The 576,716-nt window shown below is 36.2% G+C and overlaps 2 protein-coding genes, 4 long non-coding RNA genes, 1 other non-coding gene and 1 pseudogene across 34 annotated transcripts, besides 11 other annotated features; 5 read left to right on the top strand and 3 right to left on the bottom strand.

The window, feature by feature from the left end:
- Positions 9,499 to 9,668: an enhancer, noted in NCBI's record as "experimental_78488 CRE fragment used in MPRA reporter constructs". NCBI's record gives its function as "activates a minimal promoter by MPRAs in K562 erythroleukemia cells, with activity observed for the non-introgressed 4:36477665 variant allele {active_cell/tissue: K562}" and the evidence as "EXISTENCE:reporter gene assay evidence [ECO:0000049][PMID:34662402]".
- MIR1255B1 (microRNA 1255b-1) lies at positions 59,198 to 59,260 on the top strand. The gene has a single exon (NR_031701.1). It is a non-coding gene; the product is annotated as a microRNA 1255b-1 (primary transcript).
- Positions 90,280 to 91,479: an enhancer, noted in NCBI's record as "P300/CBP strongly-dependent group 1 enhancer chr4:36395769-36396968 (GRCh37/hg19 assembly coordinates)". NCBI's record gives its function as "activates an origin of replication core promoter dependent on BRD2, BRD4, P300/CBP, MED14 and CDK7 cofactors, with strong dependence on P300/CBP, by STARR-seq in HCT116 cells {active_cell/tissue: HCT116}" and the evidence as "EXISTENCE:reporter gene assay evidence [ECO:0000049][PMID:35650434]".
- Positions 99,362 to 99,561: an enhancer, noted in NCBI's record as "active region_21410". NCBI's record gives its function as "activates an Ori minimal core promoter by ATAC-STARR-seq in GM12878 lymphoblastoid cells {active_cell/tissue: GM12878}" and the evidence as "EXISTENCE:reporter gene assay evidence [ECO:0000049][PMID:35858748]".
- On the bottom strand, positions 119,212 to 130,256 carry LOC105374399 (uncharacterized). The gene is made up of 3 exons (XR_925195.3): positions 128,717 to 130,256; positions 128,491 to 128,617; positions 119,212 to 119,804 (listed from the first exon to the last, which is right to left on the bottom strand). It is a non-coding gene; the product is annotated as an uncharacterized LOC105374399 (long non-coding RNA).
- Positions 136,918 to 137,067: an enhancer, noted in NCBI's record as "active region_21409". NCBI's record gives its function as "activates an Ori minimal core promoter by ATAC-STARR-seq in GM12878 lymphoblastoid cells {active_cell/tissue: GM12878}" and the evidence as "EXISTENCE:reporter gene assay evidence [ECO:0000049][PMID:35858748]".
- DTHD1 (death domain containing 1) lies at positions 138,115 to 204,010 on the bottom strand. Of its 11 annotated transcripts, none has more exons than NR_165630.1 (11): positions 203,597 to 204,010; positions 201,035 to 201,650; positions 194,923 to 195,253; positions 191,921 to 192,033; positions 190,587 to 190,831; positions 179,274 to 179,435; positions 177,133 to 177,422; positions 169,140 to 169,384; positions 166,030 to 166,206; positions 151,124 to 151,242; positions 138,115 to 142,124 (listed from the first exon to the last, which is right to left on the bottom strand). NR_165630.1 is itself a non-coding variant. In XM_011513693.3 (11 exons), the coding sequence occupies exons 1-11, from the start codon at positions 203,865 to 203,867 to the stop codon at positions 141,802 to 141,804; spliced, it is 2,748 nt and encodes a 915-aa protein (XP_011511995.1). In that variant the 5' UTR covers positions 203,868 to 204,010; the 3' UTR covers positions 138,115 to 141,801. The 11 variants fall into 11 exon arrangements, 8 of the variants coding, with proteins under 8 accessions (XP_011511995.1, XP_011511996.1, NP_001164171.2 ...); XM_011513693.3 differs by lacking the exons at positions 151,124 to 151,242; positions 166,030 to 166,206 and adding exons at positions 146,457 to 146,514; positions 190,432 to 190,458 and having other exon boundaries at positions 191,921 to 192,100; XM_011513694.3 differs by lacking the exons at positions 151,124 to 151,242; positions 166,030 to 166,206 and adding exons at positions 146,457 to 146,514; positions 190,432 to 190,458 and having other exon boundaries at positions 191,921 to 192,037.
- Positions 152,796 to 152,925: an enhancer, noted in NCBI's record as "active region_21408". NCBI's record gives its function as "activates an Ori minimal core promoter by ATAC-STARR-seq in GM12878 lymphoblastoid cells {active_cell/tissue: GM12878}" and the evidence as "EXISTENCE:reporter gene assay evidence [ECO:0000049][PMID:35858748]".
- LOC439933 (uncharacterized) lies at positions 211,411 to 241,510 on the bottom strand. 2 transcript variants are annotated; one of them, NR_122079.1, is made up of 5 exons: positions 241,415 to 241,510; positions 240,316 to 240,454; positions 237,020 to 237,144; positions 212,578 to 212,679; positions 211,411 to 212,391 (listed from the first exon to the last, which is right to left on the bottom strand). It is a non-coding gene; the product is annotated as an uncharacterized LOC439933 (long non-coding RNA). The 2 variants fall into 2 exon arrangements; NR_122080.1 differs by lacking the exons at positions 212,578 to 212,679; positions 237,020 to 237,144; positions 240,316 to 240,454; positions 241,415 to 241,510 and adding exons at positions 225,597 to 225,789; positions 228,965 to 229,108.
- Positions 229,111 to 229,170: a silencer, noted in NCBI's record as "silent region_15345". NCBI's record gives its function as "represses an Ori minimal core promoter by ATAC-STARR-seq in GM12878 lymphoblastoid cells {active_cell/tissue: GM12878}" and the evidence as "EXISTENCE:reporter gene assay evidence [ECO:0000049][PMID:35858748]".
- Positions 229,181 to 229,230: a silencer, noted in NCBI's record as "silent region_15344". NCBI's record gives its function as "represses an Ori minimal core promoter by ATAC-STARR-seq in GM12878 lymphoblastoid cells {active_cell/tissue: GM12878}" and the evidence as "EXISTENCE:reporter gene assay evidence [ECO:0000049][PMID:35858748]".
- Positions 240,737 to 241,316: a silencer, noted in NCBI's record as "silent region_15343". NCBI's record gives its function as "represses an Ori minimal core promoter by ATAC-STARR-seq in GM12878 lymphoblastoid cells {active_cell/tissue: GM12878}" and the evidence as "EXISTENCE:reporter gene assay evidence [ECO:0000049][PMID:35858748]".
- On the top strand, positions 240,842 to 480,222 carry ARAP2 (ArfGAP with RhoGAP domain, ankyrin repeat and PH domain 2). Of its 17 annotated transcripts, none has more exons than XR_007096351.1 (39): positions 240,842 to 240,870; positions 255,981 to 257,044; positions 271,146 to 271,204; positions 272,307 to 272,383; positions 273,172 to 273,230; positions 274,883 to 275,236; positions 291,979 to 292,048; positions 298,055 to 298,175; positions 307,621 to 307,799; positions 318,579 to 318,694; positions 320,513 to 320,712; positions 324,076 to 324,161; positions 324,985 to 325,167; positions 326,121 to 326,295; positions 326,762 to 326,896; positions 334,582 to 334,726; positions 337,119 to 337,221; positions 337,880 to 338,078; positions 338,267 to 338,330; positions 352,237 to 352,400; positions 356,881 to 357,093; positions 360,659 to 360,764; positions 364,300 to 364,447; positions 365,908 to 365,976; positions 368,491 to 368,565; positions 371,339 to 371,456; positions 377,933 to 378,061; positions 393,606 to 393,745; positions 402,176 to 402,258; positions 403,340 to 403,375; positions 405,347 to 405,410; positions 411,803 to 411,937; positions 427,483 to 427,656; positions 438,777 to 438,916; positions 439,550 to 439,647; positions 466,340 to 466,482; positions 469,994 to 470,240; positions 472,795 to 473,063; positions 478,580 to 480,222. XR_007096351.1 is itself a non-coding variant. In XM_047449575.1 (34 exons), the coding sequence occupies exons 2-34, from the start codon at positions 256,140 to 256,142 to the stop codon at positions 433,576 to 433,578; spliced, it is 4,923 nt and encodes a 1,640-aa protein (XP_047305531.1). In that variant the 5' UTR covers positions 240,842 to 240,870; positions 255,981 to 256,139; the 3' UTR covers positions 433,579 to 435,839. The 17 variants fall into 17 exon arrangements, 7 of the variants coding, with proteins under 7 accessions (XP_047305531.1, XP_047305527.1, XP_047305530.1 ...); XR_001741112.3 differs by having other exon boundaries at positions 273,139 to 273,230; XR_007096349.1 differs by lacking the exon at positions 469,994 to 470,240 and adding an exon at positions 469,668 to 469,726 and having other exon boundaries at positions 273,139 to 273,230.
- Positions 295,408 to 295,457: an enhancer, noted in NCBI's record as "active region_21407". NCBI's record gives its function as "activates an Ori minimal core promoter by ATAC-STARR-seq in GM12878 lymphoblastoid cells {active_cell/tissue: GM12878}" and the evidence as "EXISTENCE:reporter gene assay evidence [ECO:0000049][PMID:35858748]".
- Positions 403,956 to 404,005: an enhancer, noted in NCBI's record as "active region_21406". NCBI's record gives its function as "activates an Ori minimal core promoter by ATAC-STARR-seq in GM12878 lymphoblastoid cells {active_cell/tissue: GM12878}" and the evidence as "EXISTENCE:reporter gene assay evidence [ECO:0000049][PMID:35858748]".
- LOC651644 (LIM zinc finger domain containing 2 pseudogene) lies at positions 419,900 to 420,553 on the top strand (annotated as a pseudogene).
- A 29,967-nt stretch (positions 480,223 to 510,189) lies between the features above and the next one.
- LOC124900847 (uncharacterized) lies at positions 510,190 to 512,053 on the top strand. Its single transcript, XR_007058444.1, has 2 exons — positions 510,190 to 511,223; positions 511,729 to 512,053. It is a non-coding gene; the product is annotated as an uncharacterized LOC124900847 (long non-coding RNA).
- A 1,338-nt stretch (positions 512,054 to 513,391) lies between these two features.
- Positions 513,392 to 537,508, top strand: LOC105374397 (uncharacterized). The gene is made up of 3 exons (XR_925191.3): positions 513,392 to 513,563; positions 517,670 to 517,803; positions 537,178 to 537,508. It is a non-coding gene; the product is annotated as an uncharacterized LOC105374397 (long non-coding RNA).
- Positions 566,625 to 567,211: an enhancer, noted in NCBI's record as "NANOG hESC enhancer chr4:35920037-35920623 (GRCh37/hg19 assembly coordinates)". NCBI's record gives its function as "activates a minimal SCP1, AML or CMV promoter by ChIP-STARR-seq in naive and primed H9 embryonic stem cells {active_cell/tissue: H9 hESC(naive and primed)}" and the evidence as "EXISTENCE:reporter gene assay evidence [ECO:0000049][PMID:30033119]".

The raw sequence follows: 576,716 nt of genomic DNA, 5'->3' as shown, positions 1-576,716 counted from the left end.
CATTTACATTCCTACCAGCAATGCATGAGTGATCCAGTTTCTCCAGATCCTGACCACCATTTGCTTCTGTCACTATTTCTTATTTTAGTCAAACTGATATGTGTGTAATGAGAATTCAATGGTTTGAGTTTTCACTTTTCTGATGATATCAAATGCCTTTACATTTGCTTATTTGATATCTGTATATCCTCTTCAGTAAATTGTCTGGTCATGTCTTCTTTCCATTTTCTAATTGTGTTCTTTAATTCTTACTGTTAAGATGAGTAAGTTCTTTATATTTTCTGGATAATAGTCCTTTGCAAATATAATCATATTATAATTATGATTATATTGCGATATTGTCATTAAGGTTTTTTTCCTCAGGTCATAATTAAATGAATGAGTGGTAAATTTTCTCAGATCTTTTTTCTGCATTCATTGATATGATCATATATAATTATCATGCATCAGGTCAGTAGTAATATTTTCTTCTTAGCCATTAATATAGTGAACTACACTGATAAATTTTCAAATATTAATCCAGGCTTGCATCCCTGGGATAAACTCCATTTAGCTAATATATATATTTTATATATATATATATATAAACCAATATATATATAATATATATAAACTAATATATATAATATATAAACTAATATATATATAATATATATAAACTAATATATATATTATATAAACTATATATTATATATATAAACTAATATATATATTATATATATAAACTAATATATATTATATATAAACTAATATATATATTATATATAAACTAATATATATTATATATATAAACTAATATATATATATAATATATATTGTGTGTGTGTGTGTGACAGAGTCTCACTCTTGTCACTCAGGCTGGAGTGCAATGGCGTGATCTCGGCTCACTGCAATCTCTGCCTTCCGGGTTCAAGCAATTCTCCTGCCTCAGCCTCCCAAGTAGCTGGGATTACAGGTGCCTGCCATCATGCCCGGCTAATTTTTTTTTTTTTAAATGAGACGGAGTCTTACTCTGTCGCCCAGGCTGGAGTGCAGTGGCGTGATCTTGGCTCACTACAAGCTCCGCCTCCCGTGTTCACGCCATTCTTCTGCCTGAGCCTCCCGAGGAGCTGGGAATATGCCCTGCTAATTTTTGTATTTTTAGTAGAGACGGGGTTTCACTATGTTGGCCAGGCTGGTCTCGAACTCCTGACCTCTGGTGATCCACCCGCCTCAGCCTCCCAAAGTGCTGGGATTACAGGTGTGAGCCACCGTGCCCGGCCAATGGTATATATTTTTTATGTACATTGCTGAATTACATTTGCTTAGATTTTTCAGGGATCTTTATATTCATGGGGAATATGGTAAATTGGTATGCGTATAATTGTGTGTTAATATAGACTCAAGTTAGTCATCTTTCATCATAGAATACACATAATTTAAAGACAGTCAAGGATTTGAATGACAATCTCATTTTTTTGATTCTTACTTCTCACCTGGCTTTGTTACTTAGAATACAATTGCATGTTCTTTTCTTTGCTGTGATTTTTTAAAATGTTTCCTCTAGGCAGCTACAGTTATTATTCTTCCTTCATTACTGGTACCATCACCACTGTTGGTTACCTTAGAATCACTGTCCTCCACACCATTGTGTTTGAGGTCCTCTTCCATTCCTCTTCTCATATTGACCCTAAAACTCAAAGGATATCATATCTCCCAATTGTATATTGGCATTAAATTAGTGTAACAAATTCTTTTCATTGAGATATTCTACTTATGTTAAACCCTATATTTGTCTGGTTTTTTTTTTGTCTGTTTTCTTTTGAAAAAAGAATTAAAAGCATGTCCTGCAGCCATGCCAAAGGACATTTGAGTGGCTCACTACATGCTCAAACAAAAAGAGAATATGCACTACAAGTCATATGGAGACAGGTTAGAGAGGGCTCCCTGCCTTCCAGATAGGCAGTATTACTAGTAACAAAGAGACAAACAAACAAAAACAGAAAAATGAGGCTGCCAAGTTGCCATTTCTGTTTGTACATAGTTTATAACATAATTGGTACCTTTTGGAGCTGATGTATCAAACAGCATATATATTTCAGCCCTGGGTTGCAATTCATCAGGTCATAAGTACATCGAATCTTCTTTTAAGTTTTTTGTGCTAGAAAGAATAAGGAAAATTTGGTAATGAAAAGTGAATGCCTGCCCAATAGTTTAACGGGTTAAAAAATTGTGAGAATTACTAAATGAATTAAACTAGCATGAATTGACTTAAAATAATAAATCAAATCACCAACAGTAAAATTGGAAAACTTTAAAAACTACCTAAAGAAATAAATAAGACTAATATATTTTAATGTCTACCAGTGACATATGATCTTTTTATGAGTTTTTTTAATAAGAAGAAAAAAGATAAAAGAGTTTGTATTATTAGAGAGTAAGTAAATTATATTTTTTAATAGATATTGAATAAATGTTAGCTGAAATTACTCCAGAGACATAGAATCGTAGTGGGAAATGGCATTCTGTGATTTTCTTTGCCCCATTTTCAATTGAGAAACACGAATTTGTATTTCAGCTCCTCTGCATAGCTCTCTCTGGGCTTTCTGGGTGAGGCAAGCAGAAAAGGATTCTGAAATTGTCTACTCAGAGGTCATCAAAATAGTTCTCCTTTTATTTATTTCTTATGTTGGGTTTAACTTTATTTTTTTCTTTGAAGAGACAGCCGTCCTACAATTTTTGCTGATATGTATCAGGTAGGTTGAAATCACAACTGAAATTGAATTAAAAATAGATTATAAGCCTTACTTCCCCATGATTTTTTGTCATAGAATGTAGTAAAAGTGGTCTAGCACAGTGCTCTTCACATAGTTATGAGAAACTAGAGCGTGGATGTTTATTATGTATTCTCCAAGTATCTGCTCTAGCAAAGAAGCGTATTAAATCTCTAAGAAAGACATTGAAGTTTAAATTTATGGGCAGACTTAGCCCATAAAATTGGGATGATACACAAACATATTTAGTCATATTGCTAAGTCAACCAGCACTATGAATTAATTCAACATGCCATTAAAAAACACATTTCTTTCACTGCAGAGTAAATGTATCTATGACTTACAGCCTAACAAGTAATGGGACTTTAAAATACTATTATATGTCATCTTGGATGTGAAATACACTACATCAGACCTGATCTATGCAGTGGACTTTTTTCACTGAATATGGATCTAGGCACAATTTTTCTTGTCCTTAATTTATATGTAAAATCGTGATCTGAAACTAATATATTAAATTATGTTTTTAAGTTCTTCTGAATAACTTTATATATTTTAACTTGATTTTGTACTCTCTAATTTTATTGTACCAATATCATTTGCATTATCCATTTTTCCATCAGTGGTAGCTTATCATGTGAAATAGATGCAGCAAGAATGTTCATTATAGCTATATTTAACAACATATAATGTAGATATTTTTATAATTATAAAATTCAAGAGGGAGCGTGTATTGAAATCCATGATCTTTCTGTAAGTTGCGAAACTAAATGTTGTAAAATAATATGTATGATAAATAGTGAATGATTTTTGAGTGCATATTCTGTACCAGACTCTGGGATAAATGCTTTACAAATATGAACTCACTTAAATTACTTAACCAGCCCCTAGCACAAAAATTATTATCCGCATTTTAGAAAGAAGAAAATTGGGATTTCAATAGGTTAAATAACTGACCCAACAACAACAGTTAGCATCTTGTAACTGCCATTTAGAACTCATTATTTACTTTAAAGTGGTTTATGAGTTCTACGGGCATACCACCCTGCCCAGTCTTGTCTAAAATAGTTTATGAGGTTGCACATGTAGAGAGATGAAAAAGAGTCTTCATGGAATTTTCTGGTATGGTTTAGATCCTGAGTAGAAAGACTGGTCTACATTGGTGATTTGGCTCAGAAATGGGCATCTATGAAGATACAAGATTCAAAGGTGGGTATGGAGAGATGGATTCTGCTTGAACTTAAATGGATAGTGAAGGGCTCTAGAGCACTGTGTTTACCCTATTTCCAAACATTGGATAAGAGTAGGTCTTTCTGACAAGAATTTTTAAATGGACATAATCTTGCATAGGTCTGCAAATAATTGACTAGCAATATCTTAAGGAATTGTGGTCTCAACTATGCAAAAGAAAAGACACAGTTTTAAAGTATATATTATTTAAAAACAAACAAAATTTTGGAAAACATTTAAAGTAAACTTGGACTCCAAACTAACAGATAGATGATTAAAAGAAAGAGAAACAGACAGAGATGGGAGGAGAAAACTTAAAGAGAAAAATAAAATAATGAAATAAAATGAAATATCAAGAAGTAAAACTTGCAGTGGTGGTAAAAAACAAAATGGCATCTAGAAATCCAAGTCAGTGATGCATATCACATTGAGGCAAAAATAAAGAAGAAAACTATGAGAATTATGATAAGGGTGGAGAAAAAAAGATATAGGTATGATGGGCATTTCTGAAGAGAAAAAACAGAACAAATGAAAAAGTAGCAACTATTAAAATCAAAATATCCTAGTCTACTGATCAAAATTTCTTACCATTCACAAAGCAAAATCAATGGAAGAGATTAATGTCTAAATCCATCCTACATCTTGTCTTCTGTTGTTATTTAAGGGATAAATATCCCTTCATCCAGGCAGATAAAAATGATGTAATAATATGGTTAATTGCATGATTTTCATGAATGCTAAATTCAAGAAGGAAAGTATTAAACTCTGAAGAGTACTGAAAGAAAAATTTGTGATCCAACAATTCTATACCCAATCAAGTTTTATTCATGTACATGACTAAGAATATTTAAATCCTAAATGGCTACATAGAACGTCTTTCATAAAATAAGTATTTTATGAATGGTGATAAAGTTAATTGAGCCAGAATGCAGCTGACTAGATTTTCCTCTTCATCAAAATGTTTAGCAGAATTTTTTTTTTAGGAGAGAGGCAATTCCTAAAAACCATTGATATTTTAAATGAATTTGTGAAAACAATCTCCAAATTAAAGTTCATTCTGCTTAATAAACTCCTGGGTTCTTAGTACCAGTGTTTTACCTCTGCCAACACTACTCGAGCTATTAAAACTTAACAAAAGATTAAGAGAATGAGAAGACAAGCCACAGACTAGTAGAAAATATTTGCAAAAGACATTTGGTAAAGAACTATTATCCAAAATATACAAAGAACTCTTAAAATTCAACAATAAGGAAACAAACAACATGATTTAAAAATGGGAAAAAGACTTGAACAACCGCCTCACCAAAGAAGATACACAGATGTCAAATAAGCACATGAAAAGATGCTCAACACTATATATCATTAGAGAATTGTAAATAATTAAACAGCGGTAAACTACCACTACAACCGATTAGAATAGCCAATATCCAAAACACTGGTTAACACCAATGCTAATGAGAATATGGAGCAACTTCAGGAACTCTCATTCATTGCTGGTGAGAATGAACACTGGTGCAGCAACATAGAAAGACAGCTTAGCAATTTCTTTCCAAACTAAATATACTTTTACCATGCAATCCAGCAATCAATAACACTCCTTGGTACTTATGTAAAGGAGTTCAAAACATGTCCATACAATAACCTGCAGATGATATTTATACAGCAGCTTTATTCATTGCCAATACTTGGAAGCAACAAGTATGTCCTTCAATAGGTGAGTGGATAAATAAATTGTGATACATGCTGATAATGGGATATTATTCTGAAAAAGCTCTATTCTACATGATTCCAACTACATACATGACATTCTGGAAAAGGCAGAACTGTGTAGACAATGAAAAGATCAGTGATTGCCAGGGGCTGGAGAGAAGGAGGGACGAATAGACCAAATACAGAGGGTTTTTAGGACACTGTCCTAAAAAACTTATAGAAGGTAGAACCAAAGAGTGAACTCTAATGTCAAAACTCATAGAAGGTACACCACCAACAGTGAACTCTAATGTAAATGGTGGATTTCAGTGATAAAGCCATATCAATGTAGGTTTATCAATTATAACAAATGTGCTACTCTAGTATGGGATGTTGATAATGGAAGAAGCTATGCATGTGTAGAGGCAAGTGCTTTATGGGAAATCTGTGTTTTCTGCTCAATTTTGCTATGAGCCTATTAATATAACTGCTCAAAAAATAAGTTTATTTTTAAAATTAATTATGTAATTAATTAATAAAGGATTGGTTTGACATCTGTTTCATCTCTGTTATCTGACTACCTTTCTGTGGAATATAAAGGAGAAATTAACCTTTTTAAAGAGGCTTTCTGGAATAGAATGAGAATCAAAAAGTCCTCCAAACCTGGAACTTGTATCTCAATCCCACGGTAGTTGAAAACTAGCCATATTTAATTAAATCAACATGACACTCTACTCCCAGAATAAGTGCTTATACTTGATCCACAAAGCAGTGGGTAATATGAAGTGGACAGAATTTTCATAATAATTAGAAAAATAGAAATAACAACAACCATTATTTTCTGTAACATGCTTTTATTGTAAGTGCTTTAACTATATTTTAATTTATTTAATTCCTACAATGACATTTTGATGTAGGTATTACCATTCCCATCTTGGAGTTGGGGAAATTAATAACAAATGACTTATTCAATGTCACACAGCTAGGAAATGATGGAACTGGAATTTAAACTCAGGATTTTATTTATTTATCTGTTTATTTATTTATTTCCTCATGCTGACATCTAAAAAATCCATCTATTTCTTATTTTGTCACTCTTAAGTCTGAGTCTCAGAGTAGGGTATTTTTTTTTCAACTTAACCATTTGTCTTAGTCTGCTTGTGAGGCTACGGCAAAATACCATAGACCAGGGGGCTTATAAATAACATAAATTTATTTCTCACGGTCAGGAGGCTGGAAAGTCCAAGACCAAAGCACCAGCAGTTTGCTTCCTCATAGACTGCCATCTTCTTCCTCTTACCTCACATGGCAGAAGAGGCAAGCAAGCTCTCCCCAGCTTCTTATAAGGACACTAATCCTATTCATGAGGGCTTTGCCCCCTACCTAATCACTTTCTAAAGGCCCCACCTTCTAATATCATCGAGTTGGAGGTTAGGATTTTAACATATGAATTTGGGGCGGGGGACATCAACATTCAGATCATAGCAACATTTATACATTGATTGTTAAAGTTTATTGATATCTGTTGTTCCTTGATCTCTAGCAACCTTTCTCTGAAATTTGTCTAACCTTACTAGGGACTAAAGAGTGGCATTCAATACCAACTAATGCTGATAAGTCAGAAATTATAATCATTTGTAGCTCACATGCTTCTACAAGTTCATGATGGAGGTGTTTTGCTCTATGAAATAAATATCAAAAATTACTTTGATTTGATAAGTCGATAGCAGAAGCCATGACTGAATGCTGAGCCTGGATAATGCCTTATGCTAGCACATTATTAAAAACCTTATTCAAGTTGGATTCAGCTTTTACATACACACATTTGTGCCTTGGAAACAAAACCATGGCTGCATTCCAATAATCAAGAACAAATGGATTTAGGCATAAAATGGTTCTTCTTTCCTCCCTCTTTGGCCATAGCTTGTTACTGAGATTTTCAGTAATCTTGAGACTCTAACTTGCCTTCCTGCCAATTCCTCTTTATCCATCTGTTCACCTAAAATAATGAAATAACAAAAAAGTACCGAGTTCAATAGAGTTAGTCATAGGTTCATTCATTCTTTCAACACTCACTGAGTGATTATATTGTAAATGCTGTGCCAGGCACTTGTCTACTTTTATCATGTGTAGATAAAAGTCAGTAATACAACTTTATTGATGAGATATCCAGTTTATTTGCAATGTAATTTAATATGATTATATAAATTTGGAACTCATTCTTGGGTGAGTTTTTAAATTGTAATTCTATTACTTTTCTATGAGAGTTATTTTTAACTCTGAATTATCGTCACTCTTTATTTTCACTCTTTGCCTCAGATCTATTTGTCAGATGGATAAACTTGGAATAAGAAATACCTCACAGAATTGATGTAAGAATTAAAGGAATATTCACTATCAGAGGGTACCCTGCACATAGTACATGCCAGCATATGTTGTGATCTCTGTTTTCTTCTTCTCATTGGCCTGTGACTGGACTAGCACTTACAGTTGTTAAGTGTCTTAAGCCCACTCTTTATATAAATCAGAAAACTGAAAGTTAAGATAGAATTCCAGTTTCCTAAATGTCACTGCAATGCTTATCAACAACGCTTGCTATTACTTTTATTCAGAGCTTTTATAGCGTAGCCCAGTATGCTTCTCCCACTGTCATAATATGTGATATTGTATAAAACTTTGTTGGTTTGCCTCCTAATTTTAGCTGATGTATAAAAGGTAGTCTTAACACACTAAGCATACATGCATATGGAATGTCATCAAACAGAAAACTAGCTGTGTAGGCCATGAAGCGTTGTGTAAGGCAAGGTCGCTGGCATTGAATAAGAATTAAGTTTGTCTGCTATAGATACTGCCTCAATGGTCCCTGAAAGGTTTCCAGACCCCAAGGCTGGAGAGGCCTAAGGTGACCAGAGGAAGATCCAGTACCAGCTCTGATGCCAGTTCCAAAAGGCCCCTCCTGGCACAGTGCAACAGGGTTTTCATGAAGAATGCCCGCTTCATCTGGATCCTCTGAAATGCTGGAAGACACACCTAAAATGACCCCAAGAGCTCAAACTTCCTGGCCTGTGCAAGCCTCGTGTGCTTAATTACTGATCATGATGGGGAGCTTACTACCTTACAAGACAACCCTGCTGGACACATCTCTCAGTGTGAGAAAGTCTCACTGTAACAGAGGAGTTTCCTGAGCAGATTCTGTAAGATAGAATTGTTTAATGTGTGTGTGTGTATGTTGTTTTCTTAATTAAAATCTTACAAGAAAAAAAAAAGAATTAAGTTTTTGTGTTACAGACTTCATAAAACCTTTTCCTCATGAATATGCAAGGGAGAAAATATGAGCAGAAAACCATTATATTCAAAAGGTAAAACAATGCGAATTGTTGGGTTAAGAAAATAATAATGATGTGAGAAACTGAAAATAATAATAAAGTAGCTAATTTTTATTGAACATCGAATTGTACTGGGCATTGTACAAACTATGTTACATAGATTATCTCATATAAATTTCAAAGAATGCCAAAAGTGTAAAAAGTCATGGACCTTGACCAAAATTACTCAGCTAGTGAATAGTGAAGACTAAGTTTAGATCCAGGCGGTCTGTGGATGCTTTTAGAGTTTTTGCAAGACATTGCTATAGTTAAGTAGTAATTATGTAATAATGATTGATGACTCATCCTGTGAAGTTGTATTCCTTCAAATATGCTGCCAAAACTTTTAGCATTCAAATATATGAGCATTCATATGTTCCTAGAGTGAGAACTAAGAAAATATCAGGTAGAGATTTTGAGACGCCGAAGGGTTCTCTACAGGATCAATTATACAATTGCTTTCTATCTGCAGGCTGGAGATTCACTTAGAGCCACAGAAACCTGTACTAAAAGGGGTTCTATAAGGAAGAATCCTGGCAACTTTTTCATATCAATGTTGCGAGACCTAGAATGCCCTAGAGAATAAGCCAATGTAGGCTGGTGGGTAAGAATTAGCCAGAGTACCGGCCTCTCTTTGAAGCACTTTCCAGCTGCAACAATTAGACAGCCACACAGCAGAGACAAGGACATTAACAGCAGTGGAGAGGAATTAATGGCATGTGAAAATGGCCAAAAAGAGGATAAACAAATGCTGAAAATCACTTTGAGTCTCTGAGCACAGAGTAGACCATGTCAGAGAATAGTGAGTATTCATCCCAACCCCTTCGGTTTTTTTTTTTTTTTTTTTTTTCTGAGATGGAGTTTCGCTCTGTCACCCAGAATAAGATAAAGCCCATGACTCTTTCTCTTTAGATGATTAAAATTATTAGGAACTCTGATGTTCCAGGATAATGTCAGTCAAAGTTCTCTTGTAGGAGTGCAGTGGTGTGATCTCAGCTCACTGCAACCTCCACCTCCCTGGTTCAAGCAATTCCTCTGCCTCAGCCTCACGAGTAGCTGGGATTACAAGCACATGCCAGCACGCCCGGCTAATTTTTTTGTATTTTTAGTAGAGATGGGGTTTCACCATGTTGGCCAGACTGGTCTTGAACCCCTGACCTCAGGCAATCCGCCCTTGGCCTCCCAAAGTGCTGGGATTACCGGCCTGAGCCACTGTGCCCAGCAACCTCTTTGTTTTAATATCACTTCAGTTTCTGTAGAATCCATCACTGCCTTCCAGGCCACTTTCTATAGGACACATCCAATCTCATTCATGTGTGGGCTCCATCTATTATTCCTCATATTTTATAACAGAACTTTTTTATCCTTTATACTTTTAAAAATAAGATTGGTGGTCAAATTCAATTTTTCTGCAGACCCCCAAAGTAAAGACAGGTAAAAGAAAAGTGAAAATGGTTTAAGTAAAAACCCATCCCTATCAGTTTCACTTCTAACTTCCTTTTGCCCTGGCTCACATCCTTGAATTATCAGTGGCCCTGGAGATCCTCCAAAGATCATTAAGACTCCAAGAAGTACCATTTGAAAGCTAATGATCTAAAACTAAGTGTCTGAACTTCTCAGCAAGATGCAGGAAACTCATTGAGTTCCTATGGCCCTATTTCTGATCTTTCCCCTTCATACCTGTGGTTCAAACAATTCCAGACAACATGCGGTCCCTGATTAGCCCAGGCAGTTTCCTACCATTGTGGATTTGTAGGTGCTATTTCCATTGCATAGAAAGTGTTACCACCACACATTTTTCTCTGTCAGAAAAGAATCCAGAACTAGTACATAACATCTCTGTAAAGCCTTTATTAACCCTCCTTTTAGGCAAATCACTCTCTTCCCTCTGTTCTCATGCACTTTTCACTAGTTAATTAAGAGCTAATGTCAATGCTCTTAACTTACTTGATGTTGATTATTGATGTATATAGTTATACATTTATTACTCTTCAAGCTCCTTTAGCTTAAGGATAGTGCCTTATTATTCTTTTAATTTAAGTGACCTAGTATGGCATCTTGTACATGAAAATGATAAATTAGTGATTTCATGTGAAAATTAAAATTTGGGATACTGTCAGTGATATGGAACTTGTCAATTATTATACAGCTAATTGCCAGCAAAGGCAATATTGCAATCCAGATCCCCCTGGAAACCATTTCAATTACTTGGACACAGCACAAACTAGCCTTTAAACCTCTGCTGTGGTTAGAAGGTCTGTGTACTTTCACATTTTTTGGGTTGCAACTTAATTACCAGTGTGATAGTCTGAAGAGGTGAGGACTTTAAAGATGATTAACTCATAAGGGCAGAGCCTCATAAATTGGATTAGTGACCTTATGAAAGAGGTGCAAGGGCACCTTTGTCTCTTTTGTCCTTCTATGTCCTCTGCCATATGAGGACACAGAAATCATTCATTTCACCCATGTGAGGATGCAGCAAGTAGATGCAAACCCTCACCAAACATCAGATCTGCTGGTGCCGTGATCTTGGACTTCCCAGCCTCCAGGATGGTGAAGAATAGATTTCTCTTATTTATAAACTACCCAGGCTGTAGTATTTTGTCATAGAAGCAGAAATCGACTAAGACATATACCGAACAAATTTATGACCATCCTACCATTCTCCAAGTTTGTGCCTCACAATTTACTGTCCCAACTGGATTTCTCCTACGGCTAAATTTAGAGAGAGTAATAAAAGTTTCAATAATTTGAAAGTGAATTAGATTGTAATGATGCTGACAGATCAATTAGTAACATCAACATTACTATTCAGCTATGTACGTCCTCTGCCTAGGCATCATGGGTTAAACAAAGGAAATTAAGAGTTCACCCTTGTTTTCTAATAGATTACTATCTATTGTGGGAGATGAGATGCAGCCCTAAATTGCTATACATTATGTATATGATAAATATGGTTAAAGTGATACCAACTGGTCATCACAGGAGAAGAGAGTTCTTTTGAAGCTAAACTCATTTTCTAAGGAGACTTTCTGGAAGAATTGGAATTTGAGGAGCTGAAAGTTGGCCTTCAACAAACATCTGTAACAGGTGTTAAACATGATCTTTAGGTGGTGCATGAAAAGGCCAGATATGACAAAAGGAACAAAAATGAACCAATCAGGTAAAGTGTGTTTAGGAAGAACTAGGATCAGACTAGGTATATAATCCTGGAAAGGAGGTTGGGGCTAGATTGGCAAATAGTATAATTCCACTGTTTATAAAAATATAGATTTTAAAATATAATCTAAATGTCCATTTAAAAAATGTCTTTTTAATAGCATACATTACTTTCTTCTTCACTCAGAGCAAAATAATATTTCCCATTAAGGAATCCTCTGCTGTACACATTTTCAAAAGAAGATTTGACCTTTGTGCTATCCCAAGGGCAAATGCTTGCAGCACTGATGATCTGGAGATAGTGCCTTGCTGTAGTTGAGTTACTCAGTGAATTAGGTGTCACTTCTCTGCTTCACTAACACTTTTTTTACTTGGTCCTCTAATCAGACCCTAAAATTGCAGTATTAGGGATAAAAGTCATTTGTCATGATTTGATCTTGAGTTAGTTAGGAGGATTCCGAATTTGCCCTTCTTTACAATGGGCCATTTCTGGTGCTGCTCTTTCATATTGGTTGAGATGTGATTAACTTTGACTGATTCAATAATACTGATTTAAATAAACCATTTTTGCCTTACTGATTTGCAATCAATTGATAGTCACACTCTTACTTATTAGCTATAATGAGTCAGAAATGGCTAATTTTAATTCCAAACAGCAAAATAATTTTTCGCATTGATTTCATGGTGTTTTTTTCTAGCTCCATTTTTAGTTCTGATGAAAATTTCTGTCAATTAAGAAATATTGTTAGTGTGGAAGTAATGCATTCAACAAAATTGCAACATGTTCCACTGTGCTGTATATGGAGTTTTTTTGTTTGTTTGTTTGTTTGTTTTGTTTTTTTCTTAGGAGGAGCTTCACTCTTGTTGCCCAGGCTGGGGTGCAGTAGTGCGCTTTTGGCTCACTGCAACCTCTGCCTCCCAGGTTCAAGTGATTCCCGTGCCTCAGCCTCCTGAGTAGCTGGGATTACAGACATGCGCTACCACACCCAGCTAATTTTTGTATATTTAGTAGAGACAGGGTTTCACCATGTTGGCCAGGCTGGTCTCAAACTCCTGACCTCAGGTGATCCACCTGCCTTGGCATCCCAAAGTGCTGAGATTACGGGCGTGAGTCACCGTGCCCAACCATATATGGAAATTGATATTGTATTTGTAAAATGACTTATTGTTTCAAAGTCATTTATTTTTCTTATATTTTTTCAAATAATTCTGTTGTCATGCACCCTATATCTTTATTATGTGCATGTATGTGAACTTCCCTTTCCTCCACACACCCACACAACATACACCTCATTTAATGAGCAGTCACGATATTCTCATTTTGAGAGTCCTTGCTACTTACTAACGAGGCACAAGAGAAATCTCCTCCTGTAATAGGCTAAAGAATTGGCACATTGTAGCTGAAAGAACTTTTAAAAAGTCCCCTGATTCTAATTTAAACTTGAAACAGTAAGGAAGTATCATAGAAAATACAATTTTCTGAATTTCTTTTTATATTTTTACCAAAGTGAATAAGGGGACTGAACAATATTGACTCTAGAAATACTTCCCTGAAAAGAAAACTAAAGCAGCTTGTGGTATTGTTTTCATTAAGAATTTTAAGCAAAAATTGCAAGACAGAGGTTCAGGTTAGTATTACATATTTTGGGAAATGTGAAGACAAAACAAACCTATGTCTTATAGATTATGACAAAAAAGAGATGTTATACGTAAATGCATAGTACCTACCATACCAGTTAATTTATCAATTTTCACTCTTTCCTCACCACTGCCTTATTCATTCATTTAACGAGTAGATTCGGAGGAGGGAAAGGCAAGAATAACAGACATTGACTGCTCTTTTTTGGGAAGAGAATGTAGCCTCATGGGGAATACATATAATCATGTAAATTTAGTAGTCTGTTATTCAGCCCATAGCTCAGCATACAATAATAATAATAATAATAATAATAATAATAATAGCTTTTATCAGTTTAGCTGTTACTCAGTTTACTTTCTAGCTTGAACTCCGTTATACTAGGGGGCAGAAATTAAACCTCAGCCAATTCTGTTAATTTTAGCTGATTCAGGGTAATCTCCTGTGTAGTTTTCCCTTGTCTTTTCCTTGGATAGTTTTTAAATCAGTGGCAAGAGGATGAGATATTTATGTAGTGCTATGGTGTCATGTAGGGGTCCTTGACTGGCATCTGTCCACTTTGTCACTTAGTGAGACATCTTGTTCCATGTGGTCTTGATGATTGTAGAGACAAATTGCTATTGTATCTACTTTGACTCTCATCAAGGCCTCTTGGCCACATTGGCTCTTTGTGTGAGATGCTGTTCCTTCTCTGCAACTGAGTACATCATGCTGCTATTCATGTGACCTCCCTAGAATGTAGAATGGATGGAGACTTTCTTAGTCTGTGCTGCTATAATGAAATACCACTACCTGGGCAACTTATAAAAAACAGAAATGTATTTCTTATACTTCTGAAGGCTGGTAAGGCCAAGAACAGGGTGCTGGCAGGTTTGGTGTCTGGTGAGGGCCCAATGTTTCTGCTTCCAGGAAGGCACCTTGTTGCTGTGTCCTCACATGGCAGAAGGGATGAAACAGCAACAATGGGACAAACACTGAGTCTTCATATGGCAGAAGAACAGAAGCTCCTTTATAAGGGCCCTACTCTCATCTATGAGTGCTCCACTCTCACAGTTTAATCACCTCCTAAGCGCCTGATCTCTTAATACTTTCATCAAGTTTCATAAAGTTTTAACAAATGAATTTAGGGGGACACATTCAGACCATAGCAGAGACTCTGTGAACCTGTCTGATGAATCTGCCTGGACACTATGCATGACTACGCATTCACCACAACCCTGTGAGGCTGGGTGCCTTCTCAGTTATGATCAAGAAAGCAGAGCATAAGCGTTCTCTGTTGTCAGTGCTCTTCACCTCTCTGGAGTTTCATTAATCCAAATCCATTCCATTGAGGGAACCTCTTATTAAGGACAGAGAAAATTCTAAGTTTTTCTTTCTCTACCAATTCTCATTTTTGTCCCAGAAATAATTTTCTTTGTTTGTTTGTATAAAGAGAGGAAGGAATCAGAAATGTAGCTCCCTCCTAAATAGTCTATAAATCAACAGATTTATAGTTTTCAATTAAAACTATGGTTTTCAATTAAAACTCTAAAAGATCATAAGGTCTTAGATCCTTAGAGCCTTAGAGTTTAATATTCAATACCAGGATTTTTTAACACAAAACACTTTTTAAAAAATTGAACCTTATTTTTGTTTCACTCAACATTCTTACTTGACATTGAGCACACAGATGTCAGAATATAATTTAATGGGGAAGAGCCATATGGTCAAAACGAATGACCAGAGCAAAAATAAATATTAATTAATGTCAAAATATTATAATGTCACACAAGTAACTATAGGATGTAATAAATATTATAGTACAGGGCATTGTGGCAACAGAGAAGAAAGTAATATTGGCCAAGTAGTAATATTATAAATTACATATATTTGCTATTTTTATAGGAATAACAGGTTTAATATTTTCCCTCTGATCTCAACTCCACCTAGAGTTTTGCTCATAGGAAATGTCTACATTCATGGATTGTACTGTATGTGAAATATGTTTATCTAGGATTAGATTTTACCTAGACTTTTGTATTTGTTAATTTTGTCATGAATGAATATACAAGGTTTTTGAATCAGAGACAGATTATCACTATTCATTTAAAACTGATTATTAATCATTTGGTTCCCCACATCACAATTCTTACCCCTGGGGAGATATAATAAAATTAGGTCAAGTGTTCTATACATAAAGAAATGCTTAAAAAATAAATCTGGATATTTATTATTTATGTAGAAGAAAGACGCAACTGTTTCAATTTTCTACTATTAAAAAAGGAGATAAACCTTTTCTCCTCAGAGATGGGATGAAAAGGATGCTGCATTCTCATTTTCATCTTTTGAAATATAAATAAATCAAAGGGCCCAATAATCCCAGTGTCTTTAATTTTGCAGCCTATAGATGTTTCCAAACTCCTAAGCCTCATTACCCATTTGAAATGTAAATACACAACTCTAGAGTTGGTAGTTTTCTTTTGAGTTCTCACTATCTCTACAGTTGTAAATTATTTCTAGGGTTTGCTTTTAGTCCAAGATCCAAAATTTCAGTAAAATTTTAATTTAATTTTAATTTAAAACATCAGTAACTGTACAAAAACACAAAGATATTTTCTCTGCATCATACATCTCAGATGCCATAGAAGATGCAGGAATTGGATTGGATATTCAGAGTTTATTCCATTCAAGTGTATCAACCATCCCCAACTTCTGTAAATCTCAGTTGTAATGAGCTAATATTTAATTTTCACAATCTATAAAAATCCCTTTTATTTTTAATAAGAATCTGTTACAAAATCCCTTTTATTTTTCTGCCCAATATATGTCTCTGGCCTTAGTGTCAGCTTGAACTAATATTCACTTGAACACAAAGTATAAGAGGATGCTTGACATCCAGAGATGATATCTTTTTGGAAGACCAAGAGTGGACTTTGACAAAACTGATTTTACTGTATTTCTTACTGTATGTAACTCTCAGATAAACTTTGTGAATAAAATATAACACATTTGCTAAAAATTGTCGAAGTTCACAAATAAAGCTAGATCTCTAATTTTTAGATCAATGGCACTGGAAATATTCTGATGATAGACTTAAATAGTCACTGTCCAGACAGACTTATGTGCTATTTCATAAAAGCTTTTCTTTTCTAGTACAAGAAGTAAATCATTTTTCCTTTACCTACCCGTTATATTTTCTTTTTTTTTTTTTCTTTTTTTTTTTTTTTTTTTTTTGAGACGGAGTCTCGCTCTGTCGCCCAGGCTGGAGTGCAGTGGCACGATCTCGGCTCACTGCAAGCTCCGCCTCCCGGGTTCACGCCATTCTCCTGCCTCAGCCTCCCAAGTAGCTGGGACTACAGGCGCCCGCCACTACGCCCGGCTAATTTTTTGTATTTTTAGTAGAGACGGGGTTTCACCGTTTTAGCCGGGATGGTCTCGATCTCCTGACCTCGTGATCCGCCCGCCTCGGCCTCCCAAAGTGCTGGGATTACAGGCGTGAGCCACCGCGCCCGGCCTACCCGTTATATTTTCTATAGCCACTTACTCAATTATTTACTGTTTCAGGACCAAAGACCAAATTGTTAAAATAAGCAAAAATTATTTTTAAAGAATTTGAAAAATATTTTTAATCCTTTGAATTAATATAGAAGATATTTGTTAATATGAAATTGACCAAAAATTGAAAACTGAATTAAAAATTAAAAAATTTTGCTTGTTAAAATATATTGTTTAGCTCCAAAAAATTTTAGTCTTAAAAGCTCTGAAACATTAAAATCAATATTTCTTTGTCTTTGAACAGATCTCATAACTTAGTAGCAACACTGACACAACCAAGACCTCCGTACAACCACCATTTATGAATATATTCACTAATTGAGACTGTAGTAAAATGGCTTGAATAAGACATTAAGCATTAGGAACATTTAACGTTCATCTTAATGCTGAGCTAAGAGAAATTTAATAAGTTTGAATTTGCATTTTCTCATTATTTCTAGTTAATAACACCTCATCCACTTCATCAGACTATTGTATAAATGATAACAGCAAAGGTATTCAAAAACTAAAGAGTTATATTAATTCAAATTGGAAAAAAATCCATTATATTAATTAACTGAGTGTTTCTAAATTGCTTCATGACATTTTCAACATAACAATACGTGACTATCTTTTGCATTTCTAACTGTGAAGGTGCGATTCGTGGTCTATATGACTGCTTTGAGTTCATTTATAAAGTGCTCATAAAATATGAATATAATAGAGCATACTTCAAATCATCTGCACTTTTGGGATCTGAATTCTGTTTAATGTTTGATTGCAGGTGCATCAAATTGTTTTGTGTGAAGATATCTACTTATGCTAATTTGTTCAATCAAAAATATATAAACATAATCTAATGTAGCAAGCTGCACAAAGAGATCAAATTCAGTTTTTCCCTAGACTTTGTTTTCTTGAGCAAGCTATTTTAATCTGTGTAATTTATTTAATCTAGGAAATCTACATTTCCAAGAGCAGGAAACATCAGGGATTTACAGTTGTGCCTAAGACCATAACTTGATTTTCATATGAAATAGGTGCTTTTCATTCATATATGTTCTCTTTTGTTAAAGAAAGTGCTGATGCGATTATCCACCAATACCAGGACAGGTAGGTTCAAATAATTTTGCTGGTATTGGGCAGTAAGTAAATAAGCACAGATTGGTGGACAAGGTCACTGTTAGCTGGGAGTGAGGAGTAAAGAGACAGAGACTCTTTCTTGGTTGATAGCACATTTGAGAGTCAGGCTTTGAAGGAAACATATGGATGAGTAGAAGTAAAAGAAACAGATATGAAAAGGCAGAGGGACAGGAAACTGCTGGATCTCTTTGTAGTATCATGAATAGTTGTGTTTTGCAGGACTTGTGCAGGAAAGCGAGCAGTGAAGCTGAATAGTGGAGTGTAACCACATCACAAAGAAACATAACAAGGGAAAAGTTTAGATTTTATCCCACAAATCATGGGAATTTGATGACAATTTTTAATCATTGAAATGGCATAAGTAAAGCTATTCAGGAGGTAGGAAAACTAACCTGTCAACATACTAGAAGACAGCTTGGCTGGTGGAGAGAGTAGAAACAGTTGAGAAGCTCTCAGGCATCATCCATGGAATGGCATCAGGAAGATAAATACGGAAAATAAGGTAGTTAAATCCAGAGGACTTGTTGACTAGATGCGAGAGGTGAAGGAGAAGGAGCCAAAGGCAACTGTGGGTGATAAAAATTAATATTAACAACCATAGGTAGGTCAGGAGAGTGGTGGCCAAGGGCAGCCATTCAAGTCTGCGATGAAGGAGGCAATGGCCTGCAAGAGATCACGTTTCATGTTTTTATTATTCCATTCAGTTCTTTCTTTCTATTTTTATTTTCATCACAAATGAGGAAAAAAAATTACATAGTGACTAAGTAATGGCAATTAAGGTCAGGCTAAAATGGGTTGAATGTCATCCATGCCACTTTCTAGGTGGGTGCAATTGAACAAATTTTTAGGTTCTCTGAACCTTGATTTTCTTAGCTGTTAAAAGGAAAATATACACCTACTTGTTATGAAAAGTAAATGTGACAATGTACATAAGATAGCTGGTGGGACATACAGTTATCACACAACCCAACAAATGCTAGGAAAGTATATATATAATGTGATGATAACACTAGAAAATGTAATTTTCCTGAAGAAGAGAATCTGGGAAACATGGTAAACTGATTGTGGCTTGGCTCCCGTTCCCTCAACTCTTGATACAAAGCTTCTTGTCCTGCCACAGCCAAGCAACTGCTGGAACCCACTGGTGACAGGATGTATAATAACTAAAGCCTCAGACTATGTTGGAGGGTGGAGGAAGGTCAGATAGGGAGAAATTTCTCAGGCAGAATTTCTCTTCTCTAGGAGGCTGGATACATGAATGAAAAGTATACAGTGTATATGGATACATAACAGAGAATAAAAATTGAAAATCTAAAACATTTAAAGGAAACTTAAAAGGTAATAATGATAGTAAAAGGGATTAGAAAATTGTATCTAAGACAGAGGATGCTTGTGATTTTAATGAACGAGTGCATTGAACTCTAGATTTTTAACAGCAAAAGACATAAATGAATGAGCATTTTGAGAGACTTTTTTATCTGATGAAAGGAAGTATATTTGATCCTCTGGAGATATGAGCTTTCTGAGTGAGTCCTATACTACTGTCTAAACTCACAAAAAGGAAGCAATTTCATATGACAATGTTCTCAAGAGTCTTGCAAAAATGCAAAAGCATCCTGAAATGTTCATAGTTATAATAGAAGCCAAGTCTTCTGAAAATGTAAGAGTGGGTGATAAAGAAGTTAAATATTCTCTGGAATATTTGATATTAAAATGAAGAGAGAGAGAGAGAGAGAAGAGTTTAGGACTGTAGCAGAATTGAGGGAAAACTGTGCATATACTTGTTTGTCTTTAAAGCATAGGGAGACCTGGATGTGTTTGCAAGCTACAGTAAATAGTTTACTGAAAATAGAAGCAATGAAAATACATTACACATGTAAGAAATAAAGGAAGCAGAAAATCACGGAAAAGTTATAGGAGCTATGTGGAACCTGGCCTAATATTGTGCATAATAATAATAATAATCTAAATATTGGTATATATTCTTGTTTTCTCTGTGACAACAGGGGCCACATCTGTCTTAGTCATAATCTATAGATCCCAGTCCTCATTCAGGACTGTAATAACCTCAAATAAGTATTTGAAGATCTAATAAATGAGTACATAAGATAAAAAAAAACATATTCAGAAACATTAGACTTATAAGGAAGGGAAAGTACAATACACTTAAAGTTAGAGTGAATGGCTGAAGTCCTTGCAATGAATCAGTCAAGAAGAAAAACTTCCAAGCAGAAAGATGAGATTGTCTTTGATGTTACTAAGAAGGAAGAAAAGATTGGTATATGTGAATGGTTTGTGATAAGAAATGTTACTTTTCTTTGATAGAGTAAAGGCAAAAAGTAAACACTTTGGAGTCAGGCAGTTGTGTGAATCCAAGATCTGGTCTTTATACGTTACATGATGTTAAACAAATTAACAATTGCTAAGTGTATCTATTTTCTCATTTATTAATGAGAAAATAATATTTAACTCACAGAGTAGATTTAAGGAATAAATGCGATACTAGAAATAAATCATCAGCCCAAGTCCGTCACTTAGCAAGCACCACACCCACTGTAAGGTTTGGGCTTCATTGAGTGATTGTGGAGGACAGTGGACCTGAACTGGGGAGCCAAAAAGTAGCCAAAGACTGACACAAGTCCACTCCTTTGTGACTTCCAGGGAAGGGCTTTGAGGGAAGTCTTGTCATCCTGGGCAAAGCCCGAATCTGAACCTGACAGCCTGACTTCCAAAGCTGGCTCTGCCACTTACCAGCTATGTGGCCTTTGGAAATTCACTTAACTTGTCTATGCCTCCACTTACTTATCTTAAAAATGACATCTTCCTCACTGGGCTGCTTTGAAAACTGGATGAGTTAATGTATGTAAAACACTTAAAACAGTATCTGGCACATAACAAGTTTGTAAACAACATTAATGTTAAGAGGAAAGAATACTCAGGAAATTGGGGTTTGGATACAAGATGTTTCCCTTAGAGAGAATACAGGTAGAGTGGGACACAGAGAAATGGAAAGGGTAGGGATGAGGTACAAGACAAGAAGGGACAGAGTGTGGCAAATGAACATAAAAACACTGAAAGAAAACAGAAATGTGAAAACTCATTTTAAGACTGGCTCAAACTGGGCACACATCATAGGAAATCAAATAGTAAAATATAATTCCATTGTTGTGAAAATTATATTAAAATGCAAACAAAGCATCTTCACTTTTTTTTTCATTGTTTTAGCATATCCCTTGTTCTAGTTAATTCTTAACAGACTTTCTTAGGGGAAAATGTGTTTTTTTTGTTTGACCTGTTATATTCTTATTGGCACCTGTGATTAAAATACATACTGTTAATTTAAAATTTGAAGGATGGACAACACATTTTTTCAACATGTCTCAACTAGAACTTTTTAATATTGTCAGACTTAAAGTGACAGAAACCTTGAATGTGTTGGATTCTAGTCAAATTTTAAAACTACACAATTAACATGAAATATTGAAAAGTTGAAATACTACTGTACTGTATATATGACTAGAAACGCTCTATTCTCTGAAAAGATACAGAGTTCAAGAAAGTGAGATTATTCATTTTTATATTCAACTCTTATTCATATAGAGTCTAGAAATATAAAGAGAAAATGACAGAAGCAAGGCATAGGGTGAGTTGTAAGCTGGAGACCCATGAAAGCCAATGGTGAGTTGCAGGCCAAGTCAGAAGGTCTAAGAAGCAGGAGTACTGATGGTGTGGTTGAGTCTGAAGGCCAGCAGACCTGAGACCTAGGAAGAACTGATGTGTCGGTTTCAGTTCAAAGGCAAGGAAAAGATAACATCCTGGTTCAAAGGTAGAAGGATTCTCTCTTACTTGGGAGAGGGTGATCATTTTTATTCTATTCAGGCCTTTAACCAACTGGATGAGGTCCACTCACTTTAAAGTGGGCAGGCAATCTGCTTTACTCAGTCTACTACCATCTCATTCAAAACCTCCCTTACAGGATTACCCAGAATAATGTTTGACTAGACATCTGGGCACCCCGTGTCCCAGTCAAGTAAACATAAAATTAGCCATTATATATGTGTTAATTTATATATACTCACAAGGATATATATCTCTCTGTGATAGATATGATATATATTTCACAGGTATAGTTGTGGGTACTTAAATCCTTGATGCCAGTCTGTTTCGCCCATCTTATGCTGAGTCTTTGAAGTCAGAAGCATGCTTCTCTATGTTTCCTAGTTCATTCTTCTCTAATTAGTTTTATTCCTAGCAATGACCCTTCATCAGGCAGACGAATGCTATCTGTCAGATCCCTTTGACTAGCCATAGCCCCAGTCTTGGCCCTGATATTAAAACTGGGATATTTATGTAGGTGACATTTCCTAAAAATGATCTTAACAAATAGTTTTACTTGAATGGTGATTTTTTTTTATTTTTTAATTTTATTTTTATTTTTATTTTTTTGAGACGGAGACTCGCTCTGTAGCCCAGGCTGGAGTGCAGTGGCGCAATCTCCCCGCACTGCAAGCTCTGCCTCCCAAGTTCACGCCATTCTCCTGCCTCAGCCTCCCGAATAGCTGGCCAATGGTGACTTAAAAAAAAAAAAAAAAAGGCCGGGCGCGGCGGCTCACGCCTGTAATCCCAGAACTTTGGGAGGCCGAGGTGGGCGGATCACAAGATCAGGAGATCGAGTCCTGGCTAACATGGTGAAACCCCGTCTCTACTAAGAATACAAAAAAATTAGCCGGGCGTGGTAGCAGGCACCTGTAGTCCCAGCTACTTGGGAGGCTGAGGCAGGAGATTGGCGTGAACCCGGGAGGCGGAGCTTGCTGAGTGAGCCGAGATCGCGCCACTGCACTCCAGCCTGGGTGACAGAGCGAGACTCCATCTCAAAAATAAAAGGAGATGAGCAACTCTGGATACTTTTATCCAGCAATTTAGGCCTAGGAAAATACAATGTGAAATTACAATTTGTTCCTTCTTAGAATTGTATTTATTCTTGTCCATCAGTTACTACACAGAAACTGGATGGTGAATTGATAAATATTTGATTTTAAGAGGCTTTTGAATATAGCAAACCTAGAGAGAAACGCCACCAAAATTGAACATGGAATAAAATATTCTAAATAATGGCAACATTTGAAAGCATAAATCAAATATGCATAACCTACTGAATTTTGTTCTCTGAATAGAAGGAAGAACAATTTTTGGCATTACAGAAAGTGAAACATAACAAATTATATTAGTTGATGGAAATGTGACAATTGATTTTTAAATATCTCCACGTAAAGAGATTACTTTTAATAATTTTTTAAAAACTATTGAAAGCACAATTGTTCCAGTCACTATGTCAGGCACTGGAGCACAGACACAAATACAAGAGAGTTATTGACTTTGAAGACTTAAAATCTAGTGAAGAAAAATAGACATTAAACTTAAGTTTCACATACTAAACTATAGAAAACAAAGTTTGACAAAATACTATGGAAACACTAGGGAGAAAGAATCTAACTCTGCCTGGAACATTGAGAAATTCTCAGAGGAGGTAACATTTTATCTGGGTTTTGAAAGATTAGATAGTTTCCAGGCAAAGTAGAGACAGACATTCCCGGTATAAAAGCATTAAAGACATCAAGATCTGGCCAAGCTGAGGTGTTCAGGGAATTTGCTGTAAGTTCAATGTGACTCCAGCTCAGAGCTTAATGGTTTAAAGTTTCAGGATAAGAAGATGTAGAAGTCAGGTGGAGACGCTTTGTAAGTGTGTCCTTTCAATCCGCACTAAGCGTTCAAACTAATCTTTTAGCCAGTGGAAAACTGCAGATATGTTTAATAACTTTGTTGTGTTTTATTTTGAATTGCTACATACTCATAGCAAAAAAAAAAAAAAAAGAAAACGTTCAGAAGATGTACCTAAGAAAATGAAAATCACCAATTTCATAAAACGTCCAGAGATAACTTGATAATACGTAGTGTCAACTTCTCCAGGTTTTTCTGTGGAAACAAACACACACGCAAAAATAATATAATATGTGTAGTGTTCTATTCCTTGCTTTTCCTATTTACAAATACATTGATTATATCTCTTCAAATTAATGAGTGGAGTTCTAAATTATTGCTTTTTAGAAGATACATGATATGCATTGTGGGCATTCAGATTCTATTGATATTGTAAACTTATAAGAAGAGTAATTATGTTATCAAATTGGATTTTTAGAGAGATAACTGACAATAATATGAAAGATCTAATTGGGTAAGTGATAAATTGGCGGCAGAAGAGCCAGTTTGCTGCCTATGAGGATGTACTAGATGATTAAATTTGATGGCTAGAGACCAGAAAATTAGAGAAGAAAAGCTGATTCTAAGAGTTATACCAAAGGCAATATTCACTTTATTTGAACACAATTGGATATCAAAATTAGGGTGGGCATATTTTTGTGTATATGTAATTTGTCATTTTATATTGCTGAGTGCCATTTCTTTGTAAGAATAAATTATAAACAATTAGGTGGTAGGCTAAAGCTTCACCAGTGATGTCTGCATCCTAATACTTAAAACCTGTGAATGTTACCTTACATTCAAAAAGGACTTTGCACATGTGATAATGTTAAAGATATTGATGGGGGAGATTATTCTGCATTATCCTATTATTAGACATTGGGTCCAATGTAATCACAATGATCCTTCTAAGAAGAAAGCAGGAGGTAAAAAGAAGAAAGAAGGCAAATTAATGGTGGAAGTGACACAGCCAAGAGACAAGAAATGCCATATCCTCTAAAGCTGGAAGAGACAAGAAAAAGATTCTCCCCTGAAGCCTCCAGAAAGAATCTGCCTACGAACAACTTTTTAGTCCCTTAAGACTTATTTCAGACTCCTGACCTCCTAAATTATAAAAGAATAAGTCAACGTTTTAAGTCACTACATTTTTGGTAATTTGTCATAGCACCAATACAACTCTAGTACAAATTGCCCATTATTTTGTTGCTGGGCCTTACAACTATTTCCATTTTGGAGCATTTATGAATAACATTGCTAGGAACATTTTTGCATAATAATTTTGTGGAAAAATTTACTTATTTTTGAGGAGCTCCGAGAATAAAATTTCTGGGTCATAAAATAGTTGCATATATATAATTTTGAAACTGACAATTTTCCAAAGTGGTTGTACCATTTTACACTCTTATTAGCTTCTCCGCATCTCCACACAAATTTAGTGTTTTTTAAAATTTTACATATTGTAATAGATGTATAGCGCTATCTCTGTAGTTTTGCTTTGCATTTCTCTAATGGCTAATATTTTTACATTTTGCACATTTTCATATGCATATTGACCATTTGGCTCTCACTTTGAGATTTTGATGAAAATCATAGATTTCCCCAACAAAAATATATATATAAACTAAAAACATCTTCTACATGATTTTAGGGGGTTCACAGAACTCTGAAGCCCTTCTCTCCTTAAATCCTTCACCAAGGCTCATCCCTGGCTGCTGCTGTGTTTACAGCCCTGTCTCTGCCCACATCCTGCCTCACACTTCGGGCTCTAGAAATCTTTAATAGCTGAAAGCTTCCTGCCCAGTTTAGCTCTATCTTATTTCCATTGTTTTGAAATGCAATTCCTCCTTCAGACCTCAATTCCCATTTTACACTTAGCTCACTATTTGCTTCTCCAGAAACTTTTCCTTGATCCTCCAGCTTTTTCTTTATCAGTTATCTCCTAGTACCCTGTCCGGACTTCTGTTACCAAACTTACTATACTTACTGTATGTCTCTTTGCATATCTCTCTTTATTTTGAACATCCTGAAGTCAGTAATTCTATCAAATTGCATGTTAAGCAGAATTACGGTTGACGCTCAAATATTTGTTGAATTAAAAATGAAAAGACAAATTAACTTAAAAAATAATATTGTCAGTAGTGATTGCTTGGAATGAGTTATCAGAATTCAGTGACTTGTGCAGCTCGTATAACCTTAAAAAAATTAATACCCTGGACAGTTTGGAGGGGGAGCTAAAAAGGGATGTTGTGAAAAATTAATTGAAATGCTTTTATACTACTATGAATTTGATATTAAATAAGATACCTCTGCCCTGTTTTACTTCTGTAGAAACTTTTTTATATTTGTATTATGAACCGTGTCCCAAATAAATATTACTTTATTTTAAGATGTAAAAGATGTATATGTGTCTCTAGATAACATAAACTTTTTAAGTTAGGTTTTTTTAATGTTGCAAAGTAGGTGTTAAATAAATTCTTGTTACCTGGGATATTTTTGCCAATGCCAGAGTCAGATCATTGGCCAGATAAAGCCTAAGTAGAATCTAGCCTGACAAATGTCATCATCTGACATCAACACTTGGGCCAGCTCTGTTTTGTTACACACATACACATACACATACACATACACATACACATACACATACACATACACACACAAGTCAATAGACAAATTGAAGGCACAAATACACCAGGAACTAAACTTTCTAAAGGGCATGGCAACAATTCTTTCATCATCTGTTAAGCTTACGTTTGTTCCATAGAAAGAAAAGTTTAATTCTCACTCACATGTCATGTTCTCCTATGCCAGGGAGAATGTAGGCTGCTGGCTATTATCCTATCTAACCAAATGCAATTCTGCTCTAAAAAGAAAACAGCAGCTGAGGCTCAAGCATAGGCCTTCCTTGGAGGGGCTAAATTCTTAACACTCCCTACACCAAGCCACAGTACTGTGGTCTTATCCATTTACTCATTCATCAAATCATATGCATTGAAGGCTCTGAAGCAAATTCTCTGCTGAGCATAGTGAGTAAAGAAAATTGTCACTTTGGGAGGCCGAGGCGGGCGGATCACGAGGTCAGGAGATCGAGACCATCCCGGCTAAAACGGTGAAACCCCGTCTCTACTAAAAAAAAATACAAAAAATTAGCCGGGCGTAGTGGCGGGCGCCTGTAGTCCCAGCTACTTGGGAGGCTGAGGCAGGAGAATGGCGTGAACCCGGGAGGCGGAGCGTGCAGTGAGCCGAGATCCCGCCACTGCACTCCAGCCTGGGCGACAGAGCGAGACTCCGTCTCAAAAGAAAAAAAAAAAAAAAAAGAAAATTGTAAAAAGCATCCATGCCTTTTGGGACATATACTAATAACTAGCATACAAGTAACTGCTTCCAATATTTTCCCTCTAATCATGTAATTTTAATCTATTTATTGTTAATAATTTTACTTTGAGAGTTAGGAAAAGATAAATTTTAAAATAAGAAAGATCTTGATATGATTTAGCTGTGTCCCCACTCAGCTCTCATTTTGAATTGCAGCTCCCATCATTCTCAGGTGTGGTAGGAGGGACCCACTGGGAGGTAATTAAATTATGGGGGCAGGGTTACCCTCATGCTGCTGTTCTCATGATAGTGAGTGAGTTCTCACGAGATCTGATGGTTTTATAAGGAGCTTTTCTCTTTTTTGCTTGGCACTTCTCCTTGCTGCCATCATGTCGAGAAGGACGTGTTTGCTTTCCCTTCTGCCGTGATTGTGAGTTTCCTGAGACCTCCCCAGCCCTGCAGAACTGTGAGTCAATTAAACCTCTTTTCTTTATAAATTGCCCAGTCTCAGGTATTTCTTCATAGTGGCATGAGAACGGACTAATACAGATCTAAATTTATCATTTACTTTTGTTCAAATATGTCCTTATTATTTTTCTCTTCCTGCAAATGTCAGAACACAGCTGTTTTATTTTCACGCATTTACTCCATCAGGAATTCTCTTTCCACCTTTGGCTCTTCAGTACTCTGACCTGTTTCCTGTATCACTTGCTACTTTTTCTACCTTCATCTTGCTGTGAAAGACTCCTGTCTCTCCTTGAATAGTTCTTTTTCCCACTACTTCAGAACCACTGAGCTAGCTATACCTGGAATAAGTGCTTTAAAATGTTCACTTATTAAATCTATTCTGCTGTTTCTAAATGATTAGTGTGACTGGGTTAAAGAATTTAAAGCCAGCCAGCAATATTTTTCCCAATCTAGGCCAATTAATAAGCATTTCTAACTAGAGAATTGAACTTTAAAAAATAAAAATATAAACCTCTTAATTCCCACTGCTGGCAGAGTGTGAATGCTAAATGGGAATATGGAAAGATTTTGCCACAATTTTCCTATTAAAGGTTTTTAGCATGATAGAGTTAAATTTTAGTGTTTCTTTATTTTATTTTATTTTATTATTATTATACTTTAAGTTTTAGGATACATGTGCACAATATGCAGGTTTGTTACATATGTATACATGTGCCATGTTGGTGTGCTGCACCCATTAACTCGTCATTTAGCATTAGGTATATCTCCTAATGCTATCCCTGCCCCCTCCCCCCACCCCACAACAGTCCCCAGAGTGTGATGTTCCCCTTCCTGTGTCCATGTGTTCTCATTGTTCAATTCCCACTATGAGTGAGAACATATGGTGTCTGGTTTTTTGTCCTTGCGATAGTTTGCTTAGAATGATGATTTCCAGTTTCATCCATGTCCCTACAAAGGACATGGACTCTTCATTTTTTATGGCTGCGTAGTATTCCATGGTGTATATGTGCCACATTTTCTTAATCCAGTCTATCGTTGTTGGACATTTGGGTTGGTTCCAAGTCTTTGCTATTGTGAATAGTGCCACAATAAACATACGTGTGCATGTGTCTTTATAGCAGCATGATTTATAATCCTCTGGGTATATACCCAGTAATGGGATGGCTGGGTCAAATGGTATTTCTAGTTCTAGATCCCTGAGGAATCGCCACACTGACTTCCACAATGATTGAACTAGTTTACAGTCCCACCAGTAGTGTAAAAGTGTTCCTATTTCTCCACATCCTCTCCAGCACCTGTTGTTTCCTGACTTTTTAATGATCGCCATTCTAACTGGTGTGAGATGGTATCTCATTGTGGTTTTGATTTGCATTTCTCTGATGGCCAGTGATGATGAGCATTTTTTCTTGTGTTTTTTGGCTGCATAAATGTCTTCTTTTGAGAAGTGTCTGTTCATATCCTTCACCCAATTTTGATGGGGTTGTTTGTTTTTTTCTTGTAAATTTGTTTGAGTTCATTGTAGATTCTGGATATTAGCCCTTTCTCAGATGAGTAGGTTGCGAAAATTTTCTCCCATTTTGTAGGTTGCCTGTTCACTCTGATGGTAGTTTCTTTTGCTGTGCAGAAGCTCTTTAGTTTAATGAGATCCCATTTGTCAATTTTGTCTTTTGTTGCCATTGATTTTGGTGTTTTAAACATGAAGTCCTTGCCCATGCCTATGTCCTGAATGGTATTGCCTAGGTTTTCTTCTAGGGTTTTTATGGTTTTAGGTCTAACAAAAGAACAAAGCCGGAGGCATCACACTACCTGACTTCAAACTATACTACAAGGCTACAGTAACCAAAACAGCATGGTACTGGTACCAAAACAGAGATACAGATCAATGGAACAGAACAGAGCCCTGAGAAATAATGCCGCATATCTACAACCATCTGACCTTTGACAAACCTGACAAAAGCAAGCAATGGGGAAAGGATTCCCTATTTAATAAATGGTGCTGGGAAAACTGGCTAGCCATACTTAGAAAGCTGAAACTGGATCCCTTCCTTACACCTTATACAAAAATTAATTCAAGATGGATTAAAGACTTACATGTTAGACCTAAAACCATAAATTTTTGTGTTTCTAATGTTATTTTTTTCTAGATTTTGCCCTAGAACAATAACTAATGCAGAATTTTTATGTATCACAAAAAACATGTTTAATTTAAAAATATAGTTTGCATTTGTTATCTATCGTAAACCAATCATATTTATCCTGGTATTATTAAAATATTGGGGGAATGTTTCTAAATGCTTAGGCATGAATTCACTCTCAAACAATACAATAAACATGTAGCATAATTGTTGAGTGTCTAATTTAATCTAGGCAATTTGATAAATGCACATAGCAGCACAGAGGAAGGAAAAAGATAGACACAGGTAGTTTTCTGTAGGTAATAGAATACGTGCCCCAAGAAAAGCTTGGCACATACCTTCCTGAAGTGTTTTCATAGATTTTCTCCAAAATCAGTACATCAATGACATTTGATATATAGTTTGAGAAGTGTTATGTATGTCCTAACACTGTTAAGGAATATTCCATTAATAATAAGCATTATAGTCATTAATTCTACTGCATAGACTATTTTGAACAATATTTTGATTTATGATTATAGTTATTAAGCCTAAAATCAATAAGTGAATTAATATGAATCAGAAAAGACCCCAAATAGCCACACTATCTAGAGAAAGAACAAAGCTTGAGGCCTCATATTCTGGTTAAAACGTATTACAAAACTACAATAATCAAAACAATATGCAACAGACATGAAGATAGACATATAGAACAATTTAACAGAATTGAGAGCCCAGAAATAAATCCATGCATATATGGTCATCTGATCTTCAACATGAGTACCAGGATATAAATGGGAAAAGGATAGCCTTTTCAACAAATAATGTTGGGAAAACTCGATATTCATATGCCGAAGAATGAAATTAGACCGTTACACTACACTATACATAAAAATCAACTCAAAACATATTAAAGATTTTTAATTTAAGACCTCAAACTGTAATAGAAGAAAGAATCTGAGAAAGGTTTCTTGACATTGGTCTGGACAATGACTTTTGTGTATGACCACATAAGCACAGGCAACAAAAGCAAAAAATAGACAAGTGGGACTACATCAAGCTAAAAAGCTTCTGAATAGCAAAGGAAACAATCAACAGAATGAAGGGAATAATCAACAGAATGAAGAAGCAACCTATAGAATGGGAGAAATTAATTCACGTATCCGATAAGAGATTAATGTCTGAAACATATAAGAAATTCCTATGACTCAATAGCAAAAAAAATTTAAAAAAAAATTTAAAAACCCACAAATAAGCTGATTTTTTAAATTGGCAAAGGTCTTGAATAGACAACTCTCCAAAGACATACACATGGCTGATGGATACACAAAAACATGCTCAACTTCAGTTATCATCAGGGAATTGCAAATCAAAACCACCATGAGATATCACCTCACACTTATTACAAGGAGTATTATCAAAAAGATGAATGATTAAAAAGTATTGGCTAGGATGCAGAAAAACTGAAACCTTTGTGCACTGTTGATAGGCATGTAAATTAGTACAGGCATTAAAATAGAACTACCACATGATCCAATAATCCTCCACTGGATATTTTATTCAAAAAATAATCAAAATTAGGTTCTCAAAGAGATATTTGCACTTTCATATTCATTGCTGCATTATTCACAATAGTCAAGAGATGGAAACAACCATTCTGCATAGATGGAAGAATGGATGAGGAAAATGTGGCACATAAATACAGTAGAATATTATTCAGCCCTAAAAATAAGGAAATCCTGACATAAGGTACAACATGAATAAACCTGGAGAATATTCGGCTAAGTGAAATAAGCCAATCATAGAAGGACAAACACTACATGATTCCACTTTTATGAAGTGTCTAAAGTGGCCAAACTCATAGAAACAGAAAGTAGAGTGGAGGTTTCCAGGGACTGTAGGGAGGTGCTATTTAATGGGTGTAGAGTTTCAGTTAAGGGGAATTAAAAAGTTCTAGAGATAGATCTGCTGTGCATTGTTACGCTTATAGTGAAGAGTACTGCAGTTTTAAACTAAAAAAATTTGTTAAAAGGGTAGATCTTATGCACTGTGTGATTTTGCCACAATAAAAAAGAAATGGAATAGCACTAAGCTCTGTAAAACAGACTTCATGGAGAGAGTCTGCCTCAGCAGATCTCAGTGCCACAGTAATTATTCTTGAATTATTGAAAAAAGTAATTGAAGTGAAGCATAACTTAACAGCAGTTTTTAACACTCACAATTCAGTTCTGTTTTGGAATGCCTTTTAAAACTACACCTTTGATAGTCACACACTGTATTTGTGTGTGTTCCATTTATGGGCTTGTATTGTGGATCTCCACAGATTTCTTTTTGTCTTGGTCCACTTGTCTTGGATATCCATTCTCTGAGGAGAGAAAAAAAAATCCACTTAAGTAAGAAGAGTCTCATTTTTAAAATATTTAGATCTGTGATTTGCAAACATTTTCGTCTCAGGCCCCTCTTTACACTCTCAAAAATTATTGAGGTCTGCATTCGAGGTTTGTGTAGAAAAAAAAACAAAGAAAAAGAAAAAAAATATTGGGGATTCCAATTGAGCTTTTATAAATATTAATTATATCTATAAATATTTACCATATTTGGAATTAAATTAATAATTTAAATCAATATTTATTAGTTCATTTTAAATGACAATAAACTATTGCATGATATATGATTAACATATTTTATGAAAAATATATTTCAAAACAAGAAAGCATAGCAAATAGAATATAATAGTTATATACATTTTATCAAAACTTTAAAAAAATTTTATTGCAAGAGTTTTGGGTTACATGGATAAATTATATAGTGGTGAAGTCTGGTATTTTAATGTACCCATCACCCTAAATAGTGTACATTGTACCCAATAGGTAGTTTTTCATCTTCCCTTCCAACTCTCCCTTTTTCTGAATTTCCAATGTCCATATACCACTCTATATGCCTTTGCTTAGCCATAGCTTAGCTCCTACTTATAAGTGAACATGCAATATTTGGTTTTCCACTCTTGAGTTACTTCACTTAGGATAATTGCCTAAAGTTCCAATCCAAATTGTTGCAAAATACATTATTTCATTTGTTTTTATGGCTGAATAATATTCCATGGTGTGAGTGTATGTATGTATATACACACACCATATTTTCTTTATTCACTCATCAATTGATGGGCACTTAGGTTGGTTCCATATCTTTGCAATTGTGAATAGTGCTTTGATGAACATACATGTGCGGGGTTTTTATTTTTTAATATAATGACTTATGTTCCTTTGGGTAAATACCCAGTAGTAGAATTGCTGGATTGAATTGTAGATCTACTTTCAGTTCTTTGGGAAACCTTTGTACTGTTTTCCATAGAGGTTGTACTAATTTACATTCCCACTAGCAGAATTTTAGTAAATCCTTTTTAGAAATGAGAGAAAGAATGAAAGTGAAAAAGTCACCTCTCACATAGTTTCTTAGAAGTATTTTGAAAATAACTTTCATATCAGTGATACTCCGAAAAGGTCTTAAAAATAATACTTTGTGAACTGGCAGGTTAGCACATAAAAAGTACTTTCGGCTCCCTGAGAGGCTGGATGGAGGTGGAGGCTATGTCCTTGCGGTATTGGTAGAGGTGCTACAATAGAATGTAATTTACTATGGTGCTGAGGTCACCCTAGTTAATGCTGCCTGCATGAAGAGGACAAATGAATAGAAAGACTCAAGAGAGAGGGACAAAACCAGATTGACAAAAGAGTGAAAGACTTCTGGAGTGTACAAATCAGAGGACCTTTTTTTTTCTGGCGTCATAATGCCTTGGAAGAAAAAAGAACGAGATTTTCATAAGAGTTCGCAATCACTGCTTGGCATCCCAAAATCTTGGAAAAACTAAATCAAAGATCAAATCCATGCTGTCGCAGCAATTCTTTATAACTATATGAAGCTCCCTGTTTGGAATACAAGAAAGTAAGACTTTATAAGTAGTATAAAATCCTTTAATATATCCTTTTTTTCAACTAAGTATATTTATCTTCATCTTGACAATCATGTCTTTGTTTTGCTTTTGATATGTCTGACAACCCAGTTTAAGAGTGATTATTCTAGTCCTTGATATTAGAGTCTATGTAGTGGATTTAGAGCTATGAAATACAAGTTGAGGTCATAACTTGGCAACCTAACAGATGATCTTGGGAAAATAGATTAATTTCATTACCTTTCTTTTGTTATCCATAAACTGAAGATAATAATGTTTGTCCTTCAAGGTTATAGTAAGAACCAAATGAAATCTATATTTGTTAACCTAAAGCACTCAACAAAGACAATAAATATAGCACTAATGCAATCAATTTCTATTATGTTTATCCTGATTATTTTTAATATGGTCTTTTATTAGTTATTTGCTTAAAATAGTCTACTTAGATCTTTGAAAATTTACTCATTTTCATTGCTAATTTTAAAATAATGTAAGTATTATTCTGTGATTAAAACCTAAAAAAACCCACAATTTTAGGAGTTAAAAAGTGATCAGTGGTATGTTTTTAAATTATTTTGCATGTCTAACTTTAAAAATCAAACAATATGAAATAATCATATAAGGCCACTTTTCTGGAAAGGCACAGTATGCAAAGTATGATTTTAATTTCAAGACCAGTTTCAGAAAAGACCAATTAAGGAATGACAGAAATGTATACAAGTTATAATACCTTTCTAATATTGGACAAAGCATAGAATTCCAAGTGATACAAGGGCACAATTCTAACATAAAATATCTATTTTTGCATGCTGTGCAGACAGATTTACTGGTTTTGAATGCATCTAACGTAAGATGTCTTACATACTCTTCAGTTAGAAGGCCTGGATTGGAGTATACAATCAGCTATTAAATAACTACTTCCATGGAAAACTCACTTAACTTTTTTGATACTTGATTTTCCATCTGTAAAACTGTGAAATCATAGTTGACAAGTCAAAAACGTTTTTTCTTTCTTTTTTTGTTTTTTGAGACAGTCTCGCTCTGTCGCCCAGGCTGGAGTGCAGTGGTGCGATCTTGGATCACTGCAACCTCTGCCTCCCAGGTTCAAGCAATTCTCCTGCCTCAGCCTCCCAAGTAGCTGGGATTACAGGCATGCACCACCATGCCAGGCTAATTTTTGTATTTTTAGTAGAGACAGGGTTTCACCACATTGACCAGGCTGGTCTCAAATGCCTGTCCTTGTGACCCACCTGCCTTGGCCTCCCAAAGTGCTTGGATTACAGGTGTGAGCCACCACACCCGGACCAGAAACTTTTTTCAAGCCGTATTAAACTAAAAGATACACAAACATGTCCACAGTCATTTGATCACATAAACAGATTTTTATTTTATCTTGTGGTAAGAATGCAACATGAGATCTACTCCTTTCATGTGTTTTTAAGTGCATAGTACAGTATTGTTATCTACAGGCAAAATGCTGTACAGCAGATCTCTGGAACTTCATTTGCATAACTCAAATGTTATACGTGTTGATTAGCAATTTACCCTTCCCCTCTTCCAGTGGCCCCTGCCAACCACTACTCTATTCTTTGCTCCTATGCTTTTGACCATTTCGATACCTCCTATGAGTGGAATTATGCAGATTTGACCTTTTGTGACTGACTACTTTCTCTCGATCAGGACTTTTTTTGTCTGGCTGTCACCCAGGTAGAAAACACTTTACTCTCACACCTCTGTTATGTGCATGGATGTGTTTACTGCATAACTGAGAAAGGGGAAGCAGTTTTAGAAAAGATGGAACAAAGATGACGAAGCAGAAATGAAGAAGGGAGCCAAAATTCTGTCTGTTCCCTCAGACCTAATTTTTAATGATTGCGTGAGACTGAGCTCAAACCCAACTCCTTCGGAGAACATAGTGACAAAGTGTGGCACAGAGAAAAGGAAACTTTCTCCTCTCCTCTGCTCACACCTACCACTATTCCAGCACACAACGTTTTTGTTTTTGTTTTTGTTTTGTTTTGTTTTTTTGCTGTGGGAATATCCTGTAATACCTAAGGCAAACTATTCATCTCAACGTGGCTAAAATAACATAGAACATTGATTGGTTTGTGCAACTGCCCAAGTCAGGGTGGACAGAGCTGGCTTCACTCTGCCTTTCTTAGTCCTGTTTCTTCAGTATTGGTCACATTTTATCAGACTCTTTCCTCATCACTGCAAGATGGCTGGCAGCTGAAGAAAAGTTCTTGTTGCACAACCAGGAGCACCAAGGATCTCTTTCAACGCTTTCCACAGAAGGAGAAATAAGTTCTGTTTTATTTTTCCCCAGAAGCCTCAGCAAACATAACCTGGTATCTCACTGGTTCTGATTGGGTTACACATCCATCTCAGAACATATCCTTGCGAGCCAAGATACAGGATACACAGAAAAGCTCTTCACAAGGAGTCAAGAGGGGTCCATACCTGAAGCTTAGGGAGAAAGAATGAATCTCTCCTAAAAGCTCCTGACTGAGAAGGAAGCAAGAGTGTTATGAAATGAAGTTAGGATAGGATATATGAAGGATGGGAGAACAAACGCGATGACAAGACCTAAAAGCTCCCAGTTTAGCCACTTTTATGTAGGCAATGGTGTCCTGCGGGGCTGTTTTAGCCAGCAGGTTTGCAGAAATGCATGTGAAAATCCGGAGGCTGGAAAGGGAGAGAGGACATTCTACTACCCTTTCATGATGACTCTAGTCTATCGACTGGTATATGGCACACTAAAGACACCCTTTGTGAACTCTCAGAAGCAAGGAGGAAATATTTTTAGTGTCTGAGGAGGTGGATACTTTGTGGTGAGATGTTTAAGTCCTCCAGAGAGAGTTTGTCTTCACAGGCTGAGGCTTTATAGAAAAATATCTAAAAATGTTTTATTCTACCCTCCTTTATCTCCCAACATCTCTTGTCATTTCCTACCTGATGTTGCTTTTCAGGGCTATCCAGTAGAAATACAATATAAGCACAAATGCAAGCCACATACACTGTTTAAAATGTTGTAGTAGTCACATTGTAAATAGTAACAAGAGAAAAAATTAATTTTAATAACAGACTTTATTTACCTCAATATATTCAAAGGATTATCACTTGAACATGTAATCACTTTTAAAACATTATTTAGGAGATATTTCACTTCCTTTGTGTGGTACTTGGTCTTTGAAATCCAATATACAGCCATATTATAAGTGCTGCATACCCACCTGTGGCCAAGAGCTACAATTTGGGACTATGTAGCTCCATTCTCTAGCCATATTAAACCAGTTCCTCTTCCCCAGTGTTTTCAGGTTTCTCTAACTTCACTTCTTATGAGAATGTTTCTGGATTGGAATATCCTTCTTTCATTCTTCCTGTTCCCAAACTCATGCCTATTGATCTTGGTCAATATATTTTGTCCTTTAGGGCTGTCTTTGGCTATTAACACATTCAGAAACCCTTCTTCATACCCGGGGCAAGTTATCTGGCTCTCCTGTGGTCCTGTGATTATCTCAGTCATCCACACGTTAATGAGCATGACAGGGTTTTTGCCGTGAAGAATCCAAAGATCTAGTGAGAATGAGATCATAAGCCATAAGCCTCTTTAGGGCAAAGATTGTGTCTTGTTCATTATTGTATGCACAGAAGTAAGCCCACTGACTGAAACAGAATGAATACACGATAAATAATAATGGAATACAAAAGAGAGGAAAGGATCACAATTTTTAAACATCTTGAACTCTCCTGTAGTGTTTCTGAGGCTTCCATAACACTGAAATTTTCTACTGGTAAATTGTATTGTCTCCTAAATGATGAACAAATTGAAGTCCACCAATACCTATCTTCCTCAAATTCAGAAATGACTCACAATACATGTAAACACAATGTAGACAATCTTTGACAATCTCTGTCAAGTTCATTTATATTTATAAGAGTATTTTCAAATAGTTATATCTGGCTATGTGAGAAATAACTAAATATCAGACGATTTTCTTTTTCATTTATCATGTGCCAGGCATTGTGCTAAGTGTTCTGTATGCATTACATCACTTAATGTTACCTTACATTATTAAATGTCATTAACACCCTGTTATTCCATCCTAGATGGAATTTTTTAAATTTCCAGTTGTAATAAGATATAGTATAGTGGTAAGAACAGGTTAAGATACCAGCAACCTGAGTTTATACCTGAGCTTATGGCTAGGCTTTTTAGTATGGTAGATTATTGTTCAGAAATATTAATTTCTCTCCACCTCTGATTAAAAGAGTGAGGTATATTTCACCACCACTTAACTTTGGACCTGGCCTTGTATCTTGCATTGGCCAATGAGATGTTAGCAGATTTTGGCATAGCAGAGGCTTGAAAGCACTTGTAAATTATTCTTATCTTCCAACTCTGCCATTTCCATGAGAAAATAGTCCCAGGCTAGCCCTTGGAAGATAAAAGAGGAAGAAAAACTTTTGGAGTGGAGCCCAGTTGCCCATCCCAGCTGACTTCCAGAGAACCAACAGCAAAGACTTCCAATCCAACCCAGCCAAGGGAACTGCCCCTTGGCTCATTTACATCATCAAGAAAATTTATGATTGGTGATTTAAGCCACTAAATTTGGGGGTGATTTTTACGAAACATTTTATATGGCAATAGTGGTTTCCACATTCATGAAACAAGGGTAACTACATATACCTCACAGTGATATTGTAAAGATTAATAGGTTGTGTTATGTAAAGGCTTGGAAGAATGGCATCCTGAAAGCACGATATATGTTATTATTATTTTTTATTATTAGTTAGTTTCATTTTTAAATGAAAAATAATATGTAGCCAAGAGAGTTTTAAGTAACTTGCTCAGGGTCAATGAATAGTAAATGATGGTAAATGACGGACATTTGATTCTGATTTTACTAAATTACCTCAAATATCTAAAACATTGACATTTCTGCATTTAAATTGGAAGCCAACACTATGGAAGCTATTCCTGGGAAATGAAAGATTATAGTATAAATAGCAAGGGTTTTTGAGTCAGACAGTTAAACTAATTCACTGAATAAACATTTGAGTGTTCTTTTGTAGCCAGTCACTGCTGGGCATGAATAACATACTAGTTAAGAAGAAAGTACTTAGGCAGATAGTGACAGTATGGGAGTCCTCGGTAAGGTTTTCCTTTTAATGAAAAGCAGCCCCCAAGTCATTTTCTTTTCTAACGGACAGCAGCTTGTAAAATCTAGCTGCAGACATAAACAAGCAAGCTGGAAGCTTGCACAGGTGAATGCCGGCAGTTGTGCCAATAGGGAAAGGCTACCTGTGACTAAGCATGATCAAAATGGTGCGGCTCCATCTTCTCTTCTCTTTGCCAGCCACGTGTGCAGTAAGGAGCAGACAGGATGGCCCAATGGAAATAAAATTAGGGTGGTGCAACCAGCTTCCCACAAGCTATTTAGTGTCACACCTGGTTGAACCAATCTGTGGGCCCTAGGTAAATCAGGCACAGCCTCCTCAAGCCCGCCTATAAAATCTGCTGCAGTCGGCTGAAAGCTGGCTTTCCCTTTCGAATTCCTCTCTCTCACAAGAGAGAGAGAGCTGCTCTCCTCTCTTTTCTTCTGCCTATTAAACTTTCAGCTTCTTAACTCACCCACGTGTCCATGTCCTTAATCTTCTTGATGCCAGACGATGAAACCCAGGTATTTAGCCCAGACAATGATGCTGACTCAGAATGTGAAGATAAATTCAAGAAGATTTCTGTCTTGAAACAGCAGAAAGAGGATTAAGCTCTTCTTCTACCATTTACTGTGAGTGTGATCTTGAGTAACTGACTTAATGTTTCTAAGCCTCAGTTTTCTCATCTGTAATATTGGGACATATTACTTCCCCTTAATAGAGTTTCATAAAGATTTACGGAAGTAACTTATGTAACAGGAGCTGATGTGTGCTAGGCAGTTAGAAAATACTCTTTTCTCTTCTCTAGTTTTTTTGTTTCTTTCTTATGAGAGTACTCTCACAGCTATTTATGTATCTCATGAAGATGAAATAAAATTAGATTTTCTCAGTAGACCTCATAAGAGAAGAGAATTAATTACAAAGATGCTTTGAGAGAATTACTTAAGTACTCTCAATCATAATTATGGAACTCAAATAACAAGTAAATAAAAACAATTTAAACAAAATTAAATTGTGTGATGGAATCAGAAGTGGCTCCATCAAACTATAAGAAAAGTTATCTGCCTTTAGACTTCAAGGTTTCTAGTTGGGTATCTCTGTTCTTGCTTTCTTCCCACCCTCCTGTCCGCCAACGTTAAGGACTTGAGAATAAACTGAAGGTTATCACTTTAATAATCCATTTGAATATTTTCAAGTGCTTTTCTCTAATTCTGTGACAGATATTATTGATTGACTAACCTAATATCCATACTCAACCCCCTATTCCATAACTTTCTCCACTCTAAAGAAAAGAAAAATTACATAAGCATTTTCCAGTCTTCCTTGCAGTTAGGGAAGGCCATTGGACACAGTCCTATCCAGTGAGATATGAGGAGAAGTCTGCTGAGAGATTTCTGATAATTTTGTTGTTCTGTCGAAACTGAGCCATTTGTACCCCTTCTCCTGCCCTGAACATAATTCTGACCTCTGGAGTTTCCTTAGCCATTTTAAGCCAAAATGAAATGGACAGTAAGGGAGACGAATAATTTGTTTACTGGGTGATATTGAGGTATATGTAATATTCTAAATATGTATTAGTAAATACTGCATAGGAGACAACGACTTAGAAAAGAGATTGGAATCAACTGAAATGGAGGATGGTAATTTCACCATATCTTGAAAACCATTGAGCCTCTGCCTTGAGATCACTGATATGTTACAAATATTTGGACTAATTCTCCAAACTTCTGAAGAAACTCTTAGGTATTCTGTTGCTTATTACCAGAAGCATTCTTAATAGACTCAAATTCACTGTCAGAATCCTCAAGTGATGCAGCACTATATAAAAAATATTTATTTGACTCCCTCTCTGTCTCTCTCTCTCTTGCCCTCTCTTTTTCCCTTTTCACTCTCTCTCTCTCTCCACTTTTTCTTTCCTCTCTCTCCTTTTTCTCTTTTTTTCTCTCTTTCTTTCTCTTTTCTCTCTCTCTGCCTCTCTTTCTCTTTCTTGGTATATGGATTTTGGGAACACAGTGGAAGGACGTTCGCTCATTGCCCCCATTTGATACTATAGGAATATGCGCCTCCCTTTAATTTACTCAATTCACTTTCATCCTGATCTATTATGTTGTCGTAGACCCAGTTCCAGTTGGTAAAGTACTGGGTCATCAGTTCTAAGGCCCTGGGAAGGGTGGTGGGGAACAGGTCCCACATAACTGCCCATGTCGACAGCTGTATACCTAAATTGGGAGGGACACCAGGAGCAAGACTCCCTGGGTTCATAGCCTAGATGCCCAAGGATGCAGCATAGAGCTTCATAAGATCCCTTTGGAGATACAACTTGCTCTAATACTTGGGAGAGGAAGTGAAAGTCTGCAGCATTAGTACCTAGGAGGCAGGGATTGGAGGTATGTGGACAATTTACTTTTAGCTGCCAGTTCAGAAACTTTGTGCCATCGAACCACCCAAGTGCTCTTAAACTTCCTTGCTGCCTGTGGCTACAAGGTTTCCAAACCAAAGGCTCAGCTCTGCTTATAGCAGGTTAAATACTTAGGGTTAGAATTATCCAAAGGCACCAGGGCCCTCAGTGAGGCACATATTCAGCCTATACTGGCTTATCCTCATCCCAAAGCCCTGAAGCAATTAAGAGGCTTCCTTGGCATAACAGGCTTCTGCCAAATATGGATTCCCAGGTACGGCGAAATAGCCAGGCCATTATGTACACTAATTTAGGAAACTCAGAAAGCCAATACTCATTTAGTAGAATGGACACCTGAAGCAGAAGTGGCTTTTCAGGCCCTAAAGAAGGCCCTAACCCAAGCCCCAGTATTAAGCTTGCCAACGGGGCAAGACTTTTCTTTATATGTGACAGAAAAAACAGGTATAGCTCTAGGAGTCTTACACAGGTCCAAGGGACCAGCTTGCAACCCGTGGCATACCTGAGTAAGGAAATTGATGTAGGGGCAAAGGGTTGGCCTCATTGTTTATGGGTAGTGGCAGCAGTAGCAGTCTTAGTATCTGAAGGAGTTAAAATGATACAGGGAAGAGATCTTACTGTGTGGACATCTCATGATATGAACAGCATACTCACTGCTAAGGGAGACTTGTGGCTGTCAGACAACTGTTTGCTTAAATATCAGGCTCTTTGAAGGCCCAGTGCTGCGACTGCACACTTGTGCAACTCTTAATCCAGCCACATTTCTTCCAGACAATGAAGAAAAGATAGAACATAACTGTCAACAAGTAATTGCTCAAACCTATGCCACTCAAGGGGACCTTCTAGAGGTTCCCTTGACTGATCCTCACCTCAACTTGTATACTGATGGAAGCTCCTTTGTAGAAAAAGGAATTCGAAAGGCAGGGTATGCAGTGGTCAGTGATAATGGAATACTTGAAAGTAATCCCTTCACTCCAGGAACTAGCACTCAGCTAGCAGAACCAATAGCCCTCACTCGGGCACTAGAATTAGGAGAAAGAAAAAGGGTAAATATATATACAGACTTTAAGTATGCTTACCCAGTCCTCCATGCCCACACAGCAGTATGGAGAGAAAGGGAATTCCTAACTTCTGAGGGAACACCTATCGAACATCAGGAAGCCATTAGGAGATCATTATTGGCTGTACAGAAACCTAAAGAGGTGGCAGTCTTACACTGCTGGGGTCATCAGAAAGGAAAGGAAAAGGAAATAGAAAGGAACCACCAAGTGGATATTGAAGCCAAAAGAGCTGCAAGGATATTGAAGCCAAAAGAGCCACAATGTGGGACCTCCATTAGAAATGCTTATAGAAGGACCCCTAGTATGGGGTAATCCCCTCCAGGAAACCAAGCCCCAGTACTCAGCAGAAGAAATAGAATGGGGAACCTCATGAGGACATAGTTTCCTCCCCTCAGGATGGCTAGCCACCAAAGAAGGAAAAATACTGTTGCCTGCAGCTAACCAATGGAAATTACTTAAAACCCTTAACCAGACCTTTCACTTAGGCATTGATAGCACCCATCAGATGGCCAAATCATTATTTACTGGACCAGGCCTTTTCAAAACTATCAAGCAGATAGTCAGGGCCTGTGAAGTATGCCAAAGAAATAATCCCCTGCCTTATCACCAAGCTCCTTCAGGAGAACAAAGGACAGGCCATTACCCAGGAGAAGAGTGGCAACTAGATTTTACCCACATGCCCAAATCTCAGGGATTTCAATATCTACTAGTCTGGGTAGATACTTTCACTGGTTGGGTGGAGACTTTTCCTTGTAAGACAGAAAAGGCCCAAGAATTAATAAAGGCACTAATTTGTGAAATAATTCCAAGAGTCAGACTTCCCCAAGGCTTACAGAGTGACAATGGCCCTGCTTTCAAGGCCGCAGTAACCCAGGGAGTATCCCAGGCGTTAGGCATACAATATCACTTACACTGTGCCTGGAGGCCACAATCCTCAGGAAAAGTTGAGAAAATGAATGAAACACTCAAATGACATCTAAAAAAGCTAACCCAAGAAACCCACCTTGTATGGCCTGCTCTGTTGCCTATAGCCTTACTAAGAATCCAAAACTCTCCCCAAAAAGCGGAACTTAGCCCATATGAGATGCTGTATGGATGGCCCTTCCTAACCAATGACCTGGTGCTTGACTGAGAGACAGCCCACTTAGTTGCAGACGTCACCTCCTTAGCCAAATATCAACAAGTTCTTAAAACATTACAAGGAACCTGTCCCCGAGAGGAGGGAAAGGAATTATTCCACCCTGGTGATAGGTATTGGTCAAGTCCCTTCCTTCTAAGTCCCCATCCCTAGATACATCCTGAGAAGGATCCTACCCAGTCATTTTATCTACCCCAACCATGGTTAAAGTGGCTGGAGTGGAGTCTTGGATACATCACACTTGAGTCAAACCCTGGATACTGCCAAAGGAACCCGAAAATCCAGGAGACAACGCTAGCTATTCCTGTGAACCTCTAGAGGATCTGCACCTGCTTTTCAAGCAACAAACAAGAGGAAAGTAACTAGAATCATAGATCCCAATGGCCCTCCCTTGTCATATTTTTCTTTTTACTGTTCTCTTACCCCCTTTCACACTCACTGCACCCCCTCCATGCCATTGTACTACCAGTAGCTCCCCTTATGAAGAGCTTCTATGGAGAATGCAGCTTCCCGGAAATATTGATGCCCCATCATATAGGAATTTTTCTAAAGGAAACCCCACTTTCACCGGCCACACCAATATGCCTCTGCACTTCAGGCCATACATTTCAATCCCTGTATCTTTAACCTCCTTGTTAAGTTTGTCTCTTCCAGAATCAAAGGTGTAAAACTACAAATGGTTCCTCGAATGGAGCCCCAGATGCAATCCATGACTAAGATCTACCGCGAACCCCTGGAGTGGCCTGCTAGCCCATGCTGCAATGTTGATGACATCGAAGGCACCCCTCTGGAGGAAGTCTTAACTGCACGACCCCTACTGTGTCCCAATTCAGCAGGAAGCATTTACAGCGATCATCAGCCAAACTCCCCAACAGCACTTGGGTTTTCCTTTTGAGAGGGGACACTGAGAGATGACTAGCTGGATTTCCTAGGCCAACTAATAATTTCTAAGCCTAGCTGGAGAGGGTGACGGCACCTACCTTTAAACATAGGCTTGGCTTGTAACTCAGCTCAAACCTGACCAATCAGGTAGTAAAGAAGGCTCACTAAAATACAAATCAGGCTAAAAGTAGGAAGTAAAGAAATAGTCAAATCGTATATCACCTGAGAGCACAGTGGGAGTGACAATGATCAAAATATAAACCCAGGCATTTGAGCAGGGAGCGGCAACCCCCTTTGGGTCCCCTCCCCTTGTATGGGAGCTCTGTTTTCACTCTATTAAATCTTGCAACTGCAAATGAAAAAAAAATTAACTGTTTTAAAGACAGATTTTTTTTTTCTTAAAAAAGCATCTACTTTGACTAACAGCCATTAATAAAATTGAAATGCCTTATAGGAACACATCACCTGAAAAAGGTAAATTAAATTAATATTGAAAACACCATTACTTTATGAAACATTTTGAACATATGGATATTTTCAAAATCACAAATAAAAAGAAAGCAAAGAGATATGCTATACAACATTGTGCTTAATTAACAGTGCTCCATTTTACACTTAAAACTTTGTTAGGTCGCTTCCAAGATGGCCAAATGGGAATAGCTCCGGTCTGCAGCTCCCAGCGAGATTGATGCAGAAGACAGATGATTTCTGCATTTACAACTGAGGTACCTGATTCATCTCATTGAGAGTGGTTGGACAGTGTGTACAGCCCATGGAGGGTGAGCTGAAGCAGGGCAGGGTGTCACTTCACCCGTGAAGTGCAAGGAGTCAGGGGATTTCCCTTCCCTAGCCAAAGGAAGCCATGACAGACTACTTGGAGAAACGGTACACTTCTGACCAAATACTGCACTTTTCCCACAGTCTTAGCAACTGCTAGACCAGGAGATACCTTCTGGTGCCTGGCTTGGTGGGACACATGCCCATAGAGCCTTGCTCACTGCTAGTGCAGCAGTCTGAGATTGACTTGCAACTCTGCAGCCTGATGGATGGAGGGGCATCTGCCATTGCAGAGGCTTGAGTAACTCACAGTGTAAACAAAGAGGCTTGGAAGCACAAACTGGGTGGAACCCACTGCAGCTTAGCAAGGCCTATTGTTTCTATAGATTCCACATCTGGGGGCAGGTCATAGTAGAACAAAAGGCAGCAGACAGCTTCTGCAGAATTAAACGTCCCTGTCTGACAGCTCTGAAGAGAGCAGTGGCTCTCTCAGCGTGGCGTTTGAGCTCCGAGAACAGACAGACTGCCTCCTCAAGTGGGTCCCTGACCCCCATGTAGCCTGACTGGGGAACACCTCCCAGTAGAGGCTGACAAACACCTCAAACAGGCAGGTGCCTCTCTGGGACAAAGCTTGCAGAGGAAGGATCAGGCAGCAATATTTGCTGTTCTGCAGCCTCGGCTGGTGATACCCAGGCAAACAGGGTCTGGAGTGGACCTCCAACAAACTCCAACAGACCTGCAGCTGAGGTGTCTGACTGTTAGAAGGAAAACTAACAAACAGAAAAGAATAGCATCAACATCAACAAAAGGGACATCCACACCAAAACCCCATCTGTAGGTCACCAACATCAAAGAACAAAGGTAGATAAAACCACAAAGATGGGGAGACACCAGAGCAGAAAAGCTGAAAATTCCAAAAAACAGAGTGCTTCTTCTCCTCCAAAGAATCACAGCTCCTCGCGAGCAAGGGAAAAAAACCAGATGGAGAATGAGTTTGATGGGTTGACAGAAGTAGGCACAAGAAAGTCGGTAATAACAAACTTCACTGAGCTAAAGGACCATGTTCTCACCCATCACAAGGAAGCTAAAAACCTTGAAAAAAGGTTAGATGAATGGCTAACTAGAATAAACAGTGTAGAGAAGACCTTAAATGACCTGATAGAGCTGAAAACCATGGCACAAGAACTTTGTGGTACATGCACAAGCTTCAATAGCCAATTTGATCAAGTGGAAGAAAGGATATCTGTGATTGAAGATCAAATTAATGAAATAAAGTGAGAAGACAAGATTAGAGAAAAAAGAGTGAAAAGAAATGAACAAAGCCTCCAAGAAATGTGGGACTATGTGAAAAGATGAAATATACGTTTGATTGGTGTCTGGAGAGTGATAGGGAGAATGGAACTAAGTTAGAAAACACTCTTCACAATATTATCCAGGAGAACTTCCCCAACCTAGCAAGGCAGGCCAACATTCAAATTCAGGAAATACAGAGAACACCACAAAGATATTCCTCGAGAAAAGCAACCCCAAGACACATAATTGTGAGATTCACCAGGGTTGAAATGAAGGAAAAAATGTTAAGGGCAGCCAGAGATAAAGGTCGGGTTACCCACAAAGGGAAGCCCATCAGACTAACAGTGGATCTCTTGGCAGAAACCCTACAAGCCAGAAGAGAGTGGGGGTCAATATTCAACATTCTTAAAGAAAAGAATTTTCAACCCAGAATCTCATATCCGGCCAAACTCAGCTTAATAATTGAAGGAGAAATAAAATCCTTTATAGACAAGCAAATGCTGAGAGATTTTGTCACCACCAGGTGACAACACTGCCTTACAAGAGCTCTTGAAGGAAGCACTAAACATGGAAATGAACAACCGGTACCAGCCACTGCAAAAACATGCCAAATGGTAAAGACCATCGATGCTATGAAGAAACTGGATTATTAACAGGCAAAATAAACAGCTAACATTATAATGACAGGATCAAATTCAAACATAACAATATTAACCTTAAATGTAAGTGGGTAAAATGCTCCAATTAAAAGACACTGACTGACAAATTGGATAAAGAGTCAAGACCCATTGGTGTGCTGTATTCAGGAGACCCATCTCACGTGCAAAGATGCGCATAGGCTGAAAATAAAGGGATGGAGGAAGATCTAGCAAGGAAATGGAAAGCACACACACACACACACACAAAAGCAGGGGTTGTAATCCTAGTCTCTGATAAAACAGACATTAAACCAATGAAGATCAAAAGAGACAAAGAAGGCCACTACATAATGGTAAAGGGATCAATTTAGTAAGAAGAGCTAACTATCCTAAATATATATGCATCCAATACAGGAGCACACAGATTCATAAAGCAAGTCCTTAAAGACCTACAAAGAGACTTAGACTCCCACACAATAATAATGGGAAAATTTAGCACCCCACTGTCAATATTAGACAGATCAACGAGACAGAAGGTTAGCAAGGATATCCAGGAGTTGGACTCAGCTCTGCACCAAGCGGACCTAATAGACATCTACAGAGCTCTACACCCCAAATCAACAGAATATTCATTCTTCTCAGCACCACATTGGACTTATTCTAAAATTGACCACATAATTGGTAGTAAAACACTCTTCAGCAAATGTAAAAGAACAGAAATCACAAGAAACTGTCTCTCAGACCACAGTGCAATCAAACTAAAACTCAGGATTAACAAACTCCTTCAAAACCACACAACTACATGGAAACTGAACTATCTGCTCCTGAATGACTACTGGATAGACAACAAAATGAAGGCAGAAATAAGATGTTCTTTGAAACCAATGGGAACAAAGACACAATGTACCAGAATCTCTGGACACATTTAAAGCAGTGTGTAGAGGGCAATTTATAGCACTAAATGCCCACAAGAGAAAGCAGGAAAGAGCTAAAATTGACACCCTAACATCACAATTAAAAGAACTAGAGAAGCAAGAGCAAACAAATTCAAAAGCTAGCAGAAGGCAAAAAATAACTAAGATCAGAGCAGAACTGAAGGAGATAGAGACACAAAAAACCCTGCAAAAAAATTGAATCCAGGAGCTGGTTTTTTGAAAGAGATCAATAAAAGCAAGACTAATAAAGAAAAGAGAGAAGAATCAAATAGACGCCATAAAAAATGGTAAAGGATATATCACCACTGATCACACAGAAATACAAATGACCATCAGATAATACTGTAAACACCTCTGTGCAAATAAACTAGAAAACCTAGAAAAAATGGATAAATTCCTGGACACACATACCCTCCCAAGACTAAACTAGGAAGAAGTTGAATCTTTAAATAGACTAATAACAGGTTCTGAAAGAGAGGCAATAATTAATAGCCTACCAGCCAAAAAAGTCTAGGATCAGACAGATTCACAGCCAAATTCAACCAGAGGTACAAAGAGGAGCTGGTACCATTCCTTCTGAAACTATTTCAATCAATAGAAAAAGAGGGAATCCTCCCTAACTCATGTTATAAGGCCAGCATCATCCTGTTACCAAAGCCTGGTAGAGACACAATGAAAAAAGAGAATTTTAGGCCAATATCCCTGATGAACATCAATATGAAAATCCTCAATAAAATACTGGCAAACCAAATCCAGCAGCGTGTCAAAAAGCTTATCCACCACAATCAAGTTGGCTTCATCCCTGGAATGCAAGGCTGGTTCAACATACACAAATCAATAAACATAATCCATGTTTATTGGATAAATTGTCATGTTTATGACAAAAACCACATGATTATCTCAATAGATGCAGAAAAGGCCTTTGGCAAAATTCAACACCCCTTCATGCTAAAAGCTCTCAATAAACTAGATATTGATGGAATGTACCTCAAAATAATAAGAGCTATTTATGACAAACCCACAGCCAATATCATACTGAATGGGCAAAAACTGGAAGCATTCCCTTTGATAATTGTCACAAGACAAGGATGTCCTCTCACCACTCCCATTCAAGATAGTGTTGGAAGTTCTGGCTAGGACAATCAGTCAAGAGAAAGAAACAAAGTGTATTCAATTAGGAAAAGAGGAAGTCAAATTATCTCTGACTTTGCAGATGACGTGATTGTATATTTAGAAAACCCCATCGTCTCCGTCCAAAATCTCCTTAAGCTGATAAGCAACTTCAGCAAAGTCTGAGGATACAAAATCAATGTGCAGAAATCACAAGAATTCCTATACACCAATAATAGACAAACAGAGAGCCAAATCATGAGTGAATTCCCATTCACAATTACTACAAAGAGAATAAAATACCTAGGAATCCAACTTACAAGGGATGTGAAGGACCTCTTCAAGGAGAACTACAGACCACTGATCAGTGAAATAAAAGAGGACACAAACAAATGGAAGAACATTCCATGCTCATGGATAGGAAGAATCAATATCATGAAAATGGCCATACTACCCAAGGTAATTTATAGATTCAATGCTATCCCCATCAGGCTACCACTGACTTTCTTCACAGAATTGGAAAAAACTACTTTAAAGTTCATATGGAACCAAAAAAGAGCCCGCATAGCCAAGTCAATCTTAAGCAAAAAGAACATAGCTGGAGGCCTCATGCTACCTGACTTCAGACACTACTACAAGGCTGCAGTAACCAAAACAGCATGGTACTGGTACCAAAACAGATATATAGACCAATGGAACAGAACAGAGGCCTCAGAAATAACACCACACATCTACAACCATCTGATCTTTGACAAACGTGACAACAACAAGCAATGGGGAAAGGATTCCCTATTTAATAAATGGTACTGGGAAAACTGGCTAGCCATATGTAGAAAGCTGAAACTGGATCACTTCCTTATACCGTATACAAAAATTAACTCAAGATGCATTAAAGACTTAAATGTAAGACCTAACACCATAAAAACCCTAGAAGAAAACCTAAGCAATACCATTCAGGACATAGGCATGGGCAAAGACTTCATGACTAAAACACCAAAGGCAATGGCAACAAAAGCCAAAATAGACAAATGGGATCTAATTAAAGTAAAGAGCCTCTGCACAGCTAAAGAAACTATCATCAGAGTGAACAGGCAACCCACAGAATGGGAGAAAATATTTGCAATCTACCCATCTGACAAAGCGCTAATATCCAGAATCTATGAAGAAGTTAAACAAATTTACAAGAAAAAAACAAATAACCCTATCAAAAAGTGGTCATAGGATATGAACAGACACTTCTCAAAAGAAGACATTTATGCAACCAACAGACATGAAAAAATGCTCATCATCACTGGTCATCAGAGAAATGCAAATCAAAACCACAATGAGATACCATCTCACACCAGTTAGAATGGTGATCATTAAAAATTCCAAAACAACAGATGCTGGAGAGGATGTGGAGAAATAGGAATGCTTTTACACTGTTGGTGGGAGTGTAAATTAGTTCAACCATTGTGGAAGACAGTGTGGTGATTCCTCAAGGATCTAGAACTAGAAGTATCATTTGACCCAGCGATCCTATTACTGGGTATATACCCAAAGGATTATAAGTCATGCTACTGCAAAGACACATGCACAGGTATGTTTATTGCGGCACTATTCACAATAGCAAAGACTTGGAACCAACCCAAATGTCCATCAATGATATACTTGATTAAGAAAATGTCACGCATGTACACCATGGAATACTATGTGGCCATAAAAAAGGATGAGTTCATGTCCTTTGCAGGGACATGGATGAAGCTGGAAACTATCATTCTAAGCAAACTATCACAAGGACAGAAAACCAAACACCTCACGTTCTCACTCATAAGTGGGAGTTGAACAACAAGAACACATGGACACAGGGTGGGGAACATTACACACTGGGGCCTGTCAGGGGGTGGGGGGCTGGGGGACGGATAGCATTAGAAGAAATACCTAATGTAAATGACGAGTTGATGGGTGCAACAAACCAACATGGAACTTGTATACCTAGGTAACAAACCTGCATGTTGTGCACATGTACCCTAGAACTTAGAGTATAATAAAAAAATTAAACCTTGTTGAAAGGTAGATCTCATTTTGTTTTTTAACACAATAAAAAAGTGTTTAATTCAAAGTCAAGATGAGAAATTTTCTGTCTTTTTGACATAACAATTCCACATTGACCTCTCCCTTACAGAATTTATTTACCATCCATCTAATGCAGCATAATAGGCATGTAGTCTATGTTGTATTGTAGCCCAGGTACTGGAAGAACATTTAAATTCAGCCAAACATTGGCATAATAATCAATGATTACTAATCAGTTGCCTAAAAAATAAAATTCAAGCTTCGCAAAGTCTGCCACCAGTTCCTCTCTCTTTACATCTCAATCCTCTTCATCAAGAATATTCTGCTTCAGCCAAAATTCAGCTTCAAACTCCCTACCACATATATCACATCTTTTCTTAATTACTCAGACCATTCTGTTCGCATCTTCAAGAACAGACATGGTGCCCCAAAAACCAGGCTTTGGAAAAAGACAAACCTGGCCCTGGCTCCCATCTTGAATTCTTTACTTGCTGTTTGTCTCTGGGCAATCTTTCTTCAACTTTTCTGAACATCAAATTTCTTCACTTTCAAATCAAAGATACTGATTACTTCTTTGTCTTAAGTAAAACTACTCATTTTAAGAACAATGAGCAGCGCCTGAACTACAGGAAGAACTCCATGAGTCTTAACTTCATTTCATTTCCAATTTGTCTTGCCAATGACATGAATGTCTGCTGAATGGTATTGACTCTTGCACTTCAAAGTCCAGATGATGAGAAATTTTCTCACAGCCTTTTTGATGGAACAATTCCACAGCAATCTCTCTTTTATAGAACTTATTTACCGTGATGGTTAATATTGAGTGTCAACTTGATTGGATTGAAGGATGCAAAGTATTGTTCCTAAGTAAATCTGTTAAGGTGTTGCTGAAGATTAACATTTTGAGTCAGTGGACTGGAAGAGGCAGACCCATTCTCAGTCTGGGTGGGCACTACCTAATCAGCTGCCAGTGCAGCTAGGATAAATGTAGCCAGAGGAATGTGGAAAGACTAGACTGGCTGAATCTTCTGGCCTCCATCTTTCTCCCATGCTGGATGCTTCCTGCCCTCAAACATTAGACTCCAATTTCTTCAGCTTTAAGACTCTTGTGATTTGCCAGGAGCTCTCTGGCCTTCAGCCACAGACTGAAGGCTGTACTGTCGGCTTCCCTACTTTTGAGGTTTTGGGACTCAGACTGGCTTCCTGGCTCCTCAGCTTACAGACAGCCAATTCTTGTCATCGTGTGAGTCAATTCTCCTAATAAACTCTTCATGTGTTCATCTATCCTATTAGTTCTGTCCTTTTAGAGAACCCTGACTAATACACTTACCATTTCCCTAATATGGCATCATAAGCATGTAGCCCATGTTATACTGTGTATGACTTTTTTGGTATGTCCTATTACAGAGTATACTCTCCTTGCAAGTGATTATTATTCATCCTCTTGGTATCTCTATTGTTTTGCACAAATAATTTAAATATTTTTTACAAATGTATTTGGTTGTAGAGACAGATCTCATAGTTCTAAATACAGACATACCTCATTTTATGGCACTTTGTTTCATTACACCTCACAGATACTCTGTTTTTTACAAACTGAAGGTCTGTGGCAAAGCTGCTTCTACCAAGTCTGTTGGTACCATTTTTCTAACAGCATATTCTCACTTTGTGTCTGCATGTCACATTCTGATAATTCTCACACTTCAAACTTTATTATTATTATTATTATTATTATTATTATTATATCTGTCATAGAGATGTGTAATCAGTGATCTTTGATTTTCCTATTGCAATTTTGGGGGGACACCATGAAAGATGCCTGCAGCAAACTTAATTGATGCATGCTGTGTGTTTTCTGACTGCTCCATGAACCAGCCATTTCCCAATCTATCTCTTTGTTCTCAGGCTTCCCTATTTCCTGAGACACAACAATATTAAAATTAGGCCAATTAATAATCCTACGATGGCAGAGAAAGTGAGAAAGAGTTGCATGTCTCTCACTTCAAATCAAAAGCTAGAAGGACGTGTCAAATTTGAGGTAAGCCAAAAGCTAGGCCTCTAGCTTTTGTCTTTGCTATTGTGAATAGTGCTGCAAGGAACATATGCGTGCATGTATCTTTATGGTGGAATAATTTATATTCCTCTGGGTATATACTCAATAATGGGATTGCTAGGTAGAATGATATTTCTGTTTCGAGTTCTTCGAGGAATTGCCATACTGCTTTCCACAATGGTTAAACTAATTCACATTCTCACAAGCAGTGTATAAGTGTTCCCTTTTCTTTGTAAGGTTGACACCATCTGTTACTTTTTGACTTTTTAGTATAGCCTTTCTGACTGGTGTGAGATAGCATCTCATGGTGGTTTTGATTTGCATTTCTCTAATGACTATGATGTTGAGCATTTTTTCATGTGCTTGTTGGCCACATGTATGTCTTCTTTTGGAAAGAGTCTGTTCAAGTCCTTTGCCCACTATTTAATGGGGTTGTTTGTGTTTTGCTTGTAAATTTGTGTCTTTATAAATTCTGGTTATTGAACCTTTGTCAGATTGCAATATTTGCAATTTGCAAATATTTCCCCCATTCTATAGGTTGTCTGTTTATTCTGTTGATAGTTTGTTTTGCTGTGAAACAGCTCTTAAGCTTAATTAGATCCCATTTGTCAATTTTGTTGTTGTTGTTGTTGTTTCAGTTGCTTTTGGAGTCTTTGTCATGAAATCTTTACCAAGTCTTGTGTCCAGAATGATATTTCCTAGGTTATCTTTCAAGGTTTTTATATTTATACATTTTACATTTAAGTCTTTAATCTATCTTGAATTGATTTTTGTAAGGAAGGGGTTCAGGATTAATCTTCCATATGGGTAGCCACTTATCCCAGCACCACTTATTGACTTATTAAATAGGGAATTATTTATTTCTCCATTGCTTGTTTTTTGTTTGTTTGTTTGTTTGTATTCTGAGACAGAGTCTCACTCTGTCGCCCAGGCTGGAGTGCACTGGTGCGATATCTGCAACCTCCACCTCCCAGGTTCAAGCGATTCTCTTGCCTCAGCCTCCCGAGTAGCTGGGACCACAGGCGTGCATCACCACACCCGGCTAATTTTTTATATTTTTAGTAGAGATGGGGTTTCTTCTTGTTAGCCAGGATGGTCTCGATCTCCTGATCTTGTGATCCACCTGCCTCTGCCTCCCAAAGTGCTGGGATTACATGTGTAAGCCACCATGCCCAGCCCCCCTTGCTTGTTTTTGTCAGCTTTGTCAAAGATCAGGTGGTTGTAGGTGTGCAACATTATTTCTGGACTCTATTATGTTCCATTGGTGCATATGTTTGTTTTGGTACTAGTATCATGCTGTTTGCGTTACTGTAGCTTTGTAGTAGGGTTTGAAGTTGTGTAATGGGTTGCCTCCAGCTTTGTTCTTTTTTCTCAGGATTGCCTTGGCTATTCAAGCTGTATTTGGTTCCATTTGAATTTGAAAATAGTTTCTCTAGTTCTGTGAAAAACATAATTGGTAGTTTGATAGGAATAGCATTTTATGTGTAAATTGCTTTGGGCAGTATGGCCATGTTAACAACATTTATTCTTCCTATCCATGATCATGGAATGTTTTTCCATTTGTGTGATTATCTCTAATTTCTTTGAGCAGTGTTTTGTAATTCTCATTGTAGAGAATTAATGCCTTCCTGATTAGCTGTACTCCTAGGTATCTTATTCTTTCTGTGGCAGTTGTGAATGGGATTGCATTCCTGATTTGTCCCTCAGCTTGGATGTTGTTTGTGAATAGGAATTCTACTAATTCGCATACACTGATTTTGTATCCAGAAACTGCTGAAGTTGCTTCTTAGATCACAGAGCGTTTGGGCAGAGACTATGGGGTTTTCTAGATATAGGATCTTACTGTCTGCAAACAGGGATAGCTTGACTTCCTCTCTTCCTATTTGGATGCCTTTTATTTCTTTCTCTTGACTGATTGCTCTGGCCAGGACTTCTAATACTATATTGAATAGGAGTGGTGAGAGAGGACATCCTTGTTTTGTGCCTGGTTTCAAGGGGAATTCTTGCAGATTTTGCCTGTTCAGTATGATATTAGGTGTGGGTTTGTCATTGGTGGCTTTTATTATTTTGATGTATGTTCATTCCCTAGTTTTTAACATGAAGGAATGTTAAATTTTATCAAAAGCTTTTTCTGCATCTGTCGAGATGCTCGTGTGTTTTTTGGCTTTAGTTATGTTTATGTGATGAATCACACTTATTGATTTGTGTATGTTGTGCCTCAACCTTGCATCCCAGGGATAATGCCTACTAGAGTGTGGTAGATTAGCTTTTTGACGTGCTGCTGGATTTGGTTTACTAGTATTTTGTGGAGGATTTTTGTAGCTATGTTCATCAAGGATATTTACCTTAAGTTTTTGTTGTTGTTGTTGTTTTTGTGTGTCTGCCAGATTTTTATATCAGGATGATGCTGGCACCTTAGAATGAGCTTAGGAGGGACAAGTCCCTCCTTCTCAAACTTTTGGAATAATTTCAGTAGGAATGATACAATCTCTTCTTCTTATATCTGGTAGAATTCAACTGCGAATGTGTCTAATCCTGGGCTTTTTTTGTTATTGGTGGTAGGCTTTTTATTACTGATTCAATTTTGGAACTTGTTATTGGTCTGTTCAGGGATTCAATTTTTTCCTGGTTCAATCTTGGGAGGTTGTATGTGTCCAAAAATTTACCTATTTTTTATAGGTTTTGTAGTTTGGATAGAGCTTTTCATAGTAGTCTCTGGCGGTTTTTTGTAGTTCTATGAAGTCAGTGGTAACATCTCCTTTATCATTTCTAATTGTGTTTATTTGGATCTTCTCTGTTTTTTACCTTATCAGTCTAGCCAGTAGTCTATCTCCCTTATGAATTTTTTCAAAGAACCAACTCCTGGATTTGTTGATCTTTTGTATGGTTTTTGTATCTCAATTTCCTTCAGTTCAGTTCTGATATTGGTTATTTCTTGTCTTTCAATAGATTGAAGTCGATCTGCTCTGGCTACTCTAGTTTTTCTAGTTGTGATGTTAGGTTGTTCATTTGAGATCTAACATTTTGATGTGGGTGTTTAGTGCTATAAGCTTCCCTCCTAACACTGCGTTAGGTGTGTCCCAGAGATTTTGGTATGTTGTATCTTTATTCTCATCATTTTCGAAGATTTCTTGATTTCTGCCCTAATTTCATTATTTACCCAAAAGTCATTCAGGAGCAGGCTGTTTAATTTTTGTATAATTGTATGATTTTGAATGACTTTCTAGTATTCATTTCTATTTTTATTGTACTGTGTTCCCAGAGTGTGGTTAGTTGATGTCAGTTTTTTTGAAATTGCCAAGGATTGTTTTATGTGTGGTTGATTTTGGAGTATGTACCATGTGGTGATGAGAAGAATGTACATTCCATTGTTTTAGGGTGGAGCATTCTGTAGATGTCTATTAGCTCCATTTGATCAAGTATAGCGTTCAGGTCCTGAATACCTTTATTAATTTTCTGCCTCAATGATCTGTCTAGTACTGTCAGTGGGGTGTTGAAGTCTCCCACTATTATTGTGTGAGAGTCCAAGTCTCTTTGAAAGTTTCTAACAACTTGCTTTATAAATTTGGGTGCTCCTGTGTTGGATGCATGTATATTTGGGCTACAAGAGGCTAGGGGTGAGTGGAGTTACCCACCCTGTCACCTTGGGGCAGAAGTAGGCCCCCTGGGCTCGAAGCTCTAGCAGGCATGGCTCAGTTGGCTACTAGTGAGGGGGGTGGTGGGATCACTTGCTCTGCCATCCGGGTGTTTCCTGGGAAAACAAGAAGCTGCCTCCTCTAGATGAGTTTACATAGAAGTGGACCACTGGACCAGAAACCTTAACAGGCCATTGTTCAGTTGGCTAGCAGTGGTGGAGATGAGTGGGGTCACCTGATCTGTTGTCCTGTTGTTTCCCAAGACAACAAGTGACTGTGCCCTCCAGCTGAGTTTCCACAGAAGCTGGACCACCTGGGCTATAAGCTCTTGCAAGCATTGCCTATCAGCTACATTGGTGGGGGTGGGTGGGGTTGCCTGCCCTGCTGTCTGGGTGCCTCCAGGGACATCAGGAGGCTGTACCCTCTGGCTGAGCTCACACAGAAGTGGAGCCACTGGGCAGGAAGCTCTAGTAGACATTGCCCACAAAGTTATCAGTGGCAGGGGTGGGTGAGGTCACAGGCCCCACCATCTGGGTGTTTTCCAGGACAATAGGAGGCTGCGCCCTCTGGCTGAGTTCACACAGAAGCAGGGCTGCTGGGCAAGAAGCTCAAGCAAGGTTGCCTGCCTGGCTACCCGTGGCAGGGGTGGGTGAGGTCACATGCTTTCCTGTACAGGTGTTTCCCAGGACAACAGGAAGCTGTGCCCTCCAGCTGAGTTCACATAGAAGCAGGACCCCTGGGCCAGAAGCTCTAGCAAGCATTGTCCTCTGGGAAATCAGTGGAAGGGGCGGGTGAGTCTACAGGCCCTGCCATCTAGGTGTTTCCCAGGATATCTGGAGGCTGTGCCCTCCATATGAGCTCACAAAAAAGTGGGACCGCTGGGCCGGAAGCTCAAGCAAGCATTGCCCACCCAGTTACCAGTGGTGGGAGTGAGTGGACTGGCTGGTCGAGTTCGGGCCAAAGCAGAACTCCTGGGCTGAAAGCTGGTGCCAAGCTCTGTCCAGCAAGGGGGAGTGGAGCAATCTTACTGCTCCCAGACACCATAACTATGACTTCTACTGGGGCTAAGGTGATGATGCGCTGCCATATTGGTATTGGTCTGCTCTGGGGCCCAAAGATTGTAGAGGTCCCCTTCGACTGGAGAGTTGCTCCTGCAAAGTGCTGGGTAGCTCTCTGCCTCAGGCTAGAAGGATGGTGGGGAGATGTAGGGTGGGGGCAGAAGTCTCCCATTCCCAGTCTTGCTCAGGTCACTGTGAAGATCATGAATCCCCCCAGGGGTCTCACTCATTCACCCTTTCCCATGTTGGAGAGATTTTCCTGGCTCTGTGCTGAGCTCAGACAGGCTAGTGTCCAGTTTCACTCTTCTCTGCTCTCCATGGTCCCTTGCTGCCTTGTGGATCCTAATGTGGTTTCTCAGATGGTCGACCCACAGCGTCAGTGTTCACTAACCCTTTTGTTTCCTCTCCACGAGGGCAGTGCACATGACGTGCTTATAATCCAACATTTTGGCCTAAACTGCTCAGGATATTCATTTTGTTTTTGTGTCTGCTAACACAACGTCTATTCTGCAGTCCACAGATCAAGGAGTATTTTTCAACTTTCAAGCCTTGTTATTTAGTAACTACATTGCATAAGGCTATAGCTTATAGAGATAGTGATTTCTCTCATGGATCTGGGCAAAGTAGGTTGAAAAATCTTCTGCAAAGGTTTCACCATTCTATATGAAATTAGGAACATTTGTAATTTATGGGAGGAGGTCAAATTATCATAGTTACCAGGAGTTTGGAAGAAGGGGAGTCCAACACTCATAGATAACTTTGAGATATTCAATACTTCAGTGGAGAAAATAACTGAAGATGTGGTAGAAATGGCAAAAGAATTAGAATAAGAGGGCCCTGAGGATGTGACTGAACTGCTGCAATCTCATGATGAAACTTTAAGGGATGAGAAGTTGTTTCTTACGGATGAGCAAAGAAAGTGGTTTCTTAAAATGGAATCTACTCTTTGTGAAGATGCTGTGAACATTGTTGAAATGACAACAAAGAATTTAGAATATTACACAAACTTAGCTGATAAAGCAGCAACAGGGTTTGAGAGGGCTGACTCCCGTTTAGAAAGAAGTTCTACTCTGGGTCAAATGCTGTCAAATAGCATTGTGTGCTACAGAGAAATATTTTGCAAAAGTGTCCATTGATGTGGCAAGCTTCACTGTTATTTTACTTTAAGAAATTGCTACAGCCACATCAACCTTCAGCAACCACCACCATGATCAGTCAGCAGCCATCAACACTGAGGCAAGATTGTCCATCAGCAAAAAGATTGCTACTTACTGAAGGCTCATATGGTCATTAGAGATTTATAGCAACACAGTATTTTTAACTAAGCTATGTGCATTTTTAGACATGATGCTATTGCACAATTAATAAGACTGCAGTATATAAACTAACCTGTATATGCACTGGGAAACTGACAAAAAATTGTGTGACTTCCTTTTTACTGTGATATTCCCTTGTTTTGTGTTGGTCTAAAACCAAGCCTGAAATATCTTCAAGGTATGCTTGTTTATCAAAGTCACCTACCTATCTGCTTGAAATAGAGAAGATATTTCAATTGAAACAACATATTAAAGCCCAAGTGCATCCCTAAATCTCAGAAGAAAACTACAGCCTGTTTGTAAATTGGGTAGCCTATTTTTCTCCTGCAGTAATAAATCCGTGTCTCTGTCATGGTTTCTATAATAAGGTTTCAACCTGAACTCCTTTTTGAAGAATTGTCACCTAGGAAACAAATTTTAAATTATTTGCAAATGGAAAATCTACCAAAAAGGACTTACAATTTTGAATTTCATACATCTTCAAATTCATAATCTCAAAAGAGTATTCTTTCACTGACATGGCAAAAATTAATTGGATGAAGTGATACTTAAGTTTTTCATTTTTCTGAAAAATGCTCACAGAAAGCACTAATAAAAGAGTGTTTTAAATTAACTAATTTTCTTCAAAATTTTCTCATTACTTGTATCAATTCCAATGTCATTTGAAGATGGAATTTTTACAGCCCAATTGGCAAAATTAGCAACATTTTAGGAATATGGCAAGATTATCGTGTCTTTTGACATGTAATATAATGGCCATTATTTCTTTAGGAAAGAATTTAGCAAAAGTTAAACAAAGCATAAGAACACAATTCTTTCCAAAATCAAGCAGCATAATTCTAAAAGGAAGTAAGGGGAAAAACAATAAAAAAAATTATTGAGATTGCATGTCACTTAGAAAATATATAGGAAATTAATATTGAACTAGAAACTAATGTGTACTAATGTCTATTTATGCAATATATACTTCATATGCTTATATAAAATCACTTAGGTCCTACTATTACTAGTTTGTGAAAGTTGATAACGTTTTCCCTGATGATTTTGTCAACCGGTATTTTTCTTCACTCTACTGGATGACTGTCTTAAGTTATTCATCACTTAGCATTTTTCAAAAGTATTAAATAACAATGATATTAATACTAATAGTACCATTCAAAAAGGTCATGATTATCTCTGCTCTTTTTTACTTTTTTTAAAATGGGTATCATCTACAACAGTGGAAGGCCATATCCAGGCATGCATTCTAGAACAGATTCCATTTGTGAGGACACAAGTAAACTGCAAGACCAATCTAGATATTATTTTTAACAGTAAAATGATTAATTGACAATTATTGCAATCACACTACAGAATAAACCACATTCAGTTTAGGAAATAACTAACTTTAATATGTCTATGTTAAACAGATTATAAAACAATACACCAATTGAGTTAAAAAAAAAAACCTTTTTTTCTCTGCTAAGGAGTTGATAAAACCCATAGCCATGAGTGACTAAGCAATTGTTTCTGTTCTGGGTCTATGCACTTTCTTGTTATTGTCTTTCTTTTGTTCATGTGTTTGTTCTCTGTTTGTCTTCAGTTCTAATGATTGTCCCTGTGTCAGGCTATGATTGTCCCTGTGTCAGGCTCATACAGCTTGGTCTCCTATAATTTCTTCTGTTGGTAAAATAAAGTACATATTTTCATCAAATACTTCTTTTTAACCTTTAACTATTTCTATTTCTATTTCTATTTCTATTTGCTGTTTGCACAATCTGTGTGAATGCTGGAAGTGTAGCTCTTTTCCAAATCCTTAAAAGTTCTGGGAATGTCTGCCTCTGAAATGCCTTCTTCACTGTGGGGATGGATGTTTCAAGAATTCTTGTGTTTCAGAGGGGGAAGGAAATTGTTGAGTGTATTCCCACTGTTCCTTTTCCATAATCCACTATGATTTTAACTAAATTAATTTATTCTCTCACCAAATATTTACTGAACATTCCTGTATATGAGACACTGCATCTGATTCTAAAAATACAGCAATAAGTTATACATAAATCTTTGCCTTCATGAAGCTTAACTTCTAGTGGTGAAGATAGACAATAATAGTAATTAAATAAGTAAAATATTTAATTTTACTTATTAAATATAATAAGCAGCAGAGAATGATATAACAGCAGAGAATGATGAGTGCTATAGGAAAAGGTAGGGAAAGTCATTGAGTAGGCTCAGGGTGGAAATTGTTGCAAATGTTAACCAGGTGGTAAGGGCAATGCCCCAATCTTGCAGAAGCAGACAAGTTTGTTTGTTTGTTTTCATTGCTAATTACTGCCCTGAATGTTTTCTCCATATGCTTCATGTATTAAGCAATAAGCAATATGTTCCTCCCTGACTTGAGGGAGGGAAAACAGAAAAACAGGGCTCTTGGCTCCTTTTATATCCTAATATATTCTATATTTAGAGTATGTTTACTACAGTGAAAAATTGCTCAAATTGAATCTACCTGCATCAAAATCATCTGGGATATTGGTTCAAATTCATTATGTATATCTCAGCTGCATTCCAAACCTATAAATCAGGATCTCTGGGAGGTGGGCTCATGGTGTCCATATAATGAAGCACCTTACCAGGTGATTCTTACGCATGCTATTTAAAATGAGGTAAATGGCTTCAATAGAATGCTAGGAAGAAGCAAGAAGGGCCCTGCCCTGGCCCTGCACTTTCAGGTGTCTTGCCCTGCTGGGCAAGAACTCAGGCAGCTGAGTTCTCTGGGAAACAATCTCTGAGACAGAGCTTAGTGTGCAGAAGGTTTATTAGGGAGAGCCCTTATGATAAATAACTGTGTAAGAAAGGGAAGGAAAGCAAGTTTGGATAGAAGGGAATTCAGGTTCCATGACGGCCTTGGCCCACCACAAAGGAAGCACTGGAGCTTAAATCAGTGTTGCTCCACATAGGGACAAAATTAGCAAGAATTTACATGCCCACCTATATCAGTCATTGGATGTGGACTGCCAAGGAAGAATGAAATCTTGGGCTAGGTGGCTCTCTCTCGCTGAGGCAATTCCTGCAAGTGCTCAAGACCACACTCCAGGTACCCAAGACCCTGGAATTCCCTGCTTAAATAACTCTCAAACCCACATACAAGGCCTGTGTTGGCCTGTTCCCTAAAGCTAACAGCACCACCAGTGGATGCATTCCAAGCCCAGAGGAGTTGTCAAGGTGCAGCTGTTTGTAGATACAGACAGAGCTCACAAGTGCAACCTAACATTGCTACATGCTTATGTTCAAGGCCACTCACACAGCTGAAGCGGGATGGAAAGAGCATTGAACAGGCTGCCAGCCCAGGAGTCCACAACTTCTCTATTCAAATATGGACTTTCAGGTTGTCATGTAGAGTTAAATAACAAGGAAGGGTGCCAGAACATATTTTATTGGACAGTTTACTAACTTGACTTATAATTTTGATTATTCACACACATAGCTTATGGCTCCCGCTTGTACTTGTTTCTAGGCCATGCAAATATTTTCAGTGCTGCACAATAGCATTTCCTATGATGAGAGGAAAATAAAATATTTGGAATTCTTTCTTTTATTTGCACCCTTTAAGTTATTGCTGTTTAGGAAAGTAAGGAACTATCGTAATGGATTATTTAATTTGAAGGAGTAATCTATTAAGTGGAACCATTATAGTAGACTTCTGGCTTTGCCTACTAAAGCAAAGAGATGTTTGTCTTCTCAATATTAATTACAATGATTTAATTTACATTATGAGCTTTACTGTCTGGTAGATTGGAGAATTGAGAGAATCCCATTAGTACGTATTTCCAGGTACTTTCTAAGTAATTGTCCACAGAAGCTCCCCTAAAATGTTGGCTTAGTATAATATTGTAGGGGTCACATTTATGTTGAAATGAGAAGAGTAGAAACAGCAAGCATATATTTCCCGGTCGATGCCTAAGATTTGGGGTTGTAAAGACAATGCTGCCTCTGCAGCGGGATGCTCTCTTGAAGAAGGGTGACCTCTTTTTATTTCTTAATGATGATGATTTGAAGTTTGTTTACTTAAACCTCAATTTTTTGGATAAACCTTGTCACTTTTTGGACATTTAAAAACACTACATCAACCAAATACAGAAAAGGATAAAAAAAAATTTAAATTCCCTAAAACCAATTCTATTGCCCAGTCTATTCACAATTAATATTTTAGTGACTGCTCTTGCAAACAAGAATACACAAGTAAAAATATAAAAATACATTCATTTAGAAAAGTAAGATGGTACTATATATATTCTTGTGATCTTTTCTTTGCTCAAAATGTTATAGATATCTTTTCATGTAGATGCATATAAACATACATTATTATTTTTAACCACCACTTAGTATTCCATTATGTAGCTATAGCTGTAGCTTGTTGTGATCATTTTCCAAATACTTTAGAAAATATATTTTGTCTGATCCCAGGTAACGTTTTTTATCAATTTCAAGTTAACTGCAAAGAAGGGAATAAAATAGCTAAAATTTGGTTTTCAAAGTGTCTTAATTGGTAAGATGCTAGATATTTTTAACATATTTTATTTACTTATACATGCTTTAATATGAGAATTCAGAAATTGATTTTTATTTATAGGCTGGTAGTTTTTATATTCATTTTTAGAATTACTCTACTGACTTGAAAATGTGAATCGTTTTTTTTTTAAGTGCCAAACTTACTTCTGAGCATAAATCTTAGTCTAAAAGGCATTGCTGCTAACTCATCATATTGAATTCTAAAATGAAGAAGCCACTTAAACTTAAATAAACTGAGTAATTTTTTAGTGCACAGATATTGGTGCTTTATGTTCATAGTGAAAAAGAAAACAGGTTCTCATAATCAGAGCTTTTGAAGCCATGCTCCACCATTAGCTCAGAGTCAAGAAAGTAACTCATTATCTAAATCACTTCTTGGGAAAACATAAGAGCAAGGAAATGCCTAGATTCTGTAAAAATCAGCAAATTACAGTAACTTGTTTGACTTGTAAGTTATTTTTGACTTTTTTCCCTCGTAACCCATTTTTTCTTGATTATAAAAATAGTAACCTTACTGAAAAAAAGTTAGTACAAGATCACATTCATCAAAATTTTTAAAACATACCTGCATAATTGTACAGCTTTAAATACCTCTTGTATTAGGTTGGTGCAAAAGTAATTGCAGTTCTTGCCATTAAATGGTTGTTTTAGCCAATTCATTTATTTCAAATAGAAGACTGTGTGAATGACACTCCATTCCCCAGATAACATACAAACAGATTCTTTACTACTAACTGGCATATCTGTATTGTCTTCAGTGACAGTATCAACTCATGAACTCACTGTTTGCAGAACTAAGACAGAAAGAACATAGAATCTGTCTGATGCAGGATTTTTCTCTGCCACTTTGCCAGCCAGAGATCTCCAGCTGGCAATGCCCTGCCCAGGCCTTGCTCAGCCCCAGGTTCACCACAGAAGGCACCCCACCCACTGGTCCTGCCGGGTGGTGCCCAGCTTGCACTCCAGGGCAGATCATGCAGCCACCATCACTGGATGCTCATCCCTGTCAGGGGAGGCGAGTGGGCAGTAGAGTGCAGGGTCTGGCTGACTGGTCTGAGTGCTAGTACAGGAATGGGCTCCATGTGGGCATGCAGCTGGACTAGGTGTGTCTCAAGCAACTCCTGCAGGGGACTCCAGTGTCCAGATGAGGCCAATGCGGTGTCACCCAAGCAGGGAAGCCTGCAATCCCAAAGCCCCAGAGGGGGTGTTACAGTATGTTAACAGCTCTTTGAGTCCCACTGCAGCCTGACTAATGAGGGTATGTTAACAGCTCTGTCAGTCAATTGTCCCAGTTTGCCCTGTGGCTCCCAGGCTGGACCAGTCCTGCCATTGCCTCCCATCATGTGAGGCAGCTGCTGAGCACTGACAGGGGGTGGAGGGCTAAAGTGTTACTGTGTTCTTTATACCCACATTCAGCAGAATCCCAAGTTCTTGACCTGCGTCCAAGAAGAATTAGATTATGCTGACAATGGAAGGGTGAGGCGGGCAGAAAAGAGTTTGATTGAGTGACAAAGCAACTCTCAGTGGAGAGGGGATGTGAGGATGGTTCCCAACTGAAATCAGATGGTCTCTGTCCCAGTGTTGCTGGACCTGGGGCTTTTATGGGCTCAGAATTGGGAAGTGCATGCCAATTGGTTTGTGAGTATGCAAAAAAGGCTAAAGCAAAGGCACCACTCAAAGGTGGGCACAACGGTGTGAGAAACCAATTAGGGAAGGGTAAGTACACATAAGATAAGGGAAGGGTGAGGCTCAATCAGAGGAAAGCGTGCCAATGGGAAGACAGCTTCTCAACCAGGTCCATGGATTTATCGAAGACTTGTAGTTTGGCTTTCAGGCTTTAAACTGTCTTTGGCTTAAAGGTGGGATTTCACCAGGGACCCACCCCATCTTCCTAAGGATTTGTCTGCCTCCTGCCACTATCATGTCTTCATAGCATATTCACCTTATGATTCTAATCTAGAATGTCTGCAGCCTACACTTTAAGAAATATGCTATAGTACTTATAAGTAAGAGTGTAGCTAATTCCCTCAAAGTGTCTGGATGCTTTCTAGATAAATGAGAGTCTCTAAATTGCCACATTTCTCTTCTTACCTTCCAATTCATGGCTGATAGAACTGGAACCTTTCTCTGCTCTTCATCTGTGTGCATGAAGCCCTGACACACAGCCTAACAGTTAATGGCTTCTCTGATTCTCATTACTGCGGTGTTCCATTCCCTGGCTGCCAAATGGATAGAGCACCAGGATCCATAGTAATCACATCTGCCTCACCTGGTGTATCCCCATCTGCCATCTGTGTTTTCTTCTCAGACATGCCTTTTGGATAGAATGAATGCCCACACTCTGCAACACTCCCTAATCTCACCGCATCAAACACTAACCTAAACTCTGCTTGAGTTTACCTCATCCCTTTCCAAGTATTGGATTATTCATTAAATTTAAGAGAGGCTTGCAACTGCCATTTCTACAATCTTTGTTTCTATTGAGTCTCTGTTGGCAAATGTTACTAAAGTTCAGCATCCATATGCTTGAATTCCTTCATGTTATGAATAATATCTAAGCAATGATAAACATAATGGATAAAATGAAGTAGTTTATTAAATTCATGAGTTCTCAAACTGAGAATAGGACCCTGAAATAAAAGAAATCATGTCTTTTTCTGCTTATTTGTGTTAAGTTGTTTTTGCTATTGTTGTTCTTTTGTTTTTAGGATGATGAAGAACAGTTTCCTGGGAATCTGCCTAGAATGAGAAAATATGGGTAAAGAAAAATTGAGTGCTTGGGCAATCTGGTGGTGGCATGAAGTCAGGGGTGTACATAGGAACAGATATAGAGATGCTGATAAGAAAAAAAAGAGGTGATACAGTGAACAATACTGAGTATCTATTCTTGAACTCTTTCCCAATATTTCTTGGTTATTCATTCAAAGCTCTGAATAAATCTACTTAAAAATCAATTGTATTCCAGTGAGAAATCTTCTGCTCTCTGCAACTGGGTGACTACTGACTCACTTCTAGAAGACTAGAACTTATTTCATAAAGAAGATATTAATGATACTCTGAACTGAGGGATACTAGTTACAGGTGCGAGCAGGACTCTGGTACTGGAAGGAAAAAGATGGAGGTAAACAATTGCTTACTCAATAATGACACTTTCACTTGTCTTGACCAACTAGGCTCCTAAGACTAATCTCTTCCCTGACCTGAAAGTTCTGCTTTGAAGGCTCTGACCAATTGAGGGGAAAAAGCTAACTATGCATGTATGTAGGTTAGTGAAGCGTGGTTATCTCTGGATCATCCACTGCTTCTCTCCTTTATACTTTTTTGTATCGTCTCATTTTATGTGATAAGCATGCATTTCTTCATCTGGAAGCATAAACATTAAAATTCATTGAGAAATACTTGTGCTAGGCACTACACTAAGCAATTCAAATATATTATCTCATTTAATTCTCTCAGTGATTTTATAAATTAGGCATTATTTAATTTTAATAATTGAGGAGACAGGGCTTTAAATAAATTGTTCAAGATCAGATAACTAATAAGTGACAGGGTTGGACTTGAACCCAGTCATCTGCTCCCAAGTCTCCTTAAGTACCCTAAAATACCCCAAATAATTTTAAAACATTGTTTTTAAAGGAAGAGTTTTTAGACCCCTCAAATTGTTCATTCTAACACTTCTACTAAGTGGAAGTATGAAAACACCTGATGTTTGATACCTGCATCTGCGTTGATTGATATAAATGGGTAGAAGTGCTGGTGATATTGTTCAGGAGATGTCTGGAGTAACTCTTGTTAGAATATGGTGAGTCTAGGTAGAGAAATGCAAGCTCAGAAGTGTGCTGCAAGTAGTTTGCCTTCCTCCGCGCCTGACTCACCTTAAAAGTGTATACATCTAGTTCATACAATGAGATGCTACAAAGCCATTAACCAGATATTTCCAAATAATATCTGAACAGTATCGATAGAGGCAGGTGCCAGAGAACTCTCCTAGGCAGATATGGGAGGGTCTCTGCAGATGCTCCCACCCGCCAAGGACGTTGTGCTCAGGGGCTTCCTTAAACATGCCGTTGGTGAAAAATTCCGTCCCTCAACACGTGCGCAGTAAGGGATATAAATCAATGTGGAGTGGCTCAGACAAAGGGCCGGCATGCACAACTGGAAGAACAGGGTGGAGCCGCCAGGAATTGGCGCTTTATACACCTAGGGAACCCAGCCCCATCAGCGGATATATAAAAGCCCTTGTGTTCAACTGTGAAGGGGGCAACCAACAACCTGCTTTTAGGACCCGTCTTTTCTCTGAGAGCTTACCTTTTTGCTTAATAAATTCTACTCCATTCACTTTTCAATATCTGCGTGCTTAATTTTTCCTGGTTGTGAGACAGGAACCCAGGTTTAGCCTAGCTAGGGAGTATAAATCCTGCATCAGTATTACAGATTATCATAATGTAATGTTACTATGCAATATGCAAGGAAAAATTTTAATATGACAGATAAAAAGAGAACAAACCAACAGAAAGATCAACTGAAAAAGAGAAAATGAGAAAATACTAACCAGGGAGAATAAAATAACAAAAAATTAAAAAAGGAAAACAAAGAAACTATGCATACTATTCCTATCCTGAGAGAAATAAGAGGTGTTACATCCATGAAAAGAACAAAGTAAAATAAAAAGAATAGATACAGAGAACAAAAGAAGCCTTGAATGCTGAAAATACAATGGTACACAAAGATTCAATAAGAGATTGAAGGATAAAGTTGGGGAAAACTGTCAGAAAGTAGAACCAAAGACGATAAAAGAGAAGAAAAGAAAAGGGAAGATCATTAGAGAAAAAATTCAGAAAATCTCTCATAGGGTTACCAGAAATAAAGAATAGAAAAAAGAGAGAGCATGAATCATCAAAAAAGTTTCAGGATTATTTCCAAGGACCGGAGAATATGAATTTTCTGTTTTAAAGCACTCATAAAATCACTGTAAAAATGGAAGACAAGGAGACTTAACCCAAGCCACTTGTAAAAACATAAGAAAAATGAGAGTCAAGAGGAGATTCCATAAACTTCGATAGAGAGAGCAGAAAGTATCAGATGAAAAGGGAAAGAAACAGAAGCTACAGGGAGACCTTAAGCATCTCAGGACAAATTAAAGGAGTTTTTCAGACAGGCAAGTCCAGAAAAGTCAACCTCCCATGTACCCTTTTGTAGGAAGCTTTGTTTGAGGAAACCACACAAAAACAAAGGAGGAAATAAAGTAAGTGGAAGACATGAGATTTGGAAAAGAGGGGATACATCAGAGAAGCAAAGAAAATGTTCAGGATGGTGATAAATGTGACATCCCATGTTGAAATTGTACTTGTAGCATCGAGGCTACCAGCCCAGATTCAGACAAGTCAATAAATAGTTTCCAAGAGTGATTTCTAAACTATATAAAATCTAAAGAATACTTGATGCATCTAAATGTATTAAAAATGTTTTCAGGAACTACAGAGAATTTCTAATGAATCAGGATAATAGTCCTTGAGTTCAAGTGTTTGCTACTGGTAGGGAAGTAGAAAAGTTAGATTAAAATTAAAAATGATTTTAATATATAGCATTATATTAAAATATGATGAAAACAAATAATAAAAACAAATAAAAGAAAAATAACCTGATAAGAGAAAAAAGTTACAAAGAATAAGAAATTAAAGAATTCATAAATTCTATTTGCCATATTTGGCTCTGAAGGAATATGATGCCTTTTAAAAATTAAGTTTATTCTCAGAGATCTTCCATGTCAAATTTTCCAAAACAATTTGCTCTAGTTTTTAATAAATTTTAAGAGTGTTAGGCATGCTTTGAATAGTATTAGCATTGTTAGAATAAATATATAGAAGACTGTTCCAATGAAGAAAAAGCAGCTGGATAAATTAGAACAGGTATGTTTGTTTAAGAAATTGTCTTACTAATTCATAGTAAGTAATAGAAAAATTATGGAATCCCCAATTTTTTAAGCCAGTATTTAATAGATTAATTTTCTCATTTTGTTGAAGGTGAACATGTTTCCACAACTTTTGTAATTCATTCAACACTCTGAAGAATGTACATGTAAGATGCTCAATTAGGATAAAATCTCTCTCATTTCTTCTGTTTTCCTACCTCCAAATTTAAAAGCAAGGAGGGATGAGGTGGGACTGTATCTTAGAAAAAATAAAAGGTTTATATTTTACATTTAAAAGATTAGCTACAGGACAGAACAGATTACTAAGTGGTACAAATCACAGTAGGTATTTCTGCAAATAATTACACATCAATTATTCAGTAAAAATTTAATACCACTGATATTTACCAAATAAGAGATGTAACAAAATAATGACTAAGACATAGTCTTCCTCTAGAACTGATGAGATGATCATGAAGATTTTTTGTATCAGTAAGGTAAGTGATAATAATTTTTTGCTCCATATTATGGCTAGAAATGAGCACATAAATACATTTAATGAAAGCAACTATTTGATGACATGTTTCTTTTTATAGAGACAGCCCATAATTGTGCCAGTCTAAAGATAGTGTTCCTTTCATCTAAGTTGAAATTGAAGTTAGAGAATTCTTTGTATTTGCCAAGAAAACACTCAAACTTCTCACATTTTCCTCAAGAGGTATCTACTACCTAAAACATTTTAGATCATGTGGGAAATTCAAGTGCTTATATGAATATTAGCTCTTAATTGCCCTTCTAGATTTTCTAAGTAATTGAAGAATAAATGTAAAAGAAAAAAAAAACTGAACACAAGCCAAATTTCTTCTTTGTACAATATTTCTTGAGCCAGCAGAAGAAAAATAGAAAGGGAGAGACTATGTGTTTTCAAAAGATAGCATTTCTGCCCCCTAACAATAAGAAAACAATGTGCTAGTTATTTGTCTTTCTTTCTCCAAAAAAATTTTTTTAAATACTGGGGATTAATACATACGTCCACAATCATTTCATTCCCAAATAAAAAATTAAGATTTGAGCAAGTGCAGAGAACTGTTTCTGAGTTTACAAGTGCCCCCGTGTGGAAATGAGCAATTATTACTCTTTCACAATTTCATTCTATTAGCTTACTATCACACCTGCTACCTGAGATTTATGAAGATTTCTGATGAAAGTCATCAATTAATCATTCCAACAAGATAATTGTGAACTTTTTAGCCACTCAGATATATTTGATGGCACCATTGATAAATGCGAGCCAAAGATACAAACAAGCATCATTTTGTTTCTTGTATCTGTAATGCTTATTATAGTTCCTGGCACAAAACAGAAGACAAAGACATATTTTTTGAACTAATAAAATTATGATTGTGCAGTCACATAAGCAAGAAATCTAAAGGCACATTCATTCTTCATACTCATTCAGATGGTGAGTATAAAGTAACCAAGTTCCATTGATTATACTTCTGAAATTTCACTCAAATTCAGACCTACTCCATTTTGCTATCCAAGTTTAAGTCCAAAAAGTTTCTTCTCTAATCATTGGTAAAGCCCAGTTTGACCCAACATTCACTACTAGCAGAGGTATTCTACAATAGAAAATTGATTAACTGTCCTTCTGGCCTTTAAGAAAACTGAAGTAGAACTTCTAGTTTGTTTGAGTGAGAAGATTGGCACATTTCGTCCTCAAAAACAAAAATAGCTGTAATACCAAATAAAATATTTAAAAACAAACTTTTTCAAAGCCCTAGAAATTGATGTATGGTAACAAGCAGAAATAATGTCTTTTCTGTAGCGGTCAATACTTAATGCTCTAGTTATCCATGTGGGTAATCATCCTTTGAAGTCATTAAAAGAATAATGCATGATCGAATTAAAATTAAAATTTCAGGTTCCAATTCACATTTGTGAAAAACTTGCTAATCTCAATATATTTGCCCATGTTTTCATAAGATATTTTGATATTTTTTAAAAGATATAAATACTTTGTTGGTTTTTCTTAATCTTCAAGATCCAAATTATCAATAATGCATTTAAGTTAATAAAATTATTTGGTAGTAGAATAATTCTAATAATAAAATAAGGTTAGATTTTTTACTAAACTAATACTTTTATGTACCTTTGTGTAGCCCATTGTAATTAAAACAAACAAAAGCAAGAGTAATTTTGAGCTAAAATTCTATTAGAATTAATAATATTTATTCAGATTTTATTAATGAAGAAAAGAAGGAGGCATAGGTATTTGACATTGAGAATTCAGAGTGCATTATCTTATAAGAGATTCTTTTTAAACTTCTCATTTTATCAAAATTATGAATAATTAGTTTTAAATATGAGTCGTGAGGATTGACAATTGAGTAAAGAGGAATAAAACTTATTGCAAAAATATAAAAAAATATTTTACTTATCTCTTGTCTGATCCTGTTACTCAGTTAATATATAATTATTATACAAAGGTTGAAGTAAGATGGTTTCCAGTATATTAGGGCCAAGGTCTATGCTGTCATTAATACATTTAGCAAAAAGTAGTTTGAAGGGTTTTCGTATTAATATGCCAATGCTGCATTACAGATATGCATGCTGTGCAGTGGCAGCATGCTGCTAGCTGGTAGGATTTTTTTTTCTCCCCATTTCAATAGAATTCCAAAAATTAACTTGATTCTAAGTGGACTTTCTACGTTTCGAATATAGGAATAATTTTTTTTCTTTTTTTTTTAAATGATTAAACAATATATATTTAAATTTGCCAGCCAATGTCATTCTTTTTTTTTCTTTTTTTAATTATACATTAAGTTTTAGGGTACAAGTGCACAACGTGCAGGTTTGTTACATATGTATACATGTGCCATGTTGGTGTGCTGCACCCATTAACTCGTCATTTAACATTAGGTATATCTCCTAATGCTATCCCTCCCCACTCCCCCCACCCCACAACAGTCCCCAGAGTGTGATGTTCACCTTCCTGTGTCCATGTGTTCTCATTGTTCAATTCCCACCTATGAGTGAGAACATGTGGTGTTTGGTTTTTTGTCCTTGCGATAGTTTGCTGAGGATGATGGTTTCCAGCTTCATCCATGTCCCTACAAAGGACGTGAACTCATCATTTTTTATGGCTGCATAGTATTTCATGGTGTATATGTGCCACATTTTCTTAATCCAGTCTATCATTGTTGGGCATTTGGGTTGGTTCCAAGTCTTTGCTATTGTGAATAGTGCTGCAATAAACATACATGTGCATGTGTCTTTATATCAACATGATTTATAATCCTTTGGGTATATACCCAGTAATGGGATGGCTGGGTCAAATGGTATTTCTAGTTCTAGATCCCTGAGGAATCACCACACTGACTTCCACAATGGTTGAACTAGTTTACAGTCCTACCAACAGTGTAAAAGTGTTCCTATTTCTCCACATCCTCTCCAGCACCTGTTGTTTCCTGACTTTTTAATGATTGCCATTCTAACTGGTGTGAGATGGTATCTCATTGTGGTTTTGATTTGCATTTCTCTGATGGCCAGTGATGATGAGCATTTTTTCATGTGTCTTTTGGCTGCATAAATGTCTTCTTTTGAGAAGTGTCTATTCATATTCTTCACCCACTTTTTGATGGGGTTGTTTAGTTGTTTCATGTTTTCTCATGGAAAAAACTTGTTGATAATTCAGAACTTTTCACTCTAAGTAAATGTTTACTACATATGTTTATAATGTACATTTCATAAAATCCTAATTGTATCACTCAATACAGAAATCTAATTCCTTGTCTTATATCCTCCAAAATATTGATATGAATAAGAACCATATACATTGAAATCTTAAAATTACTAAGTGTTACAACTCCAATCGAGAGGTAACTTCAGTGAAAATACATTTTATAAACCTCATGACACACATCATTGTACAATGATCCCATTTTTCATAAGGCTCTAACCCTCATTCTGATGCCCAAATCATCTTTTCTTGTTTCCCCAACATGTCCGTGGATACTACAAATGTGATGATGTCATTGCTCTGTTTAAATTCCATCAGGGGTTCTCTGTGGGCTGCGGAGAATAGTCAGAGCTCTTTGTTTACCTTCATAATCGTACTTCTGTTTCTCTATCTAGACAGATTAACCTATTATTCCTTTCTCTCGATTATTATATCAGTAGTAATTGACTCTTATCCAGTTACCCAAATCATGACGCTTCATGCCTCTTCCCATTTACTGAAGCTGTTTTCTCTCCCAAGAATTCCCTCCTTTAAATATCATTAGACTTTCTCCACTTTCTTTCTGCCAAACTTGTCAGATTATTGTTTATCAGTCCCTAGATTCTCACCCCCAAGAGAAGGTTAATCATATCTAGGTATATGTGTACACTGTGCTACTTGCGTTTCTTGCCCATGATTCTATGTTGTATTTGTAACTAATGCAATTTGCTCATTTCTGTATCTCATCAAACAGGCTGTGTGCATGGCAAAATCAAGTACTACATCACCAACATTTAATAATGTTGAGTCCACACAGTGCATTCCAAATAAATGTTTGCTCAAAGTGTAAAAGAGCAAAACTGGGGAACCAGAGAACCACACAGGAGCTTGAGCACAAGAACCAAGCAGGAACTCTGTTCTTGTGGAAACAGAATCTGTGATCAGAGATTGAACCAATGAGAATGACTTACTGTTAGGGGAGGTGCACGTCTCTGAGCACCAAAGCCTTGGAAGCCAGGCTACCAGTCATTTAATATCAACTATTTCATTTTTGTGCTTTCCAGACTTCAGTCAATGACATATTCTTTAATGCCTTTTGCTGTTTTTGCCTAATTTGTATACATAATGTTTACTTAATATCTTTGTTTAAATTGACTCACATTTTACTCACTAAATTTATTTTAATGAAAATGCTGCATCATTACTATAAATAGAAAATTCAGTGTTATGCTCCAAATTCACAAATTACACTTAAAAATAAATGTAAAAGGAATTTGGCTTTGGCTAATGCCACAGTAGGTAATTAGGACAATTCCTCCCACTAGAAATAACAAAAGAAGCTAAACAAGATATTTTAAAAAGTTTGTTTCAATGTACTGGAGACCTACCAAGGCAAGGAAGAATTTCTTTAGAATTTAATAAGAATTTAAAAGCAAGATCTGGGAGAATATAGGAAACCAGAGGGTGGAGTTTCACACTTTAGAGTCACCTTTTTTCCTGCAGGTACTTGTTCTGTGATTCTTAGGAATCAATCAGAGCTTTCAAAATATTTGCATGACTAAAGAGGAAAAAAAAATTAATTTCAGGGCTCAAAAGAGAGGGAGGCTAGTAAAACTGCAGGCTTTTATAACTGAAATCTCTGCCTCTAGAGAAACGGCACAGTTCTGATCATTTTAAAGCATAAAATTTTGTCTGGCCATGGTACTTTCTTCTCTTGTCTGTTATTTGTTCATCCTCATCTAAGCCTCATCCACCTCCAGAAAAGACTCCCACTTTCCATTTTTCTCACATTATACCCGCAGTGCCTGTGTCTAACTTGTTAAGTGGCAGTCCTTCACTAAAGATAGTTTAGCATTGCAGTGGTCATGTTAGGGAAGTTTTGATTCTAACAAAGTTTTATGGCTCTGCAGAGCTCTAGGACAAAAGGGAAACAATGATCTATTGTACAATGATCAGCCTTTTGAGTTGTTATGAAATCCGTCATGATGTGTGCACTCTGGAAGTATCTCACCTAGATAAATAGATCCTAAGAAGACTCAGCTGTGTTTTGTGAGACAGCTAACTGAGGGGAGTCCATTGAGGTTTCCATAGGTAAAAGAGGGCTAACCTCCTCAGGCAAGGATATAAGTATTGTTTTTCTGGCACAGAAGACTTGGTAGAACTTAAACAGTTCAGTATCCCCAGCTATAACAGAAACTGTCTAAACGTCCTATTTCAATTTTTAGGATCCTATTTCCTCCCAATCAATGCCCTGACTTTAATAGAAGGCACCCGGAGAGGTCAATTCAATTTGTCTTGTAATTAAGCCACTTGCAGGATGGAACTCTGGATTTAGTTTTCGGAAATCTTGACCCTATAACTGTAGTAAACAATGATGTTCTTTCAGGGAAGATATAGAAACCTTCTAATAGCTTATGCAGAACTTAACTTGGGGATTTCAAGCCCTGAGTTCATCAATTTATTTCTCCATTTTTTCCAGCACTGTTAGAAGCAACCAGCCAATTCCATTGAATTACTTAGTTCAACTAAAATGTTGTAAGGTAGCAAATACATAGTCACCCAGAACCTCGCCTGCTATAGATATTTGACTAGGAGTATCAAATAGCAATCAATACTTTCCTTATCTCAGCTGGGCGCGGTGGCTGACGCCTGTAATCCCAGCACTTTGGGAGGCCGAGGCTGGCAGATCAAGAGGTCAGGAGATTGAGACCATCCTGGCTAACACAGTGAAACCCCGTCTCTACTAAAAATACAAAAAAAAAAAAAAAAAAAAAAAAATAGCCAGGCATGGTGGCGGGCGCCTGTAGTCCCAGCTACTGGGGAGGCTGAGGCAGGAGAATGGCGTGAACCCCGGGAGGCGGAGCTTTCAGTGAGCCGAGATCGCGCTACTGCACTCCAGCCCGGGCAACAGAGCCAGAGCGAGACTCCGTCTCAAAAAAAAAAAAAAAAAAAAAACCAACACCAAAATACTTTCCTTATCTCTGTTGCCACATCATGCCATGAACTATCACTGCTCTCTTTACTACTGAAAATAGAGCCTTAAGTGCCTTTAAATCTAATCAGATTTGGTCTACTCAATTCCAGAAAACCCAGAGTCAATTCATAACGCTCATCATTCAGCTTCTGTTCCTCTAATATACCAAAATTTGTATCAGTCAGAGTTCAACCAAAGAAGCAGAACCAGTGGAAATTATATAAGAAAAGATTTATTGTAAAGAATTGGCTTTTGAGATTTTCGAGGCTGGCTAGGCAAGTCCAAAAACCATAGTACACTCGGTCAGAAACGGACAACTGGAATTCTTGGGCACATGCTGAAGTTGCTGTCCATAGGTGGAATTTCTTCTTCAAGGAAGCCTCAGTTCTGCTTTTAAAGACCTTTCAACAGATTGAATTGGGCTCACTCATATTATCTAGAATACTCTATCTTACTTAAAATCAATTGGTTATAACTTTAATCACTTATATAAAATACCATCAGAGCAATACCTAGATTCCTATTTGATGAGTAATGGAATTGTAGCCTAGCCAAGCTGACGTATTAAAAGATGATCACGCCAGGCGTGGTGGCTCACGCCTGTAATCCCAGCACTTTGGGAGGCCAAGGCGGGTGGATCACCTGAGGTCGGGAGTCTGAGACCAGCCTGACCAACATGGAGAAACCCCATCTCTATTAAGAATACAAAATTAGCCTGGTATGGTGGCGCATGCTTGTAATCCCAGCTACTCGGGAGGCTGAGGCAAGAGAATTGCTTGAACCCAGGAGGCGGAGGTTGCAGTGAGCAGAGATTGTGCCATTGCACTCCAACCTGGGCAACAAGAGTGAAACGCCGTCTCAAAAAAAAAAAAAAAAAAAAAAAAAAACAGATGATCACATGCTTCTATATGTTGTTTAATATTTAACAGGAATTATTTTTGAAATTTAAAAATAATAAAATACATGATTGAAAGTTTTTTCAGTGAAATGGAAGGGGATGTGTTTTGAAGGTTGTTTTCTTCTTTGTACTTCACTTAGGCAACCACATCCTTGGGATCCATTTCCCTTCCCTCATTGACCTTCCTTCAGACTTGGCCCACACTCCCTGTGTTTGAACTATCAAAGACTGGTGACATAGCACATATGATAGTTCTTGGATGGTAGTCCAAATGAATACAGCTTCCAAAGATAGTTTTCTTTCCCTGAAATGATAGATTACATCCTATGAGAATTTTACTTTTAAGTCTCAGAAGCTCTATCATCTCTTATTACATCAAAGCTACCAGTTATTCTTTATAACAGACTAAATTCTGAACTTCAGACGAATAAAAATGCACAATGACTATTAATCAATTTTAAAAGTCACATTAACTTGAAAAAATAAAGAGGAGACACTTTGCCATAGTGTCTATAACAGCACAAGGAGAATCCAACCCCACAGAGTTTGATATTCAGTCTCTTGGCTGGCATGGGCTATTTTCACAGCAGATTCAATTATGTTAAAGACAAAATATGACGTTCTTTTAACACATTTTATATCAACTCATTTTGTTCTGTAATCTAGTTTGGTCTCTGTCATGTTCTAAACAGTTCAGCAGAAAGATGTTACAAACCACTATCCCCATTTACACTGATTCATTTTCTGGGAAATCTCCATGCTGTCTCTTTTCATTAGAAAAGAAATGACTGACTATTCAACCAGCAATTTTTAGTGCCCTTGGCAACAAAACAGGGTGACTTCTTTTTAATAAAGTCCCGTGGAAAAGTCATCTGTGTTCTGAAAACATTTATCTCAATTAATTTTTTTAAAGAAAGAAAAAAAGTGTCATCTCCTAATTAAAACACACTAGACAGAAACCTGTTAAAATATGATGAGAACAAAATCACATTTATAAGTGATTTAAAAATGGAAGAAAGATGCTGCATAGAAAGTAACATAGAGAACCCACTTATTTGTTATACATGAATTATTTAACAGATAACATTTTTCTCCTTATCTCAACTTTTCAGAGTATTCCTCTAATTTGTCTTTTATCATCTTCATCAGGAATGGAATGAGAGAGAGAGAGAAAAAAAAAAGAAGAACTGAATGAGAAAGTTGTCCCTAAATAGAGTTGGTTCCAGAGAATTACTGGTTTATAAGGAAAGTGTTTCATACATGTGACCTCTAAGCAGTTGTGGAATACAATTGTTTATATTCAGTTGAAGTATTTGTCTTTTCAGTTTGAAAGACTTCGGTGGCCTTTCCCACCCAAGAAATAGACTGATGATATCTGAGCTGGTGTCAGTAAAGAGATATTATATTTGTCTCTCTGAAACAGAAGATTCCCAGATTGGGTGGGGTGAACCAGGATGTTTATGTAATTCTTTACCATTAAGACATCTTTTCTTTAAATTGTCTTAATCATTTAATCTTCACAATTATCTCATAAACTAGGAGCCATTGCCTCTGTTTTTAAAAAGAAGAACTTGAATCTGAAAAATTGAGTTCCTTTCCCAACTTCACAAAGCATTTAGCTGACTCTGAATCCCATTGATCTTTCTATTAGAATACCGATGTATCTTAGGCTACGCTTCCTTCCAGGGAGATAAGAATCTGTATGTTTCATATAGGCTCAAAGATTTTAACAGTCTGAAGGAAATTCATTTTATAGAAAAATAGAGGCCCAGAAAGATAAATTAACATATTAATAAAAACTACCAAATAATGGTAGAATTAGGACCGGAACTTCATCTTCTGATTTTCACAGCGGTGCTCTTACCACTAAACAAAACAACTTTACGTCTTATGATTTTATTGTTCATAGATAGTCCTGCTATAGTACCCAGAAGGCAGAAGGTAGAGTCAAAGTTATCAATTTGGAAGGGACTTCCAAGTAAACCAGTGGAATTGATCCAACTTGTAAAATAGTCTGAGCCAATATGGCCCCTCAAAATTACTGGCTTCATTTTAGTATCATAGCAGCCAATCTTCACAGGCAAATGAGCACTAAGGACTCTCTTCTAGACACCTACTGCCAGGTATCAAAGCAATCATTAGAGTGAATTCCATACACATACAAATGTTTATAACAAACAGGAGTTAGGCAAGTCATGCAACCTGTTCCCTAAGCGCAATGAAATCCCAGCTCTCTGTCATTTAAAATGATTTGATCATGCTTTGCACAAAATCTTTCCTAGACACAAAAGTGACAATATGCTAAAAACAGAAATCTGCTTATCTACTTGTAAGCAACAGACAACCAGATTCTTTCAAATTAGTGACTGAGTGTGAGACTCCTTGGGAGTAAAAACCCAGGAACCACCAGAAACATAGATTGCAGGGCTTAGGGTTCCTGTAATGAACAGTGTCTCTACAGTATTTCTAGTCAAGTCACAATCTTGTTCACTACTCATTTTATCAATAGAGTTCTTTTTGCAACATAGGTTTTCCTAGTTAAATATCCTCTAATGTTGATAAGAGATAAATAAAACTGAAGCCCTGTTGTAGTCATTTCTGATGTATGAGCAGGGTCTTTCAAATAGTATCTAGGTAGCCTGCAGAGTATGTTACTTGTGATGGTAATTAACCATATCTCCTGAGAGAGAATTAACACATACATCACAATGTCTCTAATGAAATATTTCAAAGTAAACTACATAGCAAAGGGATAAAACATTATTCTAGGTGGAAACATACATACTCTGATTTGTGAAATCCAATACGTTGCCCCCCATCTGAGTCTTTCTGTATTGCTTTTCCTCGCCCTCCTAAAAATTATTCTCAGAAAGTTCTACAGTCTAAATTTTCAGACATGCAAAAATCTGTTCAAAATGTGTTTAAAATTATTTTTAAAGATTTATTTAGTCATACAGCATTCATTTATTATCATTCTAATAAAAACTTACGTGGGAGTCTAAACTATGATGGCAATCCATGTGGCAATATATCATTTGTTATAAAAAGACTGCTTACATTAAATAGTTATCACTTTATTCACCGTTATCATTAGACTTTATAGAAGAAGGCAGTACTGATGAGGCTGGGTTATTTTTAACATTGCAGACACAGTGTAAAAATCAGCAGCTGGGAACTTGGGAGGCAGGTTGGATCCCAGAGCTACTTATAATCAGGATTCCTTAGATGAGGGCCATGAATTCATATATTTATGTAGCTGATTTCAATATGTAACCCAAGTATGGAGACTACTATTAAAAATATTTCTGCTTCTTGGATAATTTTCCCTAGATGCCAGTATCTTAAATACAAGTATAAGAAAAAAGCTGTTCAATACACACTGATAATGCTTTCAGAGCCCCTTTATTATGTGTCATTTCAGAATAGAAACATTTTTACACCAACAGAAGGAAACAATTGACAATAAATAAATGCACCATGTAAAATGAATTACATAGATTTAACCAAAGAGTTAGTAAGAGGTCCTAACTGGTTGTATTCTGAACACGTGAGTGTTTTATTTGAACTACAGAGTGTTTTGTCTTAGTTTTTAAGTTAAAATAGTTGCAAACATTTCAGGGTAACACACAAAGTATGTACTTCCATTTTCCTTTGAACAGAACTTGACATAATTCCACCAGGTCCACTATCTCAAATGGCAACAGCAGATATGTCTGAGCTGCAGCTGTCCCACTGAGAATGGCATATTCATGCCATATTCCTAGAGTTTCTAGTCCTTCCCAAGCCTATGTTCAGTGCTGCCCATGGGGATTTGATTTTATGACCTCTGAGTTCATGAATCACAGACATACAATCAATTAGCTAATTCATAATATGAAGCTATTAGGGCTATGCATAGCAACATATTAAAGTCTCAGAAGCATAATCATCAGATAAAAATAAAACTACCTGCAAATGAGTATATAATGATAGCATTTATGCAAATTTTAGAACGAAAAAAGCAATATTTTACTTTTAAAAAATATATAACTGTTGTATTGTTTGTAGATATAGGCATAAGTAATAAAAAATTTAAAAAGTGGAAAAAACACACACTAGTGGCAGGATCATAAATGTTTCCAGTTAGAGAGAAAGAGGATATAGAAGAGTGACCGCATTCTATTGCTATCTGTTTATTTTCTTTATCTATTCTATTCTGTTTATTTTATTTATGTATTCTATTGCTGTTTATTTTCTTTAAAAGATAGAGACAGAAAGGGAGAGAATCAAACAAATGCAATAAAATGCTATCATTTGATAAATCTATGAGAGAGTATTTTTCATTACATTTTCTGTAATGTTCTGTATATTTGAAATATTTAATAGTTACAATCAAAGTATATAGAGTTAGAATTCTAGAATAAATTCATTCTTCTTCATTAAAAAAAAAGTAAAATCCATTTCCAGTGGTGAGTAAACAAGTGTCAAGATCCCTTCTGTTTCCAAGCGGGTACTGTGCCATCACAGAGTCTGTCTGTGGTCTGTGTCCCTGTCATTTGTGACCCAAGCTAAGTTGTGCTGAAAGATGTATTTTTTTCCTATTCTAGAGTATTTTGTGAAGTTTTCATTTGGAAACTCAAATCAAAAGTGCATGCTCCAGAGAAGACATCAACTCATAAGCCTCATCTATTTTTAGCTTTTATCAACACCAGAATTTTGGTCGATTAACATAATGGATATTAGAAATGACTAGCTGTAGTGGGTTGTTCTGTTTCTGGAAGGAATAATGAGCTTGTGGATTTTAGGTTGCTGATGAACTAAGACGTTATGTGTTTTACTAAATAATAATGAATTACAACTTTTAGTTGTTAGTCTGGCATGTAAAGAACTTAGAGGTCACCACTCTGTCATAACAACAAGTAAAAAAGCTGAAAAATCTGAAAAATCATCCATTCTTCTTAAATCCATATGAGAAGTGAGGTCACAGGGAAAATCACTGTCCCCAAAATAAGACAGACAGAAAGGCAAATACAGAGACTCACAAGCTACTGGAGCAGAAACCTGAGTGGGAACCAGTACTAAAGTAGGAAAACTTAAAATGTAATTGACTAATGGGAAGCTAAGAATGGGCAAGACTGGGAGTAAATACTCCAGCAGGGTCCCATCGTAGGGGAAAGTATTAGGCCATTTTCACACTGCTGATAAAGACATACCCAAGACTGGGTAATTTACAAAAAAGAAGAGGTTTATTGGACTCACAGTTCCACGTGTCTGGAGAGGCCTCACAATCATGGCAGAAGGTGAAAGGCACATCTCACATGGTGGCAGACAAGGGAACAGAGCTTGTGCAGGGGAACTCCCCTTTTTTAAAACCATCAGATCTTGTGAAACTTATTCGCTATCATGAGAACAGCATGGGAAACACCTGCCCCTATGATTCAATTACCTCCCACTGGGTCTCGCCCACAACACGTGGGAATTCGAGATGAGATTTGGGTGAGGGCACAGCCAAACCATATCAGATACCCCCACACTTTTCTGGCTTTACCTACAGGAGATGAAGTAGATTCGCCCAGTAAACATTAGAGAGAAGTCTCCAGCTTCCAACGGGGAAAGGATTCTGTTTTTTACAAAGCCTGCCCCCTAGAGAAACTATTTTATCAGATCCTGATCTGAAGGGGTTTTATAGGAGCCTAACATACTTGGGAAAGGGAAAACCCCAACCCTAACCCTCTCTAGTTTTTCATATGGGGGATGAAAAACACTTGACTCCATCACCCTGTAGCCATCCCATACTGGTCGATAAAACTGAGAGACACCTGTGAAGTTCACAGTCTAGGGACACAAGCTCACTAAAAGACTGAGACATAATCACAGGACTCTAGAATACTAGCTAACCCCCAACACCTTACCGGCACATCACTAAAGGCCTATTTACTAGAGTTCCTTTTACCCACTACATCACAAGAAATTATAAGGCATACTCATAAAAAAGCATGAAATCATGTCCTTTGCAGCAACATGGATGCAGCTAGAGGCCATTATCCCAAGCAAATTACTGCAAGAATAGAAAACCAAATACCACCTGTTCCCTCTTATAAGTGAGAGCTAAACATTGAGTACACAGAGAACAATAAACATCAGGGACTACTTGAGTGTGGAGGGTAGGAGAAGAATGAGGGACAAAAAACTACCTACCAAGTGCTATGCTTACAACATGAGTGATAAAATCATTTGTATACCAAACCTCAGTGACACACAGCTTACCCATGTAACAAGCTTGCACATGTACCCTGCAAACCTAAAATAAAAAGGTGAAGAAAAGGAAAGTAAAAATGCCCTAATGCTAAAAAAAAAATAATAATTACAAGGCATACTAAAAGGCAAAAAACACAGTGTAGACAAGGAAGTCATCAGAACCACTCTCAGACATGGCTGCGATATTGGAATCATCACACTGGGAATTTAAAATGATAATGATTAATGTGCTAAGGTGTCTAATGGACAAAGTACACAACATGTAAGAAAAGATAGGTCAGGTAAACAAAGAGATGGAAATGCTAAGAAAGAATCAAAAGGAAATGCTAGAGATCAAGAACACTTTAACAGAAGGAAGAATTATTTGATGGGTTCATTAGGAGACTGGACGTGGCTGAGGAAAGAATCTCTGAGCATGAGAATGTGTTAATAGAAAATTATAAAACCAAAATGTGAAGAGAAAAATTACTGAATAAATGGAACAGAATATCGAATAACTATGAGGCAATGACAAAAGATGTAGCATATGTGTAATGAGAATGCTAGAAAGAAGAGTCATGAACAGAAGAAACATTTGAAGTAATAACAACTGATAATTTCCCTCAAATTAATGTCAGACACCAAACCACAGATCCAGGAAGCACAGAGAAAACCAAGCAGGATAAATATCCAATAATTTGCACCTAGCCTGAAAATAAAAGGTCAAGAAAAATCTTGAAATGAGTCAGAGGAAAAAAAAAACAACTTGCCTATAGAGGAGCAAGATAAAAATTACATCTGACATCTCAAAAATCATGCAACCAAGAAGAGAGTGGAGGGAAATATTTAAAGTGCTGAAAGAAAAGATACATCAACCTAGAATCCACTACCCTGCAAAGTTATCCTTGAAAGTCAAGGAGAAATGAAGTCTTTCTCAGACAAACAAAACTGAGGGAATTTGTTAACAGTAGATCAGTCTTACAAGAAGTTATTTAGAGAGAAAAAACGTGACACAGCTCAGGAACTCAGATCTGCATGAAAAACGGAAGAGGATTAAAGAAGGAATAAGGGAAGATAACAGAATTTTCAGTTTTCTTATTCTCAATTGATCTAACAGATAACAATTTGTTTAAAATAATAATAGCAACAATGTATTTGATGATTATAGCTTACGCATTAGTGAAATAAATGACATCAATGATACAAGGGATGGGAGGGAGGAATTAGGAATATTTTCTTATTATAAAATACTTGCACCACATACAAAGTAAAATAATTTTATTAGAAAATAATAATGAATTACTCTTACTGCTCTTGTTCAACCTCTTCCCTCTGCTCAGAATGTCCTCCCAGTCTCTGGTCTAAATGGAAAACATCTCCTCTTCCCTTAAAACCCTAAGAAACATTACCTCTTCTATAAAATTTTTCCTGGTCTTCCTTCCCAGCCATCTATTATGTGGAAATACTTTGATTTCTTTCTTTCCGTTGATTTTTCCACATTGTATGTAGATGTCTACATTAGTGCATATTTCTCTGTGTTGTATTTTTCTGTTAGGAATAAGGTTTACTTATTACTAATCTTTATACCCCAAGACTTTAGAAAACTGTAAAGTCACATATATATAGAAGTTATTATTGATATACTGCTAAGACTGCACTAGGGTTTCTTGAGTGTATCTCTTTGGGACAGCCCCCACTTATATTTTCCTATGAAATGCTAGACATAAAAGAGAAGCTCAAAGTCCAATTGCCTGAATTAAGAAAAGTACTGCGATGATGACTTTTGTCACCAGAGGGCATCACTGGCTCAGCAGCTGCTTCTCTAATGCTAAGACATTTTAAAACTTTGTATTTAAGGTTCCTTGACTAAGTCAAAAAAGTATTTATTGAACATATAGCTTGTGCCAAGAAATGTTCTAGGTCTTGGGAAATACAGCAATAAATAAAAGTGACAAGGTTTCTCTGTTTGATCTTGTTTACATTTCACTCAAAACTGATGGTTGGAAACAGCCTAAATTCTGTCAGTCTTAAGAATCTAAACTTGCCTAGATTTTGTTTCCAGTGTGGGAAACTGGGTTAGTTTTGAGTTCTCCTTTGGTCACTCAGTCAATAAATACTTACTGAAAGCCTACTATGTGCTATATTTGGATTGAGTATTCGATAGACATGACAAGGTGGCCTTAGCTTTCATGGAAGTTACAATATAGTAGAGAACACAAAAATTAATTTTAAAATGTCCATTTGTGGCCAGTGATAAAAACGTAAATAAATTACAAGGTGACTTGTACAAGAGGGTAAGCCAATTGTTTTTTAGAGTTTAGGGAAAGCTTTTTTGAGGAAAGAGAACGTAACTCCACCACCACCACCAAGACGAAGGATGAGCAGAAATAACTTGGGGAAGAATTTCTATGAGGATGTTCTAGAGAGAAGTAACTAGAAAGATTCTAATAAAATATGGCATGATGCCAGAATGAGGGAAGAACTGTCTAGTCACAAAGAGAGTTTGGCATAGCATAGTAGCTACATAGGAAGCTGTACTAACTTTTCTTTGTGATGATCTGGGATATGCCTGCTAATCTGGCGCTTTACCTAATGTCATCTCAGCCATACAACAGCCTCACGACACATGTAGAACCGTAAGAGTTTGGGACAAGACTGAGGGTGTCACTGAATGAAATATGGTAAATCTCATTGAGTTTAAATAGAAGACTAGCTTCTATAGTAACAAGATATGGAATAAACAGCCAATAAAATAAAAAATGTACAAAAAATTTACAACAAAAAATGCATTATAACACCAGATAATTCAAATTAGTTCCACTTTAAGTAAGAATAGTCATTAATCATCTCAAAGGTACTGGAAATTAAGGATAAGGCCCACAAGAAACCAAAGTACTCTCATGTATTTGAAGAATGAGACATGACATTTTAGGTATATTTAGCTAGCTTCAAGAATGAAAAAAATAAATTTGTTACATTTTTGCTTTTTTAAAAAAAAAAATACACCCAAGAGATCACCCTCTTCCAAACAGGGAAATCTCTGTTGTAAATAAAATACATTATTAAACTTGCATGTTTTTTTCTCATTGACTTCCTTGGAAAGTGATTTGAGAACTAGATGAAGTGAGAAGAAAAATTAAAAGGAAATATAAGAAGAAAGAATTTAAGAAAGCTAGATAAGAAAATAAAATAATGTCAAAACAGAGATAAGGAGAATACAACAGTTGTACATATAATTAACTAGTAGAATTATTAACCATCTATCGAAGAGCTAGTAAGTGCCAAATACTGGATTAAAACATGAAAAGAAAATAATTACAACAATTTTTAAAAGTAATAATATTGTCTTCTTGTCTCCAGAATATTCCAGATATCAGAAGGGCAAGAAACATAAAAATAATTGTGATGCAACATGATGAATTCTATAATCCAGGAAAGTATAATATAAGGTAGCTGTAAGGAGAGACTGAAATGAAGAGATACACTACTGTTACTTTTGTCTGTTTAGCATTTCTTTTCCTTTCTTTCTCTGGTGACCAAGCTAATATTTTCTGGGGCGAAACAATTTCATGTGGTTCTATGGAGCCAAAGACGAGACAAACAGGGCTTTTAAGAGGTCTTGTGACAGTAATTAGTTCAATGATGATCATGTTATCCAAGCCGCACTAATTTGCTTTTTTGTGAACTTTTCTTCAATTGCTATCTTAAAGACTATTTTTCCACAGAGGTTTTAAGTTCGAAAGATATGAGTATAGGGCTTGATGATGAGAGGGACAGGATGTGAAGGAGCTCCGGGATCTAGCCATGACTGAAATCTGCCATACTCCGTAACTTGCAAGAAATTTAGTGTGAAGTATTCTTACCCTACTTCCAAGTGAAAATAATTCTTACTTATACAGAATATATTACAATCTATTCTTGTTACATGCATTTAAAAAAATCTTGAATTTCAAACTTGAAAATGTTTTTAAAGATAATAAAGTCGTAATTTCTGCATTAATAGGCCATCGAATCCTGATATTTTGCATTGTTCATTAAGCAAATCTAAAATAGTTCAAAAATATAAAAAAGCAAAGCAAGTTTATGAGATATTAGATTACGAGACTTCTGGGATTACACAAAAAACACATGGCTTATGTCGGATTCTGAGGTCATGAATTTCTCATGCAGATAAAAATACATGTAGGAAATGAGGTGGATTAGTGAGTGAGTGCAGAGAAAGAGTCTAATTTAAAACTCATTATAAAATTTACCTACTAACAATGTAGGACGCTACACATGCAGTTATAAATATATCTTAACAGGCTACAAAATGAAACAGAATTTTTGAAGTGTTTAGCTCCAAGCATAAAGCTGCTGGAGTTGACAAGTTCATTTTTAATATTTGATTTGAAAATCTTGGGCACAGCAGTAACAACTTAAGATGCAAATTAAATTTTTCAGGAAACAGGAGAGACAGACATTTTAATTGCATTTCCCATGAATAAAATGTTATAAAGTCCCCCACTGGAAGGGAAGCAGCTTTGTTTCACAGTCTAAATTTCATTTTGGATGGTTTGGGAGGAAGTCTTAATTTTACTCTCTTTTTTCCTTATTTTCTTCTCCAGTTTGTATTAAGAATCCTCCTATACCCTGATGTCTTAGGATGTTGTCAGAAGAACTACCAGGACACAAGCTTTATTTTAAAAGGAGTTAGTTACAAATGAGACCAAGTGAATGGGCTACATGTGACCTAGGATTAGAAGTGAATGCCTTGGAAAGGCAGTTCCCTCCAGATCTACCTGCCCAGCTAACAATGATCTTGGGTTTGCATTTCAACACAATCTGCAATTTTTTTGCTTTCAGAGATATCAGTGAGCCTAAACTAAAAATTAAGTCCCTTGTTCCTTGACCAACCAAGAGTAACCTGCCTTTTCTCCAGATATACATGTAGCCTGTCACGGCTTCATGTTCAACTCTTAAGACAAACTATATGGTCTGAATGTTTGTCTCCCCTCAAAATGCATATGTTGAACTCCTAATCCCTAAGATGATGGTAATAGGAGGTAGAGCCTTTGGGAGGTGATTAAGTCATGAGGGTGGAGTCCACATGAATGAGATTATTGCCTTTATACAAAAGGGCCTTGAGAGGTCCTTTGCCCCTTCCAACATGTGAGGTTACAGTGAGAAAATGACCATCTAGGAACCAGAAAGTGTGCCCTCTCTAGACACTGAATCTGCTGGCACCTAGATCTTGGACTTTCCAGGCTCCAGAACTGTGAGAAATAAATTTCTGCTGTTTATAAGATATCTAGTCTATTTTATTATAGCAGCCTGAACAGATAAAAATGCTATTACTAACTCTATTAGTGCTATAATGACTTACTCTATTTTCTCCCTGATATATTCAGAGGCTCACTCATGGGAGACTGCCAATTGATGTTCAATACTTTCCCCGTAACACAGTAAACATAGAGATACATAAGGGCTTGCGAAGAAAAGAGCAGTAGAAGAAAAAAATGACCTTAGGAATTACATTTTCAAAGGCAATAAATTGTCATGTTCCTGTTATTGATTGACAGTGATCAGATTGCAGACTTCAGGACCCAAAGCAATATCAAGAGAGGAAGTTACAGGATCAGAGGTGAGAGCATGTGGCTTTAGCTCAGGACCTGAGACTGCTGTGTGACACTTGTGTAAAGTCAGTTCAAGCCCATGCTGAGCTGGTCATCACAGTGGCAGCTGGGATAAGAGACAGGTGAGGCTGAGAGGCTCTGGCATGGTGCATAAGAGGTGTCTAATACACAGGGATTGACAGAAAATTTAGTTCCAAATTTGGATACAACCACTGACCAGTGCAGAGAGTCTATACATGCATTTTGTGTATTAACTCCATTTCTTTTGGATATTTCCAAAACTTATTCAAATTTTTTTGTCTTGAAGCAAACAAGACTCTGCAATGTTAACCAAATGTATAACCAAAAAGAAAAGGTGCTATTGATCATACTGCACTATATAAAATATATAAAGGGAAGGCAAGATTCAATGTCACATATGATAGAGAAAATTTTACATTTTGACATGTTTGAGATAGTTGGAATCTTACCAATACAAATCTGGTATCAGGGGCTTCTTTTCCCTCTCATGATCAAAGACATTTAGTATATTGAAAATATCTTTCAGCTTTATTTTTATATCTATTTGATATAATTGTAACTCAATGATTACTTCACGATTTTTTAAATGTTAATAATGAAGTTTTTATTGTGTATTTATAACTGTATGTAGAGTATATATGTACATATCTATAATTTACGTATATAGATAACATATATATGCAGATGTATATGCATGTGTATGTTATGTTTATGTATGTTATCTATATACATAAATTATAGACATATACTATGTAATGCATATATGTGTTATTTACATACATAAGTTATAGATATATACAGATATATACATGCACAGAGAAAGAGAGGGAAAAAGAGCAAAAAAGTATCTAAACTTTATAATTTGCTACTCTGAGGAAATCATGAAGCTGATGGTTGTATCATTTATTCTAATTGGTCTAATGCATATCTTAACATATTATATTAAACAGAAAGTCAATTGCACTTCACTCATGACACTGTCCTCATTAACAATGATCCAAAGAAGAAATTATACTTCAATTTAGTTTACAGCTATTCTTGGGAAATGTAAACTATTATTCTGGAATTTTTGCATATTTAAATATTTATGATTGGTTTATACATATTTATACTTTAATAATTCTGTATATTAAAAGTGAATGAAAACTGCTCTCAATGTGTAGTGGAATTGAGTAAATAGATGACAGATGGTAGGTGCCAGGTATGACTGGCATCTATAAAAAAAGGGAAATTTGAACACAGACACAAACACAGTAAGAACACCATGTGAGCCTGAAGATAGAAATCGAGATGACACATCTACAAACACAAGAACTTCAAAGGTTGCCAGCAAACTACCGGAAGCTAAGAGGAAGACATGAAACAGATTCTCCTCACTGACCTCAGAAGGAACCAACCCTGCCAATGCTTGATCTTGGACTTCTAGCCTCCAGAACTATGAGACAATACATTGTTGTTTAAGCCACTCAGCTTGGAGTACTTTGTTATGTCAGCCCTAGCAAGCTAATACCGTGACTTGGTTACAAAGAGTGCAGAATGGAAAGAGAGAGAGAAAAAGAATAACTTTAAAGTAGAGAAAATTTACAATGATCTCAGCCGGATGATCAAGGTAACATCAACAGCGATGAGTCATAATGATAGGAAACTTTGGCATGATGTGATGACAAAGGCACTTTACCTCTGTGGGCTTCCTTGCAAAACCCCTAGCCCCAGTCTGGTCATGAGAGAAAGTATCAGGCAAATCCCAACTAAGCAACATTCTACAAAATGCTGACCAGTGCTCCCCCAAACTGTCAAGGTCATCTAAATCAAGGAAAGTCTAAGGAACTGTCACAGCCAAGAGGAGCAAAGGAGACACGATGACTAAATAGAATGTGGAATTTTGAAAGGGATTAAGGAATAGAACATTGGCTTAAAAGGAAGAAAATCTAAAAAACATTCTGAGCTTGAGTTAATAATAATGTGTCAATATTGGTAAGTTAATCAAAACAGATGTATAATATTAACATAAGTTACTAATAATAGGGAAAATGGGTATGGAATATATGGAAATTCTCTGTACTATCTAGTACCTTTTTATGTAAATCTAAAACTTAGTTCTAAAATGAAAAGCTAATTTAAAAAATAAATGAAAATTTGATCAGCTGTATGCTTTGTGATGTATTTAGAGTACATAAGACAAACAACTGTGAAATACAGACATATTTAACATAAAATGCAGTTTGCAGTAACCCCCATGTGCTCATAAAAGTTAATGTATACATTAAATAAAAAATAGTGTGATCATAAGTTATTTATATAAATAATGTAGTTCAGTGAGGCAGAATATAAATTTCAAACATGATCTACAACACTTTTTTAACCTTTTAAAAGTATAATTAATAAATTATTTTCCCCTATTAGGTTGCCAGGAATCATAATACTTTTTGACATATTATCCTTAGACAGTTACATAAACAACCTGTGGTTCATTTATTTTTAGTGAAACAATAATTTTTGGTTCTACAATAATGACTTAAAGGGAAGTAAAGGAACAGACTGAAATATTTATCGGTAGATTTTATCTTCTGTATTATGTGCAAAATCAAATGTGTCTGGGGATTTGTACAGAATTGTTCTGTCGTTCTTCGCCTTGTCAATTTCAGGCCACTGCTTCTTAACATCAACACAAGACAAGATAGACCACTTACAAAAACATCTGAGGCACTAGGATACCAACTCATGTATGGTATATTAACTTTCCCAATAGAATAACACTTCTTAAGAAGACATTAGAATGTTATTACTGAGAATTCTGTATCTCGGAATAATTAATGAATGTCTTGCTTTCTATTTGACTAATGATTAGCATTTATCATTTCTTCGGGAATCAACACAGTTTTATCTGGTGGAGAACTGTCAGTCTGAGAGTCTTCAAATCAGTGATTATTATAGAAAGTAGACCTTACACAACTGTAGGAAACACAGTTCCAGATGAGGGATTGAATCAGAGATTGAGTCACCAAGCAGTCAATTAGAGAAGCCGTGTCCTTCCAGCTAGAGATATGAAGGGGAGTTTGTGGAGAAACCTATGAAAAGCTATTGCTTCTGAGTAGCTACTGCCTCAATTGGTCAGTAGGACCAGCAGTAGGAAGAATGACTGAACACAGAAGAGGCATCTCTGTGAACGTCTGTCACTGCATAGAGTTGGGAAAAGACCTTTGGAGAATCATGGCCACTGCCTTATTTCTGCCTTCAAATTTCACAGAAGTACTTTTTGCCAACTCTAATTTGAAACCATACAGGGAAATGTAGCTCTTAGTATAATCAATTTAACCACAGTGGGTGTCATATGTTTACTCTGTCCTTCTAAAAATCAGATAAAGCTATGAAATGTGTGTGTGCTTGAAATATTTTAGTCTACACACATGCAGGACTTTGTTAGAACACTGCTTTGACCATTTGATTACCAGGGTATACCCTTTATTAGACAACTTAATGGACTTAGATAATGACATTTTAGTGAGGATCCCATAAGTTGGGGTTTCACAGTGATGCTGCTGGTAAATGCTTTCTTGAGAAATGTAAGAAAGAAAATAAGAGATACTAGTGGTACAGCTGTGATTACATCTATGTCTGGATGCAGCCATCAAATATATTATACCTAGAGACCAAATCTATTATGGAATGAAATTCTGCTGCAAGAGATGGGAAGACAAAGCCAAACTGGTAGCCTGGGGTTAGTGGGAGAGGGTCAAAGAATTCACAGAACAAAAGGTGTGCAATAGGAGATAGCACAAATAGTATTTAAAAGCAAGCATTAGGCCATTAAACTTCTGAGTCAGATGTCAGACAAGCCTGGGTCTGAGGCTCAGCTCCCTCACTTACTAGTCACTGGACCCTGATCAGTGATTCACTCCCTCTAAGCCTCACTCTTCTCATTCTATGCTTGTATAATCCTTGCCAGAAGAGAATCTGCTTCAAAATTTTGTCATGAAGAATAACAGTAATAACTGCCTATGAAAACTCAGCTGTACATAATGCCTGAAACACGTAAGTACTCCATAAATAGTTCCAGGAAGGCAGAGATTTTATCTATTTTGCTATCACTAGATCATCAGCTCCTGGCACTGCTTACCAGCCTCTCAGATAAATTAATTAATTGAGTAACTAATAGCAGCTGTTTGTATTGCTATTCTTGCATTTGTTGGTGTCATATACTGAAGTATACAGTATTAATAAGGAGATATATCATGATTGGTTTGTTTGTCTATCTCAACACCACATAAGCATGTGCTGCTTTCAAAATGTTTAAAGAAGAAAGATTTGCCGTTGCGTTTCCAGTATACCATGAGTCTGTACATTCTGAGTGTAGCCATGATAATCAGTCTTTTCTAACATCACCATTGCTCAGCAGCATTTTTCCACATAAAATTCTTCACATGAATGCTTTTTTAAAGGCTGGTGGTGATCCCTTTTGATTTTTACTTCTGGCCTCAGGCACTGTAGGGTATTTTTGGTGAACAAAATGCTGTTATTTCCCAGAACTACTTTCTAACATTTGAAGTCATATGTCATGCTGTCTCTCTTTTTTTCTTCTCAGCTCCTAGGAGTAGCAAATGCCATTGTTGTTTCATGTAATCTTTGCAGTGTCCTGCATATAAAGTGGGGACCAAAATGTGCCATTTTAAAGGCTACAGCCATTTCTAAACTTCAGGGTAAATGCCAACATTCTCCCTTTGTACCTACTGGGGATGTTTGGGTGACCCTATTAGCCATGCGGATATAAGGCAGTGTAGAAATGAAAATGAATGTGCTTCAGACCAAGCTTTTGAGAATTCTGTTTAATCATTTAATCATGTAAAAGGCTGTATTTACTTTGCGTTGACTTAGTCTTTGCAGATATAATTATGTTGTTAGGATATATAAGTTTCCTCTGGCTGAGTCAGGTAGGCAGAGTGAATAAAAAGCTGAGAAAGGATGAATTTGTCCCCAAAAAGAGAATTTGATTATATTCCAGTAATATGTATATAATTTTTATTATACTATTGGAATATAGTTATTTTTAATAATATGGAAATAAGCCAGCAGCTTAGAAGACATGTCCAATGTCCAGAGAACTTGAATCAAAGAGAATATCCCAAAATAGAGAAAGTTATGAGATAGCCAGTTTTAACGTTTTCATTTTTACATTGTAATTCCCTTCCCTTTGAGAGAATACACTATACAGCCAGACTGTGTGGGCTTAAATCCTGAGTTAATCGCATATTAGAACTATGTCCTTGGGAAATTTATATGCCCTCTCAGTGCTTTAGAGTCTTATCTATAAAATGATGTTTTCTCCTGTAAAATGGAGAAAAATAATACCTATATCCTAGGATTGGTAGGATAATTAAAAGAATACATAAGTATACATAGTAGAAATGATATTGTTAAAGCAGTGTGGAGTTCATAGCAAGTACTGAATAGGTGATTGTTATTTTACCAACCATATTATTGTCCCCAAAGGTAAGTAAAATCTTAATCTCGAGAACATTGCAATAGCTGTGTTTAGGAACTTATGGCCATGCTTTGGGATGCTCAGGAATAAGATGTGGTCATGAGACGGCTGGAGATAACCTGTAAGGGCAGAAAACAGGTAATGTGGAAAACAGGATGGATTTCTAGGACTTGCCAGGAGGGATCACAGAAATCCTTGGGAAGAGAACTAGACTTCCAGCAATTATCCAGTACGGGGGCTTAGATTATTGGAGCGTGTACATTAAAAGTACAGCTTGAGTATCCCTTATCTGAAATGCTTGGGACCACAAGTGTTTTTGAGTTTTGATTTTTTGGGATTTTAAAATATTTATATATACATAATGAGAGATCTTGGAAATGAAACCCAAGTCCGAACATAAAAATTCATTTATGTTTTATATAGTCATCTATATATCTTTATATGTATATATATATATATTTACACATAGACTGAAGGTAATTTTATACAACATTTTAAATAATTTTGAGCATGAAACAAAGTTTGTGTATATTGAGCCATTAGAAATTGTTACTGCTTATTATAATACCCCCTGGAAATACTTTCCTCATTGGCTTCCAGGATGCTACATTCTCCTAGTGTGGCTCCTGTTTTTCTGGATGATTCTCAGTCCCTCCATGGCTCTTCATCTCAATCGCTGCTGGTTGGCATATACTGGGCTTCATCTCTATTCTACCTATACTTCCTAGATGATTTTCTCTAGTCTTGTGGCTTTAAATACCATCTATATTAAAAAGTCTCTCAAATGTATATCTTCATCTTGTACATCTACACTAAATTTCAGATCCACATATACAGCTATCTGGTGACACCACAGATGTCTAAGAGCTATCTGCGGTTACTATGTTGAAAACATAGCTCCTGGTGTTCATTTCTCACCACCTTGCCCCGCCAAAGAAACAGCCTCACTCTTTTAGCAGCAGCTTCATTAGTCCAATTATACAACAAAACCTTGAGGTCATTTTGACTCATTTCCTCTTCTTTCATCCTAGATCCAATTTATTGGCAAGCCTGGTTGATTCCAACATCAAGATATGATAGAACTACTTAATATTATTTGCACTGCTAATACCTCAGAAAACTATCATATCTGGCTTGGATGAGGGCAATTGGCTCCTAATTGGTATCTTCATTTTAACTTTTATTTCCCTAAATGTATTCTACATATAGCAGCCACTAGTGCTACTTAAAAAAAATAAACCTATCATCTCTTCCAGACTCCAGAACTGTGAGAAAACTTATCACATTTCTCTTGAAACTGTTTAATGACTTCTCTTTGCAGTTGAAATGAAAGACAAATCTTTCTCTGTAATTTATCGGGCCCTGCTACCTTTTTGACATTATTTTCAAATACTTGCTTCTCATTCACTTTGCATCAACCACATTGCCCCCCTAGCTGTTTCTCAAATAGTGCTCTGTACTCGTTCTTCCCATTTCCTGGACAATTCTTCATCTAGACATTCACAAGGCTAGTTCACTAATGCCCAACAGGCTATCAGCCAGGACACAGAAACTATATTAGGTATTTCAGTGGAGAAGATTGGAAGTGGAATTGGTTAAGCAGGTACTGAAGGACAGGAACAGCCGACGGCAACATTAAGGCTAACATGACATAGTAAATGCAGGCAGCAGCTACCACTGCTCCAACTGAGACAAACAAAGGGGACGGTTTTAGGTTATCAGAGCCTTGTCACTCAGAGGAGTGTCCACGGAGTTGTGACTCAGATATCTGATAGTGGGCTGGCCATCTGGCATTGGGAGCTTGGGAAATCAAAGGAGGAGTTCCGTGAGATTTGGACTCATACCTCAGAGGAAAAAAAACTGAATGGTGTCTCTCCTCCCACCCCAAATCTATATATTGCAGCCTTAATCCTCAATGTGACTGTGTGTGGAGGTAGGATCTTTAAAGAGGCAGTTAAGGCTAAATATGATTATAAGAGTTGGGGGCCCTAATGCAATATGGCTGATGTCCTTATAAGAAGAGGAAGAGGCACCAGGGATGCGTGCACACAGAGGAAAGCCCTGTAAAGACACACAGCCAGAAGGCAGCTGTCTGCAAGCCAAATAGAGAGTCCTCCGGAGAAACTTTGATCTTGGAATTTCTGCCTCAAGAACTGTGAGAAAAAAATACCACAGACCCAGCCTGTAGTATTTTATTATGGCAGCCAGAGCAGACTGATACAGACCCACTACCTGTGTGTACTGATGCTCAGGGGATCGAATGGGGAGTGAGGATTCTGAGTCAGGGACTCCAAGGAGTCAGAATGTGACTGGTTCAGAAAGTGCCTGAAAACTAGGATCATCTATTTCTTCCAGGGCGGAAGGATCATTTCTAGAGTGATGCTGTCAGAAACAGAATAGGAAGGAAGAAATCCTTTCTTCCTTCTGCACTCCAGTCTTCCTCTAGTGAATTCTATCGGAAAAACTTACGAAATCATCTGACAACGGAGAAACAATTTGCAGAGTCCCAACCACCAGCAAGCCGAAAACAGCATCAGAATCACGCGATCTCTGGCTCTACTCATAGGGAGAAAATATGGTCCCATAAGTCTCAAGTGAGCACTGAAAATCTGTGTTTTTAAGGTGTCCAGTGGATTTTGAAGTTCATCTTCATTTGAAAACTCCTGACCTAAAACAAACCTCTCGTTTTTGTGGTGAGGAAACTGAACAAAGGGCAGTGAAGTGTCTTACGGTCTGTAACTCTGAGGTTCTGGCTACATGTAAGGAAAAAATTAGCACTGAACATCCTAAGCATTTGCCATTAACAACCACTGCCTGCTTAGCTTGGTTGATTTGTTTTTGCATAATTGGTTTATTCATCCACTGGGTGTAAATGGTGTGTTTTGCATTAGCTTGAATTAAAAGAGAATCCCATATATTAGATTATAATAATGTATTTTTTCTAAATAGTTAGGAGATCGCCAATAGGGTACCATAAAACACAGCACTTAGCCCAGTGATGTCTAACAAATTGTTAGACACTTAGAAAAGAAATATAATAGCAAATCAGTAAAACGTATGGGATGGTGGATAAGAGTGTAAACGATATAGCTGACAATAAAGATGAAAACGGAGTTAGTAGATCTGCAGGGATTTTTGTTTATACAGAAAGAACAAAGTGGGAATTCATATGACAAAATTCTCATATCAATGTAGCGTGAAATGAAAAACTATTCTAGTAAGGTATGAGCAGTGTTAGACTAGAGTATAGCTATCCTTTTTGTGTAAGTGGAGAAACAACTCTTTTTGTCTTTAATAAGCAGATTTGGTGGTGAATAACAGCATTTCCTCAGTCTAGGGCACTGAATCATAAATCTTTATAATTTAGTTTTTTTTTTAAATCCAGATCATTTATCAAAGGAACAAAATCAATGTCAGTGGAAGGCACTGTAAAATGTATCCTGTCCTCCATACATTTTAAAACAGCACTATTATTAAACAGTACAGTGCAAGAATCCAATGAAGAATAATTATAGGATTTTATGTTTAAGATTAAAATACTAACCTGGCAATATCTGATTACTTGGCTTGTCTTTTCCTAATTGTATGAAAATATAAAATGATTTTTACTAAACTTGCTGCTTCTCAAAGACAAAGGAGATAGTTCTTGGTGTTAGAATCCTGTGAGAATTTTTTCCCTGAATTTCATACACTGTTCTTCCACTGAGAACAATAAGCAGAGAAACACATGCATAGGACTTTGCATGACATCTACTGGTTAAGTGTGTACATGATACAAAAGCTCATTTTTCTTTGCTCCAAATATATCAGTGGATAACCTCCCCAAGGCTCCCCATGGAAGGACAATGTCCACAGGGCTGAAAGACTTCCTTTCCCCCAAAGGGTTCCATAGATCCATTCTGTAACCCATGGGATTTCATTTTACACAAATAAACATGAATAAATTAGAGAATAAAAGATAATCTAGTTGCAATATCTGGGCTTCCTCATCTATATCTGATTATTTCCTTAAACTCTAGAGTTTTCCCCCTGAAATACATTAACTTGATAAATCAGCAAATGGAACTGGCTTAGAAGTTTGTGAATGACTGAAAGCAGCAGCATGTTCTAGTAACACAGGAAGCGTGTGGTAGGGTTGGTAACTTGTCACACACTGGTAGTGGTCTGAGGGTCAGGTGGAAGTCTTCAGCATCCAAAAATACTTTTTAACATTACCTTAAATTTCACTATTAGAAGGTTATATATTTAAACCACAAACAGGTACATCCCTTTATTAACATGCAAATAATGCAGTGTGTCCATTTGCAGCTTAATCTATTTTTGTGCTGACAACTCTCCACTGTATTTGCCTCCTATCCAGATCCTTCCTCTGACCTTCTCTATGCCCCAGGTGTTGACCACAGCAGACTGAACCGCCCAGGTTCCCTTCTTGGCTGGCTTCTAGTTGAGATGGCTAGTGAAAAGCACTAGCAGGAGATCAAAAGGCAGAAGGAGTGAGATCCTGTGTTGTGGTGTTTTTTTCCTCACTTCCTCATTGCTTTGGTGCTGTGTCTCTTGCAAGAGCTGTGACTCTCCATGAACGTAGTTCCTGTATATGGCCCTTCCTTCAGAGTACAGGAACTTAATATTGTCGATTTCTAAGTGCCTCACCGCCCCTCTATATCCTGTGTTTGTTTTGTAGCTCTGCCTATGACTCTTTAAAAGTAGTGACTTCAATAGAGACTCTATTTGAACCTTCTACTTATTTGCCAGAAACTTTAACAATACCTTTCTAGATGAGACTCAGTTTACATAAAAGGGTACATAAAAGGGTACATAAAAGGGAAGAAATGGAAGAAGGGGAGAGGTAGCATGTGAAGAAAGAAGAGCAATGAAAGGCCAGGAGGCTAAAAAAAGGGACCTCAAACTCTCTTATTTGGCTAAGAACTTTTCCAAAATGACATGTATTTATATGAAAGTGTCCACCTCCATCCCCAAATTAACACTCTGTGCCTAGGGGTAATTTTGTGTTTTGCTTCATTAGAACTTAAGCTCTATGAGAGAATGGTAGTTTTGGGGTTTTGTTGTTGCTTTCTGCCTGCATCTACAGATAACCAAATATCTAGATTGATTAAACTTCCTTGTTATTGCAAAGATTAAAAACATGTTTATATATTAATTACAACAAGTACTTTTATAAAGACAATTGAATCCCTATTTTGTCCTTTGGAGAAGTTATTAACCTTTTCATGCTTGCACTTTCTCATCTATTTAATAGGATACGGCGTAATATAATGGTTAAGAACAGTGATGTACTGGTAAGTGTTTACCAACTGTCTCTCCAGGAAAAAAAATATATATAACGTTTGCTGATCTCTTTGGAGTAAATACTCCCACTAAACTCCTTACTTTTCTATTGCTGCCATAACAATTTCCTTCTCATGCTGCATCTCTCTGACCCTACTTCTGTTTTCACATTGTTTTCTCTGACCACAGGTGGGACAGGATCTTTACTTCCAAGGATTCATGTGATTATATTGAGTCTACCTGGGTAATCCAGGTTTCCCATCTTAAGGTCCTTAACCTTAGTCACATCTACAAAGTTCCTTCCGCCGTGCAAAGTAATGTCTTCACAAGTTCCAGGGATTCAAACATGCATAACTTTGTTCATGGGGACCATCATTCTGGCTACCACACCCACCATGGACAATTTCAAGCAACCAATGTAACATCAGTTGGCTCACAATGTAACATCCAATGTAACATCAACTGGCTCACAAAATCCCTGATAATTCATCAGTTCTGTGAGCCAGATGAAATCACTCCTGCTACCATAATTCAGAGTATAAGTTTCAGAATTAAAAAGTCTGAGTTTGAATTTTGACTTGCAATGTGACTTTGACGAAGTTGCTTCTTTCCTATATCTCAATCCTTATCTGCTTAATGGTGATAAAAATAGTACAAATTCACTAGGTTTTTAATGAGAATTGACAACAGAGATAATACATGTAATTAGAAAATGTGAGTATTCAATATACATTAAGAATTACTTTTATGTTTCCATCATCTTTTCAAACATTTTATGTTTGATAGTAGGAGTCCAAATGTTTCTTATCCCAGTAAGCGAAAATATTAAATACCAATGTATACAGTGACTACATAATTAGAAAGCTCAGAGCACTTCTTTTCTTCCTAAGGCACGTGTAATGTATGTTCATAATGATTATTCTAAAATGGATCGAGAGGCTCAAGGGCCTTCTGAAACTTCAAAGAAAGACACAGTAAATTTGGCAGTATTAGTGTTACTTCAATTTTGAACTAGCCAAATTCTTAGTTGCTGTTATTAAAATTTTCAAATAACTGTAATATTAAGGCTTAAGAACAAAACACCCTAAGCTAGGTAGGAGTAAGGCTGGAGTAAAATGTCCTTGCAGCATAGTCGGAGGGGGGGGGGAAGCATTGTTGTGAATGTACTCCTTTCGGTAAAGATGTGAATGAACCAGGAGCGAGGGGCTTGAAGGAGGTGGGGAGACTGACAAGACGTTATATTGAGTGAAGTCTGGGTTACAGCATCTCATATATTTGATACACAGGGTTGGAGATGTCACCTTACATCCCTCTTAAGACTTCTGACCAAATAAATGTTCTTCCACGATTTTTCTCATCTCGAGTATCTAAAATATTCTATAACTTTGGAGCCACAACAAGACTGCCAGATGGGACACAATTTACTTGTTCATGTATTTAATAGTTACATATTTATTGTGAAGATTCAGAAATTATTCATAAAAGAAAAAAAGTGGACAAAAGATATGTGAGGTTCAGATGTGATCTGCAGGTTTGCTTATGGCTCCAGCCACTTGTTCCAAACATAGAGAGTAGTTTCTGAGTTATCTAAGGTCATGAAGTATTTCAGGTATTGATTCTCTGTCTAGTTCATTTAAATAATATAGAAATATGTGAGGGGAATATCCCTGATCTCAAAAACTTTATGATTGAAGTAAGGAAAAAATGAGATTATGTGTACCTGCAAGAGCTAAGTAATAACAAATCAATAGTCAAAACAAACAAACAAAAAAACCACAAGAAGCATATGGCTAAACAGGAAAGGGTAATAGGGGTGAGGTGTACAATGAATTCAGAGATCACTGTGAGTTGGAAAAGCCATGAAGAAGAGAAGACTTGAGAACCACATCAATTGATTACAGGCTTGAAGAGAAGAGTATATTCCAGGTAGAAATAATTAGCATGTGCAACAGACCAGTTCTGTATGTGACATGTCTGTGGGACAGTGAGGAGAGTGATTGCACTGACCTCTCCACTTATTTAGAATTTTCTCCTTCATATCCCAAATAATGAATTTTTATTTCAGCCATGTCACACCAAACTTTCTAGCTTTTCTTATGAAAAACAAACTGGAAAAGCTGTAAAAGCAGCCTCAGTTCTGTGTAATTTTTTTTCTTCATTTTTCTCATGCATCTTTTTTGGCATGGCCTCTACTTAAAGCTATTCATATGTTTATTTTTTAAAGATCTCTAGACTCTCCTAGCAGGTGTAAGATCAAAGAAACCTGAATGCTAACCACATGGTCAGATTTTTAGGGATGTCAAATGTCAGAGGACAAGATAGCCTGATGGAGAGAAGGCTGCATATCAAAAACCACAGCCATGACACTCTCCTATTCTCTCACAGGCTCTTGTTCTGTTTCGTGTCATTTCCATGTGAAAATCAAAGTATCCTGAAAACCATATACTGATAAAAAGAATAGTAAATAAAATCAAGGAAGAATAATTATTACTGTTTCTCTAAGTCTTTTCATCAGTTTTATATCTATAATCATACTTCCCAAAATTTATTTTACATTGACCCTAATCCATGTTTCAGCACAATACACTGATATGGCAAATATATATTAGATTAAACTGTTTATTTCACAAACTTTATTTCCAAGGCAAAGATTAACTGTGACTCCTCCCCCATGAGGTAAATAAAAGAATCTCCCTTCTCTTTCTTTCCCTGATTTTTTTTTTTTTTATACTTTAAGTTCTAGGGTACATGTGCACAATGTGCAGGTTTGCTACATAGGTATACGTGTGCCATGTTGGTGTGCTGCACCCATTAACTTGTCATTTACATTAGGTATATCTCCTAATGCTTTCCCTCCCCCCTTCCCCCACCCCACAACAGGCCACGGTGTGTGATGTTCCCCTTCCTGTGTCCAAGTATTCTCATTGTTCAATTCCCACCTATGAGTGAGAACATGCGGTGTTTGATTTTTTGTTCTTGCGATAGTTTGCTGAGAATGATGGTTTCCAGCTTCATGCATGTCCCTACAAAGGACATGAATTCATCCTTTTTATGGCTGCATAGTATTCCATGGTGTATATGTGCCACATTTTTTTAATCCAGTCTATCACTGATGGACATTTGGGCGGGTTCCAAGTCTTTGCTATTGTGAATAGTGATGCAATGAACTTACATGTGCATGTGCCTTTATAGCAGCATGATTTATAATCCTTTGGGTATATACCCAGTAATGGCATTGCTGGGTCAAATGGTATTTCTAGTTCTAGATCCTTGAGGAATCGCCACACTGACTTCCACAATGGTTGAACTAGTTTACAGTCCCACCAACAGTGTAAAAGTGTTCCTATTTCTCCACATCCTCTCCAGCACCTGTTGTTTCCTGACTTTTTAATGATCGCCATTCTAACTGGTGTGAGATGGTATCTCATTGTGGTTTTGATTTGCATTTCTCTGATGGCCAGTGATGATGAGCATTTTTTCATGTGTCTCTTGTCTGCATAAGTGTCTTCTTTTGAGAAGTGTCTGTTCATATCCTTCGCCCACTTGTTGATGGGGTTGTTTTTTTCTTGTAAATTTGTTTGAGTTCTTTGTAGATTCTGGATATTAGCCCTTTTTCAGATGAGTAGATTGCAAAAATTTTCTCCCATTCTGTAGGTTGCTTGTTCACTCTGATGGTAGTTTCTTTTGCTGTGCAGAAGCTGTTTAGTTTACTTAGATCCCAATTGTCAATTTTGGCTTTTGTTGCCATTGCTTTTGGTGTTTTAGACATGAAGTCCTTGCCCATGCCTATGTCCTGAATGGTAATGCCTAGGTTTTCTTCTAGGGTTTTTATGGTTTTTGGTCTAACATTCAAGTCTTTAATCCAACTTGAATTAATTTTTGTATAAGGTGTAAGGAAGGGATCCAGTTTCAGCTTTCTACATATGGCTAGCCAGTTTTCCCAGCACCATTTATTAAATAGGGAATCCTTTCCCCATTTCTTGTTTTTGTCAGGTTTGTCAAAGATCAGATGGTTGCATATGTGTGGTATTATTTCTGAGGGCTCTGTTCTGTTCCATTGGTCTATATCTCTGTTTTGGTATGAGTACCATGCTGTTTTGGTTACTGTAGCCTTGTATTATAGTTTGAAGTCAGGTACCGTGATGCCTCCAGCTTTGTTCTTTTGGCTTAGGATTGACTTGGCAATGTGGGCTCTTTTTTGGTTCCATATGAACTTTAAAGTAGTTTTTTTCCAATTCTGTGAAGAAAGTCATTGGTAGCTTGATGGGGATGACATTGAATCTATAAATTACCTTAGGCAGTATGGCCATTTTCACGATATTTATTCTTCCTATCCATGAGCATGGAATGTTCATCCATTTGTTTGTATCCTCTTTTATTTTGTTGAGCAGTAGTTTGTAGTTCTCCTTAAAGAGGTCCTTCACATCCCTTGTAAGTTGGACTCCGCGGTATTTTATTCTCTTTGAAGCAATTGTGAATGGGAGTTCACTCATGATTTGGCTCTCTGTCTGTTATTGGTATATAAGAATGCTTGTGATTTTTGCACATTGATTTTGTATCCTGAGACTTTGCTGAAGTTGCTTATCAGCCTAAGGAGATTTTGGGCTGAGACCATGGGGTTTTCTAAATATACAATCATGTCATCTGCAAACAGGGACAATTTGACTTCCTCTTTTCCTAAATGAATACCCTTTATTTCTTTCTCCTGCTGGATTGCCCTGGCCAGAACTTCCAACACTATGTTGAATAGGAGTGGTGAGAGAGGGCACCCCTGTCTTGTGCCAGTTTTCAAAGGGAATGCTTCCAGTTTTTGCCCATCTAGTATGATATTGGCTGTGGATTTGTGACAAATAGCTCTTATTATTTTGAGATACGTCACATCAATACCTAATTTATTGAGAGTTTTTAGCATGAAGGGCTGTTGAATTTTGTCAAAGGCCTTTTCCGTATCTATTGAGATAGTCATGTAGTTTTTGCCTTTGGTTCTGTTTATATGCTGGATTATGTTTATTGATTTGCATATGTTGAACTAGTCTTGCATCCCAGGGATGAAGCCCACTTGATCATGGTGGATAAGCTTTTTGATGTGCTGCTGGATTCAGTTTGCCAGTATTTTATTGAGGATTTTTGCATCAATGTTCATCAGGGATATTGGTCTAAAATTCCCTTTTTTTGTTGTGTCTCTGCCAGGCTTTGGTATCAGTATGATGCTGGCCTCATAAAATGAGTTAGGGAGGATTCCCTCTTTTACTATTGATTTGAATAGTTTCAGAAGGAATGGTACCAGCTCCTGCTTGTACCTCTGGTAGAATTTGGCTGTGAATCCCTCTGGTACTGGACTTTTTTTGGTTGGTGGGCTATTAATTATTGCCTCAATTTCAGAGCCTGTTATTGGTCTATTCAGGGATTCAAGTTCTCCCTGGTCTATTCTTGGGAGGGTGTATGTGTCAAGGAATTGATCCATTTCTTCTAGATTTTCTAGTTTATTTGTGTAGAGGTGTTTATAGTATTCTCTGATGGTAGTTTGTATTTCTGTGGAATCAGTGGTGATATCCCCTTTATCATCTTTTATTGCATCTATTTGATTCTTCTCTCTTTTCTTCTTTGTTAGTCTTGCTAGCGGTCTATCAATTTTCTTGATCTTTTCAAAAAACCAGCTCCTGGATTCATTGATTTTTTCGAAGGGTTTTTTGTGTCTCTATCTCCTTCAGTTCTGCTCTGACCTTAGTGATTTCTTACCTTCTGCTAGCTTTTGAATATGTTTGCTCTTGCTTCTCTAGTTCTTTTAATTGTGATATTAGGGTGTCAATTTTAGATCTTTCCTGGTTTCTCTTGTGGGCATTTAGTGCTATAAATTTCCCTCTACACACTGCTTTAAGTGTGTCCCAGAGATTCTGGTATGTTGTGTCTTTGTTCTCATTGGTTTCAAAGAACATCTTTATTTCTGCCTTCATTTCATTATGTACCCAGTAGTCATTCAGGAGCAGGTTGTTCAGTTTCCATGTAGTTGAGTGGTTTTGAGTGGGTTTCTTAATCTGGAGTTCTACTTTGATTGCACTGTGGTCTGAGAGACAGTTTGTTATAATTTCTGTTCTTTTACATTTGCTGAGGAGAGCTTTACTTCCAACAATGTAGTCAATTTTGGAATAAGTGCGATGTGGTGCTAAGAAGAATGTATATTCTGTTGATTTGGGTTGGAGAGTTCTGTTGATGTCTATTAGGTCCGCTTGGTGCAGAGCTGAGTCCAACTCCTGGATATCCTTGCTAACTTTCTGTCTCATGGATCTGTCTAATGTTGACAGTGGGGTGTTAAAGTCTCCCATTATTATTGTGTGGGAGTCTACGTCTCTTTGTAGGTCTCTACGGACTTGCTTTATGAACCTGGGTGCTCCTGTATTGGGTGCATATATATTTAGGATAGTTCTTCTTGTTGAATTGATCCCTTTACCATTATGTAATGGCCTTCTTTGTCTCTTTTGATCTTTGTTGGTTTAAAGTCTGTTTTGTCAGAGACTAGGATTGCAACCCCTGCCTTTTTTTGTTTTCCATTTGCTTGGTAGATCTTCCTCCATCCCTTTATTTTGAGCCTATGTGTGTCTCTGCACGTGAGATGGGTCTCCTGAATACAGCACACTGATGGGTCTTGACTCTTTATTCAATTTGCCAGTCTGTGTCTTTTAACTGGAGCATTTAGCCCATTTACATTTAAGGTTAATATTGTTATGTGTGGATTTGATCCTGTCATTATGATTTTAGCTGGTTATTTTGTTCATTAGTTGACGCAGTTTCTTCCTAGCCTCAATGGTCTTTACAATTTGGCATGTTTTTGCAGTGGCTGGTGCCAGTTGTTCCTTTCCATGTTTAGTGCTTCCTTGTAGGGCTCTTGTAGGGCAGGCCTGGTCACCACACAAAATCTCTCAGCATTTGCTTGTCTGTAACGGATTTTATTTCTCCTTCACTTATGAAGCTTAGTTTGGCTGGATATGAAATTCTGGGTTGAAAATTATTTTCTTTGAGAATGTTGAATATTGGCCCCCACTCTCTTCTGGCTTGTAGAGTTTCTGCCGAGAGATCCACTGTTAGTCCGACGGGTTTCCCTTTGTGGGTAACCTGACCTTTCTGGCTGCCCTTAACATTTTTTTCCTTCATTTCAACTTTGGTGAATCTGACAATTATGTGTCTTGGAGTTGCTCTTCTCGAGGAGTATCTTTGTGGCGTTCTCTGTATTTCCTGAATTTGAATGTTGGCCTGCCTTGCTAGGTTGGGGAAGTTCTCCTGGATAATATCCTGCAGAGTGTTTTCCAACTTGGTTGCATTCTCCCTATCACTTTCAGGTACACCAAGAAGACGTAGATTTGGTCTTTTCACATAGTTCCATATTTCTTGGAGGCTTTGTTCGTTTCTTTTTACTCTTTTTTCTCTAAACTTCTGTTCTCGCTTCATTTCATTCATTTGATCTTCAATCACTGATACCCTTTCTCCCAGTTGATCAAATCAGCTACAGAAGCTTGTGCTTTCATCACATAGTTCTCGTGCCATGGTTTTCAGCTCAATCAGGTCATTTAAGGACTTCTCTATACTGGTTATTCTAGTTAGCCATTCATCTAATCTTCTTTCAAGGTTTTTAACTTCTTTGCATTGTGTTCTTACTTCCTCCTTTAACTCGGAGAAGTTTGATCATCTGAAGCCTTCTTCTCTCAACTCGTCAGTCGTTCTCTGTCCACCTTTTGTTCCATTGCTGGCGTGGAGATGCATTCCTTTGGAGGGGGAGAGGTGCTCTGATTTTTAGAGTTTTCAGCTTTTCTGCTCTGTTTTTTACCCATCTTTGTGATTTTGTCTGCCTTTGGTCTTTGATGATGGTGACCGACAGATGCGGTTTTGGTGTGGATGTCCTTTCTGTTTGTTAGTTTTCCTTCTAATAGTCAGGACCCTCAGCTGCAGGTCTGGTGGAGCTTGCTGGAGGTCCACTCCAGACCCTGTTTGCCTGGGTATCAGCAGCAGAGGCTGCAGAACAGCAAATATTTCTGAAAAGCAAATGTTGCTGCCTGATCATTCCTCTGGAAGCTTCGTCTCAGTGGGGTACCCGGCCATGTGAGGTGTCAGTCTGCCCCTACTGGGGGGTGCCTCCCAGTTAGGCTACTCGGAGGTCAGGCACCCACTTGAGGAGGCAGTCTGTCCATTCTCAAATCTCAAACTCCATGCTGGGAGAGCCACTACTCTCTTCAAAACTGTCAGACAGGGACATTTAAGTCTGCAGAGGTTTCTGATGCCTTTTGTTCCTCTTTCCCTGATTCTATAGCTAGAAGAGGGTACTCTACTGGAACTACTTAGTCTGCTCCCCCAACCTCAGGACACAGAGCACCTAATAAATTTTATTAGAATTTTGTGAAGAATTAAAATGAAAACTCAAAAAGAATGAGAGCAGAGACTTAGCCATGCCTGGTTTTGTTTACTGCTATGTCCTCAGAAACTAGCAGAGTATACGGCACATAGACATTCAGATAGCATATGCTGAATGAATGAATTGGTGAATGAAAGCTTCTAAAGGAAAGAAACTTTTACAAGTCCTTGAAGTCACAATTCTAGCATTGTATCTGACCCTAAGTTTGATGGTGTTCAATAATTTTTTAATGAAAAAACTTATAAATAATTAAATAAAAGAATAAAATCATCTCCACTAAAAAAAAAATGTACATCTCTTTAAAAGGGAAGGCCTCTACCTCACATTTTCTTCTGACGTTTTCTTTAATCATGAAGATACACAAAATTTTAACTTATCTGCTGACTTTACCATCTTGTCATCTTAAATAACAGAGAGAGGCTCTTTAATGGAAAAGGTATTTATTTGGAAATAGAGCATTGAAATGGGAATAAGCATGTGTAAACTCTATGTGTATTCCCATCGCAAAGCCCAGTTCCCAAATAAGCAACTTTTCCATTAGAGAGCTTCTCTCTGTTATTTAGATTTACACTTATGGTGACATAACTGGGATCTGAAAAGTGTCGCTTGGAAAGAATCAGTGATGCTTGGAACTTGTGTGCAGTAGCCATTCGAGTCCTTTGAGCTCTCCACTTTAAGAGCCAGACTTTTCCGCCCTTGTGAATCTTCTCTCAGGTTGAGCCTCCCTCCTTTTGTCAGTGGCTTTAAATGGATCTGGTTTGGGAAAAGCCACCTTAATAAAGGACCATACATTCCTCCTGGGATAATAAAAGCTTTTTTGTCTTTTCTCTTAAGTCCTTTCTGATATAAACACAAGTATCTTTTTGGATTGAGTACTTATTGTGTCCAGAATTGGTGGGTTCTTGGTCTCACTGACTTCAAGAATGAAGCTGCGGACCCTCACGGTGAGTGTTACAGTTCTTAAAGATGGTGTGTCCAGAGTTTGTTCCCTCTGATGTTCAGACATGTTCAGAGTTTCTTCCTTCTGGTGGATTTGTGGTCTCGCTGGCTTCAGGAGTGAAGCTGCAGACCTTCGCAGTGAGTGTTACAGCTCTTAAGGTGGCATGTCTGGAGTTGTTCGTTCCTCCCATCCGGAGTTGTTCATTCCTCCCTATGGGTTCATGGTCTCACTGGCCTCAGGATTGAAGCTGCAGAACTTTGCGGTGAGTGTTACAGCTCATAAAGGCAGTGCAGACCCAAAGAGTGAGCAGCAGCAAGATTTATTGCAAAGAGCAAAAGAACAAACCTGCCACAAGGGAGAAGGTGACCCCAGCGGGTTGCCACTGCTGGTTCGGGCAGCCTGCTTTTATTCCCTTATCTGGCCCCACCCACATCCTGCTGATTGGTCATTTTACAGAGACTGATTGGTCTGTTTTACAGAGAGCTGATTGGTCTGTTTTGACAGGGTGCTGATTGGTGCGTTTACAATCCCTGAGCTAGACACAAAAGTTCTCCAAGTCCCCACTAGACTTGGGAGCCCAGCTGGCTTCACCTAGTGGATCCCACACTGGGGCCGCAGGCGGAGCTTCCCGCCAGTCCCGCGCCCTGTGCCCTGCACCGGCACTCCTCAGCCCTGCGCCCGCACTCCTCAGCCCCAGTTGATGGGACCGCGTGCTACAGAGCGGGGGGCAGCGCTCGTCAGGGAGGCTTGGCTGCGCAGGAGCCCATGGCCCCAGGGAGGAGGCTTGGACATGGCGGGCTGCAGGCCCCGAGTCCTGCCCCGTGGGGAGGCAGCTGAGGCCCCGCGAGAATTCGAGTGCAGGGCCGGCAGACCGGCACTGCTGGGGGACTGAGTGCACTCTCCGCAGCTGCTGGCCCGGGTGCTAAGCCCCTCACTGCCTGGGGCAGCCAGCCGGTGCCAGCCGGTCGCTCCAAGTGCAGGGCCCACAGAGCTCGCGTGTGGAGCTGATGCCCACCTGGAACTCGCGCTGGCCCAGCAAGCGCCACGTGCAGCCCCAGTTCCCACCCGCGCGTCTCCCTCCACACATCCTGACAAGCAGAGGGAGCCAGCTCCGGCCTCGGCAAGCCCAGAGAGGGGCTTCCACAGTGCGGTGGTGGGCTAAAGGGCTCCTCAAGCACTGCCAGAGTGGACGCCAAGGCTGAGGAGGCGCCGAGAGTGAGGGCTGCTAGAACGTTGTCACCTCTCATTATGATTTCTACGGAATGTACATTCTGTCTGTGAAGCATATCTTATCTGATTTGATCACCAAGTTTAATATTTTATCTGAACTATACGCCTATGTTAATATCTTGTGAACATTTTTATCTTGGTTTCTTTTGATTTGGTTTGATCTCCTTGCTTGTTTATGAAAACCTGAGCATGGTGGCTCACGCCTGTAATCTCAGCACTTTGGGAGGCTGAGGTGGGCAGATCATGAGGTCAGGAGATCGAGACCATCCTGGCCAACACAGTGAAACCCAGTCTCTACTAAAAATACAAAAAAATTATCTGGGCGTGGTGGCAGGCGCCTGTAGTCCCAGCTACTTGGGAGGCTGAGGGAGGAGAATGGCATGAACCCAGGAGGCAGAGCTTGCAGTGAGCAGAGATTGCGCCACTGCACCCCAGGCTGGGCGACAGAGGGAGACTCCATTTCAAAAACAAACAAACAAACAAACATTCAAGGTGATGCTTGTAAGATGGCTAACTAAAAGCCACTATGGTGGTTGCAGCCATCTAAAACACAAGTTTAAACTCCTGACATTTCCTGATTGCATTTATAGGATTTTCTTTGCTCCTGGCAGATTATTAAGAAATGGAATGGGATTCTCAAATACTGACATGCCAGGTTTTCTGGGAGTCTAGCCAGCTACATATTAAGGTCTGTTCTTGTGTACATGTTAAACTGATAGACAAATTACATCAAGGAAAATTCAGAACTCAAATCATCATTACTGGAGAAACCTACAACTATAGAGTTAATATGCAGAGTCTTCTAATTTCTCTCTCTGTATGTTTTTTTTCTGCTTTTTTTCAATCTGTTGACTTTTCTACTGGTGTTCAGATAAAAATTGCTTGTAGCATTCCAGCTAAGATTTGAATATATATAGATATTCCAGATAGATAGATGATAGAAATGTCTTAAAGGGCTTTCAAATTAATGACTTTGCAGACTAAAATACCTCCCTGGTTTCCAAAAACCTAGACACCTTTTAGAAATATAAATTTAGGTGTGCTTGATTAGCAATTGTCTATGGTGGTAGAAAATTCATTGGAAAATTAATAATCCAAAAAAGAACTAGATAAATGTTTATAAGTTAGGATCTCAGATCAAACAGGTCAAAAATCTTAAGCTCAAAGTAAAATATGGTATATGCCCAGCATAAAAATTGTGCTTTTCCTTTCACACAGAGGGCAAAAAGAAAAAGCCAAAAACTAAAAATTTAACACCTGCTAAAATTCTTTCCCATCTGCATTTTGCTAATCAAACACATCTTACTAATAAACAAAAGATAGATTTTTTATGAGTTCAAGGCTACTTGAAGACTTTGTTTTTCTTCTGCAATTCATCCAGTCCTAGTGAAAGTGTAAACACTGAAAATTTAACCCTAAAATTATTTGAAAAGGAAAATAAAATGGTAAAAGGGGCTTTAAAAATCATATTGCCATACAAACTGCTTTATCCAAATTTTGATCCACAGCATTTATTAGATTATCTATCAGGGAAAATGAAGTTTAGCCATATGAACAGATTCCAATTTTGTCAGAAATATTGTCTTATACAAACTGATGAGTTGGTATTACTACCTCAGTACTAAAATTCTAAAATAAAAGTTGAAAGATCTTCTGTGTGTGTGTGTGTGTGTGTGTGTGTATGTACATGTGTTTAGATTTGTTTACCTGTACGTACATCTATTATATGTTTTATCTACGTGCTATAATCTAGCATAGTTGACCAGAAACCCCTTAAAGTTAAATGAGTCCTCACATAAAATATAACATTATTAATTAAGCCAAATGTATCTTAGTTCACATGAGTTAAGTAAATCTTTAATAAATATGGTGGTTTTAAAATTATGAGTAAAATAGAAATTGAAATGTCTTAAAATAGTCAGCATATATTCTTGCCTGGGTTTACTGGTCAGATAGTTTTTATATTTGCCTTTACCAAATATTTTAAAGTGTCAGGTTTTGACAGGAAGGTTATAAAACTATAAACCCAGCCTAAAACAGGGAGATCTTTGTGTAATTTTTGATAAGTAAGATTAAATTAATATTGTTAGTTTAATGAAACAGCTGTATCTTTTGAGTTCTCAGAAAAGTATCCATACATTTAAATTTTAGGTTCTTTCTTAGGTGATCATATAATATTCACAGCCTATAAATATGCTTAACAAAGAAATAACTTGAAATGATGACTAGCTTTGTCTGATATCTCAGTTCTCATAAATAATGTAGGTAAACTGTTTAAAAAATTAACTAAGTCTTTTCATGTAATTTGAAGGCTTAAAGTCATGTTAAGTTAAACAATAGATACTTATTCAATGTCGGAGTCATTTCCAAGTAGCATTAAAACATTATGTTATAGGAAAACATGTTTCTAAAAATTATAAAATAATTATTAATAAAACACTGATATGTTACAGTTAATTCAAAATTTTGCCTTCTAATTTAGTTTTCACTAAAATTTAAGGCTACTAAGGGTTAAAAATTTTAATTAATATTTAATTCTGCCTACAAAGTGTGTCCTAAAATATATAAGATGTGCTTTTAATTAAAAAAGTATAAAAATTATTAAAATATTCTTTATTACGAAAAATAATAATTTTGTTTAATTTGGAGGTTATTTCAAGGTTGCTTCAAAATATGCATTAAAAATAGAAACAACATAGAAAGAAACCAGTAAGTAGAAGAGAGATGTGAAAAAACTTATGAATATGAAGAGATATTTTAGGTAAGGAAAGTTAAAAAGAAAAGAAAGTAATTTTGTATGAGAAAGAATCTCATATGGTGAATTTTTGTCCTAAAGTAAAATGACTGATTATTTAAGAAATATAGGACAAAGTAGAAAGTACAAGCTTGTCATCAATTATCTAAGTAAAGCTGTGATAAGATTCATGAAAAGAGAATTTATGAAAGGAATTTTGTGTGTGATTGACTGTAATTAAAAGGGAATTATTTGTGATAATCTTTCTAAAGATTGAAATTTGATATTAAAAATACTCTAATATGACACTAAAAAATTGTGGTCTTCTATTTTAGAAGAAGATTTTTCTTACAATACGGATTTACTCAGTATACTTGCAAGAGGTTTTGATTTTTGATTGTGAAAACTGCTTGTCTTTGAAACACTCAGATTTAGATCTCAGGAGCTCAAGTTTTGCTTACCTCACTGCATGTGATTTGCAGGTCATCCATTATTGCCTTCTGTTTTTTCTCCTCTTGAAAAAGCATATCTTTTTGCTTGGGTGGGGTGATAACTCTTTCCTTCAACCTTTTTGTCAAATTCTATATGTTTATTTTTTTAAATTCTGTATGTTGTAACAGCCTGGCACTGAAATGTTTATATGAATATCTAGAAAAATAATATTTCCTTCACTATAACTTGATTCTATACTCTTGGCTTTTGTTGATATGTCTGAGTTGTTCCATGTAACCAGGTAACTTCTCATACTGTTACTAAAAGCCATGTATTCCCCTGCCGAAGGTACTAGTTTTCTTGTTTATGTTTCTCTATAATGTAGTGTACACTTATAATTCCAGATACACTCTTCCTATATCTGATTAAATTCAAGCACCTTTTATCAGGTTTGATTTCCAGTTTGTCAAAATGAGCTTCCCATAAAGAGGAGCAATCACACTATAGGAGGTTTTTCTGTATCTTTTAGGTAACTAGACATAGAAAATGACTTTGTGTTCTCAAAATAATTTCTGGGTTGTCTTTATTAGATTTTTTATTACTTTGGAAAACTGAGCTTTCAAAGGGTTAAAGTTTTTACATCCATATATATTTCTGTATCACTTTTGAAGTATTTTCATTATTACTCTGGTTAAATAAATAATTATTATGTAGCAATGACCTGTAATTCTGTTTTGATCAAGTGTTTTGAACCTTTTGACATTTTTGGCAGGTTTCTCCAAGAACAAAATACCAAATTAAGTCTTTCTGACCTAAAATTAACTTTGTGGTTTTTGCAGTTGGACTCCTGGAAAGAGTATATATATTAAATAATTAGATAATCATTTAATATCTACATAAATATTAAATATTATTTAGTATTCATTTAATTTTCTTTATTATATTATTTAATATCTATATATTAAATAATATTTATATATTATTAAATATTGTTTAATATCTACATATTAAATATTATTTATATCTAGATATTAAATATTATTTTAATATCCATATCTATATATTTAATATCTACATATTAATATCTATATGTTAAATATTTAATATTAAATATTATTTACTATATAGATATTAAATAATTAGACTTATTTAGCAAATTGTATAAAAGGCATTTGGAAATAAATGATACTAGATCTTTTTTCAGTTACATCTATGGGTATGTTATTGATATAAATTTCTAAAATGAATATAAATTTATAAAAATCTAATGTTATCAATCATAATTTTGATTATATTAAATCTTTTCTATGGTTATATTTTTATGTTGCTAATGTGAGTACTCTAAAGATTATATGAAATTTATAAAGTTTGATGATATTAATGCGACACTGTCAGTAATGATTCTGGTTGTTACAAGCTGCAGGTAATAGAAATAATTAAATTTCCTTGTCAATTGGGAAAGTTCATCAGATTTTAACCATGGCTATCTTAACTTTTTGTCATCCACAATTATTAAGTTCTTCTTTAAAAGAATTTGCAATCAGCTGTAGTCCAAAATTGCTTTTCATGGGAAAACTCTAGCAAACACTTTTGAACACAAATTTCTTATAAGATTAAGATGAATAGGCTAAATATAAAGATCCAAAACTCTAATAAAGAAACCAATGGGTTTATAAAACTGTTAATTAAGATAAAGCAAGCAAATATTAATCACATAACATTAAATAATTAATAAAGATTATGACTTTTAATTAAAACAGTGTTAGTCCTTTACTTAAATGTTTTGCTTTCTAGATTTAAGAAAATTTTCTCTCATAAGCTATCTATAGTTTTACAACAATTTGGTCAAGTATACTTTCATGAGTGAGGTATGGGTTGGTTGCCCTCTCTGCTTAGGCTGGGAACTCTCCAGGGCAAAGCCCAGAGACTCCAAGGGTCATTAGTTCTCACCCTACCCTGAAAGTGATCCTCAGTGGGTCAGAAGCCAAAGTCAGTCCCCTTTTTCTGTGTGCTTTGGGAATACTGGACCTAGGGAAGAACAGAAATTAATCATCCCCGAATTTTTGCTTAATCCTCCTGTCAGTCCTTCAAGGTGCTTACTATTTTCTCCTTTGGTCAACTGAAAGAGCCACATGAAGGGCCAGGAATCAAATGTGCAACAGTCTTTTTAAAAAACCTGTGTCCATTATTTCTACATTGAGATACCTCCTTCCAAGGCTTATAGAGAAAGCTTCAGGGAAGGAAACACTCTACCAAGGCTCCACACTCCTATGACTGTTCTCACTATTACCAACATTCTACTCCTCTCAAAGTAGTTGGTTCTCAAACCCAGTCCTACAAATGCCTCTCACATTCACCCCCTTGATTTCATGTATTCGCTCAGCAAACATTGAACAGGCTTTCTGCTTAGTGCTGAAAATACAGCAATGAACAAGGCAGACAGGGCCCTGTTGTCTTGCAGTTTACAATCTGGTAGGAAAAAGAACAAAGTAAATAGGCCTTTGTCATTTTCCCTTTACCCTATCACTTAATGATAGACTTTTAATTCATCACTCAATTCTCAGCTCTGCCCCTTCAACTGCCAACTGATCTTTTAAAAATACCATACTAACTGTGGGCTATTCTTGCTTAAATCCTTTACTGATCATTCAGACCTAAAAGACTCTATGGTAAGTTCCTTAAGTGTAACAGTCAAGGTTCTCCAGAAGCTGCCCTTATCCTTCAGCCATTACCTGCTATTTCTCCCCCCATCATAAACACCCCAGTTCAATTGGATGACTCCTTATCCTCCCAATATGCCACCTCCAATATTTCCAAACAGTTTGACTTACTTGCCAACATTTTTTTTAAATGAGAGATCTCTATGTGAACAGAAATCTGTATCTATGCCTCATCTGTCAACACTGTCCACATTTCACTGTGGCAACAATTGGCTGAAGCCAAGGAGTAACTGCCTATTCTAGATTGGGTGTGGATTTTCTGAAGTGCCAGGTTCCCTCCTGATCTGGGTCCTTTCATCATTTATGTTGTCTGCCACATAGGCATTTGTGCCAGTGATCCCTATACTGCACTACCTTTTAAGTAGAACAAGAATGAGAGAGCATGTGTTGTATAATGTTAACAACATAGATATGTGTCAAAACCAACAGATTTCGAATCATGGAGAGGTTTCCTTGGGCAAAAACTTTCCCATGAGGATTACCTTTGGCAGACCAAAGACCAATAACCCACAGACTACTGAGTTTGAAGTAAGCTTTAATATGACACGACTGTGCTTTATACCCCCATCCAGAAAATAGCATAATAGGTCAAAGGGCTCATTAAAAACAGACAAGTTTTTAAAGCATACTTTTATGAACAAAAGTAGAGACATTTTCTTTTTATCCCTACCTGATTCCTTCAAAATTCAGAAATTATTTATGAGTATTCTTATTTTTATTTATATAAGCTCAGTAAAAATCTGCCTTATAAGCAGGATACAATTGGAAATACTGTTTATATGACCAAAGCTTTGACTAAAAGTCAAATTCCTGGCTTCAAAAGATCCTAGACATACAATGAATGAATAAAAATTGTCACTTCCTAGCAGGTCCCAGAACTTAAGACAATTGAACTAGATCTTGAATTCTCTTGATTTCCTCTAATATTTGGCTACAACTCTCCAACTCAAAACAAAATCTGCCCTGTTTCTAAAGCCCCATGAGCTGAAACTAATAGATTGTAAAAAATAAACCTCATGCATGATATATAGACCACATAAAAAGTTTATAAAGCTGCCTGATGTCATGACCTCAGACATTAAAATTACAAACCAACAGTTAATGTTTTCATGCTGTAGACAGCTTTCCCAAGATGATGGAACAAGACTTTATATTATAACGAGACTTTTACCTCCCTTAATGCTACCTTTTTACTTGCAGAATAATGGTGTAATTGAAATTTCACAGTTAATAGCTTCTTCTGGTAATTTAAACTTAAAAAAAATCCTTTAGTATCCATTACTTATATAAGAAAATGGTCATGCTATTGCTAATACCACTTTGCTATACTTGAATAATTTCTTAGGGAATGTTGAGACCCAGAAACACAAAATAAGTAAACAGGCCACATGGTTACAATAGATCTCATCTAATTCCTTTTGGTCATTGGAATAATTCAATTGCTTGTCTTTAAGCCTAGGTTCATGGCTCAAAGCCATTATGTAAACTGGAATTGTCATATTACTGTTAATTTTACTTTATATTTTTCCTTTTAAAACTTTGTGTCTATCACTTGTTAAGGTTTGGCAGATGCACAAGTCCTAAAAAAATAATGCTGGACCAGCATTTTAAGATGATAGCTAAAGACACTGAAACAGACAAAATTGAACTTAATATGGACTCCAGTCACTTCCTTCAAACTTCCTTTGTCGCTCAAATGTGACTGAAAGGGTTTTGACACTGATTCCTAATCATCAATCACTCCCTGTGATATGGGACAAGACCAGCAGCTGAGATAGATCCATCCCAACATGAGGGCACATCTAAACCTATCTATAGGATTATTCATCAGTGATGCTTTTGGAGAAAGATCTTGATCAAAAGGGGGAACTGTGAAAGTTGGCAAAATCAAGATGGTGTCAATAATATTAAGAAAACCCTGGGCCAGGCACGGTGGCTCACGCCTATAATCCCAGCACTTTGGGAGGCTGAGGCAGGAGGATCACGAGGTCAGGAGATCGAGACCCTCCTGGCTAACACAGTGAAACCCCATCTCTACTAAAAATACAAAATAATTAGCCGGGTGTGGTGTCTGGCACCTGTAGTCCCAGCTACTCAGGAGGGAGGCTAAGGCAGGAGAATGGCGTGAACCCGGGAGGCAGAGCTTGCAGTGAGCCGATATCACACCACTGCACTCCAGCCTAGGCAACAGAGCGAGTCTATGTCTAAAAAAAAAAAAAAACCAAATACAAAAACAAAAACAAAAACCCTGAAAAATAGAATTAAGGGAGGCCATGAAGAGAGGGTTCTCACATTTGTATGCCTGATAATGAAAAAGACTCCACAAAACCACAACCTTGCACAAAGTCCATCCAAAACTTACACAAAGAAAATGCTTCTGCAAGTGTATCTGTTCAGTAACTGCACATCTAACCTTGAACTGGCATTACTCACCCTTGTTATTGATTTTTGCAGCCAAAGATAATTATTTAAAAACAATTATCTAATTCTCATTAATTTCTTTTAAAAACTTTTGTCTTCCTTTACCTCCTTGGATATGCACATAGTGTACTACAGCATGCATATCCCTATTCTAATACTCTATTCCCAAATGAACATCTTTTCTCTTAGGAAACCTCTCTCTGTTATTTAGGTTGACAGCCCTAATATAGCCAAATAACTACATTCCCAGTTTGGCTGGCAAACAGAGTACTATGGAAGCCCCCAGCTTCAAACTAATGAATAGAGACTTTCCCACTGATGCTTCCAAATGGTGCATGGAAGGTTTAAATTTTCATCTGTTACTGTCACTCATGATGCAAATGTCACTGCAGGTAGGCTTTTGACTTTTCACTTGCCAAGGAAAGTATCTTTGCAGAGTCCAGGAAGAGATGGATGTGTTTTCAAGCAAGTCTCCTATGTTCACTTGTCAGATTAATGAACAAAGCAGATATTTCAACTAACAAAAGAGTGGGCATCCTTCTCTGAAGCAAGGACCACAATCCATCAGTCTAATGCTTCTGCCAGGGCTCAGGGAGAGGCATCCTCCTGTTCTTATTTACTTGGCCTCAGCATCGATCCAGGTGCTTTCTATTGGATAGAAATCATTCAATCATAATGCCCTTTAGAGTCAGCCTTAAGTTCCCTGTACTTTAACTCCCAATTTGTATGAAAAGCTTATCCGGATATGACATTTCTTATAAAAGCATTGACATTTAGTTTTTCTGCTCTTCAAATTTTTTTTTTCTTGAAACCTTGGCAGACACTAATTGCACTTCTGATCTATTTTCAGAAAACTGAAATAGAGAGCTGTGCTCTTATTTGATGCCCATGCTTTGTAGAGGCCCTTCTCTACCTTTTCTCCCTGGTAGATTTATGGTGCTTGACTCACATTCATTCCATGTACATGATCTACTTGATGCAAAAAGCAACCCTACCTTCATTTTTACCCACAGCACACCTTGTACCTATCTCTGTCCTAGCACTTGACACTTGGAGCATATAATTCTCCCACACAAGTATGATCTTCTTGAGAACAAAAACTGACTTATTTATCTCTGTATGCTTGATAACAGTAGATGCTCAATAAAATGTTTGCTGATTAGTGTGATGAATGGATAAAGACATAGATGGGCAGAAGGAAGGAAACTGCATGTATCAGAGTCAAATCGCTCTCAGCATGAAGACAGAGGAGGAGAAATCTGATTTGCCCCAGGCCCCAGAGAAGCAAAATTAATGAAACATTTATCTAATTCTCAATATAGCTGATTAGTGATGCAATGCAGGGGTTACCTACTAATTAGTCTTCTAGAAACACTCCTTATAAGTAGAAATTCTGAAAACCTTTTGACTAGTTGTAACTAGTTGATAATCACAGTACCATCTTTCTCAGCCAGGAATAATCAGGGTGGCACATAAGGTGAGATGGGGAGGTAATTGATTGACTTTCTTCCCACTCAGTCTGAGTTTGAATAAACTCAGTTGGTGAGACATATATTGGCATATATGATAAGTCAAAAGTGATTCAGAGATTTCCCAGAAATCAGGATAACTAGGAAGCCTTTTTTTAAAATTTGAGGGATTGCCTTTTGGCCTCTCTGCTTCCAATAAATTCTAAGCTGTAAAATGAAACTTTTTACTTCCCTATGTTCATCTGAATTTATTTTCTTTTTCCCTTATAAATGATAGTAATCATTATTTACTCATAATTTTTACCTAAAAACTGAGTTTCAGCTAGTCTCAAAAAGGCTTTTGCTGAAAATATATGAAAAACCACCCAAAAGAGCAACCTCACAAATAGGAAAATTGATGAACCTTCTTATGGTTGGAACTGAGAGAGGCCAGGAAGGTCCCATGCCAACCTCACCACCTACCACATGTCAAAATGTTTACATTTGCACATGGAAGTGTATACATTTCCATATTACATTTTTCAAGCTTTTGGAGGCCCTTCATGGGAGTGATAACACTTGCTAGTGTCAAATAGTCTTCGAATTGAGTTTGCCAGGTATGTGACACATGGGCTGTCATGCCATCTTCATTCTCCCTCCTTCTCCTACAGGCTGATCTTAGCATTCAAAGCCTCAGATTCCTCAGGACAGATTTCCAGGCAGCTGTCAGCAAGGGATTGAAATTGGCCTGCAAAATGATACCTGTTTGCTCTCCCAGCTCTAAGGAGACTTACTGACAGCTGGCAAATATCAAGAAATTCACCTATCTTGATCTCAGTATAAGGTGATGTAAGTGATCATGGAAAAAATCCCTGTGGTAATTCTGTGATTATCAGTAATCAAAATGTTAGAATGACTCTAAAGGAAAAGATAGTAATCTGGATGGCTCAACACTTGAGGGAAATGAGTGACATAAGGTTTTTTTTTAAAATGTATAAGGAAGTGTTATTTATACTTATTATACTTATTATACAATAAGAAATCTTCATCCTAATTGACTTTGTGTATAATTACTCCATATCCATTTTGAATATTGTCAAGCAGGACCCCAAGAGAAAGAAAGAAAGATAGGCGTTTGGTTTTCCCTCAGGAAGTGTTCAGTCTGAGGGAGAGTTATGTTGTTGAGCTAAGGAAGCATACAGAATCATCAAGCAATTGAATGAGTACAAACCCAGGACAGAGAGATCACAATTTTGTCTGTGAGATAAGCTGGGAAATAGCATGGTATAGTATAGTCACTTAACTGTTTTAATTCGGTGTTTCCCAAATCTCACTTATTCTTAAACCATCTTTACAGTTTTTTAGCCATTTCCACATACTACTGGTATAATTATTTAAATGATATTTAAAAATCAACTTGTTGACTTTTAAATAATCTTTTTATTTTAGAATTTTTTTTGTCTTAAAGAAAAATTGTGAAGATAGTACAGAGAGTTCCTACATACCTCACACTCAATTTTTCTTATTATTAACATCTGGTGTCAGGAGAGTGCCTTTACCATGATTAATGACTCAAGACTGATACATTATTATTAACTAAAGGCCATAGTTTACTTATAATTCCTTAGTTTTTTATTTAACTAATAAAAACATTACTTTTGCCATTACTTTTAATGGCAAAAACCACAATTACTTTTGCACCAACTAGTATTTTATATCCTTTTTATCTTCTAGGATCCCATCCAGAATACACAGTACATTTAGTCATCATGTCTGCCTAGGATCCTCTTAGCTGTGACTAAGTCTTTCTTTGTTTTTGATGACCTTGACAGTTTGGGAGAGTATGGGTCAGGTATTTTGTAGAGTGTTTCTTAACTGGAATTTGTCTAATGTTTTTCTCATGATTAGACGGGGTTATAAGTTTTGTGAGGAAGACCACCGAGGTAAAGTTCCCTTCTGGTCACATCCTATCAGGATTACACACTGTCTAGATGAGTTATCTCCGTTGATGTTAGCTTATTTATTTTTCACTTCAGCCTCACTTCAGAAGTCAGGATCAGATCACGGTTTAGATGTGCTGTTTGTATTTTCTAATACATTTTTCACAGTCTTTTATCTTTGTGTTTCAGTTTAGGCAATTTCTGTCAACCAGTCTTGAAGTTCACTGATTCTTTTCTCAGCTGTGTCAAGTCCACTGATGAGATCACATAAGCTATCATCCCTGTTCTCTACTTTTATTTCCAGTATTTTCATTTGACATCTTCCTGCAGTTTCCATCTCTCCGCTGAATTATCCACCTGTTCATCCATATTGTCCAACTTTTCCACTAGAGCTTTTAACATATCAGTCATGGTCATGTGAAATTGTGGTCAGATAGCTCCAATATCTGGGTCATATCTGCGTATGTCTTTATTTATTGCTTTGCCCATTGACGGTGTAACATATGTTGCTTACTTCTGTGTGTGTTTCATAATTGTACTGAAAGTTTAACATTGTGGGTAGGACAGCAGAGACTGAAGTAAATAGCATTCCTGCCTGGAAATGGGTATAGCTCTTTAGCTAGGCTTTTAGTGTATGGGAATGCAGGGAAAGAGTGGAGTCAATATAGGTAAGAGTTGAGCTGGATTTGAGTTTAGCTGTTGTGGTGATACCTTCAGTGCCTCACTGGCTTCCATTTCCTCTACTGTCACCTTGTGCTTAGGGGTTGGTTTTCTGGAAGTCTTCTCACCATGTTCCTGCTCTACTCTCAGCTCTAGGTTTTCCCTGTGCTCTTGCCCTTCAGAGAGGCTTTCTCTGCAAGATTTTGGCCCTCCCCAGTCCAAGATAGCTATTGTTTTTTAGGTGGTGCTTGCTAGCCTGCTGATGGTGGGCAGCAGGATTTTCTGTTGCCCTGATTCAGCCTCGTATCACTGCATCTCAGGGCTCTCACAATGATCCTTCTCCCTCAGTGGTAGAAAATCTCTTGTGGTCTGGCCCAGTAGGTTTTGTGCCCCTACCAAGATGTACAGAACATTTTCCTTTCACGAGCTACAGTGGGTCCTGACCTGCGACCTGGGCGTGGTAGGGTTTGCTGTTCTTCCCAGTGACATAGGCATTTTTTCCCAGAGGAAGAAGCATCCAAATGGAATGTCTTTCTCCCAGGTTGTGATCTCTCCCTTTCTCCAGGCCTGAACCACAAGGGAAACTTTCTCTCTTTTCCCACCTGACCCCAGTCTTTCTTGTGAACACCCAGTGGAGAGTTGCGAATAGCCTGCACGCAGATACAAATTCCCCTTCTGTTATCAGTTCCCAGGGCTTCTATATTCTCACACTTTTCCACACTCCACTTTTAGCAACTCTTCTTTAAATTTTAGCTGAACTCTTCCTAAAACTTGCTTGGAAGCCCCATCTTTCATCTGTGATCTTTCAGGTGAGTCAGAATATGTGGCTTATATTTCCCTCCATAGAAGTACCTATTTTCCTTCAACTTTGGGGTAGATGATAGACCTGTGACCTCAGCTCTCTAATGCATTCAGGAAACTGTATCATTTTGCAGAATACCTTGCTATTTCTGGCTGTTAGAGTGTAAGCAATGCTTTTCTCAGTTTTTATATCCTATGCAAAAGCCAGAAGTCCCTGTTACATTTTCAAATAAACATAAAATAACTTTTCAACGTTCATCCTCATCTACCTGGAATTATCTAGTTTACTACCATATTATACATATCAGACTTTGGGAGATTTTCCTGTACTAAAAGAAAAATGGACTGGATATCAAGAACCCTGGATTGTACCCCTGCTGTACCACTAACTAGGTGTGTAGCCTGTGGAAAGTTATTTATACATTTTGGATTTCAGTTTTCTCATCTGCAAAATGAAGGTGTCACATCTCATTGATCCTGAAGATTCCTTTCTAGCTCTAACTTTGATTATGTTTCATATTTTTAGAAGAAAAACATATTTTCACATGCTTTTAATTGTGTGTACATTCTTTACTGAACAGAGAGCTGAAATTAGAACTTAGACAAATGTTCCCTGTAATTTAAGTACTTCCTGGCAGCAAGTTACATGCTTGATAAATTCACTGAATGGTAAATGTTACTTTAGGAAGTGAGAATAGTAAACAGCTGACAAAGAAGGCCTGTGCTTTACTGGCTGAATAGTTCATTAATTTCAATAATTGATTTAATTATTGGCAAAATATAAATCTAGATCAGCTGTGACTCCACACATAGAAAAAAAATGAGATTTTCTGTAAATAATAGCCATAGAATTGCACCTCAGATTTCCAAAAGGAAGTTCAGTTTATAACTCACATGAAAACCAAATTTTACAGGATCTACATATTTTATAAAATATATCTATGTGTTCACTTTATTATTTACTTTTTACATTAAAGGGAGTATCCAACTAAATACTACATGTATTTAAGTGTTAATGTTAAGGTTTATCTGTTTTTAAGATTTCAATTTGTCTTGATTTAAAGCATAAATAAAAATTACTTGTTGAATTGTTTTACAGTAGAAAAGCACAGGATTTAATATAAATTTTAATAGTGAAATATACATGCAAGCATATTTATTTTTGGCTTGTCATCTCTCTGCTTGTCCCCAGAAGAGATATTCATTTTTTAACCTATTTGTTTATTCTTGTTCTCTAACTTTATTTGATAAATTTGACATGGAATTTGTGAAAATGTCAAATATTACATTAGAAATATTGCATTTATGTTGGTAATATATTTAAACTGACCATAGCATTGCCCTATCATACTGGCCATTTTCCGATTATTGTGAAAGAGCGGTGCTTCTGATTGATCAGCAGTGTTGTTCTAGGTGAAATATGGGATTCAGAGCCTTTGGTTCCCAAAAGCAGTGTCGGACTCCAGGTGACCTTTCAGGTACATTGTGCCCAAACCTCTACTCCTCTCCTCTGCAGTGTTGGGTCAAACTCAAGAAATTTCTCCTGTAATTCATCTTTTTGTCCTTTGAATTAACTTATTATGATTAAATTTGTTGACTGAACATAATGCACAAATGTCACATGTGATGATGTAGTAAGGCATACACAAATATAAGTAAGGCAATTTTTGCTTTTAATATGCTTATAATTTTAGGAAAAACATAAGTAAATATCCAACGTTGTGAGGATGAGCATCAAACCTGATAATCAAACAAGCTCTATAGTTTCAAACATGATACCATACATTTTTGCAGTGCCTTATAGCAATGATTGTGAAATCTGATTGTCAGGATTATTTGAGGAACCTACTAAATTAGAATCTCCAGGTTTGGGCCTAGGATTTGAATATTTAGAAAACACAACAGTGATTCTGATAACCATCCAGGTTTGGCAGCCACATCTTTTGAGTTTAGCAAAGTGAAGAAGAGTTTCTTTAACCTATTTTTTTTTTCTGGTAAGATAGCCATAATTTTATGGAGGGATGTACTTTAACTAATGCATGGATACAGAAGGAAGGTGAACCATGGTGTTATCAGAGCTTTAAGGAAGAAGAAACTGCTCAGCATTAGCATGGATAAATGTGTTGATTGCATTATTCCTTGTCACTATGAGTGTATCAAGTAACCCTGGCACTCTCCTGATCATCAAGATGTATTTAGGATGGTCCAAATACTGCGAGGTGAAGGTTCTTGGTCACGGGTTTTGCTGTGATCTCTTCTCCTCATAGTGATGCGAAAGAAGCTATTGTGCTATAATCATGGGCAAAGGCAGCCTATGGACAGTCAAATGATTGATAATGTTGAGTTTGAGCAAATCGCCAAGAATTAGTAATAGCGTTGAAGGGCTTCCTGTGTATGAGAGAATGCTCTAAATCTCTCCCTACCTGTGCTCTTATCAGTTATGTGAACTAAAAATTCACTCTGTTATCTAACCTAGTTTGAATTAAATTTCATCCTACTTTCAACCTACACTACCTAATGAATATGCTCATCAAACATTTATTGAGTACCAATTTTGTGTTATGCACTTTCTCAGCACTTGGGGCATATAAACAAACATAACTGAGAACCTGCTTGCATTTTGTTGACTAGATGCTCACAGCTATATCACAAATTACTAATAACTGGATATAGTTGCTTCTTTGGGGATGGGGCTTCTACAGTGTTTGTACCTGACCAGCAAGTCTAGTCATCTGATTAATGTGATCATTTATTCAGTAATGATTTATGAGAGCTTTGGGAGCTAATCATCTGAGTTAATCCACATTAATGTATCTTTTAGGTAATATGCTTCTTTTCCCAGATAATAAACTATTGCAACATCGTTCAAATGTCTCTGCTTCCAGGAGGAATTTAGAGCCAGGGTGGAGTTTTCCATATTTCAGTTTCCATCAGAAGACTGCCTGCTATATGCGTAAAAGGACAGATCTTGTTTTTCACCCTTAATCACGATTTCGACTTACCAAGCTTGCCAAAAACTTTAGTTTGAAGTGGATGAACGTTGTGTGGAACTCTGTTTTTTTCTCATAGTCTACTATTTCCTTTGGGCCCCCATTTGCTCAACTTCCACTCCATTCTATTAGAACATCCTCTAAGGAAAGGATTGTACATATGTGTTGCCCGATGGAAAGACTTCAGCCAGGATCTCTTTTGCTTGGTCAGCATTTGAATGAAGTCCAATCCAGCTCACAATCCTGCACGCCCCAGCTGTGAGGGCTTTGCACTTTTACATTTCCTGCTTGTCTCCTCAGGTGTTTGGCTTTCTCCTGCCCCAACCTGATGTTCTAATAGCAGTTACTCATACTTTCGGGAGAATTTTGCTCCATGTGTCTCCTGTCTGAAATATTCGTACTATCTTATTTCTTCTTGAAATACTAATGGCAAGCAGGTAAAAGAGACTTGGAAGGGAAAAAAAGCATCTGGCTCAACCTGTGTGTTCCAATACGGCTTCCATTTAACCCTGTCATCCCCTAAAGCTATTGGATTTTTTTAAATTAACTTATTTAAATCACTTTGTTTCCTGTTTTATCTATTTTCTGTTTTTGATATTAGTTTCTGTCAATGAGATTACTTAGTAAATTCTCAAGAGACAGTTGGCGTTATGTACTTGGTTCAACACTTGGCAAGAGTACACAATCACTAATGAACTTTTTGATATTAAATATTTTAACAATTATGTTCCTTGGACTATTAATACTAAAGAAAAATATTTTTAATTCAAAACCCCTTGTGAAGAGCGTAACTCTTGAAAACTAAAGACTTTGAAGTGCTCCTGTTCCTGTTGGTTGTATCTAACTATACTTTCCGTGTTTTTAATTAAAACAGAAATTCTATTTTTTTGAGACAGAGTCTCACTGTGTCACCTAGGCTGGAGTGCCATGGTGCGATCTCAATTCATTGCAACCTCTGCCTCCCAGATTCAAGTGATTCTCCTGCCTCAGCCTCCCAAGTAGCTGGGATTACAGGTGTCCACTAACATACCTGGCTAATTTTTGTATTTTTAGTAGAGATGGGGTTTCACCATGTTGGTCAGGCTGGTCATGAACTCCTGACCTCAAGTGATCTGCCTTCCTCAATCTCCCGATGTGCTGGGATTACAGGTGTGAGCCACTGCATGTGGCCAAAACAGAAACTCTTGGTATTTTTATTGATTAATTCATTTATAAATAACAACTATATTAAACCCATTATATGTTAACATAAATAACATTTTCACTAAAATAACTATATTTTCCAAAACAAATAAAAATGAAAAAAGTGACATTGTTTAAATTTTTGCAAATTTCTTTAACATCTGGTTTAATACAACTCAGCTGAAGTCTCATATCTTCTTTTTCATTCAATCATCACACATCACGTAGCCTCTGCAAAACTCCACTGTCTACTAATAAAAATGTAAAAGAAAAGGGCAAATAACATCTTAGTAGCACCATAAAATGCCCTTACCTTGTCTTTTGAGATTCCATGAAAAGGTTGCAGAGACCTTGCCACTGCCACCATGTTTTGAGAGCTGCTACTCTGAGTGATAATCAAACTTAAAGAAACATCAGAGGCATCTTACTATAAGCATCATCTGGAATAGCAAAAATGGCATGTAGAGTTTCATCATGAAAAATGTGAAGAAAACCAAACATATAGTTTTATTTGTCCAACCATGTAGCTTGATATTTACCTGCTCAGATGGGAAGGCGACAGGAGAGAGACATCACCCAGCACCTCCAGTTCTGTGGCTGCCAGGTTTTCTGATGGTGTGAGCATAACCACGAAGGTCCTGGTGTATGGCACATGACTTGGCCTTAACATCTTTATTATTCTCATCATTTAGAAAGAGAGTTTATGTCTCCCGCCATGAACCCTTCTAACAAATTGATGAAGCCTATAAATTCTATTCAGAATACTATTTTCAGTGTTAAAAATAAAATGCATAAAATTAAAAAGAAAAATTTATATTAAAATAAGTTACTAACATGTTTTATTGAGACATAATAAGAAATGGCCTTTATAATAACTCATAATCAAATCTAATGACAGATAAATAGCCAATATTATGTCAGAGTGGTGATGTGCATAAACCATATTTCAAGATATCTGAAACCATTGTAGGATGATATGAAAATATGTCTTATTTATATTGGGACAAAGTCAGGTACAACTAATATTTCTGTGGTTTGTTGCCTACATTCATAGTAGTTTAGTAAAATATAAATGCAATTGTTTAAACCATCTTTTTCTTTTTTATACTCTCCCTGAAATCTATCCATAGATGATTGGAGATCTACTAACTCTAGGTTCAGTAATGTTTTAGACAGAAATGTTTCTGAAAATGTTATCCTTGGAGCAGCAGCATCACAATCACCAAGAAACTTGTTGGAATTGCAAATTCAAGGGTCTCACTCCAGACCTCCTGGATCAACAACTGAAGTGGGGTACAGAAATCTGTGTTTCTCCAGATGCTGATGCACACGAATGTGTGGGCACTAATGTTCTAATAGTTCATTAACTGTACTCATGAGCAAAGTGTGTCCTGCATTAAGGAAAAGGCAGTCAACCAAGGCACATAGTCAAGAACTGAAGCAAAAGGGATCCCTTTTAGAGGTTATGCAAAATTTCTTGCACAGAAGGATCCATGCAAGATCACAGAATACTAGGAAAATAGAAGAGGGCTTGGAGACCATCTGCTCTGGGAGTAATATTCATGTTAAATGACAATTCAATTATGTTCATACGTGTGTTGAAAACTACAAAGTTTAAGAATGAGGGTTTTGGTCAAGTTTTAATAAATGAATGAATGAATAGGGTCAGGTTTAACTATCTATATAGATGAATGTGGAGATGGCGGAAAGTAACAACCCTCAAGCAGTATATTTGCTATCTTAAATATTTCCAACTCTTTTATCTGTAACTAGAAAAAGATTTTTGAAGCAAATATGTAGGAACTTTCCAAAAGTCATCAGAAAATTAGTTCCAGAGCCTGAACTAGGAACTCGGGACCTCTAACCCATAATCTAATAATGATGCTCTCTTATATGTCATAGGGCAGTAACTTCACAGCCTGTACAATTTTATATGCTCAGACCTCAGAGTCTCCTCCAGAAGATAGATTGTTTCTTTCCAAGATTTTATAAACTAGATAAATAACTCCTTTAGATATATCACATTCTGGCCAGGTGTGGTGGCTCACGCCTGTAGTCCCAGCGCTTTGGGGAGGCCGAGGTGGGTAGATCGAGACCAGCCTGGCCAACACAGCAAAACCCCGTCTCTACTAAAAGCACACATGCACACACACACATACACACACACACAAAACAGCTGGGTGTGGTGACGGGTGCCTGTAATCCCAGCTACTCAGAAGAATCGCTTGAATCTGGAAGGCAGAGGTTGCAGTGAGCCAAGATCACGCTATTGCACTCCAGCCTGGTTGACAGAGCGAGACCCTGTCTCAAAAAAGAAAAAAAAAAGAGAGAGAGAGAGAGAGATCACATTCCATTAAATGATTAGGATTGGAGTGGCAGTTTAAGTTGTTTACATGCTATTCAAAACATTGGAAACCCCAAGCCAAACCAAGCCAAGCCAAGCCATCATTGCTTCTATAAACGCAATTTAAGACATCAATTGAAACAATGTTACTAAACAAAGAGAAAGTAGGATTGTTTTCTTGAATGAAGACATATAATTCAATGTAACAAGTTAAAATGAAAAAAAAAAAGAAAGAAAATCAGATCTGGAAATAGGGCATTCTAATTGTAAATACCAATGAATAATGGAGCACACTTCAAGGGAAACACTAGGAGATTCATTGCTGAGGAATGGATCTGAGAATAATTTCTCATTTCAAGACTTCATTTCATAGAGCTGTAGGTTAGATGAACAATTTGCTGCTGCTGTGCCCTATTTTTCTATTTGTAAACTCAGTAAACTTTCAAGACCATGTTGTTTACGCTCTCTTATAGAATGTTGTCCTAAGCCCTCTAATAATACCAAGTAATATTTACCATAGACCTTGAAATTGGAAAGAAATTCCCTAAAAACTAAAATCATTTATTTTCCATGTAGTTTAGCTAAGTGACATTTTATTATAGATACATTTTATGTATAGGAAAAATTAAAACTATTCATGAAGTTTTTGCTACAGAAGAATACTAAGGTTAAATAAAAAATAATCTTACACAAAAATCTTGGAACTTGCCCCCCAAAATTCAATGCTCAATGAATATTTAACCTATGCTACATAAATAACAACAGAGAAAAAATACTGGGGAGAGTTCAAGGTTATTGTAGGAAATATGTGCATATAAATAAAAGACTATAGAAATGAAAGTCCCCTTATACTTGTTCATACTGTCACCATGGGGAAATCTTTTGAATGGGCTTCTGAGTCCACATAAATAAAAGAATTAAGAATGCTAGTCTAACTGCTACAGAGAATTGTGCAGTCATGCCAAAGTTTCAAATAGGGAAATATTTAAATTAAATGACTCATGGCTCCGGAAAGTATTTCTTGTTCAAAGTCGTATAATATGGGTGGACCACAACAATTCAGAAACCTTCACCCATATTCAACAAAAATCTCAATTAGTGCATATGGTGAAATAATAAAATTCATACGATTACTTTAAAAAGGGACTTGAGAGGTCATCAAATCAGAAAATAAAATCACATGCTCTACAATTTAGAAGGCAACTTAGCAATCTTACAGTAAAATTATTTCTCATCTTTTTTTTGCCTTACTCTTTACTGATCAAGCATATTTCTGAACTCTACTTTCCTACCTTCTATGAAGATAATTCTAAATATAATTAATATTTGTATTAATGACTTAAAGTTATCAGTCTAAGAGGGCATTAGTTTTCTATTGTTTTGTAGCCGGTTATCACATACGTAGTGACTTGAAATAGCACCTATTTATATCCTTACTGTTTCTATAGTTGGAGTCTAGCACATTCTAGCTAGTCCTTTGATCAGGGTCCATCTCAGAAGGGTGAACTCAAGGTGCAGATGGCTGTGTCCCCATCTGGAGCTGTGGCTAGGGAAAGATACACATCCAAGCTCCATCAGGTTGTTGTCAAAATTCATTTCCTTGTTATTGTAGGACTGATGTCCCTATGGTATTGCTAGCTGTCAGTGAGGATTTCTCTCTTCTTCTTGAGGCTATCTTTGGGAGGGGTGGAGTGGTTGACACCTGTAAACCCAGCACTTTGGGAGGTCGAGGTGGGAGCGTTACTTGAGGCCAGGAGTTCAAGACCAGACTGAGCAAAAGCAACATAGAAAGAGTCCATCACTACAAAAAATTTTTTTGAATTAAGAAAAAAATAGAGGCTACACTTGGAGCTTCACCAGGTGGCCCCTTCTACTTCAGGAATGGAGAACCTTCTTCAACTGGAATTTCATTCATGCTGCTTTTGACTTCCCCTGCTGAGACCAGTCAAAAAAGGGCTCAGGTGACTAGGTCAGGCCCAGCTGAATACTTTCCTAATTCCATATAACATTACCAAATCCTATGAGTTAAATCCATTTCAATTCATAATGTGGGGAATTATTGAGTGTATATGACAAGAGGATGGTAAATCTGAGAGAGTCATCCTACAATTCTGTATGCTATAGAATTCCATGCAATGGAGAAGACATGGACTTTGAAATCAGAAAGGGAGGGGTTAAAAACCTAACTTTGCCACCTGATTTATTTATAATAGGTGCTTAAGAAATATTTGTTGATTGAATTATGAGTGAAAAAGTGAACAAATGAACAAGGAATATGTAAATGAATGAACTTAACATTTCAAAGCCTGTTTCATCATTGAGAAAGAAAAATAATAGCGCTGAACTGAAGGATGCTTATGAGAATAAAGTGAGATTATACACAAAAAGATCTTGGCACATAGTTAATATTCAATAAATTGGCACCTAGTATTAATCTTTCTACAGTGGCATAAAAGTGGCTTACCACTTTTATAAGGACTTCTAATGTCTCTGGTTTGCTGCAGCAGTCTGCTGCTAACACCAGCAATAATTTCAATCTTTGCATTTTCCTTCTCTTTCCCTTGCTTGTAGGGCTACTGGTTCTGCTACTTCTTTGATCAACATTGAAGTCAGATATCTTTAATAGCCATACAGTGTTTTCTTCCTTATGCTTAGTAAATTAGTTGTATCGGTCAGGATAATAGGGGTTTACAACAATAAAAAAAATGCATTTTTACATATTTGCATGCTGCTTATCACAAGTAGGCTATGGATCTCTCCCATGCTTCAGGACCTAGGCCAATGAAACACCCCTCCCTAAACCACTGATCCTCTCAAGGCAGAGAGGAAAGGAACATGGTGGAACCACCCCATGGCTCTTAAAGCTTCTGCTTAAATATGGCATTCATATTTCATGGGTACTCTAAATCATATCACCAAGCATAACATCCATGGGGCAGAATGCATAATTCCCCCACAGAAGAGCAGCAAATATTTTAATACAATCAGTCTCATTTTAGTGCTCATCTTTATATAGTTAATGGTTTTCAATTATGCTGCTCATTTTTGCTTTATGTTCAGGGGCTGTTTTACTGACACCACATTGTTGGTTTATGTGCTTAGAGATGTAATGTGGAAGGAGTCATAATATTCAGCTTTGTTTAGAATTTATCTCACAAAATACATTACTTTAAAATTATAACTAAAAATATTCTGGAAAATATCACCCAATTATTTGTTTAAAAATCATCCTAATTTAGATATTCACTTTTAATGTATGCTAGCCACTTTTTGTAAACCAACAAACCACAGAAGCACCCTTGTTCAGAACATTTCAAAATCAAGAAGGTAATTCTTTAGAATGTCAGTCAGTAGCATTTATTGGAGAGTGAATTTAATCAAAAGTACATTTATTTCATAGTACTATCCATAGTTTATATTTTCAGTTTCCATTTCCCAGTAATTCAGAGAAATTACAGTCAGTTCTAATGATCAATAATATATGTCATCATTACAGTTGCTTTGATTAAGGAAACAGAAGATACACTGTAATGTAAAGACCTCTATAATGCACCAGTTCTTGTAGATAGTACTTTGTTTCTTCACAGTGAATGGAAATTAGACATTTCAGAACATTAGAACACTACATTAGCCACAAAATAATGTACTATTGCATTGACAGTATATTGGCCATAGGTGAAATTATTCCCTCTAATTCTACAATAACTTCATAATTAAAAAAAAAAAAAAAGTATCCTGCAGAGCAGGTCTTTCACTACATAAAGGAATTTGTGAGGTCTTGAACATTTCCTTAATTTTATCTGTGACACAGAGGCCCCCTCGTGGTGGCATCTAGGCATTTGCAGTGACTATTTCTAAAGAAGAGTTTCAGGCTGACTGGCATAAACAGGGCCTTTCAGGTGGAGTGAGGCTTGGATCAGTTCAAATTTCTGAGGCTCTTGGCATATGTAAAAATTACCAAAAATAAGTCTAATAAAGATAGAATATATTGCGGTGTATTTTAAATTTTTTAGCATGTACAAATGCAGTGGAATATAATTTTATCCTTTAAATAGAGAGAAAAGGTCAAAAATATTAATTCAAAGTTTATAGATGGAGGTGACATGTATTCATAGAACCAGGTTTAAAGGTGCACACCGAGCAGCTTCCAGGGAAGTCAGTTAATCTTTGTGATAGTGGTGGGCTCTTCTCATTAACTACAATTTTAAATTTGAGTTCTGCTGTTGATGGGGGATTAAGCCAAGTGTTCCTCCTTCCCAACCAGTCCAATTCCGTGCCTCAGCTCCTCGGCTCCCCACTCCACCCTGCTTATTCTTGTGAACAGATAAATCATCTCAAATGAGGACTCTAAGAGGAAAAAATGGATATTCAGCATAGGACAGAGCTTGCACTGTTTCCTTTTTTTCCCTCCTATGTTACCCTTGGTTCAGTAGTAATCATGAAAAGTAAAAATAAAAATTGAGAAAGTGTTTTGGACAAGAAGTGGAATATGATAGGCAATGTCTTTAATCTTCCATGGTGAGAGTGTGACTTGAGGTCTTCATTAACCTTACAGAATACTCAGGTACATAGCCAAAGATTTTGAGTTAGAAGGTTGTTTTGGTCCTGTGAAACTGAATTTGAATATCCACTCCAGGGTATCCTGTATCCTGGGTCAGTTTGGCATATATCACCTTGCCTACAAATTAGAATCAACTGGGGAACTTTGTAATTCTGATTCCCAGAACACGCCTCTGACTAATTCAATCAGAATTTCTCAGAAAGGCTCCAGGAATCTCCTACAAATTCTAATACGCTGCTGATTTGAGAAACACTGGGCTGGAAAACAGAAAGGTCACAGGAGTGTCCCCATCAGGCTAAGACAACCAGGGACACACCTGAAATTCCACAAAGTTAGATTTCTTAATTCATTGCCATGAAGGGCTTGCACACAGAGGAACTGTGAGTGCCTCGGTAAACAAAAGCAAAGATGGAGTTATTTGAGTACACAGGAGGAGGGTGGACGCTAGTGTTTTGATAGGCTGAAAGCAAAGCAGAGCTGTGTATAAAGGGGTCAACATCAGGTCTGCAATGCAAAGTGGACCCAGAGTTTTCCTTCCTTGGCAAACAGGAATGTTGAGATAGATATGCAGTGTTGTATCCAGAAACCCTTTATCTGAAGCTCTGCAACTGGGTAGAAATCAAGAATGCTTTTCTGTGTCAAAATGACTTAGATCTTCCCGGCAAGAAAAGAATACGTCTTTCTCACAGATATGATTTCAGGCAGTAAGGTTTCTGATAATCCATGATTTGGGAGAACAAAAATGTCTCAGTGTATAAGAAAGCAGCAGTCACTCAAAGAAGGGGACATATTATAGCTGCAATATGTGCTTGGAGGAAACACTGATTCCTGTTAACTTTGCAGGTGGCTTCATCAGTGTCTGTTATTCCAGCTTGATGAATGGTGGGCCAGATTTTTACAGTCTGAGCTAATTTTTTTACCTTCTCAGACATGGCAACTATCCCCACAAAGTTGCTTCCAATAAGAAATATAGGGCACAAAAAGAGGATCCCAATAACATGTCAGTGTGTAGATGTTATTCATGAATTAATTCAGTGAAGATGTATTGAGTGCCTACTATGTGCTGGGTTCTGTGCAGGGAACTGAAAATTCACTGATGAACACTACTCAATCCTCAGCTCTCAAGAAACTTACAAACTGGTTGGAGAAAAGCACAAATAAATAGGCAATTACAACAGTGTATAGAAATGTTATAGCTGGATTTAAAATAGAGTTCCACAGACAATTAATCCAGTCCGGGGTATTCAGAGACTGAAAAAATATTATCAGACATTATGGAAGAGAGAGAAATGGTGGGGAGTTGGGTGTAGGGAAAGGGGTAGAAAGGTGGAAGTAAAAGAAAAAGGACTTTGAAAATATAATCATCTGGCTTCTAATCCAGGTTCTACTGCTGTAACTCAGAAAGAGTTTTCTCGCTTGTAAAGTAAGGAAAACAAAACAGAAACATTCACTGAGTGCCAGACAGAGTTCTAAGTAATAGGAATATATCAATTAAAAAAAGAGACAAGCACCCTGGAAATTAAATCAGGTGTTTATTTGCAGAAAGTAAATAAAAATGATAACTAGTAAGTAAATTATTTACTATGTTAGGTAATCAATGTCGAGAGGTAGTGGGGAGAGAATGCTAGCAGAGGAGTCCTGGGAGAGGCGGAGGGAATTGAGGACTCGTTGTGACATCTGTCAAAATGTGTAGGCAGTACGGGGCATTCTGGTGAGGTTAGATCACAGAAGTCATGCTTAGTTAAGCTAAGAGGGAATCCCCTGGCCTGTGTCAGCCACAATTTTGACCTTACTCAATATTTCCCTGTTCTTCTGACTTCAGAAAGGCTGACTTTGTACCTTAGATAAACTTCTTATTCTATAGCACAGTTTTGGACTTCTCATTGAGAACATTTCTGAAAAAGCCATCAGACAGCAGTTGACATTTCTTGCAAATACTGGTAGCAGTTGAACAGTTTAGGCAAAGCCCTGGTTTGCTTATAATGTTCTAAATTTCCGTTAGATGTTCTTCCCCTTTCTTTCATGCCCTACTTCAACCAAAAGCTGATTAAAACATGGTCCTCAACACCCACTCTTTCACCCCTAACCCTCATAACCAGAACAATGTGTAAGATATTTGGCTTGTCACATTCACTAGGATGGAGAGGCATTTTGTTCATTTGGTGGACAAGGTCAGGGATGCTGAATGGTCTGCAATTTATGAGCCAGTGCATGTTAATTTTTTGAAAACGGATTTCTTTCACAATGCCAATAACATCTCATTAAGAAACACTGGATTAGAAAAACAAAACTTTATCCAAAAGATTTAGCTATTTTGAAAATTAGATTATAATGTGCTCAAAGCCTACCTACCTCATTTGTTAAGGTATTTCTATTTTAGTCTAAAATACTTCAGAAGGGTGAGGCATGGTAATGCCTGTAATCCCAGAACTCTGAGAGGCCAAGGAAGGTGGATTGCTTGAGCCGACGAGTTCGAGACTAGCCTGGGCAACATGGTGAAACTCCATCTCTATAAAAAATACAAAAATTAGCCAGGTGTAAAGGCCTGCACCTGTATTCCCAGCTATTTAGAAGGCTGAAGTGGGAGGATCACTTGAGCCTGGGAGGCCAAAGCTACAGTGAGCCGTGACATCATGCCACTGAGCTCCAGTCTGGGCAACAGAGTGAAACCCTGTGTGAAAAAAATTAATTAATTAATTAATTAATTAATAATAATAAAATACTTCAGAATATACAAGGAAATATGTATGTGTTCATTTAAGCTACATTTTAGTGATAGTCAATTGCTGTAATCAAGAATTTACACTCCAGATGCTGTAAGTATCTAATCAAGATGACTATGGACATAGGTTTTGGTAATTCAAATAATAAATGTTACAAGATTTTATTTATAAAATTTGATGCTTAATAATTAGCAAAATGGTGACTGTAATGGTTTTTTCAATAGTGAAATTGGTGTTATTAAAAATGTATAGATTCTAAATGGTAGTGCATTCTTGCGCTTCCATGATATGAAATAAACACATGAATAATGATGTTCAAAGTTTAATTGCTAAATGGTCCTGAATATAGAACACGGTTAAATGAACTATGGTAAACTATCACTTTGCTCTTAGGTATATATTGGGACTACAGTCTAATTGATATGAAAATTTTAATATATGCATATAATAGAATATTATACATTAATGAGAATGAACCATTGCCACACACAGCAAAATGGATGAATTTCAGCAACATAAAGTTGAATAAAAAGTCAAACATAAAAGAATATATACTGCAAAATTTCATTTTAACCAATTTCAGAAATTGATTATACTAAAATTAATTGTGCTATGGTTATGAAATAGGATATTATACAGTCATTAAAACATTCGAAGACATTAAAAACTCATAATTTAATAAGACAGTAATTTTAAAAACTGTATATATAATATATGACTCCCATTCTGGGAAATAAAATACATGTATACGTTGCTAGGAGCATAAGAAAGGTGTGCAGAGAGGTATCAATCAGGGTCTCAATGAGAAATATAGTGATATACTCAAATTAGAATAATAAAAGGAGGCTTTATTTTAAAAAGGGGAGAGCAGGATGTAGGGGAACTGCAAGGAATAACACAGTTACTCCAAACAACAAGAGAGCTATTACCACCCTTAGACTTGAAGAGACAAGAAGAAGACCAGTTACCAAAGCACAGGAGAGAGTTGGCTAGAGGTGGCCTTCTTGAGAGGAGCAGTGGTTGCAGGCCAGGGACACAGCCAGGCCAAGATGAGCACAGGGAGGAAAAGGGGAATGGTATAATTCACTCTCCTTCCTCCTGTCTGTCTTCTGCTGGGGCTTTGCATTAGCAAAAGCGAACAAGGCATCTCTGATGTGGTCCATACAGGTTGGCTCACCAGACAGAGAAATGGGTATGCAAAGGTATGGGTGTGTCTATCAATACTGAGGGTGTTCAGGGGCAGGTCTCAATCCAAGTGGCACAGATTACACATGGGATTGATTTCCTGGATTATCTTAAGAGAGGAGATGCTGCAGGGATGATCAATTGTTTTCTCTATGTACCTTTTTATTGCTTTACTGTAACAACAATATGTGCAGTATTTGTTTTAATTCTGGGGGAAAAATGTATCTGTGTTGTGAAGAGGTGTGTATATGTGGCTGTGAGTGAATGTATGTGAGTGTATGTGTGAGAGAGAGAAAGAAAGACGGGAGGGTTATGACAGGGAGTGTTTTAATGAGATTGTATATGTGCAGGTGAAGTGGTAACGGTAAAGTGAGATGTCGTGTGTGTGTGTGCATGTGTCTGTGGGGGAGGCATATTAATGAGTGTATGCGTATATGAAATGTGGAGGTGGGGTATATGTGAACGAGGACATTTGTGAGAGTGTACAAGTGGATCTGAAACTATATGTGTGTGAGGGGTGTGTGTGTGTGCACATGTATTTATGTATGTGAATAGGTGTGTTTCTGTGAGAGAGTTGGGAGCTGGGTGTGCAGGAGGGGTGTGTTTGTGACAGCATATGTGAGGTGCACAAGTGGACCCGAAACAGTGCTGATAAAGGGTAGGCCTGTGTGTTTGAGGGTGCATTTGTGAGAGGTGTGTGGCAGGGATGTGTGTGATGGGACATACATATTAGCATGTGTGCATGCAGGTGAACACATATGTGAGTGTCCTTAGATACATCTATACCGATAGAAATAGAAATATTTTCTTCCAGAAAAAAAGAAAAACTAGAAGAAATTATGCCAAAAATGTTAATAATAGTAATCTCTAATGACAGGATAAGAAGCAACTTTCATTTTCTTTACTTTTTTGTTCGATTGTAATCAGGAAAACAATGAACATTTTAGTCTGTTTTCTTTGCCCCAAGAATACATGAAAATACATATTGTACCTTTTTGGCAGCATGTAAAAAATCTTGACTAATAAAATATTCCTTTATGGGACTATGTTTGAAAATGGGAATCGCCTTTTTTGATATATACCTGAATAGATATCTAAATCCCTGGTTAATTTGTAGAAGGAAGTCTTGCGTTTAAATTTGAAAGAGATTAAAACATTTAATTTTGTAATATAACTCAATTAATTCCTAGGTATTCAATAACTGAAACTAATTGCTACCGATGTTTTCAAGCCAACGACCTAATGGTTTTTGCATTAATGAGTCAGTGAAACTAGTTCAATGTCCCATTTATATCCAACTGCTTCAGAGAGCTAAAGGGCGTTAGGCTTTCCAAAAACTCAAAGCTTATACTAGACATTAATAGCGATTATCAATAGAAAGAGGGGTTTAGATAAGTTTTAATTTTTTCTTTCATTTTAATGTTCTATTTACAGATGTTTTGTTTATTTTTAATGATGTATATCTAGGGCTTATGTAATAAGGCTTCTGTTAACTAATTTTAAAGCAGGTTTTCTTCCTAAGTAGAAGAAATAGGCCTTGAATTCTTTCACTGATAACTTATTTTCTCTGCACTGCCTCATTTCGCTAATAACAAAATATGGAATTTTCCCTCTTCCAAGTTATATTTTTATAAAGGAAAAGTCTGTGCCAGTAAATGGCTGAAGTGTTATTCTATTTTTAATTTATTTCGAGCTTAGAAAGGTTTTTTTAAAGTGAGTTACTACCACCGACATCAAGTCTTTCAGTCCAATTTATTTTGTATTGTTTACTGTAGGCTCTATGGTATCTATGTAACTTGAATTGGTTGCCTGAGTCAACCAAAAATAAAATTCTAAGTCTCCCAACTATCTGAACAAGCCCCTTCTCTCAGCCAAGGGCATTTCAAAGTTATCCTGAAAAACTAGTTTAGGCCATGCTGGGAAGGGGAGGTTGGACATGACTCCATAATACCCTCCTCTCTTTTGGAATTCAGGAAAAGCTGGCCAGCATAAATTTCAACAGACCTTAGGACTGATCAGAAATATTTACAATCTATTCCCTCTAAAGTCTGCTACCTGGAGGCTTCATCTGCATTATAAAACTTTGGTCTCCATAACTTCTTATCATAGCCCAGGCATTTCCTTCCTATTGATTCCAGGTCTTTAGATAATAACTGTTCAATCAATGCCAATCAAGAATCTTTAAATCTACCTGTGATCTGGAAGCCCCTGCTTTGAGTTGTCCTACCTTTCCAGATTGAGCCAATGTACACCTTACATGTATTGATTGATATATTATAACTCCCTAAAATGCATAAAAGCAAGCTCTACCCCGAACACCTTGGGCATATGTCATCAGGATCTTCTGAGGCTGTTACGGGCCTGTCCTTAACCTTGGCAAAATAATCTTTCTAAATTGATTGAGAACTGTCTCAGATATTTTTGGGCTCACACTTGAAGTCACAGAAAACTAGTTTAATTTTATGTAGATACCAATTAATAAGTAATTACATATATCAGATCTTTTCTTCACACTTAGCTTTTAAAATGTGAACAAGTCAAACTCAATTGCAAATGCTATTAAGTGAGGCCAAACTCAAGACAGTCATGGTTGCAAAACATAATCACTCAACCAGAGAGGAGCGCTCACACCCAGGAATGCTTTCTATTATCTGATCCGTGCTTCTCCCTTTGTCTCACATCATTAAATAGCACATCATTAAATAGACTGACTTCAAATAATATCATTCGGAAACTTCCAGGAAAATGTTGACAGAAACAAAAACCCACCGTGTGCCTTTTCCTAGGGGTAAAGGAAGAGAGATCAGGCTTTTACTCAGGGGCTACATCAAAACACTGCTGTGGTTCAGTGAACACTTTATTTTCCCACTTGAATTTGAGCTCTTCTGCAAGATCACTCCTGCCAATCTTGCGGAGATGTCGAGCCAGGAGGCGAAGTTTGTCGGTGAAAGTTGGAAGCGATTTTTTCCAGAAGCAAAGAAACTCGTGGATCTGTTCTGTGAGATCATCAGGGTTCTTGAGTTTGATGAGCTGAATGGTGCTACGGCGCAGAGGGAGAGTTGAGGAAAGAGACTCAGCATTTTCTTCTGAGAGCTCCTCAGCCAGCCAATGGAGCAAGTTATCCCAAAGGGCTTCTGTCAGGCACAGGAGGAACACTCACGGTTAGGACCCTCTCCTGGGGGATGCATGGGTCTAACCCTCCACACCTGTTTATAGGAAGTCTCCCTGCTCTTTTGTTTGGCCTTGGAGCAGTGCAGAGATATGAGACTACCTGGAGCAACAATCAAAAGCCTCTGAATCCCTGGCATTCTGGGATCATCTCCTGAGGGTACTAGCTATTGCAGAGAGTTTTAAATGCTTATGAAATTTTAATGTACCTGAGAACCAAGAGGGCATGTTAAAATGGTTTTTACGCTCTGCTCTACATGATCTAATTGAGCAAAACTAGGGTGGGAGCAAACTTGGCATTTTTAACAAGCTCCCAGAAGATGCTGGTGCTGAGGTCCGCAACCATGCTTTGAGTAGCACTGTTTGTTTGTTTGTTTGTTTGTTGAGTCTCGCTCTGTCTCCAGGCTGGAGTGCAGTCGTGTGAGCTGGGCTCACTGCAACCTTCGCCTCCTGGGTTCAAGCGATTCTAGTCTAGCCTCAGACTTCTGAGTAGCTGGGATTACAGGCACAAGCCACCACACGATGGGATTTTTTTTTTTTTTTTTTTTTGTATTTTTAGTAGAGACGGGGTTTCATCTGTTGGCCAAGATGGTTTCAATCTTCTGACCTCGTGATCTGCCCACCTCGGCCTCCCAAAGTGCTGGGATTACAGGTGTGAGCCACCACGCCTGGCCGAGTAGCATTGTTTTTGAAGGGTCATTTTAGGTTCAAAACCTATTTCTCCTTATTAGTACTAATCTGATGCATAAATTATACCAGCAGCTAGCCAATCCTCACACACATCCCTAACTATACACACACTCACACACACACGCAGACATACACACGACATGATCTACCACCCAAAAACAATTCTGTGGAAGATCCTTTACACCAACACTTTCCACTGGGCCGTCCTCTGTTGACTCCTGTTCACCTGTTGTTATGGTTGTTACTGATGTGTAACTTAGATCCATAACTCTGAATAAAACCTCTGTCCCCTACTATCTCTCTCCTTTCACATTCCAGCCCTTCCCTGCATTATAGCCACTTTCTCCCACTTTCATGCTCACCCCTGCACCAGTTTCCCTGGTCTGGTGTTAAGCAAGCATTCCATCTGCCTTCCATTACTGAACTATTCCTTCCTCCTACACACTCCTGTAAATTGCACCCTGATTTTACAATACAAAGCCACCTTTCTGCGAAAACAAGGAAAAGGGGCCAGCACTTCCTTGTTCTCCATCATCACTTTCAACCCAGAGTTCTGCTACCTCCATGCAGTGCATTCATTTTGAAGTCCATGTTATCTGGGCAGGCTTTTCTCGTCCCATCCACGTCATCAGCAACACTCTGTAGGCAACTTCATCAGCAGCCCTGCGGATCATCATTCACACCTCCGACCCCAGTTTCTTAATTTTGTCAACTCCAATGACACATCTTGTGACTCCAAACTAGAAACTGACTTTCAAGGCCAATCTTCGTGTTTCATGCTCAGCCAGAATTATTCTACCTCCTTGGCTTTAGCCCCTTAATATTACTGCTGACCTCTACCTCCTAAACATATTCCATGGCCTCTAGTCCTTTGCTTCTGCTCAATATGCTCTTTGCTGCCATCACTACTATAGTGATCCCTTGGTGTCCCCCAGTCATTCGGTCACCTCTGCAGGGTCTCATATATCTCTGTACCTGCACTGCTGCTAGTGATCAACTATGCACATCAATGATGGTCTTGTGTCCACCTTAGAATATGTTGTCTTTTTTAGCTTTCATTTTTCTCAGTTTGTCAATCTGAATCTTGTGTTATTCAGATTGCATTCAGTTACCTGGGCTGCCTGAGGTTAGGAAAATATGTTGAATGTGATCAACAAACTGTAAATTATTTTATACCATTTGAGTCCTTAGTCGCTTGAAAATCCATTAAAAATATTTTTTCTAAACTCAATAAAAATTTGTTTGTAACAATGACATGAATCTTTTCTCCTATCTTTAGCCCCAATCTCACTCTCATTCTGTTTCACTCAGCCCATGTCTGCTTCTCCTACTTTACCCAAAGCCATTTGACTTGAGTTCTCCTAACTTTGTTTTCATTTCAAAATTACTTTCTTACAAAATCTCATTCCTCTGTGTTTGCTGGATTCCATCCCTCACACTGCTTTTCATCAAGTATTTTCCCTTCACACCTGCCCCTTAATCTCCTCCTCACCAAGGCTCCTTCCTTGCTTCCTATAAACACTCTCAGGCCTCCTCATCCCTTGCTACTGCTACTGTGTCAAGCTATTGTGGTATTTCTTTCCTTCTCTTTATCACATACTCTTTCAAAATCTAATGTAAACTTGAGGGCTCAAGTTCCTCACTATCAACTCACTACTTAAACCTCTGCGTTAGGCATTCTATGCCCTTCTTCAAACCTCTGTTGAAGCCTTTCTTTCCAATCTTATGAGAGGCCTCCTACTTCTACTCACTGCACTGATTCCTGGCCTGTGTCTTCTCTTACTTCCTTGGAGCATTTTACTCCTCTCCTTGGAGCCCCTGGCCTCCCCTGCTTCTCCTCTTTCCTCTCTTGCCCTTTGCCAGCTGTCTTCCTTCCAATATTCTTTTCCCCCTGCTAACTCTCTTCCTCCTAATACTGCTGTATTACTGCATCCCATCTCAGGCCTCTTCTATTTCTGTCCTCACCCCTCAATGAATGCATCAACTCTTACTGACGTTACCATCACCACTAACTATGGGAAATATCCTAGATCTACCCAATCTTTATCTTTTGGCATTATTTTCCTAAATCCTGGTGTAGCACTCACAATATTCATCTCCTAATTATCTCTATCAGTGTATTCTACAGCCAATACAAATGTCATATTTCTAAAATCAGAATAATCAATGATGGTCTTTCCTTCTCACTACTTGATCTTCCTTTACTCTATTCACTTTCTTAGTTAATGCAGCCACTCAGCTGAGCAAGCTGAGACATGTGATGTTCTTCACATTTTTCAAAGCCTATTTCTTATCCCCTGCACCCAAGCCCTAATGTTCCTAACTCCGAGCATCTCAAATATTTGCTTTACTTTCCTGCCTTGCTGACTCAATCTTAACCATGTCCTACCTAGCTTCTTCCTTGACTATTGCAGGAACCAGGGTTCTAGCTTGTATCCCTGCTGTCAGTTTTGGTTCACCTGAAAGTCTAATTTGATTTTGCCAGTCCCCTGTTGACAAATTTCTTGTAGGGTCTTCCTATTGTCTAAACGTCTTTATTTGGCATTTAAAACTTTTCATAGTTTTCTCCCACTCAAAATGTCTAACCTCATCTACTGTCACCCTTCCTACAGCAGTTCTGATGGCATTGGTCATGTGGGAGGATTCATGTGAGGACAAATATCTCCCAACCTGTGTAATAAACTAGAACTCCTAGTACCCATAAGAAGGATCCTTCTACCTTTGTATTCTCCAGTGACTGTTAATGATGGCAGTGATTATGCTTTTATCTGGACATCAAATTCTTCAAAGGTTAACAGCATTATTAAACTTGCAAAGCTTTTATCTATTGCTGTTGTTGTTTTCTATATCATCTGCTCTCTTTTTAAACACCGTTTATTTATCCCTGAAAGGGTTTATAATATGGTGTTTATTCTATCCTATTCCTAGTGGAGTTTAATAAGACCTGAACATTTTCTGTACCAATCCGTAAGGGCAAACTCATATCATTCATAATGGACCTGATGCACTAGTAAGAATATCCTCGCTGATGTCTTTTGAAGACCAATAAGTTATCACATTAGTAGCTACTGATATCACAAAATAAAATGTTTCAAGAGCTAAAATAGAATAAAAGTTTCCAATTCTACCCTGAAATCTGTAGCATTGTTATGTACTTGAATTATGCATAATGATAACCAAATATTAAATGTTTCTTATGGTTTCATATCAATATATACCTCAAATTCAAATAGATTGACTTCAAACGTTGATTTGAATTGAACGTACTTTAAGATTTACAACTTAAGAGTCAACATTTCAGCTCAAAGTATAGTCATCTATTAGTAAACTAAGCAATTGCTAGCCATACAAATAAAATAAAACTCAGTAACATTTATATTTCTTGTTGATTTCAACTCAGCTTTAATTACATGCAGATTTAAGAATGCTAGTTTGGTTTATTTGTATATGACCTCCCAGGAAATAAGTATTTATTAGGCCAATAAAGTTAATGATTGTTTGATTGGAAAGTCACTTTCTCCATTCCTTTTTATGAAATGATTCACATATATACAACATATAAGGGGGTGGGGAAGCACTATAATGATGACAAAGCAAATATTCCTCACCTACAGGATCCTTAGAAACTCTTTTGGTACTCTGTGGACGGTTGATTAATTTCTTATGCTATTGGGGGAAAGGAACACAAAATAAACAGAAGAAGTAATTAATTTGTGAATAAGCTACAACGAAAATTCATCTGAACATCATCTCTGTTTCGAAGAAGTACTGAATTGCATACCTTGCAAAATTAAATACTGTATTTGTGCATGCATGCTCAGCAATTGTTTTCCTAAGATAAAGCCAAGTATACTAACCCAAATATTTCAGCACATTTAAATTTAAGAATACCCATTTAAATATTATTATAGCACTCAGATTAACTCTAAATGAACATTTTTCCAACTAAAATTTAAAACTGTTAAACCAACTAGCGTAGAGCAAGCTACCAGCATGCTGTAAAGATGGTATTTTGTAAAATCCCTTGTGGGGCAGGCACTTTGCCTCAACACAGCACAGAACCTGGCACCTAACAGGTTAAAAACAATCAAATCAGAGTGCAGATATTATTCGAAAATCAACCTTTTATCAAGAAGTAAATATATTTATTTCACTAGCTTTCTACACAGTCTGCAGAACAGTTTTTTCTCAGGTAATATGAGATAGTGGAGACAGCATATGAGATAAAATAAAATTATCTGGGTTCAGATCCCTAGCCAGTGGTTGAGTAGCATTGCACTTTGGAGAATTTATTTAAATGCTCAGCCTCAGCCCTGAAATGTCTTTATGGATGCCTACATCACAAAGCCTTGCACACAAATGTTCATAGCATCTTTATTTGAATTAGCCAAAAACTGGAAACAACTAAAATGTTCTTTCGTGGAAAAATAGTTGAACAAACTGTAGAATATCCACACTACAGGAACTAAAGTAATAAAACAAAACATTGATACATGGGACAATTTGCAAGGGCCTCAGAGCATGATGCTAAGAGAAATATTCTAGTCTCAAAAGGTTATGTATTCTGATTATATCACATTCTTGAAATTACAAGATTATAAAGATGTAGAACAGATTAGTGATTGCCAAGGGTTACTGATGAAGGGAGAAGGGGTGAGGGAGCACAAAAGGGATCTTTGTGGTAATAGAATAGTTCTATATCTTGAATGTGGTAGTTGCATAAATCTACACCTGATAAAATGCCAGAGAACTATACATATACATTGTATCAATGTCAACTTCCTGATTTTGATATCTTGCCATAGTTATCTAAAAAGCAACCACTAAGGAAATCTGGGTAAAGAATACATTGAACTTCTCTGTACTATATTTTGCAACTTCTTGTGAATCTATAATTACTGTATGTCAAAACGTTTTTTAAAGCTTATTTCACAGCAGTGATACAAGGATGATGTAAGTGTTACATGTTAATGAGTAGCATACTGCTTCCCACTGAGCACTCTAATACAAGTTAGTTGAATCTGAATATCATATTTTATAGGCATCCTTGTCACAAATATTACATAAACATGGAAGCATATAAAACTTCCATTAAGAAGTTTTGATGGGAAAAAATTAAGAAACATAGCATGAGTTGAAGTATGCTATTATACTGTAGCACTGCAAAATAAATGCATATAATTTCCAAGGCATCAACTATGTGTTTGAACCCCTGAAAATATTGAGAAAGAAATACTAATTTAAATAATGCAGCAGATTCTATCATTCCCATCAAAGGGCACATGGCCTTGGACAAGAGATACATATTGAGACTTTTCTTTATATCAGTAGTATTTCCCCTCCATAACTCTTTGTTCACAGATGTCTCATCGCATTTTGATGCACACAGAAATGGTTCCAGTGTTTAAATTTTTTTTCATGCACATGAAATTGCAATTCAAGTACTTCACCTGATGCACAACCATAGAAGCAGTGAATTGGGGTAGCTCAGGCTCTTTTTAGACTTCCAGGCACTGTGTTGGTCTCCCATGTGGCCCCTTCATAAAGGATTTTCTACGTTGCCTTCTTTTCCCTTCACTTTCATTTTCCTCCTCTCCATGCCCCCAAGCCTTTTTTGCATGATTTTGGTCTGTGCCCTCTTTTCGCTTTGCACACTACCTTTTGAACCTCCCTGGTGCTCAGGGTCAGCTACAAGCAGAACAGTCAGCCAACATTTGGCCTCGTGCGGTCTCCCCTCCCACAGGTTCCTAGCATCCCTGTGTGGCTCACTGGATGCCTTCCTTAGCAGAAACAGCTCTCATTTCCCCCCACTTTCCTCTCTTGCCTCCTTGCAATCAAAAGATGCTTTCAAAGGCCCTTCTCTGGTTCTTATTTAGTTTTTATTTGGAGGTTCTATTCCACAGTTTTCCAAGTCTAACTCTGTAACTGAGTATCCCAACCTCAAAATGCATTGTAAAACTTTTATTTTTCTTTTCTTGCTTTTAGCCTTGAAATATACTTTGAAACTGTTTGTTTCTCCCTTTGCCACCAGGCACTTCTGTGAACCATGCTTGCTTATCTAATTACATGCTTGCTTAGAAATTCCAGGGGCCAATCTTGAAACAAACCAGGCAGAGAGACCAAGCTGTGAAATCCTCCCTATTAGGGGGAGTTACAAACAGCCCACCACTACCAGGCTGAAGTCAGGATCACACATACTGGACCTCCAAATGGGTGATTACTCAAGACAGCCATTACAACAAGACACTCAGACCTGCACTCTCCTGCATGACTCCTGCGTGCTTTCCACACCTTTTCCTTCTTAAACTCCTTCACTCTGCCCAAAATGTTGAAATGGTCATTTGAAGGCATTAGCTTGGCCATTCCCCCAAGTGCTAGCATTTGATTAGCAAAACTGCTTTCCCTTCAAAACAACAACAACAAAAGGTGCCATTCGATTACATTTTCTTAGGTTCTATTTGTGAAAGTAATATTTCTTATTCCTCTCAAGTACTCTGTTTTATGTTAATGTTGCATATTTTAATTTGCCACCTATGATATCTTATATGCCACTTGCAACATGTCACTGCTCTGGAGAAATGCTGGACAAATTTAAAGGTGACTCTCCAGCCCTCTATAAACTGTTTCTTTGCTGCACAATCCACATTTAAATGGGCATAGTGGGGCTTATGTGGCTGTTTTCCCTGAATTATAAGCCTCTTGAGGGCATCAGTATAAAAATATAAGCAATTCAGATATGTACAGATGTGTCATATTTATGCTGTTAAGCACAATGCAAGCCTTATCTATTTAGAAGTCATTTAAAAAATTGAAACCAAACACAGGCACCTACACCAGAAAGAGGTACGAGTGTCTTGAGTTTTATAGCCACTGTCATTAGGATTCCTTTGATTACTGACTACTCTTTCCATGCTCCCTAATTATAGCCCTGTATTGAATTCTTAAAGCTAACTAAACCATTTTTTACTTGAACTCATATGTGTGAAAGTTTGATCTTTTGTGTGCAACTCAACAAACTGGACTTGGTTACATCTACTCAATTACCCAGTGTTATTTCCCAAGAAACCTCCAAAAGTTTTTAACCCTCCTTGGGGCTTTTCAGTGCTCCAAGATCCAGCCATTATCAGGCTTCCCTTTACTCAATAGACTTAACGTTTTTGAGGGCCAGGAAAGTATATCTCATTCCTGTACATGTTAGACATCATAGTAGGTAAGGTGTTGTACACAAAAAGTGGTAAAAAATATTTTATTGGTTGGGTGCAATAGCTCATGCTTATAATCCCAGCACCTTAGGAGGCTGAGGCAGGAGGATGGCTTTAGCTTAGGAGTTTGAGATCAGCCTGGGCAACACAGCAAGACCTCATCTCTACAAAAAAAATACAAAAAAATAGCCAGGTGTAGTGGCTTACTCCTGTGGTCTCAGCTACTTGGGAGGCTGAGGGAGGAGGATCACCTGAGCCTGGGAGGCAGAGGTTGCATTTAGCTGAAATCATGCCACTGCACTCCAGCCTTCATGACAGAATGAGAGCACCCCCCCTCAAAAAACTTAACAAAAATTTGTATTCACATGATGATATCGTCTCTCGATTTAAATGATACGCCCCTTCAAATCCTGCCATATTTTCAAGGAACTGGTCAAATTCTACCTCTTTTATAAATTAGTTTCTTATTTGGGAATTTATGCACTATACTATCACACAATTTATCTAACAACTTAATATTATATTGTTGTTAATGCCATTCATATATGTTGTTTTCCCTCCCCAATTAGACATTCACTGATTTATTGTGCCCTCTTCTGCATCTTCTTTTATATCAGTACTTACATTTGCCACATGTTAAGCACATCATACCTTTAATAAATACTTAGTAGCCAGAATGGCCCTCCATGGACAATCACAAGGATTGTTATCATCATACATTTAAGGTCAGCAGTTTTAGCTGTTCACACAATCTGCACAGCAAGGTTTTTATGTATCCATGAAGATTACTTCCACCATTTCCTGCAGAACACATTTCAGATCTCCGCTGCTTTTTGAAAAACACATGCCTTACACCCTGTCTACCACTCTCTCACGAGGCGTTTAGTTTTCTATTTTCTGAGAAAATTAAGCAGTGTGCTGAGCATGGTGGCTCATGCCTATAATCCCAGCACTTTGGGAGGCCGAGGCAGGTGGATCACCTGAGGTCACGAGTTTGACATCAGCCTGGCCAAGATGGTGAAACCCTGTCTCTACTAAAAATGCAAAGATTAGCCAGGTGTGGTGGTGCACACCTGTAGTCCCAGCTACTCAGGAGTCTGAAGGCAAGAGAATCGCTTGATCCCGGGAGGCCAAGGTTGCAGTGAGCTGAGATCGTGCCACTGCACTCCAGCCTGGGTGACAGAGTGAGACTCTGAAAGAAAAAAAAAAAAAAAAAACCAAAAAAAATAAAAGTAGGCAGTGGTTCTCAAACCTGAGTGTTCCTGACAATGAACCTTGAGAAAGGGGCAAAAAAGGGAAGCTCACACTTGGATTCAACTGGTCTCAGATAAGGCCACATTTGGAATAAGCAACTGGGTGATTCTGATGCTGAGGCTGAGTGCACATAGAAAAAGCCAATCAAGTATCAAACCCTACATGAATTATCAACTAGCACCCCTATAAATATATCCCAATGAGTACATGGAAGAATGAAAGAAACATCTTTATCCAAAAAGTGATGAAGATTTCTAACGTCACATCAGGACAAAAGTAAACTTCAGATTGCTTCACCTTACCTAAAGCTATAGGGATGTAGTAATAAAAATATTGATTTCTATTAAGTAATTTCATAAATTACCTCACAGGAATCACGCAGATGACCTAGCTCTGGGGCCCATCATCTCATGCAGAAATTTCAGTTTCTGGCAAAGTTTTCTCAAGTATTTCTGGCAGTTTCATGGGCTTTACTCTCTTGGCATCCACACTGTTCCACTAGGTGCCCCCCAGTGCTCAGCTGGACCATGCAGCCCTCCACACTCCTTCTGTGGGCACGGCAGCTTCTCCCCATGCATCTATCACCACGTAGCATGCCATGATGGTTTCTACCTGTCCTTTAGTTTTCCTCTCATGGTGCCATATAGGTCCAGATGACATCTGTGGTTTCCACAGGTTCGCACAGCTGCTGCCCTACTGCTGCTCTGCTGGATCCCACCAGCAGTGATCCCACTGCACCTGCTTTATATGGAGCTCTTGGTCTCTCCTGCTTCCCTTCCAAGCGAAGCAATTGTCTGTTAGTGGCCACCCTAAGCTCTCCCGGTGTGTGAGCTGTGTGGTAAAACATGATAGGATAAAGGAAGTGGCTTCCTACCCCTCATGTCACATGACATTAAAGTAATATTGACTGTGCCCTGATATGCCACAGAACTAAATAAAATAGGCCTTCTTTTTTTTAATTAAAACTTTTTTCCTTCAGACATAATCATGCATCTAAGGAGTGGAACTTCGGTGCTCAACTCTAAACACTTGCTGGCCCCAATGACTAGAGCTCTCAGTGTATGATATGATATATATTTGTATATTTCACATATATGTAACATGTACTATATATAATTATGCTATATAATAATGTGTAATATTTATATTACATATGATATACTTAACATGCAATATTTAATACATTCATATATATTTAATGAATTTTTATGCTAAATTTATAAAATATGTGCATGCATTTTTAGGTAAAACCATCCTAACTCCCCTGCATACAGAATTCTGTCAAGTCATATCTCATATACACAGTTATTTCTGAAACTGAGGTTCATTTCTTACCCCAGAAACACCTCAGCTTTTATGCAAATAACTTTCTAGACTGGTTCCTTCTCTGCACACTTATGAGGCATGTGTGGAACTCTCAGAATTGAGCCTGAGCTCAAATCTGAGTTATATAAACTTTGCTTTCTCCTTGGTTACCTCATCTGCCTTTCATTAAAAAAAAAGAAAATTAAAAAAATTGTGTGGAAGATGGGGAGCTCTTACTGTTTTCCTCTGTGATAGATGCAATATCAAGGATCAAGTGTGATCAGGTCTCCTGATTGAGAGCTAACCACACTAGTCTCTGACAGTGCTTGGGACTGGAAAGAAGCTCAATGCTTCAGCCTGGCCGGGACTCACCCTCATTGTAATGTGCTTTCAGGGAGCTTTGGGGTGGTAACTGGCACTGACTAAGCTGATGTCACTGTAGAAACATGTGCATGAAAACAAGTATGAAAGACAATGCAGCGGAAAGACAATTGCCATTGTGGACCAGCTTTAGGGCTGATTTGTTTGGTGATATCCCATCATCATAGTGCCTTCCCAGCCGCAAAGAATGAACACAGGTCATCATAGGAAGCACAGCAAACATAATGGGGCTCCTCACAATACCCAGTAAAACCTAAGGTGAAAGTTAGAAAGGGGAAAGTCTGGAAAATTGTAAATCCTTCTCTCCATTTTACACATATTTGGAAGGGCAAAACAGTAAAACAAAATGCTACCTTTGAATACTAGAGCAATATTATTATTTTATTTTATTTTATTTTATTTTATTTTATTTTATTTTATTTTATTTTATTTTATTTTATTTTATTTTTTGAGACAGTGTCTTGCGTTTGTAGCCAAGGCTGGAGTGCAATGACGTGATCTCGACTCACTGCAACCTCTGCCTCCCGGGTTCAAGTGATTCTCCTGCCTCAGCCTTGAACTCCTGACCTCAGGTGATCAGCCCATCTTGGCCTCCCAAAGTGCTTAGGTTACAGGCATGAGCTACTGCGCCCGGCCAGAATGCCGTATTTTTAATTGTTCCTTGTGCGGTCAATAATTTCAAGGGCAACCGAAACAATACTATAGCCATTTGTCATAAGAAGTTGTCGAGTTTGTCCTCTGTAATTTCTACTGCTTCCCAGTTCTTGGGGACTCTAGTGCAGAGCAAATTTTTGTGTAAAGTAACACGGTAAGAACTTTCTGATACTTTTAGCACCATTTAGCATGGATGCCACATAGCCTTGTAGCTAAGCATCAATTTTATACAGTCAATGACAGAAAATGACACGCTGTTTTTATTAATTTGATTATTTACCCTAGAGCACTTATGCATGAAGACATTCTAATAGGTTATTATTGTGATATCTGTGGCAATTAGCTCTTTCATCCAGCTGCCCTAACCTCACACTCCTCCCATTCCCACATATTACTGTAGGATTTTCTGGAAATAAGTCTTTTCTTACTAAAAGACATACAAGTAAAAGTGATAGGATTAACAATAGACTAAGAAAGTATATATAATTAGTATTTTTCTGTGTATCTTTAGCATGGATTTTTACCAGAATCATTTAGGGTATTATAAGTCCTGACTTTTCCTGCTTACTGTACTTGGTATTTATTTTGCATATAGACCACTTCAACTAAGTAAGCGTCGCCATAAGCAAATGGCAATGCTTACTTAGTTTGTAATGTAAAATCATAACTTGTTTATAATGTAAAATCATTAAGAATTGTATGAGTCATACATTATAAAATTCAGCATACCCTTTACTATTATGCAATAATAGTTAAGCAAAACTTGAGCTCATTTATTGCATATAGTAAAGGGTTATTTACTTTATTATAATCTTATCACTTTTACCTGTGTGTATTTTAGTAACAAAATAAAAGATTTATTTATCAGAAAAATCCTACACAGACATCACAACAATCACCTATTAGAATGTCTTCATGTATAAGTGCTCTAGGATAAATAATAATAATAGTAAAGGTTATGCTGAATTTTATGATGTATGACCTCAAGTTTTGCTTAATGTGAGCTCATTTATTGCATAACAGTAAAGGGTATGCTGAATTTTACAATGTATGACTCATACAATTCTTAATGATTTTACATTATAAACAAGCTAGACATTATATTGATCAAGAAAGTAATCTGGTACAAAAATTAATGCTACTATAAAAGCTTCGTGCTGTAGTTTTGTGTTCAACATAATCACAAATCAAATAAAAGCTTATGTAAGTATTGAGTGAGGATGTACTTGTAACTATATCATTGCAAACCCATAACAATGGTCTGGGGTGTTATTATCCCCATTTCACAGATATAACTTCTCCAAGGTAATATGGCTAGGATATGGCAAAACTAGTCATGAAACTGAGGTCTGTCTGAAGCTCTAACAATAAATAATACTTCCTCCAGATAATAATACCAGCTACTATAATTGCCATGTACCAGGAATTACTCTAAAAACTTGAAGTATGTTATAGAACCTTGAAGTATAATATGGCATATAGTCCAGCATAAACATACACACCCATCCTTGTGAGGTTATTATGCCTATTATACAGACAAGGAAACAAATTTAGAAAGATAAAATTATTTGACTAAAACATACATGCTAAATGACAAATATGACATTTAAACTGACATCAGTAAGAATCCAGATCCTGTTTAAATTAACATTTGTATGTAACATGAAGGTTGTAATGTGGAACTTTCCACTCAGTCACTTCAGTACCTCTGGCACTACGCTTACTATTTACATATATCAATTTTACTGACTTGACAGTAGTATTAGATGGAGGTAAAGAGCTCAACTCCTAACATATTCATTAAACTCGTACCCTTAAGCAAAGTAATCTCTTGTGCCTCAGTCTCCTCCTTTTAAAAGTAAGCATATACAATGCCATTAGAAAGATGCATTGAGTTATATCATGTATCTGAAATTAGGGTATCATATGTAATAAGTGCTCAAAATAGTACCAGTTATTACTTAATATAGTTTTAAAACATATTTGTTGCCTACATAAATACGTTTTAAAAGAAACACTTCTATTTAAACCATAAGTGGGAAAACAATTTCATCTATATAAATACTAGAAAACCTTAAAAATACAATTAAAACATAACAATATTATTAAATTCGGTTGCCAGCCAAGATCTCTGAACCCAAGAGCTATTCTCTGTCAAAAAGAAAGCTTTGCAATTGTTAAGGAGATGTGAAAACATGTTAACAACAACCTGAGTTCTACTCAGATTAGAGAAAAGTTTAAAAAGAGAACATTGTTTCACTGTTTCGATTCCTTTTTATTTAAAACTGGTGTGTATATTGTACTAAAACAGCACCTGCAATTCCAAAATTTGGGAAACAGCAGTATAAGCAAGCATACCTTTTATTTGCTGTGAGTCATATCATTCAGTATAAACTTATATGAGAAGTATTTTTGTCTTTCAAAACTGTACAGATAACATTTTAGGGGGTATGAATGATAAGTCATAAACAAAATGCAAGGAGCATGAACTCATAACTTAAGCTGGAAAAAACTGGAGCTGTCCTGCTCAAGGAACGGCTGTCATCTCTGCTCTGACAATGAACTAAGAGCTGATGTCACCATATGGATAGAACAGAAAAACACTAAACTATTCAGAAGTGGCAAAGTATTCAAAATCAAGATGGCTGAGGAAGCCAGCTTCTGACTCAGGAGCTGAAAATTTTAGGTAAAGAGAAAAACCACTATCCAAGGCTACAGAAGTTCTATTCCAAAGCTTAGTTTCGGCAAAGGGTACTACCCTCCCTCCTAACTGGCTCTTTGAAAGATCTAGATTTGCCAAACCCTCTAAAGGTACAAAGGAAATGACAGGCGGTATGACATAGTGGTAAAAGTGGTGGACGTAAGGAAAACAAGGATCTGGCTTGCCCAAGGAATAGAAGGAAGCTGGTAAAGCATAAAAGAAAAACAACCTTGTAGTCTGGGTCCTCATGCGGGCTCTACTCCTGTGAAGTCCTACAAGCTGAGCCAATAAACTAAACTTTCTTACTGAAGTCTCTAACTGACTGAGATAATGTCTACAAATGACAGGGCCTACATCAGTAATTCATCAAATGAACCCACATGTGATGTGTAGGCCCTGATTGGACATTGTTTTTGAACAAATCAACTGCAAAAAGAAAAAAAATATTGAGTCAGTAGGAAAATAGGGAATAGGGGCTGGGCAGTAGCTGATATAGTGTAGTAATTACTAATTTTATTGGGTGTAGCAATAGTAATGTGGTCATGTGTCTTTTTTTAAAGTTTTTACCTCTTAGAGAAGCATTGTGAAGTCTTTACACATAAAATGATATTGCACCTGTGATTTGCTTTAAAATACTCCAACAAAACAAACCCACAAACCAGGGTACTAGACAAAATAAGTATGGCAGAAAGTGATGGGAGGTGTGTCCATGTAGGTTCATTGTATATTTTCTCTGTTTTTGTGTGTATTTAAGTATTTGCGCGTGCTTACGTGCATGCCCACAGGCATGCACACGTGGACACACACACACGGTTTTTTTTCTAAATAAGTACATTAAAAGATCGTAGTACCAGCATCCACCAATAATCTGCTGTTGTCTTCGTGAACTTTCTTATAATTACACAGTGTAGAACTTCCTGAAAACCTAGGCAGAAACGTTTGGCCCTCAAAATAAAAGGAAGTACCTCCACATAGAGAGGTCTGGAAATCAGCACAAATCCACAGAGAAGTAAGATTGCTGTGGAACAAAATAAGAACAGAGTTTAGAGCAAGAAGTGCTGACCAATAGTGGTCTCACTTGGAGGTAAATACAGAAATTCGATTTGGAAACAAAATCAGGCTACTACCAATCATGGAAGCAGTGTAGTTCTGTAGCTTTGTTTAGCTCAGATCTTTGCTTCAAACCCATGCACATTTTTTTATGCAGCCAGCTTTATATTTTGCTTCTTCATTATTTTTTCAGTTGCTTGCTTCTTAGAAAATCACTCTTTCATAACATCAATCTCTTTATAGTTTTTTCAAGGGGAGGGGGGATTGATAAATTTCTCAGTCCTTGATTGGACAAAAGAAGACAGCTTTAGGCCCCTGGTAACCAGATGGATGAATTCAAATAACTCCAAAGAATCTAAGGAGTGGAGACAGATAGAAGGAAGGGGCATCCAGGAATGTGTACAGATATAAAGTGGGCAAAGATCTAGATATTTCAGAAAATATAAATGGAATATATATGGAAGCAGTGAAGAAAAATTATCAAAAGCAGTCTGGAATAGATAAATCTGATTTCTAAATGCATGTCTCTATCTTCATTTTTTACCTACTAAATGGGCAAAGTAGGTGCACCACATGAGGTTGCCATGAGGATTAAATGACGTAATGCACATAAAGCACTTCAAACATGCAAGCGCTCCATAAATCTAAATAATCGTTAAAATGCATAAGACTTTGCTCAGTATTCCAAGTAATTTTGTCAAGAGCAGATATCCTTGACCCATAAATGCAGCTACGTGGAAGACGCTATTACTTCTTAAAGCAGCTCAACAAATCAAAGAAAGATATACAGCATTGCCAGAACTTGCATTAATATTAACCTCCTCTCTTTATTGTTCCACTTTTAGATTATAATACCCACAGGTTTTGTCACTCCACTTTAATCCTGTCCCTATTTATTCCTGTGCCTATTTAACTCTTAGCATAATTCTTTCTAGGTTATTATAGCAGATTTAAAAAAATCCTGGGCCAGGCGCGGTGGCTCACACCTGTAATCCCCGCATTTTGGGAGGCCAAGGCAGGTGGATCACCTGAGGTCAGGAGTTCGAGACCAGTCTGACCAATATGGTGAAACCCTGTCTCTACTAAAAACACAAAAATTAGTCAGGCGAGGTGGCAGGCACCTGTAATCCTAGCTACTTGGGAGGCTGAGACAGGAGAATTGCTTGAACCCAGTAGGCAGAGGTTGCAGTGAGATGAGATCATGCCACTGCACTCCGGTCTGGGTGACAGAGCGAGACTCCGTCTGAAGAAAGAAAAAAAAAAAAAAAGAAAAACAAATCCTTGTTTTGGTTTGGCTTTTTGGATCATAGCTAGAAATAGTTTTTCCAATAGAAAGAGTAATCTGAATGTTTCTGGGAAAGGCCTGGACAGCCACACACAAAATGTCACCCTCCCAGGTCTTGCCACAGTGTGTGAAATCCTATTAGTCATTCCTTTAAAGTCATGAAAGGCTTCTGCTAAATGCAACTGCTAGATGGGAAGAAAACAGGTAAGGCTTCTGTCAGCTATTAAAACTCCACCTTCAATTGCTTTTTCAATTTCCCCAGCATGCTTTCATTTATTCATTAAAGAGTTCAGCAAAACATTATTGAATGCATCCTCGGGGAAGGGATTACAAAATTGAATGAGCAGTGCTCTCAACCCTGAGGAACTCAGTCTCAAAAGCAGACAGTAGAGTATAATGTTAGGAGTGTTGCCATTGAAATCAGACAAACTTGGTTTCAAACAGTAGTTTTGCCATTTCCCCTTGGGGAAAACCTCTATATGCTTCAGTTTCTTAAATGAAGAAACTTTTATTTAAGGTTTTTTTTTTTTTCAATAAATAAGTTAATGTGTAAATGCTTTGTCAAGTTACTAGCAGGGAATAATTTAGTAGGTATTCATCATTATTATCATTACCATGATTTTTATATAAATAAAAATTATAATGGACCATATGTTTATATATATAATATATATGTTATATATATATTCAAAGTGCTTTAGTTACAGATACAGTGCAGTGTCTAATACTTCCTGGAAAACTTAAAGACTGCTCCTAAAGAGGGGATAATAGGGTTAAGTGTGGAGTCATTGCTGTCACAATGGCAGCCCGTGGGAAGAGTCTTGAAGAGAAGTGAGGCTTTAAGTAGAACTGGAGCAAAATATGTTAGTTGGGGAAATGTAATATAAAAAGGTTATGACGATGAGCTGTGGGAGTTTGCAATGGGCCCTATATGCCACGGTAACTGGCTTGGACTTTTAATCAATAGACATCCAATGAGAAGTTTTGGAAGAGTGATGAAATCATATTTGTTTTTGAGAAAAATCAAGCTGTCAATTGTGAGGAAGGCAGCCTAAAGCAGATAAGGGAACTAGTGATAGGCCTCCAAGGAAAATGTTGCTATCATCTGTGTGTTAAGGCAATATTAGAGGGACTGAAGATGAAATGCAAGTTTAAACAACACTTCCAAAGTAAAATCAACAAACACTGTATTATATCACAGGACAGTAGCTCAAACCAGTGTACTGAGAGCAACCTTGGAAATCCCCTTCACGACTTCCTCTATCTGCCAATATTCTCCTGCCACCCAGTCCCACACACATTCACTCTATCACCAAGACCTGTTGATCTCAAATCCTGAATCTCTCTCTAACTCTGTTCTTTTCTTGCTATCTTTACTGTCATGATCTTACATAGGCTATCACACTGTCTTCTGTGGACTATTTCATTAGCTCTTTATTTTACTATTGCTAAGCTCATCCATTTCTAGTTTATCCTTATAGGCTGTCGTAGTAATGTTGCTAACAAAACTTGATCATATCACTCTCCTAGTTAAAATTTTCCAATGGCTTTCCAATGGCTTTAGCTGTTACTCAAAAGATAAAAGATCAACTTAATTATAAACAAACCAGATACCTATTTCTCCATCCTCAATTATGGCCATACCAGTTTCAAGAGTATCAGTAGATGAGAGATTTTGTTGTTTACTCAAAAACTAAGGGTCTCTGGTTTGCATGTGCTCTCTATGTCATGAAATCAATCACAGTTTTTTGGTGAATTTTGACAGAAAGCTTGCTACCACAACTACAGAGTCATTTAGTTAATCTAAGTAAGGAATTAAAGGCCCTCCATAATCTTTCCCCAGCTTATTTCCAACATGACATTTCCAAATCTTCCCCTGAAGAAACAGGTGCATTCATCATCCTTTCTCGGAACACGTCTTGTGCTTGACCACTTCAAAGTTTCTACTCATGCCATCTCTCTTGTGTGAAACTCATTGCCCCTTTCTCTCTTCCTCTCCAGACCCTAAACATTCTCTGCAATCATTTTGCTCCCTGAAGCACCCGCAAGTCACCTCAGTCCACAGCGTTCACCCCCTTCTCTGAAATGCCCTAGCATTTAACATCTTACTATTCATTTGCAATTAACAATCAGTTCCTGCCTTTTGCTATTGCTGTATTGTTGTATTCAATTATTATTTATCTCTTGCTTTGTTTTATAACTTTTAAAGTTTTATACTTTATTTCCTAAACTGGACTGTAATCTCCTTGAAAGCTAGAATTTTGGCTTCTACTATTATTATTATCACTTTTAGGCCTTACAGAATATCTTGTATATATTAGGGATTTTGTGGTTGCTAAATTAACGTGTTGACTGATATAATACATCTACAGAAGAAAAAATAAAAACAAAAACAGTTGAAGTTCATAAACTAAAATCTGTTTGAGTTAATGAGCATAACTTTTTACTTATTAAATGTTACAGTTTTAAGAGAATAAGTGCAAACACATCAATGAAATTTTAATTATCAAATTTATTTAGATAGGCAGGAATATCTGTGCTTCCTTTGTAAAAGAAAAATCAAAAGCCCTATAACGATACAGTGCCCAATTCCTGTTTAGTTATACTGCCCTCTAAACAGAGAAAACCTTATCTTTTAAAGCCAAGAGTTGAAGGAGGAAGGAGGAGGGAGGCGTTGAGAGGGGCCAGAGAAGGAGAAAGGGGAGAAGGGACAGGAAAAAGAAGGTGCAGAGGAAGAGATAAGGGGAGGAGAGTGGAGGGGAAAGGAAAAAGAAAAGGGAAAGGGAACAAGAGAAAGGAATGGGGGGGAGGAGAAGGGAAATAATCTCTTCTCATTAAACTGGTTGTCAAAGTACTTTCCAAAAAAGAACACAGGATCCTGTTTCTGACTAAACCAGCTTTGTTCATTTTCCCCTCATGTTCCTCTTAGTGACATGGTCAAAATTGTGGCTTTGAAGGTCATTCTGGTTGCCTGTAGGAAAGTGGAACTGCAGACATGAGGATAACATGTAAGGGAGATGCATGGAGTGCCAGAGTTCTCCCTTCTCCATCCATCCTTCTCATTGGAAAGAGTGAGAAGATTTTGGAAACTTTTAGAGGTTAAAAAATTAACATAATATTTCTACTTACCAAGAACCTAGTGGCTTTCTTCTGTAATTGATAGGGGAAGGGACATGATGCACCAAACATGTTACTGGAATTAACTCTAGTATAGAAAGCATGACACTAAGTTATGGAAAACTTAACAATCACAATGTGGGCACTATTCCCTCAAAAACCACAGCAAGAACAAAGCAAAACAAAACAAAATCCTGATTTTTCTTATAGGAATTTCTTCTAATGTGCTCTTTCAATCTGCTTTTTAAAATACCTAGCAATAACATAATAAGTTCCATTTGATCCTTCAACCCTAATATAATTTTGTAAAATTACTGCAACTGAGAAGTCTGAGTAGAATTAAAATGCTTTTGGATGTAAACATTTTTTAATGGTTCAGAATCATCTCATTTATCTAGTCAAAATTGCTTTGGTATTTCATATTGGTGGAAAAAATAATATAGGAACAACATTATCCCTAGCAGAGCAGTGAGATGGTAATGAAATCCAAAGTGGTGAAAGTGGCGATTCTGACGAACTGATTCTTGCACTGCCATCTGCCTGCTTCCTCCCTTTGACACAGCAAGTTATTTAATGTGGTGAGAAAGAAAGTGTTGAAGCAGTATCATTATTTACTAGAAATCACATGTCAGGAGTTCAGTTTAAAAAAATAATAATCCAGGAAGTTCAGGCTAAGCAAAACTTGGGTCAACAGATGGCTTACGTAAATGTGTGGGTTAGGTTTTACTGGGAAACTCCAGCCTCGAATAGGTGACAGCAGTCAGATCTGGAGCCCTTCTTTCCTTCAAAACAAAACCTCTAAGTAGGAGGAAGGAGTCAAAAGCAGTCACAACCCAAGTTAGCACAAATAAGCAAATGGCATATAGTCACCTATCTGGCGTGACTTCAGACGCACGCACACATGCACAAAATATTCTCTCCACTCCCTTCCATCTAAAAAACCTTTGAGAGTTTTTTGAAACTTGCCTTGTTTCTGCCAAAATACAATTATGTGCAGTGTGAACTGAATTTACTTGAACATTTTGTGAAAGGAGAAAGGCTGAGGCACAACTTCAGAAAGATTTAGTGGTGAATCATTATTCTTTTCAGCCACATATTTTCAAATATATTGTTTGTGGGATCATTTTCAGAAGATTATATAGAATATGAAGTATCACCAGGACGCTTACTATCTTACAAACCTCATCATCTTTCTGTGGCCCTCACATGCGCACTGACCATCACAGCCTTCCTTCGAGTCCTTGACTTGAAATGCGTGCCCGTCTCGGAGTCTTGGAACTTGCTGCGTCTCCCACTTGGATGCTCTCCTGGCCATACAGGAAGGTTCTGGTCTCCGGTTGCTCCTCAGCTCGGTAGTCCCCTCCACAGTGAGGTCTTCCCTAGCTATCCCACCTACCAACTCACACCACCAATTCTGTCCATCTTCTAATGCTAATTTATTTTCTTCCTTGGCACTTCTCACTGTCCTCCTCACATTTTTGGTCCATAAAATGCAAGTTCTATTTATATATACCCATTCACTCATGTTTATTGAGCATCTAACTTATGCCTGACACCATTCTAGGTACTTGTGATTTGGCAGTGAACAAAAAATGTTCCCCGTCTTCACAGAGCTTACTTTCTAGTTATGGAAGAGAGGGTTTTTCTGCAAGAAATGTACAAATGAAGAAACACATGTAAAAACGGAGAAATGACTTAGAGGGAAAAAATAGGGCAGATTAAAGAGGATTAGGAATGTCAGGTTGCAGGGTAAGAGTAGATTGCAATGTTAGAGTCAGGGTAAACCACAGAGAGAAGGTGAAGTTTCAGCAAAGAACTGAAGGAGGTAAGGGTAACAGACATGCAGATATCTGATGGAAGAACATTCCAGCAAGGGGAATCACTAACACAAAGACCTAAAGCAGAAGCAGGTGTGGCATATTCCAAAAACTCAAGAGGGTCACTGTGGTTGAATAAGTGAGGAGGCGAGTAGAGCAGAGAATGCCTTGGAGTCAGTGAGGGCCAAGTTCACACAGAGCCTTTATTCTGATGGAAGCTGGGAGCCACTGAAGGGTTTGGGGCAGAGGCATGAGATGATTTGACTAATGCTTTAAGGCAGTAGTCCCCAACTATTTTGCCACCAGGAACCAGTTTCGTAGAAGACCATTTTTCCATGTTGGAGGGATGGTTTCAGGATGATTCAGGCAAGTTAAATTTATTGTGCTCTTTATTTCTATTATTATTATATTGTAATATATAATGAAATAATTATATACCATAATGTAGAATCAGCGGGAGCCTTGAGCTTGTTTTCCTGCAACTAGAAGTTCCCAGCTGGGGGTGATGGGAGACAGTGACAGATTATCAGGCATTAGATTCTTGTAAGAAGCACACAACCTAGATCCCTGGCAGGTGAATTTCACAATAGGGTTTGCACTCCTACAAGGATCAAATGCCGCCACTGATCTGATAGGAAGCAGAGCTCAGGCAGTAATGCAAGCAATGCAGAGTGGCTGTAAATACAGATGAAGCATTGCTCACTTGCCCAACGTTCACCTCCTGGTTCCTAACAGACCACGAACTGCTACCATTTCATGGCCCAGAGACTGGGGACTCCTGCTTTAAGGGATAACTCTGCCTATGAGTTGAAAACATGCTATAAAGAAGAAAGGGAAAAATGAGACCCTACATACCAGGACACCACTATACGTTGAGCCTTTGGGATACACTGTTTGTTGAATTAATTAATATATGAATGAATGAACTACAGAGGCTGAAGAATAAGAGACGCAGAGATCCTCACAAGTATGAAGTAAAAAGTGATATGTCTTCTCATCTTTATGAATCAGACACAGTATATTAACATCACACATTATAATTATGTGTGTGGTTCTATGCCTAGATACATATATGTAAATATTTACTGTTTGTTCTCTGTGAAGCACTTTTAATTTTGACAAATACCTTCACCTATTTTATGCTACATGTATAAATATCCACATAGTGTCATGTTCATTAATGCCAAGCTACTGCTATATTAGGCTACTTCCATTTCCTGAAAAATAGCACATTCTAATACTGCTTAGTTGAGGTGAATTTTTTAAATTCTGATGAAATAAGTCTCATCTTGCAAAACTAAATGTCATAGTTTCAATTCCCATTTAGTTATACTAGTTTGAAAAGAAAAAAGTTCCCACAGCCACAGATTCTTTTTCAACCTGACAAACTTATTTCTGAAGACTTTGGGCACAAGAAAGGGCTCAAAGAGTGAATCTGGAAAGCCCTATACGAACCCATCTGGAATAAAAAGAAAGCACAGATGGCCTATTGGCAGTAGATTCATCTATGAAAGACAGCAGAAGTTTAAATGTACTATTTTTAAACATGCCAATATAGTTTCAGGATTATCAATTTCAAGGTTGAGTAACTGTAAGGTTTGCAGAGATTATCTTGTTCATCTAGTTAGTCACAAATATTTATCAAGCATGTACTATGTGTCCGCACTGGCAATACAGAGTTGAGCTGGACAGTGTCTGTGCCTGCGCAGTTCGTTGCATGCATTCTCAATTTTGGTAATGTCACCCTTGGGGAGAGAAAATTCGTTCTTGGCTGAGACACAAAAAGGCTTACTCTTTCAGATGTATAAAACACAGATAAATATATGGTACATAGACATACAGTATATCCGTGGTAATAAAATTTCACAAGGAGAGGTGATTAGAAAAAAAAATATTTCAGAAAAAAAGACTCCCTGAAAAGCCATTACAGCAACAAGGGAAGGAAACAAGCAAGTGGATGTCATGAAATATGGTAACTACAGTGATAAGGAAAGTACAAAATGCCGTAGCTCCATATACCAGGAACACTTAACCTGGTACAAAGGAGGAGTGAGGGAAGGCTTCCTTGGCAAGGCTGCACTTCAGCACCGATGTGAAAGAGGTTCAGTAAGAATTACTCAGGCACATAGGTAAGGAATGGTGTGTTACAAGCAAAACAGAGAAGAAGCTGACGCAAAAGTACTGGACAATCGTAAACACAGACTTTTACTGAGGAAAATCTATACAAACCCCTAAATTATCTATGTTGGCTAATTTGGCTTGACTAATTTGGCTACTTTTATAAAGTCAGGCAACAGAGGAAACACTAATAAGTGAAAGCTGAATTCCTATCACATTTTTGGACTTCATGTCTGTCGTCTCTGACATAACGGCCTTTCTTTGCATGGTCTGCCATCATCTCAGTAAGGCCCTTACCGCCTCTTGCCAGAGAATTCCAACCACCACTGGCTTGTCTCCCTTTCATCCTCTTATGGCAGCAAAGCAACGTGAGGCTTTCTGGAAGCAATGTGCCAGCTGAGCTGCCTGGAGAGCAGCCCTTAGGTACCCCTCTCCACTCCACATCTTCATGCTGATCCACATCGATGCCTTAGCCTGTCAGTTAAGAGTTTGTAGAATCAGGCTCTAAACTACGGAACAGAGAGAATTTGAGTATTCCTTCAAGTCAATAGTTCTTAAACTTTTAGAATCTGGAGACAGCTATAGACCTCCCCTTATTCACCAAGTCATAGATATTTAGGGTGCCTACTATGTGCCAGGCACTGTTCTAATCACAGAAGAAGGAACCTGGATAGAATAGACAGGGTCCTTCATTCATGGAGTTTGCTTTTTAAAGAAGCAAAGGAAAATAGAAAATACATGAACAAATAAATCTAAAAATATCAATGATGAGTGTTAGGAAGTAAATCGAGAAAGGGTAACAAGTTAAAAAAGTGACCTCAGATTAGAAGATAAGGGAATAAGAATAACAAGTGACATCTGAGCTGAGCCCTGAATGATAAAGAAGCAGCTATGGGACTATCTCAGGGAAAATTGCCGCATGCGTAAGTAACGGCCGTATGGTGCAAAGTCTTATGGTGGAAATGAAAATGCACAGAAGAGGCCAGGCATAGTGGCTCACGCCTGTAATCCCACCACTTCGGGAGGCCGAGGCGGGCGGATCACGAGGTCAGGAGATTGAGACCATCCTGGCTAACACGGTGAAACCCCGTCTCTACTAAAAATACAAAAAATTAGCTGGGCGTGGTGGCGGGCGCCTGTAGTCCCAGCTACTCGGGAGGCTGAGGCAGGAGAATGGCGTCAACCCAGGAGGCGGAGCTTGCAGTGAGCCGAGATCGCGCCACTGCACTCCAGCCTGGGCGACAGAGCGAGACTCCGTCTCAAAAAAAAAAAAAAAAAAAAGAAAAGAAAAAGAAAATGCACAGAAGCAAAACTGATAGATGTACACCAGATTGGCTGGCTATACTGTCATCAAAGCCTCATTTTCAGTATCAATGGCTTAATAAATTCCTCTACTTATGCATGCTTCCCATGGACCACGGGATCTCCCCCAAAACAGCAAGTAAAGTTAATGTCGCCAGGAGACTGTTCCTCTGTACTGAGGGCTGCTTTCAAGTTCACTGGTTGGTGTCCAGGTCATATCATTTGTTAAATATTTCTAATATTATCTCTGTACTAAAGCATAGTACAGACATCATACAACATCAAAGGTGTACCTGGATGCCCTAAAATCCATCTTGTATCTTTGACTAATAATCCTAGCTTTATGTGCTAACAAAGTGACAGCATAATAGCCATTCAACACACAGGAAGCAGATTTCTTGGGTCTGAATTTTAGCTCTGCCATTTACTTAGCCATGAGAACCTGGGCAAATTGCCTAAAATTTCTGTGCCTCAGTTTCCCATAAAATAAGAACAATTATGTATCATAGGATTTCTGTGAGGGTTTAGTGATACAATGCATGTTAAGTATTTGAAAGGCCTTTGGCATATTAGACATTATTACAATGGTTATTACACAACTTGTGAATTCCTGCTAAGCTATGCTTACCACCCCGGTCAAATGCATTATATTCTCTCCCCCAACTTGCCTTTTTTCTTCATTTCCACTGTCTGAATTTCCACCAACTTACAAAGCTCAGATAAAATGCCACAAACACCACAAAACTTCTACTGGTTACAGATTATAAAAAAGCCATTTCCCTTCTCTGAACAACTATTAGTACCATCTAGTACCAACTATTAGTACCACTGTTTATATCACCTAAATATAACTTCAATCAGTTACTATTTTACAACGTAATTTTGTGTATTGTTTTGTGTACTTATTCACTGGATTATAAATTCATTTAGAGAAGCACTATTCCATAGACATATAATTTGAGATACATATGTAGTTTAAAATATTCTATTAATAGTAACTATTTAAGATGTTTAAAAAATAAAAGAGGAAGTTAATTTTTATATATTTTATATAACCTCATATAACCAAAATATAAATTTACCATGTAGTCTATGTAAACAAATTATTAATGAGATAGTTTATATATTATTTGTACTGAGTCTTTGAAATGCAGTGTGTATCTTAAACTTACTGCCCATCTCAGTTTAGACTAGCCATATTTCAAGTGCTCCACAGCCACATATGGGCAGTAGTGACCATTCAGAACAACACAGCTTTAGGGCATGTATTATCCTTTACAGCTCTGTATTTATCACAAAGCCTAGCGCAGCACATCCCCTATTTCAGAAGTTCAATATTAATATTTGCTAAATTACTTTAATGATTTATTTTAAATCAGTGCAAAATCTAACCGCATGGAAAACACATTCCTGCTAGTCATAGACAAAAAATATAAATGTGGGAAAATGATTTTAGCTTTCTTTAAAGAATAAGAAGTTTGTTTTTACCTCAAGATTAATGAAGTAAATTTTTCAGTTATATTTCTTGTTAAAAAGGTAGTTTAGATTCACCAAGTCCTGTTTCACTGAAATAAACTGTAATATACAGCAATAAAATGTATTTATTTGTGTGTTTGACATGTTCAAAGAAATAATTTAATCCTACTTTCTGACATGAGTAAGAATTTTAGGCAAACATAACTCATGAAACAACCATGCAGAATCTGGTAAGTTTCAGTATAAATATTTTGAGGTCATTTTTCTCTTCACCATGACTTTTCCTTAAAATGATGTGCTCTGTAATGTATTTTTTTCATAAATGATTTTCCAGTGACTCAGAGGCAGTTACAGAAAATGAATGACATTATTTTCATAGTTAGCAACAACATGCTGTGGGGACCAGACCAATCTGAAGCATTCTTGTTAGAAAGGCTGATATGAACAAAAGGAGAAATCCTAACATGTTTTCTAATACTCTAAAATTGGACCTACCTACTCCTTCTTTATTACCTCTATTCTTACCTTTTCTTTTAACTGTATGTGTCTCTATGACTGAAAAACTGATTGTGTTACAGAATTATAAATAATTAACAAAATGTAGTAATTAGAAAAGTAAAATAACTCACCTTTGGCAATTTCAATGGTAATTTGCAAATTGGCAACTGAGAATGGTTTTCATTAATTACGAGAGATTGATTCAAGTTGGGGACTATCTTTCCTTTAGGTACTTTATAAACGACAATGGTGCCTTTGTAATGAGGGCAACTATAGTTTCCAAATTCGTCCACTTCTTTGATTTGGAGTTCCAGCCTAGGTTTTCTTTGCAAGTGAAAAATAAGTGTGTAGTCTTTTCCATAATCCTTCCCGTTGCCTAAATAGAAGTAAAATGTATTTATTACCATTAAGTTATCTCACTTTGGGAGGCCGAGGCAGGCGGATCACGAGGTCAGGAGATCGAGACCATCCTGGCTAACATGGTGAAACCCCGTCTCTACTAAAAATACAAAAAATTAACCGGGCGTGGTGGCAGGCACCTGTACTCCCAGCTACTCGGGAGGCTGAGACAGGAGAATGGCGTGAACCCAGGAGGCGGTGCTTACAGTGAGCGGAGATCACGCCACTGCACTCCAGCCTGGGCGCTAGAAGGAGACTCCGTCTCAAACAAACAAACGAAAAAGATGTGCCACTTTGTGTTACTTAATTTTAAAAAATCCAAATAATTATTTTATTTTAAAAATACGATTAAAACTTTTGTGTATCATTGTCTTTTGTCAAAACATAACCTGACAAAGGAGCAATAGGCAGAGACCATGTAGATTACTCGAAAGATTTCTCATCGGTTGTTGGGCCAGGTGCTCTCTGGCTGCTTCTAAATCAAGTAATCTTTAGCTTTTCTTTCTCTATTCCATTTTGATATAACCAGAAACTACTTGAAATATTCAGCTTTTGCAGCATTTAGAAAATTATTTTCACCCGTTGAGAATTATCTTTTTCCTTTCCCCTAACTATTCATATTGTGACCTCACAATAGACATTCTAGAACTGCACTCTCCTATAACATGTGGCAATTTAAGTTTAAATGAAAATTAATGAACAGTAAATAAAACTCAATTTAACTCCTCAGTCAGTCTACCCACATTTAAAAGTCTCAATGACAGCATAGGCATAATGGCTACCGTAATGAACAGCACAGATATAAAACATTTCCACAAGTGTGGAATTGGACAGTGTTGATCTAGAACTTTCAGGTGTAATAGTTATTGAATTTGTGTTACTGAAATTTCTATGAAAACCTGACAGATTCTCCTAAAATGATAATATATAAATGTTTTATCAACTCCTTACTGAAAATTCTAGAGCTTTTGTGAACATAACCTTTCACTTACTGGGGTTTTATCATGACAATCAGGATATTTCACGTTGTTATTTCAACAGTAGAATAAACACTACCATGTTTCCTAAGGCAATATATGTCTACATCAAAATTTGTAAAATTTGTAGGAAGCTATAATGTAGCACTTAAGATGATATGTCTTGGATGTATAGATCTAGGTTCAAGTGCAGCCTCTATGATTTGTGTATTCTGTAATATTTATCTGTTAATACTTGTCCATTGTTTTTCATATCTCTGAGCTTCTTAGAGCCTGAGCTTCCCTTAGCTTCCTTACCCTTAGAACAGGAGAAATAAAGCTTAACTTCTAGGATTGTTTAGGAAATGAAATGAGAAAATTTGGATAAAATAATTGTCATAGGGCCTGGCACACAGTAAGTGCTCAGTAAATGACAGCAATGATAGCAAATGATAAGAGGCAGGATTCTTCCACTATTTGGAATTTGCATGCAAAAAAAAAAAAAAAAAAAAAAACTCAGATTGTTTAAAGAAATGTCAAGACGAAGCTTTTTTTCTTTTCTTTTTTTTTGAGACTGAGCCTCACTCTGTCACCCAGGCTGGAATGACACAGCTCCACAGTGGCACAATCTCAGCTCACTAAAACCTCCACCTCCCAAGCTCAAGCTGTCCTCCCATCTCAGCCTCCCAAGCAGCTGGGACTATAAATGTGGGCCACCACGCCTGGGTAATTTTTTTTTTTTTTTTTTTTTGTAGAGACGGGGTTTTACCATGTTGCTCAGGCTGGTCTCGAACTCTCCTGAAGGCAAGCAATCCACCCTCCTTGGCCTCCCAAAGTGCTGGGATTACAGGCATGAGCCACCGCACCTGGCCAAGATTTAGCTTTCATGTCTACATGGAAACTTCCTTCGGTTATTGTAAGCCAGCATGCAGTTGACTGCCCAGAGTTCTCCCTCATGGAAAACTTTCCATTTTGCCCAGTGAACAAAGACTTCAGTGAGAGATGTAGAAGATACCATGACCCTTCTCCCGGTCCTGACTGCTTGAGATCATTTTGGTGATTTTTCTAAAGCTCAGTTAAATCTAGAAATAGAATAACTCCAGATTACAGATGGTGTAGGAGTAGATCCCTTTGCAAAAGTTTATATTTGAGAGGCAACCTGGCTACTTGGAAAAAAAGAAAAAAAAAAAAAACAGATTCCTAGGAGACAAATGAGTAGCCAGGGTTTGTCTTCTTAAGAGTGTCTCACTTTGGTTAAAAAAAAAAAAGTAGACTATTTGGGGTCATTTAAATGTTATCTAAATAGTAAATTAGGTAAATTGGGGTTTCCAGCTCACTGGAGTAACATCTGGCTAACTTCTGTTTCCATACTACTAGAGTGCTGTCAAGAAAACTTTTACTACTTTGGTCCCTGTGGAATACCAATTAGTAAATTTCCCCTTCTATCCCTTGAAAGACATTATACTCTCTGCCGGGGGCACAATTATTCATAAGAAATGGTTTACACAGAGGATATAAGGGTTGAGGGTGAGGCATAGCCACACTGGTTCAATTGAGACCTAAAATGTATACCAATTTTTAAAACTAAAGACCTCTAGGGCAACTCTCTAAAGATCACATTTATATATGTAGTTGGGATGAAATTATTGAAGATTTACTAGCAGTAAATAGCATAATCTTCATGTTGTAAACAGAAACCATTATGTAATTTTGGAAAGTTGGAGTTTCATTGTTGTTAAGGCATAATAATATATTTTAAAGACTCCTGGCCCCTGAACAAAAAATAAATCCAAAAAAAGAGAAGTGGCATGAAGAAACTGCACTACTCTGTTTTTTTTTTTTTTTCCTCCCTCACTGGCATATTTAAAGGAGAAATAAAAGAAAAACTCATTCATTCCATACCCAAAGTGTAAAATCAACCAGTAATTGACCTTTTGAGAATCTTTTTCTTTTTCTCAATATCTTAAGTATATAGTCCCCTAGAAGTGTCTTGAGATAGTAGCTATTTAGTAAATACTTGTCATGTAAAAAGTTCCAGAATGTACTTATATTTTGTGGATTACCTGCTGTCCCTTATAGCAATATATTTTCTTCTCAATAATGGGCATTAAATATTTTTCATTGATGACATAGAAAATACAAATGTAACAATAAATATTTTTGCTTAGGGAAGTCATATTTAAAAAATTGAAAGTGCTAGCAGTCCGGGAAACCAGAAAAACCCTGTGAGAACCACTGGCTCAGTGTATTTCTATATTGTAACCCATTCCCCACCAGCTCTACCTCTAAGCCATGCCATTTTTTGCCTGGTTTACTGCAATTAAACAGTAACTGATCTCCTTGCTTCTCCTCTTGCTCTAAAGCCTATTCTCAACGCAGTTATAATCTAACTCTGATCACTTCTCTGTTGAAAACCCTTCATGTTTCCCCAAATCACTCAGCAGAAAAGGCAGTCTTTCCAATGGCCTACAAGGCATGATCAGTTCTCACCTCATCTCCCACAACCTGTGCTCACTCCCTCTGATCCAGCCATCTCAGGCTCCCATTGTTCCTCATACACACAAGGCAAGTTGCCACCGAGTTCAGTGTCACTGGCAATCCCTCTGTCTGGGATAAACTCCCTGAGATAGGATTATGGCTTGCTTCCTCACCCGCTTAGAGACTTTTTTTTTTTTTTAATGTCACCTTTCCAGAAAGGTCTTCCCTGAGATAAAACTGCAAGCCTGCTACACCCTTTAAGGTCCCCCTATCCTTTCCCTGCTTTATTCTTCTATAATTCACTTTTCAGCCCAAATTAAGCTATGCATTTTATTTACTTATTTGCTTATTCTCTGTCTTTCTTCATTAGACTTTAATATACCTAAGATCAACAAATTTTTGTTGAGCAAATTAAAGAATGGTTATTATATAGGTGTAGAGATAGATGTAGAGATACATCCTATAGAATATCTAGAAAAATCACTTCCCTGGGCCAAAGGGCATTCAGGGCAACTTTAAAAGGCAGACCTCACAGGGCATTACTAGATGTTATGGATGATGCCATGGTGTCATTATATAAAATCATATTAAAACACTTCCTGGCACTTTCTGGATTTTGTGTGCAGTTGGGGCTTGAATAACATGCAATAATCCAAGTGCTAAACTGACAACTCTAACCTAGAGAATGAAAGCTTGCTGTAGCTTGTTTCCAGAAGAATGCCAAAAACCGTCATAAAAACCAAAGGACGCACCTATCCATCTTCCTTCCTATTAGAGATAGAAATACAGTCCATGTCCTGTGACCTTCACTGAAAAGTCATTCATATTCTCTATAAGTGAATAGAGAGATTTTGGCATTTCTCAAAGGCAGTAATCTAAATTTATTAATTAAAGTTTTAAATACTTTTAATTGCACTTAATACTATAATGCTTTTTTTCTAAACTTTGGTCTTCATTTCTTTCAATGAATACTGAGTTTATTCTAACTGTCAGGCTCTGCCCTAGGTGCTGGGGACTGAATGCTGCCCTCCAATAGGATGGAGACTGAATGCTGCCCACCAGCAGGACAGTGCCTCCATGGATGTGACCATGGTAGGAGAAACTGGCATTGGTCAAACAATTAAATGAAAAAATAGAAAATTGCATGTGACAAAGGCCACAAATGAAAAAAGGAGGATCTGCAAAAGTATAATAGAACTATTAAAAAATAAAATAAGGTCTGACATAATCAGGAAGGATAGAGAAAGCTTCTCAGAACATGATAGTTGAGGTGAGATCTGAAGATACAGCAGGAGAGAACTGGGGGTGAGGGTGGGGGTGGGGAGGGCGAGGAGAACCCTCCAGGCAGAGAATCTCTAGCTTTATCTCTTTGAGATTCACAGAGACTACGCTAGGCCCTGATAAAAGGATGGATCTATGCTTTTACCAGGATGAGGTATCAATTGTTTACTGAGGATCTTTTCCCTCTTAGGCAGAGAAAAACCCAGTGAGGCTCCAGATCTGAGCCTGTCTCCCTAGGAAAAGCAAACCCAGGATCTGGGTATCCTGCCTGCTCATTTTCCCTGAATGAAGATGAACTCTTCCCCAACCCTTATAGGGAGGAATTGCACAGGTGACGGCTGCCTTGGACGCTCTTGGTTTAGCACGTGCTCCCCGGTCTCCACAACAGGCAGTGGGATATTCAGTACCACTGCTTGTGAGTAGAACAGTAATGCACTCCTATTTAGGGTGGTTGGTAAACACAGCTGCTGTCCACAGTATTACAGGAAAATCATTTGCATCATTCGTTTGGGTGGGACCCTTCTGCTTAGTACTATGTCTCAGTAGAGAGATTTCTCCAGGGTGGACGCTGTGGTTTCTGCTCCGGAAGCCAAGTAGGAAGGGGCCTCTTCCACCCTTCCTTCCTCTCCCTCCTCTCTCTTCCCTGCCCCCTTCTCTGCCATCTTTGTCACTTGCTCACTAAGTCCCGTCAGCTGGCTCAGATGCTGAGATCCTGTATGTGACAGTAGAATAGACACTTAAAATTGGGACACTTTAGGTCTCACTTATTCCTGAGATATCAAAAAAGCTGGGAGGGCAGCATCAGCTTCAAGCCTTGTCCCTTTTTTGAAGCAAAAAAAGAACCAATGAAGCTTGGAGCTATTTCCTGAATCAGAGAGAAAATAGGCATAATAAAATTAAATCGGATCCATATTAATTTATAAGTAAACGGAGCACATCCCCTCAAGTAAAGTATGTAGAAAGCCTCCTGGAACAGAAATCTTCATAAAACCTGTCCGGAATTTTCCCTCTCACCTCATTTTTACACACACACCTGTCTGATTCTATTCCACCACAGGGCAAGCAGTTAGAAAGAGGAAGGTGTTGGCTTAATGAAAAAGAAATTGTTGTGATGGCAACTCTTTCAAAGACGTTTCCTCTCTATTCCCACACAGCTGTTTTCTCTTCTTGTTCTTTTTCTTCCTTTTCTCTTTCTCTTCATCTCTTTCCTTTGAACTCTTTAGTCTCATCTATTCCTTCACTTCTGTAATCTCTCCTGCCACCTCTCATATTCATCCTGCTTGCTTTCCTCATCACTGTCATATAATCATTCATTCACTACACACTTATCAAAAGCACTTGCATGTTCACTGCAGCACTATTTACAATAGCAAAGTCATGGAATCAACTTACGTGCCCATCAATGGTGGACTGGATAAAGAAAATGTGGTACATATACACCATGGAATACCATGCAGCCACAAAAAAGAACAAAATCATGTCCTTTGCAACAAAATGGATGCAACTAGAAGTCATTATCCTAAGCAAATTAATGCAGAAACAGAAAACCTAATACTGCATGTTCTTATAAGTGGGAGCTAAACCTTAGGTGCACATGGACATGAGGATGGCAACAATAGAAACTGGAGACTACAAGGGCTGAAAAACTCGTTGTTGAAATCATTCTCTAGATATAAATCTATCAAACATTGTACAGAAAAAATGAGGATGATAGTTTATTTGTCAGTCAATGATATTTCTTCAGTGTATTTGATTAAAGTGTACAATAACTGGTAATACATTACTGGTGTCAGTGTTTAGTTGGGTTGATATAAAAAATAAAGCATTTTGTAAAGAAAAAAAAAGTTTTGGATATACCAGTTCCTATGTTAGGCTCAGAGGATATATTAACAAGAAAGACATGGTCATTGCCCTCATGAAGTTTTCATTCCGGTGAAGGGTAAAGGACATAGCATAACTATATGAACAAAAAGTAAATAAATTAATTAAATAATTTCAAATTGTGGTAAGATTTAGAGTGAAAACAAAAATAGCACTAGAGAAATATGGGAAAAGAAGCAAGCAAGGTATCTCGGCTCACTGCAACCTGCGATCTCGGCTCACTGCAACCTGCAACCTCCGCCTCCCGGGTTCAAGTGATTCTCCTGCCTCAGCCTCCCAGCGGCTGGGATTACAGGCACCTGCCACCACACCCGACTAATTTTTGTGTGTGTGTGTTGTGTGTATTTTGAATAGAGACGAGGTTTCACTATGTTGGCCAGGCTGGTCTCAAACACCTGACCTCAAGTGATTTGCCTGCCTCAGCCTCCCAAAGTGCTGGGATTACAGGCGTGAGCCACACACCCAGCCTAGATCAATTATTCTTAATTTCTTTTTTCCCATAGACTCCTTTAGAGTTTGGTGAAAACTGTCCATTGATTCTCAGAGTAGTCTTTGAAAAATATAAAATAAAATACATGGAATAAAAAATATAGCAATAATACTGAAATATAGATCTATTCACACATTTTTGGGAGTCCACTGACCCCCAGGTTAGATTCTTTGTAAAACATCTTAAAGAGTTTGGATATTATTTTAGATAGAATAGGAGGTAAAAATAAGGTTGTAATCACTGGTATAATATAGTATGATTTATGTTTTTAAATGATCACTCTTATTACCACATGGTAATTGATTTCATATGGCCAATAATGGAAGCACTTAGAAGGCAACTTTACTCCTGTAGGAAAGAGATAATCCTAGCTTGGACTCAGATAGTAACTGTGAAGAAGGCTATTTCTAAAAAGTGTCACTTAGAATCTTCCCATAAAGGAACATGCATTCCCTAAGTAGAGAATAAAGAAATAGGAACAAAAAAAGTATAATAAATAAGTCTTTTTCTCTTCCTACTTCCTAAAGTCTCTCGTCAATCCTCTGAAGGTTTCCTTAGTAACACAAGTTTAGCAAACTCTTCTGAAGAGCTTGTGGCTTATAGCCAATAAAATATATAAAAAGATTTCTTTATACTTACTTGAAGCAAATATGTTTCCAGTAAATCTTAAAAGAAGTTGTTCTCCTTCTCGAACTTGGAAATGACGAGATGGCTCTGGAGGTCCTCCAAACCCTTCCAAGTGCAGGTCCTTAAGCACCTGGCTTAAATCTTTGGAAGGCACCACTAAAACAGCTATTCTATGTGGATTGTCCTTCTGGTGAGACAGTACTATGCAGGCAGTGGTGCTGAGCATGGCTTCCTCTAAAGATTTCACAAAAGTAACCAAATGACTATTGTCCATGGTGGAAGAGAGGTGAAGTACAATAAACCTGCATGGAAGAAAGAGGTGAGACCCCAGGGAAAAATGCAGTGTCAAGAACATCACTGATATCTAATAACACCCAAGAAAAGAGTCATATCAAACAGACGTCTTTTAAAATCAAGTATTCTCAAAGACAACAGGTGAGATTCATTAATGATTGTAAAGAAACTCTTGGCCATCAAGAAACCAGCTCAGGCTGGGCACAGTGGCTCATGCCACTTGGGAGGCGTCCCAGCACTTTGGGAGGCCATGGAGGGTGGATCGCTTGAGCCCAGAAGTTCAACACCAGCCTGGGCAACATGGCAAAACTCAATCTCTGTAAAAAAAGAAATAAATAAAAAAAGAAACCAGCTGAAATCAAAATAAATTCTAAAACATGTTCTTAAACGAAGAAGTCATACAGTCTCAGCTCAGCTCTAAACATGGCAGCATATTTTAAGTGATATTTTAATTAGAATTACAAAAGAGCATATTTAAAATATAGAAGAGAAAGATGAGCACAATAATTTATTGACTCCATAGGATGCAGAATGTATACCATAATTAAATGGGGATTAAAATACGCATCTCTGTGTAGGTGGGAAGGATCGTTAGGATGGACGTTGGTAGGAATTGCATTGTGTCTCACCCTCCCCACACACATACACATTCATATGTTGAAGTACTATCCCCTAGTACCTCAGAATGTGACCTTATTTGGAGATAAGGACTTTACAGAAGTAATCAGGTTAAGGTGAGGTCGTTAAGGTCTTCTCTAATCCAGTATGACTGATGTCATAAAAGAGGGAAATTTTAACACATAGAAATGCATACAGAGAAAACACCCTGAGACCATGAAGATGGCCATCTACAAGCCAAGAAAAGAGGCCTGGGCAGATCCTTCCCTCACAGCCCTTGGAAGGAACAAACCCTGCTAGCACCTTGATTTTGTACTTCTGGCCTCCAGAACTGTGAAACAATAAGTTTCTGTTGTTTAAGCCACCAGTATGTGGTACATTGTTAGAGCAGCCTTAACAAACTAATACAGACCTCTTTCCCTGGACTGGGCTACCCATTCTCAAATTCTTCTTCAGTGATTTGGCCTAAAAGAGGCCCTCACCCAGAGCAGCCCTACATCCATAGACAAGGACTGACCAATGTGGGGATGTAAGGCCAGCCGCCTTGGTACTCGCACTGCAGAGCTCCCCGGAGCGTGTCAGGCTACAGAAATACTTCATCTGAAACCATGGTTTTTTCCATCTTCCTCCTTTGCCCTACAGGATTCACCCAAGAGCTTTCTTTCAATAAATCACTTGCTTTTCATCTCAGACTCTATTCCTAGGAAACTGGATTCAAGACAATCATAAATGTAAAACTTCCCATTATGAAATAAAAGCTATTTTTAGATATATGATCACCTGTCTCTATGAGTGGCTACTCTTCATGAACCTTAAATCTGTCTAAAACTCTTCTCATAATGGGCTGTCTAGAAAACATGGAAATGAGAAAGCAAAATGAGGGCACTGAAGTAACAAATTCCGCTTATCTATACATAGTTATGAGATATGCATAATATGAACAGTTAATTACTATCTCCATGGTATTTCAGAAATGAAGGTGCTATTTTAAAACTATTTTGGAGTTAGCAGAAACCTGTAGTTATGAGTGCTTTCCCAAAGTACTTGTTTAACTATCATAAATGAAATTACAGATAGCATACCCATGTCAATTCTGGTTTGTATTTTAAGTACCCTTTAAAGAATGGTTAATATTTCTATTCGAAGAATAAAAATTTAATCTTACTATTCCATTTCTATAAACACCAGTTATGACCATCAGAAAGAGTATCATCAACTTTGATTGTTTTTGATGGTATTACCTCTCCAAATGTTCATACAATTCAACTGATACCAAGCCGCTCTGTATGGTTTTCACAACATCATCAAGCCCACACCAACCACTGTCTTGGCTTCTGAATCCCAGTAATTTCAAACATTCACTGGCATTTTTCCTAGGTTTTCTTATGGAGGCAATTTTTGTCCTATATAATGGTAACAGAAGAGATATTGGTACAATTTACATGATATAAATCTTATTTAATGCATTCATTCTTTCATTGTGAATGATCTAATAACAATTCATTAAGTACATACTATGTGCCAGGAATTATGCTTTGCACCAGGAACACAGAGATCAAACTATATAACCCTTGCCCTAAAGAAGCACGTAGTAACACAGTATTATCTGATTACAGCACAAGGTGACTTGTGTGATAATTAAAGAAACGTACAGGGTGGTTTAGGAGCAGAAGCAAGAGGTTCGGGAAGCTTGCAAAGTGAAAATGCTAATATTTGAGATGAGCTTTGGAGAATGACAAGCTTTTTGCAACTGGCAAAATAGATTTAAGAGAGTACCCAAAAACATTAATAAACTCGCTGATGTAAACCCAGATGCTCTAGAATAGCAAAGAGTGGTTGTATAGCAAAAAAGGGAAGAGCACACACCCAGGAGCAAAACTGCCCAGTTTCAAAGCCTGGGTGACTCTGCCTCTTATGAACTGTATGACCATGGGCAAATTATTTGATTTCTTTCTGTCTGTTTTCTTACCTATCATATGAAAATAATAATGGTACCGATATGGTTTGGCTGTGCTCCCATCCAAATCTCATTTTGAACTGTAGCTTCCATAATTCCCACGTGTTGCGATGTTGTGAGAGGGACCTGGTAGGAGATAATTGAATCATGGGGGCAGTTTCCCCCCATACTGTTCTCATGGTAGTGAATAAGTCTCATGAGATACGATGGTTTTATAAGGGGTCTCTCCTTTTGCTTGGCTCTCATTCTCTCTTGCCTTCTGCCATGTAAGACATGCCTTTCACCTTCCACCATGATTGCAAGGCCTCCCCAGCCACATGGAACTGTGAGTCCATTAAACCTCTTTTTCTTTATAAATTATCCAGTCTTGGGTATGTCTTTATCAGTGGCATGAAAATGGACTAATACAAGTACCAACATCATAGAATTAAAGGAATTAATATTTCTAAAGCACTTATAATTGTAGTGAGCATAAATAGTATTAATATTCTAACTCTGCTTTCTGCTGTAGACACAGCCAATTTGCTTTCTTGTACAATTTTCCTTCTTGTGTAGCCTGCCCCACCCAAAGGCCCTGAAGAAATTGGCTGTATGTACCATGTGATACTTTTCCCCAACCACAGCTCATGTGACTAACAGTATACCAATTTCCAACAGCCAGCCAATTTGATTCTTTTTCTTTGGAATTTGACTAAGTGGCCCAGGGACTGTAACTTGTCACAGTCCTGTTTCTGTGGTACCTTGGTCAATGAAAATTAATAAGCAGAAAGATTATTCAGAAAGGAAAAATAGATGCTAAGAGAGAAAAAGGAGAAAAATCAAGAGGAGAGGATCCACATAGTCCTAGAGATGGAGAAAGCAGAGGTTCACTGTTTTAGCCTCACAATAAACTCTTTTCTTGAGTTCGTTTAAGTGAACATCTGTTCCCTACAACTAAAGGAAGAAAAGTCCCTATTACTGAACATCTTTGGGGAAAAATACCTAGTCTGATGATGCTACCTACACTCCACAAAGAGACAAAGCCATGGTATGTGAATGGAGACCAGAATGTGAATTTCATGTCTTCATTTGTCAAGTGAACTAGAGTTACACTCTAGTTTTAACTAGAAGTTAAAAACCAACTTACTTTCACAGGTTGACCTGTCCTATGACCCATAGATTCAGATTAGAAACTGAACTTGATTTAATATGTCTACTCTGAAAACTTCTTACTCTGTATTGGTTACTTCAGGAGATCAGCTAGATTAAAATTAGGAGCTTAGGGGAAAAATAACGTTTACTTTTATGCTGTTGGGTTATAACCACAGATATGGTAAATTCTATAACCCTTGGAAGTTAATAATTTATTCACACAGGAAGTTATACTCTTACTGAATCCAGAATATTGGTCATTTACTAGAAATTGACTTCAATGTAATTTTTTTCTGATAGCATTCATTCACTTTCTTTTCTGTCAAAACCTAAAGTATTTGTGGAGACCAACAGGCTCCCAAGGGTAGTGGGGCTGGTCCCTACTCCCAGGACCATTGGGTATATAACCTGAGCCAAATAATGCATTGGTCATTCATTAATGCTGCTCACCAGAATATCCAGTTTCACCCTGATCTGAATACATGACAGGGTTACACTTCCTGGCCTCTGTGGTTGAGTGGGGCCAAGTGACTAGTTCCAGTAAATGATGTGAATGAAAAAAAATATGTGTCACTTTGAGGCCAAGGACTTAATTGCTAATATAGGTCTATCCAAAGGTCTTTCTTCTGCCACAGTGATAGCAACCGAACAGTGGCTGTTCTATCTAGAGTGAGGATGACCAAGAAGCAGCCTACCTTTGATGGCCATGACAGATGCAAAGATTGTCATTTAAGCCCTTGGGATTTGAGAGTTTTGCTATCATGCCATAACCTAGGCTAATCTGTGCTATATCTGTCTTCCGGTTCCAGTGATCCATTCAGTGATGGATTTGTGACAGATCTGGAGTGAGAATCAGGCCCTGCACTTTTATGCATATTCATAGGGAAAAAGCTTCCTCTTTTCTACGAACTTAGACTTATAAAGATGTAACTATGTTGCCAGAATGAGGAACAAGCATGTCAGAGAATGGAATTGGCACAGAGGAAAGCAGATAGAGATGAAGAAGAGAGACTAGGTTCTTCCTGGTTGAGGAAAAAATATATAGATAGATACATCCTCAGATTTTTAATTTACATATATCAAAAATTCTTTTTGCTTAAACACTTTGGATTGGCTTTCCTATCACTTAAATCAAAAGAGTCCTTAACGATATAAAGATTAAACTTAAACTTTAATAGGCACAGTCCACATTCAAATTAAATAATCTGATAGTATACTTGTGTCTCACAACTGGTAACAGCTCTGCAACTAAACTATTTCCTTAATATATGCTAATTGCAAAGTTTGACAACTAGTATTGTCTGACAGTGAGTAGCACTTGATCAAACTCCATAAAAGGCAACATGCTGACATAGTGACAGTTCCAAAAATAGTAAAGATTTATTTTTTAAATGTGTTTATTTTAAAATGACCAATTTTGCTTGGGACTCACCCAGACAGTACTAATCTCCCTGAGGCTACAGATTAAAATGTCATGCTAGTTTATCTGTGGAAAAAAATAATATATGATACAGAATTTGACAAGCATTCAAACCATCAAAATTCTCATTCTATATTGTATTTTACTTTCAGGATATTTTCTTTGTGATATTCATGATGCGTAGATATTTAAACATGAATGTCACCAATGTTTTGAGGTTAACTTTTTCTCAGAAAAGTATAATTTAGTCATTAAAGTATTAATTTTAAATAGTGTGCTGTATTCAAAAAACTTCAAATATTTTCCCACTTTAAGTTATTCATGTTGATCATAAAATTCATTTAAAATGGAAAAGTAAAGGGAAGAAGAAAGTCCACATAGCCACATTGCCTGAAGTCAAATATTATAATATATTGATAAATTTCTGGTAGTTTTTATTTCTACATGGATTGTTATTTGTCTTTAAAGTGGTGAAATATTTGACATATTTTAAAACGTCATATTTACATTAATATTATGTCATAAATATTGCCATATTTATGTCAATATTTGACATATTTTATGACAAACTCTGTACCTTAATTTTACCATTTGTAATCGGTGTAATCACTGTTGGATATCAGTTCAAATGACCTGAGTGCTTACCACACAGCTGAGAGAAACGTTCTCTCCTGATGTAACTGCATTCTGACTGTAGGTCCATCTACCCTTGGAGCTTTACCCAGTTCAAGGTGTCACAGTTACAAGTATTGTACAGAGAAAAAAACCCTACATAATCTAAGTAGTCCTCAGTCTTCATGTATGGTCCCATTCTCTTTTGCTTTGCTGATGTTGCTGCCTCACTGCTATTGAAAACGGAAGATCCCCCATGATCTGATGCAATGCCCTCGTTTGGTGTATTTACCTACATGTGCCACTATTCGGGCAATAGTTTTTAAGGTGAGGAAAAACAAGAAAACTCTCCACTGTTACGCTATGCGTGGTTCAGTTATTCCACCCTGAGCTTGAGCTCCCGATGACGCTGTACCTTAGTGGGCCCCCGCACCCTGGCCCCCAACATGCCCACACAGTAATTTTTTCAAAGAAATTTTCACAGTGCTAGAACTGTCTTATATTTTATTCAGTTTCTGGACAAAAATGAGCCTAGGTCATCCTAGGATGAAATTTAGTCATCCATTCAAATTTCTTTCTCTATTATGCTATGTTTTCTTGCCAGCTGACAGCAGAATATCCACTTAAACCCAACAGAAACGTTTCAATAATGTTGCACCTCAGGAAAAAAAAAAAGGGAGTGATGACTTCAATCTCTTTCATCTTAGAAGGTTCTGTTCACTCTGTAGATTTGCCTGTGTATTCCTAGGGACGATCAGATTCATATACCAAGGAGTATACAGATAAGTAGATGTATTGGCTAAGACTCTTTGGGGTACAGGTAACAGAAACCCAAATCCATTTTACTTAGTTATAAGTGAATTAATTATAGTAATCCTTGATTGTTAATGGGGCAAACAGACAAATGTGGAGGGCGTCAGATAAAAACTCTGTCTCAAATTGGAACATCATCTTTATCTAATTACTTCTCTTCTCTGCATCTTTCCTTTTTCATCTAGTACTATTAATGATCATTTTTTTTCCAGCAGCAGAAATCACGGCTGTCGACAACTCTGGAGTTTTATATCCTAAGATATGAGCTACTCCCAAAATTACCCTTTTTATTAGGCATCAGGGAATTATGATCAGCCTCTTGTAGGTCAAGTGTTTAATTAAATGTAGGGATATTAATGAACATAGAAGCTCCCACTGCATCTGCATGGATAGAAAGGGCAATTTGCAGAAATTGTAGTACAGTTCCCAAAATACAAGGTGTCTAGCAGGGAAAGCAATAGATATACCTTCCAGCCTGCATTTTCTCAAGCCTAACAGTGCACAATTACATCTTTCCCAGTTAAATGGCCTAAGTACCTCATAAACAATATTCAAAAGATTTTTCACAAGATTAAAAAATCTGCTCCAATGCACCTTAATATTTTGTTTCTCTAACTGGGAAATAGACACTATTGGGAATTTTTCAAGGATAGTTTCTTTTTTATTTAAAAACTAAATTATTTCTCACTTGGCATTCCAATTCACAGGGAATCTTATTTTCTTAAGGAAAACAGTATTTATGAATTAAAAATACTTCTAAGTACACTACCTCCAAGTTTAACACATGAAACAAATCTTATTTTCTCAGTAAGCATTTACTTTAATGTTTCACTGAAACAATTTTACTCTATTAAATGAGATTTGCCTGCGTTGACAATACAGCACTCATTGAGAAGCACAAAGGAAAATGTAGTATGTGTGATTTCATTATCTATAAAATTATCATTTCCTTCTTAGGTAGACTCTAAAATATCATAAATTTAATACACAAATTCCAGAATTATAAATAACAAATTTAGAATAATCTTTAGTGTAAAACAGCGAGATCTTGATAAATGTGCTTTTGGATACGTATTTTTTTGGCTTGCATACTTTTAAAAGAATTTTTTGATACAAATTCTTTTGAAATTTTCCAAACCCCTCTCCAAATAAAATGTGTGAAGTCAGGGTTGCAGCTAAGGGAGCAACCAGGCAGGAATGAGGGGATTACTAAGATGGCAAACACCTTTCCTGTAATGTAGATGCAGGAGTATCAAACTGTAAGCAATAATCAAGTGAGCAGAACATGACACTGTCAGTCCTTGGGATCACAGCCATGTGGGAAAGGTGAACTTGAGACCTTCACCAAGACTCTCAAGAAGGCTAATGTAGCCCCAGGTAAGTAGCAGATGGTTCTCAGCAGAGGTAGGAACAAATGCCACCTTGAGGAAAGCAACTCCATTATGCCTGAAGAAACCCCACGTCTGCATGCTTGCAAGCAAAAGTTCTCAAACAAATTAGAAGCTAAATACCATGGATGACAGATATAAACACGCCCAAAGACTTCAGATGTTAGACTTAGCAGATTTAAGATGAAAACAACTATATATGAAAAGTTTAATAAAGGACAGTATCCCAAAAATAAGAAGGCAGGAAGAAACTCTAAAGATAATTAGGGAGATTTAAATAAGGGCCAAGTAGAACTTTTTTTTTAGACAGGGTCTCACTCTGTCACCCAGGCTGGAGTGTAGTGGCATGATCTCAGCTCACTGCAGCCTCAATCTCCTGGGCTCCCACCTCAGCCTCCCCAGTAGCTGGGAAAATATAACTTTAAGAAATAAAAAATAAAATTGTCTAAAACAAAACTCAAATAATAGATTAAAAGTACATTTTTAAGGTATGCGTTATTTTTGCCATTTCAAACTGGAATGTGAATAAATTGCACAGAATATGGCACATAGAGACAGGGAGCTGGAAAACAGAAGGGAAGTAAACAATACGGAATTTAAAAAGAGGTGGTCATATATACATCTATGTGGAAACTCGGAAGGACAGAGTGCATACAATGGAGAAGTGCCAGCATTTGATTAGAAAGCACATAAGAACTTTTCAGAAATGTGAAAAGGCATACATCCACTTATTCAGGAAGCACAATATATTGTATTCAGAAAAAGTTTAAAATTTGTATCTAGACAGATCATACATAGACGCAAAACACCAAGTGCAAAGAAAAGATCTTGAAAGCAGCAGGCAAAATAAAGCAGATCACCCATAAAGTTATGAAAATTGCATCCACTGCAGTCTTCAGAACAGCAATAAAGAGTGGCATAATATCTCCAAAGAAGTGGAAAAAATTCATTTTCATCCTAGCATGTTATATCAAAGGTGGTAGGTGGTCTCCAAAGACGATGCCTAGTGAACTATGCTCTCTCCCAAACAAACCAGAGTTACTCAACTTTAACCTATAGAGTGCTGCCAGAGAAGAAGAAGAAAATGTATCAGGACAAATATAAGTATATGTGATCAAACAGAGAAATACATAAAAGCAAAAGAATAATTGAAAATTTCAGAATAGTGGTTAAATTTGGTGGGGATGAGTGACTGTGGTGAGGACAAAGGGGATGGAATGAGGTGGGGCAAGTAAGGAGATGCATACTTTTATCAATAATGATCAGTTTATTGTTTGATATTAGCTTTACTAGTTGTCCATTTCATTATATGGTGTGACTTACATATATTTTATAAATATTCTCAGGCATGAATCACATATTACATTTGAACAACTTAATCTTAAAAACAATTGCATTGTGTAGGAAATGTCATTTTTCATGGGCAAAAACCATTTTCCTGTCTAACTCTCTAAAATATTGATTGCATAGTAAGTAATAAGCTCCTATTTAATAAAGTATTGTTCCTCTTTACTGCTATGAGAAATCTTTTCTGGCTCATAATTAAATGACTCTCATCCTTTCACTAGAAATCATTCAGACATAAAGGAATATAACACAATACAGACCTTTCATTCTTAATATTCAGACTATGCTTTGGCCTCAAATAGTTTTTATCTTTTTCATTACATGGGGTATGGATTGCTTTTTGTGTTTCTGTTTCCATAGAAAATGTCCAACTGGCTTTCATTCTTTGATTAAAGAATGTTAAATAAACAGTTGAGATGGAGTCTCATTTGCTTGTTTTATGCTCCACTAGATGGAAAAAAATGCACCTACTATGTCTGAGACTAATAACAACATAGCACATTGTAATGTATCAATTTAACATTGTCAAAAAGTGCAGATGAATTTGCAATACAATTTACATTTCCACGAGTTTGCTCATTAATTTATTTAATTTACCTAATGTTTTTAGCACTTACTATGTTGCAATTGTGCTAAGTCATGACATGTAAAAAAGAATATATATTATTGCTACAGTAGTAGAATGTGGGATGTGTACAAAGGATGGGGTTGGCACACACACAAAAAAAAGAGCACTTGATTCCTCCTAGAGAGCTTAGGATATCTGGACAGAAAAAGAAAGAGTTGAACTGGAACTTATAGAATGGGCAAGAGTATATCAGTTAAATGTGGCAGAAGAAAGATTTTCTAGAAGACAGATTATGTACAAAGGCAAAAAAAAAGTGGCTTATTCTAGCAACTTGGCCAATTTAACTGATGACAAATAGCCACTTTCCCACTCCACAGGAATTCTGGACAAAATGTCACATAAACACACACACACACACACGTGCACACACACACACACACACAATTATATGAACTCAAAAGCTAAAAAAGAAATCCCCCCTAGATCTGGACTCAAGGATCTAAAAAGCAAGAATTCTCTTTCTTCACTAGGGAACTCGAGGAATTGATTCTGTGGGTGCTCCTCCCCCTATCAGCCTCTTCTTTTCAACCCCACCCATGCACACGTGCCAGGGGCTTGAGGTACAGTTTAATATCTATTCCCAGACATACGATACAACCTCCAGCTGCACAGGGAGGGAGCTTGAACTAAGTCATGAAGCTGGAATCTCAGAAGGGCATCACTGGCCATGAGAGAGGCATAACACTCTCTGGTTATTTGGTTATTGGTAGCAATAACCAAAACCCTTTTGCTTGTTGGCTCAAGAAAATAGTCAAGAAGCACACACAAAAAAAATTAATTGCTTCGGCTTGGGGGAAAAGGGAGAAGAAGAACTGATATTTATATCTGATCAAAAATTAAAATCAATACTTGGAAATGAATGTCTAAGGGCAAGAGCCATAGAACAGAATCAGTATGAAATTCTGCAAGATTACGCTGTACTCCTAGATAGATGATATGGTGTTATACATCATGTTAATAGATAGATGATGGAATAATCAATCTAAAAAAGACCATAAAATAAGTATGCTTAAATAATTAAAGGAATAAAGGAAGAAATACAGTTGGCCCTTGAACAACATAGGTTTGAATTCTGTAGGTGTGCTTGTGCACAGATTTTCTTGCTCCTCTGCCACTCCTGAGACAGCAAGACCAACCCCTCCTCTTCCTCCTCCTCAGCCTACTCAACATGAAGATGACAGGGATAAAAACCTTGATGATTATCCACTTCCACTTAATGAATAGTAAATATATTTTCTCTTCCTTATGATTTTCTTAATAACGTTTTCTTTTCTCTAGCTTATTTTATTATAAGAAGCAGTATATAGTACATATACCTTACAAAATATGTGTTAATAGACTGTTTATATCATTGGTAAGGCTTTTCTCCTGGTCAACCGTAGGCTATAAGCAGTTCGGTTTTCGAGGAGTCAAAAGTTATACGCACATTTTCAACTTCTTGGTGGTTGGCACCCCTAATCCCCCTGCATTGCTCAAGGATCAACTATATAAAGCATAGTAAAACAATGAAGCAGATTGGAAAAAGCACTAAGCTTTTAGAAATGTTAATTATAGTGAATAAAATGAACAATTTAAACAAATGATAATAAATTAATAATGTGTATAATAAACCTAAGGAAATTACCCAAGCACATCATATAAAGTATTTAAAAATATCAAAGGAAGATTATGAAATATGGACAATAATATAAATTATGTTTAACTCATTTATATTTATTGTCATAACAGATTATTTTACTTATATTATCTTGCTTACACTCGCTCTTAAAAGTAGACACATATCACCATGCTGATGTTTTGTTTGTCTGTTTTCTTTCCATTATCTCTCTTTCATATAAATTTTTACTTTTGATTTTTTTTGCTTTTGTATTATTTATGCTCAATATCAAATTTTAAAAATAAGAATAATACTTGCTTGTTCTCGATATCTTGAATCTTATTAAGTCAGCCTATTAATTTTATCTACTTATTTTGTAGATAAGAGCATGTGAGTAGTCCATTCTGAGAGCCCTTGTATTTAAAAACAAAACAAAACAAAAACAAAATGACTTGTTTGTAGGATGAAAACCCTGATTCCCCAATCTTGCCCTTTGAGAACTTGAGAACTTTGAAGATTTTGGTCCATTTCTATTTCCTGATATTAGTGCTGCAAAGAATAAAACTGATACCAGATTGATTTCATTCCTTTTTTACATAATCGGTTTCTGGTTAATGGATGCTTATGGAATTATGTTTTATTTAAACCTACATTTCAGTTTGCCATGTTATGTCTAAGTATGGGTCTTTTTTCATAAATATTTTCTAGTAACCAATCAGCACTTTTAACTCAAGGCTTTAATCAACATCAAAAAATCAAATTCACCTAGGCCTTTGATTGTTTCTTTTTTTATGATTGCTTGCCCTCTTCTTCAATGGTACCTATAATTATTAGTTTGCAGCACTTTGAAATGACTCCTTATCATATTTTGGTCCCTTTTCATCTCAGCTTGTTATCTTTATGCCACATCCTTTTGTCCTTTCATCTTTTCTTCATCTATTCTGATGATTTTCTGCTAGTGTTTCTTGGCAATTATGTTTACTGGCTACAACTAAACTTATAAAATAGGTTTCTTTAATATTCTCCAGGTAACTGTAATTCTCATTATTCAAATGACTGTGAAATATCAGGATGATGCTCTCTCTCTCTTCCTTTGTATTTCTACAAGTTTTTTTTAATATATATTCTTTAGAAATCTTGGTATTGATTTGTTTTTCTTAAAACACCATGTAGGATTTTGGTTTTTTTCTTACCCTTGAATGAATGCTCATCCACCTTTTATAGTTTGGTAACTATTTGAATCTCTTTCTTGACTCTAGAGACGAGATCCCTTTGCATAATATCTGATTCAATTGTCAGCATCTAGCTATTTTTACTGAGTGTAATTCCTCTGGACTAAGGTATGTCTTTCTCCTACCTGTGCTGACTAAATTTCCAGCGCTTTGAATAGATTGAAGGTTTCAAAATGCACCACCCAGCATGCATTTCTGCTAGAGTTCTTATTGTCTCCATCTTTATCTTTATACTTGCAGGAATTTTGGGATCCATAACAGCTAAAATTATTACCTTTTGTGGATCCACAATATCTTCTTTCTAGATTAAAGATATTTCATAATATTTTAATACAGAATTTAAATACAAGGCATTTGACTGCAAGTTTTAATCATCTAAGCTTCTTTGTTTGACATTAAGCCAGTTTACAATATTAGAAACTTACTCACCGGTTGAAATACGAAGGTGTAATCCTATTTATTGTGGCACTTGCTCTTCTTTTATGATCTATCTCAGAACCAAGGTTGTTTTTATCAAGGTATGGAGAACAAGGTAAAAACAAAGTGACTGGCTTCTGAAAAGGATAAGTTGATGGGTGCTGAATGTGAATCAGAGGGCTTGTGGATTGGACTGAGTAGAAAGTATCTTGCTGTGCTTTTAAATGTGCCACCAGAGCTGGGTCAACTGGTTGGATCTAAACAAAAAATATATTTTTTCTTATGTTTTAATAGAAAAGATGCAAACTATTGGTACATTTCTAATCCAGTTTTTTGAAAATTCTATGCAGCATAGTTTTATACATTTCTCTATGTATTGTTAGTTGTAATCAACAATGCATTTTATAAAATATTTATAATATATAAAAGAACACAGTATTAGGGCCCTTTTTACAAAGTCCTTCTGAAATCTGGGTTCCCTGTCTTATGTTATAAATAACTAAGAAACAGACTTAATTGCAGGCAACAAAATGACCTAGAAAACAAAATAGATGTTTTATAATGATTTCTAATTAGAAATTGTTAGATCAAGTGATCTTTAGAAACTAGAAAAACATGACTTGTTTCTTTTCACATAAGAATGGTTAAAAATAAAAAATAGCTAAGATGATTCCAACATTTCAAAGTGCGTGGAAAATATCTATAAATAAGATATTTATTATATGTTTTCTTCCTAATCGTTCTTCTTCACTTACCACTTACATTAACAACTGGGAGAAATAGAGAGGAGAGCATGGGAGGGGAATGAGGGTAGACGAACAGGGAATATTATTTGAGGAAATAAATCTTGTAAAATATACATTTACATGCCCTTTGCAAATAGTGTTTGCGTATATTAAATCCTTACTCCCAGAAAATGGCTGTTTCATAATTAAATATAACAAAATATTTATTATAATAAATATTTTAATTGATTGTCCTCTTTTTTGTCATCCTCGCTGATCAAAATCTTTGAATTATATGTATGTTCCAAAGTCTGTTGTCAATTCTTTCATAGCCATGCAACATAAATTTTCCCAATAAATATCATAAAGAAAACAACACAACACAAAAGACTAACTGGGAAAATCTTTCGAATAAAGAGAAGATTTATTTTTAATGAGATTTAATATGCTCAAAATCATTACATTATTGCTGATATCACTATATATTAGGCCGTTACAACTACAAGAAAATAATCCATTTTTTGTTATATTAAATATTGATACCTTCTTTGTTGTTTAGAACCATGCTTGATGACCCACAAAATCTATGAGCAGGAACTCACCTATTTTTAATATGTTTACCTTTAACTGCACCAGCACTGGAGAGGTAAAAACTCCTGGAGGGTAATTTAAGGATATTCGGGAATCCATGCTTGACTTAAGAGCGAGGCCTTTCTTTGTTACTGTGAACGACTCTTTCTTTAAACAAGACACAACAGAAAAGATACCCAATTTGTAAACTTTTACTGAAGCACAGGTCCCCTGTATAGAATAAAGAACATTAAAATAAGCTATAGCACTGATTTGAAAAATATTTGCTGTATAGACTCTATGGATTGTCAAAAAAATCTATACACTCTTTATTTAATCACCTACAACTTAAAATGATTCCAATAACCTAAAATGGATGGTCATTATATGAGATTAAGTAGAAATAGATAAGAGTTTCTCAAATTTAGACTACACAATAAAAAACAGAAATAAACATACTTCTTATATTTAAATTAAATCTTCCCCAAAATTGTGTGAATAATGGGCAATTATTTTCAGTGTTTTCACAAATATGATTGTTCCTAGAATTCTAGCCTCCATTAGCGAGAATCGATTTTAAATATTGACCTTTATCCAAAACATTCAACACTGTTCTAGGGAATCCTAAGGACTGGAATTCCATTATTTGTGTAGTTTGCTCAAACACTGTAACACCTGTGCTGTCAGCAAATTCTTTCTTCTAATAGCTCACAGTATCTTAGGTTCCCCAAATAAAGTCATTTTCTCTTTGCCTCTCCTCTGTGCAGTGGGAGCAAATGACTAAGATATTTGTGTTTCTTTTTATACAATGACATTCAAATTTGTAATGCATATATACAGACACATACTCAAGGTTTTTTATTGCACAAAAGGGAACTGCGTACATAAATGAAAACAAAATGATCTTCTCCTATAATCACCAAAGCTTAAAATGAGGAGGCAGACTTAGAAGTAATTTGGTCTATTCATACTTCCCCAATCAGCAGCCGGGCTCTGCCCCAGCATGCGTGGATAATCATGCTCACATACACGAAAAAACATTTCAGGGACAATCACAATGGAAAATAGTCTACCATTTGAAAGCTGACTAAGGAAGAGATTTCACAATATCGCTGAATGAATCTGTCTCTGGGAAAATTCAGGGCATGGTGAATATTGTTAACCGGCCAGAGGGAAAATTGTGAGAGGTGAAAAAGAAAGATCTTCTAGAAACCAACAGTGGTTGCTGTGCACTTCAATCATATTTGATAGATACTGAAAGGCCAAAAGGGTTTTTAAATAATTAGAATTTTATAATGTCATACGATCCACATAAAAATTTGGAAGTAATCCAAAGTTTAAAATGTTTTTCTTACTATAAAGAGAAAAATTCACGCCTGTATTTGTTATGATAGACAATGATTCCCTCGCTCTCTCTTTCTCTTTCTCTTCCTCTCTCTCTCTCTTTTTTGCTTTAATTATCCATTTACTGAACATCTTCCAAACCCATTTTGTGACAAGTGGGCTACAAGCAGTTTTTGCTTGTATTGTGATAGTTACACAGACTGGCCAAAACTTAAGAGCCCCAGTCAAGGGCAATGCTGACTAGACTATCATACCTATAAACTTCTGATACTAAATATAAAATGTATTAGTTGCAGGAACTGAAATAAGTAAATGTAATAGGCTTAGCTTTCATACTCAACTATAAAACCTTATTTGTAACCCAGAAAAAATCAAAATCACAAAATAAATATATAATAAATAATTCCATGTATATATGAATTTTTTTACATTTATTCCCTGCCTGTCTCATCAAACGACAACTTACATAAAGCTGAAAAAGATAAATATTTTAATTGCTTAAAAAGAAGTTCAGTGGCCCAAAGAAAAACTTTAAGTATTAGTCTCCATAAACTCCATACTAAATTTATTATTTTTATTGTTTTGAGACAGAGTTTCACTCTTATTGCCCAGGCTGGAGTGCAGGGGTGCGATCTCGGCTCACCGCACCCTCCGCTTCCCGGGTTCAAGCGATTCTCCTGCCTCAGCCTCCCCAGTAGCTGGGATTATAGACATGCACTACCAGGCCCAGCTAATTTTGTATTTTTAGTAGAGACGGGGTTTCTCCATGTTAGTCAGGCTGGTCTTGAACTCCCAACCTCAGGTGATTCGCCCACCTTGGCCTCCCAAAGCGCTGAGATTACAGGCCTAAGCCACCACGCCTGGCCTCCATACTAAATTTAATAGTTGTTATATTCTCTCTTCACAGCATATGAATTTGTGATCATACAGAGCCTCAGAGTTATTACAATTAAAATTTGACATGAAAATGATAATTTATTAACAACTAACATGTGTTTATAGGCTTCCGTCTCTCTTCATAAGTTTATTATCTATTTAATTCTTACAACCATACCAGGTAGACACTATTATCATGTTTATCTCTCAGATGAAGTAACTGAGTCACAGCAAGTTTACATAATTTTCCCAAGTTCACACAGCAAGAAAGTGTAAAAACCGTATTTCAAACCTAACCAGTCTTCTTCCACAGCCCACATCTTAACTACCACATATACTTTCTCCCATGTGTAGACTAAATTTCATTTCTAGACTTACTAACAATCTCAAGGCATACACAAACACATACACAAATTTTTAAATTTTTTATCTATTTTCCCAACCCGTGGATAATAAAAATTAAAGCTACTATCATCTGGAGATTCTAACATTCTTAAATTTAGACAAGGGTCCATCATATTAGAAATGTTGGTCTGAAGTTAGTCTAAAGCACAAAAGTAATTAAGCCATGATTTTGGTTTTGTTTCCTAGGTGAAAAAAATAACATTTGGTAGGTGTTCGACCCAAGCTCTCCATTCCTAACTTTGGCTAATCATTTCCATCCTTTGATCTTTATGGATGGCAATAAACTGTGAACGCACTGGCACAAATTCAAAAGTCCTTCCATTTATTACTAGTGGAGCAATTATATCTACACTACAATCTGTTAGTCTGAGTGATATTTATAAGAGGAGCCAAACAGCAAATGTAGATATAGCCAAGAATTTACTAACCTTATAACCTCCCTTCATTCCTTCTAGTGAATTTGGGTTTAGGTAACTTGATTGAAGGTTTATGTCACACACTTTCACCATGATATCTCTGTAATTTCCTCTGTAACGTGCAGTAAATGGAATTGCAATGCCTATTGGAAATGGAACTCTCTTTTCCTTATCTGAGCATTCAATAGTTATGACGTTGCTAACTAACTCTTCATTATCACCCACTATTAAAGAACTCATGTGATTTATTATCCGGCATTCTAGTTGTTGTAGAACATATGATGGTGCTGTAATATAACAAGACACTTGGGGGCCAGTAACATCACTCAGCACATCAAGATACCTGGAGGGGGAAAAAGAATGTCATTTTTCCAATTATTTGATTTATGTACTTTACAGCTAAATGCAGAAAAGCACAGACTCTAGATCTACATTGTCTTGGTGTGAATTCCAGTTCTGATCAACTCTGTGACCTTGGGCAAGATCCTCAGCCTCTCTGTGCCTCAGTTTCCTCAATGGTAAAATGGTGATAACATAATACCTATCTCACGGGAGTATGAATTGAATTAAATGAACCATTACATGTTAAGTAATTAGAGCTATGTCTGGTACACCATAGTTGTTATATATATTAGCTATAATTACTTTTGTTACTATTGTTATTTAAGCAATTGATTATTCCACAATAAGAAGCTGAAGATTGCTGAAGTTTCTTGGTAAAATCAGTACTAATACTTGAATAATTTCCTCAATTGTGAGGAGAGGGAGTAAACATATATGAAGTATTAGAATTGTCTAAACACACTAGATCAAATGATGATGATGATTATATATTTTTAGAAAAGCTGAGAAAGATACAAAAGAACTGTAAATTTATCATTAATCATAGTAATTAGGCAAAGATTACTTATAATCCCCAAAAAAATCAATCCAAAATTTTATTTTGATCATTCATTTTACTCTTTTTTAACCATCAAATTTGCCAAGGATTATAGAGTTATAGATTTGAATTCAGATTTGAGATCAGTCACTATTTACTTGACCTTACACATTAATAATTAATATTAAAATAGTTAATATTTTGCTGCTTTCTATTAAGTAGTTTTTAGGTTACACACTATTCTCACAACTATTGTATTAGGTAGGTGCTACTAACATAATTATTTTACAGATAAAAACACTGAGGCTCAGAAAATTTAACTTTCTTTTAAAGATCCCACAGATGGTAAGTTTTAGACCAGATAATTGGCTCCATCTATCTTTAATGTGAAAGTCCAAACTCTTTAATATAATATCATAATTCCTCAAATCATTCAAAAGTGCTGGTTACTTTATTCATTACAAATTGAAACTAATATCTAATTCATAACAGTGTGAAGATTGAATGTGATAAAACATTTAAACTTACAATAATGTGTTGGCCTAAGATGTATGCTCAATAAATTCTGATTTTCTACATTAAAATTACCAACTTGAGTTCCTCTTTTTTTACTACTTCTCATTTATACCAGTGAAATGATTGAAATACTGGAAATGTTGAAGAGAAATAAGAGGATCTATATATAACATAGCATTAATGTCCAGCTCTAAAATAATCAGATTTTAGACGTTTTTCAATTACTTGTAAATAGAATTTTAAAGCACAATTTAACATAGAAATCCAAAAAATATGTAGAAATTGCAGAGAGGGTCATTGATTTATGTTTACAATTCTAAACTCATAGTTAGAAGGAATAGAAAGTGACTCAGCACATTGTTCTGCTTGAGTATTCTTTGGTGATGGTGATAAAAATAATTCAGAAAATGAGAAACATTGTTTAATAGAGGATACAGTGACCCAGCGTTGTATAACTTTAGGAATGACTCTCCTCTGTGCCTTGGAAACCATCTGAATACACTTTTCTTCCAGGAGTTATGTTTCTCAACTGACAGATGAAGTAGAACAAGGTGACTTTTAAATGGTTCCATTCTCTTTAGCCCTAGTCAAATAGATTTAGGCTAGACAGTAAAATACAGTTATGTGGCATGGCACTGGTATACAAATAGACACATAGACCAGTGGAACAGAAAAGAGGACCCTGAAATAAAGCCAAATACTTACAGCCAACTGATCTTCAGCAAAGCTTACAAAAATATAAACTGAGGAAAGGACACCCTATTCAACAAATGGTGCTGGGATAATTGGCAAGCCACATGTGGAAGAATGAAACTGCATCCTCGTTTCTCACCTTATACAAAAATCAACTCAAGATGTATCAAGGCCTGAAACCATAAAATCAGACCTGAAACCAAAAAAAGTTCTAGAAGATAACATCAGAGACCCAGCACAGTGGCTCACGCCTGTAATCTCAGCACTTTGGGAGACCGAAGCGGAAGGATCACCTGAGGTCAAGAATTCAAGACCAGCCTGAACAATATGGTGAAATCCTGTCTCTACTAAAGATGTAAAAATTAGCTGGCATGCTGGTGGGCGCCTGTAGTCCCAGTTACTTAGGAGACTGGAACAGGAGAATTGCTTGCACCTGGGAGGTGGAGGTTGCAGTGAGCTGAGATCGTGCCACTGCACTCCAGCCTGGGCGAAAGAGCAAGACTCCATCTCAAAATAAAATAAAATAAATTTAAAAAGATAACATCAGAAAAACCTTTCTAGACATAGGCTTAAGCAAAGACTTCATGACCAAGAACCCAAAAGCAAATGCAACAAAAACAAAAATATATAGGACTTAACTAGACTAAAAAGCTTCTACACAGCAACATAAACAATCAGCAGAGTAAACAGACAACCAACAGAGTGGGAGAAAATCTTCTCAATCTATATATCCGACAAAGGACTAATATCCAGAATCAACAAGAAACTCAAACAAATCCAGAAGAAAAAACAAACAATCCCATCAAAAAGTGAACTAAGGACATGTATAAACAATTATCAAAAGAAGATATGCAAATGGTCAACAAACATATGAAAAAATGCTCAACATCACTAATGATCAGGGAAATGCAAATCAAAATCACTATGCAATACCACCTTACTCCTGCAAGAATGGCCATAATCAAAAAACAAACAAACAAGATGTTGGTGTGGATGTGGTGAAAAGAGAACACTTTTACACTGTGTGTGGGAATGTAAACTAGTAAAACCATTATGGAAAACAGTGTGGAGAATCCTTAAAGAACTAAAAGTAGAAGTACCATTCAATCCAGCGATCCCACTACTGGGTATCTACTCAGAGGAAAAGAAGTCATTATGTGAAAAAGATACATGGATACTCATGTTTATAGCAGCGCAATTCACAATTGCAAAAATATGGAACCAGCCCAAATGCCCATCAATCAAGTGGATAAAGAAATTGTTACATATACATATTTATATCATGCCCTGGAATACTATTCAGCCATAAAGAGGAATGAAATAATGGCATTCACAGCAACCTGGATGGAATTGGAGAACATTACTCTAACTGAAGTTACTCAGGAATGGAAAAACAAACATTTTATTTTCTCGCTTACAAGTGGGAGCTGAGCTCTGAGGATGCAAAGGCATAAAAATGATACAATAGACTTTGGGGACTCTGGGGAAAGGGTGGGAGGGAGGTGAGGGATAAAAGACTACACATTGGGTACAGTGTACACTGCTCAGGTGATGGGTGCACCAAAATCTCAGAAATCACCACTAAAGAACTTATTCGTGTAACCAAACACCACCTGTTCCCCTAAAACCTATTGAAATAAAAAAAAATAAGAAAAATTTTTAAATTAAAACTTTTAAAAATAAAATACAGGTATATAGAACATAAAGGCATACCAGTCAAAAATGGACTGCACATATAATGGTGGTCTTAAAAATTATAATACTGTATTATTGCTGTACCATTTCTATGTTTAGATATGTTTAAATACACAAATACTTAGCATTGTGTTTTAGCTGCCTAAAGTATTCCGTATAGTAACATACTTTACAGGTCTGTGGCCTGGGAGCAATATGCTATACCATGTAGACTAAGCGTGCAGTAGGCTATACCATCTAGATTTGTGTATGCACATTCTGCAGTGTTTGCACAATTGACAAAATCACCCAACCATCCATTTCTGTGAACATGTCCCCATCATTAAGTAACCGATGACTGTAATCACATTGGTTTACTCTAGCCTTATTTTCCCTTTTTGTATACACCAGGACAGCTAGGAAGAGATAGGTTGCTTTCAGAAAGCTATACGGGGGAATTGACAACACATTCTGAGTGAGGTTTTGTTTATCACACACATCTTTTATGTGGCATGATGGCTTCCTAGGCCGAGGGATTGCAATGAGTACTCAACTTCTGAAATATACAAGCCAAGCACAATTGGTTTGGGTGCTGCAAAGAGGAAGTCACTAACCAGGAAACACCTAAAGGAGGTGTTAGAGGGAGTAGTTCAGGCAATGACTCATTAACCGATGCTTTGAGTCATTTCTGAATGTGAGAATATGGAGCTTCAATGTTTTTCTCAAGTGAAACAGGTAACCACATATAGACTACTTTAGCAGTTGTTTTGTTGGAGCGGTAATTCTTACAAATCATGTGGATCTATCATGCACTGAATATCCTCAACCATAGAATTCATCAGACTCTGACCTGTAGAAACATTACGGCCAAATTAGAACCACCTCTTCATTTTATGGGCGAGATAACTAAGGTCAAGGTGAGCAAAATGACTTGCCTAAGATCATAGTCCTCAAAATGGTATCATACACCTGAAAGAGCATCAGTACATCAAAGCAGAGATGGGGGTAATGGAACAATGGTAGTGAGTGACAGGTGAAGAAAGTGAGAGTTTTTGGAGCTAAAATAAATGAATAGACTAACATTTACCTGGTGTGAATATCTGAAAAAGTGGCCTGGTGTTAGGTCGTTTAAGTGATTTTCTCATTTGACCTTACCAAATAATCCCAGGATGTATATATTATTTCTACAAATAAGTAAATTAGGCTGAGAAATGAAGCAAGTTGCCCAGGGTCACAGAATTAGTATGTAATAAAACAGAAAGTGAAATTTAAGTTTGTCTGATGCCCAAAACACATATTTTTTTTTTTCACTTCTAAGCGTGTTATGTTTGTCTGGGAAAATATGGTCTGTGAATATCTTATTTTATACGGACAAATAGGGCCTTATTACCTCTTTGCACAGGAGAGAAAATTTATAAAATAGATTGGTCTTTCTCACTTTTTTGAAGTTATGGTCTCCTAGAGAATCTGATGACAGTTCTAGACCATATCCAAGGAAATGAAATAGGTCTGAACATACACATTCAATTTTAAGTACCTCCCAAAGCTCATCCATAAAATCCCTAGAGTTCTACAGACACGGGTTTAAAACTCATAATGATTTTCTTGAGAATATAAATAAAGTGAATCTGAGGCTAAAACATTCTCTCCAAATCTTCTAACACCCTACAGTCTTCTAGTTTTTCTTATTATATTTGAACTCGTAGTAATTTGCAAAGTATTCATGATCTGGACAATTGCTCATTTTAACTACTTTCGTATCTACTCAATTCCTTCCTCTTTAAAAAAATGTAATGTGTTTGTTTCTTAAAGCTATAAGAAATAAACAATATTAATAATAGTGGCCATATAAATTTTTATAGGAGTGATTTAAGCTGAATTACTGATTACAATATCTTTGGGAGGTATGAAATGGAAATACTATGCATGTTGCTATAGTCTAACTGTTTGTGTCTCCTCAAAATTCATGCATTGAAATCCTGACCCCCAAGGTGATGGTATTAGGAGGTGGGTCCTTTTGGGATATGATTAGGTCATGAGGGTGGAGCCCTCATGAATGAGATTAATGTCTTTATAAAGCAGGCCCAAGGGAGCTTGTTCACTTTTTCCACCATGTGAGGACACAGCAAGAAGGCACCTTCTATGAACCAGAAAGCCCTCACCAGACACCAAATCTGCTAGCACCTTGATTTTGGATTTCCAAGCCTCCAGAACTGTGAGAGATAAATATCTGTTGTTTAAAAGCTACTCACTTTATGATGTTTTGTTGTAGCAGCCTGAATGAACTAAGACATGTACTAACTATAGAAACACACATATAAGTAGGCATACTTAAGCACTTCCCACATTGCATTTACTTACTCCTTTTCCATTATGTTATTCTTGTGCTTTATATTCTCTGAATCATTGGGAAGAGTACTATTTATATATTTCTTGGAGATATCACATATTATTGAGGATGTGGTCATCTCTTCTCTTGGGCTTTCTGAAGTCTCTTGAATTTCTGTCTCTGTTGTCTGAATTATGCCATGAGTCTCTTCCCTGTTGCCATTTATGTTCTCAACAGTCATGTGTTCTATTTGTTTATCATCTTCATTTTCTGCATTATCTGGGAACATTTTATTCTGTGACTCTTCTTGCCCCAGTACACGTCCATTCAGTGATGTATTGTTTTCTTTTTCCACTAATGCTGAACTCATATGTGTTTTATTTTTTTCTAACTGGACCTGGTTTGTGTAATGACTTTCCTCTCCATTTGTGGGAGAAACAGTAGCTGTTTCTATGACATTTAGTTCCCCTCTTGCAGCAATGTCTGCTGCTTTGGTATCTTGAATGGAGGACATTGTCTGCTGTGGAGTACATTCATCATGCATGCCGCATAAATTACAAATCTCCTTTTCTTCTTTCTTTAGAAGTGCAGCAGTGCTCCCCAAATGTTCAGTTATTTTTATGAGGCAGTCTATGAAAGTAATGATTTCTACACACACATACATGGACACACAAAGAATAAATACAAAACTAAACCAAATTATGTTTCTGCACTGACATCTAATGAAACATGGCAAGATAATTTTAGAAACCTACAAAGACCTTTACTGTGCATTTAAGCCAAACTCCTGAAGGAGAAGTAATTGTATAACTGTCACTCTTTTAACAATTGTAGGATTGACAACAAACCATTTTTAACATGGTAGCAAAGAGTAAATCTAATCCCTCTTGCTTATAAAGATACTTCGAATATTTAAAGACAAATGTCATAACCTCTTGCTCCCCCAATAAGAACTGAAGTCAACATCTCCCTCAATTGTTTTTCATTTGGTATGATTTTGAGAACTCTTCTTTTACCACTGGATGTACAATAGTTTATCAATGATCCATTTAAAATGCTGGGCTGAAAATTAGGCGAACACTCCAGATGAGGCTTGGGTGGCAGAAACACCATACCTCCATTATTTCTGCCAATGTAGATGCTTTGTTTTGGAGCCTAGTTTACTGCTATAAGAATTGGATTAGGTTTATACTATTCCTCCTGATGAATTTGTGAGCATTGGAAATTTTCAAATTAGTCCTTCAGAGAATAGCTCTGACCATACCAATTCTCTGATTGGAACCTGAAGTGGCTACTCAAAGCCTACTAACTCAGGTCAACCTTCTTCACTCTGAAGTAAACTCTTAGCATGATCAAATCTTATATAATCTCTCACTCCGTCATCATTCTTCCCACTCTCCTATTTGTTCATCCTGCTTCTCCTCACTACTGAGGTCACCTGATGACTTCTTGCAGGCTTAGTACCTCTCTAGTCTTTAGAATTCAGTTCTGAACTAAAGAATAGGTAATTTAAGGCCCCATAGCTTAGTGTTTTTAAAGCCATCACCAAATCATCCCTTCACCAGTCAGGGCTTTTCTTTGGGATCCAGTTCTGACAACTTGTGTTTTGTTTTGTTTTGTTTTTGTCTTATACCTGAGAACTTGTCTTTATTTTTAACTCCTATTCTGGTAACCAAGTCCTTGTTTTTTTCTGAATATATATTTGCTTGTTATATTGCCAAAGACCATGTTCCACTCCCTCCAGAGGCTAAAGGTCTCATTGTGGGCTGCAGCTGATGGCTTCTCAGTCATGCTGCCTTTAGACAGATTTCCCTGATGCCCACTATTTGCCCTTTAGATTGAATTTCTTAACATCATCTACCCTGGATTTCCTCATAGATGGAACCTGCCCACTTATCTTGATACTGTATTATTTAGAGTTGAATTTCATGATGCCACCTATATGCTTATCTGGAGTAACTGTTGTTATCTAGGATTATATTCATCAGATTCCACATTCTTCCTGCCTTACTGTACTTTTCCACATCCATAACTGGACCTATTCCCAAGAATCCCTCTCCAGCCCCAGTGCATGGGGATCCAATTCCCTATCCCAACCCACTCCAGTCTTCCCAGTAATTTTGCAATCAATAAGGCTAAGCTCAAATGACCCTAGAGATAGAATACTATATTCTGATATAAAAAACAAACTACTAGCTCTGCCTCAGTGGCCTGTATTTTCCTGTCTCTAAGTCTTGGATCCTACTAAAATTACCGACTCTCTCTTTCCTGCTGCATAAATCCAATTCACTCTTTAAGCTTCAGCTTAAATACTACATTTTTCTAGCAAACTTCTCAATTCCCCACCCTACAGATGGGATTTAAACTGCTTCTGAAGTCCAAAAGCACTTCATTCATGTGTTTCTAATGGGACTGGCCCCAATGTCCCTGGCATTATTGTGCATTTGTCTCAACTTATTTCCCCTTTGAAATTGTTAGTCTCTTGTGGACAGAAACTCTATCTTAGCCTATCTGGTATACTCATAGCCCCTCTCAGATCTTGCCCTAATCAATATTTCTTAGAGAAAGAATAAACTAAAAAAAAGAATACTTGCCTTTTCTCGAGACACATTGATTCTCTTTGTCAAGCAGCACATGCAGCTGCTGGCAGGTGGAACGCAGGGTGCCTGAGGTGTGCTCCAGCAGCTGGTGAAGGGCACTGCTGAGTTCCTGACCCAGAAAGACCACAGTGGCCATCCAAGTGGCCCCACCAGCCCCCTCACAAAGGTCATCACCCAAGAGTGCCTGCTTTAGCATCTGGTTTTGTCTCCAAATCTGCTTCAATATTTGGCCCAGTTTACCTGAGCCCATGTATTCCATATCCATTTTATGATCCAAAAGTGGTATTTTCTCTCCTGCCAGCAAAGCCTAAAGGTTTTGCAAATTCAAACTTTGTGATTGTTATTTCTCCTAAACTCTAGGAGATGATCCGAGTCAGCTAGCCCAGCACTTTCTCACAACATAGTGGTTATTCAGTTTGGTGTTGACTAGTGAAAAGTTACTAGGTGACCGAAGAAGGGGCGTTCCTGTACCATGGGTGCTACTGTGTACAGAATACATTAATCACTGGGGTAGAGCTGACTCACATGATCCAACTCTCTGTGTAAGTTTTACAAATTCAATATACTGTGGAAGTACCAAATACTTTTCAAGTTTTGAGGCAACAAAATACAGATTCCAGGTAGGGTAAGAAGTTTATTAATCAAAGGTAAACTGTATGAACAATATTGCTGGCAGGATTCCTGTAAACTTAAAAATATTTATGAATGAAATAATGTGATGTCTGATTTTGCTTCTAAATAATCAGGGAGCATAGGGGTGGGTAGAGGTATAAAATTTGCTGTAAGAATTAATAAATGTTGAAGCTGGATATGTTTACACATGGGGTCTTGACAATTCACTCTAATTAATGTGTATATGTATAGTATTTTTATAACCAAGAGTTTAAAAAGATTCCTCTACTGGAGCAGAGCCTATTGCATTGGTTAGGAAGTTATAATTAGCATCTTCTTATGTGGTAAATCTGCAGAGACTGAGATAAGAACTTGGCCTCTGATAATTTCCCTCTAATTGGATAAAATGCCCCTTCACTGAAAGAAAGTAAACCTGAAGAGTAGCTTTCTCTAAACTAGCAAGGATTCTTTACCATATGTAATTAAAATTCAGATACAACAAGCTCTCCCCACTGCTGCCCATCTGCCTGCCAGCGCATCATATATGGGGCTATGCAATGCAGCACTTGCGGGTATTTGGAGGAAACCAGAACAGTCTGCCTCCCTCTCTCCAATCCCACTGCTCAGAGAGAACACACACCTAAGCCAAAGGAAGAGGGCAGCAAGTACATTCCAGAGAGGCTCATGTTCCCTCGGGTACTGGAACAAAATGAAAGCTTTTCAAGTGGAAGCCGGAGTGCTTCCCTCCCACAGGCAACACATTATCTCATCTTAAGCCCTGGAGTTCTAAGAGCTACACTCAGGGCACCTGGAAGACAAGATGGGAAAAACAAGCCCAGAGAATAAATAATGAAGAATGACTGCCACTGCCCTAAAGACTGTCAAAGACCCTGAAGGAAAGGAGCAGTATTGAGTACTGGTGGCTGCAGAGTGGAGAGGGGCTCCTTCACCACTAAGTGTCTTATTTTTCAGTTAACTTCTGTTCACTGAAAAGGGGACCTTTTTCGCAGTATGAGTTCATATCACTTCATGGATTGGATCATTTAAATCTTCTCAAACTAAAGACTCACTCATTCAATTCTATTTTCTTTTCTTACTCCTTAAATGGATGTGTCATTCTCAATAATAATGTACACATGGCTTTAATTCAATGCTAATTTTGAAAACTTCCTATAGCATTTACTGTGGGACAGGAACTAAGTGCTGGAGGTCAGGCCTTTTTAGGATTTCAAGAGACAGATGCATGAACAGATTATTGAAATAAAGCTTAGTCTGTGTTGAGAGCTAGAGCAGAAGTATAAAGAAAAAGTATCATAAAAGCTTTGAGGAGTTAAAAAAATAATTCTGCTTAGAGGCCTGGAAAATGTTTGAATTAGAAACTAAAGGATAAGCAGGCTATGGAGTAAAAGAAAAAAAATATTCCAGCATAGGAAATAATATGATCAAAGTCACGGAGGCATGAGATTACACAGTAGGATCAAAAATGTAAAAGTATGGCTTTGGAGGAAGGTTCAGTTAACGAGTCAGAGGTGACAAATGAAGAGTTCAGTAATTGTAGATAGTGAGGAGAAGAAATTAGAATTTTGGTTTACAGATAAGACAGAAATTGAATATATTTGAATCAGACTGCAATGTGATGAAATCTGTGCTGTAGAGATGCAGATGTATTAGATGACAGAGATATAAGAGTTAGGAGGCTCGAAGGTCTGTATAAAACAGCAACAGAGCAGATGAGAGAAGGGGATGGCGTGAGAGGGGATTTGAAGTACAGTGGATAGAACTTACTAAACTTACCAAACCATCAGATTATAGGGAGAGGAATAGAAAGTATTGAAAATGCATTCATTTATTTGAGAAATATTTATTGACCACTAGTATAAGAACTATGCTTAGTATTAGAATATGACTGAAATATTTAATTTAGGTGATTACATAGACTATAAGACTATTAAGGAATTTAAGTGGGATTTTGGGCTCGATGGGTAGATAATTTAATTTTAGATTTGTTGAGTTTGAGGTAACTCAGAAAAATTCCTTAGAATGTGTTTTAAGTTTAAAAATTAGAATAATATTGGCATATTTGAATGTTACCAGTAAATAAGTGGTAAATGAATCCCTGGAAGTAGAAGAGATCAATGGAGAATTTACCATGCACATTTTAAGTATTGAATAAAACTGATAATGAAATACTGCTTGATCATTTGAGCAGTCTACATTTATTTCTAGATATGTGGGAAAATCCTTTCTCAGGAAGAAAAAAACAAACCCAGACATTCTCTTTGTTTCATTCACATTTGCTATCCTCAAGTTTAAACTTGTTCTCTGTTTGGCTTCTTAAGAACATATAATATTTGCAAAGTGAGACCTACCACAGGCCACACTGCATTTACTTGTTAAAACACGCATCAGCATGTTCCTGCACCTTATTTTCCATTAATTGATGTCACTAACCACAGAAAGAACAGACATTTGCAGTCAAGACACCTACAGAAGTTCACTGCAGAAATTCATCTGGATGATTTTAACATTTGATTGTCATCTTCATTGTTGCTACTAGTTATTATGACTCCTTTTACTTTCTTACTGAAAATTCAGTGCTTCCATTGACGTTAGTATGCAGTCTTGAATTCATACCATTATGTGGTCAAAAAGACAACAGTTTTTCTTAACATTAAAAGTATCAGAGTGGATTAGAGATAAAATTCAAATAGTAGGATAGTTCTTTGTTTAGTACCTAAAGAAATAAAAATATGCAGTTGATTGGACAGGCTATTAATGACAGGCTATTAATTGCAAAGGTTGTGAAGACAATAAAGTTTTAAAGCATAATGAAGACTGCTATTTTTCATGGCATTTATAGTGGGTAGTGGTGGGTAGGTTAGATGTAAGCAAAAGAGTTATGTATGCCTGAAGTATTATGAGCCAATGTTATTAGTTCTATAATGTGATTTTATTTTCATTGAATTTCTGTAGTTGCCTACATCAGAGACTTTGGTACTTACAGTCCAGAATAATTTTTCCCCTTTTGAACATTCATATTCAATGTCTGGTCATCTTTTCCCTGTTTAAGATAAACTCATGCATTTGGATGATGAGTGGATGGAGAAGGAAAAGAAATTTTCTTTTTGTTTTGTTTTTGTTTTCTTTAGTAACTTTTGGACTAGTAAAATATAAATTATATATTCAAATTTTTAATGTACTTACCAATTTGAAAATGTTTTCAAAGACCACATGGTAAAAATCAAAGCTAGCACTTCTGATTAAACAAAGTAGACTAGATATATATTCCATCTCTGATTTCTAGTGAGATGCCCTGAAAAGGATAAAACAATATATAAATCCCAAAAGATAAAGAGAATGGGCAATAAAATGATAGACAAAAGACGTCAACAAACTCCTGGAAGACTAAAAGCAGATGGGCAAGTAGCAAATAATCAAACAGGGCTGAAACCTAGGCACCCAGACAGTGGAAAACAGGTGAGTTCTTGTCACAGAATCTCAGAAGTTCCCGGAATAAGAGAAAGTTAGGACCTCTGAAAGTAAAGATGAACTTAGGGCTGTAAACAGGTGTTTTTGCTGAAACTCTGTTTGGAGAGCAGGTAGATTCCCAGATACCTCGCTTCTGCCCCAAAGAACCAGGCAACAATCTCTCTCCCACACATCAGAAGCTAGAGACTTTCTCTATGAATAAATCGTGGCAGCAACACTCAGCAGAGCAGAGAACTGGAGGGGGTGCTATGCTGACCATGAGGGTTAAGTGAAATTCTATTATGAGGTGCTGCTCTATTCTTCTGCTCAACTCCAAGAACACGAGCTGGGAAGCATAACCTTCCAGGCAGAAAATGGAAAGTTTCCTCCATGGAGTAACTGAACACTCCATGAGAAAAACCTACTGATAGTGAAACTTTCAGTGTCCCTCTCCCTATTTCCAACCCCACAAGCCTGGTCTGCCCCCGCCAGATCATCCACAGTGAAGCTCTGCATCATATAAAGCTTCCAAACTAGGCTCTTCATGCCTCACTTTAAGTGGAATAACAACCAACGAGGTCAGGCATTTGAAAAAGCCTCTAATATAAAGCTAGAGACTAAAGTAAACAAACAAAAATAAAGAACTTGGGAAAAAAAACAAGAGAACAAACACAGGGAAGAGGAAAATATCAAATCAATCTATAATTAGCATGTTCAGAGTCTAGGATAAGAAGAAATAATGCACTCACAAGACAAGAAAATATTTTCTTTTTTTTTTTTTGAGACAGAGTCTCACTCTGTTGCCCAGGCTGGAGAGCAGTGTTGCAATCTCAGCTCACTGCAACCTCCGTCTCCCAGGTTCATGCCATTCTCCTGCCTCAGCCTCCTGAGTAGCTGGGACTACAGGCGCCTGCCACCACGCCCGGCTAATTTTTTGTATTTTTAGTAGAGACGGGGTTTCACTGTGTTAGCCAGGATGGTCTTGAACTCCTGACCTCGTGATCAGCCTGCCTCGGCCTCCCAAAGTGCTGGGATTACAGGCGTGAGCCACCAAGCCAGGCCGAAAATATTTTCTTTAAAAGGGGAGCATTCTGGCAATGAGAAAGGACTCACAGAAATTAAATTATGATAATAGAATTTTCTTAATATGGGAAAGAAAAAGCGGTTGAGTAAATTCCCAAAAACATCAAACAAAAAGACAAAGAGATGGACAATAGGGGTAAAATGGAGGTTAAGAAAATTAAAGGTTAAATCCAAGTGGTCCCACTAATATGAGTTCTGGAAAGAGAAAGTAGAATGAATGAAATTATCAAAGAAATAATATCGAAATATTTCTCAGAATTAAAGTATATGATATTCTAGACAGAAAGAGCCCAGAACAGTATATACAAAAAATAATCATAACCAGTCATATCAAATTCACACCAAGGATCAACATTCCAGTAGCCTCCAAAGAGGGAAAAAACTGTCACATTTAAATCAAAAGGCATTGAACTTCTCAACAGCAACACTAAGACCTAGCAAATAATGAGTTGTGATTTCAATATTCTGAGGGAAGCCTCTTTCCAATCCAGGATTCTGTTGCCAAATGCCAAATGCCAAAGCATCATTCAGGTGTGCCGAGAAAGAAAGGGCATTTCGAGTATGCAAATGTCAAACTACTTATCTCCTGTGTACCCATTTTTGGGAAGCTACTCACAGATGAACTCTATCACAAGAAACAGAATGACACAAGAAAAACGCAGACATACGAGTCAGGAAATGGAAAATCCAGCAAAAGAGAGAGAGCTAAATCAAATGCTTTAGATGAAGTCCCAGGGTGACAGCAATGCTGTGGCCCTAGAAAGCCCCCATTCCAGACTGCAGCAGTCACCTGAGTGTTTCAGAAGTCTGTCTGCAAGCAGAAAAAATGGAACTCATGAATTAGCTGATGTTTTAAACATTTTAAGAGAAGTTTTACAATTCTATTAGAGAATTGAGGAAAAGAATTGTTGATAATTTAGCAACAGAAACAAAAGACAATTATTAAAACTGGGAAAAACTAAATTGTAAAGAAAAGGATATATAATTATAGTGTATTGCATAGTTCTGTTATGAATAATATTTATACAGCCACGGTAATAAAGACGTTTATAATTACTTTAAAATAAAAATTGTGGGCTGGGCGCGGTGGCTCACGCCTGTAATCCCAGCACTTTGGGAGGCTGAGGCGGGCGGATCACGAGGTCAGGAGATCGAGACCGTCCTGGCTAACACGGTGAAACCCTGCCTCTACTAAAAACACAAAAACTTAGCCGGGTGTGGTGGTGAGCACCTGTAGTCCCAGCTACTTGGGAGGCTGAGGCAGGAGAATGGTGTGAACCCAGGAGGCAGAGATTGCAGTGAGCCGAGGTCGCGCCACTGCACTCCATCCAGCCTGGGCGACAGAGTGAGACTCTGTCTCAAAAAAAAAATAAATAAAAATAAAATAAAAATTCTGATACATGTGTATTATTAGGACGAGTATAGGAGGTATGTACATAGCAAATGTGTATAGCAGGGTGGATACAAGAGAGCAAAAAGTCTTATTTCTATAGCAGGAAGTCAAATATTTAAAAATAAATCAAACATTTAAAAACAAAGAAAAACTATTAGGAATCTGGAGGTAAGTGCCAGAAGAAACTTCTAAAAGGTTTAATGTGATTGCCTCTGGGAAAAGACATGGGAAAGAACAAAGCAACTTCTGACTTCCAGGAGCTAGCCTGGCACTACCAGCAAAGCCTTGGGGTTGCTACCAGCTGTCCTGGTACTCACAGCTAGGTGTTAGTATTCTGTTGAACATTAAAAAAAAAATTAACATGACATCAGCACTATGATGGATCAAAACAAATTGAAAATCACTCTACAATCATGTCTAAACACATGAGCATTGTTCAAGCCACAAAATACGAAACATTCCCCTCTCTCAGCTAATACGAATGAGGACTGCTTCTTAACAATTGCATCTTTAGCATTACTCTAGTCTGCCCTCTCTAAGGATAAGACTTATCGAGATACCCAATCACAGATTATAACCACTTTTAGAGAGCATCCAATTCAGAGCGGGAAACTTCCGTCGAGTCACCCAACCAAAGCCCAAATCCTGTTATAAGTCCCTTTTAACATCCTTCACCTGAGACACCCCAGGATTCTCTGTGGTGTGAGTTTTCCCTCACTGAAATGGGTAGTGAGTCCTGCTTATTCAATTATAGGTGTGCTCCTGACGGCCTTATGCTGGAGGACAATGACAGATGCTCAGGTACTTGGGGAGGAAGAAGAGCAACCTGCAAGGATCTGTTGCTTTTCTTTCAAGTTGTTGTCATACTATATGATTTTTTTAAACTATGTGTATTATATTACTTTGATATAAACTAAATTCACATGTTAAAAATGAAATAAGCCAAATGTTGCATTCCCTAGGGATCATTTGATGGTGATATTAAGGTTGACACAGCGCATCACTTCAAGTGGGTTACTTCAGATCGGCTAACATACACTCCGTTGAGTTTGTAAGAAGTAATTCACCATTTGAAAATGCTTGGAATTTGGTGGCACATGCTCAAGAATGAACTCAAATTTAAAGCAACAAATGGGCTGGGCATGAACTTCAAACAGAGGTAGAGTAACTACCACCTGGTAATGGCTTAATATCTCATACTTCATCCCGATCACAGAGCTCTAGATACAGCAGAAGGTCAACAAATGTTTGATGATTAAGAAAATGTTGAAATGTAATAAACAATCCACACATTATTTTAAGAATATCATCATATCATTCCCCCACCTAGAAAATAATTAATAAAATTCCTTAATATCACAAAAATGTGGTCAGGTTCAAATTTCCAATTGTCTCTTAAAAGTCACAATTATTTTTACACAATTTTTAAGAATTAGGCTCCAAATAAGGTCCTAAAGGCAACTAACTCCCTTTTAATAATTCTCATATGAATTATGAAAACTGAAAAATGTATTTGAAAAAACATATACCAACAATGGAGAAATTTAATTATAGGCTGGAAAATTATCTTTCATTTTTGTCATTTTTATGTGGATGAGGAACAGACGTAAGGGAATTAATTCGAAAGAAGTCACCAAATTTGAAAAGTCAATAGACATATTTGCAGAGATATTTTCATTCCTTTGTGTTTAAGTAAATTCTTTACCATTCCATTAAAGTAGTTACTGATTTTGACATGTTTTGTTTTACATAGAAGTTTAGTATGAAAGTTCTTACTGGCAAGTTCTGCATTCACTATGTAAAGAAAATGGCTTGTTTTGGTGTCAAGAACTGAACTAGAACTGAAAAGTAATTACGAGTATTCAATTATTTGGTTAACAAAAGCGCCTTCTTAACACCATTAATGGCCTCTGAAATCAACATCAGTGTTTTCGATTACAGCTTTGCAACATGTCGCTGTGAGTCATTGTTGTGTTTGTAAAGATTATGACTCTTTATACAGTCATGGGCCTGTGACATGAAACCAGTGAAATAAATTTTCATGAAACCAATGAAATAAAAACCAGACAATTTTATCTTCTGTCAAAATCTTCTGAGACAAATGTTCAAATGAGGGTGTGCCAATGCATTGCTACAGTATACTTTATGGTATCATAGTATTTGGGATGTGTTTCTGTGCCATCTTCATTGCTTGACTTCTACCAGGATGTGAATAGTGATTTGAGAAGTAGTTCTGAAAAAGACAAAGAGGAAACACATGAATGAAAAAGAGTTTTTTAAAAAGAAGACAAAGAAAAGGTCTCATATGTGTTGACACTAACATATTCCTCCCAAATCACTTCCAGGTTCTCTGTTTTACTTCTGGACAATCATAACAAAATTCATCAATTAAACATGACTGTCCTATTCTACATCTTACCTCCATAAAAAGTCCCTTCTACATGCACTCCATGACATCTCTTAGAGACGTCATACACTCATCCCTTTGAATGTTGAATTGTCAGCAGAAATATCCCTCGCACTGTAAAAATAAATTTGCAAGAATCAAATTATTCAGCATAAACTCAACCCTCAACATCAAGAAAACTCTATCTTGAAGTAGGGAAATGATGCAAAAGAATGCCTAATTTGTTGCTTTTTAGAAATATTTGAGCTCTTCCAGCTAAATTTCTATGAGCTGAGAATACCTCAGGACCCCATAGTGTTCATCATTACTAAAAGGATGACATTGTATACAATGAGCCTCCAAGAATATTTGTTTCTCAGAAAAATGAATATATATATATTATAAATGGACAACATTAAGCTATTTAGGAGTATAACTATTTCCCCTCTTAGACTGTTGCTATCTTGACACATTTGACCTTATGCTATCAACTATCTTACATTATTTATATCCACTATAGGCATTAACCATGTCCAATATCAGAAGAGAAAATGTTATCAATCTTCTTTTTTACTTTACTTCCCCTCATCACTGTTCTTATCACCAGGTTCAGGGACATTCTAGAACCTCAGCAAGTGGCAATAGGTGGGAGGAACAGCCATGGCCGGCCCTAGGCTAGCATGTTTATTATGAAATTATCACCGACATCTCCTTTCTGGCCATGTTTCCCATCCATCTACCCCTTTCAGCGTATCTTCCAAGTTACCCTTTATCTCTTGCTGCCTTGTGTCATCTGTCAAAAATCACCCAAATAAACCCACTTGCATTAGAGTCTTGGCAGGTGTTGATTCTCCTCAGCAGCATTATTTGATTTTTTTTTTTGACACAGTCTCGCTGTGTCACCCAGGTTGGAGTGCAGTGGCACAATCTTGGCTCACTGCAACCTCTTCTTCTGGGGTTCAAGCGATTCTCATGCCTCAGCCACCAGAGTAGCTGGGACTACAGGGACACAACACCACCCATGGCTAATTTTGTAATTTTAGTAAAAAGGGGGTTTCGCCATGTTGGCCAGGCCAGTCTCAAACTCCTGGACTCAAATTATCCACCCACCTCGGCATCCCAAAATGCCAAGAGCCACCGTGCCAGGCCCTATTTGAATTTTTAAAGAATGAACCTGTAATAATAAAATCTGAAGCTTCTATGGGATGCCTTTCCAGGTGCATCTCAGCCTATGTGTTAGGTCTGTATGTGAAATGATATCATTAGAAGCATGTTGTTTTCAGCATTGTCAGAAATACATAACTACTAACTAGTTCATTTCTTAATTCAGAATTAGCTGTAACATTCCAAGGAAGCTGCATTTGATTTTTAAAAATTTATTTTACCTCCTTGTGATAAAAATGAGAGCAATGGTGAATTAATTTCTATCCTAGTGGAGAAGTCATTTTTGTTAGACAGAGTCTATCCAAGATTGTGCTACTGTTTAAAGATGTTATTGCAGTTACTGGCAGACCCAGATAACAGCTCCGATGTAATCCCAGATTCCCATATTGAATTAAATCTGATTTGGGTTATTTAGGTCACATATTGAAGAAATGCCCTCTCCGTGTCATTTCTCTGTAAATAGTGGGTGTCCTTTGGTTTTCTCTATAATATACATTTATTTTTGGAGCTCATTAAACAGGTTAGGTAACTTAAATAGGTCTAGTCAGTAGACAGGAGTTAAAGCTGAGGATAGAGAAACTCTCTGTGGTATTATCTAACACACAAGATGAGGGTTGTTCTTAATTCTTGGCTCTTACCTACAAAAGCACTGAGAGAGCCATTTGAAAATAAGGTCTTAAAATCAGATCCATATTTGAAATGGAAAAAAAAAGACATCACCTTTTATATTTGTGTTTCTTAGGAATATTAATTTTGTTTTAAAAGCAAAAACTTTAATAGACAGTGGATGTTATAAGAGCCATTTTGTCCAGGTGGGGGTGAGAGTAAGGAAATTCGAGCTTAAATAGTATAATACAATTTGTTTTCCCCATCTCTCTTCTCATAACTGCTTTTGTTGCAAATACATAGTTGCAATTGCTTCTTAATCTTAAATCAGTCTGTATTTTTGAAAGTCTAGAATAAACTGGGTGCTTAGGAGTTAATGATCTCATTATACTTCAGTAATGGTGCCATATGAATTCATGTGATTATACAGGATAGTACAATAAAGTCAGAACCTCTGGTGGGAAGTGGCTTCCTTGTGTCTTGAGGGACTTAATTCCTCAGTGTCTCAATTATGTCCTAAGAAGGACCGATGGTACTAGGAAATATATGCCAGAATGTTCAGTACTAGAGGACTTCTCTTATTTCAAATGTACAAGAGTAATAATATATTCACTCATGAGAGAAACTGGTGCCTCTGTTTGGGTTCTTTTAAAAATCACAATTTCATTCATTAAATTTTCAAAATGTTAAAGATAGCTTAGAATAGTAAAAAGGAGTAATTTCTAAAAAACTGATGATTACTAATTCAATATCTGGAAGTACAAGGAGCCCTTGGATTGTATTTTATGAAATAAGCTGTAAGATTTTAAGATATGGATTGTTAACATATTCAAAATAGTCTTATTAAAAAACTCTAGATTTTTTTTTAAAAAACAGACTTTCAAATATTTTACTGTACTTCACTTGGTCTCATTTCAGCAATAAGATCTAAACTTAATACCTGGAGAATAATCTCAACATTCTTAAGGACCCAGAAAGTGGAGTACTTCAAAGATAGCATGGGACATGCCATAAATTAAACAAACAACAACAACAAACGCAAGAAAATATCTTCAGTATGCTTTTTGAGAAGAGGTAATTCATACGAGGACTATTTATGAGTAAATCAGGGTGTTATGATGACTTTTTAATGAAAGTTGGAATTCTTATTCTGGTCCAAAGAGATAGCCATGTGTTTGAATGACCTTGAAGACTGTTATTTTGAACCATTACGTAATCCAGCAGCTGTGGCAATGCCCTTTTCTGAGATACACAAACAAAGAAGCAAAATAGAATAGACAAGTGAATTCTTGAGAAAGTTTGCACATCGCCATGTAGCTATGTGTGTAGAGTGTCAGCCTCCATACAATGTTAACTGTTTCCAAGTGATAGTGGTGATGCCCAACCTGCAGTTTAGCTGTGAGATTTGGGCCAGTAATTGATGTTACAGCCCATTTAGGGACGACTTTAATTAACATCACCTGTGAGCCATGAATAGCGCAAACAGCAAGTCAAGATCATCAACAGTCATCCACTGTAGGGAACCAAATGTATTACCAAATCTCTGCTGGCTAAAAATGAGGACTGCTGACCTGTATAACTACATATTACAGAGAATAAGAGCCCTAAAGTGAGTCATTTGTCCATCAGCCAATATAGATTGTGTTTATTGTATACTAAGCATTGTTCTAATCTTGGAGGTGGCTTAAATAGTTTTTCTCTCTGTGGATCTTAAACATCTAGCTGGAGTGACTAAACTTGCGTTTGATAAAGATCAAAGAAAACTAAAAATGTACATTCAAAAGAGCAAATTAGCAATGTATTAAACAAGATTTTTAAAGAATGCATGAAATAGACAAGAAAGCAATAGAGAGAAACACAACCAACAGATGTCAAATATCAAAAACTTGAGACATCCTCAAATGCAACTTCAAACTGTTGCATAGACCTCGATTTGTGGAAAGAACGGGGGAATCACAGATGAACCAATAGTGTAGCAGTCAGAAGAACTTCACAGTGAAACCAGCCCCAGTGATGTAGCCACAGCTGTGAAGCTGTTTCCCTCTGTCATCTTGTTATACCAAGCACATCTTGTTTCCATGGGGACAAGAATTCGGAAGCAGCCATATCTTGAACTTAAAAGAAAGAAAGAAGGGTCTTCTGGGTTATATACCAATTTATTATTAATGACGAGACATTCTTCTGCTCAGTCCTTGAATTTCTCATGCTGGTGGATTTAGTTTAATTTGGTTGATCCAGAGAAGACTTTGTGGATGTGAGTTTGAATGAAAATGTACAGTGTTTTTTTTTTTGTTTTTTTTTTTTTTTTTCTGGCCTACAATGTGTAAGCCATGAAAGAAACAGTTTTACTCCTGCCTGCTCCTTCTCTAGGTGTTCCTGGGATTTTTACCTCTGCTGTATATTACTTGCTAATGCAACTTTTCCCCTATGTTTACTCTCAAATGACTTTCTTGGATACAAAAAGGAGAAAACATAGTAGTATATATTATCAGATAATTACTTCTAGCCCCTTTCAGCCGAATCTTGAGATTGGAAGTTTGGATCCCTTACAAGTCTTCAGAAAAGTCTTTTATGCTGTGGCTGATTGCATTAACTACACAAGATACAGTTTCCTTTGAGGTTTTGAAAGATACATTTTTTGGAGAGCCTCAATACTGAGGTAAAATATAGCTTATAGCACTTCATAAGATCAGGCTGAAAGGACTTCTCACAAGTAGACAATTCTATTTCAATATTTTTGAAGAAAACAAGAGCAACCACCATAAACAGCTAAACAAAACACCAGAAATATAACAAATATCAGTGGCATCTAAGTATACATATAGAGTTATACACACATTCTATCATAAATTCCATGTCTTATGGAGAAATAAAATTCATCCATTTTGGTGAATGCTAATAACTCCCACTTTAGACACTAAGCTTATCAAGATAACATAAAAGCATGTTTATTTACCAGATGTTTGCTAAGCATCTACTATGTGCTTTCACATTTGTGTGCCTACTCTTCTAGGCACTGAGAAGAAAAGTTTCATTTCTCAGGCAGCTGAAATTAAAGTATGTATCTTACGTCATGTTTGTGTAGGTTAGCCTACATGGCACAGCTAGCTAGCTAACTATGTTAGTTGGACTTAAATAAACACATTTCTATTGCTATGTAATCTGCCCATATCATATAATTTTGTTTGGAGATCAAATTAATGCTACAGGTAAATAAATACTCAACCTGTTGCAGCATGCAAAGACTATCTGATATTTCACAACAAAGTTAATGCCAAGGTCCTTCAGATGGTATTGCTCTATCATGACTGCTAGAATGAAGTAATTGGTAACAGCTATGCTTGAAACAAAGCAAATTGCTGTATTTCTAAATAGTTACTGAGTCTATTCTTTGTTGTTGTCAAGCTTAGAATCTTTTTTGCACAATATATACCAAAACAGTATGTTTTTAAGCTGGTTATATAATAGTTTCACAGAGCTACTATAATGACTAAGAAATTGTAGATGCTTTTGTTTCATTTTTTCTCCCAAAATGAATTAGCTCTTTTGACTGGTTAAGGATCCATTTTCATGACGTCAGACCACTGAATGGAATTTTGAGTTCTTAGAACTTCAAAAGCTTCATTATCTGATGTAACATTCAAATCTAATTTGAAAGGAAATGCTTCATTACAGTCCATGTCCTCAGCATGTCTTTGTAAAGAGAAAAGAGTTAGGAAACTTCCTCTTGCATAGTCACCTCTTAATGTCATTCTTGAATGTGTTCTCCTATGATAATTAGATGTTTAAATATTGAAATAGAATAAGTTTAAATTCAGAAGAAATCATACAATTCCAGAGCTAAAAATGATCCCTTAGGTCTTCCTAGTCCAACCCTCATACTTTATGAATGGAGATACCGAGGGAAGAGCTAGCTGGCTCTCATGATACTACAGAACCAGATCTGTAACCAATCAGCTTCGTGTTCCAGTGCTGCTACCTGACACAGGTTAAACAAAAAGATCCATTCCTTTAAATAAAAAGCATGAGATGTAAATTCGCATGCTTGCTTGAATTGAAACTATTAAATTTTTCACAACTCCCTTCAGTATTCTTTCTTTTTTTGTTCTTTTTTTTAGAGATGAGGGTCTTGCTTTGTTGCCCTGGCTGGAGTGCAGTGACACAATCATACTTCACTGCTGCCTCAAATTCCTAGGCTCAAGTGATCTACCCGCCTCAGCCTCTTAAAATCCTGAGATTACATTCTTGAGCCACACCACCTGGCCTGTTTATTTCTAAAACTTCATCAGTGATTTTTAATCATGGTTTGGGCATAGTAAACATTGATATATACGTACATGTATAATTTATTTAAAATTTTATAGCCTACTTATTTCCATCCCCTCTAAAAAATCCAACTATTTAAGCTTACCTAAAATAAACTCACAAACAATATAAGTACTACTAATAAAGTTTTACAAATAAAAAATTATACAGGGAAAAGAGAAAAAGAATTACTAGGAAAGTGGAAACATCATTCTTAAGCATTGACCTTCACACTGAGTTTCCTGGCCATCAAGGCAATGGCAGAATAAAGTCTTAGTCCCATTTTTAGATGAAAGGAGGTATAAAACATTTCTGCCAGGGAGAGAAAAGGGGAGGTAGCTGGGAAAGGCTTGGTTTGAACTTGGTTGAAGAATAAAAAGAGGGAAGGAAGAAATGAAGGAAAGGGAAGGAAGGAAGGAAGGGAGGGAGGGAAGGAGGGAGGGAGGGAGGAATGAAGGAAGGAAATTTGAATGGGAGCATTTTAGATGGACCCTGCAGTTTTAAGGAGTGATCAACCTAGCCATCCGGGAGGTATCAGGTACTGAATTACAGATGATTTTAGCATCTAGATCTTTATGTAAAGGATTATTAATATAATGAACAAGGTCTCCAAAAGAGGCTTTGAAAAAGCATCAATATTTCTTTCTGGTTCTTATATTGAATCCAGTGAAAGCATTTGAAAATTAAACTGTCTTCCTGGGAACTAATTTTCTTTTAGGCAATAGAGTACTAACTTAGCATATTCTTGATCATCTCAATGGAAGCTGAAATAGAAGATAAAGCAATGGAAGAAAGGAAGATGAGCTTATCCTTTATAGTCTTATTCAAATATTAGATCAACTATGCTTTGGGCCAGAATAAGTGTCAGTCCATTCAATGTTGCATTATATACAGTGAGGTGAAGCGTATCTTCACCTACTCGGATTTCCTGGAACTTGGAAAACTTGCTATATTTTCTCAGATACTCTTTCAGAGATAACTTCACTCTAGACAAAAGACTAGTGGAAGTGAGTGAGAACATAGGCATGGAACAGGTAAATTTCCATGGATGTTCATCCGTGTGGTCTCAGGACAACTGGATTTTCCCATTCTAAGTACACTTTCCAGACATAGCCTGGCTTCTGTTAGGGAAGGAAGGGTATGTGAACTATGAGTGTAAACTCTATATAAAGAAACTCTTATCTTGAAACTCTATGTGGTGAAAAAAAAGGTCTAGAATTAGCACCCAGGCAGTTTTGTTGGTCTAATCAAATTATAGAGGTCAATTTTTCTAAATTAATTATTTGTTTATTAACTTTCCTTTTTTTCCCTCTTTGGTTCTAGACCTTATTTTCTTAGTGTGCTAACATTTTTCTTTCGCAGTTGTGTTCATCCATGTCATCCAAGAAGCAAATAGCTGTACCAGATTAAACATGTAAGAAATTTATTAAGGGAACTGCCAGAGAGAGAAAAGGGGTGGGAGCTGGGAAAGGCTTGGTCTGACCTTGGTTAAAAAAGAAAAACAGGAAAGGAAGGAATAAAGGAAAGAAGGAAGGAAGCAAGGAAGGAAGTTAATTTTGGTGGAATCATTTTAAATGGGTCCTGCAGCCCTGCGGTTTTAAGAAAAGATCAACATAGCCATCTGGGAGGTCTCAAGCCAAAAATCTCTACTCACAAAGGACTTCTGGGTTTCCCAGCAACACACCTGCCTTGGTGTCACTGCCACACCCAGACATTGGCTGAGAGCCAAGGAGAAACTGTGGTCCTAAAGCAACTGAGGCAATGAGTTCCAGAGCTTAGCAGCTAGAGGCATTGGTTAGTTACACTCTCAGCAGTCAGGGGTCCGAGATGCACATTCTCATGGGAGCCACAGCAATATGCATATTATTGCTTTAATGCACTTTGAGCAAGTTAATCATATTACTTCCCATTTTTGTCTATTTGTTTAATATAGAATAATTAAAATCATTTTTTGAATATTCAGTAGGTGACTTGTTAAAAGCTTTCCATGCATTATGTTATTTCATCTTCTCAAATACCCTGTTATGAGTCCCATTTTACAGATTACTTAGTTCATTTTCTTACACGAACAGGCTATGATACACTATTACATTATCTTGGTAAAACTAAGAACTACGTTTCCCAGAATCCCCTCACCTATATAGTCCCTTACCAATATAGAGTTAGTGAACAGAAAAGCTTGCAAAAGATTTGAAAATTGGAAGTGACACAGCAGACAATAGTCTGTGAAAGCTGTTTTGCAGTCTGAGGAGGTAATGGATAGATTAGTGGTGCTCAGTAGATTCCAGTGTGCCTTCTTTCTCTGCTCTGCTACTAGGTCTTCCTCCAGCCTACTGGCCCTAAAGATCAATGCTGGCCTCAAGACATACTTCCAGACATTTGGCTGTGGACCCCTAGAGTTGTAGAGTTGGTCTCTGCAGGGAGCACTTCCTATGGGCTCCCCTTTGTGGCTCAAATTTAGCAACTGAATATACTTGGCTTCTCAGATTAGCTCCTTGCTAATTTCTTTTCTGATCCTTTAACTCATCCTCCCACACCTTCTAGTTCCTTCCACCATTGTATAAAGTCTAATTCCTATAATGAGTCCTTTTTCCTAGAACACATAGGGACTTTCCTCCTCTGCCTGAAACTTGACTGATATAGCACAAGGGTAATAAACATGTGTTGAAGGAATAGGCAATTTAGGCCTAGCCCAGGGATTAAGATCTATGCAGTTTGGATTCAGAGTCCAATATCGTCTATTTTGGATTAAAGCAAGCAGAATTCATTTGTTTCAAATACCAAATGCGAGAATGAAATTTGACCAGAAGTTACCGAAATTAAAATACCTCACGTGCAATATGAAGTACCTCATTTGTAGTTTCTCAGTGTAATAATTCATCCTACTGTTTCACAATGTATGATATGTAGAGCCAAAATTTTGTCAAAAAATTAAAAGAGCATGAGCACCTACAAATGTACCTAGCTGAGCCTTGTGATTTTTGCATCCTGGAAAGCAGAGGATAAAAACAGGGATTATCAGTCAAGCTACTAATATTAAATAATTTCTCCTGTGTCTAAAATTGCCTGTAAAATGTATCTTCAAGATGCTCAATTAAGTTATTCAATATTATTATGTAATTTAAGCGATCCCATCCCACCCCTGCTCTACTTCAACCAGATCTGTATCAGTTTCATCTGTTTTATTTTATTTTCATTTCCTCTGACGATTTTATTTGAACAAAGTTGTCTTCTTTTTTCCTTTCCTTTTCTGTTCTTTTTTTCTTTTCTTTTTTTTTTTTTTTTTTTTTTGAGACAGAGTCTTGCTCTGTCACCCTGGTTGGAGTGCAGTGGCATTATCTCAGCTCACTGCAACTTCCACCTCCTGGGTTCAAGCAATTCTCCCACCTCAGCTTCCCGAGTAGCTGGAATTACAGGTGCCTGCCACCACTCCTGGCTAATTTTTGTATCTTTTTAAAAAAAGACAGGGTTTCACCATGTTGGACAGGCTGGTCTCGAACTCCTGACCTCAGATGATCCACCTGCCTCAGCCTCCCAAAGTGCTGGGATTACAGGCATGAGCCACTGGGCCCGGCTGAACAAAGGAGTCTTCTAATACAAAAATATTTTCAAAACCACTAGAATTGATTCTCCAGATGTGCTCAGATTTATCTATGTCCAAAAGTGAAAATATCTAAGTTTCAAGCTGAGACCATCACTACAAATATAAAATATACTCATGTAGCCCATAACGCTTAGGATTCTGTATAAAAATTTCTGTATTAAAATTCTGCCTAAAAATCCAAGTTTTTATAACATTTAGAAAAGAATACATCTTCTATTTGTTAAAGAGTATCACTGTGTTTGCATGATCTCCTAAGAAACAGAAACCTACACATTTTGAAATGGTATTGCTGGGTCCAGTGAACTTGTTAATTACATTCGGTGCTTCTTGAAGGCTGCAGAATGCAGGAGAATGCTCATCAGTTAAAAATATTACAAATCAGGACTTCTGGATTTTACAAAACAGGAGAAAATTCAGAAACATTGACCTTCAGACATTCTAAGACATTGTACTTTGTATTAATAAGCATTAGTAAGTAAATGAAAGTTACTAATGTAAGAAGTAAATGAAAATTACATACGAAGGGATTTAAAAGCTCTCTAGTACTAAACAAGAGAGCTGTAGTTATTTACAGTGCTCCTCCCAAAGTGAATGCATGGAAAAATATTTGACAAGGTAAAAAAATAAAAGAAAGAGAGATGAAAATACAGAAAATGACATTAGAACTCTATATAAGTCGAAGCCATATAAAGGGGCTCTTTTTAATTGACTCATTTTTCTTAAAGTGGTAAATTCCCTGTAAGTTAGTGTTTATTAGTTAAAGTAAGCAAAATGTGGGAAAACATTAGTCTTCAACATTGAGCCATTTGCTTTTAGTATTACAATATTTGCAATAATTTTTTTTGTTGTTCCGTAGTTGTTTTTGTATATGTATCTTCAAAAGAAAATGACTTTTAATGGAAATGTCTATAAAATGTTTTTGATGTATTCTATCTTCATGGACTTTGGAATGGGTTGCTGTTATGTTGATTTTTCTCTCACATGTAGTCCAAGTTAATCTTATAGACAATCTCATAGATAGCCTGACGGTTTTCACATGTGCGTTTATATTTTTAGTTAGAATAACTGTTCTTTATTGCCTACAATGTGACTGTTTTAATTAGTGAATAGCATATTATTTATATTTTCTTATTTATGATTCATTTAATCTATTAATCCATTGATTGTCAATAGTGATCATGACTACTCCTTGACCCTTGCAGACATGTATTATTCATGGACTCATCTGCATGGGCTCAGTGTAGATCTTTCAGGCTTTAACACAATCCACAGTTAAAATTTTTTTGCTTGTTTTCTGCATTTTATTTTTTCTCTTTCCAACATAACAAATTTTTTTAAATTTAAGTTAATTTTGAGTTCTGGTTTACGTGTGCAGGATGTGCAGGTTTGTTACATAGGTAAACATGGGCCATGGTGGTTTGCTGTACCTATCAACCCATCACCTAGGTATTAAGTCCCCCATGGATTAGCTATTTATCCTGATGCTCTCCCTCCTCCTGGTCCCCCACAAGCCCTAGTAACCACAGTCTACATCTTAATAGCACCACAGCAATATAGGAGGTATTTGTTATCTCTAGATGGAACAGCAACTAGTTTCCAATGACTTTATATTACTTTTGAAGAAGTTGGATGCACTTTCCATCATGATCACAGAAAAATCAACACTCTCCTATTCTTGTTAACAAATAATTTTCTATTGACCCAAGCTTTGTGCCATCCCAGGCAAAAAGCCTTGCTATTCAATTTCTAGCAGTAAGGATTGCCTAGTATTAACTACTTCAAAGCTAAATCAAAATATTTGATAGAACATTCATGTTTAGCCTAGAAGTGGATGATTCTATGATAAAAACTGCCAGTTGGGACTCTGCATATGTATATGTATGTGTATATATATATATAATATGTATATATTATATATATATTATATATATATAATATATATAATATATATATATAAAATCCCCAAATAGATATCCTCCTTTTATTCTCTTAGTAACAGAACCCTGGAATTTAACAGAGTACATGAATGCCCAGAATAAGGATTTCATTTTTCTGCCTCCTTTGAAGTTGGACGTAGCCATTTGATTAAGGTCTAGTCTATAGAATATGGGTAAATGTAATGAACAACTTCTAGTTCTGGTCTATAGAAGTGTATACTGTGTCCTTTCTTCTTTCCTTCCAACTGAGAAGGGGATGTAATGGTAAGAACTAGAGTAGACATATTTGGCCATAGGATATATGCTGCATGTTGATAGGCTTGATGGCTGGCTGGCAAATTGGCTGGTTTAGAGTCTGTCCAGCAGGCAAGAAGCTGGCAGGAAGGCAGGTTGAGAGCCTGCACGGCTGGCTGAGAGACTGGATTGCCAGCAGACCAAAAGTTTGGCTGGGAGGCAGGCGGAGAAGCAGGATGGCTAGCTGGCTAAGAAGATGTCTGGGAGGTTGGCCAAGGGACTAGATGTGAGGCTGGCAAAGAGGCTGGCTTGGTGGTGGCCACCAAGTTGGCTGGCTTAGAGGCTTTCTGGCAGATAGGCCGAGAGGCTGACTTGGAGGCAGGCTGAGAGGATGGCTCACTGGCTGAAAGTCCGTCTGGATGGCTGGCAGATCCAGAGGCTGGCTAGGAGGCTGGCTGAGAACATGGATGTTAGGCTGGCGGAGAGGCTGGCTGGTTGGCTATGTTGTCAGGCTGCTAAAACAAAGTACTATAGACTGGGTGGCTTAAATGACAGAAATTTATGTCTCACAGTTCTGGAGGCTGGAAGTCTAGAATTGGGATGCCAGCATGGTTGGGTATCGGTGAGGGCTCTCTTCCTGCCTGCAGACTGCTGATTTCACCTTGTATCCTCACATGGAAGAAAGAGGGCCCAATAGTTCTCTGGGGTCTCTTTTATAAGGGCTCTAATCTCATTCATGAGGGCTCTATTCTCATGACCTAATCACTTTCCTATATCTAATATCATAACATTGGGTATAAGGACTCCAACTTTGAATTGTGAGGAATACAGTCAGTCTCTAAGAGATAGAAAGAGCTGGATCTAGTCCTAGACTACTTACATGAACTAAGAGAGAATAAACTTCTTATTTAGGTAACTGTTGTATTGTCCTTTGTTGCTGCATCCAAACAATTTTGTTAACTTATAAAACTCATATACATAAATATCCTATACTGGACTATTAAATAGAATGGTTAATTTTGGCCTAACTACTTACTCCCCTTTTGATTTTGAGCAAATTACTTAAATTCTCTTAGCCTCAGGTTCCTATCCCTTCTATAAAATATGGGTTGCAGCTGGGCACAGTAGCTCACACCTGTAATCCCAACACTTTGGAAGGCCTAGGTGGGTGGATAGCTTGAGCTCAGGAGTTTGAGACTAACCTGTACAACATGGCGAAACTGTCTTTTCGACAAAAATACAAAAAAAATTAGCCAGGTGTGGTGGTTCATGCCTGTAGTCAGTCCCAGCTACTTGAGAGGCTGAGGCAAGAGGATTGCTTGAGCTCAGAAGACAGAAGTTGCAATGAACTGATATCACAACACTGTACTTCAGCCTGGGAAACACGGTGAGACCCTGTCTCAAAAAAATAAAAAAATTGAAAAAAAAGAATTAAGAAAAAGCTGAGTTTTAGGCATAATAAACAAAATATTTTTTAAAAAATGAAGAAAATGTGGGGTTGCTATGAGGGTTAAGATAGTTAATCCACTTAAGTGCACGCCTCTACACTTGACACAAAATAAGCCTTCCCAAATAGGAGGTAGTATTATTAAAGCAGTATTTCAACCCGTTCAGTTATACAGATGTATTTTTGGGAAATAACTATCTCAAAAGTTTCTTTGGAAGTTATGTTTTTCAAGACTGCGTGTCCTAAGGATACTTACAGTGATATCTTTTAGGACTTTTATTGACATTTGTTACCATCCATTAACAAATTTTCTAGGTTAAATTTTTCCATAGGATAGAGCTTTATGATCTTAACTACTAATTGGCTGTGAGAAGATTGCATTCACGATTAATTTTTAAGTAAATGTTTTAGATTTATCCTTAGGGACTTTCTCATTTCATTTCTATGAAGAGTTGGTCAATCCAACTCTTCATAGAATTGACCTACAGAGGCCCATATTGTAGGGGCTCTATAATTCTCAAATGAGCTTGTTAGCCCTACTTCTAGCTTGAAGTCTATGGACTTTGAACAGACATCTAGAATATCTGCCTGCTGGTAACATTTTAATGATCATTTAGTCTTAATTCATGCCCACCAGAAAGTTTTCAATAGCTTTGCTGCAAGAAGTAATATTCAGTAATCTTCTGTGACTGCTACCTATTGGCTATGAGATTCCCTAATTATATTGGACCATTTTTTTTTCAAAATGTGGTTCAGTAAACTAAACACATTGTACAAAAAGATGGTTTCCTGATCATATACATTTGGGAAATGCTAAACTAAACAAGATTAAACAGCTTTCTTTCCAGCAGGAATCCCTTGAAGACTTTAACATGGTGAAGGTAAGCCACAGATCTCCAGAAAAGAGTATTGATTGAAGGATTTTCTAGGATTACATGATCAAGTAGCTCTTGTTTTTATAAAGCACTACATATACCTAATATAAAACCGTAGTTTGGAAATGCTTATTGTTTGATTGGCTTAAGGAAGGTCATTGGAAAGCCTCATGGGTTTCTGCTGACATAACTGTCCCAACAGATTAACCATTAGTCAGATGTTTTCTTGGATCTATTTCTTGCTCCTTAAACACCCTTAGACACTATGCATTAAAATAATCACTATTGCAAGGTTCTGCCCTCAGTCCCAGTTCTGGCTTTTGCCCTCACTGAACCTTGCAACTGAGGTCCCTGTAGGCCTAATAGCCAAGAACCTTAATTTGTTCAAGGCTTTGACATGCTATCTTGCCTAGTAAGCAAATCCATTTGCTTTGAATTCTCCATGATATTATTGTGGCTTGTGGATGACCTGCCTGGTAATGTTATTGACTGAACCCATTTATTTTCTCATGAGCTGTTACAAGTCATAAAATTATTTTCAATGCTCAATGATGCCACAAGGAACCTAATTGAAAATTAGAATTCAGAATGCATAGCTAGATTCTGAGAAATCATAACTAAATTACAAATTTGTCAAAAGAAATTCCAATCAGTAATTATTGGCTATATTATTGATACATGAGAAGATATGTGAGGGAGTGGATGGAATGCTTTGAAGACGTGGCTCTTGTTATTGTTTCACATTGTTTAGTAAGAAAATTATCATCGTGTGAAGGCCTATACCCAGGACACACCACACTCAGTGAAAGATTTCTATCAATAGCATAGATGAAAGCTGCTGTTGAAGTCTGTTATCTGGGCTAACTTTTGGCTATGGATGCAAGAAGCCATTTTAATAGTCTAGCTCCAGTCACTATTTAAACTAATAAACTCCAGTCCCATAGGGAGTTGGTCTGATATGGTAATTACAGTGAGCTAAGCTATGCATCTGACAGTGATACTAAACTTGAGTTCCAGCTCTACTGTTTACAAAGTAGGTGACCTTAAGCAAGTTAACTCTTAAACCTCCTAAATACCCTCATTTATAAAATGAGGCTAGTAATAGAATCTAATTCATGGAGTTGCTGTGAGGATTGAAAAAGATAGTTTATGTACTGGGCTTGCATATGGGTAGTATTTAATAAATATAACCCTAGTATTAGTTATTAATTAGTATTAGTATTAGTTATTATTCATAATAAAAAAGAGATTATGTACTGGGCTTGAATATGGATAGTATTTAAAAAATATAAACTGGCCGGGGGCAGTGGCTCATGCCTGTAATCCCAGCACTTTGAGAGGCTGAGGCGGGTGGATCACAAGGTCAAGAGATCAAGACCAGCTTGGCCAATATGGTGAAACCCCGTGTCTACTAAAATTACAAAAAAAATTAGCTGGACATGGTGGCGTGCGCCTGTAGTCCCAGCTACGCGGGAGGCTGAGGCAGAAGAATCACTTGAACTTGGGAGGTGGTTGCAGTGAGCCGAGATCACACCACTGCACTCCAGCCTGGCTACAGAGCGAGACTCCGTCTCAAAAAAAAAAAAGAAAAAAGAAAAAAAATATATATATATGTGTGTGAGTGTGTGTGTGTGTGTGTGTATAATAAAAAATATAACCCTAGTATTAGTTATAAATTAGTATTAGTTTTTATTATTAATAATAAAGTTATTTATGTACTGGGCTTGCATATGGGTAGTATTTAATAAATATGACTACCCACACATACGTGTATGCACACACTCCTTTAATAATAAAAAACTCCAGCCTTGTTGATGTAGTGGCTTGTTTTTTTCTAACTCCAGTCTCCTGAATGATATACTTGGGCAAAGGCTCTTATCTCTTATTCTTAGTTTATGCCAGATATAGTGTGCAAAGCAAGTTTGAGGTTCAGCACTGAAGAAGGTAGGACATCAATTCACACATCAGAGGCAAATGCCAGCAGTGTATCTTGAACTTTACTAGAGGCTGTAGGGACTATGAGAGAAGATTGCAGTAGGCCTCTGGGGACACTTAATTTATTAAAGAAACTTAATGCACCAAAAAGGGACCCAAGAGGGATGTTAAAAGCTGCTGCTAGAGAGGAAGTATTCCCAGAATCTCAGGAGCAGCTGGAGGACTCCGGACTCTAGCAGTGGTTGGCCGGTGGTGGGTGGGGGATGGAGTAGAAAAGAGAAAGTAAGCGCCAGAAAATTACAATTGCACTCACCAATTCACAGACTGTCCTTCCTCTCAATCTCCTTTTCCCCTTGACTTTACCCTTGAGGGGCCAGATGCAGCAGCTAGCGAACAAGCAAGGAAGTGAGCATGTGGGAAGAAAAAGTTTAGCCTTCTCCATTTCACTCACCACACCGAAACAAGCGAGACAGGCTTTCCAATTTAAAGTAGGCTTGTAAGAGAGGGGTGGTGACTGAGTACAGTAGGCTTTATAATGAATGAACTATACTAGAGATAGTCTTGCATACTAGATTAGACCAGACACTTTTATAATATAAATTTTCTTGTCATTGACACAGATGAGAAGACCTAGGAGACCCACCCTATATTTCATTTGGGGGCAGGAGAAGTGTAAGTTCAGAAGCACAGTTTGGAAGGGACAATAAAAGAAAAACTTCAGTTCTTTATATTTCATTGTTCCCTGTTCAATTCTGCTGTCTCAATAAAACATTTACCCATCTAATAATTATTCAAATGTTTTGCTTTTTATTTAGAAGTTCACTCTGTAGATTATAAAGATAATCTAATAAATTAAGTTGCTTTCTTTTATTAAAAAAATTGCTTTGTAAAAACTGTCTTCACCCAGAGAATAAAAGGAGTATTTCCTATGCTGTTTCGTTTTGTTTTTTTTTTTTTTTTTGGAGATGAATGAAAAACAAAAATCTCCTTTTTTTAGTGTCCTAGAAACTGTTTTTAAAAAGCCAAGCATTCATGGCTGAATGAAGGCATGAGCAGTAGTTCCTTTATAAGTGAAAGAAAGAACAGTTCAATCAAGCATGACTACCACAGTTTCCTTAAAATGTTTGCAAAATCTACTGGGCAGACACCATGTTTTCTGATTGCTAAACTAGACTGAAGTAATGTGGGTATGAGAGTTTCCACAGGAAAGAACACAAAACATGACACAGGATGCCACAGAAGCCATGTGGAGTGAAGGAAATGCAAACCTGTGAGTTAGGCCTTTGAAGCTCTGCGCACCTGCTGTTCAGCATAACCGAGATGGTATGTCATATTTCACACATAGAAAAATGATCAAATGGCAGATAGATACCTTTTCTAAAAAAAATGTGTTTTAGAGAAATTGAGAACGCTACCTTTTCAGATAGAAAAACAGGATATATGGATTTTTGTTTTCTAAAGTAAGAACAGCAGATTTCACTGGCATACAAGTTACTAGCAACTGATGTACACACTGTACATTAAGTCAATGATTAATGTCTTTTTAAATCGTGTCAATTTCTGGAACTAGCTACAGGGAAAGTAATTAGGTTAGCATCTTTACTGTCCAATCTACCAAAAAATTTTCATGAAGTGCTGACATATTCTTATTCTCTGTTCCCCTTCCTCCAATCTATTTTTAGTTACTTGGTTTGGGGATAATTATTGAATTTGTTTATATAAAACAAAAGGGGCATCTCACATTAAAACAAATTAAATCTTCCCTAATTGCTTAGAATTCGACTGTAGAAAATGGAAGGATGAATTCACTGGATGTCCTTTTTATTTCTCTAAACCCAGAAGTATTGAATTATAAATACAAAATAATTTTATGAAGACCTCAAAAAGATTAATTATTCCTATGTATTATCTGTTATGTTATGGTCTATAAATGCTCATATGCCATGACAATTCTATAGATTAGACGACTGTGGACTTCTTTGCACACATGGTATGCCACTATGGTAGAGTGGGTGAAAAGATGGCCCTGAAATCATATATGAGCTATCTAGTAATGCATTTGAAATTTAATCTCCCTGCATCTCCATGTGTTTAGCTGAAATATGGGCATAATAACAGTATCTTTCATTAAAGGTTATTTTGAAGATTTTATAAGGTAAGGAAATAAAGTGAATTACATTGTCCCCTCTTAAATCCACTCAATGACTTTCTATTGTCCTTTTGATAAAATCTCCACCCCTGAACATGGCCTCTAAGGCCCTACATGATGTAGCTACCTGTACATCCAACTTCATCTTGTCTACTCTATTCACTATCTAGCTGAAAGCTTTTTTTCTTTTTCAGTTCCTCCGAAGTTCCTGCTTTTTGCTGCCTCCAAGGTTTCACAAATTCTCTTTTTTGCCTAGAACACATCTCCGCCCTCCTCCTCACAGCACACATAGCTCCCTCCCACCCAGCCTTCACATCTCAGTTTAAATGTCACTTGCTTTAAAAGGACTTTTCATATTTACCAATCAAAAATCATCCCTTCTCCTTATTTTTCTGTAGCATATAATGTTGTTTTTAATATTTACCACAAATGTTTGTGGTACCTGGTTTGAAATGAATGGACAGACAGACAAGAATCAAGCAGAAGAGTAATTCAATACTTCTTTTATTAATTTTAGGCATGTCAGGCTCTGGAAGCTATGGTTAGATCCAAACTTCCCATAGGTCTTATAGCTTGGAAGAGCAACACAGAATTCTGGCTTTCTGAGGGCAGCCCACACAAAAAGAAAGAGGAGATGAAGGAGAAGGGATCATCGGGCCAGTGCCTCCTTCCAAACCACCAAAAAATAAATTACTGACCTATCACAGGCTGAAGGTGTGGAGTGGAATGCAGAGAAGGCAAAAAAAGTTAGGAGGGTTAGAAACTCCCTCCATCTGAACTAAAGACTGAAAAAGCATTTCCTCCATCTCAACTAAAATTTGTGAACTTGAACCATATGCACTGACTGTTTTTGAGGTTAGAGACAAATATAACCATATTCATATGATTTAAACATAATTATACATGGAAATGTATACACATGGAAATATGTATGTATGCATGCCTAGGTATGCTATGGAGTCTATGTAATATAGATTTATATATGTATACCATACATACAGCATGTGATATGTAATATTTGTGTGTATTCATAATACATGTATATGCCATACACACACATATACATATATACACATTTGTGTGATTATTTGGGTAATATTTGCTCTGCAATCATTCTGTAAGCTCTAAAATGAGAGTGAAGTAGATCTACTTTGCTTACCACCATATCTTTGTGGTTCATCACAAAATATCTATAAAAATTAGTTGAATAATAGCTGTAAGGCGTTTGACATGTAATTTGACTTAAGAACTCAGTAGATGGTACCTATTATGATTGTACTGCTTCTGCTTGTGCCGATAAAATAGTCTTAATGTGTTGGGTATTACATTTTGATCTGGACTGTATATTTGTAAGACTTCCATTTCAGAAATTCATAAGCTTGCCTCAAAGGTTGCTCATACTGTTTGTCCTTAATGGATTATAATTTCAGGTAACATCTCCTAGTTGCAACCTCCACAGCACTGGAGTCATAACCCCAAGGAGAAACAGGGTGAGGAGGGACTATAGCAAACTAAACAGTGCATGTCCTGCCCAAAAAGGGCAGCCAGTTTTCCAATCCATTTTTTTTTTTTGAGATGGTGTCTCACTCTATTGCCCAGGCTGGAGTGCAATGGCACAATCTTGGCTCACTGTAAGGCTTGGACTGCCACCTGGCTTCAAGCGATTCTCCTGCCTCAGCCTCCCAAGTAGCTGGGATTACAGGCATGCACCATCATACCCAGCTAATCTGTATTTTTAGTAGAGATGGGTTTTCACCATGTTGGTCAGGCTGTTCTCGAACTCCTGACCTCAGGTGATCCACCAGCCTCAGCCTCCCAAAGTGCTGAGATTACAGGCATGAGCCACCCCACCCAGCCTCCAATCCATTTAGACTTGCTTTGGCAAGTGTGAATGTAGTACTAGCAGGCCATCTAATTTTTTTTTCAAGAGAAGCTAAAATTCCTATTTTAAAATGAAAATATACATTTTGAAAACTAAAAAATTTCTGTGGTCTGAATCATTCTGTGAACTTTTTGCCTTCATGCTACTCACAGGCAGTTAGTTTGTGACCTCTGCTTTTAGAACAGTTGTCTTGTGGTCTGAGGTTTTATTAATACTTTTAGTGTATTTCACTTACCTTTTACATTGATATTATTCTGTGCTTTTCAAATAAGTTTTAACAGCTGAATTTCAGTGCTTTATAAGAAATCTATTTCTAGCTGTTGCTTTTGCATTTCTACCTGTCTTTTGCTTCTCCAAATTCCTCTTCCATTTTTTTTTCTTGATGTCAGAAGAGCTTTTAAAGCTAATTATCTATTTTAAGTATAGCATTTTTCATAAAAAGGAAAAAATGGAACTACACAGTATTTTCAAGCCACAGCACAAATAAATCCATTTTTTCATGTGTTTAGTAAACTCAACTACAGACATACATGAGAAGAACTGACACATTAAAGTGGAAGCAATGAATTTATATACAGTCAATGTATTCTGTCTATAAATCCATTGGGCAAAAATTAGGTTTTCTTTCATTTTTCTTAGGAATAATTTTTGTTTTCTTTTTCTTTACAATTCAACTTTTCTTTCACACTCAAGTGGTATATACGCAGGTTTGTTACTTGACTCTGAGGCTTGGGGTGTGAATGATTCTATCACCAAGTGGTTAGCATAGTACCCAATAGGTCGTTTTGTAGCCCTTACCCCCCTACTCTTTCTCCTCATCTAGAAGTCTCCAGTGACTACTGCTGTCATCTTTATGTCCAAAGGTACCCAATGCTTAGCTTCCACTTGTGAAAACATGCAATATTTGGTTTTCTGTTTCTGAGTTAATTCATTTAGGGTAACAGCCCCTATCTGTATCCATGTTGCTGCAAAAGACATCATTTTGTTCTTTTTTATTGCTAAGTAGTATTCTATGTTGTATATGTACCACATTTTCTTTATCCATCCACCCTTGATGGGAATCTAAGTTTGCTCCACGTCTGTGCTATTGTGAATAGTAATGAGATGAGTATATGAGCACGTGCATCTTTTTGGTAGAATGATTTATTTTCCTTTGGGTATATACCCATTAAAGGGATTGGTGGTTTGAATGGTAGTTCAACTTAGCTCTTTGAGAAATTTCCAAACTCCTCTTCACAGTGGCTGAACAAATTTACACTCCCACCAACAGTGTATAACCATTCCCTTTTCTCTGCAGCCTCACCAACATCATTTATTTTTTGACATTTTAATAATAATAGCCACTCTGACTGGTGTGAGGTGGTATCTTACGGTTTTCATTTACATTTCTGGTTTTCATTTGTATTTCATTTTTGATGATTAGTGATGTTGAGCTTTTTTTTTCATATTTTTGTTGGCCACTTGTATGTCTCGTTTTGAGAAATGTCTACTCATGTCCTTTGCCCACTTTTTAATGGTGTTATTTGTTTTTTGCTTCTTGAATTGCTTAAGTTCTTTACAGATTCTGGACATGAGACCTTTGTCAGATGCATAATTTGCAAATATTTTCTCCCATGCAATGATTTTTCTTAGGAAACATTTTTTCCATAGAAAAATAAAACTAGATTTTTATGTTAGCAGTGGCAGAAACTACTGGATGTCAACGAATTTAAAATGCAAATTTAAAATTTAATATTAAAATAAATAATTACTTAGAATTTTTATACACTGTATATCTACAAAAACGTTCTTTGAGATTTTTTAGACATAGATTTTTATCAAATATCACACAAAATCACACTGCTCTGTTTCCTTATCTTTCTGCGGAAACCCAGTGCAATTTTTTGAAGATGTTTTGAGTCACGAACTCAACATATGCAGCACTGTTGATGCAAGTAACTCAAATGAAGTGATGACAATATAAAACATTTTTGATCAAGTTCAGGAGCGTGTAGGCAGTGACAATTATGTTGTGACTGCCACCTGGCCAACAGTAATTCATTTTAAGATGAATTCCTCTTTCAGAAGAAGTGTAAAAATATGCATATTAGTATTAATGAAACACTCTCATCTATAGTGCTTAAATGAGTTTCTGAAATATTAATTTTATAGGAAAACTTTTTACTTTTCTTTAAACTTTAAAATGATTTTTTAAAACCTTATATTTAAAAATAAATTATTTCCACAATACCATCAATTTTTGGTCAATGATTGAATTGACTGAATAGTTTTCACTGCTCCTTTGTCTAGGGTAACCTGCAGTGCCATCTCACTGAACTGCTCTCTTGCCTCAAGAAAGAATGAATAAAACTTTCAAAGTAACTCATAGCTTGTAACAAGGAACTGAAAGCAGTCAACATAATGAATATAAACATTTCAAACTTGATAAAAACAAACATTTACCTAAAGCTCTAGGTTGGGTACTTCAGGGAATACAAATAGTAATAAAAATATTCCAGGCTGGGCACAGTGGCTCACGCCTGTAATCCTAACACTTTGGGAGGTCGAGGCAGGAGAATCACTTGAGGTCAGGAGTTTGAGACCAGCCTGGCTTACATGGTGAAACCCTATCTCTACTAAAAATACAAAAATTGGCTGGGCGTGGTGGCAGGCACCTGTAATCCCAACTACTGGGGAGGCTGAGGCAGGAGAATCACTTGAACCCGGGGGGCAGAGGTTGCAGTGAGCTGAGATCACACCATTATACTCTAGCCTGGACGACAAGAGCGAAACTCTGTCTCAAAAAATAAAATAAAATAAAATAAAATAAAATAATAAAAATAAATAAATAAATAAATAAAGTATTCCAAGTATGCATAATGCAAGACTGACTGACAAGAGTACTCAATAGAGATTTTTTAAAAAAAGGGCAGTAGGAGAATCAGGAGAGAGTATTATAAATTCCTAAATATAAGGTACATCATTTCCCCCAAATAAATAGTGTCTCAGAACAAAAGGTCCTTATTATCAAAATGTTAAAAAGCTTTCTCTGAGGCATCACAGCATAATACTTAATGCATGTACTTTGAATTCACATTATCTCAATGCCTGATTACCTTATTTACTACTCGTGAGTTCTTGGATAACCTTTCAGTTTCATCATTGGCTAAAAGGGAGATACTGATATTACTTACCTCCTAGCCCTGCTGAGAGAATTTACAAAGCTAATAATGTGTCACAATGCCTGGTACAAAAATATATGTGTCATAATTTATTTATTATTTCTATATTTCCTCCCATTATTGTACATTAATCTGAATGGCAAACTACTAAACTCCTGAGGTTGAAGAGGTATCTGCACTCCCATGTTTACTGCAGCACGGGTCACAATATCTAAGATATGGAATCAACTTGTGACTATCAGTGAATCAATGGATTAAAAAACATGTGGCATGTATACACAACAGAATACTATTCAGCCTTAAAAAAGAGGAAAATCATATCATTTGTGACAATGTAAATGAACCTAGTGGGAATTATGTTAAGTGAAATAAACAAGGCAGAGAAAGACAAATATTGTGTTATCTCACTTACACATGTAATCTAAAAAAGCTGAATTTATAGGAGAGTGGAATGGTACTTAGCGGGCTGGGAAAGGGGGGAGTTGGGGTGATACTGGCGAAAGGATACAAAATTTTGGTTAGATAGAAGAAATAAGTTCAAGAGATCTAGCACACAATATGGCGATTAAAGTTAATAACAATGTACTGTATTCTTAAAAATCCCTGAGAAAGTAGATTTTAAGTGTTCTTACCACAAAAAAAAAAAAAAGAATGCAAGGTAGAGCATATGTTAACTATCTAGTTTTAGCCATTCTACAATGTAAACATATTCAAAACATGTTGTCCATTATAAATATATACATTTTTGTCAATTAAAACTTTAAAAAAGAATTTACCTTTTTCCAGGCCAAAAAGAAAGCTTGTATCTAAAGCAGAGAATAAGCTACTGAACAAATAAATATAAGAGGATGTGATGAAAAACGTCTTAGCCAAAGCTCCCCCAGAAAATACAGCCTGAGGCAAAAACCTATATGTGAACTCTTTACTGGGGAGTGGATCCCTGGGAGCAGGGCTGAAGGATAGGGCTGAGATGGTATACAGAAAAGCAACAAAAAATATATATCAGAAATATGCCTGTAGTGGCCAGGTTCGGTGGCTCATGCCTGTAATCCAGCACTTTGGGAGGTCCAGGTGGGCGAATCACTTGAGGCCAGGGGTTTGAGACCAGCTTGGTCAACATGGAGAAACCCCGTCTCTACTAAAAATACAAAATTAGCCAGGCATGGCAGTGCATACCTGTAATCCCAGCTACTCAGGAGGCTGAGGCAGGAGAATCACTTGAATCCAGGAGGTGAAGGTTGCAGAGAGCCGAGATTGCACTACTACATTCCAGCCTGGGTGACAGAGTGATGAGACTATGTCTCAAAAAAAAAAAAAAAGGAAAAAAGAAAAAAATCAGCCCATAGTGATGAAGTCGTTGAATGTTAAAATTTGAAAATGTGAATTAAATATTTCATAAAATATAAGTGGAAATAACAGTATAGTTTAAAATATAATTTTACTTCTATAGATATTCATCTAAATTGATGAATTAAATAAGTAGACATTTGCTTATTTTATCTATATACCTAATTTTCATATTTGGCAAAAGCAATACTGGATTTTCTTTTAGAAAAAAAAAAAGGAAAGATTATTTTAAATCCTGTTGTGTACATATTTCCGAGTATCAGAGATTTTGAAAGTCTTGAGAAGGAGGTAGGATTTGAATCAAATCTTGAAGAATAATTTGAGAAGATAAACTAAAAGTAAATGCATTGAGGGGTTACTATTTTTTTAGGTGCTGTAGATATATAATCATATTAAATTCTCATAGGTATTATTATTCTCAGTTTACATATGGGGAAACTGAGGCTCAGGTAAGTTAATGAATTTGCTTAAAAAAATGCCGCAACCTATACTGGTTCCATCTTGAATGCAGCCTTTTCCAAGCCTTCTACTTTCTTCAAGACACAATACAGTGCAGAATAGATCCTGGAGAAGACTGGGTTGGAATTCTCCCTCCCGTACAGTCCTAATTGTTTGATTTGTGTAAAGCATTCAATTTTTCTGTCTCTTAAGTTTTCTTATAAAGGAGATAACATCTCTCCAAGGAACTGCTGAGATACTTAAATGAGCTCTTGTAATTAAAATGCCTGGAACAGCAATTGGCACACAGTGCTCAATGGGTATTAGCCATCATGTTGTAAGAAAAAGTAGAAGGAGGAAAAGGAGGGAGAGAGGAGAGAGTGAGGAGGAGGAGGAGAGGAGGAAGATTTTCACTCTCTCAAATTGTCTCCTCGACAAGTAAAGCAACAAGAGATCACAATAGTAAATACATAGATAGGCACAGACACATCTTTACCTGCTTTTTTACTAAAAATCTGGGAAAAATGTGCAGGAGCTCGTCATTGTGGAATCATTTCAGCCTAGATGAAAATTACTGGGAATATATGTTCCAATGGTCTTGAGATTAAACATATTTTCTTACCTTTTTTTTTTTTTTTTTTGGAGGGGAGGGGATGGAGTTTCAGTCTCATTGTCCAGGCTGGAGTCTGGAGTGCAATGGTGCAATCTCGGCTCACTGCAACCTCCACCTCCCAGGTTCAAGCGATTCTCCTGCCTCAGCCTCCTGAGTAGCTGGGATTACAGGCATGCACCACCATGTCCAGCTAATTTTTTTGTATTTTTAGTAGAGATGGGGTTTCGCCATGTTGGCCAGGCTGGTCTCGAACTCCAGACCTCAGGTTATCTGCCCGCCTCTGCCTCCCAAAGTGCTGAGATTACAGGCCTGAGCCACTGTGCCTGGCCCATACCTTAATCCTTGTAAAGCCAATTTCCCTGTGTACTTTGCTCTCTGAATACCTCACTGTGAAGGTTGCAAAATAAAAAATTTATACCCTAAGAATATAGCCTAAATGTATTCAATGTATTCACTATTTACTACTTAACCTCTTTAAGTTTCAATTAAACCTATATTTATAAAATTGAAAAAAGAATTTTAACTCACACACGTTGTGTATACACAGCATATATGTTAGGTATTTGACTAGAGTCTGGTGACTATCGATCAATTAATAAAAGATAGCTTTTGCCGTATTTCCTCAGACATTTTTATTTTCCTCCATATATTAAGATTCATTAAACCAGAATACATCTTATAACTAATGTATACATTCAATAAGTGAGCATTGTTCTTCTTTATTTCCCAGGGCTATTATGAAGTCATTGTTGTACCTTGTAGCATTTACCTTTATTTCCCCTCAGAAAACATAAATCCAGAGATTGCATTGTATTTGCTAAACACTGTATTTTCAAAATGCCAAACAGTGATTAATAATTTTTAAAGAATAAATGACTGAATAATAATCAAAGAACTAAGATATTTTTGCGAAGAGGGAGAGAGACAATTTCTCAATTAGTTTATAAAATCTACCAAGCGAAGTAACTTGAGGACAAAGCAATGATTGAACCTCCCACACATAAGATAACTGATCTAATAATTTTTATTTATAACCCACCTTGTTTAGAGAAGGACCGAAGATGGCTTACAATGATAAAAATAGAGCCAGGCATGGTGGCTCACGCCTGTAATCTCAGCACTTCTGGAGGCCAACGCAGGCGAATCACTTGAGGCCATGAGTTTCAGACCACCCTGGCCAACATGGTGAAACCCTGCCTCTACTAAAAACACGAAAATTAGCTAGGCGTGGTGGTGCATGCCTGTAATCCCAGCTACTCAGGAGGCTGAGGCGGGAGAATGGCTTGAACCCAGGAGGCGGAGGCTGCAGTGAGCTGAGATCGCGCCACTGCTCTCCACGCTCCAGCCTGGGCGATACAGCGGGGCTCAGTCGAAAACAAAAACAAAAACAAAAAAGAGAGAGATAAAAAAAAAGAGAGAAGTATGTGAGAATTTGGAGAGGGAAAAGGGAAAAAGAACAAAAGAAACACACACACACAGAGAATGAAGCCAGAAAAGAGCCACATAAATAAAATTCCTCCTATAAATGCTATAGGAATCCAGAGAAAAAGTTCCCGTGGTTTGGAAAATGTCAATAAAACTTTCCTGGTGGAAATGAGGTCGGCTATGAGGTATTAAGTTCAAAAGGAACTGGATATTTGGTGTCTCTAGTAAGACAGAGCTGCTTCAGAGTCTCCCCAGGGAAAGACGGTGCTTTGGGCAGGTAGTTAGTGTGGGTGAAGGTGATGACTGAAGAATCCTAAGGGCCCAGGCTTGTGGGAAGCCTCTCTCTTTCCGCACTTCACCAATTATCTCATTTTCATAAGGTCTGCGCTTTCCTTAATTGCTTCACTTCCATCAACAGGAACAGGGGAAAGATAAATACATTTCACCTTTTAATGAAGAGAATTTCAGGTAGTCTGTGGGAGATGTTTATAAAAAAAAAAAAAAAAGCTGGTAGGGGGCAGTGTCTCACGCCTGTAATCCCAGCACTTTGGGAGGCCGAGGCAGGTGGATCACTTGAGGTCAGGAGTTTGAGACCAGCCTGGGCAACAAGGCGAAACTCCGTCTATACCAAAAATACAAAAAAAATTACCTTGGCTGATGGTGCGCGCCTGTAATCCCAGCTACCTGGGAGGCTGACGTGGGAGGATAGCTTGGACCCAGAGGCGGAGGCGCAATGAGCTGAGATTGCCTCACTACACTCCAGCCTGGGTGACAAAGTGAGACCCTGTCTAAAAAAAAAAAAAAAAAGTAGTTGGTCTGTGAACTCACTTGCAAATAACTGGATTTTACGGACGCTTAGATATTTGGAGGTCCACAAGGGTTCTTTGGGATCCCCTATTTTCCTTCGCTGCCTCCTTTGTCAGAGTCCAACTCAAAGGGGAAATGCCCCTCTGGGATCTAACCGCCACAGGTGCAAGAAGGAGCAAATTTACATAGAAGCAGCCTGGGGAAAATAGTGCCCTAGATGAGTCTTCAGTTTGGGAAACGCTGAGCTAACACTTTAAGTACTTGGAAGAGTAATACTAATAATCAGTCGTGGCGAGGTTCCGCCCATTTGACATTCAACCCCCCATGAGTGCGCACAGACAAACCCACTGGCCAGGAGGAGCCAACACAAGGTCCTGGGCATCTCCGTCCCGGGAAGGTGGGTAATGCCCCTGTCGCTCTGGGCTCCAGGGCGCGCCCCCGCAGCTTCCCCAGCGGGGTCTGACGCCTCCGGGCCGAGGTGCGCCAGGTGGCGAGGGTGCCAGGCGCGGCCAAGTCGCGGCGGTCTGAGTCAGTCACCCAACTATGCTGCGGAACCAGGGAGGCCGGCTGGGCCGCCCCCGCCGTTGAGCTCCGGCTTCCCCCGCGCGGGGCGCCTGCTCCCCGCCCCCGCGGGCGGAGAGGAAGCGGCGGCCGAGGCGAGGCGCGGGAGCACCTGAGCAAGGCGCGGGCGCCGGGCTCGGCGTTTCCGGAGCTGAGCGCGGGTCCGCGGCCCGCGCTCCCCGCCTCCAGGTGCGGCGGCCGCGACACGCCGGCCCCACTAACAGCGCCGCCCGCGCGGCCGCCGCCAGGCAGCAGAGGCGACTGCGGACAGCCGGCGGGGACCGGGAAAGAGGAGGCCTGGCGCCTCCGGCAGAGGGGCGAGGACCGAGCGCCCAAGGCTGGGAGAGACGCCGGCGCTGAGCTTCCCAGCGCCGCCTCACCTCGCTTTTCGAACTCCGCGACCCGAGCGCAAGGCGAGTACCCGGGGCCTCGGGAAGGCTGGGCCGGGATGGCCCACGCGGGGGTGGGAGGACCCTGTCTGGAGGGGCTGGGGCTTTTCGACACTTCACCGGGTAAATTTCCTCAGCGCAAAGTGCTCGGCTCTGGTGTCCGCCCCTTGGATTTCGCTCCCGCGTGTGGGCGTCTGAAAGGAAACCAGAAGCCGGTAAGTGATCCAAGAACTCCACTTCTGGGATTTGACCCGGGAGGGTGAGGATCCGGATAGACAGCTGGACACTCCCTCCATTCCTCTCCCCTACCTTTAAATAAGAAGAAGCTGTAGTGAGTTTCAGGCACCAAGTTATTTACTCGGTAGAGATCATGAATTTGCCCGGGTGTCTGTGCTGCCCCGCACCCTGCTTGTTAACCACGTTAAGACGACTGGCCTGTTAATTAACTTTAATTACGATCATTTGGCTTCCACCTGCCTGAACCCGATACCTTACACGGGAACCTGTATGATGTGAGTTTACCAGATTGATCTTTCTTGTTTACTTTTGGAGACAGTTCTCTTGGGAGAAGTGGTGTCCATCCTATTTAATAAAGTAAGTTTTACTTTATCTAATTCTGGCTTGTTTTCTTAAACACCTCCTACCTTGAGGTGATCTGGAGTTATTTTGATTTGGGGAAAGGGTTCGTGGATTATATAGCCTTTGATAATTAGAGGAAAACACAAGAAAATAAGCTAATTTGTGTGGAATAATGACATCTTAGGGTGTTGTAAGTAGGTATCCTGATAGCAAATTCTTTTTTTTTTTTTTTTTTTTTTTGCAAGCTTGTCCTTGAAGTAGGCTGTTCAGTAGAATACAGCCTTCGGTTTAAAAAAAATCAAGAAGTGTATTGAAAATAAGCTATTTTTAAAAGTACATTTAATAGGATGTCATTGTTATTACTCATAATAGTATTGTACTTACAAGCTCAGTATTGATTTATCTGCACTTAAGCACTCTACACCCCCACAGGCCCATGGAACTTTGCCCGTAAGTAATTGGAAGATAAAAAGCAAGCTAACTTTTTTTAAGGAAAAAAAGAGAAATACCTTTAAACTCTTTTTTTTTTAACTCTTATTTATGACTTCCATACACTTACAGGAGAAATATTGAGAGAAAATACTCATGACATTTTTTGTCCAACAACGTTTAAAGAAGAAAAAAAAGTGGGTCATGGAACTAGGCTAGGGTTAAGTGCAAATATCTTCCTGGCTTCTTTCTAAACATATTTAACACATACACATTTAAGGTGGTTCCTAACACGAAGAGGGTTTTATATAGATTTGTCAGTACTCAAAGATTTATTTGAATTAAAATGTACCTAGAGGGTAAGTGAGAGAGCTTGTTAAAACGTATTTATATGGGTGTGTGCTTGTGTTTGTATTTTTTCCTTCGTCTGTAAACCTGTCAGATTTTATGTGGCTTGTCTGTAAAAGGAGAAGCTGATGGTACGTTTAAAAACAAATTCTTGTTTTTCTAATATCACTGCAAGCTCCTTGCAGTGTAAGGCTCATGGATATGCAATAATATCAGATCCAACTATTCTTGGATACTGTGGAGAAGTATAGAACTCAGATTATAATGAATTACAGTTTTCTTAAGAACTTTAACGCATTGAAACTATGAAGTTTTAAAGTCTACGTAGAATTCTGGGTTATAGACTTCATGATATATGAGAAGTTTTTTGTTGTTGTTGTTGTTTCGTTTTGTTACTTTCTAACCCACCTCCCTGCAACTGTGAGAAAGTTTGGTGAAAGTGACTATAAAAATGCTAAGTATAAATAATAGTCATTGCTTTAATAGTTTTCTTTTAGCATACATTTCCACCTGTCCTCATTTATTTATTGATACATTTCTTGGATACAATCTTTGCACATGCTACATTGTAAGAGTTTTGGGAATTCTTGGTGAAATATTAATTAGGTAGAGAACTTCTTAATAATCTGGGAAATATGTCTTAGCTTTGACCACATATGGTGGATGTGAGATTAGAGGCTATGAGACGCTGTCTTAATCTTTTCTGCAAAGTTCTGGACCTTGTAATTTATCATTTTAGTTATTACTTGTAAGTATTGGCCAGATTAAATATATAATGGTAGTTAAACCATTTTGCTCACTTGTTTCTTCTTTAAATGAAGCAGTACTTAATGGTATTCTCCTCACGTGATCTTTTCTAGTTAGAAAGTTGTCCTGTGAAATTTTGTTTCAGTTTCTGTTCAGCACAAGCTTACTTATTTACCCATGCTGCAGAGAAAACAAAGGAGGCCTGATTTGGGTTGAAGCAGTGGTTTAGGTGGCAGATTTGAGATTTTTTAGAGTTCCTGAGAACTCATGAAGGATGATGGGGCCACTTCTCCATGTATTTAAAACAATACTAAAATATAAAACCATGTGGAAATTAGGGTCATAAAATTGGATTTTTCTCACCATTACAATTTAAGTGTTTTTTTTGGAATATATCAAATTCTTTGCAAAAAGTTGTTTTTTTGTGGTGTCTTTGGTATTGTTTATTGGCACTTACTGAGTAATAATGAACTGATTGTTCATATACGTGCCATTTACCTTTTCTTATAGTCATGTCTCATCTACCCTTTTAGATTGTAAACTCTTGGAGGGAAGACTGTATCTTCACTTTCTTTGTAGCCCTTAGCACTGTTGTCAAATGAGACAGTAGAGGCTGTTATCTTGAACACCAAATATCTCCCTCTCTTATCTTGGAGCGAGTAGTGTTGCTTAATATATATTGAATGAATACATGTTAAAAAATGGTCCAGTAAGGTAGGAGACGTTTTCTGAAATGCCCTCTTTTTATAAGAAAAAGAAACTTTGACAATTGCTAAACCAATAGGAATAAACCCTCAAACTCAGTTGGAAAAGAGGTCAGAGTACTATTTATAAATGCAAAGAGAGGAAACACAGTAGGCTATTCTGAAACATCTGGTTGTTTGTCTAAAAATATGACTTACATTCAGAGAAATGGTGGAGTATATACACTTATACAAAAGTTTTAAAATTCTGCTTTTGTAGAAACTCTAGAAGAATAAATTATTCTCTGATATCCCAAGAATTATGGCTTTACCTTAGGGATCTCTCTACATTAGAATTTTTAAAAATTCTCAAATCTTAGTGAATTAACTTAAAATCTGGATGGACAGCTTGAAAGGAAAAGACTTACAGAAGCTAAGGAGATTATCAAGCATTTAACTATTGCGATATTATCCAGAACACCTAAACCTAGGTACCTCCTATGCTACTAATATGTTCTTATACTAAGTAAAGGAATTTGTACTTGTGGCCTTCACTGGATGGAAATTGTTTTTAAGTTTTAGGTTTTTTTATTGTGTTTTTCAGATTGTGCTATAAGTAAAATAATCAAAACATAGCTTAGACAATCCTTACTCCTTGATCAAAGCTATGAAATGATTTTGCCCAGAGCCTACCTATTTTCAGCTAAAATTTCCATTATTCTCCATCCAGAAGACACTAATTAAATGCTTGTTGCTTACCAGGCACTGTTCTAAGATTTTAATGCATATGCGCTCATTTCATCCTCAAAATATCCCCGTGAGGTAGGCACTATTATTTTCCCTGCTTACAAATGACAACAGTGAGGCTCAGGAAAAGAGAGGAATTCTCCCAAGGCCACACAGGTAGCACATGGCAGAGCTGGAATCCCTGGTAAATCACTGTGCTTTGTGTCCCAGGTGTTAAGTCTTCAGGTGAAATTATCATCATTCTTACAACTCTAACTACATGTATACGTTACTACATTAATAAAACTATGTTAACTGCTGTGTTAGGTGCATTGTGGGTTTATTAGAAGAATGATTTACAGTGATAATTTAAAGGAATGTAATACTACTATGCAGACCGAAGAATTCCATTCAAACCAAGTGCAATATAGTGGTATGAATATGATTAAAGGCAATATTGTATACAATGGGTGAATTAATATTAGCCAACGTTTATGGTGCAGTTGTAACTCATGTCAGGTATTCTTATATATCTTAAATTTTTACTTGTTTAATTCTAATAGAAATACTATACGATATAGGGTATATTACCCTCATTTTATAAATGAGAAAAACAAGCTTCAGGGAAGTTAAATAACTTAAGTTACATAGTTAAAAAGTGGGGAAGCCTGGACTGGAATTCGGGCATTGTGCTATCTATACTACTGCCTGGGTGGAACTAATAAGGGATTGAGGAGGGATGGGATAGGCAGGGAAGCCTCACGAATGTGGTGTTACCATACTTGTAAGACTTGAATTGGCTCCCAAAGGAGAGAAAAAAAGTCCAGGTATGTACAGGGAGTTCCATTTGAATAAGAGCTGAGAGACTGGCCCAAATCTTCTAGTCTGTTTTCTGATCTCCTTTTTTACTGGGTAAAAATAACACATACTATAAAATTTACCGTCTTATCATTTTAAAGTGTATAGTTCAGTAACGCTAAGTATATTTACAATGCTGTGAAACAGATCTCCAGACCATTTCCAGTTGGTAGAACTGAAACTCTATGCTTGTTAAACAACTCCTTACCTCTCTTCTCCTCTCTGGTAATCATGGTTCTACTTTCTATGAATTTGACTACGGTAGATACCTTATGTAAGTGGAATCATGTATTTGTCTGTTTTATGACTGTTTTTTCACTTAGCATAATGACCTTCAAGGTTCATCTGTATTGTAGCATGTGACAGTATTTATTCCTTTTTAAGGCTGCTTAGTATTTCATTTTGTGTATATACCACACTTTATTTATCCATTCATCCATTCATCCATTCATAGATATCTGGGTTGCTTCCACTCCTTATCTACTTTTGCACCACATTTGAAGTTAAACCTTTAAGATCATAGTCAGGTATCTTTTTTGTGTTAATACTTTCTCTTCTTTTTTTTTTTGAGACAGCATCTTTCTCTGTCCCTGTAGTGGCGTGATATTGGCTCACTGCAACCTCCGCCCACTGGGTTCAAGCGATTCTCATGTCTCAACCTCCTAAGTAGCTGGGATTACAGGTGTGTGCCACCATGCCCTGCTAATTTTTGTGTTTTTAGTAGAGACGGGATTTCACCATGTTGGCCAGGCTGGTCTCAAACTCCTGACCTCAGGTGATCCACCCACCTTGGCCTCCCAAAGTGTATGGGGATTACAGGCGTGAGCCACCATGCCTGGCCTTAACACTTTATTTTCTCGTCAAGCACATTTGTTTTTGTTTTTGTTTTTGTTTTTTACCATAACCATTGACTTCATGTGGGCAGTGAATACTTATTTTGGTCATATTTGATTATTTGATTTTGGCTTCATATTGTTGCATTATATCAATTGTACTATAGTCCTGTGTTAGCTGTCTTTCTGCAGTGATAGATGCAAAATAAATTTTAATAGACTAAATTCTACATTACCATTGCTTTATATAGCAATTACAAAGATGTTCTCCCTTAATTTGTCATTGGCTCTCAACTCTCAGGCAATTAAATGTAAATGAATGTAGGCTTCCAGGTTTAGCCACGTACATGGACACATATCAAACTTAAATGGTGTATAAAACTTGAATTTGCAAGATATGGTATATTTAAACAGCATTTCCCTAGTGTGAATATAAGCCCTTATGAACAGCTAGACAAAGGAGAGGGAGACTATTAAGTCTTTGCTACCTCTTTACTATTAAATCAATTTTATATCTACTATGAGGCTTTACAGTTTATAGCACAGGTTGTGGAGTCTGACTCTTAGAAACACTTAAGTTAGTGTTTCCACTGTTTATCTATTGCGTGACATTCAGCGTCGGATTTTCCTCCTCTGCAGCTGTGAGGAGTAAATGAGGTCCTACAAAAATGGTTTGCAAACATCCACAACTACTGGTTATTATTATTATCAATGTCATTCTGAGGGAGAATGAAAGAAGATGGATGTGTTTTGGTGGGTGGGAAAGAAGTAGTGGTTGAGGTAGAGAACAGGGTACAGAGGAGGTCAGAGCCTGTGAGTGACCACAATTTAAAGAGATGACCACATTGAGGGAACTGGGCTTCCTGTAAGGGGTTTAATGGGGCGGATGTTGCCACACACTAAGGTAAGTGAATGGATGGCGGAGGAGAGAGATGCCAAACAACCAGTTTTATACTTTTTCTGGGGGCTAAGCACTCAGACTAGAAAAATAAGTTAGCAGGCCTGACCTTCATCCTTTTGCAGTCTGCTCTATACTGTGGGATGGAAGAATATAATCATAAGCATATTTTCTCTAAAACACTTCCTCTTTTACATGGTTCTTGGAAAGAGTTAAGTTGAACATGTCTTTATCTATACTTGGAGTGAATATCTTGATATTAGTTTGCTTGATGTGCAAATAACACGGTACCTATTTCTGTGTTTTGTACCAAAGCAAAGATGGTGTATTAGTCCACTTGTATTGCTGTAAAGGAATACCTGAAACTGGGTAATTTATAAAGAAAATTGATTTATTTGGCTCACAGTTCTGCAGGCTGTACAAGCATGGAGCTGGCATCCACTCAGCTTCTGGTGAGGCCTCAGGAAGTTTACAATCATTGTGGAAGGCAAAGGGGAAGCTAGCATATCAGATGCCAGGAAGGAGCAAGAGATGGAGGAGGTGCCAGGCTCTCTTGAACAAGCAGATCTTGCATGAACTCATAGAGAACTCACTCATTACCACAAGGACCACACAAACCATTCATCAGGGATCCTCCCCCATGACTTCCCACTGCGAGGTCCCCTCCTGCTAGACCCACCTCCAACATCAGAGGTCACATTTCCACATGAAATTTGGAGGGGACAAAACATCCAAACCATATCAGGTGGACTTCTAGAAGACCTGTACCCTCAGCTAATTAGTTCAGCATGTTGTCCATATGGAGACGTCCAGTTTTCCAAGGAATTAGTGATTTTTCCACAATAAGTTTATTAGCAAATAATAATTTGTTATTTGATTTTGGCTTCATATTGTTGCCTTATATCAGCTGTACTGTAGTCCTGCATGAGCTGTCTTTCTACAATGATACATGCAACAATAAGTTTTGATAAACTAAATTCTATATTACCACTGCTTTATATGGCAATTACAAAGATGTTCTCCCTTAATTTGTCATTGCCTCTTAACTCTTGGGCAGTTAAATGTAAAGGTATGTAGACTTATAGGTTTAGCCATGTACATGGACGCACATCAAACTGAAGTGGTGTATTGCAGGGACACTTGAAGGCAGGGACACTTTTCTCTTTTATCATCCGTAGTGTTGGGTACCATATTGAGAACTGATCAATTATAGAGAATTGAAGGAGTAAAAATCACACTTGAATTTTTTATCTGGGTACTATTGCAGAATGTCATAGTCACTTTTTCTGTCTACTGGTGTCACTTAGTCATTTGTTGGTCATTAAGACCAGCAAAAGCATTTTGTCATATATCTCTGAATCCAATCAAGGGATATAGTTCCAATCCATTGGGAACCACTGTTCTGGAATATGGCCAGCTCTTATTGTTATGGAAATTTGTAAGACTTGTATTGATAATGTTGAAAAGTTTCATGATTCATTTAGCAGCCTAATTTGTAAATCTATATTTTTAAGCTTTTTTTCTTAGTTGTGTGATCCTCTGACTGCTATTAAGCCCATTTTCTCACAAAGTTTCTAACTTTGCTAAGGATGTGTTTCTGATTTTTCAGTGGTATGCTCTCTTTTTGTTTTAATGGATTGATCATATGACTGATTCGATTGTATTATGCTGTTTTCCATCCTGTAACATATAGTTAGGCAAAGGTGATTCTAGAATTTGTCTCAATGACATCATGGTTTAATGAAGTAACCCATGGTTTTCAGTTGTTTGCTTTCCTTGTTCAACTAGGGGATTTATGACAAAGCTCCACTGGTAATGGGTAATGGGGAGGGAGTTTGGGAGGGGCTTACTATAGTGGCTTTCCTTATTCGAGACATTAGGGGGAAGCTTGTCCAACCCATTAATTTTTTTTTTTTTTTTTTTGAGACAGGGTCTGGCTCTGTTGCCCAGACTGGAGTTCAGTGATGCAATCTCAGCTCACTGAAACCTCCTCCTCCTGAGCTCAACCCATCCTCCCACCTCAGCCTTCTGAGTAGCTGGGACTACAGGTGTGCACCACCACACCCGGCTGATGTTTGTATATTTTGGTTAGAGACAGGGTTTCACCATGTCACCCAGGCTGTTCTGGAAATTGTGGGCTCAAGCAATCCACCCACCTCTGCCTCCCAAAGCGCTGCAATTACAGGCATGAGCCACCTCACCCGGCCTGGCCCAACCCATGAGTTTTTAAAAGTCCCACAGATGGTTTAGAATGTTTCTAATTTATACCTACTGCCCCACCCCTCACACTCACTCCTGATTTGAGGACCTCTGTTAATGGTTAGATGAATTGGAGAAATCTGTGCTTGAAATCAATCCGCTCCATACTAGCTTGGTTACTTAGACAACATTTTAAAACAATGTGCACCTTCCACTTCTCATCACAAAGCAAGGGAGAAATTATTCAGCAAACATTTATTGAGCTGAGCAGTGAACAGTAGACAAGATCCCTGACCTCTCAGAGCAGTCAACAGATACCAGCAGTAGTAGAAGCCGTGGAGACAGATAAAGCAAGGATAAGGGATGGTGAGTCACAAGGCATGCTTGTATAGCATAGATTAGGGAGGGATCACCTATCTGAAGAGGGCGCATTTGAGCAGAGACATACCAAAGTGATGGAGTGGCTGTGGAGACATACGTATATGCTGGAGAAGAAGGTTGTAAAGAGACAAGATCAAGAGGTAAGGTCTGAGGAAGGAACAGAAAGGAGGCTGGCCCTGAGGCTGTCAAGTGATGGAAGGGGAAAGTCAGGGAAGATTAAGTTTGGAAGTCATAGGGAGTGATATGGTGTGACTTTTCTTATGACATTAATTGTTCTGGCCCCTGTAGTGAGAGAATCTACTGTGTGGGGGAGAGGGGTTCAGGACAGAATCAGGAATATCAGTCTAAGAGGCTATTGCAGTGGTCTAAGAGAGATATGATGGTGGCTTAGGCTAGGATGTGAGCAGGGTAGATAGGTAGTGTTACTGAATTGAGGATGTAGTTTAAAGGTATAGCACAGTAAAGTAAAAAGGTGCTGTTTATTGAGTGATATGGTAAGCTGGGCATGTAGCAGGTACTCCTAAATGTTACTTCCCTTTTGTTGCCTCATGGAATTGGGTCAGGATAGCATGGGCAAATGCACAGCCATGTCTGTAATGCCAACTATTTATACATTCTCTAAACATGTACTGCATATACATGATGCACCATGCTTATAAGCAAGTAATCTGGTATTTATTGTGTAGCTTATATGGGTTTGTCCTGTTGGCAGAGTTTATTATAATAAAATAATAGTGATAATGGCAACACTTACTTAGAATTTTTAATGTCCAGTTGTTGTTATAAGTGCTGTGCCTGTATTAACTCATTTAATTATCACAGTAGCCCTATGAGGTAGGTACTAATATTACTCCCATGATTTTTGACTAAGAAACTAAAGCACAGAAAAGTTAAATACACAAGATAATAAAGCTAGTAAGTGGAGGAATTGGAATTCAACACAAGTTGTCTGTATTCAGAGTCTTGGCATTTATATTACACTATCTATGGAACAGCAGAATATAGTTAAACACTTGCTATGGTCTGAATGTGTGTGTCCCCCACCCCCCGCTCCCGATTTGTATGTTGAAACCTGACTGCCAAAGGGAATTGTATTAAGAGGTGGGGTTTGGGGGAGGTTATTAGGTCATGAGGGCAGAGCTCTGGTGAATGGAATTAGTCTTCTCATAAGAGAGGCCTGAAGGAGCTTGTTTGTTTTCCCCTTGCCCTTCTGCCATGTGAGGACACATAGAAGGCATTATCTATGATGTCTGCAGGCGCCTTGACCTTGGACTTCCCATCCTCCAGAACTCTGAGCAATGCACTTCTGTTGTTTATTAATTACCCAATCTAAGGTACAGATGCTTCCCAACTTATTATGGTTTGACTTGGGATTTTTCGACTTTATGATGGAGTGAATGTGATGCATTTGAGAGAAACCGCAATTCTCTAGTGATGCTGGGCAGTGGCAGCAAGCCCTGGCTCCCAGTCAGCCATGCGTTTTCAGTCTATAATATTTGCAGCATACAATGGGTTTATTGGGATGTAACTTCATTGTAAGTCCAAGAGCATTCGTATTTTGTTAAATCAGTCTGAACGGACTAGGACAACACTCTAAGAAGTAAATAGTGTAGGAATACGGAGAAGAGGATGCATTTCTTGTTCACTAGAACTCTTGTGAAGGAAAGTGTTTTAGACCTCAAAGAACAGAAAATTTAACTGTGGGGACAGAATGACTATAGTGGTGAAAATAATTATAGTGACAGAAGTGAATGTTTACTAAGCATCAGTACGTGCTAGGCACTATGTGCGAGTCACTTATGATGGATTATCTCATTTAATCCTCACCAATGCTAGGTACCCTGGATTATTTCCATTTTATGGGAAAGGAAGTAGAGACATTGACATGGGCACGGGCCTATGTTTACACTGCTAGAAAGTGGAGGAGGTGGGATTTTAATTTAGTCTTACTGCAAACTTGTGTGCAGTATGTTAGATGGGGGATTTTATCCAAGAGGAGGACAGTGATGAGCTTAGGCTCAGGTGGGCTGGTATAAAGCATGTTTGGGAAGCCTCAAGAACTTAGGACTGTAATTACCACATTTTGTCACACATCCTAGTTATAATTGGAGGGTGTAACAAGTGTAGACTCGTAGGACCCACAGCAGTTGTTGATGTACAGAAGATCCACAGATCAGTACCTGGAGGGTCACTGATCTAGACTGTGGCATACATGCCATAGACTGCAATTGGAGGTCAAAACATGGAGAGCTTCAATTTCGTATTAAGGAGCTTTCACATACTGGAATTTTATAATTAGGCATGCTCATCTCTGTGTATCTAATGATGTGCTTGGGGCTAGAGCATCTAAGAATTGGATCTGTGAACACTCTTGGGTGTTCAGACAGTTAAAATGTCAGACAATTGGAGGACAGAGTTGACATTAATGTGCAGAGAGGATTTTAGGGCTGTGGGAGGGAGCCTTTTCCATGGCATGAAAAGGAATCAGATTCATTAACCATATTCAGCATGTTGAGTGATAGAGATGGTTTTGGGTAGAGCTTCTGGTATATCTTTCTTTGATTTGACCACCTAGGAAGTATGTATGTGTCTGCCAAAGAAAGGAAAGGGCTGTTTATTAAAACAAAAATACACACATGCATAGCAAAAAACTAATACAATAGGCTTCTCAATCTCTTCTGCCATTTTTATCAGCCTCTCTCACATCTCTTAAACATGTTCCAAGTGCTTTGCAAAGCTCTGGTATAGAAATTATAGATATATGTCAAGGAAGGAGTGATTTATTCTATTTTGAGGGGTTGATAAGATGCCTTCACAGAGGAGGTAATACCTGCCTGTTTATAATTTTGAATGGTGCTTAAGAAAGCAGATAGAGTGTATGCAAAAAGTTATGGAGCTGCTAAACAGTTTGTTGCCTCAGGGAAATAATTGACAAGAGTGGACTAAAGTGAATGAAGGATATTGGTAGAATGTTTGGCAAGGGTTGAATATGAGCTTGTAGTTGATACATAGGAATGCCTGTCTCATAGGAAATATGAGCATGGTGTCTGACACATAATTGCTGTTTACATCAATAGCACCTGCTATTATTATTGTTAGAGACAAAAATGTGATTTGGCACTATAAGCAATATCAGCATAGACTTTATCTGGTTGAGCATGTGGAGTTACATACCGAATTTGTGTGTTTGATAGTTCACTGACTGATACGTGGAGACTGGGCTGAGAGATTTGTTCAGAGACGATTGCAGTAATCCATGCAAAAGATGTCATGAGTTTCGGAACCATGGCAAAAGCAGTGAGGATGGAGAAGTGTATTAGTCAGCTCAGCTGCTGTGACAAAATACCACAGGCCATGTAGCTTAAACCACGTAAATTTATTTTCTCACAGCTCTAGAGGTTGAGAAGTCCAAGATCCATTTGCCAGCTGATAAGTTTCCTAGTGAGATTCCTCTTCCTAGCTTACAGATAGCCACCTTTTCCCTGTGTCCTTACATAGAGGGCTCTGGGCCTGGGGGAAAGAAAACTCTCTGGTGTCTCTTGCAAGAAACTAATCCTATCTTATCAAGGTCCTTTCCTGATGACCTCATTTAACCTTAATTATCTCCTTGGAGGCCCTGTCTCCAAGTACAGTCATGGTAAAGGTTAGGGCTTCAAGATAGGAATTTTGGGAGGACATAATTCTATCAGTAGCAAGGAGTAAAATCGGTAGGTCACCTCATTCCTTGAGTGTGGTGGATAATACAAAGGTGGACTTGGGAATACAGTCTAGGCTTTAGATTTGGGGTAGGGACAGATCAGGAGGTTTCTTGGTGTGCGTGTGTGTATGTATTTTATTAAAATTGTTTTTCTCCTATTAAGGTTTTTATGAACAGGGGTAAGCAAGACTATGACTTTTTATACTTTATTCTACTTCAGAAGGAAAATGCTTCTAATCCTCTCAAGTTATTGGCCAATTTATCATGTTTGTAAATTCTAAAGTGGCTGAATACATTATGTCCACTTATTGTTCCATTGGTAGTAATTATTTCCATCCTGTGATAATGCTAGTAAAAATAGACAATACACTTGTTGCAAAATAATTGTGTAGAAAAAGAGTGGCTTATCTGAGAATTGAGTTTGTATGTAGTGTTGTGTAACTTTTCTTTTTTTAAAATTTTTTATTTATTTATTTATTTATTTATTTTTGAGATGAAGTCTCGCTCTGTCTCCAGGCTGGAGTGCAGTGGCACCATCTCGGCTTACTGCAACCTCCGCCTCCCAAGTTCAAGCTATTCTCCTGCCTCAGCCTCCCGAGTAGCTGGGATTACAGGCACGCACCCTCACACCCAGCTAATTTTTGTATTTTAATAGAGATGGGGTTTCACCATGTTGGCCAGGATGGTCTCCATCTCCTGACCTCAAATAATCTGCCAGCCTTGGCCTCCCAAAGTGCTGGGATTACAGGCGTGAGCCACTTTGCCTGGCCGAGGTGTAACTTCTTTGTGTGTGACATTTTAGCATTTTAGGTGTTACTCTGGGATGCCTTATTGACAAAGGCATTTCTTGCCTTTCATCATTTATTTTGTATTTTTATTTCTCTGCTCCTGCAGTGTGTCCTGAAGAAGATATACTCTTTCCCTTTTATCCTATACCTGTTTGTTACTGCTTGCTGATATTTTAAAATAGTTGAAGCCGTAGCTTATGGGCAGTTGGCGTGTGGCATATGCAGAGTCCAAGTAGTGCCTTTTGTAGAGGGGTTTTTCAGTCCTGCATCAAAGCTTACTCAGGGAAATTTTCCTTGTTTGGGTGTGTCTCATTTTATTACTTCAGTGTATGTGTGTCATGCCTGCTCTGTACTTTTTTATTGACGCACAATGTACAGAAAGTTGCACATATGCATTTTCATAAACTGAACACACCTGTATAATTAGCATCTGGAAAAATGGACTTTTAAAAAATTTTATTTTGTTTTGGAGAAAAATAAACCTTTATGAATCTGCTATGTACATTGGAGGACATGTGACCTTTCATATTAGCATATTTTCTGTTATCTAATGTATTTAAGAATTAGCTGATTATTCAGTGTCATATCTTGTATATCACTATTGTTTACATACAATGCTGCCTGTTTTTATGAAATGAAAATTATTGAACTGAGAAATATGTTCTGACTGCTTTTTAAGTATTTGAAAGAAAATGCAGTGAAAGGGAAAGTTGTTATATTCAACTACTGTTAAGAAAATTGCATAAAACTTGAAAGTCAAAAGAACATTCTTTCAGTGCCTTTGTGGGAATATTGTTTAACAGGACCACCTTAGAGATATTTTAATCCCAATTTTAATTCCTGTGCTTGACTTGGCTATTTATTATTTGAGTAGCACATAGACACTGAGAAGTTACCTGTATGCTTATAGATTTTTGTCCAGTAGAAAAGATAACCCCAAATGTTATGGCTTATTATCCTGTAGGACATTAAACAGTTTTTTATCTAAGCTAGCTATCCTATTCTAATACTTTAAAAAAACCCTTTCTGATGAACTATATACATCTTTCCCACAAATGCTCTTGAATCCAATCTTACTGACTTACTGGTTCCCTCATTTTTAATGAATAAGTTGAATAAAGTTTTTGATATATGTTCATTCAGTACATGTGTCAGTGTCACTTTTTTCACCTTTTTGAAAGTCATAGTTTGATGCTGTCATAGCATTTCTGTCCTGTACCTTCACATACTGAGAAACTGGTTTTCTAGGGCATGCAAAGCAATGCACAAAGATTCCAACTGCAGAGTGAGAGTTAGTGTCCTAATTTCTGCTGTTTTTTTCAGAGAAAGTATATAAAAGTAGATTTTAATAATTAAAATAGCCTAATGAATCATTTTTTATTTTTTTCTAGGCTTAAGCAGGTAAAGCAGTCACTGTGAAGAAAATAACATTTTAAGAAACTTTTCTGTCACAATTGATAGAGGAAAAGCCAGTAGAGAAGTACATCTTCTTGTGTGTGTGTCTCATCGTGCCACTTTTTGTAACTCAGCTTAGTAATGAAGCCACCATTATGTCCTCAGTCAGTGAAGTAAATGTGGATATAAAAGATTTCCTAATGAGCATTAATTTGGAGCAGTATCTCTTACATTTCCATGAGTCTGGTTTTACTACTGTGAAGGACTGTGCAGCAATAAATGACAGCCTGCTGCAGAAAATTGGAATATCACCTACAGGTCACCGTAGGAGGATACTTAAACAGTTACAGATAATCTTGTCAAAAATGCAAGATATTCCAATATATGCAAATGTTCATAAAACTAAGAAGAATGATGACCCTTCAAAGGATTACCATGTTCCATCTTCTGATCAGAATATCTGCATAGAACTTTCCAATTCTGGTAGTGTTCAGACATCTAGCCCACCGCAGTTGGAGACTGTTAGAAAAAATCTTGAAGACAGTGATGCAAGTGTGGAAAGAAGCCAGTATCCTCAATCAGATGATAAGCTGTCTCCTCCTAAACGCGACTTCCCCACTGCAGAGGAACCACACCTGAATTTGGGTTCTTTGAATGATTCTTTATTTGGTAGTGACAATATTAAAATAGAATCATTGATTACAAAGAAGACTGTGGATCACACAGTTGAAGAACAACAAACAGAAAAAGTTAAATTGATCACAGAAAATCTCAGTAAGCTCCCTAATGCAGACTCTGAATGCCTTTCTTTTGTTGGCTGTTCAACATCAGGAACAAATTCTGGAAATGGAACAAATGGTTTATTAGAAGGATCACCACCATCCCCATTCTTTAAGTTTCAAGGAGAAATGATTGTAAATGACTTGTATGTTCCATCATCACCAATCCTAGCACCTGTGAGAAGTCGTAGCAAGTTGGTTTCAAGACCATCTCGATCTTTTCTGCTAAGACATCGACCTGTACCAGAGATTCCAGGGTCAACAAAAGGAGTTTCTGGGAGGTAAGAATCTTTACAATAAGCTGTAAATATTCAATTTGAGGAAATTCAGTGATTTTTTTTAACAGTTATATTTTCAGTGTTCCTATCTAAATTTGACTGTATTCATTTACCTATTCAACCAACCTTTTCTTTTAAAAAAAAAGTCTTCATCCCATTGGACATTATTTCACAGTCTGTTTCCAGCTAATAATGCCTGGGACTCTTTAGCTTTTCCCTATTTAAGCGGGGGGACATCCCTTCCCTTAATTCTACCTGGATATTCCTTTCCATACCAAGTTTCCACACCTAGTATTGTAGTCTTTCCATTAGTGCAGTTCTCATATTTGAAATGTTGACTCTCTCTCCCCAATAGATGATTTGTTCTTTGACAGAGAACATGTTTTTAATGTTTGTATCTCTGCTGCGTGGTACAATGCTTGGCACCAAGTAATAATTCAGCACATGTCTATTGAACTTGGTCTTTAGTCACTGTGCTCGGTGGGAAGGATGCAAAGAGGAATACGGTGACTTGCAGTCTCGTATAGAAGTCACATGTAAAAAGATGGTGACAGACAGCTCAGTATGAAGCTAGGCTCACTAGAGATGAGACCTCTGGGACCCCAAAGAGGGGCTCTACCAGTGTAGGTTCTTATACGCAGGTAGTAAGTCATTGGTATCCTGAGGTCACAGGAGGATTACCTAAACAGTTTGGGAGGAGGTAATTTATAGCAAAAGAGGTCATCAGCTTTAGCTTTCAGAATTTATGAATCTCAAAGTTATACCTAAAATAGTTGTGGTTTTCTCCAGGGTTGGAGTAGGATATTGCTTTTCCCATTAAAACTTAACCCTTGTGTGTCTGCTGAGACACGAGGCTGTTCAAGTTTGACTGTTACTGTAGTGGCACTAAATGCTTTACACACGTCCTGCACAGGCTCCACGCTGGAGTTTCAGCAGGATTCCTCTTTCCCCCCATGCCTGCTTTTCCTGCTACTCCCTTTGAATCTGTGGCCGCTACTGATTCTCTTGGCCTTAGGTACCTTTGGTAATTGCAGTGCTAATAGTAGTTACAAGATAAAAGGTGGCAATTTAGTGTTTGTGAGAGAAAACATGACCGTTTACAAGGCTCTGTTAATGTAAGTATCTCCTATTAGAGCATAAACGTTTTGATGGCAGAGACTCTAATTAATTTGTCTTTATCTTGACATCCCTAGTGCCAGTAGCAAAGTCTGGTATTTACTAGGAAATCAATATAGTGTCATGTATTAACCACATTTATTAAACAACTAGTGTCATCTATTAAACACTAGTTTGGTTTATAATTTTGCAGGAGTTATCTAATATAAGGGCCACTCCTACTCCATGTGAACATGGAGTAGGTAATGTTCATCCCATTTTACTTTTGAGGTAACTGAGCCTTGGGTTAATTTCTCCAAGATCACATGGGTAGTGAACTAGGATTTCCTACCAGTACATCTGACTCTAGATCCCACTTCCTTAACCACTCATTGAGTAAATATTGTTGAAAATGTTGATTGGCTATATAAGAATTGGATTATTTGTTGGGACTGTAAAGGACACTCATTTTGTTTGACACTTTAGCTTTAAAATATTTTGCTAATTTTGAATAATTAAAAGAAGGTGAATGAGAAATGACAAGTCTTCAGATGGCAGATGCTTTTGACATGCCAGAAGGGTTTACTATGTGTACACATGTTAAAGCTGCATCTTTGCCAGGACTGAATCCCTTTGGGAGCTGTAAAGGATCATTTGATTTAAGTTTCAAACAGTCTGTGCTAATTTTCATGAATTTTACAGAGAATCTTGATACTCATTTAGTTGTATAGGGGCAGCAAAATTCCACCTCTTTCTTCTTAGGGTCCCAGCTGGGCCTGAGAATTAAATGGATATAAAACAGATTAACAGGAGAAAAGCATACAAATTTATTTCATACAAGTAATATGAGTTTTATGTGCCACAAGAATCCTCATAAAGAGATAAAGATCCAAATAAGTAGTTAGAGTGAAACGCTTAAATAATGAATTGCAAAAAGAGCAGTAAGTTGTGAAAAACCAACTAAATTATGTGGGGGGGGGCTTAAAAGATACGTTTTTTTAACAAGGTCTGTACAGAATTCTTTGGTCTCAACTTCTTGTCCTTGAGGACAGGATGTTAATTTCTTTCAGGGGAATTTCATCTTCTGCTTTTAAGGAGGCTGGAAGATCAGAGTCCTCTTTTTACACCTGTTATTTTCCAATATTTGAATTAAATGCCTTTATTCAAAATAGTAAGTATGCTGGAGTGGTATATTTTCAACTCCTTCTGTTGTAAGCTTTGTATCATATGAAAAGCTCGTTATTCAATTTGTGACTGAGTCTTTGAGAGTGGAAACATTAAAATTAGTAGTAAATAATTTAGTACTAGCTATATCATAGCACTGTTTTTTTTTTCATGTGATTTTTAGGCCAGATTACTTATCCTAACCTTTCTTTTCTTTGATTATGGTAGTTAATAGCAGCATTGCTTTTGTGGTGCTCAGATCATAAAATGAGCAAATAAATTATTTTCAGACTTCACTGTTTGTTTTTCCTTGTGCTCCTTCCCTATGTTGCAAATAGTAATTCCATGATTTTAAAGTGTTATAATATAACTTTTTAAATCAAACTGTGGGTTATGTAACGTGAGTTTCTCTTTGGTCAATGATATTGATATTGATTGGTCATTGATATTGAACCTGCAAATGATATTTAGTGCATTCCTTGATATACCAAAAGAAAATATTTCTTTATGGCCTGTGTTTTTAAAGGAATTACTAAACATTTCATACAGCTGCTCAAAGGAATGTGGATATTGACTTTGCAGTCTTTTCCTGACATAGGGCTCTTTGTTTTTCTCTCCCTGGACACGTGCCCTCCTGCCTCCTTCCTCTCAACAGAATCTGATAGAACTGATGCTCTATTAAATTTTTTGTCTTTGTTGTGGACTTGGGTTCTTCCCTGAATTCCTGCCTGCTCCTTTTAACTGGAGGGCTGGCCTGGACAATAACCTCAGGTTATCTTTTGAACTATTTCTTGAAAGCTAGATCAGGACTAGGCTCCAAGCACCAGCTCCTTCCTTATCACCTTCACTTGGAGGCCTTGCTAGTCCCTGGGAGCCCTCCAAGCAGAAAGCAGATGCCACATTGCCCATGGGAGTTGTAGGTGTGCCATGTGATCTTATGCAGAATCTTCTTAGTGCCCCAGGCAGGAAGGAATCTCACAGCTACTGAAGGAAGTACATTTTTCCTCCTCGCTTTAGTGATTTTTGTACATCTTTCATGCAATTGTATTATCCTTGGGATAGGTCTCAAAGCCTTCTTTTTAAGGTGTAGTGCCTCTGAATGTTTTGGGGGTAAGGGCAAATGAAGAAGCAGAAGTAGTGGGAGAGGGATGGTGTGCAAAGCTGCACTGTTGTGGAAGTACAACTGTTAGAAAACTGAGGGGCTGTGTTGACTCCTTTGAGGGCTTTTCAAAAGTTTGAAATCTAAACCTGAAGTCTCCTGTGTTCTTTGAACTTTTTATTAAAAATAAAAATCTTGGATATTTTTCCTCTGTATTCACATAGACATTCAAAATGGTTGACATTATTTTATAGATTTTAATGTCAACAATACATATGAGCAAAAAGTACAGAAAAGTAATCAGCATTTGTTTGCTGCACTGAATAAGAAATATACAGAAGGATATCCTTCATTTTCATCTTCAAGAAAATTTTATGTTTCACGTTATAGTAGAAAAATACTTAGCAATCTTAACATTTTGATTTCTTTCTTTTAAAATGCTTTTTAAATTCTATGAAAAAAGGCTAATTATTTTAATATTTGCTAAATTTTGAATTGAATACATAAATAATTAAATCTAAATTTAAATAGAAGTTAGATTTATTGTTAGAAGGTGAGGGTATCTATCTGCTCAATAATCTAAGTTAAAAAGTCATTACATTTATATTTCATTTTTGTAAATCCATCTTGTTTGAAAAACGTATAAAATTGAAATTTTTGCTAGTAGATTAAAAAATTCATGATGTTGTAAACTTATGTGTTGCAGTAGTTCTGTAATGATAATTCATTCTTACCCTAAGGATGTTTTTTAAAACTTCACAGATTGAGGCTTAATTATCTGTGCATTGTCAGTTTCACATTATTGGTCTATGCTGTAATTACACTCTCATGCTTTCTGAATTCAGATTTGTCTGTTTTAGTTAGATATTATGAAAACCTCAAGGCAGTGTTAAACTGCTGCCTAATGATTGTGTTTTTTTTTTTTAATTTCACTCTAGAATGACCCATAGTCTGTAATCAATTGTGAGAACTGTTTTTATTTATTTATTCATTTATTTATTTATTTATTTTTAACATTTTGTGAAATGATGATCCACATATTTGTTGTTTCTTTTTTTATTTGGCTGCCTTGTCTAAGTAGTAAGTAAGTACAGTTCATAAGGGGATATCTTTGACATTAACCTTTATGCCACTGCTTTTCTGGGCAACTTTAGTGATTAAAAATATTAAAAAAAAAACCTCTAGGTATGCTGAACACTCACTTTTATAATCAGAGTTATTCATTACTTTCTCTTCTTTTATATTAAGGTTCTTTAAACAAACCATTTTAATTCTGATACCAATGATAGTTGTCTTTGTCTCTCTGGCTACCATGACGAAATACCGTAGACTGGGTAGTTTAACCAATAGAAATTTTTCTTATCGTTCTGGATACTAAAAGTCTGAAATCAAAGTGTTAGCATCCTTTGGTTTTGGTGACGGCTCTCTACTGGCTATCAGATGGTGGCCTTCTTGATGTCTGCTTATATGGGCTTTGTTCCTGGGCTGAGAGAGAGAGAGAGAGAGAGCCATCTCTGGTTTCTGTTTTTAGAAGGCTACCAGTTCTATTGGAACAGGGCCCCACCCTTATGACTGTATTTAACTTCAATTACTTACCTAATTTAAATACAGTCGCCACGTTGGGGGTTAGAGTTTGAACATATGAATTTTGTGGGGTAGGGACACAATTTTATTCACAACAATAGTTTTTCTTTACTTGCATAGAAATTTGTTAATTCTCTATTTAAGTAATAGAATTTAGGTATTTTCAAAGGCCTTACAAACATATTACATTCCACAGGCAACGACTGTTTATAGTAGGTCAGCCCATCACAATTGAACATCTGCAGATTTCCTCTATTTACTGATTTAGGGTTTTAAAAATAATAAAATCGACATAGGGAAAGTAGTAACAAGACATTTAGCAAGTTAATATGAATCAGAATCATTGATATTTTTGATTTGGGTTTTATTTTTAGATTTTATTATTATTTGGGGTTTTAAAACATTATTTCCATTTGAACATAAGTTTTAACTTACTAAAATAAAGCTTTATTTTAAAATTTCCCTTTTTTGAAACTCCGCAAATCAAGCTGTAAATATACATGCTTTATTTCCCAAGCTCATTTACATATGACAAGATTTCTGAGCCCCTCAACAATGACGTATATTACCTGGATATGTTTATGATGGTTGGGGTATTTTTTTCAACAAGGGTTAGCTTGTTGGTCCAAAGCACTGAGGGGAAGGGAAAAAGGAGTGCAATACAAGGATGAAGATGAGGTTATGACTTTCAGGGAATTTATGAGGAAGAAGGAGGTACCTTCTCCCTATTTGAAGTTAAGCTAGTAATTCTGGCTTCCTGGTCAGAAACTGTAGTATGAGTCATATTTAAAAAATGGTTTGAAAGCCACAACAAAAATATTAAGACAAAATTATTTATAAATTGGAAAATTTCAAACATACATAAGAGTATGCAAAATATCATGTTACCATATAATACCATCTAGATTAAAAAAAAAATCTTGCCATAGTGGACCCAGACTTTAGTTTATTAAGAAATAATAAATTCAGCTAACTTTTCTGCCTCCTTCCTTTGTGCCCGGAAGTAACCAATATTCTGAAACTGGTGTTTATCCTACTCGTGCATGCTTTTGTACTTTTACTACAGATGCGATAGCATTGTTATAGATGTTTTTGATTAATGAAAATGATATTCTTTTGTAGTTTGGTGTTTCACTTACTATTTTTGTGATTTTTCCACATTAATATATATATTTTATATAATAACTTGTATAATGTTTGATTTTAAAAACAATTTATTATCCTAAGTTGTTGACACTTTTCAACTATTACAAATATGAAGTGTTCATTTTGAGGACTTTAAGAAACAAATGCACACATTAGGTTTACCAGGAGGACCAACAATTTTTTTCTGTAATAAAAATAACATTTTTTGCTGAGGTTTTATATTATGTAGGCCACTGCCTTATGTTCTGTAAAAGCATCATCTCATTAATCATTGTAATATTCCTAGGCAGCAGGCCCTGGATTTTCCCCCCTTTAATAAATGTGGAAAGCAGGTTCAGAACTTTTAAGTAACTAGGCTAACATCATACAAGTGTAAGAACAGGAGAGGATGATGACTATGGTTCAGTTTTTAATTTTCACAAATCAACATGCTTTATATTTCAAAGTTAAAAGCAGTTTTCAGGATAACTGGTAAAATAGTAGAAAAGAAAGACAAAATTGATCTTGAATCTTGGCTTTCTTCTTCTTAGCTGTGGGACTTGCGCTGGCAGAATTTCCCGCCTTTATTGGTAGGATTAGGATACCAAGTCCTACTTCACAGGGCTGATACAAGGAATTAATGTGAGCTGTAGCTAAAGAAAGCCACTTGCTTTTTGCTTTGGGCATAATAAGTGTTAGAATATAAGAAAGGTTGTGATAATTTATTAATAGATAAATGAAAATGTAAGTTGCTACTCAAGAGTTTTCAAAACAACTTACTTCCTATATTTGTGCCAATTTTTCATCTCCAGCAGTTCATCTGAACTTGGTTGATAGATTTGGTAATCCCTTGTAGGTAGATATTACATGAGGAAATCAATACAAATTATCACAAACTTTTTTCTTCACATTTTATTTATTGGTAAAACCAACAAAATATTCCTTAAAAATTCCAGTAATGGATATACTTAAAATATTCAAAATCTTTTTTTTTTAATGTAAGTTAAGCATTGTGGCTTAGGTCCTGGGTGAGGAACAAGACTGCCCAGGTTTGATCTCAGATCAGTTACTTATGAGTTGTGTGAACTTGAGTAAGTGACCTAACCCCTTTCTGTGCCAATTTTACCTACTTTTAAAAATGCGGATAATAATCTTATTTCTCATTTTTTTTATCTGTATGCTATATGTGTGTGTGTATACACATGCATGAGTCCTTTGACGATGGCCACACATTCTGAGAAATATGCCATTAGGTGCTTTTGTCCTTATTTGGACATCATGGGATGTACTTACACAAATCTAGATGGTATAGCCTATTACACACCGAGGCTATATGGTAGAGCCTACTCTTCCTAGGCTACAAACCTGTACAGCATATTACTGTACTGAACTGTAGGAAATTGTAAGACAATAGTAGATATTTGTGAATTTAAACAAATCTAAACATAGAAAAGGTACAGTAAAAATATGGTGTAAATATAAAAAATAGTACACTTGTATAGGGCACTTAACGTGGGTGAGTCAGTGAGTGATGAGTGAAGGTGAAGCCGAGGACATTACACCACTGTAGACGTTATAGACCCTGTACACTTAGGCTACACTAGATTTATAGCAATACTTTTTTCTTCAATGATAAATTAACCCTAGCTTATTATAACTTTTTAATTTAACTTTTCAAGCTTCCTACTCTCTTGTAATGATGCTTAGCTTAAAACACACATTATACAGCTGCACAAAAATATTCTTTATATCCTCGTTCTATAAGCATTTTTCTATTTTTAATTAATTTTTAAAAAGGTATAAAATTTACAACTCTTCCACGTTCCCATCTTCTGGAAGGTCTTCAGGGACAGTTACATGCATGGAGCTGTCATCACCTATGATAACAATGCCTTCTCCTGGAATACTACTTGAAAGACCTGACTGAGGCTATTTTACAGTTATCTTAAAAAAAAAATAAGTGGAAGGAGTACATTCTAAAATAAAATAAAAAAGTATAGTCAATATATGAACCAGTAAAATGATCACTTATTATCAAGTATTATGTACTGTGCATAATTTTATGCACTATACTTTTATATGACTGGCAGTGCAGTGGATTTGCTTGCACCAGCATCACCACAAACATGAATAACGTGTTGTACTGTGGTGTTGCAATGGCTACAACATCACTTGGCAATAGGAATTTTTCATTCTCATTATGTTCTTATTGGATCACTGTCATATGTTCAGTCTGTCATTGATCAAAACGTGCCGGGGATGACTGTACACACACACACACACACACACGTGTGCCTATATGTAAAAATCTGAGACCTATCTGGCATATTGTAAATGCTCAGTAAGAAGTAGCAATATTAATTACTAGTGCAAGTTACCAAAGACGTACAAAATTTGAGTACTGCTCCACTCAAGGGTTCAAATCAGTAGTAAGTACTTGCCTTAGTAGTATACAAATGTCAGGAAACAATTGCAGCTTTATAGAAGTATCGAGAATCTGGACATAATGAACACATAAAGGATGCTTTTAAAAAAGGTTTTACCTTTTAGGTTTGATGCAAACAGTATAGCTTTGCCCATTTTGTGATCTTAAAAAATTGCAATCTTATAGTGAGTATATTTTTAGTCTAGCTCATTTTGCTTAACTTTGAGAAACATTCATGTTTGTGCCTGTGGTTATAGTTTATTTTTCCTGCTGTATAGTATTTTATTGTATGAATATGCTATAATATCCATTCTTAATTTTGTTAGATATTTCATATTTTCTACCTTATCCAATATTTTATGTATATATTTATTTTTAGGTGCATGTGTGTATACATATATATACATGCATATAATGTAAATGTGTATACACATATAAATCAACTAGACATAATTTACATATAAAATAGACTAATTTTCCATATATACATGCTTATGTGACCACTATAACAATTAAGATTTAGAACATTTCCATCACTCATCTCCACTTTTCCCAAAATTCTCTTGTGACCATTTGCAGTAAATTCCCTACTTCCTGAATCAGGCACCTGTAGATTTCACTATTAGTTAGTTTTGCCTATTTGGGAATTTTATATAAATGGAGTCACACAGCAGGTCCTCTTTTGTATCTCACATCTTTATTCAGTAAGATGTTTTTGAGATGTGTCTGTGTTGTTGCATGTCAGATTGTTCTTATTGCTGAATAGTGTTTCTTTGTGTGAATCTCCAATTTGTTTATCCATTTGCCCATTGACATATATTTGGGTGGTTATTCTTGAGGCATATTTGTATGCATGGCCGTTGAGTACAGACCTAGGAGTAGGATTGCTGTGTCATGGGACATGTATATTTTCCATTTTTGTAGATAATGCAAAATGGTTCTTATAAAGTAGTTGTATGAATTTGCATTACCATCAACAGTGTATGTGCATTCCTCTTGTTTCATACCCTCAACATTTGTGTGTTTTTTGTTAGCCATGTAGATACATGTGTAGTGTTATTTTGTTGTGGTTTACATTTGCATTTCATGATAACTAATGAGATTGAACACCTTATGCACTTGTTTATTGACCTTTTGCTACATTTATATCTTCTTTGGTGTGGTGCCTTTTCAGATCTTTCACCTATTTTGGTTTTGGTTGTTTTAAATTGCATTTTTTTGTGTGTTTCTTAAGTGTTATTTATTCTTAAGAGTTACTGATAAACTGTGGGTATAAACCCCTTGTACAATATATCTTTCTGCCTCTGCATATTGTTTTTATTTTCCTTAATTGTGACTTTTTAATGAATAAGAGTTCTTCATCTTAATTTAGTCAAATTTATGTGCACTTTCCTTTAGAGTTAAAACTGTTATGTCTTAGGACACATAAAAATATTCTATTTTTATCTTCTAGCTTTATTGTTTGGCCTATTACACTGAGGTTTATAATCTGTCTTGAATTGGTTTCTGTGTATTGTCTGAGGTAGGAGTAAATTTTCATTTGCTTCCATATAGATGTGCAGGTGATCTAGTCTTTCAAAAGACCATACTTTCCTCATTGCTATAGGTTGATGTCTTTGGCTTAAATGCAATTGGATCTCTGTTTTTTTTTTAATATTTTAGTTTTAGGGTACATGTGCTGGGTTGTTATATAAGTAAACTTGTGTCACAGGTGCTAAGCCTAGTACCCAATACTTATTTTTTCTGATCCTCTCTTTCCTCTCACTTCCCCACTTCTAGTAGGCCACAGTGTCTGTTGTTCCCTCTTTTGTGCTCATATGTTCTCATCATTTAGCTCTTACTTACAAGGAAGAACATGTGCTATTCAATTTTCTGTTCCTGCATTAGTTTGCTAAGGAAAATGACCTCCTGCTCCATCCATGTAACTGGGTCTCTTTAAGTGGGTTCTTAATTCTAGTTCAATAGTCTGTTATCCTTTTTATCAGTAATATAGTGTTTTAATTACTACAGCTATATAATAAATCACGAAACCTGGTAGAGTATGTCTTCTCACTGTACTCTTTAAAAATTTGTCATTATTGGTCCTTTGTTTTTCACATGTATTTTAGAATCAGTTTGTTAAATCTCACACACCCCCTTCCCTGTAACTGTTTTGATTAGGGTTGCATTGACACTACAGATTCATATAGGGGGTATTGTCATATTTATCTAGTATTATCGTATATCTAGTATTATCTAGTATTATCATATATCTAGTATTATCTAGTATTATTTATCTAGTATTATCATATATCTAGTATTTCATATTTTTCTAATTTAATTAGATTTTTTTCTAATTTTCTCAGTAATGGTTTCCAGTTCAGTTCTTGCAAATCTTTTGCTAGATTTAATTCTAGGTTTTGGTAGTTTTTTAATGCCCTTATACTATTTGGCACCATTTTAATGTTTCATTTTGTTTACTGATATTTGGGGATGGAATTGATATTTATATGTCAACCCTATTAGTAAGTTTGCTAAAATCATTTTTATTTTTTATTTTTGTATTTTGTATTTTATTTATTTATTTATTTTTGAGACGCTGTCTCCCTCTGTCACCCAGGCTGGAGTGCAGTGGCGTGATCTTGGCTCACTGCAACCTCCGCCTCCTGGGTTCAAGAGATTCTCCTGCCTCAGCCACCCCGAGTATCTGGGATCACAGGTGCCTGGCGTGCCGCCACCACGCTCAGCTAAGTTTTGTGTTTTTAGTAGATATGGGGTTTCTCCATGTTGGCCAGGCTGGTCTCAAACTCCTGGCCTCCGGTGATCTGCCCACCTCGGTTTCCCAAAGTGCTGGGATTACAGGTGTGAGCCACCATGCTTGGCTGCTGAATTCATTCTGAAACAACTCCTTTTGAGGTCAAAAAATATATATATAAAGTTATAATCCTTTAAAGCATGTAATTTGATGAGTTGTGAAAGATATGTAAACCTATGAAATTTTTACCACAAACAATAAACAGAGCAGTTCTGTTACTTCTAAGAGTTTCTTAGTTTCTTATACAGTCCATCCCTGTTTCACATGCTCATATAGAATAAGATAGAATATGCAGTCCTGCACCACACAATGATGACATTGGTCCTGTAAGAATATAATGGCTATACCATGTAACCTATGTGTGAAGTAGGCTGTACCATGTAGGTTTATGTAAGTACACTCCATGATGTTTGCAAAATGATGAAATTGCCTAACAACCTATTTCTCAGGATGTATCCCTGTCATTAAACCATGCATGACAGTATTTCTTATGTCTTGCTTCTTTTGCTCAGCATGATGATTTTTGAGATTTATTTAGATTATTAGTTTTTTTTAGTAGTTTTTTTTTCTTTCAGCTGGGTAGTAGTCTCTTGGATCCATACACCACTATTTGTTTATCATTTACTTCCTGATGTCTATTTGGGTTTTTTCAAGTTTTTGATTATTGAGAATAAATCTGCTGTGACCATTTGTATACAGGTCTTTCTGTGAACATCTGTTTTCAATATTTTTGGTAGGATTGTTAATAGCTGGGCCTTGAAGTTTGGTGACTATTTATTTTTATAAGAAAATACAAGCAATTTTCTAAAATGGATGCACCCTTTCACATTCCTGCCAGCAGTATTTATTTATATATTTGTTTGTTTGTTTATTTGCTGCCAGCATTACTTAAATGTTCTAATTATTCCACATATTTTCCAACACTTGATATCGACAGCCTTAATTTTAGCTATTCTAATGTGTATGTGGTGGTATCACACATTCATATATTTTGTGATACAACTATTTGCATTTTTCCATTTTGTTTATTTTATTTATTTTTTGAGACAGGGTCTTGTTCTGTTGCCCAGGCTGGAGTGCAGCGATGCAGTCATGACTCACTGCAGCCTCAACCTCCTGGGCTGAAGTAATCGTCCCACCTCAGCCTCCCAAATATCTGGGACTACAGGCATGCACCACCACACCCAGCTAATTTTCGTTGTTTTTTTTTTTTTTTGTAGAGATGGGGTTTCATTATGTTGCCCAAGCTGGTTTCAAACTCCTGAGCTCAAGAAATCTGCCCACCTTGGCCTCCCAAGATGTTGTGATAATAGGCATGAACCACTGTGCCCAGGCTTAAAAAAATAGCATTTATTATTACTTATTTTTGTAGAGACAAGGTCTCTCTATATTGCCCGTGCTGGTTCTTTTTTGTTCTTGTGTGTGTGCTTTGTTTTTGTTTTTTTTTTTGAGACAAAGTCTTGCTTTGTTGCCCTGGCTGGAGTGCAGTGGCACGATCATGGGTCACTGCAGGGCTCCGCCTCCTGGGCTCAAGCAGTCCTCCCACCTCAGCCCCCTGAGTTGCTGGGACCAGAGGTGAACACCATGGCAGGTTAACCCATTTTAAAATTGAGTTGTATTTCTTATTACTGGATTGTAAGAGTCCTTTTTTTGGTTTGGGCAAACCACTTGTCACTAGTACGTGACATTATAAGTTTTAAATTTTGGTAAATACTAAATTTCAATGTTTTTTAGGGTTTTAGTTTTTTATTCTATTTAAGGAATCTTTCCTACTCAGATGTTACAATGATTTTTCTCTCATATTTTTCAGAATTTCTAGAGTTGTAGCATTAAACATTTGGGTCCCAACTCCACTTTGAGTTAATTTTTGTGCATGATATGAAGCAAAAGTTGACATTCATTTCTTTTCATCATTGAGATATCCAGTTCCAGCAACATTTGTTGAAAGGGCTACTCTTTTTCCACCGCATTTCTTCGGAACTTTTTTCTTAAATCGATGGACCAAAGATGTGTGGGACTGTATATGTGGACTTTCTATTCAATTCCATTGATTTATATGTCTATACTTTCAGCAATGGCACAATGATTGGATTACTGTAGTTTTAGATTAAATATTGAAATTGTATAGTATAAATCTGCCAGTTTTGTTCTTCTTTTTAAAAGTTATTTTTCCATTTTTTAGATGGAAAAGAGAACTCTGTTATATGATAGAAGGCCTTCATCACCCTCTGCTTCTACAATGTTTACCTCTGCCACTGCTGTTATCATGTTGTATTCTAAATAATTGCCCTGTAATATCTTCCTTCCGAGACTGTAAGATCTTTGAAAGATCTTGTGTGTATTTTCATATTGTGTCTACAGAGCCAGACACATTTTTGACTCAGTATTATAAAGCTAAAGACAAAAAGCTACACAAATACTGACATCTAGTTAGTAAATCTGTTTCAGAGATATGACTAGCAGTTTTGAAATTACTTTATGTGCATATTAGCATTGGAAAAATATGTTTACTTTTGTAAATTATAGATGTGAGTAGCAAACACTTGTACAAAATGTCCTTTGCAAAGAAAATTTCTTCCTTTAAAAGTCTAAATACAAAAATACATTTGTGGAATTTGGCTGTTCAGCTTTTTTCAAGTCAGAATTAATTTCTGAATATTGTTTTTTCTACCCAAAAGAATGTATAGCTCTCTAATAAATCCTTCACTTAAATATAAATCATAAATATTTTCTCATAATATTTTCTAATAATTTTAATTTTACTCATAAATATCATAAATATTTTCACTCATAAGTATTTTCTCCTTTGCTTTTTAAGCTATTTCCGTGAAAGAAGAAATGTTGCTACCTCAACTGAAAAATCTGTGGCATGGCAAAGTGAGTCTATGTGTTTAATGTCTCCTTAAATTAGAGCTCATTTGATAGTCTTAACTGTGTTAAAATCATGATTGCGAAGGCAGCCCACCTGTGGTATAGGGAACAATGGAAATAACTGTCTGCCAGTGTTCATAGTACTTCAGACACTTTTAAAATGGACTGAATAAAAGGCAATAACATACACTCTGACTCCTGGAAATTTGTACATGCTAATGTAAGAAGTTTTCTTTTTATACAAGCTTCATTTATCATTAGCCACAGTTGCAGGCATTTAACTAAATTAAATGGTTTCTGGCAGTTTGAGCTACAGAACAAAGATATATGTACGGAAAGTGATTTTGCCATGGTAACTGGAAAGGGCTGTCATTGTTGCTCTGGCAAATTGAACAGTGACAGAGGCTTTTCTTTCATTTTGAAAATTCTGATTATACAAGTTTGGGAACATTCTTTTTGACAATAAGATGTCAAACACTTGGGTACTGAATTTTTAAGAAAAATTTTTGCCAGAGTAGAAATGCAAATATTGAGAATTCTTTTTTTGTAGATTAGTATAATTCAAGGATGGTGGAACTTCTCTTGAAATAATTTATTTACAGATGCATTAGTAGCTATGGCATTAGAGGAATTATATTAAATGCCTTCTGGGATTTTAAGTGATATCTAGCTATTATGTTAGTGACCTTTTTATAATTATTTATTGTAAGTTATAGAATTAAGCTTAATTTTCTGCCATTTAGAATATTTCCTTATTTAGGAATTAGCATTATAAATGGCACCATGACAATTTATTTTGTATGTGGGCAATGTATTTGGTTATGTTAATGTGGATCCTAGAGGTTGGGAAGGACATGTGTGACAGGTTGCAATTTAAGGAGCAGTGAGTTATGTTTGTGAAGCAAGTGGTGGATACCATGTGTGTTATATCAAGAAGACGATGGGGAGAATTGATTTGGGGATAAGAATTAGCATAATTTGGACTCTTACAGAATAAAGCTTACGTTGTGATAATGCCATAAAAAACTCATGCTTTTAATCTTTTTTTAAAAACAGTATTTCACATTATTCACATCTTTCTGTTCTCATCCTGTAATTCCCCTAAAAGATTCAAATGAGGAGAATTCATCTTCCATCTTTCCTTATGGAGAGACCTTTCTCTTCCAGAGACTAGAAAATTCCAAGGTTAGTCCCATACATTTTAATTGTTTTCCATAATCAATTATTTGCTTTTCTGCCTATTTGTACCTCTTCATTTTTCTCCAAGCTATTTGAAGAATGGCATTATATTGAAGATTGAAATTTCCAGTCAGCAAAATTTTTGTTCAGTAAAATTATGGTAAAATCTGTCTCTTTCAATATACATTATAGGAACACATGTTTATTATGACTTCAGGAATCCAGGATAGTGAGTTTTAAAAATTTGCCACAAGATTGGGTTAATTAAACAAAAGACAAACTGTATAAAACTTAAGCACTCTCTAGATTTTTGCTTTGCCTTGTAGCCAAGTGCAGACTTCTGAAGTGCATAGATTTCCAATTATGTATATATTTTAATTATTTAGTTTATCACTCATTCTTTTCTATTACTTGTGCTCTTTTGCTACTTTATTTCTTGGTCTTGATAAAAGAGAAGTTGGAAGACAAAAATGAATCAAGGAGTAAAAGTACATAAATTTTATTTTTGGTTACCATTTTCTTTTATTCTTACTTGAATTGATGAGTTAACGATTTGAATAAAATAGTGAAAAAAAAATCAAAAGTCTGTTTAATGTAGACTAACTTTTTTTTCTGAAAATTGATCTAAGTAATTAGACTTATTTAATAAAACTAAACTCAGATATTATGGATTTTTGTAGAATATTGCTACACATACAAACAAATCCCCAAACCAAAAAGCAAAACAGTATGTGTTTTTTGTTTGTTTGCTTTTTTAATAGAAGCGATCTATAAAGAATGAATTTTTGACCCAGGGAGAAGCACTCAAAGGGGAAGCAGCTACTGCAACAAACTCTTTTATCATCAAATCAAGGTATGAGATCATGATTGATGATGATTAACTATTTAGAATAAACTGTTATACAATGTTGACTTCTCATTCTTAGTATAATATTGTGTGTCAGAGAAAATAGTTTATGGTGATAAGTTCAATTTTTTCCTCTCTAAATGTAAGCATAGCAGCACCCATTTTATTAATTGAATTATGCTCTGTAGATCAAGTAAATAGTTGCATTCTGTGGCAGATTATTTTTGTCTTTTTCTAATGGAAACCACACCCCTTCCCCACAGTAGCAAATACAGGTGACTATGATTGCACATTAAAGATGAGAGGTTATGTTAATAAAAAGGAGAAAAGGGCAGTGCAGAACATCACTATGCAAGTTGCAGACTTTTACAAGTATAATATATTCTTTTTATTGGAGTTTCAGCACTGGCAAGAAGCATGACAATTATCCAGTTATTTGGATCACATACAGAGTTAGAATTTGTATGCACCAACTTCAATTTTGGTTTTCTCTCAGCTTTATTGGAACTTGGCATACTGGCACATTACCTGATACTTCATTTTCTTTTTCTTAATTTTTAATTTTTGAGATTACATAGTAGATGTATATATTTCTGGGGTACATAACATATTTTGATATAAGCATAATATAATCACATCATGGAAAACGGAATATTCATCCCCCAAAGCATTCCTCTTTTGTATTGCCAACAGTTTAATTATACTTTTTAGTGGGACATTCATTTTATTTTTGTCTTTCATTTTCTAAGGCTAACATTGTTATAGGTTTCCCTCAGTTAAAGCTAAACAATTAAACATCTTTAGTAAACATTTGACATAATCTAATATAATGCAAAATATGAAAGGGCCAGGCTAAATTATTCTTTGAGGCAGTAATGGTTTTTAGAATGCTATATCCAGAAAGATGTAATTTGAGCCCAGGCATATCTGTTTCATTGATTAGCAAAAAATGTCCTTTGGCATTAATGAATGAGTTGATCTATTATGTCATCCCTTGAATCTGTAGAAATATGCTTAGCTATTATGAATGCATTCCAATAAATATTGTGCATTACATAGCTTTTACTTCCTGAATGTACACTGACCCTTTCTTGCTTTCTAGCTAGCAGTGTGCTGCAATATTTTTCCTCATCAGCATTGCAAAATAATACTGATGCTCTCAGCAGTCAGGCATACTCTCTGTTTTATTGCATTGTGGTGAAACATGGGGTCCTTGGAGTTGATTAGAGGATAGTAGAGAGGGGTAAGCAAATTGGAAATAAGATCTCCATATAGATGAGTTAATGGTCCGTCATGTTGCCCAGAGGGATTGGGCTGGCCACTTAATTGTGCTATTAAAGATGTTTAAATTGTGATGTGAAGAATATACCCAGTCTGCATTCTTAGCACCTGCCCCTAACCTTCCAAAATAAAAGGGATAAGATTAAATTATACCTAAGAAAAAACTTGTAGTAGTATTCAGATGTCATAGGTTAATGAAATAATTTTACTTAGCTTTTCTGGAAGAGTTTAAAAAATTTTCAATAGGGTTAATGGAAACTCTAGGATTTTCCTGGCCTTATGTTTCTGTTATTAGTTATTTATAAATTTTCAAAATGTCACTGATGTCTTAAATCACATATAGCACTTTGAAATGTTTACATCATTTTTCCGTTTAGCATATACGATAACAGAAAGGAGAAAATAAGCGAGGACAAGGTGGAAGATATTTGGATACCTCGAGAGGACAAAAACAATTTTTTGATAGACACTGCTTCTGAATCAGAATACTCAACAGTAGAAGAATGCTTTCAGAGTTTAAGAAGAAAAAATTCAAAGGCATCTAAATCTAGGACTCAAAAAGCCTTGATTTTGGACTCCGTTAATAGGCACAGTTATCCGTTAAGCTCAACAAGTGGAAATGCTGATTCATCAGCCGTTTCTTCACAGGCAATATCTCCCTATGCCTGCTTTTATGGAGCATCTGCAAAGAAGGTTAAATCAGGATGGCTGGATAAACTCTCTCCTCAAGGGTATGTACGTATGCATTTATTTCATAAGTGGCATATTTTTAAAATTTCAAGTTTATTCATTTCTAAACCTCCAGGGTTGCTGTTCCCCCACTCCACCGCCACACACACACATACACAGAGATGCCATTTTTAGGGACTTTCAGCACACTTTTGCCAGTGCTATTCTTTAGACATAAGGAGAGAGATGTGCAATGCAATGCTGCATTAAGGTCCAGAGTCGCAAATTAAAATAGAAAGTTATGACCTCACATCTAATTTCTTAATGTTACCTTCTAAGTTCGCATCAAAATGTGCTAATCTGTGTCCCAGTATGTAACAAAGAAAAACAAGACAGACTGAGTTAGTATTACTCAGCCCACACTGTTTGGCTTTTGCTCATATCATAACAGTGTTCTGTTTGAGAATACAAGGCTTATTGTTGTTAGGGAAAAGTACATCTTTGTTAGGTTTAGGTCTTCACTATTATTGATATCTTATTTTGATTTTTGTATGTTACACAGAAGGTCAGAGTCCCGTGAATATTATACTTTTCTTTGGATTTATCAACAAATGTTTACAAAGAAACTTTTGTCCCTTAAGCATTTTACAGTACTGAGAAATCTTTAGGGAAGGATTATATTTAATTAGAATTGTTTACTGGCATCCTAATTTTTAGATGTCTTTTTGAAATATTTACTTGAAATGTTTTTCATGGATTATTAAATTCTTTTGAGATTAAAGCTTTCATGTATCAGTAGCTAATGTGGTGAGTCCCTACAGTGTGCTGGTTTTCACTCCTATTCTCTTGAAATGTGTGTCATTTCTAGAAAGGATTGGTTTGATCTAAAATAATTTTAATTGGAAAAAAAAACTACCAGAAGCAGCATCAGATGACTAGTAGAAGCAGGAATTAACATTTCAAAAGATAGCAAAACACCCCGAAATTGTATGGTTAGCAATTATATGTTAATACCTTATATATTTTCATTCTTTTAGGAAATTTGATTTTGAATAAACCAAAGCAGATTACTTCTTACTATCAGCTATGTGTGTCACTTCTTTCTGGTTACATTATGATGACAAAACCCTCTGCTTGTTCTTTTTAGTCCTAAGTATTATTGGTAAGTGCATATTCAGATGTCGAACATGTGGATCAGTGCTCAGGTCTAAACACTAGTGGAATGAATCAGTGAACTTGAATATTCTTGAATCTTTCATTTTTATAAAATCCAAGTATTTAGGGAGGTCCAAGTGCTCTCTTAAAGTATCACTGGAAGAAAAAACAGACTTTGAGTACAAAGCCCCCAGCGGCTGTGGTTTCCTGTGCGTCCCAGGTGAGATCTTGCTCTTTACAGGGTTGGTCTGTTTATGCTCCAGGCACATTCAGAAAGTTTCACTATTGTTGGCCACCTCTGGGACAGTTACAATATATTCTGTCTCTCTTTTTCAGAACTTTGACTTTCCATTCTTTCTATTCTGAACCTGCCTAAGGTTAGATGCTGTAAGTTTTCTGGATTTATATTTTTCCATTTTAGGGGAAATAATTGCATTTTCTGTCCTAAAGCTCCCCCCACCCCACCCCCAACCAAAATACCGAGATGAGTGGATATAAGAAAATAAACCAAGGGGCTTGGTATATCACCAAGAAATTTTAAAACACTTCTACGTGATTATATTGCTATGACTTGAAAGAAATATGTGTAGCTGGCCAAAAGGCATGCATTCATTAAATCAGAAGTAGAATCGAGAATTTTTCCTTTCCTAATTAGGCTCTGTAGGCTATTGTGAGGGTTTAAGATGTTCATTAAAGTAGACAAAGTGATGCCTACCCCTTCCTTATGCAGTGGTTGCTGAGTTTCGTTTAACTCATGGCTGCGTGTCTCTTTGATGCAGATAGCGCTGATTGAGATGGGATTCCAAACTCCATATAGCAGGTGTCAACAAACTTTTTCTGTAAAGGGTCAAGTAGTAAATATTTTAAGCTTTATAGTCAAATGGTCTCTGTTGCAAGTATTTAACTCTGCAGTTATAGCATAAAAGCAGACGTAGCCAATACGTAAGCCGATGAATGAGGCTGTGGTCGAATAAAATACAGAAGTAATAAAAAGCAGAGGTCCTCCTTAGGGGCCTCTGCATTTGTAGTTCTTTCTGCCTGAAATGCTCTTTCCCCAAGAGTAACATGGCTTGAACCTCTCTCAAATTCATGCTAAAATGTCTCCTTTGCATTTAAGCCCTGGCCACCAAATTTACTACTACGACTGTTGCTCTCCCCTGCCACCCCATCACTCCCTTAATTACTTTCTTCTACAGGGCTTACAGGCCAGATGATTTATTTATTTCATACAAGCTCCGTGGGGACAGGCATCAGCATTGCTTTTCTTGTGCTGTGATAGCCTTAGCAGAACATTGTCTAGCACGTGGTAGATGCTTAGTATTTGCTGTGGAACGAATCTGTGAAAAACCTAGCATTAGGCATATTTTTCTTTTAATTTTTCTAAAACAGCAATTTATAAGAACATTGTAATACAAGCTGCTGAACTCAACAACATATTTGTGGGTGAAAATTTCCAGGAACCATTGATAATACTGATAAACATTAACAGGGTAGTGAACTCTTGGGTTTTTTTTTTAACAATTGTTTCCCCCTTAAAGACATGCACATAAATTATCAAAATACAATTGTCAAAATACAATTTAAAAACTAACAGACACATTCTAGTTTATACTTTTTCAAATAGTGTTTGAAACTGTCTTTTGTTTAATGAATGACATTAAGCAAAATAATCACATTCACAATCTGAGCTTATTTCGCATGGTTGTCTATTTACTTTTGAAATGGAAATGCCAATTCTGAATCAATGCCTAATATGTGAGCATTGCCCAATATTTGGTTAAGAATATAATTGCATAACACCATACAACAAAAGAAATACTGAAACATTTCCAGTTTAAAATATGAAAAGTTGTTTAAATATTTGATTGACCTAAATATAACATCCCTAAAACTAGTGGTTTAAAAACTGTGTGAAAGAAACAATAAAATGTTGAATTTGGGGGGCTGTATTTCAAACAGGTCAAAGCAGATGAAAAGCTTAATAAGTGATACTTGCTTTTAAAAACCTCTCACTGGGTTTTGAGGATTAAAATAAATCATCTTCTTCACTTTTTCGCAGCTGTAAATAATAAACTTAAGCTTTTCAGCAGATTTGCATAGATGCAAATATGAAAGACTGGATATAATTTATTCCAGCATTTCCCAAATATGCATCTCAGAAGAGAAATGTTTGAAGCTGTTGTAAAGAAAAGAGAACATGGTTGGATGGCTGTGCCTCTTCGAGGAGATGCATAAATTAACATCTCCAAGAATATCTGCAATAAGGAAACCTTTTTGAATTTTTACATTACTATTTTCTAAGGATGTTTGTGCGTTCAGCATAACACACAGAGCATCTTTATAAAAACTGCACTGTATATTAAAGAATTTCTATTTTACTTGAAATGTTTTAGGACTTTCTTACTTGGGGAAATTCCTCTTTTTTTAAATTTAACTTTTTTTTTGGCCATGAGAAGGACTGATGTGGCAGTGTGAGCCTGAGACAGCTAAAAGTTGATCATGTGAGGTTAAGTCAGCACTTGGAGGTGGAGGAGGACACAGATGAGCAAGATGTGTTACTTGTCTTTTTGTAGCTTCCATTTAGTGCAGAAAAGAAATATATATGTGAATAGTGATAAAACCCAAAGACAAAAGTATAATAATTGGAGCAAAAAGGTCTGCAGAATACAGAGTCCTGAGGTTACCAAGGGTTGAGAAAGCATTTCTTCAAAGACCTTCCTGGAAGGAGAGGGTAGCAGTTGAATTGCCCTTTGCAAAACGGATAAGATTTTAACTGGCATTTTTAGGTAAAATGCTCTTCTGTCTACAGGGAAAGGTACTCATAGAGGTGATATCTAGATGTACTTGAGGGTTGAGATAGTGAGCAGGTGGAGGTTGGAGTTATTTTATTGAAGATGGACAGTTGGGTTCTAGGACCAGGAGAGAGAAACTGCCAGTGAAAAGCATGTTCAGAGAACAGGTAACTAGGGAAAGTGAAAAAGCCAATAATCAAATACAAAGGAAAGGTCAGAGCTCAGACAACGACTGGCAGTCAGAGCTCCCAGAAGCCAATAGCCCAAGACCTGGGAGGAGTTCAGAGCTTATGCTGTTTGTGCCTTTGTCAGTGACTGGTTTCCATGTCACCATCCAGTCTCCAAGGCTCCTTTACTGGAACAGTTCTCCACCTGGCTACGCAAGTGTTTGAGTGCCTTGGGTCTCTTGGTATGCTTTCTTGGGGCTGCGGTGAAGGCAGGTGTTGCAGAAAGTTGGCAAGTCCATGTTTGACTAGGGTGTTATATGTCAGTCACCTTGTTGATCTTAAAAGTGAATCCGAAATCCTTGATAAAAAGTATGTTTTCTTTTTAATCTGCAAATTAGCTGGGCATTTCTCAAAGCACTAGCTACTTGTAAACATTGTGCCAAGGAAATAAAAAGCTTTAATATTTTTGTAGTTTGAGGACGAAAAAAGTTTCATTCTCCATAAAATTACCTGGTTAATTCCTTTCAGCCATCCTAGCTGCAGAGAAATGAATAGGGTTTGGAATCAGACAGACATCATTCATTTGCTGTGTGACTCAACTTCTTAGAACCTCCATTTTTCACATAAATGTGTGAGGTCAAGACTATCTCTGTGAAATCATTTGGAAAAGTAGGTAACTTTGGGCCTCACTCTTAATTGATGCTCAATAAACCTCGATTTTCTTTTTTTTTTTTTTCAGGACACCATTTTATTGCAGAGGACCTTAAATAATGTTACTGTGAGTCCTAGTCAGTTCATACTTTGATAAATACAAGGCAAAGAAATCGTGTGTTCACACTGAACTTTCAGAATTCATTTTTTTTGATTGTTATAAAAGCACATAGTTTAAATGTCAGAAAGTAGTACATAGCTTATTTTAAAAAAAGTGACATTTCTTACCTCCAACCTCTTCATAAGAGGCAGCCACTTTCAACTCTTTTGTAGTTACTTTAGCATTTGTTTTATATGTCTTACTGTTTTTATACTGATTTTTTTTTAACTTTTCAGTGTTAGGGATTAGCTATTGATGTACCACCATGGAAGATCATATTTATTCATTTTAACCACTGTTCCCTCCTTCCCTTCTAGACACAATTCCTATTATCCTTTTAAAATAGTTACATAAAATATTTAGATGTCTGTAATTTTGTTTTATAGTATAACTATAAAGGCTACTCATTTTTGAACAATGTAGCATAGTATGATTAATTTTTTTCATTGACAATGTTTAGTTTTTCTTGAAATAATAATTGTTGATTTTTTTGTTTGCTTGATTTTTTTTTTTTTTTTTTTTTTTTTTTTTTTTTTTTTGAGATGGAGTCTCGCTCGGTTGCCCAGGCTGGAGTGCAGTGGCTTGATCTTGGCTCACTGCAAACTTCACCTCCTGGGTTCAAGCAGTTCTCTGCCACAGCCTCCCGAGTAGTCGGGATTACAGGCGCCTGCCACCACACCTGGCTAATTTTTGTATTTTTAGTAGAGACGGGGTTTCACCATCTTGGCCAGGCTGGTCTTGAACTCCTGACCTCGTGATCTACCCTCCTCGGTCTCCCACAGTGCTGGGATTACAGGCATAAACGACCGTGCCCGGCCTGTTTGCTTAATTTTTAATATGTGTACTCATTCATCTGAAAATTCTTCCTCAACATATGAATCTCTGAAGTAACCAAAATAAATATACCTATCAATTTCATCATCCTGTAGCCCGCTAAGAAAACTTTAGTTTGGGCTGGTTGTTCCCCAGGCCGAGTGCACACTAACATCTTGGGATTCCCTTGTATCATCTTTGGGATTCTCTATGCCTCTCTCTAGTGTTTTTGTCTTTCCATCTTTTCTTTAGATAAAGCACAAGTCTTTGAAGCTTCCTGAGAAAAGGAGGATAGGGAGTCAATGTTTTCAGATCTTCCATGTTTGAAGATGTCTTTTTTTCCCCCCTAAACATTGTTATTGTTGGTTTATTATGTTTTAGAAATCTTAACTGGAAATAATACTTCTCCAGATCAGTAATTTGTATTCTAGATCCATAGTAATCTAGAGGTAATATTGAGAAATCTCATTTTTGATACTTTATACATAGCCTATTTTTCAGTTCTTGGAGATTTTCTTGTTTTATTCTTCAATTACTTTTCTTCTTTCTAGAATTCCTGATAGTTTGGTGTTGGACTTCTTGCCCTGAAACACTGATAAAAATCCAGCTTTTCCATTTTCCCTTTCTGCTCACTAGGAAGTTTCTTCAGTTGTGTTTCCTAACCCAGTTTTTTTTGTTGTTGTTGTTATACTGTAATTAACATACAAAACATGTTCTTTTGACTGTTCTTTTTATGGCATAGTGTTACTTTTTCACAAATAAATCCTTTTACTTCTCTGAAGATACTAATACTTTTTTTTTGACGCTTTCCTGTAGAGTCTATTTCTTTTTAACTTTTTGGAGGAGTGGTTTTGTCCCTATCTTTTACCTTAGTGGTATTTTTCTCAAATGTTATGTTAATCTTGAGCTGTCAATTTAGAGTAAAATACTGCAAAACTGATCGGAAGCACCGTAGGCTCTGATGGGCCTTGCTATTTGTTTCTTGTAAGACGATCATGGTAGGTTTTTTAGTAATGTATTTCCATACAGAAGCCTCATGCTAGATGCTAGTATCTTTTAAATGAATCTTCTTCCTGAGTGTTATAGGCCTGGTAACCAGTTTTTTTTGTTTTGTTTTGTTTTGTTTTTTTGAGACACAGTGTTGCTCTGTCACCCAGGATGGAGTGCAGTGGCACGATCTTGGCTCACTGCAACCTCCACCTCCCAGGTTCAAGCAATTCTCCTGCCTCAGCCTCCTGAGTAGCTGGGATTACAGGCACACATCACCATGCCTGGCTAATTTTTGTATTTTTAGTAGAGAGGGGGTTTCTCCATGTTGCTCAGGCTGGTCTTGATCTCCTGACCTCAGGTGATCCACCCACCTAGGTCTCCCAAAATGCTGGATTACAGGGTGAGCCACTGCGCCAGGCCTGGTAACCAGTTTTTGGGTGGCTCATGTGGGAAAGTGGACTTTGAGTATTGATAGTTATGATGTAGACTTTTATTTGATTCCTCTGCTTTAATATAGCCATGCCTGAGTCTCCCAGCCCCAAAACCTCCTGTTTTATTCTCTCCATTGAATAAAACTAGACTATTATGTTGAGTGAAGGTGGAGAGACAGTTTTCCAACAGTGAGAAGTAGGGGAGAAGGATTCTGTGATGTTGGAGTGCAAGTCTACATCTTAAACTGCCTTTCAATATATCCATTATCAGCACCTCACCCTCACTTTCATAGTCACTTCCAGAGTTACTTGGTATCTATTTCCTGAGATTTTCAGAGGTAATGCAAGAGTAAATGTGTTTTTCTCTTAATTTAATCGAATGCTGGATTAGCGATCAGTTCACATCTCTCCTTCTGTTTCCAGATTTCTAGATATTGTTACTGTCCTCGACTTCTCTGGTCAGTGTTGATTTGCAGGCATTTATTTATTTTTATTTATTTCTTAACCCTTTGATGTCTTTTAGTGAGGTTTGGGGAGGAGTAGAAGTAAATGCAAGCTTTTAACTGAGATTTTTAACTGGAAGCTGGTTCACGTTGTATTTTATATAATATGACTCCATAAAATAAAGAAGTGTGAATCTTTTAACATAGCTTTTTATACACCACTTTATGAAAGCACTAAGCTCTTTGTAGATATTTTTAAAATTGGTAGTTGCACACTAAAATTCAGGCTTTATCATTGACTTCCAAGAATCTTTTTAGCCCCTAGAATTTTATGTTGAGTACCTTTTTTTTTTTCTTCTCATTTTAGGATGTAGATATAGCAGAGATGGAAGCTGAGATTGAAGATACTTTTTTTGTTTTATTTTCGTTTTTTGGCCCCAGCTCATTTGGTTCATATAATCTTGGAAATTGCTATTTTGGTTTGCTCAAAAGTGAGAAAGTGCTCTTTAGAATAGAGAAGTGCTGGCATTTTATAGAAATATTTTAGTAATTCCTTGCATCTTTCTCTCTCTAAAATATTTTGTTACTGTATCGTTTAAAAGTCTTCTGCTTCTTAAAAGAATAATTGGATAAATAAATAGCTGAATAAAAATGAGTAATTAGATAAATAAAAATAAATACGTATGGAGATTGTAGTCCTAGAAAATATTGGGTCTCGTTAGGGTTAGAGGAGGGAATAACATAAAATATGCTGTGATTCTTTAGGGCTATGTAAACAAGGCAGATGAATCTGGAACAGCATGGTGATTATACTTTTTCCTTTGAGATTGTTTAGAATATTTGAGAAGTATGTTTTTCATTGCCTTAAATGGCAGGATTAATAAAAGCCATAAATTTGACTTAATGTCTTTGATGTTCTTTCCAATTGTGTGATTTTTAAAGGTGACAATTTGGTAGCTTCTCACACCTTAGATTGGTATCATTGGTTAGTTAGCATGCTTGTTAGATATTAGGATTTGTTTTTTAAGCTTAAAGATGTAATCTTGAAAAAAAAAACTCTGCTGGCACTTAGGAATTAAATTAAACAAGAGTGCCTCTGTGTGAGTACTTCATAAATAGAGATTTAATTGTGTGTGTATACAGTGTTGTTAAAAAATAATTTTTAAGAAACACATTTTGAGACAACAAAAACTGATACCAGATGGTGAAGCTGTTTTTATGAAAGCAGTTGAAACTTTACACCACCTGCCCTACCAGAGCTCAAGGGAAGAGTTTATAGAAATATGTTCAATAATACTGCACAAGTCTAATAAATTATTCGAAAAAAGCTTCTTAAATAAATGTTTCCCTTCAGAACCCTAAAAACAAAATGAGATAAAACTCAGGCTAATGTGTTTCATGTCTGCTTTACCTTTTTTCCTGAAGGAATTCTGAAGTACTTTGCAAGACTGAACTCACATATAAAATGTAGAGGTCAAATGTTATTACTACCTACAGGGATGTCCTGGGTACTTAGCTATAAAATGTACTAATGTCTGCTTTGTATAGCAGTTAAGAGCAGTCTTTGGGAAGACACTCCCAGATATGTTCTTTATTACCTGTATGACTTGGACATATTATTTAAGCAACCACTGCCTCTGTGCCTTCAACTCTAAAATGGATATAATAATGTTACCTGTCTCACATGTTTGTCTGGAGGATTAAATGAGTTAATATTTGTGTGTGGCTCTACACAGTTCTTGGAAAAAAGGACTATGTGTTTGCTATTTTTATTACCAAATGTAGTACCAAATAACTTCTTTATTGATTGCAACTTTAAATCTATTTTCTGTGTAATAACGCATCATTATTTCAGATCTAATTTGTATTGTATGGTAGCCGGAACATAGGCTAAGAAGGCATTGTCTTGTATACATTATCTTTTCCTGTTTTTTAAAATTTGTGAAGCAAATTAAGCTAGTAATTGAAATTTAAAGATACAACTTCAGAGAAAACTTTTCGAAGTACTTTGGCAAATTCTTATAGTGTATGTATTAATTATATGTAATTACAATGAAATTAGTTGCCGGATAGTGAATATATGTTTAAAAACACATGAGAGGAGTATTGAACTTTTGCACAGAAAATTCTTAAACATTTAGTAATCATTGATATTTATTAATTTAATTTTACATGGGCAGTTAGAAGCACAGGACTTCTCAAGCTTTTCCTTTTATTATTTAGTTGAAATTTTGATTAATTTGTAAGGTTTACCAGTATGAATTAATCTAACTTTCCATGTGCTAGAAAAGAGGAGGCCGGGCACGGTGGCTCACACTTGTAATCCCAGCACTTTGGGAGGCCGAGACAGCTAGATCACCTGAGGTTGGGAGTTTGAGACCAGCCTGACCAACACGGAGAAACCCCATCTCTACTAAAAATACAAAATTAGCTGGGCATGGTGGTGCATGCCCGTAATCCCAGCTACTCAGGAGGCTGAGGCAGGAGAATGGCTTGAACCTAGGAGGTGGAGGTTGTGGTCAGCTGAGATTGCACCATTGCACTCCAGCCTGGGCAACAAGAACAAAACTGTGTCTCAAAAAAAAAAATAAATAAATAAACAAAAATAAAAAAAGGGAATAGTGCTGAGAAAAGATATAAGTGTAAAGTTTTATCTTTAATTAACTAATTATTGGAATTCAGTATTGAAGTTCACATGTGGAAAACAACTAATTGAATGTTGATAGTTTTAATGAAAATAGATTATTCAATGTTTATATGAATTTAGGTTTAAAAATAAATTGGTTATTTAACATTTTTAAATAGGAGAGTATCAAATGCATACATTTTAAATAACCATATTTAAATTTTTCTTTTTGTTTCCAGCTTTATTGAGATGTGATTTTCAAAGATTATATGTGTTTAAGGTATACAGTGTGATGATTTGATATCCCTATATATTGTGAAATAATTAACACAAAGAAGCTAATAACAACTGTCACCTAACAGAGTTTGTTTTTGTGTGTGTGTGATAAGAACACTTCAGATGTACTGTCTTAGCAAATTTCAGGTGTACAATACATTATTAGCTATAGTCACCATGCTGTATATTAGATCTCCAGAATTTATTCTTATAACTGAAAGTTTGTAACCTTTACGTGGTATCTATGTATATGTGGAATCTAAAAAAAATACACTCATAGAAACAGAGTAGAATGGTGATTAACAGGGACTGGGAGGTGGGGTTAAGGGTGAGATGTTGGTTAAAAAGTTTTTAATTTGGTCAGGCGTGGTGGCTCACACCTGTAAACCCAGCATTTTGGGAGGTCCAGGCGGGCAGATCATGAGGTCAGGAATTTGAGACCAGCCTGTCCAATATGGTGAAACCCTGTCTCTACTAAAAATACAAAAATTAGCTGGATATGGTGGCATGTGCCTGTAGTCCCAGCTACTCCGTCAGCTGAGGCAGAAGAAACACTTGAACCCGGGAGGTGGAGGTTGCAGTGAGCAGAGATTGTGCCACTGCACTCCCGCTTGGGTGACAGAGTGAGACTCCACCTCAAAAAAAATTTTTTTTAATTCTAAAATGTATTTTGAAATTACATGGAAATTAATGGTAAACTTTTCAAGCTTTCTGTAGGCTCTTATTTATTCATTTTTTAATAACAAGGTAGTGATGGCAGTGGTGACCCATCTGGAGCCGCTGCTGCCATGACACTGGCTGCAGCAGAGAGGTGTGGCCAGGGCTGCATACTCTACAGAGATGGCGTGAGCCAAGGACAAGTGGGAGCCCTGCCCCTTCCGAGTTGGTAAGGTGGGAGCTCCTCGGGTGCAGCTGTAGTTGCCAAGCTGTGGCTGTGGGACCCAGGCCTCCCACTCCAGGCCTCCCACTGGAGCAGACAGGAGTCCTGCTCTCCTGGGTGTAGCTACAGATGCCCAAGTTGTGGCTATGAGTCCAGGCCTCCCTGTGCTCTTGGTGGAGGCTGGAAGCTGGCAGGAGCCCTGTGTTCCCAGTTGCAGCAGCCTCTGCCCAAGTCAGGGCTGCAGAGCCAGGCATCTCTGCACTCTTGGGGACCAGAAGGCCACCCCCTACCTACGAAAGCTCAAAGATGTCTGCTCCAACTGCCTGGCTTCTCCCTGCTCCCAGTGTCTGCTCCTATCTCAGAGCAAGATTGGGGCCCGGGCCAGGTACTGTCACAGCCCATCTGGATCTGTGCACTCTTGGGGAAGTGCTGACATGCCAGCTCCCTGCTGCCTCAGCCCCACTCTGGACTTTGGGTCCTGATGAGCATGGGAGGGAGGAAAGCCAAGGAAGCGCTGAGGTCAACTCAGCACTGGCCTGCAGACACCTCTTGACATGAACAGCCTGGGCGCCATGAACAGCAGCAGGAGGTGAAGCTGGGCCATGGGCAGAAGGGGGCAGGTCCTTGGTGAGTCCCCACCTTCAGGCCAGGGAGGGCCTAAAGGTTAGGGGCCGGCTAGTCCTGCAGACCACAGTAGGAACTTGTGGTGCCTTTTCTGGGTCTGCCTATGACTGCCCATGGACCAGTTGGTGCACACTTCCTCCCCTGAGGCCCATAAAAGCCCCCGGATCAGCCAGAGCTGCGCAGACATCAGGACGACCAGCTGCAGGGAGGAGCTACCCATGGCCAGGGCCTACCCTCTGCTGATAGCTGCAGACATCAGATGACCTGCCTGCAGAGAGGAGCTCCCCACCCAGGACCTCCTCTGAGCTATTCTATCACTCAATAAAGCTCCTCTTCGCCTTGCTCACCCTCCACTTGTCTGCGTACCTCCTTCTTTCTGGACACAGCACAAGAACTTGGGACCTGGGAGATGTCGGGGCTGAAAGAGCTGTAACACAAACAGGGCTGAAACACTTCGCCTTCTCATCATGTTATGGGTGAAAACAAGGAGAAGAGCTGCGGCCCTTCGGGGAACCGAGACCTGGAAGCTCCCTGAGGCAGGGCTGTGACTCCCTCTTTGGACCTCTTAAGTTCCTGGAGTCTCAAGCTTCCAGCCGCCACCATGTTTCCTGGTGGCAGCTGTGGAAGCTGCTTCTGGTGTGCCTGGTCCAGCTGCAGCCTTGCAGAGAGCCGGCACCCATGCAGACACCTTGTGCTGGCTGCCCCGCTGCAGCAGCTGGGGTGCCTCACTGTGTGCAGTGGCTGGACCCCATGCTCACTTGCTCACACACCCCTCACTGCTCCACACCTGGCTTGCCGTTGGCAGTGATGGGATCCAGGCTGGTAGCGTGAGCTGAGCACAGCCTGCTCAAGCCAAATGGATGGAACAAACCCAGTGGGCCAGAGCAGAACTCAGGCAAAGGTGCCACCAGCCACAGAGGCTTCTGGCCAGAAAAGCAACACCCTGAGGATCCTGCAACAGTAGTTTTACAAAGTGTTTATTTTGTCATATAAAAATCTGGTTTTTAATATTTGCAAAAATAAAAGTAAGGATGAAGTTTTTCAGTAGTGTTTATTTCTATATTTATACGATAGAAATTCAAGTAAATATCTTTCAGTGAAAAATACATTCATTCGTTTCTTCGCTGTACGTGAGGAACTATGATAGTCACTGGTTTTATATTGATGAACGAAACAGAAATGGATTCTGTACTCAAGGATCTCAAAGTCTGTTTGATGTGATGGATATATTTACCCTGATTGATCATTACACATTGTATGCGTATATCAAAATATCACATTTACCCCATAAGTATGTCAATTAATATGTATCAATAAAATGCGTATTTTGCAAAAAGATAAGGAAGGCTCAAGAAAAAGAAATCTAGTATGGGTGGTATACGAAGCCAAAACAAATATATCATTACACATTCTGCTTAGTGTCATTAAGTAAAGAAATGGAGCAAGAGAACAAAGAGACCTAAATGATCTATGCATAGTCAGGAATGGTCACTTGGTGAAATGACGTTAAAGATGAACTCTCAAGAATAAGAAGGAGCCAGCCATGTTAGGAGCAGGCAGGCAGCATTCCAAGCAGAGACAATGGCATATGGGAAGGCCATGAGGCAAGAAAGAGTCTGGAGAAGAGAGGCAGTGCGGCCAGAGAGTGGTGTCCACCGAGTATGTACCCACAGATTTTGATGGCTGACTGGGTGAATGCGTGACCACAGAAGCCAACTTTCGATGGTAGGAGTGCAGAATAGCTTTCTCCACCTGTAGGGCAGTTGTTCTTTCATGTTCTTTCATCTGCTACACCCTGTGGTTTCTCATTCCATTTCACTGTGGGCTGGGATTTGTCTTATTTACCTGTCCCTTCATAGAATGTTAAAGAGATTTAATAATCTTTAAAAATATTGAGTTAAAAATAGATGAAGACATCAAATAGTCACCTGGCAGTTGAAAAAAATTAAAATAATTGGGAGAATATCTTAGGAGCTGATTCTCTCAGAGGCTGAGATTTTCCTCAGAGAGCCAGTGGTAGGGTGTGTCCTTTGCATTATGAGCGCCTGAGAGGGGAGTTGTAGCTAGTCAGATGCTGCATCTTCGACTGATCCTTAAGCCTAACACATGAGTAAGCTATCGGCCCTCCCTCTTCCCCTCCTCCTTTTTCTGTGGACACAAATATTAAGTAACTGGATGATGCCTCAGACACAAACTGTCTATCAAGATGGTGATGGAATTCTAAGAAAGTTTTAAGTGTTGGAGTGGCTGCAGTTAATCTTAAGTAAGACATGTGAAAATAGGTTGTAAACCTTTTATACTTGATGTTTTGGCAGGTTTCAAAACTTTGAATTTAATTCTGCGTGTTCTGAAGTTTTCTTGCATTCCCTCAACCGTTCTTTTAAAAGATGCTGATTATATGAGTGCTGATCATTTGAGTTTTTATTTGTCTGTTATCCCACCCATGGTGCCAGAAGGACTGTGCTTTTAATCATGTCACTCATTCCTTCAGCAAATTCTTTTTCAGTGCCATATTCCTCTCTGTGTTACTTGCTGATCCTACAGAAGGAAATAAACATTGTCCTTGTAAAGCATAAGACCTGGTGTGGGAGACAAACATTAAGCAAATAAGCAAATATATAAAATTAGAGGTTGTGTTAAGTGCTATGAGGAAAAGTAGAGGGTATTGAGAGAGAGAATAACTTTGTTATCCACTTTGGATCGGGTCATCAGGGAAGGGATTTCTTTGTAGTTGGTTTAGATGTAACTGAAAGATAAGGAGTCAGCAAAGGGAATAGTGGGGTAATGGGAGGCCCTAAGGGCTCTATCCCCCACAGATGTTAATTATTTTTATCTTAAAATGGAAGATTATATATGTAATTGAGCTCTAGCTTACTGTCATTCCCAGTGTGAAGTGGGTTGTGTCCCAAAGCAAAATCTTGATTTACTGAATTACTGTTTGGATTGTGTTAGAAGGTATGTATTTCTCTGCCTTTAAGTGTGGAAGAGATAAAATGAAATGAGCAAAAAGTGACTAATTTATCCAGTGTATAATTATTGTGTTTGCTTAATATTTCTTTACCTTTCAACATTTAATGCTGAGAATTTAAGGAACCCTGTGTTGCTAGAAAAAGTAAAAACCAGATGGCTCTAACACTGTTGGATGTTGCAAAGTGAGGAAAACCCATTGCAGACAGGCCAAGAAAAGTTAAATTCTAGAAGCTGAAAGATGAAAAATAAGATGGAAAGAGGGCTGGGTGGTCAGTTGTGGTAATATGCTTTTAAAGTAATTTTTTTGAGATGGGGCTCTCACTGTGTTGCCCAGGCTGGAGTACAGTGGTGCAGTCGTAACTCACTGTAGCTTCCACCTCCTGGGCTCAAATGATCCTTTCAACCTGAGCCTTCCAAATAGCTTGGACAACAGTTGTGCGCTACCATGCCTGGCTATTTTTTTTTTTCCTGTATGTTTTGTAGAGACAGGGTTTTGCCATGTTGCCCAGTGATCCACCCACCTCAGCTTCTCAAAGTGATGGGATTATAAGCATGAGCCACCACGCCTGGCCAAAATTTTTATTTTATATTTTTTTTCTGTAATTAGAATTAAATATGAAGTGGTTATATGCTTTTAAGATATTTACATGTAAATTTACATGTTCTTATTACTTCATAATTAATTCAATGCTTATATGTGAAAATGTTGTCTGCAGTAAAGAATCTCAAAAATTTTTTATATTTGATCAGATTTGGTATAATTTTATCTTATGCAGAACATATTTGCTAACAATTAATTTGGGAGGCTTGCTGTGTTTCACTTGCATAATAGATGTGTGGCTGGGGAACCAGCCCAGAGACAAGCTCTCTACACTTCCTGAAGTTCTTTTTCTATTGTCTTCTGAGAGCCAAGAAAAGTTATGCCAACTCCTTGTTTTAAACATTTCAGAAAATTGCAAAAGCACAAGGTAGACAGAGTTGATATTTGTTTAGAAATAATATTTTTTAAATTTTTTAAAAAATAAGAAGTTCGTTTTCGTATATTTTCTGTGTTAAAGACCAAAAGTACCTATGGTTGTCTGCCTTCAGGGAAGGAGAATATAAAATAAAAATAAAAAGCAAGCCTAAGTAAAAACAGTTCTTCACTTCTTCCTTATATAGTCAGAAAAATAGTTTATTTTTTCTTTTAAGCCTGCAACATGTGATATCTTTTTTTGCTTTTGTTTTTCATGTCAGTAGCCATTTTAAACTACCTTTGCCTTTCATATGATCATTTAAAAAATATACTAATCTTTCACTGAATTTTGAATGCTTATAAATGATTCTGTATATTTGTTCAGGTCTTTTTCAGCTTAATCAAAATTCAATATGTTTTCCATGTAAATCCAATTGACAAAGCCTTGTTATTTTAGTAAGATATTTATGCCCTAAAACAAAAATCAAGGGAAAATAAAATAGATATATAAGCTTAATGAGGGATGAAAGCTTATATTATCTTCGTGGAAGGATTATCTTTATTATTAGAAATGGGTTCAGTGACAGTGTTTCTGACCACATTTTGTTGTGCACCGAACCTTACAAATGTGTGCAACAACGCTGTTAATTTTGTCATTAACAAAAAATTCCTAGGTCAACTGATTAGAAAGTACTATTATGCTATTTTTTCCTATGTGCCATGGCCAAAACTGTGTATTATCATAGCCTATTGTTGTCTATGGTGTTTAACATTAAATAATAATATATTTACACGGTTACATTACAAATGAATTTAACAATCTAAGTTCATGTTACTTGAATGTAAAATAACAATTTCATATGTTTTGCAGAAAACGCATGTTTCAAAAGAGATGGGTGAAATTTGATGGCCTTAGCATTTCTTACTACAATAATGAGAAGGTAAATACATTTTACAGTTTTCAAAAATTGCTTTTTTATGCATACGAAGAGTAAAATAAGCAAGCAGTTTGGTTTTTAAGAATAGGAGGTAGATTCTCAACATGAAAAGAATTTGAAGTTGCAACTAATAAATATATTACCATATGCTTAGTTAATTAAAATCAGATGATTTTTGTCTTAAGTATGTACTTTCTCTTAACACACTAATTTTAAGATTTAACCACATGCTCTTTTTTGTAGCTCATAATCTAACATAATTTTCTCATTATTTGGAGATTTCCACCCCCTAATATTGGCAATACCTGTGGCTCTAATAGATATTTAGCCTTCTTTTTATATATTGCTTCTTTATTGCTGCAGGACAGAAGAATATATGCTTTTAGACAGTAACACATACTGCAACATAACACACATTGCATGCTCTATGGCTGAGAATAATGGAAGATATAGAGAGGTGTTAATTGTTTGGTTTCATTTTGCAGTGACTCAGAGCATCAAATCGGTATAAACACATCTCTTGGAGGTTTGCAAGATGGTTGGATGAATATTTTTGAAAAGCCATTTTCTTTTTTTTCTTTTTTGGAGACAGAGTCTTGCTCTGTTGCCCAGGCTGGAGTATAGTGGCAGGATCTTGGCTCACTGCAGCCTTTGCCTTCTGGGTTCCAGCGATTCTCCTGCCTCAGCCTCCTGAGTAGCTGGGATTACAGGTGCACACCACCATGCCTGGCTAATTTTGTAATTTTAGTAGAGACAAGGTTTCACCATGTTGGCCAGGCTGGTCTCAAACTTCTGATCTCAAGTGATCTGCCGCCTTGGCCTCCCAAAGTGCTGGAATTACAGACATGAGCTACCACGACCAGCCTTAAAAGCTGTTTTCTGTTTTAGCTACTATTTTTTTCTAGTTTGCTTGTACATTTGAGTCTTAAGACAATTCGTTGCCTAGGTTGAGTAGAAGGTAGTCTCTATAGCTGATGGAATCTCACTGCTGGTTTTCTCCAGCACCTGTAACCTTTTCTGGTTTGATTGAAATAAGGAGGAAAACTACTCAGGAGTGAGACAGGCTTCCATGCCATAAAACTGTTGCTGGCACTACCATTGTTTTCATTTGAGATAATTTCTAGTAACTGTGTCAAACTGGACTGTTTTTCCCTCTTTCCCTCTGTTTGTTCTTTTAAAGCTTATCTCAACTGCAGTGAAGAGATGAGGACCTCTCACGTTTTTAGTTATTGATGCAATGAAAATGATGCAGCTTGGTTTGAAATTAAAAAGTTCATATAAAAATGAGATATTGCAAATCATTTAGCTTAATATTAAAAAAATTTAAGTTGTTATTTTCTGTGACACTTCATCCATTTATTGTCTAGATGGTTGGTTACATTTTGGCAAAAAAAAAAAAAAAAAAAAAAAAACAGAAACACTGGATTTGGTGTTTCCTAAAAGGAGAGAGAGTTTCTGTTGTGACTCTTCTAGCAAAAGGGATGCATAGGTGTGGCCATAGCCACTATTTTGGCTGGGTGACCCGGTGTTAACAGCTATGAGAACTGAACAGTTGGGTCTTTTAATGTTTAAATGTGCACTTGAGGAGCATGTGGTTGGGCCTTTGGGAGGTAGCGTGCACAGTTACACATTCCCTAGGTTTCTTCCACTTTCTTTGAGGCCGCCAATCATGTCTCTGTAAGGACTCCTTCATTATATCACAGAAAATGGCATGATCCAAACAGCCTTGATATTTTATCCCCTGCAAAGAAATCTAACTCACCCCCATTTTCACCCAGCTGTGGGCAGAATTGCCCTGTGATCGTTTCATTGTCTCAAATTGGTAGATAAATGACAGGCTTGCCCTAGATACCTGTGTGTTACAGGCTCAAGGGATGCTTTAAAATTTCTTTCCTTAAGGAAAATTTTATACTCTGAAAAACACAGGCATTTTGAGCATTGTTGTCATTTGAGTATTTTTTTCTTTATTGTCTTTATCTTGTACTGTTGCAAGACAAATATAAAAATCAGCTCTACAGTGTTAAAAATTACAAGATTTTTCTTGGGATCTCATACTAGATTATAAATCAGCCATTAGATAAACTACAACATTCTGAGGTTTTAGTGACATAGTATTTTGCTTGTTAAGTATATTTTGATCACCTCTGGGGAATTATTTTTTTCTATTATTCTACCAGAAATATTTACTTGTTAACTATATCCTTGTTATAGGTGTGTAGGTTATTTTTTAAGGAATTGTTTTCTCTTTAACAGGATCTATTAGAAAGATAATCTTTTTTTAGTCCCTGTTTCTTTCAGTACAGTGCTACTTGACTTATTTCTAGTGACAAAATGGGTTAATGGTAACATTTTCCTCAACAAATAGTTAATTATCTCACTAGAGGGATGTTGTTATAAGTTCCTCTAATTCTTATGCAAGCTAAAATTTGGAAACAGATCACGTAGGGGATAAACTGTAAATGTTTTTAGGCATTCTAATTCCTGCTGTCTGGTCTCAGTCTCTACAGACTTAGAGCAGAGGGGCTCTTACACTGTCCCCAAAGATGCTGTGCCCTTTCCCACATCCTTAGGTTGCCTGACAATGGAAAGAGTTTATCTTCCTCTTCTGAATTTCTAGAGCACTTATTGGTCTAGTTTTGGCCTTGTATTGCCATTTTAACCTACTTGGATTTATAGGGTTTCCTTTGTTAAGCCAATCATGTCATGTGTCTCTGCCTAATGATCTTTTTAAACAGTGACTGAGTATACACTATGGGAAACTGGAGCATGTCTTTTCCTACATGTTCCCCTTGTGTTTTTGTTCTTCCATCTGAGCCTCCCTAGCCATTGCCATCCATCAACATTCTGTGCAAACATCAGACCCATCTTGTTATTCACCTCCATGAGCCTTTTCTTGATTTTCTCCAACTGTGTGACATTTGAAAAATAATATGCAGGAAAATTCAGAAGAAAAACAAACTGAAAGTAGGGAGGCAAACCAGGAGACTGTTACACTAAGCCAGGCGTTATTATCATGTAGACTAATGTATAGGCTCAGTGGAGCCTCAGTGGAAGTGATAAGAAATGAATTTCAAGAAATATTAAAAATGAGCCATCAGAGATTGTTATAATTGTGATTGATTAGACATAGGATTCATTCATTCAGAAAATATTTCTATAGTATTAACTACATGAAAGGTGGTGAGGAATGTAGATAAATGACCTGAAGCCTATTTGGGGAGAATATATTAATTAAATGATCACACAGGTAAATATAAAGTCACCGTTTAAATCACAATGAATAATTGTTATAAAGGAAAAATCCAGGTTGCTGTTAGCTTAAATTAGGGTTATCTGTGAGGATGAGGGGTTTGAGAGAATGTGCTGGTCAGAAAGGCTTTCTTCAGGAGGATATATTTATGCTGAAATATGAAGGTTGAGGAGGCAGTAAGTATGTGCAGATGGGCGTGAAGACAATTCGTTGCAGAGCAAACAGTGTATGCAAAGGCACTGGCTTGGGTAGAAATGTGATATATTCAGGAAACCTCAAGAAAACCAATGTGACAGTAATTCACAGTTGGTGAGTGGTGGGGAGGAAGTTTATTCTAGATGTGGGGAGAATGCAAGCTATGTGGGTGCAAAGGAACCAGCAAAGGTCAAAGATGACTTCATTCTATTTCAGATGGACTGGAAGAGTTGATATTTTAATGGACAGATATAAGGAGAGTGTAAGTCTTCAGGTGAAAATAAATTCAGTTTTACAGTTTATGGTGCTTACAAGACAGTTACATAGACTACTGATGACTTGAAATATGGCAGTGAAATTGAGTGAAATGAATAGATAAGAAAGGAAGAGAGAAATTTTAGATTACTCTGCATAAAGTTGGTAGAGCTGGAGGACATTATATTAAGTGAAATACGGCAGGAACAGAAAGTTAAACAGCCCATATTCTCACTGATGAGGAAGCTTTTTTCAAAGTGAATCTTACCAAAGTAAAAAGTAGTACAGAGGATAGTAGAGGCTGTGAAGGGTAGGGAGAAGGAGGACATAGGGAGAGATTTGTTAAAGGGCAGGAACTTATAGCTAGAGAGGCGGAATAAGTCCTAGTGTTCTATAGCACTGTAGGATGACTGTAGTTAACACTAATTTAATATAGTTTCAAATAGCCAGAAGGAGGATATTGAATGTTTCCAACACAGAGAGATGATGAATAATTGAGATGATGGACATGCTTGTTACCTCTTCTGGTCATTATACTTTATATGTATCACGACATCACTATGTATCATGACATCACTATGTATCCCATAAATACGAACAGTTATTATGTGTTAATTTAGAAAATTAAAAAAAAATAGTGGAAAAGGATTTTTATAGGGAGAGAAGATAAAGTAAAAAGGAGAAGAAATAAGTTGTTTACTAAGTGCTTATTTCTTGACATCCTTCTCTCTTTTCTGTATAAGGTTGCCCATTCATCTTCCTGAATCACAGCTCATTTGCCATACTCAGTTTTGGCTGCATGGGAGGACATAGGAGAGCCTTCATTGCATTGGTATTTAAGATTACATTAAAGAATGGATAGGATTTTGATGGATAAATAAAGTCAGGGATGGGAGATTGGAACAGAGCTAGTGAAGGAGAAGAAACTTAAAAAATACTCAGAGATAATGCCATGATGATATAGTGTATCTCCTTAAATAGCAGAAGAGGATATCCTTCTGGTAGAATGCCATGATGCTAATGATGACTGTCCCTTACCAATTGCTAAGGCAGGAATTTATGGCTAGGAGAAATATAAACTCAGTACTTGCTCCCTGCATGGAATGGTTTGCTGTTTTTTCCAAATCAGTTATATCTGGGACCTGCTCAAAAGTGTGGGTTCCAAGGATAACGCTGTGGAAGGGAAGAGATAAAGAAATCCCTTAAGGATGTATCCAAACTCTTTTAATATTGCAGACCTTCTATAATGTGTCCTTGGTATGCGTTATCAGCCTCCTATCTTTTGACTCTATGTTGTTGTCCTCTTATTTCTCTGCCTTACACTTCCATTATTTAGTCTTTTTGACTAGAATGCCCCCCACGCACTTGTCTATCTGGTTAAAATTAAGGTTTTTTAAAAGTCGGATTTAAATACCACCATGTTTGTAAAGGTATACCTCACAGCCTTTAAGCAGAATTGAGATTTTCCGTCTTTGTACTCTTAAATCCCTTAGTTTTTACCCAGTTTTAAACTCTTCTCTCATTGCAGTAGCTGGGTTTTCATTTTGAGGCTCCTTGAAAGTATAAGCACTCTGAATTTTCTTTCCAACACGGGGCCCAGAAAACATAAAGAGTTGAAATTGTGCAGTAGTTATCATGACATGATTTGAGAGGGTCCAGGAAAATGAAGATGGATTAAAAAGTTATCGAAGTCTTAAGAATGACCTTTTTTAAACAAAATTTGTAATATTTATATGCTGTTTGGAAACAGAAAAATCTGTCTTTTTTTATTCTTTATTCATTGAAGAGTAAAAATTAAAATGATACAGTTTGAGGTTGAGATGCTCATCATCAGAGCTTTGAGTAACATGGTTAATTTAGAAAACCCGATATGTGTTTAAGGTATATTTTGGTTCCTAATAAGTAACAAACTCGTTTCAAAATGGTTCAGTTACAGTACCTGTTGTGGCCAGCAGATGCCTGCAAACACCATAAAATCATTTTGAGCAGATTGTTTTAAAGAACATGCTGCTGGTTTTTGGAACTCTGTATTGCTAGTTTAGTAGGATTGTTTGTATTTGATTCTTTCCCTTTTAATTCCAGATGAAGAGAAAGTTGAAAAGATCTCACTTCAAAGAAGGGGATATTTAATAGTTTCTTTTCTAGGGTATTACATGAGAATATGAGTGGACAAATTACTTGTATGGCATTTAAAAAATTTGGATTGAAATTATAAAGAGAAGCAGTTATAAATACTGTGCCATTCTTTTTTGATAAGATCAAGAGAATTTCGTTTTCATATGTCTTCTCTTTTTTTCTAACCAATACAGGAGATGTATTCGAAAGGAATAATTCCCCTTTCTGCTATATCAACAGTACGAGTTCAAGGAGACAACAAATTTGAAGTTGTTACAACACAAAGAACTTTTGTTTTTAGAGTAGAAAAAGAAGGTGAGATTATTTATTTATCCATATGAAATACATTAATTTCTGACTAATCATATTAATAAACCAGTTAGACTAGGAATGTCAAGAAACCTTTAAATATATTACTTTTTGATAATTTACATTTTAAAATTAATTTTTCAAATGCATAATGTTAAAACATAAATAAGTTGACAAGTTATTTGTTTCCTCTTTCATGCAACAAATATTTAATGAGAGCCTATTGTGTGCTAAGGACTCATAAGTTCTGCATATACAATGTGAAAAAAAGTAGACACAATTCTCTGCTTTCGTGGAGCTAACCTTTGAGATGTTGTTTTGATAATGCAAAATAGTTATTTGATATGCAAAAACAATTTTTCTAACTATTAAGTTGGTTATATGGACATTTATGGCAGGCTCAGTGGTTCCCAACCTTTTTTGCACCAGGGACTGGTTTCGTGGAAGACAATTTTTCCATGAACCGGTGGTGGGGAGATGGTTCCTGGATGACTGAAGCACATTACATTTATTGTGTGTTTTAGTTCTGTTATTATTACATTGTAGTATATAATGAAATAATTATACAACTCACCATAATGTAGAATCAGTGGGATCCCTGAGCTTGTTTTCTTGCAACTAAATGGCCCCATCTGGGGCTGATGGGAGACAGTGACATTGTCAGGCATTAGACTCTCATAAGGAGCACACAACCTAAATTCCTTGCATGCACATTTTACAGTAGAGTTTGTGCTGCTGTGAGAATCTAATGCCACCTGTGATCTGACAGGAGGCAGAGCTCAGGCAGTAATGCCAGTGGTGGCTATAGATGCAGCCAGGAGTGGCTGTAGATACAGATGAAGCTTCACTGGCTCGCCTGCTGCTCACCTTCTGCTGTGTGGCCCTGTTCCTAACAGACCATGTAATGGTACCAGTCCATGGTCTTGGGTTTGGGGACCCCCGCTTTAGCTGACCGCACAGGCACAGTAATCATTCTATGGTAGATTTTGGAGCATCTTTTATATTTCTTGAATTCTTTTCATCTATATCATCTATGGGGCACTTGATGGTAAAAGCCGACCCAAAGATGGCACATGTTTTCTGGATTGAGTTTAAATGTGTACAGAGAAATATTTTCTGAATTTTGTTTGAATAAGGGTTGGGGAGGAGCCAGAGAAATTAAAAGTTCTCTGTTGTGTATTTTATTTGACTATCATAATATGTCATTACTATAAATTCACTGGTTTTAATAATTTAGATAATACCATCGCATTAAGAATTAGTATTTAACTTATTTTATGGACAACTTTTATTTAGGAATAGATATATAATTCAACTTGATTTTTAGAAGTACTTCTTGGTGCTTTAATTATTTGAATTATAATGGTATGGGAAATTGACTGAATACCTGATATGTGCCAGACACTTTGCTAAGTCTTCATTTTCACAACAGTCTCATAAGGTTGGTAGTATTAAAATTATTATCCTTTTTTTTTTTTGAGACAGAGTTTCACTCTTGTTGCCCAAGCTTGAGTGCAATGGCGCAATCTCGGCTCACTGCAACCTCCGCCTCATGGGTTCAAGCGATTGTCCTGGCTCAGCCTCCCAAGTACCTGGGACTACAGGCATGCATCACCACGCCCAGCTAATTTTTTTTTGTATCTAGTAGAGACGGGGTTTCACCATGTTGGTCAGGTTGGTCTAGAACTCCTGATCTCAGGTGATCTGCCCACCTCGGCCTCCCAAAGTGCTGGGATTACAGGCATGAGCCACTGCGCCCATCCATTATTATCCTATTTTTACAGATAAGAGTGTTCACCACCAGTTGGAAATGACTACAGTGTTAACTGTTATGGGGTAACATTTTCTTTTTTTTTAACTGCTAGATTCCTGGCACATATGTCAGTGCATAGCACATAAAAAGCAGTCAATAAATATTATATACTACTAAAACGTTTCCATTGTTTCTTGGGGTACTCAATAAATGGGTACATTCCAGCCGGCCTTCACACTGGAGCAGCTTTGTTCAAACTGTGGATTACTGAGATCAACTTAGTGGTTTATGATGTCACCAGAAACACCCTCCCTCAATAAAAAGACAAACCCCAAACAGAAAATAATAAATATCAAAGTGCATTGCTTAAAGTAGATGTTATATTGTGAAACCTATCTATGTACATAGTGTATAGATGTAACATAAAAAAAGTTTCTTAGTATTTAAAAATAATGTTGAACGAAAGCTAGAGTCCCAGAGTAGGGGTCAGCAAACTGATCTGCAGCCTAAATCTGGCTCAGTGCCTGTTTTGGTAAATAAAGTCTTGTTAGATAACAACCATTGTCATTCATTCATTTCTCATTCATTCACACTCAGTGGTATCACTGAGTAGTTGTGGCACAGACTGTGGCCGGTAAAGCCTAAAATGTTTACTATCTGAATTTTCAAAGACAAAGTGTGCAAACCCCTGCCCTCAAGCATTTTACCTAGAATTACCTATATGAGGAGCCACTTTTTGTGAATTATTGCCTGAAATTCAGAAAACTGTCCACAGTTGTGATACTTGATATGAGAGTTCCATTTGAAATCAGAGTTTTTCTCTTACTGTGTTTCTTGAAGCACATGGCATTGCTTCTCTTGAATGACTATTATGACAGTCTTTCCTTATGGTTTGGTTTCCACCACCCTGAAAGGTAACTGCTTGTTTCTTTGAGGTGCTTATCACCTTTCTCTTGGACTCTCCAAATGAATTTCACATTGCTATGTAGCCTGCATTTTAAGATAGACACACTAAATACAGCTTCCAACTTGTATGAAAATCTGTTTAGCCATATTTACTTGACACATTAAAAGTTAAACAGACACGTTTTATTTAAGTAGAGTGTACCAATCCACACATGTTTAAAAAGTGCATGTTCACAATTGACAGATAAATCCTTCTGTGGTGTATAGTTCATCTTTCTGATATAAACTTGGGGCAGTATAAAAATTTCATTAACTTCAGTATAAATTTTTCGTTTTTAAAATAAGTTGTAGGTCTTTAATTTTTGAAACCATAGACATATTGCTTCAGTGAAAACACTGTATACACATGGAATTACTGAATGAGTTATTTTGATTAAAAGTTCTTTTTACATAGTAACAACTCATGATTTTAAAGATAAGTGGGTGTAGAGGTGTGTGTACGTATATATATATATATATATGTTTATGCATCTATATGTTTTGTATGGAACTTTCAACAGTACACTAAATATGTTTTATTAAGTGTACTTAATACACTTAATAAAGTGTTATTAATAAAGTATTATTAAGTGTAAACTTAATACACTTGATAAAGTTTCCTTCTATGTATACAGATGGTTAACTATCTTTTATTTTGTGGGAACTGGTAGATCAACTAGAGTGGCTTAAGGACTTTAACTTAATAAACTTGAAGCTAAATTCAAGTCTATTTTGATTGAGTGAAGAAGCAAAATTAAAGTTTAGAACAAAAAGGGGAAAGTTTTGGCGTCTTAACAGACATGAATTCTTTACTTTTGGTGATAAGGCTTTGAATGATCTATATACAATAGCTATTCTTTGTCTTCCCTGACCAGTGTTGTTATTTCTAAACTGCTCCATCACCCCCTGGTGTTACTAAGACAGGATTATAGTTTGGAATCTTTTCCTCACGAGTTTTCTAAGGCTCCTATCCCTCCCCGGCTAATTTCCTAATGAAACATTGTTCTTCTCTTAGTTGCAAGTGAATTTTATTGAAATAATAACATTTAAAAAATACACTTCCCAAAGTACGAAATTAAGTCTGACTCCTGTTGTTCTCAAGCAGAGTCACTGGAATTCGTCTGTGGATCATAACAGCTATTGATCTCTCCAATCAGTCTGTATTCCTTTGCACCTGCAGTCACACATGGAGATGTGATACTTCAAAACACTCGTGATGTTTTGAGTGCACAGTTCTGGTGCTTAGAAGAGAGCTTAAGAATTTTGAGTGGGCATTCCCTTTCCAAGGCCATTTTCAGAACTGGTGCTCACCTGCAGGCCCTGTGCTTCTGTCCATCTTAGCAGATTCTAGACCCCGTGGGAAACATGCACGTGTGTTATTCTCTCAGTTCTGCTTTTAGACAACATCATACAGCCATCCAGTGGCAGCTCTGATACTGATATGGAAAAGTCTTTTTTTTTAATTAAAAAAAATTTTAAAAAGAACATAAGAATGCCCCCCTTAGTTTTTCTGGGCAAGCAGACTCTTACCTCTTTTGAAATCTTCAATGTTTTTCAAAGCAAGGCATGAAACATTTACTATCCCTTTACTTAACTCACCCTCCTTAGTCTCATTAATGATGGTTTGCTAAGTGTTTCCTTTGAAGACTTCATTATGATATTCTGGAAGTTTCTGACGTAATGTATTTTAGGAACTTGCTAGGACTCCAAATTCTGTTTAAAATACTCGATTGTGGGGCCCCAAGTCTGGTTTTAAAGGCGATCTCTTGGTTTTAGGGTGACTGATGTCAAATGTGTATCTCCATCCTGACCTCTTCCTGTACTCCACAGTCATATATTCAGCAGCCTACTTGACATGCCAACATGGGTGCCTAGTAACACCTCACACTTGGCATATCAAAATTCCCATTTCCACCCTCTCAACCAAACTTTCTCCCTTGTAATCTTCCTCATCTCAGCAAATAGAAGCCTCAGGTGCTTAGGCCGTGAAGTATGCAGTTATTCTTGAATCTTTTTCTTCTCACTTCATATCTAGTCCATCAGTTTGACTTAGAAAATGTGTTTAGATCCTGACCAATTCTCAACAACTCCACTGCTATCAGGATTATTTTAATCATCTCATGAGATCAGCTGTCATCACATTTTTCCTGTACTTGTCAGAGCAGTTATTTAATACGAAGGTCAAATCATGTCAGTTCACTTTACGCTCCATGGATTCTGCATCTTATTTATTTATTTATTTATTTATTTATTTATTTATTTAGAGATGGAGTCTCGCTCTGTCACACAGGCTGGAGTGCAGTGGCACAATCTCGGCTCACTGCAAACTCCACCTCCCTGGTTCAAGCAAGCGATTCTCCTACCTCAGCCTCCGAAGTAGCTGGGACTATGGGCGTGTGCCAACATGCACGGCTAATTTTTTGTATTTTTAGTGGAGCTCGGGTTTCACCGTGTTAGCCAGGATGGTCTCAATATCCTGACCTCGTGATTTGCCAGCCTTGGCCTACCAAAGTGCTGGGATTACAGGCGTGAGCCACCATGCCCGGCCAGTTTCTGCATCTTACTGAGAGTAAAAAGTACTTGTGAGGTCCAAAAACCCCGCATGATCTGGCCTTGGTCTTTCTGTCCTTATCTTTTTGTGTTCCCTTTCTCCTGTACTGTGGTTGGTTCACCTACCAGGGCCTTTTGTTCCTTGAATATACCAAATCTGCTGTTGTCTCAGGGCCTTGTTACATGTTCACCTTATCCTAGAATGCTCTTCCTCCAGCCTGCTCCTCAGCTGGACCTGCTTCTTTACTTCCTTTCCCATCAGGCTTTTGGCTAACCATCCCCTTCTTCTGAGGCTTCTTATGTATCCTGTACAAAATAATACTCCCTGGGCCCCCCATCTTGTGTTTAAGGTACCCAATTGCACTTGCCACTGTGTAATGTATATTTAAGTTTTTATGGCCTTCCTCCTTTCACTAGAGTGTAAACTCCAGGAGAATAAGGTCATGGTCAGTCTTGTTCACTGCTCCATTCCTGGTATTCAGAATAGGTTTGGGAACATAATAGGCTTAGTAAATATTTGTGTGAGTGATTGGTTATCAATTTGAAGAACAACACTTATGTGCACTACTTCCTTCTCTGATATTGATCAGGAATTTCATTGAGGGAACTTTAGTCAGATCATATTAACATATCAGAAGTAAAGGTCCAGCTAAACTTTATTAGATAATGTTGTTGATGTTTTGCATGGCCCTTATGTAGTAATCTCTAGTATAACCAATCCCTTGTTATTAAGGAGTATGCCTACTGCTAAACCCAGTAGTCCAGAGAATATTGTCTCGATTTTTCTTAAACCTCTTTTTTTTTTAATTCTTATACTCTAAGCTGGCATTCCTGAAAACATCAAGAACTAATTTGAGGTTTTAGGAATTTACTATTGTTTTGTATTTACATTCTAGCATAATCACAAGAAAATGGCAATTTCAACACTTATTCTTTGCTTTCCCCACTCCCTTTCTTTTTGTCCAGCCTGGAATGCTATTCTTAGAGCCAAGCCATATGTAGGTCAGAGCTTGTTTCCAGGAGGATTGGTGCTTAGCACAGTGCTAAGATCAAGATAGACACTCAATAGATATTTGTTATCGGTAAGAATAAGAAGTATCTTGGTTTGAAGAACAGGCAAAAGCTAGCACAGTATCTAACTTTACCCTAGACTCTTGTCCAATGGGAAATCATTATTTGGTTTGGAATATTGTGACTTATCAAAGCATATTCCCCCATATCTCAGGATGCACACATTGCACGGCCAAATACAGTTGACACTTGTAATCTATTTTATTGTGTTTAGATTATCTGTTCCGTTGTTCCTTTCCATTGACATGGCTAATTCAGAATAAACTGAATGCTACTATTAATTCCTGTTCTTCTTCGTGACTGTTTACTTCCTATTAGTAACTGAGTCCCTCAGGAGCTAGATAATTCTTCTAGGCTATGTGTTGAGATGCAGCCAAAGTAAGGTTAATTCCAACAGATGCAATTGCCAGTTTTAAAGTAATTCCTGAGAAACTGAAATATATGCTAACAGTAATCTAAAAGCCATAGACACTTAGGCCCAACTCATTAAATTATGACCTACATTTCAAACACAGTGATTTATATGGGTTAGCACAAATAAAGAAACAAACAAAAACCATTATGTACCATTTATTCGGCAGGAATATCTTACGTGAAACTAACGATCACAAGTAATAACCAGGTTAAGTGGAAGTTCTGTTGCTGTAACTGAAAATGTAATAAATTATTGTAGTACAATCTGGATCTGTTTATGTAGATGGAAAAATGTAGAATAGCTGCTGCATATGGACATTGACTTAGCTACTTGAATATTTTAATGTCTTTTGGTTTATGATGTATAACAATGCTAGGGACATTTGATAAATATTTCATCCTGATATATTGCAACAAGCACCAATTCTTTTTTTTTTGGCGGGGGAGCGGGGGGACGAAGTTTTGCTCTTGTTGCCCAGGCTGGAGTGCAGTGGCATGATCTGGGCTCACTGCAACCTCAGTCTCCCAGGTTCAAGCTATTCTCATGCCTCAGCCTCCTGAGTTGCTTGGATTACTGCCACCATGCCCAGCTAATTTTTGTGTGTGTAGTTTTAGTATAGACCGGGTGTCACCATGTTGGCCAGGCTGGTCTTGAGCTCCTGACCTCAAATGTTCCTCCCCTCTTGGCCTCCCAGAGTGCTGGGATTACGGGTGTGGGACACCACACCCAGCCATCAAGCACAAATATCTGGAAGATTATGTAACACCTGCAATAAAGCACTATCGAATGAGTTTTTTAATAAACATTTTGACTTTGGTGATTAAAGACACAATCAACTGTTTTTATTAGTTTTGAAGGCGAACAAGAACAATGATAATTGAAAAAGACTCATTATGAAATAACTTTGGATTCAAGTTTGAATATGAGTAAGTGTAATACGGAGACTTACTTCAATCCATAATGAAGTCACTGGGCAGACCTGTCTGAGAAGGATCTGAGAAACTGTCCCATTTCCCAAACTGGGCTCTGCTTTCTCTTCCTCCTTCATCCTGTGAAAGCTTTTACTACTCGTGATTCAGTATGTTTTGCTTTATTTCCTTTTGCTTTGATAACTACTTCTCCATATGTTCTGGTAGCCCAATTTCCAGCCTTATAGATATAGTTGTACCTCAAGGTTTGCCAGTTTCTTCTCCTTTTACACTCTATGTTAATTCATTTCCATGGGTCTTCTTACGTACAGGTTACTGTTGTTCACATAGTGCTATGAGTCTGCGTGGATGCGCATGCCACGGCACTGAAAACCTGAGGTTGTTCTGTTAACTAATTGGATTCTCCTTCTTCGCCTGGCCAATTTCTGATGCCACGTTACCTTTTATTCTGAGTAATTTGTTTTTCTTATCAACACCCATCATATGTATACAACTAATTTTTTTCACTCTCCTAAATGCCTTAATTCCTCATTAGTCATTGTATTTCAATTTTCACAGTATTTTAAGCCTTCATTGCCTGGTCCCTGATCTTCAGGCTTCCAGTATGGTCTACCTGTCATTGTCTGTATTATTATAATGTCTTTTTATTGCTAAAAATGGTGAAATGGTTTTCTTTTGCCTCTGTAATAAAGACAACATTCCTAAACAGGCAGTATGAATTCCCTGGTCATATTTCCCATTTTTTTCGTGTGAGTTCAGAGTTATAAATGTATTCATTGATAAATTAATCCCTGAATGGATGTTGGTTTTTCTGCCTTTGTTCTTCTGGTAACCTCTGCTCAAAATCCTATTCTCTTCCCTCTTCCAAATTCCAGTTTAGTCTTTTGAATTGCTCTTCATCCTCAAGATCTACCACATATACCTCTTTTTTACCCCCATAGTTTCAAGAAAAGTTGTTCGAGAGTTAAAACATTTGATTCTCCTCACTTTAATACTAACTTGCTATATGACCTTCAGCAAATCACTTATCTCAATTGACTCATATATTATTTCATACCATTTATATGACGTTTATACTACTGTGTTCCATTATGTGTTCAAATCTTGCTTGACTTATAGCTTTAATTGCTCCTTGGGGACTAGATCGAATTCCTATGCCTGTAACACAGTGCATTGTTCATAATTGAAGGTCACTTAGCTTTTGTGGAAGGAGTAGGAGAACCAAATTTTAATTTGCCAGGTGAAATGCTATTGTTATTTACTGTGGTGAGAGTGGAATGGGTAAGTGACACTGAAGCAGGCATACTCTAGAGCAGGTTCCAAGTGATTGGAAGTAGGATTTTCGGGGTCTTTGAGTAACTGACTTGCCACATACAATCTGTTAATTGTTGGGTAGCAATATCACATTCTTCTATTAAAAGAAAATCTAATCTCATGAGTGATCTAAAAGAGGGCTTCTCAGATATTAACAGGGATACAGAGCATCTGCAGTTCTTTTTAAAATACAGCCTGTGATTCATCAGATCTGGAGTAGGGCCTGAGATTTTGCATTTCTAATAAACTCTCAGGTAAAGCCAGTGGAACTGATTTCAAGACAACTGGATATTGTTACTCCTTTTCCCTCAAAGAATTGAGTCATTGGCTCTGTTTACAGTAGCATTTAGATTGTGGTTGTGGGAAAGAATCTGTCACTTATGTGTTGCAAAGGGCATGGATTTCTTCTTGACGTTTCTGTGTCTATGTAACTTATATGTGGATTTATGTATTTTCTCCTGTCTTCATTTTCAGAGGAGAGAAATGACTGGATCAGCATACTATTAAATGCACTGAAATCACAATCCCTTACCTCGCAGTCTCAAGCTGTTGTTACACCTGAGAAATGTGGATATCTTGAATTGAGAGGCTATAAGGCAAAAATTTTTACTGTGTTAAGTGGAAACAGTGTGTGGCTTTGCAAAAACGAACAGGTGAGCTCTGTTATAGTCATTGCAAATTGCTGCTATTTTATTATAGTAACAACTATGTTTTGTTTGGAAGGATTATTAGTGATTTTACTTATAGAGTCTTGTTTTAGCATTGTGTACTCCACTAAATATACCAAAGAAATAGTGATTTTGTTGAATTTTCTTGGTGTCTCCACCAGCAAGAAAGTACCTCCATCAAACTTGAAACTGGACATCACCTTTTGTGGTATTGAGGAAGTAAAATTATTGAAAATAATTTTTGAAAAGTCTTATTTAGTTGAAATGACATTGTACGACTACATGAGAGAACAATTAAGGACCAATGAACCCTTACAGCTGTTGATGAAATAGGACCAGTTCTGCACCCTGTGCTGCTTTTATTTTTTGTGATAGAAAATTATAGGGTAAGCACAGGTAACATATTTGCTTGAGTTTACAGAATATTATTGGTCTGTTTTATTTTGAACAGATGTATGTAAGGTATATATGTATACACACACACGTCTATATAAGTACAAATTCAAGTGCACATACATACATACATCTAGCTATACACGCACATCTACATAAATAAAATCGATTAAAATTATTGGTTTACTAAATTTGATTAATGTCAAAGGACTCAATAGAGTATTTAAATGTTTTGATGAGTCTGATGGTAAACTAAAATTTTAACAAATCCTGTTAGCTTTGTTTGATTCTGTAGACTTTCTTTTTTCTAAAATTCCTTGTTTTTAATATGTATATGTTTTTAATATGTATAATATATAATTCTTTACCCCTTTTTTTTTGGAAGAACTCCTTTTAAAATCCTTCAGCCTAGAATATATTAGATGCTTAGTAATTGTGGAATTGAACTGTGCACTTTGGATAGCTGATCTAAGATGAACTCATTTTATGATACATCATTATGGGTTATAGTAAGGTGGAATATAAATGCTGACTATTTTTTATAAGAAAAATAGGAATATCAAAACAAATAGTAGTTTCAGAACAATTAACTATAGGCATCCTCTGAACTTTAGTGTGAACTTACACATTAAATATTTTGGAGGAGAAGATGTCTTAGCCAATTAACAGTTGAAGGCATCATCAAGCACTCTTGGCTTATTAATAATGTGGGTAGTTAGCATATTCCTCAAGCATAGTTTAATAATGTATACAAATTGAATATGAACATTTCAGTCTACAAAATAAGATGATTACAACTTTTCTTATTGGAATGGAGGTTAAAAATACATAATTTGCATGTATCTGTATGGAAGTTACTCTGCCAAATTAACTAAGGTATTCAGTTTATACTTGCATAGACCTGATAGCAAGACCTGATAGACTTGCATAGAGTTCAAATGATTAGTTTCATTGCTCACATTAAACTGTCTGAGTTTCTGTTATTCTCTAGGAATAAGATAAATATTTTAAAAGTTTTATTAACACTTTCTGATTAGTGAAAATGTACATGAAATTATTGCCTTAGTATTAGGAATTGAGTGTGAAAAGCATAATGAATACTGTTTGCTGAGTACCAGGTACAGTAGACATTTCCTTTTAATCTTCACCACAAATATAGGAGGAAGACATTTTTGTCTATGTTTTGTAGATGAGGAAAATGAGGATTAAGTAATAGGTCTAGGAATTACAGTTTATAATGCAGAGTTGAGTTTAAAACCGGAACAGTATAACTCTAATTCTAGCTTCTTAACCACTCTACAAACTTCCTTTTTAAAGTCTAGGTTGAAGAGAAATTTTCTGACTTGTGAACTTTTAGAAATAGCCTAAGGATTCTTTCATTGAATAATTTAGTTGCCCAGGAGTTTCAGGGTATGCTTTCAATAAACATTGTATACCATGTCAGGCACACTAAAAATGATGGGTTTACTGAGAAGGACACAAGTCTTGTCTTCCAAGAGGAAAAGTCAAACAAGACCAGAATATATGATGGATGGTGAGGTCAGTGCAATAATAGGTTGTACAGGAGTTACAGAGAGGTGCAAAAAAAGGGCATCTGATGAAGTCAGTGAATTAGAAGCATTTCCATATACATGAGAAATGAGTATATTCTCCTTAAAAATTAAAGCATTAAGGCTGAACCCCTCTCCATCTTTTGATAAGTAAACATTTTTATGCTTGTATACAAGTTCTTTTCTATGCGTTAACGTACATATATACATATATATACACACACACACCTTTAAAATGTATACTATTGTTTGTGTATATGTGTGTGTTTTTTTTAAATTGCATTATATCATATAGATTCAGGTCTTAAGGGACTTGGTCTTTAGTCAGTCTTAAAGGATGAGTTGGCTCAAGAATGAGCCGATAAGGAAGGCCGTCCACGTTCAGGCCCTGGCATACCATTCCGTTTTCATGTATTTTCGCATCCTGGTATGTGCCTTTTTCCCCAGAGGAAAGTTGCCCATTGGTTTTCTCCCGTGATAGAGCACATGTGAAAAACCTGGTGACATGCTGAGTAAAGGGTCTTCCTCCTCAGTGCAGAGGGCTTTCTGCCAGTGTGGGCATCAACCTGTGTTTTAGGAAAAGCACTAAACAATAGTAAGATGATTTGATGCAACTTCGAAAATTTTATACAAACACACACAGTAATCTTGTGTATCCTTTCAAGGTGATGAAAAAAATCTATTCATCATAAAAATGTAAGTGATGTGAGATTTGAACCTCTGTATCTTAATTTGTGTTGGATTTAGTGACATGCAACAAGGCTTACTTTTATTTTAAAATGGGATTTATTGCCCACATAACTTAATAGCATGAATAGAATAAAAAATAATGAAATTGACCTACACTACCCTAACATAGGAACTATTTTTATTTTTCTTGCCTCTAATTTATACATAGTTTTAGTAATTTACTTTGGCAGTTACTCCAGAGAGAGTAAACAGACAATGGCTAGAGGTGGAAGTGTAGCTATTACAGCAAATGTTGAAGAGTTTTTTAAAGAGGAATCTCATTTATTGCAAAGAAGATTGGACTGGGAGGTTGCAGTTGTGGGTTTTTATTCTTGTTCTGCTACTAATTGGCTCTGGTAATTAAGTTAGTCTCTTCAGGTTTAAATGGCATCATGTGAAGAAGGGAGATGGATTACTATCTCTAAGGCCATTACTTAGGTTGCTTGTTAAAATTCCACATTTCTGAGCTCATTTCAGATTTGTTAATTCAGAATTTCTGGAAAGGGGTTGTAGAATCTGAATTCACAAAAAAGCACCCCAGGTGATTCTGTGATGGATGAGCCAAAAACACACATTGTAAAACACTGCTCTCAGTTTTCTTCTTAAAGCCTATCTTTAGGCTTTAAGAAGAAGTGGAAAATAACTATGAAAATATTTGTAAAAACATTTGTTAGAGTAGAAAATGGCATAGTAAAAACTGACACTCAGATTCTTTACCTAATTACCATGCTGCAAAACAGTGGGGTGCTAATATCACATAAATTAAATGTCATCCCTTAAATATTTAGCACCATTTCACAACTGCATTCTGCTTTAATTTTTGCACATTTTCTCCCATTCCTTATCTCTGCTTATGTTTTGGATGCCTGCAATGTGTTATAATATGACAGTTTTTCCATATTATTTCAGCATTGTTTAAAATGAGCTGTGTAATTGGGTTTGTATAGGTTACACTGTAGTGACCATGTTTCTGGATTCATTCATCCACATGACACATGCAGGGGGCATCTTCTCATTTCTGGGCACTGCTCTAGAAACTAGAGGTACAGTGGTAACCCACAAGATCTCTGCTTTCTGGGGCCTTCCTGAAGGGGTAACACATAATGTCAAATAAATAAATTAGGTTTCTGGTAACCTTCTATATGTAGCCTTGTCTTCCTTTCTGATGATGATGATGATTATTATTGGCAAGAATTCCTATGAGCTGTTCCTCAAGAGTAGTTTACATTTAAAATGTTACAGCTATGTGATAGGAATCCAGTTACATTATAACCTTAAAAGTGTTAGATTTATCATTTTTATATTCCCAAATTGACAGTGTGAATATTTACTTTATTCACTGCTGTATCCTCAGGCAATAAGCTAGCACTCAGTAAACATAGGTAGGGTGAACTTGTTGAATTAATGATCATTTATAGCTGTTTTTATTTTCACAGAAGAGTTTTTTTTCCTCCAATTCGCTTTAAAATTTTTTTTTCTCAAATTGTCTCTTCATCTTCTTTGTCCATTTATTTATTGGGATCTTATGTATTTCTTGCTAATTACTTTATGTTCTTTAAGAAAGACATGAATCTTCATATTTTCTACAATTTTTTTCTGAACTATTTTGTTTGCTTTTCATTTGTCGGTTCCTTTTTGTTTTGCAGAAATTTTGTCTATGTCCTAAACTGTTTTTTAATCTGTTCAAAGCTGATAGAGCTTCCGTATTCTGGAACAAAAATTATTTTGTAAATTATTTATCTTTAAATGATAGGTGTATAGTGTGTAAGTCAGAATTTTTTAAAAGTTTAAATAAGGTAATCAAATATGGACATATATTTAAATATATGAATTCTTAAATAAGTGGTATTGCTAGTTGAAAGGAATTTCTGCAAGCGTACAAGAGGAAGAGTTAAGACAATTGGCGTTGGTTTCCATTTGTTCTGTTGTCCTGACAGCCCGTCTCCCTTCTTCTCTTGATACTTTTTTTTAATATCATGTTAATATTAATGAATTCATTACAACCAGATGTCTTGCTTGGTGGGTTTGGGTATCCATTTGATGATAATTGTGGCATTGAGGTTTAAACTACATAAACTCACTTGATTAAACATTCTCAAATCAGGGTATAACAAGAGACTCATCCTCCCTCATTCCCCCCCAACATAATGTTCCCTGGTGTTCTGGCATGGGAGTGAAACTCTAATAGAATTTAAATAGACCTCATAGGGCGATGGGTTGTGTGGCACAGAAAGGAGCAGCAGGATGGAGGTGGTGGCCTCAAATTCTCTGGGTTTTGTATCTGGCCCAACTCTGCATCTGGTGTTTCCCAGGAAAGCTGGTGCCAATGTCATACAATGCCACATCTGTTTTCAACAAATGTTTAAGCACCGAGTTCTTAAATTCCTGGCATGGAAACCTGGCATCCAGTAATTCCAAAAATAGGTTTGAGATTTCAGCAGATTTGGGGTTAACAAACCCTTCCCTATTTTTCTTTTTAGGAGTCAGTTTTGTATTTTCCTCTTTCACTGTGTAGTTTTAAAATGTAGTTTTCGCCAGGTCCTGTTGCTGCAAATTCATAAGAATAACCCGTTTCAGTATCTTGGTAAATATTTACCATTAATTTTATCCGAATGTTTAATATGGAATCAATGGTATGAATACTTTCTGTAATTATTAAAAAATGGAAATATTTATATTGAAGATAAATTCTGCTTTTAGAACCCTCAAATGAAAGAATTAAGTGGATGTATCAGACCCTTAATTTATGTTGCTTTATTTACTCTTTATAATAATACCATGTAAGGTAGACCTGACTATTTTCATAAATAAGGAAACTGAGGTCTACATAAACTAAATAACTTGCCAGTGATCAAACAGCCAGTAAATGGGTCAGCTTCGATTCTCCCTAGGCCTGACCTGCAGTGCCTACATGGTCATTGTACCACCCTTGCAGTGGCCAGATCTGCTAAGCTAAGCATAGCCATTGTTATTTTAGTGGGATTCATGATTCTTGACAACCTACGTTCTATCACAGCAAATTAAATTTAAAATATTGCTTACTTCAGAATCTATTTTCAGCCTTCTGCTTTCTATAATACTATAACTCTACCCACTGAATTTTTGTGCTACTGTTTTTTTCAATCCAGTTTATAGCATTTTAAAGGTTGATAGTTTGGCTTATCCCTGGCTCATGCCTATTTTTCATAATAAGAATAAAGCTTGCTATCAGATTGTAGTTAATGGGCAATTTATTTTTAATTTAATTGAACATTTACCATTCACATTGCATTCTATTTTTTAAAAATTATGCCTGCTAGTTATTTTTGGACAGGACTTTTTTTTTGTAATTAAGTTTTAAATAGATACTATGTTCAGTTGGTTTCAAATTCAAAAGGTATAAAATAAAAATAATAATAACAAGAGCTAGCTAGTCCTGTGTAGTACTTACTGCATGCCAGGCATTCTTTTAAACATTTTTTTTTTAATTATTATACTTTAAGTTTTAGGGTACATGTACACAATGTGCAGGTTAGTTACATATGTATACATGTGCCATGCTGGTGTGCTGCACCCATTAACTCATCATTTAGCATCAGGTATATCTCCTAATGCTATCCCTCCCCACTCCCCCCACCCCACAACAGTCCCCAGAGTGTGATGTTCCCCTTCCTGTGTCCATGTGTTCTCATTGTTCATTTCCCACCTATGAGTGAGAACATGTGGTGTTTGGTTTTTTGTCCTTGCGATAGTTTGCTGAGAATGATGGTTTCCAGTTTCATCCATGTCCGTACAAAGGACATGAACTCTTCATTTTTTATGGCTGCATAGTATTCCATGGTGTATATGTGCCACATTTTCTTAATCCAGTCTATCGTTGTTGGACATTTGGGTTGGTTCCAAGTCTTTGCTATTGTGAATAGTGCTGCAATAAACATACGTGTGCATGTGTCTTTATAGCAGCATGATTTATAATCTTTTAAACATTTTTATTCCATTAATTTAACCCTCACGAAACTGATGCTGTAGGTGCTACTGTTATCCCTATTTTGCAAATAAGTGAACAAGCGAGAGAGGAATACCTGAATAATAAACCTGGTCTGGGTTTTGTCCTTTGGCCAGTCAAATGTCACAGTCTTTGGAAGGCCTGTTAGGAACACAACTCTCTCTTGTGGGTTGGATTCAGTACCCCTACCACCAGGCCACCAGGCATTTTTTTTTTTCCACCTACTGCATTTTTCTGTTATCTCATTTTTAGACCAAAAGCTTCCTCAAGGCAGATACCCAGTCTTATGCTTTTTTGCAGCCAAAGGACTAAGCACAGTTTCTGGCACAACTAGATACTTACTAAGCACTGCTTTGCTTTGCCAGGACTGTTTTCCCATTAAAAAATGACTGTAGCTGCTCTGCTTACTTCACAGAACTATTTAGGAAATCAAACGAGAGTTCATAGCTGTTTGTAAACTTCATAGCATGCACAGATAGATATTAAACCAATTATAGAGTCCACTCTATATGCTTAATGAAGACAGATGCTTTTAACACCTCTGGACGTTAATGCAGGAGTTGGCACCCAGGACAAATAGGATCTCACCAATCCAATGTGTCATCCTGTTCTGGCCTGCTTATTTGAAATTGATAGTCTTAATTATTTCAAATGGTTTTTGGTTTTTGTATGTTCTGATTGCATGCATTCTACAGAAGCAGATAAAATGGAGTCTTTTTGGTTTTCGTTTGTAGAGACAGGGTCTCACTATGTTGCTCAGGCTGGTCTTGAACTCCTGGCCTCAAGCAATCCTCTCACCTTGGCCTCCCAAAGTGTTGGGATTAAGGTGTGAGCCACATTGCCTGGTCAAGAGAGAAGTATTTATGTCTTGATAGTTACATATTGCATACTTATACTGTCTAAATTAGTTACATAATGGTTCTGCTATCTGAATCAGTGTTTCTTGGCGTTGGCCACATATAAAAGCCATGAGGTTGTACTTTTGTTTTTGGAAATTAAAAATTCTTAGGTTCTGCCCCCAGATTCATGGAATCAGAGTCTCTGGGTGGGAGGGAGAGATCACCACAGGTAATTTTTGTGAGTATCTAGGGATGAGAAGTATTCTAAACATGTTCTAAATACTATTTAAATACTGTGAAAATAATGGCTTAATGTCCACAGTTTTTTAATAGAAAATGCAGTTGTTTCATATATGATAGCTCTCAAGAGCACTGACATTTATTGTGTTACTCTTATGTATATTTTCCAGTCAATTTATGCTGGTCAGTTCTGTAGATACTCTAATTACTCAAAACCATATGGCCATGGCAAGCAGCTGATAAGTGGGTGGTGCTGTGGCTCACGCCTGCAATCCCAGCACTTTGGGAGGCCAAGGCAGGCAGATCACGAGGTCAGGAAATGGAGACCATCTTGGCCAACATGGTGAAACCCCGTCTCTACTAAAATACAAAAAAAGTTAGCTGGGCCTGGTGGTGCACACCTGTAGTCCCAGCTACTCAGGAGGCTGAGGCAGGGGAATCTCTTGAACCTGGGGGGGCCGAGGTTGCAGTGAGCCGAGATCGTGCCATTGCACTCTAGCCTGGGTGACAGAGCAAGACTGTCTCAAAAAAAAAAAAAAAAAAGTCATCTTTGCCTTGTTTGGGGGAAATTTGAGGTGTTAACCAGCTAGCACTCCCTTATTTTAACAGAAATTACAGCTTTACATGTGGACATTTTATGACTTTCTGTGGAGATGAGCAGCCATCTATTCATGCAGGAGCCTTGATGAGGCTCATCAGTTTCCATAAAAGGTTGTCATTCTTACCATCTGCTAGTATGATGGTCAGAGTATTATGTGTGCCCTTAGTAACATACAGGACTTACAGGCCAGGCCCCCGTCAGAGAATATAACCTGGAATGATCTGATACACAGCTTTTGTCAAATGCCTCATTATGGAGGATTGTTTGAAGGACATGCAGTCCACGTATTTATTCTAGAGTTTATTTATTTATTCTAAAGTTTATTTCTGTATCAATGTGAGCCATCAAAAAGCTGTTTTAAAAATATCTTATCTTGCTACTGCTACCTTACTTAATTTCCTCACTTGTGAAAGAGAGATTGAGTTCCCAATCACATGCATTGGAAGTTTATCCAACGGGTATGTCATCCAGCAGGAGTATAGCTGTGGATAATTGGGGAATTTAAAAAAAATAATAATCAAGTATAACCCTGTGCCAATAGGCTGAAACTTATTAAAATGCGGCAGATTGGAAAAGCTTGATTTTCTTCCTTCCGTAGAGATCATGTTAAGTGCCATTTTTCATTAAGTGGGCTTACTATACAAAGTGGAAGTATGGCACTCCCATTCTAATTATTTTACAGCACTCAGCATTTCTCTGCATCTTTTCTTTTATATCACTGATTGTCAGTTTCTGGCTAGTTTCTCCTAGTACAGTGAACCATTAGTTCTTTCATCAGAAAAAAAAATTCGGTTGATGATTTGTTTTCTAAATGAGTCATTTCCTTATTCTAACTAAAAACTTTATATATTAAAAATGTAAGAGGCTTTCCCACAATTTGCGTCTGGAAACTCTGGATACTGTTACAAGTTGGGGGGCATTTGTTATAGAATTATTTTTTTCCACTTACTTTATAAGCCGGGAACACATTAGTACTAAATGACAAAAACCTGAAGAAGAGCTTAACTAGATGGAGATTTGTTTTAACAAATCTGGTGGTGTAGGCGGTTAAGACTTGGTACTGCCAGAGAACAGGGTTCTCCCTATTTTTGTCCTCACTTTCGCATCCTTAGAGCCTAAGAATTTGTCCTCAATTTTCCCTTTTCTAGGATTGTGAAGTTCTAAAATGACTCTGTGCTTCTAGCAGTTACTTCCCCAGAAGATGGAAAAGTAAGGGCTGAAAGGCTTTCTTCTTCTAAGGCTTTTCGGCCCCTCCTCTTCCATTCTACCAGGAGTTGCTTAAATTTGATTGAAGGAAACTACAACACATGGCCACTTCTAAGTGTAGGGGAGAGGAGAATACACTTCTTTTACTTTTGGCGTATATAGCAGGAGAGACAAAGAGAAGAGGCAGATGAATGGCTCTTTCACAGTCTCTAACAAGTGTCCTTACTGAAAATGGGCCAGTATTTTTTTTTTTTTTGTATTTTGCCTTTAATATTGCTACTTTTCTTTAGTCATAATTTAGGAATTCAGAGCACATTTAGTCTGAATTTATTCAAATAGGTCATTTTTTGATGTACATATTGTTTTGTAAAGTGTGGAGATTATTTAATTGATAAGTCACATTCTGAAATCCATGTGGGTAGATGATGTATTGCAAACTTTAATGCTTTTAGAATGCAGAGTCTGTTGTAGCCTTTTGAACAATTTTGAATTTTCATGAGACAAGCTGAACATAGTAACTATAGATTTTGAACAAATGGCAGTTTTTATACCAAAGTAGCATTAGAGGAGCTTTTAGGAATCTGATTGAAGGGAGATGAAAGCAATAAAATATTGGAAATGAGGTAAAATTGTATATCTCCTAAGACAAGTAATGCTTTTGTTGGAGAGTAAATGAGGGGAAAAATAATGATAAACAGCAGAGGTAATCTAAGATAGTAAAACAAGGAAAGAGCAATCAGATTGGGCTCCAGATCTTTTTTCTACCACATACAACTAGCTGAACTTTCCATGTAACCTTCTTCCTTTGTGCCTCAGTTTTCCCATCTTTTTACATAACTAGTAATGATGCTAACTTCCTAGTATCATTTCCACCTAGGAAACTGCTTGACATACAATAAGAGGTAGTTAATATTTAGCTTCCTTTAATGAATGGATAAGGGTGAATATTGTGCCTACTTTCAAAAGCAAAGCATGTCTAGTTCAGTGTCAGTGGCCTAGTCAATGTTTCTTTCACATGGAAGAAACCCATACGCTATCAATAGTCCAACTGTCAAGCTTAAGTTGGCCCAGTGCTATTATGTATTGAGAGTGGCTACCTAAAGTGAGACTGATTTTGTTGTAAAATTTGGTAGAATTTATTGGAATTTAGAAAATGTAATTATACTTTCAAAATCTTTTTTTTTGTTTCTTTATAGTTTTTTATGTTTTTCTCCAAACTAGGATTTTAAGAGTGGACTTGGTATTACCATAATTCCTATGAATGTAGCAAATGTAAAGCAAGTGGACCGAACTGTGAAACAATCTTTTGAAATAATCACTCCCTACAGGAGTTTCAGGTAAGCTATTTTTAAACATTTTGTGTTCGTACTACTATAGGAAAGCTTGGGTGATCCACCTTTATGTTGTTCGTGGTGATTTTTCTCTTGTAGGCCATTTAAAATTATCTCCCTACTTTTCCATATTGTCTAATTTGTTAGCCACTATATAAAAACACCTTGTAAAAGTGACCTCAATAATCACAAAACATGCAAAAATATGTATTTCATGAAATTTGAGTAATTTCTTAATACTTATTTTTCTTACTAGGCATGGTGTATGTTTTTTTTTTGAAAATATGTGATAAATTCCTTCTCATTTAGAAGGAATAAAATAAAAACATATTACATTGTCTTTAAGTTGTATTGCTATTTATCTTCTTTTAGCCTGATCAAATACAATCCCTCATTTAAAATCAATTCCTAATTACATTTGTTCCATATGATTTCCTCCAGGGCTTAAAATGATACCAAATTTAATGAATCTCATAGCACCTATTGATCCAAATACTTTAGCATTTTTTTATATATCTCATATTATGGTATTCTACTAATTGCATCATTATGACAATGAAAAAGATAATTTAAAGTATTAATATGGTTTAATAAACTAAAATGACTCTATAGTTTTAGTATACAGAATAGGCATAAGTCAACATCTTTTGAGTTCAACTGTATTAATTCGTTTGTTATAAATAATCAACATCACGTGGTAGTGGGCAAGTCAGAGGCAATTGTTCTAGGCCTTTAAAGGACTAACAATTAGGAATTTCAAATATACTGTCAATTGTAGTTACTCATTTTGCATGTCAAAATACATCCATTGCCTCAAATTTTGAGAAAGAAATGGTTGCATAAAATTAACAAGCTTTATTTTTACATTTGCAGATTCTAGCCAAAACTAAAAATATAGGTATTAATATATTGGCTGTGACAAATTTCTAGTAGAACCAGAAACCACTGAGAGTGATGGAATCCTAAAGAGCTTCAAAAAGTATAATTCATGTAGGCCATTTATTTTTAAGGATTATTTAGAATATGTTAGCTGTGATTTTCATTATATTTCAAAGCATGTTCCTCTTTACAACAGAAAATTTTAATATGAATCAGTTTTGTGGGTCATTGACCAAGTATGTAGCACTGTAGCACATTCCTTTGCACATTGCAGGGGCTCAGTAAATATTTCTTGAAGGAATGAACTGCTGTTTAATGTTTTTATTCATTCACTCGAGTTCCCAGTAAACATTAAGATTCAGAATAAATCAGAACGTGGCTAAAAATGTGTTAGAAAACTGTTAGAATAGTAACCACTTAAAACTTTTTTGATTTCCCAGTTCCTTAGAACCATCTGGGCATTCTTCTAATTAAAAAAAAAAAAGAATCTATTCTTAAATCTGAAAAAAAAGTCACAATTCTGGTGGGTGTTTTTGATAACATAGTTTCAGACTATCATGGCATACTTGCTTGGCAAAATATTCCAGTAGCCCTGAAACTCTGCCAAAAACCTCTTATTGATGATTACATAACCATTGCTTAGGAAACATAGCCTCTTGTTTAGGCTTGTGACCTAACAAGGCAAATTTTATGTTTTGTTTAGAAAATGTGTATGTTAATTTTGGTTCAAGATGCATAAACAAAGACATAAACAGTGTGGAAAATTAAAAGGAAAAAAGACGAAGTTAAATGATTTTTAACAGAAAAGACAACCCAGAACTGCCTAGCAGCCATATTTTTCAGCTGTTGTTTAATTTGTGAGTGAAATGAATATGCAAACTGAACATACTGCTTAATTGGCCTTTACAAGGGAGATCGATAACACAGAAACGTTAATTGTTTCAGCTTTACAGCCGAGACTGAAAAGGAGAAACAAGACTGGATTGAAGCTGTGCAGCAATCAATAGCAGAAACTCTCTCTGATTATGAAGTAGCTGAGAAGATTTGGTTCAATGAATCCAACAGGAGCTGTGCAGATTGTAAAGCCCCAGATCCTGACTGGGCATCCATCAATCTCTGTGTTGTCATCTGTAAGAAGTGTGCAGGTAATTAGTGACAAGTTATGCTCATCACAGCTTTGTGGCAGATTGGCATTGAATGCTCTTCATTGTTGCATATTATATATCCTAGCTAATGGTTATGAGAAGTAAAACCAGAGAAAGCTTATTACATTTAAATCAAATTCAGAAATATGAGTCTAAACTTCTCTTATGTATGACTTGGATATAAAAATGGATTTTTAAGCATGCAATCATATTTTATGCCTACTGGTCCATGTATAGATTTTAAAAAGACAGTGTTGAAAATTCTAGATTTTAGGTGAGTATGTTTTAGTATGGATCCTGAAGAAGCTTGCATCTTTAACTTGAAGATTTGTCCACCTTTCCCCAGTCATTTTTGGTAAGACATATTTTTCACCTCAGTGTTGTTTTGAGCACTAAACTTCATATGCCAGATCTGGTACCTCTTAAAATAAGAATTTTTATAAAGAAGCATTTCACAAGACTATTGATGTTTATGAATATAAACCAGTACTATGACTGGTTTTCTTCTTGTGACCTCACACTGGACAACCTGACATCTCAGTGTATTTGAGAGCTCAGACAGTTGCCCAAGTGAGTGGAAGGAAGTGGACCCCAGCTTAGGTGTGTGATCATGGAAGTTTTGAAGAAAGTTAACCACAGTCTAAACTTCAGTTATCCTGGACTGCCTGTGTCCCACCACCTTCTCCCCCACTGTATGTACACACACACATACACACACAAACACAGATGAGAGAGACAGAGAGAGAGAATTCAACTCAAGTACTAGGCACTGTGCTGGTGCGGGGAATTAAAAACATGTATAAGACATGACATTTCCTCCACAATAATGAGACAAATGTTGGACTAGAGTTGAATACAGGCTTCAGTGAGAATGCTGGAGAGGAGTTCCTACCTCAGCTAGAGCGCAGTGAGTAGTGCAGTCACAGGAGTTGCTTCAAATCCTGAACGCTTTTCTAGAGCACTATTCAACTGCATTTCTCATCAAACTAAGATAGATTTCCTCACCAGCTAATTAATAATATCAATCACAACAAAAAATGCCAGTGAATCACCTTCTACTTTGAATTTTATCCCATCCTTTTCTTCTCTCCAGTTTCATTGGAAGAGACGGCCTTTGTGCTGTTCACAGCTGTTTTTTTCTACCTTTGCTTCCTTTCTTTCTTCCCTCCTTAGGATACATGTTCGTCATTTATTCACTCTCTTATGTAAGTATTTAGCCATGGTTTCTTTTGTTTCATTGTATAAACTTGCACAAGTTTGTCTCATTACCACCATCAGGATTTCTAAAAGTTATCCATTTCCTTCTATGTGTCATTCTCTGTCCCCTTTTTCTTTCATAGACAAGATATTATGAAAAGTTGTAGTGTGCATAGGTTTTTTTTCATTCCTTTAACTTCCTAAGTTTTCTTCAGCATTCTGTAATCAGCTACCTTTTAACTGCTGATGAGCTACCTTTTCTCTCAACTGTGGTAAAAATCTTTTCACCACATTTACCAACGTATTTTACCTCTCAGTTTCGGTGTGGTCACTTACTATCTTTATTATTGTCTCTTTATTTGAGTGTCTCGACAACATGTCTCTCTATGACATCCATCCTCTCTCAGCTTCCAAGATACCAGTCTCTCTTTGTGTTCTTATTACCAGTCTTTTTTTTTCCAGTATTTTTTTTCCCATGTATTTCCATGCTTGTGAAATACATGTGTTCCCTTGGGTTACATTCTCACTTCTCTTTTACTGTGTTGCTCCTGAGTGATATTATTTATCACTTTAATTCCACACTCATTTTTAAGCAAATGATTCTCACGCTGTTGGACACCAAACTCTTATGATTATATGCCTACTAGAATCTCTACTTAGATTTGCCAAATACACCTCAAATGTAACATGTCAAAAATGGAGCCATCGTTGTTCCCCTCAGCCCATTTCATAAAACTGCACATTTTCATATATTCTCAATCTTGGTCAAAAGCAATACTGTCTACGCTGCACACTCAAAGCCTAAAATCTGAGACACCTTCTTGACTCTTCCTCTTTCCTTCAAACCCACCAAGTCTCATTCATTTTATCTTATCAATCTCTCTCAATCTGTCTGCTCCATTTTATTTTCCTGCTGCCTCAACTCAGAATCTGTCATGCCTAGGTTACTGCAGCAGTCCCTTTCATCTCTTCCTACAGGCTTTTAAGTTTTTACCTGCTGGGTACTGTATTGCCTGTAGGTAGTCATTATAAATGCAAACCTATGCAGATTTCTTCCAGGGGAATTTAGGGCTTTGTGCTTTGAATAGTTTCTACTTAAAAAAAAAAAAAAAGACAAGAACTTCTTACCTATTGTAGGGAAAGGAATGAACATTCGTTGTTCATTAGACAAAGGGCCCTTAAGATCAAGGATAGTGGACTGTACACTTTTTTTCCTTCTCAGCTTTGAAATAATCTGACATAGCCTGGTTGCTCAGTGATGACTGAATGATGATTTATACAGCACAATTGAATTGACAGTAATAAAATTCTGGGCTCTTACTTTCTTCCAGACATATTTGCTGAATAAAGTATTCATGTCAGATTTTTAAGTACACACTTATTAGACATGTAACTAGTTTTTCAATAGTCAAGTTTTTGTAACAGTAAAGAAATATTATCTGCATTTACATACGTGGGGTTTTAGCAAGCTTTACAAAAGGTTTTCAGTGGCCTATTTCTAGCTGATTACCAAATGAGGAAATATTTATACATGTGTCTGTACATATGCACTCATGCACATATATATATATATATATTTAAGTAAGTGTAGTTCTTTTTTTTTTTTTTTGAGACGGAGTCTCGCTCTGTCGCCCAGGCTGGAGTGCAGTGGCAAGATCTGGGCTCACTGCAAGCTCCGCCTCCCGGGTTCACGCCATTCTCCTGCCTCAGCCTCCCGAGTAGCTGGGACTACAGGTGCCTGCCACCTCGCCCGGCTAATTTTTTGTATTTTTAGTAGAGACGGGGTTTCACCCTGTTAGCCAGGATGTTCTCGATCTCCTGACCTCGTGATCCGCCCGCCTCGGCCTTCCAAAGTGCTGGGATTACAGGCGTGAGCCACCGCGCCAGGCCGTGTAGTTTTTTTTTTTTTTTTTTTTTTTTTTTGTCAGTGCAGATGCTGATGATGATTGCTGCTGTTTTTATTGTAGCCAGCTGCGATTTGTCTAATTCTCACCACTACTGTTAGTGCTCTTGTCATCTTGTTATTGAGGAAAGCAGGTATTGGTGTGTTTTAAGTTGAGAAGATACGCAACGAACATACACAGACATATGCACTTTCTTTCAAAACAAGGTAAAATAAATTTACATACAAATTAAAATAGAAATGCAATTGTGTTTTGACTCTAGGACAGCATAGATCTTTAGGACCAAAAGATTCCAAGGTTAGAAGTCTAAAAATGGATGCTAGCATTTGGAGCAATGAACTCATCGAGGTGAGTCCTATTTAACCTGAATGGGGTTGTGATAGGGGTTCAGTTTGCAGAGACTGGGAGGAGGTTTGCTGTGGGTTTGGGTGGCAGGAATTTTTCTCGGGGCTGTTTGATAAAGTTCTCACCACATTATGGAAGTGGCTTATAGCCTTTTTGATAGTAGTAACTCTTTGAGAATGCTTCCTAAATGAGATAGTTATTTTAAAAGTATAGAAGATCCTTAATAAGTACTTAGAAAGGTTTGCCAGCTTGTTTTTTTTTAATGCTAGAACTGTATATGTGTGTGTGTGTGTGTGTGTGTGTGTGTGTGTGTGTGTGTGTTTGTGTGTGTGTGTTTTAAACCCAACATGGGTAAAATAATAGGAGAGTGAATGAAAACATTTGGAAAAATTTACTGTTTTTACCTTGGCCGTACTCTGTCATTAACTGTGATGGAGGCTACTTTGCTGTGTCCTGTCTCCATTTTTGGCTCCTTGTTCCACCACCAAGCACTTCAGACAGCATTAGCCCACCTACTCGGCCATTTAAAGTGAAGCTGTCTCAGTTTGAGTGTCAAAGAATGAAAATACTTTTGCTACAATTTGTGTTGTTTGCAATTCTTTCCAAGCTAATTTTTCTCCATTATTTAGAGTGGGTAGGCTGTATTAAAAACTGATCATAGTATCTGCTTTCATACTTCCTTTTTCTGGAATAGTTGAGTCTTTCATGTGTTTTCCTGTATTTTATACTAAGTTATGCTTTAATTTGTAATATAATTCAGTTTCCTGCAGATTCAAATATATTTTATGAACTGATATATTATGGGGTTTTTTTTTTGACAATTCAGCTTTTTATTGTCATTGGAAACAAAAGAGCAAATGACTTTTGGGCTGGTAATCTTCAAAAGGATGAAGAATTACATATGGACTCACCAGTAGAAAAGAGAAAAAACTTTATTACTCAGAAATATAAAGAAGGAAAATTCAGAAAAACTCTTTTGGCATCTCTCACCAAAGAAGAATTAAATAAGGTATTCAATTAAACATAACAGCAGACGTGGATTTTAATGTCTTTTTAATGATGTGCCAAGATTCTTGAGAAAAAGTAAAAAATTTTATACTATCTGACAAAATTATTAATTTTATTTTATTTCCTTTTGTGACATTATTTCAGTGGTTTCCCCCTTGTTTCATTTAAGGATTCATTGTCAAAAGAGCATAAATTCTTCCTCCATAATTGAAGTTTCCTGCTAACTCTTGTTGCCACAATCTGAGGATTTGGAAGCAAATGGGATCCAGTAAAGTGAAGTCTGAGGACTGATATAATGTGGGAAGAAAGGATGAGAAGAGATGTAGAGGCAGCTTATTATTTCAAGGCAAAAGAAAAAAAAAGGATTCTAACAGTTCCTATTGTTTGTACAAAGATGATATATAACATAAGTCAATAATATTTTTTATTGCCGCCTTCTCACTGTTCTTCCTCCTTCCTATCCTCGGCCCCTGAGGGGAAGATCCTGAATTTGCTTTGCACTCATCTTTCAATTTCCCATAGCACTTAATAATTCAAATATTCTGCAGCTCCTGATTAGATTGGAAAATATATATTAACATTCACATGAAAAACACTTAATGGTTACTTCATTATTATATTGAAATATTTTGATTCTCTGCGCATCAGTCATTATCATAGTATGTAAGCATAAAAATGTCTTCCAAAGCAAGTATGATGGATTAGGTTTAGAAGGAACATCATAGCAACCAAACAATGAATTGAGACCTGGAGGTCTTGGGTTGTAATTTAAATTCACATAAACCAGGCCTTTTGTGCCTATTGCCTAATTCATGGCATAATTATTATTAGCCGCCTTAGGATAAAAGGAATACAGACTTTATCCCATACATGAAATTATCAGACTTTCACTCATTTTAATAGCTAGAATCTTATTTTCTTTCCTTAAGATGTATATTTTCTTTTAATGACCAGGCTCTATGTGCTGCTGTAGTGAAACCGGATGTTCTAGAAACAATGGCTTTGCTGTTCAGTGGAGCAGATGTCATGTGTGCCACCGGAGACCCCGTGCATAGCACCCCCTATCTGCTAGCCAAGAAAGCTGGGCAAAGTCTGCAAATGGAATTTCTCTACCATAACAAATTCTCAGGTTCGTCACTGTCTCTTCATTAACCTGGTCTCTTCTGATAGATCCGTAAAAGGACTGAAGCATAAATCTATTGATTTTTCAAATAAGAGAAACCATCAGAATGAAGAAAAATGTAATTACCAAAAAGATGGAGATGCCTAAGACTATTTTTTATATCATTTCAATGAAAAGTTTAGGAAGTCAATCTTTTATGTTCCCGTAATCTTATAAATGTAAGATTAAAATAGCTAATCCCACATAATCATTTCCACCAACATTAAATCCGATTTTCATATATGAATAATAAATATGACTTAAGTGCTTATTTGCAAATTTTATGCAAAGTAAAATAAGTATCTCTGTAATTATTCTTTGGTAAATTTGAAGTAGTTTTTCTTCTAGCTCAAAACTCATGTACATATTATAAACAAAAGGAAAATTGTTTACATTTTAGATTTCTTGTGCCTTATTTCTTTAATTTTTCTAGATTTCCCTCAACATGATATTCATTCCGAGGGTGTATTAAGTCAAGAGTCTTCCCAGTCCACATTCCTCTGTGACTTTTTATATCAAGCTCCTTCTGCTGCTTCTAAACTCTCTTCAGAGAAAAAACTGCTTGAAGGTATTTTTTCTCTTCTTTTTAGATATTATCAGATAAAAACTTTATTCCATTATCAAAACAATTAGGTTTAGATTTTGATTTTTTTGAGATGTTAGATTTGATCTCCAAGTAGAGATATTTTTGAGGATTTATAAATGCTTCTAGGTGCAAATATTATTTCATGTACTGCAGCAGGGATTTACCATTGGTTGGAATGCTGAGTGAATTCTCAACAGAATTCACTTATGTCTACCTTAAGGCTAACCAATTCTGTTTCAAGTTATAAAGGTTATTCCTTTATAACTCAGCCCCTTTCCTTAGGGATGGACACCCCAACTGGCTCACCAGATAATGTAGATAAATGTGAACACATAGGAAGAAATGCAGGTTTTTAGTACATATTCAATTAGAGTACTAAGTAATATCAAATAGTTCAGGTTTTTTTTTTCTGATGAAAAGTGTGTGTGTGTGTTTAAGTAAAATAAAACTTAAGCTTGGTTTCAAAAAATGATGGGAATCTGATTTAACAATATATTCTAGGTTTGGGGAATTATCTGAGCAGAGTTACAATGGGGCATTTATTCATTTATCCTTCCAACTCCTTGTGTCAAACCAATGCTATGTATCGGGATTTTAGAAATGACTAAGACACAGTCCTTATGCTCATGTATATACATTGGAACAAATCTAAGAAATATAGGCAGGAAAATATAATGCAGTCTGCCTTACTGTAACAAAGAGTGTAAGAGAGATTAAGCTGTACATGCCAATTGATGGTGGCCATTGATCGGGCTCGGGAGCCTAGTATTCACTAGGTGGTATAGTTCAGTGATATTACTCAATCAAAAGAATGATAGGATGACAAACTCACTGTAGAGTGTTAATCCTCATATATGTGATTTGAAGTTCTTATTTCAATATAAAAGCTTTATTTCCAAATATATATATATATAATATATCCTAAAGCAGAATTATGTTGGGATTAACTATGCATTATTAGATTTTCCTGAAAAGAATAGCTGTCCTGTAGTGAGTGAGTATGTACTATGTGTAAGGCATGGCTTTAGATACTTTATATACATTAATTGTAATCCTCATGAAAGTCTGCAAGATCGTTGATGTGATGTCAGTTTTCACCTGAATAGTGAAGCTCGGCGTGAAGCAGAATTTTACACCTGATTTGTGTTATCATTGTTACAGGAGCACTTTGGCTTTGGTCAAAGCGTGACAGCCAGATGACAGTAGAATGGCCGAGCATTTTTATCCTTTGAATTAGATGTTTTTGGTTCTTTCGACAATTGGTTTTTGTCATCCTTTACTCAGCCTAACCAATAATAAATGTCAGATTTTACTGAGTTTTTTTTTTTTTGTCTTCCATTTTTACTGTCAGTATTATCCCTAAGTAGTTAAAAGATAAGTGATCAGAAGATGAAAGTTCTTGGACAGTCTGTGAATTGACTATATCAATCATCAAAATAATTACGGTACTTTCATAAAAGTTTAGGAGAATGTTTCTTCTAAATACTGGGATATCACAGACTTACTCTTCAAACCACTTAACTTTTATAAAGATCAAATGGGGATTGAAACACGAGATTTTCTTCCTAAGGCTTTTCAATATGTTGTAAGCATTCTGCAGTTTAAAAATAAGCTTTATTTTATTTTTTGGCAATTGTGGTTATAATATTTATAAAATTACTAGTCTTCTTTAATATTTTCTTGAAACAGATTGGTTTTTAAATTTACTTGAGTACCTCATTGATGTAATAAACAATTGTAACTAAATAATTCCTTTTTTGAATATATTAACAATGGATTTTTGGTTAAAATTTATTTAAAAAAGAAACTGATGCGTTATCTGTATATGTAATTTAACTAGGGATATTTTTCCATTTTAAAACATTGCATTTTAGGTAATACGAAAGTGAGCTTTTGTATTTTGTCTGTATAATTCAATAGCAATGATTTTAGTGAACATAATCTGGCAGGGTATTCTTTGATTGTCTTAATATCTTCCATCCAATTTACCAGCAAATTCTATCATTTCAAACTCAAAATAGATCTTAAAGCAGTTGGCTACTCTTCATTTCCACTGAAGTCCTCCCAGCCACAGTCACCATCCTGACCTACCTGTGCTGCAGTGCCTTCCTTAATTGTCTTTCTGTATTTACCCTAGCTTCCCTTCAAAACTGTCTCCAAAAAAGAGGCTTATCTTTGTTTTCCTTCCTTCCTTCCTTCCTCCCTCCTTCCTTCCTTCCTTTTTCTTTCTTTCTTCTCTTTCATTTCTTTCTTTCTTTCTTTCTTTCTCTTTCTTTCTTTCTTTCTTTCTTTCTTTCTTTCTTTCTTTCTTTCTTTCTTTCTCTCTCTCTCTTTCCCCCTCCCTCCCTCCCTCCCTCTCTCTCTCTCTCTCTTTCCCTCCCTCCCTCCCTCCCTTCCTTCCTTCCTTCTTTCCTTCTTTCCTTCCTTCCTTTTTCTTTCTCTTGCTCTGTCACCCAGGCTGGAATGCAGTGGCACAATCTCAGCTCACTGTAACCTCTGCCTCCTGGGTTCAAGTAATTATCCTGCTTCAGCCTCCTGAATATCTGGGATTATAGGCATCCACCACCACACCCAGCTAATTTTTGTATTTTTAGTAGAGATGAGATTTCACCATGTTGACCAGGCTGGTCTCGAACTCCTAACCTCAAGTAATCTGCCTGTCTCAGCCTCTCAATGTGCTGGGATTACAGGCATGAGCCATTGTGCCCAGCCAATTATCTTTAAAAATGGAAATCACACAGGTAGTCAGGAGGCTGAGGTAGGAGGATTGCTTGAACACAGCTTGGGCTACATAGGAAGACCGTGTCTTCTAAAAGTAAACAGCAACAACAACCAAACAGGAAAACTGATCATGTAATTCCATTGCTCAAGTATACTTACTGGCTCCTCATTCCAGAATATAACCTTATTTTTTATTGTGACCTAAAAGACCTTTTTAGGAGAATGACGTGAACCTGGGAGGCAGAGCGTGCAGTGAGCCGAGATTGCGCCACTGCACTTCCAGCCTGGGAGACACAGCGAGACTCGGTCTAAAAAAAAAATTAAAAATAAAAAAAAAAATAAATAAAAAATAAAAAAGACCTTCTTGTACCTCCCTCCCTTCATCTCCTGCATCTACTGTTATTCTTCTCCATGGTGGTGTGGTCCTCTACATGGTTACTTGCCTGGCTGCACTGGTTTCCTCCTTATTCCTGGAACATGCCAAGTCCTTTTCTGCCTCTTCTGGACCTTTTCACCTGCTGTTCCCTATGCAAAGAGGGCACTTCCCTCAGTCTGGTTCCTTCTTCTTATTCAGGAATCAATTCAGTGCCCCCTAGTTAGTGAGGCCTCTCTGGCACCCTGCTAAAGTGTGAGCCCACTGCCAGCCCTTCTCTTTCATAGGATGCTGTGTATGTTTGTCCTACCACTGATCACATGGAGATGATCCTGTTTCCATTTATTTGTTTCTCTTTCCCCCTGAAGTGAAAGCTCAATGAGGCATCAGCTTTTTCTAGCTTGTCAAGGATTATCAAATCTTTGATACCCCAAACAGTGTCAGCACATGGTAGGACATGATAAATATTTGTGGAATGAATGAAGAATCATTTTTTAGGGAAGTTACTACTAGTGTAAATGGGTGACTCATATATCAATATTTTTGTTTTGATCTGTGGATAAAAAGATATAATTGCTGGCACAAAGCATATCTTGTGCAGAAAGCCCCTATTTACAAATAAACAGGAAAAGTTGAACTATCCAGAAAAACTTCTGATTTTGTTTCTTTTTCACCCTTGAAGTTTGTGCAATAGTGTTGTTTCTGTTGAACATCAGATTTATGGAAAAAAATGAATTATTTGGAAAGTTTTAGAGATTAAAGTGTGGTTGTCACCTTTGCCTCTGAAAGCAAGCACCTGGATGCTACCACTCCATCAGCACTTGTCAGGACAGCCATAGAGCAAAATGATTAAAAACAAAGACAAAAGTCTGGGAATAAAATGCATGCAGTCCCAGAGTTACAGAGGCTTCAAATTGTCAGTTCAGGTTTTTAAGATTTGAAGTTTTTCTGGCCTCTGGTTATAAAGACTGATCTGTATTTTTCTTTCTTTTTTTTTTCCTTTTCAATTTAGTGTTCATGAAAAGAAAGATGGATTGCTTTTGTTGAACCTAAGTACACAGTTGAATAATAGCATCCTGGTTTTGTTTTCCCTTTTCCCACCTCAACCATATTTTTTCCCTTGATATCTTACCTTGATTTGTTTACATAGTATTTGATTTTCAAAAAGAAAGTGGTTGATTTGGATTACTAGAAATTCTATTTCTGTTTATATTTAACTTTGTAAATTAGCATTGAGGAATTTTGAAGATATTTTGTTCTGTGAAATCCTAGATTGTATAGCTTAAACATGTTTTTCCAAGGCTAAATCACATGTATTTTAAATGAAAAGGATTACTAATGTATCTTACTGTTTGTAGTGGGTGCCGAATACTATTAATTTAGGAAATTCCTCAACATGAAGCAAATTCATAGTTTCAAAAATAATAGTTTTGTCTTAACTACCTCAGATGTATTGTACACATTCTTTACCGTAATACATTTTTTGAGTTGAATGTATATAGTTCAAGCATATAACAGATACAGTGAGTAACTGTTTGCAAGCATAAAGAGGGCAGCTTCCAGAACCCACCTGCCTGTTAGGTTAAAGCAGCAACTTTCAGAACCCAATTGCATGGAGTTCCTTCCCCAGCTCTGATGCTAAATACTTAGTGTGACCTCAGGAATGTCGATTAACTGTTATGTGCCAGTGAAAAGGGTACAAGGAAGGGGAACAACATAACTGACATAATTGGGTTGGTCTGAGGATTCAATGAGTTAAAGCATGAACAGTGCATGGCACATAAATATGATGATGATGATGAAGAGGAGGAGTAGTGAAGGGCTTATGTTTAAACAGTTTCCCCTGGCTTCCAGTTAGCCTATGAGTTTAGGTATGTTGTCCTGTAGGCTGTAGCTGACAATCAAGGTATCCAACTATATTACGCATATCATTCCATGGTAGCATTTCAGTGGGTCACCTCTGGGGAGTTCTTTACCTGTGCTTGAGTAAATCCTGTCGTAATGTTTTTCTTCACTGATCTCAACATGAAGATTGAATTGAAAGAATGAATAATCCCTCTTGCCAATCCACTAACTTTACTTGCATCTTACATATAAGTTCCTGTTTATGGAACAGCTAAGTCCTGAGTGTCATTCATTCTGTGGCCCCAATTTTATGTTGGTAGACAGCTTCCTTTAACAATTAAAATGACTTGTGGAGCAGAGAGGGTTTCATGGAGGGTACCGACATTTCTCAAAGTCAGATTTAGGAGTGAATATCTAAATTGGCCCAAACAGACCAGTATCATTCAATATAATCTTGTTAAACCTTTAAATTGCTTCCCATATCAATGGGAATGTCACGATTTCCTGTCACAGCTTTGTTATTATAAACCCTCAAAGACAATACGTGCACCTGCCTTGTCTGACTTCTGGCCCATTTCACTTACAAAAATAAAGCTAAGAAATGGTTACAGAAATGAAAATGCTACAGGACTGACTCTCCTCAAGCTTATTATTCTAACTGAAAATGAGTTTGTACATACCCTTTTAAAGAGATCTGTCATTTGTTTCCCATTAGAATTTACATAATGAGATCTGCAGTCACATTTATGTTATGCTTAATTCATTTGGCACTGTTTGTTTAAGACCTTTGAATGGCTCCCACTTGTCTAAGTGAGAGAGGCACAAACTCCTGAACACCCATCAAGTGAGACTCTTAGGGTCTGGCCTCTGCCATGAACCTGCAATCTTGTTTCCCATTTCCCAACTTCACGTGTAATCTGATTCTCTGGGCAAATAGGGTTTTTGCAGTTTCACCTTTCTATGACTTCCCTCATACTGTTCTTTCCTGATATTATGGAAGGATTGTAGCTCTGAATGCATTTTTTGCTACTTTAGAAACATGGCTCCTAAATCGTAAGGGATTATTTTATAGACATTTTTCTTTGCAGTTTTTTTTTTTATCACTTCAGTATGGTGGGGGGGCTTACCTCCTTGAATGCTTCTAATCTACTAAAGAGACAACCTGCTGATTATCATTTTGGACACATCTCCCCTTTCATTGGATTATAAGCTGCCTGAGAACAGGGGTGGATCTCCTAATCTATGCCAGTGATTATCTATGTACTGAATAATTATGCATTTTTTATTTATTCTCTTACAAAGATTCTTCTAGACGTCTGAATACATTGTTTTGAAATTACTTCCAAACTCCCTTTGATTCGTATTTTGACTTTACCTTTTCTTATATTTTAGAAACTCACAATGAGTGTTCATTTAAAAATTGTGGCTTTTCATGATTTTTATCTAACTGTGCAGGACATACACTGTGACTCAAGATTTGAGGGCCCTGGAATTATATTTCACCTTTGACCAGGAATTGCTTTGGTCTCTGTTAACTTTCTTTTCCATTGTCCATAAAGGATTCGTTTATGCTATTTGCTTCTGCCAGTTATGATTGGACTTTTCATTTGGTAATTCATTTTCAGAATACTGTGTCCTATCTAGCTCTCTAGGTGTCACTGTTTTAATGGTTACTCCTTGTGATTGTTTTTTGAAGCCAAATACATTGTCTTATTTTCTTTCATGTCACCCCCACACCCACCTAAGATTCTAATCATATGCTAAAGGAAAAATTTGAAATTAGTTTAATATATTCTTAAACTTTTAAATTAGTTTGACTAATAATTTGAGACTTACAGAAAAGTTCTAAGAATAGCTCAAATAATTCTCATATACATTTTACCCAGATGTATCAATTATTAGCATTTTACATTTGCTGTATTTTTCTTTCTGAGTATGTGTATATATATGCCTATGTATAATACACATACATATGTATCATATGTATGTATATACGGGTATATATTTATCTCACACTTTATATGCACACTTAAAAGTAAGTTGCAGACATGATACCACTTTACCTTTAGTAATTCAGTATGCATTTCTTAAAAAGAAAGGCTTTTATAAATAATGCCCTAAAGTAACCACAGAACAGTAATCCAGCTTCAGAAATTATCTAATATATAGACTTTATCCATTATATCTAATATATAGACCTTAGTAGTCTTAATGTCTGTAGATCTAATCTATATTTTAGGTGATGTTCTGATTTAGCCTGCAGGTGGTAATGTGCTGACTTCAGTATAAGATGAATTTGAAATCTTCTGAACAAGCATTAAGGGCCGTGCAGATTCTGATCCTTCTTCCTTTGCATACCTACCACAAGCTGCAGTCTCACTTTTCATGCTACGTTTTTGTTTTCCTTTTAATACTCTACAGACATTTTATTCTTTGCAGCTTCAGAGTTGTTTTTCAGCAACCTCTTTACAGCTCTGCCTTCTCTGGTTATCAATGTCACAGTCATTTTTGTTTTGTACATTCCTTGCTACTAGATTGTAAATTCTTTGGAGAGCAGAGAATGTGACAACTTTATATCCCATGCAGCAATAACATATACTTTATGTGAAATAGGAAATTAATAAATTTATTTACTTGCATCCAGCCATTATTTAGAAGTATGTTTTTGTTTTTAAAATTGGATTCGTGATTAGCTCAATTTGTTATTTGTTTTGTTTCAAATTCTTAGAGACAAATAAAAAATGGTGTGTTTTGGAAGGAGGCTTCTTGAGTTACTATGAAAATGATAAGTCTACCACACCTAATGGCACCATTAATATCAATGAAGTTATCTGCCTGGCTATACACAAAGAGGACTTCTATTTAAATACTGGGTAGGTCTGTCATTACACAATTAGGAGGTAAAAGGTATTTTCAGATAATTATAACAGGTAATGAGAGTTTTGTTATCATTTTAGTTCTTTAGTTGCTTCTAATAGAAGGGTTGAATGGTTTTTGAAGCTTACTTATCTTGCGCCTTCTGAAATTTCTTTTGGGAATTCACTACAAAGTAGGAAGACTAAAATATTTATAGTAGGTAATATGAAGTGCTAGCATCTTCGAATCAAATCTTATGTAAATTTTTTTTTTTTTGAGATGGAGTCTCGCTCTATCACCCAGACTGGAGTGCAGTAGGCGATCTCGGCTCACTGCAACCTCCGCCTCCTGGGTTCAAGTGATTCTCCTGCCTCAGCCTCCCGAGTAACTGGGATTGCACATGCTACCACACCCAGCTAATTTTTGTATTTTTAGTGGAGATGGAGTTACACCATATTGGCCAGGCTGGTCTCAAACTCCTGACCTCAAGTGATCCGCCCACCCCGACCTCCCAAAGTGCTGGGATTACAGGCGTGAGCCACCGTGCCTGGCCAAATCTTATGTAAATGTATAGCATATCACTTATGACCATTATAGTCATTTAATTTTGTTACTTATTATTTAAAATAGTGGACTAGTGGTAAAATTCATTTATTCATTTAATGAGTATCATAATTAAAACAGGTAAGAAAGGAGAATATTCTATGACGATCTGTTCACATTAAAATAAACAATATTTAGTAGCATATTGAAATGCTAAATTTCTTAAAGAGCTGTTTGTTAATTTAATGGTCAGAAAAAAGTAACAATGAATAGATTAAGCATTATTTATGTAATATATTTGACTCACATCTACTATGGTTTAAATAAATCTTTGTCAGGACTTTAAAAGCAGGCCATCTAAGATCTTTGGTGTGAAAGTGTCTTATCATGTTTTTTGATGTAATTAATGAAAAACATTGATATTAAAATCTGAAAAAAGTTTTATAGGAGCATAGATTTTAAATAAGATTTTTATATGAGAAAGGAAAGAGATTTGCAAAGCTGTTATTTACATAAAACTACATTGAACATATTACCTTTATTATATGATGACTAGTTGAGATGACTTGTTTTATAGTAAATCTGATTTGATTTTTGATGTGAACAAAACTGATTATTAATTGACTTGTTTTTGTTTTAATAGTGCTTTTACTCTAAATGATTATTCAATGTAATATGACTTATGGAATGTTAAAATAAGTAGATTCTATATATTAAGTTACTAAGTAGTAAATGAAATATAAAAAAGAATAGTTTATATCAGCATATTAATATGTTTAAAATATTCTTGATAACATTACTGATACAAGTAGCTATGCAGAGAGAAAGTATCTACAATGAGATGTGGTTAAAAAATAATTGTTGCCATAAAATTCTTGCTGAATTGCCTCAAATAACACATTGGAGAGTATGACCTCAATAATGTAGGCACTGAAGATTTATATAGACATATTTTAGGAAGAGAGCTGGAAGAAGTGGTAAGGAGATTGGAGGAAGAGAGACTAATTGTTGAGAATTTAACTAGAGGAAGAGGGTGAACTGCTAAGATTAAATGACTGACTGGACAAGAGTTGATGTTAAGGGGAAGAACAAGTTACACTCAAGGGTTTTGAGCTTGTTGTGATGAGATTGATTGTGATGCTTCTAAATTAGGACATGAAGGGGATACAACAGGCTTGGGGTGGAAAAGAGGAGAAAGGAAGATGACTTTAGCATAGGGTATTTTGAGATTTTTAGGTAAGAATAGCACACATACTTAGCATGTGCTAAGAAATAAATGGAGTTGTGAATGAGGAACTCAGGAAAGAATTCAGAGCATGGAATGTCGCTTTAATTTGATCTATAGTAAGAATAAGAAATTTGGGGTAAGTTGAGATGATGAAAGGAAAATTTATCTTTCTTAGGAAAACTGTAAGATTTAATGCTTGATGTGTTTGTGTTCTGGAGGGAACCTGCTGTGTGACTGGGACCATTTGAAGTTAGAAAAGAAGAGGGTTAAAAACTGTTTGGGCAGTGTTTGCTTTGAACAGTTGGTCAGAGTAAATCAAGAAGGAGTGGTGAGAGAGGGAAGAGGAGACCAAGGAGAGCCCTTTGCTACATCAGTCAACTGATGAGTGTCCAGGGCATAAACAAAGTTATACAATAGAATGATTAAATGATTATACAAAATATTCCTTTTGTCCAATCCAGTGTGTTCCATTTACCTCATTTGAATAAAATGCAAACCATTAACAGAATCTAATAGGATGATTTCATAACATTAGTTTATTTTAAAAGGAATTTAATTAAAAACATGACCTTTGTGTTATTCATTTTCTTAAGAGCTAAATATAACTGGTAGTATCTTTTTATTTGTGCATGTTTTAGGCCCATCTTTATCTTTGAGATCTACTTACCCTCCGAACGTGTGTTTTTATTTGGAGCTGAAACATCTCAAGCTCAAAGAAAATGGACAGAGGCAATAGCCAAGGTATTTAAATATTATGTTACTGCTCTAAATCCAGAGAAGATTGTGAACTGGGAGTCTGTGTTTGAGCTTCAGGGGTCCATGAAAGTTTTATATAAGATTGTAGGAATAAAGTTCATACTTCATTAGATTTTCAAAAAAAGTAGTCAAAAGAGGTAGCTACCTTCTAGGAGCCTTAAGCAGGGAAGAAATTAAAGTAAGACTTGGAGAAATCATTCTTCAAATTAAGGCCATGTTTTTGATGGTTAGGATATTCTCAATACTGTAAAGTCATTTCTGTATAAGTCTTTTTATAGGTAGATATTTTATTCAAGGTATACACAAAGGAGAAAAGAGCAGATTCAGGAAAATATATAAATGGAGAAAAATGCTGAAGGTTGACATTTTGAAAAGTTCCACAAATCAGTTAAGAGAATGCCTTGCAGTTTCAACTCTATACATAGCAAGAAAAATGGTTTAAGATGCTGCCATTTGAAAATGCATTATAGTTGTTCAGTTTTAAGACTGATAGCAAGTTTAGTTGTTTTGAATTTGGTGTTACCTTTGAATCTTTAAAATTGAAAAACTAAGATAATTTGTCTACCTTCTCTCATATCAGTAGATAGGGAAGGGATTTCCTATTTTCACTGTCTTTATTACTTTTTTGTATTTGTTTTAACAGCATTTTGTTCCCTTATTTGCTGAAAACTTAACAGAAGCTGACTATGATTTGATTGGTCAACTCTTCTACAAAGACTGCCATGCCCTGGATCAGTGGAGAAAAGGCTGGTTTGCTATGGACAAATCCAGCTTGCATTTTTGCCTTCAAATGCAAGAAGTTCAGGGAGATAGAATGCACTTAAGAAGACTGCAAGAGCTAAGTAAGAGCTTTTTTCTTCCCTTATCTTTGGAACACTTTTCTTTATTGCATACAATAGTGATAGCCTTTAGTAAGATCTTGATGGCTTACTCCCAAACTTATGACTAAGCAGTATTAATATTTGTGTCTTCATGGGTGTTTATTACAGTGTTTTAAAAAATAAATTTTTGCTTTTCATTCTCCCTTCAGCAATCAGCACAATGGTTCAAAATGGGGAAAAACTGGATGTTTTACTCTTGGTAGAAAAAGGGAGGTAAGTGCCTTTTTGCTTTTTATTCCTTATCTCAACAACTCTGGGCAGCGGGATTTTGTTTTTTGTTATTATCTTGAGGGAGAAAACAATATTTTAAAACCTGTTGAAATTTTCTGAATCATATAAATATACATATATAGTATATATTAGCTCTCTTTGGAAAGACTATACCAATGATATTTACATATCTTTATAATTTTTATGACAAACTTATTGTGATCAATTATTGTATAGTTTTCTATAGACCTAGATTCCTCTGTGACATTTGCATTTAAATATTTGGAAAGCAGTTTGGTAATTATAAATATATCTTCATTGTAAGAATATGATGACTATAAATTATATTCTGAATTATCTATGCATGTGGGTCATGCATAGCTAAAACTTGATTTCTTGAATTTATTCAGTTTTTCAGTAACTATTAAGCATCTACTGTGCATCAGGGACTCTTAAAGGTATTGGTGATATCATGATGAGTAAACAGACAAGTCCCTACCATCATGAAACATGTATATTATTAGGGAAAACAGTGTAAGCAGACAAAAATAATTATATGCTATTCTGTCCATCAATTTTAAATTCTACACAGAAAAATAAGCAATATAAAAATAGTCTGATGGGATAGTATCCGTGTTTGCTAGCTAAGAAAAGAGATCTTGAATGAAAGAGCTTCATAAAACGAAAAAGTAAACTTTGCAGTAATCCAGATAGAGTATTTCAGGTGTAGGGCCAAGGGTATTTGAAAACGCTAAGAGTGTGTTGTGCTTGGCATGTCCAAGTTCTGCAAGGAAGCTGTGGTGGCTGGGAATATTTGAATGAAAGAGAGAGTGGGAAGAAATGATTTCAGAGATACCCACAACCTGATCATGTAGGGCCTTATCGGTCATGATGTGTGAATATTTGAAATTTAATCAAAATATGATGGGAAGCTGCTCAGTTTGAGAGCTGGGGAGTGGAATGGTCTGATTTATGTTTTTACAGGATTACTCTGACTCCAGATGAATAAGCTTCTGGGGGACAAAAGTGAAAGTGGGTGTTTAGTCAGGATGCTGGGCAGGAAAGCAGTGACTTACCTGAGAATAGGAGTGAGTGGATGTTTCGTGAAGTTAGAGGTGTCAGGATCTGCTGATGGATTAGATAAGTGTAAGAGTCAAGGATGATCCCAGAATTTTTGACCTGAACAATTACTGAATTATGGTGCTGTTTTTTTGAGAGAACAAATTCTTGGAGAATAGAGGTGTAGGATATTAGTAAGTTTAAGACAGTAGATCAAGAGTTTGGTTTTGGGAATGGTAACTCGGAGATGTCTCTTTGGTGGCAAAGTGGATCTGGTGAGTAAGCGGTTGAATACGCATGTCTAAAATTAAGTGAAGAGGTTGTATCTGGAGATATAAATTTGGGAGTCACCACTGTGTTGACGCTATTTTGCCAAGGAACTGGACGGGTTCACCTCATGGAGAGTATAGCTAGAAAAGAGAGTTGAAGACATAGCCGGAGGTCCCCCAATATGTAAAGGTCTAGAATAGGAGAATGATCACACAAAGAAGCCTAGGAAGGAGCAGCCAGGGACATACCAGAGCAATAAGGAAGACAGTTTCTTTTATTTTTAATTTTGGATTCAAGGGGCACATATCTACATATGTGCAGGTTTGTTGCATGGATATATTGTGTAGTGCTAGGGTTTGGGATTCTATTGAGCCCATCACCCAAATAGTGACCGTAGCACCCAATAGGTAGTTTTTCAGCCCTTGCCCCCTTTGGTCCCCACTTTTGGAGTCCTCAGTGTCTATTATTTCCATCTCTATTTCCATGTAACTCATTGTTTAACTCCCACTTATAAGTGAGTACATGCAGTATTTGATTTTCTGTTTCTGTGTTAATTCACTTAGGATAAGGACCTTCAGCTGCATCCATGTTGCTGCAAAGGACTTGACTTCATTCCTATTTATGGTTGTGTAGTATTCCATGGTATATATGACGACATTTTCCTTAGCCCGTCAACCACTGATCGGCACTTGAGTTGATTCCACGTCTTTACTCTTGTGAATAGTGCTGTGATAAACATATGAGTTCAGGTGTCTTTTTGGTAGAACCATTTTTTTTTCCTTTGGATAGATACCTAGTAGTGGGATTGCTGGATCAAATGGTAGTTCTATTTTTAGTTCTTTGGGAAATCTTCAAACTGCCTTTCTTCTTCAACAAATTGGTTTTTTTCCCCTTGGCTTCTTGTAATTTGCTTAAAAAAACTCTTAATTACACTGGTTCAGTATGGTTTGCTGTATAATAGTGCAAGATTATTTGTATTCTTACAATAAAGTAAGCTAGAGAAAAGAAAATGCTATTAAAATCATAAGGGAAAACATATTTACTATTCATTAAGTGGAAGTAGATCATCATGAAGGTATTCATCTGTGTCGTCTTTATATATGTAGGTTGAGGAGGAGGAGAGGTTGATCATGCTGTCTCAGGGGTGGCAGAGGCAAAAGAAAAATCTGTGTATAAAGGGATCTGTGCAGTTCAATCTTATCTTGTTCAATGTTTAACTGCGATATAAAAATATAGCTAAATAAGCCTTCATTTGATTATTTTTATTGCTGTGACAAGGATAATGACTTTCAGTGGTTATCTGAACCTGCCTTTCCTTCAACTTCATGGGACGACATCAAGAGCTTTATACAGCGAGCATATTGCTGATTAGATATTTATGTCAGATTGTGTTTTTTAGCTTCTAGGCGTAATTAGGACTTTGCATTTTTACTTATTTCTTAGATTATTATGGTTAATGATACTTTAGATTCTTATTTTTGTTACTAGATGATGATTTCACTATACCGTGAGAGTATTGTTAATTTTATGTCCAGAAATAATGAGGAATTATTAGGTATAGATAGGATTTGACATTAAAATACTAGCATAAATGCAGTTTTACAATCATTTATTAATATTTATGGAATGCCTACTAACTGCTACTTCCATGGCAGGAAAATAAAAAAGGTAAACAATTCAAACTTGGTGTCTGACCCCTCAGAGCTTATGTTCTTAAACAAATAGACAAGTATCAGCTTAACAAATGTGTTTATCCTTTTCATTTTTTCAGGTTATTATAACCAACGTATTTTTGTACCCTTTTTTTTAACCTATGGAGTATTTGGCCAATGATACATAGGTTTTAATTAAAATGTAGCAAACATGGATTAGAATGATTCAGTTTAATGTAATTCTATTTAGTGCTTACTGCATGCAGTCCAGCCCCTCATATATGGAAGATATGGAAGCCAGAGCACTAAATGTTTTATTATTTTGTACATTTTGATCTTACCGCTGGACTGCAGAAATCAGGAGATGAAATTCATTTGTAATATTATTTTTGAGTTCATGGAAAAGTAGAAAACTAATGAAATTCCAAAATAATGGTCACAGACAGTTAATAACATTTTTGGTAATTGAAAGTTTTCGTCTACATGTGTTACTAACAAGTTATGTTCAAAGTATTTTTATGAAAGTGAAGAGTAATAATAGGAGTGGGAGAAATGTGAGGATAAATATAACCAAGTTACTTTCTGTAAATCTCTTCGTATAGCTAATGTACCATCCCCACCATTTAAACGCAATTATATTATCACATGCTTCTGTCTTTGGTTTACTTGCTTTTCCTTTTTACTCCAAATCAATAATCATCTGATAATAACAATGATGACAATGGGGGCAGTTACCATGTGCCAAGCCCCATTTTAAGTACTTAAACAGCCTTCTTTTGCCTATATGGTATTGAGGAAAATAATTCATTTTGAAGTTAAAGTAAGGTCAATTTGTAACTTAAATTTTTTTTTAAAAATCAAGTGTTCAGTATTAATTTACCAATACCTTTGTAGAGATCTTTCTCAGGATATAAAGCAACAAGTGTTCTAGGAGTCTGGATAGACACTATAAGTTACTAGAATTCAAAATTGAAGCATTTATTAGAAAAATAAAAATGTTTACTAGAAAACATTTTTATAAAATTATTAGAAAACGTGTCCATAGAATTCCTACCTAATTGAAAATGGAGTAGAGAGAAGGGAGGTCCACCGTGTGCATAAAAGTAAAGAATCTGCACAATAGATGCCAAGAATGTGAGGTTATGAACCCTGATAGAACAAGAACAAAGACTATACATACGTGACAGGCACAGCACCCTGTATGGTGCAAAACAGAGTCTCATATCTACTTATTTACATAGACACATAAACATATGTTTGTGTATTCTGTGACTACATAGACATCATATAGGAAATAGTGGAAAAAGGAGCAGGTTTGGGAGAGAGCCTGGGAGATAATGAGTTTAAGACATGTTGAGCATGAGATTCTTATAAGAAATCTAAGAATAAATTGATGGGAGAAAGTTATTTTTTATGGATAAGATATTCATGAAAAGATTAACAGATTGGAGATACAGATTTTGGAGTTGCCAGCGTAAAGAAGGAAGAAAGTGAAATTACTTAGGGTGATTCTGTGGAAATAAAAAGGAAGAAGTCCTGTGTTGGAGCTTTGATGACTATACATCATTTTGGGTTAGGGGAATTTGTCAGGGAGAAGTAGCTGCTTGTTTCCTCAGAGAGTGAGGCCAGAAACTAAGAGAGAGTACAAAGTGTTACAAAGCCCAGGAAGAGGGTGTCTCAAAAAGGAAGGATCAGTTAAAAATGTCAAGTGCTGACAGAAGGACATGCCTAGTGAGAATACATACTCCATAAGATAAGTGATTTGGAGTCCCTCTGGTGACTTGGGGGAGAGCAGAAGTGAACAGGCAGGTACTAGATCAGATTAAGAATGGAAATTGAGTAAACCAAGACAGCTAGTGAGGTCACTTTGTCAAAGATATCTGGAGGGAGGTTCATAGGATTAACGAGGTAAGGGGTTTGACCCAGAAAGGGCATATATGTGCAGTTTGTTTTCAGATGGCTTAAACTTACACAAGTTTAAATTTTGATGGAAAAGAAACAGAAAATGGGAGAGATTGAAGGTCTAAGAGAGAGTACAAACAAGAGAGCAAGATCCCTCAACTGCAAAAGTAAGAAAAGAAGAATTGATGGATGATTTTGGATGTTGATAGTTTTCTCCATGTGGTAGTGGGATGTTGAGAGAGATACCAGTCAATTTTCAATTGCTTTGTGAACTAGGAGATAAGAGTGATGATCCCTGAGCTTCTGGCATGGGTGATGCTATGAATGATAGTATCATTTGCCAAGATAGAGAATATGCACTTCTCTCCCAGTACTCAAACATAGCTAGTTAATTATAGCTGTGATTGTTGAAAAGCTGTTTCAGTACCATGCCAAAATGAGAAAATTTCATTGTACCACCCTTGTTTTCATCTCCCTTTTGATCTATTAGCCCTTTGGGAAATGATGACTGTCAGCAATGGTAGATTCTGTTGGACTTGTCAGTGACAGATAAAATTGTGGCTTTTGGAAGTAACACAACTTCCAATTATTTATACTGTTGGCCTATAGAGATAGTGTGAATGATTGAAAGAAAGAGAAACCAACCAGCTATAAGCTTGAACCTTATATTTTTGCTAGTAACAGCTTGAGCCAGAAATGTAAATCATACATAAATTTAATGAATTAATTTCACATATTTTTCCTGTTCTTATCTACCTTTGATTAAAATGCTAAACTACATTAATGTTTCTTAAAGGCAAAGAGGAGAAAGAACCCCCTAAACTGGAAATGTTCATAAATTGATAATTATCCCCTGTATATAGTCACTATTTAGATAGATATTTTAATCTTCATGGTCATTTTCTCTATATGCATAGCATGAGTGTCTTTAGACAGAAAAATATTGCAATAATATTTTCCACACACACAGCATTTTTGCTCTAAAAAGCTCTAAACAGAAGGTGTTCCAGATGGTGTCGTTTTAATGTGTATTCCTTGTATACTTTAAAAATTATTTTGGAAAATAAAGCTTTCTTGATCACACTTAGGGGTTTCTGGCATGCTATTTGATGTTGTTATTGGGACTTAGATCCTGTGCTTTTCTTTTAGACCTTAGTACTGTTTGTGCAAATAAAAAAATAATATTGTCAAATATCACTTGTTAGTGAATATTCTAGACCAGGAAGGCAGAAGGCATTTTCCTGGACGGTAGGAAATTGTATCATCACTTTGACTGAAATGTTCAAGAAATTACATCTTTTTCTCAAAATTTGAGAACTATTTTTGCACTTTAACCTACATCTTCTGCATATCTTTTTCTAAGAAATAAGTTACTGTGTTTACCATTTTCACATTCCATAGCTGCATGCCCATTGCCATAGACACTTATTATGCTTTTGTTGAAAGGTTGTTGGTTCTAATAAACACAGTGTGAATAAGTAAACTGTGTTATCAGAAACAGAAAAGGCTAGTGTGTTTTTTTGTTTTACATTCCTTAGTTGATATATAATAAAGCATAATACACTTGATGTCTCCCAAGCTTGACTGCATTTTAGTTTTAATTGCAAATTCTTCACATAAAGAAGCTTAATACTGGGGAATAAACACTTTATCAGTATGTTTCACAATTATGGAACAGATTACTTTTCTCAGTTTGGGAGATTAGCACCCTAAGTTTAGTTTTCCTTATTTCCTATCACCTTATTCCATATGATCTTTTCTCCCCCTTGAATGTGTTTTATAGCAGCTAATATGTTAGCAATACTCCAGAGGCTGAATTATCTTAAAGTGGTTTTTAAATTGTGCATGTAATTGCAAATTAAACAGTAGCCTATTGCCCACAATATAAGCTTGACTGCTTTTGTAACTTTCTGATGATTTAATTCTTAGAGATGGCTTAATCTGAATATTGCCAAGGCAAACAAGAGATTCTCTTCTCTCACCACTCCCACAGGTTTTTAAAAAAGAAAGAGACTATTACAAAACAAATATTAAGTGATTTTATGTTAAAGAAAATTATGAAGAAGGGAATGTATGTCTATTAACAAAAGGTAGATTTTAAAACGTGTATTATTTGCTTCAACAATTTTGTTTCAGTTAGTTCAAAGTACCTCTATGTACCAGGAGATAAGCTTATGAAGAAATAAGTATGATATGATGGGGAAAAAATGGACAAAAGAATGAGCAAATCCCTCTAAGATGTGTGTGTGTGTGTGTGTGTGTGTGTGTGTGTGTGTATTGTTTTTGTTTTGTTTTTTAAAGAAAAGTATTTTTATCTGGATCTACAATCCAATGAAGGACTTTAGTAGGAAAAAATGAAGGGGGCCTGAGACACTAAGGTAGTCCAAGAGGTGGAAATAATAGGTTCAGAGAAATAGGATGGGCTAGAAACAACCTCAGTATGGGTTGGCCTTAACCTTGAGTGCTTGAGGAGGACACATGTGACAATGGGCCTGGAAAGATAGATTGATACTCTATTAGTATTTTCTATTGAATTTAATTCATAACTTGCCTTATTCTGGAAAGGATTGCAGAGTAATTCCTGAGTATTTGGAAGTTAAACATGCTTCCAAATAAGCCATACTTCACAGTAGAAATCACAGGAAAAATTAGGAAATATTTGATCAATGATAATACAATCATAACATCAAATTTGTGTGATGGAGCTATAAAACTATTTACAAGGAAGTTGAAAGCTTTAAATGCTTACACTAAATCAAATCCTCTTTGAAGCTTTAAATGCTTACACTAAAATCCATCCTCTAAACTTTTACCTTAAAAATCTAAAAAAGAGCAAATTAGACCCAAAGTGGTTCAGAGAATGAATTGATACAGACAGTAGAAAGAATGAATAAACGGAATATATTTTTAAAAAATCTGAGCCACAAATAGCTGGTCCTTTGAAATAATCAATTTATTTAATAAATTTTTAACTTTTTTTGGAAAAGTTAAGAAAATTGATAAAACTCTAACTAGAAGATAGGACAGAAGATACAAATCACCATTGTTATAAAACTGTGCATCAGTTTAATATTTAAAATATAAGAAAATATTACGACCAACTTCATACCAATGAATTTAACACATTGGATATAATCAAAAAATTCTCTCAAATGCAGGAATTAGGCAAACATATTTATTCCCACCACTTCTATTTAATATTGTGGGTTTAATATGATAAAGCAAGGAAATTAGAAAAAATCACAAGTATTGGAATTATAAGTTAAAAACTCAATTATAATTTGTTCTTTAAGCAACATGGTTAATAAAATGAAATCATACACTGGTACTATTCAAAATACACGTGTCTGATAAAGCACTCATATCCAAAACATGGACAGAATACATATAACTAGAAGACAAAAACCCAATAAAATAGCAAAAAATGATGAATAGAAATGTCTAAAAGGATGTCTATGAATAGCCAACAAGCACATGTAAAGTTAAGTACCAGAGAAATACAAATTAAAACCACAGTGAGATCACACTGAAAAAACTAAGTTTTTTAGAAAGTGGCAGTGCAAAGTGTTGGCAAGTATGGTGGGATTGTAAAATAGTACATTCATTTTGGGAAGCAGTTTAGCAGGTTTTTGTTTTTTAAAATAATACAGTTGGTTTACACTTAACTATACATCCCAACAAATGAGCTGCTAGGTATTTGCCCAAAACAAATCATAATATATGTCCACAAAATGACTCCTATACAAATATTCAAATCAGCTTTATTTATGATATAAAGTGAGGAGACCCCAAATGATTTTTAGTCAGTGAATGTGTTAACAGAGTATGGTATGTGTTCATATGTGAAGTACTGATTATCATTATAAAGGGACCTATATTAACAACAACATGAATGAATCTTAAAAAACATTGTGCTGAATAAAAGAAGCCAGACACAAAAGAGTAATACTGTGTAATTCCATTCCTATGAAGCTTTAGAGCTGGGAAACTAATGAATGGTGAGAGAAGGCAGATAAGTTCTTGCCTAAGATTGTGGGTGGGGAAAGGAATGCAATGCAAAGAGTTATGAGTGAACATTGTGAGTGATGGAAATGGTCTACATATTAATCATGGTGGTAGTTACACAAGTGTACACATTTGCAAAAATATTTCAAACCATACACTTAAAATGAGTTCATTAAAAATTCTAATGACCAAACATCACTCACAGAAATAACACAATTCATACTTTTCCAGAAGAAAACAAACCCAAAAGCTTATTTGGATGAGAAGTAGGGTCTTCTTTGAGAGGCTGCTTAGGAAGTATAAAGAAAAATGCACAGCATACCCTTCTAAAGCTATCTTCCAAAGTCCTATGCATTACATTTCCAACATGCCTAGGATGCTTTTCAAGGCAGAATGTAAGTGTACAGTCTTGAAGAAGAGAAATAGGTCTTCTATTATGAGTGGCTTTAGTAGATCATCTTTCACGTCCATTCTAATAGTGTGACTGTAATAAATTGTTCAGGAAATTCTGTTTCATGAATCTTAGGTGTGATAGGACTAAGAAGAAAGGCAACAGAAATACACATCAGCATTTCACTTCTGGAATAAGTATTTTTGGACTCGAGGACCAGAGTTTTAAATTATGGAGATCTGATTCCTCAGGTAAAGGAAAGCTCATGAACTAGGCTAGTACTGAGTAGCTCAAATGTGCAATTCCTACCTAGTTCTGATACCTTAAACACGTTGTTTCTGGCTCTTAGTTTCCTAGTCATATATGGAAAAAAAAACTTGGCAGAGATATTTCCAGTTCTCTGGCTCAAAAGCTCAATGACAGTCTAAGATGGCATGTTTCAGACGGCTTTAAATATCTTTTCCTTTAAGGGATCAGTCAAAACTTCGGCTTATGTGATTTGTTTCTAATTACATTTTTAAAAACACAGACATGTATAAAGAAGGAAACAAAATGTCCATGAGTTTTCTACACAGAGTTAATTTAACATTTTAGGAAATGCAATTGGATTTATACATATGTGCGATTATGCATTCTCTGCTCATTGTACTAAGTTTATAATATATATCTCTGGATGTAGCTAAATCACTTAACCTTTCCCTAGTTTTTGGGATTTCAACTTATTTCCATTTTTGCAATGCTTGGCTAAATGCATGTGTTTGTGTGCATGTGCACATGTGCATGAGAGAGGAACAGAAATATATTGAAAGAAACAGATATTGTGCCTTCATTTCAAATCATGTACTTATGAAAGAGTCCTGTGGTTGGAACTAATTGTCAAAACTAATGCATACGTATTTTAAGATTCTTAGAACATATTTTCAAATTTATTTTTAGAGTATCTCATCAGCCTTTAAAATGCTATGCTCATCTTGTTATACTCCAGTGATGAACATTAAACATTTTAGATCTTTGATAAATTGCCTTTGACACATCATTGATTTTACATATATACGTGTATATGTGTGTGTGTGTGTGTGTGTGTGTGCGCGCGCGCGTGTATGTGTGTGTCCATTCTAATAGTGTGACTTTGTAATAAGTTGCTCAGGAAATTCTGTTTTGTGAATCTTAGGTGTGATAGGACTGAGATACACAGACACGCACACACACACACACACACACACACACACACACACATATATTTGATTCTTAGACTGGTTTGTGGTTACATCGGCTAATTCTTTCTGTGACTTACCTTTCCATGGCTGATAACCGTATTTCTGTGGAAGACTTACTATTTTATTTTTGTATAAATCCTTAGGATATTATCTTTTCCAGCCATATTTGTAGAGTATTTCATTTGCTTTTCAGTTTTGTTTAAAATCTTTTTTATATGAGCATATTTATTTTTTATGTGGTCAAGTTTATTGATCTATTATTTGTGAAGGCACTTCTGGTTCTTGTCATAGACTAGGCTCAAATATGATTGTTTATGCTTCATGGTTATTATATTGCAGTTTTAATATAATTGTTTTTGTTAGTCCTAGGACTTGGTTTCTAAGGTCTTATTGAACTGTCTTGATTCATTATAGCAAATAAGAATTTTTCTTTATATGGCTTTGAAGTGCCCTTTGGAATTTATGCTTAGAAAATAGACAATTAGCATAACTAATTTCTCTGTAATTAGAGTTCATCAACATTACTTTTCAGATTGTCAGGATATAAGTAAATGTTTCTTTGGAATTCGAATCCAGGAATGTGAATTTGATAACACTTGAAATCTCAAAGTCATCCAGCATTTGTGTTGAAAATATCTTTCGATGCTTTATTCAGTGTCCACAAATTTTAGGTAAGCATCAGAGAGGAAAGTTAGTGCACCAATGCTATTAAATGTCAAACCATCTATTGCACTACATATATATTTTAGGATTCGCCCTTTGACAAGTTGAGAAAGTTCTACTCTTCACTAATTCATGAGGAGACAGCTCAACTCATCATCAGTGGATTTTTTTCTGACTAGAAAGAAAATTTGAAGTTCAAAAATGTCACAGTTTATGGCAGAATTATACTCATATTGTAGGAGGGCCACTGCATTTTGGATTTCTTTCACTGCTTGCTAAAACACCCGTTGTAGTTGTTTATAAGCAAATAGTTACAAAGATTTTATATCATATTTAAAACTGAATTATTAGATAAATTATGTAAAAGTTTTTTCTCTTTACCTAAACTTGTGAATATAGCAAGACATAATTTTGATTAAGTTCACATAATCAAGAGGTTTGATGTTTCTCAAAAAATTATCTGAGTTATATGATTTCAGTTAGACAAATACATCCAGCAATAGAATACTTTTGAGCTAAAGATGATATAAGATCAATGAAAAGGCTGTAGCATGTCAGGTGTATTAGTGCAAATTTCAGAATTCTTCAAAAAGAAAATTACAACACCTGGAGGTCAGGACTGCTGTAGTGTTGTGGAAAATAGAAACAATAGATAAAGACGTCAAAAAGCAAGAGATGAAGATTACAAGCACCAGTATTAGTAAAACAGTAGTAGTTATAGCAAGTTCAGATGTTAAAAATGAGTGTGGTAAGGTGCAGGTATCTTTGTCTTCTTACAGGAGCATTTCAAGAAAGAAAACAAAGGAAAGAAAGGAAGTTTTTTGTTTCTCTTTTTATATTAGGTACAGTGATTATCAGAAATGTAAAAGATTACATTCCTTATTACCCACACCTGGCCCCCAAAGCCCCAGAATTCATGCGGTTTATTCATGCCTCTTTGGGTTGAATATAAACTAGCCCTGTCAAGTCTGAAATCAAGATTATATCGTTTTACTTTGGTGTAAATAGACTTAAAATACATCAACAATTAGTTTATGTTTTAAAGCAAACTTTGTATCTAGTGATAGGTCTTTAAAACTGCTATGTATCCACTAAATGCCAGACACTATGCTAATGACCGGAGATACTGAAATACTTTCTTTGCTTGCCTGTGTAAAGGTTGGAGTTTCGTGGCTAAAACATTCAGATAGCTACAGAAGGTGATATGATGCAGGACAAAGCCATCAGTGAAAGATTGAGAAGGAGTATCTGTGACATACTAAGCATAAGAGGGAGATCAGGAACAGTGTTAAGGAGTTTTACCTGGAGTATAATTCTGGGGGAAGGTTTGGAGTAGCCAGCCAAAGAGCAGGCAATATGTATTACAGAATCCAGGAGGGTGTGTGTGTGTGTGTGTGTGTGTGTATTTGTGTGTGTTTATGTTTCCTGAGTACCTTAAGTAAAGGAGAATGACAGATCAAGTTGCAGGTAAAAATATAGGCTAGATTATGAAGACTTTTTATCTTGAAAACTCAAGAACTGTAAGACAGTGATCTGGAAGTGATGTCATTAGCTTTGCGTTTTAGATCATTCTGGCAATAGTGAGGAGTAGACATTACAGGGGTTGAGAATTGGGAAAGGAATTCTGTAAGGAGGGGCTGTAGTGACCTGAAAGAACAACATGAAGATCTGAAATAAGGCAGTCTTGGAAAGGAGAGGAGACAGAGTGAATACATTGGGAAACTGTAGTCAACAGAATTTTGTGACTGAAGACATGTGGCAGTGGTTGGGTAAAGAGACTGATCTACACTTAGTTAATCCTAAATTTCTCGTGGGGTACGTGGAAAATTTTTGGTGCCAGAAGCTTGGTATGGGAGAGCAAAAGCTTTGATATGCTTATTGCACATTAAGGTGAAGATGCTCAAATATAAATATTCTTTAGTAGTATAGTTTATACATTAGTCATTAATGTTACGTCTATTGAGTGTTGTCCTAGGTGCTATTATTATATTTATTTTGCCAATGATGAAACTGAAGCAAAAATAAGGTTGACTTGTCTAAAGTTACAAAGGAAGTAAATGGCAGAGCTAAAATTTAAGTTCAAAAAGTCTGATTGTCATTCCCACTCTCAGGTGCTCTATTCTCCTGCTTTTCAGTCACATGGAGATCTGATTTATGAAAGTTACAGCCTGGAGATAGGGATTTGGAAGTAAACTAATTTATGTGAAAAGATTAAACTACTGGCCTGAATGGCATGTCCCTGGAGAGTCCATGGAGCTTTTGTGTGTGCTGAGGTTACAACTTTGCCATTCAGAAAGAGGAAGTGAGATTGGGAAAGAGACTAAGTGACCAGAATGATAGGAGGAAAATCCAGAAAGAATTATGCTATAAAATTCAAATTGAATGCTAGTTTTTTTCTCTTTTTAAGAAATAAAATCGACAATTCTAAAACCTTAAAAAACGTAACCAGAAATATCCGTCAGAAGTCACAGGTGATAGCCACAATGGTTTTAGTTTAGTTATTCAGAAAGAGAATAAAAGAGGCTAGGGAATGAAAAGAAGTGAGACCATAAATTCAGAGAGCTTCCTCAATGCTATGGAGTGATGTGACTATGCAGGCAAAAGAGGGATTGAGTGGAAGCTCGTGGTGGATGAGATAAAAGAAGAGTTTGTCTTGCATGATTGTGTGGATTTTAGGGTAATCTGTCTTGGAGTAAGATTTTTTTTTAAAGAGCAAAATTATAATTTGAAATGCTTTTTAAACTTTACAGAACATTATACATCCATGGGCATACCAAGTTGGATTTCACAGTCTGGCATACTGCAATTGAAAAAGCAGCAGGTACAGATGGTAATGCTTTACAAGATCAGCAGCTCAGCAAAAATGACGTTCCCATTATAGTGAACAGCTGTATAGCATTTGTTACACAGTATGGTAAGTATCACTGAGTTTTTATTCAACCCTTAGAACTGATTGTATCGTTCTTACAGGTTTTTAAGTGGTACCTCTATTGGACTGAGTTAAAACCCTTTATATTTGTAAGTATCCTAGTGAAAAATAAAGGCAGATTTACTGTTCAGCTAATTACCATTCCTTCTCCCAATAAGACTCATTTAAACTATACATTTTTACCATTTGCTCCTTCCTTTATATGCATAAAATATTACATAACATTGAAATAATCTAAATTATAATATGTACATAAAAATAGTAGATTATATGTTTTATTCAAGTAAGAAAAAATAGTAGATTGAAGACTATCTTTCAGAGATTACAAGGCTAGATTAAAGCCTACAGTGACACAACACATCTAAGCATGTTTTTAGAAGTGATGAACTGTGGAACAATATGTCAAATAATTTGCTTTCTTTGGCATACATAAAGTGTGCATGTAGTTTATATTCAGAAGCATAGCTATTAATTTTCACAATTTGTGCTCATTTTCAACAGATATTTCAATGAATCGTTTGCAGATAAAAAATACATTGATCTGTACCATGGTCCAGCTTCATGTCAGTTTTATATGCTATGTTAGTATTTTAGATATGCCTGAAAGATATCCTCTGTTCTTCATGTTTATTTTCAAATGGTTATGAGTTCTTCAAATTCCTTTTGTTGCATATATCTTTCAGACTGTAAATTTCTTGACCCTATTTTAAATGTAAAAATGTTAAAATGTTACCATGAGCCCTTTTAACCTGTAGATAAATGCCATTTATTTAGATCACAAATGTGGAAAAGAGGAAAATGATTTGATATTTTGGACTGTATTAAAAATTTTTATTCTCCTAATATTAGAGGTGTCTTTGGGTGTTTTTAATTTGAAAAGAAGGTACAAATAGTGAGAGGGCTGCAGTAAAGCATTGTGTTATTAGTTCATTGCTTCTTTATCGAGTGCTTGTTGTATGCCAGTCACTGGTCTCACTCTTAGAAACACAGTGGTGGAAGTAAAAAGTTCAAGACAAAGCTATGAATCATATCTTCTAGTATGGGAAACTGATAATACACTGATATGTAACAAAATATCAGAACTAATGATATGGATAAAGAAAACACTTTTCAGAAATTAAACTTAGGCATATTTTAATCTCTTGTTCTAGGGAGAGTGTCATTTTAAGTATTTTTCTTACTTTGTATGTAATTCAAGTGCAATTATTAATGTCCAGATTCATTATGTTTTTGTTATATATCTACTGAAAAAATATACATAAGGCCCACATATTTGGGCATTACTATAAAAGTTTCCTGCTATGATATGTTTTTCTTATTAGCTATAACCATCTGTTTACTTAAAAACAGAGGAAGGAGAATGTTACCTTCATTTGTTACAGTCACTCAGTGTTAGTACATTTTGCAGCTATACATGAATCACATATATGTTATGTTTTAGCAGGAGCATAACCTTATTGGGAATCTTCATACCATGTTAGTTTCATAATAGCATAAGGCCTTTCTTAAGCAAGAAATAATTAAAATACCTTGACTAGCTCTGATGTAGCCAATTTAATGTTTTTCTAGGGAAATCAGAATTTTCCTTGTGTTTATTTAAGTTTAAAATAACTCAGCATTCGATTTTTTCAACTAAAACTCATATATTATAACAACTTTATACCTCTATTACAAGATGCCTTCACTTGCATGTTAGAATAATAAAGCCAATGGAAGATTGTGTTTATATAGTTATACACACACACTTACATATGTACACACATATGTGTACATACATATATTCATATATATACACATATAGTCCTATATAACATATGATGTATATGTATTATATATAAATATGTGTCATATTTTTATATTATATATAGTTATACATATAATTGTGTTTGTATTATATATCTACTGAAAGTATATACATAATCACATATTGGGCACTACTATAAGAAGCTTCCTGCTATGATAGTATGTTTATATCATATATATATTTATATTCAGAACGTTGGGGAAACCTCAATGCTGCCAGCATATATAGAAGAAAGATTTGACAGAAACTTAGAAAACACCCAGTGATTATAGGATGCAGATGGTTTCATTGTAGCAATTATTTTGAACCCCCTGACCTGTGGGTTAAAATCTCAAGACCAATTTTCTGTGCTCATTGTGTCATTGTGTCAAGGTTTGAACTTGACTGAGTTCATAGTATGACTCTTAGGGCTTTAATTTTTAAAAAGTAAATTACACTAGTTCTTGGGGAAAATTATTTCAGTTATATAAACAAAATTATGTTCAAATTATTTTTCAGTTAACTTACTTGAGTGCCAGCTATTAGAAATTCATTCAGCTGGGGATATACTATCTCAAACGCTTAGTCAGCATTGATGTTTGTAGAACTTGCTTATTCTTGCATTAAGCAGTCATTTATTGAATACGTGCTGAGTAGTTCTAGGCACTGTGTAACTGCCGGATATATACAGAGATATGTCACAGAAAATAAGACATAATTTTTGCCTTCTAGGAGTTTACAGATTTATGAATAAGAGACAAATACATGAGCAGTTACAAGTCAGTGTATAAAATTCTCTAGTAAAGAGGTTCAGGGGGTGCTACTGGTGTCCATGGTGTAGGGGTAAATTTTACCCAGAGAAGGCATGGAAACAGAGAGCTTCATGGGTAAAGCACAGTGCTTACCATGAGCCCTAAGAGAAAATGGGAGCTAGTTAGAAGAAGAGGATAGGGACTCCAGGAGGAGAAACAGTGTGTGCCAAGGTATCGAGTCACAAAGTTTGTGCTGGGAGCTTTGTGGTATTAAATGTGGCCAGAGCTTAGTGTGAGAAGGAGGAGTTGATCAATATAAAAGGCAACAGGTTAGGCCAATTCAGGTAAGGTTTTATATAGCAAACTAAAATCCTCAAACTTTGCCGCATAGGCAGCAGGAGGGCAGCATTCAGATTTTTAAGCTTGTTGCTAATACATACAGACCTGAATTTTAGATCATGCTGTTATCATTGTTGAGACACACAGAGGGCTGCATAAGAATATGGGCAAGGAGTTGTGACAATGTAGTAAGAACTCAGTCCACAAATAATAGCATATGGGATGGAAAGGAGAGGGCAGTTCTGAGAGTGAGATCATGATGAAGAATCTATGTGATGCAGTACTGCATTTTTTGTTTTTAATGTGCTGATTGAGAAAGAAATACTCTGACTTGTAAAGGGCTAGGGAGAAGGCAATGCCAAATATTGAGGCAGAGAGGAACAAGATAAAGAACATGGTGGGGGTGGAAGGTGAGGTAGTAAACAGGGCAGGAGAATTAATTCCTTCGGGTTATTTTGATTTGCCATAAGATGTATGGGTGTGTGTGTGTGTATGTTGCATGTATATGTAATGGTATGTGTATATATATGTGTGTATGTGTGAAATCATGGAAATTAAAACCTGAGTTAAAATGTTTATGTAGAAGTGATGAGGTTGGATGGGTTCTCACCCAGTGGGCAGGAAGAGAAGAGAATTGAGGAAGGATCCCTGGAATGACCAGTAAGTATTAGTTGAGCAGAAAAAATTAGAAGACTGAGAGAGCAGTCACAGAGGGAAGGGAGAAAAAAGAGATATGAAATTATGATATCATGGAAGTTAGGGGGTTAAAAGAATTTACAGGGATTCGTTCAGAATGTCAAATGCTACAAGGAGTTCTCCCTAGATAAAAACCGAAAAGCATCTAGAAAAAAAAGAACATTGTTAATATTATTGATGAAGGGTGACCCCAACAGAATGGGGATTGGGCAGAGAAGCAAGATTGTGTGGTCAAAGGATTAACAGGCATGTGAGACAGTAGAAAGAATAAATATAGAAAACTCAGCCTGGTTGTGAAAGGAACAGGGAAAAGAAGCCTGGGAGGAGGCAAGGGATGCTTTTGGGGTTTGAATTATTGTCATTGTCATCATCACTCTTCCTCCTAACCACTGCTCCTTTTATTTGGTATGGAGTACTTCATGAATCAGTAACCATGAAAAAGAGGTAACCCAACTCTCCATTGGAAATAAGGTGAAGATGGGAGCATACAGAAATTCATATACAATATAGGGGCAGGTGGTTGATGACATTTATACCAGAGAGCCTCACTTTTGTCAGTGAGAAATGGAGGTAAGTTGTTTGCTGGGAGACTAAGTGAAGATAGGGCACTTTAAGAAAAAGAACATTTGGAAAAGATACTATGGAGAGCTGGAGGAAGGACTGATCAGGGGCTTGCCAAAAGCTGAGGCTGCAATGATTTGCTCATTAGGTTTACATTTTAAATACTAAAATCAGGAGTAAAAAGCCTTTCCTGCTCATGCATGTTTATATCATCTCTTGCGTAATGATTTCATCATCTTCTCGTCTCAACACAAACATTTGTTTTGTTTTTAAAATATCAAACTGGCTTTTGAATTTAGACTTTTAAAGTATAACTTTTTTTTTTTAAACAAAGGTTTAGGATGCAAATATATCTATCAAAAGAATGGTGATCCTTTGCATATAAGTGAACTCCTGGAGAGTTTCAAAAAGGATGCAAGAAGCTTTAAATTGAGGGCTGGAAAACATCAGCTTGAAGATGTGACGGCTGTGTTGAAAAGTTTTCTCTCTGACATTGATGATGCACTGCTTACTAAGGAGCTCTACCCATATTGGATCTCTGCTTTAGGTAATATTTATACAGATATTTGTAGATATGTGTGTGTGTGTGTGTGTGTGTGTGTATAATATAGACCATAATACATGCTTGCCTTTTAATACTTAGACTTTAAACATCTTTGATAAGCTGAAATTTTAATTGAAAGAAACAATGTACATAATGGCTGATAACAGAAATTATATAAATATCAATAGCTGTTTCTCTCTACCTCAAGAGAAATTCAAAATATTCACTAAATCGTTTGGTATATACTTAGTTTTCAATGGATTTCTTAGTGCATACTTTGCTTCAACTTTGGAATGTTACAGTCAAGTCCATGTGTGCTACTAATTTCTCATTAAAAATAAAATGAAGCATTTACTACAGGATACATTTTGCAAGATTTTCACCCATGACTCTTTTGTGTTTCTTCTATTATGTGTTCTACATCTTTAGTGTATATAACAATTTTTTTAACTTTTGCTTCATTTATTCTAGATTCCATCTAATGAAATAGAGTTTTGTTATACACTGTAAGAAAAGCTAATTAAGAGATGACCCTAGAAAAGGAGTTTATTAAATCCCTCATGGGTCAAATTAATTTTAGTAAAACGTGTTTTTAACCTCCGATGATTTAAAACAAGTCCTTTTATTGAAACATTACAATAACAAAGACTTAAATATAAGCATTGCCTTTCATTCCACCTTTTTACTGAAGCTACTTTTATTTTTCCATATTATAGTCCTTTTCTTCACTTTTATAATTTATGTATATGACATTTTTATTTTTATTAATAAATCATAAGCATTTCTCATATATCTATAATATTTTCCAAATGATAATTTTTATTTCTCTCTTGTTCTAGGTTTTAAAACTTACTTTTGAATTATTCCATAATTATAATGTGTTTGTCTCATATATTTAATCTCTTTCAAGATTTGGAAAATGGCTTTTGAATCTAGTCACATGGCATTCCTCTATTGAGAAGTAATTTTCCTCATTGAAAGTATTTGTTTAATCTAAAACAAGTGATATATTTAAAGAGATTAATTTTCAAATGATGTCACAAAACATGCACAGTTTGAAAATTATCCCAAGAATGACCCTAGTTAGTGTCAGCAAAAGTAGTATTATAATGAAAATAAAGCTTCTCACGATATAACTACCTTTCAGAAGTCTTTCATTTGCCTTCTAATGTTTCTCAAATCAGTAGGGTTCACTGTAATCACAAGAAGAATTAAGTGTATAATTTTCTAAGATATAAAACACAGAGCTAAATACATTGCTTTAAGCTCAGTTACCTTGCACCCCTCATTTTTGTTTTAAGAAATTGTATTGAAATGTATGAAGCTGTTTAGAGTATCTCTACTTTATAGACTTATAATTTGTCTTTATTATAAAATTGGTTATCAGTAGTACATGGCAAGACTGGGCACAGTGGCTCACGCCTATAATCCCAGCATTTTGGGAGGCCAAGGCAGGAGGATAGCTTGAGGCCGGGAGTTTGAGACCAGCCTGGGCAATATAGTGAGACCTTGTCTCCACAAAAAATAGAAGTGTTAGCTCAGGCATGATGTGCTCCTGTAGGCTCAGCTATTCTGAAGACTGAGGTGGGAGGATCACATGAGCCCAGGAATTCCAAGCTTCAGTGAGTTGTGATGGTGCCACTGTACTCCAGCCTGGGTGACAGGGCTGAGACCCTGCGTGTTAAACAACAACAACAACAGCGACAAATATATATTTGCTAAAGTTGTCAAATTGAGTGACAAACAAGTCTTCACTGTTGTCAGTCTACCAGAACAAGGTAGTCAGCAGGGGTAGGAGTGTTCACCTTTCACTTGCATGTGAGTTCTTGGAGAATTTATTTGGAGAAGGCTTTGAATACTGGGTCAAGTAACCTTTAACTCCTTTGCTTTTGCCAACAGTATAGTTTAGCTGGACCCTTCAAAAGTGGCCATGTTGGGCCTGAAAAGAATAAACTAGTACTGTCTAAGTGAATTCATAAAACTCTTTTGATGTACTGTATACCTGAGGTAGAGAATGCCTTATAGCCGTGTACCACCTATATTTATATGACATATGATCTGTTCTTCTAGGAGGACTGTTAACTTATATGTTTCGTTGAATTGCTCATTGTATTTTCTATATGGCCTGAAATCATTCCTGAGTTTTACTTTCAATTTATTTAGCTTTATTTTGAAAATATCATCTATTTTATAAGATTTGTGGAAATATGCATACTAGCATGACTTTTTGTTTTAAGCGTAGTAGTGTTAAATTTTAAGGAATAAATGCAATTTCTCCTACAGTTAGAAACTGGATAACGCGAGGATAAATGTTTGCATTATACTGGGAATTATACATAATTAATTTCCAGTAATGTCTTTGAATGTAATTTGGGTGTTTCCCCCTCTTTCTTATAGAGAGTCATCTACTAGTGCACTTAATTCAGTATACTCATGTGTATGGCTATTGCTTTCAGGTACAGGCTAAATCAGTACAAAAGAGATATCACTTGCAATTTTGAATAGGTGTGCACTTGAAAACTGTGTCATACAGAGTTTCTTACCTAGCCAGGGATCCTAATGTCCTTTACAAGTGACTTTGTACTTTTAAGACATCATTAGCGTGCTGCTGATTTTCTGTGAATAGAAGAGGTAAGGCTAAGCAAGAAATAAAATCGTCTTGTTTCCAAAGATAGTTGCGAATTGAGAGGAAATAATAAGTGTGGTCTCCTTGAGTTACCAAGTCAGCACAAGTGATTTATTTAAAGAATGATCTATTTCCACTTCAGGTAGCATAGGCTAAACTGTCACTGCATGCTCTCTACAGAGAGTTTAGATCTTTGGGGGTTTCTGTCTCTGGTTTCTCCAGATATTTGCCTTCTTGGAGTCAGGTGAGTGGAGGGTAAGTCCTTCTCATCCTTCTCTCCATAAACCAACAAATTTCTGTTCATGACAAAAGCAGGAGGTCTATCATCCTCTAAATCCAGATTGTAGTTATTAAGACCTGGGCTTGACTTCTTCCATTGCACTCTCAACTTTTCAAAAGATTTGAAAGTACCCTTTACCTGGATCGAAGGGGTACTGTACAGTTCATAGTTCCAGGATAGTTCATAGCTTTGGAAAGATTTTTATAATTTCATGAGAAATAAAAATCAGAAATGTCATTTTCAAATACAAATGATAAAACATTTCCATAGCCAGAGTTAAAATACTTTTGGCTTAACTCTTCAGTTTGTACTCCAGTTTGAGTAATTAATTGAATGTATTCCTGTTAAGTTAAAGTTCAGTATTCCATAAAGTAGAAGATAAAAAAATATAATCCCACCTAACCTTCTATTTTAAAAGTTCTTTATTTTAAATTACAAATTGTAAGAACTAGAGCACATAATACTGGAATGTTATGTAAATAAATGCTTTTCCAGATTAATAGGCAATTACTTTAGAACTTTGAACGATTGTCTACTGAAACCTGATTGTATCACCTATTAAAATGCATTTGTTTGTGACTGTTTTACAATACTGCTGATAGACAAATCCATAACATAGATAATTAGTTTAGATCTCAAGATTGTTTTTTTTTCCCCTTCAGATACGCAAGATGACAAGGAAAGAATTAAAAAATATGGAGCATTTATACGTTCTCTTCCAGGGGTCAACCGAGCAACACTAGCAGCTATCATTGAACACCTGTATAGGTGGGTAGATGAATGAACTTTTCTCGACATTTCAAACACAGCACTCAATAAGTCATTATTTCTTATGTGATTGTGAATCTTTCTACGTATCATAAGAACTCACCTTAGTCTCTCTTTCTGTAATTAAGTCACATTTACAGATAAATAGCACTGGGAATTTCTTAATCAGAAATAATTGTATACAGTGTCCTCAAATGCATCTGATGCATAAGCAAGAATTTAAAAACTCACTTGGTTTGGAAGCTGGAGAATAAAGGATGTGCAGGGACCAGAATTCTGTAACAAGAATCTGTCTGTGATGACAGTATTTTCTCATGGTGGACATTTCTTTATTATCAGTTTATATCTTACCTGACCTTTATATTTTGGTATCAGGCTATTGATCCAGTGAGGAAATTTTAAAAATCAAAAACAATTTTGTATGTCAAGGCATGAAGGTCTCCTTGCATTTGGGAAGATATGAGGAATGTAATGGTGACTTTACCAATGAGGTCTGAAGGATGAGGACATTTGAAAATAACCTTTTAAGTCAAAACTAGTTTTTTTTTTAAATCTTAGCAGGAATTATTACAAAAAGTTAAATAAATATAAATTTTGATTAAGGAATATATTGTAGCTCCCTGAATGGATGAAATACTCTCTTGAGTAAATTTCTGTAAAGCTGAATTTTACTAAAAGTACCTTATTTGCAGTCTCAATTTAGAAATGTTTCACAATTTGTGTTCTTTCCTCTTGTTCTTTTCTTTCCCAACCACTACTTCTCATTTATGTCAGCTCCATTATTGTAAAACTGATTTTCTTATTGCATCATACAAATATAGTCCACATTATATAGTCCTATCTCTATGCCTGTGAGATGTTGAGACAAACTTTAATATAGAGAATTTTAGCGTGCAGCATGGAATTATAGAGGATAAATTGAATGATTCATTGTGTGTTGTGGTCCAGGGGATGCTTCTATGCTTCAGATTTAAAGGGACATATGAATTGGGCGTGAAAGAAATGAGTGAAGGATAATGTCTGGGACATAGGAGTACTAGAAGATGACAGAGTTATAGTTGGCTGGCAGGAAGTTGTGGAAGGCTTTGTAGGTCATGCAAAAACATTTGGATTTTATCCTTTAAGTGATAAGAAGTAACAGATCAAATGTGTTAGGATAATAATCCCTATGATGGTATTGTTAGGGAAAATGTAGCATAGAGACAGATAAACTAACTAGGAAACAGTTTTGTTGAGTTTCTGGTGAGAAAACCTGGGAGAGAAGGGACTGGGCAAGCTGAATATGGAACACTTGGAAATGTTAACACCTCGGAGCAGAGAAGTAAAGGAAGAAAAGGAAACACTATATTATACCTATTTTGTCCCAGAAACTAAGGCAGCCACTTAAATTAAAGACAAGAGAGGTGAAAAGTACCAAAGGGGATGATACTGCAGAAGGAAGTCCCAAGAAATGCAGGAATGTCCTTAAAGATAATGTCCTTAAAAGATTGAGAAGTAAATTGGATGAGGACAAGTTGATTTAGCCTTTAATTCAATCCCTACCCTAGCTAAAAGAGTATTTCCTCCATCAGTAATATCCTCTTAATTCCATTCGCCAGGTGTTTATCATGCACCACAATGTAATTAAAGAGTTTCTGACTGTGAGATACATAGATTCTAGTAACAGAGACAGACATGCAGATAAATGTTCCAGATGTTTACAGTTAAGTGTACTGTAAAAGCATAGACATTGTTTTGAGAGGGGTGTTCACAATTATCGCATCCTCTTCTATTAAACTCCAGTTCCTTTTGCATGTTGTAAATCACGTGTGATGATTGCACTTGCACCATCTCTGCTATGCAATTTGGTATTTTATTATGAATTCTCTACATTAACATATGTATTGCTATCATGTTTATTCACCTTTTCTTGTAGCTACCTGAATCTGTGTTCTTCATAGATGGGAATGTCTAGCTTAGTCTTACTACATTCATTTGATGGAGTTACTATATTCATTTGATCAAGTGTGCCACTTACAGTTCTCGTCTGTTACATTTTTAGCAATGTAACTTTCCCTTTCTTAGGGATGATGCTTCAGGGAGTTGTTTTGGTTTTTTTTGTAAACTTTTAAGTTCAGGGGTACAGTGTGTAGGTTTGTTACACAGGTAAACTTGTATCACAGGGGTTTGTTGTACAGATTATTTCCTCATCCGGGTATTAAGCCTAGTACCCATTAGTTATTTCTCCTGATCCTCTCCCTCTTCCCACTCTTCACCCTCCATTAGGCCCCAGTGTATGTTGTTTGCTATGTATTCTCATCATTTAGCTCCCACTTATAAGTGAGAATATACAGTATTTGGTTTTCTGTTCCTGTGTTAGTTTGCTAAGGATATTGGCCTCCAGCTCCATCCATGTTGCTGCAAAGGACGTGATCTCATTCTTTGTTATGGCTGCATAGTATTCCATGGTGTTTATGTACCACATTTTCCTTACTCTGTCATTGATGGGCATTTAGGTTTGATTTAATGTCTTTGGTTTTGTGAACAGTGCTGCAGTGAATATATGTGTGTCTGTGTCTTTATAATATAATGATTTATATTCCTTTGGGTATATACCTAGTAATAGGATTGCTGGGTTGAATGATATTTCTGTCTTTAGGTCTTTGAGAAATTGCCACACTGTCTTCTACAGTGGTTGAACTAATTTACACTCCCAGTAACAGTGTAAAAGCATTCATTTTTCCCCATAACCCCTCTAGCATCTGTTATTTTTTTGACTTTTCAGTAATAGCCATTCTGACTATTGTGAGTGTGAGATGATATCTCATTGTGGGTTTATTTTTTTTAATTACTTTATACTTATTCGTAAACAGTTTAACAACTCTTTTAAGACCCCAGTGTTATAGCCTACTGATTGAAAGAGTTGACTCCTTCGTTCATTTCTGTTCATTATAAAAAGGCATTCTTAGTTATATCCAAGAAAAATGTAATTGCATTTTAAAGTAGTCTGCCTTGTGATAATATTTTATTTAGAATAGCTGTATGGACACATGGGCCCAGATATTCTTTCTCATTTGATTTGCACTTTCTGGAAAATTTAGCCCAGCTTGGCACCTGGAATTTGGAACTGTCAATTATATGTCTAATGACCTACCTTTTTTGCCTGTTTTCTACATACCTCCTGCCCCATTTCCTCCTCCTATGCTGCAGCCCCACAAGTCATTTTACGCCATTCTGCAAGCATACTTCTATACTTTGGCCACAGGTTGTTTTATAGTTTGCAATTGTTTGAATATGGTCAGCCCTTTCTCTAAATCAACAATTAAGTATGACTTTGTAACTTTTACTAATCTATTTAACAGTACTTTTTCTGATGTTCTTAACTATCATTATAAGCTACTTAGAAGAAAGAACCATATGCTTTTAAGTCACCACTGTATCTTTTATGTCAGAGAATTCCAATATTGCTGTGTTTAAAAATTGATAAACTGGCTTTCTGTTCTATGAAATTTCCAAATAAAAGTGTATCATAATAAACTATGCTTTTCTCTGACAGGGTTCAGAAATGCTCAGAAATCAATCACATGAATGCCCATAATTTGGCCTTGGTCTTTTCATCCTGTTTGTTTCAAACGAAGGGACAAACTAGTGAAGAAGTGAATGTAATTGAGGACCTAATTAATAATTATGTAGAAATATTTGAGGTAATTATTTTGTATCCTGCCCTTGTTAAAATGGTTATAATGTCACTGTTTGCCAACAAATATTTATGTTGTAGGGTGTTATTATTCAGATCTTTATTCATATTTAGAAATACATAAAATAAGGAATAGTCATATTTTTTTAAATTATAGATATAAGTAGCTTTTAAGCTATAGTCATTATTTAAATTTGGTTGCATTTAAAACTTTTTACCATCTGATATCTGTTTGACAGAATATTTCTATTTATAGGATTTTTGCATGTGTTTTCTTTTTCTTCATGTGTATGAATTATATCTACTTAGAAGTGTGAAGTTATAAAATGAACAATTCATTAATAAATACCAGACTCTTAAATTCTGCAGTTGAAAGCCCTTTGGTTTTTTCTTTTAGTTGTGTCCCCAGTTGGAAACAAATAACATTCTAAAATATTATTATTCTATGGTGTTTTACTAAGTCATCTGTTTTAATTGACTTTTTAAATTTCCATTTTATAAAGTTAATATTTTCATGTTTCATCAGAAAACTGTTGGAGTAGGGATGATTTCTTGGTTCAAAGAAGTAAAAATAGGGGAAATAAGCCCAGGATTCAAATTGGTGGATTTGGGCAAAAGGTCCAGTTCTATTATATAACTAGTTCTAGCACCTCAATTTTGTCATTTAACCTTTTGAACATTCCCTTAAATGGTGTTTATGAGTCCAGTTGTTTTCCGGAAGTATGGCTGTACCACATGAAGTCAAGACAGTTAGTGTAATTGGTTACCATTGTAGAGTTCTTACGTTCTTATTATAATCACTTATCATAAGACAAGAAAAAGAAGCTATTTTAATAAAACAAAATATCACAGTCTGTATCTTAATTTACATAGGAATAGACACCAGATTGTGGGATTTTCTTTGCTCTTTGATCTCCTCTTTACTTCTTTCTATATGTGTCCACTGTTTTTGATCAATAGCAACTTCTTTGCAATAATCTGATGCTGAGAAAATAAAGATTTAGAAAAATATGATGTGTGGCTTACATGCTGTCTCTATTTTCTGTATTTGTAGTTTTCCATTAATAAAATGGTTATCTTCATAGTTATGTTAAACTTTACCTAAATGATGGAAATTTAATAAGCACCTAATGAACATTTCAGTTTGATACATGAGCTTTGTTTCTCAACCTACATAAACTTAAGCCAGTCATCAGATCCTTTGCTTAAGTTTCCTAAGAAATAGGACTTCCATCAATGCAATTGCAGCCTGAAGTAGTATCATCATAAAATATTTTGAACTTTAGGATACTCTATCTTGTTGGCTTTGTTTCCACCCTAGCTGTGTGGGCTCATATTGATTCCGATGGCCATTCTCATTTATTTTTAAGTTGTTAGTATTTAAATTCCTGAAGATTACATGAGGATGAGTGTCATCACTCTTCGTATTCTACATTATTAGAATGTCCCGAATTATATTTTAAACAGGTTAAAGAAGATCAAGTCAAACAAATGGACATAGAAAATAGCTTTATTACCAAGTGGAAAGACACCCAAGTGAGTAGTAATAGTTAGATCTCTAAATAATTAAACAAAACAAAAACTTCCATTGTAAGTAAAGACATTTGCTGTGTGTATTTTCAAGTTCCTATTTTAAGCAAAGTAAAAGTAATGAGTGAAAAAAAAAACTAATTGGTTGTGTAATTCAGCAACCTGATACATATATGCAAAATATGTTAATGTAAATTTTTAAAAATAGAAAATCAGTTTTAATTTACCTTTCAAGGTTTTCTTTATAAAATCAACTTTTGTGTATAAAACCATGACTGAAAATGCTAATGGATTTCAAAGGAAGCATTTAAAACCAAAGAAATACTTAGAGTAAGTTGAAAATTCAGACAGCCTAGTGATTCTTTCTATTGTTATTTTGAAACTATAAATTATTTCTTATATGCTTTTGCTTTGCATGCTTTCATATGATTGTATTAATGGAATGCATCTAATTTGATCTTTGTAACACATTCTAATTTTTGTCCTAAGTTGACTTTTCTATATCCTGTCCTGTTTTCCTCAGTCACATTATACTGGATTTTTGTGTTCTGGTTGCACTATGCTTGTTTGGTGAATATTCACTGGAATTTCTTAAGGTTGATGATTAGTCATCTTCTAGTAACTAGGAGTTAGAGTGGATTCAGGGTACCAATATAAATGATAGAAATGGATCAGATGTGCTCTGTTTACAGATACATAATGAGGCAAATGCTTTTTTGTTAGTCAGACATTAAATTCTCCTCAGTCCTGAAATATCCACAACTAACTAGAGTCATTGAAACTGTCATTCCATATAAAGAAAATAGAGGAAGGCCTAGATCAGTACTAATACTATGATATTAATGAATTATTTTCTCCATTTTGACCCAGAGTAATTATGCAGCTTCCAAAGGAGTCAGCTTTAACCTTAAAAAATCTAGGTCATTATCAATTATCTTAAATTCTCACTTTTTTTGGGAGCGGGGAGGAAGTCTTTAGTCATGAAATAAAGGATTGTGTGAGGCTGAGAGGTAAACTTTAACCACACTATCTACATTGTTATTAAAAAAGTTTGAGTATCCTTTTGCATTTTTTATCTTTTATATTCATATTACAATAAAGAAAGATGTTTTGAATGCTTTCAGTTTAGTCTGTATATGTAAGTAAAAATAATAGTATTTGGAAAAGATAAGTAAAAGAGTCTGGGAAAATCTGTTTTTTTACTTAAATTTTTCCTCTAATCCATTTAAAACTGTCTTCTGGAGTATTTTTTTCTGACATTCAGTCTCTTTGTCTTACCCCTGTTTGAATTTCTTACCTATTCTTCTTTTTTATTTCATTCTATGAGTTCTTTGTATTTACTTTTTAAGTTTTTTTTTTTTTTTTAACTTTTTAAGTTTTAAAATGTGTCCTTCCTGGAGAGCTGTTTATGCAAACATAGTGAAAAGCAAAAGTGTCAACTGTATCTTTTACTTACTGAAATGTATCTGTAGCATTGAAAGTCAGGAGGAAAAACTGGAAATAAGCTTTTCTAAGCCTGTAATGCCAGAAAAATTAAGGAACTTTTTCAAAGTTCATCTTTAATGTTTTCCCCACAAAATTTTTTTCCCCACAAGTTTACTCATTAGATTTTATGCTGAGGTGAATTTAATTTGAGAATGATTTCTTGGTTATGATCTTTTTTATTTAAATCAGGTGATACTGTTTCTAATTGGTTACATAACTTAAGGGAACTTCTGAAAAAAGTTACTCAAAATATTTTTCATAGATTCATTTGGTTCTTTGTTAACCTTCTATACTGTTAATCTGTATAGTGATATGACATCATAAGGCCTTTTATTTTCAGGCTTGCATCTTCTTCACTTTGTCTGTCTTTTGGGATATAATAATGACCTAAATTAGTACTTAATTCTTGGCCAAAGATAATTAAAAACTTCTTTTTATTGTCTGCCATATTCCATGAATGACCTCACTTTTATTTTTCTTTCTAAATTTATGTTATTTGTAGTTTTAATATAGCTCTGACCTAGTTTATCCTCAAAGTTCAATTTTCAGGCATATCTTCTCTTTAAAAACGTAGCAAGCCATAATTTGCCTTTTAAATATTGGTATCATGCACACATTATAGCTTGAAGCAAAACTTCATGTGTTTTGTTTTCACCCCTCATTTTGTTTATCCTGTTAACGTACATGCTGATGGCTCCTACAACTTCTGTTGTCACAGCCAGCATATATCTATTGTAGCTGGATTCATTATTTTAGGAAAAATGTAAGGTATTTGAGAGTACTAAGCTCCTGAGTAAGAGATAAAAAAGAAAATCATTGTGGTTGTTGTTGCTGATTATAACATTTGTGTAAATGCCTTGTCCTTAACCATATGTGGAAATGGGCACATCATGCTTGTGAGCAGGGGAATTGAGCTTGTTTCATTGTTATAAAATATTCAGAAATATGACTGGGGCTTTATAGCTGTCTTCAGTTTCAAATATGTGTTTTTACAATATGTTTATCTGTGTTGTTTCTACCTCTGCCCTTTTCTAGGTTTCCCAGGCTGGAGATTTGTTAATTGAAGTATATGTAGAAAGGAAGGAACCCGACTGTAGTATTATAATTCGGGTAAGTTCTAAAGGTGGATGTAAAGAGGACTGTTGGAAGTCACAAATGTTAGCATTATTTTATATATTTTGAATTTTCCATTATTATATTTTATATTACCTCTCCAGTTCAAACGACTGACAACATAGACTTTTTATAGTGATATCCCCCAGGAATTCTGTATTTTGATCGTTTGGAAAGAGAACATCTTATGTGCTTTGGATTACGTGTTAAGATTTTCTTCAAGTTCTGGAAAATACCCCAAGCTTAAATACTTGTTCCTCCCCTTCCTAGCTTCCTAACGTTAGACAAGTTATTTGCTCTGAGCCTCAGTCTTCTCACCTGTAAAATTAGGAAAAATCACAGTATTACATCATAGCATTGATGTGAGGATTCAATAAGATAATGCATGTAAAACCCTTAGCACATTGCTCAGCATGTAAGTGTTTAATAAATAACTATTACTACTAGTGCTGTTATAATTAATAATAATCTCTCACCCTTGTTTTCTATACTTTAGCATCCAGTCTTCCAATTGATTTGAATATAAGTCTGGGATATTTATTTGGATAACTCTTTTCTCCCTTGAGAGTACTGATCATTTGTGATGAATTAAAAATAGATGTTTGACATGCTACTATATTTAGTAATTTGTCTGCCTTACATATAGTAACTGATATTTCAGGTCGCTATTTGGTAAGACTGCTTTATTTGTATGAACAGTAGACATTCTGCCATGTAACAGAAATTTGGCTTTAGCTACTTATCTTTTTTAAAGTCCAGGATTAAACAGTCACAACATTAGATATATTTGGACTTAAGTTAAATATATATTGATTTTAAGTTTTGTGTTTCTAATGATTATGAATTGTAACTATACACCATTAAGTACATTACTTAGTACATGAAGCTGAAATATTAATACTATAATTATAGGTTTTGTCTTTATGAGGCATTTGCCTTGCCACTCCTTGGCCATGTCATATTTCTTATACTGAATGCATAATGCTGATCATAAGAGATGTGAGGAACTAGTAAAGACCAATTAGCACAAGTTCATCACTAATGCTGGAGAAGGTATTCAAAGCTTGTGACTTAAATCTATACAAAGGCTCTTTAATAGCGCATTTTAATTTTATCTTCTAAAGTCACAACAGAAGTTATAATTGAGCCATGTTCTTATGTTATCCGGTGTGTTTAGATAAAGGACTTTCCAGTTTCACCTATAGTAACTCCAAATGCTCTTTAGAAAATAACAAAAACTATTTAAAACCAATTACTTAGGTTTTAATGCTTATGATTCTGCAAAACCCTTTAGTTACATTTATCTCTGCTAATTATTACCTCAACCCATGGAGGTAGATGAAGCAGGTGATGTTCCGAGTTTATAAGAATGGAAACTGGGAAGTAAGAATACTAAGGCCAGAAATACAAACCTGGGTCATCATAATCTCGACTGGACGTTCAGTATACTGATCTGTATATTCTGTAGAGTAATAATTTCCCAAGTGTGGAGTGTTAGGTGTTACTAAAGAGGAGCTTTTGGTCTCTCTTGATGCAAGGAATAGAGTTCTGGTTTTCCTGTTTCAGACCAAGGTGCTTCCTGCTGCCTGTTTCACAAGTGGGTTTCTCAATAATTTATTATTTTTTAAAGAAAGTGCTAGCCTTAAAAATATTGTTTGTTCATGCATATCAACAGCATCACTGAAATGATTCAACTACTCCATACTGCTTGGTGTTCTCTGTTATTCCTAGATGCTATAACAAGTTTTTTTCTTTTAAGTTTATATTTCTTTGGGCTTTTCTAAATAGAAAATAGTGGACTTCATTGTATAATTATATTCCAAAAAAGCACTAAATTTCATAAAATACAAAAGGTAGACTTTGCGAGTTACCTGCAGTGAAATAGGTTTTTTGTCATTTATGTATGTGCAATATGCTTATGGGTAATTATGGTCAAGAGAAATGGAAACAAATACATTTCTAAAGAACTTTTAGTAGAGACATCCTTTTACTGAAAATGTGCAAATCAAGTTGCAACTGCAGTATTATAATGTTTAAAACATCATTATGACTAAATTCTAATTGAAGAAAGCCATTTTGCTTTTGGCCAGCATGCACTTAAGATTGGCATAAGCAAAAACAAAAAGAAACAAATAAAAAATTCCAAAAGTCCCTGAAGAGGTGATGTGCTTATACAGTGGCCTCAGGCTTTGGGACTTTCGTAGAACCGACCCCCAGGTTGGCATTGCAGACTCTGACATCTGCCCTGGAATCCTGGTTCCAGCATACTTTGGTATCCCACCATCTGTCACTTGGCATGGCAGGGCACACCACAGACTACCAAGACCCTGGAGCTTTTTGGCATGACCGATAGCCATTGACTGTGTATAATTTAGAATCTAGGCTGAATAAACCAAGTCACTCTACACTCTTAATTATAGAACTGTTGAGTAAAAATTTTACATGTAGATGACTGTTGGATTCATTGTCTGGCGAAGGTCATTCCGAATGTAATTAGGTACATTCTTTCCTTCTGAGTGGTCTAATTGCTCAGTAAGAGATTAAAAAATTCTCTTATGTCTATATTGTGATCTCTTTTTGTACTTATGTACATTTTATGGAAAAGATCTGAACATGCTGTTTTCTGTATGGGATTAGGGAAGCTGGTTTTAACCATGCTCAAAATAAATTCAAGATATCATTAAATGGTGGATGGGGAATATTATTGACCTAGCATAAGGCTACTTCTGTGTCTAACACGTTTTTTGAAAAAATATTACTTCTCTTACAGATATCTCCTGTGATGGAAGCAGAAGAATTAACTAATGATATATTAGCGATAAAAAATATTATTCCTACAAAAGGTGATATTTGGGCCACATTTGAAGTCATTGAAAATGAAGAGCTAGGTAAGTGATTTTTATGCTAGGGATTCTTAAATTACTTATACTGTAAAAAGTACTCTTTAAGACAAGACTTTATAAACATTTTATGTCTTAACATCTTGTTATGATTTTTTTTACCTTAGTGCATGTATTAATATATGTTTGAGGTTGCCTTTTTATGATTTTACTCATCAAAATAATTATATTACCTTATTGACTATAAAAATACAGTGCAAGACTTTAGGTACCGCTTTTGCTGCCTCAGAAAAGAAGACCTTTGTTTATAAGGACAAGCGATTTGATTTGGCACAATATTCTGAGTGGTATGAATTACTGTTATTTAACAAGAACAAGGAATGTTGATTTAAAATATTGTTTATTATATAAAATAATTTTAAGAGCAGCAGAAGCTTCATTTTTTATTTTTCTTTTTTCTATCTTTAGTGAATCACATATTTTGTTGTCTTTCATCTCCAAGATGCCTAGGGATGAAGGGAGCATTTAAAGCACCTTGACTACCCCAACAGTCAAGTGCTGAATGAGCTTAACATTTTAATAACACCATGTGGTTTCAAAGACCTCCAGAAAAAAAAATAATACACAGAATGTCTTTGTACCTTCACCATCTGTCTAGCTGCTACCTACTAAGGTCTTGGGACACTTTGGAGTATAGCTGCCAAACTGCCAAAAGGAAAATCTTGCCACCCGCAAGCTTAGGATAAAAATTAAAATTCAATGTTTAAAATACCCCATAGTGTGTTATTAGGAGTGTTGCAATAAGTGATAAAATGAAACGGGATTGTCAGTACTTTGTCTTTATGTTTTTATTCCTGTATTATGATTGTGCACAATTCTTTAAAATTTAAAATGTTTCAATGTTATTTTTAAATATACATTGCCAAGATCTAATGACTATGGTACTTTGATGTCAGTTCACAGTGTCTCCCTCAATCGGTCTCAATCCTCCTCGTGCACAGAAATACTCTGGCAAATGACTCCTATGACCTCCCAACTGTCAAGTTCCCAGATTCACATCTGGGTTCACTTTACCTAACCTTCTGTGGCATTTATTGTTAATGACTATTCCCTTTTTATTTGATGATCTTCACTCTGTTTTCCATACTGCCTGGATTCTCTTTATGATTTTCTGTTCATTTTACCTCTTTTGTAGATTCTCCTTATTCTGTTTTCTAAACATTGGGTTTTCCTTGCTGCAACATCCTTTGCCATCTTTTCTCATGTTACCTGTTTTATTTTTTATTATTATTAGATAATCTCTTCTATTTTTTGTGCTTGGCTAACATGTATTAACTGGTGTTTCCCAAATATACCTTTGTTCTTCCTCCATCTGGCTCACACTCTTACCTCTTTTAAAACCTAGACTAAAATTTTCATTGTACTTTGTCTCATTTCTCTTTATAGTACTTATTACCTTGATTTGTACTTGTCTCTTTTGATGGGAGTTCCTTGGAAAGTAGGAGCAATTCTGTTTTTTTTTTTTAAATCTCTAATGTCTAGCATAGTGCCTAGTATATAGGAGCCATAAAATCTATTGAATAAGTGAGGCATGATTTTGTATGACCCTGTGGTACAAGGGTGACAAAGTTTTTATTTTTTGTCTTTGTTTAATTTTAAAGAATGGGTCACTTGGTTACCAGCTTTGTTATATTTGTGCGTAAAGATTAACTGTCAGCATTATTGCCAGAAATATCTTTCCACATTACAAATTGGTTTACATTGTTCCACCACATAAAACCCTTTATTTCCTCATTGCATATTTATCCTTCACAGTCTAAGTGAAATGTCTCTTCCTTCATGATGTTCACACTGATGTCTTATAATTTGTTTAAAAATCTATAATACTGTATACTGTATGACTTATAGAATAGCAATGTGTATATACCTGGTTCTGCCCTAGACTATACTTTTTTTAGGGCATTTACCGTGTATTTCAGGCTTTATATTTTTGACTACTTCTCATAGTGCAGTTGATGTGGATCAAACTCCACAAAAGCCTTTTCAACTGAAGTGGGGCAAAAAAGTAGATGCATTCTGGACCTGAGTGATATGGATTGTGGTTCCTGGTATAGATGCATCCAAATGTGGGAGGCACATAGACAGAGATCTCTGCCTGTAGATTAGGAACCATGAAGAGATCTCAGGGCCCTGTTTAGTGCTTAGAAAGATGATTGTCTCCTACACGCTTCTATTTCTGTTGCTTTTTAAAAGTTTGATAGCAGAATACTGAATTGTGGGTTTAGGAGTAGGCATCCCCTCCCTACCTCCGTTGCCCTCTCAAAGTTTGAGTACACTAAAGTATATCTGTGTGCCACTGGAGCTCTGTATCTCTGGCTACTGGCCATCCTAAGAGGAGCAAGCAGGTGGATGAGGATAGAAAGGAATTATATATAGCTAGAAGAGGGGTTGCATTATACCAAGAAACATTGTTTTGAAATTTTATCTTGAGCAATCAAGGGATGTTTACCCTCAGAATGACTAATTATAAACTTGAATGTGATAATTAGTATATACAATGCTAAGACTGAATTGGATTTTTTCTTATTTTTACTTCTAATTAAAATAAAGTTGTCTTTATGCCAAGATATCTAAAAAACTAGGAGTCATCAAGTTTTGATTTGTGAATGTGTCAATGTATAAACAAAGAAATGTGTCATGTACACCTAGAAAGAATACACTTAGAGTTAAGAATTCAAATTTGGCATGGTCTTAATGTTTTGTCAACTGTACAAGTAGAAATTGCAGTAAGGGAAAACCTCCCAGAGGAATAATGGTAGGAGAGCAACAGAAGGGCCTGTGGTTATGTGGGTTTACTGAAGCCAGTGGAACATGTGTGTACCACATGTTGAAGGCTTTATATCTAGTAACATGCAGAGAAGATAAAGTGAAATATGAGAAGGAGATAAAAGTAAAGGCATAGGTAGTAAGAAGGTTGTAGTTGAGAAGAATGTCAGCCAGGCAGTTGGTGTGTTTGCTAATGTAAACATAAATCCTCCAAGTAATGCAGTAAAAAAATGAATGAATGAATATATAAATTTATAAATATGTAAGCCAGAATGCTAGATTTTAAGTATCTGTATATTTTAAACCAGGAGTTCTCTATATTCAGTATTTCCTTTGTATAATAAATGTTTGGTAATCTTCCCTTTACTGTCCTGAGATAACCTATTGTACTCATTAAAAATTAATACCCTAATTAAAATATAAAAATAAAGGGAACATATGCATTATTAGCATGTAAATGCTGGGAAACTCCTATATGCCTGAAGATGATGCAAATAGATTCTTAAACCTGTAAATGGAATCACCATGGATGTGGCAGCTACTAATTCAGATTGCTATAATCATGTACATTTTTTTTCACTTAAATGATATTTCGCCATTACTGTCGTTGGTGAGATGGTGCACAACTTTTCAGGAAGTTCTGACTAAAACAGCAGTCATCTTTTCTTCTTTATATGGTAGTCAGATTCGTGGGAAAATATAACCATTTAAAATATTTTAACATTTTTGATGTTTTCATTTTATATTACATTGGTATGAAATATACATTAAGCTGAGTTAGATTCTCTTCCATAAGAGCCAGTCATCCAAAATATGCTATTATTTTAATGCTTTACCTTAAATCCGAACCCATCCTCTGCCAATGTAGACCCCTTTACCTTCTAGGTTTTTCACATCTTGAAAGAAATTTAATTGCTGAAGGGCCTCATTTAAATAGGCTTCACTGAGAGATCCAAGTTTGAGAATCAGTTACTTTTTATGCAGTACTATCAGAAAAAGATGGTCTTATTTCTTCCTCATACCTACTATGATGTGGAAGATCTGTTTATTTTATTAGGATTCTTTCTAGCTCTTCTGACTGACACATAAACTGCTGTTATCTTCTGATTATGTGGACAGGGCAGACGTTGTTTTTCACTTTGCATATGTTACCTAAGAAAACAAATTGCATGTGAGAAAACCATCATGGGAAGGCTTACATATGTGTACAGAATAAAATTAACTATAATAGTTAAGATTTTGGGCTTTAAAGTTAGATAGGTTTGGGATGCACATCTCTGTTCCTCACCTTAACCAGCCATGTGATGTGAGGCAAGGGGCAAAACCTTTGTGATCCTTAGGTTTCCTTACATGTGAAATATGAATAATAATATCTAGTGAAGCATGTTATTGTGAAGTTTGAAAGTGATAACTGATTTAAAGCATCCAGTATATATAATGGCTGATACATAATTGTTATTCCATAAATGGCAACCGTTATTGGGATCAATAGTATCTCAAAGCTTGCAAGTAGTAGGCTCAAAAGGGGGAGGGGGAGGGATAGCATTAGGTGATATACCTAATGTAAATGATGAGTTAATGGGTGCAGCACACCAACATGGCACATGTATACATATGTAACAAACCTGTACTTTGTGCCCATGTACCCTAGAACTTAAAGAATAATTTAAAAATATATTTAAAGCCATACATAAAGGGAGTGCTTATTTTATAATTAGTCTTACCTTCAAATATATCTAACTTCAATTAGAAGACAACAAACTTATGAGTTAGTTAACAGTTGAATTATAACATTGAAAAATTGTGGGCAGTTATGATCTTTTCCCAATCTTTTAGAAAATTATTTGAAGAAAAGTAATATTGACATAGCACAAAAGATTTTATCTGGCTTTATGATGACTCATTTTGTCTGTGAGTCTTTCTGTTAATATGTTTTTTTGATTTATGGGCCATCAAAGAAAATAATGCAATAATTTGTCAAATATTTATTGAGCATTTATTATATATTCAATACTATGCTGTGAATAGGGGATATATAATAGTAAACAAGATGTATATTTGTCTTCAGGATGTGTGGCCTAGTGGATTTTTTCTTTCCTTCTTTATTCTTGCCATTATTATAATGAGTTAGCTTGCTCCAATAAGCACAGAATGCAGAATTGGATTTCTCTTTACTGGATAGGAAGCAAACATCTGGTAATTTACATTGGAAACAGACAATTTATTTTCTTATCTGAAACTAGGAATTGTTGATGACTTCTGATATGATATGTTCATAGCAGGGGAAACCAGTATTAGGGAGGATGTGATATATTTATTTAAACTTGTGATTTTATTATCAGTTACATTATGATGGATCATACAAGTATGATGCTTTTGATATGCTCTTTCCTGTTTGTCTTTAGCCTCATTACTTTAACCGAAAACAAAAAGCTCAGGTGGTATGTGCTTTATGTTTTGGATGGTGTGAAAGAGTTGAATTGACTTTTACATGGCTACAACACTAGGAAAGCAGCATTGACATCTTCATGTCACAGCTTCTTTTCTTATTATTTTCAATTATGCTATTTTCAGTGCACTGAGAAAAAGTTTGAATTTCCTTTATTCCAGCATATGTTTCTGTTGCTACATTTTATTAACTGATTGACATATTTTGATCATCAAAAACTTTTCTGTGAGACTTTGATTGTAATTCTAAAACTTGTTCTTTTTAACTCTATGCTAAGAATATATGCTGCATTTAAAATTATGATTGCCTAAATCAAAATGTGTATGGATGAATATTCTTCAGAGAGATATATTGAAGATGTCATGTAATTTCTTGCTAGTTGGCCTATTATGTCAATAGTTAGTCTATAATATTGACACATCATGTTTTTTATATTCCCACTAGTAGTTAAATATAGACTCTTCAGTACTATTTTGTAAATGATTTTAGTGTTTTCTATAGAAGTTACATTTTATAATTTTGTATTGATTATGAAAATATTAGCTATGAGGTATTTACTAGTGTTGATCCAAAATTATGAGTTTGATCTTGTTGGGATAAACAAAGGATTATGATTAATTTATGATTATTATTTAGTAACGGACAATATTAAGTTTGTTAGTCCTTTTAAAACCATTTAATTGCATATAAAAATAAGAAGGTTTCCCTAAACAAACCAGTATGTTATCTACAAAAGAGGTTAGAGGATGGGGATGGTGGTTCATGCCTGTTCATCCCACCACTTTGGGAGGCAGTGGTGGGAGGGTAGCCTGAGCTCAGAAGTTTGAGGCTACAGTGAGCTAGGATTGCATCACTGCACTCCAGCCTAGGTGACAGGGTGAAACCCTGTCTCAAAATAATAATAATAATAATAATGTATTGTACAAGGGGTAGAATTTATTATACAAAAGGTAGAATTCTGAGATTTTTATCAAAAGTACTTCTGATTTTTAAAAATAGTTCAGTAACAGGTATTCCTGCATGATTAATTTATATAGTAAATGTTATTATGTGCTTAATAATTTTCTAGGTCTTAGGATATCTTTTACATAGTCATAGTGCTATTACTGTATAATATAACATAAGATATGATTGTGTATAATGTTGCCTACAGATGTTTTCAAATGGATTTTTTAAAATTTATGATTATAAAATAAAAAATTGTTATCCTCATATATTTTCCATTTGATTTGGAATTTATTTTTTACAGAGCGTCCTCTTCACTACAAGGAAAATGTACTGGAGCAGGTGCTTCGGTGGAGTTCATTAGCTGAACCTGGCTCTGCTTACCTGGTGGTGAAGAGATTCTTAACCGCTGACACAATTAAACACTGCAGTGGTAGGTGTCATTACTTCACATTGCAGCTATGATTGAAAATTCAAGTGGTTAAAGGGTAATTAATATGGCACAAGTAATATTTGAAAATGTGAAAAACGAGTAGCTAGATACAGAATGAACTGAGATAGTACATATATAAGAAAGAAGAATATATGGACAGGAAGATATTTTCCCAATGTGTTGCTCTGTGGTAATAGTTGGCTAATTTGATTGTACCAAGTTCAGGTTTTTGGAAATAATAGTTTGTTTTTAAAGGTTGTTTACCATGCTTATGCTTATGTATTTTCCTCAATTTTTAGACTGAGGGCAAGTCATCTCTGTGAATTACATTTACATTAGAAAGCTTTCTAGGCATTAAAGGAATGCTAATTATATAGGCTCTGAGATAGAGTGCTTGCTATATATCTCACATTTTTGTGATGAAGTTGGAAAATAAATACTTACAAAATAAAATACTTCCAGTAAGAATGCTTCCCATCCAACTGGAAGGAGATAGTGCTCATGTACGGTTAATTAAGTAAGTTAGCTAGCACAGTGAACTATATAAGACCATTTCTGAACCTCTATGAGATCTCAGAAAATTTTTATTTTGAAACTTAATTATTCTTCTGTTGTGTTGTTATCAACTGAAAGATCAAAAAAAAGCCAGGATTATATACAATCCAACTCAATAAGCTAAGGATTGAAATTTATGATTACTTTTATGATTAATATAAATAATAACCATTATTATTTCTTAATTGCATACCAGCAGAGCTCAACACACACCAAAGCTCATTTAAAGTTTTTTTTAACTTCCTTGTAAGTTATATTACCTTTTGAATTTTACAAATGAAGGGAAGAGAAACTCAGAGAACTTAAGTAATTTGCCTTATATTATTCAGTTACTAAGTATTGAATTGAAGAACTGATTGGTGTTCCTCCTAATTTTAATCATGTGAAAAAAGGTGGGGAGGATGGTACAGCTCTTCAGTGCTGTAAACTACTCAGTATCATTGCAGATTCTCTAGTTAATAGTCATAATTCAGAGCTCTTAATTGTACCAAAGCTTATCATATAAACTTCTGATTTAATACACTGTCTTTTATATCTTACATACTTTTACTTACGTGAAAGTACTTTTACAAAATGCAAGTAGTATAACAACTTTTATGTCATTGTGTTCTTATAAGCATCTAAAAAGCCAAAACAGATACTAACTCTTTATACTGTAGAAATGTAGCCTTTCCGAGACCTTTATCCTGTTTGAAATTTTTTCATGCTCTTACATATGATTCTGACCATATACTGCCTGTGCCTTCTTAATGTTTGCAATAGGATTTCTCTGTACTGATGTGAATGCACATGTATGAATGCACATGTCATAAAGTAGTGGCTTTCAGCTAGGAATGATTTCCCCTCCCTCCCCTCCCCGCCCACAAGACATGGAACATACAATGTCTTAAGACATTTCTGACTGTCACAACTTGGAGATTGGGTAGGGAGGCAGGGCTTCTGGTATTTAGTGGGTACAGACCAAGGGTCACTGCTGATGTTGAGAAACCCTAATTTAGATAATCTGTGATATCTGTTCTAATTCTTTATCTTTCTGTTGAAATTTTTATTTGTTTCTTTTCTTCTGATATTCCTCTGCAATATCTCTAATTCTCCATGTTGCAACATGTTTAAAACCTACACCTAGACATAATACCTTTGCTGTTGTGTGAATGCTAGTAGGTTGGCTATATGAATAAAAATGGATAAGAATTAGATCCTAAAAGGCTATGTTATAAGTGAAGGTTCTGTATGTCTGAGGGTGCGGGTAACCCAAAACAAGTTCACCATTAAATGCTATTAATCTTCGGGGCATGGCTGGGGGTGGGTGGCAAACAACCCAACAAGGTGTAGATTGCGCTGGTTTAGAGCAGTCATATCTGGGTAAAACCTTTGTTGTGTAAGGGCAAGAAGAAATGGTACAGTGACAGCTGGTACGTTGGCTGTAACCACAAACTGGGTAGGAAGATTTGGTGTTTTCGTGATGTTCCACCTATCCCATTACATCTTCTAGATGGAGTTATGAGTGTGTCCTTCTGTTATAAAAGCATCAAGCCTCTGTAAGATCTAGACAAAGAATCTTGTAGAAAAAAAGCTAGAGAAGAACTAGAGAAGCAAAGCAGAAGAAAGCAAGCTGGAGGCTTAAGTGATGTTTCAGAGATTTGGATGAAATATTCTTTGGTTTGTGTTGTTGTTGTTGTTTGTTTTGAGATGGAGTCTTGCTGTGTCACCTAGGCTAGAGTGCCACCGGTGGCGTGATCTCAGCTTACTGCAACCTCTGCCTCCCAGGTTCAAGTGATTCTCCTACCTCAGCCTCTTATGTAGCTGGTATTATAGGTGCTCATCACAATGCCTGTCTATTTTTTGTATTTTTATTGGAGACTGGCTTTCACCATGTTAGCCAGGCTGGTCTCGAATTGCTGACCTCAAGTGATCCACCTGCCTTGACCTCCCAAGGATGAAATATTCTTTGGAGTAAAATGTCAGTAAACTTCTGTGTCACTCTCTTACCCACGTCACATCTCTAACAGGGTGGGAGCCATAAAACCTACCTCTGTCCCTGAACTATCCCTACTACCTCATTTAATCCAACAAATATGCATCTTGTTATTGTACCAGGAACTTTGCATGAAAAAAATAGTGATTTAAAGGAAAACCATCAGCAAATACATTAATTGGATCATTTCATATTTGTAGTTATGTAGTCTGGTCAAAAATAAGAGAACCTATAAAATAAATGTCTAAAGTACTCTTATTTTCTAGCCCATAAAATTTTTATAAGTATTGAATTAGAGTTTGATTTATATTCAGATTGTAAAAGCAAAATAATCTCTTTCATTATGGTTGGTTCTCCATTTGTTTGAATTGAAGCTTGCCCTTTTAAGGAATCTGTAATATTTTTAAAAAATCAATTTCTTAAGTCGTGATTTTTTCTTATAGTTATGACTTAGAGCAGCCTCAACTTTATTAATACCTCTTATGGGGCATACTTTGTGATAGACTTCTGATAATTTTGGTATTCAGTCTCATTTATTTTTGTCTTGGAAAATGTCTCCTAAGTCAATCACAACGACTACCTACTCCAGAGTTATTGCTCCATTTCATTACCTCTGCTACACCTTAAAATTGGGATCTAAAAGGGAAATAACGAAAATAAATCAAATATGATTTCTCTGTCATTGTGTTAGCAGATAAACTAGAATCATCTCAGAAATACTCAACTGTTCTTCAAAGAAAAATGGGAATAATGTTAAAGATTTATTTTCCTTTCTTAAGAATTTCTTATTCTAACCTGGGGCCAAGTAGAAATCATCAGAATTTGAAAAAAAGGTGGGGGAGCAGTTGGTTGCAACCACATTTTTTCTCAGTAACAAATAGCTAATATGTTAACATTTTGTTAAAACATAGAGTTGCCCTATAACATCCCTTGTACCTTACACCCCCACATTAGATACCTAATTGCCACAAATTTTACTCTGTCCCTACATTTATAATTTCTGTCTGTCTATCTATGGCTTGCATTTCATTCGTTTTAGGAGTTTTTTTCCTGATATGTAGAACAAATTATAACCATATACTTTGCTTGACGTTATGTTTTCACCACTTCCTTTTAACGCGAGAATGTTATATAAAAAATTTGCTAAAATTAAGGGGTTTTAATTTTCTCAATTTTCTTTCTTTATCTGAACTATTTAAAATGTGGACTTCACACATAAGTAAGAATATATTTTAGAATCTAGCACTTAATTTCTGCTCATTCATTTAAGGTAAGGAGGTAACATAATTTACTTTTATAGAGTTAGATAGGAGTAAGTGTGTTTTTTGTTGCCTCTACTTAAAAATTATTTGTGTTTTTCAAAGGCATTTGATTTCTTAGGAACATTTTGTGCCATTGCCATTATTGTAAAAAAGAGCTAACTAATTTGAAAACAAAGGTAATAGTCCTCAATTTTTTTCTATTCCATATATTATGACTGAACTATTAAGATAGGGAGAATGAAACTTCATTTACATTGCTATTTAGACAGTGTCATAGCTTACCTAATTAAACCATTATTTATTATTATTATTATATATTATACTGAACTTCAACATATCTATCACAAGCAAACCATAAATGTATAGCTTCTGTAAGGCTCCAGAATAAATAATCTCAAGTTGCGTAAGTCTTATTTTAAGCACTAAAGTTTTTTGAAAATTATCCCAATAGAATATGATACATGAGAATGAAATTTTAATGATCTAAATGGGAGAGAAATACTTATATATAAAGATATAAGATGTAACTCAAATGCATATTTCTTTGAATTTCTAAGTTTAGATTGCTGTATATGACAGATGCTATGGAATTAAATTTGCATTAGAATAGTGTAATTCAAAATGCAACTGCTTCAAGTAAATTCAGACCTGGAAAGCTGAGCCATTCACTATCTATGAACTTAAAAAAAAAGACAATTTCAGCAAATATAATACAAATCCATAAATTTACCTAGCTGATATAATTTACATTTCACTCCCCATCATGTTTTCTTAAAGCCAAAGATGTACAAGATATTAAAAGTAAGACCTAGGCCACTTAAATTGGAAATTTTTCTTTTTTTTTTGAAATTGATGATAGTCACTGATATTTACTATGGAGTACCAATTTCCTGACATTTTCTAAAATATAATTCTGTGGTGAGAAACCCTATTGGTAAATTTGTATTAACTCTCTGTATCATGCAGTAATCTATAGAAAATTTAAGGTATTTAAATGTAAGAGTTTTGTTAAACATTGTCTATACCCAGAAAGAACAGAAATTTTAAATGTATGACAACTGTTGAAATATTAGAGTACAAACAGCATGAAGTAATAGACTACTCTAGGTCAGGATGTTTATGAAGAGCTTTCAATCACAGAAAAGTAGTTCAACTGGGTAATTGTAGACATCTCTTCTTTCACTGAATGTGTCTTATTCAAGGAAATATCATTTCTTAGTTTTTCTTGTGCATGCTATCCTTCTTTAACAAGGCTATATTTTACTCTTACTCACTAAAAGTACATATTGAATAAACTTTAAAAATATATAAATATATGAAACAGTTTATAACTGAGCAAGTACTGACCAAATTTTAGAGGACTGCCAACTCACTTTTGTCTAGGTAGTTAGGGAATGCTTTCCAGAGTATATATCATCAGATCATTACCATGAAAGCTGGATTGTAGTTCTTGGTATTTTGGTTTGGATAACTCCTGGGATATTAAGATAGGGAGACTAGAAGAGCTTGCTGGTTGGGAGTGATGGATGGAGCCACAGAATTCAGTTTTGGACGTGCTGAGCTTTAAGAGTCTGACGTGTGTTTGAGGATATATGTCTAGAAGGGAACTAAATACCTAAACCTAAGAGCTCATTGTGTGGAAAGTGGTTTTAGCCTTGGCAGAATACTAAGTCATGCAATTTTAGTGTTAGAGTAAGAATATCAGAGATACAACACAAGCATTTAAAGAACAGATGTAGCAAAAGAGGCCTTGTGAAGGAACAATCAGAAAAGTTTCAAGAAAGAGAGCAATGCCACGTAAATTGTCAAAGGAGTAATTTTTAGGAAAAAAGAGTGCTTAACAGTGTAAAATGATACATGAAACCAAGAAAGGCACCTGGACACGTATTGTTATTGTGGTTGATAGTGATGGTGGTCATGGTAATCATGACTATTACTTAGAAGTATCCCAGGATAGGAGACAGAATTTCATGTTAGATATTAAGAGACCTGAATTCATATTCTAGCATGTTGCTTTCTAATCTTGTCACATAATTGTGAGCCACAATTTTCACATTTGTCAATAAGATGATATAACCTGTCTTCCCTACTTTGCAAAGTTGCATGAGAATCACATGAAAGAAAATATATCTGAATCACTGATTTCAGTGATCAGAAAACATATCTGATCACTGAAAACTCCAGTGCTATCTCTGCATTTATTAACAGTATGCTGAAAATTATACATTCATTGAATATAAACTAAATATATCACACTAAATTATATTTTAGAAATGTTTATTATAATTCAATGTAATAATGAAAACAGTATAGGAAAACAATTTTCTGAATTCTGCAATTTGCTGCATTAGTAGTAAAATAGCAAAAAAAAAAAAACTCTGGTACTTTTGTATTAAATCCTGTTCCAATAGTAACTATATTTATAATTTAACTATTTATAAATAATTTAATGATAGAAGGATGTCAACAGGCTACTTGTTCTGTTAACCACTGCTACTTCAATACAGTCTTCCTTCAGTATCCATGGGGAGGTGGGTTACAGGACACTACCACGTCTCCCCCCTGCCACCTGCTTGTCGTGGATACCAAAATCTGCAGATGCTCAAGTCCCTTATATCAAATGGCAGAGTATCTGCATGTAATCTACGCACATCCTTCCCATACTTTCAATCATCTGTTTATTTATAATACCTAATGCAATGTAAATGCTATGCAAATAGCTATGCTATGTTTTTTTCTGTTTGTATTTTAAATTGTTATTTTTGGTTTTTCAAACATTTTTTGATGTGCTATTGGTTGAATTGACAGATGCGGCATCCATGGATACAGAGGGCCAACCGTATAAATAACATAAAGGAGAATAGATTGGAGTGAAGGGGGCATACTTGGCTTATCCTAAGAAATAGATTACTTTCTTGAAGTGTCACAGTGTGTCTATATCTGTTAGCCTTAAAAAGATGCTCCCCCATTAGTGTTCTAAAAATAAATCTTCAAGTGTTAATTAAAAAAAGAAAGTAAGAAAGAAAGAAGTAACATACTTTCAAGCAGTGATTATGCCCAGTTTGGTGTCTTCTCATGTAAATTTCACCAAAGTGCATTTTGAGTGAATATCATACAGTGAATGAAATATATGAGTAATTCTCCCTCATCAAAATTATAAAAAAAATACATCTATACAATCAATTCTGAAGAAAAGAAAATATGCATAATTTTGAATTTGGAAGGACTTTTTAGATGTTATCCTGCAAATATTGCAAAATTACTTGATCTTGGCATAATTTCAAGGGAGTTGCTTCTCATGGAAACTGCCCATTTGTGCCCTTCATCACTTAGAGTACATGGGACAGGTAGAACTTGGAACAAATAATTTTTTAAGATAAGGCACAGCTCTGAAGAAATAGTCTTTGCCAGCAAGAGAAGAAGAGAGACACATGCAGACCACGAAAAATAGATCAATTTGTTGTGTATTTCCTTGTCACTGATCAGATAATATGTGAGAGATAACAATAGTTCATAGTTACTGTGAATTTACTATGTGCGCTGGGCTAAATGCTTTACTTACATTATTTTATGTCATCTTCCTACTGTCTTAGGGTTACTGCTACTTACAAATGGAGAAACTGGGATGTAGCGGTATTACATAACTCTTTCAAGGCGACCTGCTGATAAGTGGAGAAACAGGCATTATAGTCAAGATCGCTCCATATCCAGCTTATATATTCTGTCCTAAACCCCTTACTATCCTGAAATCAAGGATAAATCAGATATGAGGTTTTTAGACTCTTAGAAACTAAATCTATAAGTCATCAGACTTTTGTAAGGGTAGTTGTTTCTGTAGTGTTTGCCTTAGATTCTGCAACACAGAAAAATTATGTCCTCCCTCCATTAATTAAACAAGGACTTACATTCTTCTTGTTCTCTGCCAAGCTCTATTCTGAGCAATTTATATACCACATCCACTGGGTAAGTACTGTATGTATTCTCATTTTGCAGATAAGAGAATTGAGATTTAGAGATTACTGTCTGCGATCTAGCAGAGAATGTGGTTGTCATTCAAGCCCAGGCAGTCTAGCGCCAGAATGTGCTCTTAGTCACCGTATTGTTTCAGCTCTTGCCTAGATTGAAGAAGATTTAAGTCTACATTATTTTAAACAGGAAATACAAAATGAATATGTACTTAAGAGAGGTGAAGCTGTTACAATGTTTGTTTGTCACAAACCAGGGAAGGCTCAGAGGAGTAAAGAGTAGCTCAAATAAAAGTGAATTTTCTCTTCCTTTATAGCTTGTATGACAGGCGTACGATATTGTAATGGGAGTAACTATTAGATTATATTTTCTGTGGATTTCTTGTAGTCAGGTCAACCCAGCACTGTAGATAAGGCCCATGCCCTTCAAGAAGTAGAAATATTTTCTTTCAAAATACAGTGTTGGCAATAGCAAATATATGGAAGTAACCCAAATACTCATCAACGATAGACTGGATAAAGAAAATGTGGTACATATACACCATGGAATACTATGCAGCTATAAAAAGGAATGAGATCATGTCCATAGCAGGGACACAGATGGAGCTGGAAGTTGTTATCCTCGGCAAACTAACACGGGAACAGAAAACCAGACACCGCATGTTCTCGCTTATAAGTGGGAGCCGAATGATGAGAACATATGGACACATGGGGTGGGGGAACAACACACACCAGGGCCTGTCCATGGGGAGGGGAGGGTAGGGGGAGGGAACACATCAGGAAGAACAGCTAATGGGTACTTACATTAATACCTAGGGGTTGGGTTGATCTGTGCAGCAAACCACCATGGCACATGTTTACTATGTAACAAATCTGCACATCCTGCACATGTACCCCAGAACTTAAATGTTGATAAATAAAAAAAAGAGTTAAATTATGAAGCAAATATGATGTTTCATGAATTCAAGGGTGATATTACATCTTGGAGTTTAGTGGCATGAGAGAAAAAAATATGGACTGAAGTAGTTGGGAGAATCTTCATGGATGAGTTAGGTCCAGAAGTAGGAATCAAATTTGTACAGAATCAAAGAAAACAGGATTTCTCTCAAGATCAATCAAGTGATTAACTTGAGTCATACCACAGAGACAAGGATTGGTTTTCCAAATAGTGTATTATGATCAATTGAACTTAAATATTATATTTTAGTTTAATAATTTACAGAGATGTATAGGAGTTGTCCATTTATTTCATGTTTTAAAAGTCAGGAAGAGGAGTGTAGGCTTTTGGCTTTAGGAAGGTAAGGCTTTAATCATTAGAACAGTAGGGCTCTGGACAGGGCTTTTATAAAATCATGGAGACTGTGTTTTCATAACAAGAATCTGCAGTTGTATGTTGGAGCCATTAGAAAGGTAGGACATGGAGTTAGAGAATTCTGAAATCCAAGGATTAGAGAGAAAAGGAAGTGTGTAGGGTGATAACAATGGGAATGAAGTGGAATTGAGTCCCAAAGAGAATTGCTGAAAGAATAATGATTGATTGCTAGCTGCCTGGACATGGAGGGTAAAGCGGGGGATATATATCTGAGAAATGCCATTCCTGGGTGTATGTTTCTCTCTCCTCTTCCCCTCAACCCCAGCCTCCTCCACCTATCAATTATTCTGTTGGAATTTGGGGCTGGTGGTTTGGAGATAACTATTTTTGTACTAAAAAACTGAGATTTTCAAATGGCTTAGAAAAACTATTTTTTTTTTGGAGGTGCGAGCTTTTCAGTTTCATTGCCTGGTTACATGATATGTCTGTTCTGCTTAAATAAATTTGGCCATTCTGCTTTGTTTCCTACGTGTGACTTTTAAAGAGCTTTTCTAAATTAATAACAAGTTGATAGCTCAGTATAACTTACAATACATGTTTGTTTTGTTACCCGCAGTTTTAATTTTAAAGACCTTTCAATAAACTCCAACCTATCCTTTCTCATCCTAGCAACTACCAAGAATAAGGGAGGGTTTTATGATTCAGTAGAGGTAACAGTATGCTGTAATTTGATTGGAATGAAAGATCAAAAGGTAGTAAATGAAATAGTACCTGTTAATGTGCATCCTAGGATTTATCTCTGGGAGAATTTAGTGCTTTGGGGAGTGCATTAAACTTTCAAACCTGTTATACTCACACGAAAACAATAGATGGTTTTCCCTACTAGCAAGGGAGCTTTCTGTCTAGCAAGAGGTCAAGGGAGTAAAAAGTATGAGTGAAGTACCCCAAAGTTGAGAGTCCAACCAGTACCTGAACAGTTTGGAAGAATGAATTACTGGAAGCCATTCAATTCATGACCTTCATTTTGTTACATATAGAGTTACACACAGTGTACCCCAACGTGTGTAGCTTTATTTTGGCCTTTAATTGGTGGCTTTCTACTTATTTTAACATCTTGGGAACAGACAGGAATTTGGTTTTGAGAGCTTTTAGAAAGTCTTTTAAATCATAATATTTATCATAGAGCTTCATATTTCAAAGTTTTTTTTGCTCTTCCCTCATCCTTAGCATATATTCCTTTCAAAACTTTCATCCTGAGTCCCTTAATAGGGTGCACGCTGAGGTTTGTACTCAATATACTCAATCACATACAATGATTGTTAAAGTAAATGTTACTATTTAAACGATATTTAAAATTTAAACAATATTTTCCCCTAAGTCTGTTTTTTATGACTATGAGTTGTTTAATACGAGACATAGGATTATTTCTTGGTAAAAATGGAAAGGTTTATTAATTTGAGCAAAAATGTAAATGAAAAGTACTGTCAGAAGGTGTGAATGGATTTTACTGACTTAAGCAATTTAAATATCTATATTTCACAACTTGATTATAACTTGCTTTTAAAAATACCTATTTGTAAACCAACAAGGCATTATAGATGCCTTTCTTGACTCTCTTGTTCTAAACCAGCTATATGACCAAGTCCATACAATGTTTAACAAATTGCTTACTCTACTTCTTAGCTATAAAAATCCTTTACAATATTTCTCTGTGGAATTGAATATTAAGACATTGTACCAGAAGACAAATTTTAGCAGTATATTTTTCAGTAATTATTTAAAAGTCACGAAGTACCTAAAAAGAATCTATTAGTATGACGGTGTGATCAATAAAATACTGTCTGAGGTCAGTATGTGTATCATGAAAACTATTGGGTTTGTTATATATGTTTATTCATGGTTAGGATCAGTAATGTGATTAATCCTGGGCACTTCTGCTTCCAAGTGGTCATTCCATGCTCATATATTTGAGTTGTAAGCAACTATTTGTATTTTTAACTTTTGTTCTCTTATGCTAATTTTAGGTGTGAACATTTGTGTATTTGCTGCAATAGTAAATGTTTTCCCCAAACAGATTAAGGGTTGTTGGGTTTAAGACTACTTTTTTCCTTTTTCTTTTTTTTTTTTTTTTTTGAGAGAGTCTCACTCTGCCGCCCAGACTGGAATGCACTGGCACAATCTAGACTCACTTCAACCTCCGCCTCTCAGGTTCAGATGATTCTCATGCCTCAGCCTCCTGAGTAGCTGGTACTACAGTGGCACACCACCACGCCTGGCTAATTTTTTGTATTTTTAGTAGAGATGGGGTTTCACCTTGTTAGCCAGGCTGGTCTCAAGCTCTTGACCTCAGATGATCCACCTGCCCCATCCTCCCAAAGTGCTGGGATTACAGATATGAGCCACCGTGCCTGGAAAGACTAATTTTTTTTTCTAAAGTTTTTATTTTATAAATTTTAGAAATGATGCATGGATATTTAAAGTTCTATCACCTTAATATCAGAAAGGTATTAAACTGATAGACCTGATACAGTGTTCTGCCATACATCTTGTGTGTGCGTTATCCTGTGTAAGGCCCACAACAATCCTTCCGGATAGGTGTCATTACTCTTGTTTTACAGGAAAAGCAGAAGCTGACAGCATAATGACCATATCATGGCTATTTGGCTTGAGGTTTCTCTTTCTTTTTATTGTTCTTCGGTTCTCAAGTAAGCAGTTGAATATGTATCTGGATTTCAGGGGAAAGTTTTAGACTGGAGATATACTGACAAATTTGTGCATGATAAAAAACAAATACAAATTTGATGTTCTCACAAAATGTTTTTGTGTTACAAAAATTAGTTGAAATGATTTCTACGTGTGGCACATTGTCAGTTTTGCCCATGAAATACAATTGCTGTTAAAGGAGCTACCCTTTTTTATGCACACAGAGCCTTTTATTCATAAGCTACAACAAATTACAGTACACAGGAGCACAAAGTGTATTGTGCTTTTTGGTTTTGCTTTGTATTTATTTCTGCTAGTCTTCAATCCCCTTTTCTATCACTTACTAATTTTTATGTCTTTGGGCAGGTCATTATAATTCTCTGAATCTTATTTTCTGGCTTGTAAAACCAGATCAAAAATTATCTAACTTGAATGTCACAGAATAGGAATCCCAGAAACACATTTAGCCATTTAGAACATGCTAAAAATAAAATGTAAAAATAAGGAGAAAAAGATGAATCATTATAACAATTTAAGTGGAAAATTTAGGGCATGCATTCAAACTATAGAACAACATCTATCGCTGGTGGCTCTGCCTCCTCTTCTTCCACCCTGCAAGGACTGGGCCATGGGCGGAAAATTGTGGGGCAAAGGAGGGGAGCTTTTCTGACATAAGCCAGAGTTTTCCTGGGAAGGAAAGAATATCTCAGTGTCTGATGCCCCTGTCAATACAAATTAATCCAAAAATAGATGAATCTGACATGTCTTTATACATCACACATCATCAAAAATGGATTTTAATGACAAACATTTTGTTAGATATTTTTGATCTTTTAATACCTGTGATAGCACCTTCCCAGTCTAGCTAGGTGGACCTGACTTTGAATTCTGATGACAGCACTCTTTAACTGTGTGCCTTGGATAAGTTTCATAATTATATCAAACCTGTTTCTACATCTATAAAATTATATTAATTGTGATTAATTTACCTAAAGTGTGGTTCTGAGCCTTTAATGAGGCATTCATGGAAAGGGCTAGCACAGTGCTTGCCTCGTGCTCCACATACACTAGAGGTGATTCTATGAGTTGTTCACTTAAAGGGTGCTCAGATTATTACCATTGTGTTAACACTTCATGCCTTCACATATTCTTTCTTTCTGAAATATCCTTTGCCTTTTCCCTTTCTGTTGTGTTCCTGGGAATTCTATAATTTTATTTGTCCCTCTACCACAGTGCCAAACACAATGCTTGATAGTAAGAAAAAGTACATTTTTGATGGAAGAATGAATAAAGAAACTACTGAACTAAAGGCAAAGAGATTGAACAGGTTCTTGGTGGAGAGGAGTTTCCCCTAAGGCTATTCTTGAGAAGTGAGAGTCAACAAGCTTTTTTCCGTAAAAGGCCTAGAGTTAATGTTTTAGGTTTTGTAAGCCATAAGGTCTCTGAAACAACTACTCAGCTCTGTCCCTGTATCATGTTCGCAGCCACAGATAGTACATAATGTGAGGCTGCATTCCAATAAAACTTTATTTTTATAGGACTAATGAATTTCATGTAATTTTCATGTGTCATCAAACTTTTGAGAAATTTTTTTCAACCATTTAAAAATGTAAAAATTATTCTTAGCTCATGGGCCATATAAAAATAAGCAGAGGGTTGGATTTGGCCTGCAGCCATAATTTGCCAATCTCTGAGCTACAAAAATAACGTGTAAACCAAACTGGAGGGAATTCTGGCTTATTAGTCAATGTCCATTAGACCCATCATAATAGTAGGAAAAGGATATTATGGAAATGTGAGGGGGCTTCTCTAGTGATATGTTAGGTTTAAACTTGGACTCAATTATTGTAAAATTCCTCAGTTTCTTCTCTGAGGTAGCAATGTCTAGAAAAGAACATGCATTTAGAATTGGGGTTTTACCAAATATCTTATGTTCTGACTTACAGGTGAGAGCTAAACCTTGGGTACACACAGACATGAATACGGAAACAGTAGACACTGGGGACTCCAAACGGAAGGAGGAGGATAAGGGCTGAAAAAACGTTCTGTCAGGTGTTATGTTTGCTGTCTGGGTGACTTGATCAATGGAACCCCAAACCTCAGCGTTACACACCGTTGTAACAAACCTGCACATGTACCCCTGAATCCAAAATACAATTTTTTTTTAAGTTGAGTTTTAATCTCCTTCAATTAGCTCTGCAGCCTTGGGAAATCTGCTTAACCTTTCTAAGCCTTAGTATTATCGTGTGTAAAATGAACATAATAATCACAATTTTTTTAGTGTTGTTATTAGAGAGTGTATATAATGTGTGGATGTCTAATAGGTAATCAATAAATTGTAGCAATTATTGCATGTTTAGATTTAGTTTTTCAAGTATGTTATTTCTCAAATCAATTCTGTTTTCTCCTGTTATTTCTTTTTTTAAAAAAAATAACTTTTAAGTTCAGGGGTACATGCGCAGGTTTGTTACATAGGTAAACTTGGGTCATGGGGGTGTGTTGTGCAGATTATTTCATCACCCAGATATTAAGCCTAGTACCTATCAGTTACTTTTCCTGATTCTCTCCTTCCCCCCACCCTCCGCCTTCCAATAGGCCCCAGTGTGTGTTGTTCCCCTCTATGTGTCCACGTGTTCTCATCATTTAGCTCCTACTTATAAGTGAGCACAGGTGGCACTTGGTTTTTGGTTCCTGCCTTAGTTTGCTAAGGATAATGGCCTCCAGCTCCATCATGTCCCTGCAAAGGACATGATCTTATTCCTTTTTATGGCCACATAATACTCCATGATGTAAATGTACCGTATTTTCTTTATTCAGTCTATCATTGATGGGTAAATGTTCTACCTTAGCAGTTTTGCCTTTCTTACCCTTGCCTGTTTCACATTTATAAAAATTTCTTTAATGCCTTAAAAATTTGTGGATTTGAGTCAGAATTCTTAAAGGTGTTTCCTTTTTTATCTGCGCATTTGCATTGTTTATACCAGTGGGGTTCAAAAGAAATATAATACAAGCCACATATGTAATTATAAATTGTATAGTAGCCACATTAGAAAAAAGTAAAAAGAAACAGGTAAAATTACCAGTATGTTTTATTTAATATCACATATCCAATATCCAAAATACATTTCAATATGTAATTAATATTTTAAAAATTGTGATATATTCTTTTTTATTATTTTATTTGAGACAGAGTTTCTCTCTGTTACCCAGGCTGGAGTGCAATGGCACAGTCTCAGCTCACTGCAACCTCTGCCTCCTGGGTTCAAGCTATTCTCCTGCCTCAACCTCCTCCAGTGGCTCGGACTACAGGCATGTGCCACCACACCTGGCTGATTTTTGTATTTTTAGTAGAGACGGGTTTCCCCATGTTGGCCAGGCTGGTCTTGAACTCCTGACCTCAGATAATCCGCCCGCCTCGGCCTCCCAAAGTGCTAGGATTACAGGTGTGAGCCACTGCGCCCAGCCGATATATATTTTTTCATATAAAGTCTTTAAAATTTAGTAGAAACTTTATACTTATAGCACCTCTCAACCTATACTAACCACATTTTGTGTGATTTCTAGCCTGTGGCTACTTGAACAGTCCAGGCAGGCCCATACATGATAAATAGCTATACTTCAGACACATGGTATTCCCGGAAGTTCACCTTAGACTTTAGCGGTAGTAAACAAGTTCTTATTTTTTCTATATGACAATATAGAAATGTTTTGTATTGTATTTCAAATAAGTAAAAACGTACCCAACTCACAAAAGTAATGCTGTACTTTACAGACCGGAGTACACTGGGAAGCATCAAAGAAGGAATCTTGAAAATCAAAGAAGAACCATCCAAAATACTATCTGGAAATAAGTTTCAAGACCGGTATTTTGTTTTACGAGATGGGTTTCTCTTTCTTTACAAGGATGTGAAGGTATAGTATTTGAACATGCGTACATTTTTATTTGTGTGGGTATTAACATTTGTATTTTATGCTACTGTCAGCCATCTCTCTTGGAAGTCACTGCCTGTAGTATATAAAATGCATGGTAAGCTGATGATTTGCTTCAGCCTATGGTATAAGATATTAATGCACTCAGTAACACAGTGAATAATTTTATAAGGCCTTTTTAGGCACCTCAGATTTTGAGGGGCAGTAAATGACTTAAGCCCTGAAGAAAAGTCTAATATGTATTATAAATCAACATCTCAGTCAATAAAATTAATAGAGAATGTGTGATACCCTAAAATAAAAGGCTTCAGATTAGCTACTGGAAATTAATAAAAGGTGCAATAAAATGACCAAACCCAAAAGTTAAAATAAATCTTATTAGTATCTTTCCTATATGGTTGAATGAATTGACTTATTTTTAATTTCATATGTATTAATGTAATCTTATTGATATATTCCGTCTAATTTATTTCCCTAAAAGATCTTATTAAATAATTGTGGAGTGGATAAGAGAATTAGAGATATAAAAGAGGGAGTAGATAAATGATGTAGCTATAAAAATATTGAACTTAACATCAGAAAATCTCATCTCTGTGAAGAGCTGGTTACATGAATAAGTAACTTAACCTCTCAACCTCAGTATCCAAATCTGTAATTTAAGATAGTATGAGTTCTGCATGTCAGGTTGTTTTAATGCTTAAAAAATAATATATGATTTTTTTTATATTCTCTGGGTGCAGGTTACACCAGTATGTTCACTTTATTAAAATTCACGGAGCTAATATGTATGATTTGTGTACTTTTTATATGTGTATTATATATACACTGCAATTTTTAAAAAGCATTAGGATAAAAAAAGTAAAACAAATGTGCACAGGCCCCACCTCCAGGGATTTGGTTTTTATAAGACTGCGACAGGTTAACAGCATTTTTCTTTAATTTGTTGAAATTTTTTTTTGGTTTTTAAGTTCAGGAGTGCAAGTGAAAATTTGTTAGATAGGTAAACTTGAGTCATGGGGATTGGTTTTACACATTATTTCATCACTTAGGTATTAAGCCTAGTGCTTATTAGTTGTTTTTTCTAATCCTCTACGCTCCACCAACCAAAAGGCCCCAGTGGGTGTTGTTCCCCTCTATGTGTCCATGTGTTCTCATCATTTAGCTCCCACTTGTAAGTAAGAACATGCGTTATTTGTTTTTCTATTCCATGCTAGTTTGCCAACGATAATGGCCTCCAGTTCTATCCATGTTCTTGCAAAGGACATGATCTCATTCTTTTTTATGGATGCATACTGTTCCATGATCGTGGTGGATAAGCCTTTTGGTGTGCTGGTGAATTCAATTTGCCACTATTTTGTTGAGGATTTTTGCACTGATGTTTCATCAAGGATATTGGACTGAGGTTTTCTTTTTTGTTGTATCTCTGTCAGGTTTTGGTATCAGGATGATGCTGACTTCATAGAATGAGTTAGGAAGGAGTCCCTCCTCAATTTTTTGGAATAGTTTCAGTAGGAATGGTACCAGATCTTATTTGTACATGTGGTAGAATTCAGCTGTGAATCCCTCCGATTCCTGGGATTTTTGTGGTTGGTAGGCTTTTTATTACTGCTTCAATTTCAGAACTGGTTATTGGTCTGTTCGGGGATTCAGTTTCTTCCTGGTTTAGTCTGGGAGGCTGTATGTGTCCAGGAATATACCCATTTCTTCTAGTTTTTCTAGTTTATATGCATAGAGGTATTCATAATATTCTTTGATACTTGTTTATATTTCTATGGGGTCAGTAGTAATATCCCCCTTATTGTTTCTGATTGTGTTTATCAAATATTCTCTCTTCTTTATTAGTCAAGCTAGTGGTCTAATAATATATGTAAAAATTCTTTTTATAAATATAATGTAATAATAATAGCATGCTCATCCAAAGATACCACTAAGAATATGAATAGGCAAGTCCCAGATTGAGAAAAATGTATTAATAGGTGTACTAATAGTCCCAGATTGAGAAAATGTGTTAATTAACATATATCAGAAAAAGACTTATATCAGGAGTATAAAGAGCTCTTCTAAATCAACAATAAGAAAAGCAGTTCAATAAAAATTATGGCAAGGATAGAACAGACATTACATGAAGGAAGATGTAGAAATGTCCAATAACCCATTGATTCAAAAGTGTTCAATATCATTAATAATCGGGAAATTAAAACTAGAACCACAAGACACTATTTTACACTCATTGGTATGACTAAAATCTTAACAGTGATAACACCCAATGTTAAAAAATGATGTAGAGTAATTAGAACTCCCACATAAATTGTTGGTGGAAGGGTAAAATCACACAATCACTCTGTAAAACTGTTTGTCAGTTTTTAAATGAAGTTACTAACATAATCTACCCCATGATCCAGTGGCTCTACTCAAGCAGTACAACTACTTGTACTCACTTGTACAAGAATGTTCATAAGCAGATTTATTCATAAAAGCTGATAACTGGAAGCATTCCAAATGTCCACCAATAGGAAAATATTCTATTCATATAATGGAATACTACTCAGCAACAAAAATGAATATTAAAACAAGCCACAGCATTGGTGAGTTTTTAAAACCTTTGAAACCAAAGAAACTTGACACAAAATAGTATCATATAAGTCTGTGCATAAGAAGTCTAAGAACAGGCAGAACCATTCTATGGTGATAGAAGTCAGAAAGTGTTTGCTTAGGTTGGGGACAGAGTTTGCTGCAGAATTGCCAAGGAAAAGGGTCAGTGGGGTACTTTCTAGATAGAAATGTTCTTTCTCCTGTTTTGGATGGTGGTCACATGGGGGTATGCAGCAACAACTCTCTGAGATTCAAGTAGTACCAAGGCAATTACTTTAAATGTAGAATGGAAGTCAGCAGGACCTGGAAAATACTTTTTAAATATTGAATTATAAAATTCACTTGGGTAAACATTGCTTGCACACTTATAAGTGAATGATGCTTCACTGTGTTCTGTTGTGGAGATGCACAAAGAAAGACCAGACTTTAACATCTGTTAATATGTTACAAAGAAAGAATTGTTAGGCAGCTTTCCAAAGCTGTGGCTGTCTTGTTCTGTGGCTTCTGTTCAGCACTCCGTGTGCTTTAATTACTTTCTCTGTGTATTCCTCCAGCAGGGGAGCCTCCATGTGGGCATGAATAAATCATAATAGCATTGTATTCTGTGTATACATTCCAATGTTTGCTTTCCTCAAGGACAGTGGAATGTCCAGGCAGGAGACTAATAAAACAGCCTGAATTCTGCAGCCCTTATCACAGATTCATATTATATACTGCATTTGAACCCCCACTTGATATCCAGAAGGGAGTCTGTGTGGGTATCAAGTGGTTACTATCATTTATTATCATTCTTCAATTTTACCCATAGAGGAATAGTAGATTTCATAGAATTATGGGGTTATGTGATGGAACACATCAGATTTTAAGGTTCACAAACTTTACGTTTATGCTTGTGAAAATACAGGCTAGACTTCACAGCTTATTATTCTAGTCAGCTAGAACTGAATCTGATAGAATTGTGTTTGGTTTTGTGCAGTGGACCGCCCACCTTGATTTTCAAAAGACTGATTTCTTTAATCACGGTCCTTGCATATACATAATATGTTGGTTAAGGATCACTTTTGCAGTTGGCGTGTTTAGAAATCAACCTGAACTTTTTCATCCTGTCAAGAAACTGACACTTTTCATTGTGTAGCAACAGAAGGTTGCTAAAAACAAATATAGTAGTTGGTGGTAGTAGTAATGACAGTGCAGTAATAATAGCAGCAACTAACATTCAAGTGGGTACTCTATGCGAAGCAGAGTTCCGTACATTTTATTTGGATTATCTCATTTTATCTATACAGTTACCCCACGAAATTGGTACTCTTATTATTCCCACTATGCAGATGAAGAAAGACTCTCAAAGACATTACATAACTTGTCCAAAATCACATACACAGTAAGCGATGGAGTCAGAATTCATTTCCAGGCATTAGACTCCAAAGGCTCTATGCAGAAACTTACAAAGGAAATTTAACATTTGTATTACCTTAGTGTTTTTGCTGAAAGAATTTTATGTGTAGAGAGTAAGTTTACTTTTATTAAATAGTATCAAACATTTTTAAATAAGGAAATGCAAACAGTTCAGTTTTTATAGTGTTTTCTCTCAAGCTGATGTACACTTTAATATCTGCCACAGGGAAGGCTGTTCATGCAGTGACTTTTACAGATGCATTGTTTTTGTAAGTGAGATGAAGGGTCTCATATCCCTTAACAGAGTAAGTTTTGCTTTAAGAATTTGTATCTTTTTGAAAGGATCATCTTGCTCAATCTGAGCTAACTTATATAACCTGGTAGGCAGTGATAGTCTCAAGAACTTCTCTGAAAACAGTGTTCTTTAAGGATACTGAACACATTTTTTAATAACAGTGACCTCAAGTTGTGGAATTATTGTCTGATTATTAAGCATTTGAAAGTTAAATTTGCATATCTGTCAGAATAGATTAATGCAACTGATACTTTAATTTTTACATTTTGAAAAGCAGATGAGAGATTCATGCTTTTCCTTTAAACTCAAACTATGATTATTTTCAGCACATGACTTCATTTTGTTGTTTTTTCATGTTACTGATCTGTCCCTATTAATATTGATGGTGAAGCCATTGGCGATGTTAACTTTTTAAATGATTTTATAGTAAATTATCAACAGTAAAATATCCTAACCTTTTTGAGTAAAGACTTAGCATTTGTTTTAGTGGTTGCCATTAATATATGCATGCTTGTATATATTTTTTAAATGATTTAGTTAAAAGGGAGGAAAAATTACAAATTGAGAAGTGTATTTAAAGCGACTTTGTGTTAATTAGAGATAATTTATGAATGCTCATTAAAAACAAATTGGGGTAATACACAGGGAAAGATATCTTTTGTTCTGCAAGTTTTCCCTGAACAGAAAATGTTAATTGCTTTCAGACTTAATTTACATAAAAGGGGAGAGGTTTCAGAGAATATTACCATTATACTGTTAATGGTGTGAAGAAAGCAAATGGGTAAAGGGGATCATTAAAAGTTGCCTATACTTTAATAAGCAAACTCTTTTTATGTGCCAGGAATAGTTGTTTAAGCACACTCATTTAATTGGCTAACTTAAAAACTTCACTTTGAAATGGAGTGGCTGAAGCAACACATTTCAGACTTCATAATAGTCTAGTATATTGAACTTTTTGGAGAAATTCTCTGTAAGTTACACATACCAAAAGAGAAAGTTGTAATAAGCCAACAGTAAAGCGATCTTGCCAAATGACATTTCCTTTTATAGAACTTTCCATTAAGATCTATATAGCTCTTCTTTATGAATATTCAGTTTCAAAACTGAAATGGAAAAGAATGTGTTTCTACAATTGCTGATCTCCTCTCAAATTATATCATTTGTGTTTCTTTGGACATGCTGTGGTATAAAGTAATGAGCCTGCATGCCAGGAGTGACTTGGGCAGTCAATTCCCTCAGACTCTCAATCTACTTATTACCAAAAGTTTTTCAAAATGTAGGCAGTCATGAAATCATCAATGTCCTGTGTAAATGAAGACTGTCTGGTTCAGGCATAGTGCTTCTCATTCTCCAATATGCAAGTCCTATCTTCCCCATACTGCTAGAGTTGCAGCCAACCCTGCTGCCTCGGTTGGGACTGTGTCTGAGGGAATAGCAATCTAAATTATTAAAAGGAACACAAACCTTGGTTGTAATTTGATTTAACCTCTGACACAGGTGGCTAGGAGTCACCTATACTGCATACATTCCTGATAGCTCTCTTCTCCTTGAATATATCCTACTGTGGGCACTTACTACCTTACAAAGCTACCTCATACTAGACAGTTCAAATTGTTAAAATGTTCTTCCTTAAAATTCAGCAAATTAGCAGGCTATAGAATCAATATCCAAAGATCAGTCCCCAGCTGGATTTAAAAGACAAAATGCATAAACTACTTGAAAACAGCCTTAAGAAGTGGAAGCTTATGAGAAGAAAACTATAGACTTCTCTGATAGGAGTAAAATTGATGTTAAATCTGCTAGTATTGATTTATAGGTTTAATGCAATTATTTTCAAGTTTGCAAAGGAAATTACTTTTATAACTTTTCAAAAATATTTGACAATTCACCTCAAAGGATAAATAGATAAGAATAATTTGAAGACATTTTGGGAGATAAGTAAAATGGATTTGAGTTATTTTGCCATCCAACTATTAAGATATACAGTAAAACTAAAATACTTAAATATTATAATCCTTGTATAAAAGTGAACAAAGAGCAATGGTGCAGTGCCATAAATTTAGGTAAAAAATGTTATGTTAGAATTTAATTTTAATATGTCACAAAAAGTGCATGTCTAAAGGGATGTTTGCTCCATAAATTGGGGTAGAATAATTGTCAACAAAAAAATTTCTGTCTAACTTATCATTTATACTGTATATATAAAAAAATGTATTCCAGATTGACAAAAGATTTAAATCCTAAAAAAAGCAACCCTTAAAGCTGCAAGACCATGGAACTGAATATTTATCAGCTATGGGGGAACACTTTAAATTTAAGCAAACGTTAAGAAACCAACCCCCAAAAGACCAGTATATTTGACTTATTAACAATAAGGTAAACAATGAGCTAGGTTAAGGCAAAGAGCAATTTGGATAGAATATTTAATTTAAAAAGACAAGGCAATTTCATATTAAATACATAAAGAACTAGTACAAACAAATAAAGACATGGATAAACTGTTCACCGCATCAAAACTGCCGATGGCTAGCAAATACATAAATACACGCTCACACTTAACATTTGTATTACCTTAGTGTTTTTGATAGGGTAAATAAATGTACCCTATCCGTGTAGATAAGATTTTTTTCTGAATCATATTCTTAGCCTATGACTCAGTGGTTAAATTCCTAGAAATCTAGCTATAAGGGGAAAAATTCAAAATATGGTTTTTTTAAAACATATTATCTACTATGATAATAATAGTGAACTTACTGATAATAGTGATTAGGAATAAATTCACCATGTAAATTCCAGGCCTTTGGTCACCACAGCATTATTTCTGATCATCTTCCTGGTTACTTTTCCCCTGTATTTCTGTTATATCCTCCTAACCTATTTGCTTTATGAAACTAATTTTTAATTTTATGAGCATATTTTCCTCGCTTTTCTAATTTGACTGCTGAGTATTGCGAGAGGTGTAAAGAAAATATAATTGCTCTAGGGCAACTGTAAATTTTTAATAGTCTATTTTAATTAGGATAATTTTCATTAATTTGGATTTTTGAGATACCTCAATATGTGTTCATATATATTCACGAGTCTGTTTTCCATAATTCCGAAATCCAAACAGTATAGAAAATCCCAGCTCATTTGGTGGCAAAATCTGACCCAAAACAACACGAAGATATATATAGCCTTTATCTTGAAAATATGAATATCTTTGAATACAAGGTACTACCCCAGTCAACATTGGTGATGGGGAGTTACAAAACATATGGCATATGCATTGTATTATATTTTTAAAATATGAAAAATCACTTCTGATGTGATTTGGTCAGGGTCCTCTAGAGGGACAGAACTAATAGGATAGATGTATATATGAAGGGATATTGACTCCTACAGTCACAAGGTGAGGTCCCACAATAGGCCGTCTGCAAGCTGAGGAGCAAGGAAGCCAGTAGTGGCTCAGTCCGAGTTCCAAAACCTCAAAAGTAAGGAAGCCAACAGTGCAGCCTTCAATCTGTGACTGAAGGCCGAGAGCCCCTGGTAAACTGCTGGTGTAAGTCCAAGAGTACAAAAGCTGAAGGACTTGGGAGTCTGATGTTCAAGGGCAGGAAGCATCCAGCACAGAGAAAGATGAAGGCCGGAAGACTTAGCAAGTCTGCTCTTCCATCTTCTCCTGCCTGCTTTATTCTAGCCACACTAGCAGCTGATTAGATGGTGCCCACCCAGTCCACTGACTCAAATGTCAATTTCCTTTGGCAACACTCACAGACACACCCAGGAACAATACCTTGCATCCTTCAATTTAATCAAGTTTGCACTCAGTATTAACCACGACATGATGCACATCTGACCTCAAGTGTTTTTGAATCAAGAATTATAGAGCCATGTGCATGTCTGTATATACATGTGTACAAGTATATAACATGAATATATCCAACATTATTAATATGTATTGATTGTATTGTAAATCCTAAGAGTCTTCATTGTAAATCCAAAGAGTCTTCATTTACTAAACTCATGAAATGTTTGTTTTATGAAACACTGAGAAACTAAACAATTCTAAACCCAATCATTAATGCTCAAAGAAAATGTAAGGAAATGTGTAAATCCATTTAATTACAAATTATTTTTTTACCTTACAGAGTAGTAAACATGACAAGATGTTTTCTCTCAGTTCCATGAAGTTTTATCGTGGAGTGAAAAAGAAAATGAAGCCTCCAACAAGGTAAAGTTTGAAAGGGAAGTGCTGAAAGGAAAAACTTATGGGAAAAATATGTCTATTTAAGGATTTAGGGATCAGTGGCATTAGTCTAACTTTTTATAAAGTAAGTTTTAGGCTATTTTTTTTAAGTTGCTTCCCCTGTCACAGGGTTCTTATGGCAGATCAAGGAACTTGTATGAGTAGATAAGGAGGGACGATGTTCCCACTGAGACTGAGACCAAGCTCCTTGGTGATTGCAATCTCTCTGTGTAAAGTAAGAAATCCCGGGAGGCTCTGTCTACTGGGAAGTACATGGCTTCCTCTGCATCTCATTCCCTGAGCTGTCACATCACAACCTGAGGGCATCTCAGGCAAGTCTACAACACAGGAAAGCAAATGCTGCCCTCCAGCTTCCTGATGCTTGGCTTCTACAATGTTTTGGTTCTGGCTCTGTAATTTTCCCTTTTTACTATGCTGACTTTGGTACTGAAAACCCATCATAGCATGTAAGCGCTAGAGGAGGTGGGTGCCTCCTACAGATTGCGTGCCTCTTTAACACTTCATGTACCCCAGCATTTGATTTACACCACAATTTCTTATCACAGGTTACTTTGATTAGCTAATAAATGTTTGCACTAATACTTAGTATCATGAACATCATTTATATGTGCTTGCTTCTGAGATTTTGCTGCTGAAAATTTCTTCACTTTTGCCTTCATACTCAGTTTCTAAGCCTAGAGCATATACCTGTGTTTTAATAGGCATGTTCTTTAATTTCCCCCAGTAACCGTACATCTCTCTATATTATCTTATTTCAGTCATTTTCGTAGACATTTGGCCTTATTCAGTTAAGAGTATCTTCTCAGAGACATCTCCTCTCTGCCCCATATCATCACAAGCCTCCTTCCTTCTATATAAATGTGTAGCCAGATCCCTTAGCATTTAGCATTCACCTCTAGCTAAGTCCAACACATTGAATCACCACTTGTGGAAGTCTATGCATTCCCACCATTAAATCTCATCTCCTTAACATCTAATCCTGTTTTCTGTCTTGTAAAATGTATTATTTTTAATTTATGTGTGTTTTTTTTTCTATGTGATGCAGCTGGGGATTGACCGCATATTCTGAGAAACATCACTGGTAAGTTAACAGCTGACAACTTTTGGACATAATATATTGGTGACAATTTCAGGAAAAGAATAATTTCAGTAATTGCAGATAGAACTACAGACGGAAAGTGTTTTGCCTAAGTGAAATTAGGGTTGTTTGTAAAGACTTTGAGCCTAAGAAGAGGAAAACAGATTTGTATCAGGGTTCAAGTCCCATGTATCCTATTTGGCAATGCCTCTGAAGTGAAACTACGCCTGATTTCTTCCATAGTTATTATGAGTGTGGAATTCAGCTTTTATGAGATAAGTAGGTGATAGTTTTAAAACAGAATAAGAACTAGCTAAAATCAGATTTAAGAAAAACATATATCCCGCTCTCAACCCTATTTCTATATATGTACTTTTTGCCATATACTGTTACCAGTATCCATCAGTATTTCTAGAGATTGTACTAGATGTTTCCTTCTCTTCACCTCCCTGTGTCTAATCGGTCACTGAGCCACACGAGATCTGCCTCTTCCTTGTGCCCCTCCTCCACCTACACCTCTCTACCCTGAGGGCCTGGCCTTCATTGATCTGCCTGGATTATTCCAGGAGTCCTAAGTGCTCTTCAGGCCTCTTCTTTGCTTTTGTTTTGTCGTACATTCTCCACCTCTCCACTGAGGAGTATTTTCTATGCTGTACCATGTTTCTCTCCTGCTTTAAAACTTCTGTGAATTCTTTCACCTATAGGATCAAGCACAGAATTGTTGCGTGGCATGCAAGGCTATATATGACTCCACCAACTTCATCTCCCACAGTTTTTCTTTTTCACTTAATGACAAAACAATCATCTATCTTTATTCACCACGCATTCCTTGCTGTTTCAGATCTGCATGTGTGATGTACATGGTCCCTCTACTAAACCTTTGTTCATACTTTTCACTTCTCCTTCCTGTCATACTTTCATTCTCCCCCTGATGACTCAACCAACTCAACTGTCAATGTTCTTTGAAATCATAGCTCAAATGCCCCAAAGCCTTATCTAATAGCTCTCACCTCTGATCATTATTTCTTCTTTGCACCTACAGTATTTTATAAACAAGGGTACGGAATTAAAATGATTTGTGGCAGGAATGGTTTGTGGCCTGGACATGGTAATAGGGAAAGACAATGTTTTCATGAGGTGCTGATGAAGAAAACACAGATTTTTTAGAAATTTCATTTTCAACATTTTTCAGGTAAATTATTTTGATAATACAGGAATGTAAAGAATACAATTACTTTGAAAAGCCCATTAGATCTTTCCAATATCAATTATAAAATTTTCCTCTTATAAAGAACAACCCTCTCCTCATCCCCAAGTCTGTGGTTTCTATGTTTGCACTCAGTTTTATTTTTGCTTTTTCTCACTGTGTTGTAATTTATTTGTCTATATGCTTAGCTCCCCTAATAGACTACAGGAGCCTTCAGGACAAGGTCTCTGTTTTAGTTAGTCTTTCAATAAAAGGTTACTTAATCACTGTTATTGGATATGCAGTGGTTTTTCATGTAGTTTCATTTTTTATGAATCTGTGGGTATTAGTGTTTACAATTACAATGATGGAGACTATGTCTCAGCCTTTTAAAAAGAAAGATCTGCTCTTATGAGGATGTGCACATATTTTTCTTCTCAGGCTCAGAATTTTAGTGGAATACAGTGTTTTACCATCAGGTACTTGAAAAGGCAAAATGAAATAAATCTTTCTGCCTTTCCGAAAAATATTGGTCATCATTTTGCAGCACTTACCAAAGGCTTCAGTTGTATTTTGTTTAAACCAATATATTTACACTATAACTTCGTATTGTACATTTAGCAGAAGACCAAAACAACTTGTACTGAAATGTTCCACTTTTGTGATTGCATTACGTCATTAATCAGGAGAGACCCAGAGATTTTTGATCACCAAATCACTCAGCAGATACACTAGAGAACAGTCAATTGTCTTTTTGAATGACATAGTTTATAAACCTCGTTTTGCAGGCACCTGTGTTGTGATAGTTCACGAACTCAGACGGAGTGGATGACCAGTATCTTTATTGCCCAGGTACGAGATTTGTTTGAACTATCCAGTAGAGTATAATAACTTTGTTTACAGGAAATGTTAGTGTGATGGTGATTTCTAAAGAATTTTTAATAAGCATTTTAAATGTATGTACAATTGGCATAAACTTTGATTCTCTCATTCTTAGTTTTTAAAATAGTATATTAAAGTTCAAATTTATTCATTACCTTTTGAAAGAGAGTTTATTCCATTAAAGCGTCTTTTCTGCCAGCCCCACAGCCTCCTTGGCTTAGGTGAGGTGTGTTGCTTTAAAATGGTCGTGTAAGAAAGAGGGACTTTTCTAAGCTGTCATCCTACCACAATCCCACATAGACCTTCATTTAGAAAAGTGTTCTATTTCCCTTCTTGTTCTCCCACTCTCTCCACCCCTGCCTTTCCAGAAACAAGGACAGGAACCTACTTTTCTTTAATAACTATTGTGTGCTAGATACTTCATAAGAATAACTCATGTATTCCTTGCAGCAAACCATACAAGATGTTTTTGGTTTTATAAAACAAATGTTTGGTTGTTTGCTCAGGACCATATATTAGTAGTTTAAACCCAGGGATGTCTGAGGCCAATGCTTATACTCAGTTCCGTATTTGTTTTCCTCCCTAGAGCAGGACTTACCCTTTTGAGGAACAGTTATATAGTCCCATTAATTGGACTGGTTTGTTTCCCAACCTTGTCTAGCTAAATTCCCAATAATGCTTCTCATGGAGCATTGAAATTCACTGGTAACGATTAAGTTGCCATTCTTTATTACTGAGGAGGTATTTTCCTGTTTCCCTTATAAGAAATAAGTTAGCTCACTCCAAAATCTAGTTCTTATTTGTTCTGAAAATAGTTTTCTCTGTTCATTTAATGTATTAACTTTTTCAGTGGTTAATAAACACAGCTCTTCTCAGCCTGTCTCTCTACCATTACTACCTGGAAAAACATGTGCACAAGAGACTGGCTGCTAACTTTTTAGAGGCTTTTCTTCTTCTTTTTGTAACTTATTAAAATTCAGATATTCAACTTTTTTTTTTTTTTTTTTTTTTTGAGACAGAGTCTTGCTCTGTTGCCCAGGCTGGAGTGCAGTGGCATGATCTCAGCCCACTGCAATCTCTGCCTCCTGGGTTCAAGTGATTCTCCTGTCTCAGCCTCCTGAGTATCTGGGATTACAGGCGTGCACCACCGTGCCCAGCTAATTTTTGTATTTTTAGTAGAGATGGAGTTTCACCATGTTGGGCAGGTTGGTCTCGAACTTCTGACGTCAGGTGATCCGCCCACCTTGGCCTCCCAAAGTGCTAGGATTACAGGCATGAGCCACTGTGCTAGGCCACATCGAGTTCTACTTTAGGAAAAACAAAAGACTGGATTTGAAGTCTTTTGGTAAAGTTGGGACTATAGAGTCTAAAGCTGTTACAGTGTCATTTGTGGCACAACTAAACTGATGTTTTTGTTTTTATAATTGGAGTCAGTAGACTCTGCAGTTGAAATTTAAACAATGAATGCAGGAAGCAAAGCCTACTCTCACTACAAGGTTATTTCTTACTGTCTCATGTTTTAATCCTAGTCCTCGTCTCAAAGATTTAGCCTAATTATCTTTCCTCTGTTCTTTTTACTTCTTGGTATTATTCAGGTCCTCCCTTAAGATAAACACAGAAGCCTTCTTGGATTTAAGGATTTATGGTTCATCTCTGTAGGGAAACAGCAAAATAGCAAATATTTATATATATGTTAAAAGCGTAGACATACACACAAACACGTATGCGAATTAACAGTAAACACCCCCTATAATGAGCTCCTTTTGGTATTCAGAGTACTTTTGTAATCTCCATCCTTTCCACACCCCTGCCTCAGAAGTCATCTAGACTTCAGCTTAAATATCCCATTCTCAGAGAAACTTTTCCTGACCTTCAGATGACTTAGACCTTCAGGCTATCACCCTTAGCATCCCGTACTTCTCCACTGTGACACTAATTAGTAAAGAAAAAAATGTAATTAGCTATTTCATGTCTGCCTCTCTTACTAAAATGTAAACTCCATGAAAAGAAGGACTCTTCATCATATTTGACTTGTATGTCAAGTACATGTTTAGTTAGTATTTCTAAAATAGGAAATAGGGTAAGAAAATCAGTAATCAGATAAAATTTCAAATGGATATCCATGTGATAAAATAGGAGAATCATAAAATATGGCAGGTAAGGAGAGCATGTGACTGACATAAGGAAGGCACTAATTGAGGAAGGTTCTCAGGAAATGGCTTTCTGAGTAGGTGACAGGTGACCTGAGACCAGTCTGAAATGAGAGGGGTATCATGCAGGCTTCCAGGAAGGATCATTCAGGAATGGGGCCAGCAGGGTATGTCCTGAGACATCATCACTGTCTTGTTTTATTCTATAAACATCATGAAGGTAAGATATTAGAGATGAGGAAGGCTTGTGACAAATTATGTAGTTCCTGCTTAATAGTTTGAAACAAGGGAAGGATATAATCTAATTTTAATTGAAAAAAATTATTTTGTTCACTTCATTGAGTCTGCAGTGTAGAGGGTCAAAGATGCAAGTGGGATGAACAGCTATAGGAAAGAAGATGTCAACTCAGACTAGGGTGGTAATGAATATGGTAAGACAAATTAAGATTCAGGAATATTTTGAAGGTAGAGCCAATAAGGCTTTTGGAATTATTGCGAAGTGACTACGTTGTCTGTGGTATATACCCTAGAGTTCCTTGTCACATGCCAGGAAAATTTAGGACACAGACACACACGAGAAGTTTAGGAGCAGGAGGTTTAATAGGTAGAAGAGAAGAGAAAGAGAAACAGCTTCCTCTATAACAGGAAGAGGTCTCCAAGCAGAAAGTACCAGCTAGTGCAGAATGCGCAGTTTTATAGTCCAGTTTGAGGAGGTTGTGTCTGATTTACGAAGGGCTCACAGATTGTTTCGATCAGATATGGCGTTTACATAGTGTATGGGTAAGTCTGGTCACCCCCACCCTAATCTTCTTATGCAAATGGGCTTTCCAGTTGATTGACACCATCTTGTCCTCTCCTTACAATGCATTTGGCTGGCAGAGAAGGGAAGATGGAGCCACCATTTTGAAAATGTCTAGTCCTTAGTTCCTGCCAGCATTCACCCCTGCAAGCTCCTAGATTGCAGGCTGCTTTTTGTTAGAAGATGGCTTGGGACTGCTTTTCATTAAAAAGAAAAGCCTTACCAAGGACTCCCATGCCCTTGCTATCTGCTTAGTAATTCCTTCTTAACTCCTGTGTCAATTGGCTATTGCAATTTGAGAGGAAGAGTAGAAATCAGAAAAAATTCTAGTTTTTTGGCAACTGTCAGATGTAAGTGGGATCATCAGAGATGTAGAAGGAAATGGAGAGTTCTATTTTGGCCACATAAAATTTGAGATGCCTATTAGATACACAGATATGTATGCTGGGCAGCAGGTTGGATGTGTGGATCAAAAACTCAGGCACAGGTTTGGGGCTAAAATGTAAATTTGGGGGAAGTCAGCACTTAGATTATATTCAAAGCTATAGGATTAGATGAGATGCCTGGGGGAGAAGGTTTGAGGTGGAGAGGGAAGCATGGAGGTGGAGAGGGAAGCATGGAGGAGGGTTGGGGAGAGAGAGAGAATGGAGGAATAAGCCCTGGGACATTTCAAAATTTAAAGCGTAGGCAGAAGAAAAAAAAACAGCAAAAGCAGTGATAAGAAGTAAGAAAGGAGGAAAACCAGGTGATGGGTACAGAAAATTCTCTCAAGTAATTTCTTATGTAATTAAATGAGGTTGTGACTAGATAGAGGTGAAGGTAGGTTTGGGGGTTTTGATTTATCTTTAAGATGGGGGAGTGTGTACTTGCATACATTATATGAAGACAATCCAATCAGGAAGAAGAAATGGACAGAAGAGGAGAGATGTTATTAAACCAGCAGAGGCCCTGAACAGACATGAAATGATATGATCTAGTGCATGGTTATTCATTATTAAAAATCATCATACAGCAGAGACTGTGGCACATTTCTTCTCAAATTATTGACCACCTAAATTTATGACCCATTGAGCTGAGCAATTATAGATATGACTGGATAAAAGTTATTTGCAATCAGCAAATACTGATTGCAAGAAGTAAACTCACTTAGATGACTATAGATGCAAGGAGATTGGTACATTTCATGATGGGAGTATTTTCTTAAATGATCAGTAATAATTGTTGGATTGAATCAGTGAGATCACCACATGTGACGCAGGCAGGGTTTTTGAAGTGTAAGGGCAGAGGCAAAGGAGAGAAGTAATCTTCAGAGAGTGAGGAAACCAGTTGTCCCATGGTAGAACTTCAAGGCAGTGCTGAATGGTTTCTTAAAATTTAAGGTTAAATTTAAAGTGTGATGGATGTACAGAGTAATTTGTTTTTGTCCTCCATCAACTGGCAGGCACTCATGAAATAAGCTGAATTGTGTTTAATTAGGTTTGGGGCTTTGCCAGGCAAGTATGATAGAGAACGAAGGAGCAAGAAAATAAATAAGTAATCAGATAAAATTTGAACTTGAAGATATTTACAAGGAAGTGAGTTTACTGATTGACCATGAAATGAAAGCCAGGCAATGAGGGAAGTGGTAAAAAATGTTGTGAGAAGAGTGGTGGTGGATTGGAGGTCTCAAGGAGTGAAAAGAATAGTTAAAATGAATGAAACTAAATTTAGTTAGCTGGAAAGATAGGCAAAGGTTAGAAAATGGAAGGCAGAAATGGAGATGTTTAGGTGTGGTCTTTGGTTATAAAATGAAAGTTTGATCCTCACCTATATGATCCGTGCTGTATGACTTTTGAAGTCATTTACAAATAACTACAAATGTTAAATCAGAACACATCACTTGGATGTAAAGTAGAAAAAAATGCCTCTTAGTTCAATTCAAGGAGAGTTAGCTGGTATTCACAGTTGTATATTATTTCAGAAAAAGAGAAATATGGATTTGGGAACCGCATTTGCTCTTAGATTCTTCAAAATATATTTTAGCGTATGCACTACACATCAGTGATTTGAAAGTGTAAGGGTAATTCACAAAATTGCCTAATTCCCTCTCAGTCAGTTTTCTCCCAGGTTTATGTTTTGGGAACATCACAATTATATAATATGCTTTTTTTAACCATGTTTGGTACTGTGTCATAAAAATAATGTGAAGCTATAACTTTCCAATTGAAATACTGTATAACCTACCATTATAGATTTGCGGAACTAAGGTAAATGCTTCACTAACATTCAAGGGTAGATACGATGCACATTAAAGGATCTGCACTGTAAGATCATTGAGGAATAAATGAAAATTATATGTACATTGATAAACATACAGCTTGGCAGTTTGCCCCTTAGTTAAATTAGCTGTTATTATATGGTAGGTAGACAGTAAATATTTGTTTAAATGAGTTCTTTGCCATAAAGCAACACATTAAAATAAGAGCTGCAACCTAAGAACAATAATCTGTTGCTTAAGAACTGAGAGAAATAAAGAGTAGGCATTTAGCTATATAGTTTACTAAATGGTTTTCATTTCATTACAATATCTGTAAACTTTTCATTTTATACTCGGTATTCTGTGTTTACGTCATAGATTGTTGTTTGAAAATCAATATACTTTTTCCAAATTCTGGAAAGTTAATCTACCCTGGGGAGTACAAAATTCTTTAAAGAATTTTTTATATGTATATATCAGAGATGAATCACTCCAGAGCTTATATTTTTACCTGTGAACATTTATCCCCATCCAAATTAACCTTTCTCCAGTCATATGTATAATTATTTAGAAGGCAAGAATATATAGTCAATGATTTGAGAACAAATGTGCCCCACTCTCCGTTGTACAATGATTTTCAGTAAAGATGTTGAAATGTCTGAGTAAAAAGATTATATTTCTTTGGAATTCAATTAGATAAAATAGTAACATTTTTCAAGAGGTCATAAAGTTAGGCTAATTTTTCTGATAGTCATGCCTTAGGTTGATTTGGGATATATAAGATGAAATTATTTTTACACTGAAATCATATTTGGTGTAAATGTATAGTTACTTAGATTACAGTGCCTAGCAATGTAGACAAGTGTACTATTTTTCTTCCACAAAGAGATTTGCCAGTTGCCTCAAATACTTTTCCCCTTTTGGTTTGATAAGTAGTATAGAAGGCATGTATTTGAAACTTAGAAATTGAGCTGAGACCTCAAAGCTCAGTTCAGTTAAGAGTTTCATGTCCTGGAGCGATGCTGCCACCAGAGTCAACATCATAATCACAAATGGAATTCTCATGGAAATCAGATCATTTGATGTGGATATGTGGGAAAGAAACCAAGTGGCTTTATGACATAGTATACCACATAATAAAATCACACACCAACAGCAAGAAATTGTGTTTCCACAGCATGAATATGATATATGGCCACCAGCTGGAAAGGAACGAAAACGTTCAATAACCAAAAATCCCAAAATTGGAGGTTTGCCTCTGATTCCTATACAGCATGAGGGGAATGCAACCTTGGCCCGGAAAAATATTGAGGTAGGTTAGGATTTTGTTTGTTTTATATTCAATTATAGAATATATTTTCCTGTGTCATAATGTGATTAGGTCATTAATTACTTCATTGGCTTCAAAAGCACAATAATAATCACTTTGTAAAGCATGGTAATAATCACATACAGCAAGAAAACAGTATGAATAACCTTATACCTTTTATTTTAATATCATTGACCACCCAATCACATATGCACAATACTACTTATTTTCTTACCTCTAAAGTAGCCAATTTAAAATATGCGTATAGAAATTCTGGTGGTAAAATCACAACTTCAAATTCGTTTTACAAGCTTACTTAAAACACCTTCAGAGTAAGCCCATAGCAGAATATGTCTGGAGCCCTGGTAACTAAACTTTCTAGTAATATAATCACATTCCAGTGCTTTGGGAACTGATGGGGTCTCTCAGTTAATTTAAGGACCTACAAGATGACCCCTGAGAATCAAGAAAGAAGATTTGGCATCTTTCATGAAAGCTACTGTTTGTTTTCCTTCTCACCTTGAGGGTTGGGAGATCATAAGCGGCATCAATCTTGACATGAAGTTTGGCCTCTTCAGCAAAGAACATAGGCTGTTTACTCTCAAAACTCATTAGCCATTTTGGGACCAACACATATTTCAGTGTCTTAATTGAGTCTCTGAAAGCAAAAAGAAAAGCAGTTAGAAGGTGTTCTTATATCTTCCTTGAGCCTAAATTTGGAATTAAGCTGTTCAAATCTTTTGCTCTCCAAACAGAAATAACTTTTGAAAGACGAAAGCCATTTTAACCTAGTGATCAGATTTTTAAGCTTTTTGTGCATATCCTTTCTTGAACATTTATCCCACTGTAATATTCCTTCTCTAAAAGAGAAAAGCTTCAAAAATAATGGTCCTTTGTTTACTGCTTAGTCATTCTGCCCTGATGTAATCAAAGTAAGGAATATGTCTCCAAGAAATCATGACCTTGTCATTTCTTCCATTCTGTACCTAGTTTTTTTTTTTGTTTTTTTTGGGGTTTTTTTTTTGTTTTTTTTTAGGTAATAAACCGCTCTGCAGAGTTCCTTATCTAATCAAGTATCTTAAAATTCTAAGAGTTACATTTCCCAGGAACCCAGGACAGGGAACACAGGCTGAACAGATGAAACTAACATAGGGAGAGATACGCCCTACAGTGACTGTAGAACCTTTTGACATTGCCTTCAGATCAATTATCGGCAAAGCAAAATAAATTATTGGGATCAAAATACATTAACCAGTATCTAATATAGATGATGATTGACTGTATAATAATTTCTTAGCCTTATCCCAAATCCACAATTTCAGAGACAATTTTTAACATATTTAAGATAGGAAAACTGAAGAACTGAAACTATAAAGTGTTTACAAGCTTTTAAAAGAATTACATGCATTTTCAATTACTGGAAAATTTCTGAGTCTTTAAAATAAACCAAGCTCTTTGTAAGATTAGTAAATATAAGGTAGTTTGGTGATTTGATAAATTTGGCAAAGACATTTTTTAAATGTTTAATTTTGGAAAAACATAATGAAACTTACTTTATAAGGCAATAATAGAAATTTTTTTAAAAAAATTCATATAAACCATGAAAATATCTGCCATAATATTAGATTCATATAAAAATTTTAAAAAATATATTTACAAAATAACTAACCATTTTTGACCCTTTGTTTTAAAAATGAAAAGTGAGTTAAAATATTAAGTATTTCAAGAACAAAAAACCAAACACCGCATATTCTCACTCATAGGTGGGAATTGAACAATGAGATCACATGGACACAGGAAGGGGAATATCACACTCTGGGGACTGTGTTGGGGTGGGGGGAGCGGGGAGGGATAGCATTGGGAGATATACCTAATGCTAGATGACGAGTTAGTGGGTGCAGCGCACCAGCATGGCACATGTATACATATGTAACTAACCTGCACAATGTGCACATGTACCCTAAAACTTAAAGTATAATAAAAAAAAAAGAAAAAAAATTAAAAAAAAACTCAAAAAAAAATTAAGTATTATATATTAATAAAAATCAGTCATAACAATGAATATATTCAAGAAGAATTATTTTTCAAAGAAGTTGTTGGCAGATTGATAAATTTTGTGGCTAAGCCTGGCTTTCATTCAGTCCTATTGAAAGTCATATGAGAATACCTTATCCAGGTAGGGAAGGCTTCATGGTGGAAGTGACTTCTCAAGTTAATTGGGGAAATTAGTAGTGAGCCAGCTGAATATGCCAAGTTGTTGGCCGAGGAAATCACACATGAAGAGGCAAACAGAATGCTGAAGAATGCACAAACTAGATACTACCTGTGGTCCTCCTACTGAGTCCCTGTAAAATCATGGATATCTTACTTTAACGCCATCGTTCTAAGCTGCTTTATCTGTAAGCATGTGGGATTAATAAAAGCCCCCACCTTATAGTGCTGTTGTGATTAAGTGACATTATACATGAAACTTTATTAGAATAATGACTAGCATATCTTTAACATATATTGAGACAAAATATTAAGGAACTGGGAAGATGATATGGAATAATTCATTAGTTTTTTTCAAAATTGCTATTTTAACAGCAATATCTGTAAAACAAAAATAACGAGCAAAGAATGATGATGCAGTGAAGCAGAAAATAGTGACATAGAATCCCACCCATAAGCCCCTCTCTTTGTTGTTAGTATCCTGAGCACAGTTTGATGTGGTAGAAAGCAGCACATTGATTTCAGAAAGGCCAAGCTGGGGTCCCCTCCCAAGCTCTCACTTATGCAAACTTGGGCAAATTTTTTTCTTTGAGTTTCTATTTCTGCATCTTAAGATAAAGACAATTTACTTTAAACTATGAATAATACAGAGTTTAAAGCGTTTAAAGTGTTGTGATGATTAAATTTATTGATATGATTATGTATTTTACAACATGAAGATTAAGTAATACAGTGAGTTTGGTAATGAAAGCCAATTAAGAGAGTTTCTAGTATACTCTGTACATATTGGTCATATTACTTTTTGGTGTCCTAAGACCTCTGTAACCATTGGCTTGCCTCTGGATTTAATGGAAAATATGAAGGCCCAGGCTAAAGCCATGTGAATGATTTGCTGTGAGAACCCATCCATTATACCATTCTCTAGCTATGATAAGTAAAACCTGCTCTGTCTGCCACTGGGAGAGACAGACTCTGTTTCAGATTATTATTTCCGTTCAAACAACTGGTTTTCCCTCAGCACCCTGTGACATGAACTGGCATTGCCTATAGCAAGCCATCTCTTGCTCTTCCACTTTCAGACTTTATCTCTCTCTCTTTTTAAATTATGAATGCCTAATCTTTTAAGGACAGTACAGTGTATAAACTATGACTTTCTTTCCCCATTGTCTATGCACTTGGCTTTCTTTCTTCATAGCATTCAAGGCAATTTGGCACACCATATTATTCATGCAAAATTCTTCCTCACTCTCCCATCCCTAACTCTTGACAGTTCACTTCTATCACATCTCCCCACCTTCATTTAAGGTTACATAATTTAGGCTAATATTATAGATGTATTAGTCTATTCCCTCATTGCTATAAAGAAATGTCTGAGACTGGGTAATTTATGAAGAAAAGATGTTTAATTAGCCCACGGTTTCACAGGAAGCATGGTGGCATCTGCTTGGCTTCTCGGGAAGCCTTAGGAAGCTTACAATTATAGCAGAACGCAAAGGGGAAGCAGGCACATCTTACATGGCTGGAGCAGAAGCAAGAGAGAGAGGGGGGAAAGGTGCTACACACTTTTAAAGGACCAGATCTCAACATAACTCACTCAGGAGAACAGCACAGAGGGGATGGTACTAAAACCACTCATGAAAACCCCACCCCCACGATTCAGTCACCTCCTATCAGGCCTCATCTCCAACACTGGACTGCATTTGAACATGAGATTTGGGTGGGGATATAGATGCAAACCATATCAGTAGTGTACTTGAAATTTCAGCATTATGTATGTTATTACTTGGCCCTTAAATTCTGTGTCTAAGAGAGTCCCAAAGTTTTTATGCTGATGGTTGAAAGACGATGAGAACTGTCACTCTGATATATAAAACCTCTCTATATTTATCCTTAATTTTTCCCAAGTAATAGATGCCGAGTGAAACTTTTTAACAAGATTAAAGTTTGTTTATAAACCCTGTCTTGTTTTTTTTTTACTTCATTTGCGATAAAATACATATATCATGGAATTTTCTACTTTATTTAAAAATACATACAATTCAGTGGCATTGGTTGTATTTACATTGTTCAACCATCACTATTTTTCTTAGTATTTTAACATATTCTAATGAAACTTTGGAATTAAGCTAGATATTAAACATTTCTTCCTATAAATTTCAGAGTAGGAAAAATGTATATAGCTTAAGATGTATAATCAGAATCTTACCAGAAAATTCCAAATTTCAAAATTATTTGTACATTATATTCATGAAAATATTTTTATTCCACTTGAATTTTCTGTTATAAATTTATGTTTGGATCTACTGAGATTAAGAAAAATAGAACAGTGTTGTATACTGGAAACTGTTTAAACTTTTCTTCATTTACTCATTCAAAAATATTTATTGATCATTTCCTATGTGTGTACAAGGCTCACACTTCAGTGAACTAATTAAACAAAAGGAAAAAAAAAATAGAAACCTTGCTAGACATATCTAAGCAGGAGTGAGTTAGAAGAGGCAAGTATGAAGTGAGATTCAATTTGAATAACTAACCCAAAAGACACCTTCGAAGTGGTATGTTGAATGCATGTTAAAATGAATTTCCATGGATTGCATTTTACAGATGTTCCTCAACTTATGATGGGGTTACATACCAATAAACTCACCATAAGGTGAACATACATAAAATAAAAAAGGCGTTAAATACACCTAACCTATGGAATGTTGTAGCTTAGCCTAGCCTAGCTTAAACGTGCTCAGAACATTTATATTAGCCTACAGCGGGGCAGAATCATCTGGCAACACAGCACGCCATATCAGTTTTTCACCCTCATGAGTGCATGGCTGACTGGAAGCTGCAGCTCATTGCCACTGCCCATCATCACGAGAGAGTGTCCTACCGCGCATCACTAACCGGGGAAAAGATCGAAATTCAGAATTTGAAGTATGCTTTCTACTTCATGCATATTTGTTTTTCACCACTGTAAAGTCAAAAAATCGTATTGAGGCATTGTAAGCCAGGGACTGTCTGTAGTTGATTTTGTAGCTCTAAGATTAGTATATAAATTCAGACATGCCACTTGTATCGAAGTAAAGTTAGGACCTAAGTCATAGAAATGAGATCTTTTATAGGAAGCATCAACTTTTATGTGGATTGCACTTTCTAAACCTAAATTGTGCCAAATCTTGCTTCCCTGTGAGACATTTAATTTTATTTTTAGAGTGCAAGAGCAGAACTTGAAAGGCTGCGGCTCAGTGAAAAGTGTGATAAAGAGTCCGTGGACTCTAGCTTAAAGGAGAGAGCTTCCATGGTGGCCCACTGCCTGGAGCACAAGGACGATAAACTTCGAAATCGACCCCGAAAACATCGGAGTTTCAACTGCCTGGAGGACACAGAGCCTGAAGCCCCACTTGGGCAACCAAAAGGCCATAAAGGCCTAAAGACATTGAGGAAGACTGAGGACAGGAATAGCAAAGCTACTTTGGACTCTGATCATAAGTTACCATCAAGGGTAATTGAAGAACTTAATGTGGTTCTACAACGGTCAAGAACCCTTCCAAAAGAATTACAGGATGAGCAGATTTTGAAGTAGGAAATAAAATGAATTGCTCCCCAGATTATTTTTTTAATATTGTATGCAATCTTTATGTGTAACTCCAAAACTGAACTATAAGATAATTCATAAGAATTTGCCTATTGATAGGCAAATTTGTCTATGCTTAGGCATTTAAGGAGCATTTAAAAATATGTATATATGTGACTGAATGTAAGATTAACTTTATTTTGGTCTGAACAAACCTTGTAAAGTTCCATTGTATTAACGTGTGTAAGAAGACATTGGGTTACTTAGGTGGTCAGTCCTTTTAAAGTAGTTGTCTGTTAAGTGGTATAATTTATGAGCAGAAATCTCAAACTGTACTGTATTGTATAAAATGCTGTGTTTAAATGAAGCCTAAGAAACTATCTGTAACATATTTTGCACTTTGAGAAACCTTGTATATTAAATTACCATATGTTTTTAGGTTTACAGAAGTTCTACCTTAGGGAAAAGAAAGGGAAGTAAATTGAAAAAGGGGGGAGAATTTATTGTAGTGGCTGCCTAAAAACCACTGGAGTTTTTAAAAGAAGCAAGGAGTTAAATGTCCTGCAAAACAAGGAAGTGAGCTAAGATTCATTCTAGTTCACTAATGACCAGAACTTGTCAATGAGAAACCACTTGTTAAGAAAAAGTCCAGTGTTTATTTCTCAAGAGTAATATTCGGCCAACAGATGTAAATAATAGCACTAGCCACTCTTATTAATATTTATAGTGTTAGAAAACCAGCCACATTACAGATTCACTACGTTTGAGCTCATTGTTGGTGGCTGCTAAGAGGAAACTTACACTGCATTGGAGAGGTTGTGTACACAGGACCTGGCCTGGATGCTGATTGCACTGTCATTGTATGCAAGCATTTTGTCTTTTTTCAGAATTTCTGACTATACTTTTGGTACGAACAAAATTCATCACCACAGGGTCCTGTTGTTTTGTTTGATTTTTAGATTTTTTTAAATTATTATTAAGGTTGTAATGTTTTTCTCCGAGTTGTCAGAAATAACTGGAAGAATACAATATATGGCCATTATGGAGCCAGGGGCTAGTTGGTGGTTTACTATACATTTGGGGGCTACCTGGTCACATTTAATCTAGGTTTTTTTTTCTTTTTTTAAGTAAAGGTGTGGTCTCTTCCCTGTACTTATGAATAAGGACAAAGCCCTATTTTTGTTTCCACATAAAGATCAGCTACTGAATTGGTGAATTTCCTGACAGACAATGCTATCTAACCATAGTTCATGTTAGGGGAAGCATTTTTCCATCAGTTTCTTTAAAATTGGATTGTCTGGTGAGTTTTGATATTAAACATTATGTAGCTAAGTTTTTTTTTTTTAGCATTTCTTTTTTATTTTTCAATCTATATTCACAGGCCCATACTTCAGTCAGTCCAATCATAGTACAGTGATGTGGTGGTAGATGCTATGAATTTCTTCATTGTAAAATACGGATCATTTGTATTTTGGGGTGATAAAATAGTTCACCATGGGTATGAGATATTTATTCTTTAAATCAAAGTAAATTAGAATTTTTAAAAAGCACAAAACTGCAGGACAGTTTATGAAATAGGTGGCACTATTAGGGAATCTTCCTTTAAAGCAAGAAATCATGTTATTTAGAAAGAAAAACTAATCTTAAACATACTATTTCTAATAAATATTTATATTTTTATGAAATAAAGAGGTATGTGGAAATTAATATTTGGTGATGTTGGACAGTGGAAAAGTATCTAGAGTTTTTACCTGCCTTATCTGAATTCTTCTTGAAACTTGAGCTTAAACTCTAATAGCTGTTTCCCTTTCTATTCTGAACAACTGTCTCCATTTTTCAAGTGTGAGAGATAAGGGCTAATGATGACATCTCATTTATTTTGAGTAAACATTAAAATTGTTTTACAAGTCTACTTGAATGTGACTTTATTATTTTCAGAAGTTGAAGGTTGTTATTGTGAAATAGATCAAATAGATTAGCTTTCTTTTCTTTTTAAAAAAATTTGAATTTAATATATACTTCAAACTGGCTGTATTGTTTTTCCAAACAGGTCACTGTAAGTAGCTTTATTTATTTAAAGACCCACTTGCTGAGAACCAGGCACAATTACAGGCTCTGTGGCCTGTATTGACGAGAAGCTGCTGACCAGCCACATCCCTACAAGATGCATAGTACCACCCCTGGTTTATAGGCATCTCTGCCAGCCTTGCCACACCATGAGAAGGCCAAGGGACTGGCACAAGTGTCTGGCACCTCAGCAGTGCCACTTGGTCATTCATGAGCAGTCCCTCATGTTCAGGAACAGTGCCTGTCACCCAGGCCACTTCAGCTGCATCCACTGTAGGAAGGAGCTGACTGGTGAGGCCCATGAGCTGAAGGGTGAACTCTACTGCCTGCCCTGCATTGACAAGATGCTGTCCCCATTTCTAGGGACTGCAGCCAGCCCATCAAAGGCCACATAGTGAATACACTGGGCAAAGAGTGGTGGCATGCAGAGCTCTTTTCCCTGAGTGTGAGAAGCCATTCCTGGGGCCCTGGCACTATGAGAAGAAGGGCCTGGCCTACTTTGAGATCCACTACAGCCAGCTCTTTGGGACATCTGCTGTAGCTGCAGCCATGAGGTCAAGGGTGACATGGTGTTGGCCCTCAACAAGGCCTGATGTGTGTGAACTGCTTCTCCCGCTCCACCTGCAAGAGCAGGCTCACTCTGAAGATCAAGTTTGTGGAGTTTGACATGAAGCCCGTGTGTAAGAACTTCCCACTGGAACTGAAGAAGAGGCTGAAGAAGTCATTGGAGCTCACGTCTCGCTAGGCCTAGCCCAAGTCTGGGGACCTCAACTCTGAAGGCTCTCTTGCCTGGCCCTTCTCTCCCTCCCTTCCTTCTCCCAGAGGACCTCTGCCTTCTCCCTCTCCAGCTCACTGCCTTCTCACAGCCACCTCCCACTTCTATTGTCTGTTCTTGGACTCCTCATCTCCCTTTACCTGCTTCTTGTCCTCCCCTTGTCTCCTTTCTCATCATCTCCACCCTTTCTATTCTCTTATCTCTGCCTTCCCCAATGTCTTTTCTCTCCTTTATGGTGGCTTCTCTCTTTCCTTCTGTGCAGAGGCAGTGACCCAAGAGGTGGGGAGCCTGTGAAAGGCCTGGGCCCATGCCCTGTGACTGCATCTACCTGGGTCCATGGACTTCAGCCTGCAGAACTCCAGGGATAGCAAATCAGGGTCTGGGGTCACCAGAGCTCCTATCCTGACCTGTCCCTCCCCACAGGGAACCAGGTTGCACATATTCCTGTGGGACCCTCCACCTCAGAGTACACCCACAGCCAGAGCAGCCCACCTGAGCTGCAGGACCAGGGCCACCCTTCAATCTCTCACCATTCATTTAACCAAGTAGTATCCCTGTGCCCAAACTGGGCCAGCAAGTCCTGCCACCCCATTCACTACCTGCAGGGACAGGAGCCCACTTCCATCAAGAGGACTTTCTGAAATCCAACCTTGGCCCCTGCCTCTGGCTAGGCCACTTGGTTCTCCCCTCCCCCAGCCCAGAACCTGTGTTGAGACTTTGGGTGTGGCTGGGAATAGGAGGTGGTAGGGTCAGAGGTGGCTTATTTCCACCTCTAAGGAGGAGAATTCCTCCACAACCAGTGCAGACCTGAGGTTGGGACTCAGGCTTGCATAATGAAGGCTTAGTCACAGGAAAAAAAAAAAAAAAGAAAGAAAAAAACAAAAAAGCAAAGCACTCAAAGTGCTCAAAGGCACTCTCAATTTTATTTCTGTAGCCCTAAAATTAATTATTAGACATGGTTTTTAAATATTTGATTTCTAAAGAAATCATTACCTGATGATTCATCAAAGTGTCACTGAGAACTCAAAATCAAACAAAAATAATTGAAGCAAAAATATGACTTATGAACGTAACTATATTAGCTGCTGAATTGCATAATTTTTAATTCAAAAATATAATGCAAAAGCAATTTTGTAAATGCATTAAATGTATTTGAACAGGTTGTAGCATGCAGATATTTGCATCTTTTTAAAGTTTTAATAATCACTTTAGGAAGAAGATTAAAACTTTCACCATCTTAACAAAATTTGCATGAAGACTTACATATTCTTCCTTACTCAAATGAACTTGTAACCAACCCCAAACTCATTTTGCTTGCCTCACAACAGCCAGTAAGTTAAGGAGGTGGAACAAGGAACAAGGAAGGCAACTTTATTTTGGAAAGCCAGCAAACCAAGAAGATGGCCAACTAGTGACCTAAAGTACCATTTTAAGTCGGTACAAATTTCAAGCTGTTTTTATGTTTAGGGTAGCAGGAAGAGGAAAGGGTTGGGATCAAGATGTGCGCCACAACCGCAGAAATTTGGATACTAGTCAGAGTTTGAGGCAGCTGGAGCTGCTTCGTCCATGGTCAGGTCACAATGCTTCTGCAAATCTCTTTTTTTTTTTTTTCTTTTTTTAAATTTTAAGTTCTAGGGTACATGTGCACAACGTGCAAGTTTGTTACATAGGTATACGTGTGTCATGTTGGTTTGCTGCACCCATTAACTTGTCATTTACATTAGGTATTTCTCCTAATGCTATCCCTCCCCCAACCCCCCACCTCCTGACAGGCCCCAGTGTGTGATGTTCCCAGCCCTGTGTTCAAGTGTTCTCATTGTTCAATTCCCACCTGTGAGTGAGAACATGCGGTGTTTGCTTCTGCAAATCTTTAACAAAACATAGCTGTTTACATACTTTTCCTTTAATCACAGAGTTAGTTAAGAAAACTACATGACTGTTTTCTTTGAATTTTTTCTCAGTGCTCTAAAATTAGCCTGTGAGCAGGAATAGGTAAAGACCCCTTTAACAAAAAATGGAGTTAGTTATGTTAGTTTTTCTACTGTTTCACTGTTACCAATTAGTTAAGGCAGAATTAGTTGTAAAATGTGACCATTTTTCTGTCATGTGTACAATCATCACATTTAATTTCTAATGATCAGGAAATGCAAAGCACAGAAATGAATCAGGTAATTAAAGTTTATGTTTTTAAGTTGTATAATTATTTTAACATTTTTTATTTAAAATATTACAAATTACATTGTATTACCCCTTTTCTGCCACAGCCACTATATGTTGAATATAAAAGTTTTGATAATTGAGATACCTCTGCAGATTTAACCCTTTTTATGAGTTAAAGTTCAGAGCCCAAATGTCCTCATCTGAGAAGTAGGAATGTTAACTTGTTGACTTTTTTCAACAACTGTTTTATACACACACACACACACACACACACACACACTCTCACACAAATTACGAGCCAGGTATATGAAATAGATACATATATAGCAGCATAGTAGAGATACAATAAATGTTAGTTATTAATGTATTAGTCCTCCTAGCTCTCATTTGATCTTAGTTGACCCTAATGGTTTTCAAAACCGCTTCTAGCAGGCAGATCAAGACGGTGTAATAGAAGGCTCTTCCAACTGTCCTTCACTAAAGGACACCAACCTAATAACTATCTACACAGAAAACAAACTTCATATGAACCAAAACTCAGATGAGCACTCACAGTACCTGGTTTTAACTTCTTATCACTGAAGGAGGCACTGAAGGGGTAGAAAATACGGTCTTGAATCAACACCATTCCTCCCCAACCCCCTAGCAGCAGCAACATGGTGCATTGAGGAAACTTTTTAGGACAACGGGCTGGGCAAAAATTTCTTGAGTAATATCCCCATAAGCACAGGCAACCAAAGCAAAAATGGACAAATGGGATCACATCAGGTTAAAAACTTCTGCATAGCAAAGAGAACAACCAGCAAAGTGAAGAGACAATCCACAGAATGGCAAAAAATATTTGCAAACTATCCAACTGTCAAGGGATTAATAACCAGAATAAATAACAAGCTCAACAATTGTACAGGAAAAAATCTAATAATTTGATTAAAAGTTGGCAAAGATTTGAATATACCCTTCTTAAAAGAAGACATACAAATGGGAAACAGGAAGATGAAAAGATGCTCAACATAAGTTGGCAGAAAAATGCAAATCAAAACTACAATCAGAAATCATCTCACCTAAGTTAAAATTGTTTATACCCCCAAAACAGTCAATCATAAATGCTGGTGAGATTGTGGCGAAAAGGGAAACTTCTTGGTGGGAATGTAAGTACAATTACTATGGAGAACAATGGGAGGTTCCTCAAGAAACTAAAAGTAGAACTACCATATGATCCAACAATCCCACTGCTGTATATATACCCCAAAGAAAGGAAATAAGTATATCTAAGAGATAGCAGCACTCCCATGTTTGTTGCAGCAGTAGCCAAAATATGGAAGCAACATAAGTGTCCATCAACAGACGAATCGATAAAGAAAATGTGGTACTTATACACAATGGCGTGCGATTCATCCATAAAAAGAATGAGATTCTGTTATTTGCAACATCTGTGGAACTGGAGGTCAATATGCTAAGTGAACCACCTGTTATTTATTTGTGGGATCTAAAAATCAAAACAATTGAATTCATTGAGATGTGCAGAAGGATGGCAGCCAGAGGCTGGGAAGGGTAGTGAGAGGGTGGTGGGATGAGATAAGAATGGTTAATGGATACAAAAGAATAAAAGGAATCAATAAGACCTAGCATTTGATAGCACAACAGGGTGCCTATAGTCAGTTTAATTGTACATTTTAAAATAACTAAAAGAGTATAACTGGATTGTTTAACACAAAAGTACTTGAGGGGATGGATAACCCATTTTTCATGAAGTGATTAGTAAACATTGCTTCCCTATATTAAAACATCTCATATACCCCATAAGTGTATACACCTACTATGTACCCATAAAAATTAAATTTTTTTTTAATTAAAAAACTGCTTCTAGCAATGTTTTCTTCATCCTTTAAAACATATGTTATGCACTAATAAAGCAGATTACCACAAGTTATGGGCTGAACTGTCTTCTCCCAAAAATCATATGTTGAAATCCTAATTCCCAGTACCCTAGAATGTGACTATATTTGGAGGTAGGGCCTTCACAGAGGTGGTTGAGTTAAAATGAAGTTATTAGGACAGGCCCTAATCCATTCTGACTGGTGTCCTAAGAGGAAATTAGGACATACAAAGAGACACTGGGGATGCCCAGCCACAGAGGAAAGGCCACGTGAGGAAACAAGGAGAGTGTCTGCAAAGTGAAGAGAAAGACCTTATAAGAAAACAAACCTGCTGACATCTTGATCTTGGACTTCCAGCCCTTAAAACTATGAGAAAATAAATTTCTGTTGTTTAAGCCACCCAGGCGTTTTGTTATGGTAACCTTAGCAAAGTAATACATCACGTTTTTGTGTTAATTTGTTAATATTGATATATGATGAGCAGAATACCCTCTGGTACTTGAAATAATTAGTCCTTGTGCTCTTGTTGCTCCAAATCTCAGAATAACTTTCTGGCATCACATCAAAGTTACAATAACCATATGATTAATGGAGGAAAAGAAAGACATGTTGAGATGTAACTGCTTAGAAATCAGCTAGCTAAATAACATGAACACTAAAATAATATAGAATAAAATTCAAAATTGTGACTCAGCAAAATGACTGTTGGGGTCTGCTTGTAAAGACTCGAGTTCTCATATCAAGGCCACTCTTCCAGCAACGATGCCCTATCTTTCATAACATCTGATAAAGAATGTTGCTGAACCTTTCAAAGAAAGACCAAGAGAGCTTCTCAGTTAAACGACTGAGTAATCAACCAATACACTAGACTACAGAGACACACAAACTCACTTCAATCAACCCAGCTGACCCAAACCATGATTTTACAGCCTGTTGACTGGCTTAACAACAACCTTCATAAGATAGAAGTAGCATTTATATCTCACTGGGGAGGATCTCATCTTCCCCTCTACTATTGCCTCATTTGTCTGCTCCTGTTTGCAGCAAGACTCTTCATTACATTTGTCTAACTTGCTGCCTTCTCTTTTTAACCTCTCATTCTTTCTTTGAACCTTCTTTATTCAGCCTTTTGTTTCCCATTACTCTTCGAAAACTGCTCCTGGCAAGGTCAGAACAACCTTATTCATGACTGTAATGACCAGTTTTCAGTCATCATATTGACCTATCACCATCTACAGCATTTTACACAGTTAAGCACCCTCCTTTGTGTAATAATTCTACTAGTATTGGTCTCTAGGATCCTACTGTCTTGTGGTTTTCCTATTTCCTCACAAGTCAGTCTTCTCAGTTCCTTTACTGGGTAGCCTAAGTCCTAGAGGAATACATCAAGTCTTGTAACTTTGCATATAGTATATCTTCTGCACTACCCATATGTTTAACTTCAGTCTGAATCTACTCACTGAGTTCCAGACTGTAGTTTACATTTCCACTTGAATGTACAACTAGCATCTCAAATATATCTAAAGCTTTTTACTTGCTCCTCAGCCTTTCCTTGTCCGGGACTCAGGTGCAGAGATATTAAGCAGCATTATTCAGCTAATGATTGGCAAAGCTGGCATTCAAACCCAGGAGGTCTAGCTCAAGAGGCCACACTTTTACACTCTGCCGTTGATTATATCTTTTCTGAATTATGGCAAAAGATTCTCAACTTGTCTCCCTAATTGCATGCTACTATGTGGAAGGAAGCAAAAGACAGAGTGAACTTCTAAAATAAAAGATTATGTCTCTTCTCCTAATAGCTATTTCAGTAAAGTTAAAATGGAATGTCTTTATCAATGTCATGTTGCATTTATGAATATACATATTTAAAATATATTTAAATATAAATACAAGTTGGAAATGATTGTTCCAATGCACCACCTGCTATTTTTTAAACACTCTGCCTCACTCACTTTGCTATAAGCATACTGTTCCTCAGCATCACTAGGCATGAAAAGGCCTTAGAACTTTTCACTTAACTGTTTCTTCTGTTGGCCAACACTCTTTCCAGACATACACATGGATCACTCTGTTAACTACATGTTGACCACCTTGAATGTCTCCTTGCCAGGCAGACAATCTCTGATCATGCCATATGAAGTGGCATCATCATCTTTCTGCTATCCCCTTTATCTTCTTACTTCATTGGGCTTATCACCACCTGATAATTGACATATTTATTAGTATATATTTTAATGATCTACCTCCAGTAGAATATAACACTGCAAATGCAAAGTCTTAGATTAACCACTGTATTCCTAGAATCTAAAATAGTGCTTGTGCCTTATCTCATATTCACTACTGAAACATATATTGAATGAATGAATCATGGCATAATGAAGTAGCTTGAAGAAGAACAATGATTTCACTGAAAGCTAGAAACAATGGGAAACAAAATAAAAAATAAAAACAAAAACAAACTCGGCTGTTGCTGGAATGAGGAATAGGGGTGGCCAGATTCTGAAGAAGTAGGAACATTAAAGATGTGGGCTAATATTTTATAGCTGCTATTTTTCTGCATAAATTTAAAGAATCTGTACACAGGACAAAAAGTTGAAAATCTAGTCTTTGCTCAGGTTGAGATGATTTTTTAAGATAGAATGAACAGCAGAGCTTTTGCAGTCTTGTTCAGGAAACAACATTGGAGACTCAAGGCACTAAAATCCTAGCAAGAATGGAGGAATAGAAAACTAACTATAGCTAGTTTTCCTTTTAAGACATTTGTTGAATTGTGATGCCACGTATAACAGTAAGCTAATAAGCTTAGCAGAAAATCCCTAATAGTGCGGTGGAGTTGTTTGTAGTCTCATGATACTAAGCATACAAAAATTCAATTGTATTTACTATCATGCAGAGAGACCCTTGTGAGCATACAAGCTCTCATTTGGAAGCCTCGGGAAGCCATATGGTTGGAGCAGGTATGAATTGGAATCTTGACAGAACATCATCAAAACTGCCCACAACCTCAATTCAGCTCAGTCCCATTGGATCAGGATCATCAGCCTCCTCTTTGCCAGAAGATGGAAAGGTAAATCCTCTATGGAACTTCTCTATTTTTTTTTTTTTCAATTTCTGGCATTTAAAAATGAAGAAAAAGGAAAAAAATTCAAGACAATTGACCCTTTGACCAAAATGCTAAGATGAAAATATAGACAATAGAAAGAAATCCCCAAATGATCAAGCTGTTAGAATTACCAAAGAAGGACTAAATAACAGCAATGATTGATATTAATATTAACAAGAAAATAGACAAAAAATACAGAAAATATTGGATAATTCTGTCAGAGAATTGGAATTTTAAAAAATCAAATAAAAATTTTAGAAGTTAAAAACATAGTAACTAAAGTTAAAAACAAATGGGTTTTATAGCATAATTGACATGCACCAACGGTTAGTGAATTGGAGACAGGTTAGTAAAAAAAATCAAATATATCCAAAATGAACACACAGAAAAAAATATGTAGATAAAAGAAGTATGTGAGACACTGTTAAAATGTCAAACATATATATAATGTGTTATCTAGAAAATTGGGAGGAGGCAATATTGGAGGAGAAAATGACCAACAGTTTTTTTAAATGGATATGTTATTTATACCAATAGATTCAATATGTTAGCCGAACTCTAAGCAAGGTAAATTAAAAAAAAAAACCTACACAAAATTACATTGTAATAAAACAATGGAAAAGTCACTGAGGGACTCTTAAAATCATCCAGAGAATACCGAAACCCCAAACTTAGAGTAATAACAATACAATGACAGTGGCCTCTCACCATAAAAGAGGAAAGCCAAAAAAAAAACAATTACAATTATTAAAGTGCTATATGAAAATATATGCCAACTAGAATTCCATATCCCTTAAAATATTCCTTGAAAGAGATGGCAAAATAAAGGCTACTTTGGAAAAAGAGATTTCCTCAGTCAAGCTGCACTGAAAAAAAAAAACAACAAAAAACTACAGATAATGTTTTAGATAGAGAGAAATTGGTCCTATGTAGAAGTGCCAAAATGCAGTAAAACTAAAGAGCAAAGGAAAGTAAAAAAAAAAAATCAGGTAAACATAATATTGACTGTACTAAATGATGATATAATGTCTTGTGAATAAATGTGCAAGCATTGTCAGGGAAGAAGTGAATGTAATTATTTGTATTAGTTACAATGTCAAGGATGTGTGCTTTAATTTCTGAGGTACCTGCTAAAAGAAAAGTGAAAGAACATATGACTTTCATGCTTATAGAAAAGAAAAATGGAAAACTAAAATATATTTTAGTAATTCAAAGTAGAAAAAAAGAAAAAGGGACAAAAACAGGTCACACTGAAAACAATAGTAGTAAGGTGGTAGATATAAGGCTAAATATATCAGTAATTACATACAAAACTAAGCACTTCAATTAAAAGCAAACGACAAGAAAACCTATACATGTTCTGGTTCTCAGAGACACACATAAAATATATAGACATATGTTGAAAGTAAAAGTTTGAAAAAGATATATACTCTGCAGATAGTAATCTAAAGAAAACTGATTTCCCAAAACTAACAAAATACAAAGTTGTCTTTAAGGCAGGAAACATTACTTCAGGTAGAGACATTGCTTGTAAAGGAGTGGTCATTTCACCAGGGAGTTAAATAAATAAACTCTTTACAGTTCCAACAAAATGGTAAGCTTCAAGGGTCACAGTCCAGGTTTCACGTTCATGCTGTAAGAAGATGAACTCCAGACAAGGGAAGTGCCTACTATGGTACAAATTGAACTCTATAAATTTGCTCTGGCCCTAGTGCAAGTGTATATACCCCACATACTTTATACAAATGGTTACATTGATAAAAGAATTTGTATTATTATAGTTTTATATTGAAAATAGTTCAGGACCTATTGAAAGTAGCCAATATACTTGAGTACATTTGTATTAATCCCATGTTTCTTAATCATTTTCTGCCCAGCTACTCAAGTACCTAATAAAAATAGAGTAACATTTAATGAAATATATTTCTTCTTTGTTAGATGAACTTAGCTTTTGCTCCCAAGGAATTTATCTGGTTTGTGCTATCATGTATGTATTATTATTACTAAATACCAACTCTTGCCCACTCTGAAATAAAAGTGTGAAATTACCTTATAAACGTACCTGAAACTGGCTGGGCGCAGTGGCTCACGCCTGTAATCCCAGCACTTTGGGAGGCCAAGGCTGGTTGGTCACCTGAGGTCAGGAGTTCAAGACCATCCTGGCCAACATGGTGAAACCCCGTCTCTACTAAAAATACAAAAATTAGCTTGTCATGGTGGTACATGCCTGTAATCCCAGCTCCTTGGGAGGTTGAGGTAGGAGAATCAGTTGAACCCAGGAGGCAGAGGTTGTGGTGAGCCAAGATCACGCCATTGCACTCCAGCCTGGGCGACAGAGTGAGACTCCATCTCAAAAAAATAAATAAATAAAAATAAAAATAAAAATAAGTACCTGAAACTAAATGGTTAAATCAGTCACTTCCCACACTATGAGACTGCTGAGTTGAATCAGGAAATTAGACATATAACAACTATTTTAGAACAAGTTAGAAATCAAACATTTGACATGCTAAATCAAATTACCAGAGATGCGATGGTTCTTATGAGGATGATTTTCCAAAACACAATGACTTTCTGTTTTACTCCATCTCATGAATAAATAAACAGTGTGCATTCACGGGCAAAGAACAATATGGACACATTCCAAATAAAGCAGATCTTATCCAAGATTTTATAACCATATTACAAAATTACAGGATTGAGGTTTCCTATCAGGGCCTTAGTGGAAACGCTAAATCTCATTCAGTGACAGATGTTGTACCTATGTCTCGGGATTCAAAAACTTAAAATATTTTAAATGCACTCATAGATCCAATATAATCAAAATACTAGAGCTGTTTAAATCATTTATATCAGTTGACTGTACAAATGACAAAACCCTTAGGGTTATTACGTATTTTAAAAGACATAACCTGCAATCACTTAAAGTCATTAAACTTAAATAGTGAATTCCTAGCAATACACATTTTAAATTACTACTGCAAAAGAAATAAACTCCTGACCTCATTTGTAATCCATCACCAATCATTATAAAATGTCCTTAAAGTAGACTACAGACTATCAGGGGATCTTCTATTATGCCCTAGGACAAAGTACTTAAAAAGTATTTCTCTGATGACTGTGTAATATGAGTAGTCATCAGCTTTACACTTAGTGAAAAGTATTTCCAGATTGTGATAAAAGCTTATTTGGTAGTATGTGGTAATGATGTAATATTTTTTGTTTAATGTTATTTTGTGTATTCATTTGTTTATTTTGCCTTTTATGTTTGCTTTTTCCATTTTGTGCATGGTAATTAAATAAAAAAATTGGAAAGTCTCATTTGTTCTATATAGACATCATTTTATACTGGAAGTCAAGCTCTTGTCTCCCTGAATTATAATTAAAATCCATTTTCCAGCTTGATTTTGGAAGGTGCATATCGTTACTAATTTCTCATCTCACTTCCCCAATAGATTATCATTGAATCACCTTTAATAAGCAGCACTAGTAATGTATGTATCCCACTTATCAGAGATTTTGTAGGTCTCTCTACTTACCAATTATCTGATCCAGAAAAATTAGTTGCTATTTTTCCCATTTTTAGAATAATTGAGCAATAGATTAGTAAATGCCAATGGTGTATATTTATAAAATCTCTTTTAAGCTGCTCCTCTCTGGTCCAGACACAGAGAAAACTTTGGGGGTATAAAAAGGTTAGTTAACCTTACTGCAGATGACTAATGCAATTGCTGCTCTGATGTTCTTGGGGATAAAAACTCCTTAGTTAGGGCCTGTACATTCCAGCAGTTATAGTGGCGCATTTTAGTGGTTGTAGTGATGTATGAAGCATTCACGGTGTGAAAGGCATGCCTAATTTGCAGAATAGTTTTATGGAAAAACACCATTATTGAAAGCATGTAGCATTCTGTTAGTCACATGCCCTAAACACAGCAAGCATCAGTTCCCTTTGCATTCATTCTCTTGTTCTCATTCACTCTTTTATTCCATTTAAAAATATTTGTTGTGTATCTACTACACGGCTGGTATTGAGCTACTTAGCAATTTCATAAGTGGATCTAAATTTGTAAGATAATCAACTACTTGAAGAACAAGAAATGTGGTTGTTATTCATCCATAATGCGAATAAACTTGCCGGCCCTCTGGGATTTGATTAGAAGTTACCTAATTCACTCCCCGAGTAAACACAGCCTCCATTTTAATAAATTCCTTTTAGTTTAAAAACTCTTCAATTTTTACTCAACTACATTAAAGGTGCTTAAATATTTTACAAGGATAATTTGAAATATTTTTATTTTAATGAGAAAGGTGTCATTGTTGATATCTTTGGAATCTAGAAGCCCAGGAGTTGAAGATACAAGTAATTCCTTTATACTTAGTAGCTCATCACTTTTAGAAAAGTGCAGCATCTTGATGGAAAACATCATCAGTAGTTATCTTGGGCAGGAGTGGAGATTTCCTAGGAAGGTAATAAAGTAACTTTCTGGTTTGGATGGTAATGTTCTATATTTTGGTAGAAGTTTAGGCTACACAGGTGCATGTATTTAGCAACAGTTGAGGAATGTACACTTAAGATAGGTGTATTTCATTTCATGTAAATTTTTTTTTTTTTATAAAAAACTGCATGCTGGGCCGGGCGCGGTGGCTCATGCCTGTAATTCCAACACTTTGGGAGGCCAAGGCGGGTGGATCACGAAGTCAAAAGTTCAAGACCAGCCTGGCCAAGATGGTAAAACCACTCTCTACTAAAAATATAAAAATTATCCAGGCGTGGTGGCAGGCGCCTGTAACCCCAGCTACTCAGGAGGCTGAGGCAGAGAATCGCTTGAACCCGGGAGGCGGAGGTTGCAGTGAGCCAAGAACGCGCCACTGCACTCCAGCCTGGGCAACAAAATGAGACTCCATCTAAAACAAACAAAAAAAACCCTGCATGCTGAAGTATTTAGGGGAAATTGTTGAGATGTTTGCAATTTGCATTAAATGGATAGAAATAAGATGAATTCATGGTGCTATCTCGGCTCACTTGTAAGCTCCACCTCCCTGGTTCTCACCATTCTCCAGCTTCAGCCTCCAGAGTAGCTGGGATTACAGGCACCCGCCACCACGCCCGGCTCATTTTGTTTTTGTATTTTTAGTAGAGACGGGGTTTCACCGTGCTAGCCACGATGGTCTGGATCTCCTGACCTCGTGATCCGCCCGCCTCGGCCTCCCAAAGTGCTGGGATTACAGGCGTGAGCCTCCGAGCCCAGCCGTAAAATTTTAATAGTAGATCTGGGTAGTGAATTTTGGGGTGTTCATTAAAAAGTTCTTTCAAATTTGCTGCAAGTTCAAATATTTGCATAATAAAGTGTTTGAAAGAAAATAACGCAGCATTAGAAGTGCATATAATTTATTCATTCTCTTAGCAATTTTTATGTCAATAAAAGTATTCAGGACTGAATTAAATTGTATTTAATTTCAAAGCTGCCTTTTCGTATGTAGCTACTGTTCATAATACTGAAAGCGGTTTCCTGCATGCGTTGCTTTAGAACTCAATTAACATTGATTTGTCCACTGCTGCAGACTATGTGAACACTAACAACTTAGAATAAATTTAGGTTTGCTCTTTATGAATAAGTTCAATAACTTGCTTCTTTCATTCCTACTTCCTTTCCAATGCGTTCTAATTAAAAGTTATTAATGTTTGTGTTTCCTGGCAATTTTACTTTTATATTCCTATTCAAATTACCATATTACTGATATGTATATTTTTCCTAATAAATGTCGCATTTTATTGTTTGTTATTTCTATTTACAAGTTTAATGACTCTACTTGGATGTTCAACATTTAACTTTCAGAAAATTTTCATAGTTCATTAATTTAACTTGCTCTATTTTTCAGGTATGAACTGTTCTAACAGCAAGCGCTAGAGCAGTGGTCCAGAAAATGGTTAGTTTCGTTAAAGGTGTCAGAAGAGCATATAAAAAATACTATGTGCATTTTTTTATTTTTAAAAAGCTTTATTAATATTTAACATATAGATTGGCTAGGACATGCTCTGTTGGTCTTTATCAAACAGTCACACGTCACAAACAGCATTTGAATTGCCTGAAGAAAGAGTGAGTGCTTTACAATGTGGAAGAGTTAATAGTTAAGCTCATTGTACCATATTGTGTTTCATACTTGACCGTTTAAGTAGATTTATAAATATTCACTAATTTTAACTAAGTTAAAGCAAGAAGGATAATTGGTTTAAAACACTTCTAAAAGAGTATGCAAGAAAGGATAAAAGACAGACAATCTGTGGAATGGAGATAATACAAATAATGTAAACATTAGAAAACAACGAGAAAATTACAAAATCAATTTATCTTCCTGACCACAAAATTGGAGAACTTCATAGCCTTGTTATGTTTGTGTGTATTTATGTATTTATTTATTATTATTATTGTTATTATTTATTAATTTATTTATTTTTGAAATGGAGTCTTGGTCTGTCGCCCAGGCTGGAGTGCAATGGTGTGATTTCAACTCATTGTAACCTCTGCCTCCCGGGTTCAAGCGATTCTCCTGCCTCAGCCTCCCGAGTAGCTGGCAACAGGCGCCCGCCACCACTCCCAGCTAATTTTTGTATTTTTAGTAGAGAAGGGGTTTCACCATGTTGGCCAGGCTTGTCTCGAGCTCCTCAGCCTCCCAAAGTGCTGGGATTAGAGGCTTGAGCCACCGGGCCTGGCCCATTGTTATGCATTTGAAACAATGATGTTCTCAAGGTTATCTGACCAAAAGTTTACCTAAAACTAGTTAGTAAGAAGATTAGCTGAAATTATACCTACTACCATTAGTGATGAAATTAACCCTAAAGGAATTTTATGTCTTATAATATTAATTCATGATAATATGAAGTCTTCATGATACGTGAGATAGTTTTTAAACATGGAAAAAGCGAAGACAAATTTCTTTGATTTTTACAGGAGGAATTTAAAAAGTTAATACTCATTATGTTACTTTACCAAATGTTACTTCCACAAATAACTCATGTTTGTAAGTCAGATTTCAGTGATGGACATAAAAACCAAAAAGACTTAGGCAAATACTTGTCCTTCCTGCAATAGAGCGCTGGAATATCACATCAAAAGAAACATAATGCATTTCCTTAGAAGATAAAAATAAATTGCTAGAAGATTTGAACAAACAAGTACTTTGTGGGGGTACTCAGTTGTATGAAAGTACCTATATTTCAAATACGTCCCATTTTATGGTATTCCACTTGAGCAATGAAATGCATAAATAACTACTTTTGTGTGATCTTCTAGAAAAAAAGTACAAGGGAGAAAATAAGTTTTCAATACTGCCTTAAATAAAATCAATGCTTTCTTGAAACACTTATTTAAATAAAACTGCTCACAGAGCAGCTTCTTAGATTAGAATGAAAAGAGAATTCCAGGATGAAACAACGCCACACATGAAAATCCTTCTGTTCTTATTCAGAGACATGCTTTGCAGTGTAATACGTTTTTCTAGGTTTTTGTGCTTTAGTTTGGAATACCCTTATTTTGCGAGAGAATTCCAAAAAACTGCTGCAAGAGTTACTTTTGTACTAATTTTATACTAATTGGCTAAACCTAAAGGTAAAACAATATCAGACATGAGTTTCAGATGATATGGTTTTGACTTTCTGGCTGAAATAACTGCTTAGACATTGGCTGCAGATGCTCTCTGCCAAAGCATGCTGTATGTATTTAGAATACAAAGCATTTGGATAATTACACTGTTGTGGTTAGAGTTATTAAAGTAAGATTCTTCTAAAATATGGTAAAGTCTTGTCAATACATAACCAAGTTTAAGAGACTCCTTCCTAGGCATGAAAACCAAGTCTTCAGTCATCATGCAACTATAAAAACCTCTTTCTATTGAAGCTTTCATAAAGTCCACACTAAACAAATCTGGGTTAACAAATACATCAATAAGTAAAAAACTAATTACCGCAAAAATAAATTACCGTTTTAAATACAATGTCTTCTCTCCATTAAGATTATTTTAATAATGCATGTTTAATTCAAAGAGCAATGTAACTGTGAAAAATAATTTAAGATAAACTCTGTAGTAAGTCAAGATACATACTCATGTATCTGTCTACACTGAAATGAAATATAAAGCCTTATACTCCATGTTTATTGGCTTTTTGTAATCCTTTTTAGGTGGAGTGTTTTTCTTTTCCTTTTAGTTTTCTTTAACATTATTTAACTCTTAATGTGTACTAGGTTATGCATTGGCTTCACTCATCTCATTTCAATTAGAGATGAATACCAATCTATGAGACAAAGTCAAAGCTTTGAAATTTTAAGAATTAATTTGCAAACAGCATATTTTGAAATAGCAGAATTTGTGAATCACAAAATAACTACATAATTAAATCAATTGCAGGAAGTCTGTAATAATTAGTCATTCCTCAAGAAAATCAAATAGTCATAAAAGGCAAAGATAGCCTCTCCTTAGATGCCTGTGGCAGTCATTTTCAATGAGACTTGGGACTCAAATTAGGAGGCCCACATTTAGAACAATGAGAACAGTTTTGCCACCTGCTGTAGAGTTTTGTGGAAGAGTGTTTCTCCAAAGGACCAATTTTCTTAAAGAATGATTGAATACATTTCTTTTTTTGGAAAAGCAAACATTTAATTATACAGGAAGTTTTCTCCCAAAGATTCAGAAAAAATTTTTTGTCAACTTAAGCTTTAATTAAACTTAAGAATAATTTATCACTTTTAAAAACACAGTATGTTCCTATCAAAATCTCAAAGACTTTTTTTTTTACAGAAATAGATAAAAACAATGCTACAATTCATGTGGAACTACAAAGGCCACAAATAGGTAAATCAATCCTGAGAAAGAAGAACAAAGCTGGGGGCATCACACTTTCTGATTTCTAAATATATTCTGAAGTTACAGTAATAAACACAGTATGGTACCGGTTAGAGACAGACATATAAGACCAATAAAACATGCAAATCACAACCACAACAAGATACCATCTTACACCAGTCAGAATTGCTATTCTTAAAAAGTATTTTTAAAATGACAGATGTTGATGAGGCTGCAGAGAAAAGGGAATGCTTATACACTGCTAGTGAGAATGTAATTCAATTAATGTAATTAATTGAACCTCTAGGGAAAGCATTTGGATATTTCTCGAAAAACTTAAAAGTACCATTCAACCCAGTAATCCCATTGCTGGCTATATACCCAGAGAAATATAAATCATTCTACCAAAAAGGCATATGTACCTGTTATGTCCATAGCAGCACTATTCACAATAGCAAAGACATGGAATTAACCTAGGTTCCCATCAGTGGTGTTTTGGATAAAGCAAATATGATTCATGTATATCATGAAATACTATGCAGCCATAAAAGGAAGGAAATCATGTCCTTTGCAGCAACATGCATCAAAATCATCATCCTAAGCAAATTAATACAGGAACAGAAGACCAAATACCACATGTTCTCACTTATAAGTGGGAGCTAAACCTTTGGTACTCATAGACATAAAGATGGGAAAAATAGACACTGTGGACTACTAGAGGGAGGAAAGACATGAAGGCAAATATTGAAAAACTACCTATTTGGTGATGATAATTCATAACCTAAACTGCAGCATCATTCAATACACCCATGTGACAAACCTGCTTATGTACCTCCTGAATCTAAAATAAAAGTTGAAATTATTTTTAAAAGAAGAATAAAAATAATAAAGAGTTCGGAAATAAACCTGTGCATTTATAGTGAATTGATCAATGGACTTTAATCTTTTACTGGGTATATGCAGCATTATTCCTCATACATTTTACTTAGTAACTTCTAAATTAAAATTTGCTTTCATATATGTTGTGCTTACCAGGGAGACACAGCACTATCCATAAGAATCCAATGTCTGATTCCCATTGCATTCAGAGTTCTCAGTGCCATCTTCACTGTAATGTATATTCAGATATATTCTGAATAAAAGGAAGGGGCATGTTGGCAAGAAGATTCTGACTGCATATCAGGATTAGACTCAGGCTCTTTGAACTTTTTGTTTCTGTATCTTTCAATTGTGTGGCTTTGGGAAAATTTACTTGATCTCTGTGCTTGAATTTTCTCATCTGAAAAGTGTTAATAAGAATACTAATGAAATTTCAGAGATAATAAACCTAAAAGGCATTGGAGTATGTACTTGTTAAATATTAGTTGTTGCTGCTATCTGGATCTTAAGATATGTGAGTCACAAAAGAGTAAGGAGTGTCCACCTGAGAAGGATGAAGAAGTGGTAACCTCAGGAATAAGTTGAATTCAGTTATGCCAAATGGGGAAAATGAATATTGAGGAATAAATGAGTTAATTATCATAGAATTGGGGTTTCTGATAGCACAATAAATGAGTGCTGCTTCAATAAAGAAGTGAGCAATAAAAGAAAGCATGAATCTAAAATTTTTACATAACAGGATGGTTGTGTTGAAAAGACCAGATAATTAGATTGGCCTATAATTTAGATTATGGACAAAATTATGAAGACGGGAAAGTCAGTTAGCTTATATGGCCACTAGAATGAGTTTAGACCTCTCAAGTGTCAATTATGTTCAGATGAATTGTACCTTCTCTCAAGTGCTACACTCTCTTGGATGGGAGATAACTTTGTCCCCTGGTGAAAGCTTGCATTGGTTGCTCAGGCACTGGGAAGCTGTTTTTGTTTGGAGTGTGCTTATATGCGTCCTGTAGGAGGACAGCTGAAAACCTGGTCTCCACCTGCTAATCTGGTGGGCAGACGCCACAGTGCAGAGAAACCTGGTATGCAGAAGATGAAGACATAGCACAACGTAAGTCATGTCCTATAGATCTATATCACCTGTAAGGCATAATATCCCAGCATGTGCCTCTGAACTCACATTCTGAAGGTGCAGCAAACATGGATGGGATCTCTAGAGGAGTGGGCACCCGGAATATATGCTTCTTGACCATGCAGGCAAGAGTGGAAAATTGTTAGTATTTAGATTTATGTATATGGTAATATGATTTAAACATGTTTTGTTCACATATTTCTATCTAATGAAGTTATCTTCCTGTCCTAATGAGGTGGGTAACAATGTGTCTCACTGTCACTGTTTTGGAGATTTTGCTGAACTTGGTGAACTTGCTCTACTCTGGCCTGGACAGAAAAGAAAAGAAAAGCTTACACTTCTTGGTTTCCTTGTTCTGCCTTCCTATTGTGATGGGTGAGTGCTTTTGCTTAGGCTTGTAGGCCAGGGCTCTGGTTAGCTCTGCTGCCTGCTCCTCTTACATACAACTTTTGGGGATGATAGCCTTTAATTTTCTACAGCACTTCAAAATAGATTCTTTCTGTGGTCTGCATTAGAACTTTTTTTAACATCCATATAGGAATTTTATGCCCATTAAAATTCCTATATGCCAGGTGCAGTGGCTCACTGCACCTATAGGCCAGGTGCAGTGGCTCACAGCTGTAATCCCAATACTTTGGGAGACTGAAGTGGGAGGATTCCTTGAGCCCAGGAGCTTGAGACTGGCCAGGACAATATAGTGAGACCTTATCTGTACAAAAAACAACAATAAATAACAAAATTAGCCAGCCATTGTGGCATGAGCCTGTAGTCCCAGATACTCAAGAGGCTGAGTATTGTTGTTTCAGTCCAGGAAGTGGAGCTGCAGTGAGCTGTGACTGCACCACTGTACTCCAGCCTGGGTGACAGAGCAAGACCCTGTCTCAAAACAGAGAGAGAGAGAGAATACTGGTCAGGAGCTCACTTACCTATAGGCTGGTACAATGAATATATTTTGCAATATATGCCTAGTTTACAATGACCTGGTTAATTATTCCCTCCTCTACTCAGGAAAAGACAACATAGAGTAGAAATTAACAAAGGAATCTCTGGAGTGAGGCATTCTGAAATTTTACTGAAGCTCTAAAACTTAACAGCTATGGAAATGGGTAAGTTTCTCAATGCTTTGTATCTTAATTTCCTTATAGGTAAACTTCTCTGACAATTGTCCCCCTCTTATCCCCCTCTCTTACTTTATAAATTTTCCATTCATTTTGAGTTTTTTCTGTATTTATTTATTTATTTAATTTGATCATTGTCAATAATTGCATATCTTTTTGGGGTACAATGTGATGTTATGATGCATGTATATGTTTTAGAATGATCAAATCAGTCTAATTAGCATATCTATCACCTCACATATTTATACATTCCTTGTGGTGAGAACATTTAAAATCGATTCTTTTAACAATTTTGAAATATACAATACATTATTATGACCTATAGTTGCCATCCTGTGTAATTGATGACTAGAAGAATTTACTCTTCTTACCTAACTGAAACTTTGTACCATTTGTCTCACATTTCCTCTTTCCTCATTCTTTCCAACCCCCCAGCCTCTGATAACCACCATTCCACTCTGTATTTCTATGAATTCAACTTTTTTATATTCCACATGTAAGTAATATTACATGGTACTTATCTATCTGTGCCTAAGTTACTTCCCTGAGCATAATGCCCTCTAGATTATACATGATGTTGTAAAGGACAAAATTTCCTCCTTTTTAAAGGCTGAATGGTATTCCATTGTGAATATATACCATGTTTTTTTACCCACTTATCCACTGATGGATATTTAAATTGTTTCTATAGCTTGGCTACTGTGAATAATGCTGTGATGAATTTGGGAGTGCAGATAGCTCTTCAACATACTGATGTCAATTTATTTGGATATATACCCAGAACTGGGATTGCTGGATACCATGATAGTTTTGTTTATAGTTTTTTAAGGAAACTCCATACTGTTTTCCACAATGTCTGTATTAATTTCCATACCTACCTGCAATATATATTGTTTCCTTTCCTCTACACGCTCACCAACACATCTTTTTTATGATAGCCATTCTAACAGGTATGATGAGTTGAAAACTTGTTGTGGTTTTACTTTGTATTCCCCTGATGATTAGTGATGTTGAGCACTTTTTTTTAATATTATTGTTCGCCATTTCTATATCTTCTTTTGAGAAATGTCTATTCAGGTTCTTTGGTCATTTTTTTTTTAGCAGGGTTATTTCCTTGTTATTGAGTAGTTTGAGTTTGTTAAATATTTTGAATTTATCCCCTTATCAGATGCATAATTTGAAAATATTTTCCCCTGTTCTATAGATTGTCTCTTCATCCTGTTAATTGTTTACTTTGCTATACAAAACCTTTTTAGTTTTATCTAGTCTCATTTGTCTGTTCCATTTTTATTTTGTTGCCTGTGCTTTTGGGGTTTTATCCAAGAAATCATTGCCCAGACCAATGCCATGGAGCTTTTCTGCTATGTTTTCCTCTACAGTTTCAGGTCATATACTTAAGTTTTTAATCTCTTTTAAGTTGATTCTTATATATGGGGTGAGGTAAAGGTCCAGTTTCAGCAAGTGAATAGCCAATTATCACCAGCATACAAATATGTTATAATAGCTTCCATCTTAACCTAAAAAAGAAATGACAGAAAAACACAAACTCCCTCTCTTGACACCATATTCTACTGCTGCTACCTCCCAATATCTCAATAGCAAACCACTTTTAAAATCCTCTTTACAGTGTCTTGTTTACTTCCATTTTTCTCTTGAAGTTTCTCTAATCAGACCCATCACCACCAAAGAAACAAACTACTTCTAATCGAGATCATGAATGGCCTCTAGTTTGCCAAATAAATTGTCTAATTCTCATACCTTGGATAACTCATTTATTCAGTGGCCTTTGACATCGGTGGTTTATGATCACTCTTTCCACATCCTTTTTCACTTGGTAAACGGGACACTACATGCTAAATAAATGTAAACATAAACCACGAAATGTTCATTTGCTTATTCCTCTGAGTGCTTCTCTTCCATACTGGTGCGCATTTCCTGAGTTATGTCATCCAGAAGCATTACCTCAAATATCATATATTCACTAATTACTTGAAATACGTATCTCAGACAATTCAATTCTTTCTTTCCTTCTTTCTCTCTTTCTTTCTCTTTTTCTTTCTCTTTCCCTCTCCCTTTTTCCTTTCCCTTTTTCCCTTCCCTTCCCCTCCCCCCTCCCCTCCCCCCTCCCCTCCCCTCCCCTTCCCTTCCCTTCCCTTCCCTTCCCTTCCCTTCTCTTCTCTTCTTTCTTTTCTTTATTTTTCTTTCTCATGGTCTTCCTACATGTCCCAGCCCCAGAGTGAGGTGGCTCTTCACAAACACGATCACAGGGCACTACAGCCTCGAACTCCTGGGTTTACATGATCCTCACATAGCCTTCTGAGTTTCTGAAATTATATAGCGGAGGCAACAGACACGTGTCATTGTACCCAGCTTTAGACAATTTGCTTCATCTTCAAACTGTATGCCTTTAGCTTCTGGCAAATTTATGTGCATTCTTGTTATAAATTTAGAAAATGTTTTCTGTTACTTGCAATCTCAAAGTCCAAACACCGTTGGCTAACTAAACTTCTGGGAATGTTGCCCCGATATCTTGACTAAAGTTCCTGTTTAAATGTTGAGACATAGACAGGGCAATTTTCAGAAGACCCTAGTTAAACTACATAAGTGAAGTATGGGAAGAAAAATGCAGTTCTCTGAGTTTTTCTTCAGTTTTTTCATATTAGTGAAAATTAGCTGATCAAACTTACAATTATTTTATTTGGGGGAAAACTAGGGATGTCTTTGTTAGCATGGTAAAGCTACTTAACCATGGGTATGATTAGACTGTAAAGCCAGGAAGAAATAGGTGTCTGCACATGGTAGTACATAAAAACATTTAAAGAGAGTGCAGGTGGGGTGGCTCACACCTGTAATCCCAGCACTTTGGGAGGCCAATGTGGGCAGATCACCTGAGGTCAGGAGTTTGAGACCAGCCTGGCCAACATGGAGAAACCTTGTCTCTACTAAAAATACAAAAATTAGTCAGGCATGGTAGTGGGCACCTGTAATCCCAGTTACTTGGTAGGCTGAGGCAGGAGAATTGCTTGAACCTGGGAGGCAGAGGTTGCAATGAGCCAAGATCGTGCCATTGCACTCCAGCCTGCGTGACAGAGTGAAACCCTGTTTGAAAAAAAAAAAAAAGAAGAAAAAAACGCATTTGTTTATTGGATTTATTGATTGGATGAATAAGTGAGTAAGTGAGTGCCCAATGAACTCTGGACCAGAGGGAGCCATTAGCATGATATCCACAAAGGAGATGTTAAGTAGGTATCTACTGAACCATATTTAAAAGGTATACTTGAAAGTTTTCATTTTCAGCAAGATAAACATTTATCTTTTCATTTGAAGTTACCTTGCCAGACATCTAAAAAATAGAAACAGTGTAGGAAGTAAAAGAAAGACATTATAAAGTATTTTACAGTCAAGAATGATCTTAAAACAGTTACAAGTGCCTAATCTTTTGAGAAAATAAACACAAGAGAGCAAGGTATACTGGAACAGTCCCATAATTGTGTTAAGTCCCATAAGGTTAAAGTCCATCACATTAAGCATTTTATAATTGAACTGTTGAGAAACAAATTAAAATTTTAATGATCTTTCCGCCCTTTGGAAGTAAACGTAGTTCCTTACTACCAATGCTGCGAGAACACATAATATTATTGTCTAATCAGCACTTAATGACCTACCCTTAGTGCTTCTAATTTTACATAATTAATGTGCATGTGAAATAGGATTGCAAATGTTTTATTTTCATATGCCACATGTTGAAAAAATATAAGCCACCTATTCTTTTTGTCTGTTTTTTTTAACTTTCATTTTAGGTTTGGAGGTACATGTGAAGGTTTGTTACATAGGTAAACGTGTCATGGGGGCTTGTCATACATATTATTTCATCACCCAGGTGTTAAGCCCAGTACCCAATAATTATTTTTTCTGCTGCTCTCCCTTCTCCCACCCTCTCCCCTCAAGTAGACCCCAGTGTTTGTTGTTTGCTTCTTTGTGTTCATTAAGTTCTTATGATTTCATCCTACTTATAAGTGAGAACATGCGGTCTTTGGTTTCCCATTCCTGTGTTAGTTTGCTGAGAATAATAGCCTCCAACTTCATCCATGTTCCCACAAAAGACATGATCTCATTCTTTTTATGGCAGCATAGTATTACATGGTGTATATGTACCTCATTTTCTTTATCCAATCTGTCATTAATAGGCATTTAGGTTGACTCCATATCTTTGCTATTTTGAATAGTGATGCAATGAACATTCACATGCATGTGTCTTTATGGTTGAATGATTTATATTTCTCTGAGTATACACCCAATAATGGGATTGTTGATGGTAGTTCTACTTTTAGCTCTTTGTAGAATTGCCATACTACTTTCTGCAATGGTTGAACTAATTTACACTCCCCTAACAGTGTATAAAGTTTCACTTTTCTCCACAAACTCGTCAGCATCTGTTATTATTTGACTTTTTAGTAATAGCCATTCTCATTAGTGTGAGATGGTATCTCATTGTGGTTTTGATTTGCATTTCTCTAATGATCAATGATATTGAGCTTTTTCTTGATGTGCTTGTTGGCTGCATACACATTTACTTTTGAAAAGTGTCTGTTCATTCTTTTTCCCTCTTTTTAATGGGCTTGTATATTTTTCTCTTGTAAATTTGTTTAAGCTTTTTATTGATGCTGGGTATTAGACTTTTGTCAGATGCATACTTTGCAAACTTTTTCTCCCATTCTGTAGGTAGGTTGTCTATTCATTCTGTTGATAGTTTCATTTGCTGTGCAGAAGCTCTTGAGTCTAATTAGATCACATTTGTCAATTTTTGCCCTTGTTGCAATTGCTTTTGGTGTTTGTCATCAAATTACATAAAGAGAACTATCGACAAAACCCAATGATTATCTCAATAGATAAATGCAGGCTTTCCATAAAATTCAACATCTGTTCATGTAAAAAAAAAAACTCTCAATAAACTAGGTATTGAAGGAACATACCTCAAAATAATAAGAGCCATCTACAACAGGCCACGGCCAATACCATACTGGAAGCTGGAAGCACTCTCCTTGAAAACAGGCACAAGACAAAAATGCCTTCTCTCTTCACTCCTATACAACATAGTATTGGAAGTTGTAGCCAGAGCAATCAGGCAAGAGAAAGAAATGAAAGGCATCCAAATAAGAAGAGAGGAAGTCAAACTATTTCTGTTTGCAGACGACATGATTTCCTATCTAGAAACCCCGTACTCTCGACCCAAAAGCTCCTTCCTTTGCAGAAACTTCAGCAAAGTTTCTAGATACAAAATCAATGTACAAACATCACTAGCATTCCTATACACCAACGGCCAAGCCAAGAGCAAAATCAGGAAGGCAATCTCGCTCACAATTGCCACAGAAAGCATAAAATACCTAGGAATACAGCTAACCAGGGAGGTAAAAGACCTCTAAAATGAGAATTCCAAAGTACTGCTCAAAGAAATCAGAAAAGACACAAATGAATGGAAAAAACATCCTATGCTCATGGATAGAAAGAATCAATATCATTAAAATGGCCCTACCATGCAAAGCAATTTACCGGTTCAATGCTATTCCTATCCAAATACTAATCTAATTCTTCACAGAACTAGATTCTTTCTTAAGAATTTCCCAACAGTTAGTATTACTTCATATATATGGGCATCGTATGTGTTTTGTGTCCACATGGATCAATTTGTACACTGCAAGGATTTTGTTTTGCTCATCCCACTCTCTTGCCCAAGTCTCTTGGTTACCTCTTTATGTGTCATTGGAAGGAATAACAAAGTAAATAGACAGAACAAAAATCTATTTTGTGAGAAAAATATGATTCAACTTGCAAATGCTAAAAATGACCATTTTAAACTAAACACATTATTCTTCACTTATTCAGGGGCAATCATAGAGTACACATGTCCATTTATTCCTATGTGCTTTCTCATACAAATCCCTCTAGCTATGAGTCTACAACTTCTTCTAATGGTGGTCTCCTTCAGAAACTTTCCCTAAACTAAAAAAGTTTATTTCCTTTTCCACAATTCACTGTTTTCTTTTTTATCTGGGCCTTCATCTCTTGGCAGCCCTAACCAAACTTCTTCTGCTGAGTTAATATATTTTAGGGAACAAAGTTTGTCCTCAGAGCTCTTCCATCCTTATCTGACACCTGGTCTTCATGCCTTTCTTTATGACACCTCTTCCAGTCCTGCTGATCCTCCTTTATCACAGTGACTTGCTAAGTCAAGAGTATTTGGAAAAGCTTGGAATAATTTCAAGCCAAAGACCCTAGACATGGACTTGCACAGGAGATCGTTTTAATGGGAAGGGCTCAAATGATCGTCACAAGGCTTGGGAAGGAAGCAAATTTAGAGTGTGAGTATGAGGCCAGCTTAAAAATATGAGCAGGATTTTCAGGCTCAGCATTCAGTCCAGGAATGACTTCCAAAGCTTCAAGCCTACCAGGGGGCACAAGCAGAAGCCTATGTGGGCTGCACAGACCCAGATAGGTTAACCGCCAGTGGTCCAATTTGAAAAGGAAGGCTTAAGCAGGAACATGCCAATTACACAGGCACCAACCCAGTATTCAGGCTGGGCCTGAGAAAACTATAGGAAGCATATTTTTTAAACCAGATGACTAGTAACGGCTATGCAGAATGTGGAAGAGATGTACAGATTTATATAAACAGTGTGGGGCTGGTGACTCCAGAACAGGAAATGGTTTATTTTTTGCCTTTGTTTGTAGTCATTTTTCTGCATGTGACTAAGAGATGGCAGGTGCAGGATGCTTCCAGAGGGAGGCAGAGCTCTGCAGGTGCCACTGTTTGCAGCAGAGGGTGAATTCCCCATGAATGGTTTTCTTCCTTCTTATCTCCCTGCCCTTGACAAATATCCGAATTCTCCTTTTACTCCTTCACCTGATTTTTCCTTGTCTGTGTCTGTGCTGAAAAGAAATGATAATTATTTAAATAATATGACTATTTGTCAAAGGCATTTAGCCACATTATTTTCTCCTTTAATGAGGTAGGAGTGATATTGGGGAAATTTTACATTTAGTTGGCATAAATGTTCTCAGAAAATTAAAATAAATGCAAAAGATGACATTTTACAAGATTGCTTTCCATTCTTAACATAATGAACAATTCAGTCACTGTTGAATAGCCCAATCTATTTTATTTCTTTGAACAAATTCCATTGTAAGAGCCAACATTATCCATGTGCTTCCAAAGCAGAAAGTAATTATCATCACAATTAGCTTTTACAAAGATACACATTTTCCTTATGGTGTTGCTTCTCATCTTCACCTTCCTCTCCAATTTGTATTCATATCTTCAAAGTGGCTGTACAAAAAAAGATATATTCAAAGTGGCTGTATAAAAAGATTAAGCCTTCTGCATCTACTTTTATAGCTCTGTTGAGGAACTCTGTAGAGACAGTAAAATATAAATAACTGTTGCCTGAGTCACGGAAGTTACATTTTAGCCAATATATAAGGCCAAGACATATTGTCAGGGTCTTTTGAGATTCTGAAGTAACTCCAGAAATATAGGTGCTATTTTACACTGAGGAAAATATATTCCAAGGAATTTCTCTTTGGATATTTATGAAACACATGAGGCTTTTTAACTGCTTCTCTGACCTCCATTATTCCCTGATCCTTTATAGTCTTTTGAGACAAGTAGTACTTTTATCTAAAATTGGATATACCTTAGAAAAAATATTTGGCATAAATGCATATCTTCACTCTTCACAACAAAGCTGTGGAAGCAAATGGGAGGTTGGGCAGATGAGACCTCTTGCCCTCACGATAAAGCTGTGTAGGCCAAGATGGGCCAATCTAAGGTATTAGTGGTTGTCTAAGGTATGCCAGGCCATCCAAAGGCCTAATGTTATTCACTTGACTCCTATGGTTAGACTCTGCAGAACCCAGGATGTCTCCTGCTAAATGGTGGCCGAAGGAGAAGACACAAAAAGCACAAAAAGGATCTAGCTTCCGAATGCAGTCATATTGGATAATCTGTTTCATTGACTAGTTATTTGATCTTATAAATTCAGTAGTAGTGAGAAGCTCTCTAAGAATTTGGAAACCAGAGAAATAAGATTATGCTCTAAGAGTTAAATCATAAAATCCACTGCAAGTGAGAGATTCACAATCACCTTGAAGAGACTATTGGTTTTAAATCCAGAGCAATATAAAATAAAATATTGGTGAATTTTAAAAAGATTTTTTTTGAATGAGGGATTGATTAGCACAGAACAGAATACAGAAAACCAAAAACAGTCCACGAGGCAACCAATGATACCAGCCCCTCCCTCCAGTCCTGTTCTAGGGAAACAGTATAAGTACACAAAATCCAACCTGCTTAGTTTTAGTGCAGGTATGTTACTATTCTGATGGGGGATGAATCTGTCTATCAAAACAATTTTGATAGATGCAATTTAATATTGAAATGCTGAACTCATTCCCCTTGCCCCCATTCTATGCTTACCAATCAATTTTATGATTATAATTTTATTTTGAAAGACAGACTTTTTCTTCAGGGAAAGAAGACTAGGGGGAGTACATGCATGGCTAATCTCCTCTTTCAGGCTTAGTTAATGTCATCACATCCCCAAAGTACAGGTCCTGCCAAAGTCCAGTCACAAGGCAGGCAAAGTTGAGGAATGACAGTGGTGAAATGAATAAGGTAAATAGATATTTACAAGGCTGCTGACTGCCTGCCAGGCAGCTTCTATGATGACACCACAATGTCAGTGCATTGGTAGAGAAGTAGAGAACCTAGTTCAAAGTGAGGAGATATTCCTAGGCTACTTTTCTTTTTCAGAAATAACAGGCACCATACTAAAGAGTGTGAAGAGTGTATGGAGGTCTTGAAGTGCTTTCAGAGAACAGAGACCCATGAGGTGAAAAGACTAGAAACCATGCTGTATGAAGAATTAGGGAAGACACTTAGCCCAGAGAAAAGAAGAGGGGAAGAATAAGAACATGAAAACTACCTTTATAATCCAATGGGTTATCACATGAAAGAAGATGTAAACTGGCTGTATATTGATATTAAATTACATAAGAACCAAAGGGTGAAACTTATATGAAGACAGTTTTTAGATCATTACAAAGAGTATATAAAATGTAAGTATTTAATAGGTAGAGCTTCTCAATGATGAAAGGATCTGTCCCATGAGAAAATAAATTTTCTGGTTTTGTAGCTATACTAGCAAAAGCTATATAACAGAAACTTAGAGATATTGTGGAATAGATGCTTGGAGTAGATATTTTAGTCACTTTAAAATTTTATCTTGTATGATTCCATACTTAATAATTTTACGTATTTAAAAATATAACTGAAGGACGTAATTCTAAGCTATGAAATACTTACTGTGGTATAGAGATAATTTATTTTATTCCTAAGGTGACACTTTTTATCTTCATTTTAACATAATTATATTAATCATTATCATTGATTCATCAAGTATCTCATCATTGACTAAGAATATTTCTTTTTATTTATTTTGAAGAATGTAATAAATTCAAGCAAGCTACCACAACAACATCAAAACAACATCAAAAACTAACACACATCAAGTAAAGCAATAAACCTATAGAAAATATTGCAAGACAGCAAAAACAATAAATGTTATTGAGCCAAGTTAATGAAAATTTAAATTATATGCCACGTCCATGGATTAGAAGATTTAAACTAGTAAACATGCCGGTTCTCCTCAAATAATCTATAGAACCATTTGGATCCCAATCTAAATATCAATACCTGTAGGGAAAATATTTGTGTGTGAGTCTGCATGTGTATTTGTGTGTGTGTGGTGTGTATTGACAACCTGATTCTACCATTTCTATGGAAACATAAAAGGCAGAAAAAGTATTCAGTGTAATTTTAAGGAGAAGCAAACAAAAATGGACTTGCTTTGCAAGACAGCAAGACCTATTTTAAAACTATAGTAGCTAAGATAGTATGACGTTGCAGCATGAAAAAAATAACAAACCAATGTCACAGAGATTTCAGAAACAGACTCTGCAAAATCATCATCTGATTTTTCACAAAGTTAATACTGTATAACAGTTGAGAAATAATTGTATTTTCAATAATTGTTCATATTTTAGATGGACAGACATATGGAAAAACGTTTTGACAACTACCTTGCATCATATTCCTTCTGCCAAAATTCAGCAGATTCAAATCTAAATATAAAATGTAATACAATAAGAGAAAATATAGAACATCTTTGACATCTTGAAGTGAATAAAATATTTCTTAAACAAAAATTTAAAAAATGTATTGATGAACAAATTGATAAGTTGGATTCCTTATATATGCCATGGAAAACACTGAAAATATCAAGTTTTGGTAAGGATTTGGAGCAACAAGAAATCTCATAGACTCTGCTGGAGATGTAAATAGGCACATACACTTTGGAAAATTGACTTAATTTTATTACTAGGCATATATCCAAAAAATACATTATTGCTCATGTGAAAACATATCCTAGAACCTTCATAGCATCACTTTTCACAATGGCTAAAAACAGAAGATATACAATTAACCATCAATAATAGAATTTATAAATATATTCACACAATGGTACAACATACACCAATGAGAAGAAATGGTCCACAATAACCTAGAATAGATGGATAAGTTCCTGGACACATACACCCTCCCAAGACTGAAGCAGGAAGAAATGGACTTCCTGAACAGACTGATAACAAGCTCTGAAATTGGATCAGTAATAAATAGCCTACCCACCAAAAGAGACCAGGACTGATAGATTCACAGATGAATTATACAAGATGTACAAAAAAGAGTGGGTACCATGCCTACGGAAACTATTATTAAAAAAAGAAGAGAAACTCCTCCCCAGCTCATTCTATGAGGCCAGCGTCATCCTGATACCAAAACCTGGCAGAGACACAACACCACCAAAAACCTTCAGGCCAATATCCTTGATGAACTTTGATGCCAAAGTCCTCAGCAAAATATTTGCAAACCAGTCCAAAAGCACATCAAAATGCTAATTTACCACAATTGAATAGGCAACCTTGGGATGCAAGGTTGGTTCAACATATGCAAATCAATAAATGTGATTCATCACTCAAAAAGAACTAAAGACAAAAACCTCATGCTTATCCCAATAGGTGCAGAAAAGGTTTTCGATAACATTCAACATCCTTTCATGTTGAGAATCCTCAACTAGGCATTGAAAGAACATACCTCAAAATACAAAGAGTGATCTATGACACTTGCACAGCCAACATCATACTGAACAGGCAAAAGCTGCAAGCGTTCTCCTTGAGAACCAAACACCACTCCTATTCAACATAGTGCTGGATATGCTAGCCATATCCAGCAAATAAGAAGAGAGAAGTCTAAAGATCTTTGTTTGCAGGAAATATGATTTTATACATAGAAAAATCTCATAGTCCCGCCCAAAAGATTCTAGATCTGATAAACAACTTCAGTAAAGTTTCAGGGTACAAAATCAATATACAAAAATCACTAGCATTCCTATACACCAACAACAGCCAAGCTGAGAGCCAAATCAGGAAGGCAATCCCATTCACAATATCCACAAAAATAATAAGATACCTAAGAATACTTGTAACCAAGGAAGTGGGAGATCTCTGCAATGAGAATTCCAAAACCCTGCTTAAAGGAATCAGAGAAGACACAAACATATGGAAAATATTTTCATGCTCAGTTATAGGAAGAATCAATATCATTCAAATGACCATACTGTCCAAAGAAATTTATGATTCAATGCTATTCCTATTACTACCAATGACATTCTTCACAGAACTAGAAACACCTATTTTAAAATTTGTGTGGAACCAAAAAGAGCCTGAATAGTGAAGGCAATAGTAAGCATACATAACAAATCTGAAGGTATCATGTTACCCAAGTTCAAACTATACTACATTGCTACAGTGACCAAAACAGCATGCTACTAGTACAAAAACAGATATATAGACCAATGGAAGAGAATAGAGAACCCAGAAATAGGCTGAACACCTGCAACCATCTGATTTTCAATGAAGCTGAAAAAAACAAGCATTGGGAAAAGGAGTCCCTATTCAATAAATGGTGCTGAGAAAAATGGCTAGCCATATGCAGAAGATTGAAATTGGACCCATTCCTTACACTGTATACAAAAATCAACTCAAGATGGATAAAAGGCTTAAATGTAAAACCCCAAACTATAAGAGTCCTTGAAGACATCCTAGCTAATACCATTCTAGATGTCGGAATGGGCAAAGATTTCATGATAAAGATGTCAAAAGCAATCACAAAAAAAGCAAATAATTAAAAATGGGATGTAATTAAACTTAAGAGCTTCTGCACAGCAAAAGAAACAATCAATATAGTAAACAGAGGGTCTACAGAATTGGAGAAAATATTTGCAAGCTGTGCATCTGATAAAGGTCTAATATACAGAATCTATAAGGGGCTTAATCCAATTTACAAGAAAAAAAAAAACGACCCCATTGAAAAGTTGGCAAAGGACATGAACAGACACTTCAGAAAAGGAGACATACTTGTCAACAAGCATATGAAAAAAAGCTCAACATCACTGATCATTAGAGAAATGCAAATCAAAACCACATGAGATACCATCTCACACCAGTCAGAATGGCTATTAGTAATAAAAAGTCAAATAGTAGGGAATGCTTATATACTGTTGGTTGGTGTGTAAAGTGGTTTAACCATTATTGATAGTTAGAATGGCAATTCCTCAAAGAGCTAAAAACAAAATTACCATTTGACCCAGCAATCCCATTACTGGGTATATACCCAAAGTAAGATAAATCATTCTACCATTAAGACACATGAGCATATATGTTTATGGAAACACTATTTACAACAGCAAAGATATAGAATCAATCTCGATGCCCATCAATGACAGACTGGATAAAGGAAATGTGGTGCATATACAGTGTGGAATACTATGCAGCCACAAAAAAATGAGATCAGGTCTTTTACAGGAATGTGGATGGAGCTGGACATCAGTATACTTATCAAACTAATGCAGGAACAGAAAGGCAAATATTGCATGTTCTCAAGTATAAGTGGGAGCTAAATGTTAAGACCTCATGGACACAACGAGGGGAACAACAGACACTGGCGCCTACTTGAGTGTGGAGGGTAAGAGGAGGGCAAGGATCAGAAAACATAACTATTGGGTACTAGGTGTGGTACCTGGATGATGAAATAATCTGTACAACAAACCCTTGTGTCAGGAGTTTACCTATATAACAAACCTGCACATATACCTCTAAACTTAAAATAAAAGTTAAAAAATAAAATAAAATAAAATCTGTCATAAGGTAAGAAAATGTCATAATGATGCTGTTATAATTTTATAATCTTAAAATAAATTGAACAGTTAATAATAAATGCTTCATTATACTATTTAATCTCTTCAGAGGAGTAAATTATATTAACTCTCTTCTATTCTTGCTTGTAGTTTGTATTCATTAAGATTTCATTTACCTATAGCATTTAGTTTCTGTACTCAATTTAAGTATGATCACCTACTGTGAATAATAAAAAAGTGAATTTATTTTAAAGAGTAGAAACTAAGTTTTTGAATGGCTTTGACAAACACTCCCTCATTGACAAAACATTAGTTAGGCTCCTCTGAGCCCTTTCCTTGACTAGGCCTTGACCTTGGCCTGTCTTTAGCGAGAATCTCTTACCCTTGACATCTGATCAATTTCTTTACCTCCTACCTTTGGTGTCTATGTTCTTGACCTGTGAATGCTGTTAGGCCAATTTAGTAACTATCCCCTAGCCTTGATGTTTCCTATTAGTGAGTATTCTTCCACTGATTCCTTTATTCTGATAATATAAATACTCACATTTTGTCATATTGGAAGTTAAGTTCAGTCTTTCTTCACTATTTTAATAATGCATAAAATCTTTCTTGCTGTTTTAGCAAATATCAGAATAATTTTTCTTTAACAGCTTTTAATAAAAAATATGAATTAGCAGTTGAGAAACTTGGCCTGGCATGGTGGCTCATGTCTGTAATCCCAGCACTTTGGGAGGCCGAGGTGGGTGGATCACCTGAGGTCAGGAGTTCAAGACCAGCCTGTCCAACCTGGCGAAACCCCGTTTCTACTAAAAATACAAAAATTAGCTGGGTGTGGTGGCGGGCGCCTGTAATCCCAGCTACTTGGGGGGCTGAGGCAGGAGAATCACTTGAACCTGGGAGGCAGAGGTTGCAGTGAGCCAAGATCATGCCATTGCACTCCAGCCTGGGCGACAGAGCGAGACTCCATCTCAAAAAAGAAAAAAAAAAAAAGATTTTAAATCCTATCATGAAGACAAACTAAAGAAACATTTTTCTTTCACGTATGTCTGATTCCTTTCTATTTACCACATATGAGATCCAATTTAGCTTTCTGGTTAAGAGGCATGGTATAGGTATTTGTTATGTTAACTAACTTTGTAATGTTGCCAATATTTTGAAATATAAATACTTATTTCCTTCAAAAGAAAAACAAAACACAACACAACAAAAGAAATACCCTATTTTCCCAGTTCAGTAAAAGAGGAGTGAGTGAATTCAGTGACTAAGCTTCTTAGTATAAGAAGGCATTCGATTGCTACAATGGAGTACAGTTTTATTTATCTATCATAATGTATTTCATGGGGAATGGTTGTATACAAGGACAACAAGATATTATCAAATGAACTGAAAATGATGGATTATATCCATAGAAGGGAAATAATATAAATAATTTATGAAACGAGAATAAATTATTTCTGGTGAAAATTTTTCTTCAGAATCAATCGTCATGCAGATGAAAACACCATGAATCAGAAATTTATTTTTTCTTTGAGACGAGTCTTGCTCTGTCTCCACACTGGAGTGCAATGGCACGATCTTGGCTCACTGCAACCTCCACCTCCCAGGTTCAAGGGATTCTCCTGCCTCAGCCTCCCGAGTAGCTGGGACTACAGGCGTGTGCCACCATGCCCAGCTAATTTTTGTATTTTTAGTAGAGACAGGGTTTCACCATGTTGGCCAGGATGGTCTTGATCTTTTGACCTTGTGATCCACCCGACTAGGCCTCCCAAAGTGCTGGGATTACAGGAGTGAACCAACACACCCAGCCAGAAATTTAAATAGTTATAATGGAATAGTACCAAAAAAAAAAAAAAAAAAAACGTAGACAATGTCAAACAAGAGTTGACTGATCATAAGAAAGAATTGAAGGTAAAGACAAAGTAGTCATAGCAATTAAGACTAAATTAGAAGCTGATAAAAGTAGAATAGATTCAATTAAAAATACAGTGAAAAGATATGAGGCAATGTATAAATGTGCTTATGAGAATAAAAGAAAACAAAACCAAACCTTAAAAGTAGCTCAAAAGGGTCAGAGAGAATGACGATTTTTAATGAGTTAGGAAAACAGATCTACGTTTCAAGGTGAATTACATGAAGAAGAAAAACAAAACAATCCAACAAAATTAATAGTTAAAAATATTCTCCAGGAAAACCATAGGGAAATAAAAGGTCTATAATTATATATAAAAAGGATACATGGTGCACATGGAAATATTAACTCAGAATTGCCATCTTGAAGACATTAAAAATATTTAACTTTGGAGATAACAAATTCCCCTAGGACACCAATAAAATACAAAACAAAAAATAAGTCACTTACAAAGAAAAATAACTTTGAACTCAAAATTTTTATAGTTATATAGAAATAAAGATAACATTAAACAGCAGCTTCAAAAAAACTTGAGGAAAGAAAAGTGTGAGCCAAGAATCTTATTTCCAGCCAAGCTGTCTTTCAAGTATAATGGTTATAGAGACACAAATTTAAACATGTCAGAACTTGAGAATACTGTATCCAAAAGCCCTTCTGAGTAATTTACAAAAGGTTGAATATCATCCAACTAAGAGTTGACTAGTAAAATTTTGGCAAAAAAATTAAGATTACAATTGAATATATTTAATCATATTTATAATGGAGACAAGGGTGGAAGAATAGAATGTAATTATTATCTGTTCTGAATTAAAAAGTAATAATGCTACAAAAAGGAAAACAGGAAGATAATGAAGAAATGAGAATACACTCAGCAATGGTTACATAAATGATAGGTGTAGTCAGTGAGTAGATTGTAAACTGCTAAGTCAAAGAGAGGAGACCTAATTAAGGGAAAAGTGGACCAAAGACATTATTAAAGGTATTGTCAAAAAGGTACCCTCTAGAAGAAAAACTGAAATCTTTACAAATAACAACAAAGAAAAATAGAAAAGAAGAAAATAAAACAGAACACATGCAGAGAGGGAAAAGAATATATAAAATATTATACCCAGTTAAGAACAAACATATTAACCATATTCATAAGTAGAAATCAACTTAACTTGTGTATTAAAAGAAATAACATTTTACATTGCCTTCCAACCAAAATATAATTCTATGTTTTAGGTAAAGATAGACTAAAAATAAAGATATTCAATAAGACTGAAACCACGGGGGTGGACAAATGAATATGAGACAAATGTATAACAAAATGAAACCAATTGGAAACAGGTGTTTTAATCTTAATGCAAGTTGAGGTGGAATCCAGTTAAAAAGTATTACAATTTACAGTGACAAACACCTTAAAATATTATAGGCCAAAATGTACGATGATGATATAGTTATGAGTACTAGTGCAGCAAATACAGCAGTTTTTACATAGAGCAGAAGACATATAAGGTATAAGGAGAAATAAGTAGAAACACATAATCAAATATTTTGGCCTTCGACACACTATGCTTAGTCCAAGATAGGCTAACAAAGAATGAATAAAGATATAGAAGATATAAGTAACAGAATCAATAAGGTAGATTTTATTGTGATGTTTGTGTTGGTGTGTGTTTACATACAAATTTTACATGCATATAATACAGAATACAGCTTCCTCTCAAGCACTAGTTTCTCTTCACAAAAATTGATTATATATTCAGTATGAAATAATACCTCATTAATTTCCTTAAAGTAGAAATAATGGTAACAACATTCTTCAATCACAGTATAACAAAACTGGAATTAACCATGAGAAAAAAATGGCCCTTTCATCTGTGAGGAAAAATCTCTGTTATACAAATGTAGGGGAAAAGATAAAACAGAAATAAAATTTGTAAATAAAAATAGTAAAATTTCCAAAAAATAAAAATAACCAACCAAGGAGATAAAATAAAACACAAAACAAGTCCAAATTTCAAAATTAGTAAGAGAAAAATAAAGCAAGTAAATACAAGGTTTTAAGAAAAAAGTGTAAGTACAGGATTAGTGAAAGGGAAAACAGGAAAAAACATAATTAATAAATCAATAGACTGATTTTTTCAGGAAAAAAAACAGAAGACAAACATTAGCTAATTTAGTAAAGAAAGAAAATGAAAAAGTACAAATTTACAAATCGAATAGGAAAATAACCACTGAAACAAAAAAAATTAGAAAAATCAAGAAAGGTTACTTTGTATAAGTCCATACAAATATATGTGAAAGCCTAGATGAAGGAAAAATAACCAGTAAAAATAAAAATAATCAAATTTTACTAGAAGAGAGATAGAATTTTTAAATCAAGCTATTTCCATAAAGAAATTAAGAAGATTTTAAAAAGGAACTCTACTTGAAATAGCACCATATTTAGTTCCTTTCATAGAGGAGTTCTTACCGCATTGTAGAGACTAGATAATCATAATTATAACGCTACATACATTTTTCCATGCCAAAAAGGAAATCTTCTTTCTAATTCTTTTAATGAATCATACATAATTTTAATATATACGTTGAAAATAATAACACTAAGAACATAGATGTAAAATTATAAATAAAACATTAGCGAGTAAAATTCTGTACCACATTCAAAACATAATAAATACACTATAAACCAGTAACATTTATTCTGAGAATGCAAGAATAGTTCAATATGAGTATGCGCATTTATGTACCCCAATCCTCAAGCTGAGAACATGTTTAATGGGTAAATATTTATTTGCATTCCCAGTGGTCCCATTGGTTCCTGAAGAGGACTGGCTGCATAGGTATGCATCCAGTGCTGTCACACAGCTATTCATGCTTAAAAGGCACCCTCACTTAATGCTTTTGAAGCCATCTTGAAACTCTTAATCATTTTCTAACAAGGAATTATTGTTAAATAATTTATTGCACATTAGACATAAACAGATCTTGGCTCTGTCACTAATTATCCATTTATCTTTGGGTAAGTCACTTAACCTCTCTGTGTCATGATGTTGTGCCACACTATGGTGGAGATGAAGATGGTATGTCACAATACCAGGCAAATAGTGCCATATTAAGTAATAGATACATGATAATAATTATCATGCTGTTAAGACTGTAGTGGCAATCGTAGTTATTGTTGTGGTTATTTTTTCCCTAGGTGTAGTAGTATTGGCCAAAAAGAGGGAGTAGGCAACTCTGATTTGAGTGTCAGCGATTGCTTCGTAATGAAATAAATCCTGTAGCTGAGTCTTGACAGCTGAGCCCAATCAGCCATGAAGAAGAAAGGCATTCAAGATAAAGGAAACAGCAAATACAAAGGCACCGAGGGAGGCTTACAATCAGAGGGGAATCTATGGGAGGAAGCATGGTAGCCAGGAGCACGGGCTTAGATGGATTTAGGTTAGAATCTCACCTTCACCAGCTGCATGACCTTGAAATTACCTTTGCTCTCTGTGCTTTAGTTTTTACTCATCTTTAAATAGAGATGATAATATATGGTACCTACCTCATAGAGTTATTTTGAGAATGAAATGAGTTTACATACGTCAAGTACAGAGAAAAGCACCTAGCAAATTAGAAATGCCAAATATGATATATCATTATCCACGAAAATCTGAGTCTTGCAAAAGATTTAAAAGAATTATTCAAGGACCAGTTCACACTCGGATTAGTCCCCCACGCTGAAGTCCCTGAATGTGATCATACAGGCAAAGCAAGACAACTAAAGTGTTTATGCACAATTATGACATGATCTGACCTGCCTTGTAGAAAACTGCTATGGCCGCATTTAGAGACCTGAAGAATGGTAGAAGAAAAGTTGACTTCTAGTTGCTGTTGCTTGCCCTGCTGGCGCACGTGACAAAAACAATTTTAGTGTAAGCAGTAGTCAACATTGAGCAGAAAATTCTCAGCTCAAGAAAGTGCCTTCTGGCCACAGCATCTGTCCCGAGAGGCACCCTGATGGAGGCTCAGCCATAATTCACATCAAAAACACTGCGTACACCATGCACCCAAGAAAGAGTCAAACATGTTCTTGATTGCCAGCCCTTGTACTATCTTTTCCAAATCAACTTCAGGCTCCTAGAGGCAGAGTTAATCTCCTGCTGAGAGCTTTAACACTTCCAGTCCCGTGATATCCAGTGTGGTGTCCTCACCATTTGCTAAAGTTGCCAGAGGATCCTTGGATTCAGGCCTGTCAGACTCATTGTCACTCACAGCAGATGTAATGACATCCAATCAACAATGTTTATTGAGCACCCACTGTGCCTTAGAGCACAGAATTGAAGCTACAAAAAACCAGCACAGCAAAGCAAGCAATGGGAGAAGGTAGTGATCCTTGTGTCCCGTCTGACATCCCTGCCAATAGCATGAGTTCTTCCAGGTCATTAAGGATTATTCGATACAACTAAATATGTGAATCACAGGCTACAGCTCTGCCAATTTCTAAGGTGTCTGACAGTTAGGAATTCGCCAGGCATTGGATAATTCTAAGAGAGAATACTGAATTCTCTTTGTGAGTCAAAGTGTCTGAGAATTCATTATCCATAATCAATTATCTCTGGATTTCAATTTGATTTATGTATTTATTGGAGCCTATTTTCATTAGCAACAACTATTTAAAATAGTGAGAAAGAAATTTTTGAGTATTATATTACATTTAAAGACTTTCCATAGAATCAATGCTAAATTGTTGTTTTCCTTCAGCAATTTGAGAGGTTTTGTTTTGTGAAGATAAACCATTTCTAACTATTACAGAGGGGAAAAAAACATGATGCATACAATAAGACTGTATTTTACAAGTTTATTTCTCTCTAATTTATCCTGGCACCTTCATTCCATTTTTTAAGATACTCTTGGGGGAAAAAAATCATGAACATTTAAGACCAAACTTCTTAGTCATGAATAGAAATATAATGATCATTTTTTGATTTTTTTCCTGAGTATACAAAAACCATTTTACGTGATACCATTATCTCACTGTCAATCATAAGTAACGTGGGTGGTTACCTTCTGCATTTCAAGGTTTTTTTTTTTTCTTTCTGCAAAGTGTAATTCTCCACAGCCATTCCATAATTATATTTACAAAAATAGACGAAGGACCTTGCTACAGATCTCAAATTCGTCCAAAAATTGAGATTGAACGGGATGTCAGATTGTTCAGCTCTTCTGAAAGAAAAACATTCTGGAGATCCAGTTTGTGTGACAACAACATGCATTTAACAAAACAAAAAATAATCAATTCCACGCCAGTGACGAGACAGGAGGTGATTCAGCTAGCTGGCTGGCAGTAAAGGTTGTTTAGCAGGTTTCACATCCTAATTGGGTGTCCAGCTTGCTAAGTAGCAGCTGGTCTTTAATTAGTTGAAAAATTATTACCACTAAGAGTTGCTTTAAAAAGAAAAAGAACAAAATAATTAAAATGTTAAAATCCATATGGTGGGTGCTCATCCTCACTTGTCAATAGCTGTTTTCCTTCTTTATCACTAATAAGTTTAAAAATATTCCTAAGCCACTTACTTCTTAAAGTGTAACTCATGTAAATGTAAAATCCCCAAAGACTCCCAGAATGGCATTGCAAAATAATAGCTGCTCATCATTTAATAATTCTTTTTGACTATGAATTATCTCCAACACCCACCCCCTGCCAAAGTTGAATATGTGATTAGTAAGGGAATCTTAGAACAATTCTCATAGTTAAAGGGACTAGTACATTTTCTGACCTGATTCGTTATAAACTATAATGACACTGGAGAAAATATCAGTACCTTACAGATGACAGGAAGATGTCTTTTGCACACAGATTCCTTTCAAGGACTAGCAGAAAGTTAATTTTGCCTGTAATAACAGAAAACCCACATTTGGTATAATATTGTAATTATAATTCTATCCTATTTAAATATAAAGTTTTGTAAAAATATAATATATAGTATTTAGAGATAAATTAGCCTACATATTGAATAGGTTGTGAAATTCTGCATTTATTATACACATATTACAATCTTCCTACCTCCCATATTGACAAATTAGTTTTCTTAGACCAGCTGCTTTTAAAAAATATTTTACTTTTAAATATTTGTTTATTTTAGAGTTGAGTGGTAGTACAGTAGAAAGTGTATGAATTTGGTGCTAGTACAACTGGATTCAAGTTTTAGCTCACTCTTTTATGAACCTAATGTACTGTAAAACATCTTTGGTTGTATTATTCCTTCTACAATATAAGAATAATAAAATCTAACTTACAAGATTATTGTCAGCTGAACAAAGTACCTAGCATTGTTTGTGGAATGTGTCAATGACTTATGCATTCCAATATTTTCTTTTCTTACACTTATTTCAGTAGACATGTTATGCATTTCAGTTTTCTAGAAAAATAAATATTCGGTATACCATATGCTCTTATGATACAGTATCAGTGACATATGCTTTATACAGGTATGCAATGTCATTTTGAATAAACATATATATTCATAAATCGTTGTGACTTGATCAACTTTTGGAAGGTGAAGATCATCTGATTTCCATGCTATTCACCCTATAGTTGCTAGAGATAATGAGACTGATTTGGATGGAAACTCCGATATGAAGTTTACCTTTCATCCTTCTGAAATTTCTAACTCACATGAAGAAAAGAGTTACTATGCAGGTATCCAAGTACAAGTTTTAAGGTTCACCCAACCCTATGATCCCATGTGGTTGCTTGTAGGGAAATATGCCTGTCTCTCCTAACAGAATCACAAACGTCATTTTTTTTTTTTATTGATTAAATTGGAAATCATCATTCTCAGTAAACTATCGCAAGAACAAAAAACAAACGTCATTTTTTAAAATCTTTAAATTCTTCTTCAAACCACTTCTGTTCTTTATTTTAATGTGCACTCTTCAAGTTTATTACAGGACAATAAAATGAATAATTTCCAATTAAGTTTCGCATCAGCATTCATGCCCACTTTCCCGCTTGCTTTTCAGCACTGTCTAAGGTCTCTGCCCATGAAATCTCTCCATTATTATGTCCTGCATGTTGTCGAGTTCACTGCTGAAATTCAATAAATATCAAATTATCATATTCATTCAATGGCAATTTGGAAAAACACTAACATGTGGTACAGTAAGATGCAAATCAGGCAGTATAGATTAATAGCAAACATTTGGTTGACATCTCTAATCTCACATGGATTGAAACTAAAACTTTATTGCACTTCTCTGTGGTCTGCCATACTGCCAGCTGCCTTTCCTACGGATGTTCCCAACATATGAAAGGGAGTCTGAGCATTAACCCCCTGTTGCATACCAACAAGATGAAGATGATCATGCAATAATTTGCTCCCTTTTCAACTGAAGACCTAACTGTTGATATGACATGATGGAAAACCTCATTGTTATACATTGTTACAAATGTCTGTAATTACTTCTGCTATACAAGCAAATGATTCATCTCGTCCATTCCATCACACTCAAAGGGGACCCAAGTGACATTTTGTTTTCCTCTGTCTTTGGTTTTCCCCAACTCATAGCAAGTGCCGAACTCTTTGGCTGAATCACAGGCAGCCTAGTTAGGACATTTAAAGTTTTATCATATCTTGTCTGTGGGGTGATAGTGACTGCTTTTGAGTGGGTTAAGGACAAGATATAAACAATAATGGAGAATGCCTTGGTAGCTATGTCCTGAATTGACTGATGACAAGGAGAGACTGGCAACACTGCATGGGACTTTATGATAAACACAAATCCAAAAAATTCAGAGAAAGGATGCCTATCTCAGAGATTTTCATATAGTTTCTTGGATTTTCTTCTCCATATATTATTCTCTGATGTTACCTGAAGACACCAATAGTATAGGGAACTCACAGGTTCTAAGTTTTCTCTTTTTACAACCTTGAAATGTAATACAATATGCCAAATCTCTGTTATCCTTGTTCACTGATCAAAATGAAATTTTGGAGGGGTTATCCGTTCCTCCTTCTGAACCCTTTAGTCTGAAGATAGTATTTTTTCTTAAACTTAAACTCTTACTTTTCCTATCACCACTTCTCTATCATGCACTCTGGAATGTGACTCTTCTCTGAGGATAATGCTTTCTGTGACTTTCTTGAGAAAAGACTCTTCTAGAAACTGTTTTGTGATGTGTAGTCAATGGCCTTGTAACCTCTATGTTTAATCTAAATGATTACTTCTTCACCTTCATGTAAATGTAATTGCTTTTTTGCATCAGCCTTAATACCTCTCCAGGCTGCCATCCTGTGAGTGCCTGCTCACTCCCCGCTCGCTGAAAGCATAAGTATCTGGCTTCCAGTCTTTCTTTTCCTGCCAAGTCCTGCCGTTATGTTGGGTAAGATTTACCCAACATCTTCATCTCTTAGTTTTTAATCTCTTTATGTCAAATTATCTTTTCTTCCACTTCATAACAGCCACCTACATGTATGGCTGTGATCCTTAAACATAAGTGTAGCTGGAATTTCCCCACCTCTTAAATTAACAAAATAATTGTAATCCCAATTGCAGAGAGCAGTTTAGTCTCCTTCCTAATCTACCTCTCCACTATAGTCATGCATCACATAATTATGTTTCAGTCAATGATGGACTGCATATACTACGATGGTCCCATGAGACCATATTACATATTTTTGCTGAACCATTTCTATGTTTACGTAGGTTTAGATACACAAACACTTACGGTTGTGCTACTGTTGCCTACACTATTCAGTGCAGTACCATGCTGTGAAGGTGTGTGGCCTGGGAGAAATAGGCTATACTATATAGCCTAGGTGTAGTGATCTACAACATCTAGGTTTGTTTAAATGTACTCTGATGTTCACACAACAAAACTGTATAATGACTCATTTCTCAAAGTGTATCTCCATCATTAGATGATGTATCATTAGATATTTATGACATCAACTCATAAACTCATTGGCATGCTCACCAATGGTTCTCTTATTTTTCTCTATCTACTTGAAATCACCAATTTTAGTTTCTTGTTCAATGTATCACATATCCTATATTAGGCTGTTCTTGCATTGCTATTAAAAAATACCTGAGACTCGACAATTTTTAAGAAAATAGGTTGAATTGGCTTATGGTTCTGCAGCCTATACAGGAAGCCTAGCGGCATCCACTTCTTGGGAGCCCTCTGGAAGCTTACAATCATGGCAGAAGGTGAATTGGACCTTTCATGTCATATGGTAAAATCAGGAGTGAAGGAGGCAGAGGTGCCACACAATTTTCAATGACCAGATCTTGTGATAACTCATTTGCTATTGTGATAACAGTACCAAGATGATGGTACCAAACCATTCATGAGAAATCTGCTCCCGTGATTCAATCACCTCCCACCAGGCCCCACCTCCAACAGAGGGGATTACAATTGAACATGAGATTTGAATGGGGGACGAAGATCCAAATCATATTATATCCTATGATTTTTTTAAAAAATTATGCTTTATTTTTAGTACACTTAACACTCTTGCCATGAACCTTCTATTTCACTTGATTGAAAAACAAAAAACACTGTTGACTTTATTTGACTGCTTGCAACTCATATGCACCTGGATGATGAAATCAGTACCAGTATAACTTTATGTACATTTATCTCCTTTCCGAATAGCTGCATAAGCACAATTCACAGGTACCTCTAACCTATCATTTCCAAGGATACGTATCATCTTTCCTTCTTAACTGTTTCTTCTCATTTTTCTGATCTAATTGAATCACATGTACATTCACCCAGTTTTTTAAACATCGGAAACTCTCCCTTTCCTTCTTGCAATCCATCTAATTAGTAATTAAGTTTTGTATATACCATCTTGTAAAAAGTTCTTGAATCATTCACTATTCCAAACTTTGTTAGCACTACCAAGGTCTAGGTCACCATTATATCTAACTTGAATGTCACAGCCACTTATTGATCTTCATGCCTTAGATATCATCTCCATCCAGGCATGCAACCAAAGGTGAACTTTCAAAAATCCAATTTCCATCACCCACTCTGCAGTCTAACCAGCAGTCTCGACTTATCCACTGTTTCACTTTCTGTGGTTTCAGTTTTCTGCAGTCAACCATGGCCTGAAAATATTTCATGGAATGATGCAGAAATAAACAAATCATAACTTTTAAATTGTGCATCATTCTGAGTAGGGTGATGAAATCTCATGCCATCCACTCCATCCCTCCCATCCCAGCACCCATTCTGCTTCTCAACGTGAATTATTCCCTTACCCAGTGTTTCTGTGCTACATGTGCTAACCTGCCCATTAGTTGCTTAGTAGCCATCTCAGTTATCAGCTTGATTTACTTTTTTTAGGTGGGGGCGGGGGCCTTGTTTTGCTCTTTTCATCCAGGATGGAGTGCAATGGCACAATCTCAGCTTACTGCAACCTCTGCCTCCCGAGTTCAAGCAATTCTCCTGCCTCAGCCTCCTGAGTAGCTGGGATTACAGCCATCCACCAACACACCTGGCTAATTTTTGTATTTTTAATAGAGGCGGGGTTTCACCATGTTGACCAGGCTGGTTTTGAACTCCTGACAGCAGCTGATCTGCCCGCCTTGGCCTCCCAAATTGCTGGGCTTACAGGCATGAGCTGCCGCACCCTGTCTGATTGTCGTGGTATTATAATAACAGTGTTTGTGTTTAAGCCACCCTTATTTTACCTAGCAATGGCCTTCAAATACAAGAATAGTGATGCTGGCATATAGATATTGTTATTCATCTCTTACTATGCCTAAACTATAAATTCAACTCTGTTATGGGTATGTATTTACAGGGAAAAAAACATAGTATATATAGGGTTCAGCACTATCTGAGGTTTCAGACATCCACTGAGGGTCTTGGAAGATAGCTCTCTTGCATAAGGAGAGACTACTCTCTCCTACTAAGTTTGTCATGGGACTTAAGGAGAAACTATAACCTGTTCCTATATCTTATAACACCCAGTGACACCTTTTCCCTCCCTCTTTATAACCTATTTCTCACCACTCCTACCTTCACACTCTATAATTCAGTTCTTCATATACTATCTCATCTCATACCTTTTGTATTGGCCCTTTGATCTACCTTTGACTGTCTTCTTTCTTCTTTTCACCTAACACCTACACGTCATTCTTGTTGTGCAGGACCCAGGAAGCCTTTCCCTGGGTCCACCCTTATGTATATACATATACATACACACAAAGACACATCTACAGTATAAGATGAGGAGAATTGTATCCGATATTGTTCCAGGTCAATCTTCCATCATCGCGAGTATCACAATTCCTAAAATTGTTTGTAAGTTTTCTATTGTCTTTGTTAAACCAAAAGCTCTGTGAGATTTGAACTATGCCTGCTTTGTTTGCCATGTAACTTTGAGCTCCTAGTACATTGAAAAAACTGAGCCTTAATACATTAAAAGGGTTTATTTCAACGGAATAATAATGTGTGATATCCAACCATTAACAGTATATGATACATCAGCAAAATGCCGCTGTGCAGGAACAGCATCCCTTGAGTGATTGTGGTCTTCCTTGTAACTTCACTACTTATTCTACTACTGAACCAAGCATAATTAAAGATGAAAACAAGTGAACAGTATTATGATAAAGGTAACTTTCTTTTATGACAATTTTTAAAAGATGTATTTTAAATATATATGCAAAGTATATTAAATCTTTCTATATTAGTTAGGACATAAATTCAACAGCTGTTATCAGAAATCGCCAAATGGTTTCCTAAAAGACAGAATTTATTTCTCTTACCCCAAATTCCAAGCTGCTCTCCTCTGCCTATATGCCATTTTTCTTTAGCTTGGCCCTCCCTAGGATGTTGACCTCATCCACATTGTTCAAAAAGATTCAACCCTATCTACCTTCAAGACAACAGGAAGGTGGAAAGAGAAAAACAGAAATCCTACCAATTATTTTCCAGAGTACATGCTAAAAGTTGCTCATCTCACTTCTGTTTATATGTGAATGACCAGGACTTAGTCACTTAGCCACATTTAGCTGCACAGGAGATTGATAAATATGGCCTTTATTTTAGGAAGTATATGCTCAGCTAATGTTCTATTTAGATGGAAGGTGGGAAAAGTTGACGATGGGAGAAAATAATCAGTCTTACTCATATTTGCATGAATATAAGTGTTCACACAATTTATTTGCTAAATACCTCAGATCAGATCATTATGTGGTGGTGCTCTCATTTATAATGTAGTTCTGGAGGTATGTATTAACTTCATGATTTTTAGGCAGTTCTAATAAACATACATTTTACATTTCAGCTGAGTTTTTTTTTTTTTTTTTGAGATATTGAGTGAGTTGTCTCTCATATTCTGTGAAGTATGGTGGTTGCAACAGTTCTACATTGCTGTTGGTCAAGTGCAGAGCCAGGTGCTTTGTAACAAATACCAAATATCGGAGCAAGTGGGTTGGGTTGACAATTTCTCATAGAATATTGAGAACCCTAACGAACACCCAATTCAGCGTAGACCATTCCAACTCTTGAAACTCATGACCTCAGTCATGGTGCTCCCCAATAACTTTTGGGTCTTCTCTAACATAGGGACAAATAAGTGGTGAAGGCCCTGACATGACACACTTCATGGCCACAATAATTTAGACTTAAAACATTTTAAACTTTGTATACTTTAAGTCACACAGTGAAAAACTAAATAATTTTATTATAAACTTGAAATTGTATACATTTCATATGTCATAAAAGTACAGTAAATACATTCAACACAATTTATGTACAATCAAAATGGACTTTATCATAGATACTATAATAGAAGAATTCAAATAATCATACATGATTTTTGTTATTATTTCTTCCTCTACCCCCAAATATCTTATTATTTCCAGTCACTGTCATCTCTTGCCTCTTCACCAGTCTTCCTGCTTCCACCCTTTCTTCTTGTCACTCTGTTTCACTGCTCAGAAATCCCCTCAGCATAATAGCCAAAGTATACACACAAAGGTCTCTACAAAGTGTCTCGCAAGGTTTTGGTATGAACCCTTACCACTCTCTGACATCTTGCTACATTCTTCCTTCTCTCACTACACTGCAGTCATGAGATTTACTGTCCCAGGGGTATAGGAAACACATTTCTCCCCAAGACCATTGCACATTCTGTTTCTTCTGCCTGGAAGATTCCACAGAAAGCTTTTTTTTTTTTTTTTTTTTTTTACCACTTTCTTAGGTCTTTGCTTAAATGTTGGTGCATAAAGTGCACAGTCTCTGATCACCATTTTTTGTAAAAGAGTAACTCCTCCCATCTCCCTTTCTCTCTTATTCTCCTTATCCTGGTGTGTTTTTCTCTGTTTCTCATCATGACCTGACATACAGAATGGTTTAATTGTTTTCTGTCTCTTCCCCACAGTATGTAAGATGCATGAAGGAAAGAACTTAGTTTTTTGTTCAGTGCTGTCTCCTTAATGCCAAGAAAAGTGATTGGCATACAGGAGGCTCTCTACATTTATTAAATACATAAGTGAATGAGTCTATCTCATTTAAAATGTGTTAACATTAATTATTTAATAAGAAATAAATATCCATTTTTCATTTTTATCTTGACATCAAATTGAATATATATATATTTGAATATGAGTTTCATGAAAATTATGTGTATATATATATATTTAAGTTTTCAACTGTCTCTTTATGTGCTGGGCTTCAGGATTTTCAGGCTTGTGCAATTTCAAATAGCATATGGTAAAACAAATGAGCACGGATTTGACACAATCTGACCTTTAAATGACAATGAGAGTGAAAGGGCAGAATGAATGTGGCCTTGTCAGACTTACGAGAATAGAAAATTTCTAGCAGCCCCAGGAAGGTCAAAAAAAGTGTACCATAAATGGAATGAGGCTCCACCTGAAAGTTTTTCATTGAATAAGGGTGACAGACAGAGGTCTCTCAAAGAATATACAATGAGGAGCATCCAAGTCATTCAAATTGAAGAATGGCCAAGAGGTTGTGTGATTTATCTCACGTTTTCAAGCGAGGCATGTTCATTATGGAGAAATAATATATTTTTAACGTAACGCATGATCATGGTATAAAAATTAAAAGAGTATCAAAAAGTATAAAGTGCAAAGTCTTTTTTACCTGATGTACCCTTTAACTCTCTGATTCCCTTCCTCAAAGATACCCATTGGTACTAATTAGTTTTATAAATTTCTGAAGATATTCTATGCAAACACAATCTGGATTATATTTCACTTAAAATTCTCTTAACTCTGAAAGATTTCAAGCACGCAAGAGCTATAAAGGATAATATAACAGACATCAATGTACATATCAAATAGATTTTATGAATAATAACATTTGTGCAAAATGCTTTAGATATATATTAAGAAGCAACACGTTAAACACAGTGGAAATCTCTACTGCTTTCATACTCTTCTATTCACAGAGGTAAACATTATCCTGAAGCTTATGTGCATTTTTCCCAGTATATTTTTTCATATTCAAATGTACATATACACCCATAATAATATATAGTATTATATGGCTTTTTAAGTTTAAATAAGTCCTATTATACTATACATATTCTTTTGTAACTTGTTTGTTCATTAGAGATTTTAATTTCCAAAATTAATACTTATGGACATATGCCTGCAGTTCATTCATTTCAACTAACTACTATATAGTTTTTGGCTTATGCATGTACTCTAATGTGTGTATCTACTTGGCAGACTTTAAATTGATTTCTCGTTTTTCCATTTACAGACAATGCTGTGATTTTCTCCTTAAACTTGCTTTCCTTTACACATATGCAATGTTTTTTTAGAGTTCTTCCATGGAAGCGGAATTGCTGGTTTGGAGGATATGTGCATATTTATTCCTGAGGTATATTGCCAAACGCTTCTTGGGATTTATCAAACATTTTACAACACTATCAATAATCTCTAAATATTTTCACATATTCTTGCCATTACTTGGATAGAGATTGAAAACATGGCCAGAGCATATTGTAGCTTCTCACTTCAAGAGGTAGAATCTATTTTCCATCTATTGAATTTGGCTTGCTTTGCTAATAACAAACTTTGACCAGTAGAATGTGGTGGAAATCACATTCTGTGAGTTCCATAGCCTATTCCATGAATTACCTTGCAGATTTTGTCTTCTCCTATTTGGAACCCATATACCATATGTGAAGAATCCCAGCCTACCTTGCTGGAGAAAGATATAACTTGTGAAGAAGAAAATGGATGTCACAGCCAACTGCCAGACATCTGAATAAGGTCACCTTGGATCACTGAGCCCCAGTCAAACCATCAGATAAACACAACTGCCTGAATGATCCCAAAGAAGAACAGAACTTCTTATCTGCGCATAGCCCAAATTGCTCATCCTCAGTACTGTGAGCAAGTGATAGTTGTTTAAAGCACTGAGTTTAGGGATGCTTGTTATGCAACATAAAATTACTCAATAAACTTGATGTTGTTAGACATTTAACTTTGCTATACTGTTCAGGATCTTACTACCTATGAACAGGTTATTCATCATTTATGTAAGCATTTTGAATATCTTTTATATCAGAGGAATGATTTCAGATATAAATCAATAGAATGAAATAAATATAGTATCCAAATAATAGTTTCTTAAATAAGAGGGAATAACTTCTCTTACATAACAAGAAATCTGGAAGTAAGCTGTTTTAAACATTGATTTGTGACTCAGTAACATCATGTCTTTATGTTAACATCTCTGTGTTTCCCCTAACACTTTTTTCATACTCAAAACTTTAACAGGTGCACATACCACATCTGCATACATTAAAAGCCTGGAGTGGCATGAAACAGAGCAATTTTCCTAGTGCACTATGGCCTATATGTTATAATAGGAAAACCTTTTTATTTCAAAGAAATCTTTCACACAGGGAGAGAGATGAGTCTCTCTTCCTCTTCTTACAAAGATACTAATTCCATCATGGGGCCCCATGCACATGACCTGATGTAAACTTAATTATTCCTAAGGGCTCTGCCTCCAAGTATCATCACTTTGGGAAGTTGGGGCTTAGGACTTCAACATATGAATTATGGGGAAACACAAACATTCAGTGTATAACAGATAGAGAATTAGGTATTTTATTTAAATAACATTTGTTACCTGGTTCTTGCTGACGTATAGAAAAGCTATTGAATTTCTGATTTTGGTATTATAATAGCAATTTGCTGAATTTGTTTATTTGCTTTAATAATTTATAGAATTGTATGAATTTTATACAGATAGTGATGTAAATTGTAATTAAGGACAACTGTGGCTCTTCTTTTCATTACCCCAATTTCTTTTCCTTGTTTTGTGGCACTATGAATAAAATATTGACTAGAAGAAGTGGTGGCAGTGGTTGCTACTTACATTTTCTTTCTTTCTTTCTTTCTTTCTTTCTTTCTTTCTTTCTTTCTTTCTTTCTTTCTTTCTCTCTTTCTTTCTTTCCTTCCTTCTCTTCTTTCTTTCTTTCTTTCTTTCTTTCTTTCTTTCTTTCTTTCTTTCTTTCTTTCTTTCTTTCTTTCTTTCTTTCGATAGGGTCTCACTTTGTCACCTAGGCTTGAGTGTAGTTGTACAATGTCAGCTCACTGCAGCTTCAACCTCCCTCGGCTCAAGATCCTTCCACCTCAGTCCCCCAAGTAGCTGGCACTACAGGCACTCACCACCATGCTCAGCTCATTTTTTGTAGTTTTGGTGGAGATGGGGTTTCACCATGTTGCCCAGGCTGGCTTTGAACTCCTGGGCTCAAGCGATCTGCCTGCCTCAGCCTCCCAAAGGATTACAGGCGTGAGCCACCGTGCTCAGCCAGTTGCTACTTAATTTTATTCAACAGGTTGAGTTCCTACTGTTCTTGATGAGAAATATGTTCTAACTTATTTATTTAATGTTTTTGATGTAACTGCTGTCTCTTTCACTCATTAAGAGTCTCTGTCTTTGATGATTCAGTGTGGATTCTGTCATATATATGTTTTTCCTATAATTACCTGTTATCAGAATTGGTGTTGTCCACCAATTATTGCCTTAAAATAATTGTATTATATTAAATCTCTGGGTAGGTTATTATTCTCTAATGTATGTTAACTCTCCTTCATATGAGGTCATTTCCTGCTATGATCTGTCATAGTTTCCTTAAATTCCACTTGCTCCCATCAGCAAATATACTAACCTATCTTGATCTAAATCCATATACGCTACTTTCTTTCCTGTAATGTAAAATCTCACGTGCCCAAACACCCTGTATCCATAATTCTCTCTTTTCTTTCCATGCTCATGGTCTCTTCCTTTCTACTCTGTTATTTCAAGTGTCATTTAGGCATGGTAAAAATGTTGAAACCACATCATCACTCAACTAATTCCTCACCCTTTTTAGTAGATTCTTCTAGGGAGAGACATTTATACTAGCAGCAACTATTTATTATCCTCCTATTCTTTTGTGAGCTTATTCCAGAAAGGGTATTACGTCATTTAGTTAAACGGCAGTCATGTACACAGAGCTATAGAAGCCACCGTATAAAATTCTAAATTTTGATAAGTTCCTTGGTCTTTTTCTGGTCTTCCTACCTTTTTTCACTGGTCATAGACAAGGGCCACACTTTTTAAAGGAGAATGTTTTGTCTTCCTTAAAACCTAATGTTGATAATGCAACAAGAATAAACTTCATGGATAATAAAACTTCATTAGGCTACAAATATATTCAATATGTAACATACTCTACCTTTGTTAAGTCTTTACAAGAACAGTCTATATTTTGTTGCTTCAAAAGGCATTATATTTACAAAACTTTAGACTATAATTTTATTTGTATATATTTTAATGCATGTTACCTACATAAAGTTTGGTAAAGCAGGCAAGACAATGCCACCTTCTCATGATGATTTTACAGAGCTTGATACCATGAGTTCTTGAAAAATGTATGTCTTCCACAGGAAAGAGCCGAGGTCAGAATGAGAAACACATCCCCACAGGATTTCTGACCATCAGTAACATGAATTAGCTGGTGTGCACTCTGCTCTGTAACCCTGGAATCTCCTTTCTACTCGGAGGGAACCAGATGTACAGCATGAAGAAGTATGCCCTTTGGAAATGTAAATGAATACAGTTAAGAGGCTACACCGCCCTTTAAAGGAGTTCTTCTGATCTCTTAGGAGCTTTACATTTTGAAGAACATGGATGGATGAGAAACTTGATGTGGATTGTAAGTGATTTTGCTGTAGATTTTATAAAGTTATACAAATGTGCAGGACAAGCTATGCAGAAAATATGTCTGTCACTTTTACATTGAACTATACAGACCCACTTACATACATATTGATAAAGCAAAAGCACATTCAACACTAAGTAAAGTTGAAAAATAATCAGTATTATAAAGATATCAAAGAAGACAGGTGGCTGGTTGGAGTCTTTAAGAAAACATGTTAATCAAGGAAGAAATGGCATGTTTTCTACCAAAGCAAGTGTAATTTATTGACCTAAGGTCCAAGTTGCACCTGACAAGAATAAAATGTTTTAAAGTCATGAGACTAACACTTTTTGCTGAAGCAAAATTTTACATGTAGAGAGTTTCCAAATGAAAACCATAACATTTTCTAAAGAGCCTAGAAATCACAACTGACATATTATGAAGAATCGTAGACATTTTAATTTACACATTCTAAAAGTTTCAAATTAATAGTTCATTGGAAATTATTTAATAATGACATACCATGAAAGAAATGTTGAGGCCATTTCCTTTATGATCATTCCACAATGCTTTAGATATTTTAGAATAATTGATAAATCTAACACATCCCTGCTTTAAATTGTGAAATAATAATGCATTATTATCATTAATAATTTTGAAAGTATTTTCACCCCCATTAACTTGATAAGGAACTATTCTAAAGCTGATATCCATATCTTTTTCCCTGTGAAGACAGCAATATAGCTCTCTTGTGTTTCACTTTCCCTAATTCCACTAATATGCTGTGTTTACAACCTTTTAAAACTGTGATATATACTTCATATTCAAAAGGGGCATGTAATTATATGTATGATTTAAAGAATAATGATAATATAAATGCCTATATGTAGAATTATCAATATAAGGAGGAGAATGAGGGTGCATTTGTAGGTGTTATGTGTTCTTCTCAAGCCATTGCATTCCCTTCCTGCCAGAAGTGACTAGTCATCACAGTCACTATCTCTAAACCATCAGTGTGCTCTGTGGGTGTTTCTAAGATTCTCTGGAAAAAGAGTTTGGTGATAAAATAAGGCTGGGAAACTGAAGATGTGAGCTAGACTTTCAGGCAGACTTTGTCTACTGTAGAATTTACAGGGCCTTAATATACTAATCAGAATTTAAATCTACATGCAATTTTATTTTTAAAACTCTACTTTATTTTATGAAACATATTTTACAAAATATTGTCCTAAGTGTTTTATCAAACATTTGTATAATTCATCATGAATTAAAGGTCAGACAAATACAGACGTTCCCTTATAAGACTTGAAAAACGTGTAATGGTGGTTGAGGTTTTACAGTAGATGAGCGAAATGATGCTTCAGTAACAAAACTAAAAATCTCAGTAGAATAAAAGAGTAGGGTTATTTCTCACTCACAAGACAAGTCCATCGTAGGTTTGGTAGGGGTTCTTTTCTGAGCAGTCTTCACTTTGAGCCACTCTTTCTTGGACATTGCTGGATCAAGACACTTTTGATCAGACACAAAACAAAAGACACAAGACACAATTGACCTTAAAACCTCAACTACCATTAAATGTTCTTCAAGTCTTATAAGGAAATGTCTGTATTTGTCTGACCTTTAGTTCATTATGAATTATACAAAAGTTTGATAAAATACTTGGGCAATATTTTGTAAAACATGTTTGACACAAGGCACCAAGATATATAACACAATTCATTTGGCAGAACTAGTCAAACTGCTCCGCCCACAAAAGCCGGCCAGGAAATGCTATCTTACCATATATCCCGCAAGTCAGAGAGCTGGAAATGTTTGGGGAAGAGGATTAATGATTATTCTTAGAGGCGAGGGGGAAGGCCATTAATCTATGTAAGGGGTTGAATTTGTGGGAAAGGCAAGAGGATTCATTAGGTCATTTGGTTTGAAAAAAGACTTAGGTCCCTCATGAATCTGATGAGGGAGCAGCAGGATGGCAACTGGGTGAGAGAATTGTTGTCTTTGATAAGCACAAATGTATCCAGTGCCTAAGAGGCTGGTGCTTGTATGTGAATCAGTGTCATTTCACATATGGAGGTAAAACTTGGACTGGGAAATGAGGCACTTGACACATCCATAAAATGTACAAATAGGCAGTAGATGGCTCCTTACTGGTCATAGGGGGTTGGTCAGGGTGACTCTGGAAAGCATGCTAATTCATAGTAGGACTAGACCGTTGTATAGAATTAGCAAGCTCATTTCTTTCTAGCCTTTCTTTATTTCTTTTCAATGATTTCAAATAGTATATATATGTAATATGTGATGTATATTTATTTATATTTTTTCTAAAAATGCTCACCTATATCAGTTATATATCATATACAATATATAAAATACAATATATAGCATGTTATATAACATATAATATTTAACACATGACAACATATAATTATATTTATTTATTTATAATGTTTTCTCTGAAAATACTCCCTGATTTCAGCTGTGCCTTTCACCAAAGGAGGAAATTACTGTTTGCCTTTGAATCAAAGGATGAAAAGAACTTTTGAGTACAGTATACAACTGAGGACCTATGTGATGTTAGCAACAAAAAAATTAACAGAAGGGAAAAACAAATCTCAAGGAAAAAGAGAAATTTAGTATGAAATAACCTTGAACATTTAGAAATTTTCCACTGATGATTCCACCCCCCTACCCCCCGCCAAAAAAAACAAGGAGCTTCTGAATTTTACTTCAACAAGAGAGAGGGACTTTCCTATATAGAATTGCCTTCTCCATCTGGGAAGAGTTCCTTTTTCATCCCCTGGCTTCTATCAGAACTGCATTGATGTTCTCAGTGAAATGAGAAGGTACCAACTGTTAAGATATTCCTTTAGAAAGTTTTGATGCTTTAAATAGACTTAATGGACTCTGTAACTTCCTTTTTGTCAACTTTTATTTTATAATCAGGGGATAAATATGCAGATCTGATACAAAGGTATATTGTGTGATGTTGAGGTTTGGAGTGAATCTGTCACCCAGGTAGTGAACATAGTATCCAATCCTTACCCTCTCCCTTTATCCCCCCTCTTGTATTGCCCAGTGTCTGTTGTCCCAATTTTTATGACCAGACCATGTATACCCAATGTTTATCTCCCACATGTAATAACAAGCATGATTTGGTTATCTGTTTCTGTGTTAGTTTGCCTATATGTTGGTGCAAAAGACATGAAATCATTCTTTTTTATCGCTGCATAGTATTCCATGGTGCATATGTACCACATTTTAAAAATACAATCTACTGTTCATGGACACCTGGGTAGATTCTATGTATTTGTTATTGTGAATAATGCTGTGATGAACATATTGTTCTTTTTGGTAGAACAATTTATTTTCCTTTGAGTATATACTCAGTAATGAGATTGCTGAGTCAAATGGTAGTTCAATTCATAGGGCTTGGAGAAATCTCCAAACTGCTCTCCACAGTGACTGAACTAGTTTACATTCTCAGCAGCAGTGTATGTGTTTCTTTTTTTCCAGAGCCTCACCAACATATGTTATTTCTTGACTTTTTAACAAAAGCCATTCTTGTTGGTTTGAGATGGTATCTCACTGTGGTATTGATTTGTATTTCTCTGATGATTAATGACAATTAATATTTTTTCATATGCTTGTTGGTTGTATGTATGTTTTCTTTTGAGAAGTGTCTGCTCTTGTCCTTTGCCCAATTTTGAATAAGGTTATTTGTATTTTACTTGTTGATTTGTTAAAGTTTCTTATAGATTCTGGATAATAGACCTTTGTTGGGTGCATAGTTTGCAAATATTTTCTCTCATTCTTTAGGTTATCTGTTTATTCCATTGATAGTTTCTCTTGCTATGCAGAAACTCTTTAATTACATCCTGTCATTAGCCAATTTTTGTTTTTGTTGTATAAATTTTTGTTTGAGGATTTGTCCATAAATTTTCTGCCGAGGCTGATACTGAGAAGGGTGCTTCCTAGGGTTTCTTCTAGGATTTTTATAGTTTGAGGTTTTACATTTAAGTCTTTAATCTATCTTAGGTTAATTTTTTGTGTATGGTGGTATGTAGGAATCCAGTGTAATACTTCTGCATATAGACATGCTAGCTATCCCAGGAGCATTTACTGAATAAGAAGTCATTTCCCCATTGCTTATTTTTGTCAAGTTTGTTGAAAATCAGATGGTTATAGGTATGTGGCTGTATTTCTGGGTTCTCTATTCTTTTCTTTTGGTCTATATGTGTGTTTTTGTACTAGTACCATGCTGTTTTGATTAGTGTAACCATATAGTATAGGCTGAAGTCAGGTAATGTGATGCCTCCAGATTTATTTTTTGCTTAGGATTACTTTGGCTATTTGGGCTCTTTTTGATTCCATACAAATTTTAGAATAGATTTTTTCTAATTTGTGAAAAAATGACATTAGTAATTTGATAGAAATAGCATTAAATCTGTAAATTGTTTTGGGCAGTACGGGTATTTTAGTGATGTTGATTCTTCCAACCCATAAGCTTGGGTCATTTTTCAATTTATTTGTGTTGTCTTTTATTACTTTCTTCAGTGTTTTGTAATTCTGCATGTAGAGATCCTTTACCTCTTTGGTTATCTGTATTTCTAGGCATTTCATTCTCTCTGTGGCAATTATGAAAGAGATTGCCTTCTTGATTTGGCTCTCAACTTGAAAGTTATTGGAATATAGAACTGCTACTGATTTTTGTACACTGATTTTGCATCCAGGAACTTTGATCTGCCACTTTACTCTAACCTGGCTGACAGAGCAAGACTGTCTCTGAAAAACAAAACAAAACAAAAAAGAAATGAAAGCATAGTATATTTATGATTAATAACATTTAATATCATTGAGATTCAATGTCAGTTGAAATTACCCATTTATGGGCGTATTGAAATATCTATGTAGATAGCCACTGAATTAGCCTAGGGCTCCTGTAACAAACATCTTCAAATTTGATGGCTTAAAAAGTGCTGAAACTGATTCTCTCATACTTCGCGGGGTAAGAAGTCCTAATTAAAGGTTCAGCAAGTCTTTGCTTTCTCCAAAGAATATAGGAAATATCTTTGCTTGCCTCTTCCAATTTCTGGTAGCTTCAAACAATTTTTGGCTTGAGATGACATAGCTTCAATCTCTGCCTCCATTTTACATGAACTTTCTTCTTCCTTCTCTCTCTGTCGTCTCTGTTTCATTTGTTTTTCTCATCCTTCTTATCAATGGATGTCTTCTTTGTTTTTAAGGAAACTTGTGTTTTGATTAAAGGCCCACCTGGATAATTTAGTATAATTTCAAGTTACTTTACTTAATTGCATCTACAAAGACTCTTCCCAAATAAAGTCATATTCACAGGTTCTAGGTGGAATCTAGAATATATTTCGGGGGCCACAATTCAACCCTTTACAAGTATCAAGCTAAATACATTTTACTTTGACATGGTTCCATCATGTTTAGATATTTTATTCAAATTGATACAGCTATAGTGCTAATTTTAGTTTTATGTAACTCTCTCTCTTTTTTTCCTTCTTTAGAGAGAAGGACTCCTTCTGTCACCCAGGCTGAGGTGCAATGGCCTGATCACAGTTCACTGCAGCCTTGAATTCTTAGACTCAAGCTACTCATCCACCTCAGCCTCCCAAGTAGCTGGGACTACAGGCTCACACCACCTCACCTGGGTACTTTCTCTCTTTTAAAAATTTTATTTGTTATCTTTTTCAATTTTAATGAAAATTTTATACATATATATGTAACCCATCAGTTAATATACTTTGCTTGTATATGTTATATAAAAGGTCACTTCCTCTTGAATTTGCAAAATAGTTGTTTGCTTAGCACGAATGCCAACAATATTTTTTTAAATTTAAAGATAGCCTACTCTCATATAGAGCAGATTTTTTTAATATATAAAAATAATTCCAAATTTTATTTTATTTTCTGTTGCAAAGGCAAATAATCTTGGAAGTCTCTTTTAAAAGTTAAATCAATGCCATAATATACTCAAATTGTCACAAAGAACAGTCTATTGTAACACCCTGTGATTTACTGATAGCAATGAAGAGTGTGGACTTTGGGGCCAGGAATCCTTGCTTCAATTATTAGTTCTACTACACACTAACCACACGATCTTAGGCTAATGTCTTAACCTCATTTCCTATCTGCGTAATTGCATAAGAATGCTATCAACTCATGAGTCAGTGCTCCTCAAGTGTTTATGACAGCGATAATGTATAATACAATAAGAACTCACCAAACGTCTAAGACACTATTTCTTAAAAATCAAGACAGTGAAAACTTCTTCCTTAGCTGTCCGTTTTTCTGCTACAGTAGGTTCAAAATTATTTTTCAGGTAGCCCTACCCCTGTATAAGCTATTCATCTGACCTCTCTCAGAGGAGCTGGAATAGTCCTCTCTTCAGAACATGTCCATGTTGTGGTCCTTGGATCCCCTAACCCTTCTCCCTTCTCATCTGTCAGTTAAGGCTTTGCCTTTAAATGCTAACATAGAGCTACATTTTAAGAGCCCATAATTCAATATGGAAACAAACTCCCTGGCACACTCTATTTCTTGAAAGATTATCAAAGAGAATCAACAATTGGAAGGAAGTGTTGCCGAGAAGCTAGTTGCATCAAATGGTTTCTCTACAGGAACTTTTGTAGAAATTGCACTTGCTTGTAATGCCACTGGTCTACCCTGAGAGACTTTTTAAGAAAAAAGAGATCCTAAACCTTTGAAGATATTCACTCCATTACACAGCATCTTCTTTTTGAGAACCCTTAGGACACAACTTTTTTTCTGATACTAATATTAGAAATACTGTCACTTTACTGTATTTGGTGTTTGTCTTAAGGGCTATGTGAAAGACATGATTTACTAGATTTTCTTCCCTGAGTTTTCTGTTAAACAGCTTAGAGGCAAAATTGTGGTCAGTTTATGGCAAATGTATAGAATTGTATAATATAAAATTTTGACTAGCCTCATTTGTGGGTGGATTTTCATGTTTTATCTTGTATTTGCTTACTTTTCTTACCTTACTCAATTTATTCTATTTAGGTGTATTGTACATTTCTTATAAAGCCACCTGAATTTGCTTTTGGAACAATGTGACTTAGTATTTAATAACTATGTCACTTATAGTGAAAATTATAAGCCTCTTCATAATTTTATAAAGTACCATGGTATGTAACTAATAAAAAAGTAATAATTAAAATATAAATGTTCTGTTGTTGAGACGAAGTTTAAGGTATATTGGGAAACAATGCAATTCAATTTTATAGGCTTTATCATACAACCAGTGAAATACACTTTTTGATTACATGTTAGTTTGGATTCTAAGAATTATTCATACAAAACATTTTAAACTGCTTGGAAATACAATAAAGGAAGAAAACTTAATGATATTTGGATTTTCTTTTCACAAAATTTTATTTCTTCAGAACATACAAATTGTTGCTGTACAGCTAAAGATTTTTCTATACATTTCTTAGAAATAAAATTATAAATGTCAAATGGCAATAATATACAAGGATAAGGTAAATCAAACATAATTTATTAGGGAAATTGATTTTTTATCAAGTGTTTCTCTTCAATTAAATTTCACTGTGCCAAATTTAGGGTTAATATCACATGAAATATAATTTGTATGTTAATAGGAATATTTTAAGAAAAAATATGAGAGTATAGAGTTATGTGTCTTTTCTTATCCATTTTGACAAAATGCTAAACTGAGAAACTCAAGGAAATATGCTTCCTCAGAACCATAATTATATAAAGTGACTATCATAGTCTTCCTCCATAAACTGTGGATAAGTATTAATTTTAAAAGATGACATGACAAGTGAATCATAAGCAAAAAAGGTAGTTCCTTGTGTTGACATACATTTGTCAAAAGAAATTATCTTTCTTTTAGATCGTGCTCTTTGAGTACTCAGAAATGACAAGCATTTGTTACATATGTTCAGCTGACAATGAGTCAGTGTCACATGAAAGACAAGTAAAAAAATTGGATTAATTTTGTTATAAAGAGATTTACATTTTGCTATTTCTAACATGTCTTTTGGAGATTGATGAATAAGAAATGAGATAAGAGAGCCCTTCAGAAACTACTATTGCTGAATATGGTAGAAAAATTGCTCTTGCTAGAAGATGTATCAAGTTTTTGTCAGGTAAAGCTAGGGAAAATTCTCTTGTGTTATCAACTAATCTTACCAGAGAGGGAATATTATGCAAGATGAATGACATTGCTTTCTCCCTCTCTCAGAAGTCAGGCGGTTGTGCACTATGCCAATCTAACAAGATTTCTGCACCTTCTTTTTATTTATTTACCAGCTTAGCTGTGAGTCTAAAATATTATCTGACATTTCTCATCCACTATGCTTCTTCTGGAAGTTTTTCACCATTTTAGATTAATTATTAAATATTTAATGACAACAATAAAACAATCTATTGAAGTTATTTGCTTTGCTAATTTTTTTTCATTTTTTTCCTGATTGAAATATCTAACAGTGAGTAGAAGATAACATGTGAATTCAAGGATTATGTATTCTGTTACTTTACCTACTCAAAATCCAAAGCACACAACATGCTTTCTCATAGAAGAGACCTTGTCTATGTCATTCATTGCCCAGGATTGTTGGTGCTCACTAAATGTGTGTTTAATGAATAAATATAATTCCTAATTCTTTGAAGTACATACTCTTCTGTTAACCATAATCTTATTTTTTCTTCAATAGCCTTTATTGTTAGTGTTTACAATAGCACAAAATCACAAAACTCTAATTCTGTTTAATATTAATATGCTATGGATTTCATTAGTGTTTTGCTGAGCACAACACTTTCAATAAAAATCAACTTGGTGTGAAAACTCATTCCAAGAAAAACATTTAAGAAGCCTAGACTTAAGTATACCAGAGTAAACAAACATTAGAAAGAAAATGCCCATTGCAAACAGCCTATTTTTCAATCCCCATAGGAGGCATTTAGTGAAGTATTTCAGTGTCTTGACATAACGTTTGAGAACATTTGGAACATTTGGAAGATCTTTGGATACTTTTTCTTTTTTTTTTTTTTTTTTTTTTGAGACGGAGTCTCACTCTGTCGCCCAGGCTGGAGTGCACTGGTGCAATCTAGGCTCACCGCCCCCCAGGTTCAAGCGATTCTCCCGCCTCTGCGTCCCAAGTAGCTGGGATTACAGGTGCCCACTACCTTACCTGGCTAATTTTTTGTAGTTTTAGTAGAGACAGTGTTTCACTTGTTGGCCAGGCTGGTCTCAAACTCCTGACCTCCGTTGATCCGCCCACTTCAGCCTCCGGAAGTGCTGGGATTACAAGCATGAGCCACCGCGCCCGACGGATCTTTGCATACTTGTAATAGCTGATCCGATAGTGGTACCTCAGGGGGGAAGAAAAGATGCATGCTTCAAGCACCTTTGACTGTTAAAACAGATGAAAATGATTACAGTAAGTCATGTCATTCATTACCTAAAACCCTAAATGGCATCTTTTTTTCCACATAGAATAGAATTCATGTTCCTTATCCTGGCCTGCAAAGCTTTCTGCACAGTCACCTGCCCTCAGTTCGCCTTCCACTTAGTCCTCATTGTAAAGCTCCCTCCTTTAGACAAACTCTGTTTGCTACAATGGGCCTCTTTGTAGTCCTCTAACGTTCTGAGTTCCTTTGAAGGAGCTGTTCTCCCTGCCTGTAATAACCTGCCTTAAGATTCTTTACCTAGTTTGCTACTTTTGATATTCAATTTTCAGTTTGAATGTTACTTTTTCAGCAAATCGCTTTTTGATCGTTCAATCTAAAGTAGACTTTCAATCCCTTTCCATTACATCAGCCTGTTGAATTTTTTTTTTTTTTGTCAATCCACATATGAACTACCTGATATATACATTCCTGTTTATTGCTTATCTCCTACTATTACAACATATGCTTTCTCATAGCAGAGACCTTGTCTGTCATTCATTGCCCAGCATATTGCTGGTGCTCACTAAATATATGTTTAATGAATAACTATAATCCCTAAATTATAAAAAGATAGCTATCTTGATATTATATAATTTGTGTAATAGGATCTCACTGTGTCTCTTTTAAATGATCAGTTGGGTTTATGGATAGAATTGTTGAAATCTCGGCCGGGCGCAGTGGCTCACGCCTGTAATCCCAGCACTTTGGGAGGCCGAGGCGGGTGGATCATGAGGTCAGGAGATCGAGACCATCCTGGCTAACAAGGTGAAACCCCGTCTCTACTAAAAATACAAAAAATTAGCCGGGCGCGGTGGCGGACGCCTGTAGTCCCAGCTACTCGGGAGGCTGAGGCAGGAGAATGGCGTGAACCCGGGAAGCGGAGCTTGCAGTGAGCCGAGATTGCGCCACTGCAGTCCGCAGTCCGGCCTGGGCGACAGAGCGAGACTCCGTCTCAAAAAAAAAAAAAAAAAAAAAAGAATTGTTGAAATCTCTCAGTCACATATATGAAAATGTACCAAAATTTTTGTGTATTGCTGGAATAAACATTGTTGGATTTCTATACATATGAGTGGAATATAATTTACATCCCCTGATTAAATCTTTGGCTACATTTAGTATGTTCTGTAAATTTCAGGCTCTATCACTATTTTGTGGGTTTCTCCTATATGGCAGCTCTTGGCCTAAATGAGTCCACATATTTCAGTTCTACAGAGTAGTTAACATCATCTCATTTTATAAATGAATCTTAATGTAAGAAAATGGTATGCAATTCTTCCTATTTCAGGGTTGTGATGTTCTATAATTTTATGTTTTCCTGGCATCCATTTTGAATATAGGTTTAACTTTCTTATATTAGAAACAGAGTTTATTCACTCTTGACACAGTTTCTAGTCTTGCATCTCCTCCCAAGTCCTCAGTGTTGTCAATCCAGATATCTGGCTTATATAACCACCTCCTGGTGACCACCTCTCTCTGGGACATACAGGTACAACCTTCTTGACTGATTCCATCAACCCCCACAACCTTCATGGACTGGGAAGATATGTAACCACGTTTCAGTCACAGTGTGACCACTTAGAGTACATGCCTGCTACCTCTAAAGCTACTTATTAGAACTCCCCTTGGGAGAGCTGCTTGGGTAATACCCTGGATCACAGTAAAGTCCTCCACCCACATATCCATCTCTTTCTGGTTCCCCACCTTGCTGATTGAGCATATTGTCCCTGTGAACTTCCCATTGGCCCTTATCAGTCTCCATCTTCTCCCGTGGACCTGTGAGTAATAAACTGCTCCTGTAGTTTCATCTGTTTTTATTGTGTTGCCTCCTCTGGGTCTCACTTAGCTGACACATCCAAACCTAACTTTTCTCCCAGTCAAGAGGATATCTTGGCAGAAATAAACTAGACACAGGTCAGACAAGAGCAACAAGGGCATCTGCCAGTATAAACAAGTTTCCTGTGAGAGGGACACCTGGTCACCGGTCAAACACTCAGGCATCAGGCTGTCTGTCGGGTCAAAAAATATTTTGTGAAAGACACCTTGTAAACATCCATGACCAAATTTCCTGGAGGCCTGTCAGGGCAGGGCAAGAGTTTATAGCTATTCTCCAGAGAGACTTCTAGATAAAATCAGAGAGAAATCCAACAAAGGTGAAAGCTTTTTGCACAATATCAACAATCATTTCTTAAAAGTAAGGCACAATAAAAAATCACTTTTTTTCTGCATATTGTCATGACAATAAATGTGAGACTAGAGTAAGAAAATTAAATCATTTATGTAAATTATAACAGATACTAATGTACATATGTCCCAAAGTTAAAAAATCAAGGTGAAGACATGATACTGAACAAAATATTATTAATTTGGCTAAATAGAAAAATTGAGTTTGCTATCTGGAAACAAGGCAAATTTGTTTATTGGAAGAGAATTGGACTGGAGTAAAAATCAAAACCAATATAACAAGGCAAACTCTAGCCAAGCAACAAAGAAAAAAAATTCCACTAGCTTTTACTTTTGAATCTGAAAGCAGTGTTTTAATGCAAGGTTGCACGATTATTTTTATATTGCTTTATTCCTTCATTAAGAGATATGGATAATCCATTTCTTATTAATCTTTTAGTACAGCTAAAAGGAAGGATTGAAGTGACATATTTGCTTTGATAGAGCAGATGTATGATTCAATTAGAATGACAAATACAGAGATGCAAAGTTATAGGTCATACTTGAAGACTGTGGTCTCCCTTAGTGAAAGTCAAAGTTCATATCTTGAAGATGGAAATTTGACCCTTGTTTGGAGAAGAAGCTCAGAGAGTCTATTATAAGTGATTTTTAAAATTAAATATCAGTTTTGTTTTATATAGAGAGAGACAGAATTAGAAATATTTTAACACTATTTCTTCCTTTCTTCTGTGCTTCATATATACTAATTTAGTATAAAATAATTGAATCAAACATAATACAAGCAGTAAATATGTTTTTAAACAATATGTGTCAAGGAATAAAAAGTAGGGTAATATGCCTAAGACCTGCTTACACACTGTGTGTATTCCAAAGTCACATTCACGACCATTTAACTTTGTTTCAGGGACATAGCTGGTAGAAACACAGATCCACTTATTAGAACTATTTGCAACCACAGCATCAACTAATATGATTTTACCTGCTCTTTTCTTACATACCACTGTCACCAATGACTTCTTTCCTAGCGATGTGGTTCTAGCTAGTTTTTCTTAATAGAATAATTTTCCCCTTAAGCAGAAAGATATATGTTGAGATCATATAGACAAACAATTTCAGGTTGTAAATATGTAAGCAATTGTGTTTGACAGGCCCCCACAATAACTACAACGTAGTATTCTCTTTACAGTGGGCATCATCATGATAGAAAAGGACCCTCTTTTCAATGTTCCAAAGCATAAAGCATAGAAAATAAAATAATAGTTTTCATGTAATTATTATAGCATCTTTAGCTCCGTTTTCATTCTAATATAATTAACATGTAACTGGATTTACTTAAGATCATAAATGTGTAACTGAAAGCGATTTACTCATGAAAATGAGGTGGCTCATTTGCTTATGAATAAACTCCGTATTTCAAGGTTGATCGTTCCATTTCATGGTTTAGCATTATGATACAGGCAGAGTGTCTGTAGCCAGAGCAGTAACATTAAGTGAGACAAATATAAAAATGAATTTGTTGGTTCTGCAGTGAAAAGTCAACTTAGAAATATTTATTCTAGGCACTGAATCCATTTTTGTATGTCATACATTATAATTCAATATAAACCTTCATTTCAAATATCTATTTTTGTTTATTCCATACTATCTATGTTACCTTTGAGCAATGGTTTTCAAACTTGAGTGTCCATCAAGTATCAAGAGAGCTTGATAAAGCACAGACCTCTGTGGCATCCAGAGTTTCTGAACTTCTAGGTCTGAAGTGGGGCCCAAAACTGCATTTCTAACAACATCTCAGGAGATGCTGGTGCTTCTGGCTCAGGGACCAGAGTTCGAGAAACTGCTGTGGATAAATTTAATGTTTTGTCTCTCATCTATCTAACCTGTGAAATAACGATGTTAAACTAAATGATTGTTCAACAAACATATATTAAGTGACTCATGTGTCAAGTACTATGCTAGGCACGGCCCCTGCCTTTGAGAAGATCTCAGAGAAGAAAGTGATTAATTCTCCATGTGGTAGAATTGGGGAACACTTCATACTGGAGATGAAATGTTCAAAGGCTTATTGGTTTTTGAAATAGTCTTTGATATAGTTTGAATATCTGTCTCCATGAAATCTCATGTTAAATTGTAATCTCAGTGTTGGAGATAGGATCTGGTGGGAGGTGTTTGGGTCAAACGGGTTGGGGGGATCTCTCATAGCTTGGCACTATCTTTATGATAGTGAGTGAGTTCTCTCGAGGCCTGGTTGTTTACGTGTCACCACCTCCACTCTCTCTTGTTCTTGCTCTTGCCATGTGAGACGCATGCTTCCCCTTCACCTTAGGCCATAATTGTGAGTTTCCTGAGGCCTCCCCAGAAGCTGAGCAGATGCCAGTGTCATGCTTGTATATCCTGCAGAACCACGAGCAAATTAAACCTCCTTTCTTTAGAAATTACCAGTCTCAGGTATTCCTACAATCAACACAAAGAATGGCCTAATGCAGGCTTGTGGTAAAAAGTTAAATCATGTTGAAATACATAAATTTAGAAAAAATTATCTCTAGTCCTCTATCCTCACCTCTACTTCATCTCAGAATTCCCACTTTATAGGTATAAAACTATCAATAGTTCAATGAAAAATCTGCCAAAATGTTTCTAAGTTTTCCTGCCTACTGGAGTGATTTAATATAGCCAAATAAAATGACCTAAGCTCCATAGCTCTTATACTATCAAAAGTTGAGTAAATATTTCCAAACATTGCCTAGGATTCCCCAATATGTAGGGGATGTTTTGCTGTTAGCTCTAGCTCCAAATTCTTGATATTGGCTCCATTTTGATTCTGCACTCTTAGTTTTTGCTTCTTTGATTACTGTCTTTTCTTTGCCCTGCGTTGCTTAATGCACAGACATCTTTATAATTTCCTTCCCCAAAGCACCACACATCCAAGGCTGTTGTGTACAACACACTTAAAGTACATATTTTGAGTTAAAAATGAATAATTTCAACACTGAAAAGGAAACAAGTTCAAAATGAAATGTTAATAATTATAGTTTCAAAAACGAAACCAGACATTCCTCACAACAAGAAATCTATAAGGGCTGTGTATCTGTTCTTACCATGAGATCTACTGCTGTATCATTAGGAAATCTTCTCTTCCTATCAGAGAGCTTTAACTAATGTCCATGACACTCACTCTTAATTTAGGGGTAACCAGTGGTCACCCTCAAATTCCTGTTACTCTGTCATGTGAAGTATATTTCTATTATGCTAAACATCAATCTCTTCTCAATTAGACTACTTATGTGTCTTATATTTTATAATTAAAATCCATTGTTCTCTTAAATTGGGCCTATACCCTTAGAAACACAAAGCAGAAGTTTTAAAAACATCTATTTGTTCAATAGCATACATTATCAGGTTCATTCATATGTCAGTTCCAATTCATTTACAATATTTTGGATTGTAAACAATTTCTGTATAATACATTTCTAGAGGTGGAATTGCTGAGCTTATTTTTTAAATTGTATTTTTAAAAAGATTATTCAAAGCAGCACGGTGTGATGGCTTACACTTATAAGCCCAGCATTTTGGGAAGCCGAGGCAGGTGGATCACTTGAGGCCAGGAGTTCAAGACCAGGCTGGCCAACATGGCAAAACCCTGCCTCTACTAAAAAGTACAAATATTAGCTGGGTGTGGTGGCACATGCCTGTATCCCCAGCTACTTGATACTTGGGAGGCTGAGGCATGAGAATCACTTGAACCAGGGAGGTAGAGATTGCAGTGAGCTGAGATCATGCCACTGTACTCCAGCCTGGGTGACAGAACAAGAAGCTGTCTTACAAAAAAAAAAAAAAAAGGAAAAAAAGATCATTCAAAGCAAAGTTATAAGTTTATGGCAGAGATATCAGGCAACCTTTTGAGTGAGCATCTAAGAAATAATGTCAATGGTCTTGAGAAATTATGAAGATATGAATGAAAGTAGTGAATGTGAATATGAACTCTGGATTTACATTTAGGTGATAGAATTTATAATACTATAAGAAAGATTGTATATAAAGGATATAAAGAATGAGAAAGAGGAAGAGTTTGAAAATAACTTCCTTGATTCTTTTTGGGGTTATCAGATGAGTGGTTATGTCATTAACTTTTTTTTTTTTCTTTTTTTGAGGTGGAGTCTTGCTCTGTGGCGCTGGCTGGAGTGCAATGATGCTATCTCAGTTCACTGCAAACTCTACCTGCCAGGTTGAAGTGATTCTCCTTCCTCAGTCTGAGTAGCTGGGATTACAGGCATGCACTACCACACCTGGCTAATTTTTGTATTTTTAGTAGAGACAGGGTTTCACCATGTTGGCCAGGCTGGTCTTGAACTCCTGACCTCAAGTGATCTGCCTGACTCGACCTCCCAAAGTTTTTCATTAACTTTTTTACCTCTATTATCTCATATTTCAGGCTTTGTTTCCATGTCAATTATGTGATTGAGACTTGATATATATCAAGTATGTGGCTGTTGAGAGGTGGGCTCTTAACATACATTAGGCACAAAGTTAGACTGAGAAATGCAAGTCTTTTGTCTAAACTATTATAAGCACATTTTATGTATCAAAATAATATTTGTTTTTTTTTTTACCTGGCTGAAAATAGTAAACAGTTGATAAAAATTCACATTTAGAAAAAGAATAAAATGTTTACATTTTATTTCTTTGTCACATGATTTCTAGTGACAAAGAAAGCCAAGTGACGTAATAGGATCAAAGAGAGATGCTCCAATGTACACGTAGGACATGATGATACACGTCATCAGACTATATGTGAGATATGAGAGATCTGTAATGACACCAGGAAATCCAGTACACATTTGAATACATGCAGAAGTTGACAACAAAGTATAACTGTGGTAAATGGAAAAGTTGTTACCTAGACAGATTAAAAGTTTACCTAGAGAGATTGAAGAAGAATTAAATATATAAGCTATCAGAGGCAAGTTCATAACTTTAATTAAGTCAACTCTCTTTTTGTCTCTTAGGAGAACATGAGGTAGAATTTTAAGTGACTTGTGATAGATTAAGTTAAAAATTGCAGGAAAAATATAAAAGTAAAACAATAGTATAGAGCAGTTTTTCTTAACTATTGGAGTGTTCCCTTCTGCTGAAACTATGGTCGCTCTTCAAATTAATGCAAATATGCATGCAGACATATAGATTTGAAATAGTCCTAATAAATGCTGCTTTAACAAGGATTATTTCTGAATGTGTGTGCTAAATAACACCCTGTATAAATGTGTGGACTTTGAAGCAATATAGAGATAAATTATTTTCCACAACCTGCAACTAAAGTGGTTCGTCACACGATAAAAGGAAAAAAATCATATTGACTTTTCAAGGCATTTTTTAAAATAAAAATATATCACCTGTAACAGCTATACATAATATAATGAGAAGATTGCTGTGCTTTGGGGTAAGTCTCCACGGATTCAAATGCTTAAAAAAGGTTTAGGATTTCTTTGATTCCATTTTATGCTCTAAAATCAAGTATCTTGAGAATATTTTCCCTTTCATTAGACTAACCTCTTAAAGTTTTTTTAGTCTTAAAGAATTTATAGGCTCGGCACAGTGGCTCACGCCTGTAATCCCAGCACTTTGGGAGCCTGAGGTGGGCAGATAGACTGAGGTCAGGAGTTCGAGACCAGCCTGGCCAACATGGTGAAACCCCATCTCTACTAACAATACCAAAAAATTAGCCGGGAGTGGTGGCGGGCACCTGTAATCCCAGCTACTCGGGAGGCTGAGACCGGAGAATGGCTTGAACCCGAGAGGCGGAGGTTGCAGTGAGCCAAGATCCAGCCATTACACTCCAATGTGGGCGACAAGAGTGAAACTCTGTCTCAAAAAAAAAAAAAAAAAAAAAAAATCGAAATTTTATAAAAGTGGAAGGCAGTTTCTCTTGTGAAATTATATTTATTTCTTTTATGGTGTCAGAACAATAAATTATATCCTTTTCTAAAAAGTACATATGCTATTGGTTTCTGGTTTTTTTGTTGTTGTTGTTACTTAGGTAAAAGACTTCACCTATGAAAACCAAAATCTTGTGTTCTCTGAGGCATTATTTTTTCTGATGACATTACATTTTATTCCACTTTTCAAATGCGCTTATTGAGATACTATTCACGTACCATAAAATTCACTAGCTTTTACTATATAGACAGTTTAAAATATTTTTCCTGACCTCGTGATCCGCCCGCCTTGGTCTCCCAAAGTGCTGGGATTACAGGCGTGAGCCACCACGCCCGGCCGAGACCATCCTGGCTAACACGGTGAAATCCCATCTCTACTAAAGAAAAAAAATACAAAAAATTAGCCACGGGTGGTGGCAGGCGCCTGTAGTCCCAGCTGAGGCTGAGGCAGGAGAATGGCGTGAACCCGGGAGGCGGAGCTTGCAGTGAGCCGAGATCGCACCACTGCACTCCAGCCTGGGCGACAGAGCGAGATTCCGTCTCAAAAAAAAAAAAAAATTGAAATATTTTCATCATCCATGAAATGAACTTCATACCCATTTGCTATCACACCCATCACCATCTCTCCTGCCCACTCCCCAGCCATTGGCAAGCACTAATTTAAATTTTGCTTCTATAGCTTTGTGTATCCTGGACGTTTAATATAAGAGGAAACATACAATAAATGGTCTTTTGTGAACGGCTTGTTTCACTTAGCACAATGTTTTCAAGTTTCATCAGTGTTGTTGCATGTATCAGTACTTTATTTTTATTGCCAAATAATATTTTGTTTATTCGTTCATCAGTTGATGGATATTTGAGTTGTTTCTACTTTTGGCATTTATAAATAATGTTACTATGAACATTTATGTATAAGGTTTTGTGTAGAAATATGTTTTTATTTTTCTTGCATATGTACTTAAAAGTAGAATTATTGGGTCATATAATGATTCTATGTCTAACCTTTGGATGAAGTGCCAAACTGTTTTCCAAAGAGGTTGTACCATTTAACATTCCCATCAGCAATGTATAAAGGTTTCAGTTTATCCACACCCTCATCAATATTTGTTATTGCACGTCTATTTGTGCTGTTGTGTGTGTTATTGTATCTTGTCTCCTAGTGGAAGTGAAATCTCTTAGTGAAAGTGAAATTGCATCTCATTGTGCTTTGGATGTGTATTTGCCTAATGTGCTCTGGATGTGTATTTGCCTAATGTGCTCATTAGCCATTTAGATTTCTTCTTTGGAAACGTTTCTATTTAGTTCTTTTGCCCATTTAAAAAATTGGGTTATTGGTATTTTTATTATTGATTTGTAACAGTTTTTGTCTCTTATTATGTATATTATTAGTAAAAAAGTTTGTTTTCATTCTGTGGGTAGTCTTTTAACTTTTTATTAAAAGAGTTTTAACTTTTTTATGTGGCATCATTTGTAGCACAATATTTTTTTAGGTTTGGTATAGTCAAAGTATTATTTTTTTTCTTTTGTTTCTTGTGTTTTTGGTGTCATTGCAAAGAAACTCATGCCTAATCCAGCATAATGAACATTCACGCATATGAATGTTTTTGTCTAAGACTTTTATAGCTTTAGCTTTTAAAGGTAATTCTGTCATCCATTTTGAGTTCATATTTTTATATTTTTATGATGTAAGAGAGGGATTCAACTCATTGCATGTAGATATTCAGTTGTCTTAACATCATTGGTTGAAAACACTTCTTTCCTTATTTAATTGTCTTGGCACTCTTGAAGAAAATATATTGCCCATTAATGTATGGGTTTATTTCTATACTCTCAAATCTATTCGGTTGATTTAAAATTATATTTTTACACAAATACCATATTGTATTAATATTATAGTTGTGTAATAAGTTTTGAGATCAGGAAATGTGAATTCTTCAACTTTATTCTTCTTTTTCAAATTTATTTTCGCTGCACTATGTTCTTTGCATTTTTCCTATGAGTTTTAGGATTACTTCATCAATTTCTGCAAAAATAAATGGTAGTTGGTAATTTGATGGGATCGTATTGAATCTGCAGATGAATTTGGAGATTATTGCCATTTAAAAATTGCCTCCCAATTTATAAATATGGAATATCTTTTCATTTGTTTAGGTCTTTTAAAATGTATTTCAAAAATGTTTTCTAGTTTTCTGTGTATAAGTCTTGCATTTATTTTGCTAAATTTATTCCTGTTATGTTCTTTTTTATTATACACTACATAAATTTTTTCTTAATTTTTAAATTTTCTTAATTTCATTTTTATGCTCCTTATTGCCAGCATATAGAAACTTTTTTGTGTGTGTCGTTTCACAACCTACAATTATGCTAACCATATCTATTCTAATAGTTTAAAAATGTCTTCACATTTTCTACACACATTATGCCATCTATTGATACAGTTTTATTCTTCCTTTCAAATCTTAATGCCTTTATTTATTTTTCTTTTCTAATTGTCCTGGCTAGCATTTGAAGTACAATGTTGAATAAGTGATGAGAGTAGACCTTGTGTTCTTGTTCCTGATATCAGAGGGAAAGCTTGCAGTCTTTCATCATTAAATATGATTTTATCTATCAGATTTTATAGAGCAATTCCTAATTTATTGAGGGTTTTTATCATGATAGAGTGTTAAATTTTTGTCAAATGTTTTTTGCAGCATTTATGTAGATGATCATATGGTTTTTGTCATTTATTTTATTAATATGGGGCATAACACTGATTGACTTTTGTATGTGAAAGCAATCTTGCATTCCTGGGATAGAATACATTTGGCCATGTCATAGAATTATTTTTAAGAGTTGCTGGATTTGGCTTATTGAGTATTTTACTGAGGATTTTTGCAGTAAAATTGTATCGGTCTGATGTTTTCTTTTGATGTCTTTGTCTGGTTTCAGTATCAAGATAAAACTGGCTCCATAGAATGAGTTTGGAAGTAATCTCTCCTCTACTATTTTTTGGAAAAGTGTGTGAAAATCATTGTTAATTCTTTAAATATTTGATAAAATTGACCAGTGAAGCCACTTTGATCTCAACTTTTCTGCCTGGGACATTTTTGTTTACTAACTCAATCTCGTCAGAGATCTAGTCAGATTTTCTATTACCTTTTTGAAACAGTTTCTGGTAATTTGTGTTTCTCAAATTTTTAGAAATTTTATCTAGGCTAATTTGTTGGCATATAGTTTTTCATAGTATTCTCTTTATGTCTAATCTAGTTAAATGTCACTTTTTACAACTTTTTCAAAGAATCCAATTTTGATTTTTATTATTTAAAAATTAATTTTCCCTTCTCCATGGTATTTATTTTCTTTCTAATCTTTACTATTTTTATCTACTTATGTTTAGATTTAACTTGCTCTTCTTTTTCTATTTCTTTAGGTAAAAAGTTAGGTTCTTGAGTTCAAGTACATATTTTATTTTATTATAGGCATATACAGCTATAATTTTTTCTGTACCACTGTAGCTGCTTTCCACATGTTTTTGTATATTGTGTTTGTGTTTTCATTCATTTCAAGGTATCTTTGAATTTAACTTGTGATTTATACTTTGACACATTGTTTATTTAAGAGCAGTGTATTGTTTAACTTCTACGTATTTGTAAACTTTCCAACTTTCTTTTGTTATTGATTTATAAGCTAATTCCTTTGTGCTTACATAAAATACTTTATATAATTTCAACTCACTTTAATTTGTAGTGGCAGAATATACTCTGTACAATTTCAACCTATTCAAAATTATTGAGGCTTGTTTTATGTCCTTAAATAGTGTTTATCCCAAGAATGTTCTATATGCCTTTAAGATGAATGCTTATTTTGCTGTTCCTGGGTGAAATATTCCATAGATACGTATCTGCTAAGGATACATAGTTTACAGTGTTTCCCACATATTCCATTTCTTTTTTCTTTGCCTAACTTCTGTATCTATTGTTGAAAGTGGGGTAGGCTGGGTGTGGTGGCTCACACCTGTAAATCCCAGCACTTTGGGAGGTCGAGGCGGGCACTTTGGGACTTGAGGTCAGGAGTTTGAGACTGGCCTGGCCAACATGGTGAAACCCTGTCCCTACGAAATATACAAAAATTAGCCAGGCGTGGTGGTGGGCACCTGTAATCTCAGCTACTAGGGAGGCTGAGGCACAAGAACTGCTTGAATGCAGTGAGGGTGGAGGTTGCAGTGAGCCAAGATCACGCCATTGCACTCCAGCCTGGGGGTCAGAGCAAGACTCTGTTTAAAATAAAAAAAATGTGGGGGAGCTGCTTAAGTCTTTATTAATTTTGGACTGTCCTTCTTCCTTAAACTCTGTCAATTTTTACTTCATGTATTGTGGTGCTTTTTGTTAAGTGCTTTCAACCTTCTACATCATTAAATCTAAAGTAAGTCTCCTGTGAACATAACATAGCTGGATCTTATTATTTTAGCCAATAAGATAATTTTTAACTTTTAATTGGGTTTTTCAATTTATTCACATGTAATGTTACAATTGACATGTGTGCATTGACCTCTGCCATTTAGCTTTTTGTATTCTGTATGCCTCATGACACTTTGTTTTTCTATTCCTCTAGTGACTTCTTTATTATTAAGTATTTTCTAGTGTAGTAAAAACCAGTTTAAGGTTTTTATTATATTTTTCAACTATGTTTCTTGTGGTTTTTTCTAGGGCTTAAAATATACATCGCAAGTGACCAAAATTAACTTCAGATTTAAAAATAACGTTATTCCAATGGATGATAGAAACTTTCTCTAAAATATTTTCATTCCCTTCCCCTGTTTTTTGTGCTATGGTTGTTATCTATATTTTGTTACATACATTACAAGCCCAGTCAAACTGTTGTAATTACTGCTTTGTATATAGTCCTTTTATGCCCTGTAAAAAGCTGAGAACAGAAAGGAGAGCAAATATATATTTATAGAATTTTTTAATATTTACCTTCTAAGTTACCAATTTTGGAAGAAAATACCAATTTTCTTTCTTCCTATGTATTCCACGTGACCATTTTGTTCTAATTTCCTACTTCATTACAACTTTGTTCCCACCCATTACCCTTGGCTGTTATTGGTAAATACATTTCATTTTTGTATAAAAGCAACAATACAAATACATTCATATTGTCCTATGCACTTACTTTCATTTAAGTTTTATATAAGATTCAGGGATACATGCGCAGTTTTGATAAATATGTAAATTATGTGTCATGGGCGGCTGGTGTAGATTGTTTCATCACCCAGGTAATAAGGATAGTAGCGAATAGGTAGTTTTTCAATCTCCTTCGTCCAACCCTTCACCCTCAAGTAGACCCTGGTGTCTGTTGTTTACTTTTTTGTATCTATGTGTACTCAATGTTTAGCTCCCACTTACAAGTGAGAATATGTGGCATTTGCTTTTCTGTTTTGGGGTTAGTTTGTTTTTGATTATGGCCTCCAGCTCAATCCACATTGATGCAAAGGACATGATCTCATTCTTTTTTATGCCTGCATGGTATTCCATGGTATATATGTGCCACATTTTCTTTATCCAGTCTGCCACTGATGGGTATTTAGGTGGATTCCATGACTTTACTGTTGTGAGCAGTGCTACAACAAGCATGTGTGTGCATGTGTTGTTAGGCAGAACAATTTATAATTTTCCAGGTATACATCCAATAATGGGATTGCTAGGTTGAAATGGTACTTAGAGTTCTTTGAGAAATCCCCACACTTCTTCCTACAAGGACTTAAATAATTTGCATTCCTAAGAGGAGTGTATAAGCTTTCCTTTTTCTTTGCAGCCACACCAGCATTTGCTATTTTTTGGCTTCTTATGAATAGCCGTTCTAACTGGTGTGAGATGGTATCTCATTGTGATTTTGACTTGCATTTCTCTAATGATTAGTGATGTGAAGCATTCTCTCATATTCCTATTGGTCTTATGTATGTCTTCTTTTGAAAAGTGTTTGTTCATGTATTTTTCCCCACTTTTTAATGCAGTTGTTTGTTTTTGCTTGTTGATTTATTTATAGATTCCATGTATTAGTCCTTTGTTAGATGCACAGCTTGCAAATATTTTCTCAGATTCTGTAGACTGTCCGTTAATTCTATTGATAGTTTCTTTTGCTGTTTAGAAGTTCTTTCATTTAATTAGGTCCCACTTGTCTATTTTGTTTTGCTGCAATTGCTTTTGGCATCTTTGTCAGAAAATCGCTGCCAGGGCCTATGTCCAGACTGGTATTTCCTATGTTATTTTCAAGGGTTTTTATAGTTTGGGGTTTTACCCTTAAGTCTTAATCCATGTTGAGTTAGTTTTTGTATATGCTGTGTGAAAGGGGTCCAGGTTCAATCTTCTGTATATGGCTAGCCACTTAGCCCAGCACCATTTCTTAAATATGGAGTCTTTCCTCGTTGCTGATTTTTCTTGAGTTTGTTGAAAATCAGATGGTTGTATGTGTGTGGCTTAATTTCTGGGTTCTTTGTTATGTTTCTTTAGTCTATGTGTCTGTTTTTGTACCAGTACCATACTGTTTTAGTTACTGTATTCTTGTAGCATAGTTTGAAGTTGGGTAAAATGATACCACCAGCTTTGACCTTTTTGCTTTTAATTATCTTGGCTACTTGAGCTCTTTTTTTGTCCCATATCAATTTTAAAACAGGTTTTCCTAATTAATTCCTTGAAGAATGTTATTGGTAGTTTGACAGGAATAGCATTTGTCTATAAATTGCTTTGGGAAGTATGGCCATTTTATTAATATTGATTCTTCCTAACCATGAGGATAGAATTTTTTTTTTGCATTTGTTTGTTTCATTTCTGATTTCCTTTAGCAGTGTTTTGTAATTCTCATTGTAGAGATCTTTCTTCATTCTGGTTAGCTGTATTCCTAGGCATTTAATTCTTTTTGTGGCTATTGTGAATGGGATTACATTCTTGATTTGGTTCCCAGCTTGAACTTTGTTGGTGTACAGAAATGCTACTCATTTTTTACAATGATTTTGTATCCTGAAACTTTACTGAAGTTGCTTATCAGATCTAGAATCCTCTGGGTGGGGACTATGGGGTTTTCTATGTACAAAATCATATTGCCTACAAACAAAGATCTTTTGACTTCTGTCTTCCTATTTGGGTGCCTTTTATTTCTTTCTCTTGCCTGATTGCTCTGGCTAGCATATCCAGCACTATGTTGAATAAGAGTGGTGAGAGTAGGCGTTCTTGTCTTGTTCTGGTTCTCAAGGAGAACGCTTGCAGCTTTTGCCTGTTCAGTATGATGTTGGCTGTGGGTTTGTCACAGATGGCTCTTAGTATTTTGAGGTATTTTCTTTCAATGCCTAGTGTGTTGAGGGTTTTCAACATGAAAGGATGTTGAGTTTTATCAAAAGCCTTTTCTGCATCTGTTGAGATGATCATCTTATGTTTGTTTTTAGTGGTGAGTCACAATTTTTGATTTACGTATTTTGAAGCAATCTTGTATCCTAGGGATAAAGCCTACTTGATCATGGTGGATTAGCTTTTTCATGTGCTGCTGGATTCATTATTCTAGTATTTTATGAGGATTTTTGCATCTATATTCCTAGAGGATATTGGCTGCAAGTTTTTGTTGTTGTTGTGTTTCCGCCAGGTTTTTGTATCAGGATGATGCTGGCCTCATAGAATGAATTAGGGAGGAGTCCCTCCTTAATTTTTTCATATTCTTTCAGTAGGTATAGTATCAGTTCTTTTTACATATCTGGTAGAATTTGGCTATGAATCTATCTGGTCCTGGGATTTTTTTCAGTTGGTAGATTTTTTATTTACTGATTCAGTTTTGGAACTTGTTATTGTTCCATTCTGGGATTCATTTTAATTCTGGTTTAGTCTTGGGAGGTTGTATACTTCCAGAAATTTGTTCATTTGTTCTAATTTTAATAATTTGTGTACACAGAGGTGTGTTTTTTAGCGTCTGGGAGGTGTTTTTTTTATGTGGGGTCTGTGGTAACATCCCCTTTGGCATTTCTGATTTTGTTCATTTGGATATTCTCTCTCTCTCTCTCTCTCTCTCTCTCTCTCTTAATTAGTCTAGTTAGTTGTCTATCAATCTATTGATTCTTTTAAAAAAAATCAACTCCTGGATTCATTGATTTTTTTGTATGGTTTTCTCTGTCTCAATTTCATTCACTTCAGTTCTGATTTTGGTTGTTTCTGGTCTTCTACTAGCTTTGGGTTAGTTGGTTCTTGTTACTACAGCTCCTCCAGGTGTGATGTTGGGTTGTTCATTTCAGATCTTTCTATCTTTTTGATGTGGTCATTTAGCACTATCAACTTTCCTGTTAATACTGCTTTAGCTGTGTCAAAGAGACTCTGCTATGTCGTATTTTTATTCTCATTAGTTTCAAATAATGTCTTCATTTCTGCCTAAATTTCATTGTTTACTCAAAAGTCATTTAGGAGCAGGTATTTAGCTGTTATGTAATTGTATGATTTGGAGTGATTTTCTCATATTAATTTTTATTTTTATTGTACTCAGGTCCAAGAGTGTGTTTGTTATGATTTCAGATTTTTTAATTTGCTGAGGATTGTTTTATGGCCAATTGTGTTGTCAATTTTAGAGTATGTGTTATGTGCAGTCTAGAAGAATGTATATTTTGTTGTTTTTCAGTGGAGAGTTATGTAGATGTCTGCTAGGTCCATTTGGTCAAAGTTTTCTGCTTTGATGATCTATCTAACATGGTCAGTGACATACTGAAGTCCTCCAAAATTATTATGTGGTTATCTAACTCTCTTCATAGGTCTCTAAGAATTTGCTTTATAAATCTAGTACTCCTGTTTGTTTGTTTTTATCCATCCTACCAAGCATTTATCGTTTGTGTTACAAACAATCCAATTATACTTCTTTAGTTAGTAATTAAAGCCTATAGTCACCCTATGTGCTACCAAATAGTAGGTCTTAATCATTCTTTCTATCATAGTTTGTACCCATCAAATATCCAATCCCCCCACCACACTAGCTCCCCAATAGCCTTCCCAGCCTCTGAAAACCATTTTTCTACTCTATGTGTCCATGAGTTAAATTGTCTCAAAATTTTAGATCCCACAAGTAAGTGAGAACATGTGATGTTTGTCCTGTGCCTGGCTTATTTCAGGTTACATAATGATCTCCAGTTCTATCCTTGTTTTTCCAAATGATAGGATCTCATTCTTTTTTTAATGGCTGACTAGTACTCTATTGTGTGTATGTACCACGTTTTCTTTATCCATTCATCTGTTCATGGACATGTAAGTTGCTTCCAAAAGTGATGCAATGAATATAGGAGTGCAGATATCTCTTTGATATATTGATTTCCTTTCTTTTGGGTATATACGCAGCAGTGGAATTGCTGGATCATATGGTAGCTCAATTTTTAGTTTATTGAGTAACCTACAAACTGTTCTCCACAGTGCTGTAGTAATTTACGTTCCCACCAACAGTTTATGAAAGTTCCTTCTTCTCCACATCCTCACCAGCATTTGTTATTGCCTGTCTTTTTGGTTATAAGCCATTTAAACAGGGGGGAAATGATATCTCCTTGTAGTTTTCATTTGCATGTGTCTGATGATCAATTATGTTGATCACGTTTTCTTTTTTTCTTTTCTTTTTTTTTTTTTTTTTTTTGAGACAGGGTCTGGCTCTGTTGCCCGGTCTGGAGTGTGATGGCAAAATCATGGTTCACTGCAACCACTACCTCTCAGGCTCAAGGGGTCCTCCCACCTCAGCCTTCCTAGTAGCTGGGACCACAGGTGTATGCCACCACACCCAGGTAACTTTTGTGTTTTTTGTAGAAATGGGGTTTTACCATGTTGCTTAGGCTGGTTTCCAAACCCTAAAATCAAATGATTCACCTGCCTTGGCCTGCCAAAGTGCTGAGATTACATGCATGAGCCACTATGTCCAGCATTTTCATATGTCTGTTTGCCATTTGTATGTCTTCTTTTGAGAAATGTCTACTCATTATTGCTCATTAATGTCCTTTTCTTTCTGATTGAAGTGCTTCTTTTAAAATTTCTTGTAGGACAGGTCTGGTGTTGATGTCATCCCTTAGCTTTTGTATGTCTGAGGTGTCTTATTTCTCCTTCATGTTTGCAGGATTTTCAGCTAATATACTATTCTATGGTAAACTTTTTTTTGTTCATTTCCTTCAGCAATTTAAATATGTCTTGCCACTCTTCTGGCTGATAATGTTTCCACTGAAAAGTCTGCTGCCAGACATATTGGAGCTCCATTGCTTGTCATTTATTCTCTGTTGCTGCTTTTAGAATCCTTTCTTTATCCTGGATCTTTGGGAGTTTGACAGTTAAATGCCTTGAGGTAGTCTTTTTTGGATTAAATCTGCTTGGTGCTCTAGAACCTTTGTACTTGGACATTGATGTCTTTCTCTAGGTTTGGAAAACTCTCTGTTATTCCTTTGAATAAACTTTCTAAGCCTATCTCTTTCTCTCTGTCCTCTTTAAGGCTAATTACTCTTGGATTTGCCCTTTTAAGGCTATTTTCTAGATCCATAGGCATGTTTCTTTGCTTTGTATTTGTTTTTTTCTCTGTGTCTTCTGACTATGTATTGTCAAATAGCCTGTCTTCAAGCTCACTAATTTTTTCTTCTACTTGATCAGTTCTTCTATTAAGTGCTCCTATTTGGGGTATGTATATATTTAGAATAGTTAGGTCTTCTTGTTGAATTGAAGCTTTCTCATTATGTGATGCCCCTTTTTTCATCATTGTTGGTTTAAAGTCTTTTTTTGTCTGAAATTATAATAGCAATCTCTGCTTTTTTTCTGTTTTTCATTTGCTTGGTAGATCATTCTTCATCTCTTTATTTTAGACTATGGAAGTCATTGCATGTGATATGGTTCTCTTGTATTCAGCATACAGTTGTGTCTTGCTTTTACATCCAACTTTTAATTGGGGCATTTAGTCCATTTGCATTCAAAGTTAATATTGATATGTGCTGGTTTAATCCTATTATCCTGTTGTTAGCTGGTTATTATGCAGATTTTATGATGTGGTTTATTTATAGAGCCAATGGTCTCTGTACTTAACTGTACTTTTGTGGTGACCAGTAACAGCCTTTCTTTTCCATATTTAGCACCTCCATAAGGACCTCTTGTAAAACACATCTGGTGGTAACAAGTTTTCTTAGCATTTGCTTGTCTGAAAGAATCTTATTTCTCTTTTGCTTATGAAGCTTAGTTTGGCTGGATCTGAAATTCTCGGTTGGAATTTATTTTCTTTATGAATGTTGAATGTAATCCCCCAAACTCTTCTGGCTTTAGGATTTCTGCTGAAAGTTCTGTTGTTAGCCTGATGGGGTTCTCTTGGAAGGTGACCTGCCCCTTCCTTCTAGCTACTTTTAACATTTTTTATTTCGAGTTTAGAGTACCTGTTGACTATGTATCTTAGGGATGATCGTCCTGTGTAGTAACTTGCAGCTGTTCTCTGCATTTCCTGGATTTGAATGTTGGCCTCTCTAGCAAAGGTGGAGAAATTTTCATGTGTGATATCCTCAAGTATGTTTCCCAAATTGCTTGCTTTCTCTCCCTTTCTTTCAGGGATGTTACCGAGGCATAGATTTGGTTTTGTTACATGGTTCCATATTTCTCAGAAGTTTTGTTCTTTCCCCTTCATTATTTTTTCTTTATTTTTTTCTGACTGAGTTATTTTGGAGAACGAGTTTTTAAGCTCTGAGATTCTTTCCTCAGATTGGTTTATTGTGCTGTTATTACTTGCAATGGTATTATAAAATTCTTGAAGTGAGTTTTTCAGCTCTATCATTTCACTTGGGTTCTTTCTTAAAATGGCCATTTTATATTTTCTCTTTTATAACTTTTTATTGTATTCCTTAGATTTCTTGGATTGGGTTTCAAATTTCTCCTAGATGTTGACAATTTTTATGCCTATTTATATTTTGAATTCTATTTCTGACATTTTAGCCACTGCACCCTTGTTGAGAACCATTGCTGGGGAGCTGGTGTGGTCATTTGGAGGTAAGAAGACACTGGCTATTTGTGTTGCTAGAGTTCTTCCACTGTTTTTTTTTTTTTTCCTCATCTGTGTGGACCAATGTTCCTTCGATCTTTGAAGCTGCTATCCTTTGGGTGAGTTCCTTTATTTTTATCTTCTTTGATGCCTTTGGGGGTTTGATTGTGATATAAAGGTGAGTTCAGTTGACTGGCTTTGATTCTAGTTTGCTCATGGGTCTTGAAGGAGCCTATTTCAATGACTTTCTTCATGTGCATGTTTCTTTGACAGGTGTTCTTGTCCCTGGGGCTTCCTCAGTCTGGAGTCACAGTTGGGAGACAGGCTGTATTCTTGCTGGATTAGACCTAATCTGCTGTCTGAGTGCTTTCTGGGGAAACACTTGGTTTTACCTGTCCACAGAGTTCAGGCAGAAGTGGAACCACTGGGCTGGAAACTGTAGTGTGTGTGGCCCTTCTGGCTATGAGAGGCAGGTGTAGGTGGATGGTGTTGCCTGCCCTGCCATCTGGGTGTCTCCACAGTAACAGCAGGTGGTGCCCCTTAGAAAATTCAGGCAGAAGTGAGACTCCTGGGCTGGAAGCTCTAGCAAGTGAGGCTCACCTGGCGAGCAGTGGTGGAGGTTGGTGGGATCACCTGCTCTGCTGTCCAGGTGCTTCCCAGGATAACAGGAGTCTAAGCTTGATGGGTGATTTCAGAAAAAGTAGGATCACTGGGTCCAAAGCTGGAGCAAGAATTGTTTGCTTGGCTACCAGTGGTGGTGGGTGGTGTCACTTGCCCTGATATCTGAGTGCTTCCAGGGACATGCAATTGCTTTTAAAATGAGGGTAAGAACAGAGAAAATATGCTGTAATAATATATATATATATTTTAATAATTGCCTTCATACTTCCCTTTACTTCTTTGGTTTTTCAAATGTAGATTTGAAACTACAGCCTGATGTCACTAGCTTTTAGCCTGAAGAACTTCCTTTAGCATTTATTTTAAGGCAGGTATGATAGCAACATATTGTTCCAGCTTTGGCATATCTGGGATTAATTTTGTTTCATTTTCATTTTGTAAAAGACAGTTTCATTTCTTGTTTCTGTTCTTCATTGTTTCTAATAAGAAGTCAACTGTTAATCTTACTGGAGTTCCATTTAAGTGATGAATCATTTTTGTCTTACAGGATACAATATTTTCTCTTTATCTTTGGCTTTCAGTATCTTGGCTATGATAATTTTAGTTGTGGCTCTTTTTTCATTTATTCTACATATAGTTTATTGGGTTTGCAGATGTGTTTTTAATCAATTTGTAAGAATTTTCAGCCATTATTTCTTCACGGTTTTTCTCTCCCTTTCTCCTTTCCTTTAGGCAATCTCATGACATTCCTGTTGGTGTGTTTAATGGCACACTGTGCTCTCTGAGGCTCTATTCATTTTTCCTTATTTTTACCCACTGATCTGATTATTTATCCCTATTGATCTACCTTAAAGTTTGCTGATTCTTTCTTCTGTCACCTCAAATCTACTGTTGAGTTTAGTAAACTTTTTTGTCTTGGTTATTGTAACTTTCCACTCCATAATTTCTATGTAACTGTATGTTGACCTACTCACAACTTGATATTATATATTTATTTTCATTCAGAGAATTATACATTTTGGGTAAGAATTAGCACTTTTAAATTACATGATTAAAGATATAGAAAATGCTTCTGTTAAACCAAAACTTCTGGAATAATAATACAATGTATTTCATTTACTGCTTTTATTGTGTTTTTTTGGTGTGTGTGTGTATGCGTGTGTATGACAAATATCTGGCTGTTTTAATAATAGTTTACTGTAGCAATTTCTAAATGTAAGAGTGTCATTAAGACTAATTTAACATTATTAGTCTTTAAAAATGTTTAACATTGCTATAAATTGTTCACAAAATGTATGTATTTTGCCCTAATTTATTAATATTATTTACTAAGATTAAACATCTTCTGCAATGTTAATTTGTTTTAATTAAGCATAAATACTTCCATTTTAATTAAAATTCCCAAATAAAATGTTTGAATACAAAGTTCATGTCACCCTAAATAGAATCAGGATCAAGTAACAAATAAATTTATACAAGCAATAATAACTCATAGCCATTACCACAGAATCATCTAACTTAATCATAAATTATTTTTATATATTTTAATAACAATACGCAGATATAACTATTTTGAAGATGCATTGTTTCTTGTGCTTACAAAATTTATTGTGCAGATTTCTCAAGAGAAAGTATTGTGTGTGTTTGTGTATATCATTAGTTGTCTAGTGATTGAAAGTATTAGTTTTAAAAAGAGAAAAATTGTATTGCTTTGGACACAGTTTGCACTCTAGTCTTTAATGGCGATTCCTTCTAAATTTTTTCATTGTTTCTACTGGAATACACAAAATAGTAAACTGATATTATGGGAAAATGTTACTAGCTAGTTAGATAATTCCTAGTACCTTTGAAAATCACAACCACCACATATTTAATTGTTTTATTTCAATTTTCAGATATTGAATAAAGGTCAGCAACTAAGATTTTTTTTCAGATGATTACTTAATATATACCAAATTAACATTCTTTTTTATCTGTAATATTTTAGCTTTTCATATTTGTTACTTCATATACTTCTTTTTTATTGAGTCTATAGTAATACTTGAAATTAAAAAAACAAAAAAAATGTTTATTAGAAGCTAACTTCTTAATAAAATCACATAATTGGTACAAACTGAAAAGCAAGATTCTTACATTTCTCTTCCCTGGGTCCATGTAAGAGTCTGTGAATGCAACAGAAAAATAGACTGGCATCATTTCAGTTTTCTGTTTTTAATCCTATCAGTAATGGCAGCGTAACCTTGGAAATGGCCAACCTCCTTATAATTCTCTCAGCCTAATATGCAGAAGAAGGGAGAAGCCTTGATTTGATAATCCTTAGAGTACCTTCAATTTTCAAATCAAAGATTCCTTGACAATCTATTCAGTTGTGTGTGTCTGCCCCATGTGCATGTTCGTATGTGTGAGAGTCTACACTTCTGTGCATAAGTATATGCAATAAAATAACAGATTGTAGCGCAAAAAAAAAACTTTACTTGAAATTGTTTCTATTATCCCTGTTTATATGTAAGCACTTATAATAATTGTATGGCAAAGTGGTTACAGGGAAAGAAGAGACTATAATTTTGGAGACAGAGATATAAACTTACTGCAAATATCTTACACTAATGGTTGACACTGTATAGGTACCTTACTGTGTTGCATCACTAAATATCACAGAAATCCCAAGAGGAAAGTTGCCTGATCCACATTTTACAGATGAGCAAACTGAGTTCCAGAGACATCAAGTAACTTGACCAATGACAGACAAGAACTGAGGAAGGGAACAAAGTGTGTTGGAAAAGAGAGGTAATATGAGAAAGTCAGAGAGGCGATAAAGAAATAAAAGGAAACAAGTCAGAGAAACCTGATTAAGTTTTCACTTAAAATCTGATTAGTTGGAAAACTTAACTCATTGAAAGTAAAGTGCTTCTGTGGTCCACAATTTTCCCAATGCTAAAAGAAAAGCAGTCATATGTGGTCAGTACATAATAATGGAAAGAAAACAGGACTAGGGAGAGAGAGAGAAAAAAAAAAAGAGAGAGACACTTGTTCTGGCTCTGGCTCTGTACTCATTAATAGCATTCATTATTTATTAAGTTTTAATATGCCTTGTACTGTTCCCATATTCTTTTTTTTATATTTTATTTTATTTTATTTTATTTTATTTTATTTTATTTTATTTTGAGGTGAAGTCTTGCTCTGTTGCCCAGGCTGGAGTGCAGTGGTGTGATCTCATCTCACTGCAAGCTCTGCCTCCTGGATTCACACCATTCTCCAGCCTCAGCCTCCCGAGTAGCTGGGACTACAGGCACCCGCCACCACGCCTGCCTAATTTTTGTATTTTTGGTAGAGATGGGGTTTCACCATGTTGTTCAGGCTGGTATCAAACTCCTGACCTCAGGTGATCTGCCCACCTCAGCCTCCCTAAGTGCTGGGATTACAGGTGTGAACCACTGCACCTGGCCCTATTGTTAAATACTAGCTAATTGGAGCTAACTAGTTCCATATTGTTAAATACTAGCTAATTTAACCCCAGTAACAATCATTTGATATAGAAACAATTGTCATCATCTTTTCTTTACATGTAAGGAAACTAAGTATAGAGATTTCTGGTAATTTGCTCATGGTTACACTGCCAACAGAAAATGAAGCTGGGATGAGAATTCTGGCATTTTCTCACTATAACTGCACTGTGCAATATGGCAGCCACTAGCCTCATATGCCTACTGAGCATTTAAAATAAGGATAATCCTAATTAAGATATGCTCTAACTGTAAACACTGAATTTTGAATACTTCCTATCAAAACAAAAAGTTTAACTATGGATTACATACTGAAACAATCATGTTTTATATAAGTTGGGTTAAATACGACATATTATCAAAATTAATTACATCTGCTTACTCTTTTCATTTTGGAAAATGTGGCTACTTTAATTTAAAATTTTAAAATTAAATCTGTGGCTCATATTCTATTTAGTTTGGACCATGCTGCTCTAGAGCATGGTTAAAAGTGTTTTTTATTAAAATACAATATTCCTTCCTGTTATCTGTAGCAGAATAAATCTATGTTTCTGTTATTATTTTAGTTTATTCAGTAAATTCTCATATACCCTTGGTAGAAGTGAGATGCTGTACACTTTTAGCTACATAAATGTAAGGCAAATGGGCCCCCTTTGAGCTAGAGCTTGCCTAAAAATGGAATGGGTTAGCTAAAATTTCTTAGTTGAGATATTGACTTAGCAACTAGATGGAGAGCAACTCAATTTTCATAAGGATCTCAGGGCATTCTGGAGTGGGGGTAGGAAGCAATATCTCAACTTCAGTACTCCAGGCATATAAGTTAGAGAATTAGTTAGGTGTAAAACAAAGCGGTTTAGATTATGGCCAGTAGTAGAGGGAGTAATTAGTCCTGGAAGTTAAATGACCTTGAGGACTAGAAATCTAGACTCACAAAAAGGACTAAGATGTTGTGTAAGATGTTTGCTTTTGGCATAATCTGTTGCTGAAACCAAATATCCTTTCAAGATATAGCCAACTTTGGAGATGCTGGGAGACAATGAATGAGAGGGTAAATATGAGTAGACAGAATTGTGATTTTGGTCCCCAGTGTGGAGACCACTACAAAATATCAGCTGGGAGACAGAGGAGAAAGGCATCACTCCAGATACTAAGCATTTGTCTTACACTTGTTCCTCAACTTCAGTATTAATGTGAGTCAAGAAGAAGCAAGGGCAGTAGTTAACTGATCAGATTTGAATGCTTTCTCTGCTCTATTTTTGGATTCAGTCTCCATGGCTTCTGGTAATTTTTGCAAGGGAGCCCTCAGCGGGTATTTTGATCACCTGCTGTCTATCCTCTTGGTGAAGGAGGGATTCCCCTAACCTTAGTACAATATGGCTGAAAATTGAATATCTGGCCCCAGACAGATGAGATAGACAGCCATTTATCAGTCAAATATACTCATAGCCCAGGAAAGGAGGACACCTCACACCACGAAGAACCACATGGGGATTACACTTGGGAACAGTATAAAAAAACAACAACTATGGGGGGCAGGTTTGGTAGTTACACAAGAATGAGATATCCCCTGGTTTCTACGGGAGGATGTGATTGATTTCAATGATTTCTTGTGTTGGTAGGGAAGTAAAACTGGGTAGGTTGAGGACTGGATGGACTGTAGTTTGTCCATCTGATAAAGAAACTGGCTGTTCGGGTGGGAATCTTATCTGGCCAGAGCAGAAGAAGTCACAGTTAGGCCTTCAGGGCCCAGTGAGACTCAAAGATGTCAGAACAGCACATGATATTTAGGCTTTATAACACTACCAAAAACTTTTGGACTTCTATGACTGGCCAGGTGAGTACACGAGCAATTAATTGGAAAATGTATGAGGGGACTATATTTATAAACTTGAGCATAAATACAGAGATGGTGTATTAATCCATTTTCACGCTGCTATTAGGATATACCTGAGACTGGGTAATTAATAAAGGAAAGAGGTTTGACTCACAGGTCCACAGGTCTGGGGAGGCCTCAGGAAACTTACAATCATGGCAGAAGGGGAAACAACCCATCCTTCTTCACATAGCAACAGCAAGGAGAAGTGCCAAATAAAGAGGCAGGAAAAACCCATTATAAAATCATCAGATCTTGTGAGAACTCACTCACTATCATGAGAACAGCATGGAGGTAACTGCTCCCACTATTCAATTACCTCCCACTGGGCACCTCCCATGACATATGAGGATTATGGGAACTACAATTCAAGATGAGATTTGGGTGAGGACACAGCCAAGCCATATCAGATGGTTTCCTCTTAGTATATGTAGCCTTTTGGTTCTGCTGACTTCCCCGTAGGGTAGTCAAAGCAGGTATTTTTTATTGCTATTTACAAGTGAAAGACTGAATAATAACAGGTAAGCAGGTTTAGAACTCATCCTTCCTGACTCCTAGTCAATTAATTTTTCTTTACACTGCTGTTTAGAAGACTGTGTCACTTGTTTGTATAGAGTCAACCACATGTTTAACCTCCAGACCAATAAAACTGAGTGACAATAAATCACAGTTTATTTTGGTAGTATATGTTGAGTTTAGGAGAGTTCTAAAAAGAAACCAACAGGAAACTTGAGTTTCTCTGCTGTTATAATCTGAATGTTTGTGTTCCTCTAAAATTCATATGTTGAAGCTTAATCACCAAGATGATGGTATTAGGAGGTGGGGCATTTGAAAGATGATTAGGTCATAAGGATGAGACTCTCAGGAATGAGGTTAGTACCCTTATGAAGGAGGCCTTCCGGAGCTGCCTTGCCCCTTCTGCCATGTGAGAACACAGCAAGAAGGCAACGTTTATGAACCAGGAAATGGACCCTCACCAAATATTGAATACGCTGACACTTTATTTTGGATTTCCCAACCTCTAGAACTGTGAGAAATAAATTTCTGTTTATAAACCATCCAGTCTATAGCATTTTGTTATAGCAGCTTGATTGGACTAAGGAACCTGAAGAGAATGGCTTACTCTACTCCGTAACTTTACATCAAATATGACTCATTCACTACCCATCTTATTCCAATGACCTTTTTAATCTTGATGAATTAATAAGAATGAAAATGAAAGTGACAGCAGCTGAGAGCTGTCTGAAGGGATGTTTTATGTCATTATGGCTCCAACAAAAGTACAATAACTGTCATTAGCATTAGGTGGTAGCCCCCAGGGAGCAAATCCACTACCTGAAATGTTTCTTCCATTCTATCAAATTGTTTAAGAAGTCAGTTCAGAGTCTAAGGTCATTTCTATGACAAAAGAGCTTAGGAACTGTATGACAAAATATCCTAAAATGATATTTTTGTTGTTATAAACTAATGGATATATTTAATGGCTTATCTAGCATGTACACTTTGTCTAATAACATTGCAAAAATATTAATAAAATTAGGTTGCCTTTGTCTGATTTGTTTCCACTGAAATATCATAGCTAATGTGAGGAAACATTTTTTCCTCTGATCATTTAAAATTAACTTTTTTTCTTTCTAATTATATTGGCTGATTTTTTCCAAATGGCTCTTATGGATTTCTATTTAATGTCTCACACTTTCCTACTGTAGTTGGTTAAGCAGGCATTGTTATCCTAGTTTTCTCAATGAGGTAAGGGGGTATCAGAGAAGTTGAAATAATTCAAATATTTGGCACAGCTGTAGGAGTGAAGAAAAGTGGTAAACACCTGAGTCTGTCTCTTGAGTCAGTAATCTCTCCTCTACTCTAGTAAAATTCAATGTCTTGCTCCATAAACCCTTGCTCTCTTCTTGTAACTCCAAACACTCCATAGCAATGGGTTGTGGGCATTTGAAAAATTTCAACTTGCTAACAAATGGCCATTTGCTGAGTCCTAAATTTATGGTAGGCACAGTGCCAAGCACATTAGATGCATAATTAATGCTCAAGGTACACTATATTACAGATGTCTTCATCTCATTTTACAGATAAGGATAATTGACTTTTGAAGAAGTTAAATACCTAGCCCAAAGCCACATAGCTACTCTCAAATGAACACCAGGAAAATTTTATCTTCCCTAATACATGCCAGAAATTTGGGAAAGGAAGACCAAGAATTTATTCTACTCATCAAGAGTGAGGTTTTAAATGTGCATCACTTTTTCATATTTGAAAAAAAGAAATTAATGGAGAAGGAGGCAGAAGGATGCCTGAGAATCAAGGTAGCATTGTTTATTCCCTCAACTTTTCAAATGGGCTGTTAGTTCATTGAGTGGCAAAGCCATGCCTGATTTATCTTTTAGTTCCAATTGGTCTGTTAATTTGAGAACAGTAGAAGCTCATTACATATTTGTGAAAAGAATATTTTAGAAGCAGAATTTTGAAAAACTTGTGTATGTGTAACTGTCCCCTTCAGGGATCTGCTTGTATTTTCTTGGCTCTCCATTGCTCCTGTACACAACCTTGCCTTCATATTATAGACTTCTGCTGCTCCCTGCCTTAAGGCTTTTTCCTGGAACAAGAGCAGGTATGTCCCTTGTGCAAGGCAGGATGAGAACGCTGGAGAGTTATTCTTCCAGAGTAATGACAGGTGGCAGTCATTGGAAAAGTAACCCACTGTCTTAATCCTTGGGTGGGAAAAGTCTGAGGAATATTCTAGTATTACTTCGAGGTCCTCAGTTGGATTAAGTCCCTACTGCCCCTCTGGGATACCTGCTTCATTTACAACCCTGTTTTGTCACCCTTTTCTTCTCTGTCTCAACTCTGCAATCTACCTGTGTGTTCTGAGATCACCTCCCAAATAAAATCCTTGCACTAAAATTCAGGGTTTGCTTCTGGGGAAACCCCCAAAAGCTATCTTCCTCAAAGTTTCAAAATAAGCCATTCAGAAGGCTGTGTGTAATAGATAATAATAGCTAGCACTTATTAGTGAACATTTACTATTTGCAAGATACAACTTTTCATGTCTCACAATTCTAATAAGGAGGTAATAGTAATTATTAGAGATAATAGTAATTATTGCTATTTTACAGATGAGAATACTAAGGCACTAGTTGATTAAGCAGTGTGCTCGGACATCACAGATGATCAACATTGAGAAAAGGTCTTGCTCTAATTATGATTAAAATAATTGATTTACCATCAGAATGCTTGTTGAATATGATACTTTGGAGACTTGAGTATATTATTTTGCTTAAGTAATGCAAATGTGTGCATTTATTATTCAGTATATGTGATCACAACATTTATAACAAAAGCAACTTGTGTATAGGGATGCTGCCAAATATCTGGCAAACTTGGACTGTGAAGAGCTAGTTTGTGTAAATTTTGGCTTTCAATAAAGCACAAGGACATGTATTAACAGAGTTGATTCCTTCTGACTTGATACCCCATAGTATTTCAGTTATATAATTAATCAGGTCTTTCTTTTCTTCCCTCTACTCCTTCTGTTCTTCCTTCTCAGCTTTCCTCATTCTCTTCTTTCCACTCTATCCCTTCCCTTACTCTTCCTTCTCCTCTCTTTTGCTGTTTTTATAATGGTTCCAGAGAACTTAGTTTTCCTTTCTTCCTTCCCCTTCCTTCCTTCCTGCCTCCCTCCCTTTCCCCCTTCCTTCCTTCCTTCTTTCCTTCCTTTCCTTCCTCCCTCCCTTCCCCTCCCCTCCTCTCCCCTTCCTTCCTTCCCTTTCCTTTCCTTCCCTCCCTTCCTCCTTCCTTTCTTTTCTTCTTTCTTTCATTTACATTACAACGTTAGTTATTAAAATTCAACAATTAGTAAGAGTTAAGGAATTACAGAAAACTAAGAAAATCATTAGATATCTATTAATCATCACTGATTCAGATTGCCAGAAGGACTGCTGTACACATTAGATTTCACAGAACGGTGTGCATGGATTGGATTTTCTCTTTTTGCCACAGTAAGCGAAAAGGAAATGCATCATTAGCTATAAAGCACAAAATGATAAAGTAGCCAACTGTGAACAAACACTACACATTTAAAAATTATATTTTCAGAGCCAGTGGGAGAGAGGTTTTCTAAAACGCCAGAAAGTCAAATGTGAATATAATCCAAATAAGTGTAAAAAACTGTAGGATTGGAGGTAGGAGGGGGAGTGTGAAAAGCACTCTTAAAACAGTGACTATTCCTGGACATAAATTTTTTAACATTCAGATGAGTACACTACTTAATAAAAATTATTACTTGGAAATAAGTAGTTATTTAAATACTACAAATAATTTCTGGGCAAAGAGTTTACTAAGAGTTTAATTTATTTTTAGATTTAAATAGTTCTATTTCAGAATTAAAATGTAACCCACCATCGAATTTCCATAATGTACCCTCTTCTTCAGTATGAATTATTGAACTTTCCTTAAGTATATAAACATTATTACAAGTATATTTTTCACTCCGTCAATACACATTCTTATGTTAATTAAACCAGTATATTTTTAATAAAATAGAATTTTGTGAGGAATTTCTTATAGCATGAAGATGTAAAATTATATAATTAAAGGTTTATGGAAACTCAAGATTAACTTGCAGCCACATATACAGTTTAGAAGAATGCCAATCTACTTCACCGTCTATCTCTCTCTGTTGCTTTTTGTAGCACTAATATATAATCTTGTTACCAAAATATTTCAGGTTTCACAATATATATATACTGATACGTCACATCTTTTGATTCCTAGGAGATACGGAGCCGTCCTTGTGGCTTTTAAGCCTTCTTGGTTTAAATTCTTTGATGGAATAAAATGATTAATAATATATTCTCTAATTACTGAAAAGGGAACTCCTACCACATGGCCAATTGTGTTTGGTGTCCCTGAAACCCTAATTGGGAGATTGACTGGAAGATTCCTAGTTGAGGTATGGCTTGAAAATAGCTAATAAATATTTGTAACCCACGTTGAACATACACATTAAGGAACATGTTGCATAATACACATCTGAAGGAAAACATATTGTACTTTTTATGTAGAGATATGCTTTATGAAGTCTACTATGTTTTCAGTTTGCATGGTCTGATTTATCCTCATCTTTCTAGAAAAAGAAATTTCCTCTTAAGACACTTAGTAATTTTTACCTGATGTTATATTTATATTGTATATGAACATATATAATTCTCTACCAGACAAAATATGCCCTTGTATATATTACAGTAAATTAGCACAGTATTCTGAAAATGTTAGATACAATTAATGCATGTTGAAATAATGAATAAGAAAAAGATTTGATGAATGGGTTACCTGATTCAGAGCAGGCAGACCAGGAACATAGTTTTACTTTGCCACTCTGTTTTTGTTTTTGTTTTTGTTTGTTTTGACTGATGGCAAGTCCCCACATTTTTCTGCACTAGAGTTCCATTATTTCCAAAATAAAGGTCTGGGACTAGATACCCCAAAGGCCCCTTTTAGTGATGACTTCCTATGAATTTATGAGAGGGGAAAAGCAGAGTAATGAAAGTGCAGGGAAGAAAAGAAGAAAAGAGGTTATGATTACAAGCATTTTGATAAACAAATGTTTCCTCTCATTAGATTTCACTAGAATAAACTTCATTTTCACTGAGATAGTAAACATCGTGAGACAGAAAATTATTTTGACAGATTTAATGCAGTTTTTACTTATTTTAAGATTATTTCTGATTATAAAGATTACTTTCTGATATATGTGTGTATTCAATATCTTAAATATGGAGACAAAAAGGACAAAGAAGGAAATAGATTATTCATAATTTCACCACCAGACAGAATATCTGTTAATATTTTAGAGAATTCTATCATCTTAGTATATCTCTATATCCTTTTAAAAGTCAACATCCATGGTCTATCCATTTATGTATATATTTATTTACCCATCTATTTTCCTATCAATAAAGATAAATATGTTATTTATAGACGTGCACAATACAATATCTCATCTATTCATTTAAATCTATCCCAATTTTCTAATCTCAGTTAAATGACTCTGAAGACATTATTTTAATAGCCATTGTGATGACTAAAATTATCTGTTTGGCCACTTTGAATTTCTCCTCTTTCCTTCTTTTGGTAATAGATATTTTCTTTCTTTATGATGAATTTGTTCCGAGTAGTTCAGACCCAATGCCATAAGTCTGGGCACATGACTAAGCCATGGCCAGTCAGAACAGTACATTCCTGGCTGCAGTAGTTTAAGAGAAAGCAAATAAAACCAAAACAACTAGTATGGATGAATGCTTCTGTGGTGTTTTGGTGAAACCACTGAAAGATAGGTACCACTATTCCCTTGGAATGAGTAGTTATAAGATTGATGTAATCCTATTTGCCAAAGAAAAAAATCCACACAGAAAATAACAGTGCTGAGGGAATAAGACCAGTAAGACTTTGGAAGGTATCTTCTGATTCTCTGGTTCAGTCAATGCCTGAAACTAGTATAATTATGAACTTCCTATTATGAGTTGATGGAGTCCCCCACCACCTCCTTTGTTCAATGAGTTAGGTTTTCATGCCTTACAAAAGAAACTGTCCTGACTAGTACATTTAGATAAGTGGCATATGAAATCTAACATATTTTTCCTGTTTATAGTATTGGATGTATCCATCTTTCTTCTATAATAATATAACTGCATTTTTATAATTTAGTCTTTGCCTATATATCTGAAGAATGAAGTAGGACAGTACAGGGATAGTCTCCTGAAAACAAAATTTACAGAATAAAGTGTGTGTGTGTGTGTGTGTGTGTGTATGTGTTTATTCTATGTCTGTTAACAAAATGCTACTCAGGGACAGGCGCAGTGGCTCACACCTGTAATCCCAGCACTTTGGGAGGCCAAGGCACTGCAACAGCTTTAGACTCTATAGTCCCAACTTTTTAAAAAGACATCAAATCTAGTTTTTGTTTTTCCTAAAGTAAACCTCGAGTATCTGTGGCCTGGTGTGGTGGCTCATGCCTGTAATCCCAGCACTTTGGGAGGCCAAGGTGGGCAGATCACCTGAGGTCAGCAGTTTGAGACCAGCCTGGCCAACATGGTGAAACCCCATCTCTACTAAAAATACAAAAATTAGCCCAGCCTAGTAGCGCATGCCTGTAATCTCAGCCACTCGGGTGGCTGAGGCAGGAGAATAACTTGAACCCAGGGGGATGGAGGTTGCGGTGAGCCAAGATGGCACCCCTGCACTCCAGACTGAGAGACAGAGTGAGACTCCGTCTCAAAACAAACAAACAAACAAAAGGACCAAAAAAACAAAAACAAAATGCCATTCAGATAATTGGACAGCTTGATTGTTATCAACACTAATCTTTGAGGTATATGCTTCAGGGCTAATGGCTTGCAGCATGAAGCACCTCAAGTTTCATTATCTATTATACATTAAATTAATTGGATGGTGCTGAATCTTCCTTTGTCTGGCAATCCTGTGGTTTTCAGGCTCACTCCGTCATCATACAAAGCCATATAGCTGACAATTAAGTATCCCTCCCTTCTCTAGCTTGTTTGGTGGGGACACGGAAGCATCGAAGTCAGGAGGGACACACAAATGGCTACTTCTCTCTTTCTCCACCTTGATATTTAACCTTTTTTCTCTCTCACTTTACAAAAATAATTTTCTCTCATCTAAATATCACTCTCTCCCTCCCTCAAGGTGAACTGGGAACAGGAAGAAGAAATTCAAGAAGGGAAGGAAAGTTTTTATAATACTGCTATTTTTGTGAATAGACCTTGAATTATCTAGGGCCGGGAGTTTAAACACTCTTGAGAACTGTTGTGTTCTTTGAACTCCTCACCAACAGGAATCCCTCCACTCTTGCTCATCTCTCCTTTAGTTACATTGACAATGGCAAATACTCTCTGCTACCACTGGTTGCTTGTTCCTGTCACAGCCTCTATTACTCTGTTGAGATAGTCTCTTCTGCTAAAAAGAATGTTACTGTAACATATTAGATAGTACATGATTGGTAAATAGTGGAATGATATCAATATAACAGAAGAAGTTTCAGAAAGTCATATGTGAGTTTGTTTTTCGGCATATTTATATTTTCGGCCACCAGTATCAGCAGTTGAACACAAAGTACACTAACAGAGTTAATCACAGCAAACTACTGAAGTATGCAGTTGCAGATATGATACCCAATCAATGCACGTTCTCCTTCTTGGCCTAGCTTGGCCATATTCTCTGTCTGGGAAATGCTTATTGCATTATTATCTCTATTCTGTGTTCATTTTGCCCTTCTCTCCATAATTTCTCAGTCTCAAGCCTTCCTATGTGCCCTACCATTGTATTCCCTTTGTCTTAAAGGTAAAACCCTTCATTTACTATTGTATTTATTTATTCAGAATTTAACATGTGCTTTTACATGTTAGAATTATCCAGTTCCTTTGCAATTACGTGTGTGTGTGTGTGTGTGTGTGTGTGTGTGTGTGTGTGTATTTCTATTCTTTTTTTAGTAATAAGATTACAAAGGTTGCCTGGGTTTTGTCATCTCTCTCTAACCTTTTTATCTCATAAACTCAGGTTATTATTATTATTTTAATTTTTCTTTTGAGATGGAGTCTCGCTATGTTGCCAGGCTGGAGTGCAGTGGCTCAATCTCGGCTCACTGCAACTTCTGCCTCCTGTGTTCAGTTGATTCTCCTGCCTCAGCCTTGTGAGTAGCTGGGATAACAGGCACGATCCACCATGCCCAGCTAATTTTTGTATTTTTAGTAGAGACGGGGTTTCATCATGTTGGCCAGGATGGTCTCAATCTCCTGAACTCGTGATCTGCCTGCCTTGGCCTCCCAAAGTGCTGGGATTACAGGCATGAGCCACTGCGCCCGGTCAAGCTCAGGTTATTTTTGCAGGTCATTCAGGATGACATATTTTATTACTACAAATGCCTGTCCCTTTATCTTCTCTCTTGTGAGGCCTGCTGCACCTTCCAGGTGACCCTTTTTGACAGCAAAACCTAAGACAAGTTAATGTTGATTCTCTTTTTCTCCAACATTTTATCCATAGGAATGGTGATGGTATTCTTTTATCCACTTTGAGAGAAACTTTGAGAATGTGAACAGCCACAAATTTAGAAGTTTCTTTTTTTGCTTTGCTATATACATGGACAATAATCCTGTACCTTGCCTGTGATCTTCCAGGTAGGTGGCAGACACAAGTCCGCTGTGTTTCCCTGTGGGGATGCATATTAAGCATCTAAGTGGTATCCTTAAGGTCTCTCTGTTTACATGGAGTTAGAAAGTAGCACAACTGACACATCCCAGTTGGGGATATATGTCTCCCTGCACAGCTCTCTCCAATGACTGTTCCTCAACACTCCTGTTTTGTTTTGTTTTTCTCTATGATCATCTGACGCTTTTATATTCTTATTGTGGCATGGAATTTAAAAGCTTTTTAATCTATTATTGACAATGTACTTTTTAACTTCTATACCACCTTTGATATTGATTATTTTTCTTTTTTTGAGATGAAGTCTTACTCTGTTGTCCAGGCTGGAGTGCAGTGGCATGATCTCGGCTCACTGCAACCTCTGCCTCCTGGGTTCAAACGATTTTCCTGCCTCAGCCACCCTAGTAGCTGGGATTACAGGCATATGCCACCACGCCCGGCTAATGTTTGCATTTTTAGTAGAGACAGGTTTTCACCATGTTGGCCAGGCTGGTCTCGAACTCCTGACCTCAGGTGATCTGCCCACTTTGGCCTCCCAAAGTGCTGGGATTACTGGCATGAGGCACCACATCCAGCATGGATATTGCTGACTCTTATGTGTTCTGGAACTTTCATTCTAAGTTCCTTTTACATATATCTCTATGTACACACTTATCTATAACTATTTTGAACCATATTGCAGACAAGTTGGTAAATTGGTATATTTCATTTACATCAAGAAACATGTAAAGCCTGTATTTTCTTCCATTTAAGATTGCTTTTTAAGATATGAAGTGATTCAATTTAAACAGTCAGGCTTTTAATTTATTTGAAAAAGTGTTATTGCTCTGAAAGCAAATGGAGATACCTTAAGTGACTCCATGAGCTATGAACATGTGGCTCAGTGTTCTACAGTTGGCTATAAAAGGAGGCATCACATGCTTCAGAGTATATATGCTTCTTGATTACTTTGGTCAGAATAAATAAGTGCTGCTAGTAACCATGGACTGTCTCTCTAAATATTTACCATGTGATTTTTGTCTCACATTTTTCTCTTTGCTGGGGCATACTTATCCTGGAACTCATGGTTTCAGCTCATCACTTTCAGTTTCCAAAGGAATACATAACAAAAAGTACCAATGATAACAGCATATGAACCCTGGGTAGGTTCTGAATCATTCCCTTGAAATATAAATAATACCAATATTCAGAGATACTCTTCTGATTTAAGGTTTCTTTATCCACCTGTTAAGGAATAATTTTTTTAAAAAGCATAAAATTATGACTCTCATAGAGATATAAAATGATCACATGTCAAAGATTTTATTTGACTCATTAATTAATGAAAAAAGCAGTGAGATGTGACAAATGGTTTGTAAGATAAATCAAAAGCAGCACATTTATAGTCAGATAAGAGATGCTAAAACACATTTACAAATGGGTGCAAACTGGCAAAACTCTTGAATGTCTACAGGGCCATAATCAATTGCATTCAATAATATAATTTGCAGTTTTATGAACAGGAATTATTTACATCAGTATTAGTGCACTGTAAACAAATTTCTATCTCTATAGAGTAGTAAAATAGCCTAGTCAAAGACAAAGAGAAAGACAACCCTGATAAATGAGCCAGCCAAGACACGCACCAAATTTAAAAGCCTTTTGTGAATTTCTTTAGGGAAGCATATCTCAAATCCTTCTATGTACTACTTCATATATTAGGTGGAAATGCTAAATGCTTAACATCCTACATATACACTGTTAAAGCTTTGTGGTAAATGATCGCCATCATCGAGCATATCTGAACTGGCTACATAGTTTTGCCTCTGTAGTTGAGTTCTGATTGCCTTGTTGTCTGATCCCCGATAAAAGTTAGGGCACTTTGAGGTCAATGACTATGCTCTGTATGCATCACCTAGCCCGATCCCTGGTTCACATCAGGTACTTAGTTAATGTCCAATGAGGGCATAAGTGATTCGAGAGAAAATTATTCTAAGGTCACTCTACTAACTTAAAAGATAATTTTTTCTCCTTCTCTAGAAAAATTTAGTTATTCAAAAGCAAATACTGAAAAAAAGATCTCAAGGTATATCATGCTTATGTATAAAACAAGTCAGTATTTGGTTTTATAGTTTTATAAATATTTTTGCTTAGGAAAATATTAGTTGGAGACAATTTTATATACTTTCAGCTCTACAGCACATTATTCTAAGGCTCAAAGTATTCTTTGTCCTTAATTTGAAACATTTGGCATTTATGCTCCAAAGAGCAGCTCTGTTAATGAGAGAATATGTTTTGCATACTCCTGGTCCTGCCAGTAATGTTTTCAAACTAAAAATCAATTTTTAAACAGCAGGCTTCTGTGACCATGACACAGTTGTTAAAGTCTCTTTTTGGCACAATATCCTGCTTTCTTTAGTCTTTGTTGATGCTTTTATTTTTAAAAAGCTACGTTTTTATGCTACATTGGTAACTTTTTTCCAAAATTAATATTTAAACCAAAGTATATTGGAAAATAAAATAGAAATGCATTAACATTACATAAGCCTGAAGTTAGTAGGATCTTAAATTTTTATTTAGTAAGTTGGAACAAGGCACATTTTTTTTCTGGAAACAAATAAAAAAGAGAGTAAAGGAATGTCCTAAGAACAAATAGACCAGGGCATTCTACAATATTTGAAGACAAAGGTAAGATAATAATAATAATAATAACAATAATAATATTAATAAATATCCATGCATTTACACAATCAAAATAACAAAATATGTTACAAATTAGCATTTATTTTATTTTGTACATAACTTTGTGTTTTAGAGATGTTAAGATTTTCAAGGGAGAAGAATATCAACATTATTTCCGTGAATTACCTTGAAAATATTACTCATCGAAACTATCTCTCATTTTTAGTTTTAGAATAGTAATACTTGGCTTTTAAAAGCAGCAGTAAGAACAGTTAGTTGTAGATTATGAGTCCTATTAATAATAAAGTTAGTTTGCCCGAGGCATTTGCTGGTACTTTGTTTGAAATTTGACTCTCAGTTTCCAAATTGATTCATTCCCTTTTGGAAAAAAATAGAACCACCAATTTTAGTATGCTTTTTCCAGAGAAAAATTGCTGCCTAGTTCAGTTCAAGCCAGTTCATTAAGTATCTCTTGACATTCTATTATGTATCAGACCTTTTTGAAAGTATAGGGGTACAAAAATGAATGACATTTTTAGACTAGTGGGAGAGATGAACACAAATATAACTTCGTGTTCAAGGAAGTAGGATGCTAAAGAATCACTTAAAATCTCCATAAATTCAAGAAGACCTTTTTGGAGAATGTGACCCCTTGGCTGAGGGTTGAACAATAAACAAGTTAACAAAGTGGAAAGGTGAAAAAAGCTTTACAGATAGGGTGTGTGTTTGTGTGAGTGCGTGAGTGTGTGTGTGTGAAATGGTGAAGTGAAGTGTGGCAAGGAGATGTGGATGGTGAGATGGGAGTGGTGTGTTTCTAGAAACAGCTTCGGGTCCCACCTCGTTTCTCCTTTTAGGGAACTCCCACTCTACTGTGGGTATAAATATTAAAGAAGTTTTTTATTTGACAAAAGTGTGGGATACTGTCAGAATACTTAGGAAAGCCTCGTTATTTAGCTGGGTTTAGAGTAGACTTCTGGAATTTCCTGGTGGAAGACAAAAAGAATGAGGATGCATTAGTCATAGAGAAGAAGGTGGGAGGAAAGTTTTAGTAGAGGCAGTACAGAGGCAAAACAGAACATGTGATAATGGAGGAGCTGTTAGAAGTTTGCTAACAAGTTTTTGTTGGAAGAAGTTCGGTGTGCTGTGTACCAAGAGAAATTGGCAAGACATGAGGCTGGACCTCATGGGAACATTATACACACACATACCTACACACACACACACACACACACACACACACACACACACGTATACACATATGTGCATATATGATTGTATATAAATCTGAAAATTAGCTTTTTAACTTTACAACAGCATTACATTAACAGAATTATTGCCAAGAGAGTACAGAGAGTTCTCATATACTGTATTTCCAATTCCCCCTTTAGTATCAATTACATGTTACATTAGTACGGTGCATCTGTTATAATTAATGAGATAATACTGATACATTATTATTAACTAAAGTCCATATTTTATTCATCTACTCAATGCCCGTTTTCTGTTCCAAGATCCCATCCAGGATACCACGTGACTCTTAGCAGTCATGTCTTCTCAGGCTGTCTCAGTTGAGAGAGTTTCTTAGACTTCCCTTATCTTTTATGACGTTGGCAGTTTTGAGGAATGCTAACCAGATATTTTGTGGAATGTTCCAGATATTTTGTGGAATGAACAAATTCAAACTTGTTTTATTTTTTTCTCATAATTAGACTGGGTCACTATGTTTTAGAAGGAATACCAAAAAGGCAAATTTCCCTCATCATCACTTCATATCAAGAGTACATATTACCAATTTAAGTAATCACTGTTGATATTAACCTCGATCACCTAGCTTGGGGTACTGTCTTAGATTTATCACTGGAAGTTTTTTTTCCTCCCTTTCTATGCCATGCTCTTTGGGAAGAAGTCACTGTGCACAGTTTGGACAAGAAGTGGGAGCTGGATCCTCCTTTTTTGAAGGAGGAATACCTGCATAAGTTACCAGGAATTCTATGTAGGATATGTGTTGATTCTTTCCTCATCTAATTATTTATACAAATGTGTATTCAATCATTACAAATATTTGTATTTTCAAAATATTTTGAGTTATAACCCAATGGTATTTTCTTTTTGTTCTTCAAATTATTCCAGTTACAGCCATTAAAAGATCTTTCATTGGCTGCCATATCCTTTTGAAATACCACCAGCATTGTAGTTTTATTATTATTATTATTACCATTTTCTATGTTTTTGGCACTACGGTTGCTGCTGGTTCATCTTGTACATCTTTCTGCCACAGTCCTACAATCAGCCGTTTCCAAGAAGCTATGATTCCTTTTATTCTGGTCATTAGGTGTGCTCATTGCTACTAAGATGTGGTTGCTTCTAGGGCTTCTCAGCCGACAGAAAAAACGAATATATGCATGCATATCAGCCTAATATATCCACCTACCTACAGACATTTCTATATGCAACGACCTATATCTAATAGGTTGGTGCAAAAGTAAATGTGAGTTTTGTCATTAAAAGTAATGATATTAAGCTCAACATGAGTCCCCACTGATGTCTTCCACTACATTCCATTACCGCATGAACATTCTAGCTTCCTATCCTTGCTTATCTGTAAACTCTTACCCCCAACAGTGAGAAATCTGGCTCCTAACATCCACAATTTATATACTTAGCTCAGTTTCAGTATAAATGTATTGTCATTTCAATTGTTAACCCATTCTCTCTGAAAAACTACTCTACCAGTTAGAGTACAGTGCAAACACTTCCTGTGCTTCACACATTCAACCTCCCCACGCCCCACCAACTTGAACTCCTGGCAACCACTGACCTATTTATCATCTCTACAGATTGCCCTTTCCAGAATGTCACATAATTGGAATCATGCATTTTGTGGCTTTTCCGGACTGGTTTATTTCACTTAACAATGTGTGCTTAAGATTCATCTCTGTTTTGCCATGGCTTGATAGCTCATTTTTTAAAGTTGCTGAATATGGAGGTAAGACAGGTTTGTTTATCGATTTTGCTTATCATATTGAAGGACATTTTGGTTACTTCCATGTTTGGGAAATTATGCATAAAACTGCTGTAAACATTTGTGTGCAGGTTTTGTGTGGGCATAAGTTTTCAAATCAGTTTGGTAAATACTATGGAGTATGATTCCTGGATTTTAGGGTAAGACTATATGTAGCTTTGTAAGAAACTACCAAATTGTCTTTCAAAGTAGCTTTACTAGTTTTTATTCCCAGCAGCAGTAAATGAGAGTTCCTATAGCTTCATATCTTCATTGGCAGTTAGTATGGTCAATTTTTAAGGTTTAGCCATTCTAATAGTTGTGTAGCGGTATCATATTCTTGTTTTAATTTACCATTTCCTAACAACGAATCATGTTGAACATTTCTGTATGCTTATTTGTCATTTGTATATCTTTGTTAGTGAGGTACCTAGTCAGATATTTTGCTTATTTTAAAATTTAGTCTTTTTCTTATTTTTGATTTTTGTAATTTCTTTGCATATTGTGGATGCAAATCTTTTTCAAATATGTGTTGTGAAATATCTTCTCCCAGTTTGTATTTTTATTCTAAACAGTGTGTTTTGCATGGTGGAAGTTTTCAATTTTAATTAAGTCCATCCATTTTACTTCATGGATCAGATGCCATATTTAGAAACTCATCAGCTCTGAAAAGATGTTACACATCGTATGTCATCAGGGAATTACAGATAAAAATAACAATGTAATGCCACTACACACTGATTATAATGGGCAAAATTCAAATGCTGGCAAGAATGTAGAACAACTGGAACTCTCACTCATTGCTGGTAGAAATGTAAAATGGTACAGCCACCTTGGAAGACAGTTTGGCTGTTTCTTACAAAGCAAAATACACTCTTAACATGTGATCCAGCAATAGTGCCCCTTGGTATTCACCCGAAGGAGGTGAAAGCTTATGTCTACACAGAAACCTGCACACAGGTATTTATAGCAGCTTTATTAATAATTGCTGAAACTTGAAAGCAGCCAAGATGTTCTCATGTGGGTGAATGAATAAATAAAGCGTGATGCATTCATGTAAACGAATATTACTTAAAACTAAAAAGAAATTAGCTATTCGGCCATGAAAAGACATGGAGAAAAAATGTAAAAGGAGACTTCGAAAAGTTCATGGAGTAAATGGAATTAAAAGATAAAAATAAAAATATAAGATTTATTTCTCAACGTAAGCTTCATCAAGGTCAAGATACTTTTGTAAGCAATGATACCAGCCATTTAGTTCATCCCTAAAGAACTGAGGGTCATGGGAATTTAACCATGTCAATGTAGTCTCTTTTGCATTATTAACTGGAAATAAAAGGGTGCCTTTTAGAAAATTTTCAGATTATGAAACAAAACAAAGTCAGAAGGAGACAAATCAGGACCATAAAGTGGATGCCTAATGATTTCCCATCAAAACTCTTGCAAAATTGCTCTTGTTTGATGAGAGGAATGAGGAGGAGCATTGTTGTGGTAAAGGACTCTGGTGAAGGTTTTCCAGGCGTTGTTCTGTTAAAGCTTTGTCTGTCTCAAAGCCCCTCCCTCATAATAAGCAGATATTATTGTTCTTGGACCTTGCAGAAATCAACAACCAAATGTTTTGAGCATCCCAAAAAACTATTGCTATGACCTTTGCTCTTGACCAATCGATTTTTGCTTTGTCTGGACCACTTCCACCTGTTGTTAGCCATTGCTTTGCTTGTGATTTGTCTTCAAGATCACACTGGTAAAGCCATGTTTTATCTCTCATTACTATTCTTTGAGGTCCTGAAGAAATGTTTCAGGAGCTTGATCTGACTTGTTTGAAATTTCCATTGAATGCTCTGCTCCTGTCTGCAGCTGATTTCAGTGCAATGGTTTTGCCAGCGATCAAGTAGAAAATTTCCTCACCTTTAATTTTTCAGTCAGAATTTTGTAAGCTTAACAGATGGAGATGCCTATGGTTTCGGCTATTGTTTGAGCTGTAAATTGTTAGTTTTCTTCAAATAGAACATGAACAAGATTAATTTTTTCCTTGCAAATTGATGTGAATAGTCTACGTCTGCAATCTTCTACTTCAACATTGCTCCATCACTTCTTAGAATAAGTTATTGATCTGTAAACTGCTGATTTATTTGGGGCATTGTCTCAATAAACTTTTCATAAACCACCAATGATTTTATCACTCTTCCACCCAGGCTTCACCACAAATTTGATGTTTGTTATTGCTTCAATATTAGCAAAATTTATGTTGCTCTGACAGGGGCTCTTTTCAAACTGATGTTTTATCCTTTGTATTTCCTCAAATTAGGTCCTGCTCAGCAATGTTATTACAAGTTAGTACAAGTTTATTTTGGTCCAAAAAAGTTGATATCCATGCAGAGTTTTTTTTTTATAATACACACTTTCCATGAATTGTTTGAAGACCCCTTGTGTATTACTAAGTAAAAGAAGTCACATACTATTTGATTCTAACCATATGGCATTCTGGGAAAGGCAAAAACCATAGATATGGTAAAAGGATCAGTAGTTGCTAGGGGATAAGGGGAAGGAAAGATGAATCATCAAAGCACACAAGATTTTTATGGCAGTGAAACTATACTGTATGATATTATAATACATATCATTATATATTTGTCAAAACTCAAAGAATGTACAACACCAATGTACAACACCTAATGTAATACCATGAACTTTGGGTGATATTGTTAATGTAGGTCATTAATTGCAACAAGTATACCACTCTGGAGGGGAATGCTGATAATGAATGATTGATTCTATATTTTTATTATATATAGAAATATTCAAGTTATCTATTACTCCCATGTGATTTTAGTAGAGTGTTTCTTTTAAGAAATTGGTCCATTCTATTTAAGTTACCTAATTAATGGGCGCAAAGTTGTTCATAGTATTTTCTTATTATTTTTTAATGTCACTGAGATATATAGTGATGATTCTTCTTTCATTTTTGATATTAGTAATTTTGTTTTTTTCTTGGTTAGCTTTACTAGAATGTTTTTAATTTTGTTGATCATTTCAAAAAGTGTACTGTTGTTTCAATTTTTCTCTATTGTTTTTGTGTTTTAAATTTCATTGATTTTTGTGCTATATTTTATTATTTATTTTCTTCTTATTACTTTAGCCGCATATTGCTGTTCTTTCTCCAGTTTCCTGAAGTACAAATGTAGGTTATAGATTTTAGATCTGTAACACTATAAATTGTCCTCCCGTATTTGTCCGTTCTCATGCTGCTATTAATAAAATACCTGAGACTGAGTAATTTATAAAAGAAAGAGGTTTAATTGACTCTTAGTTCCGCATTGCTGGGGAGGCCTCAGGAAATGGGCTAGTATAATCTGAACACCCCACTGTCTACTGGCAGGGTTTCTGCCTAGTTGCACCCTCTTGCAAGGCAGCCTCAGGTGCCCTACTACAATGCTATCCAGGAGCCACCACTGTATCTCTTTCTCTAGCAGACCCTGCCTTCACATTGGGTGCTTTTTTCAGATGAAACTTGTATTAGTCTGTTTCACACTGTTGATAAAGACATACTTGATCCTGGGTAATTTATACAGGAAAACGGGTTTAATAGACTTACAGTTCCACTTTGCTGGGGAAGCCTCACAATCATGGTGGAAAGCAATGAGGAGTAAGTCAAGTCTTACATGGATGGTATTAGGCAAAAAGAGAGATTGGATAGGGAAACTCCCCTTTATTATACTGACAAATCTCATGAGACTTATTTACTATCAGGAACAGCATGGGAAAGACTACCCCCATGATTCAATTACATCCCATGGGGTCCCTCCCACAACGTGTGGGGATTCAAGGTGAGATTTGGATGGGGACAGAGCCAAACCATATTATTTCACCCCTGGCCCCTCCCAAGTCTCATGTCCTCACATTTCTGAACCAATCATGCCTTCCCAACTGTCCCTAAAGTCTTAACTAATTTTAGCATTAACTCAAAAGTCCACAGTCCAACATCTCATCTGAGACAAGGCAAGTCCCTTCCACCTATAAGCCTGTAAAATCAAAAGCAAGTTAGTTACATCCTAGATACAATGGGGGTACAGGCATTGGGTAAATACAGCCATTCCAAAAATATGTTGGAATTCAAAATAAGATGTGGGTGGGGACACAGCCAAACCATATCAAACCTCGGCCTACCTGCATCTGGCCACAGCTTTCACCTGCCTGCAGCCTTCCTCCACACCCGCCCCCCACCATGCATGTGTGTGTAAATCCCTGCCACCCTGCAAGTGTGCCTGCAAACACCCACTGCCCCACTGGTGCACAAAGTGTTATGGACCCCCAGCCTCCTCACTGCAGTGCTTTTGCTTTTGCTGGCAGCCCCTGTCAGAGTGTTGTTGCTAGTATACTGGCAATACCTTGGCCTCTCCACTGCAGCAGGTGCTTGACCTCAAAGGACAAGAGAACAAAACTGTGGGCCTCATCCCAGCACCCTAGGGTACAGCACATAACCCAGGACTGATGAGTTGAGCTTGGCCCTGAAAGCATCTAGAAAAAAATGTCAACTGACTGAACTCAACTTATGCCACAATCAAACCCTCAAGGGTATTGAAGAAAATAAAAGCAAAAAGCTCCATCCAGAAGACAGAAAGTTCAAAGATAACAGGAACATCAGCATACACAGAGGAGAAAAACTAGTAGAAGTATCTGGTAATTCTAAAAGCCAGAGTGTCTTCTTACCTCAAAAGCCAGAGTGTCTTCTTACCTCAAAAGCCAGAGTGTCTTCTTATCTCAAAACAACTGTAATGGTTCCCCAGCAATAGATCCTAACCAGATAGAAATGGCTGAAATGAAAGACATAGAATGCATAATCTGGATGGCAAGGAAGCTCAATCAGATACAGAAGGTTGAAACCCAATCTAAGGAAAGCAGTATATTGATCCAAAATTGAAAGACAAAATAGCCATTTAAAGAAAGCACCAACATGAACTTCTAATGAAAAATTTACTACAGGAATTTCATAATGCCATTGGAAGCATTGATAACAGTATAGACCAAACTGAAGAGTTTCAGAGCATGAAGACTCCTTCTTCAAATCATACAGAAAGACAAAAAAGGAGAAAAAAAATTTAAAAATGGGCAAACCTCCAAGAAATATGGGATTGTGTCAAGAGACTAAATCTACTACCCTTTAGAATTCCTGAAAATAGAGAAAGCAAGCAACTTGGAAAACATATTTGGGGATATGTTCACAAAAGTTTCCCTAATCTTGCTAGACAGATTGACATGCAAATTCAGGAAATTCAGAGAACCCCTGTGAAAAGCTATATAAGAAGACCATCCCCAAAACACATAGTTATCAGATTCTCCAAGGTCAACACAAAAGAAAACATCCTAAAGGCAGCTAGAGAGAAGGAGCAGGTTATGTACAAAAGAAAGACCATCAGGCTAACAGCAGAACTTTCAGCTGAAACCTTACAAGCCAGAAGAGATTGGGGATCTATTTTTGGCAACCTTAACAAAAAGAAATTCCAATTAAGAATTTTATATCCAGCCAGGCTAACCTTCATAAGCAGAGGAGAAACAAAATCCTTTTCAGACAGGTAAACACTAAAGGAATTTGTTACCACCAGATGTGCCTAGAAAGAGATTCTTAAGGGAGTACTAAATATGAAAACAAAAGAACAATACCTGCTACCACAAAACACATTTAAATTTAGTGAATTTGCCAGATGTGGTGGCTCACACCTGTAAACCCAGCACTTTGGGAGGCCAAGGTGGGTGGATCATGAGGTCAAGAGATGGAGACCATCCTGGCCAACATGCTGAAACCCTGTGTCTACTAAAAAGAATTTAAAAATTAGCTGGGCATGGTGGCATCCGCCTGTAGTCCCAGCTACTTGGGAGGCTGAGGCAGGAGAATCTCTTGAACCGGGGAGGCAAAGGTTGCAGTGAGCCAAGATCACGCCACTACACTCCAGCCTGGAGACAGAGCAAGACTCCATCTCAAAATAAATACATAAATAAATAAAGTAAGTGCATTTATGTACTTAATTATGTATTAAACTATAAAGCAACTATGCAATTAAGTATACATAACAAATAGCTAACAACACAATGACAGGATCAAATCTCACATATCAATACTGACTGAGAATGTAAATGGACTTCACACCATACTTAAAAGGCACAGTGGCAAGACCTAATTGTTTGCTGTCTTCAAGAGACCCATCTCACATGCAATGACAAGCAGAGGCTTAAAGTAAAGGGATGGAGAAAGATCTGTCAAGCAGAAAGAAAACAAAACAGCAGGTATTGCTTTGCTTATTTCTGATCAATCACTGTAAATCAACAATGACCAAAAGGACAAAAAAGGGCATTACAGAATGGTAAAGAATTCAATTCAATAACAAGACTTAACTATCCTAAATATATAAGCACCCAACATGGAAGCACCCAGATTTACAAAACAACTTCTTAGAGAACTACAAAGAGAGTTAGGCAGCCACACAATAATAGTGGAGGACTGCAACACCCCACTGAAAGTGTTTGACAGATCACAAAGACATGAAACTAACAAAGATAGGAGCTAATCTCAGCAGTTGACAAAATGCATCAAACAGACATCTAGAGAATATTCCACCTAATAACAACAGAATATACATTATTCTCATCTTCACATAGCACATACTCTAAGATGAACCATATGCTCAGCCATAAAGCAATCCTCAACAAATTAAAAATAACTTAAATCATACCAACCAAATTCTTGGACCACAGCACAATAAAAAAAGAAATCAATGTTAAGAAAATTGCTCAAAACTATACAATTACATGGAAATTAAACAACCTGCTACTGAAAGACATTTGGGTGAAAAATGAAATTAAGGCAGAAAGAACAAAAATTTGTAACAAATGAAAACTAAGATATAATATGCCAGAATCTCTGGGACACTGCTACAGCAGTGTTAAGAGGAAAGTTTATAGCACTGCATCAAGAACTTAGATCTCAAATTAGTAATCTAACATCACACCTACAGGAACTAGAAAAACAAGAGTAAACCAACTGCAAAGCTAACAGGAGAAAAGAAATAACCAAAATACCTAGGGATACAACTAACCAGAGAGGAGAAAGATCTCTACAATGAGAATTACAAAATGCTACTCAAAGAAATCAGAGATCACACAAAAAAATCAAAACAACATTCCATGCTTGTGGATAGGAAGGATTAATATTGTTAAATTGGCCATACTGCCCAAAGCAATGTACACATTCAATGCTATTCCTATAAAACTACCTATATCATTTTTTCAGATTTAGAAAGAAAACTATTTTAAAATTCATATGTAACCAAAAAAAAGTGCTCAAATAGCCAAAGCAATCCTGTGCAAAAATAACAAAGGTGGAGGTACCATACTATCTGATTTTAAACTATACTACAAGGATACAGTAACCAAAATAGCATAATACTGGTACAAAACCAGAAATGCAGTCCAATGTAACAGGATAGAGGACTCAGAAATAAAGCTGCACTCCTACAACCATCTAATCTTCAGCAAAGTCAACAATAATGAGCAATGGGGAAAGGGCTCCCTATTCAATAAAAGTGCTGGAATAACTGATGAGCCTATGCAGGAGATTGAAACTGGATCACTTCCTTTCACTACATACAAAAATCACCTCGAGATGGATTAAGACTTACACATTAGTCCTAAAACAATAAAAACATAGAAGAAAATCTAGGAAATGTCATTCTGGATACAGGCCTTGGCAAAGATTTCAGATGAAGTCTCCAACAGCAATTGCAACAAAAACAAAAATAGACAAGTGGAATCTGATTAAACTGAAGAGCTTCTGCACAGCAAAAGAACCTATCAACAGAGCAGACAACCTACACAATGGGAGAAAATATACACAAACTTTATATCTGACAAAGACCTAATATACAGGATCTATAAGGAACTTAAGTAAATCAATAAGCAAAAGCCTAATAACCCCATTAAAAAATGAGCCAAAGATATGAGCACACACTTATCAAAAGAAGAAATACACACATCCAACAAGCATAGGAAAAGGGGTTATTGTCACTAATTATTAGATAAATTCAAATGAAAACCAAATGAGATACCATTTCACACCAGTCAGAATGGCTACTATGAAAAAGTCAAAAAGTTACAGATGCTAGTGAGGTTGCAGAGAAAGGGAAATGTTTATATACTTTTAGAAGGAATGTAAATTAGTTCAGTCACTGTGGAAAGCAGTTTGGAGGTTTCTCAAAGAATTAAAATGGAACCACCATTCGGCCCAGCAGTTCCATTGCTGGGTATATAATCAAAGGAATATAAATCATTCTATCAAAAAGATCCATGCACATGTAGGTTCATCGCAGCAATATTCATAATAACAAAGACCTGGAGTCAACCTAGATGCCCATCAATGGTAGAGTGGATGAAGAAAATGTGGTATATATACACCATGGAATAGTATGCAGTCATAAAAAATACAAAATTTTGTCCTTTGCAGCAACATGATTGAGCTAGAGGCCATTATTCTAAGTGAATTAATGCTGGAAAGATAACCAAAATACTGCATGTTCTTGCTTATAAGTGGGAGCTAAACATTGAGTATACACTGACACAAAGATGGAAACAGTAGACACTGGAGATTTCTTTTTTTTTTTTTTTTTTTTTTTGTGATGGATTCTCGCTCTGTCACCCAGGCAGGAGTGCAGTGGCGTGATCTTGACTCACTGCAAGCTCTGCCTCCCAGGTTCACACCATTCTCCTGCTTCAGCTTCCCAAGTAGCTGGGACTACAGGTGCCCACCACCACTCCCAGCTAATATTTTGTATTTTTAGTAGAGGTGGGGTTTCACCGTGTTAACCAAAATGGTCTTGATCTCCTGACCTCGTGATCTGCCTGCCTTGGCCTCCCAAAGTGCTGGGATTACAGGTGCGAGCCACCTTGCACAGCCAACACTGGAGACTTCTTAAAGAGGAGGGTGGGAATTGGGTGAGAGTCAAAAAACTACCTATCGGGTATTTTGCTCACTACCTATGTGATGAAATCATTTGGACACCAAACCCCAGCTACATGCAATTTACAAACCTGCACATGCACTCCTTTAACATAAAATAAAAATTGAGAATGCATACACATGCACCCACACATTTGTATATATAAACACTTCCTGCTCGCATGGTTTCTGATGGGAAGTCCAAAGTGACTCTTATCTTTATTGCTCTATAGTTAAGAGTTCAGCCTATGCTCCAGCTTCTGTCATAATTTTGTTTTTGGTTGTCTTGAATATGATATTCCTAGGTGAAATGGTATTTTATTTGCATTTGTTGTGCTTGGTGTTCTCTGGGCTATTGAATCTTATTTTGTGTATGTCATTAATTTTGAAAAGTTCTTGGCCAATTATTGTTTTAAATATTTTTCCTTCTGCTCTGCTCTCTATTTTTCTTCTCCCACTATTCCAGTTATGAAAAGATCTTTTAATAATGTCTCAGAGTTCTTGGATGCTTTTGCTGCTTTTGGTTTTGGTCTTTCTTTTTGCAGTTCAGTTTGGGAAGTTTCTATTAACATCACTTTGAGGTTTTTTTTCTGATCTGTTTTGATTATGCTAAGACCATCAAAAATACTTTTTATAACAATGTTTTTAATATCTAGCATTTATTTTTGCATCTTAGATTTTCTGTTTCTGTGGTTTCATCACATATCTGCTCTTGTATGTGGTCCATTTTTTCCATTATATCCCTTAACACATGAACATTAGACATTGTAAATTTCTTGTCTGATGATTCCAACATTTGTTTCATATCTGAGTCTGGTTCTGATACTTTCATTGTTTCTTGTTATTGTATTTTTACCTGCCTTTTGGCATGAGACATGTTTCTTGTTGTTGTCGTTTTTGTTTTAACTGAAAGCCAGACATGTTATCTGGCAATAGGAACTGAGATAAATAGGCTTAAACTTGAGAATTTATGTTAATGTGGTAAGAAGCTGGGTTGTGTTTAGTGTTTGCTGTAACAATAGGTAGTAGAGGCTTTGAATTCCTCTTGTTTTTAGGTCTCCTCTTGACTTTGGCCTCTCCTACATGTTCCTTCTCAGTCAGAACCTGTGTCATATAGATTGTTTAGCTGTAATCCACTGTTGTTATACTACAGTTATGTTAGTGTGGTAGTACATTATGAAAACGGGATTATTCTATAATCTCCAATCTCCAGTAATTGAGACAAAAAGTTTAAAGGGAGCTGGAGAGAAAGGAATGCCCATCCCACATGGTCTGGGAGAAGGCTATGGTAAGATTTTTCCTTCTGAATACAAAGCTTTTGTTATGGAGAAGGCTCTGGGTACATTTCCCAATAAATACTCTTCTTCTCCTTTAGTCAGAGCTTGGAAGTGGTCTTTCCAGAATCTTTACTGTGAGTACCTGGTTACATTTCTGTACCTTCCTATGAAAGTTTTGGGATCTACCTATTATTACTCTGGTTTCAGTTTTTAAATCTTATGCTGTTCTAGCAATGCAGCCTCTAGCAGTTTTTCAAAATTACCATTTATCTTTAACATCATTTTATGGCTCCAGTGGCTTTTGTTCCAGGTAATCGGGTCTCTGCTGTGATTTTCTGGATTCATCTGTCTTCCAAATTTTTATGATAGTCGTTTGCCCTGCAAACTCAGCTCTTTTGTAAGTCCAAATAAAGTGATCATTTTCAGTTAATCTAGACTTTTATTATTGTAAGTTTCAGAATAAAAATTACTGAGATCTTTACATATTAGAGCTGAAACTAGAAGTCTTTATACATACTTTAACATTTTTATTCAAATTAAGTTTGATGTTGATCTTCATTTCACTAATATGGGGGAATTTTAGTTATAATCTTCATAGTGACATTTATTACTTAGAATAAGATAAAATAATCCCACATTTCACACAGTGTCAAAACATTGAGGTCTCTTAGGTACTGGCTTTTATACCCACAGAGCTTCTTGTCAAGGAGCCTATTACCCTGCACTGCCTAATGCATTTGGATGGCTGCTACCCTGCTGCTTTTGTTCAACTTGGGGCACAAAAATCTTGGGAAGGTTGGTAGTCTATGTACCTCAGGATTAAAATATTTCTCTTAGATGCTATTTGATATGGTTTGGCTCTGGGTCCCCACCCAAATGTCACCTCAAATTGTAATCCCCATAGTCTCCCCATGTCAAGGGTGAGACCAGGTGAAGGTAATTGGATCATGGGGGAGGTTTCTCTCCCATACTGTTCTCATGATAGTGAGTGAGTTATCATGATGGTTATACAAACATCTGGCATTTGCCCTGCTTGCACTCACTCTGTCCTGCTGCCCTGTGTCCTGCTGCCCTTCTCCTTTGCCTTCCAACATGATTTTAAGTTTCCTGGGGCCTCCATAGCAATGCAGGAATGCAAGTCAGTTAAATGTCTTTCTTTTATAAATTACCTAGCCTTGGGTATTTCTTCATAGCAGTGTGAAAACAGACTAATACAGTAAATTGGTACCAGGAGTGGGGTATTGCTATAAGATACCTGAGAATGTACAAGTGACTGGAACTGGGTAACAAGCAGAGGTTGGAACAGTTTGGAGGACTCAGAAGAAGACAGGAAGATGTGGGAAAGTTTGGATCTTCCTAGAGACTTGTCGAATGCCTTTGAACCAAAATGCTGATAGTGATACAGACAATGAAGTCTAGGCCTAGTGGTCTCAGATGGAAATGAGAAACTTTTTGGGAACTGGAATAAAATTCACTCTTGCTATGCTTTAGCAAAGAGACTGGTGGCTTTTTGTCCCTGCCCCAGAGATCTGTGGAACTTTGAACTTCTAGCCATTCTTTTCTCTTGTCTGTCCTCTCTCTTTTCTCATAACAAACACTCTTCATTATAGTTTCAATATATTAAATGTTTAAATATCTATTCAATATATTACATGTTAAGAAAATGAAAGAGACAAAAAGGAGTCATTTAGAAAACCTAACTTTCCCCTGGATTATGTCTTTAAGTTCAACAGATGTGATATTTTCTCAATGTAATATGCACCACAGGTCCACTAGCTTTGTGCATCTGTGTGTGAACACATACGTGAAAATACATACGCATAGGAGGCAAAGCAAAAACATGGGAATAATATTGGAAAGTATGTACATTTAACAGTAGTCACTGCTTTTTGTTTGTTTGTTTATTCCATTACACTGACATCTTTAACCTAGATTTTAAAAAAGGGGTCTACAGAATATTCTTTACTCTTATATTTCAACATACTTAGACTTCTAATGACTACAAGCCCTGATATATTGTGGGATTCAAAGTCTAATTGAATATGATATAAAGATTAAAATGTCTAAATTTCAGTGTTTTCCTCTCATTGTTTCCCACATGAAATCCGAAAATAAAACCTCTACAATTGTTTAAATAATAAATACCTATTTAAATTTTTGTCTTACTGCTCTAGTATTGAAAATAGCCATAGACATTACAAAATGTATGCTCAAGAATAAAGTACAAGATCCAGGGTAAACCAGAGAAATTTATTTGGAATTTATGAAGCCTATACATACTGTATTTATGGAATATAGATAAATTAGCTGCAAAAAATAATTAGTGAAGGGGAGTATTTAAAATACCCAATAAATTGCAGCACAATGGGAACAAAGTGCTGATGCTGGGAACTGAACTCCAGCCTTCTGTTTCCATAACCATTTCTGTTTTCACAATAGATCTCTGTTCACAAAGAACTCCCATGGCAATTTTAGTTAATATATGTGTAGTGTAGGGTTGGAAAAGAACATGTTTGTGTCTGTGTATATGTACAAACATACAATTTAATAGCAAATATTTATTTGTCCATGATAACATGCTTGAAGTGTTTTCTAGTGCATAACATATATTTTACTCATTGTATTTTTTACAACCCTAGTAATATCACCACTATATCATTCAATATTTACATATTGGATAGATGAAATAAGAGACTTGCCCAAGGCTAAATTGCAATAAACAATTCAACTTTAATTAAATACAGGATTTAAGTCCAGTAAATCTGTCTCCAAAGTCTATGCTCTTAACTCATTCATTTGGCTCACCATTCGGGGCTCATTGCGTTATTGTATTAATGTCTATGTGAGTAACAGCACAATATAAATATCATACACTATTTGTTTCTAGTCCATCAAAGTTTTTCTTTGTGAAGCAGTGATTTTAGTGTAGAATAAAAGAGGATTGTTTTTCCTCTTTTACAAAAAATATTCTATATTCTATTTTATTTTCAGTTTATTAAAGCTATAAAAAACACATCAAAATAAGGTATCAATATACTAATATTAGTTTATCAATAGATATTTATTAATATTATGTTATATTATATAAAGTAGATTGTTATAAGTAATAAATATGTATTATAATTATCTCTTGAGACAGAACATACAAGGACAAAAGGGTTTGCTTTATAACACAATGGATTGATTTGAGTAACACATTATCAGTGCTTCATTCACCTACACAACCTCTAGATGCCTTCCAGTAGTTTCTGTTAATTTGTCATTCAAATTGCAATCAAAAAACTAAACTCCAAAATAGTCAACAATTTTTCGCAATGAAAGTAATGTGAAAAGAAACCATATTTCTTAACTCTAGAATGTCAATGTGTCTTCTGGGATAAATGGTATTCTGAATATGTTCACTATTAACTTTCCCTTCCAGAACACAGATTGGGTTTGTTATCAGTTATATTGATGGGTTGTCCTCAGATGGTTGAAGACTGAGGCTGCAGGGATGATTGAAATCTGTAGGCGGAAGAGACAACTGCAATTCCTGGAGGTGTTAGAACTCTGCAGTGTTTTGGAGGTCTGGTGCTGCCATTTATATTTCTCTTCCCTGGAACTCTTTCTTCATAACAGATTTTGAACTAAAAATAAAGAAAATCTCCCATACTCTGTTAGGAGCTTGATTTTTCAAAGAAATCTTGCCACCTCCTTTGAGAAAATTTCTAATGAATTTTACACCCTTTCCTCCATTTATTATTTCTACCAATCTGGCCACATTTTTATTTTAAAATGAGAACATTAAGGTCAACGTTGTCTTTTAATTTTACAACTAACTTGTATGTTTTCTTTCTACTAGTTCTCTAGAAACTCTTAGTTCTTGGAGCCAATCTTCATTAATTGTATGCTTTGATTAATTTCTTGACTTTTACTTGATATTTAGTAAAACTTTCATGTTTAGTCACCCAGTATATTACTCTCTCTCTCTTTCTCTCTCTCTCTCTCTGTGTGTGTGTGTTTGTGTGCACATGTGTATCTCTGTGAGGCAGAAACAGTTGAGCTTTTTTGTTTGTAAATAGTATAAGCCAATGAGCTACAAATAAGTGCTTACATTTATTTTGCCATAGAGAAGATTTCTTTTGATAAATGTATATTTTCTCACTGGAAGTACATATCAAAATACTTGCACAGAATTTTTAAATATATAATCTTTGTTAATCTCTTGCACAATTTATATTGAAGAAGACTCTAAAGGCGAGATGATAAAAGCTTTTTCAGAAAGAGGATAGACCTTTATTAAAACTGTACCATAGAATCTATTTGGTTATGTGCAAAAATAATTTAATTTAAAATAACCACACTTTTAGAGATTAATTATTATAATATATGTCTAACACGTAGTTTTAACATACTCCAAATCCACAGTTTCAGGCCCGGGTACTCAGATGTTCTGCAGTTGGCAATTAATACTAATAAGCAGAGCAATTCGAAGAAAAAGTACACTAATAAAATACACCCAGCTTTGGGTTTTAAATGGAGAAATTCTAGACTAATTGGGAATTTTGAAAGTTAATAGTATTTTTTAAATTCTAGAATAATATCTTTTGAAATAAGAGAAAGAACCCTTTAAGCATCTACATTTGGGCTTTGGACATATTTCCTAGGCAAAATATTTTTTGAGACAGAAAATTATTTTGTCTTCAGGGGGAAATCACAGAATCTTAAGTTGAAAAGGGTCTGGGAAGTCACCTGGTCAACTGACAACCAAGATAGGGATTACCTTTGATCCATGCCTGATGGATTACATGGTGGTCACCTAGTTGCTCTCTGGACACATCTATGAAGAGTGTTTTGACCTCTTTTTTTTGAGATGGAGTCTCCGTCACTCAGACTGGAGTGAAGTGATGTGATCTCCACTCATCACAACTTCTGCCTCCCAGTTCAAGGAATTTTCCTGCCTCAGCCTCCTGAGTAGCTGGTATTACAGGCATGCGCCACCACACCTGGCTAATTTTTGTGTTTTTAGTAGAGATGGGGTTTCACCATGTTGCCAGGCTGGTCTCAGACTCCTAACCTCAAGTGATCCACCGACCTCGGCCTCCAACAGTGCTAGGATTACAGTGTGAGCCACCGAGCCTGGCCTTGACCTCTTTTAAGAGTGATTCTAATTGTTACTGAGTTGAAAGGAATGTCATTGGACAAACATTTCCCCACTGAGTTATATTCTTCCTTCCGAATATAACTCAGAATAAGTCTCATTCCTCGTTGATCTAAGATCCATTTTTTTTTTTTTTCTGAGACGGAATCTCGCTCTGTTGCCCAGGCTGGAGTGCAGTGGGTCTATCTTGGCTCACTGCAAGCTCCGCCTCCCAGGTTCACGCCATTCTCCTGCCTCAGCCTCCCGAGTAGCTGGGACTACGGGCGCCCGCCACAACGCCCGGCTAAGTTTCTGTATTTTTAGTAGAGACGGGGTTTCACTGTGTTAGCCGGGATGGTCTAGATTTCCTGACCTCGTGATCCGCCCGCCTTGGCCTCCCAAAGTGCTGGGATTATAGGCATGAGCCACCGCGCCCGGCCTAAGATCCTTTACTTGAGAATAGCTAAACTGTTCACATTATCTTTTCTTTTCTCCTTTAAACTTAGCTTAGTCATTCAGATGAAAGAATACTGAAGAGACTTTTAGTCACTACTCTTTGGAGTCCTGGTTCTCTAACTTTACTCCTTCTTAAGGCTCGTCTCTTCCTCATTTCCTCTTCTCCCTCAATTCTGTTAGTTACTGTGTCTAATTCAGTAGGTTCTTTTTGTTCCGAAATTAGGTGTAATTGAATTTCATTGTTTGGGATCAATGAACTTCATAGCAGGAAAGTTATCATCATCATAATCACATCAACATATATGGGTAAAAACATTATATATGTTTTGCATTGAACTATTTAATGTATTGATTTTATCTTCTAAAAATTTTGTTTTGTTTTTCCTTTGTAAATCCAGAGAAATAATGTATTTCTCCAAATGTTTTGACAGTCTCTTGACACACCACAGCACTGCTACTCTTGTGAGTAAGGCTACCACTATTTAATAAACACAATCATGGCCTCTTAGAAAGAGTCATGAGAAAAGTGGTGCAGGATTAGATTTTAACAAGTAGTCAGAGAAGGTGAATTTTAAGGTTGAGATACATGATTGTTAATGCAAAGTAGTATATTGGATTTTAGTAGTTAAAACATGAGTATGTTTGTGTTTTAGATGCTTTCCTTAACTAGAAAGCACATCACTGTCTAAACTGAATGCTATTTAAGGTATCCATCAGTAAAATTCACTAAATAATTCATTCTGGCAATGTACACTAACTTATATGAGCAATAGCTTCAGTATTTATGATTATTGCCAGATCGTCTCATCTTCAGAAATATCACATGCTGGCTTACACCTGAGGAAGGATGCTTTTAATTCCTGTTCATCAACAATTTTAATATAGTAGCTTTTTAGTATCTACTAAGATGCATAGGAAATAGTTAAGCCTGTCTGGCAGGCACATTCAACCTTGCATGTCTGACTGAGCTCAGCTGGGTTCCACCAGGAGGATTCAAAGTGGGATATGAAAGACAAAAAAAAAATGAAGATTTAGTTGGAAATAACACGATCATGAACATTTAGGTACTGCTGAGTATGGATGATGCTTTTATCTGTTTTACTCCTTATTTTCCAAAGAAATGACACCTGTGACCCCTGTCTAACAGTGAATATTTTACCTATCCAGAAGGAGTTATAAACAGCTTTTTCATTATAGATCTGTTCTTGTTTGTTTTCTCTTAACAAGTTCAGTCATACTCTAGTGCAACAAGAATAACTTACCATGCAAGCATAGTTATCAATACACTCAACTTTCCACTCTAATTTTAATGTTGGATGCAGATGATATGGCAAACAGATAGATATTTATTGGGAACATGTCTCTTTCATTCTCTCAGTGGCCAAATAACTATATGAATTTATGTTTTTGTTAAATGCTGTATAATTGACCCAAAGAGGGAGAATCTTCTTTAAACTTGATTTTTCCCCCTTGTGTATGTGTGTGTGTATAAGATTTCTGTATTATTCTTATAATTTTTCTGAAAGTTTGAAACTGATTAACATAAAAACTTAAAATAAACAATGTATTCAGATGTGTACCAAAAATAGACACAAAATCTCATAATGTCTGTTAAATCCGCCTACATCCAAGAATTTCAAAAACAATTTAACTCTTCCAAAAGAATATATTTGGGAGCAGTTTTTGTGCATCATAGTCTTTTGTCCCGTAACATGTCAGTATTTCCTAGGAACATGGATATTCTCTTACAAAAGGACTGTATAGTTATCTAGTATAAAAATTTAACACTGGTACTTAATTCTATGAGTCATAATCTGATTTTTGTCCCAGTAATATCTTCTATACCTTTGTACCTTCAAGAATAAGGTCCAAGACCACATATCAAATTTAGATGTCATGTCTGTTTAGTCTCCTTCAATCTGGAAAAGTTCCTTAGTCTTTCTTTGCCTTTCGTGACATTGACATTCCTCAGCCTCCCGAGTAGCTGGGACTACTAGAGCCTGCCACCATGCCTGGCTAATTTTTTGTATTTTTAGTAGAGACGGGGTTTCATCGTGTTAGCCAGGATGGTCTCGATCTCCTGACCTCGTCATCTGCCCGCTCAGCCTCCCAAAGTGCTGGGATTACAGGTATGGGTCACCACCATGACTGCCAGGGGATCATTTTTCTACAGAGAACATCCAAAGCACATCCTCCAACCCAACTATATGCTATTTTTCTTCTTTTAGTGTAGGTACAACATTGATGAAATGATGCAAAAATCTCCAACAATGAGACAGCTGCCCAGTGTACTCAGAGCAAAGACAGACCAGAGGACAGGCCCATGCAGTGTCCAGGGTGAGGCTGTCAGGAAGCAACACCATTTCTAAAGGGGCAAGAAACTAGCAGCTGTCATGTTTGTTAGAGATAAATATACTGATACTTAGAACCCTAGTGGTGAACAGCAAGCTACTGAAAAGTGAGATCTGGATTTAACTTGTATGTATTACCTATAGTGTTTTGTCTAGAGACTGGTTGTTTCTGACTTGTGGTTTTTCTAGTCTCTGGCATCTGAAAGTGAACAGAAGCAGGGTAGATTTGACCTAGACCTCTAATCCTAACTCCACACAAACTCCAGCTCTAACACTAGTTCTAACTTTAGCTCTAGCTCAAACTCTAACTCTAATTCACTCTAACTCAAATTTCCTCTTAATTTGGGCTCTTTTTACTCTTGTGTTAAAAAGATTGCAAGTCAATCCATAGTTCTTGATTTATCTGTCTTTCTCCACAAGTTCTAGTTGATCTGTAAGAATTTTTCCCTAAGTTGTATCAATGTAACTCCTTCACGCCTTTTGGTCTCTTTGCTGGATTTTACCACTTCACTACTTCCAAGTGACACACCATAGACTAGTCTTTATGTTATGCATGGAAAATTGAATCTGTTAATTCCTGAATGAGATGACAATTAAAAATATATAATCAGAAGACATACCGATCATCATCTATAGTTTGTAGTAAACAGGTCTATAGTATGTCAATCCTTTATTTTATCATCACAAAGTCTCTAGATAAAAGATGTAATGAAATGAAACAAATACCTAAAATACAATCAATCCTCCAGTGCTTATAATATGCACAATACGGTGAACAGAACCCTTTGGATAGTATCTTAATTTCTGTTGAGTTGTGACACAAGTTACAGCTAATTATGGGTGACACTAAAACAACTCATTTCTGTGCTTCAAGTGCTTAAAAAACTGGACAGAAATAAAAATTATTAAACACATATAAGACCAAAATGATCAAGCAACATTATATTTCTATATCTTATGTTTGTCAAGCCTTATTGGGTTGAGGTATCACACTTTACTATTGCTATTAATATTTATACTACTTGATATCATACCATTAAATATGCTTTAGAATAAGACAAAGAAACAGAATAATAAAAATGTAAAAGACTTAACAAAAATGCAAAATTATAACTGGAAACCTACTTCTGAAGTAAGTTGACAACACTTATCATAGTTATTTATGTTTGAACTAAGTGTTGAAATACAGGTTGTAGGGCACAGGTAATATGTGAAAGTTCAGATGACTTGGACAACAGTGAATCTGTAGCCCACATGATTATCTGTTGCATAATTTAAGAACTTGGGAAGTAGTGGACATCCCTTTAAGATGCAGTGAGGAAAAGTACTTATTTTTGCTTTTAATATCTTCAGCATTTTCATGTCAATGACTTTAGAGGGAACAGAATAAGAGTGTGACAATACCAGTAATGGTGCCATCACCGTTACTGGTGACATATTTTGCTCTGATGATCATGTGTTAGACAGGTATAAGAAAAACTGGTGTTCTCACTTTGTTTGTTACTCCCTGAGTGACCTTGATTAAGGCATATAAAAACACCAAAAAATCTTAGCGTTTCCTCATCTGTAACATAAGGAAGTTGAACCAGAAACACAATCTCTGAAATAATACAATTCAGGGAAGTACTTTGCAAAAGCAATGGCACTTGCCCTCTGCCTCAGATTTTCCTGTTGAGAAACTGACCATAATGGAGTGAAAGTGTAGGAGTAATTTTCCTAATGTAGGATCATCAATTGGGTCACTTGATTTCTTTTAAGCCCGCCATTTCATCTGAAATTTCACCATGTACCTCCCCTAAGAGAAAAAATTGCAAATCTGGCAAACTAAAACCTGAAAATGGAGCAATTGCTCCTAAAAGACACTTTCTATGTAATCGTACAATTATGAGCCAATTTTCTTCTTTCCATCTATTATATTCTGTAAGTCTAATGTATTTAAAAAGGTTCACTGCCTGAGAATGTTGTGATATTTATATAAGCTCTGAGTTTTTTTATGCCATTTGAGGAAGGTAATTAATGCACATCAAGTAAGTATTAATAGTGGCAAGACTTAGGCCCATTTCAAATTGTTGCATCAAAGGCTCATATTGGTTCCTTATGAAGCCGTATTTTTCATGTTGGACTATTCAATCAGGGAAATAATAGTTGTACATACTGGGTACTCACTTTATCTTGGGCAGGTTGGACCTATGATGAAAATCTCAAGTACTACTGAGGTGAGAAATGTGGCCCCCTGGGAGAGGGCAAGGAGAACCACATATAGAAATTAAAAATAGGTGAGTGATTAAGAAATGAGCCTGGGTGACTTTGAATGAGAACCACTGAGATTATAATTTTATTCTTTGTTCCTGTTTCTTGGTATTGCTTCCCACTTGCACCACAGCTTCTCTGCCACTCTTTTACCTGTTTTCCCAAAGGCAACTTGGCATGTAGATTGCATTCGTCAAAACAGTAAATATAATACTTTTGAAAATCAGTATATCATGATTATTGTATCAGTTTCCCAGGGTAGCTGTATCAATACAACACACAGAATCATTTAAACATCAGAAATTGTTATTTTCTCATAATTTTGGAGGCTAGAAGGCCAAGATTAAGGTGTTAGCAGGGCGTTGCTCCCTCTGATGGGGCTAGGGAAAGATCTGTCCCGGACCTCTGTTCTAGCTTTTGGTGGTTTGTGAGCAATCTTTGCATTCCTTTTTTTCCTCAGTCACCCTCATCTCTGCCTTCATCTTCACATGGACTTCTCCCAGCATGCTTTTCTTCTTCTAAGGACACTAATCATATTGGATTAGGAGCCCATCTTACAACAGTATGATCTCATCTTCATTTAATGAATTGTGTTTGCAACAATCGTATGTCCTAATAAGCTCATATTCTGAGTTATTGGGGTTTAGGACTTCAATATATATATTTTAGGGGAGATATAATTCAGTTCATAACTCTTATAGAAAATGATCACAAATTTGGTCATCTGCTTTGCTTTGACTCTTCTCCAAGATGAAGTCACACTTCACATTGCTGACAGTGCTTTCACCTTTGCTATTTAAGTTTTCCTGTTTTGCCTCTTTTGCTGTTATTATCGATTCCAAGTAACTAGTCCACTTGCTGTCGCATGGCATGACTGTGAAATTGAAGTGAAATAGTTAATACTGTTGAAACACAGCTTTCTTCCTATTTTGTCTATTTTCCCTCTATTTCAAAGACCACAGAGATTTATCCCTGTTCTATTCATCCTTTGCCTTTACTCCATCAGTCTTATTTCCATTCAGGTAAATGAAAAGTCAATATTATTAATCAGATTAGCATCTGTGTATGAAAGTCTCAGCAAATTTTTAAAAGCCTGTGAGATGATTACGGCTTTATGACATAATTTCCATTTCCCTTGAAATGTATAAATCAGGACAAAATATTCCCTATGATGTGAATACTTCCATGACCACATTGATCATAATAAATAGACTTAGACTATTTTAAAGTACTTTAAATATATAATAGATTTTTCTAACCTTGTGATTTAAAGCAAGAAATTTTGTCGATTATTAGTTCTTAATGGGTTCTTGTTGTCAGTTGTTCATTTGGTGTGGAATAACATAGAAATAATTGCAGCCCTTATCTGGTGGTGAGGACCTATGTTTTATATGACATTTGAATTTGAAATCAATATACTATTGATGCTTTACAATGTAATGGCTTGTAGAGATCCTAAACTGGAAGGTTAAATGTAAAATCTACTGACTATGACAATGAACTGAAGTCACTATTTATTAAGGTCTTCAAAGAAATACAAAGACATTCACACTCTTAAAAAGCAAAAAAGCAAACCTCAATAGTAGTTTTGCAATTGCATAATTTTAAATGCTCAAGGCAATATGGGAGATACTTTTGAATTAAAAGAGACTGCTCTGTTTGTTTTCCAAATGACTGTACTACCTTTAGCCAGTCAGGGGTGATTTTAAGTAATCTTATCTTGGCAGCAAGCCAATGAGCCCCTGCACACTTTGGTGTTAGACACAGGGCACTAGTGCACGCTTGGTCTGTCAGATCACTCATGAGACCAACACTGCTTAGTGCAATTTTTAAATTTCTACAGCAGCTTTTATCCCAGAAACATAGAAATGATAAGGATTTCAAAGACAGTACTAAAAAGTGAATGCTGCTTGCTGGTGATCCAATTAGAGAGAAGACATAAGAAATTTAGGAATTGTCTCTAATTCCTGATCATTATGTTTCATTTATATGCTGACTAGTTAATAAGGATTTTTTTATTGTTAAAAGAGAGTTGCCATAAATCTTTCCTCATTAATACCACATTAATACTATACCGATGTAAATAAACAAATCCAAAACAAAGCAAGAAGGACAAAAAACTGAATTGAACGTTTGTAAAATTCCAATGGAAGTTTATAATCTAAGAATTTGCTTTAAACCCTACTCCATTTCTGATTTTGGAGCTCATACTCAATTTGTCTGACATTTATTCATAATTAATATCTTTTTATTCATCTCACATATATTTCATTATATTTTCAATTCCATAAAAGACACAAAGTTTTGAGATATCTTTGTATAAACCTTGGTTTTCTCATCTTTACAATGGAAAGCACAGTCTCTTATACACTATGGGATTTTTTTGAATATCAAATGAACATCTATTCCTAACCATTTTCTGGGCATCGTTAAAACACATTAAAGACAATAATTCTAATGCATTACTACATAAATAATAATCGTTTATAATTACAAAAAAGATTCACTTCAGCCGCCTGATGAAACCAAAAGCTGATAAGCAAGCAAGATTCACTTGTTATTTCTTCTTCCTGTTTTTCTGGTTTACTAAAACTGGTGCTCAGAATTGTTCCTTTATTCCTCAAAGCAGTGTTGTTTTGAATGCTTTTAGTTCTTTACTCAAAATTTATAATCTGTACTATATTATAATGTAGATTGAAGGGTTAAAAAATAACTGTAGAGTTAAGGGTCTCAATTCTGGATCTGTCTTTTGTTTACTGTCATTCACACTGAATATGCTTTTCTGCCATACATGATTTCCAACAAAATCAAAAACATTAAATTTGGAAGAGACTTTAAAAATCCTGCACTTTTACAATTGCATTGAAAAGGTGGCAACTATAGCAGAAACAGTAAATGACGTTCAAGAGGTTACCTTTTTAGGAATAGCAGTCCTATCTGGAAACCACATTTCTTCAAAGTCCAGGCCCATTTCTTTTCTTCGCATTTTTTTTCCTCAAAAGATTTGTAATTTTAATATAATTAAGGGAAGTTTAAAAGCTCTACCAAGAACATCTAAATATTATCACATTACTTCAGGAAAATTATAGATTTTTAACTGATGTTTTTCTTATTAATAACAATAGCAACAAATCATTGTCTTCTTAGCAATCTTAGAAAAGAGTGAAGAAATCATGATAGGTCCTCACCCTTTAAAATGTAGAGGGAGTAAATGCATATGAACAAATAATAATAATTGTGGGATATAAATGTTATGTAATAAAAGCACTTGCAAAGTATTTTAGGTGGAATGAAATTAACACATGAAACAATAATGGAAAACGTTAAGACCAACCTGTAAACTTCTGAATGAATGATTTGGGGCTTAGTCAATCCTTGCTATGGGTTATATTAGTTGGAAATGTGTTAAGGAGAAGGTGAGACAGTGCAGGGGCTTGCAACATTTTAATTGCGACTCATGATGATTAATTTTTATATTGTAATTCAAACACACATATGTAAATGTCATACACGAATCTTAAAGAAGATTCATGAACAAGTCTCATTCTTATTAATTACGATACACTCTGATCTATTCCTTTCCATTCCAGTGTCTGGTTGTGAACCATGAAATTGATTTTACAATCTGCAGTCTGAAATACACTGAACTAACATGTATCGAACATCTGTTATGTATCAATCTGTTGGATAGGCATTGCATACATGCCACCTCACTGAATTTTGCCCGGATTTGGTAAGGCAGGTATTATTACATCTTTTTAGAAATGAGTAAGTTGAGTGAGTTCATGTCCTTTGTAGGGACGTGGATAAAACTGGAAACCATCATTCTCAGCAAATTATCACAAGGACAAAAAACCAAACACCACATGTTCTCACTCATAGGTGGGAATTGAACAATGAGAACACATGGACACAGGAAGTGGAACATCACACACCGGAGACTGTTGTGGGGTGGGGGGAGGGGGGAGGGATAGCATTAGGAGATATACCTAATGCTAAATGACAAGTTAATGGGTGCAGCACACCAACATGGCACATGTATACATATGTAACAAACCTACACCTTGTGCACATGTACCCTAAAACTTAAAGTATAATAATAATAAAATTAAAAATAAAAAAAGAAATGAGTAAGTTGAATTGCATTCTGAGAGCATCTTGTGATGCAAAGCTGGCACATCTGAATGGCACATTTTTTGCCCTGGTGAATGGTATGAAGGTCAAAAAAGCTTGGCAAAGGGCAAGACATAAGAAATTTAGAGCAAGCTTGGCCATATTTCCTGCACCCAGGCCCATCAGGCTTCATACAGACCTGTTGGCTTTTGTGGTAGCCTATCCTACATTTTTCAATTCTATAGCCTTCTTTTTTTCCCCCCTAATAAACCATTGTTCTTCTTACTCATAATATGGGGCATCTCTGCTCTCCACTCCAGTGATGCCACAATTCCGGTATTTGCAAGATTTGTTTATAACTAACCTCAAGCTAATGTACCTCCCACCACACGTAGCCCTCAAGAAAAGGTCAGGCATGTGTGCCTTAGGAACTAAGTTGACCTGAGTTCAGATTCTTGACCTAAAATTTTTGATTGTGGTGGTCTTGGCCATGTCATTCAATCTTTCTGAAAATTAATTTATTTACTTATAAATGTGCCAACCTTATGAAATATTCTGAAAAAAAAAGAATGAAAATAGAACACGAACTGGCTGGCACACAGTGAACACTCACGGCATTACTCTTCCTGGGACTAGGCTCAAAGGAAGCTCTCTTGTCCATGGCACTGAACAAGCCTGGGGGCCTCCTGAAGAATCTCAGCATCCTCATGGTGAGGAAGTTCCTCAGACAGACACTCTCTTTTTCCTTTGTGTCCATTTGTTCCTGGGACACATCTGTGATCATCAAAAATAGTCCTAATTCTCTATTTTGCTGACATCCCAATTGTAAATTTCATGTAAAGTGAAACCATATCAACCCTTACGTTTTCACGTCACGAGGTAGTTAGTACAACTCAAACATTAGAATGAAAGAAGGAAAGCTTTGAATTACTTTCTCTCTGAACTTCTGAATGCCTGAAACTCTCAGAACAAGACTCCTGAATTAGTAATAACTAACATTTCTTGAGGACTCACTCTACTCCAGGCAGGTACATTATGTTTCTGACCACAACTCTGTTAGACAAGTGCCATCATTATTCCCATTTTACAGATAAAGGAATTAAAGGTGGTAAGCAACTTGCCTTTGATCATATACCTAAGACCTGTTCAAGCCTAGCTTTTATCTTAGGCAACCTAACTTTAGACACTATGCCTTTAATCATGAAATGGCACCACTTCCTTTGTGGATTAAGAAAATCATTGTCTTTAGAGAGATCCTGGGAAAATGATGAGTACATCAGAAGGAAATATATAACACACTAGAACCCAATGCAATTATGTTTTTATTTTAACTGGGGCTCACAAATATAGAGTAGAACTGAGATACCAGGACAGAGGAGAAGTACATTGTAGTGGAATATGCTTCCACATTAAAGAGGGGCATAAGTTTCAACACTATCTGTCCTCTTGTTCGTGACTAAGTCAAAGAAGACTAGATCAGCAGAAACAACCGCTGAGTGGCAACTCATCCTTCAGGGGTTCTAGTGAAAGAAATTGATTGTGTCTCTTCTAATTGGTTAGAAAAATAAATTTTAAAAGGGTGGTTACATGAAGAGTGAGTACATGAAGAAGTACAGAAGAGTAAGTACATGAAGAAGGCTTAGACAGAAACTCTAAAAATCAGAAAGAAACTCACAAAGAGGCAGTTAGAAAGTGATTTTCTAATTTACCATTTACATATTTTAATTGTTGACAGTCAGCTAATAAGCATGTGTCTGTAGTAGCCAAACGTATATTTTGAAAAGTAGCTATTAATGACAACAGTCATTCATTGAATGCTCACTAAAGATTGGGTAGTTGTTAAGCACTGCCTGAGACTTCCTCCACTGATTTCTCATAACCGTCTACTGGGATATGTATTATTATTCCTATTGAAAACATGAGGAGGCTAAGGCTTATTGAGGTAAATCAACTTTCCTAATGAACATTTTATAGTTACATATAAAGTTAAGATTTTAATGTACAGGTGGAGCCATATGAAACTGTCAATATTTGACTTATTTTGATTTACAGAAAAAAAACCCGAACACCATTTTATATAATTCCACTCTACAAACATTATTGCAAAGTTCATGATCATAATCACTTGGCTATACTGCTTTATTCAAGGGAAAAATAATGGGATTTTAGAGTCAATGGAAAGAGACTCAAATTCATTTTGATTTCTCTGAGTGTTTCATTTTTCTCTCTTCCATTTCACCTGAAAAATTTGACCGTGATACCAACAAGATTATGAAAGCTGCTGGAAAATGTAATTATGGAAGTGCTCTTTATTTCTGTAGTATCTGTAGTGGCTTTTCACAAGATGCCCATTGACTAGAATGTAACGTATTTCCCATACTTTTTAAAATAAAAGGCTACAATTTTGTCCAATTCTTTGTTCTAAAAAGGTTGCTAAAATGTTATTTTTTCCAATGCCTTGCTTTATTTCCAGCTTCGATAATTAAGTACTTTAATTAAAAAAATTAAATGTAAAAGGTCATTAATAAAACCTTAAAAAGTCAGAAAGTCCTTGAAAAATCTGTTTGTGACTCATGATTACAGTAGAGTCACTGTGACTTTTTAGAGTGATCAATATTAAAAACATTTATACATATAAATAGATATATAAACGCACACATTCAACTTTAAATTCTGACGTAACAAAAGTAACAACCTTGTTTTTCTTGCTTTTACAACAGCAAAAAGTTGTAAGCTTTTAAACTTCAAGTTATGACCAGCATCCCTTAAAGTTCTATTTTAGAAACTGTTCCCATTTACACAATTTAAATTGTATACGATTTGTGCATAAAAATAAATTTTTAAGAAGGAACAAAAGGAAAGTTTAATTGTTTAAAACAGACTGATTGAAGTGGGGGTTTAAACAGCTCATCTTTGCTCACAAAACACAAGGAAAAAGTGGATAGAGCTGTAGAAAATATAATTTTATGCTGCTGGAAAAATGAATTATTCCACTAGGTGGCAATGTTGATTCATCTACTAATGTTTGAACAGAAATTTTTATCTTCTTGAAAGCAGTAGGAGTCTGAGTTTTTCCCTTTTTCTTTTTTTTTTCTTTTAATCTAATGAAAATTCCTGCATAGGAAAGAGCTGATTTGGGCAATTCTGAACTTGAAAAATGGGTGCTTCGTGCCATTAGAAACCTTATAAATAAGCCTGCACCAAATAGGTTAGTTCTTTTGGCATGCAAACGAGAAGATTGATGACATATGTAACTTCCATCTGGATTCAATAGGTTTAGAAGCAAACTGTTTTTATCTCATCTATCTCTCACTGTTTGGAGATTCTTTTAAATAGGAGCTGTGTCGTTGAAGTATCTTTCCTCCCTGTTATCTGCTTTCTTTGGTAATCAGAGGCTCTGGCATACCCAAGGAATCTCAATTTTGAATGGCTTTTTAGTCTGTGTTGAGAGAGGCAATCCAGCATACGCCCTGAGTGTCCCTGCATATTCTTGCTGTGTATTCCCAGAATGCAAGGCCTTGACCATCTGAGCCATCTCTCATCCTTGTTTTGTTTGCAACCCTTAACCTTGAGGGATGAGGTACTGTCTCCATCGGGCAAAGAGTAGGTTTACTTTCAATTACCATGAAAGTGGTGATGACCCCAAACTCAGCATTCTACCCTTTCAATGAAAGCAGCTGTCATGGATTCTTGATGTCACCACCTTGGGACTTGGACATAGGGAATTTATGCAAATAAGCATAAAGATCTGGCTACTGCTTCTGCCATGAGCAATGAAGTGTTTTGTCTCTCATTCAGGTTTTTTTATTTTTTTTTCTGATAGCATCCATGAAACAGTGAATCCTAGATCTTACACAGTTTCTGACAGTCTATCCTGTTGTTCTCCATCTATTTACAGCAGAATAGATTTTGGTTCAGAATAGACTGAAGAAGTCACCTAGTGGAGTTGAGCTTTCTAATCTGATATAGAAAGACTTTCTACAATTCTCTGAATAATAAGTTGTTCATTTTAGGTTTAACCACTCCAATGACAGGGAATTTAACATAAGTAGCTTATTGCAATGTAGAATGACTTTATTAAAAATTTGTTCTTCATTCTGATCCCAATTCTGTTACTGCATGTCTTTCTCCCTGTAGAACTAGTTCGGCTTTCCAAAACTACCTAGATATGAGAATATTTCAGTCTTCTTTCTTTTCCAGGCTAAATATCTAAGTAGACTCTCTTATTTCATTCATTTTTTCTATGCATTGGTTCTGAATTTTCTTTATATTGTGGCTTTTCCTCATTTATTATGTGCCAGTGCATTAGTTTTCTCTCAAGATACAGTCCTCAAATAGAGCCAAAATACATCACATTTTAGAAATGATCTGATTCTTCTTCACTCCAAGTGCTTCTTCCCATACCTTTTTTCATGAACAAATTAACAAAGTCAATGACTTATGCTACCTCATCTCTGTGTCATGGGTGTCAAGCACAATGCCTAGCACTTGGTATATTCTCATAAACATTTCTTGAAAGAATTAATGAATGAATGAGCTGCACAGATTGGACTGTTATCAGTGCCACCATTCTGAATATTAGGCTTCTATTAATGTGACCTGGCTTTTGTATTTATGAAGTTTCATTACTCTGTTGAATTATAGAGAGGAGCTAGGCAGGGAAAGAAAACAAACTCACACCCTGCTTCTGCTACTTACTAGAGGTGGGACACGGGGCAAATCATATTTTATTCTGCTTTAATCTCCTCATTTGTAAAATGAAAAACAAAGAATATCTACCTTATATGATTTTTGTGAAGATGATATGAAGATAAATCATGTAAAATGTGTAGACATTGGGTATGACATGCGATAGGTACTATGAAATGGTTGACTATATTGTTTTAAGTTTCTATGGGAACAATCATTATGTTCTATCATCTAAGTGCAGTTGAAACAAAGTAAAGAGTAGCACGTATATGTACAATGGAAAAGCAGATTTGGGGAAGGCTTCACAGAGGAGTTGCCACTTGAGAAGGTGTAGAAGAGAACGCAAATACTTGCCATGCTGAGATAGCTGAATGAGCACAGATTAGAATTGGGAAACTTTTTAAATTCTCCACCACCGTTATCTCCAATATAATATATGGTATGTATACTGTCAAAACGAGGCACAGATTTTATGCTGTACATGCAAACCGTCAAAATAAGGAATAATATTTTTAAAGAAATAATGAAAATATCACTTATAGACAGCACCAATATAAGGAAAACAATCATTTATAGTTCATAGTTATTATATAAACTACCATTCGTATAACCCTTTACAGTTTATAAAACCACTCTACCTATATTATGTCATTTGATTCTCCAAAACCAAAACTAACAAAAACAAAGGAGCTAATCAATACTGCCCCTGTAACGTAAGCTTCACTCCTTTTCTCCTTTATGAGAAACAATAATATTCCTATTAGCCAGATAGATAAATAGTGCAGTAAAAATCAGTTTACATTTATAAGAATAAAATACCAATGCACAGTGTACCAGACTTCCACACATAAAAGCCCAAGAAAGATTAATGTAAATAACTAAGAAAACTTGAATGACTACAGAAACAATTCTAAGTTTGTTTGGAATAGATAAGAAGAATAGAAGACAACATTAGAATTGACTTTTTTTTTTTCCCTAAGCAAATTGAGACTTGAATGCAATGCCAATAAAAACATGAGCAGTATCTGTGTTTCTATTTCTGTTTTAGTTCCACACTTTAAAATATGGTAAATTTTTTCTGGAATAAATCCATCAACAGATATTTATTGAGAACCTATTATGTGACAAACACTGTCCTAGACACTGGAAAGTAGCTATGAACAAGGCCAGGCGCTTGTTCTCAAGGAACTTATGTTCAACAGTACAAGACAAAAAAGCTAACGGGTAAACAAGAAATGGTGTAATATCAGATAATGGTAAAAGGTATCTAGAAGATAAAACAGTGTAATGTGGAATAGAGTATTGAAAGTGACATCCTTTATTAAAGGTGGTTTGTGAAAATTTTCTAAGGAATGATATTTGAGTTGAGATATGAATGATAAAAAGGAGGAGGAAATGTAGAGATCAGAAAAATACTAAATGCAATACTAAAATACAAATACCAAAAATAAAAATAAGCTTGAAGTGTTCAAGAAATCAAAAATTTTAACATAAATGGAGTGATTATAAATAAAGGTAGAACAGAGGCAGATGATGTTAAAGATATAGCTAGACTTTTAAGACATTATAGACCAAGTAAAGAATAGTGTTTTTTTAAATAAGACGTTGGTGAGGTGATGAATATGCTAATTAGCTTGATTTAATCTACCTATACATAGGTCAAAATGACACATTGTACCCTATAAGTATAAAAAATTATTATTTTTCAATTAAAAATCAAATAAATAAAAGAATAGTGTTTTTCTTTACTATTATTTGTAGTATTTTTACTTATCACTTATGAAACTCAGTTTGTTACTTACATATAAGTAAGTAACACAATTGTAACTTACATAATAAGTAAGTTATTTACTTAAAACTTTTAAAATAAAATTTGGGTGTGATGTGATTTGATTCACTCTGACTTCTGTATGAAGAATAAAGTTTGGGATGTGGAGGCTGATGGTTATGAGGGCTGTTAGAGCAGTTACAAGTCGATTGTTTTATATCAGGAGAAAGGAAAGATGGTTGGGATTCTAGGAGTGAAATTTGGGTTACATTACAGAAGAAGAGCGACAGACCTTCCATGTGGGAAGGTTAGGGATGTGAAAAAAAGGGAAGAATCAAGAAAGCTGCGGGCTTTTGTTCTGTATAATTGCAGAGATAGTGGTACCATTTCCTAGGGAAGTCTTTGGACAATGAATTTGGAAGGAAAAATACAAGGTGATGTTTTAGCCATGTTACATTAAAAGTGTTCAATATGTCGCCAAGTAGAAATGGCATATTGGCAGCTGGATATACCAGTATAGAACTCAAAGGAGACAGCTGGACTAGAGGCACAAATTTCATATTTATCAGGGCATTGATGATATTATGAATAATAGAAACAGATGAGTTTTCTCAAGGGAAGAATACAAGTAAGGGATTACAAAAAAAAACTTGTATCAAGTTCTGGACCACTTGGTATTATATTTATTCAAGAGGTAAAACTAGTAAAGGAGATCAAGAAGATAGAGCCTAAGAAGGAAGATACTGCCAATTTGTTTGAGGTATCGCAGAAACCTAGTTGCATGTTCAACCTGGTCAAATGCTGCTCGGATTATGTACAATGAGGACAAGAACTAAACATAACTCTGATCTACATTATGATCAAAGTTACTCATGGTTGAGTCTAAATTTAGAATGAAATGTACTAACAAGTAAACTGAGTTTCATAATAAGGAACTGTTTTGGATCTCAACTTATTTTCAATATTGATTCCCAAGTACTTTGTAATCATTAGATTTTCCAGTAAAGTTTTATCATTATTTATTTTAGGATGAACAAGAGCTTGGACTGATTAATTCTCATCTCTTTGGTGCCTTGGATTTAAAATGTGTTGTTATTACATCATAAAGAATAAATAAGCCAAGTACATTTTTAATTCAAATTAAAACAGATCCTCACCAAGCTATTTGTGCCTTAGTACAGTTCATCGTCTACCATTTTTTTTCTTTCTGTCCCACTCTTTTCCTACTTTTCCTTTCTGTTAAAGTTTTTTGGTAACTGCTTTTTAAAAAATATTTCCTTCTAGTTTACATTTTCCGAAAGCAAATTGAGAAAGCCAAATACACACACATACACATGCACACAAACACAACTTTTAAACAGCTATGATGTGCTTTAAGAAAAAGACAAGTCATACCATACACACACACAATTGCCCTAGAAGAAGCCTTTTGATTGAAAAGAAAACATTTTTAACTGCATCTTCAGGGTCAACAGATAGAAATAATACTTTTGTGAGAGAAAAGCTGAGTACAAGAGGCTACTTCAGAGAAGAATCGTCACTTTTCTTTTTCTTCATCGTCTAGATGGAGAATATAAATTCTTCAGTTCATTTGTTCTTCTTAGTCCAGTTAATGTTGTTAATAGAGTGAAATCTCCAAGAAAATCACAGTCTAAATATATATGAAGGTTTAGAAACTAATGAATAACTTTTGAGTATGCTCTGATAAAAATTGATCACATCCGATAGCCTGAGTTTCTATGCTCTCTAGGGCTTTTTGAAGTTCTCTTTAACATAGAGTTCTTCTCTTTGGCTTCTCACACACTTGTTTTCTACTTTTCTTTCCATGGCTTTAAAAAACAACATATCCTTTTCCTGTTATCTTTCTCTCCGCTTTCCTGTGAAAATAAGTGAGATACACTTCTCCCACCCATGTTATTTTCATTTAATTCCCAACTAAATTTTTTCCAATGTATGGACAGAAAAAAATGTCATGCTCTAGCAATAAACCACAGGAGAGTGATTTGTAAATTTCTCTAAGGCTCCAATCTTAGCCTCCTCTCCTATGATATACAAATAAGTGTAATATCTGCTTATCTTCTTCAAGGTTTGGGAAAGAATGGAACATGATCAGCTTCATATATGGGGGAAGTATGAATGTTAGTTATGTACATTTTCCTTAGTATCCTGGTTTTACATAAAAAAGGTTTGAAGTAAAGTACATGTTGACTTCATCACATTAATTTCTCTAATAACATTTGTCATTTTACTTATTTGTTTCATATGTTCAGGATATACTTTAATGAAAAGCAAAAAATGTCACGTTAAAGATTGCCAACTCTCTAGTCAGTGATGTCAAACTTTAATATGAGTGACGATTTTCTGAGATACCTGTTAAAAGTAGGTTCTTAGGTCCAGCTTGCAAAACTTTTTTATGGAGTAATTCCAGGTAGTATCAAGGTACACGCATTTTTAACAAGGTCCCCAGGTGATCTCTAGGCCATCTAGGAACCCCACTTTGACTAAATGCTGCTTGAATCTTGGTCTATTGAACTCTGCCAGTGTTGTTTTAGTCCATGTGCTTTGGAATCAATGGGGCCAGAGTTTGAAACCCTGCTTCATCACCTTCTATCTGAATAACTCAGGCGGATTGCTGAACTTCTCTGAGTCTCTTTGTCTGTATTAGTTTCCTAGGGTTGCCATTACAAACTTCCACAAATTGGGTGGACTTGAAACAAGAGAAGTGTACTCTTTCCCAGTTCTGGAGGCTAGAAGTCTGAAATCAATGTGTCAGCAGGACCATGTTCCCTCTGAAGGCTCTCTCCTTGCCTCCTCTAGCTTCCAGTGGCTCTGGGCAGTCCTTGGCGTTCCTCGGCTTGTAGCTGCATCACTCCAGTCTCTGCCTTCGTCTTCTCATGGCTTTCTTCTCTCCGTCTGTCTCCTTTTTTTATATGTATGTGTGCCCTCTCCTCTTCTGATGCTTACACCAGTCATTAGATTTAGCGTCCATCCTCATCTAGTGTAATCTCATTTTAATTACATCTGCAAATACCTTATTTCCAAAAATGGTTACATTGTAAGGGTCTGGTTGGATAAGAATATTGCGGGACACTATTCAGTACACTACAGTGTCCCTGCATTAAGAAGAATCATTATGATAGCATTTTGAAGCATCTAGTTAGTACCTGGTAGTAGATGCTCAGTAAATAATAGCTTTTCTTTCTTTGTGAGTATAGCTTAACCATTGGGTCTCAAAAACAAGTCTGCAGGCAAGGAATAACTGCATGAGATTCTCTATGGGAGCTTTTGAAAAATATAGATTCTAGGTATTTCTTGTGGGTTACTGCTATTCAACAAACCTGGAGTGAGGCCCAAGAAGCTGTATTTTTTAAAGGTTAGCCAGGTTATTCTGATATACATCTAGGCTCAGGAATTTTTTTTTTTTTAAGTCTGAGTATCTCATTGTATTGCTCAGGATGGAATGGAACAATTTATTTGACTAAGAATTTATATTTCATTCATAGAGCTGGAACTCAAAGGTATCTCATTTGCAAAAAAATTGCATAAAATTCTAAATATGTACTTCTTATAACCTACATTTGTCTACTAAAAGATGATGATAAAGTTCAATCAAAATTTTAAAGAGATGCAAAGGCTGTACACAGTTGTAATACTTGGGAATAGAATCTTACCATTCTGATTCCAGTTTCAAATTTCAAGGAAAGTCTTTCTTTTCTTGATTATGGGCTTAAATAAAACTAAATATGAATAGAAGAAAATTATAATAAGGGCCAAATATTATGAGTTTCACTTTCTCAAATCATTGTTTTCTTCTGCAAGTTCTGGCCATTTTTCATTGAGCTAATGAAGCCTCATATTTATTTCTTCCATCTCCCTTCTACTGAAGTCATTTTTACTAATGTTAAATGTCTTCTTTAGAGTCTCAGTAGTTTAAAATTTGCTTGTCTCTGGGAAGTCTCCATTTGCTTTCTGAAAAATCTCACACAAATTCTTACCAAATACTACTGAGCACAGTGGTTTCCTCACAGCCTAGTTGGCCTACTGGCATCAGAAATCGTTAGCATCCCAGGCAGTGAAAATCATAGTGACAGTGAAATTACTGAGAATGCAGTGCGGCTTGATGATTGTAACACTCATCCACTCCTGGGGTACCCTGTTCGGTTGTCATCATCAGTTGTCACACCTAGTTTGAAAGGAATATAAATAATTATGTCAAAATAAAAAATTAGTCTTATATAAGAATTCACATTTTAAACTACTTAGAACTTCAAAAAGAATATTCAGCTGTCTTTTCCATCACCCTTGTGTATTAGCTTGGCAAATGGATCTGATGCTTTAGAACAAAATGTGGATATCTGCTCTTTCAGCCAAACAATACACATTTCATGTGAATACTTGACTAGATTTTTTTTTTTTTTATGCTGAACTCAGGGAGATAAGCTAACTTTCCCTGAGTTGCCAAGGGCAACTTGATTGCATGTGAAATTAGATGCAACTCTGAGAAAATAATGTCTAGACTCATTCTTATATTTCTTTTGAGGGAAATATTCACCTAATATCTGTTATCTCCTGCTGTCAAAACACTGATGTATACTGCCTATCCCTGGAATCATGAATCAGAACTCTATGATGGAGTGAGCAAAACAGAAGTGATAATATTTTCATGTAGCAAGAAACTTCATTTCATCATAGAATTGTCAAGCAGCACTAATATATTTGACTTCTTATTTTATTTGTATTTAAAATTGTTGAAGTATGTTCAGGTTATGTCTCCACTTATTTCTTGAGAAATGTCACTATGTTGAAGATTTCCTTCTCTGCCACTCTCTCCTATTTTTGTTACTATTCAACTCCTCAAGTTGCGAGTTACAACTGTGACGCTTTTTCTTAATAGCAGGTAATTTATGTCATTTATTTCTTCTCTATACTTAACGATCATTCACTCAGAATGTGAATATTGATGTACATAAATGTGGCTTTGACATACACTGTGAAAGTCAAAGAGGAATAAAATGTCAGAGGTGGAGACTGCTGAGCTACTGGGGCAGCGCCATTTTTGTGCAGTGGTATCTTTGTGGCTTTCAAGTCTCAACTTTAGATATGGAGGTCTAAAGTAACTTACACTCAGAGTGAGTTAGAAACCAGCTATGACTCATTAAAACAAAACTCTGAAAGATTAATGTGTAAGCCACACACTGAGGGAGTACTTTCTCATGATAAGTAGCTGACAAGAAGATCCTAGTACTTATACCAACATCTCAGGGCAGAATTCGAATCCACCTGTTGGAAAGTCTATCAATAAATCAATTTATACTGTGGAAGTTGACAGGTAAGCTTGGATTAGAGCAAGGGAGCAGATCAGAGGCAGATGACCCATCTAGCTCTATCTGGGATGCTCTTGCTGACCCTGTGAGTATGTTCAGGACAGCATCCTTCACCGTCACTTGGGCAGAGTTGGGGACACACTGACAGTTGTTCTTTTTTGGCTTCTTTTGGAAATTGTCTTGGCTTTGGACTTCAGACAGGCCAACAATCTAATGTTTTTCTTGGATGCCACAGTATATAATGGAGTTTGACTTTATATGTCATAACTGGATTGTTACGTTTCACTAGACATATGTTTATATGTCATACCTAGATGTTTATACATCTGGACTAGATTTCCAGACCCTATCTTCCTGTATTGAGTCTTTGAGACACTGTATTTTTTTTTTTTGCATTATACTTTAAGTTCTGTGGTACATGTGCACATGTAAGGACATTTCACTTGCTTTAAATGATATTCAATCCAGAACCTCACAGGCTGCTACCTGAAGGAACTCACTCTGGATCAGAATAACTGAACATGGGGTACCAGCACTGTTCCTCTGGATGCCATTTCTTTTTGGAGTTTTCCAGAATTGTTTCATCTTAAATTGCTGACCCTTTTCTTTCATGTCTTTCAGCAAAGCTGAGAAAGGCTGGCACTTGCAAACAGGTTTAACTAAATACAATCTAGTAATATAAAGAAATTAAAGAATGAGGCCATTAGAAATCTAAACAATGTATGTATAAAAAGAGGTTTGCACTCCCAGACTTATTAGCTCTATCTTTTGAGGCATGGAATCTCAAGAAAGAGTCAGGTCATGCTGATGTCTCTTGCTTTCTCACTTTTGGCCACTGCCATTTTAACCCTTAGCATGGAGGGGCACCATCTTAGCTACACTTGGAGAGTATAGAAAAGTGAGACTAACCCTTCTATTGTTATCTAAAGCTTGTCCCCTGCTCTTCCAGTATGAATGACAACCACTTCTTCAGATGATGGATAATTGAATGATCTCACCCTTCAAGACAATCTTCATATTTATAGATATATAACTGTATAGAGCATAATACATAGACTATACCGTAGTCCTTCCTGATCATTGGTTTTGCTTTCCACGGTTTCAGTTACTTGTAACTGTGGTGCAAAAATATTAAATAAAAAGCTTCTTCAGTGAATAACTCATGTATTTTAAATTGTGTGCCTCTCTGAGTAGCGTAATGTCATCTGGTGCCCACTCCAGGATGTAAATCACCTTTTGCCCAGTGCACTCACACTGTGTATGCTAACCTGCCCCTGAGTCACTTAGTAGCCTTCTGTTATCAGATCAACTGTTGGGGTATGCAGTGCTGGTGTTCAAGTCACCTTTATTTCACTTCATAATGGCCTCAAAGAGCAAGAGTGGTGATGTTGGCAATTCGGATATACCAAAGAGAATCTGTAAAGTGCTTACTTTAAGTGAAAGGTGAGTATTCTCAACTTAATAAGAAAAGAAAAAAAAATAGTATGCTGAGGTTGCTAAGATCTAGAGTAAGAACAAATGTAACTGTGAAATTATGAACAGTATATTGTCATAATTGTTCTATTTTATTATTGGTTATGGTTGTTAATCTCTTACTGTGCCTAATTTGTAAATTAAACTTTATCATAGGTACATGTGCAGAGGAAAATCATAGTGAATATAGGGTTCCGTGCTATTCATTGTTTCAAGGATTCACTGTGGAGGGTGGGGGAGTCTTGGATAAAGGGGGAATACTATAGATATGTAGTCCATAGATTAATAGAGTAGTTTTGACATTCATGTGGAAAGAATTCTACCAAAGTTTTCTTCATAGATTGTCTTTAAGGACTTAGAAAAACAGTGCCAGCCTAGGTAACCAGAAATACTTCAAGATATAAAACTCATGAACATGTTGTGTAAGGTACAACAAGCATGAAATACTAGTAAATGTAAAAGAATTATTCAAAATGCAGAACTGAGCTATTATAAAATAACCCAAATGCAAAGAGAGAAAAATGAGGAGGAACACTCAAAGCCAGAACAAGAAGAATGATCTGAAGGTTGGGCTGCCTATACGTATCTCTGCTTTCCAGCTTTGTTTATTTCTGTTTAACAGTGTTCAACAATTTAAAATATGAGTTGACTAAGATAAAAGTTTGATAGAAGGAAAGGAAAAAAGAATGAATGAATAAATAAGCGTAGGTGCATATATATATATACACACACACACACACACACACACACACACACATATATATATAACTTAGTATTTAATGTACTTTTTGAGTGCTTACTAATACTGTAAGCTACCTTTTATAGCTGAAAACTTAATCTTAGTTTTAACTTAATAAGATGTCCATACTATCATTCAGTTTTTTCAATCTAAAAAATGACATTTGAGCCGGGCACGGTGGCTCATGCCTGTAATACCAGCACTTTGGGAGGCTGAGGCAGGTGGATCACGAGGTCAGGAGATTGAGACCATCCTGGCTAACACGGTGAAACCCCGTCTCTACTAAAAATACAAAAAATTAGCTGGGCGTGGTGTCGGGCGCCTGTAGTCCCAGCTACTCGGGAGGCTGAGGCAGGAGAATGGGGTGAACCTGGGAGGCGGAGCTTGCAGTGAGCTGAGATCGCGCCACTGCACTCCAGCCTGGGTGACAGAGCAAGACTCCGTCTCAAAAAAAAAAAAAAAAAAAAAAAAAAAAAAAAATAAGACGTTTGAGAAGCATGATTTATAACTTATTCAGTTAATATATATTTAATTGTTTCAGACAGTTCAAACTATGAAACACTCGACCTTTATAAGAAATCACTTAAGGCTCACATTCTAGCCCAGAAAATATTTTCAAAAAGAGTGAAAGTAAAATGAATCACTTTGGCCCTTCCAATGAAAAATTCAGAATTAGGAACAAGAAATAAAAAGACTGAAAATCTCTGAATATTGCTGGACTCAGCTCTGATTTTATTTCTGACCTTGTGAAAGTTCCCTCTTATCTTTTAGCTCTTTGCTCTTCAAAATGAAGCTTTTTTCCAGGATTGTTTCAAAGAGGAGATATGTAATGTCCTGCCTCAAATAGATTTTAGAATGAAGCAAAATATGAATTATTAAATAAATAACATCTGATGTTTACAGTCTGGAGTAAAAGGTATGGGGAAAAAAAAAAAAGAAAAAACAACAACAACAGCAAAAAACCTTTCTCTTTCTAATCCCTGAATGAATTTTTCTCTTCTATGATTCCATTCTCCTCCTGACCCTAAGGATTTCAAGGAGATTTATACTGGAATGAAAACTTCATAATTATCTGCTCATAATAAGGCTGGATCAGGGTGAGCGTGTGAGAAACACTACAGAAAAACATTAACAAATCTTTTCTACGCTTTTTTTGCCTCTCTTTTATGGACCCAATTAAAATGTTACTTGAATTGTATTGGAACAGTTGTTTCTACTTTTGACGACTGAGCATTTCAGGCTTTACAAGTAGGCACCAAGAAATAGATTGATTCTTCTTCCTACTCTTTAAACTACAAATATGTTGAGATTTTTCACAATTAAAAAAATCAAATGAAATGTCTATATTGGGCACAATTTTATCTAACAGATAACATTAAGCAAGATGCAGCAAAAAATATTAAATTACCCTGTACTTATGCCACTTGTTTTAGAAAGTCAGCCATGTATGTTTTATTTTACATATATATATTATATATATATATATCTCCATATATATTTACCCTTTTTAATCATAGATTCTGGTTGTATTAGAGTCTCTGACTTTTTCACTGTAAATTAGAAAGCATATAAAACAATTTGTTCGTTTTAACCTGGTCTTGTCCAATATGGACTTCTAGGGTGTTTATTAGGTAAGTTATTTTATAGCTTTTCTTGTTTATCTTTTCTCTGGGGTACATCGTCATAATATTTTGCTTAAACTTATCACAGGAATTTCCAGCTTTATTTTCTCAATACATTAGTATGGTCAGTAATGTCAGTAATTCTATGTGTCCTGAATTTGTTTTATATTCTGATCAGGGAAGCTCATAACTGTCTTCAGAATTTTTTTATTTTTATTCTGACTTATTAAATGTGTTTTTCCTAATTAATTTATAGAAAATACATTATTTTAAAAACAAAATGTTAAATAAAAACCTCTTCTTTAATATTCTAAAATTACCCTTTGAAATCAGTTGCTATATACCTTCTTTTTTGTTATAGGCACCCAGGCCATTTCTTCTCCATTATATCCCAGATAATTGCTGGCACTTTGAGTAAAGCTTAAAAAGGTATCACATCTTTAATTAGTGATCTCTTATTAAGTTAGTTTTCTCCTTCAAGAAAGGCACTAATTAAAGAAGGGCATGAACTTTCTTCTTTTGATGAATTTCACATGTAATTTTCAACTAAACTGTATTCATGGATAACATGGTATGGCTGTTCCAAGCTCTCAAATATTCACGTATTAGAAAAGGGTAAAATCTGCTTCCTTCATTTGCAGGCTTCTCAGTGATATAAGGCAGCCAGCCTTTTGCCTCCATATGTGAGTTGTGTGTTGACCCTTAAACTCTTATTAAATCAATAACCACTCCAAGTTTCTTTAGTAAAAAGAATCACCTAGAAAACATTTTATTATGAACACTTTTAACATACCAAAAAATAAAACAGAAAAGTGAATATCCATATATAATGATAATCTAGCTAAAACAATTATTAAAATATTGACAGTCTTATTTCATTGACCATACTCTTCTCACTTTCTTTCTTTCCTTAAGCCAAAGTATTTTTTTAAAATCCCACATACCATGTAATTGCTGCCAGAAGTTCTTCATCCTGCATCTTATTGACAAGTCTTTTAAGATAAGCTCATATTATATTATTATCTGGAGTTGAAACTAATTCTTTAATTCAATTAATAATCACCCACATTTATATTGACCTAATTGTCTCAAAACTGTTATTCTAAAGTTAATTTGCTAAGATCAGGATCCAAATAAGGTCCATACATTGTTTTTCTTTTTTTCTTCATGTCATTGTTTTGTTGAATGTATCAGGTCACTTTTCTTTGTAGCATAACTTAAAGCTGGCTTATTGCTTCTAGTGATGTCATTTATCTTATTTTTCTGTCACACGTGTCACCTGAAAACTGGTACTTAGATCTAGATATTTGATTAGATTTAGGGTCAATTAGTGGGGGAAACAAAAAATTTTCCTATAATATCATATCAGAAGTTACATGATATAATAATGTCTGACTTTTAGGGATGCCTCAGCTGATAAGTTCTAACAATGCTAAGTGATACTTTTTCATAAAATTCCTTGTCATATTCTATTCAGTGGTTTTATTGGATTATTATTGTCAAACTCCATTATTTCATTAGGTGGTACAAGATGATAATTTTACACTTCTATTGGGACTTTTGCATTTGTTAGCTGAAGTGATTCTTTAAAAAAGAATTTTTACACATCTATTTTCTCATCTTGAAATAGAGTTTGTTCAGGCAAGGTAGTATAAATCATTGGTTTGTTCCCTTTATTGTTAAGTTTTCAAAATAATGAGTTCATACTTTAGGAACTTTCAATGGAGACCCACAAGTCTGTATGTATGTGTGTAAAAGGACACATTTGGAATCCATGGGTTTCATATGTTAACGTGATTTAATTTTTGGAATTCAGTATTATTTTAACATTTCTTGCAAGGCAGATCTGCTGTTAATAAATTGTCTTAGTTTTTGTCAGAAAAAGTCTTTTTTTCCTTCAGTTTTGAAGATAATTTTGCTGGATTAGAATTATAGGTTATATTGTGTGTATGTGTGGATGTTTCTTAAGCACTCTAAACATTCTTCTTTACTTTCTTCTTACCTGCATAATTTCCTCTGTAGATAAGATATTTTTTCTCCTTTTTTTATCAAGAATTTTTCTTTGTCTTTGTTTGTCTGTAGATTGATAATGCTATGACTAGGTATAGTTTTGTTGGCATTTGCTTACTTGGTATTCTCTGAGTTTCTTGGATCTGTGACTTCGTGTCTGCCATTATTTTTGGAAAGTTTTCCACCATGATTACTTCAAATATTTCTTCTACTCTTTTCTCTATGTCTTCTCCCCTGAAACTCTGATTATATGTATATTATACCTTATGAAATTGTTCCAGTTTTTGGATGCTCTGCTGTTTTTTTAAACTTTCTTTTCTTTTTGCATTTCAACATAACCTCAAACTCATGATTTTTTTCTTCATGTTCTACTGACGTCAGTGTGAGGCATTCTTCATTTCTCTTGCAATTTTTAAAATTTTTAGCATTTCCTGTTGAGCCTTTCGAAGATTTGCTGCCTCTGTGCTTACATTACTAGTCTGTTCTTGCACATTGTCTACTTTTTCCATTAGAACTCTTCACATACAAATCATGGGTATTCTAAATGCCATGTCTGATAATTCTAATATCTGTGTCATATTTGAGTTTGATTCTGATGCTTCCTTTATCCCTTCATATTATATTTTTACTTGCATTTGTAGTGCCTTATGATTTTTTATTGAAAGCTAGACATGTACTGGGTAAAAGAAACTGAGCTAAATAGATCTTTAGTGTGAGTATTTATGTTAACCTAGTGGGGGAATTGGCTGTTTAATGTTTTCTGTGACTACAAGGGCCAGAGCTTTCAAATCTCTCTTGTGTTCTAGCATATGCCACTCATCTTAACTTTGAGTTTCCCTACGTACTCTTTCCAAGAGAGACCCTGTGCCTTGCAGCTCTTATAGCTAGCTGTAATAAATTCTTCCGATGATGCCCTATTGCTGTGATGGCAAGATGCTAGGAAGGGGAAAGATTCTGTAATTTATGATTAAGTCTCAGTCTTTTCATAGACATGTGTCTCTGGGCTGTGACCTTCATAACTGTTTTCTTAATAGAAATGCTTATTTTTCACTCCAGCTCCTTTCTCACTTCTCTGGCTGCAGCATTTCCAGTCAATTTTTCTTGAAGCCTTGACCCATACTCATTATGCCCTCCCATCACCCCTTATATAAGACAGGAAGGCTAAAAGGGACTGGAGGGTGAGGAAGGATTTTCTCCCAGCTGGAATGAAGCTCTGGTAGTCTTTTTCTTTGTAAAGTAGGTTTTTGTTATGGAGAAGGCTTTGAGAATATTTCACAATGATTCCACTTTTCCCCACACCAGAACCAGCAGGGGACCTGTCTCTGATCTTTACCCTAAAATCCTGGTGCAGTTCCTGAAAGTTTTGTCCATGAAAGTGTGAGGACCTTCCTGTGACTGTGGTTCACTGAGATTTTTTATTCTCACACTAGTCCACATTCCACGTCTAGGAATTTGTCAGAATTACCATTTAAATCTTCCTGTCAGTTCAAGGCTCCTGAAGATGTTTTATAAATAAAAGGATCTTGTTTGTGAACTCTCTGGATTCACCTGTCTCTAGACATTGGTAGCAGTTTGCTCTGTAACCTCAGTTCTCTGATAGGTCCAATAAAAGACATTAATTTTCAGTTTGTATCAATTTTTCTAGTTTTAAGAATAGGGGTGGTGAATTCCAAGATTTTGGATGTCAGAGCTTAAACCACAAGTCAAATTCAGTATTCTTGTTGAATCTTTAAATTCTTTCATCCTAGACTGATGAAAGTTACAGCAAATTGGATTGTATATTATTTAGATAGATATGACCTCATTTGTATTTGATTGATTCCTTTCTTTCTGGCGTAAGATATTGCAGGATCATTTTGTTCACTTTCTTTGCCAAATCTGGAATGAGACTTTTTTTCAAGGCGCCATGAAAATAATCACTAGAAAAAAAACAAACTAATAAATATAATATCCCTTTGATAATATGTGTATGTATTTGAAATTATACATTTATAAAGCATAAGCTATTGATGATTATGAAGCATAATTAATAATTCTTCTGTAATTCCAGGACTTTTGCATTTATGGCATGCCATTTCTATAGAAAGGATAAGAAAAACACAATAAACACTAATAAATAAATAAATTATACCGAATCCTATAATTTGCTAGGCACCACTATAGGAGAGAAAATGTAGAGCAGAATAAAAGGGATCTGAAATGTGCACATGTGCATGATGAGTTTTAATTTTATGAAGGCTGGTCAGAATAAGCCCTATTAGGTGACAAATAAGTCAAACTTAAAATATGTAAGAGGGTTAGCCATTACCTTAGGAGAGACAGTGTTCTAGGATCATTTCATGACATATATCCAACAAACTACTACATGTCCAATTGAACAATAATGATAACAACATTTCTTCACCATTAAATTTAGGCATCAATGAGGCATCCCATGGGAGATATCTCATTATCTCTTAGACTAAGATATGGGGGTCCTAAGAAGTTGAGAAATTTTGGCTATGGAGAATTTGGTGTTTTCAGCTTCAAACAGAAAGAAATCCTCATCTGTCTAAGAAGAAAAATAATTGTTATATAAAAATATTTATCTAATTTTTAAACAACATTTTTTAAAACTTTCCAAGTAATAATTTTTGTTGGATGTGTCTACAGTGAATTGATAATAATACCATGCCTTGGACCATCAGTTTCTGCCATTTCCTTCTCCGTCTTATTAATTAAAGAAAACGTTTTTGTTAAATAAAATTTTATTATGTGCATAAAGACAACAATGAAAAAGAACTAATTGTCACCTTCAGTGCAAGAAAATAATTATGACTTAATTATTAAACTGAAAACTAAGTTGCTACATATAAGAGTTTTCATTTTGTAAGACAGGATAAGTAAAATCAGTCAAGAGTAAATAAGGTATGTTGGCATAACCTTTGGAAAAATGAGATCCTGGGACACCAGCAGGATATGATAGCCTAAAGGAATGTAATCAATCAAAAAGAAATTACAGAGCTGGAAACAATAAGGCAAAATCATCAAGACTATGTCTTGCTTAACAGTTTTTTTCATGCATTTTCCCACTTGGACATTTAAACTTATTTTTGAAGTTGCATATACTAACTAGTAATGTTTGAAATTGGAATTTTGATGATTCCAATCATAATACTTCTTCATACATAAAAGTCAAAAGACTTTAATATACATGACCTTATTAACTAGCCATATTTCTAAGTTTTAGAGTGCGAACAGCTTATTATGAAACAAGAATCAGAGAGGCTAAAAGACTGATTCTAAGTCATAATAGATCTAAAATTAGAAACCATATCTTACTGTCTCTGGTCTAGGGAGCTCTTTTTCAAATCATTCTTACATAAAATTAATGTTTACCAGAAAGTCAGCCTAGATCACTGGCACTTTTAAAACAAATTGCTTTGGTTTAGGAAGTTACGGGGTGATAATGTGAAGAGATAGACAGATTGGCTGAAATAAGAAGCTTAATATAGAGCATCTTATTATTACATTAAGTAGTCTTCTTATGGGTTTCTTAAAAAGAACAAAAGCAACAACAGAACAGCAACTTTCCTGAGGACTGGGATGTGATTTCCAAAGGATGAGACAAAAAGAGATACTACAAAAAATCCTACTTACGTGGCAGTTAAAGATGGCCACATTTTTTTCTGAGATTCCTTCAATGAGAAATGGGGTCTATTGCCCTCTTTAGAAAAAAAAATGGAGAATGAGAAATGGAGTCTATTGCCCTCTTTAGAAAAAAATCATATCTATTTATGTATCTATTTCTATATTTATCTTGTAGAGATGGTGTCTACAAAAATTGCCTCAGCAATTCTCCCCCTCAGCCACGCAAAGCACGGGTATTACAGGTGTGAACCACCCTGCCCAGCCAGTCTCCTCCATTGAATTTGGGTAGGATCTGTGAGGGATTGACCATTAGAATACATGAGATGTAATGCTGGGCCATTTTCTGGGCCCAGGTTTAGGAAATCGGAAGCCATCACACAAATTGGTCAACTACTTCGCTGGAAAGACATGTATAGAGGCTCTGAGACAATATGGAGAGAAAGAGAGGTGCCCAAGTGAGTCCAGACTTCCAGCCAACCCAGCAGTATTGTACTCTCTAGACTCACCCAGGCAACATCTGAAATCCAGTGAATGGCCCTTGTCCATGCCAACTAAAGTATGATAAGAGGGAATAGAAGAATTGCCCAGCCATGCCCTGCCCAAATCCTGGCTTACCAATCAATGAAATGCAATACAATGTTGGTTGTTTTATTCACTGAGTTTTGGAGTGGGTTGTTATACAGCAATAAATAAGTGGAACACAGCCTTCTCCTGCTTGGATCTCTTACTGGGCTATAGCATTCACTCTGATATTTATAAGTAAGCTGTACTTGAAATCTAAAAAGGGAAAAACTTTTCCCTAAGAGATGAACATAATGTTCTTAGCTAAGTATTCCTCGTTCCACGATATAATCCTCTTTCATCTTTACACAGCTATTGACTCAGAGCTTTAAATTTTACTTCCATGAGCTGAGTTCCTCTGCCCTTTATTACCATATGTATCCTGGGCCTCCTACCAATTCCCTGCAGCCTGCACTCAGAGTAAAAGATACATAATCAGAATCTGTACACCTCATTTTTATTGTTAATCTCTGTGGTTTTCTTTTACTAGAAAATTATGCCTGTAAATGTTCTCTACAGATGATCAGTACAAGAAGAGATCATTGTGATGTGCTGAAGCGAATTGTTTTTAATTTTACTTTGCTAATCATTCTCTACCACAAGCTGTAAACAACCTATGTAACCAGTTCAAACCCCTGTTTGTGTTAAGAATGTGAATTCTGCAGCAAAGGCATTACCCCAGGAGGCCACTCTTAAAAGGTATACATATGACTGGAAGATTAGAAATTACTGAAGTTGTAGCTCAAGAGTAGCAAATACTCTTCGTCTTGCACATAAATTTCTGTTTATTGTCAATAGTCATATGCTGTGTCTTGTTTTGAAGAATTCTGATACTGGACTCAAAGGCAATGAATTCTGGGGTCAATTATTCATATATTCTGTGGGTTCAAAAGGAAGAGTTTGCTATTATAGATAGAGAGTCTTTACATAGGTAAGAGAGGTGCCAACAAGAACACAGATAAGAAATAAAGAAGCAAAGCACAGTGGTGAATTTGTTTTGCCTAGACCACAGCTTGAGTACTGAGTTCTTTGTGCTATGCCACAGCAAAACATGGGTCCCTTAGAGTCAGCAAGAAGTATAATTCTAACTATATATTTTGCTGAGAGGTGGTGTTCTCTGCAGCTTCTCTCACAGCATTCAGTGTTAAGGTGTGTAGATTTCCTATAAGAGCAAAAACTTTGTGTTTATCTTTTTAAGTGTATTTGTTAATACCTCATATACATTTTACCACAACACTGTGATCAGGCCAGGCAGGAAGTGATATTCTTTTACCACCAAAAAGAAATTAAACACAGAGAAGGGAAGCATCTTGCCCAATATGATACATCAAGATAAGAACTTTGATTTCTTGATGGTAGATTATTATGCTTCTTTTTCCGACAATAAAATCTTCAGTCTTGATGCTCTGTCAGGACACTCAAAATAGTGTATTAGTTGATGCTTTGCTCTAAAGTATGTATTATGTTTTTGCAGTGAAACAGAAGACTTAAAATGAAATATTCGTCTTTTATTAACATTTTCTAGCATGTTTGATGTGACAAAATCAGAAGTGAAAAAAACTTTAAAAGGACAAAATCTGTTAAATCTTCAAAGATTTCAAAGTAAATTGCTATAAACAACTAACAACACAAAACAGAAAGCACAATGTTCATAAGAGTGTAGATTTATATATAGGAAACCTGACCTCTCTTCCACTGAAATCTGATCAACAGTTGAAAAACACTTCTTGAAAAATTAATGTTACAACTGTCAACATGAAACACAATTCACTTTTATCAAGAAAATCTGAATGTCAGCTTCCATATCACATAAGTTTAAAGATAAAATTAAGTGGCTATTTCCTGACAGAAATGATATCCCAATGGCAATATTTCCAAATAAAATTATATTTTTTCTCTTTCCTGGTGTCTCTTTATTCTAAGGTTGTGGGTCTCTATAGTCGAGCCTTGATTAATTGTCTGAATTCCAGACTTCAGTCAATGAGGAATAAGGAAATAATATTGATTATCCTTCAAGATTCAGAATTCAGTATTATTCTTTCTTTCTAAGTTTTATCTCTTGCTGCCTATCTCTGACACTTGTTAGAAGTCTTGTTTGTTTTCTGGGTTCTTACCTTGCTATGACGAGGTATTTTTTCTCCCAGGTATTAGGACCCCACTCGTGAGTCCAAGTCTGATGTCTAGTGAATTCTTACTTTACGATGAGAACTGCCACGATGGGGACTATGTGACAGCCTGGCTCAAATTCTGTCTGTTTTATATACATCCATTATATATTTTGCCCACTTGACTGAGTAGCTGTGGTTTACTAGAAAAACCCACAGTGCCAGCAAACTTTGGAGACAGCGTTCTGCATGGTCACATAAACCTCAACCTGTATCTTTTTCCCAGCCATTTTAACATGAGCAAATGTGTTTTACGCCTAGAGCCATTCCTCTCCTGCTTTGTGTTTTATTTCCCCAGTAAATAAGCATGCTGTGTTGGTTGTGCGATAATGACAATTACTGTTAATAACTATTAATTAATCCTGCTTTACATATAGTGGAATCATAAACTTTCAGTTAAGAATTGCCTCAATGGTCTTTTAGTAGATTCCCTTTGTGACATAATTTGAATAGTAAAATGTTAGAGTACACAATTAGAACAAGGTGAATGTATACTATTGCTTCAAATGAAAAGCTTATTTTTACCTGTTTAGTTTTTAATGTGTTTAGCATTTTTCCTTTTTTTACATAAGTAACTCAAGGTAAATTAAGCAAATGAGAGTTTTAGACAAATGAGAGGGTTTTAATTTTTGTCAGGGGATTTATAACAATTTTATTAGTTTCAATGTTAGTAACAGAAAAATATAGTTTTAAAATTAAAGTTTTCTTCAGGAAATTTATCCTCAGTGTTGCTTTCACATGCTACTCATTTGTGAAGAAATTTATAGAAGTCCCTTTTAGACATTATTGTCAACATTTATTGAGCACCTACATGCAGTGCACAGTAAAAATAGAAAGTTAACACCTGATTTTAACACAAGACACCTCTCTTCAAAAGGATTATAGATGAATGCCTGTATTTGCAACTCAACCTTTTGATGCTTGATTTCGATCAGAAAATACACAGGAAAAGGTATACAACAAGGTTACAGTAGGTAATTAGTGCTCTAATAATTCTAGTAGGGCAATATTTTGGTCTGTTTTTCTGTTGCTATAATAAAGTACCTGAGACCTGGTAATTTATAAAGAAAATAATTTATTTGGTTCGTGGATCTAGGGCAGAGAAGTCCAAGGCATAGTGGCAGCTTCTGGCGAGGGCTTTCATACTGTGTCATAACATGGCAGAAAAGTGGAAGTGTGAGTGAACATGTGTGAAAGAAGCAAAACATGGGTGGTGGCTTTGACTTGCAACCCTCTTTTGTGGTAACTAATTCAGCTCTGTGAGAGTGAGAACTTGCTCACTCCCAGGAGAATTAGCTCAGTTTGTAAAGAGTGGCATTAATCCACCTTAATGACCTAATCACATCTTAAAGGCCCTGCTTCCCAACACTGCCACACTAGGGACCAAATTTCTAATTCATGAATTTTATGAGATACACTCAACTCTCAAACCATAGCAGGTAGTAAGTACTTTGCAGAGTTGTTACATAAAATTAAGTGAATCAATGGGAGAGAAAGGTGACAGAATTTCTAGCAAAGAAATGAAGAAGGAGCAAAGGTACACTGAGGTGACCTTAGATGAAAGACATTCAAGGAACATTTGAGGAACAAGAGGTAGAGCTGGCTTAGCTGCAATAGGAAATTGGAAAAATGAGAGAAAGGAGTGAAAAAAGGACAAGAAGTTTTACAAAAAAAAAGAGCTGACCCCAGATTTGCATCTATCATTTCTGCATTCTATCCTACTATGATTATATGATATGGACCTATGGATACAGGATACAGGTCCATATCATCTAATCATAGTAGGATAGAATAGGGAGAAGATGCTTGGAAAACGGACTTGTCTGGATATATACAGTTGATTTTGGAAGAGTTAGGTTAAAGGAGTAGAGGTTTAAGTCAGTTCTTCAATTTGGGAATTAGGATAAGCAAGAGGGAGAATCCTCAGTTTCCAGATTAGGCATCATGAGAGAGCTCCAGTACTAAATGTAGATTAAGGTTCTACTCAGACTAACTGGGACTCAGTAAGAGGGCAAAGAGGAGAGAACCTCTTGGACAGGATAAACCTGAAGGAGAAAAGCAGGACTAACGTAAGAACTGTAATGTATTAACGCAGGTGTCCAGAGATTACACAGAGACCTTGTATCCTGGCAACAAAAGAGATAGAAAAATATATCAGAAATTAGCGGTCAAGACTATATCTTTATACTCTATGTCTGAGTGCCCGATATAATTCTATGCTCTGCCACTTTAGAAACAAATCCTTATGTGACTGTTTTAGTAGGTTGCTTAACACAAGCTCTTTTCATTGGGGCAGTTATCTTCTATTTTTTTCAGGGCATAAGATTATCACTGTAGCACTCTGATTTTAGTTATTGAAAAAATAAGCAACCACATTTTTATCAGATGAAGATGAAATAAAAAAATATATTAAATCCCTCTTAATTGTTTCACAGAACTGGATGCTTGCCATAAATTAGATCCATGGCTGGAAGATTCCAGATAATTGCCACCTCTTATTTTCATCTTCGATGTGATTTCAAGTATCTTGTAATCAATTTTCAAATTGAGTTTTTTAGGTTCACATCAGATCTCTAGAGCCAACACATCAGATCATTTGGTGCTTTGCTGCTTGATTTATTGAAAGAAAATACACAAATATTATTCCTCCAATTTCTACTTGATTTGTTTTTCATAGGTGCTGGCTTAGGAACTTCTTTTAACTAGTTCTATTATGAACCTCCACCCCTCATACATATGACTTTCATGTTCAAATTGGATAAAATGTCAAAATACTGCCTACCTTTATTCTGTTCATCGTGCAAGCATTCAAATCTCGCCCACATTCCTGAGATAAATAATCAACTCACGGGTTAACTCCAATTTATTTACAATTTAATGAAATTTTCAAGCAACAATTGTATTTTTTCATTGCAGCAATGGTATACTTAATTTATATCTTGTTTCTAAGCCTAACAAATGTGTTTTCTAGAGATAAGAGGTCTATTTCCACTATACGTTTGTTCTCTGCATAGCCAAACCTTTTGAAAAGGTTTATAAACATTACATATGATAGGTTTGTTAATCATTTTTCCATTTTAATTGTGGATTTAGGCTCAATTTTGCATGCTGAAATTTCTCTTTGTTTTGTAACTTAAGTAATTTAACATGATCAGATTTGACTACTAATCATTTATTAACCTAATGCCAAATTATTCTTCCTCCTCACAAACACACATGTGTATTAACACCAATTATTGACAGTTAAAAATAAGTTAAATGCAAAGTCTCATTGTCAACAGGAAATTTTAGAAAGCACAATTTTAACTTGATTTCATGTCTTTTTAGAATCTTGCCTCTGAGAATGCCATATTTTTGATTTAAGTCCTTTTATCTATTTATCAGTAAACTTCAGAAACAAAGTTAATAATAATAAAAAAACTTTCTTGACATTCAATAGAGGCTGACAGTGGAGAGGTTGTGCAGATTTAAGTAAAATTTCCCATAAGGTGCTGAAATCCAATAACAATGAATATCTCATGTTTGCTTTTATCACATTTTAGATTTGATATAAAATGATTCTTTTGGAAAATAAAAATATCAGAATTACTAGCTTATAATTTTTCAATGTTTATCTAGTATTTTAATATATGCATGTGTTGTGCAATTGTTTATTTCATTGACCAAGAAGACAAGGCCTAACTACTAATATTTATTACAGTAATGAAAAGAGTTACCACTTACTGAACTCTTTCTATACACTAGGTATTTTGACAAGTGCTTTTATGTATTATCATATAAATCTTCATGAAAACTCTATGAAGGACAAGCACTTATTATTTCTGCTTTTATAGATGAGGGAATTGGGGCTTAGAGGAGTTAAATGGCTCATGACTGGTTGCATGAACCAGTAAGTGCTGGGATTTGAACACATTAATTTGTTTTCATGCTGCTGATAAAGGCATACCTGAGACTGGGCAATTTACAAAAGAAAGAGGCTTATTGGACTTACAGTTCCACATGGCTGGGGAGACCTCATGATCATGGTGGAAGGTGAAAGGCACATCTCACATGGTGGCAGACAAGAGAAGTGAGCTTATGCAGGCAAACTCCCCTTTTTAAAACCATCAGATCTCATGAGATTTATTCACTATCATGCGAACAGCACAGGAAAGACTTGCCCCCATGATTCAAATACCTTCCACCAGGTCACTCCCACAACATGTGGGAATTCAAGATGAGATTTGGGTGGGGAAAGGGCCAAACCATATTATTCCACCTCTGGCCCCTCCCAAATCTTATGTCCTTTCATTTCAAAACCAATCATTCCTTCCCAACAGTCTCCCAAAGTCTTAACTCATTTCAGCATTAGCTCAAAAGTCCACAGTCTGAAGTCTCATCTGAGACAAGGCAAGTCCCTTCTGCCTATGAGCCTGTAAGATCAAAAGCAAGTTGGTTACTAGCTAGAGACAATGGGTGTACAGGCATTGGGCAAATACAGCCATTCCTAATGGGAGAAATTGGCCAGAACAAAGGGGCTACAGACCCCATGCAAGTCCAAAATCCAGCAGGGCAGTAACATCTTAAAGCTCCAAAATGATCTCCTTTGACTCCATGTCTCACATCCAGGTCACACGGAGGCAACAGATGGGCTCCTATGGCCTTTGGCAGCTCCACCCCTTTGGCTTTGCATGGTATAGCCCCCTCCTGG

This window comes from Homo sapiens, chromosome 4 (genome assembly GCF_000001405.40).
Source record: "Homo sapiens chromosome 4, GRCh38.p14 Primary Assembly".
Classification (NCBI taxonomy): Eukaryota; Metazoa; Chordata; class Mammalia; order Primates; family Hominidae; genus Homo; species Homo sapiens.
This window is presented reverse-complemented; position numbering and strand designations above follow the sequence as displayed.

What these genes read in the sequence shown, in the direction of transcription:
- DTHD1 (XM_011513693.3), bottom strand. Translation starts at nt 203,867, where the DNA reads ATGGATATGGAATACATGGGCTCAGGTAAACTGGGCCAAATATTGAAG. An exon ending in GAATGAAGGGAGGTTATAAG is followed by an intron (nt 192,101 to 194,922) that starts GTTAGTAAATTC and finishes TATTCTATACAG; the next exon opens with GGGACCTGTGCTTCAGTAAA. An exon ending in TGGAAACATATTTGCTTCAA is followed by an intron (nt 169,385 to 177,132) that starts GTAAGTATAAAG and finishes ACTTCTATTTAG; the next exon opens with GCAACGGGAAGGATTATGGA.
- ARAP2 (XM_047449571.1), top strand. Translation starts at nt 256,140, where the DNA reads ATGTCCTCAGTCAGTGAAGTAAATGTGGATATAAAAGATTTCCTAATG. An exon ending in TTTTAGAGTAGAAAAAGAAG is followed by an intron (nt 298,176 to 307,620) that starts GTGAGATTATTT and finishes CTTCATTTTCAG; the next exon opens with AGGAGAGAAATGACTGGATC. An exon ending in CCAAGTGGAAAGACACCCAA is followed by an intron (nt 365,977 to 368,490) that starts GTGAGTAGTAAT and finishes GCCCTTTTCTAG; the next exon opens with GTTTCCCAGGCTGGAGATTT.